Source organism: Metopolophium dirhodum, chromosome 9, assembly GCF_019925205.1.
Source record: "Metopolophium dirhodum isolate CAU chromosome 9, ASM1992520v1, whole genome shotgun sequence".
NCBI classification, from domain to species: Eukaryota; Metazoa; Arthropoda; class Insecta; order Hemiptera; family Aphididae; genus Metopolophium; species Metopolophium dirhodum.
In genome coordinates, this window is record NC_083568.1 from 14,751,964 (window position 1) to 15,240,365 (window position 488,402).

Sequence of the window (488,402 nt, forward strand, 5' to 3'; positions counted from 1 at the left end):
ATATAAAACTATTGGAAATTCTCAATTTTTGTGAATGAGGCATAGTAATAAAAATATGTTGTTGAACTGTTTGCAACGACCTTCCTTCAACTTCTCAACCTTGCTTTTTCTGCCATTCTGACAAATAATATGATGCATTATATTCCAATCTGCCATCTTGACTTGGTGCTATAGCAACTAACAAGTACCAACACGGCCACAATGCTTTATTAAAACATTATCTAAAAAAGCAATACCCATATCTATAGCCGACAAATGACAATGCAATTGTTATTAAACCATTATATTAATATAATAATATAGTTATCATATTATTTCTGAGCTAATATATACAATTATTCAAAAGCACAAAGCAACAAAATTAATAAATTAATATTATGTCTGAACTCAAGAGGACAGAGTACAATATTAAAAAAACACTGCAGAATAAGGTTAAAACTTCTAAAAAATAAGTAGAGTTCAGGTTTTATACGTGTATGATTAAGAGAAGTCCAGAACACCAGCGTAGTGCGCAGTTGCACCATAGGTTGTACATTTTGACTCGCATGGCGTGTACCTACAAAATTAATTGGCCTCAAACATAGAATATCAATTGATTATAATTTTACAATCTAAAATATTGTCGTGTGGCATTGCGCAACAAAACGAATTGTAAACGATGCGGTTTGTGTCGTGCTGCATACACGAGATGTGGAGGGATGAGAAAAAGGTCGCACGTGTTTACACAGTATTGTGTATGTATTATAATATATTCTAATATTATTGTTATTAATACATTTATATGCGCAGTGTCGTCGTGTTTAATATTATTACGTTGTTCCGTCGAACACCTGCAGGGGTTCGCAACGACGGGCATGCCATCATTGACCATGTACCACGGGCGTGGTGGTGGCGACGGCGACACGCGTTTTTCGACCACTGGTAACGATGGTATTCTTTTATCTACATTCTAGTATTCTACGACCACTCTCTGCAGCAGCTGCCGTTCACCGGTCCTCGAAACAACCCGAACGCTGGTGTCTACAAGTTACAACTGCTGAAGTCTAAACTGCCTACTAAGCGGTAAGCGGCGAATGATGGGAAAAAAAAAATTGTCGTAGCGGCGTTCTGGTGGTGCCGAACTGCCGACCGCAGCTGCCACTGCTGCTTGAACAGTTGAACCGCATTTACATTTAACCGCGCCGTAGAGTCGCGGCGTCGGATAGAGTGAGCGACCGTACCCCGAGTGGGTGCGTGTGGGTGTGCGACGTGTGCGCGCGCGTGCAGCGTGTGCATTATACGCCGCGCCGCTTACGGTGGGTGGGGAGTAGGCGGGGAATAGAGTATAAAAATAAGAGAGAGAGAAAAGAAAAAACACCACACACACAAGTACACAATCCACCTCTCCCCGTTCATTGATTAAGATTGACATTCCGATTCCGTTGAACGTCAAAATACTTGTGCGAACCATCACCACCGCCGTCGCTCGTCGTCGAATTCGTTTGTTTGTTTGTTTGTTTGTTTGTAGTTTCGTACGTTCGTCGCGTCCGGTACACCCGCACTCCATTGTTTTTATCGTTCGTCGTCGTCGCATGCACCCGCATATCGGCAGCACGACACCACCCCGTACGCGCGCACAGTGCAGTGCACACACGGTGCGGCCAAACATCAGTCGCGTCCATGACAATATCAACGCGATCCGCGCGCACCAACAACGCCGCTGCTTCGTCTCAGTCTCAGTCATTTTCCGTCGTACCGTAGGGAAACAATTCTCGGCCACATACGCCTGCCGCCCAGCACAGAGCCGTCGCCACTGAACCACCGCCGCCACCGATTACCGTCGAGTCAGCCGCCGCCGTACTGCGCCGCCATGGGACCGAAAATCGTTTGCCTGGCGGTCATCTGCGTTTTTCTCGTGCACAATGTAAGTAGAAGTACGACGCTTGGCCTGTCCGTGGATAGTGCCTGTGGGCATTGGCAGCATTCTTGCATTGACAGGGTAGATTCTGAAATCAGGCTGTCGTCGTCCCCGTTGTCTCCGTTTGATAAGTGCCATCACGGATAGCGACGTCCGTCCGATGTAGAGTCTACCATAACGGTTTATCGTTGAATCGTGTAGTTCCCGTTCTGTAGGTATACGATAATTATACTTACCTGGTGCGACTGTTATGCTGTTCATAATACACATTAAGGCGTAGTCATTTTCTTTAAAATTAAGTAGTTGGGTTACAGTATGGTCCCGCGCTCTGGTAGGTGCAATTTAGAATTATGTTTGGTTTTTCCTATCGTTGCCGATGGTCAATGATTGAATGTTAATCAAGTAAGTAATTGATGTCTGGTTCATTAAGTGCCCACTCATATGTCTGCAGCAGACAGACATTCTCAATATTATTTCATAAATAATTTTCAATTAATTTTGATATACCTACTATGCTTGTTATTATTTTCACCATCTGGTTGACCTTTTATCCTCATAAAAAGTAACATTCTTCCTACTTGTAGAATACATTTTTTTATGTACCTACCTAATCATCATTAATTTCAACCAGGCTGAAAATGTATTGATTAATCATATAGGTAGATGGGTACTCACTATCAAATGAGAATACCAACATTGTATCTTTTATCCATCAACTTAAATAGGTGTATGAATTTTGACATTTATTTCATATTTGTTTCCTTAATAACATTTCTTATCGAAAACGGAAGCCTATTGCATAAGTCTTAATTAATAAATTTAAAATTTTTTTTGCGTTTGGTACCAAATCTCTTGTTTTTAAATTTTTGCGTTTGTACCTACGTGGAATGTACTTTTATCTAAAGTAGCTAATCTGTTAATTTGTGTTACCAAACATTTTTCTGAAACTTATAGTAATAGATAAAGTAATCAAACATATTTATGATTGGTGTTGTAATTTATTATTATTGTTAAGTAGGTAGGTAGGCAGCCACAAAGAGAATTGTGTGTCTTAAAGGCATAACCGAGGGCATAACTGGTTAAATTATCTAATATACTAATATGTATTCATGAAATAAAAGCTGTCATGAATTCTTGATAGGTACCTATTTAGTAACTTTTTGTACATTCTTTGTTATCAATGTTATTATTTGTTTAAAATAATAAATTGTTGGCCATTAGTTACATAACTGATTGGATCTCAAATTCCTGTTATTTTTCCGATAGTAGACAGATACAGTACCTATAATATTTGTTGAAAATAACAACTTTAATTATTAATCAATGCTCAATTACCTATACGGTTGGTTTAATAATAACTTATACTTGTTGAAAACAGTAAACTGCAAATACCATTGTTTTAACTTTTGATTAGCAGGAGCAGGTACTTATTATGAATATTTAATTATCTTTACCTACCTACATTATACTAAATTGAAGTTAATCTCAGTTAATTTATATTTCCATTTATTAGCTCTGTATTATTTTGAAAAATCATGTTTATAGGCCTACCTATAAAATAATATAAATTACGTTTTTAAATAAATCTTAGTTGTTTAATATTCATTTTTTATTGACCTAAAAATTGTATTATTAAGTAGGTATTTACAATATTCCATTTCACATTCCAAACTTTTAGAAAAATTGTTTTCAACCCTTAGCAGTTAACTCGCCCATATTAAATCCTCTAGTTCGTTCTAATAATTAAATAAAAGTGTTATTTAGCGGGTTGTTCTTTTTTAAGTCAATTAATATGTATAATATTCCGGGTGTATTCTTATTTTAGTCACAATTATAATATTTAAGTAGCTCTTTTTAAATTTATATTTAAGGTAGTCATGCATAAACTCGCTATCATCAAAATCAATAGCTTAAATTTATCTTCCCACCTAGTGACTTCCATTTTTATTGTTTGATATAAGTGATAACTATTATATAGGTATCATTAAGAAAATTATGCTATGTCATACTATATAGGTATACTCTGTTAGCTCATTACTTATAGTTATACTTACCATTAAAAAAAATAAAAAAATTCGTTCATAAAATTTACAAAATTGTACTAACTGTTTATAAAATATAACCTATATCTTAACATTTTTAAATTTATCTATGTTATAACAAGAAACACAATGTACAGAATGATTAGTGCTGTTGTGAAATAAATAGAATATGTTAACTTTGGATGCATATTATGTATATCTTTTACTATTATCATAAAGGGTATTATTAGATTACCTGTAAACATTAAATACCTCTTATGTTATTGCGAATAGTACAAAATAAATGTTTATTAAATTCATGATGTATGAAATAATAAAAGTTATTTTCTTATTAATAAAAGTAAAAAGTCACAGACATAGACTGAATATTTTTTTTCGTTTAATTATATTTATATAATACCTAGGAAATGCCATTAAGATAATGATCATGATAAATTTTGATTTTGCTATACCTTTTATACATTTATATTTAACCTCGGTGATATGCAACAGTAATATCAAACCATAAAAGTCACTTGGTGTGGAGATAAATTGTAAGCAATCGATTTTGATCGGTGGCAAGGTCATAAGGCCTTATGTATCATATTTATTTTCAAAATGTATGCTGAGTAATCAATAAGTACTGAATAAAACCATGTTTTTTTTTTTTATAGGTGCTTGCACAATCTAATAAAAATGTTTCTTCCACTAAACCAGTAAAACCATATAAGGAGGAATTATTTATTGATGATGAATCTGATAATGCAGATGATGGTGATACCGATAAATTAGATGCTGATGATATGATGCTAGGTGAAGAAGGTAGTGGTATGGGTCCCCCATCAAAAGGAACCGGGGCTGAAGACATGGAATCTAGTGGTTCCGGTTATGGGCCTGATGATGAGGATGCACAAGTTAGTGGTAAAAACAAAGGTAAAGCAGGAGTTGATACTGAGGAAGATGAAGACGATATGGATGATGGTGATGATGAAGATGAAGATGACAATGAAGATTTTGATACAGATAAGTCACAAAAGGTGTTTACTCCTGTAACTACTGCATCAACTACGACTACAACAGTTAAGAGTCCCGATGAAGAATCTAATTTCCCTGAACAGGTGAGTTTGTATATATTTCTATTTTATTTATCTTCTTCCTTTCTGCCCTCATACACATAAACTTTCATTATTCCTGTTCAACCTCTTCCTAGACATCCTAGGACTACTATCTGTTACACCTATACCTCTCGAGTAGTAATATACAGGAAGTATTTCTTTTATAAAAGTTTTTCTCAGCTCACAAAATCTGGGAAGGTTGTGTTATTTTGTTTGTTGGGTAGAAAAAATTTCCATTTTCCCATGCCAGTGTAATTATTTTGTCAACATGTTACTAGGGTTTCTAGATAGTAGATAATATTAAATTAGTTTTAAATTGCTGCTTAGGCGTTAATTAAAATAGTTTAGGTATTAGTGTGTATTGATATACAAATTATTTAGGTTAATTCTTATCTCTAAACTAATTAATCATGCTTGGTTGAAATGAAAATCTATTCAATTTAATCACCATTAACTTTAAATGGACTAATTATGGCCTATGTGTGACTAATTGATATTAAGGGGGACTGTTAAATAATTAAAAATTAATGTAACTTATAGAAAATATTGCAAATTGTATTTTATTTAACAATAAATTTAAAAAAATATTTTAGTAAGTACCCAAAATTACTGAAAATCTAAAATATCACCTATGTATGGTATTTAATATTTATATGTGTTTTGAACCAATTTTTATATAATGATTTTGCCTAATGCCCTTCTGCTATAAATTATTTATAAACCATTCGAGGAACTAGTTAATCATATGATAAGTATTTAATATGAAATCTACTTCTTTGTTTTTCTACCAAATTGAGTCACAGTACAATCTCTTTTTCATTAATTGTCTTGGTACTTTGTAGTTGTATTATAAGTGTTAGAAATAACATCAAAGTAATTTTATTAATGTATGTTAAAATTATTATTTGTTAATTAAACTATAATAATATGCACTAACTAGTAATTAATAATTAATGGAAAATTATCATTCAATTTATCCCATTAATTTAAAAATGCATAAACTAATTGTAGTTCACAACAGTTATGTATGCACATAATATATTAATCTAACAAAAATACTATTAAAATGATAAGTTAATCCTTTTTATATATGTTCAACACGAGGTGAAACATTAAGATAATGTTATGTATAAACTTCATAAACTCACATTTATAATTTTAGCTATATATTTATTTAGTTAGTTGACTATTGTTTGATTAGGAATTAGGATATAGTGTGCACGTTTGTCATCTAGATAACATTTGTCTGATGGATACTAGATATTATTATGTTGTATAGAATACATTTTTAAGGTATTATTCATCTATATTTATATAGCACATAAAAATGTATACAAAATATTAATGTTCGTATAATTCATTATACCTAAGTAAATTATTAAATTATTTCACTATCATTGAATCGAGTTAGAGTCAATTTTAGTTGAAAGCAATTGCATTTTGTTTAAAAATGCTTCGTAAAATATTTTTAAAGGCATTTATGATTTAGTGGTTTACTGTTACTGTGAATATCTTAATATTATGCTCTATGAATGTGAGTTATATTTGTTTGTTATTGTTATAACTTAGTGTTGTATGTAGCATTTTTAGTTGATATGAATTTCCGGGAAGTTTGATTACCACATATTGTAGGTTTATTTTTTTTTACCTTCACAATGCTTACCTCTATAAATCCATTGCCATTGGGAACTTTTAATACTAATATGTTGCATGTTAGACTTACCTGATGAATTGCATATTTCTACTAATTTTGCATTGCTAATCTGAAATTTATTTTTTATTTTTTTGAGGGCAGCAAAATAGTATAACAATATTAGCAAGTTATACTATATTTTGACCGACATTGCATTTTGCTGTTCTTTATATCTTGGTGACTGTACTTCTAAGTGGTATATCAAAACAATTTGACTAATTTACATCGATAATACCTTTGAAAACATCCACAATCCTTTTGAAACATTATATATGTACCAAATAAATAAAATAGAAGTAGTTATACTTTACGATGGACTATTGTAAACCTTTTATAATAATACATATCACATTTGTACGGTCATTAGTCATAACAAACAGCTGTATTCACTGTGTATAAATATAATTTATTTTCCTATATTTTTTTTTAATTGACATTGAGGGTTGATGACTCATTTAATTCTATACATAATCTACATATTATCTTTGCTTTTGATGATAATAAACATTTTATTAATATTGTCTAATATAGCATATTATTAGACTAATAATACTAAGTAGATATAGAAATATGTGTTTATTACCATATAAATTATATGACATACGGATAGTGTATGAACCTTATGGTCTGTATGATTCAATATTCTTTTCTATCTTTGCTGCACTATTTCACATTTTTTTAAATTAATATTTTATAAACATACAAATATAAAATAATTTTTCATTTTTCATTTTTATGGCCAAAATAGGTTCAAACCGTAATTATGGGTTAGTCCACTGTTTATATTATATTTAAACCTATTTGAAAGATTTTTAGAAATAAAACAATTAAGATAACTTTAATATTTGATTCATATTTATACTTTTATTTTAGCCTAAACAAGACAATGATGATGTCAATCTGGCACCTAGTGTACCTAGTGTACCTGAAGTACCTCAGACTACATCTACGTCTACTCTTCCACCACCTCCTTCCAACGCTATTGATGAACATTCTAGCAGTAATGGAGTCTATATAAGTCCAAACAGCCATCCTGAGCGAACATCTTCATTTTTCGCACAACCTGGCATACTTGCAGGTAATAATAAAAAAACCAACACTTGTTGTGATAAATAATCATAAAACATTTCTTAATTGTGATTATCTAACAATATATATATATGTTTCAGCTGTTATTGGAGGTGCCGTTGTGGGATTGTTGTGCGCGATTTTAGTAGTTATGTTCATTGTATACAGGATGCGTAAAAAGGACGAGGGTTCTTATCCCTTAGAAGAAACTAAACGTTCACCAGCTACAAATCCATACCTAAAATCTTCACATCGCGAATTTTATGCATGAGTACATTCGTAAATTTGTTTTTACTCGAGCCTATGAACATAGTATACGTTATAATAATAATATTGTTTTATCACCTCCTTCCCTGTAAGACCATTCAACTATTCCAAAGGCAGCTATATGACTTCTAGTCAAAAATACATTTATTTATAAATAGAGTTTCATTATAAATTATCGATCTTTTAAATCACAAACATATTATTTTAATCTACCATTACTCTCCTTAAGAAATTGTACAAAAAAAAATTTTATTTTCTTATATTTTGAATTAGTCAGATTATTATTGTCACCTATAGTGCAACTAAGTTAAGATGATCAGTCACGCAGTAAATAGGAGCTTATTTCAAACCCGCCGACCCGACAGTCGGAAAATCGTCTACCGGTCAGATGCTTCATGTTACTGGGCCTGACCGAAACGAGCATGACCAGGCAATCAACATATTAGGCCACCTGGTCATCTTAACTTGGTTGCACTATACCTATTTGTCTTCCGTAATCCCCTTTTAATGTTAAATATATATAAAATGTTAATATTAATTGGCTGGATCTATACCAAACTGGTGATTTTTAAATCATATCATTGTCATATAGGTTTTTAATGACAACCTCAGAGGCTGGCATCCGTTTTTAATTTATGTAGATTCTCAAATATAGAGAACAAGACTAATATTAAGATCATAAAATGCCAATTGATTTAAAAACATAATAACCAGTTTGGTTTGGCCTGCTTTATATTATTAATTAAAATGTACTGATAATTGCAAATCAATTTAAATTAAATTATACTATTATTTGTTGAAATTAATTTTTGTTAAGTATAAATATTAGGCAGTATTAAGTGGAATTATAATGGTTCATTAAATTATAAGACCAATATTAAGAAGAATAAATTGAAGATAATAAAGATTGTGTAGTCTTTAATTTAAAGACTTAAAACACTGTAGAACCTTAGCCAACTTAAATATGTGCCATCTTTTTGTTGGACCTCCCTTCTGTTCATATATTTTGAAGTGTTTTCCAATTTAAACACTTTGTACATAATATTTAGGCATAACAAATTATTATTATTTTTATTATTATTAGTTATTATTTATAGTTTTCCAATATTTTTTATTTTATAATAATTATTATTTAGTCTAGCATGAAACTAATTGATAACAATTATACTTTTCCCTATTGCGTTTTTTGTACATTCGTAATAGTACTGGTATAACAATATAAACTTATGCTGCCTAGAGATAATAAAAAAAAGATAGCTAAACATCTTCTTTAACTCGGTAAATTAATATATATAAATATATATATATATAACTCGTTTATTATTGAAAGATATTAAGTATAATATTACTGTAATTTTTTTATTTATTTAACCTACTCATAACAATTTTATTATTTATATATTTGATTAAGTTTTATAACAACATTTGTTTTAAGTATTGAGCGTTTTGCAATAATGTTCAAACATCATCAAGCTCTGTACAAGAGTATTATTTTTACTTGTTTATACCATTTTATGTAAACATAATATATACAATATATTATACTCGATGATTATTCGTAAGAAGTTTTTATTTGATTTGTTTATGTTTACATTTTTACTCACGAGACTTGGGTCCTTGTAAATCAAAAATTTATTTTAAAATGTATATACCCCACTTCCACCACTTAGAAAAAAAATACTCTTAAATTCCTTATTCACATCTGACAAAAATGTTGTATTATTTTTTTTTTTTAATCTTGACTTCTTTGAAAATAATTCCAATTTCCAGTAGTATAATTTATGTATTTATTGTTTATGTTCAATATGCGAAATTAGAAAGTATGATCTACTCTCGGTAACTCAAATTTAGATAAATTTAAATTATTGTTATCTTAAAAAAAAACTATATAAATTTAGGCTTGGCACTATTCAACTTGCCTTTGATGCTTATGTTTTTCGTTTACTTGGAAATCTTTCAAATGGATATCATTTGAACCTAAAGTTTCCTTGGGTCGATTATATACATAAAATCCTTAAAATGGCAATAAACAAAACCACTAAATTTGTAAACTTATGATAGTATAAAAAAAATGTACCAGTATTTTTATTTTTTTTCAATTATTGTAACAATAGATTGACCCTTACATTTCATCTTGTTAAATTGTATAACATTTTTTGTTTGCCATTTATTTTGTTAAAGACACTTTTTGTCCATTGAAATTTTTCAGTATTACCTAGACTATAGTTATAAATAATATTTTTTAACCATTTCTTTTTTGTATTATTTTTATTGAGCTTTCCTCTCTTCATATACAAACTTGAACTATAAATAAAATGAACAGTTAATTTTTGTATTTTATCGTCATACATGTGAAATGATTTTTAGTATTTGTCGATTGTATGTTCTGTGCCACCTGTGTGCCAAACCATTATTTCATGATTTTTCAACATCCTAAATAATCAGCCAATTTTCCTCAGCTAAATCTTGCTTTATAATTTTACTAGCTGAAGTACCAAACTTCTTCCAGGAACAAATGAACAATATTATAAAATAAAGCATGTATTTTGATTTAGTGTACCTTAGTTTATTCAGTGAGCTTTTTGGACAAACCTACTATGGCGTGGATTTGGTATAAATGTATAATGTTTGGTGTATTTCGGTTATTAAAATACGCACTGTAACTAGTTGTAATAGATCATAATATTAAGTAATAAGTATACAAATGTATTCTACAAAAATATTTTTAAAAAAATGGTTCATCATATTGGAAAAGGTTAAAAAACTACTCTCAATGAGCAATCTGATATTTTTGTCAAAAACGATTGTTTTTGATTTGGAATCTAGAAACTAGAACCATCACTCATCTCTTTGCCTTTGATATATCATATATAGATAGATAGAGTGTTTGTATAAATTAATGAACAAGGTAAAACACAGATGGTGATGAGGGGGAGGGGGGCTTAGCTTTAATATATCTGTACGACGGAATTCATAGATCAGGGAATTCGCTCTGCTATATATAGACATATAGTATACTAATACCTATTAGGTACAGGTGTCGAGTACTTGAGTGTACTACAACCAAAGCTTAGTGGTAACAACCGCGACGGCTTATCACGAATGGTGGTTGAGGAGCATACATTATAAAAGATTCTTTATAGATCTTGGTCTGTCTGACTTATAATATGACACTGGTGCCGACCGTACATGGTTGCTTACAGCACTACCTGCATAGCAATGGGCCGGGTGGAAGGCCCCCACTGCGTGCACTGCATTGAGTTGCGGATAAGGTGGAGGATAAATATTAAATACCCTGTTTCACTGTCTGAACTGAAAGGATCTGAGAGATAACCTTCGTAATTCGGACACATTTGATCGATATCCAACGGACATGTCAGACATATACTATGTGGCCCGGTTTTCGTACACCTCCCTCCGAACCACGTTGTGAACTAAGATGGTGCTACTACTACCTACAAGAAGTGAAAAGAAAAGACGTTCAGGATATTTTACAAAATGGAGGAGTATATCCCGATGTAAGAAATAAGGGTACGACAAGCCGCCGTAATCGCACTCCAGAGCGCTGTGTTATTGGGACCAGAATCAATCCAGAACAAAGATCTCAGAATCGAACAATTTTGTTACAACACAAATACTGTATACATTGATTGTAAATACTATTTAGTATTTTTAGCTTAAAAAAATAAGTGTTTGCAAAAATAGTTTTAGCTAAGTGACACTCATGATCCCAAATTCAAATTACCTAGTAGGTACCTATACCTATATAGTATACTAACAATGTCCTATCCCTATGTCTACGTTTAGCAGTTTCATACCTGGTGTTTCTTTTATAATTGAACACCTATTATTAAAAAGTATAAATGTTTTTAAAAAAAAAATTTCATAGTTTAGTAGTTAAAAAAGGTGGATAAGTGGATGTCGCTCTGCTGTACAGTAGGTTACAAGTGGGTCACTGTAATGGGTGGTGTTAAATTTGAATTCAATGATATAATATCATTGTATAATAAAAACGATTCTGAGCGAAAACGGTCAGTCAGCCTATGATATTACCAAGTATATTTGATGATATTATTATTCTGAATAAAGTAATTTATATATAACCTATTTACGTGGAGCCTTGTTTTAAATTTTCAATCCTTAGCCATAAGAGTTAAACATTTTATACATTTTTAACTACAAAATAATTAATAAATTATAAATTTGATAAATGTTGTCAAAATTTGAACTTTAAATGCTTATAAAAAAAAAATTGTGCCTATGTATTTTTAATATTTTTCAATTGCTATTAGAACGATATATCAGGAGCTTTATATTAAATTTTCACGCTTTTTTACCCAACAAATAATATTTTATTGATATTTATAGAAAAAAAAACTAAAAAAATTGAAAACTGACAATGTCCGTAAACAGCTCAAATAGAGTCAAAATATTTTCAAAATTGTATGGTGTATAGAGAATGCTAATATAAACATTCAGTGAAATTTTCAAGTATCTACAGTCATTCGTTTTTTAATTACAATAAAATAAGAAAATTGTTACATGAGAAATCGAGTGAATATCAAATGTTGTAAAAATATAAATTTCAGACGCTCAAAAATGTAATCTAAGTTTCTTGTAGACATTTTTTTTTTGATAAAGGTAGACAAACTTATGAGTAATCTTATATTTTCAAATCTTAGATTTAAAAAGAAAAATTTTTATGAATTCTCAACTCAAAATAATTTGCTAATTTTCGTGATTTTTCAGTGTTTTGTCAAAATTTGAACTTTAAATGCTTATAAATAAAAACTGTGACTAAGGATTTTTAATTTTTTCCATCTGCCTTTGAAACAATAGCCTAGGAGCCTTCTATTAAATTTTCATGCTTTTTTACTCAACAGATAAAATTTTATTGATATTTATAGAAAAAAAAACTAAAAATATTGAAAACTGACTATGTCCGTAAACACCTCAAAAAGAGTCAAAATATTTTCAAAATTTTATGGTGTATAGAAAATTCTAATATAAACATTCAGTCAAAATTTCATGTCCCTACGGTCATTTGTTTTAGGGTTAAACAAAAAACCAAAATCGATTTTCTCGAAAACAGATTTTGCGTAAAAATTCCCGTTTTTCCTTAATTTTTCTTTTGTTTTTCACGTCGCTTTTGAAAACTACTGGGAAATTTTTACTTTTGAACACTAATTACTGCGGATTATGATGAAAAACTATAACACTTAAATATTATATTATAAAATACATTTAACACACTTTATTTCAAAATGTGTATACTATATAATTAATACCTATTTAAAATTACCTACAGTTTACACAGACTTGCTGTAAAAATTACTATATAATATATACTAGGCACCTACCACCTAGCTAAGTCTGATTGTCAACGCTCGCCTAAAATAAAAAAACCTCTAAAATAGCCATTTGAACATTATACAATATAATATAAATAAAAGATTTTCCCTCATTTTTTGTCATTTTTCCTAATATTATTAAGAAAAAAACTTTTAATTTTCTGCAATTTCACCCTTTAAAATAGTACTAACTAGATCCTACTTGATCAGAAATCGTCCCCGATGTTGAAGATCAAAGCATTTTTTCTAATATAAAACGCAATATATATACAAAAATACATACACAAAACTCAATAATTGTAAAATCGCATTGGTCGTTCCGTTCGAAATTTAAAAACCTTATGTGCCTACAAAAGTATAAAACGAGTTTATACATTATACGACAGTATACTATAATGCAGATCGATATTACAAATCCTCGTTAAAATATTATAATACAATTATAGTATACCTCTGCGTAATTAAGAGTTGGTATACCAATAATCATAATAATAATAATGCGTTTGGAAAAATAAACGGGCCCGAAATCCAACTGATGCCGGTCGATTAATAATGTGCACTCGCTGGCTACTAATGAACGATGTATTGAGTACCTGTATATTTATAGATATTAATATAGATAAATCTGATAAATCTATGTACCTATAATGTATATGACTATATATCTGTGTACCTAATACCATTATTATAATACCATATTATTGTGTATTGTACAATATATACTCAATACTAAATGCTAATACACTATATTATTTACACTATAGTACTATAATACACAGTGGCGTATATCTACGGGGGGTCAAAGACGCCGGTTAACCGAGTTTTAAGTTAGAAGGGTTACAACTTTTGTTTAAAAAAATATTCTTTTATTTGGGTATCGTTATAATTACTCTTTACTTAGATCATTAATTGTAAATAGATAATTCAGACTTTTTTTCATATTATATAAAAATTTCATTGATGAGGGGGGCTTTAGAACTATGGCCTTGGATGTTTAGTGCTTTTTTCGGTTCATTATTAAGGTAGCGCCGGTTATTAGATAGGCTGCCGCTACGGATGAACTTTAGTCTATGCTAATTTCTACTAATTATTTCTTCTATAACCAAAAGCAACCATTTATAAACAAAAATTTCCATCGTAAATCTCAAAATCCCTGTTTGAGCACTGAGCACCTCTCCGGGTTTTAATTTCCCTTTTTAAATAAGCATACAGCACTCGATGAAGCTTTCTTATGATGAAATTGGTCCAGCTGTTGATGAGTTATAAATGGTCTAACTTTTTTTTAAAACTATTTTTTATTTATATTGACTGCCACCTCCCTCAAACAGTGGCGTCATTTCTATTTTTGAGGAACGGGGCAAACTTTTTGACCGGCCCATAATAAAACTGAAAAAAAAAAACCACTCGCTAACAATTGCATTACATTATATTATAATACAATTGCATTTTTATCTCAATACATACTGATCCATTTTTACATTCAGCGAAATCACTACTACATGGGCGCCGTGAAGGGGGTGCACTTACACCCCCTTGGCTTGACAAAAAAAAAATAATTAAAAAATTAAATTAAAAAATTGAATGGTATTAAAACTATTTTATTTTGCATAATCGTCTACATTATTTCTATTATTTATTACTATACATTTATACTTATTTTACATTATTGTCTATATATATTATTTATATTATGTATTATAATACTTATTTTTTAAATAATAATTGTAAACGCCTAGGTTTTTTTCCAAATTCTTCAATTGAATTTTCAATGAATTTGGTATCCTCTTCTAGTCTCTTTCTATGTACACTCATCATACACAATCCGGACAATCGGTCATCACCCATAGTGGCTCCATGTCTTGACTCGTCTTAAAGTACTGAATGAACGTTCAATGCTGCAAGTTGTTGTTGGAAGAGGTGCTCCGATCTTGATTGCGTCGGCTACAGCTGGATAAAAATCTTTTGACATTTCGATCAAATCTAAGTAATCAATAGAATCCAATGGTTTTGTACCATTTTTCCACATTTCATACCATGTTGTGGCTTCAATTACAAAAATTGATGACAAAATATTTCCATAGAGTTTTACAATATCATTTGATGTGCAAATAAACTGTTCTTTACTCATGTTTGTCATAGCATAGGGATGAAGATCCATTAGAGAAAATGATTGTTTGTGAATTTTAGAAAAGCGATATTTTAATGATGATATAACTGAATCTAAATAAGGAACGAAAATGGATATTCTGAAAAACTCTTCATGGTTTGTAGATGGATGACGCGTATTTAATCATTATTATTATTATTATTATTACGTATATAAGCATTATTTAGAAATCAGCGTATACCTACTTGCACGATGCACCCCCCTGATAAAATTCCTGGCGGCGCCTATGGACTACGATAAGTCCCCCACGAATCACCAAACTGAAAATGTTTAGTGGGGCGTCCGCCCCCCTCCCACAGTAAATTTGATCACCATACGACAGGGGTCGGCACTCGCAACCTGCAGCTTTCCATCTTAAGTGGCGGCTCTCCAGTTCCATACACAAAAATTAATTATTTTATTATCAAAAACAATATATTTTTATATGAATAAAATAATATGATTTCGTGTTTACTTTACTTTTTTTTTTAAACAAAAATTTATATATTACAATCTGTATTTATATGATATACACTAAGTAAATTTGATGTGATTTGATTGACGGGAGGGGGTAGTCACCCAATGGCGACACCCCGATCGTTTATTTAAAATTGAAAATTAAATATATACTATAATATTTAAACGAAAATTTTTTGTGGCTCTTTATAAACTGGAAAATGTTCTAAATTTTAACTTGCTCTTCCGTATCAAAAGGTTGTCGACCTCTGCTCTATGGGCTATGAACTAGTGATCTTAATATGACAAACAGACTATTCAGTATTCAATGCGAGGTGTGGCACAGAGGCGTATGTATCGAAATAATTACGTCAATATCATGAAGTTTTTGTTCATGTGTTCTGAAAAAATATCTAAAATAATATATTAATTGTTTTGGCGGAAAACGGAAACTCCATAGGTACTTGGGGAAATACTTTTTATTATTATTGTTATAATTTATTAAAGCCTCGGTGTCTATTGGCTGCAAGAACTTTATAAAAGTTCACATTTTATCTTGAATTGCATTAGTTTTAATATACAAGTTACAAGTAGCATAAGATTAATTAAATTGGTCTTAATTATAATGGTAATAGTGTTTTTTTATGCTGTCTGGATGAAGGGCTAGGAAATACTTAATATGGTAATTAAATTACGTTTAAGATAGGTAAATAATATCATAGATTTTATTATATTATATACATAGTACCTACAACATACTATAGTATATTATGTAAAAACTAACAGTAAGTCAGTATAATATCTTTAATCATGAGTGCAACGAATGAACAAACCAATTATTCCGAATACCAATGAATATTAGCTAACGATAATGAAAATTTTTTTTCGCCTAGGATCAATTAACTTAAATTAAATAATAGGTATTAGTTTTTATTAATTAAGTTTCATTAAATCCCCGATATTGTTGTAGAATATTGGATGTAAATCGGGAAAATTGGTAATAAGTAATAACATTTTAAAATGCAAGTATAAATTTTTTTTTTCGAAAACAAAAAAATAGGAATTTATTATTTAACTAGTTTTTTTTTATTTTTATTTAAAATCCGCTAGTATAGACTATGATTTAACTAGTTACTGAGTAATAAATTGATCTATAAGTTTATAATTATTGTTAATTGTTATTATTATGGTATGTATTGTTATCTTTTTGATTGTTCTAGATTAATATTATACTTTTCTGTATTTAAAGGGCTTGTCCCGTAAAATGTTATTAAAAAAATGTACAATAGTTTACGTTTGATGATTATTTAATATTGATAGATTAAACAAAAATAATTGGGATAATGAACATACAAATTAAAGAGCACAAATGGAAACAGACCATAAAATGTTAGGAGTGCTATTGGTACAATTATCCTTATAAGGCATGTACATAGACATAAAAATTAAAAAATCATTTTAAATCAATACATTCATTGCTCCACTCAGAATCTAGAAGTACACATACGATAATTAAATTTTTCAAAACGCTTTTTTTATTAATATTAAAATTTGCACAAAAATATTAAACTTTACAATCTAAACAATTTATTTTACAGTAATAATATATATCTATCATCATATTTATAATTTTTACTCATATATTTTTATTCAAAAAATATCTGTATTTATACATAATAATAATAAATTTTTTTAAATAACATACGTCATTAAATAACTAAATATACAAACATAAAAAAGAAATAAATGTATATTATAAATTTCTTTAGACTTATTCACTTATCAATAATTTGAATCAATATTATTCAAAATGTAAAAACAGCGTTCTAATAATTAAAATATATTACATTTTTTAAAGCATCTGATCATTTAAATATTAATATGTAACAAATTTTTTATAATTTTCAATTTTTTTTTTTATAAAATTATAAATAATAATTATAAAAGTAATTAACTTAATTGTACCGTTTCATTTCAATAGAAAGCAATGAAATTTCAACAAAAAGACAATGGAAGGAAAAAAATAAACCTATTTACACAAAAACACTACTTTGGTGTTTTTTTTATTTACAATTTAGAAGAAAAAATATATATTAATTTTAGTTGAGTTGATTTCAAAAATAATCTATTCATTATTTTTTTAATCAATTAACATTATAAATATTTATTGGTGTGTAATGTGTATTGCATTTGTTGTGAAATACAACAGTAAATCATACAGGGGGCGGTGGTGGAGGTGGAGGGGGCGGTCTATAAAAAAAAGTTGAAAGGTACGCAGCATGTCTGTTAGGAATATTAATGTTTGGAGGACCATTGTTATGGACTGCGGCCGATGGTAACAATAAATCCTCTTTCGCGCATGAATAGAGTTGCTCATCTGAGCGTTGGTAATATGAATCTGAAACAAGCAATTTTAATAAATATAACAGTTATCTGTGTAATTTTTATTTCTATATTTGTATATAATATATGGAAATATTATTATTAGTAAGATAGTAAAAAAAAATGTAGTACTTGCTGAAAATGTATGAATAGTTATAGCAAATTACGTTGAAAGATTATAGATGAGCAGAAGAAAAGGCTCAACATTTAAATAAAAAGTAATAAACGGGCATCTATATTTTAATTGATACATTTATTATGTTGTTATTTGTTTTCATAATAGAGAATTCTTAAAAATATAATCCCTTGTTTTGTATTCTTAGATTTGTTTTATATCATATCCCATTAGAATTTATTATATCATAAGTTTCTAACTTTTAATCAAACTAAAGAGTTATATGAGGTGAGAAAATTCAAAATTTTAAAACAAATAGATCACTCATCTTAGAATTTCTTTAATTGATTTTATAATTTTATAATTTGAAATTATGTATTTTATTTCATTTAATATAATCTAAATAATTTATCTTTTTTTATTAATTTACATAGAAAGTAGATTATTCTTATCTTTGAAATGTTATAATTCAAGGGTATAGTTAATTTCAAAATTCTTACATCGTGAAGACTCAATAGGTGTAGGTATGAATTCTGATGGAGGTGACAATCTTGGATGTCTTTTTGGTAAGTCTTCAGTGATGTTGACTCCAAATTGTCTCCGTAACCTATCATTTAGGTTTTCCCATTGTTTTGGTTCTTCTTTGGATATAGTTGTTTCAAATAGGGATGGAGTAGATTGCAATGCCAACTTTGATTCTAATTCAAGTGATTTGGCTATAACTTGTTGAGTAATTTCTTCATAAGCAGCAAGAGTCGTATTAGGAGATACAGACGGTGAAGGTCGAGTGTCATTGACTCCAGATTCAACATCCTTTTCTTTGGTGATAGTTGCTTGTGATTCTTTACGCCTTCTGTATTCAGATAACGAAAGCTGGAATACATAATTTTAATTAATATAATTAATAACATTATTAAACATGATTATAATTATAAAACAATCTCACCTTTCGCTTGACCGGTGGTGGTGGTGGTGGTGGTGGTGGTGGTGGTGGAGGAGGTGGTGGTGGGGAAGGAGGTGGTTGTTCTATGACAGGCCTAATACATTCTTCAATAGACTCATTAAGTTTATGAACTGGTGGACAGACATCAGTAGTATCTGGTTGATCAGTGACTTCATTTGAAACTTTGTTTTCATCTTTTATAGATATTGAGTTATTTATGTTATTGATTAAAGTTTCTTGGGTTGGCTGAGGATCATCAACTGCTTCATTCTTGATGTCGACCATTATTTTTACATTAGACTTGTCTTGTGTAACAGGTTCTGTTGCACTTTCATCATCAGGTTTAAATTCTCCCAAAAATGATTCAACTAAGGCTACAGTGTTAGATGACTTTTGCAAATCAATTAATGGTATACTCTTATTCTAAATAAAAAAAAATAAAAAATATAAGATAAGTAATTGTTTAATTTTGAAACTGAAGAAAATGTTTTATTTACTTTGAATGTGACTAATTTGGAGTCAATAGAAGCAATATTACGAGATGCTTGCTCTACTTCTTCATCTTCCATAACATCATCATCAACAAAATTCATATGTCCTGAACCACTAACTGTTGGTGATGGACAATCAGACATGGATTCTCGAGCCATTCGACGTTTTTTCAATGGACCTACTTGTTGATCACCATTACTGATTCCTCCGACTGAATCTAAACAAAATATCAATAATTCAAATTAATAATCAATAAAACATATTTAGATAGTATTATGATTTCTTGAACACAATTTTAAAATGATCAATATTGTTAATACCTTGTTCACTAATAGCTTGTTGTAGCCACCTTTTTTTAGCACAACCTGATTCACCTAGTTTGAAGTCTTCACTTCCAGTTGGAGAATTTCCTTCAGACTTCACCCATGAGTTAACAAAATCCTTAACAAAATATAATCAATAGATAAATAAAGTATAATTTTAGGTAAATAGTAAAATAAATTATAAATTATTAATAGAAAGTTACTTTTTTTGTATTAGGAAATTTGAAGCCTGGAGCAAGTGGTCCAACTGCAGCAGCTACTAACATACATGTGTTAGATAACGGGGCTGGAGGAGTTCCTTCACTACCACTAGCTTCTTCACTATCCATCTTAATGGGAGTATTAAGTAGACTACTGTGTGGTGATCGCCGTAACATAGACCGAGGAATAGATGAAAGAGATGGCCTGTGTTGAAAGCGCACTGAAAATTTACAACGATTCTGAACACGTTTTTTGGACAATAAACGACTTTTTCTGTCCTCATCATCATCATCATCATCATTGTTATTGTCATCTTCATCTGATGAACTATTATAGGTATGAGATGAAATTGCAGCTGCTCTACGTTGTGGTCTGTTTGTTCTTGTTGACTTAGAGCGACTGTTTTTATTAGATGGCCGTTGTTTCCTTCTATAAAAATAAATAAATACATGAGTACATGAGACATTTTCAATAATTTATTTTATCGAAACAATAATGATATTTAAGTAGAATACATAATACTATAATAACTACCCATGTGTAAACAAACAATTAAATAATAATAAAATAAACATATTAATTTATATTTAACATTAAAGTTGAATACACTCATTTGCTTAAAATCTAAAATATACTTACTTAACAACGCTTTTTCGAACTCTGTTTCTATTTAGATTATGGGGTGAAGAATTATTGAAGGAATCTGTATCTTTATGTGACCTTGATTCTTGTTTTCGAGCCTCTTTTTTTTCCATTCTTTCAAAAGCTTTCATAATAGCTACCATCTTTCTCTCTTCCCTTGACTATAAAATTAAATAATGGTTAAAAAATATTTAATTGTTTAGGAATTACAAAATGTATTACCATCTCATTTACTCTTTTCACCAGTTTATTATCATTGTTGATAGATTTATGGACAGGCTCAGGACTTGTTTCCACCTTTTTGACAGGACTTTTTGGCCTACCCGGTCCATTAGGTTCTTTACTTTTAACAGGTGGAAGAGGTGATGGTAGAGGTGATGGTGGGAGTAAAGGTGGTGGAGGAGGTGGAGGTGGTGTTTCAACCTTAGGTAAAGTTCTTTTCATAATTTTCTTATTTGGTTTCTTCATAATTCTTTGTTGCCTAGTTCTTTTATTTCTTTGCGGTTTATTTTCATCGTCTGAAGAATTACTAACAGTTGGGTCTATCATTGGTGAAGAAGAAGAACTTTTTGGTACAACAGGGATAGGAGGTGTTGTTATAGGAGGAGGTATTGGGCTTATAGAAGCTGTACATGTTAATGGATCTCCACAATTACATCTTTTAAATGGAACTGCAGCCTGATGATTAATGGTTATTTCAGTATTTTTTTCAATATATCGATTTGCCACTATGTACAAATGAATAGAACCTTTTTCAATATAATGTTTAAGCTGAAAAAAAAAAATTAAAAAATGTTTTATTAATATAAATTATTAATTGTGTAATTATCTTACCTCTGCATTTGGTTTACATGAACGTCGAACAAAACGGGCATCATTACCATATGTACGACAATCAACACAAACCTCTACATCACAGTCCGTAGAAAATCGAACCACATAAAAAAATACATAAGGGTCTGTTCGATTGGGTATTGGATCTTTATATGCCAATGAGCCAGTCCAAGTAAATTTTCCTCGAACTTCAACTATTGGCTGATTGTTAGTCAATACAGAACTACTGACTAACATCTATTAAAAATAATTTATAAATTAACATAAAACTATACTTTGATTTAGAAAATAAAACTAATATAATATACACACTTTTATCCCACTAGGAAGTAAGGACATTTTTGTCCTACTAATGGGAATTTTTACTGGAGTACGAAGTTCACCAATTGTTACGCTGCCATTTGGTTTAATTGCTGATAAACGAGCACGCAATTCTTGAGAATAATGATTAGTAACAGCTTCTTCATATTTATCAATCCAGTTTCGTAACTGATCAACTGGTTGTTCAATACTAGATTTAGTGTGCTGTTTATTTGGTTTGTCAGCTTTAAATATTTTTGGCTCATCATCAGAAGAATAATCAATAGTCTATAATTGATTTAAATGTATGAATTATCTAAATACATTAGTTTGTTAAAGTTTAAATTAATAGTTTACCTTCTTTTTTTGAATTATTTTCTTTTCTTGGATTACTTTCTTTTTTTTGTCCATTGCTGCCAATCGTTTTTTTTCCAATAGCATTTCTTTACGTTTAATCAACATTTTTTTACGCTCTTCAGCCAAAGCCTTTTTTTCAGGAGTCATGGAACCTTTTTTCCTTGGGCCAGGTGACGGACCACTTTTCCGACGTTGTTTTATCTGAGATGATGACAAACCATTTGGCTTTCGTTTAGGAGTATTTTTCTGTCTGCTCTTATACTTTTTTCTTTTATTTTGAATATTGCTACGCTCTATAGGCATATCTGCAAAATTATAATAATAAAAAAATTTGAATATGTAAAAAATATAATAAAATATAAAAAAACACAATTTGCTAGAAATCACAAGTACTGTTTATACAGGATAAAAATAGACTACCTACTATATTTTACTATATACACATTATTTTATGTTGTATTGTATAATATTCATATTATTATTGTATGGCAAGGGTGGGAAGTGAGCTATTTCAGTTGCGGGCTATATTTCACACATACATTTTATGTACATGCTTTTGCTACATCTGAAGAAAATGTCTATAGATATTATGGTAATCCATAATGAACTGTTCTTTCCATTCTTGGTATCTAGATTGATTTATAGAACATAGGAATAAATCATCTACTAGCAAGTATTTTATATAAAACAATAATTTAAAAAAAACTATCAATACGTTCCTGTGTACTATTCAGATTGGGAATGTAATTTTTGAATGCTGAATAGCAGATTTCCACCCGCTTCTCAACCTAATAACTAGTTTTATTGTATAATATTTTAATGAACACATTTATTTATGAAATTTTATCTTTACATTATATAGGGTGTAACAGAAAGACCAGACAAATAAAAATTAAAAATAAATACTAGTTAAATGACAAAAATTATAAGGATATTAAATAACTCAATAAATAGTGTCAGAAAATTCCCAAAAAGAATATTTTGAAAAAGTTGGTAATTATATTTCAAATTAATCAATTCCAAATAAAATAATTGACTTCAATAAATGTTTTTACGATCAAAATTTGTCTAAAATTAGATTTACAAATTGGCTATTTTGAATTTTTCTAAAAATAATTTAATACAATTTTTGGTATTAAAAAAAAATGCTTGAATATTGATTAGAAAAAGTTATTAATTTGGTAAGTTCTTTTTGTTATATTCTGTATATTTGCTTAAATAATTCTCTTATTAAGAAGACGCTACACCCGCATGTGTTGTTTTACACTTGTAAAACCCATTTACGCAGTCTGAGTAGAACTCGCTCGATTTTGGTGTTAGAATAACCTATTACAAAATTAAACGTCATTTAAAAATGTTGAAATTTTTGCAAACAACATTTTTTTAAACAATATAATAAACGTTTGAGAATAATGGAAAAACAACCATTTTGCCCTCAGAAATATATTGTCACAACTCAATTTTATAATAGGAATTTTTATTCTAGAACCGAAATTGAGAGAGTTCTAGAACTCGGATGGCTTAACACGTTGACCGCATGTAGCTGCTGGCAGTCGTATAAAAATAATTATGTATCAATAATTTTTAGGCCGCACCATATCATTCCTAGAAGTCCATACGGCCGCGTACATGAATTTGGATTTATATTATTAACTTTTCCATGGCGCTACAATAAGGAACTAAAAACTACGTCGTGCAGTAGCGGGAATAATTACAATATTTTTGAGGTAATAAGCATATTTTAATTTTTTTCCAATAGTATAATACAATATGTACATATTATATACAAATTTGTAATGACACTGAAAAATATGCTTGGCGTACCGTGGATACATATTGTGTATACAAAACGTGTTAATCGTGTATTTATTGTTTATGTCATACGTGTGTAAGACAGAGACAACACAAACGAGTGTGGTGTCCTCTTAACTTTAATGCAATAAGGTACCTATAAATTATATAAATTTAAAATATTTAAAACTGATTTACCTAGTTCTGAAGAGAGATCAGAGTCACTTGAATGTCGTAAATGTGATGCTGAAGCCATCGCTATTCTTTTAGCCAATTTCATATGTTGTAGAGCCGCCGCTGCTTCTTTATTAAAAGGTCTTGGTGAACAACGTTCACATAAATATTCTTCAGGCAGATTATTTCTACTCTCCAATACACAGTCAACATGTTGCCAAACTCTATATAATCATATTTAATTTAATTTTAATCATTTAAAATAAAATGCACACAGTTGAACAAAAATACTCACAAGCATTTGTCACAGCTTATCATAAAACCATCATCATGCTCCATTTCACTAAAATATAAGTTTTAAATATAAATAAAATATAAGACAAAATGTTGTACAAATATGAATAATGTGAATAATATTACATAAAAAATATTTAGATTATTCTATACACTTTTGATGAGAAATTCTAATCTAAAATAATAGTAAGTATTATTTTCAATAAAATAGCAACAAATGATAGGTAAATCGTAAATGTAATAATGATAAAAATGGTGCAACATGTTATTTTGGATAAGAACTTAACAGTAAACACGGCATATCTCTAGGAAAAATTCATTCATAGCAAATTACATTCAATGATATTTTTATTGTTTGTTTGTTTGTTTGTTGTGCAATTTAGTTAATAATAAATCCATAAATTGTTTTAATATTCATTTTGCAATATTATTGAATGTTACAAAATTAATATTATATAAAAAAGCATAAACCTCAAGTTTTAGACAAAAATTAAATTTAAAAAAAATGTTATTTTCTACTGTACAAAGATAACTAACTTAGTCTTAGTATAAGTAAAATAAAGTTTAATTATTCACCATATGGAAATTTAGAATTATTCTCAGACTATGCAATCTTATTCACTAAACGAATACTCTTAAAAGCTTACCAGATACATCTTGTTACTGCAGGTTCTTCTGACTTAATGTTATCTTTGCCTTCGGCAACAGCCTCCGGTGCAGTATCAGTTTCTTCACCTTGACCATCGAGATCATGATCACTAGCACTTAATTCACTTTCCACTTGAATTTGTGGTTCATGCTTTACCAATGATTGCAAAGGTTGTAAGGATTCAGACGTTGATATTGGCACATTATTTGGAATACTTACTGACTTTTGGATAACTAAATTAAAATGACACAAAATTTCAAATATATAGATATTAAATAAGAATTAATTAATTAACTTTTATTATTATTATTGATAGGGCTTTTTTTAAATATTTGAATTTACCTTTATTATTATTATTTACAACATTATATTGAGTTTGTGGCTGTATCTGTGAAACTGTAGGTGATACTATACAAGATTGACCAGAAGTAACATTTATTGTTGATGTCAAACCATTAATTTGGTTTGTTCGTTGAGGTGACACTCTTGGAACTATGCAATAGTTGTGTTCCACTTTAATTAACTGAAAATAATAATAAAATAATGTTCATATATTAGTTTTATGATTTTGAATTTAGAATAATATCTTAATTAAAAGATGAATCAATGACAAATTACCAACCTCTGCAGGTTTTTTAGCATCATATACAGGTCTATGTTCAGTTACTTCCAACAATTCATCATCACTAGGGCAATGATCTCGTCTTAACATAGGACTAACAAGAAAATTAATAATATTAAAATAAATCTGATAATATTTATTTTAAATAAATATATAACGGTTTGTATATTATGTAAACATACTTAGGCCGATTTACTGGCACGACACGGGATCGTTGGTTATTTGATTGGCGATTACGTGGTGGCATATATGTCATTAACATATGAGGTGTTAAGCCTACTCGGCTGTAAGGTAGTTGGGGTGAGGCAACTTGAGTTGAAACAAAAACGTTTTTTCGAACCGATTCCATTTGAATGGAACTGGCATTTCTCTGTTAATAATAAATAAATAAATAAACTGAAATGATAAAATTTAAAAAAATAAAAAGTGATTAACAATTTTAATTGTTACCTGATAAACTGGTATTTGTTTGAAGTGTTGATTCGGTGATAGTATATGATTGGCGCTGGCATGATTGAGCTGCAAAGGGAAACGGTGCATGGTGACTGGTTGATTTGTGGTGCGCACCACAGTGGCACGTGCATGGTGATCTTGTGTTTGACTGCGGGATGGTGTCATCTGAACGATGAGACTGGGTCCTGATACATCCTGATTGGACATAGGACGTCCGACAGGAATAGTCAACTGGCCAGAGACAGCTGGACCACATGGCACGCGACTCGAACCTACAAGAAAGTAAGCAGCGCTTCCCGGTGTCCTGACGTTACCATCCGATTCCATCACCAACTCACTTTAGCTCTATCCTAAAAATTAAAATCTTCATTATATATATTTCTTAAAAAATGAAGAAAATTACATATAACTATTAATGTTGAGTTAATAGTAGATTGTCATTTGGAAGTTATTAAATTAACTTAAGGTAGACAATAGTTATTTTATGTTACCTACCAATTATATTTAATCTCAAACAGTAGGTAATTAACTTATAGGTAGTGAATAGTGATAAACAAATACATTTATATTATTTATACCTTGTAATAAAGTACATTGTAAACTTATTTTTTGTTTAACAATATGTAAGTCATTTTGTATGTATAAAAAATTATCAAACTCGAGTATTTTAAATACAACACTTAGTTTTTTCTAACTTTGTAAACTAATCAATACAAAGAAAAATATATTATGTTACAATTTAAAAATACAAAAATATGATTTATTCATATAATTATATTATATTATATATTCAATATAATTTATATTTTTATTTAAATTTATGAAAAAAGATTAATACTGAAAACAGTTTTAAAATAAAGATAGTGTTAATTAATCATATTTTGTGATTTAATTAATTAAAAGTCAAAACATGCAGTTTGAAATTATTGAATCTCATAAAAAATAATTAGTATGTACTATAATACTAGACAGTTATTCAATCAATAGTTTTAGTTTAAAGAGTGAACTAATACTAATTAATAATATTATTATTTATTACATTAAATTGGTTCAAAAGATATAAGTTTCCAAATATTATTTTATGTACGCTATACATAACTTGTGCTTTACCTAAAATTAATTTGGACTAGTAACAGTAGTTAATCTACTAACAATTGTCAATGAAACATAAGCATTATAGATTCGTAAAAAAAAAAATAATTTTGGCGGGAAATTAAAAACCGTTTATACCTAAGACAAAAATTAATGTTGTCTAGTCTTCTAGTGTCTGCTATACAAACGTTAAGATTAATGAAATTTATCATTACAGATATTTTTCTTAAAATAGAAAAATATAATATTATTTGAGGGGATTGGCAAAATAGAAAGATAAAGAGAGAGATAGAGATGGTGTAATTCAATGGTAGAATTGGAAAAAATAAGCAAACTATTAAAAATCTTCCAAGACTATTAATAAACAATAATATACACAGTACTCGAATATTAGTTGATAATATAACACCAATAAAAAAATATGAATACAGTAATAATAGTAGCAGTGTTTCGAATAGTGAATACCTTCAAATCGCATAAAAATAATATCTATATATTTGTATATTTTAATTATTTCTGTCAAAACGCAATGTAATTGGTTGGGGGGGGGGAGGTGGTGGTAATAATAATTTTATTATTTATTATTATCGACAACACAGCGTGATGACGGGTATGGACTATGGATAGGGCGAAGAGGTGGTAAGCGAGAGCGAAAACGCGCCTCGGCAGTCGGCGGCGTTGAGTTGCCACTGCTATACTGTGGCAAGGCCGCAGCCGTGGTTTAACTCGGATGGGGCCCGGGATGGGGTGCTCGGGGGAATGGTGGCCGGCCGGTGGCGGCACGCGTGCGCATATGGCAACGAAGCGGCGGCACGGCGCAAGCGGTATTATTTTAATTTATAATAATATAATACGACTATACGACAATAAGAAACTACTACCGTCTACCGTGACGACCAGAGCATTCCGTACACACTGTTGGGCTAAAAAAAAAATCTATAATTAAGTATAATAAATATAATTAATATACATTAATTGAAACACCTAAATGGGTCAATGTATTATGTAATATAAAAATTATAATTTATAAAAACAAACTGTGAATTTTCAATACCGGCGTCTGACCGATTTTTAATCTACTATTATAGGTTTCTATTTCACAGTCAAATACTATGATATAATTGCATTTAAATTTAAACATCAAACAACAATCATCCCAATGGAATTTCATCAGTTGTTTTAAATTATAGACGTAATAATTATCAGCTTTGATAAACCTTTATCGTCATCGGCTAATCATAGTTTTTTACATTGATTCGTAAATCTTAAGTCATATAACTCGTAACGATGGCGATCGAGCAATTTTGGCATCGGGAACACACGTCGGTGCAGTACTGCAATATTATGTCCAACGCTTACGCGCCTGCGCGTTCGTCTACACCCGGGGATCAGTAGACCGGGTAGACGTGTATCACATTCACATTATTATTATCATCGTTGTCGTTGCGGTCGTGTATCGAAAGCGTGCGCGCCTACACGCACCAAATGTAGTATTTTTATGCGTGCCGGTGGGTAGGGCGGCGTGTTACCGCCTAGCTCGGCTGCCCCCCACCCACAAACGCAACGGAATCCGCCGACGGCCTACCATGGATTATCAACCATCGGGAGGACGACAGTGGGCCGTACCGTCGAACGACACCACAGGCGCCTGTGGTGTGCGCGCGCGCTCCCGAGTTCCGCGGGACTCCCGTGATATGACGGCACCGCACCACTACCACCACTGCAGCTACGGTCATAATATAAGATATATCAGCTTATTACGGGCTACTATCATAGTATCATGGCCGATTGTTATTGTTATTATTTTCATTTGCGGAATAGTAAGTTTGTGGCGTTCAAAACTTCGAAATCAGTGCCTGCGATGCGCGAGACATAATTTCTATGCCTCTAGCCACGTGTAGCGATTTTTCACCGACAAAAATGGAAAATGGACGCTGAAAAAAAAAATTCGACTACAAATTGTTGTTTGTAGTTTGTCTATGAATTTTTAGCGAGCTTACGCGTTTACGCTTTTCTTCCGTAATTTAAGATCTCTTGCAACTATTTCCATTCCAATTTTTCTACGCTAAATCGTGAGTAGGTCGGTTGGTATGCGAAAAATGCTTGGCAATCATCGTGCGGCCGGTACCGGCTACCGATATACCTGATATATTGTGAAAGAAATATTATATTTACACAGAAAAAGTTCCTTGCCGAAACAATCGGTTGCAATAAAACGTTAAAAAAAGTATCAAATTACTCATTATTTTTGGCGGGAAACCGAAATGCCTACTTTACATTTGTTATTTGATGACGTTTATATGTATATATATAGTATTTATATTAATATTACTATTACCATAATCAAGTACTGTCCAGAAAGCACTATAAATTAATAAAAGTAACCTCAAAATCTTGGAATTCATAGAAAATGTATGCAATGATTCAGTAACATGTTAGACTAGATTTAACTGATAATAGGCTATATTAAAAGTCCATGTAGAAAAAGAATAATATTAATGTGACCTATGGATAAGGTTTCATGAACCTAATTAATAATTTATAAACTGCCTTGAACGCTGTAAAATTTCTTTGAATATAAACACCTTAACATATTTGTATAAATAACTATCTAAAATTGTATAAAATTAGTCTAATCATTATCTAATCAGTTGGATACAGGACAAAAATGTTTAAATAACTTGAAAAATAAAGTAGTCCTTATGTTATCAATAATAATGACATACATGGCATAGGCCTATACTATATAATAATAAAGTCTATGATACATGGTAACTTTTTTTATCACTTGACAATTTATTATACTGTTATCAGAATAATATTATATTATTTATACTTTTTGAAAATACTATAAAAGTGTACATTTGATATTAAATATATTATGTAAATTGAACAAAAAATATTTTCAGTTTTTGTATTAAAAAAAATCAATACTGATATAAAAATGTTTAATACTAATTTGCTACCTACTTCAATTTATCTTTAAAAAAGGACTAAGTACCTACATGCATTTAAATATTAACTCTCAATATGGTAGTTTTATAAATGTTTAAAATTGAGAAAAATATGTTACTATATAAACATGAGTAATAAAAAAATACATTTTTTTTAAGAATTATATTATTTATAAAGTTAACATGCAAAACTAAGTTATATGACACTGAAAAATAAAACATTAGACTCAAACTTTAAATCCTTTCATGAGCTAATAGAATGGTTTTACTAGACAGGAATGTAGTCATATTTACACTACTTTCTTAGTACTTATAGTGGCAGTACCTGTATGACAGTGATTTGTATTTTAATCAATCAAAATATAACTGGGAAATAACTATCAATAACCAAATTTTATTTATGTATACAACCAAGCCTATGTGAGTAAGAAAAAAAAACAAATCACTTATGAAAAACCATTAGTTGCTATGTGAATAAATCAGTGTTATATTTTATAAATTATGTAATGAAAATAAATATTTATAGAAAACTTAAAAGAAATCTAAATAATGAAATGAGTAAATTGCAGTAGAATAAAAACCTAGTATTTTTATCATAAAAGGCAGTAAAAAGACTACAAATTGTACAAATTCAAATACTGATTTAAAAAAACAAATGTTTTGACAAAACAGATGGATTATTTGAAAGTTATTTACACAATATTATCACGAATAAGCAAACACCACACTTTTATAGTGTCAAGTTCAAATTTTTTTTTAATGTGAAAATTCAAACTAAAAATTAGTTGCAAACCTTATAAACAGTGAAACGCTATAAAAAAACGAGTTCTAAAATACTTTTCATCACATGAAAAGCCAACTGTACACTTTTACTAATTGATGGTGTTAGGACCAAAACAGTAAGGCTCATAGGTTGAATATTGTAGGTAGCCACTGGCCTATTAAACCCTGACGGATCGTTAAACGCGAGTGGACAACTTAAGTGGACAGATAAACAATGTTTGGGAAACGGCGTAAACCGGCAAACAAGTGATAAGCAAAGGTGAATTTAGTGTTAAAATGAAAATACCGCCATTTCAGTGTTCGTCAGATGAAAAATTGCATCGCAAACACCGGTGCTGGGGGACCACCGAGTTCCAAGCAAATACTGACGGACATGTCTTGACGTTGGACAGTTTTTTCAAACCAACTACATACTGGAAACCCACGAACATTCGAGTAAATTTCAAGTAAATAATTAAATTTGTACATGTACCTGGAACGTAAACATTACGAACGTGTCGGTTTATTGAGCACAGGAAATCTGATTGCGGCGGCCTCGGCCTTTGTCGAACGTAACACTTGATCGCCGGCGATGTACACTCGGATATTTTGTATAACATTTAATTTAAAACGCGCACAACGACGAGTAATCGACATGAAAACGTTAAAAAACTCTCGTCTAACCTAATCGGCCATCTTGTCCGTGTTCTCGAAGAATAACAAAACATCATCGATTCCGGGGGGAACAGGCGTTGGAGTGGGGATGCGCCAGTCCACCGGCGCGGAGCATGGAATGTACGAATGGCGCAGCATTAAATCGCTTCCTCCATGATTTCATTGATTAAATTGTCCAAGAACGCATTGTCTATCGTCTTTGGTATGCTTAATAAATGTGGCAATTTCGAAAAACTATTATCGAAAATATGTAATGCTCGTCTAAAATATCTATTACAAATTACATAATAATATATTATTATACCGTAATATTTTTCATATAACTGATAATCACATATTGTACACTAATCAGTTTATTTGTTGTTTCTATCTCGAAAACCAGAAAACATAATACACAACAAGAACCAAGTCTAGCTGTATTCATAGTCACGGTTTTTTTTTTTTTATTATGGTGGCCTTGGTACATATAAAATTAATGTGTCGTTCTTTTTAAAATTACGTTAGAGCTTAGATTTGTATCACGTTTATAAATTATAATATGCTTGTTCCATTTTCCTTATAATGAAATGTGTAGTTTTGGATTTAAAAGTTTGTATAACTGTAAACATTAAAAATTTTAAATGAAATTATAATAGTCTTGATCTTCATTCAAAATTAATTACAATTTTATTTTTATTTTGTCTAGTCTAATAATTTCAGACGTTTATTAGAGATATTTTAAAATGTTTGTAACTTCTCAACTTTTCTGGTAGAAAAAATTCTCTGATCATAAACTTCGATGCCCGATGTATGTTTTAGGAAGTAAAAATGTTCATGCAGACCAATAATTCATATAGAAGCAGTAAATTCTTTCCTCAATTTATTTAAAGTCATACATTTTAAAGACATCTAATATTGGAAGTAAAAATTCTGTAGTGTAACTAGAGCATGAATAATATTATACAGAATAAGTCAAATAATCTAAAAAATTTACTTGATCAAAAATAATTAATTCATAATTGTTTGATATTTTTAACTATATTTTTTCTGGTCATCATGTGACTCACCTTTTATATATTATATAATATACATAATATGTAATATATTATATAAACAACAAAGAATTTTGATAAAAAAAATATATTAAAAATGTATTTCAAATTCTATTAAGAATTGTTTTTTCTAATTGTATATATTGAAGAGGTATAAATAAACAATATAAAGGGTAATATATAAATAATATAAGTAAAATACATAAATGAGATTTTAAAGTTTAAGGTTGTGTATATAAAAAATACCTATTAGTAATAGATTACTATAATAAAAATAACTAAGCTTAAAAAAAGGAACAATTTTACAAGTATAAATTATTTTAACTCATCGTCTTTTCTTCTTGTCTTGTTTTCTTGATCTATGATGAGAATATGGACGTCTAGGTGATGCAAATGTACTGCCATCAGAATCATATTCACTGCCATCACCGTTATCCTAAAATTCAATAAATTGATTTATTACCTTTATTGTATATTTAAGGTTAATAAAATAATATTTAATATTACAGCAGTCGATATTACCAACAATAGGAGTTATTGTGTCAATAATTAGAAAAAAGTCGGTAAAAACAAATAAATCAATTAAACTTTTTTACAATTGATTCAGATAGATGATAAAGATTTATAGTATATTAAATATTTTTCCAGCAATATGATTAAAAGTAATTTTATTTAAGTTCTTTATATATGATCAATCTATTGGTAAACATACTAGTGCATATGGCACTATTTCTACACAATATTGTGATTTTGAGTTTAGTTGTTTTATAGTACACAAGTACTTTTTAATAAATATTTAGAATACAAACTTATTTTAAAATGGGAGTGTGGTTCTATTGGCATCTACTCTGCACATCACTGACTAAATACATCTATATTTCATTAACTTAAAAAAAACTTAATAGAAATTATTTCTGTATTATTATTTATTAATAATTACTTTTGAGTCATTAGATTGGTCAGTCAACAAAAATACAGTTGTTATGCATACTAATTGAAAAATGGCAACTAAGTATAAACCATAGCGTATAACAGCATCAAATACTTCATCTGATTCTTCCATCGGAAACATCTTAACTACTAAAAAAAAATAAAAAGTAATAATATTATTGTTTTATGCATAGTTAGGTAAATGAGATGACATCTATATTTATTACACTTTAACTAGATGTACCTAATTGTAAAAAAAATAAATAATGTATAAATATTTTTAAAATTTAATCAAGCCAAATACCAATGTTTTATGTAACAATCTGAGGTTATCTTCTAGTATTCCTTTTAATTTAAATGTATAAGCTGATGTTAATGATACATTTATAAGTATTTTTTTAAAAATGTATATACTTTTCAGACTTAATATATTAATGTAACTTATAAGTAAATTTCAATGATATTAACTCAGTAAACATACGAAAAATGTTTAGTATCAACCAAAATGTAGAATAGTATAAAAAAAATACTAATTTAAAATGTTAAAATTCTACAGTTCACGTGTCAATGTATCATAGCCAATTGGCCAACCATTCTACAATAATTCAACTCCGCAAATAATCGTTGTCTTTTAATCAATATAACAATAATAATAATAAATAACAAGTTACAAGTAAAACAAAAAATATTGTAATTAGTTGTTATTGATTTTCGTTATCACTTCTTGTATTTTTGTAATCACAGTTGTAACCATAGATAATATAGAATATAATATCAATGGTTGAAACATAAATTGGTATTCGGTTGTTGTTAATGAGTTGTTGATAATAAAAAAAACCTGTAAAAACTGTTGCTATCAGGGCGCATTCAAGTTATATAAAAAAGATTAATCTCATTCAACCACGATTATAAAGTATTCAACCTAGTTTATTTCTGGTTTTTGGTTATTTTAAATTTTCATACTTTTTCTTTGGTTTTATCTGTTTTAAATGTTTGATAAGCTTTAAACATATTTTAACATAATAATATTTAATACTTCTTATAATAAATTAAAAAATATATACGACTAAACTAGACACCATTATTTTTTAATTTATAAAATTTTTTTCTGTTCTTTATACAATATAATATAATATATGGTTTCATTCTTCAAATTATTATTATTTAATATTTTCATACGTTTTGTTACATGTACGTACATAATTATTTTACATTATATACAGTGGTGTATTGGTAAATATATTTATGTGTATACGCACCAATAAAATATGTATCTAACCTAAACGATCAAATTATATCATCGTATATATTATATAACGTTATTGCAGTTCAATTTGTACATAGTTTTTAACATTATTTTATTAATTTTTGTATAATGTAACAATAGAAAATAAAACAAAATCAACTCGAATGCCAAAAAAATTAAAATAATAATAACATTAATTTAATTTTTTTAGTTCAATATTGGGTTTACTAAATTGAACTTAAAGTCTTAATACATTAAACACAACACATATTGTTATATAACTTATATTCAATACCTACTACAATTGATAAATAATTCATTAATACATAAATTCATTAATACGAATAACGTTTTTTTTCCTATATGAACTATTAAATAAATTTTAAATCTTATTTGGTTTTCTGGTTATTTTGGAAGCGTATACCCGAAAATAAGATTTTACATTGGGTATACGCCGAAAATTGAAAATCTTCTGATGGGTATACGGCGTATACCCGCGTACCCGTACCAATACACCACTGATTATATAGTACCTAATGTAAATTTATAATTTTATTTAGTTTAGACTGGTCTGTTATCGCTAACTAATATAAATGTATCATAGTTGTCTGATGTCTATAATATATAAATTACATTATTAATATTGGTAGGAATATAGTTCATGAGTATTTATTATTAATAAGTTTCATTGTTTACAGTTATAAACCTTTTTATAACAATTTTATTAAAGTATGTTGGTTATTATAATATTATATATATTTTTTATTATTTATACACAGGTGTTTGAAAATATGTCCTCATCTTTTATTAAAATCATTAACAATCATTAAAATCATTAATGTACATGTTATAATTGTTATTATTTTTGATGATTTGATTTATAAAATGTAGGCTCTTATAGAATTTTGAAAATTTATTTGCTTTTGATATAAAAGCTTTGACATTTGAACTCAATACAATTCATTTTATGTTTTTCTAATTGTACAGAATTTATTTGTTTAAATTCCACATTATCATAAATTAAATGTAATGACCTTCCAATTCATAATTATTTTGGTAAATCATAGTAACAACCTAGAATTTTAACAAGATAACATTTTTTGTTTATTTTTTACTGTTTCAATTATAGGTCTATAATAATACGTAAAAATTATAATCAATATATTTTATGATTTATTGTAGTGATATATGAAAATTTATATGATAATTTGATTTCCTGATTATTTTTAATTTCTTACAAATAACTACTGTTTTGAGTTTAATTATGTTTCATGAAGTAACAAAATAATAATAATCTAAGTTATTATATGAGATAGTAGTTTAGATATTATATTCAAAATATGAGTTGCAATGTTAAGTAAATATCAAAACTTTTGAATTTATTTAGGTTGCAAATATAACATTCATTAATCATTATTGGTTATTTATATTTAATTTTAGACGTCTTATAAACCAGGTATATAAACTTGAAATTTACCATGACTATAATTAATTAATACGTTCATGAATATATTTTGTTCTAATGAGTTATTTAAATTTATTCTTCACTTGTGTCTAAATATTATTCGTCACAAGAAATCTATAGGGAACAATAATAGTTATACAGTACACTTATTAAATTATATTTACAATACATTACTGAATAGTGAATACTGATTGAGTGTATTTTTTTTTTTACTTACTATGCAAATTATAACTGAAGTAAAAACAGAGAAGTCATTTTGCAAGTGAATACTTTTATAATACAATTATGATTGTTAAGTTAAATAATAATAAAGCTATACCATAATATAAGCTTTAAAAAAATATTTTATTGATCTACCAATGGCTCAGAGTATGTACCTATTGATAATTGTTTGTTATTGTTATTCTATGTAGAATTGGTTTTAATAATGAATACTAACAAGTTTATATTGAATGTGAGTATTGTATTAATATAAAATAATTTAAATGTTATCATGCAAAAAGTCGGTTTGAATTAAAATTGAAATAGTTATTTATTATAAATTAGATGACAAATATATATATATATATATTATTTAGGTGTTTTATATATTTTATTTTAATAAATTACACGATTTATTTAAATATTCCTAAAATATAACCATTTATACAACTTAACATAATATTATTTAGGTCAATGGGAATTGAAATAATATAATTATTATTTTATGATATTTATTTTTTTTTAATTTATCAATACCCACCTTGGGCAGCTATAACTGGCATTTGATATTTCAAATAGTTAAAAATAAGAAATCTTTTATTATTTAAAACTAATAATTTTTTTTTCAAGCATAATCACATTTTTAAAGAACATCTTATATCAATATTTAAAAAATGTTTATTATAATTATGTAAATTTAAATTGGCATAATAAACTATTTATTGTAACAGTTAAAAAAATTATTACATAAAGTACTATAGTATCTATACATAGATATAAGATAAGAGGGTGAAAAAAATTATTAATCTTTGACATGACATTCTATGTATAATGATATAACTTTAAAGCTAATTTAATATTATAAGTTAGTAAGTTGAATGTGATTAAATATCCATTCACTATTTACCATTTATTATTTAATTTGACTAACCAGATTAACGTTGTTAGGTTACTCAGTGATTTAGGTTTTTTCCAATTTTATTGGTAATATAGTTTATTTAATTGCTTAGTTTCTAGTTTTTAATCTTAAAATTTAAATTATTAATAATATATATTAAAGTGTTTATATAATAACTTTTATTTTAGATTAATAATGGAACCATCCGTTAGTGGACCATCATTTGAAGAAATTCAAATTCCTGTACCATTTGGTTTTGTAAGTGGTAAGTATTAAAGTCTTATTATTAATTATTATTTGGAGACATGTATTTAATATAGTCATAGGCGTGCGCAGACTTTTATTTGCAGGGTATGCCGGTATTTTTAAACATACCTGCTAAATACAAAAAAGGAACTCCCCAAAAACTTTTAATACAAATAACTTGCCATATAATGCAAAAAGAAATTAACTTGCATTTCATTTAGCTTATTTATTGGTTTTAGATATTTTAATTTGTAAAATTTGTATTGTGATTTCATTTCAATAAAGTAACAGCATAAAAACGTACAAATATTTGATCTATCTATGTATATAAAAGAAAGTTCAAAAAAATGTTAGACCATTTATAATTCAAGAATGGCTGGACCGATTTCAAAAATTATTTCATCATTAGAATATTACATTATCTGTGAGTGCTGTATGTTTATTTAAAAAGGAAAAATTAAGACCTAGAGAGGTGCTCAAACAGGGATTTTGAGATTTACGATGGAAATTGTTATTTATCAATGGTTGCTTTTGGTTATTGGAGAAATAATTAGTAGAAATTAGTATTTTATTTGTATATTGGTTGCTATTTGTTAATCAGGCAGATCAGAGCATTCATCAAATCTAATTTTCAGAAATTGGCTACCAAAGTGGCCGTGTTGCATTTACTACAGAGAGTTACACCCAAAGGAGTTAAACAATCACAATTTTTTTAAGAATTGTAATTTTGTACGGGAAACAAAATGTTGTGGGATCAGCTAGTAATAATATAATAATGACAACAAATTTTAATCTAATTAATCAAAATTCTTTTATTTTTGATAGTTGTAGGTAGTATGAAAATAAGCATTACTGCAGGGGCCTGAATGTTCTGGTGACAAAACTCGCAATTCTCACGAAAATGGTGGATTTTGATTTCAACTATATTATCATGAGTTAGCAATCTATTTTATAATCTATAGGTACCCGTGGTGATAATGAACATATAATTATGAGATCTAATTAATATTTGATTTCGTCTCAACTTCCAATATTTTAATTTAAGAAAATAATATAAAAAAAAATTTAAATTGAACTAAGATACTATGAACTATCTTAGTTTATTATTCTGATTTATAATCAAAACATTTACAACTAAAAACTATATGGTTATGATAACTCTCCAGGGATGCCATGGCATCCCCCTGCGCATGCCTATGTTTATTGTTATGAAGTATTATCTCTACTAGACACTCTTTTATACCACCACTTCCTATTAATCTTATACAACCCATTTATTGTATAGGGAATATTTAAAACAAAATGTTAATTTTCTATTTTAATAAAAAGTAAGGTAGGTATGTACATTTTCCCATTGCACTATTTTTTAACATATTGGGACTTAAAATGATCAATATTTTTTTGTTAGATGTAAGAATCATAATGATTAGTAATTTAAATTTCTTCTTGAGAGTCTAAAGAAATATATATTTCCGATATATATTATATTCAATACTGCTCTATGTATTTTAATAATGAATAAATTTATTTGTTTAGGTAAATGGTGGGGACCAAAAGATAAACAGCCTATAATTGCAATTCACGGATGGCAAGATAATGCTGGGACTTTTGATCCTTTAATTGAATTACTACCAAAAGATTTATCTATTTTATGTATAGATCTACCAGGACATGGACGATCTTCTCATATCCCCTTGGTAAAAATGTCGTTTTTCATTAAATTTAACTGTGATTTGTATCTGTTTTTTTACACAGTACATAAAAGATTTATAACTGAATAATTTCCAATGTAATTTCATATAATCACAATCCAGTGATAAGTGATTTTGTCCCTTCATAAGATATATTCTTCACCAATTTGTCATAGTTTATTTTATATATAAAAATAATAATCTAATAAACTTTCTATCTGATGATCTTGCGTTGTCTCTGTCTTACAAATCCACAACATAGTAAAAACTGTTTTGCGCGGGAAAGAACCGAGAAGGTAATAATCATAACTAACAAACGAGATTTTCATAACATAAAAAGGAGAACTTTTGCCGTGCAACATTGTTTTTATTTTTTTGATATCATTTATATGAAAAAAGTTTAAGTGTCATCACTCGGTGGCTGCTTTTATAAAGCTTATTCATGTATTATATTTTGTATTTCAGCTAATACTCTTATTGTGCCCATGTGGTACAGATTGTGTATTTAACAATAAAGGAAAAAATAAGTTTGAAAAACACAAACAATAATGGTTTTTGAAACAGTAAGAACTTTTTTCATAAAAGTGATATCGAAAAAATAAAAACAATGTTGCACAGCCAAAGTTCTCCTTTTTATGTGGTGAAAATCTCGTTTCTTAGTTATGACTGTAGCCTTCTCGGTTCTTTCCCGAGCAAAACAGTTTTTGCTATATTGTACATTTGTAAGACGGATACAACACATGTGGGTGTAGCGTCCTCTTAAGACTAGTTTAATTTAATCAATAATCATGTGTTCCATAGGGTTTGCCGTATTATATATTTTGGGATGGCCTAGCTATTTTAAGAAGAATAGTGAGACATTATAATTGGAGAAAAGTTTCTATTATGGGCCATTCGTTGGGTGCAGCTATTGGATTTTTATATGCAGCATCATACCCTGATGATACAGAAATGTTGATATCTATTGACACAGTAGCGCCAGTAATTTTTGATCCTAGTGAAATTGTTAAAAATACAGGACCAAATGTTGATAAGTTAGTTTTATTTTATGCATACTTTGTTTATATCAATTGCTGATTATGACAATAAATATATATATAAATTAAAACATAAATAATAATACATATATAATATCTAAAATATGTTTTAGACTCATATATTACGATGCTTTAGGAGTTGATAAAATGCCTTCTTACAAATATTCAGATATGATTGATTTAGTAGTGGATGGACATCATGGTACATTGACTCGCAAATCTTGTGAAATACTTATGAGACGTGGCATGTATCGTGTTAAAGATAACAAATATTTGTTTTCAAGAGATATACGTCTTAAGGTAAATATATATAATTATTGTTTACATGCATATATTATAAGGGAATAATTAATTTGGACAAATAAACTTTCTATGTCCAGTACAAATGTGCTATTAACCATCAACCTAATATATACATGGGTATTAAATTTGTCTGGAAATAGTAAAATAGTACCCATTAGATATACTATAACAATTTTTTATAACAAAATAATTTTGTACTTTAAGTTTAACTTATTAAAAGGTCTATTTATGTTTTTATTCAAATAGGTGTAACTTTATTTTGTAATAAAATATTAATAATAATAAAAATCTAATTAGTATTGAAAAATGCAAACATTTATGAAAATAAATATACAAAACATTACTATCTTACTGGATCTCTCATAATTGCTACTATAAAAATGGGGGCGATGGTAAACCCTCCCAGGTAACATTATGTTTACCTGGAGGAATTATAATTTATTATTTACTATAAATTCTTGACTTTTTTTAAATTTGTATGTTCATGTTATTATAAAAATTAAATTAAAACGTATAGGTATATAATGTAACTTGTGAATTTTTTTTTTTATTGATCTTGAAATTATGATAATTTTTGCTTTGACTACTAAGACCATTAGTATTATATTTTTATATACATTGCTTGAAATCTATAAAGAGGAGAAAAAAATAATAAGAATTTTTAAATAAAATATTTAGATATTTATGTACATTGCTAATGATTTTTTATTTTATTAGTATCTCAAATATAATTTTATTGTAGCTCACAGCTAAAGAAATTGGTTTATATTATTATTATTTTAACTGTTTAATATAATTTATTAATTTATATACTTAACTTAACTTAAAAGAAAAAAAAAAATGTAAATCCATATTATTTTATTTCACATAATAATGTACAAAGTTATTACACAGTGGGGAGTGTTTACACTTGAAATTCGCCCGTAAACCTATAAACCATACAGGTTCTAATGTTCGGGAGAGTTTACAATCGACCAAAAATACTACTATAACTCTGACTCAGATTCACAATGATTTTAATTTAAGGGTGATTGACCTATTATAAAATTGAAAGGTACGAACATTGATTATATTATAATCAATGGTACGAATCTAGGACATCTCATAGGTATTTATTTATTTTTACATTTAGAAGCAAATTAAATAAAAAAAATATAAAATTTGAAAATGTAATGCAAGATTCCTTATAAGTTTGTCTACCTTTATCAAAAAAAAAAAATGTCTATAAGAAAGTTAAATTAAATTTTTATGAGCGTTTGAAGTTCAAATTTTTACAACATTGGATTTTTACTTGATTTTGCAAGTAGCGATTTTCTTATTTTGTTGTAATTCAAAAACGAATAACCGTAAACACTTGAAATTTATATCAGATGTTTATAATACAAGGCTCCTGATATATTGTTACAATAGTAGTTGAAAATATTAAAAATACATAGGCACAATTTTTTTTATGAGCATTTAAAGTTCAATTTTTGACACAACATTTATCAAATTTTAGAATGATTTTGTTGTTAAAAATGTATAAAATGTTCAACTTTTATAGCCAAGTATTGACAATTTAAAACTAAGTTCCACATAAGTAGGTTATTCTGTAACCAAAAAATCTCAAAAATATAAAAACACGGTTTTTTTTTTAATAGTTATTTTATGATCAAATTTGGACGAAATTACATACTAAATAACCAAGAACAACAATTTTAGTTATTTTGTTGTAGTTTTATAATATTAATTAACTTAATTATATGGCTACCTATTAATAATAAGTAATAACTAATAACAATAGGTATAAACATAATATAAAATATCCACACTGACAAGAATCATTTTGCGTATATCATTGACCATTGTATTATATCATTGAATTCAAATTTAATACAATCCATTATACAGTGACCCACTTGTAACCTACTGTTTAGCAGAGCGACATCCACTTGCCTACCTTTTTTATCTTTAAATTTGATAATTTGATAATAAGTCAATTTACTATAGTAGGTATTTATATAATAAATTAAAGTAATAAGTAAGTAACAACATAAAATGGATTCTTCTGAATAAAAATTTGGTTTGCTGTACGTCTGTAAGCTCATGTAAGAAAGCAACAATACATACAATATACATAGGGATATTATGTTGTCTTTGAAATTATTCTAAATAGTAAATTATGTATAACAAATTTACATTTAGGTATATTATAAAACATTTTTAAAATATAATATCATTATAATAAGTTATATTTATTACAATTGAGTGGGTGGGTTAGTGGTTACATAATGCACTATAAAGTATGGGGTTAGTTAGGTCTCAATATAAAAATATCTAAAACGCTAATGGGATTGCTATCTAATATCGTAATATTACATTTTGCATGTACAGGTTGCGTGGATGGGTTTACCATCTCTAGACGTAGTAATAGCATTTGCTGGTCAAATAACATGTCGCTATATGAATATCAAAGCTAAACCATACAGATCATTAGATAACTGGCGAGTCTATTCACAAGTTTTGGAAATAATAAAAATGAATGCGAAAGACTTTGTTTTTAAGGAATATGACGGTACTCATCACTTACATCTCAATAATCCAGAGTGTTTAGCTTCAGATGTTGCAACTTTCATTCAACAGCCTAACAGTGCATCATTGTGATATTATATTATATCATATTATAACATGTAATTATAAAATAGTACCAATTACTTTTCCTATATTATTCATAATACATCATAATATGTTTAGTAATAATATAATTTATACATACTATATTTATATTTTATACTTTATTTACTTTAATTGGTATAGGTAATATACTAATATATATTTTATATTTTTATGTATAACTTATATTTCAACAGGTCTATATTACATATTATACCAACGATCAACTTACCTATAGTTGACCTTGCTACCGAATTCAGCGTGCTTGTTAGGGCTCAATCCCTAGACCATCCAACTGTGATGAATCTCGTGACTTCCGTCACTCGTTATTTAACTGTTTACCATCCTCTTTCAATAGACTCAATATAAAAAATACTTTTATGTTAGTTGTATAGGTGGCAGGTGCACCACCACTATTTTAAAGATCACTTAAATTATTTATATACACCAATACACGTGTTATGTTTTCGCAGTTTTCATGGTTTTAGAAACGAAATCTGTGAGTTTTGGCTACATTATAGATTATTGTGATGCAAAACATTGAATTGAAGAGAATTGAATTAATTAATGAACACATAGAAAGTGAATTTGGTCATGTACAGATTTTCTAGGAAAAGTTGAATTCAGTTAGTGTGGGAAATTAAGGCTGATTCGTTCTTAAACATGGATCGATGATACCATATGTCAAAATAAGTTTGAGTTGTATGTTTGAAATTTTAAATGTTATAGGTATAATTTAGGTTCATAGTGTAGTGTTAAAAGTAAGCGGAAGCGACCATTTAGGGACTGGCATTCCGAGTTTGTTGTACGAATGTACCATGTCAGACACTCAGACCAACTAACTGAATAACTAAGTAACAGACACGAAAATGTTTTAATATTTTAGATTCTGACTTTTTTTCTGTCTGTCAGCAACATTTGTGGTGGTGAAAATACTATAATTTTCGACATCAGGTCAAAATTGAAAATTCCCAGTAGATTTAGAAAACGTCAGGAAAAACCAAAAAATAAGTGATATTTTTACGCAAAACTAATTTTCGTTTAGTTCTTTATATGCAATGATTTATCATTGAATTCAAATATAACACATCCATAACAAATTAACAACGACATGGCAACTGATGTACAGCAGAGAAGTACCAACAAGGTTTCTAAATCTACTAGGAATTTTCAATTTTGATCTGATGTCGAAAATTATAGTATTTTTACCACCACAAATGTTGATGACAGACAAAAATTAAAGTCTGAATCTAAAATATTAAAACACTTTCGTGTCCGTTACTTAGTTATTCAATTAGTTAGTCTGAGTGTCTAACATGGTCGGATGGTCCCCACATTCGTACAACAAACTCGGAATTCCAGTCCCGTAATGGTTGCTTCTGCCATCCGCTTACTTTTAACACTACACTATTAACCTAAATTATACCTATAACATTTAAAATTTCAAACATACTACTCAAACATAATTCGACATATGGGATCCGATCCAGGTTTAGGTGCGGATCAGCCTATAAATAAAAATTACACACCAATCTTTTTAAATTGAACTGAAAAAAGAAACTTTTTTTAATTTTATATTTCACCTGTACCTACTGTAAATGATAGTTAAAAGTATTTTTTTTAGTGAATTATTATTTTACAAGCTATACGATATTATTTCTACACAGATAAAAGTTTTTATTAATATACAAATTATTCGTTTTTGTATGTATTTAAATTTTAAAATATCAATATGTATTGTTGTTATAATTATATATTATATGATTTTTGCTTATTAACAAAATAGTGTGTAACAGTGGCGTATATACAAATTATTTTCACTAGTCAAGCATAGCGCGACTAACATAGCCATAACTATACATTTTTAGGGAGCTGAGTGGTTATAATTATGACATATACAATACAAATAAAAATTGCGCAATTTAATTTTATAATTATTATGTAAAATTAATTTTAGATTCTGAGTGAAACGATGAATGTATTGATTTTACAATGATGTGTGTTTTTTTTTTTATTTTTTTTTTAATTTTTTTTTTTAATTTTTTTTTAATTTTTTTTAATTTTTTTTTTAATTTTTTTATTTTTGTGTCTGTGTACACGATAAGTAGTCGAAATAATGCTTCGATTTTCGACTTCAGTATCTTGTTCGATGGGAAAGTGAATATCGTTGGTGCATTGGGGAGGTCAAAATGTTAATTTCCCAGTAGTTTTCAAAAGCGATGTGAAAAACAAAAGAAAAATTAAGGAAAAACGGGAATTTTTACGCAAAATCGATTTTTAACAAAATCGATTTTGGTTATTGGTGTAACTCTAAAACAAATGACCGTAGATGCATGAAATTTTCACTGGTTGTTTATATTTCCATTTTCTATACACAATACAATTTTGAAAATAATTTGACTTTTTTTGAACTGTTTACGGACATTGTCAGTTTTCAGTTTTTTTAAATTTTTTTTCTATAAATATCAATAAAATTTTATTTGTTGGGTAAAAAAGCTTGAAAATTTAATAGAAGGCTCCTAGGTTATTGTTTCAAAGGCAGATGAAAAAAATTAAAAATCCTTAGTCACAGTTTTTTTTTATACACGTTTAAAGTTCAAATCTTGAAAAAATACGGAAAAATCACGAAAATTTGCAAATTATTTTGAGTTAGAAATTCATAAAAAAATTTCTTTTTAAATCTAAGATTTTGAAATCTAATACAAGATTCCTCATAAGTTTGTCTAACTTTATCAAAAAAAAAATTTCTACAAGAAAGTCAAATTAAATTTTTATGAGCGTTTTAAATTCATATTTTTACAACATTAGATATTCACTCGATTTCTCATGTACCGATTTCCTTATTTTCTTGTAATTCAAAAACGAATAACTGTAGATACATGAAAATTTCACTGAATGTTTATATTAGCATTTCCTATACACCATACAATTTTGAAAATATTTTGACACTTTTTGAGCTGTTTACGGGCATTTTCAGTTTTCAATTTTTTTAGTTTTTTTTTCTATAAATATCAATAAAGTTTTATCTGTTGGGCCAAAAAGTGTAAAAATTTAATACAAGACTCCTGATATATTTTTACAATAGCAGTTGAAAAATATTGAAAATACATAGGCACAGTTTTTTTTTATAAGCATTTAAAGATCAAATTTGGACAGAATTTATCAAAATCTCGAAAATTATCAACCATTGTAATTAATAAATTATAAAATGTTCAGTTTTTATAGCTAAGGATTGAAAATTTAAAACAAGATTCCATGTAAATAGATAATTCGGTTACCAAAAAATCTAAAAAATACACAAGCACAGTTTATTTGTATAGTCATTTTAAGTTCAAATTTGGACGAAATTACATAAAAACCTAGAATAACTATTTTAGTTATTTTGTTGTGATTGTATAATATTATTCGTGGGCACTTGAAACTTCTAATTTGTAATATTTTCATCGATATATTATGATGATAGTATCACGGTTTGTTGTTGATGTATAACGCGTTATATGTACCTAATGGATATTGTGATATGATTAATTTGGAATTTATTATAGGTCAATTTTTTTTTTAATACCATAGATAAGTGTATAATATGTCTTATACCTAGACTGACATATCGTCTCCACTCAGAATCGTTTTTCTTATACAATGATATATCATTGAATTCAAATTTAATACCATCCATTATACAGTGACCCACTTGTAACCTACAGTACAGCAGAGCGACATCCACTTGCCCACCTTTTTTAATTCTTTTTTTGAAAAATATTGACAGTTTCATATATATATTAATGTTATCTTTCTATGTATTTAACAAGTCATCAAAGCAAGTCCTGACAATCTAACATTTCCATGTTAAAAAACGTTTTTAATCAACCGGCCAAATTAATCATGGTGAAAAACTGTAAGCAGCGTAGATATACAATGCCTTAATTGAACTTTCAATTTCACTATAGGCTCTGGCCTAGGGGGCCTCCCCCCTATATACGCCACTGGTATGTAATTAATGTGTGTTAACGAGGGCGTAGCTCACGAGTAATACAATTTGAGAACGATGCGAAAATACGAACGTTACTGCAGGTTAGTGGATAATTTGACTCAATATCCCGCACTATCGTAAAACCAGTTTCATGGTCACTCGAAAAAAAGAAAATTACGTGAAGAATAGGTACATCGTCATCGTGCATACTATAAGTAATACAAGAATAGTTTTTTAATCCATTTTTAAACTACATTTATTTTTTTGGAATCGCAGACATTTCCCCACCATTTTTTTTTAAGTTTACTATTTAATAATAATATTTTATTATTTAATATGAAATTATTATTTTGCCTATTGTCTAATACTTTCATAAATATAATAAATTATAGATGTATATTTTTGATCAACTGAACTATACTTGAATCAAATTCAAAAGCAATTATTAAATTGTTAAATATCCAAACAGGTAGTCTTAACAGAAAAAAAATAAATATGAACAAAGACTAAAAAATATGATTTATAATCTATTATATTTATGAAAAAAAAATCTTTATAATAAATTAAATAGGTATTTAAAAAAAAAAAAATTCATATTAAATAATAAATAATATTGTATTATTAAATTCAATATTATTAGCCAATAATAAACTTTTTTAAAAAAAATGGGGGGAAATGTCCGCATCAAAAATATATTGGGGGGGAAATGCCCTACTGGACCAAAAACAGTCGGAGGAAAAATGTTCATTTACCATTTTTTCACATTTCTTGAAAGATTTTGTAAATCAAAAACATCATTAAATTTGCATTGGGTGTGCTGCTTTAAACGCATATTTTTTGTGGCTTTTTTTTTCAAGCATCGTTTCAGAAAAAAAATGCTAATTCATTTGATTCCGTGTTCTATACTAGTATACCTATACTACCTAAGACTTGTAGACGATAAATCAACAAATTAAACTATGCCGTTATTCCCAACATATTACGTAATATTTATTAAATAATTTTTATCGCCAATTGACCATGCAGTATTGTTCTAGATAATTGCTTTATTATATTTATCGTGCACAATCCAGAATTGAAGTATTATTTGTTACTTCCGAATTACACACATAATCACAACGTTTAATGTATAATGATTTAATTTAATTTAGCCATTTAGGTATATTAGAGTAAGTATACAAATAATATGTTTATAAGTATCTTTATTATAATATTCTTTTTGTATATATATTGTGTTTATGAAAGGTAACCTACCGTTAATTTATATGTACGTATATTTAAATAATTATTTGCATTTTGCACAAGTAACTAGGTAGATGATTTTTATTTTGTTTTTTTTTTTACAGGTCAACAGGTTTGCTTTACCATCATTTGACATTACAAACGAATTTGCAAAACAGATTCGTTGTCGTTACTTAATGATCAAAGCAGTTCCGGGTAGGGTGCGTGATAATTGGTCACTTTTTCAAAGTATATTAGAAACGATAAAACAATCTACAAGCGATTTTAATTACGTAGAAGTTGAAGGGTCTCATCATGTACATTTAAATGACGCTTCAAAAGTTGTTCCACACATCTTACATTTTTTTTTAAATGTTACTTGTTAGTTGATTGTAATTTGAAATTTTAATTATATATTATAGGTACAAGTGAACAAGTATATAAATGCATACACCTAATTATAATATATATACGTTAAATACAATAAATGATCGTGGATGATTACTGAAATATTTATTATTTATTCGCTAGTCGAAAACCTCGACGATTATTCGCTGTGTTCTGTGCAGTCTTTGTTTAGCTCTAGCCTCTAGGTACTTACATATTACCACTGATTAATTATTATAGATACCTAATATATAGTATAGGTATAGTACTATCTATAATCAATGATATTAACAATTTCACATAATATTATATACCTGTTTACGGTTAAATATAACTATTAACTATAGTCTCTTGTCTCACTTATTATTTATTAATATATTGTGAAAAAGTTATTGGGTAATATTGGACATAATAATTTTATTTTATGAACTTATAAGTACCTATATTATATTATAAGTAACTACAAGTTGTAAAATACTGTAAAAAAAAAAAATAGTCTGTCATCAGACTTCAGAGGTGAAAATTATTCTAAGGTCACGACGTCATGATAGTATAGGTACCTAATTACATATTATAATAATATTATATAGACGCGATTTTTTTCTAAATTGTTCACATTGCCATCAGCATCGATACCTATAAAGGTTAATGGATATTGAATTTGGTATGTTAGTTCTTACTTCATTCAATAGGTTCCAATTTGGGTCAATATCGTCTGAATAATAGATATTTATTTCTAATGCACTGCTTGTATTAAAAATAAAAACAATAAAAATAAAAATAAAATTCCGAACAAAGAAGCTACAATAAAGTATTTAATATTATTACCTTCTATAGGGACAATTATAATGGAAATCGATTGTACCTATATTATCATGTTACCTATAATATAGATGGCGTTTTTGATAGTCATCTTGTTACTATACCACTTTCACGTATTTGAAATTATAAATTAGATAAATGTAGATACTTACACCCAGACACCCCCTAGTAATGAAATGAACCTAGTTAAAACACCCATAAACAATTTATGATAAACACAAGTACTGTTAGTATTACAATTATTACTATTTAATATAAATATTATAATTTAGTAATTTTTTAAAAAATTGATAATAAGTCAAAACACTAATATAAAATATAACAACACACTATTGAAACTAGTGAACGAAAATTCGCCATGGCGTATGTGTGTAAGACGGAGACAGCAAATGCATGGGTAGCATCATCTAAATACATTTTTTACATGATATTATAGGTTATAGCTTATTTTTAGAAGTAATACCTATATTTGCACTCCGAGGCTTCGGAAATTGGTTATATAACAATTCGCCCTTCCTACTTATAAGTTATAAATTATAATATTTAAGGCGCGCGCGCTTATATATAGGATGTACCTACCAATATTAGTATTTAGTGTAGGTATTGTGTTTTAGAATGTAAAATATCTGTTATTTTAAAGTGTTTTTACTACCACAATATCTTTGGTTTTACGCGTATTGTGCGCCGGATCACTCGATAGTCGATTAGATATCCTATTTTAATTTTTATACATACATTGCCAATACAATATATTAATTATTAGGTATAAAGGCATCACATTGTTATAATACATTGTATTGTGGCTTTGATTGTTCAATATCTGACCTCGCTAAACTATAGTTACCGCAACACGTAGCGTCTTTTTAAACTACCTTCCTTAATAATCTATAGGTACAGTCTAAACATAAAAGTGATTTCGATTTTTTTTTAAATATTGTCACATCATATTCACATAATATACACTACAGATCACTTCAGTTTAAGTTACCATGAGTGTGTCCATTAGCTGTTCTATTTGTATTTTAATCATACTTGTATCTTCACTATTATCTGACTGCAGTTTGATACGAGGACCTAATAAGAAGCAACCTCATATCATTCTCATCGTTGCTGACGATTTGGTGAGTTTTCCTGGCAATCGGTACCTAATTTCTATTTATAAAAATTAATGTCAGTAATTAACGTACACCCACATAACAAAAAGCTAATTTCTATGTTTGATAAAATCTATTTTAGGTACCTATTTAGTTGACAATGGAGTATTCAGGTATTCTGGATTACATTAGGGGTACGGGAGTATTGAATAATTTAAATCAGATAATTTAACAAATATAAAAATATAATATAATATAGAAACATTTTTTTTTATAATGATTTCTGGCAATGTATTAGATAAGTATATAATTCACTACACCACAATGCAAACGTATAAAGTGTAGCTAACTTTAGTAATAAGTACTCAAGTATTTACACATGGCTACATATTAGTATCTAAACTGAGAAATTGTAAACGTGTGACGTGTGTATATAATATTATACTTTTACATATTAATAGGGATGGAACGACGTTGGTTTTCATGGATCAATTCAAATACCCACTCCAAATATTGATGCTTTGGCGTATAATGGTGTAATATTAAATCGCCATTATGTTCAACCAACTTGCACTCCGTCTAGAGCTGCTTTGCTTACCGGAAAATATCCGATTCGATATGGTAATTGGCAATATACCTACTAATATAGAGTATCTATATTGCATAAGCCATATAGATATATAAATATAATGCTCCAATAGTCAGTACTCAGTACTAAATTACTATACTACTATATGTATAAATACTAATTACTAAATAGTTAATTTTATTATTTGTTTAATGCAATATTATTTTATGATATGAAATGTCAAATGTGTCTTAATATTCATTGTTAACCTACGCCTATCCAATACGTTAAATTATATTATTTTATTTGTCGCTAAATTAATGAAATACTTAAGTTGATTGTTTTAACTAAAATTGGGTCAAAATTTAGTTTTAGTGAACTATAAGTATTCGAATTAAAACTTAATTTCTTTCTCGAAAATGAATCATATTTAAGCTTTTTTCTAATTTAAAAATATAACCATAAGTGATAACATAACAAATTAACATATTTTAAAGCATATAATAGTAGTAAAACAGTTTTACACTTGACAAAAAATTAATATGAATTAATCTGCAGTCATATAATCGAACATTCTGAACTTAATTATACTGGGATGTATTTGAACCGTTTTCGAATTCAAACTAAAATATATTTCTCACATTTATTTAAGTTTGGGGGTTCGAAGATATCGAAAACTCATCTCAAGTTGTAACACATATTTTATTGTCTCACACTGTGTTTTACATTTTAAGGCCTTCAAGGATTCCCAATTATTGCTGGTGTACCCTTGGCACTTCCGTTAAATGAAAAAATTTTACCACAAGTAAATATTATAACCATATAATGGATTATTATTATTGTATTAGTCGTTTTGCATAATTACAGCTGGTTAATTGTTGAAATTTTAGTATTTGAAAGATTTGGGTTATTCAACTCATTTGGTGGGGAAATGGCACTTGGGCGCAAATAAAAACCAGCATACCCCCGTAAAAAGGGGATTCGACAGTCATTTTGGTTATTGGAATGGATTCATAAGTTATAGAAACAGTACGCATTCTACGGTGATAATAACAGTTTAAAAATATTTATTATTAATAAATAGTAATTCGTTTTTGACAATAAATTATCATACAGGGATTAATGGTTGGGAAAGATGCCAGGCGTGGGTTCGAAAGAGCAGGAGACGAGATGGTTGATCGATATGCAACAGACATTTTCACCGATGAAGCTAATAAAGTTATAAAGTTGTGTAAAAATCATGGAAAACCAATGTTTTTAATGGTAAGTCATTTAGCCGTTCATACCGGAGTACCTGGACCAAATATTTTGGAAGTTTCAAATAAAACACACAATGATATCAGATTTGACTATATTGAAAACAAAGAAAGAAGACTTTATGCAGGTAAGAAGAAATAGACCTAATTTTTTGAAATCTTAATGCTACAAAATTAATCAATAAATTGTCGACAGTTTACAATATATTTAACTGTCAATAATTGAGATTAGTGTTACATACATATTTTACTTTCAAACATTGAATTATGTATACTAAAGAGTAAAGACCAATGGATAATGTTCGACCAATGTAAGTTGTAATACACAATAGATGAAGAAAACTTTTTTTAAGTTGTATGTTATTATTAAGTGTAGGTAAAAATAGGTAGGTTATACCTACAATATTTCAAATTAGAAGATGCAAATGTTGTATTTTAGTATAGCTTGCAAGGTTAATATTTGAAATTAAAAGTATGTTTTGTATTAAATTTTAGTCTCTAATCATTTCAAAAATTTCAAATTATACCTATATATATTATAGAATATGATATATCCGTAGGTATACTAACTACCAACTGGCAACTACTTAGCTGGGTAGGTATACTTATTGTATATGTATAATATTTAATACCTATATCTTGGGCGTAAATTGTGTGCTTAATCTTAATGTTTGCTTAATATTGGGCGCAGGGCCGTCCTTAGGATTTGCAAAGCCCAGGGCAAAAACCAATTTTTAAACAAATTTTATCACTTTTTTCAAACGCGTGGTCTCCAAATGAAAGCAAAAAGCGTGGAGCCCAAAGCCGGGGCCCTGCTCGCCCACCCCTAAGGACGGTCCTGATTGGGCGTAATTTATTATATAATCTCAAATCTCAATTTTGATTTATTTGACCAAGGAATTATAATAAATTTCAAATAGTTAACATTGAGATTATAACCGTTATTGATGACTTAAATTATATTAATGAAATATGTTTAGATTTGTATTGCAAAGTTCCCAAAAATGCTTAAAATGTATAACAACCTGATTATCCCGATAAAGGCCAACATTTAAAAATAATACACCTTACCGTAAAATGTACCACTTTGACAATTCTTGATACGCAAAATAAAGTCTATAACTTTTTTCTTTCTTCAAAATTGTTTTGACCAATTACGTTAGATTTATTATTTCAGGGTCTAAAATTAAGATATTTTGCTACTGCACACCTAATTCCACACCAAAATATTTTAAAATAATGAACACAGACCTAGTAGTGCACATGCCACATATTACTTCATTGCATAATTGTTTTTGCTATTCATTAATAATTAGGTATAATACAATCTAAGACAATCTTTTATAAAATTCCTTGATACCTATAGCTATATGACTGAACATTTTAAAATTAAAAACGAAATAGCTTGGGTTAATATACTTATTATATTATAAGCCGCCCAGAATATGGTGTAGACGCGTAGTCGGTATTATTTTTAGTGTTAAGGATTTTAAACGAATACAATATGCTAATTAGTAATTTTCAATAATCAATATTGAATATTAATCAAAAAAAAATGTATGAAAGCCGAAAATAAGTACTGCACACTTTTAAATTTGCTACTGCACATTTAATATTAGCTACTGCACATAGTGTGTGCTACTGCACACGATTTTAGGCCCTGTATTATTTTATCTAGGTTTTAGACTTAATACTAAATATTTATTTAATAATATACAATTCCAGGAATGTTGACTTCATTGGATGAATCTGTTGGTAGTGTCATTGAATCATTAGATAATAACGGAATGCTAGAAGATTCAATTGTGTTATTTATATCTGATAACGGTGCACCGGCTGATGATCCTATATGGGGTTATGGAAATTCAGGATCTAATTGGCCATTAAGAGGAGTATGTTTAATTATGTCAATACGTAATCCTTGTAATTAAAACAAATTTACATAATATTATAACTTTTACAAACGCATTTGGCATAAATAAGAATATATTAAGTCGTTATAATATGACAGACGACAATGTTTTGAAAATAAGAATAATGAATGCATTATTTTAACGCTATCGGTCTATACTCTATACTCTATACACATATTATGTAGTTAATTTTTAATGATTGAAAATCATAAAAAAGAGGGAAAGTAGGTAACCGCTTTGGCTTTGCTGTACAGTACCTAGGTGCCGAGTGTACTTTGTCATTGAGGAAGTCACCATAATAGTATAATGTATTAATGTACGTGTATTAAATTTGAATTCGATCATAAATCATTGCATATGATTATACGAAAAACGATTCTTAACGAAGAAGCGGTCTGTCAGCCAATATTACTAAGTACCTATATTTTATAATATATTTATATTGCCATTAAAATAATTTATTTTACTATAGTACTGTAGGTTAAATAAATTTTAAATGTTTGTGAATTTGAAGAAATTTGTCAACATTTAAACTTCAAATCCTTAAAAAAATGTGTGTCAATGTATCTTTAATTTTTTTTAATGGCTTTAATGGTTTTATGAGGTACTTACTAACCTTGTACTAAATGTTCAAGCTTTTTGACTGAGCGAAATTATTTTTATCAATATTTATTAAATAAAAATCAAAAATGTCTTATGTCTATACATAACTTAAAAAAATTCAAATTATTTTTAAATTAAACCTTGTACCTACTATATACAAAGTACAAAGTACCAACTAGATCCAATTTTACTTCCAGACACCACCCAAAATGTTAGATATCAAAGAGTTTGCTTCAAAAAGTGATATCAGACACAAAAAAGGTGGGCAAATGGGTCCGTTCGGCTGTACAATTTAGGTGTCGAGTGGGTCACTGTAATGGGTGTGTGAAATTTGAATTCAATGATATATCTTTCAATCTTTGTATACGAAAAACGATTCTGAGCGGAGACGGCCCTGCAGGTACCTATATCAAGTATATTTCATGATAATATATTTTTAGATTCTTAGTGGAGCCATGAATGTATTGATTTACAATGATGTGTCTTTTTTTTTATTTTATTTATTTTTGTGTCTGTCATCACCGTTCGGAACAGTAACACTGCTTTGATTTTCTTCGACTAGTTAGGTTAGGTTATAATAGGTATCTTGTTCGATGGGAAAATGAATCTAGTGGAACCAATTTTGCGTAAAAATTACCGTTTTTCTACTACCTATTGAGAATTTAAAATTTTGATCACCCGAATATACCAACTAGATTTACTTTCCCGTCGAACAAGATACTGTTGTAGATAATCGAAGCAGTATTACTGCTCTAAACGGTGATGACAGATACAAAAATAAATTTTAAAAACACACATCGTTGTAAAATCAATACATTCATCGCTCCGCTCAAAATCTAAAACACACCTATCATTGATTGTACAATTAATACATCCATTGCTCCGCTCAGAGTCTAAATAAATAATGTTGACAAGTGTTTGGAGTGAAAAAATTCTTATATAATAATATAACTAACCAAAAACGGATTTAGGAAAAAGGAGCAGTTCTTGACGGCGGAGTGCGTGGAGTGGCTGCAATATGGAGTCCGTGGTTGAAAAAGAAACACAGAATTTTTGAAAATTTGTTTCATATAACTGATTGGTTGCCTACCCTTTACACTGCTGCAGGTGAATATAATATAATACACTGTTTTAGTATTCTGAAACATTTGAACCGAAAGATCAGTAAATTTTTTAATATAATATCTATACTCTTCATAATATTATTATACCTACTTTAGCAATAAACATTAAACTTATAATATATCGTAGGCGAAGACGTAGGTAATATAGTGTAATACATCGTAAGCATGGTTATCTAATACTTACTAGTTATCTACTAGGATGGATTGCATGTGAATAAGAATAACTATATAACAACTTAATAAGTACTTAAGTATAGATAGCCATAGAGACTTTTTTCGGGAGGCAAAAATACGAAATCTACATAGAAATTTATTATGATAAGCACGCACCGTTAAATTTGTATATAGTTAATAATTAAATTAAAAAACTTAGCATTAATATAATTGTATAATATTTTAGGTGGTGATTTTGAAGACTTAGGTCAAATTGATGGCGTTGATCAATGGCAGGGTTTAACTGAAACTTCAAAACGTACGAGATCGGTGGTTTTAATCAATATCGATGAAACAAGTGGAGAGGAAGCATTGATTTTCAACCATTGGAAGGTCGTAAAAAGTAAAGAATTTTTGTTTTTGTGGGTTATATGAGTTACCTAACAATAAATTGTCCATAAATAGCTAGGTAACCAGCTACAAATATATAGGTTTATGTCCTTGACGTCCGATATTGATTTACTTTGTGCCGATACCAACTACATTACAAATTATAATTTAGGTACTCATACCTATTTATCCATCATGCGGTATGCACTTGCTAAACCACTGAGAACACTCCCCCCCCCCTCCGACAAGACCACTAGTCCACACTGCTATAATACCTGCAAATATAGTATATTTAAGATTTTACACTACACCATAATTTCATTAGCCAATAACATTTTTTTAAGGTAACCGCACGAGTGACATTTCCTACTATCTGAAATACAGCGGTGAACCCGGGAGCGTAGGACCGGACTACAATATGACCGCCGTTGCAGAAAGTCCGGCTGGTTCGCGTTTATCGAAAATAAACTGTTTGGTGTCCAAAGCAGACTGCATGGACACGTTGACTACGTACGATCTGTTTTATAACGTTCGTTCCCAGGCCAAGATCGACGGCAAGTGTAGCGAACGAATCTCTGACCCAGACCCCAACGCGCGCTACGAATGTTTTGACAGCCCCTGCTTGTTCGATATACAGCGGGACCCTTGCGAATACCATAACATAGCAAGCCGAAACCCGGAAGCTCTCAACATGACGGTGGACATGTTGGCACAATTCAAAAATGAAATGACGATGCAAAACTACCCGGAACCCGATCCCAAGGCAGACCCTCGATTTTTCGACGGGTATTGGGACACGTGGTTGGAAAAATCTGGCGGTTCGATTTCATTCAACGGGAACCTACATACGCGCGTTATTATAATCTTGACGGCGTGTTTTTATTATTATTTTATTATTTGACGACATATTGTGTCTAACATACCAATATATTAATATACAGTATATTATATAACTATATAAGTATACAACTATTAAACTATATCTATGATTATCTATAACATAAGCATTAAGCATAATATATTTAGGTATTATACTATACGTACTAGGTTGTGTAGGTATACTATATAAGTACAAACGATTATATTTATATTATTAAAGTATTAACATAATTAATATTAAAATATTATACAAGTTTGTGGCTTGATTATTCCATAATACGACTATATAGAAACATACCTATTACTTACCTAGTTATATTATTATATCGATGCTGCGTACGTACTTATCTATCATAAAACAGTTATGCCTACATATTTGTTAGAATTTTTTATTTTATTTATTTCTTAACGCACAAAGCATAATAATGTGTATATTTTGTTGAATTCCCTGTCATCCATCCTTAAAATGTATTGGTCTGTGCCCTGTGGAATATGGATTACCACCATGAACTAAGATAGTAATATTATCTTAGTTCGTGATTACCACCTACGAATGTAAGATATAGCACAGTCGCACATTGTTCTATGGTCGCACAGATCATATGAAAATATGAAAACAATATAATCAGTGATTAAAATTTAAAGTGTCCAGAAGGGTATAATATAATATAATGTGATGCTCTGGCGTAGGTATCTATTATCTGCGGGAGTGGGGTGGGGGGTGACGGATTCCAAATTTTGTACAAAATACAATGCGTTACGACATGACGTATATAGTATATAATATGAATAATAATTGACATTGCATATACTGAATATGTCTATTAAAATCTTTATAACTCCTATTTTTTATTTTTACAATTCAGCAAATTTTAACTTTACACTAAGTTAAGTTACTTTTTTTTCAAAGTTAACTCTTAACTTCACGAGTTCACAAAAAAAAAAATGTAAGTTACTTTTAACTTAACTTTATTATTTTAAAATAACTTAACCAGTTAAAAAAAACGTGAACTTTCCCAGCCTTGATAATTTATAACTGTCAAGTGACATTCTAAGTCTGTTATCTGACTACTTAGGGACTATACTGACTAAGGATTATTATGGTTCATATATAAATTAGTATATAGCCCATATGGCATAGGTATATTATATATGAGTTATGAGTATACAGTATACCTACATATGTTTTTGTTTGATTACCTACCAACTAAAAAACTTATTAAGATGACTTTTTGCAATTTTTTTCTCTACCATTCATATTATAGATACCTATACTTCAATAAATACAATGGCCTTTAACTTTTAAGATATTATTTCAATGATAAATAGTTACCGCCCCACCGAATTGTAAAAAAACCCAAAAAACGAGTCTTAAAAATAAAAAGATGATTTGGACTTAATTTACATGTATAATATTATACAATATACATTTATAATTCATGCCATTCGTGGTACTAATTCGATGATTATAATTTATAATAAAGTTGTCTTGGTCGGGTCAATCACACTTTTGCTTTTACCTTATCATCCGATATTAATGCGAATTGTGATACTAGCAAGTAACAACTGATTTTCAATCCTTATATGGCTATTGACAATTGACTTAAATAATAGCAATACAGAATAGTTACCCACTACCTACCTATTTAACAGATTTTAATTAGGTTGGGTTAATATTATTCATTGTAATAATGTAACATTCAATTTATAGTCAATTACAGACTACAGTAAACATGTTTTAAGTATAATCGCATTTACTAAAACCAAAAACCATGGTAAGTTGAATAATCAATATCATTAGACTTATTGACTTCATTTTTAGTATACCTATTGTATTTTATTATTTAAAAGGTGTACACCGCTGGAGAAATAGAAAATGTCCGCGTTGCAGTACGTTTGCGACCTTTAAGCAAAAAAGAGAAATCCTCAGGTTGTGTACCCGTGGTAGTGGCCGATTCTGAGAATGCAGCTGTTTTTGTGCAAAATCCAAACCCATCACATGTTGGTCCTCCAAAGACTTTCATGTTCGATTTGGTTTTTGATTCTGATTCGAAACAAGTGAGTTGATTCTTGGTTAATAATTTTAATCGGTTATCATTTAACGAGGGAAATTCAATAGTTGGATGTGTATAATGAAGTGGCACGACCAATTGTCGACAAAGTTTTTGATGGCTTCAACGGAACAATATTTGCTTATGGACAGACTGGTACAGGCAAAACATTTACAATGGAAGGATCTCATATATCTCCCGAGCTTAATGGAATAATTCCTAATTCATTTGCCCATATATTTGGTCATATTGCTAAAGCAAAGGAAGATGTTAAGTAAGTAGGTTTTGTTAGTTATATTGTATAGAATGATATTTAAATAGTTTTTACAAGACAAATGTAACTCTATAAATCTCAAAAAAAAAAAAAAATAATAATAATAATAATAATAATACAAATAATACAAATAAAACGATTGGTAAATTATATATCATTACGGTTATTTTAGATATTTACCTGTCTAATTATATTCTTAACCTAAACCATAAATCTGTGTGTTATTTTATTTTGTTTTTATTAGGTTTTTGGTTAGTGTTTCTTACTTTGAAATTTACAATGAAGGCGTTTACGACTTGTTGAGTAAACATGTGTCTACTGAGTTGGAAGTAAAAGAGAGACCAGATGTTGGTGTGTATGTGAAAGATTTGTCAACATATGTGGTAAATAATGCAGATGATATGCACCAACTATTGATGACTGGAAACAAAAATCGCAAGTATTTAAAATAATGAATATAGGACAACTAATTTGGTGTTTAATTTTTAGGCGCCACTGCTGCAACAGCTATGAATTCTGAAAGTTCCCGGTCACATGCTATATTTTCAATTACTATAGAAACTAGTCGACCTGACGTTACCGGCGAGTACCATGTCAAAGTTGGCAGACTTCGATTGGTTGACTTGGCAGTAAGTTTCAATGTTAGTTGTTCTTGTCATTAACATACCATTAAGTCGCACACATTTATTCATGAAGGGTTCCGAACGACAATCAAAAACAGGTGCTCTTGGTATAAGATTTAAAGAGGCAACAAAAATTAATTTATCCTTATCAACTCTTGGAAATGTAATTTCTGCGTTGGTTGATGGCAAGTCTACTCACATTCCATATCGCAATTCAAAACTTACACGGATATTACAAGATTCTTTGGGAGGAAACTCAAAAACCGTTATGGTAAATTAATCTGGTAATCTGTATATTTTTTTATATATTATATACTTTTCTAATTTTTTTTTTTTATTTCATCAATTAAAATACAAAGATACAATTATAATTTTCAATATTTTTGATTAATTAACCTCTATAAGCAAAGCATGTGATGATAAATGTATTATGTTATTTATTAAATTTGTTTAGTGTGCTACTGTGGGACCAGCAGGTTTCAACTATGATGAAACTATTAGCACTTTACGATATGCTAACCGAGCCAAGAATATTCAAAATACATCCAAAGCTAATGAAGATCCAAAAGAAGCATTGCTCAGACAATTTCAAATGGAAATTGAAGCTTTGAAAAAGCAAATAGATGATAGTAGTAAGGGCCTTAGTGAAGCAGACGATGATGGTGAGGAGGAAGGAGAAGAAGAAGGGCTGGTTGTCGGAGCTTCTGAAGAGGTAGCTAACGCAGTACAAAGTAAACGCGAAGAATTGGATGCAGCACGCCAAGAAATGATTAGGTTAAAGGAGAAACTGGAGAATATGGAGAAAAAAATAATCGTGGGTGGTGAGAATCTATTAGAGAAGTCTGTGGCACAAGAGAAGTTGTTAGAGGATTCAGCAAAAGAGCTATTAGATAGAAAATCTAGACAGATGAATTTAAACATGCGTTTACAAGAAGTGCAAGCTGAAAAGATGGACACTGAAGATAAATACAGTGGTTTGCAAGAAAGATCAGGAGCATTAAGTAAGAAATTGAAAAAATTATCAGCAGCTATTTTAGCTGTAAAAGAAGATTTAAAAGATACTGAAGACGAGAGCAAAAGAGAAATAGTGGAATTAAAACAGATTCTAAAACAGACTTCTAAGGAGTTAAAGATGCAAGAAGTCATTATTGAGCATTTTGTCCCCGATGATTACTTGGTAAGCTATTAAGATTTAAATTACTTAATTACTTTTATTAAAAATGTTGTTATTATATTTAATAATTATGATCATCGATTAATCAAAGTATTTCAAGAACTTCCGTTTTACCCAAAAATAAATTTTTTAATAGGACGTCCATACCAAAATGTGTTGTTTACATCTAACTTAGACATTACATAACAAAATTTACTTTTATCAATTTCAATTTTGTGTTGTTTACTTAAACATTAGAGTGAATTGACCCATTATACAATTTAAAGGTAAGCATTATCTGTATCCTATTATTGGAATTTTACAATATTTAAATTTTTAATCGTGTTATGAACATTTTTAAATATTAATACTTAATCACTTATAATTTAAAATATTGTGTTTGGGAAATAGTGTCAATTTACATTAATATTAAAGTTATTCACACAAAATGATGAAACTGCTGAATGTATATTTTGGTATGTTAAGTAAAGACCGATACAAGATTTTCTTAATAAGGATGTTTCAATTCCAAGAACTATCTGATTTTTTAATCTATAACTATTAGCACCTATGCTGCCATAAATATTTTTACTCTTAAAGTAATCAATGAAAAACAATTTTGTTAAAACTACATTCGATGAAATTTCCTCTAATTAATTGTTTTCAGTTATGAATGGGTTTTCATTCATCTTATCTAGATTATGTTATTTATGCCATTAAAAGGGGTTGCATCACAAATGTACCTATAATGTTTTACTTATCTCAGGAACTTATAAAAAAAAATTCATTTTGGAACGAAGAAATTGGAGAATGGGAACTAAGATGTGTAGCATATACTGGGAATAACATGGCAAAAGAGTTACCCAATGATGAAGAAATTACGTTTGAGGTATAATGTTGTTACTATATTAACTTATTATTTTATTTAGATTTTAGTATTACACTATTATTATTTTCAAAAAATTAAATGTCTAAAACTTTAAATTAAATTTGGAACTAGGAAATTTATGTAAAAATAAATCTTTTATGAATTACTTGGAATGTTATATGCATTTTCATGAGGTAATCTGAATATTTGAACAGGGATGAACTAAGTTAAAGTACAATTACATTTTTTAATCGGAAAAACATGGTACCTTTTTTATGTTAATTATTAATGGCAAATTTCTATTCTAAGAATAAAAATGTTAATACTAATCAACACTTGGAGATTTGAGCTATTTTTATTATTAATATAACATTAATAGTTTTCTTATTAATATAACATTAATAGCTGTTCTGATTGAAGAGCATTAATATAGTTAAAAACTAAATAAAATTGTGTTTTAGACTCGCAGACCAGATTTTTCACACGTGTATCTGACTTACAAAGACAAAGCACAGGCCAGATCAAAGTCGAGAACTGGAAAACGAACTTGATTTTTCTTCTTGATAATGTATTTTGTATTTATTTTTAGTTATAACAAAACCCTAGTCATATTTTTTCTTTTTATAAGAATATATCACAACATGCATACTTAAATATATTTTTGTTCACTCTGTCCATTTAATTTTGATTTTAAACAACTTGTTTATAATATAATTGTTTTAAGTCTAAATAAAAGCATAAACTTTGTTTTACTCATACTTTATTATATGAAATGTACAGTTTTTGGACAGTGAACTGTTTCCACCAATAATAAATAAAAGTACTTAATTTTTAATTCAGAAATTTTATGAGAATTTCTTGGGTATAATATTCACAGTATAGTTATAATACAAATTATTTTTTAACTAACATTTATTCTTTTTATATGTTGGATCTTTAGATAGAAATAATCAGTAAATAAAAAGAAAATAACAGTGAATTTTGAACAGATTAATAGGTAGTAAATATATAAAAAAAACTCACTGTTAGTATAAATGTATCATTTCGAGTTAGGATTAAATTTGTGAAATTCTCATGAATAGAAATTTATTAGAAATTACTAACAATATTTTCAATTATTAGGATACAATAGGTTTATCATTTAAAAGCTTATCCAAATTATAAACGGTGTCTATAAAATTGTAAATGTTTTATACTTCTTTATGTATATTAAACTTTTACAATTTTTCTAGATAATCTGTATATAAAAGTGTAGTTATGAACACAGAATTTTGAATACATTAAAAATATTTCTATTCGTGGGAGGGAAAATAATATCTTAAGTTAAACTTCATAATTCTACTAACACTTAACGCGAAAGATTACAAAAGTAACTATATACAAATTATGTATATATCGTTTTCTTTATCTTATCCTAGCTAATGTTACTTAACAAGGCCAGTTAAAAAAAAAAAAAAAAAACAATTGGCATCTCAATTAGAAGAGACGTTCAAGCCAGAGGTGCATGTTTAGCGACCACGGCTATTACGACATTTTCATCTGGACAGTGAATGTGATCTTTCTTCTTTGTCATGAAGTCTCTGGTGAGCGGGTAGTTTATAAAAGAATTGGTGGTCTAAAGCTTCCTCCATGGTCATACGTTGAGTTGGCTCGTATTTGAGCAATTGAGAGATCAAATCGAACAATAGCCGGTGGTCTTCCTCTTCAGAGCTCATGTATCTCTAAAAAGGAAATTAAATTATTTTAATTGTTAAAGCTAATTGAACGTAATTAATTTTATTTACCTTTAAGGGTTTGCAATTTTCTCTAACATATCGTCCAGCAGAACTGGATTGGTCCCAATCTAATTTGCTATGATAGAAATATTTTGTTTTACTTCTTCTGGCCATCCTACCCAAATTTATAATTCATAATTATTAATTATTAATTATTGAACTAATCAATAAACAAATGTTTACTTGTAAGGTATTGAGCCAAGAATTCGCTCCATCATTGCCAGGTGTTCACGATTGTCATGTGTTTGGAATAATGTAATGCCCAAATAAAGTTCAAAAATAATACATCCAATAGACCATACATCACATGGTTGAGCCCACCCAAGTTCTAAAACAATATTTACATGAACATTTGTTTAAGTGAGGGAGGAGAGAAATATTTTACCTAAAATAACTTCAGGTGCTCTATAATGTCTTGTTGATACGACTGTACTATGGTGTTCATCGTCAAATGTAGCACTACCAAAATCAATCAATCGTACTTCGGTATCTTTGATCATTTTATACGCACGCTTCTGTGCAACACCAATTTGAATTAATATATTTATAATTGATAAGAAAAGGCTCACAATATTATACATTACCTTTTTTTGATTATATTGTGTATCATATTCAGATTTGACAAAAAGAATATTTTCTGGTTTCAGATCAGTATGTGTCAATTTATTGCGATGTAAAAATCTGACAGCATAACATAATTGATAAGATATATGCCGTACCTGGTCAACTGTGTATGGTTGGTAGTTATTTTCTTTCTGTAAAAATTATTTATATAATTGTTTTAATTTATCATTTAGTTTATATACTACAAGAAAAGCTTACCAAAAAGTCAAAAACACTTAGTCCCAACAATTCAAATCCAATGCATACATGTCCGCCAAATTCGAAGTTATCAATCATTCGAACACAAAGACTAACAACAAAATATAAAACAATATTCAAACATGTTTTAATAATAATTGTAGTTTAATGTCATACTTTTTACTTTCTGGATCCTTTGCATTTAGTTTTTCTAAGGCATTAATTTCCAAACGAGCGGCTTCTCGATATTTTTCAACATTTTTTATTATTTTGACCGCAGCAATTTCATCACGGCTGAAAAATTTGCAATTTTAATATATTAACATAAAAATATTTTTATTTCTTTTGGTTTGGCCTATATTAATAAGATTTAAAGGTAATTAAACATCTGTCAAAATGCCAAATGCCTCCCCCCTCTACATTAAAATATATAATAGATAAACTGTGTTAAAATATCTAAATAAAATTACAGACAATTTTATATTTAAAATATAGGTAGGTATGTCAATGTGTCGATTTAGATTTACATGATAAACATTTATTAGACTTCAGTTATAAATGATGATTATTAATAATAATATTGTACGACAAATATATATGCAAACAAAAATAATGATCTATTACTTACTTTTTCAGACATTTGGCACTAACTACCTTTCCAAAAGTACCTTCCCCAAGGGTTTGGATGATTTGATCTGAAATTTGTCAAAGTATACTAGATTAATACAAATATAAATGAAAGATTGCATCCTCTGCTGGGACGGACCAAGGACCTTGATAATATTATAACAATTAAACAATAGTTCAATAGATTTAAGCAAATCTCATATTTGCAAATACCAGTTGAAATTTTTACGAAAATTAAACACGAGAATTCGGAGAAAAATGTTCTCTTATTAATAATTAAAATTAGAAAAAAATATTTAGCGAAATTATAGGATATTTTTTCATTAATTTCTCATTAGTCAAAACAGTAATAGTATTGATAATACAATGTATATAAAAAAATTGACAACCAAATATTAAGTTGATGAGAAAAAGTATTTAGTTGTCCCCATTCAGCCAAAAACCACAAATGCACGCGCTAATGTTTCATCCACATATCATTTTTGTACTTTACTGTTTTTTTTTGTATTTTTTTTTTAGAAAGAGTAAGTAATCATTTTTAAAATGTAACTGGTTCACGAACATCTATCGGCCAGATTGTCTCCATTTTTGTATATCAGATGTCCCTCTTCGTCATCCACAATGACTGGACTTCTTGCTCGCTGCTGTTGAGGGTGATCAAACAGTTGCCGTAATTGTTGTCCCAATATTCATCATGTATTCGGTAGGAATTGATTAATAGACGCCCGGCACACACACACACGCGAATTGTTGATGGCCGATTGGTATTCGTACGGGATTTGTACATTCAGGTGGCGCACCCATTTTCAGCAGTTGCGTGTTTTATCGCCCGCAATCATAAAGACAGAAGGACACAAGGCAAAGGAAAGCCTCGTTAACAACTTTTTTCATATACATATACATATTCTTACAAATATAAGTGTTATTTTATATATATTTTTGTTGAAATATATATAAATTAACTATAATATAGTGTGTGAATGTGTATGTTTGGGTTTAAAAATAAAAATCAATAAAAAAAAAAAATATTCTACCATTTATATCATATATTATATATTGACAACCCAACAAATGTCACATTAATGTAAATTATGGATTACATGGTTGTTATAAATTACCATTATAATTCGATAAGCATAAAATATTAAATTTATTTAAAAACTAATTTTTGAATATTACCTTTTTTATTTTAGAAAACTGCCAAAGACCCATTGTTAATTGTAAGCTAACAGAGAAATTATATTATTTTAAAAACTAAATGTAGTCAATAGAATGTAAGTCATTAGAGAATTTATATAGTCTTATCATATTAAACATTAAAAATAATAGTTACTATTTACTACTTATTATTTATGGCTTATAAGCATGAAGCAATAATTATTTGTCTGTATGCAATATTATTAAATTTAATTTAACATAAATTGATTTAAATTGTTTTTAACCTTCAAATATCATATTGATACAATTATTTTTTTTATTTGATTATTTATAGACTTGTTTTTATAAAATTGGCGCTACAAGAAATATCCACTAACAAAAAAAACGGGTAATACAGCTAACAATACATAATATACAAATTCCCGCGTTTTTCAAATTAACTATTTATTTGTAATATTAATCAAATATTCTTTAAAAGGAAGCTATATCAGCATGTGTTGTATTTGTTTTACAAATGTAAAACATTGCAAAAACTGTTTTGCGCAGGTAAGAACCACTCAAGCAGTAGTCCAAGCTAGGTAACCAAAGTTTTAAAATATAAAAAGGAGAACATTTACTGAGCAACGTTGTTTTTATTTTTTCGAAATCAGAATAAAAAAAAAATTCATTATTAAAACAATAATAAATTTTCAAACTTGTATAACTTTTTTTTAGTTATGATATCGAAAATATAAAAACGTCGTTGCACAGTAAATGTTCTCCTCTTTATAGTGTGAGAATTTTAGCTTGGATTACAGTCCGAGTGGTTCTTACCAGCGCAAATAGTTTTTGCTAAGTTTTACATTTGTAAGACAGAGATAAGACGTCACGTGAGTGTAGCGTCCTCTTAACGCGTAAACAACACAAGGTATATGAGGGGGGGAGGAAGAAAATAACATTAACTTAATGTTGAATACGCTCGAAAATAGATAGCTCAGCATGGCCTATATATTTTGAGAAGTCTTGGCGAGCAGCGGTAAAGGGTGTCCCTTCTTACTAAAACGTTCAACCAATTACACAATTATCATTTTTCACGATTTTCGTAAACAAATTTTTTAATTCATTTTTTTGATATTACAAATACGAATTTACTTCAAAATTTTAGGCTCACGGGACAGTTATTATAAATTAGTAAAAGTTCGAAATAATCGTAAAAAGAGTTACTTTCAGAAAGCAGAATCGGGATCAAATAGGTTAATTTTTAGAGTAGAATGAATACAATTGGTTTATATTTCGTACATTTAGGAGGGACCAACTTTTTTATTTTATAATTAATTAAAAATTAGTGAAAATAGTTATTTTGTCAATTGCATTTACTCGACGTTACAAATGATAATTTAAATTTGTTTTCTTTAATTAAAATAGATCAACGTATGCAAACCATACACATACAACACACGTGACAAACTTACGCCACTGCTCACAGAAGAGGTAAGAATGGAAGAATACTTTTGTTGGCACTTAGTCAAAACACTAGGAGTATCATCGTTTTCCTCGTCATTGTCCAAGGCTGAATATTTCATAATCAATGTTTGTATCTCCTTACGCCTGGCTTCACGCTCCGTTATCACGGGGTCTACAACTTGTTCTACAGGTTCGGGTGTATGTATTGTAGCAGTGATGGTTGTAGGAGACCGTTTTAATGGTCGTATGGATAACAGTACGTTGGGTTTATGGCGACGATACGGGGTCTTTTCACGTGGTGTTTGATGAACAAATGGATAAGCCTTTTCTGATAACAAAACTGTGGTAGCACTTTTGGTGAGGGGCCTTTGTTGTCTTCGGTAACGATGGGCATCTAAGGCGGATAAATAACGATCTTCATTACGCACAGAGTATCCAGATGAATGAAACGGGCTAGGAAGATAGGAAGACGACGACGATGAAGAAGGAATATTATGATTTCGCGATGTTTCGACGGGTTTGAGCTCAGGTTTACGGATACACTCGGATGGACCACGAGATCGTCCGGTTATGCGGTTAATAAGACTAGAACAAGAATCTGATAACATTTGAGTGACACTAACTGTCGACGATCGAGCGTACCTAGTGCGGCGCTTTTCGGACGGAGCATGGCCATTCATATCCGGAGGAAACATTAACCGAACTTGTGAATTTATATGAAAAACGTAATAAAATAAATAAATTAAAGTGTCTACTGAATGATCTAATGTATCTACATGGCCCTGGTTCGGAAAACTGTTGGTCAACTGTATTGTGGACCTGGCATACATGAAGCGGCCCTCGCACATTGAGGCAATCTTCCAAAAAATCTATTTCTGTGTCAACCGGACAGCGTAGAAAAAAAATCCCGACCTCTTCTGTAGAAGTGAAACGTGGGCCATACGTCACAGGCTTTGTTGACAAAATTTTATTTTTTCTTCCCCCACAAATGAAAATATTAAAGTATTAATGACTAGTAGTGGCCTTGAAAAACATTTATATATACAATATATATACATATTAGTATATATTTTTTTAGTTATTGAAAAAACAACGTCTAAAGTTTAAGTTTAAGTATACTTTTAATATTTATAAAAATACTCCAATAAGTAGGTTTATCTTATATATATTATACAACTTATTAAAAAATTAATTCAATATTTAATTAATTTATAAAAATTTTTAGCAGCTAATTAATAATTTTCATTCTACATAATAAGGAATAAATTGCTGTATTTTTTTTAACCAAATATTTGTTTATTTTACAATTTTGTAATTCTGTTGTTCAAATAATAATTTTTATATTCTATTATGTATAGTAAATTATTGTCGTAATTATACTATATGATAAATTTAAACATAATTTCTCAAGAAAATGATTTACAATACATGGTTTTTTTTTAAAAATAAATAGGTACAAGTGTTCTTAGTTATTACTTGTTAGTAACTAATTTGATAATAAATACTACTTTAGATAATACTGACTGGGTTTACGGGCCACCAATGAGCATCTACTAACACAGCAGCAGGCGGTTGGGGTGGTCTGACCCTGTGTGTAGTTCTGGATGAACGATTACGACTGTGTTGTCTGACCACAGCACCATCCGTGTGATGCCATGGTGGTACAGGCCGTCGCCTGAGGGCATGCTCCTCGACAAACATAAGTGCAAACACGACATCCAACAGCCTACTGGAGGCGTGATGTTATTTTCGAAACTGAGCCAGAAGTTTAGAGAGCGCGTTTCGATAATATAAATTATGGAGAGACGTATAGTTTATATTTAGATGGCATGTGATTGCAAATGAGGAAAATAAACTGTAGAGAATTCAGTATTAAAATCCCTCTCCCAGTGAATCTACTAGTTTAGATAAATATATATTACTAATTATAGAATCAGTTTTCCACATTGTATACACCAATTTAATTGGACCCTAACGTCTGTTACGCACATGTTTTAGTAGATACCTAATAGTAGGGAAGTTTCTGTTTAAACTATCTAATTTTTATTTACTATAAATTGTATTAATAGAAAGCTAGTTATGGCACAACGCCAACTGTTTAAAATTTGCAAAAATTGTATCTAAGTTTTTTTAATTTACTTAATTAATGTGACATTTGTTATTGATTTCCAAATACCAGACAGATATTATACATAAAAGCATTTTTTAACTACTGACCTTTGAGTGAGACCGTTCTTTATGTCTATGGTGTCTATGATGCATTTTTTCATCTCCACTTCCAGGTGAAGGATGGCGCCTAAGTCTACGACGTTGATGATTGGTTGAACCAGGAGACCTACGATGACTGCGCTTGTATCGACGTTCTGCACTTGTTCCTTGATCATGCATTCGTGAACGATTACAACGTTCATTACTGAAATGAGAGATATTTTATCTATTTTAGTGTATTGATCGACAACTATTGTCAGTATTATATAATAAACAAAATACTAATAAAGGTATTTTATGATTACACAAATCTATCTACAAGGATTAAAATAAAATTTCTCTGATATGAACATAGTAACAATGACATGATAAATTAAAAATCTGAAACTGTACATTACATTTGTAAAATGTAAATTGCATGTTTAATAATAATTAATATTCATAAAATGATAGTTTACTTTTTAAAAATAAAATATTAAATTAGGTAGGTATATTTTAGATAATAAAATATCATAACTGAGATAAGTTTCAGGATATTGTGTTTTGATTAAATGTGCCCTCTGATCACAGTATGCAAGTAATGATGCATAGGTTATCTGGGATTTTGTAGTTTTATGAAATATGTAAACAAAAACAGTTTAAAAGTTAAAACTTATAACTAAAAAATTTAAGTAGGTAATGGAAAATTATTCAGATGTTAACCAAGATTAGGTAAAATATGACTAAAAATGAAATGAAATTATAAAAAACTAGTTATTATTAAAAGTTAAACACAATGATAAAATACCTGTACAATAAAATCAGTTCAGCAACAGTAGGCATAGTTTAAAAATTTTAGTAATAAATTCAGATACAATTTTTTTATTTTACTAATTTGACTTATATATTTTTATTAAAGTTAGAGCACAACCAAACAGCCTTGCTGATTGAAATATAGTGATAGAATAATACAAGGTTGTGTGTAGAAGATAACCCATTATACGTTTACAAACTGCAAACTATACACTATTATAACTATTCATACCAAATATGGAAACTTACTTGTCACAGAAAAAAAAAAATCTTACATAATATTTACAAAATAGTAGAACAACACCATACATTACAACTACCGAAATAACGTTATTTTATGCTCTAAATGATAGGCATATAATATATACATAAAAAAAAACAAGAACTAACAACATTTAGTCTAAATGTCTATTTATTTCAAGGTTAATTAAGATGTTATTTAGAATTAATGTTTACAATATAGGTACACTAGGTACACACAAACAATTGATTAAAGTTACCCATATATTATAAAAATAAACAAAAAAAATTGAATTTATAAAATTAACCTATTTTTGTTATCAGTAATAAAATGTGTAGCTATTAGAAACAACTAGGTAGTCTATTATTATATTTTATAGAATCTTAAACATAATACATTTGTTTGTTTTGAAACACATAATACTATTAAATATGTATTTGATAGTTTAAATGGTTATAAACTACTATATAATGTACTGTTATTAATATCACTTATAAATTTAATTAAATTAAATTTATTGTATTTTATGTTATTGTACGAATAAAAAAAAAATTACATATTATGTAATTCAACATTACTTGAGAAATGAATCATGGATTAAATGTTATGCAGGTACACATAAAATGTTTTTTTGAGATATGATGATTAGTTGAAATATTAAAATAAAAATTGATTGTGATTGTCTAAAAAATCATATTTATTTGATACGTTTATAACAGCGTTTGAACGGTTTTAGGTCAATGAATATTTGCACTAGTAAACATAACCATCAATAAGAAAGTGAGTATCCATGGTACACAAACCGTTATATTTTCATCAAACAAACATACTAATGGTTCATTAAACTAGGTAATATAATAATAAAATTGTTATTTCAAAAGTATTGTTTTATTTGTGAATATTTGAAATCTGTTTCTTTATAACTAACAGACTTGACAAAAAAAAAAAAAATAGATTCTAAATTCTAAATTTAAGATTTTTGAAATTTTGTTGTAATTCAAAAACAAATTACTGTAGATACTTGAAATTTTTAATATCAGCATAAAATACCCTTGTAGTAATATAGGCTGACAGACCGTATTTCCAAAATCATGTTTTGTATACAATAATTTTATATAGTGGTCTACTAGACACCTAATGTATAGCAAAATGGTAACCTCTTTCTCGACTTATATAACATTGTAGTTGTTTTCTACCATATGTGTGGCCGTGCAATGCTGCAACTAGGATTTTGGGGCCCCAGACAAAGTCAATGTATGGGACCCTGAGGTCTATATGTATATAATGTTTTTTTATAGGTTACCTATACAAAAATAAATAATGATGGTGATTTTTTTTTGAAAAAGCCCAAAAATATAATGTGAAGGCTCACTACCCAGTGTATTGTTATAAAAATATAACTACACTTTTTTTTTATTATAAGTATTAATTAAAGCTTTCCACACATAAAAGTAAATTAATAACAATAAAACATTATAATAATATAATTTATAGATAAATTTAGATATTATTATGGATAAATAGGAGCCCTTTCTTCGACAACAAATTAGACAGCATAATAAATTATAAAAATAAATATTTTTATTTAATATATTTTATTTGATTACAATGCAATTATTTAAAAAATTAAAATAGATGCGGGGCCTGCCTCTTGAGCGAACTTGGCTGTTGCAGCACTGGCAGCACTGGCCGTGTGAGCATTTATAAATATAAATATTTAATATCGTGATTTTGTTACGTACAAACTCAGACAATGTATTTCATTTAAATTGAAAGAATTAACAATGAGAAATTGGTTCTATTGAACACTATTGGGTGTGTTGGTATGGGTTGGACATATAGTTTGATTATAAAGTGTCCAAGGAAGATAAAGTTGGTCAATAAGTTGGAAAAGTAAAAGTTTAATTAAAATTCTTTAAAATTAACATAAATTATTGGAAGTATATGACTGCTAGGAGAAATATAAATATATTGTAATCTGCTACCATTATGAATAAATGTACCATTTAGGTGTAATTCTATTTCCTAATGATGTTGCCAGTATCATTTACATTTTAATTATTGATATTGAATTATTGCATCAATAAGAATGAAATTATCTTTAAAATGACAAATTATTACAATAAATTTATTAAAAAAGAATACCAATCATTTATTTTACCCTAAGACTAAAATAATATGAACTTTTATCTACTTATATATTTTTTAATCTTGTCACTACCTATTAAAAACACGATTGGCCTCAGTCACTAACGTGTTCTGAGGTTAAGCATCAGCTAGTATTGATAGTTCCCAGATAGATGACCATCCAAGTTTTTAGTTACAAATTCTTTCTCCACATACGCTTGTTTCTCAATCAACCGTAATCCCCATACAAAATGCTTATAGCCATAGTTGCTGATGCTTAAGATTAATAAAAAAAAAATGTAAGATAAATTATAAACATAAAGGAGGTTAGTGGGATATGTTATTTAATATTACAATAATAATGTGCAATTGGATAAACAAATTCATACAAGCTACAGAATAAGATACGATGAACTAGTATTAAAATGTTATTAGTACACCTTAAATGGCATGGAAGAAACATATTATTGTCCTTAAATGAAATATTTGATTATCAACCTCAACTAATGATATTTTCTTTAACTATTAGAAAAAAGTGTAAGCAAAAGGAATTTTAGCTGTATGCAATTACAAAAATTTGATGATGTATAGATATGCTTTCATGTACTCATTTAAAATGTATACATTTTAAACTGCCAGCAGGAGCTTCTATCAACTTGCTATCAACCATCCTCTCTACTTGGTAAACTAATTCATTTTTAATCATATTCTATAATATTTAACACTCAGTAAGAACTAATTCCTAATTCTTAATTTTCTACAAACTGCAAAAAAAAGTTATGCATCAATCTTGTTAACACATTTCCTTGGAACCATGGAAATGTCGCTTGAAATTATAATATAGGAATTTTGTTAAAGCTTTATTTTTATACCTGTGTATGAATTTTTCTATTAAAAATGTTATGTTATACATATTATGTGTATAATATTTATAAATATACACAAAATGTTATGTTATATTCTGATTTTATATGTTTATGATAAGTACTTTTATTATACATAAATTAACTATCTGATGTAATTTATGGTGATCCAAAATATGGTAAGTATTATTTGTATATTCATATTTTTAGTAAATGTTAATTAACTTAATTTTAAAAACAATAAATATATTAGTCATCTCATATATTATATACAAATTATAAAGAAAATATTTATATAGGTAAATAAATTGATATTAGTATAAATTATTTTACACATTTAGATTTGTTTATGTATCAGTTTTACTACCTTTTTAAAACACTACAATTAATTTTAATCCTTAAATAAATGTTGTGAAAATTACAGACTAAGCTATACTGTGTCCAGCAATAGATGTAGACTGATGGTAGAGTATTCACTGAGGTTTCATTTCCCCCCTAAAAGTAACTCACACCCGCAACCGATTCCACCTGATTACGGCCTAACTGAGTATAGAATTGACTAGAAACGAGAAAAAATATATTTTCAATGATATTAAATGTTTAGAATAGATTGTTTTATTCCAAGTCATAAATTTCAATAAACTAATGTATTATGAAGTAAATAGTCAAAGTATATTTATATAAAATGATTACCTAATAAGCTATCAAAAATAGATTTTTTAACTAATTGAAATGTTTTATGCAATTTATTATTAAATTTTAAAACTTCTTAATAAATTATAAATATTATATTTAATAATTAATGCCCTCAGATCTCATAATCAAGGCACATTAGATATTTCTGTTATTTGGTTGAATTAGAAAAAATTGTATTGAAAAAAAAAAATTAGTAGAGAAAAATTAAAATTCAACTAAGTAAAGAATAATCTGTAGCATAATAAATTGTCTTCATTGGGCATGGCAGTCATTAGGCTATTAAAATATTCAATGGCAATAACTGAAATAAACAGAAATAAAAAGCTTAAATAGGTTGTATCTGAAAGTATTTTAAAATAATAAAAGGTAAACATTATATTATTATCTCTATAAATGCAGTACAATAATATCAGTATTTTGTAATAAATATACCTGTAAGATGAGTTATATTCATCTCCTTCTTCATGACGACGTTTACGTCTAGATCGACTACGGGATCTGGAAATTGACTTTGGTGGTTCATATGAACTTGAATTAGCTCTTCTAGATATTCTTGGCATCTGAAATATTAAATTAAACAATAAAAACTTTTTATTTGACAGATATTTTTACTTGTACCTATTATTTATTTAGAAAAAAAGATTATTGAATGTTTAGGAACTATACTTAATTTACATAGGTAAGATAGACATTAATGTAGGCATATAAGCACAAAAATTAAATAGGGACAAAGTTGAGTAGAAAACTACTAGGTATCTATTTTGAATTCTATTAAAGAATTATTTAACACGTATCATTCAGCAACGAGTTTGACGCCATATGGAGTCTAATATACATTTAAAATTCCCTACGCGAGGCTGAATGATATTTTATTATTATTTAATTTAATAATTAAACGCATGTTTTTAAATATGTATATATACGTCGTCGTGAGCAGTTTCTTAATTTTTTTTTTATTTCTTTTGTTTTTACTTTTAACATATGCACTGCGTGAAAACTGCAAAACGACATACACAGTCTACGTGTTAATAGTAAACCCTCAGATCTCATAATCAATGCACATTAAGAACTACCATAATTTTCTTGAATTTCATATAAATTTAAAATAAGTATCTAGTACTTACCTATAAAAATTAATAATAAATTAATGAATAAAAAAATGAAAAAAAAAATGTTATAATTCAATAAAATTATGGTTGAGTATCAGTTAGCTAAAATATTGTCATCATAGGGTACTATTTTCCAGATAATATAAAACATTTAAAGTTTAATTTCATTATTTATACAATTTTGCTAAATCTCTTAAGATTAAGTGTATTTATTTATTTTCACAATATAGTACCTAGTCAAAAGTTAGCATGCTATACATTTAAGAATAGCCAGTTTTGCGCATTTCATATTAGATTGATCCTATTATGTCAAAGTTGGCCAAGATCTAATACAGTTTATTTCCGATTAATGATGTGCAAGTAGGCAGCCATGCGGGTTTAGTTAATAGGGATATAATTGAATGTTCACAAAGACCATTCTAATCTGTTATTTTTAAAATTAAAATGAATTGATATATTAATTTTGAAGTAATTTATGATCATATCAAAGGTAAAAAATTTACACTAATTATAAAAATAACAGAGTAAAATTGATTATTGTGAATTTAAAAATGTCGTACCTATGTAAGTAAAACAGACACCATACGCGGATATGGCATCTTCAAAATAGGTGTATAAGTGTCTACAAATCACAGTTATTAGAAAATATTTAGTCAATAACTAGGTAGATAGGTACAGTAATTGGGTAGTAATAAAATAACATGTATGTACCTAGAAATTGTTTAGTGATATACTTAAATATGTATGGCATATTACTAGCTGTGTGCAATACATTAAGCAAAAAAAAGGTGTAGGTACCTACAAAATATGTTTAGATGGTCATATTAGTTCTAATTGCTTTTTTTTTGGTAATTACAAATATAATAAATGCATATCCTATAGGTAGAATATACAAAAAAAGAATGTTATCTTATATTGTATAGTGTAAGGTTAGGTGTACTGTAAGGGATGTTCGCTAGTATAAACGAAGGAGTTAATGAAAACAATTTTTCCGTCATCAAAAAAAAAACGAAATACCTAGGAGTTTTTCGTAGGTTTTAAAATCTACCGCATTAACGGCCTAAAAAAAAAGAATAAAAAAAGGCTGGCAATCGATAAGCGGGTTGATCGGTTGTTGTGCGGAACATGCGATCGATATATTGCGGGGTAAAGATGAGACGAGATGGAAAATAAAAAATTTCGGTCACAATATTAGATGTTTTTTAATATTTAAAAATTCGCGATGAAGACGATCGCCATGTTGGATTAATGAGGCAGGGGACGTACGGAGGGGGCAAGGTGAGGGGAATCGGATAAACCGTCAGCAGCAACATTAAATTAACGTGCAAATGTGCGTGTGAGCGTGTACTTACTATGAATTCCCGGAAGTAACCGGAGGTTAATTTTATTAAGTCGAAAATGTCAAAAGCTTGGGATTCGACGGGTTCGGAAAACGACGGTGGCGGGAATTACTGATTTCAGATGAAATGCTGATGACATCAAACGGCGATTGACCGTGAACTGTTAACGGCAAAAAACACTCGATAACTCGAGACGCTATAATGGACAAATAGACAATAATCGTGTAACGACAACTAATGAGTAACGAATAACGAGTATAGTCCGTACTCCGTAAAGTACAATCGAAAATAATATGAACCGTGGTAAACACGTACAGATTTTACGAAACTGGACGAAAACAACGTGAATAAAAAAAATGGACACGGGACAGGCCATTGGCCAATAGAATAAGCGATTGAGGCCTGAGACAGCAGTGTGACCAATGCACGGGCGTATCGTATGAGGCATAACCTCAATGTATTAATAATAATACGATTTTAATTCTTATCTTAGTTTCAATAACAACAAACTGCTATCTTATCGACATCCCATATTCCCTTTACCAAGTAGCACGATCTGAGAATTGAGATAGTAATAAACAATAATTATACTAATAATAAAATAGTATAACTTCATACAGTACACTTAGCATTTCATTGACTTGTTTCATTTAGAGTGAATATTCTTACTCTTTTGATATGTCATCTTCGGACGAAGAAATAAGTTCTAAAGATGAAATGGGTTCCTGCGAAGAAATGGTTTCCAATGATGAAATAGATAGTGAAGAATTTGGTTCAGACATTGAAATGAAATCCGGCGAAGAATTTGGTTCTGACGATGAAGAAAACTACTCTGACGATGGTTCAAGGTATGAGTGTAACGTTTTTATTAACCGTATGACAAAATTAATGATGATTGTAGTCAGTGGCGGATCCAGGGAGGGAAAAAGGGGCATCTGCCCCCCCCCTCCAAACGCGGTAGTTTCCCTAGATTTTACACGATGGTAGGAAAAAAAGTCTTGGGGGTAAAAAGTCTGTTTTCTAAAGATAATATCTAATCATATAATATGTAACTACTAAATACAAAACAGATAAACAAAAATAATAGCTAATAATAATACAATTATAAAAAAAAATATCTCAATGAATCTCAGTCAATAATATTTTTAATAAATTATACATATCTATACCACTAAATTATAGATGTCAGAATAGAAAAAAAAATATTAGATGATTATTATAAAAATTGTTATTGCTGTAACTTTTAAAAATTATTTTAATAGTTTTACGAACTTTTTCTCCGGGACTTTTTTTCCGTTCCCCATTTTACACTATGTTTAGCCAATTTTTGTACTTGCCACGTGCCCCCCACCCAAAAAAAATGAACCCCTGGATCCTGCCACTTATTGCAGTTCAATATTCGAGTGTTTATGAACATTTGGTCCAAATTAATAAGAAATGTGTGCACAATAATTGTAAAAAAAAATGAAGTTATTTGTTGTGTTGTATAGTATAGGCCAACGTTTTTAGTAAATCTGTATAAAGAATCTTAATAAAATGATAGAAATATAGGTTTTAACTTAAATACCAAATCAATATTTTTTCAAATCATAAATCTCATTATTTATATCAGTTTCATTGGATTTTTGTCGTAGTTTCTGAAATAATGCGTAAAAATGCGCGCGAAATTTAAAATTATAAATATGTTTTTTTTACATTTTAATAAAAACAAACAATATTACCTACAAATCATATTTTATATTAAAATTAACTATTTTTGAATAATTAAGAGCTCTATTATATATATAAAAAAAAATTTTAAAATAATATCAGTGTACCTGCTTAGTTACAAATAAGACAAAAACATATAATTATCATTAAAACCGTTATGCTATTGCTACGATCTTGATGGTTAAAATTACAAATTACTTATCAATAACAGAATTTATGTATTATGCATAATGCATAAATTAATTAGTTTCATGCACATTGTTAGTTATGAGTCATCGGCCTGATCTTCACTTCCATTGCTCTCGTCAGAGTTGGTCGTCTTAACTATTGATTTCAATATTTTATTTCTTGAGACCTCTTTTACGTGATCATTGTCTTGTAATTTATGGCTAAGTGTCACACAACTTTTCCATTCGTCAATAGTTACCGAATTCAATGCCTCATAAACCAATTTCTCGACATCTTCAACTTTTAAAGTAGTATTTTGTTCAACAAATTTTGCTTTTACTCGTGCCCATATAAGCTTGATAGGATTGTATTGATAGTGATATTGCGGTAATTGTACAACCTCGTGTCCCATTGATAACGCTATTTCATCCAATTCGTTTTTTTTCTCTCTGGGTATTACCTGTTTAACTCGCTCGCGTATTTCTTGTGACTTTTCCAGTGGTGAAAACTCTACTCCCTTTTCGTGTAGATTTTTTTGAAGGTTGATTTTGCATTCATGACACTTAGGGTAATTTTTCGAATGGACCCAGTTGTACCAAGCGTTATCCACAACAATGACACTAGGTTCTTTCAAATTTTCTAGAATTTGAATGAACCAGTCTTTAATTTTGACGGTATTTATTTGAGTGTGATAGTCTTCAGACGAACCCGACTTACAACGAAAGATTAATTTTGAATCCTTTATTAACCCATCCGAACTTGAACCAGCATGGAAAATAATGAGTCGATCTCCTTTGTCAGTAGGTACTTCAAGCTCGTCTAAATAAACGACTTGTCGAACATCATTATTTTGACGGAAGTTAACCATTTTTCCTAAGAACTGTACACGCATAACAACAACATCATTTTGCTCCATTATAAACCGTCGACCGTCGTTACATTTTCTGTAACTGAATTTTAATGATTTCAAAATTCTCCATAAAGATGTTTTAGATCCTTTATAACCAGTTTTTTCTCGGTACTTTGATAAAATTTTTACGGACGTAGGGAATTCGCCTTGGTCATAAAATTCATGAACGGTTCGCCTTAAAACATCTTTGTTGGAGTCTTCGATATCCGTAGCATATTTAATACGTTTATATGTCTTACGAGGGGAGGTAAAACACGGTCCAATTTCTGAGCCGGAAGGTGTTTTAGAACCTTCCGATGTTATTCGTTTTATCGTCGATAAACTGATACCACATGCTTCTGAGGTTTTTTGTTGTGCTTGAATAAAAAATTTAGCCACTTCGGGATGACATGAGTCCTTGGATAGTTTTTTGAAATATGAATATACGCTAAAAATAATGTGTTTAGTTTGAGCTTGAATGTCATGGCATTGGCGGGAAGACATTTAAAAAAGTGTAAAACACTATAAATACAGCACGGTAACGTAGCAACGAGTGGGGTAAGTGGAAAACTGGCAACTTGATTTCTAACTAGATTATTCGGTATTATTATCTTTAATCGTACTTTTGACATAAAGACGTAAATACATGATAACGGTGACTGGGGTGTAGATATCTTATTATCTATGACCTATGGGTGTACACGATTGGTTTCCACTGGTGGTTTAAACATTCCAGGACGATAATATGTACACAATATATTATTTAACGTTAGGTTATGTAATAAAGTTACACTGCTCAGTATATTACCGTGAACGATGAACCGTGATTTCCGAAAAAAATTAGCGCTGCGATTGGCTGAATCTTGCTGTTAGTAAGCGTTATTCTTATACACTGTTATACCATAGTACAATATATTATTATGTCTAGAAAGTAGAATGTTATTTGAATCCTACCACAGAGGCACAATAGTACAGAACAATAATTTATATTGGAGCGACACTGTCAGGTTAATCTCTTTTCTATGGACACTACACCGCAGCAAGCTGCTTAGTGCTTAATAGCAGATTGTTACGAACGATTTTTTTGTATACAATATATAAAAAAAAACGATGTCGAAATTTATGAATTCTTAATTAAACTAATTCCTATTAATGTGTGATTATGTGTTAGTAACTATTACATATGAAAATTACGTAAACTACTTTAAAACATTACATAAAAACACAAAAATGAAAATAAAATACGTTTTCAAAATTAATATTATAATATAATTTATTTTGACAATAGTATCAATTATTGAAAAATATGATATGGGGCGAGCTGATTCCACTTTTGTAGATAGTACTATCTAGGCTTCTCTTATTAAGGCTCTCTAATAATGATAGCAGATTGGCCATTCCTGTATTTTAACTTTAACAGAATAAGGAGTCCATAGACCTAGTGGCTAGTATCTTTATAGGTCTATGTAGACGTCGCAGTTCGGAATGTGGATGAGAGACAGCTTTTATCTTAGATAAAATAGAAAAATCTGAGGCTTTCATTTTCTCGATTGCTTCGAAATGAATATGATATGTACCATACTAAATAACATTGCAAGTTATATGTATTATATCCAAAGAATATTAATTGTAAACTAAGATAACCCTGGGCCTCCACAAGAGTTTAGGTTAGTACAAGAGTAATCTTCATGGTATTAACTTACATAAAAAATAAAAATTTAGTTACTCCAGCAAGGGGTTTTTACAAGTTTTCGGCATATTATTATACGGAATGTTGGTACCTATTGCCTATTAGCTATTAATAGTAGATCACGGCGACCCGGTAGATCACACGCTTTACCAATAATATAATTATTAATGAAAATGTTACAGAATTTATTTTCGGACTTTTTGTCTGACAATAAAAAAAATTAGTCGGGACTATTCATCCAACTTTTCTCAAAACTAACTTTTCTTCCGTGATTCGACAAAACATAAATGCACTAACTAGTTATACCTATTTACGTGGTCACGTCACTCACGTGGATTGGATATCAATAACGTAAAGTGTAGAACCGGCACCAGTGCACCACAGAATATAATAATATACCTCACTAATTCTTGCCACTTGGCGTACTCTCATTTTGAAAAATGATGCGTTTTATTTTCTATCCTAAATCGAGGTGCTGATTTTAAAAACCGTCCACGAGACACAAGTTACATTTAATGTGAAAAGAACTATTAGGCGTGTTTTCGCGAAGGTAACGAAAGCAAATAGTTAACTAACTGTTTATTGATATGGCATTTGAAGTTTGATCACAGATTGTATAAAAGATCATATAATCTGTGGTTTGATCATCGCCATTCGCCAAAACAAAAATGTATTATCAAGGGTACCAGAAACTTTAGTTAACTGTTGAAAAAGTCGATTAGTGATATATTAGGAGCAAACATTTTAGTAAACAGTTTTGACATAAAATTCGATTGCTCTCGGTACCTCCGTGAAAACGAGCTTGAACTTGTTATTAAACATAAATTTGCTAGGTTAGGTTTATACCTAGTTATTCTGATTTTTCTTAATGTATATATATTTATGTTTTAGTACACAGGGTATTGCGGAACCTTTGACAGACATGGAAAAGGCAAAGGTTGTTATAGCACATAAGGGTAATGACTCATAGCTTTATATTAATCAAATATATTAATAATATTATTCTCTTTTTAGAATTTTACGACAATCTATTACTCCTTCGCATAAAGCTTCAAAAATGCCTTTCACTTGCCAATACTCTTCCACAAGACTTGGACAAAATTACCAAGGAAGACAAGGAAGAATGCGCCTATGACACTGTAAAAGATTTAGAACAGTATTTAATAATGGTGGTAAAATATCAAACAGACTTACTTGCTAAGAATCAAAATGTTAAAATGATGTAAGATTTTAAATATAAAGTATAACCTAACTAATTTATATGGAATAAATCTAGTTTAGTTACCTCGTATTTTTTCCAATAAATATTATTTATGACTAAAAAAAAATCCCAATTCATCATATTGTGTTATGCATAGATTTGTGGTCAACCAACATGTTACGAGTATGGTTATACCAGGTATAGTATTCAGTCTTCTTTTAATTTGAATGTCTACTAAAATGATAATAAAATAATTACAGATGGATAAAAATTATATTTTCAATCAAAAAGTTCCATTTACAATCATTAGTGTAAAAAATCAGTTTATCAAAAACTTTAAATTTAAAAAAAATTATAAAATTAAAACTGATTTAAGTAACATTAATTTTCAAAAATAAATCAATATATAAATTACTACAAACATATATAAAAAATAAATTTATCTGACAAAAATGTTCATCATATCCACATTGGTGTAACTAGTAGAGGGGCTAAATGAGGCATAGCCCCCTCAAAATTAATATTTTCAGCTCCCCTAATCGATTTGTTTTTTAGTTTTTAGCACATTCTGGTTTAAATTCAATTCCTTGCTTAAAAAAAACTATCATAGGTTCTATGTCTTAAATAATTAAAAATGATATATCTATAATACAATATATTAATATTGTGGATGTACCATGTACAAGTATGTATCAGAAGAATAAAAATATACATCAGTTGTGACCCAAAACAGAGTCAGTTAACTGCTTATAATATATATAGTAAGAGAATAATCGATAATGATATTTTATAAATATTTGTATCTAAAAATATTATAAAATATAGGCGTATTATGGTTAGGTTAAGTTTACTTCTTTACAGTGGTAAAATATATTATTTATCTAATATTGATCTTATTTTATTGATTACATTTTTTAAATGTCTCCCCTTAGACATTTTAGACACTTTTACGTCTTGATGGTTTATTTTAAACTTTGGTTTTATAGAACTCTAGCTCTGTGACTATTATATCCTAGTTACGCCATGCATGTCCCTCAAAAATGCATTAATTAAATTGGGTATACATATTCTCTGCCAAATATCATAAATTAACTAATAATATAGATAAACTTCTAAGTAAACCGCACCTGTGATAATCAAGGCGCTAATATTTGGAAAGCCTGTATATTTCCCAATAAAAAATTATGTATTATAGCCGGCTGGTAGAAGCATACTATAATCTATAAGTCAGTTATAATTAAAAAAATGTAAAGTTGTATACTATGATTTTCATTTCATATATTCTGAAATTGTAAATCTACAAATTTATAATACTGGATTTATTCTATATTTTATTGATTATTAACAATTTAAATCAGTTGAGTAGGGTTGCTTTAAAGATTTGGGGTATATAAACTAGATTTATTACAAAAACCTTACTAGTACAATAATATTTATGTGAATTATCTTAATAGTGATAAAGAAAAAGCTACTATGTTGACAAATAAACTGAATCATAAAGACTTTGAACATGTCTTGCAAGCACATCATGAAATATTCAAACCTTATAGAGATGAGACAATACAATTCTGGAATGAACGAACAAAGCTCGCATCAGGAAAAGCTGCAAAATCAGATTTCTCAGCTTTTGATCAACCTACATTATTACAAATTGATCAAATAATGGCTGATAAGTCTAGGTTAATTGAACGTACTCAAATCAAACGATCCAAATATTGCATTGTTGGTAATCCAGAATCAATAAACACCGATGTTGATCAGGAAATATTTGACGATGATGATTTCTATCACAAATTACTTAGGGACTATATTGAAAATAAAACTGCTGATATCACAGATTCATCTCAATTAGGAAAGTAAGTTATTTATATAAGTGATTGTGTAGACATTTAAATAAATAAAAACCTTTAAAAACAACTATTTTTAGACAATGGTTACAACTACAAAAGCTGAGGAGTAAAATGAAACGTAAAGTTGATACCAGATCAACTAAAGGAAGAAAACTGAGATACACTGTTCATACAAAATTGATGAATTTTATGGCGCCCAACGACCAATCCCCGTGGTCTGAGGAAGCTAAACAGGATTTATACAATTCTTTATTTGGTAAAAAAAATACTGGTTGACACTTGTTGCAATAAATTAAATGTATTCTCAGATTATGTTATTTGTTATTAGTTATTCCATATAATTCTGTAAATTTGAGAACAACATTTTTACTTTCACATTAAAAATCTTATAGTATGCTAATCGTGCTTACTGTTATAAAGATTTTTTCAGGTGCAGAGTGGTTTTACATTTCTTACCAGTCAAACACATATTTTAGGCCACTTATATCACTTCAATTTTACCCTTAATAGATAGCATCAATAAAGATTATAAGTAGTTCACTTTTTTTTACTGGGAAAGTTTTAAAATATTCAATTGATCATTACACATTTCTTATACTGTATTAAGTATTAACCATCATAATATTTTAACAAGAACACTTACCCTAAGCACTGCTTACAAGTATACAACTAAGTGAACCATACTACGCTACAAATATGATATGTTATTCTATTACTTATAACTAAGGTTCAAAAGTTATTGCATTGAAAATTATAAAAATTATGCATAAAATAAGTTTTCTTTTAATGCCTCTAAAAACTAAAGACAATTTATTTTCTTTTAAAATATTTAGTTTATTTTGCATATTATTTTACCTCGATCATTACATTGAATAATTAAAGATTTTTTGATATTACAAACTCGAATGAATGTGTTGATTAGATGAGTACATTTTTGTAAGTATGTGGAAGATGAACGATCAACGTCAACTGATGTTATTGGGTAGTTTTTTTCAAATATATGAGATAAATTAAATTCAAATCTTCTGGATTTTGGTAATCCTTCCGTGGCTTCTTTTTCATTTAATATCTCTGATATTTTTAAATCATCTGCTATGATTTTTGAATAAAACAGATTCAATCTTAATTTTTAACATTTTCCTTTAATTTTTCTTTTGTTTCTTAAAGAAAATTTCTACAATAGAAATTGAATCTGCCATTGGAATTTCTTGTTTTTCAAGTATTGTAATTGAATTGTGTAAATATCCAAAATTTAATCTAAAATACCAGCTGGAATTCAATATTTTGATCATCATTGCCTAAATAAAATGTATAATGTAAGAAATATTCTACATTGTTCCTAATATAGCATATTATATGCATAAAAACAATGTTCATCTTAAAAATTTGAGTATTTTAATTAAAACTTCAATGCAAAAATATGCAATTTTTTTAGGTGTTTTTAAATTCTTTAAAACTTAAAACAAACTTCTAAATGTAAAATGTACATAAAGCTTTTTAATTGGTATATCAAACAGATTCATAGGTACCTATACAATATTATTTAGTACAACAAAGATTGTACTCAATGGTAAATCTGACATCAAATTTAGTTGCATCACTGTGTTAAGTCTCACTGTGGCTCATAGTGTATTAGGTATATGGAAGGCTCGTCTATTAGTATAAGGTCTATAATTATAAAAACACTACAAATATGGCTTAGCAATTTATTGAACTATTCAATAAAAAAAAGTAAATTAAATAATTCCTGACTCCTACTTAAATCTATCTTTTTTATTTGAAAAAAAATGTTGGTCACCTTAAAGGATAGTTAAAATTTCACACAAACAACAATTAATATATTTAGCATTTTTATTTTATTCAATATAAATTACAGTTTAGAGTTCTAATAAACATTATACCCAACTATAGAAGAAATGTATATTAATTAATAATTATTGAAAATTTTAATGCTCCATCTGTCTGGTCACAATTAACATCAGTCTGCAACGGTGTACATGTTCAGAAATGAGGGGAGTGGGAACGGTACACCGGGGAATGTTTATAACAGTTATTAGTTTTATATTAGGTTGTTATAAAAGTAGAAAAAAAAAACTTTAAAATGTATAGTTGTATTTTATAATCAAGATAATTAAAACTTATAATCATCGATTAAAATTATTATTAATACATGCAAATAAACATTTAAAACTTAATCTCAGGAAGAGCTGGTAAAAGATTTTTATTTAAATCCTTGAAATAACTATGTTGGAGTGAATCTCTTGCATTGATTCGTTTGCTTGGATCATAAACCAACATTTGCTAAAAAAAAAAAAAATATGTATTAAGTATGAAATAAGATAATAAGTTAGTTATTAGAAATTACCCGCATTAAGTCCACTCCACCGGAACTGAGGTTTTTAACAGAATCTGCCAACATATTATCACTCCATTTTGGAAAAGTCGGCTTATAATCCTTAAGATCGGAAACTCCTGGCCAGGTATCTTCAGTTGGGGTAGTCAAAATCCTATAAAATTTTATTTTAAACAATTGTATTCAATAAATAAGAACGATGACTAAAATTAACAGAAATACATTGATAAATCACTACTTTAATTTATAATTCAAAATGTTAATGATATGAACAACACTGATACACTTTGATGTAAGTGAACATTGTTCAGTTGGGAGTATCCTTGGTCGGAATTAAACTGATGTACCTAATTAAATATTAGAATTTAAGTCATCTATGGAGCAAGTGGGTTTTGTCATGTTATTACCAATGTTTGGTGAATTATTTTTAATGTAGAAAAATGGTTGAAAGCTATGTCTGAATGTCTTATTAATTGCTGTACAGTGCCCAGGTGTTTATTTGTATGTCCAATAGTATAAAGCTTATAACTGTGTTTGATTGTTTAGTTATCAGTCTTGTTAGTTCAATTTTTTTCTCTCAAAAATCATATAAAAGATATAATTTACCTGAAAATACGAAACAATTGATCAATTTCTGAATCTCCCTGAAATAATGGTTTTCCTTGTGCCATTTCTGCAAATATACATCCTATGGACCAAACATCAATTGGGCAGCCGTAACGTTGTGTGTTTAACAATACTTCTGGAGCTCTGTACCATAGTGTGACTACCTAAAATTATTATTTCTTATTATAGCCTAGAATATTTAACAAATAATTACAGGGGCTCGTAAGTTCATTTATTAAAAAACAATTGCATATGGTCCTAAAAATGATCAGATATATACCTACTTAAAAATGTAGTAAAAAATTTTTAATTTTGCATCTATCAAATACCACTATACTACTACAAAGTATAAACTAAAAAATGTAAGAAAAAATTATGTTAATTTATAAACATAAATTAATAGCATCCCTATATTCATAATTTTAAACTTCTTGAAATAAATACATTCATTTTGTTTATGCGTTTGTTTATACTCAATTAATCTATAATTAAAGACTTGTAGGTCGACTATTATTATTAATGTCTTATTTTGAATCATTTAATAATCTTCATATTGGTTATATTTTTAAAATGTAGTGGATTGTAATTTTAAAGTATAAAAACAAATATTATTTTTGATAAACATAAAAAAAATTTGTACCAACCCACTTACATCAAAACCATCAACAATCAATTAAAGTAATTTAAATGCATAATCATGTTTAAATTTCCCAAAAACTTTGAAATATGCTACAATTAAATACTTAACAAAGTGTCATCTCGAAACAAATTTCTATCTTACCTAGCTTTAATACGACTTAGCATGATTGATAAGCAAATATATAAACTTATGAGCTTTGGTAATTATATTGGGACTACAAAATAATTATTATGTAAGGAAAGTATATTAATCTTGTGTCAATTTGTATGTACAATGATTTAATTCTTAAGAAGACGTCGTACCCGCATACTAACACATAATGTACCAAAATAACAATACAAAATTGTAATTGCTCTATGTACATTTTCATATATTATGCATTAGTAAGATGGAGACAGCACAAGCAGATAGGAAGTCCTCTTAACTAGTAAAAAAAGCAAATTAGAATAATTGAAATTTGTTATCTGTTCAAAATGGTACATAAATTGTACACAATATTTCCAAAAAGGCAACCAACATTAACTTATATTATATGAATTATTAAAAATAAATAATTAAAGAATTTGATGACGTGATCCAAGTATAGACAATTAGTAGTTCAGCAGTAACAGATAAACTTAGTTACTTATTACTTATTAGGTATACAAGAATATAAGATGTATTTAAGTTTTACCTTGAATTAACCAAATAAGTGTAACTAGAAAGTACATGGTTACTTTTTGTAAATAAAATGGACAGATAAAACAAATAAAATCATTTAACACTTTCTTAATAAAAACAGTTTTCAATCCAGAAATATTGAATAAATATTTGTAAATACCTCATGAGTGTACACGCGTATTGGCAAACCAAAAGTACGGCCCAAACCAAAATCAGCAACTTTCAGTATATTGTGCTTAGTGTCGATTAAGATATTTTGTGGTTTAAGATCTCTATGTAAAATTCGTCTCACATGGCAAAAGTATATAGCAACTAATAACTGTTAAAAATTAAAAATATTAATTTTATTTTGGTTATGTTTCGGGATATAAATAATTATTACCTGATAAGTGAATGACCTTGTAGTAATTTCATCCAAATGTTTTTTAGGCCTTGAATCAATAAATTTTTTTAAATCCATAGGAACAAACTCAAATACAAGATATAATCTTGAATCATCCATGAGAATTTCTCGCAAACTATTCATATAAAATGACAATATTATATATATAAATACTAAATACACCTGAGTAAATTTTATTTATATATATTATATTTAAAAACATTACTTCACAATATTAGGGTGATTGAGTTCCTTCAAAATACTAATTTCTCGAATGGCTGTAGCAGGTATACCTTCGTCTTCCATTTCCATGCGTATTTTCTTCACAGCAACAATTTCTTTTGATGAAAGTTCCATACATTTGTATACGACACCATATGTTCCTTCTCCAATTTTTTCCAGTTTATCATAATTATCCATTATAATAATTCTAAAAAAAAGATTAAATAATTTAAAAAATATGTAGGTAGGTATGTAATTCTATGTTGATTTTTGCATCTCACTCTTTAACATTATCATAACTACTCAGACAAAATTAAATTGTATACATTATACCATAATGTATACAAATATATCTTAAAATAAAATCATGTCTCCTCAGTTCTACATGTATTTATTACTAAAGGTACATTTACTTCCAAGTCTAGGGTCTATTCATATTTAATATTTCAGATTTCCACACTTGTAATTATCTCCACTATCAGCTCCATTTCCTTAGTTGTTCAATCTTAATTTATAATTTTTCATATTTATAACTGTCCCCCATTAATAATATACTGGACCATCAATTTAGTATTAACTATTAAATATATGCCAAGTATAAATGTATGTATAAATATATCATTTTATTTCATATAATTCTAGATATCAGATTCAAATTGCCGATAAATTTTTTCTTAGGAGTCTAGGTAATTTAAACTTGCTATACATTGAATCTTGTCATGTAATCAGTGCTTGACCTGGCAAAATTAAAGTAGGGGGGACTGTTTACTTTTAAAAAAAGATCATCCCCATCACTTATAAAACGTTATTGAGCCTTCACACTTCCTAATTCCCCTATTTAAATCATATAGAAAAAATATTTAAATAATCAATTTAAATTTAAAAAAAAATGTAAGTTAATTTAAGACATAGGTAATATTGTAGGTACCTATTATATATATTGTAGTAATAAATAATAAATAAAAACAAACTCGAAAGGATAATAAAAGTAAGGAAAATAAAGTAATAGTTTAGAAATAATAAAAAATTAGCTGGGGTACTCACCCTGCGTCACCCCACAAGTCGAGCACTGCATGTAATTTGTTTTTCTAATCTAGGATTCGAGCATCCAAGATCTTGGACCTACCTACCAAAATCCCCAAACTGAGATATTATTAGGTACCTAGTGATTGTCATGATGTATTTAATGGCAATAACCGTACTATAATTAATATGCTAGGTTAAACCGGTGTGAAAAATGACGTACCAGGATGTTTGGAGTGTTTGAACCTTATTATCATTTACACAGGTTCATTATTCTGGAGAGGCATATTGGGAGATAATTTATAAACCGGTCTAATTTAACGAATTTCTAGATAATGTTCAGAGCAGCGGAATGTTATTCAGGCACTTCCGGATTCGATCGGAGAACTCCTGGAGCATAAGTTTACATGCTTAATCCGTGTAAACGGCGAAAACCAAACAATATCAACACGGGGTTAGGCGAAATCACAAAATGCCTTGGCAAGCGCGGGCTCAACTTAAATAAAACTACCTATTTTCGAATCAGTGACGGACCTTAACATTACCTACTTAATAGTTATTATTATTGCGGTAGGTGTACTAATAAACTGGACTTACCTAGTCGATTGTCGGCCTGTAAATAAAAAATAAATTAATTAATAACGGATAATCTACACTTGACACTTAAATCTAATACATCGTATTTACTATTTATTTTTTTCTGATATTTCAAATACAACACCCGTCCTTACCAACCGATAAAAACGACGGTTAATAAACCACTTTGCCGTTTGCGTCTCTCACTCTCTCCTAGTCACCTTGTATTGTTGCCAGCCCACTTCCACTGACAAGTGGTTACCAAACCATATTATACTATATGATATAAGTACCAAACCAAAGAAAATGTATTAGCAGTATGTTATTAAATTATTTGAAATATTTTAACCGGCAATTTTAAATTTATATAAATTCACAAATCTAATGATTTTGTTGATGGTATTAACTTTTAGCCATTATTTTAAAATTAATATGTGAATTTTAAGTTGACTCAAAATCGGACAACATTTCGATTTTACAATATAAAATGATTGTGCTACATAACACAGGGGTGGTGTTACCAACATCTATTGAACAATGTTATCGCGGGCGGGCGCGCGCTATCAAAAATGCAAATTTAAATTTTTAAATTTCTATCACAGAATAATATTCATGAGTAAATATTGTTATTACATTATATAACTAACTAGCTGTTCCGCCCGACGTTGTCCAGGCCAAAGGTTTGTATTTTTAATAAATATATTTGTACAAAATGTATATACCATATTTCTTCTAATTATAATATTAATATAATATGTAACGAATTGCAACCATTTAGATTGACAAATAAAAATTTATTTTTTCGTATGCTAAAAAAATCATGTGTGAACTACCTTTACCTATCTACAGTCTATATGAGTTGAAAAATCAAGCTGTATACATCCTCCAATTTTCAATTAATAATCTATTAAAATAACTTTTATTGACTTTTTTAAAACCTCCGGAACTCGACCGATTTATTAGTAAAACCGTATTAAAATAAGTAGAGTTCTTTTCGAGATATGCTTGTACATACAAAAAAGGGGCAGTGCTTTTTTACTATATTATGCATGTTATATACATATAAACCTTCCTCTTGAATCACTCTATCAATTAAAAAAAACCGCATCAAAATCCGTTGCGTAGTTTTAAAAATCTAAGCATACAGAGAGAAAAATGGACTTTGTCTCATAATATGTTTAGATAACACAGAACAAAATAACTTTATAACTAGTTATAATAATAATTAATAATATAATATCAATAATATTCAATATTAGTTATTACTTATTATGAGTATAAACAGCGCCGGTTTTTGAAGAAATTACTTACCGGGCTTACCCGCCTAGACTGGCCCAAATCTCTGATTCAAAATTTCTTCGAGCCGGCCCAAATCTTTCGAATTTTCAACGGCTCACCGGGTTTTGCATGGTAGCCCGCCGGCTCAATCCGGGCCTGAGTATAAATTAAAAACATCATCAACCATTCATGTATAGAATTGAAAAATATAATATTATATAAATACTAAATATTATATAAAGAGCCGTGCTGGGAATGCCTGGGATGCTTTGTTATCTGATAATAATATTATTAACATTATGCTAATAACTATAATTTAATATTTATATTAATGTCATTATTATAAGTTTTAAATAAGTTTGGACTTAACTGCAGATCGTCTCGTCCGACGCACCATAGGCCATAGCTGGGAAACTATGTTGCTGTAACCTGTAATGTTGTACCATTTTCACAAGAATACATATTCTTTACTAATATTTTGAATTTGGTCTGAGATAAAAGGCCTTCAATATTTCAGGGTCTGGAGCCCGGCCGCCTGGGTAAGATATATCTTAGTCCGTGGTTCCTATAGGCTCCGTTCTTAATCCGGCCTTGGGAAAGGGAATAATCTTAGCACACACAAATATCGTAATTTAAAATTTAAATCCATACGTAGGTAAAAATTTGAGTTTTAAACCTTATAATATGGCTACAAAATAAATAAAAAAATAGTCCTTTTTTGCGCTTCTGGTGGATTACTCATTAAACGAAAATTTCTAAATGAAATTTGTTCCTGAGTTTTTTAAATTCCAATTTCTAACCATTTAATTATTTTTTTTGTTTTTATTGTTGATTTGTGTTTTTATAGCAATAGGCAATTTATTAAAAATTCGCTACGAATATCGGTTAGAAAGTAAAAAGTTGTATCTAGTCCAAAAACATCTATGATAAAGATAAAAATTAAACTACAAGTTGCTGGAGTCAGCAGGCTGTTGTTCCGGATTTCACCCAAATAAAATAATATAATATTACAATGAATTGTAAAAGGCAGCGCCACCTAGCGACGAAAACGAACAGTGGTTTGGGTGGTTATTCGTGTTTAGTACCACCGAGCGGTAGATGGGGCTGCCGTTATCGTTTGAACCAGAGTCTTGCCTATTATAGTTTTACTTAGGTCTATAAAAAAGTTATATTTTATACTAAGTATATTAATTAATCTATGCTACTACCTACTTATATAATATATATATACGCTATATGGTCATGTTTCGGACGCGTCGGCCGTCGATAACAAAAACCTCGTGGTTACAAACTTATATAACTATTAACTATTAAATTAACTACAGGCTACAGCTGCAGACTGCTGATAGTCTATGGGCTATGTTAGATTTGAGGGGGTGTCATATTGTATACGAAAAACAATTCTGAGCGGAGACGGTTTTTTTCACAGTGTGGATATTTTATATTATGTTTATCTATATTGACTATTATTATTAGTTATTACTTATTATTATTACGGTAGCCGTGTAATTAAGTTGAATTAATATTATACAATTACAACAAAATAACTAAAATCGTTGTTCTTGGTTATTTAATGTGTAATTTCGTCTAAATGTGAACATAAAATAACTATAAAAAAACCATGTTTTAATATTTTTGAGATTTTTTGGTTACAGAATAACCTACTTATGTGGAACTTTGTTTTAAATTGTCAATACTTATAGCTAAAAAAGTTAAAATTTTTATAAAATTATAAAATCATTTTAAAATTTGATATATGTTGTCAAAAATTGAACTTTAAATGCTCATAAAAAAAATTTTGCATAATATGTATTTTTAATATTTTTCAACTATTATTGTAACAATATATCAGGAGTCTTGTGTTAAATTGTGAAGCTTTTTTACCCAACAAATAAAATTTTATTGACATTCATAGAAAAAAAACCGAAAATGTTCGTAAACAGTTCAAAACAAATCCAAATATTTTGAAAATTTTATCGTGTATAGAAAATGCTTATATCAACATAAACAATCGTTGAAAATTTCGTGTTTCCTTAATTTTCGTAGAAACTCATGATATTATATTACACTCTTGTGAAACATCGAATATTAATAATCGATAAAAAGTTGTAATTACAATTAAATTCCATCCCCGGCCATAACACTAATAAGTGATAGCTAATAATATTGTATATACCTAATAATTAGAATTGTTATGTCCCATGAAATATTTTATTGGACTTATCATTAGTATTGACTATTTAGTAATCATTTATTTTATTTTAAGTAAATAAATCGAATAGACCAAAAATACCTACAAATGTAATACATAAAATATAATAGGTAATAACTATAATAAGTAATAACTAATAACAATAATGATTGTTACGTATGTATAGGTATATAATATAGTTATGGTATTATTATATTACTTTATTTACTGCTATCTGCTCTGGTACTTATACCCACTTCTTAGCTCAGTTTACTGTATAACGAGTTTTAAACGATTTAGGGATCATTACACGTTGTCAGTGGCGTCATTACAGTTTTTATTAGACTAGTGCAATTTTTCACTGTTTTTCCGACTCAAAATTTTTTTTCACTTAGATTCTCATAGCATAGCGCCATACAGGTGAATGGGGGGGGGGGGGGGGGTGGTGGTGGTAAATGTGCTGACTTAAGGTTGATGTAAATACTAGACTGGGGAAAATGCCTCAGTTGCCCCCTCTCCCCCAAATGACGCCACTGCACGTTGTTCTTATTATTATAGTTGGTATATTACTACATTAGCTTTTCCAAACGGAATGAGAAAAATAAACGAGCGTCGATTGATTCAATTATTTCAATATTGTTATAAGGTTGTGGTGTCTTGACTTAATGCATTTTCATATATACTGTTCGGTAGAAGTAGAGCTATAACTATGTATCTCATATATGGTGGAAAATAGTGACGTTCGTTTTTTCATTGGCTCCTGGCTACTGTTTTCGGTGTTCTGCAGTGGCTGCCTCCGACAGGTCTTCTAACTGGCTGACGTTACAGGCTGCGCGTAATCAAAATACGTGGAAAAAATTAATTTCGTCAGTTTGACTTTGACTACACGTCCTGCGCACTCATTTAAAATTAATAATTTACTATAATTGTGAGGGAGTTTTTACTGGGAATATTATTAAATCAATCAAATCTTCAAGTTAATTGAATTTGTAATTTGTATACATTATACTATAATTTTAGTAATACTTAGTTCGTATTAATAGTTAATATCCAGAATTTAAAAGAGTGCATAGAAAAATTCAAGTTAATGAAAAAACATTATATTATCATAAAAACATTGATATATATATTTTATAAAAAATAAAAATTCACTATAAAATACCACCCATGGAACTGTTGTGTTTTCTTCTTAACTACTATTGTCACCAAACGGCAAACATCATTACATCAGCAAATGTATCATCTTGTTAGTATATATTAGTTTATAGGTGTATATATTTTTATATTCGTTGAATGTAACGAATTCATTTCTGATACTGATACCGCGTTGTGTACTTCTTATTGTAATTTGTAAATATAAAATAGGTATAGAGTAACTTAATTTTATTATGAATATATATTATATATGGCATATGCATTTGGAAAACTTTAATTTGATTGGAAAGGAAATAATAAATTATTCAAAATAAACAATTTGCTATAATAAAATATGTTTCGTTTTATTTTTCTATCAAGAGTTGTAAAAACTCAATTAGATTAGTAAACATATAAAAAAAAAATATATATAACAAACGGTTAAATTTCAGTAATGTAGTTAATAGGTAATGATGTATGAATCATGATTTATTTTGTATAAGTACATTTAAAAAACACTAGGCTTTGAATTAAATAGTTTTAAGTTTACTTCTTTTTAATTATACTTTTTTTATAGTATCGTATAATTAGTATTTTTGAGACGTTTTAGGCTGAACATATTTTAATTTAATTAACATAATTTTTGAATTTTTTCGAACCATGATTAAAGAAAAAAGAAATAAAAGTCTTTTAAAACCAGTCTTGCATAGCCGAGTATTAAGCATTATATCATATCACTTCGATCGTCTCATCCCAGGGTTTGCTGCAGTAATACTATTATATTGTTTTAAAGAAATTGAATTTATTCTGCACTTGTTTAAATTTCTTAACTTCTTGATTCTTCCATACTTTATTGACGTTTTTTCTTAAACGCTTAAGAATAATAACTAGGTACTGAAAAAAAAAACACTTATCTCAAGTACCAATTAAATTCGACTTCCAATAGAATAAAGCTTCTAGCTTTCTAAGAGTAAATAAAATAATTTATTATCGAATTTTTGGATTAAGAAACTGAAAATAGTACATAAAAAGTAAAAAACAAAGAGCAGTTGGAATTTAATATATTGCAAATCAGTTCGCGATGTAGGTATCTAGGTAAATCGTATAATTATTAGACAATAATAATTATTATTTAAATATAAAATATAACCAACTTGATTTTTGGATGGCTTTATACTTGTACATTTTTGAACGAGATGAATTTATTTTTATTCTTGAGGTCATAGTTTTTGAAGCTATTGTAGTGGCCTGGGAAGTTGACGGTAGTCTTGCTGAAATCACATTTAATTCTAGACATATTAATATGTTATATGAATTTATATATTTCTAATAGCTATAACGCTATGACTTATATTTACTGAACTATAATAAATATACCTATTTTTAAGGACGTTTCCATTATGTATATTATAATTTATAATACATATGCATTTCATGTTTAATCTTTAGTTTTTATGTAAAAAGTCAATATATTGTCAGTTATTGATCGTACTATATATATTATATCTTATGTAGGTTATATTATATACCTAGGTACTAACAAACAATTTAGAAATGTAATTTTACAATGTAGCTAAGATATTATATTAATATACTTACACTTCTGAAATTTGTGTATAGTATATTATATCCTATTACTTTTTTATGACACAAGAGAAATATTCAAGAGTGCTGATATAATGTATAAATAAATAATATACCTATGTACATATTTTACATACATATTAAATGGTTCAATGTATTATAGGTGTAACAATGTTTTGTTATGCATATTCATAAGACACAAGTGGATAATTTGGGTATTATATATTATCTCTCGTTCTATTTGTTTTCATTTTTATTACTAAAACCTAAAAAGTCTACTTTTTAAAAATATACACAACATTTTGTTCATGTATAGGTTATATATATGTATATATATACATATATACGTAAGCAACACGATTCGCAACGTTTTGATGTATTTTACTCGTCAGATTTATATCATTTTTTACCTTTCACGAAGTCTAAAAAAGGCCAGAATATCGCGAGGTAATCTATTATAGAACGAATATTTTATATAATAAAATTCACTTTTTATGCATAAACTTTGTTTATACTTTATATTCTATTCGACGAAAATCATACCTATTCATAATATTGTGTTTTGTTTATCTATAATATCGTATACCTATTATATTAGTATCAATATCTAATATTATATTATAATATTTTGTATAATATTATAAATATTATACTATTAAAATAGTTGTACCTATATCAATAAGTGGGAATACATTTACTGCCCAACGAATTATTTCATTTATATTCGTACTCGAAAAAGTTGTAACAAATAACGCTATTAAATGTCTGAAAACTGATTAACTAAAATCATTAGCGTAAATACTCTTCTACGCACGGTATATACGGTTAATCCATATTAATATCTGAATGAAGGGTTAGAGCATTTTTTTAAACCATAAATTTTCCAAAAGGTCTAACATAAAGTCACAAAAAATAAAAATATCTCGATGACGAATAGTACTCACAGTTATATCTAAAAAACAGCATGCCACTATTTTTTTTTAAAGCGAATCTAATGTATTTTTGATATTTGACTGATGGATTCGATCAACCAGCACTTATTTATAAAGCAAAAAATTCAAAGATGATTAATTGAGTTTAATTTTAAAAATCTAAAATTGTTCCTACTGTGGCATATTATCGTAATGTTTGACTATTATACTATTTTTTATATCCATAAGGTTTTTCGTACATCAAGACATTTGACCGATCATCTCCAATAGTTTATAATCAGAAATTGATTACCTACCGAAATAATTTTTGTTATTTGTCAGAAAGCGTTGAAGATAGTTTATTATTATTTTTTTGAAAATATCATCATTATTTTTAAATCAAATATTATAATAATATTATGTTTTTAATTATACATCTTATTTATTACTCGTATGATGGCATTGCATATGTAACTTAATACCTTAACTGTTATTCACAAAAATTATTTTATTATTCCTTTAGTTTGTTTAAAACTATTAATTTATTTCCGCATGTAACTAGATTATGAGATAATATTTTTATTCAACCACAGCGTGGTGAGATTTAGGGCCAGTATATACCTAGTATCTGACCGCTAAGAGTGTTCTTTTTTTGAAGGGGTATAAGTATTATTCCTCCCTTCCTCGCATTGGTAATAAATCATAGTGAAACTAGAGCCCAAACAATGTACTTTGAATTTTTCTTCATTTTTTGGCTCTCAGATGACAACGCTTATATGTATTAAATTTATTAGATTAAACTAAAAAAATCGTACATTTTACCCACTTGTATCAATAAATTCAATTCATATTTGGAGTGTGTAAATTTATTTAATTTTAGACTGAGATTAATTCACATATTTTATGATGCAAGTTTTTTTTTATCTACATTTTTTCATTTTTTTTTATTTGAGATTTTGGACGTTTTGGTACCTGCTTTTATATAGGGATATTATAATGCTATATATATTAAATACTAAGATGGCAAGATGTTCTTATGAAGTAATGTTTTTAATCTCTTGTCAAAGTTTTAAGCCCAATGTTCATTATTTTTTGTTAATTATACCAAAGTTTTGGAAAACAATGAATATATAATATTTATGCGTGTGTTAATTTTTTCATGATTTACTACTAAAGTAAAAAAGGAATATAACAATTAAAACTTTTAACGTTCTGAAAATGTATTTATTTTAAATCTATTTTTGTATTATTTTATATGTTAGTATCCAAGTATAAAATATTGATATTATAATAATATAATATACCTCCCATATATACAGGGTGATTCACCAAACGTGCTCACCCCATTTTTCTTCAGTAATGCAGTTATTTAAATTCGAATTTTTGGAATTTTTTAATAGTTTGACTTAAAGACTAATATATTTTCAAATTTTTAAGAATTTTTGTACTAAATACTGAAGGAGTATCCTTTATAAGTCTTTTATTTTCTCGCATTATTATAATAATATTTAGGTATCTATTTTAGTAATATGTAAATATTCTGAACGTAAATAGCGATTAGCTATTAGCGGTATCTTTATGAATAAGTACATAATATTCCTTATTAGTACTTAGTAGTTATGCATTTTGTTGATAATCGTTAATGTTGTATTGATTATTGCTCACATAGATTTAAATGGGTACTTTTAATTTAATACATTTAATAAATTATAGTTTATATTGTACGAATATTGTTTCATATAAAAATAAAATTATATTTAAATATACTACCTATTATATTCTTGGTGACTATATAATGTAACTATCAAAGCACTTACCTTAAATAAACTTAATAGTTCAATTCCAATTATTGGGACAGTATCATACTATCATTAACATAATATTATAATGTGAATAATATTAAGATAATTACATCCATGTAAATATCTTCCTCTACGTATTTTTTAAATTTAATTTTCTCTCTCTAGCACGAGAATATAAATATTAAACGTATTTGATTGATTCAATTCTAGGTAATAGTAATTACGAACATTTCCTACGTAGGTACCCGCATACAAAATATACGAATAGGGAATAAAAAATATGAATTAGGTCATATTATAATATAGAAGTTATTAATTTACAAGTAAAATGTGTCAAATAATTGATGGTTTTTAATTTTTAGCACAAAGAAATTTATGTATATTTTAGTTAATTCCGCGTCAGTATCCCGTCCCTAAAGAATTACTGTAGACGTCAATATTGTATATTATATTATTATAGTATTATATTGCTTATATTAATAATAAACTATTACCTACCTATCACATATTTAAATTTTTCGTTGAATTATGACATTTTCCCGTTGGTGACGGCTAAAAATTCAATTTTAAACGAAAATATTTTTTTACAGGATAAAGACGTTTGTTGAAAAAAGTAGGTTATGAGAAAAAAATGTTGACAGGAAATTATATCAATAATAGTTAATAACATAATCATTCCATTTCCATGGTCATGATACCTACTTGAGTAATATTTTAAAAGCCCGAAATAATGATATTATTTTTTCCTTTTTTTTTTGAACCTGAGCCCGACAATTATAGCCATTAGCTATTGTAGGGATTATGGACTGTGGTTGGTAGGGTTGGTATGGAAAGGTTGTTACGGTTGTTACGGTAGGTAAGAAACACGTGTATGTGTGGCAAGGTTTTTGCCATCACGAACCCGGGTGGTCACCCATCTGGGAACTAGTGGCAGAGGACGTTACTTACTCTCAGTCACGTTGTGCGACTGATAGCAGCCAACGCGCCGCTCCAAGCCACACTAATGGTATTCTATTTTATTTTAAATATAATAATATGTATATTATAATATACATGTAGAAATTATAAAAATATTGTAAGCTTAGTAGAGGTACCTATTACCTATATCGTATATAGAGTTTAGTATCTTAACACATTGCAATAACGCAATAAGTACCTTCTATTAACAATTAACATAGTAGTACCTACTACCTACTTATATATAATATTATAATAATGCGTAATTTATTTATTCATTGGAGAAATATATACTAGTACCTATATACATTACCTATATATAAATACTTTGGCTCATTCCAATTTAGCATTTACAATTAGTAAATCTATTATATTTTGTATCTGTCTATATATTTATTGGTATTTATAAAAACAGCTTCAAGGAGTGGCGTACAATTTATCCACGATCCCTACCTTCCAATCATGGTTTTTATTTTAATCATTGGAGGCTCGTGCCTTGGGGGAAGGTGTGCGCACACTACATAGATAAATATAGATATAATAGTAAATACGTATTTTAATTTTAATTCAATATCTGTTAAACTGTATTTATTTTATAATACAAAATTCAATTTAAAAAAAAACATTTGATATTCGACAGTTGTTATACTCCTAAAATGTAGTTGAGATATGCAATAAATTCACGTCAACTAGTGTGCAGGTCTGTCAGAACACCGTCGGTCCGTGTAAATACGTTCGGCCGTTGAGTGGTGGGGGTTAACAAATAAAAGGGACCTTGGTGTGCAGCAACTGCTGTTGCTTATCTGTAGCATTATTATATGCCGTATTGGCATTATTTTCTTAACTCCACGTCTCCTCCACCCGTATTTACTATTTTTATTTTTATTCATTCAATAATTTTGAATTTGGAGTTTACTGATATCTTTTTTTAAAAGAACTTTTGAAATAATTGCATACCATCTACTTTAAACATCACTAGTGATTGTGTACACCACCAAATATTTTACCCATGAGCTGCCACTGATATTAATACATACCTATGTCTTACACATGCATAATATAGCATGGATTTACCGCATTAGTAGAGTACATTTTCGTTGTAATTAATGCTAGCGGTAGCGACCCATGGCAGAAAATGTAGGCTTACATATTATTATAATATTATAATATATGTTAATTGGGTTAGTACTTTTTGGAGCGGTATATGGGTGAGGTGCAGGGTTTCCCCCCATATTTCCCGAAAATGGCTGATAGGGGTCGACGACGCTGCATAACCCTAACTTATAGTTATAAGTTAAAGGACCTATAGTATATAGGTATAATATACTCTATAGTTACGCCTATGTTTAGTGTATGAGTGATATTATTGTCGGTAAATTTACTCGAAATATTAGCAACAACGAGACCGTAAGTTCAGGTATAAATCCACTACCTATTAATAATGCGGTACGTAAATTGCCCGTGATGTATTTAGGTAAACGTTTTCCTAAGTGCGTCAATCGCAAATGATAGCTGATTCACAATGTCTTGACCGCAACCAACGACAATCTCTTCAGGTCCCGAAGGCTGTGATCCCGAAGGCGACTGGTGTTTAGGAATTATTTTCAGAAGTTATATCCAATAATAAGATAGAACTGTTGATAGGATTAGCATAAGATATTAGATAGGTATCTTTATTTGGGTAGAAAACTATGCCAGCAAAGCCCCATTCCAAAAAATCATATTTTGTTTAGCAAAAAATGTATACTAGCTCGATATAAAATAAAATATAACCTACAAAATATAAGATATTTTTCTAGAAATGTATTATATTTTAATATTTTATTTTTGAATACATGCAATCAGATATTTGTGCCAATTTTGAACCATTTCGGTACTATATCATTTAAAATATCTACTTTACTAGAAAAAGCGTGCTGTATACTGGTATACCTACGTGCTGTACCTACGTGCTGTATACCTATGTAATATGTGCGGTTTCAGACATTCATAGTAAGTGTGTGGTTTTAAGCAACAACCGAATTAATTGTACAAATTGAAGCCATCGGAGGCTCACTTTTCTTTTAAGTGTTGGTAGTGGAATTTGGTTCAGTGAAACAGTAGTTAATATAAAAAAAAAATTATTTCTTATTGATAACTTTACTGCAATAGTACAGATGGTATCACATTATATGTATAAGTCTTATAATTAGTCTAATGGTGATTTGTACTCGCGCCGTACAGTTTTGTTTTGTTTCGCTTCACTGAATCGTATAATGAACGATTTGTTGTCGATGCCTGGGGTATAATTCTTACAAAAAGTAGTGCTATATACACAATCTGAAAAAACCAATTTGTTAAAAGCGTCATTTAAAATAATTTACTGCCGTAGTGCAGCTGTATACATATTAGTTTCATGCTTTGGACATAATGTCCAATGACAATATGACACTCGAATTCAATGCGTAAGCATATTATTTAACGTGCAAATATAATTTTTACTTTCGAAATCTCGAGGCAACGATTGTCAAGGAAATAGTGGGAGGGGTGTTGGTATAATAACATCGAGGAACACTATATAATATGTACACTGTACATTTTACAATGTAAGAAAAAAGGATCGAGTTATCTTTTTCTCCGTCCAGCAAACGTGACGGAAATCTCACGGTTTATTATTATATACGAGTAGTATCGCAAGTTTAAAATCAAATGAGATAATGGCATTTAAGTTTTTTTTATCGATTCTAATATACGTAGAGCAAAAATTCGACGTGGATAGCGTTGAACAACATAAACGCTAACGTTGCCAACGCGTCACCATTTCCCGGCGTTTGCAATAACGTGGTTATGAAAGTTTACTCCGCCGTCTAGCAGATGGACGGGCAGACAGAATTTTGTCGTTGTCAAAGTTTTTCAGTATCGAATTTACTCATATAGAAAGTAGTCTCTCTTCAATTTACCCAATAACGACGTAATCATAATAATAGCGCTGCATAACAACCGGATAAATGGAAAATCCACCCTCGGACATTTCTCATCCCACTCATGAGTTTTTCGTCGGAATAAGACATTTTCCAGAAATATTTTTTATTTTTTTTTTATCATAATGTGTCATAAAATAAAACGGAATAATTAATGTCCTAATATCTCAAAAAAAAAAAAATATAACTATTTATGTATATTTTAATGTTGTTTGATTATTGTTTCTTTGGTATATAATGACAAAAAAAAAAAAAAAGTTAAGTTTAATATAAACTAAGTAAAAATATAATAACTAAAATATTTTGTAAATTAAATATTATAATGCTTAAAAGTTAAAACTAGTTAATAAAGATAAATGGCTAGGTACATAACAATACTGCGTTTTGTAAATATTCTTTGATTTGTAATTTTCTCCTCATCTCTCCCAACAGTCTAAACAAATATTTTTAAGTTATTATTTTTGTGGTACACATTACTTATTATTTTAATTATTTAATCATTATAATATAATTCTTTAAGGTAATTTATCTTGGGAAATTGTCCTACATTTACTAGCATCAAGGAGTCAAAAATAAGTTTGTAGAAATAATCTCGTACATGAGCTAACGAATAGGCACGCATAGAGTTGAACTTTAATATTTTTTTGGTAAATAATATAAGCCAGTGGTTCTTAAACTTTGGTCTGTAACACTCCACGTCGTGGTGGTCGTGGCGCTACAGTGCAAGTTTCAGCCACGGACACGTCATAATATACGTGTGAAATAATGTAATTATTGGATTCCTCCAAATTAAATATTTTAAATTTCCATCCCTCCACTTATTTTGAGCAACTTCGACCACTGTTTATATATGTATATTTATACTAATATTGTAGATGTATCATGTACGAGTTTGTGGAGAGTAAAAATATTTACCAGGTTGACTATGACCCAAAACAGATGCAATGATCTGACTGTAATAAGTATAGAAGGAGAATTATCTAATAAGATTGTCAATAATGATATTTAGTAAGCATTTGCATCTAAATTATTTCAGGGTAAGGTGAAGCGTTCATCCAAAAATATGATAGCTAGATACTTAACATTTGCATGGTACCTTCGTTTCATAACGTAAGAAGGGTTATACTAATAAATGATTTTTAAAAATTCACATTTTAAAGATAAGCTCACAGGAATTTTGTTTCAGTGAATGGAAATTGAATTTTTCTTTGTGTATGTAGGTATATAATTGCCATGGGTTACAGAAAATAAAATAGTTATTATTATTGATCCTGGGTAATTAATTAGTAATCTACCGGAAATTCAACAAGCTTATAATGTTAAAAAAAGTTAAATATTTTATTTTTTATTTATTTTTATTTATTCTATCATAGTATTATAATATGCTTTGTATATATAGGTCGCCAAATACGATACCGCTTACATGAACGAAATGAGCCGGTTCCAGTAGACACTGGAAATTTAATTAATGGCAAAAAAAATATAACAATTTTATTGCTATAATCCGTGGTTTATTTTGATTTTTGATTTTACAGCACTCCCTACAACTAAAATTTTGTGACATTAAGGGCCAGTTGTACCGTCTATGGTTAAACTTCGATTAACCATAATCAGCTGACAACAGATATTTAACCGGGAAAATTCGGCCGATTAAACTCCGGTTAACTTTAATGAGAGATTGTACAACTGGTCCTAATTATTGGTGGTGTGCAGGGGGGCTTTGCCTCCCACGGCCACGGCTTAGTTTGAACTTTGGTCTTCTAAAACTCTAGCCCCCGTCACTATTAAATCTTAGTTACGCCCATGCGGGGCCATATATCTACGGCCTATATTAACGGCAGTCGGACCAGCAGGTGCGTATTGCACTCGCGGCGGGCGGCAATGTATACGCACGCCGTAGCAGCCGCCGCCGCCGTGAGACATCAACAAGTCGGGCGGCACAAGCGCACACGCGGCGGTGAAAACGCGGGTCACCATGGTGACCGCGGCGGACGGGCAGACGGTGGCGGGTGGGCGACATCATTCGCGTACGGGCGGCACGTCGCGTCAGTCGTCGTGTACGTGTACGCGCGCGTGTTTGCCGCTCTACAAACTGCACCGGACCGGTGGTGCGCGCGTGTTGTTGTGTGCGCGTCAATCGTCTACTGCATACACACACGCACTATAATATACGTGTATAGGTACACCGAACACCCGCCACCCCGATCACCACCGCCACCCCAATCATCACCTCCACTACCCTCTAATTCACTCCGCACACGCCGTTATCACCACCACCGCCACCACCACCGACGCCGACTCCACCACTACCCGCGACGACCGCGGTTTCCGCAACCGAATCGCCGCCGCACCACCTGATGGATCCGCGCCGGACCGTGTAACTGCCGTGGTGCGACACACGGCGACCGCGACGACACCGACACCGCGCCGCTCGCGCACCGCTTGTTTCGCTGACACGACCGGCACCTACGACATTATCGTCGCTGTCGTCGTCGTCGTTGTCGTCGTCGTCGTCGTCGTCGTCCAACCGTCGACTCGCCGGCCGCCACACTTCGTCGCGGTATCATATACCGCGACGTGCGACGACCGTGGTCTCAGCGTCCCGTTCGAATATCTTCTTCTGGTGTGCGGTTGTCCCACTGCAGGGTGAGTGTTAAAATGTTCACTGTTATTATGTGTATCTATATTATACATTATTGGTTTCTGTGTTTTCGTGAGTACACGCAGCAGAGGAGAGAAATGTTTTTCAAACATTTTTTTTTCGCGGCCGGATCGAATAGAACTCGCGCGTGGTACAGCAGCGAATAAGAAACGATAAAACCGCAGTATAGCGTTGTAGATCGATCGTGTGCGCGGAATATCTTCCTGTACGCGGCCGCAGCAGAAGCTATGGCGGTGGCGGCGCGGCGGCGGAACGTGATGCGATGTATAGTGCGACGCGGACGTCGTGTTCGGATGTCGGCGGCGAACTTTAGGCCGGGCCGGAAATTACGTCGTCGTGCGGTTGATAATCGTTATTACACGGGATTTATTCGCATTAATAATTATAATAATAATAATAATAATGTTTTGCGGTGGATTTGCTTTACGTGGCCGGTAATATTATGTTTTTTTTCCAGACACTTCGTCCAAAAAATTGTGCGAGCACACTTGTGTATGTGTGTGTGTGTGTGTGTGTGTGTGTGTGTGTGTGCGTGGCCGCTATTTTCACCGCTACACGCGACGTCGCCGGGCAGCTGGGCCAACACGCATCACGCCGTGGCATAATATTATAAAAATAAAATCGCGGGACGTCACGCGCGTCAACACCGCCAAAACTCCGTCGTGACAGACGACGAGGCGGATGCTGGGCACACACACACTCACACACATGATATTATATAGGTAGTGGTCGTCGTCGGCGAGACTGTCCAAGTCCGCTCTGAACGGTCTACAGAGCGATTCCCCAAGCATGCATTAGAACATTTAAATATATCACAGTCAAGGACCACATTTTAAAATAATTGGATTTGTTGTTACATTTAACTATTTAAGGAGTGTCCTGTGGTGATATTGATATACATATTATATACCAACATCTTTATTCCTAACGAGAATCACCTTTTTTTTCTCCAGAAATCGTTAAGTTGATTACTTTTTTGATAATTTTGACGTGTTGAAGATATGGGCCGTAATGATTTGAACACATTTTTGTAATTAATAGGTATTAATTAATTTATCAAGATTTTATAATTTCTAAAAATTATTCAGGTATAATAAATACAATACACAGCACCTTTTTTTAGGACTATTATTCTTAGTTTATAGATTTTAATAAATAATAATATCTTCTTCAACATTTTCATAAGTCATCTGGCTTACAATTTACTGAGAAAAAGATTGATTCTTGATTTAAAAAAACAATTTCGTATCGCCACGGGACACTTCTTAAATGGCACAACAATTCTAAGTATTTGAAAATATGGTCTTCACCTAAGTATACTTAAATATTCAAAAAATCAGAATTCGAATAAATTCATTTTTAAAGGAAAACACGGGGGTGGGCGACGGGCGTGCTCGGTGATTTAGCCTGTATACGAGTTTGCTGAATATTAAATTATCGTCATTATTAATATTTTCAAACGTCTCTTAACTCAGTGCTTTTCAACTGGAAAACGCCGATATGTGGATCACTTGGAACTGTTAAATCTTTTTAACATCTGGAAGCGACCAAAAATGTTAAATAACTCTGGTGCTTAACTATGGACGAGTATCGCAGCGCATCGTGATTCCAATGAGGCTCGTTATCTTTTATTACTAAATTTTAACGAGATGCGTAATATTTGAATCGTATATTGAAAATTCTATCCATAGTTTTAAATGTACTATTGCACTGTTTCCGTGCTCCGTGTAATCCACGTGGTTAACCCGTTATCATAGTGTAGGTATACCAAATAGTTGAACAATATGTACAACTACTTAACCGTGCGGTTAGGTGGTTATAAATGACTATGGGGAAATCAGTACCATTGATGTCAATAACAGTAGAAAATTCTGTTCACATCGTTACACAGAATACGATTATCTAATATAGTACCAACTGTGTGTAGTATTTACTCGTATAGTAAATAGGCAGTAACAAATTATTCTGATAAATACCTCACTATACCCGTACACAGTATAACGTTATACTTCGCGCTCATCGGTGAGGCTTGGTGTGCCGTGACAATATTGTGAAAGATAGAATGTCCCATCTTTTCAGAAAGATTGAAAACCCTCGAAGACCGGTTTAATTCCACATTGTTATATTTCCACTGGGACGGAAAACACCGAACCCATCACAATCGTTAACGCAAGTACACAGCGTATCATTATTATTTATTTTAGTCCAAGAGCTCTTGACAGTTTGACTTTACCCATTTTAGCTCACTTGATTTTTTTATAGTCTATAGAAGACGTGTGAACACCTCCGGCTTTATGAACTTTAAACTTTAAACATTTTTTTTTTTATGTTTGAGTCCGAATTTTAGTCTGCCGATCTTTTTTTTATCATCTTTGAATAATCCAGAATCTTTTTATGTTGGTAGCAGACGTTTCCTCAATCGGTCTAAACTTTTGCTGATTTTTTTATTGTATTCAGGAGGCTCTATACTATAGACTATAAAAAAATCAAGTAAGCTAAGATGGTTAAGGTCAAAACGTCAATTGGTAGGTCCTGGATTATTTCACTCAAGATTTTAGGTCTCAAGCCGATAGGATTTTGACCTGTAGTAACGTTCGCGGTTCTAGGCTCGTTGGAAAAACAAAAAAATTACACACGGAACCCGTGTCGAAGGCGCATTTATAGATAATAAACTCTCATCGTACGAACTAATAATACAACAGCTTTCGACCCACCGAAGTATTAAAAAAAATGTTCGTATTAGGTCGAACACTATACGTTAATAAGATATAGTCATATTTAAAATATTGCTTAAAATACTGCCCGAATTTTTGAGTTAATAAATCGTTAAAAAACAGAATTAAGTCTGAAAATTATGAAGTATTCTACCATTTCACTAAACTGTAAAATGCATATACGTTGTCTGACCTGTGTAGACGACGGCGTATTTATGAATTTGAGATGTCAATTTGTTCAGCTCTCGTAGTTCCTTACAAATCATTTCATGCTCTATACAAATTATAAAAATGGAACACGACAAAAATGTATTTACTACAATATCTTATAGCTTTAATAAATAATAAATAATAAATTATAATAATAAATAATACTCATGACTTAAAACCGTTGCTAATAAGTATAATAATATTATTATGCACATACCTAATGTAATTATTATGTTTATTTGTTCAATTTTTTTTTGTTTTTTTTTTACTTAGTTCTCAAATGGGTTTCCTGTTAAAACATGTTTTCATCGTACCACTGGACTTCAAAGTTTCAGCATTTATTTAAGATAGCAAATTGGATCAAAAGCTTTAACTCCACAATTTCTCTTTAGTAAATAACAGCAAATATAATAGAGTTAACGAGTTCCTTTTATAATAATGTTTAATACAATTACTTGAATTGTTGATTAATCAAATTAATACTCAAAAGCCTTCGAAATAAATTAATTTAAAGAACCACTTGTCAAAAAAAAAGAGATAACATCATGTATTTTTGTAATCTATTATAATTTATTATATATACCTATATTAGGATTTGTGTGTAATGTAAATAATATTGTATAATTTTATAATACGTCCTATAAAATTTAATAAGATTTCGTAATTTTAAATTTAATAGAAGTATGAAAAGTTGAAATTTGTAAATAAAGAGAAATGGGTATCACATTTTTCAGCAAAAGGGAAATATTTCTAAATATTTTTATGCTGCACACTACATTTTCATTTTGTGTAAAAATAAATGAAAATAAAATAGTTTTGCTGTAAGATTACTTATTTCTTATTTAGTTGATTAGTTTAATTTGTTTTTTTTTATATGAGTCGATGGATTAGTCATAATTGCCCTAATACATTAAACATACAAAATGTTTTTGAACTAAAGGATTGATAATATCAAGATCATCTTTGCTCAATCAATTGATAGTCAATAATCATTAGCCATTAAGAAATGAACAGAAAAACAAAAATAATAAATAATATACCATTTACCTGGGTGATTAACCTAATCGTATTGAACAACAGCTACCATCTCAAACCCAATCTAATGAACCACAACCGTTAGTTTATTATTATTATTATTATTATTAATATTTTTGTGACATATACTCTCATATTATAAAATATATGCATAAATGCTATCAAATCTCAAACGCTGATGTATCATTTAAACCGGTGTGAATCATCGGCAACATGCCGGTGTGACCTGCCAACGTTTTATACCGACGATGATTATTTTAAATTTTACGGTTATTAATACGTTTGATGTATTTAATTACTTCAATTATTGTAATATTATCGTGCAGGTTTTCGGTGACAAGTGGTACACAGTCGTTAATTTGACGCTGGGTAAATATTTCAGTAAAAATAGTCTACCAAGCTTGTTTAGTTTAATTGGAGGGGTTAAGGTTAGTAGGAGGGTGCCAATGCGGAAATGTCTCTTTGACCGATTTTGTGGACATAAATATATTATAATATAATATTATATATATTTCACGATAAAATTTTGTAATCGATAGTAATGATATCGGAGGGATAAGAATTTATTGTAAACATATAGCTTATTGGATTTTTATTTGGCCCTGTGGTAGGGCTTGGAACGAGTTTAGCTTCAGTCAGTATAGTTATCTCGTCAGCGATGTAATTAGGATATTGTATAATGGCTCTAAAAAAGGATTTATTTTTAAATTTTCTTGTTTTAATTTTAACCTTTTAAAATCCAGACCCTGATTACATAATTACAGTATAATATAATATAATGCTCATTTTATTATTGAGAACATAATATATTAGGTATATAGTATATTTTTAATTAATCAAAAAGTTGTTATTTTTTATTACTCATCACTTAAAAATATTACAATAGTACTATCTATATAACTGCATAGAACTATTAAAATTTATCATTACGGTTTTCAAAAATACTATTTATACAGAATTTAAAAGTTTTAACAATTCTTAAACAAACAGAGATAACAATATAAAACATAGTAACATTACATTTATATTGGTGGAAGCTATAAATCGTTGTTGAACTATGTGAGCAATCACATATATATTTATTGCAAGGTAACAGTTGTTAACCTGTTGATTTGCCATGGTTTTTGCATTCTGAAATAATTATTAACATTTTCAACGTCAAAATAATATTTTGCGCTTGTGATTTATTTTTATGTTTATGTGTTATTTGACTGTAATGATAAATATAAATATATATCTGAATTTTTACATTTATTATTTTTAATTATTTCGATGGTAATTTATGAGTGAAGCAAAATATGTTTTTATATTTTACAATGCATTCAAAAAAACAAATTTTATGACGGAAACAGTAATCGTCCTGTTAATTAGTTAAAACAAAAAATAAAAATAATACTTTAATATATACAACGTATTATTATATTCTTTATTTACACAAAATATAAGTTTGTACTTATTGCTTTTTTTTATAATTACCAATGCAGTTTTTAACGGATCAAATATTCAAATACATTTGTATTACACGCCAGGAGTTTGCATACGACTTAGTATATTCGTGGAATATATAATGTTTCATAATTAAACAGCTTATTACGTTTTCCCATATACAAGAAGAACTGTGAACTACACAAATATGTTATTATAAAGATGGTATCCTGCATATATAAGATTTTCTTTTTTTAGAGTTCAATTTTCTGGTTGAAGAAAATTTTAATTTTTTAAAACTTCAAACCGATTGAATAAGACAGTTATAAATTTTCAAGTATTTAGTTTAAAAACTGTATTTAAAAAAAAGAAGTTTTGTTATGGATTTAAAATAAAACCGTGTACTTGAATTTATATTTTCGATGTGTATCTAATTGTCTATCTGAGAAGGATTAACGCAGTATACTGTTGTTTACCAGAAAATGTTACTTATGGAATTGTTACGTCAAAGGAATAAATAAGATACAACATAATGTATTGTGATTTGTTGAGGGTTTATATGGGCTTAGAAAACTTCAGTGTTCCACATTGTAGTGCAAATGCTGAAATAAAACCAGCAACATTGGTAAAATAAAAATAAAATTACACTTAGTATCTCTGCTTGTTTACGTGCAAAGAGACCAGTAAATTAAAAATTGAAATATAGCAGTTTACCAAATTTTTGGCTCAATGTTTAAATTCGTAATAAAAATTGGAAGTTTGTAATTATTACATTTTGTTTAGTGTATTTTTCTTCAACAATAGGTTTTTATTTTAAAACAATTTTCCAAATATATATGATTGTATTTTCTTATGCAGAAAACTAGAGTATTGATATATTATTAATTTTCGAACGCATTTTGTAACATTACAATTTTTGTTAAAATGATACCCCTCAAGCCATAAGTACTACTGTTGGGTAGTTCCTTAAAATCATGTTAACTCACGTTAAAATCACATAAACACCGCATATATGCCTATTGTAAAAAACCTTACAGATTGTATATTTTCTAAATAAATGTTTAAAAAAAAAAAAAAAAATGATACACTTATACTTGAAATTGGCGTTATCCAATTGGATAAATTACATTTTATATAAATCAGAATATTAAAAAAAATGAACTTTAGCTTAACTTTATTTTTGAAACAATTTCTCTTCAGTTGAAATATCAGCGTTGTAAGGTCTTACACATTATAATGCATATTCGTATACTAGTATACGGAAAAATGAGAATTATTATTAAATTATTCTGAAACAAAATTGGAAATTATGGAAATATTACCCAGAGGAAATGAATGTCAACATTTAAATATTCGAGAGATATAAATGTCATTATTTGTGCAATTTACGTGTGACAAATGACTATCTACTTTTTAAAAATTTAAACGCTAAATTTGTAAAATACTTGTATTTAAGTATTATTTATTAGAGGTAGGTATTTTGATATTATGAATAACTGTAAAGATATTTAGGAGCTAGTTTATAATCAACATTATTATTTTAAAAAGTAGAAAGAAGGAACATTTGTATACATTTATAATTTTAAAAGTGTTTATTTAGACTCTAAAATATAATATAATCCTGTGTATTAGAGTATTTATACAATCATATATCATGAACATTTTAATAACAGAATTTGTGATATGAGTATATGACTAAATGAGTAACTACCTTACCTTATTTTAATTTGATAAGTCTCGGGAATTGTGGCCATTGGGTTTTTAATTACAACCTTAATCATTATAAAATAATTTAAAATATAATTTAATTTTCAATATGTACTGTTGCCTCGGCCTTTAATAACTTTGGAGTTTGTTGGATATTCTTATAAATTAACGATTCCGGTGTTAATATAGGCGATGGTGTGGAATTTAGTTAAAATATTTTTGACTGTTAAGTGTGAAGTGGGCCGATTGAATGACGTAGATTGGGAGTTCATAATTTATTTTCATGAGTGATTGCTAAATGTCTATGTTGTCTGTTGATGGGAGTTCCAATTTTCCTAAGGTTAGTGAGAACGGCCTTGAATTAGTGGTACTCTTAATTTAAATAAGTTTGTATGTTTTCAGGATTCGTACCTTATTATAGCTAAAGACACAATGTAAGGTTATTTTTCATTAATGTGTATACAAATTTAATTGTCCATTCATTAATAAAATACTATTTTAAATTCTGAGTGGAGCAATGAATGTATTTTGGTTTGTTTAAAAAAAAAAAAAAAAATAACTGAATAATTTATTAATATTTATTTAGTACTTTTTAAAGTGAAGTGGTTATCAAAAAGCACACACATTAGCAGTAATACATCATAATATAGTTAGTTTTAAAATATAGTTTGAGGTGTTGGTAGTGTATCAGTTGATATGTACAGTATTTACTAAAATATGCAGATTACTCATTCATTATTTTTGTGTCCATTATTGTTGTTTATATATGGAGTAAAAAAACCCAACGTTTGCAGTAAATTTTAATATATAGTCAATTCCTTCCGGTTCAATGTCGAAGGATCAGTTTATTTAATTACATTCAAATATTTTCACCCACGACATTATTACATTTTATTTAAAAAGAAATCCAACCCACGTTTGAAAAATGCTTACATAATAAACTATTTCTGTCGTAATTTGAATTATTAAAATAAGATAATAACAGGGCGAAGGATTTTCTATAAACTAATTGCTTAACCCTCACTGTAATAATAATTAGTTAAAAAAATGTTTAAAAGACTAAAGATTTTGTATAATTTATTTACTTTAAAATTTAAAAAGTAATCTGCACAGTTCATTCAAAAGACAGGTAATGTACCTATCATTATGTTTACTTTAACATTTTTGTCAAATATATACTTTTATTTAACAATTTTTTTTACAATATAATTTATTACAATCGATTTCCACTATTTATAATTAAACAAAACTTTTGGAATACTAAATAAAATATTTGAATGTACGTTTAATAAAGTATCAAATACGAAAAAAATAACTTAACACTATTAAAGAAAAAACAAAAGAAGACAATAGAAATGAAAATTTGTGTAAAAAAAAATTTAAGTATTTAATAAATAGGTATTTTTATTGTCGATGCGTTATAGTCTTATAGATATATAAAAATTAAAGTAAAGTAGGTAATAATATAATATATTTCATATTTTTCACTTCAATAATTGTCTAGAAATGATTTTACATGTTTTCAGTGCATCGTAATGAACACTATTGGATCAGATTTATGTAATTTTATTATAAAGTCGGATGTCTAAAAATTCAAAAAAGTAAATGAAATCAACATAAATAATACTGTAGATGTTACATTTTTATGAGGTCAATATTGTGGTTTATTTATTTTTTGAACCATAAATTTCTAGGTAACCCATATTTGTCACTGAAAATTAGGATTAAATTGATATTTTTTATACATTATACCTAATTTTTTTATAATATACCGGTATCATTTTATCATAAGAGGGGAGTTTATTTAATTTTATGGTTCTAATATTGCTCTAGTATATAAAATTTGGATCATATCCAACATTTGATGAATTTGCTTACGTTTCATTGAACATTTAATAACAATATACCACATGTAATAATAAAAACATTTTAACCGTTCATATATAAACATGATTAATGGTTAATGATAAATTTATTAGATTTTTTCTTGATAAGAATTTGCTGTAATAAAATTATGATATGTATTTTTTTTACTACAATTACCTTTTTAAACATCGATTTTCCACCAACAAATACTTAATCGAGATTTACCTTAAATACTGTTCAAACCACGGGGGTGGGTCTATATTAATTACTCTAATGTTATAATACATTCGTGGAAAACGATTCATAAAAGTCAATTTATTTGAACAAGCTTGTTTCCTGGGTACAAACTAACACAACGCCGACTGAAGTTGTTGAAACACCAACAAACAGTTGTTGTTTAAGTTAGTTTTAAACATAACATCCTAATATAGTATGAAATGTGAGAGATTTCTATAATTTTAAAGAGCATTATGATGTATGTGACGTATTATTTTAGGGCGGTACTATTCATGTAGACACATTACACAGTTTATAAATTCAAAATTTTTGTTTTTCGTCCGAAATTTACTGTAGGTATTTTACATGTGTCATACACGATTTAATATTATTATCCACTTGAAAACATTATTATTGCTCAATGCCTCTTCGACGGGATCGTATACGTCAAATCGATTACCTAATCGAAACTAATAACTTTCCCTCCATAGAGTGTGCTATTCGCGTGAATATCCAAACTTGTGTACACAATATGTATAGCTTCGCTTATATTATTATGAGTATATTTCGTATGTAGGGCGGCAGTCAAAACCGTTGCGGCGGTGGAAAAAGGTCGTCAATCTGGCCGACAATCAAATAATGATTGTCTACTACAAGCGGCCTGGCCATTACGCGTAGGCCCGTTACACGCTCTGCCTTCGCGTCTTGTGTCGCACACCTCAGTCCTCGGCGACGACGTTATGGACCGGCGCCCAAAAATGTTAAGCGAATTATCATATTTGCGCAATTGAATACAATCGCTATACGTTTTGTAATTAGGTTTATATGTTCTGGTTTTTATTTTTAGACGGACGCCGCCGCCGCATCCACGACGATGATGATAATGACGATGATGATGATGATGATGATTATAATAATAATATGATATTTGCACGTAGGCATATAATGTTGTATTAGCCTCCGTGCAATCTGCAGTGCATCCCATGCGATGGTTGCCGAAGACCTGACGTCCGATACGGTGTCGCGGTTAATGTTTTACGGTTGTTACCGTGGTGACCGACGCGCGCGTAGTATAATATACTGCAGTATATAGATATGTAGTGAAAAATTATTAAGCTCGTGTTTGGATTGCCCGAACGGATGACGAATTAAACGAGGACGATTTAAAAATAAATTTCTATTAATATTCTATTTCAGCTTGCCCCATTAAATTGGAGGTATTCCTATACAGGCTGTTGTATCTAACTTATAAAACGTAGCGAATCATACGCTATTGAGGTCGTATCCACATCGGAACATATGACATAACCTATACGAAGACCTCGGGACATCGAATGGAACGATATTTAATAAAAGTAACAATATAAGTAGGAATTTTATTTCCATTCAAATGAATTATTTTTCTAGGAAGGGCTGAAAAAAAATGTTTCATAACATGGCTATAATATTTAATATCAACGGGAAAACGAAACTCATCGGAGTAGAAGGGGAAAAAACTTAAAACAGGGCAATTATTCAGAATATGGACTAGCGATTAGCAAGGATGATGCAAGACTAAACAATATTATTCTAACATTAAACAAACTGTATAGCAGTAAAACGGTGGTTTAGAGCTGACACGATAGTTATGTTACATTTTTTTTTCAAAGACATTGTAATAAATCAAATAGACACTAAAAAAAAAAAAAAAATTAAATACAAATAACACAAGGCGCCCACGATAATGTCAGTATTATATTGCAGTGTTTCCCAACATTTTTGACATTGCGAACCACTTGGGGGAACTTTCGATAGGTTAGGTTAGGAACCACCTAGATTAAAGGGAGGCATCTTTTTTGCTCATAATCTAGGATCACTTTTTTTCACAGATTTTATATTTGGGAATAAATAAAACCAGTGATATTTCTAGTAACAATGTATTATTTTTGCATTACAGTTGATTAAATATATTAAATGTTTATTTAATACGCATAATTATTAATTTATTATAATTAATTATAACATAAAGTGATTTTTGAGCTTAAAATTTCCTTTGCGAGTTTTGGAATTCTGGAATGGATAGTTGCTCTGAGTTATAATACTCATGTCGTTACTTGAATACTATTTTTATACTACATTAAAAATATTTTTTGTAAAAAATAATATGAAAATGGAAAAAATGTCTGTTGCCGTGGACACCAATAACACTGTAATTAATAGTTCTTCTGTTAAAATGACATAGAATAGGAAGTAACTAATACAGATTTACTATTATATAATATAACTTGAAATTTAAGAGAAGTTTAAATAATAGAAAACTATATTGCATGTAATTTTCTTAGTAGACTCACGACTACGTAACAAGTCATGCGAAAAAAATTAATCAAATTATTCTGGGTTCTAGATCTGTGTTTAAAGTTTATATGAGCGGAGTGGAGTAGCACTGTTGTACTCACAACATTTTGGTCCACTACTCCGGTTATCTAAGCTCTAAATATTTATAAGATTTAACTAATTAACAATTAGTTTAAAATTTAATTTTTATACAACAAAATACTCTGAAAAATATTTTGCTTTCGAAAGAAAATTATGAATTCATGATTTCATTCAAAAAAAGTAAGAAATAAATATAGTAAAAATATAATTTTTTGTTTATGACTCAATCAAAAACGTTAATAGTTTTCATAATAATTAGTGTATTGTAAATCAGCCTTCAGTGAATAATATAAACCATACGATTATTTATAAATATAATCATATAAATTATAAAATTTAAAATTAGACGCGATAATACACAAACAATAAACACACGTATTGGAGTTAAAGTAGTTAAACTATTAAATGTGTAAAATATTATAAAATATAGACATTTAAGATCACAATATCCACAAAGTAGGTAATCAAAAGTTTTATTTTGTCTGATCATCGATAAAGAAAAATAATTTTCCAAAATGTTTTTTAAGTAACAAAACAAACACATTTGAAGTCTTTAATTTCATGTTTTAAAAGTATGAATTGAGGATCTTTCATCACTTGTAATCCTTCTTTCATGAACGTCGTTGTCTTATTATTTACATGTATTGATTTGACATTTGCTATATTTACAGTTATCTTGTTGAACTTTTTTCAATGTAGTTAGTTATCAGATTGAAAATTTTGAACAGTCAAATTTAATGAAATAAGATATTATGATAATGTTAAAAAGCTCGAAAACAAATTGTTTGAGCTGTATATAATATTGTTCTGGCGTGCATAATTATCAGCGTTCTTATTGTAATTTGTACACGATAACTACATAGAACAAAATGTCGTATAATATATGTACTGAGTTTTAAAGTATTGTTGAGAAATCTTTGTATAATGCAGTTATTTATTAATTAGTTTGAGGGAAGTATATTCGAGGTTAGGAAATGTTTACTGGGAGAAAGTGTTTGTGACTACTATTAATGGGGTCTTACTGGTCTTAGAAATGTAATAATTATTAATATATTATTAGTTATATCGAAGTGAAAAAGAAAATGTATACCTAATCTCGTTTTACAATGGCTTTGTTATTTCATCATACTAAGCTGAGTTTACATCACCAGGAATAATAATATAATGTATTCGTACAAAATAGCCAGTTTGAGTTTGTAAAACTAATACGGATTAGATAATACTTTTAGTAGGTACAAAGTTTATTTCAATGGTGTGTAAAGCAACTAATTTAATTAAGTAAAGTAATTTACTTATGTAGATTATTTAATATTGTGTTTTAACCAATGTTAAAATAAAATATTAGATTGTATACCTATGTCAAAAAATGTTACATTGGATTGTGCACAGTATAGACACAAAAAAAAACAAGATAATAAAAGAGTGTGAAATTGTATTTTATTGATCAAATAATGAGGAATTACAGAAATATTTCAATCTAATTTTAGAGTAATCCATTAGTATTAACCAACAATTGTAGCATGCAGGTATACTTTCTAATGTATTATATTCGATTTTTATGGAAGGTAATATTAATAAGGATCAAGGTGAGAAATTATTGGTTTAAAATATATTTTATACAAACGGTTATTACCAAGTTAAATAATGAATTACTATTAATTAATTAACTAATATATAACAGGGATACCTAGCCCAAATTAAATACACATAAATACAATTAATGATATATTGTATATTATATAATTTAAAAATTATTTAAACTTTGTGCTACAGTTAGTTTAATTTAGAGAAATATACTAAAATAATATTAAAAACAATCTTAAATCAACTGTTGTTTTATTTAAACTTAAATTTAAAATAATAAATTTTAATAGTGTCTGTAGTTGGTTATTGAAAATAATAATTTGGGCATATTGTCGATGATTACTTAGAATATTTTAGGTATAGTCTTGTTCAAACTCATGTATTTTTAATATCAGGCTTAAAACAACCATGAATAAAAAAAATAGCATTTTTAATTTACTATAAACTAATGGAAATATTGACAAAGTAACATTATTGTAATCTAATACATAATATATTAGTCACAAAGAATTATTTAGACCCCAAAAGCAATCATTATAAATTGGTAACGACTATTAAAAAGCTATTTGAAAAATTAAAGACGAATACTATTATTGAGTCGGGAATTGGGTAAGGTACTATACAAGTCTGATCAAACATGTCAAAACTTTCCAAGTACCCGACCAAACGTGTTGTTTTTGAAAAATTAATTTTTTTAAATAAAAATGTTTTTTCCGAAATATCTTTAGTGTTATAGCGAGTCTGAGTGAAATAGTTTGGTTTACACATGTTTTTATTTTGTTATATTTCATTATTGATCAAGTTATTATAGTTTATTTTTTCGTATAAATATGATATTATATCACAATAAGTTATTTATTCATATAAATTGTACACATTTAGAATGGTCCCTACCCAGTGTTGAATGTATTAAACACACATTATAAATTGTAATATAACAACAATATGTATTTTTAATTAATTCGACTAAATATTTAACACTTTTCATTTGGGAATATATTTTTTTATAATTTTGGATACTTACAAACAAATAACTGTTAACTGTTTACCATTTTACAAGCATGCCTACCTACGTTAAAAAAATGTGTTTAGCATAAAAAAAAATGCAAAATTGTTGAAATTATAGTCAATACAATATATTTGGTGTATGTGGTAATACCTATATAATATGATTATAGTATATAGCTTTTAACTATATTAATTTATTGATTAATTACAACTATAATGGAGCGTATGGAAATAATAAAATAACAAATAATTGTGAATATTAAGCATAATTAGAATTTTAATAAATTACGTAAATTAATTCACAACAGCCAATAGGTCATGCGTGGTGTAAGAATAAACTATAATTAATTATCGTTTAAATGTATAGCTAACATACAAACATTTATATAATTTTGAATTTACCTCGATCGGGGCAAAAAATTAAACTCCAACTTTCATTAGTTCGAAAATATTGAAAAAAAAATCGGTTTTTTTACGATGCTAATCATAATTAATATTGTTGTTAAATATACAATACGCTAAAGTTTTTGTGAAACTAGTGAAAAATATTTTTAAAATTAATTGTTTGATAAATATCAAACCTATGCTTGACCTACTAAAAGTTAAGGATACCTTATTATGTGTCATATGTGTAAAAACTAAATAATAATATTTTATTCTGCTGTTTAAGCAGAAAATAATACATTGAAAAGTAAGACTATTCAATCTAGGAAGATAGCATGCACTTGAAAAATCAAACGTTCACCACTGTACAGAGAAACTCGAAGATAAAATGTATAAAATGTATATTTACACTTTAGTCAAAAGTACTTAAGACCTAATTCATCTTCAGGAATCGAAAAAAGATTGCTGATTTAGCAAATGCAGAGAATGCCTTTGAGTACGTGCACGTCAGTCTGGTGCTATGTCATTCAACGCACTAAAGCAACGGATTGAAATAAAAAGCATAATTTTTTTAGAAGGGAATAATATTAATAATATATTTTTAACGGTAACGTTTATTTTGTTCCGTGAATTTGAAATCAAACTAAAATATAGAAAATGTCGTTAAATCATTTTCAGAGATCAACAGTCGCTATAAGTGACCAAGATTGAAGATAAGATTTGATTCATATACATTTACGTCATTTCACATTCAAATCTATATAGACTTTTTATTATATTTGTATATTTATAAAAAATATGTTTTGCCAGGTTTAATATTATTATTCACATCTTTGTAATTTGAGGTCTAATCGGACAATCAGATTTTGATTAATACCTATGGGTATATGATATAAAACACGAGGCCGTCTTAAAAAAATATATATTTTGTTCAGTTAAAAAGAACATTATCTCATTCTATTTAATAAAATCTTAGAAGTACTCGCGTATAGAAATAATTATTTATCCAAATATGAGATTAAACTTGTATCATACTTTTCACTCGTAACAATAGAACAATAAAAAATGTATTGAATGAAATTTATAGATTTTTGAACTGAAAAAAAAAACGCTGACGTTCAAGATTTGTTCAAAATCCGTTCAAGTGTCATTTGAACAATTTAAAATTAATATTAATAATAATAAAAGTTTGGAATAATTAAACTTTTGTTTAGTATCACTTTGTTTGGATAATCACTATAGAAATATAATATAGTCTAATAAAAATTATGTCAATATCCAAAAAAATATATTTAATTTATGAAGCATGTCCCAACATACTTTGAAATTGTAAAGTTTTTACTTAAATAACATAATGAAATTTTATTAATAACAATGACGTCATAATGATTTTTAAACGTTCAACAAATATATTATATTTAAAATATATTAGTATTAGTACCAACATTAAAACTTCAAAACTTTAAAAAACGAACAAACGATATCTCATTTGTTTAATGATACGTTACTCTTAAGATTTTTAATGCCGTGAAAGTATTATCATGGTTTCGAATTATGTTTTTTCTCCAACAACTCTTTTTAAGCCATTAATAAAGTTAGTGCTTGAAAAGTTTCATTTATTTATTTTGACAGTTTTACACGAATTGTACTATTGGAATTGCTAAATATTACTCAAGTCATCGTCAGTAACGTCTTAAGAGACGATCGTATATTTGTTTTTCAAGTTGATACGATGAGTTACGATATGTCCCCACCGCATCGACACGCCAAACAGTATCGTAAAAAATAATAACATTTTATTTGAATGAAAATATATTATTAGTAGCTGGCCAAATTAAATTTATTGTTATTAATCAAAAATTGTTTTATGTAATAACCCTATACAATCCAATATACTACAAATAACGCAATTTTGATCTAAATATGTTTCTAGTTTCAAAGTTTTTCGTTCATATTATGTTAAATTTATGTAATTCTATCATAAATAGTACTGCAATTACGTACTTGAATTTATCTATGTTCAAAAATATTGTAGGTACTTATACAACAATAATAGTTCAGAATAAATCGTGAGAGAGCGGTCAGTATACAACGATATTAAATTACGCTCTTCGCAGTATAATTTCATTTTGAAGGAGGACTACAATGAGTACCTAATTCCGTGTCGTTTTTGACAATTGTTGCTTACAAGAATAAAACTTGGGTCAGGTGGACACTGTCTGCTTCAATTTGTCAGATACTATAATACAGCATTACACGTGAACTAAAATGTATATTGTATGATATAAATGAAACAGGAAGAATTTTATTTCCGAAATATTTTTTTGTTTATGCGCCAAATTTAAATACTTAATAAACCTATCCACAATTATTATTCGATCAATATTAAGACCACCGTAAGTCGATGCGTCTCTTTTTGAAGTATTTTTTTTATCACTATTTCTCGTACATAGTTAATTTAAATATTTCACAATTTCTCGTGCAACGCTTAGTAAAAATGCGCACTTTGAACCTCGAAGCTATCGAAAATATTAATTTACATCGCGGTGATGGTTTGTTTTTTTTATGAAATATTCAATAATAATAAGACGTTTGAATATGAAAATTATATTTCCACGATGTTCCGACGAGAAAAAATGACGGGTTCAAAATTCTTATATTTTTTTGATAATACAGTCGTTTAAATGTATATGACTGGTATAACGAAAAATTGTGAAAAATCAGAATTTGAACAAATGTCGCGATGCATACAAATAGGACGGGAACAAAAAATACAAAATCACGCTGTGTCATGTGTGTGTGCATAAAACGTTAAGCCTCGAACGCGATTTCTACGCATAATACATATTGACATGCGTGTGCATCGGCCGACCGTAATAATCGGCTTAAACGTCCGTTTAAAATGTTACGATCAACCGTATTTCCGACGTGTACAATATGAGATATAATGCTATTGATGTAATAAATCATATTGTAATAATGTATTATACTATAGCCGTGCCGTGCCGTGTCTCTAGACAGCCACCATCGTCCGCGCGTCTCCCGAAATCCTCTCGATTCGCGATGGCGAAGATCGTCGTCGATTGTCTTGGAAGTCGCGTGTGCACATCATACGTTTGAATAGAGATGAGAGAGGTAACCGCCGCCGAATAACCGGCGCGACCGCCGAGTGTAATTAACACATGACTGTACCTACGCCATATAAATAGTACCTATATATATATATATCTATATATGATATATACTATGTAATATGTATATCATTTTATGTGATATAATGTGTTTATTTTGTTATTATATATCTATGTATACATACCTATAATAATAGATACTGGATGTTCGTATGCTGTTGTATATGCGTAGGTATTGTATACCTACTTATATTATGCGATTTTACGGCAATACAGCGTAGTATAATGTTACGACTATTATTAATATTATTATCATCACGATTGTCGTCGACATCGTCATCATCATCATCATCATCATCATCATCATCATAATATTGACCGAGTAAACAACGAAAACGAGAATCGGCGGCGGCGTAGAGCGAGCACAAAAGACGATATAGGAATGCGAAATGGAAAATGATTAATGCAAACGGTCCCGTTATAACATTTGTCATATAATAACAATAATAATAATAATAATAATAATAATAATAATAATAATAATAATAATAATAATAATAAATATATTATATATTATATATATATGTATGTACTCGCCGACGTTTATAATATATGCAAACGGGTTGCGATGAGTTTAGTGCAGCAAAAGGGGGTAGGATGATACCATTAGAATGTGCGTGCGTGTACGTACACATCATGTTATCCAGCACACAAAGGCTTCTCTAACGTCACCGCCTCAAGGACACGAAAAGTCCTTTACCGCGGTCGCCGCCGTGCACATTACCGACAGACCGACATCGACCACCGTCTTCAGCGTTCCCTTAAATTGTTTTTCGTATCGTATATTATATTATATTATGCGTATACCGTCGTGTTTATGCATATAGGTACGCGTATTAAACACGCACCATGTATACTCTTGGACCTGGAAAATCCCACATCGTGTGTAGTGTTGTAGCAGTAAGCGTTATGTTTTTATTGCTGTTTTTTCTTCCTCGTACGTCCCCCGCGGATACGGTTGAGGAAAAAAAAAGATAACGTCAATGTCACGTGAACCACCACATATTGTACGAAAGTTGTATCTACCTTTTTCTTCATATTATCCTCCGTTATTACTCCCTCCTCGCATCATACCCACCCTTATTATCATTCATCCCGTCGCCCCCGTTTTTATTCGCCTGAATACGATTTGGTCATCGTTATGATGTAGTGTATATGAAGTATAATAGCCGCACCACTGCACACACTTGAACGCCTCGGCGGCGTATGCGTGGAAAAAATAATAAAAATCGCTTAGGTCGAACAAAACACACTACTATGTTACTTGTATGTAGGTACTCGGGGAAAAAAATTAAAGGATCCTCAAGAACGGGGTTTTCCGCCAAAATTAATTGAAAATCCTATAAACAACACTTATTATTTATAGCTACCATAACTTCATATTATTATTGTACACGGCCGCTATGTTATGTATTCATATGACGTCCAAGCCGATTACGATGTCGTTAAACGATAATTATTTGTAAATAAATATTGTGTTAAATGAGCGGGATGTAAAAAAAATAAAGTGTCCTGCATCATCGAGAACATCAACAATATATATTATTATATTCTGTTATAAAAGCCGTTTTGAGGGCGTGAAGGCAATCAGAATGGTAATTTCGTACAACTTAACTTAATCCCTCTGGTTTTGTGCCGACAGTTGTTGTTATACTCCGACATGCTCCAAATGGCTTTTCTCTCTAATTAAGTCCAACTAACGTACTTTCACACGTATGCATGTGTAAATATGTGCAAATATGGGAACATGTTACCTACACGTGGTTGTATTTATGGCCTTGGATAATAAGAGGATATATTAATTTGCATGAGTTATGTTTACCGTGGCTTGTAAATTTCCCGCAATTTACTCTTTTACAGTTGCAGGCTGTGAAAAATAAAAATGTTTAAAGACATTTTTTGCTGTGAGTAATTTATTCTAAAAAATAATTCCGTAGAAACATATAAAACACTATAATAAAACAATACTATGATAACAGTTTCGCATCGATGAAATGTATCTTTTTTATGTTCACGTCTTGTCGTTATTATAAATGCATAAAACGTAGAGGAACTTATATTATAACAACAGCTATTCTGTTAATATTAACATTTTGTATAAGTCGGAGAATAAATTAATGTTCATCTTACCATATAAAAAAATTACTTCATTTTATCTTATAAAATAAATAAGTTTGTATATTATTATGATGACTTTACTACTGAAATGCATTAAAATGTAGATACCATGTTCATATAATTTTAGTTGGTTGTACCTTTTTAATAAAAATAACTAATAAATACTATTATAATGGAATTTGATGGGTCCATTGGAATTTATATTACCAACCAAAATGCGATGATATATTTGCTGGGTTTCAGTTATAATAATTATTTGAGAAGGTTGAAAAGAAATAACTAAAGAAATTGCATTATTAGTTATAGCTATCAGGATTCAGGATAACAAGACAACATTTGCGTATACATTTATTTTATTAAAGAATACGTTTTAAAATTAAAATTAAATAGGTACCCAACGCAATTACATTTAAAAGTAACAAAGAGAGGGCCATTCAAAAATATTTTTTTAACTTAAAAAAAAAATTAATATATTTTAATATCAACATACTGTTTGAGTCTCTTTTTGTTAACTTAAAATTAAAATTTTCAAGGTAATGTAGTTGAAAATAAATTAAAACTTTAAAGATATTAGTTTTGTAGTTATGATAAATTATAGAAGTTGTAAACTGTTATTTTTTAATATAATTAATTTCAATAAAATATATTATAAATAAAATTAGTTTTTAGTATGAAAATTTATAGTATACCTACTATTAATTAATATTATTTAAGTTTACAAAATAAAATATATTTTAATAATATATCTATTCATAAAAATTGAATTAAAATATGTTGAGTGAATTACACATGTTATTGTGAGTTGTGTAATTGTGTAAATGTGTGTATGAAGTTATATTTAAGCTATACATATTTAGATGACATTATACCTTTAAGACTCGAGGTGCAAATATCGTATCGATTACTTTGAACTTAAGGTCTTTTATATTTCGTATATACAGCTATTTTTTCCATTATGGAGACAGCTGCTATCGCAAAGGCGCTCTTAACATGTACATTATTATTAGCACTTGCTCGCAAAATTATATCTTAATAATATTAAATATTATTCTTCATTTGACAAATAATTTAATAATAATATATTATGATTTTCTTTCTCTGTTTGTATTATCTAGATATATCGCTTTAAAACAGTACAGGACTGCGAGTCCATCGCCATGTTGCGCTTCGAAGCATGTATGTCATCTTCCCGGCGGACGAAGTCGTACAGCTGTCATTCGGTCGACCCGCAACACGTCAGCGTCAACAGCAGCGGTCCGGTCAACGTTGCTATTGCGACCAACACCGTACTGTCCCAGGTGAAAACAAATTATATATTATCATGCAATTAAATACCTATACCCACGAAAGTCTTTTTTTTTTGGTCGGTTTTTTTCTGTTTTCACATACATTTGCGGTTGAAAAAACACCAAAACGTCACCCACGAACTACGATTAACGGTAGTTGCGCTCTGTAAACCCGTTTAGTTAATAACAATATACATAAATATAAATGATAAATATTGTAAAAAATACTAAATACTTAGGTTTATAAATGTGTTCCAATTGGATTGTGTTCCAAATGTTAACATGAAATGGAAAGAACACATTTTGACCATGGCAAATAAGACTATGAAAATTATTTATATGAAAGGAGGATTACGTGACATATTAAAAGAGAAGGACCCCCGTCTAATTTATCTGACATCGGTTGAACTGATCATGGCATATGGAATTATAGGTTGGGGAGGGTCTTTTAATAACGTACTATCCTGACTACAAACAACCTAAAACTCATTAATACATGTAGCCATGAAAAAAGAGCCAATATTCCATACCAAAGTATTATATGAAAACTTCAACGTTCTTAATATCAAACAACTATATTTAAAATCAACTGTAATTTTTCTAAACTATATCATTATTGTACCATAATATTAATACCAGATGGCAGATATGCAAAGAACAATTTTTTAGTGCATTGGCCTCAAAAAACAGGTACATGAAATCAATATAAGTTTGTCGGAACCAAACTGCTTAACTTAATAACAAAACACATAGGTCTAAAATTGGCCACTTTATATACTTTAAAAAAATTTATCAAGATGGCTTTGTTATAAATTTGTCCTTATAGATATGATTTATAATTATTAGTTATTATATAAAAATTAGCGTTAGTATCAATTGAAATTATTCTTAATTGTAATACCTTGTATTTTATATATATATATATATATATATATGTATATCAATTTGTATCAATACCAATTACTTATTTTTTATCTTACCTAATAGCTATGTCACTAACAGTTACTCCGCTGTAATTTAATAAACCTGGGCCTCCACACGAGTTTTCTCAGTGAGGCCCAGTATTTTAAGATAATTTTACCTAAAATTAAATTAAAATAACATAATTTTTTTAATTTTAATTGAAATGGGAAAACTAGTGAGTATTTGTTTATTACACAACACTTGACACAATTCTGTACAATAGAACACAATAATCCCACTGATAAAAAAAAATAGAGAGCTAAAATTGATTATAATCTTATTGTGTACAATTCAATAATAAACCTTATATACACATACAAATACATCACCTCGATTAAATTTGAAATTTAATGAATATTTTACTCTAAATTAAGATTTTTTTTTTGTTATTCATTTTATTATAAAAACATTAGTTCTTAATATTTGCATTTCTTTTAAACTTTAACACTAAGTTGATTAAAATAACAAATGACAAAGGATGTGTCATTTTAATGCATTCTTGAAGGGGGATCTAAGAATGTATCTAACTATTTATTTATTAGTAAACCCTAAAAGACACTGTATACTCTTTACATATAAACCAGATGTTTGGTTTCTCACGGTTTTAAGGAAACTGGACGCTTTTATAAACAGAAGTATGAAACATAAGTTGTATTGTTCTTGTATTTTATATACTTTTTTGGAACTCATTTATTTATGTATACGTGACGTTCAACTGAAATATTTGAGTGCTTGATAATAACGATCCCCTGGGGTCCGATGCTTGAACATTTTTTCCACATTCAGATCCCTTTTCACACCACTCCAATTAGCGTGGCAAAGCAAGTGCCTCTCACAAACACAAGCTCGGAGGAAAAAATAATATTCACTTCGGTTGACGAGATCAGGTTGAAAAATACTCGTAACCTCGATAAAAAAGTGGTTTCAGTCGTTATTGAATACGAAGTATTAACTTTTCCGTTTGTGCCAGTCGATTGATTTGGCCCTTATATCCACTTCATCGCAAACACGAGGAAAAAAACTATACCTATTTGTTTATATGATTATATCGAAGTAGCAGCACCATAAATAAATAAATAAATAATCTTATTACAAAACTGTATATTTACAATTAGGAGAATTTATATATATAGATATATATATATATATATATATATATATATATTATATATACATATAGATATACAATGGTTGTATAACTAATAGGCAATACATGCACAGTGATGGTATAATACTGGTGCGTCTAAAAAAAAAATTGTTATACTTTAAAAATACTTTTGTAAAAAACTTTAATTTACCATTAATTTTTTACTTTAATTGCATTTATGCAGTACGAGTATGATAATATTTATTTGCACGTTCAAATAGTAATAATATAAATAGGCATTGAAAAACAAGTTCCTTTTATCATGTACTTGCCACATTATATATTTTGCATTATATGATTACCTATTATAAATAATTTTTAATGAAATTCTAATTTAAAAGTTTGCATTAGTTAGAATTTGTGTTGAATCAAATGTTATATTTACGGCTTTTAAAACTATCACAAATATTCACCTGGTTATATTTATTTTCCATAATTATATAATCCCATTAGAAGTTGACTCACTGTATTTGTACGCGTGTATAAGTATATTTTATGTGTAGTTTCATAATACGTCCGTGTCTAAATACATATGGGTACACGCAGGGCGAGCTTGTATGGATTTAAAGCCATGCAAAAGATAAATATAGTATGAAGTTTATTAATTGTATTCCTAAGGTAAAATTAATATTACCTACTGAAAGAGAATGTTAAGATAGGTACTAAGTTTAATAAAATATCTACGTATATAAAATAAATTCTTTAATACCGTTTAAACAATATGATTATTAATTAATACAATCTAAGCACTTTAATTAATATTGGAAGGAGTACATTATAATATAAATAAGAAACCATCAATTCTAGCGCATCGTAAATTTTGGTTATTTAGTAAGGAATTATCTAAAACGTGCGTCTCCGCGCAAATTGATATGGTGTCATGGACTTATATTGAATACTTTGACACTGGGTAGAATTTTTTTGCTCATCTTAGTTATTCAAAATCAGTTACTTACAAAACTCAGAATTAAGACACGGGTATTGGGTGACTTTTAAAAACAAACAAATTATTAATTGATACTCGAAAAGTGCCAAAATAGTACATTTATCATAATATTTTTAAATGTTCCTCTTGAACGCAGTGATGTACCTATTTTGCCTATACATTGCGCCGTGTTACACGTAGGCATTATAATACTATAATAATAATAATTAATAATAATAGACGGACACGGGTCTGCATTGAAGGCATCTTGCCGCATCGCTAATCTCGGTTTCAGGACAATGATACAGGTACTACGCAGTGGCAGATATCTCTATTTTATGTCACCGGCAACTGAATTTAAGGGCCTCTATAACAAAAGGGCCCCCTAAAATGTACTGCTCACTTTGCTCGCATTTCATTGATAACATTTCTGTACGTTCTTAGTATTATAATAATAAATGAAAACTATAGTTTGTCATTTTCAATAGATGAAATACATAACTATCCATAAACAATTCTTAAATCTTAAATATAATTTCTATTTGATTTTTAGGTAAGTATAATTGTTCATTATCACATTCACGGTTTGTGATAATAATACCTCAAAAAAAATAAAAGGAAAATTAATTAGCTGATGTTAAGTTGTATGGTACATACTTATATAGTTTAAATTAAATATAATTATGTATATTGGGGGACGAGGTGGCCGAGCGGTCTAACGCGACGGATTCGGCACAGCCGGTCCGAGTTCGATCCTCGACCACTGGGCGGCATTTTTCTCCGTGCAAGTCACGGTGTCCGGAGAACAAGTGCCGCCATCCCCCCCCCCCCCCCCCCCCCCGGGGCATGGCAGAAACCTACGGGTGCCCCATTAGAAATTCTGCCAAACACAACACACACGTGTACCAACCTACCCAACCTACCAACCTACCCAATATAAAACCTACAGTGCCCTCCCCACACCCAATGGCCTATGTTGCCGCGGGTTACCCAATAAAAAAAAAAATAAATAAAATAAAAAAAAAAAAAAAAATTATGTATATTAGTAAATTAATATGGTCGATTGTTATAATTTGAGGTTCAGTTTTAGAATGTATGCGTCTGCATATTTTACCTTTTTGAAAGTAAATGTTCAATATCACATTCTTGGTTTTTAATATGGTCGATACTCTTAAATATCTACATATATAAATAAACATTTATTGGTTCATGTATGTATTCATTATCATACATTTTAGTAGGGTGCTTATTTTCAATAATTATTGTATCACTGTTAAGTTATCACTTATTTTATTATCTTTAGGAAGATTTTGGTCACAAAGAATATTGTTCACTACCACATCGATGGTCTGTAGTAATAATATCTATTAAAGGTCGTTTGATTATAAATATATTGCTTAGGTAACTATTAAGTAAAATTAAATCTTTCAATACTTATCCACTTAAGTTTAGTTAAGCACACCTAATATATATTATATACCATAATTTTTCACAATTTGTTACTTTTAGTTTGAAAATGATGTGCAATATATAAAAGGAAGTATCAAAGTTAAATAAATTACTTGGTATTACAGACAAATTAATGATTGTTACCATTTTATGTTGTTTGTAAGTAAATACATTTTTGATTTATCTACATTAAAAAATATTTCAGAAAAGTGTGTCAAACAATATTTTTCAGAATACTCAAACAAGTATCGACACATACATTCAATTATTTAGTTATTCTGTTATGCATAAATCATAATTCATAATATATGTTTAACGAATAATGAAAAAACACATACACCATTATCATCATATCAGTATTCAGTGAAGTGAATAATGATAATAAATACTTAATAAAGTTACATACCATTAGGCCATAATCACATTTTGATAAAACAATCTCCAAAAAACAACAATAATAATCAAAATTATACCATGTTTTCGAAATAACTCGGTCAAAATATATTTATTTAATCGTGTCGAGTATTTCCAGAGTGATTTATACACATAATGGCTAGCATTAATCAAAGTCCCTTGTTACATGTAACAATTTATAGTTAAAATGATATTGCAAATTATATGTATTGTAATTTAATAACGTGATGGGGCTAAGTTTGGGGCATTCGAGATCAAATATAAAATTCGGACGATAGCCTACAGGGAAAATCCCGATGCCCATATAGGTCTATACTACGTGTTTATTAATTTTAAAGCAACTATAAAATATTATCAATAAAGCATTATTCTGTAACTAAATTTTAAGAATTAAAAAATGTAAATTAAATAACGTGAATTTGTTTAGCATTAATATATGTACCTAATAGACAGGATGTTAATCTTTTTAGTTTTTTTTTTCATTAAAAATGATGATGGTAAAATGTTTTAAATCACTTTTTATAAACAAGCATTTAAATTTAAGTAATTTTAAAACAAACAAAAAGTAATCGTTTTCAATTTCCTGTCACCAAAAAATAAGAATTTCTTATCCGGTGTTTCCGTATTCTTTATTGGATTTGTAATTTCAATTTCAAAAACAGTAAAAAAATATTGACATTGGGAAAGAAAATGTAGTCCAGTCATTTCAACAGAAATCATTTATTACTTATATTAGTTATAATTTTATTGAAATTTGAATGGTTGTGGTCTGTAAAGCATTGCATGAAAATATATGACTTGACATTATTAGAAACACGAACACTGCCAAGGTACCTACATAAAAAAAAATTAGATATAAATTTGAAAATTAAGCGCGAGAGCTATAGTATTAGGAAAATGTGTAATGTAACAGACAAATAATTGTTCGTATTAAAATATCCTCGTTGTTTTTTCTTCGCATGTATATTTTGTCATAGTTTAAATTCTTTACCCTCGTGACCGGTGCGTATGCAAGACTAAATGGTATTAAACATCATAACACACTTTGCTGTTCAATCTCTTAAACGTCATGTTTTAAACATTATTTAAGATACATTTTATCGTGAATACATTTTATATACATCACGCACATACACCTCGAGAGTGTATACACTATAACAAGTATACAAGTACAGGTACACATATATGCATATACCAATAGCCTTATATATACATATATATATATATATTACAAAACAGTGTTGTTCGTTCTTCTTTTCAAACTACAAGTTGATATCGGCAACACTTTATAAATAAAACAGAGAACAATAAAACAAATTTGTTCGCAACGGCAGTATGGTATACAATCAGTGGCGGATGAGAAAAACCATTATGTACAGCAATTCCGGAAGCCGGAAACACACTGTCACATAAAAATATCCGTTAGTCCTTGGGGACGACGTCTACCCGTAATAATATGTCGTAGGGTATACGACACTATAGACTGCGCGTGCCGTGAAGCTAATAGAAGTTTTGATCAACATTTCAGCGCGAAGAATTAAGTCGTATGAATGAAAATGTCGAATATCCGGTGCAATGGCGTGATGAAAATTACAGTGTAACTGGTCGGCCTCATATGTTTTTATATATATAGCCAATATCCATGAGTCTATACCTGCAGGCCACAACTCTCTCGAGCCTCGGGATGACCATCGATGAACAATGTTGTATTATACATTAATATATTATAAGTGTAGCTGGTTTATGCGTGACGAGGAAAAACCGCGGAAAAGTCCAACATTTTTTATTTCAACAAATGTATTTTTGTGGTAAAAATAACAATGAAACCGCTAATACCCCTCCCCCCCCCCCCCCCCCCCCAAAAAAAAAAAACCATCTTTATAATATTTTTCATTGTAATAGAAAAATTCTTTTAATAGTCAATCGCGACGAACTTATTTAGGTTGAAGAGGAAAATTGAAATTACGGATTGTCACAGATTAAAAAAAGTATCACCTATACCACGCCATAATAATAAAAAGTACAGATTTCGTAAAATCAGATTTGCTATTTAATTAATAATAATTAAGTCATTTTGTACAACGTTGATCATTATTTGTAACAGGTAATAACTACTTTTAAACATGTAATGACTGTTCAGAGTTTGTGCACGACCCTTTGAATAATTTTCGCAATATTTCTATATTTCTTTAATAATAGTAAAATGATAATTATCATATTTGAGCTTAAACACGGTCATATGATTGAAAAAAATATGCTCAATATATGTTCATGCAACAGAAGAATTATTTGATGTATTACCTAATATTATGAGGCTCAGAAATATTTTTCTATATTTGCGTTTTTTATAACATATTCTTTACACAAATTTAGTTTTTAACACAATAATGTTTAGTTATAATTATTATAGAAATGTCTTGAATATTTTACAAAAAATGTTGTGTCCAACATAAAGTCAGTGTTCGATAAGTTAAGCGTTCACCCGAATTTTCCGTATCCTTGGTGACTCGCCGCTCTGTTTCTCTTTCTAAAAAGAAAAAAAAACCACAACAGCAGCAGCAGGGGATAAAATAATTTAATTATATTTTTATAGGGTTTCAGTCAAGAATTTCGATTATCGTCAACTATATACGGATAACCCTGAATCCCGATACGTAAATAATATAAGCTATTTCGCTTGTCGCGGGATTCTTTCAGATTTCGTTTTCCTCCAACACACATATTATAATAAAACACAACGATAAATATATAAGCGTGACGAGAACGGGCGGGGAAATGTGTGGTTTTTAATTAATTTCGATACGATGTGAAAACGATCTTTCAAAGTTATGTTCGTCGTAATTGAACGCCGCTTCAGGTGCAATATCGCCATTTAACGTACATTTAAATATTTTACAATTCATGAATTATAAATTTTTAATTTACAACAGCAACGGTGCGCGCCGTCCTACAATAAATACCCCAAATAACGCTAAGATGTGAAGCGCTTTAGTAATATTGTTAATTTTGCAAATACATAATAAATAATATGGAAATAATTGTATGTACGTTCATACAAGTTTAATAATAATAATTTTTTTTATTTTTATTTTTATTGATCTAAATACATCGACATCTTGTTCATTAGTACAAAGATGTTAGTTTGGTGTTATTTACATTAAGTTACATTATTTTTTTAAAATTAGATTATACAATTCTGATTTTTATAAGAATAAAATTAAGTTGTTTGTGAAAATAATTATTATTGTATGCCATTCATATCAATTAAAAGTGAAAAAGAAATAAACTTCTAGAACACGTATTTTTAATATTATAAAATATATAAATAATTATATATTATGCGTTTTAAATTTTTCTAGTCAAATTCAAATTATATTTTATTGCAGGGTGATTGTATATATAATATCATATATTATATTAATATTATATATATTTGAGGTTGGAAATTAATGAAATACGTCATTTTACCATTAATAATGTTCCCGGACCCATTGAAAATAAAAATAAGTAGGTACATCACCACAAAACCAATAGCTTTTTCACTGCCATTCAGAATTGACGGGCTCAAATATGAGGAAATCGAATACGGACAATTTATTGTATCTCCCGCTGCTTTCATAAAGTATCATATTTTCATCTTCTCCGATTAGTCGCAACATGAAAAATATTTTGAAATATCGGCTTTAGAATAACAGTTTAAGAAATCAAAACGAATAATAAAAACAGGTTGGTCATTATTCACATAAATCCGAAAGCTTAAAATATATTATTCTAATTTGTTAAATACACTTTTTCTAATACCCTTGATTTTTTACTATTTAGGCAGTTCCAAGTTCTTATTAATTTTTATTTTTTTTTAACATGAGTGTAATCATGAAAAATGTGAAAATATTATCCTCATCGTGAATTATCACATAACATTAAATATATATTTATTGAAAAATGGATTGATTGTACCTTTGTACCTATGTATTATTACTATAAGTTATAATTATAACAAAACTTTTTAGTTTATATTTTTACATTTTACATTGCTTCTGAAAAAAAAAAATAAAATAATGTGTTCCCCAGAGTAAAGGAAATGTCTTAAACGTTCACAAATGACTGTACAAAGTTATTATTTTTGCTCAAACGACATTCTACCTTATTGTCATTACTTATACAGTTATACTTTTATAGGAATATGTTTATGGTATGCATAAATAAATAAATGTGAAATGTAACTCTACCATTTTTTACGTTGACGACATAGATCTATAAAATATAGAATAAACAATGTATTAGTATTTGGGTACTTGCACTGTAACGATAAAATTGTATACAATAAGACATATGCGATAAATTGTAGGGGTATAAAGATTTCTAACATTAGCAAAAAATAATAATTACGTTTTAAAAATGTACTTATAGTGGTGAAAAAAGATAATTATTTGAGAAAATTTTTCAAAAAAACTAAAATCTAGAGCTTTTTATTATCAATTTTTCTTTAGACTTAATAACTATTAAACGTTCCTTGAAATATTTTTGAAAAAGAAAATCTAAATTTGTTTTTTTTATTTATACTAATTGTATATTTACAATAATTGTCTATTTTAATTAATAAACAAATTCTGAAGAGCACAGCAATAACAATTTAAGAGTTAATATTTTCTCCTTTGATGTGATTGCATTAATAGATTTTAAAATTAATATTTGTTTATAATAAACATAATTAAAAATAACGATTATTCAGTCCACTGAACGGGAATATTACCTCAGAGAATTAAATACATTTTAAATTACATTATAGTAAATGTATATTATTATGTTTTTGTCTAATGATTTATTTCTATTTTTAATAATTTTACTCGTTGGCTTAATTATATCTCAAAAGTTATGACAGCCAATGCAAATGAAAAAAAAATTACAATACTTACACAGAGTTTTGTTCTAAGTGTGTAAAATGTAAATATGTAATACGCAGTTATTATAACAATACACATAATGTGTACAATATTGTACAATACAATAGCACCAAGTTTATGTAAAATTCTAGAAAGAAAAAAAAACTACACGACGTGAATGTTTCATGTAAAATCTTCAACAATTGTTTCGAGGTTTCCTCTCCGTTACATCTCCAATATCTGTAACTGGGTCGTTTGAAAAAATATAACCACCGCATAACAAACTTAAAATGTTTGCGAACAATGTACGCGGTTTATACTTGGTGTTTTGTTGCTGCGGTTTTCAAAGGGCGAGTATGACAGAATCATTAAATCGTCACGAGATTTATTTTTTCACGATACCGGCTTGGCAAACCACTCGAGGTTAGCCCTGGTATGTCTTTACCGTATAATTCTGACGCCTCAAAATCTGTAAATGCATCTCATGATTTGTGTTTAAATGAAAATGAATCCCGAGTTTAGACTCACGCTTATGCGTATTTGTAATATATTTCAATATTTGTCGTAAATATTTATGTTTGTAAAAAAAAAAACCGAAAACCTGGGAAAACCCAAAACCGTATTGTGGACGCACGAAAACAACGACCAGAACAATTTAATTTGACTCAATGGAAAGTACTATTTTCAGATGAGTATTATATTTTTTAACTGTTCATTATTGTTAAGCAGATGAATTTTTTGAAAACATTTTGTCCCTAAACATTATATTCCTCATAGTGTCTCTTCTACGTTATTAGTCTAATATGTAGGTTGAGTATTTGAGTATAATATTATGTTCTTTAAATTTACTCGAAAATTAAAAAAAAATCTGAATTTTTTTAATATAATTGCATTATTGAAAGACGATATTGCGGTGAAAATGCTCGATGAATCACCCCGGGGATATATGATAGGTTGTTGGAGTCGCAGCCGCTCATCGAGCACTGGCGCCCCGACTCGGACGAAACTCTCATGATACGCGTTTATTATTATTAAACGCATGACATAAATAATAATATCTGGAGCAGGCCGATTTATCAAGTCTATACATTATATGCGTTTATGTTTCCGAGAGTATTCGCACATATATTATACTACTATACTAGTCTGGCTGTAATTCTTTACTCGTTTCTTCCATCTTACCGAATTTCCAAAGGTATGTGCAAGTGGGCTTTCGTCCTTATTTGCAACTCCGTACATAGAAAATATATATAACTATAGTATTTGGTCCGTTTTGCCATTGAATATTGATTAGAATCTCAGAAATGTTATGTTGTTAATTATCATTTATAACTAATGAGCAAACGTATAATTATTATTGATTAATAACTTATTTTCCAGAAAGCTTAATTTGACCTGCATTAAAAAAAGCGTGTATGTGCGTGCAAGTTCGCAAGGATGAAGTGAAACTTCTATCGTAGTTTTTAGTAATATTTGTGCTTTTCTGAAAATTAACAATCTCGCAGCAAGGATTTGCATGAACTGATAGGATTTTAGTGGAATCTAAAACCTGTTCACGAGACAAAAAAATAATTTATTCGTGTATTTTTTTAATTATTCTATTTACTCTCTTTATTTATTTTACTTAATTTAATTCATTCTGGTTGATTTTCTAATTCTAAAGGCACGGCAGTAAATATGAGTTTGTGGTAGATAACTAAAATAACTGATATAAGTACGAGTTGGAATCGTTTCGATACCTATTTATAATTATTATTATATACATGATTATTAAATATCTAAAAAGATAATTAAACTATTAATAATAGTAAAAATATACATATCCCTATAATATATATTAATACCTACTGTTTTAAAAACAAAGTTGATGTAATTGTCTCTAACCAATAAAGCGGTCCATACACGATAAATATTATTGAAATCAATGAAAATCCATCAATAAATTATCTTAAAGTACAATAAAGTACATTCAATGTAACCAATAATACATTCGCCTGCCGTAGCAAAAAAGGTCGTATCTCTGGTTTTCAATTTTTTTTTTCAAGTTGGTATTACAGTTTTTTCGTAGTTCCCGCGAAGAAGGAAATAACTGCATTTTATTATTTAGAACGTCTTTGATTGTTTTATGCTACTATCAGTTTCGCAGGAACTTACCCCGAAAAACTTTATTACCAACTTAAAAAAAACGATCTTTTTCGCTGCGTCATGGACAATAAATATATTGTCAGTATCGAATAATATGTAAGCCGCACAAATAATAATTAATAAGTGACCATTTTGAGAAATATAAAATTATTTTTCACATTTGCTTTAATATACCTCTCTAAATGTTGTGTCGTGAGTATGAGATCGTGAGCATAATTATTTCGTTACAGTTTTTTCGGCGTTGTACGCAAAGAAGTTTCTCTTCAAACATTTTTTTTCTGTTTTCCTTAGGTACCTACTATATTGTCGTATTAACGACGTTCAGTAATATATATGATTTATTTTTTTCAATATTTGAATGAAAATCGTACAGTGATTATTGACTTAACGTAACATCTACCTTTATTCTTACAGTCGTGGATGGCGGTAACAAACTCTTAAGAGAAGATCAACAAATGAACCCAATGGCCTCAGCGATGGGTGATGACCTATCGCTCAGGGACCTTACGCATCCGGCACTGAATGACTCCTTGAAAACGCACAATGCCGCCACATTCAAGCTCGTCAAAACAGGTACTGAGAAACATATTTAAATTTAATTATTTACGAGTTGTGTTCGTATTTTCGTTTTGTAAAAACGGTCATAATTTTGCTATTGACTAAAAAAAACGTAATAAAAAGAAGTTATTACACCAATAAACGTATGGGTATTGTTCTTTTTATACAAAAGATTGTTTTTATAGAGTTTCGTGAGTACTTTAGATGAATGTCGTAAAAATTATTATTTTAACTTTTAAGTAGAGGGACTCCAGTATTTTTTACGAAAATTACTTGAGCGAAAATATTGTTCAGTACCTATATTGATGTTTTTTTTTTTTTAATATAATATTATATCTGCATCGTCATGCGATATACTGTCTTAAATGGTCTGGTATACAAACTCTTTTTTACAACTTGGAGCTCTCCAGATATATTCCAAAAGTAAACTGACTGTTAACCTTTTTAATAATAAAAAAAATAAAACTAACTGATTTTATATTAAAATAAATAATTGAACGAGTAAATATATTGATACTAGAAAAGTAGGTAAAATAAACATATAGGTATATTATGGAGACGAATGACAAAAAAATACATTCATTTAATTTAAAAAAAAAATCTACTTAGAAGTAATAGCTATTAAACTTCGATTAATTTTTAGATAAATAACGTTTCAAAATGTAAATTTAGTTATTTGCTAAGTACTATCCTTTATAGTTATAGGAGAAAGATAGCGTGGTAAGTGATTACTTTCTACATAGTTTATGCTGTATAATATATTATTAATACGTCGATCGTCATAATTTAATTAGTCAATGTATTATTCAGGGCATTCGTTAGAAAAGTAAAACAGACAATTTAAAATTATTTGAATTATTTATCAAATTAGTATGACTGGCGGTGTCGTAAATATTTAATGAGTAAAATTGTATTTTATGATCACTATTACGTCTGTTAGTAATTTGTAATGCATAACAAGGTTACCGTCAGTAGTAACATATTATATTATTATAGAATAAAATATCATGGATAAGTTTCTAGTATGAAACGTTTTCTGTTCTGCTTGTCTTCGTATAGTGTAATAAACTGTGGTTTTCTCATTCTTTCTTCTTTATGTAGCCTTTCAACCTTAAATTTTAGCCGCCACAGTCACCGACCTCCAATGTTCACGATGATGGATTTTTCCTCTTATTCCGTCGCCCCTAGTCTCTATAGATTTTGACGCACTCCGTCCATCCATCGTTTCTTAGGCCTACCTATGGATGGGTCTTCTTCAAGTTGGTCAGTACTTAATTGCCACACTAGCACCATAGGTTTCTTTTATTATCATCGCGTGTCCAAGCCACTGGATTATTTGTCCATTCACGTGGCTTGTTATGATTTCTCTTATTTCCACGTTTTTCTTTCTTTGCCTTCCAACAGCTGTTTTGTCAAATACTTAGCAAAATATTTTTCTTTTGGGTGATTACTACTCGAGATTCTATTGGTAACATGTTATTGTACTTTTTTTTTACTAGATATCATGTTTATTGCTTAATGCAGGGTAATGATGTATAGGGATTAAACAAAATAGGAAAAAAAATAGTAAAAATAGTGAAATCCGGTTGTCTTTGGTAAAGCCTATAATTTCGTTAAGTATAATTTATGAAAAAAAAAATACAATTCCGATGTTTAGATTAATTTGTGATCAAATTAATTGTTGTTATCATGTAAAATGTCCCTTTTTATAAAATTACATTAAAATATGCACATTGTCAGACTTCACTGACATAAAATAATATATAGGTACCTATAAATTGTATTGAAAAAAATTCTCAGTTTAAAACCATTGATGTATAAAATTTAATAATTATAACATATGAATTTATATAGTTATAATACATATATATATATATATATATACTGTAAACATGAGTAAAATACATGTTACTGATACGCGTGTCAGTTAGAAGCAATTACCAGTAGGTAGATAATAATGACCCGACCGAGGGTAAAGAGACAAATTGGAAAGTCGATATCGTGACGGGCTTGTTGAATGATTAATCGCTAGGCTGACATTAATGAATTTATCATTATACCTGTATGTATGAGTGTTTTTTCGTATCCTAATATAATAAAATTGTATGGCTTTAATAAAACCGCTTGCATTTTTTTTTTTCATTAAAATTAAAAAATAATCATAATGGGTTTTTCGCTTAATACTCCAAAGTGTAAAAAAAAACATATAATGCAGTATAATACACACAACACACACACAAAAGCGTACAGTCACAATATTAATACCTACTTCCCATTATGCTTATACTTTATTTTCAGTAGAAAATTTGTCGTATTTTCTATAAATTACCAATTCAATATATTACATATTTTAATTAAAAATAATTGTCGCAAAAGAACATATTTTCTAAAATACAGTATTATTACATATTACAATATATTAATACAATAATATGACTAATAAGTAATAAGTAAAGACCGTTTGTTGTTTATTTGTTTTTTTTTATTTTATATGTTTGAACCAATATATAATTTTAATTTAACAATGATATATTTTTTTAACTTGGGCCCGTCAACTATGGCCAGTAGTTATTTTAGGGATTATGAACTATGGTTGGTAGAGTTGATTTGGTAGGGTTGTTGCGGTTATTACGGTAGACAACACGTGAAAGTGTATCAAGGTTTTTGCTTCTACGAATCTGGGTGGTCACCCATCCGGGAATTAGTAGCAGTGGACGTTACTTACTGTGAGTCACAGTGCGTGACTGATAGCAGCAAACGCGCGCCGCTCTAAGCCACACAATAACTATTATTGGTTATACATTGTGTACTTTTAAACGAGCTCGTATTTCATAATAATTATCAATCACCACAATGATATAATTTTATTATACATTATTATAAAGATAATAACAAACGTGCTAATCAAGTAAGTAGGTACATAGAGATTACATTTTCAAGTCATTACATTTTTTGATTATTACATCATAACGCTCTCCCAATGTGAACATAATTTTGTTTTTGGAATGTAAGCACTAAGCATTCTAGCAAATTATTAGTCGATTTGATATAAGTTAAGTAATAAATTCAATTGAACAGTTGTATTTAAAATACTATATGAGTATGATATTTATATTTTTACACTCATTTAAATCGACAAGATTATTACGAAATTATCTTCGTCCCTTAACATTTTTTTACTTTACAGTAAATTTTTGTTTTTGCCACAGCAATGTTCCGCCCCAATAAATCATAAATAAACCGTGAGCCGAACCAAGATACATAGACAGAAACAATATACAGTCAATAAATCGAGTTCTCTTTTCCAGCCCGTCATCGTTATTTGCAGGCACATCGTCGGAATTTGCAATTCAATCGTTTTCTTTCTTTATTATTATTATTATTATTATTTCATCAGCAGTGAAACGGTTTTTTCGATCTGCAACGAAATTTTCATGGCACAGGGTCTTTCATTAAGCAGTAAACCAAATAGCACTCGATAGCACCCGTGCGACACAGAGCGCTGGGAAACCACCATCTATACATGAATCGCCGTTATAATAATTCACACTTGCTAGAAAAATCTTTTTTTTGCGTGACGTATAATATGACATCATGCATCCGGTGTTATATTGGTGTTCAAAGCTCTGGATTAAGATGTCACGAGGGAAGTAATATCCGCCGGATATATCGGCATGCGCGAGCGCGTTAACTGCAGCGTTCGATATAGTACGATAATGTTATTATATAGAAATCATCTTTTTGCGACACGTCGCACGTGTGAAGGACATATCTATAGAGTCGTTTTGAAGTTCCAAATAATTTCCAAATTATAATAGGTACCTTGCTCCACCCCGTGTTTTTTAATCTGGGCTTGTATAATGTTCAAATATATAATATAAATATATACACAGAAACACCCATTTTTTTCATAAATCACTCATTATTTCTAGGGATAATTATTGTGAGTAATACAAAATATCATAATATTTTATTAAGTTTTTACTTTTTGGTACGATAAGACTCATACATAAATATGAATGACGACATATATTCATTTTTAATTTAATAGTATAAAGCGGAATATTACTTGGAGTACTTTGATATTTAAAATATTAAATTTCATACGAGTAGTTTATTAGTCATGTGTATTTAAAGTTTAGATGAGCGGAGTATTGGACCAACATTTTGTGGGGTACCCTTGTGCCACTCTGCTAAAAGATTATCTAAATTGTATACACCTATAATACACCTCTTATACTACTAGTCCGAAATTTGATTTTTACATTTCGAAATACTGTGAATAATGTTCCGCATCGCGATATGAAAGAAAAAATGTAGGTTTTCGTACTAAAAAGTAAAAAAAATATAATACAATACTATAATAGTGAAAAATATATGTTTTTTTTCCATCAAAATTTAATGTTGAAAATTTTTTTTCAAACACGATAATAATATTTGAAATAATGAGTGATGCATAGTAGTAAAATCACTCTGTATAATGTATACATATATCAGTATAAATATACATTATGTGAAGTAGTCACAGGCATTGGCGTACACTGAACTCGCAACATTGTGTAGTGTGTACGAATTTATGAGTGTTATTGCTTTCTGAAGCATAAACGTTTCGTGAAATTAAATTTGTTTCTGGTTTTCCGGGCTTGCAAGAAAATTGCAGAAACAAAAATATACACAATGAAATAAAAAAAGACCGAACACTACAATCCGTATAATAACATTATATGAAAACGACATCCTCGTAATGTGTGTGTGGGTGTTTTTGTGTGGTGTGTCACCCTACACGTACCTGTAGCTGTTTTGCCTATTCGAAATCGCCTGGCAATCGGCACAACGTGTTACGGGCGTTACGGACCGTTATCGGAACAACCTTAATTGCGTGTGACAAAAGGATTACGGAGAAATCTAGGACAAAAGGACATTATGGGAAAAATAAAAACCAGGAAGGGGTAACCCAGTCGGAGGTTTTACAGTTCGTTTAATTTCACGTGCTCTGTGCCGGACCGTTCATCCGTAGGATGTTTCATTAATTTAGATACCATATCAAATGTTATTGCGAACAAAACGCTTTTATTGTCATTATTCGAATATATGACGGGAACTTAAACCTCGAGGAAAACATCGAAATGTTTATTTTTTGGCCAAACGATTAAAAAAAAAAACCACTAGTTTACAACACCAGGTATATAACGTGCTAAAATATTTAATTGGTAATCTGAAATTTTGTGTTCACATTCGAACGATTTATTTGTATATAATTATTTTTGATAAATGTATCTATAAATGTATAGTTTTTGTTGTTTTACAAAAGAATATGCTATGTAATCTTAAAATATTTTCTAAGTGTATATTTGTTTTAACTAATCTCATAAAACTAGATTCCAGAGTAAGATTAACATATTTTATAAAATATTTTTGGTACTTAGCTGTAATAAATGTAGTAATTAATAGTTATTGGTGCTGGGATGATCTTATTAAATTTATATACATCATACATTTCTACAGTGAAAATACATAATATACTATCAATATCAATAAATTATGTCCAAGTAATGAATGGTATAAAATATTATGAACTCAATGTTGATGGAAATTTGATTACAAATAAGCTATTTATTTTACAATGTGTTTTATTTCAACAAAAAATCATTCTTAAGTAATACAATTTAAATGCGTACTTATACCGAAATAATATATTATAGACAATATTATTCTGTGATATTTATATTTACTATTGTAAATTGGATATTCGAATATTTAATTTTTTTATATATCTGAAGATTTACCTGCATTTTAAAATGCTCAAGAGCTTTTGAGAAAGTCGAAACTACATAATATACTGTGAAATTGTTAGTAAATTATTCTGAATAAATGTTTTTTTTATTCTAATCAAAACGTTGATTTTTATTTCCAATAATTTCTTTCCCGAAAATGAATTATACTGGTTATATGTTTACTGTACAAATTGTACAAATACTAAGATTGAAAAACTGCAAAAAAAAAATATGTATATTAATTTGTTTTTAGATTGTAATAATAATTTAAAATTTAATCTTAAATTGAATTAAAAATCTCTGTATTAGTCATTCAAACAATTTGATAAAATGATTGCCGGTCAATCCATTGTGTAGAGAAAATGTTTTTAATTAGGTACGCAGTTTGTGTCTAAAAAGTATGTACATATTCTATTGTTTAAGTTTGCATAAATAAGTAATTTATGTGACATAATTTAAAGTTTAGAAAATAATTGTAATTTGAAAGTATATAAATCAAATATTTTTCATGTACAAATTATAACTGAATTTAAAAATAATAAATAACAACTATATTTTATTTATGATTTCTTAAATATGTATTTGTAAGAAAATAATTTTTAATGACTAGAAAATACGTACTTGATAACTTTGGGCATAAATAAAGAAACATTTTACTTTATCAAAACACTATTAAAGTCTAAAGACATTTATTAATTTGGAAAAATTTATTTTATAAAATAGTTTTATATGACACTTATGGCCTTAAGAGTATTTTGCCAATGTATTACGTTGCAGGAAAATGATTATTGAGCACACGAATATTCAATTCCCGTTGAAATTACGTGAATTAAGACCAAGTTTTTTTAGACCATGAGCATGGTGATATTAAACTATTTGTTCTATGATTGATGTGTATAAGTAACTATGCATACGAGTACCTAAACTTGCAAATAGACTAAATAGATAAAATAAATAAATATTGATAGGACTGAGTTTAAGTATTTTCTTAATGTTTATGAATTTCGTTTACCTCTATAAGTATTATACAAAAATATAAGAAATAGAAAAATAACAGGTTATTTTTAAAAATATTTAAAATCAATAATTATTTAACTAAAAATAATATGTTATCCTGTATACCGTAGAGTAAAAGTAATCTTACAGTGATTAAAGTTTGTAGTGGAAAAAAAGTTTTAAAAGAGAAACAATTAATAAGTAGTAATAAGAGTAACTGCATAACTATAACCGGAACATGTTTAAGTTTATATACTTTAATAATCATGCCAGACTGTCAATAGTTTCTTTTATTATTATTTTTATTTCTTATCGGATCTAATATTCTAACGTTATAAATCAACTTCATAGGAGACTATAAAAAATAGCAAAGTTTTATGTTAAATTAACCCATTGTAGGATTTTGACTCTAGCATTCTGCTGACGTATTTTTCACCCCACCATTGCAGACCGTTAAATTAAACTTTTGAAACAATCGCACCGTATCTGTCTGAGGTTTCGAGTTGTTTTATTTATAGTTTTCTATTTATCACCGTAAATCGTCGCCTCCAAAGGCGTGGATTAAAAACTGGTATTAAGTCCCTAATGCTTGCGGAGGCAGCTTATATATAGACAGGGTTCACTTTATAATACCAGGTTTTCAGTCTGTGGGTATATACGCTATTATGCTGTTCAGTAAACCGACAATGGTCAAAAAAATCTATTACGTTCAAACGGAATGTAAAAATATAAAATTGGGAATCTCAAAGTTTGATGAAGTTAATAGCAGATTTTAAAATGTATCATCGTTGAATGAAAGTTGTCATTGTAAGAGTGTTGTTGCGTAGAAAAAAGTTCAGCTTTTCACTTAAAAAGTTTTTTTTGTTCGGAATGTTTTTTTTTTTTATCAATTTTTAACTTTTCAATTTGACAAAATGTGCGTAACGTCTGTGGCAACGAACTTCGTTTTCTTCTAGGATGGTCCGAATCGCCAATTAGGTTGTTCTTATAGTATGCATCAATACTTAATAGCACGTATAACAACCACATTATACTTTTGATTCACAAGTACAAGTACTTATTAAATATATTATTATGTATACATAAGTTTTCATACATTTTATTTTACAAATTAGTTTATAACTAATATAGTATATTGTATGTAACCTAACTAGAATTGTGTATTTGATACAAAATTTACTTCGAAACAATTTACAACAACATTGTCTTATTTCGGTTAAACCAATTCCGTGACAATAAAATTTAAAGTGTAGCGATGTATAAAAGCTTAAGGCTATCTGGCTATGGTTCCTAATCTACTGTGGTCCTCTATTTCTTTAATATCCGTGACCTGAGGACACTGATAGATTGCTTTACACAACTTGTCTCCTCCATGAACTTATAGTGATTTAGGTCTAGTAAGTATTATTTAGGGTATCACATAAAAAAGTAATTTTTTCAAACGTATTTCGGAAAACACAAATAATTAAAACAAACTTGTAAAGTGCTTAATATTTTATAAATATAAAAATTGTTTGGACTTGATTCTGAAAAAATGATAAAAAGTCTATCAGCTAAAATTAGACAAATTAAAAATATTCAGGTATAGGATACAACTGCAGTTATCATGATACATAGAATAGTTACTGATATTAGTTTGGTATTTTGTACTATATTTTATTTCACAATATATTACATAATAATATGTGCTGCTGCTTCAATTAAACTATATTGGATAATTACTTATAAATATGAAGCTATTAATTTTTATAAAAAATGATTACTGTTTATTTTTAGGAGCAATGACAATAATTATAAAATTGCATTTATATTAATAGTTAAGTACTAGGTAGTAGTAAATAATAATTTTCTGATTAATCGTTTGTTATAGAGGTACTCAGTAAACAATTTCCTTTTTTTTAGTCATTAGACTGTACAAAATGTTTTCAGTATTTAATATTGTTTATGCTCCGAGAAAACCATTTTTTTTTTATTGTATCATAAACAGTTACTTATTACAAGTTATAATATTTTTATAAACCATTTTTGAAATTTAATGTGAAATTTATTATTTTATACAGCCATTTATTTTTATTTTGTAATATTGTAAAACCAGGGGGGTAAAGTACAGAGATATTCAACTTGTGAGACGTCACGGCTTCAAGGTGAGTTGGGAGTATTTGTTAGGGAAACTATGGAACTGAGAAGGAAAAAAATAACAATGATGGCGATTAATATATTATTTTATTCTAAACTTAAAATTTCAGTCATCTATGCATATTTATTTTCAAATTTGTTGCCTTAACATAATTTATACATTTATGATATGATATATATATATATATATGTAAATTATTATATACAATAAGACATTAAAACATATTTTTCTTGCTGTATCTAACTTGAAAGTCACCAAATTATTGTGAAGAGATGAAGAAGTCGTGGAATGAAAAAGTTTGAATACCTCTGGTATAGCAAAGTTTCGAGTGTCCTCCATTATCGAGTAGGCCAGAGCGATGAATGTGATACATTTGAATTAAATGATAAATCATTGCATACGAAACACAATTCTGAGCGGAGGTGGTGTGTTGGTGTTCCAGTCTCTATTTTTGAGCATATTTTATTATTTATTTTTTTAATAGAAAAATGCAGTATGTTGAACTAATTGTTGACAAAAACACTATATAAATTATATGGTATTATAATAATATAATATTATATATTATTGACTATTGTTATTAATTCATATCTCTCAAGTAAACACCACGCGTAGTGTATAACGGTGTAAAAAGGTTATGCTATAAATAGCTTAAAATTGGTCTAAATAGTTTTTAAATTTCATTGCGTATCAAAAATAATAGTAAAAAGTAAAAACAACCGTAAAAAGTTTCTTATCCCTTTAATTAATGTTTTTTGATTACAAAAAATAGCTAAAATCGTTGGAGAAAAATTGTTTATATATCCGCTTTCGTTAAAAATAGAACTTCATATGTCTATAAAACAAAATTGTAAATAATACGAATTTTCGTTATTTTTAGAATGCTGTATAAGAGTGTAAGACTAACTTATGAAGAATCTTGTACTTATTTAATTTTTTAGGCCTAGGTATTATATAATTAAAAAATATAATTCATTACATAAAACCAATCATTGAAATAAATTAGAATATGTTATCAATGAAGAAATTTAAATAGAAAGTGTGATTAAGTGTAATAAATAGGTAGATTTATAATGTCAATATTTTATATTATACATGGTTTGTATGATTTTATGAAGTTAACAGTTTAGGTAGAATAAAATATGCTTGTATCATACTCAACGAATTTCACGATGGTAATTTTATTATTAGATTAGAACAAAAAAATGTAAACTTAGTTTATTACTTATCATATATTTGTTTTTAAAATGAAAACATAATGTTTTGGTTCCTATGGTTACATAATTATATTAATCATTGGTTGCTAGGGGTAATAATTAGAAAAATCCTAATCATATTTTGATGGTTCGTCTATTTTTTGGTTGCTATGGTAACGTTATTATATTATTCAATAATATTCATGTAAAATTTATACCCATTTGATTGTTATGGATTACTATCGCGAAATCGGTAGTGTAATGTAATTTTAATATTGTACATAGGTTGCTAAGAGGCTCTTTAGGCACTTAAAAGCAAAATAATACAAATTATAACATTCATTTTATCTTTGTTATTTTTGGTTACCATGGAAATTGTAACAATAAAAAAAAAATGTTGTACCTATACAGTTAAAAAAACAAAAAACAAAATTTGTTAAATACTATTTTTTTTATGAATGTGAAATAATCTAAATCAAATGTTATAATTTTATATACAATTTTACTATACAATTTTGCGGTTTATTAATCTTACGAAAATGTTTTCTAAATAAAAAAAACGAAATTATAATAGGTATGATATTATATTTATCATTTATCAATATGACGAAGTATGTGCATCGCAATAACAATTTTTCGAATACAATATGTCTTCTGATGCGTCTTCGTGCTTTTTAATCTTACAATCGATGTTAAAAATAATTATACGTTGAAATTTCTCAAAAATATCTATTTGTTATCAACTGATATTAGTTGCATAATAAAATTATAAAATCGTCATGTATAGCTGATAATACTAATGAATAATAATAAATATTAACTTTATTTGGTCGTATAATACTCGTAGGGACAGAGTTCGTTACGCTTTATTATAGTTTATTATTATTTTCCTTAGTATGATGGTGGGTTGTGGGTATATACGGGTATATACATTATACGGTCCCTCTGCAAAATACATGTCTTAGCCTTATGTTATCGCGGGTTATTATTATATGTTCTCCGTCGACCGTCACGTTAGGTATAAGTATAAATATACACTATACATCTATATATATATATTTAAGTATGTATGTATATATGTATATGTGTATATACATTATACACAACATATAGTAGAATAGAGAGAAAGATAGAGAGCGGGTAGAGTAAAGAGATTCGGTTAGGAGTTTGAGTTATGAACGTAATTCGGAAAGGAAAACAATTCGCTGTAGGCTCGGGGCGTGGCGCGCGCAGAGGTTATCCGACATCCGTTGATGTTTAATAATTTCTATCGATATCTATTGCGGATTTACGGCGCGGTGGTCGAGAAAAAAAGACCCGACGACAAGAGACAACCCACGCGCTTTTGTTTGGCAAAAAATAAAAGAAGAAGAGAAATATGAGATCGATTTTGCGAGTAAAAAAAAAAAAAAAACCGAAAAGAAAAGAAAAACAAGAGCACACTATTACGCACGCGCATATAAGTATATGAGATAAAATAAAATACGTTATTTGTTTTCGATTTCATGAAAATGGTCGGTGTATGTTTTGCGATTTTCCGAGCGATTTATTCGACGAAAAATCCGATTGATTCTCGACCGGATGCGCGTATCTCTATATGTGTAAGCGTCGCCGGGTGGGCTGTCATGGACGGGTGGGCGGGCGCGTACATATACAATTACCTACTGCGATAGCGGCGGTGGCTCGTGTGGCGCGACAGTGGGAAGAAAAGACGCGAAACGGCGCCTTGCCCTTCGCCCGGAAAACTAGTAGACTAGACAGCCACCGCCGCCGCCCATACATCGGATGTCTTCAGCAGCTGACGCGTCGCTATTATTTTGTTTTCGGAAAACAAGAGAACATAAAACGCGAGAGTCTTCGCTGTCGTTTTCGTCGCGGACCGAATAACAATTGCGATTTGGCCGACCCACGTGGTCATATCACCGGAATATTATTCTAACTACAATTATTTATACCAAGTCATATTATAACCCGTCCAGTTTATCTTGACACTCGGCAGCCGTTATGATTTTCAAAAAGCGTGGTGTGAAAACTATAGTATATGAAATCAGAAATAAATACCATAAATAAAATATATTTTTGAAACGAATTTTATTGGTTTCGAAGGGAAATCACCACAGATCTTTCACGGTTTTACGCTTTGATGGATACGAATGGAATACTTGAATATTTTCATATAATATACGGTTTAGTTATATATATAGATCAGAAATATATCATCGCACAGTTGATATATATATTTATCAATTATTTGATTTTCAAAAAAATTGCAATAGGTTAGCACGTAGACTCGCGTGTTCGACGGGAAGATCTCGACAGGATACTCGACGCCGAAGAAAATATTTTGAATTTCGTTACTATGATGCCATTACAGCTTGTATTTGTTGTTCCAATTTTCCAATATTATGGAACGAATGCAACTTATGATTCAAATACCATCTCAGGTTATTTTAATTCGTTTGATTAATTTTGTATATATTATTTTTGCTATACCTTTCCGATGAAATGGTGTAATTTTGTAGTTTTTTTTTTTAAACTTTTTACTTTTAAGACACGACAACTTATAGGCACCTTAATACCCGAACAGTTGTTTGACATCGATTTAAATTTCGAAAGTAGATACAATTAGATAGATTGATTGAAATGTATTTTACATATTAGGTATATTTGTTTTATATAGTATATTATACGAACAATCACGTTAAATAGATACTATGGACTACGATTTAGATCCTATTTCAACCGTCGAGATTCGCTCTGTTAAGCTTTATAATTTTATGCAGTAAACCGTAATGTATTATGTATGATATCGCATGTAATATACTATTATACAATTTAACCGGTTCATTCAAGTATACAATATTATAATAGTATACGTGGGTAATGACATGTTTGATATTGATTTGAAATTTAAATTACAAATGACATTTGTATTTTTTAAATGTGAAATTATTAAAAAAAATTATCTAATTTAGTGGGAAGATCTACATGGCTGTTACATTATTATATTGTATTAGCATTTAAATTAGTGTTTTAATATCTGTCTTCGACAAAAACAACAACTGCAAGACCATTAAGCAGCTGTAATAACACAGATTGAATAAGTTTGCACAATACACAACACAACAGCGATGCAATGAAATAATATCCAAAATAAACATGATAATTTATCATCCGATGACCAACGATCGTAAATTAAGAGTCTCTGTTTTTGTGCCAAAATTCTAAGATCTAAGACTGGGCTGATATGATCGTCCATTTTCCGAACTTTTGAAATGGCAGATTTGTAACTACTTACTTCACGTCTTATCGAAAACCATTTGATTTCTCGTGACAACGAGTAACAGACAACTGCACTACTGCAGTATTTCAGGCCAAGTAAAAATTATAAAAGTTTAAAATTACCACGTGAATTTGATGTGCCACAGGACACTATATTATATTCTGAGCCAGTGGCGTATCAAAGGGGGGTATAGGGGTCATATCCCCCATCTCGGAGACCAAATTTTGTACACAATACAACATGTATATAATAATATGAATAATATGTGTATACTGTATATGTCTATTAAAATATTTATATCCCCCCCCCCTTTAGATACGCTAATGTTCTGAACTATCAAGTGTTCAGGGATAATTTATCAGTATTGTAATTTGAATGTAGAAATGTTAATTTTTATACATATAGGTTTTATATTGTATTTTTGTTAAAAGTTTATGTTTTGTTCAAACAAATGTGTCGAAAACAAAAAATATGAATTAATCCAAATATATATTGATGTACAGGTTATGAATGGAAATAAAATATTATTTTAACTACTCTTGGTTACATAGTCATAAAAGAATCATAAAAATGGTTAAACTTTAAACCAACTAGGGTCAAAGCATATTAATTTTTTTTTTTACTTATATGCGTTTTATTTCGTATTTTATATTAGGTAAATGTATAATGTTTGCTAAAATCTCAATACATCACTCGATAAAGTCACAGATTAAAATTTTAGTATATTTTATCAGTGGTAAATTCAGATACAAAATCTAACCAACTAAACATATACCAAAAATTATTTTTTTTTTTATAAAATCAGTTAACAATAACAGTTTTTATAAATTATGTAATTAAGTTTTGTAAAAACTGAAAAAAACTGTATATTTATAATATTTTATTATCGTTATAATTACAACAAAATTCTGTTTTACAATGATATTTTCTTCAAATTAAATTGACTATTTTTATATTTATACTATTATTTTTATTTAATGGAAAAATTGTATTTACAAAATCTTATAAATTGCACTATATAAAATATCTGGATATACCTAACCTATGTCACATTAAATAACAGTTTTATCTATTCAAAAAGGTAGAAAAACGTTTTTTTCCATTATAAGCCAAAACAGTAATATATTAAACTATTAAAGAAAATACTATTTCAAAGTAAAAAGTCATTCTTTAATTTTCATAATGTACCTAACTGTATTAGATAAGTTAATTTAAATTTTTGAATGGATAAAAATCGTAAGAATTTTGAAAATATTTAAATTTAATTCTTATTCACGAGTATTTACTACTATTTAGCAGTTAGTACACAATAAATCAATATTTGAAAATAATCAATGATTAATTTTAACCGTAAATATTATTTTACGTTGAGTACAATTATTATTTTGAACCATTAGATATAGAACTACCAAGTCTAAAATGTACCTAGTCAAAACATATGTGAAACACGGTCTAACAGACTACCATAGACAACGAGGGGATCCACTCGATTTTTCGGAAAACACTTGTTGTTCCCAAATTTAAAGACACCAGGCGCCCTAACTGTGTGATCCGCCCAAATCCAGTATATCAATACGTCTTTTTTTTTATACACTTCAGACGTATACGATAACTTAACACCTACTTACCTACAGTTTTGGATATAGTGTTATAATCATTATTTTATTAAAAATGAGTGACGATGTTGAATAATTGTTGACCATAATTTTTATATTTTATCCCATAATGTCATGATATTATTGCATTCAGACCATTCATATGTGAATTCAGTCCGTAAATTAAATTTGGTGAAAGATTTTACGCAAATATTATGTACAAATAGAAATCTTATGTAACTTTAAGAATACTAATGATAAATGATTATTATGTTTATGATCAGAAATAATAATATACTAGTATAAGTTTATGCCAGCTCAAATTAAATTACATATAATGTATATGTATACAATATATCGAAATTTCTAATATTTTTTATTAATTATAATAATATTTATTACCGAGTAACTTTCATTATTTATTTAATTAATGTTAAAATAAAGGTATTTTATAATTAAATGATAGTTTATAACAATAATAATAATACATTTTATTTTATAAATAGTCACTATTTATATTCTATTTAATTTTCTGGCGTTCTGTTTATACATTTTAATAATAACGTGATAAAATTCTAAACATAAAATATAACACTCTAGAGATATACAAGATAATGTGTCCCGATGGCTGGTAGTTATATATAATAATTTTCCTATCCATAGTAATAATGAATAAAATAATACAGTATAACTGGAACAAATATTTTAAACATAAACATTTAGTAATTCTTCTATTATTAATTATAACCTTTATTGATTGTCTTATTGGTAGGTACTCACTAACATGCAACTGTATTTTAACTTTTAATTTACAACAAACGCGTTTTAATTATTATTTTTCAAATAATATTTTTATTTATGATTTTAGTAATATTGTACTCAACATCATTAATTACTTTTTAATAACATGTTTAATGTTATATCTTATATCACGCAAAACATTTATATATATATAGCTACACTTTTTATTTTTGATTTAGTTTTGGAACATTTCACTATTCGATAACTGTTATACATATAACTTAAGTTTAAATCTTAGTTTTAGACGAATTGGACCGATGAATGTATTGGTTTTACAATAATGTGTGTTATTTTGTGTCTAAATTTGACTTTAGGAACAGTAAAAATGCTTCAATGTTCAACTTTGATAGTGGTTTCTGGTAGTAAATTGGATCTTTAGTAGATTAGATTGGTGAAAAGTGAAAAAGACATTTGGAATTTTTCTTTATAAAAAATCTTGACAATTTAATACAAAGTTCCTCATAAGTTGTTCTTATAGAAATTCTAAAACATCAAAAATACTAAAGGACGTTTTTTTTATCAGCATTTGAAGTTCAAATGTTGTCAAACTTGGATATTTATACAAAAGATAAAGATTTTTTCTTGACGGGTTAAGTTATTTTGTTGTTTGTTTAAATTGTTTTGTATTTGCCAAGAGTTATGTACCTATGTAACTTTTTGTATATAATTAGATTTTGAGTTTGTTTTTGACACGTTGAGTATGGATATCAACTATTAAAATCAGAGTAGACTGAGTTTTATATTATAAATGATTTCAACAAAATTTTACAGACTAGACTTTTTTAAGAAAAATATTTTAGTACTTTATATTTCTATATGGTTCATTATTATTTATTTAGTAATATCTATACGAGACACAATTATTTTTATTTCTAAAAAATATAAAATACATTAATACAGAAAGTAAATCCGTTGTGGTTGTAAAATAAATTATTTATTTTAAAATAGTAATACTAAAGTTTATCAACCTTTATTCACAGTCTATAATATAAAGTAAAGCAAAAATTAGGGTTGGTAAAGAACTAAATAGATATACTGATATAGCTTCATAAAACAGTTAGCTAGGTATTGTGTAATAAATGTAAAATAATTATTTGACGAAATTATTTCCAGACATTAGGGTTCGCATAAAACTAAATAATGTCAACATAATTCTTGTAGGAAGTTAAATTCACTTAAACACAATATACATATGTGTACCTATATATTATATACATAGAGATACAGAGGATATAAGCCGTATAGGGATCGACAAATCAATTTGTACCTAGCAAGTTAAATGTGAAGACACACCAAATAATTTGGTTGAATGATCTTAAAAAATGTAACGGAGAACGGAATCGCTTTAGAAGCAGAAAAGGTTTTTTTTTTTGAACAGCTATGAATATAAATGTAATTTATTCCATTTTGGCTGACAAGAAAGTTTTTGCAAATTATAAGTTTTCGTTAAAGAAGTGGTATATACAACGTACGTTCGACGAAAAAAAATATATATCAAAATTATTGTACCCACCCGTTGATCTACACGATTCGGTTGAGTGGGAGGGGAAGTCCCATTCATCACAAATACGTTTTAAAGTTGGGTCACGTATGAATTTTTCGTTTCATAATGACGACGGGTCTGCTTAAAAATGACACTCCACATTATTTTTATTTCCTATTTTCGTCGTTAATTTCCTATAGACAACATATTTTTATTAGTTTCTACCTTATACATTCAATCAAAGTTTTAGTGCGTTATAAATATAATAACTAGTGTATAAAAATAAAATAAGTGTTTATATTTGTAATTGGATACGTGGGATATTATCAACTATAAGACAAGTAAAGTCTATTTCGTTTTTTTATTTCTATTTTATTTTTACTATTTTGTTACAGTTCTCAAGTATTTTGAAACTGGTGATATATGTATTGAAAATAATCTGGTGACTAATTTAGAATATTCCGAATAATTATTTATCATTTACTTACCCATAGAATTCAATTATTCAAAAGATAAAATCAATCACGCACGAAACAGATTAATTTATATTTTTTAAGTAAATTAACAATAAATTAAGGTACGAAATTTAGATAAACATGATATAATAATAATGATATTAGTACATTTGCTGGTTTTGATTTTCAAAAAAATAAATATTTATGACATTTTTATAAGTAGTTATACCTAATAAAAATCACTTTGTAAATACCTTTATCCGTTGAGATTTTACCTAACCATTATCTACCTTCAAGTTTACATTGGCGTTACCGTCATTGGCGGCTCTTTTGGGATTTCTTTATAAAACCTTTTGTGACTAGAAGAAAATAAAACTATTTCTGACAGATATCCATAAGTGTGTGTGTAGGGGAGGGGGATACAATGTATACAGATTAATAATGTAGTTCATTCAGAGATTTATGAAGTAAATATATTATTTTTATTTATTCTTCAAGAAGATAATTGGTCCCACTGAAAAAATGGTAAATAGTAAATACATGTATTATATGTATAATATGTTTCAATATTTGTATATATTTAGCAATATTAGTAACTAGAAGTATGAGATTAATATATTGTACATTATTTTATTGATATACATTTTTATTCATACCCTCTATATTTGATATGACATCAACGTTTAATTTAAACGATTTCGAAAGTAAATAGCCCTTGGGTCATAATCATTTTTATGTAATAAACATAATAATATATGATATTGTTTGACATAAATATTGTTAATTAATGTTTCAATGTCACAGTAGTAAATTGTAATTATGCTACTATTAGTATTGCCCTCATTTTCCACTGTCATGTTGTATATTATATTAATTTATTATCACGTTATGGATTTAACATTATTTTACAACGCGGAGAAATATTTCAGTTAGGTATATAATATTGTAATAGGTATATTAAAGGTTATAGTATTATATCAACAAAACTCGACCTGGTAATACACTTCTATATTATTTTAAAGTTGAGCATACTAAAATTTACACTAGTTATCAGTTTTGGACATAAAATACTAAAAGAAAACTCAAATGGGAGGTAAAAATATCATCTTTCTAAGTTTGACGCTTAAGTTCTAACGATTATTTACGCTTGGTATGTTTTTAGATTATTTTGTGTAACTCAACATAAAACTTACGTTTCTCATTAAGTTACTATTATTATTGTACTTAGGTTTAGTTGAATTATAATCAATATAGAATTTACATTTAACATATGGTCGGAATAATCGTATAATGTTTTCGGTGATATTCACCTTTAATGTGTGTACTACATTTTTACCAAGTTTTAAAACCATAATGTTTTGATAACTACAAAAAAATGATAATTTATATCATAATAATTAAAAATGTACTTCATTACAAATTAAAATATAAGCACAACATATTTTATAATTTTTAAAATTATTCTACTTTAGTATATAATTTTAAGTATTTATTATATAAAACTTTAACGTACAGACCCATATTTTTGATATAACCTTTGATTCAGAAAATTAAAAATATTTTGTATTGGGATGAATGATTGAATAAAATAATTATATATAATAATTAATTTTATAATTTTGTTGATGTATCATGTGCGTAAGAATATTTTAGGCATTCAATTAGTTTTTGATTAATTTTCCAAATGATCATTATAAGGCGTGTATTCTATTCTCTAATATTATATATGAATAATTATAATCTATCACTTAATTAATAAAATCTGCTTATAAATTAATTTAATTTACAATTCTATCTTGTATGTGTATTACATTAGTGTTAGGTATTCAATTTTAAATCCAATTACATTTAATGACATTCGATAATTAAAATATATTTGATTAAATTGTTCACAGAATCATAGTAATTTAATTATTTGTTATTACCTATATCGGTAAATCACAACTTTTTTAAATCTCCTTTGAATATAATTTATATATCATACTTACTTAATATGATATGTTAAATTAATATTGCAAGTATTTCAGTTACTATTAATTTATTATTGATGTTGGAAATGGTATGCATGTGGATGATCAAACATTCCTCGATGATAAATGTCCGGCTATTATTTGTCTCATTATTTTTAACGTTCATTAAAACTTGTAATTATTTTCCTCGTCGATCTTTCTATAAAAAATGTAGCTTTAATTCTTTTTTCCACTAACGGATACGATAAAATAAAAACTGGCGATGTACCTAATACCCTATTCGTTATTCCCGTCGGATGGTCGATCAAAAATCGCGGATAAATCCTTCGATCACAAACGTGCGACTTTGACCTGAAGCACAAGAGGACGTGGGAAGGAGGGGGATTAGAAAAACCACTAGTGCATAATATAATAATAATATGTATATTTTCAACACGCAATGTAATTCGCTAATCCCGGATATCTCTTCGCGGCGTATATTATATATTTCCGGACGTTTCCAAAAATACATAATATACATCCATTTCCGGTAAGCCGTCGCCTGTGCCGGAGTACGTGTATGTGTGTAAATACAGGTATATGTATGTGTGTATAATATTATATTATATATGTAGGTACTTTCATGAGGGAGCATACGTCCCGCGGGCATATTATGCTGGAGAACTAATATGCGAATCGTTTGAATTCCGTTTGGGCCAACAATGCGCGTTCGTACCGCTAACGGTAACTGCAATGGGATTTTCACCTCCGGCAAAGGAACTTTGACAATAATATAACGAAAAAAATGTATAAATAAATAGAATATCGCGGGCACGCGCACGGTATGCGCCGCTCACGCAATGCGTCCACGCGTAAGTCTCGATAACCTAACCACGCCGGGATGTTTCGATAATACGTTTATTTTGGAAAACTTTGGCGAGATGGCCGTTCATTTATCCAGTTTATAATTGAATAATAATTCTAATTTTCATTAGTCCAGGCCTCATCGAATTACCGAGGGACTTCAAAGTTTATGGTATGCTGACGGAGGATTCGATGTAGGTATTGGCTGATTTACTTTTGTCCCACCGAGTTGAATGGACGACACTATAGTATATATACTGTATATAAGCTAAAGTTATATTTTCAATGATCTGGAAGACAAGTGAAAATGCATCAAAAATGTCGTGTGCTTAATGTACCCTAAGTCCAACCTGTTCTCAATCCTACTCCTCAATCTTAGTTAACGGTTTTCTACTCGCTTATGTTTTTTTTTACCACTGCACCTACCTATAAATATTTTTGGGTTGGATACAACTTTTTTTCTGGTTTCGATTTTGAAGAATAATCTATTCCCCCCGCTCCTCCTAGTCATTTTACTCAGTTGCGCTACTGACGGTACTATAATATTATTATACCGCCCCAGCACCAGCGTGGCAATGTAGGATGATACGGCTCATGATGACGGGATATTATTATATACTCGTATAAAAATCGACTGGGAATGCGCTTTATCTGCGGGTCAGTCGAACAATTTTACGTTTTCATCGAGCGGCTGCGAAGGCGGTTTAACTGAAATATACTGCACGGGTCGTGTATAATTCATGACGCGTGTGCTACGGCCGCAAAATCGTGTGTCGCGCAACGTTTGACCATCCCACGGTGGCGTATTATACGCGTCTTCGACTCCCCTTGCAGACTCCGCGACGGTCTGTCTCGGCCGCTACTGAGGTTTCTGTTTTTCATTTTGGCGTCTTTCGCCGCTCGTCCATTTCAGTCCGTTTACATTATTCAACGAGTTGACTAAATGTGCGCGCGTATGGACGGAGTGCGGTGCGATAAAACTGGAATGGAAAGATAAAATAAAACACAACAGACGAGGTCCGCGAAACCAGAGATGGAAAATACCTTATGTATACACCACCTTACTGCGGAAAATTCACAGTATATTATACAGATGGCGATTTGCATTGCGTAATCCGTTTTGTCCGTCGGCTGCCGATGCGCGTTACCACGGGTTCGACAAATTACGTATAGGATTTATATATACAGGGTAATTCACCAATTACGCTCACCCCGATGTTTCCATTTAATAATGAATTCATTCGAATTCTGATTTTTGGAGTTTTAAAACATAGGTACCTAATCAAAGACCACATTTTAAGATTCTTGAATTATTTTGTACCACCAAAAGAGTTTCTTGTGATGATACAATATAACACCGATTTTGTATTTTGATATTTCAAAATTTTCAGAAAAATTATGTGCTAAATAATTCACAGCATAAAAGGGGGGTTCTCATTTGGGAAAACAGAAGTCTGTATCTCCACATGATACTCCTAAAGTAGTTTATTAAATCTCAAGAATTTGAAATTATGTGCTAAATAATTCACAGCATAAAAGGGGGGTTCTCATTTGGGAAAACAGAAGTCTGTATCTCCACATGATACTCCTAAAGTAGTTCATTAAATCCTCAAGAATTTGAAATTATGGTCTTTAAGTGTATTTAAAAATTTTAAAAATCAGATTTTGGATAACACCATTATTGAAGAAAAAAGGGTTTGAGCATGCTTGGTGGAACACGCTGTATAACATGACTGTATTGGCGTTGGAAAAGGCACATTAAATATACACAACGTGTAGGTACATGTGAAAAGGCGTAGGCACTAGTGCAGCTTTAAACTCTATTCACCAGTCAAAACCATGTATTATTATAATTAAAAACGTCACTGACATATTTTTGTTTTGAAACAGACGGCGGTGTTTTTTTGTATCTTTATTTTTTTAAATACTGGTCTTACACGATGCCTGTATTATATTTAAGTGAGTATCTACGCCGGCGATGACAATATCACGGGATAATCGAATACGCAAATTGTTATTAAAATTAACTGCGTTCGCAGAATGTTTGTATAGTTGAACAATAGATAATTGTCTTAATGGACTTGGTTTATTACTCAATTTGTTAACTTAATCGCCTTTGCAAAATTTATGTTCTAAATTCTCGAAAACCCTTGTTTGTATCAGCTGTTGCTTAAACTCTTTCGAAAGTAAACTTGAGTTGTCTATTTACAAGTAAACCTTTCAAATGATTATGTAGTTCGATCAAACTATTGATGAATCTTGACTCAATGACTTGAGTCTCGATTTCGTGTCGTTCAGTTTTAATATCCATAAAATAGTGATTGTACATCAATATAAAGTACCTGACACATATTTTATGTTTATATTTTAAATTTAAATTTAAACATCAAAACACTTAGGGTAATTTATTATTTTGTAATTCATATATCACTATTACTATTATATAGTTGATTTCATAATATTCAAATATATGTACTTAAAAAATGTAAATGTAGGTACTTAAATTGTCACTTTCGAGAAACACAAGTCTGCAATATAATAACAACTAATGCTTTTGAAATGTTTTTAACAATAAATTATGTAATTAATTTACACGTACATTTTAGGTACTAGAGTGTAATGTATTAGAAAACTATGACTTATTAAAAATCGTCACTTTAAAATGTTTAACCTAATATTTTGCAACATAATTTTTCAAATATTTAAAAACAATAAAAATATTTATTTTTTCTTAAAGTTAAATGTCTTAACACCTATCATACGATTTTATTTATAATCAAAAATAAATATCTATAATTCATAAGCTTAAAAATAATATTATAATAAAATAAGAATTGTTATTTTAAAATATTCTTAAAAATATAAAAAGTAATATCTCAAATGACAACCGTTTACATTTATTTCTATTAATTAACCTAAGTTATATTTTAATTCTTACCCTCGGGCCTTGACGTTGTATAATAACAAAACAAGATCAAAGTACGTTAAAACATAGGCTTCAAATCTCTTTCAGAGAGCTGATGTAATATAATTTTACATTAACATAGAAATAATTCAAATATAATGGCTCACAAAAAGTTACAAAAATATTTATTTCACAAATATACGTTTATACTTGAGGTATCAAGGCACAGTTAAAATGTTGACTCGCCTATACATTAATTTATAGTATTTAATTATGTATGCAATTTTATTTTTAAATTCATTTTATGAATTTTTTTCCAAAAAGTAGACCTATCAGTAATTGAAAAATATTATTTTCACCTATGTTGTTTTCCTAACATAATATTATAATGATAACGCATTGTATATGTATATATCATTCACGTGGAGTATGAAAATGATTGCAGATTCATAAATCTGTAAATACGTAGTTACACGTTGTTTGTGTACGTACACATATATTCAGAATACTTTATTTAATACATTTTAAAAAATACAGCCCATCTTGTTATATGAACATTGGGGTAAACAAAATCATAACATTGATATCAGCTTAACTATATTATGATACCTAAATTTATTTCTCATGGTTTTGAACAAAACTGTTGAAGTAATGCATTATTCTAAATTCAAGGTGATAACCAATGCAAAAGTATACATTATTTATTATGACGTATACCACACTCATTTGAAACGTTAAAATCTACATGGGGAAAAAAAACTGTGGGTGGTTGCTCTGTTGTATAGTAGGTATCGATAGTGTATCACATAAATTCAGATACAATGTTAAATTTGAATTCAATTATTGTGCACATAATATATTATACTTTGTTATAATATATTATGCCTATATTTTTAAGGATATATTAATATATTTTATACTTTATTTATGTTTGTTTTTTGTAATAAGGTAGCTTGAACTAATTTTTGTCAAAAACAAATCGTGATTTTTGGGTTTATGTGAGAACTTATAAAAATCTCTATTGAAATGTATTCAAGCTTCAGCTATTAAAATTGCTTATTTTATATATTTTAAGCACATAATAATTTTAAAATTGTGATAAATTTCTTAAAAATGTTAAATTTAAACGCTTTAAAATAAATTTTATCATGTATTTTTGATACTTTTAAATTTGGGTTTGGATAAAATATGTAAACCCTGTATTAAATTTTCAAGCTTGTTTTACATAAAAATAAAAATAAACTAAAAAAGTTGAAACTTTCTAATATTTATAATTAGAAGGAATAGAGCCAAAATAGTTTGATAAAAATGATATCAAGTTAAAAAAAAACTAACATAAATATTTGGTAAGAAACTCAACTCTATACTTATGTATTTTTAAATTACAACTGAAATCAAAACTGATATTGGGCAAAACTAGTTTTGTCTAATGTATCAACCGATCTCCTACCAGGAACCATCCTCAAAGCTGAAAATTGAAGCACGTTTACTGCTCTAAAAGGCGATGACAATCATACACTAGGTAGTCATCCCGCCGCTCAGAATCTAAAAGTGTAAAACAAATTGATTTTTTTTTAAATTAAATATCTCGCAGTATCAGTCATGCATCAGTCTATATATCGATAGGTAGATGTATATTATCGCGTGAATGGCATTTTAAACGGTGCAGTAATAATACAACGTGTATTATAATTTAAAAATATTATTATTGGCTATGGTAATTTATTATTCTTAACAATTAAACGATCAAAGCTCATCTCACTTGAATGATTGGTTTGTTTATTCGTTCGAATATTATGTTGATTGTGTGTGAGATATAACTGTATAAGCCTTTATTGTATCCTATAAATGAGCCGTTGACACAAACCGATAGAATAACATATACATGTATACATGCACATTGCACACTGTATAACAACAATAATATCTGAAATAATATTTATAATATTCGTGCAACTATACGTTCGTTTTTCGTATTCATACGTTTAAACGAATTACGACAGCTGTGCTGTACTGGTTTTTTGTGAACCTTTATCACAATAATTAACAATAGTATTATAAACCTTACACCGATAATATAAATACGTACAATACTATTGTAAGTGTGTATAGTTTACATTATTTATACATTTGGCACGTCTACTTGTGTGTACTAACTACTAACCCTTCATCCAAGTATTTAAATGCAGGCTGATATTGTACGCTTAAATAACAATTATGTAGCATTTTCAATAATCAATTTTGTGGCTTAAATATTAATCGCGCACATGACGACTATATTTTATATTAATACCTATATTGTGATTATATAATCAGTACAGAATTATGATCTAGTTGAAAATCTAATCTTTATATTCAGTAAAACATATTATTTATCATCGTAACGTATACTTATCTTTCGTTCTGTCGTTATTATACAATACATAAATATAATATTATAGGAATAGCAAATTTTTTTTTTCCAAAAAGTAAATAGAAAACATATAAAGTATAATATATAGGTACCTACGCAGAGAGTTTGTGAAAAAGGGAAAAAACGAACATTTAATTGTTCTCGCAAATGTGAATAAAGAACAAAACGCTCGCAGAATACATATTGTATTGTTTCAAACGAAATAATAATAATAATAATAATAATAATAATTTTAAAGGCAAACAGAGCGGGTAAAGTTCAATATAATATAATAATTACTATGTGCAATTATACAGTCTAAAATTTAACGGGACTTGTATCTATATACTATAGCATTGAGAAATCTTATGTATATAAGGTAAATGCATATAAATTATATATATATGTATAAATATGTACATGCGTAGGTATATATGTGCGTCTCTTGTTTATAATAATATACACTGTACAGTTAATCCGAAAATCACTTTGTTCAAAGCTCAAGTGTTGTCTATTCAGTGCGATCGTTCGCGTATATACTGGCGCGATGCGATTGTATCATGGAACAAACAAATAATATAATCCCAGAAGTGCATCGATGCGTATTAATGTGATTTTCAAATTAATAATGGCCTAAGTACAGAAACAGTTTCGCATCATCACACGACTGTAATAGTATCGATTGTAACATTCGTTTGTGTCGTTTACTAATCATAAATGAAATTAAAGTTCATGATCGAGTATGTCAAATTAGTTCTTTGATTCAAAGGATTTTTTTCTATTACCTTTATAATTTAAACTCGTATAATATATAATCGAATACTAGTCAGTATTATACTACCTGCATATAACAATTAATTTTGTCTCGAAATCAAACCAGACTGCGTTGTATTATATCACCTGTATTATTCACCTTTAGTGAATGATGTGTGTTCAACTCCATTCTTATAGAAATTGTCTCTAGTTTAAATCACGATAAGAATGAAATACATGTTAAACGAAAAGGTTACAAAGAACACATATTTATTTCTACGTGTGCGTATCGCGCCATAGATAATATATTATGATAATACTCATGAAATAAAATATATGAAACTATATCATAACATATAATGAAGTAATACGTATACGGTATATAATAACGTTTCAGATTTCATTTACACAATATTTATTCGTGCACATTTTTTAAAATTGTATTCACTTTTTGCGGTTCCTCGTTTTATTCACTAAAATAGCACAATGATGATTAATTATGTGGTTGCGCATGCTTTATACCGACCCCCTAAATGTGGCAAGGGACATTTTGGCGAGCCCGATTAAGCAGCAGACTATGACGTTAGCGTTAGCCAATTTATCGTCGGTTTAATTAAACCTGATATTAAATAATAACCACTTAATCAAAATTATAGTATGCTAATAGTTGATTTAATAGCCTATAGCTCCAATAATCAGTTTACAACAATAGTATACTAATTATATTTTTGACTAACTATTTATCAGCTCGAATGGTAGTTAAATTCCAATGTTTAGATTGGTAAACTTTTTATTTGAAATAATTCAAAACGCTTTTATTAATATTTCGAATCATTCTAAACTAAATAAAATACCAAGGTAATAATTTATTACCATTAAAAATTTAAATCAACACTATAATATTATATTTATGTATTTAATTGTTTAGCTTTGATTTTTTGCTTTTAAAAGTATTATTATAAATAAAATTGGACTAGGTATCGTTTATTTGATCAAAAGTATTGTATAAATAAACGATTTAAAATGTAGTGTCTAAAGTTGTTTGTAGAAATTAAACTCTACATAATATAATATTTATATAATATATATAATACGTACTTAAAAACCTTGAGAAGTTACATTTTAAGCTTACTATTAACATACAAAATTTGCATTTTCCAAACAAAATCATGAAAAACAGTTTATTAAGTTTAAAAAGTAATGAGACAATTTTTGTACATGGGCTTTTAAATAATTCTCGACAGATGACTATAGAAACATCAATAGAAATAATTATAGATTTTTGTATAAATCATCATAATAAAGGTACCAATCATTTTTGTATTGGCAAACATCCCGAACCTTGACAGAGTAGCTTTTAAGACGATTTATAAATCAGTTAATAAAAAAGTTTGAATTTATTTTTACGAAATAATTAAATATTTAATACAACACATCGTTAAGTTAAAAATTTAAAAATAGGCTTGACACCGAAACAGTCATGCTATATTTGTTGTTGAAAATATTATCACGCCAAATAACTCAAAACGATGTGTATATTATAAATGTGTTTTGTACTTATTTAAAAATTTATAAAAAAAATATAAAAACGTTTATTTGATAAAAATATATAATTAATTAAAAAATTCCACTTTGGTTGTGACATTTAATCCGTATTTAGTTACCTAGGATATTTTAATGATTATTAAACAATAAATTCACATTATCTTATGTTAATAATAATTGTTGAGCTGCACCATCGGATGTGATCACACTTAGATTACCTAATTATTTTTTAATTAAAAATATAATATGGATGATATTCATATTATGCTAATTAAAATCTTCTAGAAAGCATTTTTGTATAATATGAGTTTAAAATTAAACATAAAATAAAACGTTGAGTATATAGTACAGTATACAGCACATATATACATATAATTGATATTATAAAATCTTTATATATGCACTTTATTCCCGCGAGAAAATTCTTTATATTTTTATGTTCCTGATAAGAAGTAAAAGAAAAGATTTTTAAAATGAAATCATCAGTTTTAAAATGAATTCCAAGTTGTACAATCTACAGTTACTATTATATTTGTTTTCTTGACATTTTCATTTAAAATTCAACTTTTGGTGCTTTATTTCTATTTCATATTTGATTTAACCAATAGGTATTAATTAGTATAAATATGAAAAATGTATCTTATGTTCTTAAACATCAATAATTAATAATAAATAATACATAAATTAAAGGTTATTCCTTATTTTATAAGTGATTAAATTATACATTTGACTATAAAAACTAATTTTGGATGACATTTTGTTTCTTTGATCTGCACATCATAAAATAATTCGGTGATGGTTCATATATTTTATGCTTGAAGTAATATATTAAGGTTTTTTAGAAAATATTCACAGTTCACTTATTTTAAGTACACGTTAAAAACTACGGTGTGTTGGTTCAATATTTTAAATAATAATAAAAAAAATAAATAACTGGTAACCATGACACTCAAGGATTTTTTCATTACGCCAATATGTCTTTATATTTTATTTATAAATATTATAAATATAATCATTTAAGTATATCTGTACAGGTTAAAATTACCAAATGTATTGGTTTATAGATTGTCACTATTAGCTTGTATTTTCAACTACCTTACAAAATAAATAAAAGTTTTAAAACCAATACATTTTTTATCGCTAAAGATGTTAATCAAATTGTTCTGTAGTTATGCACAAACAATGTTCTCATTGAATATCTCATTATATTCTATATGTGGTTCCTATTAACTCCAACTGCAGAGAGCCTTCAGGGTTCGTTAACCTCGTGGAAACTGTTTTTTTAGCCCAAAATAACGAGTGTGTTGTAATGATTTTATTTTCCATTCAAAATATAATAGTGTTTTTAGTACCAATGGAACTAATATATTCTTCAATGACTTACTAAAACTTTTTGATAACAAAACTAAATATGACTTTTACTTTCAAAACGTTTCACCGAGTTTTAAAATTCTTACTGTAAAGAATTAATGTTTGTCGACGTTCATATTATTTCTGCCACTCACACTCGTGTGATATGTTAAATGTATAAATTACAATATATCGTTTGAGAAAACTCAAAAATATTTCTCTTTCAACTTTGTTTCATTGTACATAGAAAAATACACAATGGAATTGCCACGGGACAGCGATGGTATATTTTAATACCGGTAAAGTTTAAAAGACGTTCATTGAATCATTTTGGTAGTATTAAGGCGTACAAAAGTAAATTCTTTACCGAGGCAATGTGGCAAATCAAATTTTAAGTTTTATGTTTCTATATATCAAAATATTTTATATTCATTATTCTTTTTGGCGTGCTTTCACCAAAATAAAAATTCATAATTAAAATAAAAAAATATTATATAGGTACTTACTTACAGAATACAATTATTTCTACAGGGTTATAACTCAACACGTGAAACGCAGTTACATTATTTAATTTTGTATAATTTGGAATAGGTAATTTTATTTATACTTTAAGAGTTTTATAGGTACCCGCCATGGTAGATATATACTGCAGATACGTAGGTATATATACATTATATTTTGAAGAAGTATTTTAATTTTTATTACAAATTCACCTACCATATTTTTGTAGATAATAAAAAATACGTTAAAATAATTGTACGTATTAGGTACCTATACAATAATCGAAACGCATATTAGATCAATACATAAACTATTTATTGGAATACGAAAATAATATTTTTAGAATAAATAACAAAATATATCTAGGAACAAATATCACGCGATGTTTTAAAATAATAATACTTTTACAATAGATAATCAATCATTAATTCATTATCAGAGTTGTACACAACACTAAATTGTTCAATTTACTGTAATAATAATAAAACATATTCATACTATATCATTATAATGTCCCAGACAACGAAATTATGTTTTTAAATTTTAATTACACTATAATATATTATGATATAATCATATTATACATAATATTATTATGTTTTCTTTAAATCCAGGTTGTGTGTCCTCTTTTCATAACATTTGACTAATCGAAAGTCAATTATAAGTTTTATTTATCTGGCATGGTGCCTTATGTAAATATATAATAAACTTTTGTTAGGGGTTATTATAATTTCAGTAGGTTTTCTTCTTTTGACATAAAGTTGTAATAACAGCAATTTTAAAAGTAACGCATTTATTATTATGATTTATGTCAGTTATGCTTTTATATTTTAAGGTCATTATTTAACTATACACTCAAGTTAGAAAATTGAAAAAAAAATTTCATTTTAAAACTATTGTGTTCAAGAGCGGCGTGTATAAGTTGTAAAAAATTCAAAATAATCGATTAACATAATATATAAACACCTACATTATTATTGAATAGATAACATGTTTTGTTGTGTTGATAACTGCGTATTTGTCGATAAAAAAATGTTCTCACGAATTTATGACTTCATACTATAATTCTGGCACAACAGTAGGTAATTATTATTATTACTGATTATGAAACAAAATATCGTGCAATCATAATTTCGTCCGCAAACTGTGTATGCGTTCAGATAAAGCAACGTCGTGGTCGTCGCCGTTTCGCGTGATAAATTGTACCGTTGTGGTATAGAAAAACATTACAATAATATAATAATATTCTTTTGCAACGGATGAGCTGGAGAAAATAATTTACTATTGTGTTTTTATTAAATTAAAAGTAAAGCAATTTTAAAACCTATTTTTTTTTTTATTGGAACGGTTAGGTTAGGTTATACTGAACACATAATAATATATAAAAAGAAAAAATACCGTATCTTCGTTTATATTTCATAATTTCTACTCTGGAGCTTTAATATTGGATCAATCATCATCGTACAGCCGTGGGCGTGCGTGAAAGTATTCATTGCAATTATATTAATTCAATATCCTTCGTGCCTTGGGCGTAAGATTTGTAAATGCGACACTGCTGCATCGTATCGCATGTACCCGGGATCACTGTAAATATTTTTGGATAGCCACTTTAAAAATTTAGGAAACTTTCGACGGGGCCTTTTATGTCTATCTATAGAAAGTAAAGGCAAAATTAAAATATTGATGAAAACCTTATTTAATTTGTCGTAAAAAATAAATCAATTTAATGTCCGTGGGCCAGATAAAGTTCGTCCACGGGTCGCTTTGGTTAGGTTAGATAGCTCCGGGCATTTAAGATATATAAGAACACCTAAACTGCCAACACAATAATTATTTATAAGGTTAGGTAAGTAATAATACAATTATATTACATACATATTTTATTATAATATAATTTTCGCGTGTATATTATAATAATATACATGTGTGTCTGGCCGTCTGGGTAACGACTAACGAGCACTATACCACTTATTGTTGTGTATTTTAATGTTTAAAGTTGTCGAATAATTATGTTAAATGTTTTATTTTAGTTTTCTATATTTTAAATTATAGGTTGTTTTATTTATTGTATGAAATGTAAGCTAATTGTGCTATTCTCCACCCGTTATGTATATAAAATGATAGCAAATGAAAATAAAAAAATAAAATATATTAAGATGTATCCGTCAGACTGCCCGCCGGGCGCCGGGTAGTGCGCAGTGTAGTTGCTTTTGGTCCTAAAAATCAGACACGTCGCGATTTCGTGATTCGTGACGATCGTCCTCTTAGATTAGGGGTAGTGTACAGACGTTTAGACCTTTTATATGATATATATATATGTATATAACTGCACAGTTTCCGAGCAGATCCTCTACATTATTAGCCTCCTTTCGCGGTGATTTAACGGCGTCCCTCCAAAACTGCGTGTTTCTTCCAATGTAATCGAATCGTAAATTACCATCGTCGTCGTAGTCGTAGCCAGTTGGACGTATTTAGGTGTACGCAGGAATGATAAAGTCCCTGAACCACGTTTATCTATACATATATAACATATATTAAATACATCGTAAGCCATAGTACACAAACTTTGTCTCTAATGGGAATATCTGGTCCCTACCGAGCGCACATAATTCTATACAGGGTGACTCCACGCCCATTATTTGGCCCATCCTTGATTTTTTTTTATCATAATATAAAATATAATATCGTTGAAATGTGATTATGGAAATTATTACCATATCCTAGGTATACTGTATAGTCTTATAAATATAGTGGCTAACACGTATCGACGAATTCGGAATTAATATTTAAGAATGGCCTTATTATAATTAAAATACTATATACCCGTACTTTCTTATATCCGACTGACTTGATGCCCGCCAGACGATTATTGTTGTGTGCTCCTGTATAATTAATTATTATTATATAGCTATACGTTCCACGATGATGAAGTGACTGCTATAAATAATATTGTAAAGTAATACATTATTATTTAAATCATATATAATTGTACAATATTAATATGCAGACGGATGTCAAAAAGTTAGAAAATATATAATAAATAGCATGCGAGTAATATATTTTAACCGCAGTCATCATTGATAACGTTATAATATAGGGGCGAAAATTTAAAACGTCCGCCGGGCGCCGGCACTAATAATACTAATAAGTAATAATAATACGCGCGGTGTATAATAATAATAATAAAAATATATACGAACTATATAGAATATTATTATGGACTGACTTATTTATATTATTTGACGAGATATTTTTAGTGACGCAAACGAAAAACACTGTACGATACGTGCGCGGAATATATAAATCGTCCGTGTCGTTATTTTTGTAGTGCGTACATACTACATAATATATAAATATATATTTTATATATATACATGATAATATTGTTTGCGCGGACGAACGTATTATTATTACTTTCATATTGGTGGGATATCAAAACGTCCATTAATTATTATTCAAGCCTACATTATAATAATAATAATAATATTAATAATAGTAAATTTCAATACCGTACTACTGGTGACCGTCGGAAAGGTCCTGGCGTACGTGAGTTAAACATTTTATGCAGCGTGCTCGGGATTAAACAACTGCCTGGACGTATATTGTGTGTGTGTACGTATATATTGTCGAAACATATTCATTTAATTAACCCTCTCGTCCACACTCCACTCGCCGAGGGTTATGCTCTGCTCTATATTTGTTTATTTATGTTCATTTCCGTATTTTTTGTGCCGAGTATATTGTAATATACCTAATAATAATAATAATAATATTGTAATATCTCGTGTAGTCACTGTCATTTAATTAATCGAAAATCGCGACGCGATATAATATAGTATATAGGACATAGGTGGTAGTGTGGTACTCGCGGTTAAATTCACGTCGTCAGTGCGGAATTGAATATAGGTACTTAAATATTATGATAAAACCAATATCGTTTGATCATTGATGACGAATGATGGTTGTACGTTATAACTTGTAGTATTATTAATATCGCATACTAATAAACCTGGATAGAATGGCAACGCAATGACACTCCTTAAACGATCGTCGTCGTTTCAGCTACTTGTGACTACGCGTATTGCATTTCTCTGTTAATCCTAATTTAGTTTTTTTTTTAAGCCCGCAATGTTATCGATCGCATAACGCGTGCAGTGTACAACATATACAATATCGTAGCAGTTTTATCATAATGCGCTACAATGCAGTTCAGTTCTCGGCACACACAATATTATACAAATGGGTGCACACACACACACACAAATATACATATTAGTGAGTTCTTTTTAGCGTATATGAGTCGTTGCAATTGCATTTTTGTCTCGAAAATGGAATTATATTTATTATTTTATATATATACAGAGTGATTCACCAAGGCACTCATCCCCTTTTCATTCTTCGATAATGCAGTTATTCTAAATCTGATCTTTGGGATTTTTTTGTATTACTTAAAGTGCGTTCTGTGGAGATACAAACTTTTGTTTTTCAAATGAGAATCCCTCTTTTCAAATGTAAATTATTCAGTGGATAATTTTTCTGAAAAATTTGTTAATCAGAATCAATAATTGTACGAGTAGTTTTTGAGTATTATTTAACTTTGTGTTCTAAAAATAAAAGGTACATGGTAGTTGGTAATGGGTGTATAGTGTATACAATATGGTGATTTGAAAATTTTAGTCATTTATTTAAATCTATCAACATGAATAATTTGTCAATATGGTGAATATAATAAATACTAGTTCCAATATTACATCTAATTTATATTTTTTTAAAACCATTTTTAAGGACCATTTTCCTTAGTACAAACATTTTAGTAACTAAGAAATTACTCATTTGAATTTTGAATTATAGGTACATCAAAATTAAAAATAATAATATCCACTAAATAATAGACAATAAAAAGGGGAAATTTCATTTGAAAAACAGAAATTTATATCGACACAGGACACTCTCTAAGTAGTACAAGCAGTTTCAAGAATTTGAAAAAAATTGTTTTTGAGTATAAATTTATTTAAAAATTCCAAAAATAAAAATTTCAACAAATTCATCATTAAAGGAAAAATGGGGGTTCGCATGGTTGGTTAATCCCACGGTACAAAATATTATATGAATGTCTCATATCTGTGACGGAGTTATCAAAACTTTTGCACCTCAAAATTTACATGACGTCCCGCAGCACGTAGGTATATTATACTACGTATTATAATATACTCATTAGCTATCGGCAATATTATTATTCTGCAATATTTTACGTGCTCCTCGGTGTTTTTGAACAAGCGTGCACGCTCCGATATATAAGCGCATCGTGATATTATATTATTATTATTATTATTATTATTATTATGTATGATTTGCGATATGAGAGCAGAGTGTCGTTGTTGTATACAGTATGTGTCCATGATCCCGTATACCCCGCCCACGACTTCCGTTCAAAAGACAATATAATATAATTATGTAGATACTTTGTCCGAAAATTGAATTTCGAATATTATATTACCTCAGTACTTCAATAACGAGCCTCACACGCATACGTATTCCGATTTCGATCACTTTTTTACGGTTCAACTCAATGTAAGAAATGGAAATAGTGGTTTTTTCGTTGCTGATATTAGGTGCACCCAATTCGAGTAAAAAGTTATTTAAAGTATATTTTAATCGGTCATCTAAATACGATAGTTATGTCCATGTTAAAGTTGTGTATTAAAGATCAGCCCCCACGTTAGGACTGTACAAGTAGAAGAGGAAAGTACCTACGTTATTGTACATAATATTATGTATACCTACAAGTATACAACAGTTTTGGACCGACGAGCGTATTATAATATGATATTATATGCGCACGAAGACAAACGTGCCGAGTAAACCTTGTATATATATATACAGTTAATACGTCTATAGTATACGGGATTCTTTGGCCTGTGTTCAAATTTATCGTAAAAATACATGTTCATGTATGATAATATTAAGATAATATATTAAACACCATATATATATATATACTATATAGGTACCTACTATGTATACTTGCGCGTCCTAATGAATTCGAAATCTTATATGATATGCCATATATTACATCAATGCGGATCCCGTCGAATCAGGATAAAACGACACGGATTTCTGCGGGGATGAACTCAATTTGTATATAGCTGAATAGGGCACCGATGTAATGGAAAATTGATCTCACACGGCGGCGTGTACGCGGGAAATGTGTGGAGGAAAATAATAGTTAAGGATGCTGAAAATAATATAACTATATATATCCATACGCGTGTGGCATTATTGTCCAATTGCAATTGGCCATCTAAGAAGACGTTATAGTGTTATACAAAAACCTTTTATTACACTTTGGTCACGTAATCTGCTTTTTCTTCGGTTGTTTTTATTTGTTTTATGGTTGAAAATTAATTTCGTTTTTCTCTCTTATTAAACGTTTGTACGTGTTCATGTACGCGTAGTATGATTGATTAAAAACTGTCACTAGATTTTAAATATTATCATTTTCAAAAACCGGAATATTATTAATATGATAAAATTATGTAAACGCAATATTAATATATAGCTTCGAATAATATGCGTGTGTAATATCCGTGTTTCAAATAAATGGTTTTTTAATTATGTTTGTTCACGAATTGAACAACCGTTGTTGGATATTCATTACGGTAATATACATTTCGTGTTTTAGATTCGATAAATAATTATTTTCTTTAAGAACGAAAAAAAAATCAGACGACCTGTCTTTGACATTACGTTCTTTCATTAATTTGTATCTTATTTGGCAGGTATTATTTTAATCATCGATCTTTTAGATCCTAAGGCTTAGGACCTAAGCTGAGCGATAATACAATCTATATAATACTATTTTTACAATGATGTGCAACTGTCGTTTTTTTTTTTTTGGTACTTGTCATCAGTGGCGTATTTGGACCCTTTAGACCCCTCCCCCCCCCGTAAATACGCCACTGTTTGTCAACACCTTTTGGAGCAGTGAAAAAGCGGAATATTTTTTCAAAAAATTTCAACCATCAATATTGAAGGTAGTTTTTAGAAGAAAATTAGATTTAATTCTTACTTTGGAGGGGTAAAATGTAAATTTCCCACTTTTCAAAACAATCAAGAAAAACAAAAAACAGGACTTCTTACGCAAACTAATTTTCAACAACGTCAGTTTTAATTTTAGTTGAAATTGAAAAATGAAAAAATGCGGACTTGAATTTTTTTTTATCGAATATACCTATATTTATACCAACAACTTCATGCATTATACAATTTCTAAAATATTTTGACTACGTTTTTCTATTTATAGACTTTTGACATTTTGAATTTTTTGATTTATAATATATTATGATACAATTCGTCTGACTGTTATTAAATATTATCAAAAATACATGGTCACAATTTTGTTTATAAGCGTTTAAAGTTTACATTTTAACAATATTCGTCAATATCACGATAATATATATAAATATTATTATGTATTTAAAAATGTAATACAAAATAAGTCGTTGTTACAGCAACCTAAAATCTCAAAAATACATTTTCACTTTATTTTATAGATATTTTAAGTTCAAGTTTTGATAAAAATAGGAATTTAATTACGAAAAGTAACGATTTTAGTTATTTTGTTGTAATTCATAAATATTATTACGCATATTATTATTTACTATACACAATGCAGTTTTCCCTATATAATGTAGGTTCGTTGGTATTGACTTATAAGTTAATTACAGCTAGTAAATATTATATGATATTATAGTATCTTGAACTATAACATATAATATAATATATATAATTTATTTTAGAAAAAAATTAGTCCAAACTTCCGTATTAGTGGTGTATTACTAACACCAATGTAAATACAAAGATATTTACCTAAAATTAAAATATCCTTTGAAATATATGTCTTTTTAAATCGGAGCTTTATTAATTTTCACAATTCACTGGCTCTTAAATCACTGTACTTACTCTTGTTTTGTTCGATCAGTTTTTAATTACAACTCAGTAAATTGGTCTCCTTATTCTATTGGTCCTATTCAGTCTTTAGAAGCTATTCAAAATCGGTTTCTAAGCTAATAAGTAATACATGTAATTTTCAACGGCATACTATAAACAAATATTATTATATACCTACACGAAGTTTGAAACTCACAGGGATATTTGCTTTGTATATTCATATTTTGTGGATAGCTTTATGTACTATCTAGATCTATTCGACACCTATAAAGTGACTTCCCCAGTTTCTACATTTCTGTATAGTAGTTAAATTAGGTATTATATGCTATGTAATTATTATACGGACACCCAATATATATCTGTAAGTCAAAGATATAATGACTGTTTTTAAAAATGTATAGAATCAAAATATATAGAATTTGGTCGAAATATTATAAAGTTAATCTCCTTTTGTGATTCGTCGAATGTAAATTATTTATACAACGCAAACATTATTACATCATATGGAATAATATGCAGATACATCTAAATTTGTTATGTCAAAGTATATCATGTGATCCAGTTGATTTAAAATTTAAATAAATTCGCGGTAAACTGAACTCAAGTATATTTTATTGAAAACGCCATATTAAATCAGTCTATATACAAAGTTTTGTAGAGTAAAATATTATTTTACAAAAACTCAAATAACAATAATAATATATTTATACCACGGTAAAAGATTTTTCAGACATTTTCACTGCATATTCATATATGTAAATACGCAATATCAAACATATATGCTTACCAATAATACTATATTTTAGCAATAAACAAATAGATAGGTATATCATATTATGTTTATTTTAAAATATAATTTTTACCCGAATCAAACGTTAAAGATATATTTAATTATACAAACTATATCAAAACTATTCTAAAACCAAATATTCCCGTTTGGACTTTTGTAAAATAAGTTTTGACACAACATCAGTCGTAACGGTCATTACAAATGTATAGTTTACAGTTATAACTTAAATAATTACTACTTTTTACTTACTACTAACTACGTCTTATTTACTTTGGTACTTTACATTTTTACTAGTTATTATATTATATTATTTTATTTAAGAATGTCTAAAAAAATAATCACTATAATACATTTTTATTGACTTACAGTAATACAAATTTGTGACATTTTTTGTACCTATGCAGTATTGTATTAAATTGTATTCTAATCACTGGTATTAAATAAGGTGTAAAAAATAAAATTGTTTATTTATTAGAATACAATTTCAGTTTTTTGGTATTTTGATCTTAAACTATTGAATAACTACTTTAGGTATTCATTTATCATAATATCCATTGAAATATTATAGTTATTCAATTAATCAATGAATAAGTAAATAAAACCGCAGTTTCACAATGTAAATTTCGCACATAGAACAAAATAAATATTATGCAATAAAAATAAAATTCAACCATTTTAAAACACGTATGCTGCATTTGCATTGAAAACGAATTATGCCGTAAGAACTTTTTGTACGCCACATTGTGATGAGAAATATAATATTATGAACATGCGTTGTTTAATCATGTAAACAACGCTATGTTTTTGACTTGAAATGATTTTATTATGATACTCTGTGTCTATTAAAAGGGGAGTATCGTATTAACAAACTCATAAAATCGTGAAAATGTTACGGTGTTTTAATATACATACGGACATACAGCATAATAACTTAGTTTTTAATATTTATATCAAATATTATTTAACATTATAATATTATATGTTATTTGTTTAACTTACCTATTAGTTTTTAAATTGCCAGCATTGCGTTACTAACTTTTAACAGTTTAATGGCTAAAACGTGAAATAAAATATAAATTACAATGTATACATTATAGTATTTTAGTGGATCATTAACAACATCCCTTCGATAATAACTTTATTATTTTATACGCACGTAACGTTTATTTTAATTGGGTAGTACACATTCCAACCAACGCCGTGTTAAGTTTTGACCATTATTATTTTAACGTCAACGATCTATTTGCGCACAATTAAAATAATTACTGATGGAAATCAAATACCTATATGGGTACATCTATTATGATCTCTAACGGTCACAAAATATAATGTCATAATATACACTTTATACACCAATTTGGTGTCATAGCAGAAATGATAATACTCTAATGTTGTAATAATATTTAAAATGTTACCCAATATCCAATGTAATTTTTCGAAGATTAATTTTAAATGTGTTATATTATAATATCTTTATATATATATATATATTATGATATACTCATTTTGAACTTCAAAGATCATAATGGTCGGGTAAATGTTGCTACTTTTGGGATTTTATCATACAAAAGAAACCCAGAAAACATAGCTATGGGTGTCATTGAAATGGTCTCTACGTTCATTTAACTACACGTTCAAAGATTTTTTCATACTACGATCAAATGTCTTCCCTGGATAGTTATTCCAATGTATTTGCTGCTTTCAAACGATTATTTCTCAACAAAAATGAAAACATTCGCTCCGGTTGCCTGCAGAAGAACAACACAAATATACCTACTATAAGGCCTATTCGCATCATGGCAATTTTTTCTGCCCTTTCATCTCTCTTTCTTTCCCTCTTTTTTGTAATGGCATCATAAATCGTGCAAAGTTTCCCCACCAAAGTGTTGCGCGCTTTCAGGTGCTCCGAGGACCATTGGCCTAATGAATCCACCGAACTTTTACGTGGGTTTCACTTTTACATTAAACACACGCGCACACAGACACACACACACGACCATATACACATGGAGTTTATTACGTAAATACAGTTAAAACAAACCAACCTCCCTCCACCCCGTCGTCCAGACGAACAGGTACGACGACACATACACCATGGGTTAATCGATTGCAGCCTGGCCAACACAACAGACGTGAATGGTCTCGCGGGAAATTTATTTCCCCTCCTCCGTGCCTATACCTCGTTAGCCTTTACCAGCCTTTACTAGCACCACAAGTCGACTACGAGGTCTTCGAGAGTTTAAATTCCATTTTCTCGAATCATAAAACTAAAAAAGTCTAACAAGAGGGATGGAAAAAATGGGTCTAAGACAATAGCAGGTGTGAAAGTTATGTAGGTATAGTTTGGATTTCAATTAAATCATAATATACCAATAAATTGAACGAAATTGGTATTTATAATTGTTTTACCGTTCACTGGGAACATTCAAATGTAATCACTTTATTTTCCCATTATTCTTATCGAGTTAATTCTATTATTTTTTCTCCACCGTTGCTCTAGTGAATTATTATTACATCGTTTTGATGACTGTATCCACAGCAGCGTGTATTATTTATTCTTCTGGTTGTAGAACGCCTCGTTAACCACAAAAAAAAAATCCCATCCGATTCGCATACGTTTCTGCTGCAGACGTGCGTCGTCAAGTGTGTCGACGACGACGACAACAACGACAATGTACGAATTTTAATTATTACATCATACCATTTCGTGATATCGTTACATAATAAAATTGTCGATTCGAAGCAGTCCGCCTTAGACCTCTCAAATCTTCAGGTATCGCCAGACCTTGCAGTGACGGCAATGTTTGTTACAATAACATACCCCTTATAGTATCAAATTAAACATATTATCTGAATAAATAACATATTCGTACCACGCATGCTATCGCGCTTGTCATAGGCCCACCCAGTTGATTCGACAGTAATAATATTACGCCACACCACCCAAATCGTTATTCAAACAGTCAACCATTGCCGTGTATACGTATTATGCTGTATACGCTCCGCGGGTTTGCCCATATTTATACACACGGGAAATCATTTGCTAATTAGACGAGCCGCGTTATTTTGCACTGTGTCCATTTGACGTCGGTCATTACGGGGTCAGGGGTTGAGGTGAGTTCAAACGTGCCAAGTGCACGCGGAAACCCCTTCTGTGGGCGGGTATAAGGGAACGGATTCCCTGAAAAACACGTGCCACGGCGTGCGGTGTAATGGCGCATGTATAGCGGTCGTCCGCTGATCGAAGTCGTCGTCTGATGAATAATTGCAAAACAACGACGTATGCAGAACATTAGATCTTTAGTGTTATGGCTCGTAGTTGTCGTCAATACTGAAAATTGTATTATATGAAATAATTATATAAGAGTTAAGTTTTTTTTAACGCGATTATGCGTTTTGTCTTCTCGCACCACGTAAACGGTACATTTTTTTTTTATGATCAATCGAGTTGACAGTACTAGTAAGTATAGACAATACTACAATGATAGTTATATGGAGATTATCAGGCAAGAGCAAGCACTATAGGGCCTCCTCTTTTCTCCTTACACGTTTAAAATATTTGACTGAACAATTTCCGGTTATTTTAAATACAATGAAAAATCGGCACGAAATTCGGTATTGGACAAAGATTTCGAACGATGCGATGCTGCAATTTTGTTTGTGCAATAAATTCGAATTTATAAATAACGGACGTCGTAGCGTATGGGACCGTATATTTTTAAAAGGAACATATACCTGTGAACAAAATTTGTGCGACTTTGTGCATCTTACCTTGACGTTCCGCCTAGTCTGTACCTAATCTTCTGAAAGAAACTGGCTGTCTCTTTGATACACATTCAATCGCCTTTGCAGCACAACACTGTATAATACCCACTCACAAACGGTGGAGCCAATACGATTGGATAATGGATATAGCTCGACATTCACGGTTGGAATTTTGTCACTCTGTACAACAATTATTATATTATACACTTACAAGTTCGCAAACGAAAAAAATAAAATAAAAACGGAGAAACGTTGTGATAGAGAATCAAATGGTCAAAGAGAAAATGGCTGTCATGACGGTTTTATAAAACTGATCCACGGAAACTAAAATATAGGTATTGTGGTTACCCGTTCGCCGTGAGTACCATATCTAGTGAAGTGTCGGACATATACCGCGGTTGGACTGTGCTGGTATAGACTTTAGATTTTAGAACCTCAATGTACTTTTTCGATGAATTTCCCGGAATAATTCATCAGCAAGATAGGTTTTATAAACATGAATTGTAGAATAGAAATTCCCGGAATACAATATTACCCACACTACATTTTTCAATGAAAGTATTTGAATAAATATTTTTAAAAAGACCTTAGTATTTCTACAACGTTATTAATATTAAATTACAATTGATTACGATTTAATGAATAATGGACCTATGTCATATTTAAATATTAAATAAGTTCAACAATTTAAAATTCAGCAAATTAAAAAAATAAAGTTTATAGTACAATATATTGTATAATTCTGTTAAATCCTTTGTACCTATATCCGAGACGATACGATTTGACGTTACGATCGAACTGTTGTGCGTTGTCAGTTTCGAGTGCATAATAATATAATGATGTGCAGTGTGACGAAATTTTCAACGTGAATTCCGATCGTTTAAACCGTTTAACGTCACCGTTCGCGAGTGCGTATTTAGTAACGCAGTGCGATGAGATTTCGATGATATGAGTCCTAGACAAGCCTCTATATAATGTCACCTCTGGCCTGTCAAAACCACGAACTGCTGGAATGCTGAAATTTCACGAGTAAAGGCAGAATGTACATCAGTCAATTGTTATACTATTTTATTCGCAAGTTTCTATATATAGCTGATGGCGAATATGACATACTCCTCTACGACAATTATATTTAGAATTTATTGCGCGTTACGAATAATGTGCGTGCATATTGGATTGGTCTGAAAAATCAAACTTAAACCTTGGTAAAATGGTCAAACGATATGTACAAATATTGAGTACTATTATCGTCGCTTCGTATTACTATTATACCTATTCTGTTTTCACATAATAATATTATAGACTGAGATCTCCGGCGTATAGACCACACATACTTTATTATTTAATATACGCGTATTTATGGCGAGACGGAGAAGGTTTTCATAGTTGGTATTTTTTTAAAGTTGTATATTTAGGGTAGAGAAAAATTAACTAAAATATCTGCGATAACTTTAAAATTTTTTTTAATTTGAAAAATAATTTGGTATTAGGATATAAAAATATGTTATTATAATGTGTATAATATATATTGTTATATATGTATAATAATGATATGTTATAAAAAAAATGTGATATTCATCAAAATATAGTTTCAAAATATGTGATCGATCGACAGTAATTTCAATCTCTTTGGTATGTACGATCATGCGGGTGATTTTACTTGGGCATGTCGTGTGAGGCAATTTTATTATATTATTGCGGTCGACAGTGGTGTATGGACATGTTATTGAGTGCAAACTCGGCAGGATGAAAGACAAAAGTCTCGTTTTAATCTTTGGATAATAGTGCATTATTAACATGACAATATAATATACTTGGAGTAACAGTGGTCGACAAATGACAATGCAATTTTTTTTTAATATTACCGAACTATTATAAATAATTTGACGTTAGTGTTTTATATTGCACTTAACGTTGTTAAATACTACGTGAAAAAACTATTCAAAAATATGGATTTCATGTTAAAAACTTAATTAACGAATAATAATTAAATAGATATTTATATAGTCTATTTTATTAAAGCGATAAATTTCTTGTATAAAGAATACCAAATCATACATAAAGCTGGTTGCTTATAAATTTGCCTGAATAAAAATGTATTTATTTTGAAGACGAAATCAACGCAACCCGATGATACAAAAACGACTGTGTCGAATAGTGTACATATTCATTTCTTGGGATCATCAAAGTCATCGCAGTGTTAAATACTGCCTGCTGTGCCGTGCCAATGTAAATAATTTACAAAAGTTATTACCTATTTACCCAACTCGAATCTGTTGAATTGTGGTCGATATATTTGTTGAGGATATTGCTGTGTTGTTTACAATCATATTTTGGTATTATAATATTAAATACAGTCACTCCAAACCTTTTGTAACTACTGGTCTTCAGTTATATTAATGTTATAGTGTACATAGTATACTTATCATTGCACAAATATCTCATAATAACCACTAACCACTAAATATTTCAGCTGGATGACCTTGGATTGAAAAAGGGGAGGGATATTTGGACGGTAAAAGGGATTACAGAAAAAAATATTATGAGAAAAAGTCAAAGTTTAATAATTTTGGTACGCGCATATTTTTTTTTTAAAATACCAATGACAATTATTTTTTTTATAGATTTTGATAGCTTGTTTATTTTCTTGATACGTGTTTGTATAAAATGTTTTTTCTAATATAAAAATAGACAAAGTTAGGCAACAAATCTTATGATATCCTCAATTCAATCCAAGGTTATCCAGTTAAAATATTTGGAAGTGCAATGGTACTTTTTACTTTGAAGAACACTCTGCACATTTATAATTTATAAATTACGTATAATTTATGCATAAAGTAATTTTACTGTTACGTGTTCTGCTTTGACGTTCCAAAATTAATAGTTATTGAAATTATAATTAATTTTCGTACATATGTTCCAAGGACTTTCATAGAGTGTAAATATTGTATTGTATCATGTTGTATACTGTATAGTATTTTTAGCTAAACCAATGTCGATCAAACAATTGATTTGTTATGTGCGTACAATATTTCTTAAGCGTATATTCGTGTATTGTACGTGAAATAAATTGTAAAATTAATTTTTTAACCTATAGACATTATTGAATTGAATGTTTGAACTAAAAAAAATATACCTAAACGATTTGTACCTACGCCCTTAGATCAAAAAATCAAAGCTGCGAAGTTATTTAGTAATAACTTCATAATACAATATTATCATCGTTTTTTGCAGCATAAATTACTATTTTATAAGTTTGTCGTATGGTATAAAAGTTTGCCTACTTCCGACAAAACGAAATACATTAAATTTGTATAAAATGTCACAGTGTCACCGTCCACCAGTGTATTGTACGATTACGTAATCCTTACGCAGATTCAGCGAATCTTCATGACTTTTATCCGTTACATAATGTAACGAAAATACATAAATATACGCGGTGAACTGTACCCTTCAGTGCGTCCTAGTAATTTACAACGCGTGTTTGAAATTATCTGGTGCACTTAAATACAATTTACCCATATGCAACGAAAGTAGATATACGACCAACTTACGTACGACGTAACTTTATACGACTTCAAAAACCTTGACTATATACTACAACATTATATTATATTATGGCATCCATTTTTTAAATTATTTTACCATACAAATGCAAAATTATTATTATAATATGCGTGATAGTAATAATATTATCGTAATGCGTGGTTTGCTATGACTTAGTATAATATGGTTTGATTTTGTGTTCTTGTGAGTCGTGTATAGCGTATGACTTCACAACAAGCATCTTAAGCAAATTTATAATAATTTATATTTTTATAACTTATATTACACATAATAATATGATATTCAACATATTGTAACCTAACCTAATAGTGGTTCCCATTATTAGCGATACTCAATATTATATAATATAATAAATTATACTTAGTAGGTACCTATATTATTATAATCGAACGTACGTTAAGCGTGAAAAATTCATTGTATATTGACTAAAACAATATGACTGGATAATAATATAAAACGAGGCCGGTACATAGATTTCCTTGCAGAGGAAAATTTTATTATATTATTATATTATTGTGTAAACAATAATGTTTTTATTCAGAGAGATGTAATATATATGTATATATATTTAGATGTTCATTTTCCCGTGGACGGCGTGTCAACAATGACTAACCATTGTCGAGTACACGAGTATATAATATAATATATATAAAATCATATGTAGTTGCTTTCTTGAAACATATGTGCATGTATGTAACTACAGTCTGTAAAAGGGTGGATATAGAAAATGCATGGTCTTGCACTAAAATAGGGGATATAAAACCGAATTGTTATGGTAATTTCTGGGAAAACAACTGCAAGGGCGCAGAACTATTATTATTATTATTTTTTGTATGACTCGTCTTTTTCATTTTACCCGGTTTCGAATATTGGAACATGAAACTTATTTCTTCGTCAAGAGTGGTAAAATAACATATTTTTAGTTGCCAAAAAAAAAATGTTTGTCACACACACATAATATGACATATGCTTTAATAATATTATTAAGTGTGCCTCTTTTAAAATGTTCTTTTAAAAAGAAAACAAATATTTAACCATATCATTTTGATATTCAAATGTATCTGCTGAAGTCAAATTTAAAGCTACACGGCCTACCTATATAATATTATATATAGTATAATATACATATAGAACTAGTGCTGTGGTGCACAATATTACATAAATAGGTGTGTGTGTGTGTGTGTGTGTGTGTGTGTGTGTGTTGCACAAGATGTGTACTTGGAAGAAATCGTTTTGAAAATTCGCTTATTATACTTTCACACGCATAACCAGATATACCTAAATCTGTTTTATCATCTGCGCTCTCACGCATATTATACATGGATACAACAAACCAACGCATATACGAAACTTGATTCCAGTTATTGTTATTTTCTTGCGTTTCGTTACCTTGCGTGATGAATTTTTATAGCTACCCTCGCCAACGCTACCCTTGTTCAAAGATATTGGAATTTTTTTTTATATGCTCTACACACACACACATACACACGTATACGCATGCTACCGTGTTTTATACAATATACGGTGGTGATGGAATTATTTGTCAAACAGCGAATATCTACCTATATGTATAAGCTGTACCTACACCTATGATTCGTATAATAATATTAGTGATTTCATTCCGGTATGCTACGGAAGAATATGATATTGTTCGATCGATTCTCGCACCGTAGAAGACGACAAAAAGAACCCCGATGGAATGCCAAAACTATAATATTTCAGTTTCATATACTATAATAATAATATATTATTACGTCGCATCATTATAAAACCGTATATCCGACCCGAGTGCCCCACGCACAACTCGTAGACAATTTCCATCTATAGTCTAGACTCTAGAGTTATTCTATTTTATTATATTATTCTTCACGTACTATATTATAACGGTATAGCCATATAGGTACGGGAACGACGATGAAAGAAAGCGAACGTGACTGAGTGATAATAATAATAATAATTACACACGAAATCCACCGAACCGAACCGAATGTCATCAGTGGCGTCGAATTGACGGTTATTCGATCGGGTTGCGAGCATATTATATAACACGTCGTATGGATACGTTTTGCGGATAGAAGCCCGACCGATAGGTGAAAACCGCATCCATTCGCGATTCTCACACATCTACATCTCTCGCCCGTGAGGACTTACTTACGCGCGACGCGCTCGCGTGTGATGTGATTGCCGTTGACGCGAGTGATACACAATATCATAATGTATTATTCATGTTCGGAGGAGGCTTCGACGATGTAAATATCACACGCGCGAATGATATACGCCGCATAATATAATATTATAATATGTGACGGTGGTAGACAAATACACCGTGTGACGGACCATACCGATGAGCTGTCGAAATTATGCGGGTAAAACTTCCGGAGCGAGACGACGCGGCAGGTGGCGGTCCTTCGAGAGCTGTCGACGAGGTGAGGTCTGTTCACGGGGACGAGTGACGTGTTGGAAATAGACAGTTTGCGTTTTTTATTTTTATTCAGCCCCCTATATCCCCGCCATCCCCCCCACCACATCCGTTATCCCGGTAAAAAGTTACGTTACATAGTGAAATTCCAGCCCTTAATCTATTCAATGCGCGTTGTACGTGTATATATATATTATAATAAGTAGTATGTGTGCGTCGTATGTCTAGTCTGGAGTACGCAGGAGAGGAAAAACGGCGGCACATAGTTTGGCGTGGCAAAACTGTCAACCGGCCGACAGACATTTCCACGGGGAAACAGCCATAGCTGATGATAACCCTCGTCGCCCTTTTGTCCGGCAAATTCCTCCGGAAAAATACCCCCACGTGCCGACGCCACCGCACATACTCGCGATCCCCCACGGTCGTATTATATAAATATTAAATATATTATTATACAATGTTTTTACACAAATCGTCGTTTTATAATAATATTATGTTGGTATTTTAAAAGGTTTCTCAACAAATCCTTCGTTTGGGTATTATAACATAACGCTTTAATAATATCGTTGTAAATGTGAATAGGTTGAGGGTTTAAAAGAAAAAGCAGCAGTTATTTTATTATAGATTTTGTAAATGATAAAATTCTATAATGTTCTGGACATACAATATTATTAATAAGCATAAAATGTGCAACACGGCGTATCGTATAGGCAATATAGGTATAGTTGCGTTTAGAACGACGTTTATTTTACCGATTCTTCGATAATTCCGTAAAACCTATTCCTCTCAGCCATTAATTTCTTGTAAACCTTGCCTGGTGGTCGATTAAAGTTTTGTTATATACACCAATTGTATTATCATTTTACAGAAGTCTTTCATTTTCTTAGTCTTTTGATGGTTACCTTTATTTTTTCAAATTTAGTCCTTGTACACATATTTTCCACTGTTCCACTACCTATATCCTTTTATTATTATGGTTGTATATATATACATTTTTTTTTACAATACCTCTACCTATCAAAGACTGCTTCTTTTGTTAGTTGTAACCACAGTTAAACTTGCGGAATTGCAATTTTCTAGAAACTATTTTTTTGAAAAGAAAAAAACGTAAAGCATCGTTGTGCTATAATTGAATTACTGACAATTGCGATTTTTATAAGTTGGGCATTTCGAAATAACTATAATATATTATTTTGTGATGTGTGTATATATATATTACATAACTGGTATTTTATGAACTTTGTACCTATGATATTCTAGGACAATTTAAAAATGCTTTTCAGTATTGCGTATCGCTATACAGCGTAGATTTATATTTATAAGTCGACAATAACGAATTGTGTAGTATGGTAGATTTAATTGTACTTGAAATATGCACATAATATTATTATTGACTTAATTAACATTGAAAATACGTTAATATTCTTTCTTTTCAAATAAATCAATCATTGACGTTTTATTCGTTTAAAGTTTTGTTTATATTATTGTAGCTTACAAATAATTCTATTTAGCCACTACACTGGATTATGCAAGTATTGATTTGGAATAAAAAACAAGTCTCGGCTGGATAATATTATGGTGATATCATACCTTGATGTGTATAATATTCAGTGATTTGTATGATTTATAGGACTATATACTGTTGAAGACATGTGGTCTTCTTACATAACGTAACTAATTTAAGCCAATAAAATATGTTATCGTTTTGACGATGTTTGTCCCCCGACAATAATAATTTCACGCTCGTAATGTGTTATTGTGTCTACTTCCCCATCCTACGAAAAATGTGTAGGTATTATTATACATTTACCATAATTGTCTACATCACTCAGACATAAATCCGTATTACATGACGTGTTGTATAATAACTAATCTTGACTATATCAATGTCACATATTATATACTCACATCAAATTATTATAATAATTAGTAATATTAATAGTAATTATTACTAAACATTTTTTAAAAAGTAAAATATGCAGATAATCTTACACCATAAATTTCACCTCGCACGTGGTAAAAATATAAATAATACATTTGTATAATTTACCACAGTGCATAATATATTTTGTCGACTTTATTATACTATATAACCTATAAAAAGTTTTGTGCTAACTACAGATATTTGTATATTCTCGGATGGAGACCGACAGACCGTAGCAGAGCATAAATTAATTGTACCAGTGTAGGAACATCAAACAATACCGTTTTTTCTTGACTCAAATTCGATATTTTTCAACTACATGTTAAAAATTTGCCATTCACATATTATACGAATGTTATGAAAACGTACCAACCATGAATTTAAAACTTATATAAATTAAGTATTTCCATAATAGAATATGGGTTTTCCGGCAAACCCCGAATGAAATCACATTAATACATTATTATATAAAATACAAATACACAAATTAACTCAATTTATGACTGGTGATCGTATTTTCCATATTTAATTTTAAATCAGTTTAGTTTAAACTAAATTAAAAATTGAAATTTACATCATCAGTTATTTTTACAAATCTAGTAGGAAAACGTGTATATAATTAAAAAACTAAAATTATATAAAAATAATTATATGATTATATTAATATATGGTTATGGTTTCACCTGACATTTCATGGTTTTGCTGCCACAATCACAAGCTTCAATAAGGTTTTAGGAAACCGACAAAAGACTTATGTTCGTTCTGCTCCAAACCATAAACTAATCTGAAAAAAAAACAAAATCGTGAACCCAGTGTACCTAATAGCTTCTTCGTTCTGTTCAGTTAGTTATTACTTATTAATAAAAATATAATATTTAAAAAAATTTTTAAACGCAGTTTTCAATTTTCTACTGCACACATTATGCGATATCTACCAACATAGATTAGGCCCTACAGGTATACTATGCAATACGGGTTACGATGTCGTATAAGAGTTATATTATCGCGTGCGACCACCAATCCGTGTATAATGATGAAATATAAACGGTATATTTGCTAAAACTTGACTAGACGTTAATTGCAACAGATCGTTCAATAATATCTTAATGCAGTGTTGCGTGCATGAATGATTTTCCTCAAAAGTAATTTTCGTTGTATTTTCCTGAATCCACCGTTGTATACGTGATGTGTATTTTTATATATATTTTATTTTCGTGTATGTATACTGGGTGGGTTTTATTGTCTTTCCGAGAAAATTGGAAATGTGGTATCTTGTTCTATGCACCGGATCACCGGGGTGTCCCGAGTTCTGTCGGCTAAACGTCAAAGATACGAGAACTTAAAATTAATTTTTCCGTTGGCTCTCTAGCGCAGAATTGATTTAATCACGAGAGTCGTCAAATAAATTGTATAGCTCTTTTCGCGAGTAGAAGTATTTTTTTCAAATTCCTAAAAATTATATTTACATACTAATTATAGCTCCCTATTTATTTGGCATTCGTCTAAACTTTTGGATATCGAAAAATATTGCTATGAAAAACAACCGGTGATATTAAGTTATTATAATTATTATAAATATTATCTGAATTCAACGAAAATACCGTAGGTACCTTTAATATACAAACATGCAAATTACATGCATCTACTATAAACTCAATGTGAATCACACGTAATATCATCACTCAAGAATAAAGATATTAATTCGATCATCGCGATATTAATGCATACGTGCGATAAGTATTATGTACATTATGTCGTATTAGTGTTTGCTCATTGGGTACTACATAGTTATATCCGACTTTTTATACACACACTGTATATACTGTACAGTATTATTTATGTATTATAATGCATTTTGCCGGTGATCGGACCAGTGTTTCGTCATTAAGAAGGGGCTTAATATTATATTACTATCGGACCTGCATACAAATGCTGTTGCGCCGATATGTGATATATGTTTATACATATATATATATAGCTGCAGCACGTCGTCACGGACGACGTTATTTTAACAATTTTTTTGTCGTTAACACTTTTACGCGTATCATTCGTCCGGTGTGTTGTTATTTATTATGTCTTTGAAATCCAATTGAAAGGCGATACATTCTTTCTTTTTTACACACACCAATAATAATAATAATAATAATAATAGTAGTAATATAATAGAGGTAATAATATAGTTTAAACGAATTCTTACCCAAGTCCGACGATAAGATCATTATGACTACCATGACTACCACTACCACTATCACGCTGCGTCTACAAAAAGCATTGCAGCAGGGTACACGCGCCTGCAAATAATTGGTTTTCCTCCCGCAACTCGTTGTTCTCCGGCTGACAGAATTTTTTGATTTTTATTTCACGACGTCTCGTAATTCCACTAATGTGTACTGAGCCACTGCACAAAGTCACCATGTCGTTTTCCTATTACGCCTATTATTGCATTTACGTACAGAAATAAGGAGATTTTCCGAGTCGATGCGTTTCTGAGTAGTATTTATATTATTATTACGTATTTATTATTGAATTTTATATATAACGATGTACCAAATTGCAGGAGAAACCAAGTTTGAAATTAACTGACTGTCACAACAATACTGAGGAGTAGTGTATTAAGGCTGGGGCCCCCAAGGTTTGTCCAAGTTGGGGGCCACAGGATCTTTATTACTAGTCATTTCATTAAAAAAATGTTCATATTTTGCCTCTGTCTCTAATGGCCCTAGGAAATCCAAGTAACCAAATATCTCGCTACGCCACTGATAGTGAGTATTCATAAGATATTTTGTTGGCAATTTTTTTGTTGTACTAATTGAATTTTTTAACAACCAGAAGGTAATAATTGTTTATGATACAATTTTAACTACCTGTTTTATACTTGTAGAACTGTCAACTAACTAATCTTAAGTGCAATTTAAATGACTGCAATGACATTGATCCTCGGTTATGATTCTGTTATTATTCATCATTGTAGATAGATCCGGGGAATTAACGTAAGAACAATTTTCGGTAAATACCAAATATATAATAATTACGATTAAAATATTATTATTATTATTATTTTTTAAATTGTTTAGTAACATTACTATATTACATTTATTTTTGCTTAATATTAAGACGTATAATATTTTAATATTCAATAAAAAAAAATGTTGTTTGTATGTATTATTAAAAGAGGCATTATGCTGCTGGATAATTTTCATCTGTGAAATATTGAGGAATCATTATTATAGATATGTTTTTGAGTATGGTGCAGCGGAAAAATATTTAGTATTTCTAGTATAATATCCAATCCTCACTAAAATTGGTTGGGTAAAAAGCCGCACCTAGCCCAAAAGCATAAATTATCTATGTTAAAAAAACAAAATGCATACGTGTGTGACAAAATGAAATACGATAGGTATAATGCGTTTTGTACTATATTCATCAATACCAACGGGTATATTATACGTCGTAGCCGGCCGTGCGCGAGCACATACTTATACAGTATGTAATATGTATATCGCAGATTCGGATAAGTGGCCTTTGCTTAAATATCATCCGTCCGGTCTATACCTGCAGTGTACGTGTATTAATTTAACCCTCGAAAATCCAGTCACGCTGATAGCTGGGTAATGCTGTTAAATCAGAATATCGGAAAGGGTACTCGTATATTATACACGTATATATAATATTATACTACTATAAGTATAGCTAAAAACACACACACACACACACACACGGACGGACGTGCGTAGAAAATAAACGATATTTATAGTTGCTTGTGTGTATGGTATTTGTGTGTAGACCACTCGGGCCGAGTTCCAATCACGAGTTTCGAAACACGTTGTTGTTATTATTATTATTATTATTTGGCCCTGATTGCGTGGCCTGTAATTTAATACGAGCGTACATCACATCATCGTATTACGTTAAAACTCTGTATTTATTTTAATAACATTATAATGTCAGTTCGAGGGACCACGCGGTCATCGCCATAAAATAAGGTTAGTCATTATTATTGCATTGTCATGAATGGATTTTATTATTCGTATAATGTAGTACCTGCTTACACTGCAGTAGTACACTGTTAATATTATAACAACAGCGTATCATACAACGTGGTTCACCAATCTGCACACTTAATTCACTATATTTTGCACATAGTGTACATACATTTATTCATTCAAGCTTTTTGTCATTTGTAAGTACCTATATGTCTTAAATACCACATTTTCGAGTTCATTAATTTGTTATACCATTTGGATCTTCCTGTAGTAATACAAAACTTTATTTTTGGTTTCTGTCTTATGAGTTATTAAAATGTACCTATGTGCTAAGGATACATTACAAGATATTGTTTTTCATACAACATGCAATATGTAGAATAGTACTTATTAAACTCGGTTAATTTTTACATTTTCACATATTATTAAATGTTAATAAATTAATATTATTATCATACTATCGTCTAAACATCGTATTTGTTCGATGCCTATATAAAATGTAATATCTCAAACATTTATTTGTTTGATTAAGATGCTTCAAAATTATATAATATTCACTTAAAACAATATATTGCTATTATACAATGCCAATCTAGGATGTTTGATAATAAAGTAATAAACAAAAATTAACAATACGTTAAAAATATGTACTACACAATAGTCGCGTACCTATATTGCCTATACAATGTGCCGTGTTAGAAATAATTATGTCTTAAAAACATTTTGGAAGAGACGACGACCAACTGGATAAAGCATGTAACTCTTTTCTGTACTCAAATCGATGCAGGATATTTATTGTTATATTCTACATGTAGGCCATTTAACGAATGCACATCAAAAATATTAATATTTAAAAATAAAAATAAATATTTATTTATCTGAATTTATTTGTCGTCTTTAGCATTAATTTTATATATGTCTGTTACAATACTACCACCTGGGTTGATATCAATTATTATAACGTTAAAATGAACAGTTTCACAGGCGTCATCGATAATAATTGTTGTGTTATTATTATATAGCCATATAGGTAATTAGTAATAACTACACGGCGTTCCAGATTCAATGCATTGTATCTATACAACAATAATAATAAAATCTTGACGGTTTCACAAGTCATATTTTACATTATACGTTCAAATTTTGTGTGGTTTTTGTTGATTGCGTTTTCATATGACCACAAAAATAACCACCGAAGCGGCCCGCGAACGTCCGTTATTGTACCCTCACCAGGTTAGGTTAGGTTTTTTCTTCTATATTTCGTTTTATACTCTCGCCCGTCTATGTTTATTACATACATACTAAACTGTATAGACGTACTTAAGCATATTATACTCGATACGTGTCTTGTTATAACCACCTACAATATATAATATATATCAAGCGGCTTGGCTTGAGTGTTAATTGGAACACGTCCTGAGATGGTGCTGGCTCGTTCGAGAGACGACGGCAAAAGTTTTCTTTTGATTTATACGGGAAATATTTGTTGTTTTTCGACTTTACTGAAATTATAGCAAGACAAAACGCCTGCGCTGCAACACACACGTGATTGTAGAACTTTTTGAAATATTGAGACGTATAACTGTAACAACAATAGTTTTGCTTCACAGCGTTCATTCGACCTCGGGTTTCATACAGTTCTCCGCTTCTATTAATATTTCAAAGTACTTTTTGATTTAGCCAATGGATGTGCTGCTGGTATTAACTTAACTGTAAACGCGTGATACGTCCTTACAAATCCTCATCGTTGTCTCATTCACGTCATCGCTATATGTATATAGTCGCTTAATATTTATATATATATTAAGCGTCTACACCTCGACTTTTGCCCTACTTTATCATTTAAATTTGTTTACATATTTTGTGTGTGGTGCATTCAAATTTATATTCGAGATACGCTTTTTATTCCTACGAAATCTTTTCAATTTATTCCGCGAGGCCCATTAATAACACTTGCCAGTTCCTTCTCCGTTCGTATTATAAATATTATTATTAACTTGTTATAATTATTCATTGAAATAAAAACTATGAAATATTTTATTCAGGATGACTTTTATTTTATCAAGAACTAACCAATATCTTATTCACTATTTGTTTTATAACTTTTATAAAGATATTTACATTTTTTTTTTATAATTCAATTATGTTTGTTCTTTAAAGTAAAAGAAAAAAAAAGTGATCGTATAAACTTTGGATAATACTTTTCGTAGTTTGTAGAAATGAATCATTCTATAATTTGCACTAAATGTATAATATTTCTATTTATTTTGATTTTTTTATACTTCGAGTGAAGTGACAGAAATGTTTTTGATTTTAAAATGGTAATTTTTTTCTAGGTAGATTCCGTGCAGGTAGATTTTTGTTAAAATTCAAACATTTCAAATGGACCAATTATAATCGTACATTTTATCAAGTGTTGATACTTTATAGTAGTAATTTTTTTGATTTCCTAGTCAAATTTACTGAATGTAGGAAAGAAAACTTTATAGATAGATAATCAATATAAACTCCTTCAGTTTCACGTCATGTCTTTAAGACGTGTGGTTTTGACAACATCATTGCACGAATCTTAGGCTTAACTATGGCGATCAATATGTATATAGTGTACAACTGCTTCCAATTCAAACATTGCCACCAGCACTTAACACAACTATGTGGTTCTTCTGTTAAATTATTAAGTTTATGTAAATTGTATATATTATATAGTATACCTATGATATATTATTTGTACAGCAATAACTATTACTCACAAAAAATATTATTATTAAAGAAAAATAGTTATTCATTTAATGAAAAACTGCCATGAATTCTAGCCTATGAAGTATATTCATAAAAATGTGAATATTTCTATTGTTGAAACATATAGACATTTATCTTAATTAAAACTATGCAAAATATAAAGTAATTTCTTATTTTAACGATGTTGTATCTATCATTAAAGTAAAGTGAATAATAAACATAAGTTAAAATTTTGGTTAATTTAAGGCCACTACAACTTAATAAATACGATAATTTTGTCTATAACTTATAGTAGACTGCTACATGAATTTATTGATATTTTTTCTTTAATTAATACAAATATTTCATTTAAACTATGAGACTCCATTCCAATTATATTCATAATATAATGCTATATTTGGCATTAAATTTGTGACTAATTTTCATAGAAACTAAGGAGTATATACAGAAAAGAACTATGAGATACCTATCGTATACAATAAAATTAATAAAAATTCAAATATTATTAAAATATATTTATTTTCTATTTATACATTAACACCAAATTCATTATTAGAACTAGGTAATTTAATTAAAATTAAGAATTTACATAAAATAATGTATTTTTAATATTTTTTAACTGTTATTATAACAAAATATCAGGAGCCTTGTATTACATATTTAAGCTTTTTGACTCAACGACTACATTTTATTGACATTTTCCGAAAAAAAACTAGGAAAAATTTAAATTTAAAAGTCCATTTACAACTCAAAACGGGTCACAATATTTTGACAAAATAAATAAATGGTGTAAATTTCAAGTAAATGCAGTTATTCGTTTTAGAATTGCAAACAAATATGAAATACACCCATCATTGTAAAATTTATACATTTATCACTCCGCTCAGAATCAGGTTATCAAAGTAATTTAATCGTATAACGTTTAAATAACGAATTGCACTTGAAAAATCAATAATTTTTGGTCCTTAATTTACATTTTTAAAAACATATTTTTCTCTTTAAACTTTATTTATTTTATGATGCACTAAATGTTCATCATAATTATTTAGTTTGTATTTGACAAAAAAATTGAATTGATTCTTTGCGTAAACATATAATTTTTTTCAATAAATAAACTATAATAATTAATTTTCAAGTGTTATAAAAAACTTTTTAATATTATATTATTTAGACATACCTATAACACTAAAAACAGAGTTTTATCATAGTATAAAGAATAAGGCTCAGTAACTAAATGGTTATTAAGGTATATGATATGTATAAACTATTGATCTGTTCAACATATTTATATGAATAAATTGAAAATACTCCTCTCTTCTAATGCATGCGTGTATAAACAGTAAACTATTATGTATATAATTGTATACGTTTAAAAGTTAAGGATAATTTCGGTAAAATTATTATAAAACTGAAGACTAGTGATCGGACCAGTTCACAGTTTATGCGTTTTCATAAAAAATCGAAAAGAAGTAAATCGTTGGTGTATTTAATGATACCATATTAATTATATATTGATTTTAAAATGAATGATAAATTATTATAAATGTATTAATAAATGTTCTAACCGGGTTAATGTAACTAATTAATAAGGTAATTAAAATACAAACGGATAAATTTAGTAAATTATAATTTACATATTAAATAACTCAATGCCATAATACAGTAAAAATAATTTCTTATTCGAAATTAATATAATTTTTGTACTGTGCGTTGTATGTTGTTACGTTATATACCGTGTTGTTTTTCAGATCGATAATTAAGTCAACGTTTATTTTCGTAACATTCATTAATTTAATTATCTGTTGACTGTTGTATGTTTACTGTACATTAACGCGGCACCGAGTCAGTGGCGAGCTTGATTGAATTGTTTGATGTAGCAGTAGTAAGTGTTGGAATACAGTAAATATATCTAATAAGTGTAGATATTATTTCGTTAAAGTTGCCGATTTGTATTGTTTTTCGAACATTCGTGTAGCTCTTAATAACTAGCAAAGTCTACACAGTTATAAAAATAAATGAATACAAATACACGACTATAACGTAAGACGCTCATCATTTAAAAAACAATTAACCATCATTGAACGGTGCAGGTGTATCGAATCCTCTGTGTCATAGAAATAAAGTGACTTTTATAATATATTAATAATTGATTAGGTATTTAAATTGTATTGTGCTACACTGCTATCCATTCATATATGAGAAATGAATATTAATTTGAAAAACCCGTCCAACTGTTGTTACAACACATAATCTAATAATAATAATAATTTAATTCAAATATTATCTGTTGTAATTAATGTATTATTATTTAGTTTACAACTTTTAATTGTATTATTATATTTATTTATAAAGTCAAGTTTACACAAGAAGATAAAGTAATAAATAAAAACGACAGTTGGCTGTGAGAGGGAATTGTATAATTACTGCACCAAAAAACAATGGACGGAAATGGCCAAAAAGATGTTGATTTACGAATTATGACGCTTTACTGATTCGAATGGTGGGGGGGGGGGGGGGTATTTTCAACCGTCGAAAAGATGCGTCATAAATCGTGACAAAGAGTAACAATAAATTTAAGAAATAAAAATATATAATTATTACTTTTACATGAAATGCTAAATTGTTATTCAATGAATGTTTTTCGTGCCGAAGTATTCAATTTGTGACTGGCTGTCATAACTTTTGCAACTATGTATGCCTTGATTTACAAACTATTGGAACTTGATTACGTTGAAAATTATTTTCTAGGTAGTAATTATTGTAACATGACTATAATAATTTTAGTTCATATATAACGTTTGGAATTTTCGACATGGCCTAGATGAGTATACAGATTATTTTTAAGTAAGAGTATTATAGATTAATGTATAAACAAATCTATCAATAGTAACGTTTAATCTTTATTAATATAATATAAAATAATTAATATGTACCTACTTTGGACATAGGTAATTGATATTACATTATAATACATTGTACCACTATAATAATATACGGATTTTATGAACTACGTCATACTATGTAACTAAATAAAAAAGAAAATTAAAAAACTAAAAAATAACATCACTTCTGGACATCTGGTCTTACTTTCAAAATTACGATTTACAATCAAATCACGATAAAATCGATTGTATTACACAGACTAGCCACCAGATAAACTGTACCTATATATTATCATATAAAGTACGAACATATTATATTATATATGTTGGAATAAACTGCACTAGGTAGTAGGTACACAAACAAATTCAAATCAGTATAAATTAGTTTTTATCACGCGATACGCAATTGTTGTCACATTGATGGTATGAGCAACAAATTGCAATAGAAATATAAACGCATGCGACGGAGAGAATTAAATTTATTAAACTTTTTGTCGGCCATGTTTTTATTTATACAATGTTGCGTTATTCCGAATATACTTACCAGCAAAGCTCGAGGCGAAATCGTTAAAATGCCAAAATATTTATAAGCTTTTTTATTTTATTTATTTTGCGTGATGCATATTTAAAAGTTACACAGAATTACATATAAGCACGTAATAATAATATAATAATATAAACGAAACGTTAAATGAGTAGGTAATGTGCTCTCAGTGTAGACTAATCTAAATAAGTTTAATTTCGACAATTATTACAAACTATACATATATTTTTACGGAAAAATTCGATTTTTCATTCAACTGATATGAAATAATGCTAATATATTAATATTAATGCTTCGTATTTAATTGGTTATGATATAAGAGAACACCTCGTAGGGTATAATATTATGAAATGTTGCATATACATTATACACGTCTTCTAAGTTATTAATAAAACAAATAATGTATTACATAATATTATACAATGCTTGTCTATAGCCATATACTTGAGGCATTTACAACTACTGTATTTAAGTGCATGCGTATTCGAGTAGATAATATTAAACGCCTGTTGTCTAGAAACACAATTATTGGGTTAAAATTACTTTATTAGTTATTATATTATATTATAATGAACTATACACTATTAGAGATATGAGAGTAAGTCATAGGGTTATATTATAATACATTTTCGTATATTACTTGACTCTGTAAATCAAATATTTTACAACAATCACTAACTGAATTGCAATATTTAAAAACAAAAAATTGTTTATAATTTTAAATTTATCATTTACTTTAATCCACGTATTATTTGTCATCAATAATGAATCACCATTAATCCGTGTTGTGTAATGACCATATTTATTTCTTCTCCCTAATAGTTTTATCCGATAAATCGAGTTTAATATTTTTTTGGTGAACAATATAGTACACAAACAATAATAAACGCCGTGTGTATTAATTTAAAATTTTTTTAAACATCTAGAAGACACAATAGAATCACACAATATCGGAACAACAAGAAATAATCTAAAATAAAAATATACAATGGAATGAATGCGAAAGCTAGCTAATATATATACATATTATTAGAGTTATTATAATACCTTTATAATCCCAACCAATGACGAAGTATTCACCGACGCCATTTTCTTTTATAATAATAATAATAAAAAACCACAACAAATTTCATCATTATTATTGTTCATACATTTTATTCAGGATTATCCGATGGTTATTATCAAACACTTAATATCAAGTATATCGTGAAAAGTTTTCCCTATTATTATAAATATAATATTCAATGATATGAATTTGATTTTATATAATAATATACACTGCAGGGTAATTGTCCAAGCATGTTCATTGCTCGCATCACTATTTTTCTTTTAATAATACATTTTTTTCTAAATCGAATTTTTGGAATTTTTAAGTATACAGTAGCAGCACACTGTAAATACCAGGTTTTTTTTAATCCATTTAAGCGTCATTTAAGTATCAACTTCGTGTTTTAAATATAAGGCCAATGCTTTTTACTATACACTATTATGCAGTTGATTTTTTGAAAATATTTAAGTTCCCCTAATCAATCTAAGTCAATGTTTGAACAAGTAGCCTCTGATTTACTTAAATATATTTACTATTGTTAATAGTAGTTCATGGTTTTAAAAATGTTATAAATGTTAAACATTTTAATGATGATTTTACAAAAATATAAAATAGCTGATGTAAAATTTGAACTAGTATTTACTAGGTATTTATCATATTCAAACTATTTTTATTAGAATATAAAGCGATCATTATATAGTAGGTTAATCATTATAATTTTCAAATCATCATAACCCACATATCTTCCAAATCTATTACCATAGACCTATTATCCTTAGTATACAAACTTAAGTAACTCAAAAATTATTCGTTAATTATATTTAGAAACATCAACATTAAAAGAAAACCACCTGTTTAATAATTTACACGAAAAAGGGTGATTCTCATTTGAAAGAAAAATGTTTGTATTACCTAAGACCACTCTCCAAGTGTTATACAAAAATCTAAGTATTTGAAAATATTATGGTCACGCGTTGATTGATGAAATAAAGGTGACACTTACATAAAATGAAACAACTTTCAATGATTGTTTATTCTAAAGAAAAACACAGTTATGGAATAAAACATCGCGACCTAACTACATACATGCGGTCACATGGGTGTTTTATTATACATTGAAAAATAACACGACGGTTATAATACTTAATTGGGTTTGAAGGCAAAGCCTCTTTAAAATATTATTTTGCGGTAGCTGTGCTGTATGGTCCACGAACAGTTGCCAACGTTGTTTAAGGTGACTACGTGAGTACGAAAACCAAACTGTATGTCCGTCGGCGGCAATAGACGCTCACCGCGGAACTCGACCAAGCGGTAATAAGTCGCGTTTTGATGGCGTTAAGGATTGCGTGTACGAAAAGAAAAGCCTCAGTATAAATAGGTCCGTGTCAAGCTTTCTGAAGTATACTTATAAGTATTAAACATTTCCAAGAATCAGAATTTTAATAAATTTATTATAAAAGGACAAAATGTGGGTTCTTGGTGCGCTAGGTGATTCACCTTGCAGTATACATTATTTAGCTGTATTAATTTTTATCATAATAATATAAAATATAAAATATCTCTCGATAAGTTTCAAAATCATCTGATACTAATTTATTATAATACATATACCTAGTGATAATATATTATTATGGAATCTGGAGTCTAATCTATTGAAAGTCTACAGTATACGATGACGTTAAGCAGTAGTTGGTAATTGGTAAAGTGGAATATATCGTTATTAAAATGAATTGTATTTCGACGAAATAAATTAATATCTAATTAATAAGCTATCTATAGATGTATTTTATAATCACAAATCAGGTGCACCGAGCAAGAAGATGGAGCTTGTTTTCATGCTAAAGTCCCACTTAAACGGATTTTATGTTATTACGTGTAAACAAATCACTGGAACGGAAGACCTTTTTATTCAATATAAATCGATATTTGCTGTTTTGATAAATAAAAATCCATCTCGTCAACTGTTTAAATTATATGAAAATCCTTGACCTATATTTTGTAAAATATAAACTAGTTTGTGAGTAATTATTATTTTCCTGACCATACATTAGTCTATATTAAATATATTGCCGGTTTTCACTGTAAAATTGTTAATATAATATAAATAATTAGTTGATTAAAATAAACATGTAGAGGTATATATTTTATTTTAAATCGAAAACCGATGCAAAAACACAGAAGTAAATGGTTTTTATTTTTTATGTATCATAATAATATTATTATCGTCTGTTCACTGTTGTATTAATTTGGATAAATAATATCATAATAATATTATGTAAGTAGCCGCCGCAGTAAACTATACGCGTTATTATAACAGCAGGAAGACGACGGTATATATAGGTAGTATTCAACTGTCGATGGAATTAGTTTAGATAACGACAATGGCTTATTTTTCCTTTATGTTCGATATTTTGTACGAACACTATACAATAATTTATCCCGTGTAATTGCGTTTATCATTGAATCGCGTATTATGTATATATTATATTGTATAGCGGTTCCGTAGTGCAGAAAATATTATGTTTTATAATATTATCTTTTAATTAAAGTATTGACTTGTACTGCCGCATCAGTGTTGGAACGAAACGATATCTCAGTCTGTTGGCGTACTATTATACCTATACGTCTCGTTTAATTAAATATAAAATTATGATTTTTTTTTCATCTGATATCTGATGTTATGATATATAATATCATCATTAACGTTTAACTATTTTTGATATGATAGTAAATTATCCATACTATAGTATATATGTAGATATCGCACGCGGTTGCTCTTCGTTTTAACCCAGGTACGTCTACATGCATTTATCACATGAATTTGAACTCGTCAGAGCCATATTACAATATTATTATAATCTATTTCAATCCCGTCTTCAATAGATAATAGTTGTAGATTATATTATGTATATTATACGTATAAATGTATTTAACTGTGCCAGTTGTACACTTTGCTGCCACGGTTTGGATTAACACACGAGGGGGAAACGCCGTTAGTTATGCACAGGTAGAAATAGAACCAAGGTATATAATAGGTACCTATGTAAAAAGATTAAAAAATAATCTAATTTATGTACGAATATTTTATTCTGTATATTATAATCTATAATATACATACGTTGCTCAATAAATGTATTTAGAAGGTATTATTAAAGTCGTCATTGGTCGTTTGGTTTCGATTCGAGAATGGTGCTGGTAACGATGAAAAAACTTCGGAAAAATACAAATGGCCGTGTGTGTATACATTTAAGTAGTTCGATTAATTAACCACGGGCGATAATAATTTACAAGTGGTGGGTAAATGGGAGGTTGAGTGCGAATTTAATTTCCATTTCCCGTCTCACGTCCTATATACTATTCCCACGTAATCGATTTCCCAGGTAAATGCATACTCCATTTTAGTTTCCGTGTCACCGCATGACACATAATGTACCTACCTTTAGAATAATATTATATACGATGTATAATTTTCAAAAACTTTGAATAAAACAAAATTACGATCCTGTACTTTGATTTCCATTACGTAGTTGGGTGCTGCAGTATTCCCGGCCGGTGGCAATAAACATCACCCCGAACCCTTTAACGTATTGACCATAACATTATATATAAGAGGTATTATGTAATGCATATCTTGTAAATATACGAGTAGGTAGTGCTTTGTTATAGGTTACCATTTCTACATTAACCTTGTTATTACCTTACATCGTATAATAAAGTTTCATATAGTGCCGTTATGAGATTATCAGCCAATAGGCAATATCATACATTCATACCTATTCGTGTTTTATGCAATTTATTAATACCCTGAAGCAGAAAATTATACATAATATAATGTACAATTATTAATATATATGATCAGTTGACAGACTATACTAGTATACTACCCCTTTATATACTGATTACATTTTATAAGTGTTTAACGTTTAGACAAAAGGTGATAATATTGGCATAGGGTAAAGTATAAAAACATCTTGCTTCGGAATAAGACGTTTTGGCCACTAACAAAAAAAAAAAATCTTCAAAGATTACTAGAATAAAATCTAGTAATAGTTTTTGATATTTATTCGCAAGAATGAAAACTTTTGATATTTATATTAAAGGTATAGGCTTGATATAATAAACTAGGTATGATGCACACATCGTAATACGTATCCTCCTCACCCACCAACCATCACTCTGACAAAAAATGGCGCTGGTCTTTCGTCGTTTTTAAATTTCTCATTATGATAATATTATCTAAACCAATGAAAAGTGGCGAAAGACCGTCGCCATCTTTGTGCAACATAATACAAAAATTGGTTCCTTGCCATCATACTTAGTTTATTATAACTCGTAAAAGATAAATAACTAATGAGTATATCAAATTATGAGTAATAAAATACTAAAAACAACTAATCGTAAAAATATTGGTAATGTTTTACGGTGAAAAAAAATCCCCTTATAATATTATGTACTCGCAAAGTCTTTGGGAATATCGAATTCAAAAATGAATATAATATATTATGCTATTCATAATAAGAGGCATACCTCAGACACTATTGGTACACGAACATATAACACATAAATATATATATAATACCTACCATAATATACATATTATATACCAATATATATATATCTATATTATATACACATACGATGAGTGGTTTTCGAAACGAAATTTATCGCTCACGCGTTATACATACGCTTGTATATTATTATAATATATTATATTACTATCCTCTGTTTATTGTGCCACTCCTCGATTATCTCAAAGAACTGTTATTACACGACGCCGCATAGGATTTCGAAGAGACTATTTTGTTGTCAGTCACACGCACACACATAATATTATTTAGACTTTCCTGAGAGATATTCCGCGGCTATTTAATATAACATAATAATACGCGATTCGTATACATTTTATACGAATCGCGTATTATTATGTTATAGTGACGTTTTATACTATAAAATAGACTCTCATATTATTATGTATTAGGGATCAGCATATAAAATACTACTGCGGCAAGATCGGAGCTCGAAAATACTGTGGATGTCATTATAATAATATAATAAATAATATTATTCCAGTATCGTGTTATTATATTATTGTTATTATTATTACTATTATTGTTTCGACCGCCTGTCGTCTGATATTTGACAGTCGGTAAGTGCGGTTATCGCGTTGATGGTTATAACGTATTCTCGTCACGATGTATATATAGTAATAATATACATTGTTTATAATAATAATAATATGACGTTCAGCTGCAGTCCATTAGCGAATAACGAGTGAACGGATCGCCGTTACGGAAAACCGTACATAAATATTAGAATAAGGTGCGCACAGCGTGTAATATCTATATATATATTCGACGATATGATATTTATATAATATTATACTTGACGTATAGGTTAACTGAGTGACGCAACGGTTTCAAAACTGTACATTCTATATGAGATACCAACATTTATTACAATACATTATAACATTGATATGCATACAATTAATTATGAATTTACTTTCCAAGTTTATTTTGTACCAATCATAAGCTTCGGCTGCATAACAAAGTGATATTTTAATTTTTTTTGACTGCCTGAAACAAATTTATCTAGTATACCTATGTACAAGTCTTAATCTAAAAAATAAACTATTCATTTTATAGTTGGAATTAGACGATCGCATATTTATCTCTTCATATTTTCCGTAGTGCTTTGCGTTTTTGCGAAGTCGTGTGACGGTGCCGCAACAGGTATAATACCCAGACAACTAGTATAATTGCCGACGCGAAATTCAATTTCTATGCAATGAAATTCAACATACGATTCCATCATACATAATCACACTCGATCTATGTATATGTTCTCATACATTTTTTAAAGTTTATACATTTTTTTTCATAATTGTTTTTTTCAAAAAGTTTTTAACGCTTTTAAACGACAACATACATTTTGAATTTCATATTTACAAGCCGGATATTATTCAGAGTATTTTAAGTATCTATAAAAATCTAATTTTGAACAAGTATAGATTATATTAGCTATAAATATTTAAGTTTAGATGAACGGTGTAGCCCAACATTATGGCGGGGAACCTCTGTTGTCCCACTCCATTCCGTTGATCTTAACTTTAAATATTTATAACTCATAAACTGCTCGTCCAAAATTCGATTTATATGTACCGAAGTACTCTACAAAATATTCTCTTTTGAAATAAGGAATTAAAAAAGGTTAGCCATTTCAAAAATAAAATAATTTTAGTAGAAAATATAATTTATTCCTAAAAATGCTGTTTTATATACCTAACGACTTCAAATAACTTTAACACTTAAAGAAATATTTTGAAAAACGTTGGTGTTTTCTGAAATTGTCATGGGGCCATAAGTAAATTTTTATTTCGCAAACGTAATCGTATACTACATAATATATATATATGATATAGGTACAATGGTACATGCTACCGGGGTAAGTCACTGGTTGTATAATCAGTATACACATTTGTAAGTATCTCCGGGATTCCCTGGAAATCCATGAAAATTGTATAGGAAATTTTTGAAAATTCAAAAATATCTGATGTACGAAACGGTTATAACTATAGTGGTTTACTCTCCAGAGCCAGCTACATAAAATACATAATATCCAAATAATATCCCGTATATACCTACTACCCGAGCATAATCCCATGATATATGCGAACATCCCGCGATTCAACTATAGAATATAATATACTACAACTATTCAGTGCTCTAATATCGTACCTATATACCCCTACGCTCGTCGTATGCAGCGACAGTGACCCGCAGGTCCGATGTATGTGGCTCGCGATTAATGGCCGACTAGAAACAACCGCTGAACGGATCGGTCATTATAACCCGCGCGTATATTACTACAATTATATTAGGATATTGTACTCGCCGAAGCGATGAATATTTAAACGTTTTAGGGAGGGCCGAGTCGATATTCGTATATATGTATATCACACACACACACAGACACACACACACATACCCCACACTACGATATCGCATTAGCCGTCGGCCGTTGAATGTTTAATAAGCCGATACGTTTTTTTTTTCAACCCTCGGGCTGGTGTCTATCTCCCCACACCCCGCTGGAATGGGCAATTCTCCCGGCACCAATATTATTAGCTATCGAATAGAAATTCCACGCAGATATTATATTAGTGCGAGTTCCTCTACGTATTCGTGTATAATATACCTATGTATCACTATAATAGCATGTATATTGTATTAGAATTTGTGCGTAAAATATATAATATGTCGTTGTCCGTTGACATAATATCGATTATTTACCACCCGTAAAATATACCTCTGCGCGTGTATATTCAATAACATGCATAGTTTTTATAACATTTTTACAATATTATAGACGGTATCTAATACAAAAACGCACCTGTAATTATTATACTTCCGCGTGTAATATCGTATAATAATATATAATTCAAACAATACGCCGGGCTGTAACCGATCACGACATCGATCCGTGGTAGGTTTAGGAATGAACAAATTATTATAATCAGCCTTGTAAATATTAAACAATTTTAGTTTTAAAAAAATTACGATGTTCGGAGTATTTGTAGCCGTTTGATTTTTGTTATGTTTTTTTTTTAAATTTAGTATTATATATTATAATATAAGATGGTTTATGTAGTTGTAGTTCTATCCATACCTCCTCGAAGGATATTAGGATATATGAGATATTAATTTGCTCGATTTGCAACTTTTTCACAAGCAATGTATCTATGCAGTTGAAGATAGGTTAAAATCCGTTTGTTTTCGTATAAAGTTATTAGATTTTCACTTAAACTTAATTGTTTACAAACATTTTGTTACAACCTTATCACAATTGATCTGGATTTAGGAACCAACTTATTTTATTTTCGTAACCTATTAGACTCGTGTAGGACCTTACTATTCCCTGTCCCCACCGTCTATTTTGCTATCATCGTGGCGTTCGGCCAAATAGAGATCGTCGACGATGGTTTTATTTATCTCTTGTTTCTAGCTAAAGTCTGCCGACGGCGGATGCCTCACGGCTCTATAATTTTTTTTCTCTTGATATTCCAATAAAATATAATAACAGTTTTATTTTTTGTTGTAAAATACGGGTGTGGATTTGACACATTTCAGTTTGCAAATTGTTGATAAGTTTGAAGTTAGAATAAACTTTTAGCGAGGTAAGAGAGTTTACTATATAATTTATGTATTATGGTGTTGCAAAATGTGCTGTGTTGAGCGTTTTTATTGTGGTTCTTTTATTCTAGCGAATTATTTATTGAACAAATAATTGACTAATGAATTGATATATAACTCATCTATCAGTTAATCGTTATTTGATTAGGACTAGCACTAGTAGAACTAGCATACTTGTAGATTTTGAGTCATCTAAAGTCCTAACTGCATTACAACTCGTGGATAAAAAATTATATGAAAATCTTTAAGTAGATAACTATAAAGAAATGGTCATCATTGGTACATTATGTTGTATTACTCGGTCAAGTCGCATATTATCATAAAACATATCGTTACAGACGTTTAAGTAGGTGCCTACCATATAATTATAAAAATATATTACTTTAATAACAATAAGTGTAGGACGTGGAAGGTTTGTAAATATTTTCATTGTTTAAAAAATATTTAAGGGAGGCGGGGTTATACCGCAGGGTACCGTATATATTACAATTCACCGTTTACCATATAATTATAATATAATACAATATACAACTAATGTAACGATAGTGTATAATTCTTAACCCTTTTCGCCGGAAACGTGTTTTAATTAGTATTATTCGTATCAGTCACCCCGTGTATTATTCTTATTGTTTATATTTTATAAATGTCTAGAGCCAGTGGTAATGTGACAAAAAAAATTAAAAATTGGAGCTATGCAATTAAACTAGAACCCTCACCTATTGTTAGCACTAAGTATATGTTATTACGCGTGCCCAACGTAATTGTGATTTAAGGTCATAACATGGTTAGAGGGTTAGAGGCGCACTTAGTAAAACTATTAACTATTATTTATTTTGGATTTTAAAACGGTGATAATAATCGATTTTAGGAGTATAACTGCTACTGTACGAATTTAAAGCATATATATTAGAATTTTAAAAACAATATTAAAATTGAAATGTTTGCGATAAACATTTATTTTTGAATTAATTTTGTATTAAAATGTTTCAACACATTATAACAATATGATATTACAAGTTCGATACATTTGTACATAATTTTATGTATATGCGATAAACCTAAATATCTGAATATTTTTTATACTGATGCACCTACGTTAAATATATTATAAAAACTGTCGTTACAATTCATGTATAAATTGTATAGTTATCTTTGTAGTTCGGTGTATAATGATCTAGAGATATTTCTCCCCGTTGCGAATCCCTTAAAAAACAAGGCCACTATACGTTTAAGTATAATTTTTCTTATTTCCTTTTTTACGTCGGTCGTTGTTTTTACGTCCCTATGGTCTACTCAAAATTCAGTAGCAAATTTAATGGCTGCCAACCAAGAGAGGTAGGTAAAAAAAAACCACAAAAAACTTTGATTAAGTGGTTTCTCGGGTCGAATGTATAAGAAACTTAGAGTTTCCAACACCACTGGGTCGTACGTGCATAGCACACGTACACGCACACGCACACACACACCCACTAGGCATACAATTACCTCCGAAGAGTATATTTTTGATTGTCAATATTTTTGCAGGGTCACTTATCCTTTTTATTATTAGTACCTAGTTCAAAAAACACGTTACGTATTTTGAACGATCGTAAGACAATGAGTATGTGTTGGTTAGTTTTTTTAAATTATTAAAATTCTCTATTTATCAAATTGTATATCAAATAATAATAAACCTAGCCAAATAAGTGATCTCAAAACAACATGAATCTAATGCAGGTGAGGTTTTCAACTATATAATCTGAGTTGCTTCAGATAGACTTTTATATAAGCTTGGTTTTTTAATTTAATGATTTATTTAATTTTTAATTAAAAGCATTGCATACAATTTATTCATAATGTAATAGCTATAAAATTACTGAGTTGATAGAATACTTATACAATATAATATTATGGTAACATTGAAATAAATGAACCATAAATAGCGTAACTAAAGTAATAATTTAATGTGACAGAATACGATTTGTTTTATGTTTAAAAGGGCTCATTAAATTTGATTCGCTATAGTTAGAATAAAAATAAAAACAAAATTGTATCATCTTAATATATTATTGCCGAGACTCGACTACAATAAAATAAGTCATTATCCATTTATAGACTATATATACATATTTTATGTATTCACGTAAAAAATCAAATTTCGCTACTTGGACCAAAACAACTGCCATTAACCTTTATGTATATATATTATACTCTCATTGCTCATTAGTGTTACGATAATAATATAGACCATAGGATTTAGACCATACGGAATAATAAACGTATCTTTCGCTTCGTCTCAATAAACCTGAAAAAAATACACCTTAAAAATGTAATACAAAACCATATGGGTATATTATTATAATATAATAATAAAGGTACTCTGTGCAGAAAAAAACTTGACCCATAAAGACCTACCTCATAGTTGTTCTAAATGTGTGTGTAATATGTATGCTCGTAAATACAATGCATACAGCGTGTTCTATAAAAACATTTAGTCCATACTGGTTTTGTCTAGAAGTTCATTTAGTCATACCTACTGCACGTTTATTACTATGTATTTTAGTGGATATTCTAACCAAATTACCTACTTAACGGAAGGGGCTTTGGCAACTTTCTAGATATCGTCTGTTCCGGCAAACAAGTTCGACGGGCACGTGAGTTTACTTTTATTGCATATAATAATATACACTGCGTACTAAAAGTATATAAACTCGGGGCGTGCATGTTTTGAACGTGTAATTATTATTTCGTTTATATGGAGTTTAAACTTTTGTGCCTGTGTGCATTTTTACTTCATTAATCTATACGGATTTGTATTGCGTCGGTTATTATAATATTATACGTATACGTATCATCGTTATATCGTCTCGTAGTATAATATTATATTACTATATCCTCGCCGCACTTAACCACACTTAACCGCGGTTTATTATCGTTTAAGATCGTTTGGTTCGTATACGCATAAAATAATATGTAAAACTCCGCGAGCGCGTTAGATGCCAAAATACGCGTTTATTGTTACCTACTATAAAGGTATACAATATTGTACACAGCGGACGGCGTTCGTTTGAAACTTGTTGCTTTACAGTTCACACACGTGAGTCGATTGTGTTTATATATAATAATATATAAAATATAACTTCTCTCGTGCACGGAATATCCACATATATAGACCTATGTAAATATATACATACTAGCTACGTATAATGTGTATAACTACAGATGATTTACAGCAGATATAGTAGTTTAGCTGGTACTGAATAACGATATATTATGTGAATAGATTTGAAATGGAATACGTCGGCGTCCGATTGTGAGGGTCGTTTTACTAAACAATATAATTTAAACATCATAATATACGCACAGATTGTTTACGAGCGCGCACCGTTTTGTGGGTATTTACAGTTGTAGTTTCAGCTGTGCATTGCATTTTATACCTACTTTATAATATTTTAAACGTACCTATCGAACTATAATTTACAACGATTGCCGCTGCAGCGGGTAACTGAGCTAATTAAAAGCGACCAGTACAACTTATATATAGACACGCCGATGATATTGTATGTTCTCCGATAGTATAATCGGTTTTATCGAATGGCGTGCGTATAATAGAGATTATTAACACTATATCGAACCTTGGATAGAATACCGCAAAATATAATAATATTTCGCTCTAAACGTGCGGTATCTGTGAGACAATAAAGACGAGGACAATACATACACGCGCAGTTGTCACCCCTTGCGTATCGCGAACGATCGCTATTATTATTTGTTTCAATACCAACTGTTAAAACAATATACCCTCTTTCGACATCTCTAGACTATAATATAGATAGTATACAAGGTATATATTATTATATTTACTTCCCTTCTTCTGACCTGGAACCGCGTATCCAAGAGAATATTATTTAGCTATGTACCTAACGGACACCCAAAGCAATACTCTTATTTGGTGTTCCATCAGTGTGATTTTCTACTACCTGGCACTTTCATATTATATTACTATTTTGTTATCTAAACAAGTACCCTTATTCTAAACATACATTATTTAACCCGAGATGAGTAGTATTTGTCTATTAAAAATTTATTTGAATTAATAATCAAGTGACTGCGGACAAACGATCGCCGAAATGATACATATTGCGCAAACATAAGTATCCATTGACGTATCTGAAGCTGGAAAAAAAATTAGGAGGTGGGGTAATTCAAACATTTTTTTTTTATACAAATCTTGATACGGAGGACCGGAAAATAAACTTTTTGAATAAATTGTTTTAGTTGACAATAATATTAATTTTTATTTTCATATTATTTACTATTTAGGGCTAATTGTGTATAGTTATAATATAATATTATAGTAGTTTATGAATTGGTGCATAAAACTACCAACGCCCAACTTCTAAGTATTGAAGAATGGTCCATCCGCTTATCTCCACATCAAAAATTGGTATCTGCGAGTGACGCTTGATCGCGGCTGGACTTGTGCGACTGATAACGCTTCTGCAGTTCGTTATTTGATTTTATAATTTTATACCAACCAACGTGGTAATATTGTTGTGCAGAATTATTTCATATTAATTTTACTATAGTTTTTTTTTTTTTTATTATTGATCTTAAACTTCGGCAACTATGGCCATTAGCTGTAGTGGTTTGTTTGTGGGTTGTTAGTGGTGGTAGGGGAAGGAACACGTGTGTGTTGGGTTTGGCAGAATTTTTGATTGGGCACCCGTAGGTATCTGCCATGCCCGGGTGGGGGATGGCGGCACTTGTTCTCCGGACACCGTGACTTGCACGGAGAAAAATGCCGCCCGGTGGTCGAGGATCGAACTCGGACGGGCTGTGCCGAATCCGTCGCGTTAGACCGCTCGGCCACTTCGTCCCCCTTTACTATAGTATTATTATGTACATTCACGAAATGTTTTTTTCTCATCTAAATTTACGAGTTTTGAAAATTTAAAATGCAAATAGAAAAAAAAATATTCTTGAAAAGCCATTTGCATCAGAATATTATGTATACACGTGTGCGTATAGTAATCGATACATATCCATTATATACATTTAGATATGAAAATATAGCAACTCTATTGGTATTAGTTTACGTCATATAATGATTACTCTACTTTAAAAATCATTCCGCATTTTAACATTGTACAATAATATAGTAGTAGGTTTCTAATCAAAGAACTATTTGTAAAATTCTATTTTTTCATTAGTCTTATATTATAGGAATATATTTTTATGATAATCCTCATAATGCGATCGATACAGATTTATTGAGTTCAATAGGTAGGTGAATAATTTTGTCGATTACATAAATTAATTTACTAATCGATTAGCAATATTTAATATTCTCAACAAACGTTCAAGTACCTAACTATAAATAACAAATAATTATTTAATAACATTAATTATTGTCAAGGATAACAACAACTACTAATCACCAATATTTGGGTAAAGATTTGTTTTGACTTTATTTTGTTCGTATTTCGTCTGTTAAAAGTCAATATCGTAACTTTCTCCATCACTATTGTTGTTCGTAGTATATTTGACGTTGTAAATTGATACTTAAAAATTAACAGAACCACGCAGCATGTGTGCGGGATAGCACTTAATATTTTATCTACAGTGGCATTTCGGCTATTAAATTTTTTGTATTTCACTACTACGGACCACAGACGCATTAACTGCGTTCCAAATATTTGTTTAGGTACGTTTTTCGTTGTCAATTTTGACGGGAATTGAGGAGTTTATAATGGGCAGAGATTTACTCGCGGGTTCATTGAAGTGGTACACGTTAGGTATCTCATGATTGTGCTTTTGAAGGGGATGGCCAACTGTTTGAGCATTATATATGTCTTTCTCAGGACTATTTAATTTTCCCGTCGACAAAATAATGAACGATTCATAAATTCGTACAAATCCTATGCTATTCATCGCAGTGCATTATATTATAACGCACTATATAGGTATTACAATAGTATATTTATACGTAGTTGAGAATTTTAACAGACGGCATTCCAACTGCAGTTGTAGTCTCGTCTCGACTTGTTTTGATGTCAACTACTCAACTATATAGCGGAATAGGAATGTTCTCCTCGTCAAAAACTATCCTCTCAATTATAAACGCAGTTAAAACGGTTTATACCATTTAAACTATATTATTCTTGAATACGAAAAAAACGCTTACCAAGTCAGGGATCGGCATGTAAACTTTCTTGATTTTTCATTTTTAGTAATTTATTAACTGATATCACACCCAAGTGGTATAACAATTTGAATCCAGAAAAATGTCGGTGTGTACAGCCCCGCAAAAAGTTATTTTCATTTTGTGATAAATCTCCGAATTGGAGAGAGGATTTCGTTGTCTGGAGTCTTGTTACATTCACATTTGTTAGGAGAACTGCAGTGAAGATTTTCAGAACTTTATCTTTAATAGTTAATTCACTACAGAACATTAAAAAAAAGTTAAAACAAATTTTATTGGGTGTTTTTTGATGTTTTTCAGCTTTACAGCTTTGTAGTGAACTAACGATTGGAGATTAAGTTCTGAAAATCTTCACTGCACTTCTCCTAGCCAATGTAAATCTTACAAGACCCCAAACAATAAAATCCGTTCTCCAGTTTCGGAAATCTAGGTACCTCGCTAAATGGAAATCTAGCGAAAAATAATTTTTTTTTTATCTGTAAATAAATAAATAAATAATTTTTTTAAAAAAAATTAAACTCCACATTTAGTATTTACTTGATGATCCCTTTTTAATGAGTTATCAACCAACTTTCTAGCTATCATAATTTAGGAGAAAAGTTAAAAAAATAGAAATTTTGGGACCGTTAACGCCGTCGTTTTTATGGATTCAAGTGATTATACCGTTTGGGTGTGATATCAAATCTCTCTCATTAATATTTTATATTAAAGCTAGCTAAATTACCCTCCTACTCATCATTATTAAGTTACATTTTTATTATTTTCCTATTTAACGTGTTCACGTGTTATTATATAACGTATAACTGTATATTTCGAGGAACGGCTGAATGTAATATAATATATGTGAATATATATGTATACATTATATTCGTCCGGTATTCAAGTCATTAGTGAAGATGTGCTCTCCGACGTTGTAGACATCGTTGGTTGTAGATGTAAATACCGTCGTCTCTTTCTCGTTTTCTTTATGATCTATATACATCTCAAGAGGCACAGAATGCGATACTATAAAAGCTAAATTTGAATACGTTACCATGCGCATATATCCACACACATATTATTGTGCGTTATATGTTTCTATTGTACTTGGCGAATACTTTTTACATAACATCAATAACTTTGTTGAACATACAAAAGCTGTTTTTTGGGAATATTGCCCAGAATTTATATGGCATTACATTTACATATTGTATGGTTTAAATATAATATGTAATACAAGTGCAATATATTAATCAGCGTATTGATGTACCAAATACACGACTATGTATATATATTATACAGCCATTCTGTAGTTATAAATTGACCAAAACGTGCAAATTTCGATTAGACAGTGCCACAGTGGTGACAATGATTAATTGATTCAACATTTAAATTATTTAATCTTGAAAAAAAAACATAGCAATTTATCGAATAAATGAATAAGAATTGTGTTACCGTACGTAAATCATTGTCTATTGATACCTGTCCTTATATATTGATATTGTATAATATATACAGCATTATAGCTATTAAAAAACACGCCTAGAATAACTTAGTTTTTTAAACAAAAACAAAAACACATGTATAATGTATCTCTTGGAAACATGTGAATACTTATTGCTATTTATGCAAAACGAAAATTTGTTTCACATCGTCTGAGAAACGTCTTTGCGTTAACCAGATCAAGAGTCAAAGTGTACTAATTCGTAACATACAATACACTGAAATAATATGTTTGCTGAACAGGCCTGAACATTTATTAGAATCTTAATATAATATAGTAGACGGTATATTAACTAATATATTATTTGTGTGTGCGCATGCGTTTAAGCAGTGGAAACCTGCGTAAGATGGGACAGCTAATTTTAATTGTATTTAAGGGGTTTATTATTTTATTTATTGAAAAAACACAGATAATTTATTAAGTAAAATTATATTTAGTTTTGAATATTCCAATAAGTTTTATGTTATGTTATAATTAATCATACATACATTTTTACTTAACATAAAAATTGATTTTTTCATGGACCATGGCTGAGGTAAAGGTCCTTATACGTAACAAATACAATTCATTTCATATCATGTAAGTGATGAAATGTCTTTGTTTTTTTTTTTATTGTATAAATACATTAATCACACACAACTGATGGACATAGACATTTATCAGGAAAACGAGATTGTGACCAAAATACCTACTACATTTTTTGTTTCGAAATTTTCGACGTGAAAACGCGTACGTTTAAACATTCCTTTCGGATATATGCGTGCATGCGTGAGCGTGTGTAAATCATCTGCCGTCAGTTGTATAATATTCCTCTGTCAGTATATTATATTCTATGTCACAAAGTAAATGACTTAAAAGTCAAGTCGAAACACGGCACAATGTAACAATGATAATATTATGATATATCCGCGCAGCATTGTTACTGAACTAAATATTTTACCGCCAAAAAAACTTCGCGCTCAACTCCTCCCCATCTTAAAGTTTTAGTGCGCGAACTCGGCTGCTATGTACACATTTGTGCGTATGCAATGTTATGACACATGTGCTCGTTCATAATAAAATACTGTACAATAATATGATGATACTCTCGCGGAGCACCAGAGAAGTTTATCGCTTTTCGTTTCGTCGTAACTTCGCGCGCTGATAATATTATTATTATTGTTATTGTTTTCGTTTGAACGCGTAAAACAACAGTCAGTCGCTTCATATGAGATATTATTTCAAAAACCCCAAAGCCTTCCATCACACAGAATCGTACGTCAATACGTCATGGTTCCACCTATATGCGTATCCTCACGCCCGCAATAATACATCATGCTGTATCGCCGTGTATAGGTAGGATGAGGATCTTTAGGAATACAAACAAATCATTGGCTAGCCGTAAAAAATGCCTCTATATAAATATCAACCAAGTAGTCGTTAATTTTTTTAAAATTATACTGATAAATGGTTTTTGGATACGTATCTATTTAGTTTTTTCCAATATGTATTACATCATTTTTAAGTCTAAGACCACAAATTACGTATACATTTGATAGTTCATAATTTGTAACTAGGAAACTATATAAATAGTCATAATAGCTCCTAATATACTATTATATTAAATCAAAATAATTAAATGCCAAATAACGGGGTTTTAAAGAGTTTTTTAAAGCATTTTTAGGGTTCTTTTATGCGTTTTTTTTAGTGTTTTCTTCTGTATTTTAAGTGCTGTTTTCAAAGTTTTATAGAGCTACAACATCTGAATCTATAGTGATAATCCGTTAACATGTTATCAAAATATATTGTATAGGTACCTACTGTTGTAAGAGAGTTTTTTTTATAAGCTAACAAAGCCCAGTCCTTGTCTCACCTACCTTTAGCTATGTGGTAGGTATAGTTTCGTAACGACATCGAAAAAAAAAATTCGTAAAACCTCGTATTGGAATTTTCACTTTGTTTTTCATTAATAATTAAACTTGACGCGCTGCACACTTGTGGGATGGAGGTTTTTTCGATCATTCCCCTTGCAGGGTTGAGGGAGCTATGGTAGTGCAGCATGATGTGCAGGTGGTGGTGCAATACGCGAGTGTGTGTGTGTGTGTGTGAGAGAGAGAGAGGAGTATAGAGATGGTATATATACAGTGAGTGTGGTGTGTGTGGTATAAGGCGGGGGGGGGGGGGGGTGGTTACACAGAGTGAACTCTGACCTTTGGCATGACCCGCTCGCACTCCGCCGGGACCTGAAATCGGGTCAACACCGATGGCGTTATTACGATAAACACGAACGGATGGGGTGCAAAAATAAAAGAACGCATGCACGCCCGCTATGCTCGTCGATTTCCAGAGAATAAGAATGGAAAACGTACGACACAAAATGCGTAGGTAGGTACTATAATACGTCCCGTATGTATAATATTGCAGTATACCAACGCGTGGTGAGATATTATAATATTGTTTTGTATAAATATAATATATATAATATTATATCTGGGTACTCAATGGAATAGAAAAAAAATAAATCAACGTACCACATAATAATATAGGTATTAGATTTAGTACAATCTATTATTATGTTTTTGACGTGTGTGTGTTTGCGCTGTTTAACTTCCCGCGGTGCGTATAATATTATGGCGTATTGATCCGAGACACAACGCGAAACGATTCGATTAAAAATAATATGATTGTTGTTATCAGCGATAAAATTCCATCAGCTCCGACGTGACTTCGAGTAGCGACCAATCGCGGCTGCAGAAGGTGGAGAAAGAAAATGTTTTTATATTCGCAGACGAATAGGGAAAAAAATCCATAAAATGCTACGTCCTTATTGTCTTATCATCGTGGTGTGTCGGTATTATATAGGTGTTGTGTTACAGGCGTTTTCACCCTTCAAAAAAATATAAACGAGATAATTTCGACCGAACGGTTTAGTACCGCAGAAACACGTATAATATTATTATTATGTTATTGTATAACAATATTATGTTTATTAGGTATGTTATTACATAATAAATACGATTCAGGGGATTAGTTGCCACGCAGTAGACGAAACCTGCAGAACGTTTGAAAAAATATAAGGATATGACACATCGAATCTGTTTGCAATGTATAAAGACACTTTATAGGTATGTATATCTATTGTAAAAGTGTTCAAACGCGATAATGTAAAATTCACATTTTATTTGTTTCTGTGACAAACCACAAATGTTCGGGGTTAAATTTAAGTTAGGGTTACTTACGATCTGTGCTTCAATTATATGGTATCAAATAAGTATATAATGTATAATGTAGACAAATATTTACTAATAATTACTGTTTAATATTTATAATATTTTGATTCACGCGAACAGGTAGACTCTCGGCCAACAGAGGTTGGCATTTTATTATTAAATCGAATAATATTGCACCATTTAATGTGGACTTAAATATTCAAAACGGCTAGATAGAATGAGTATATTTGAGTAAATTTTTAATGTAAGCCGGCAAATAAAAATTGTTATGAAAAAAAAATTTTACCGTTAAATTTGTAAAAAAAATATTATTTTTAATAAATCTTCGATACATTTAATAATTACCATATCATAAAAAAATGTATTTAATATTATTATATAAATCCATTGTACTAAGTAAATATTATTTTACAAAATTTAGATTTTCATTCATATCATGATATAATAATAAATTTCTACAATCTGCGACAGTCATCTGCGCATCCCTAGAGACTGATATTATCCCGAAACCAATAACAAAATTTACAGACTTGGTTGTATTTTATGTCAAGAGAACAATGCGTCCACTTATTTACTATTACAATAAATTTAACGTCTATAAAAAGAAAATCATTGCGAGTTTTTATTCTTTATATTTGTATCCAAAATTGAATATAATATCTGTTATTTCATGTGTGGTCTGATTTTTTTTTATCGGTAAATTAAGTAATTTATATTTTTTTTATTGGTGGCAGTAATGAATTGTATTCCGCAAGAGAAGAATGAAAGTCCGCTTTTTTCATGGTTTATTTGATCCTCTTTGGCTCTGTGGCTTCTAGTAAATAAATTTCTAAAAATAAAAATATTTGTTATTATACGTTAGTTGGTATAATAAATATCACTCAATACTTTAAAATAATTAATTTAAAAGTCAAAGTATTATAAATATCAATTTCAGCTAAAATCCTATGTTAATACTATTTTGTATTCACTGATAGTCCATGAAGCAGTTAGAAAGTTATGTATTCAGTCACTGTATTCTACTTTGTTAACGTTTGTGGCACACAAAAATGTGATGATTTTGAACTAATATTTAATATTAATAATTATATCATACGCCGTATTATACATAGTAGGTAGAAGTATCTAAGACAGTGTATATTTATACAACATTTGTCATATTTGTGAAATATAATTTTACTACGTATAAGCTGTAAGTATAAAGTAAAATCATATCGGAGCCTACACGTTATACCCACCACCTAACCTAACCTATATTTACGTTTAAAAAATAAAAAATAAATTTTTCGCATTATTTATTTTTTTTTTGCATTCAATGTTTGGATAATATTTTAATTTATGCGTTGTGCTTGATCGTTTTACGTTTAACATGTATACATTTACTACCTATTTAAAAGTGGTAGAGAAGAATGTTAAATTCACTAGCCCACAACATTAGGTTTGGAATCTTTTGTTGAATACATAATATCCTGTATTCATTAACTAAGATTGTTAAAAAACGAGAATAGTTGATTGAAAAAAAAAAATCGATTTTATATACGGATAAAACGAAACTATTGCTTTATGTACTTATGGTTGATTTTGAATAGTAATTAATTACGTTGTGTACACTCGTTCATCGTAATCAAGATAGATTAAAAATGAAAATATATTGATTACAAGTGTACTTACACTAATAATATTGTCACTGTATGCATACCCATATTATAGTAATTACTTTGTACAATGACCCTTTCACAAATTTAATTTCAATATATAAAGTTTAATATCAAAGATATGGACAACAGTTACAATCATACTGAACATATTATTTAAAGCTAATTAAATTGAATATGCATGTTGATAATAATTATTATACAAACCAAAATGTGTACACTCACATTAAAAAAGAAATATGTCTTCAGGGAGATGAAACAATTTTTTTGTAGATTCAATACAAATTGTCATAATATTACTTTGTTTTAATTTTTTTATATTATACAACAAAAATACAATTATAGTACGTAGAGGTAATCTATGAAGAGTGAAAAATGAGAGATTTATTTTTATTGAATGTAGGAATTTTCCGATGTAAGTAGTCATAATTATTAATACCACTATAAACAAATTTTTGTTCAAATCATTTTCACTATTATTTCTTACAAACGATTGTGCGTTATTCTTATTTCTATCACTCATTCGTGTATGATAATGATGATATTATATTTATAATTCAATTATTATGAAACGGATGCGAATGTGAATATATATAATATATATATATTATTATGGTCAAGATTTTAATGATCTGAAGACCGGTGAAAAAATACAACAAGAGGTCGGAAGAGCGAAGAATTTTTAGAAAATAAAATAAAATCTAGTACCTAAATAAAACTAATAAAAATAAAATAAGTATCAAGACTTCGGGCTTGGAAGAGAAATGTCCGATCTGCTAAGGGATAGAATACGCCAAGACGTATTTCCTCGTTTATTTATCACTTATAAAATCCCCGAGCGTACAATCTGTACCGAGGCAGAGAGATGGCCACCGAAAACCTGTCGCAACTCGCAAACGTTAGGAAACGCGCGTTATCATTTCCTGCCAATTCTAATTTCAATCGGTTCTGACACGCAAATCCTAGACACCTGGCCTCCAGCGGTATTTCAGAAGTTTATTGTGTTCCTTTCTCGTGTTTGAGGATCAAATTCACTCCGAAATGTTTTATATTAATTTACACGTTAATAGATCTTCAAAGGCGAAACGTCGTCGTGTCGTTATCCGATGATACACCTCAATGGGATTTATCGTTGTCATCCCTTCGTTCGTAGTGTGCGATGCTTTGCTTGATAAAGACGTTTACTTTATACTCTTTTTATACTGGTATATAAGTTTTTACCGTGACAAGTGGCTGCCTTGTCGATGAAAAGCCTGCAAGCTTTGACCATGGCTGCAATAGAAGAAGGTGTTCGTATATTCTAGGCAATAGCGACTGCAAGTGACTGGTTCTATCTGAAATATGGGGTTCAATCGATCTGAAATTAGTGTTTTTTTTTCATTACTCTAGTTAGATATACATCATTTCAAATTAACAAACATTTAAGTAAATACATTTTACAATTATTTTTTTTTAACGTTCATACATTATAATACCTAGTTGACTTACATAATACAGTTATACTTATATAGTTCACTATATAAGACTTACATTTTTATATAATTTTAAAAAGTTTGTTCAATAAACTAGCTGTATATAAACAAACACTGACTCTCAAAAAAAAAAACCAAAAAATATAAAATACGGGGCTTATATATTAGGTTAGGTTTATATTATTATTTAGGCCTATATTATAGGTATATCTTAATCTTCGAATACCTCGGTTCATGCGGGCTAATCGGCGTCGGTGTAGATACCTCGTATTGTGAACTAATTCGACCGAGATGGGTAATCTGCCATGGTGGATTGAATATAATAGAACTTGATATATTTTCGTACGTGGTTCAAACTACATTTAGAACTGCAATCTCTGAAACTTTTGTCAAATCGAGTCGAGTCTATTGGCTTTGAATAATTTACAAATTTTGGTTTTTTACATAATTTAAATCTTAATACCTGTCAACAATAATAAATTGTACGTTCTATACTGGTGCATATCGCGCTTATGATCGTTGTTCGGGGTTTTATCGTTAAGTGGACAGACATATATGTCGGCATAGTTGTTTTTTACGGATATTATTGTACCTGGCTATAATATATAATGCCTATAAAAATACATTAAATGAACCTATACGTTACCTCCGCAAATAGTTTCTTCGAAATGAGATTTTTCTTTTCTCTTTCTTATTACCATTTTGTTATCAACGTATATATGGGACGGGTACTTTTCGTGACTCTTGTTCACGGATGATATTACAGCTTCAATTCCTTTTAATGGACAAAAACTTTTAGCGTATACGATTCCAAACAGTGGTATATATTATATACATATATGTATATTTATATATTTTATATTATACAGGCTGTTTCAAAGGTTCCTGAATAAGCTAGAATGATCTCATGTTGTGGAGTGAAATTGAAAACCTATTTTGCATTTTGCGAATGAGGGATTTTTAAGAGTTCTGCTTTTTCTTTTTTTTTTTACTAAATATAAAAATATTTACAATAATATATTCTTATAATAGCGTACAATAGGTCAATTTTATAAATGATTGCAAAGAAGAAAAATATGCTGGATATTGATACATGCATAATATATGTGAGATGGAGCAGCCCATTAGTAGCACATAAGGGTTCATCTTCCGGTACATAAAATTATTTTATTGTTAAGTTCTCAAATTGTTATTTTAATTCAAAATTCATTCTCCTCAGATAATTATTATTTTAAATGATGTTACGCGATTTTCGAAAATTCCTAATGCCTGTCAAGACGCATCCTAAATAAGAGTTTACAATATGTTCTTAGCGAATCACTTATACGTTGTAAATTGTGGAGTTGCAGTCATGTCATGTGCATAATATTTTATATAATAATTTATATTTTATGTATTTATTCAAACGAACGTAGGTACCTACTATGAAATTTACTATATAAATATATAAAATATGACTAGGTGTTAAATTAGTAGTCTATACTGACTATATTACATTTATTATATAATGCTCTCTGCAAATTTATTATTCTACCTTAATAAGAAGATTTTCGTCGATGTAATAAATTACTTCACACTTTCTATTAAAATTAGAACATAAAAAATTTAACAAGAAATTCATATTATCTAGTGAATAAACTCCTATCCTAAAACGCAATATGAGCAGGATGGCCGGGTACTTTTTTCACAATAATATCATTAAATATACTTGGTAATGCCATAGGCTTAAGACTGACAGTTTTCGCCCAGAATCGTTTTTCTTATACAATAATATTATATCATTGAATTCAAATTTAACACCATCCAATTACAGTGACCCACTTGTAACCTACTATACAGCAGAGCGACATCCACTTACCCACCTTTTTTTGTTTAATTTTAATCATGTGTTTTATAATAAACTTAATATTAAAGCTTGGAAAAATAGTTCAAGATAATTCACATATAGTTTCATAGAAGTATGTGATTTAAGTAAACATGTGTAATTTTAAATAATTGTGATTTCTATATGGCTAAGGATGGTTCATATTTAGGTGGTTCTACATAAGCAATTTATTGGTTTTTATTTATAAACTAAATTAGTTTTTTTTTGGCATTTAATTTATTCTATTTCTTATTGTACTGCACTCGCGTGATAATATAATATTATCTTGGTGTTATGAGAATATAAAAAAAATAATAAATATTATGGTCTGGCAATATAATAATAATAGGTAATAATAATAATAATAATAATAATATGAGGTTTCTACTATAAACATATTTAGAATTTTTTCCTTTAAAAGTAGTCGGAAAAAGTACTTTCTTTTCAAGAGGTCTCGACTTGTTGCTCTTCAAACGAAATAAAATATGCGAGCGTGTAATAATAATATATATACAGTTCTCTTCGGGTACAATGGAAATACACAAGTCGTGCGGAAACGGCCGCGGTAGGACGTGCGTAGTGCAAACCGATAGCGTACATACACGAATTAATTTTTAACGAAAAGGAAACGGAAAAGGATCGGTAATAATAATAATAATAATAATAATAATAATAATAATAATAATAATAAAAAAGAGAGTGCGTACGGCTATTATACGATATATCAACGTCCCATGTCCGACCATCGTTCAAAAAGGTACCTACACATATAGTGCTACGGTGCGTGTGGTGATGGGATTTTGAATGGACATTGTGTGTCCGACCGCCAGAAAATTGATGCGGAACATTGAAAAGGTCAATAAAGTACAATAATAATAATGATAAAAATAATGATAATAATAATAATCATAATAATATTAATATTAACATAGATTTTCAATAATATTCAAAGTGACGTCGTCGGTGGAGGCCGAGGAAATAAAAAGACTACCATGTTTATTTCAGAGACGATATATCATAATATGTCATCTTTACTATATCTGTGGTCCGTGTAGGCGATGTTTGCTGTGTATCTTCGTTGTGCGATTATTGTTCAATATTGTTTTTGAATCGATAAATTCCACTTATTATACGTTCCTTAAAAATACAAATTCCATTGCTATAATACATCGTGCCAACCTTGAAAAATGGGTTATTAACGATATTTGATTCGCCAGAAGTTGGTTTTATAAATCTGTTAGTGGGGAGGGGGGAGGGGGTTTGTATTATACTTTAAACTTATCATGTATAGTGTACCTTCACAATTATTTATTAAAAAAAATGTAAAATTATTGCAGTCGTAAATTTACTTCCCATGATTATTATGAATACCCAGTGTTATTTTATGTAGGAGTAAACAACACGGAAATGTTAAAAAAATGTAACCTGTGAGCACTTTGGGAGCTTAAGTGAAAACGTCGTATGGAATTTAATTTAAAAATTAAAAACAACGGCGAATGTCGTTAATTAAAATAATTTTTAATTAACTAAGGCGTACTACTTGACAACGGTATTCGTGTAAAAATGTTTAGACGTTTTGATTATAAATGAAATACTTTAAAAGTAAATAAGTACCTAGCTACATCTTTACAACTATAGCCATGTGCAATTAGCGACGGTGTCGTGTCCAAAAATAAAAAAATCTATATCTTTCATGAATATTCACCGCTGTAGTAGATTTGCATCAGTAATTTCATTCAAATCACACGTAGGCGAACTGAACGATCTTAGCGATATTTTGAAATGCATAGATTTTTTATGATCGATAAAATAAATGTACCTATAATACAGTTCACATAATAGTTTATTGTAATATATCGAATCCGGCTCACTCAAATTCAATCTGTCGGTGGGTTTCGCAATTTAACAGTAGAAACAACTTTTTCAATTAAAAAACTATAGATGGAGGGCCCTATTAAAACTTTGTAAATTTTAACTGAAATTCAAACGATATAAAATTCTTTCGTTCAACTACCAAAAAAAAAAAAAATTAATAACTTCTAAAAATTAAACTGTCTTTTGGATAATTAATTTAATTTGTCAGCATTAGGTAACTATCTGCTGCATATATTGTCATTTTATTTCAATAATATACAATTACTAATAACCGTAAAGTTTTAAAAATTACATTAGTATAGAGTAAAAACAGTTGGTAATAACTATAAAGTTTTAAAATTTAACTACATCCGTTGATTAAGATAGTAAAATTATTCGACGATAACTTTGTACATAAGTCATTAATACTAATACTCAATATATAATACGTTGGACTGCAGTTTTAGATTCTCAAGCGAACACTTGTATATTTTACTGATTAAATATCGGTAACTTAATCCTTACACTTTCCCGTTATGGCTATTTACGTTTATAGATGTTTCACAATTTTTTATTTTTATCATAAATGTAAATTTAATATCAAGCATTATGAAACTGTACTAGGTACTCTTAATCCGTGTTTAACTTTACGGGCCATAATTTACATACTTAAAACCTACTAAAACAGAACGAAATCTCGACGATAATTATTAGGTAATTAGAATGGCTGTTTTCAAAACAAAAAAAATAACTGTATGAAATAATATATTAATGCAGTTACTATATTTAAATTACATTTTAATATTAATAAATCATAATATTTGAAATTCGAATTGTACATGCAATAACTAATTTAGCATGTTCCATGTTCATACATAAATCATATTATTATATTATTCTAAATTATTAATTTATTTATTTTGATATAACTTTCTGAACTTACCTGTAAATATATATTATTATTATTAATATTATTTGATTTGGTATTCCTTATTATAATAAACTTATATTACGGTATGTGTCCTAAAACTTAAATTCAACCAAATTTGTTTTATTGATTTTTAATTTACTGAGTTTTTTATGTACACAAAAACATTGTACGTTGTAATGGCCTAAATACCGTTTCATAAGTAATTAGGTATTAATATAAAATATTTTTGAAAAATTGAAATAATAAAATTTTTTACAATTCATGATGTTTGAAATTTGAGTACAATGTAACATTTAGAAGATATTTTTAGAAAACTATACTCAGTTCTCAGAAATATACTCCATCTTACTCTAACCAAGTGCCTATACTTAGTAGCAATCGCACCTTGTTGGTAGTTAGTCAAAATATAGAAATATGCCACCAGTCGCCGCGAACAACAAACATTTTATATATCCTTGTGACTATAGGGATATAGTCACCTTAAAATACCTAGGCCTATACCAATTTCTAAACGGAAAATGTATCGCGAGTTTCAATCTAAAAGACAAACGCAAAACTTTAAACTCTTGTTTATTATACAAATCCCTTCTTAAGTCTATAAAACGTTGACGTAACATGATGTCCAAATAACTTTATTTTATGTACATTTAATCTGTGGCAACTAACTAAATGAAATTATAAATAATATGAATAAACGTATTGTCTTGCAAATGTTTTGAGGTGCTGACTTATGGGTAGTTGCATATTATTTTAATCAGTAGTAAAAATATCAAATACCAAGGTTATCCGCACCGGAAATTTAATAACAATAATTGTTATCGTTGGGGATTGATCCCGAGATGAAAAATTGGCACTGTTTCAACTTTCTAATTTATACCAAGATTTACATCTGACACAGCAGAAAAATAAATATTTTTGTAACTAGTCGTCCCTTGAATTTTGTTTTATTGGATAACTACTTTTTAAAATGAATAAAAATAACAAAATACCTACAATCATATTTTTCATATTTATTCCATACATAACTGCCAATAGGAATTAAGCTCATAAGTGGAATAATTATTATAGAGTTAAACGGTCGATGGCAATTGAAATTGGAATAATAAACTACATTTCCCAATATGAGATATAATACAAATGATTGACACTATTAAAACAAAATTATAATACAACTGTTATTGATATTCCATTTAAATGCACAAACAATATATTATTATTACGATATGCATATTTAAATGAATGACGTTTATAACTTTAAATTAGCATAATAGTACCCATGCTTAATTTTTAGACATATTATTTATTTATTTATATCACGAATCAATGTGCATTAACCATATTTCTTAAATAAATATTTTATACGATTTCTTGATAAACTTTATTCTTTGACAAAGACTTAGCAGTCACCTTTTATTAAGTATTAACAAACAATCTTGATTGAATCCTTGGACAATTTTCAAATGTAATTATACAACTCGTCAAAACAGAATTGTCTGATAAATAATGCATACGACACAATTTATTTAACTTAGCAATTCCAAAATCATTCAGAAAACTTTCATAGAAAGTCTCACAATGTAGTTATTGTTTAAGATTTTAAATGTTTTGATAACTTTTTAATTGTCGTTATTATAAATGTATTTACAATTTTATTGATTGCATACTTTTTCATAAGTTATACTATAATATACTATGTAGTTATGTTATAATTAGTTCTTACTTACCTATATAAATTTCTGTTTTCATTATATTTCAAATTTTAGATTTATGATATAATTTCAGTTCATCAATCTTGCTATAATCTAAAAATAAATACTTGAATCACTTTTAAAATTATTAAAATTAACATATTGCTATTAACACAAACTAAACAAATTAATAACACCAATGTTCCAAATGAATAATCATACTACATTGTTAAGGTTAGACGTTAGTGATTGCGATATACTTTATTTTACAGTATTATATTAATTAAGAAATATTGAACAACTGTAGAGTGTTGACATTTCTATTTTTAAATTATCTAGAATATTATTATTTTATGTTATAGTGGCCAATCAGCTTAAGTTAATATCAGCATATCATTGCGTGAATTATTCAAATAATTTTACTTTAGTGAAAATATTTAACCACATGATCTTTGAGTTACTATTATATTTGTCCAAGATAAATATAGTTAAATTTTAATATAATTTATAATATTTTATTATTTAATTTACATAATATATGAATTATATTCTTTGGTCACGGGAAAAAAATATCGGAGTTTAACGTACATCGCTGACAGCACTGTTGATTACCAAATTTTAAATAAGGATTTTGTGTGATTATTTTTGGGTTAAATTTAACTTTAATGGATTAATTTATCAATGTCATTCTCGTCCAGTGAATGGGATTTCAACACCGTATCAATAATTGGTACCTACTTGATCCGAATAAAATCAAATTGAACACTCGTTGAAAATATTAAATATTTTATGAGTATGCCTAATACACGTGTATATTAAGCGTTTATTTATTTATTATATTATAATCTTATTGACTCAAATTATTTTATAAATTATCGGTGTTTTTGAAAATTGTATTATTTACATTATTTTCAAGTCAGAATTGTCCAATGTACATGGGCCATGTAGTTGTTTTCATGACACCAATAAAACATTATAACTGAATATAACGAGAATAAGTTAAGTCATTGGTCTATATATTTTGTGTGTATCATGCAGGTACTTTCCAAGTTTTGAGATTAGGTAATCTTATCGGTGAATAGCCGATGAAAATGTTCAACGTGTCATGTCGCCTTCTATTAGCTGCCGATCATATTGTCTATCATAAGTAGTGAAATGTTTGTCCTTTGTATTTGCTCACTCTCCCGCTATGCTGAACAATTACATAAATGTGAATAATAAATCGAAGTAATAGACATATTGTGTTGCTCATACTACCGCGATGGATGAATGTGTCGTACAATTACACTAGATAGAAAAAAATATTGTATCGGATAAGAAAAATAGGGTTCTTATAAAAATAATATGTGACAGAATTATATTAACATTTTTTTTTGCTTCGGTCACCAAGTCACGAGTCGGTGAAATAATGGATAACCATGACCTGAACTTTGGAAAAACTCTGGTCTTGATAATCGTTTTATTTTATATTTTATCATGTTGGTAGGTTAGTGCATAGTTTATTATCAATCCATTCAACAGAATAAAAAAAAAAAAAATAGTGTATTTGTCTTTATTATAATGTGGTCGAATGAAATCGATTACAAACAATCACGGACGATGGAAATAAGAAGTTGATAAACCACCATTGTGAACTAGTACCTGCATCATGATTCATGACGGTACCTATATAAATATTCATAACTTTTAACTTGTTCTGTTCTTTTTTCTATTAGGGATACGAATTTCAATTATTTTTTTTTATCAAATTGCATTTCATAAGGGCGTTATGAATGTATTACGAAAAAATATAGACAACGCTACAAAAGTAATCAAAATAATCAAAACGTACTTCACACATAATATTCTGATTAATTTTTTTTTTAAAGTATACTTAATAAAAAAAAAAAATACTCTTGTTATTGAACGAGCGAGCGTGTTGCGTATTACCTTTCATAATTCTGTAGCTGGTTACTTCTAAGGAAATTACTTTTTTTTTTTTTTTTTAAGAACAATAATATTTGATTGCGTTTCTCCTCCGTTTCACTGTAACCATAATGCCGTTGGCTTTTTTTTTTAGTAGGACTTGTTTATACGTTACAACGAGTTGTAAAAATTAATTATCTCCGCTTTAATTATTCATAATTAACAAAACCACAATATTTAACCGTTTAATGTGAGTTGAAATATTATTCATACATAAACATTGTACATGTTATTATTTGCATTGTACCTTCATATAAGGCGTAATAATGTAAAATAGTGCCGACCGACTCACATTTGCTAATTTATTTAATTTATATTTTTTGTTATGTTTATTATTTCATCAAAAATCATTATCGGTGGTCCAAATGTTAATATCTAATACTTAGTAATTTTACACCTTGTCGTGATATTGAGATGAGTGAGACAATATATTATTATATTATTACAATATATAATTATATAATTATTCATTAAAAAAATTAACTTTAAAAGAAAAATAGGCTTTTTTAAAATAAAATAAACTTATCCGTCACCCGCCGTATACACAATATATGTATTTACTTTTTTTTCATGTTTTCAAAAAAGTGAGCTACTGCACATAGATATAATCAATATCCTAGTCAATCTACGTTTTAAAAAAAAAAACTGACACGTAAAGCTCTCACTACGAAATGCATATACATATTGTATACTTGATATTTTTTTTCTGAAAAGTTTCCAACCAAAAGTTTGCCTCAAGGTAAACGAATAACCAACTCGGATTACGTTTTCCTCTGTACGCCAACATAAAGTTTGGTCGTGGACACTAAAGCAAATATTATACACAAGTCCATATAAATATATATTAACCAAAGTTGACGTCCAACGATGTAGGTACTGTTGAAAATGTAAACAGTCGTTTAAAAAAAGTAAAATGCAATATCATCATCGTCACAACTATTACGCAGCGAACTCTTTGAGAAAAAAACCAAACTATATACCACGTATTATGGTTACGTCTAAAATATTTGGTATAGTTTGGTAACAACAACAATAAATTTACCTACTACAAAATATTGAAAAACCCCAATAATATTGCATTACTCTCAGTACGTGTGGTAGTCTCTATGTTTATAGCCTTATAGGTATACTATAAAATATAAATTATAATTGAATATATTATATACCTGTCTCATAAGTGAAACTTGGCTAACATTTAGGGCTGGGGCATAAATTTGCCTACTATACAGATTACAAACTTGCTGTGCTTACTCACAAGTCATTTTTATATCATAAATTCATAACTTTATACATATTTATGCGTAAACGTATCATGTTAATATATTTTTATTCTTTCCATAGATTCATTTTTAATCTATGATTTTATATTTAACGTGAACAAATATATTAAGATTTAAGACACGTCAAACATTTAATTTTTAATTTTTCAATATCCACCACATCTATTTGAAATTATCATCTAAACAAGAACAACGTGGGGCTTGTATGCATCTACTTAGTCTATACTTAGTGTGCTTATTTATATTACACATGTAAGTATGTGTGTACTAAGTTTGTAGAAACTGAATGCGTAGGTATAATATCTCATTCTGGTTCTTTGTTTTAATTTTTTTAATTTTATCCTGACTTCTATATTTTTATTATTTATTACTTTTCGTAAATATTGAAAGTATAAACTTAAACGCTATATTATATTCACGGCATACCGAGTCAACATTTAAGACATTTCGACTCCTGTAGTTTTGAAACAATAAGATTCGCGTTAAGACACGGTGTCGAGGTTCGTGTGAGTTTAACGTACATAATATACGTTTGGTTCACCTGAGAGGAAATAGCTTTCAGTTCAGTTACGAATTCGTAATATTTGTGTGATGCTCGTGATTCATGAGAGGTTAATGTGTAAATGCCGTGGTTATTGCGTTTTAATAAAACTAACATATATGATGACGCACATAAAAAACAGCAAAATGCTTGTGTTATTGTGAATTATTTAAAAAAAATTAAATGTAATATTAAGTTATATTTTATTCAAAAATACTACTATAAACATATTTCTTAACTATTTGTAACATACAATATAGATATAACAACTATATGAATATAAATATAAAATTATATGATAAACGCCATAATACTATATTTAAAAATATAACGTATTATGTATTATGTGTGTGCTATATGGTGTTCAATAGACTTTACAATAGTCATTAACCATCTAAATATAAAAAAAACTATTCACAGTGTTTTTTTTTTTAAATTCAGTTTATTATAAGACCTTTTGAAAAAAGACCGGAACAACTTCAAGCATTTTCAATTGGTGTATATATAAACCCATTTGGGAAAGGCCGGAACTTTGTAGTGAATTTTAAAAGGCAAAAAGGTTCTTTCTACCCAAATTTTGTCTTTTATATTATTATAATTTAATAAAAAAAATTATACACATTGAATAAACATTTGTATGAATAAAATATTTATGAAAAAGTAATATCAAACTATTGTTGATATAGTAAACTAAAAGTATTTTTTTAAACGGTGTATAATTATTCAAATTTCAATTCATAAAGTTTTAGTGCAATTTAATTTATAATACTTCAATTAGTTTAAACAATTTATAATTCAAATATGATTTGCCTATTTTTATTTTTTTGAAAAAAAAATGTTATGAAAATCATTTTTTAGCCATAATAATAAATTATTAATTATAATGGTTACCATTATTATAAAGTATATAATATAATAATATCTAAATATCAAATGTAAATGTTCAATTTGTATGGATTAAATTCTATTAAAAGAAAAACATGAATATACACCATATATGTATATATATTTGGATTTCATTTCATTTTATCAATCAAGATTTTATAAAACCAATTTTAAATGAAATATGATCATTCTCGCTTCCTACACGTGTTATAGTAGTGTTCAAGATGTTTTTTATTATATATTTTGAAAATATTGTATTTGCGAGAAATTATCATATTATGAAAAATAATTTAATTCCAACTATAATACCTACATATTTATTGTTATCTTAGAAGCGTGTATTAAGTACTTTTAATTTTTTTATTATTTATAATATTACCCAAATAATTTGTTAACAAATCATTTTAATAACAAAACGAACACTAGAAAATGGAAATATTTGTGAAACTTACAATTAAATTAATTAATTTAAAACTAAAATTGAATTATATTATCACCCAGAATTTATTTTTCATTTTTATTATATTTTAGATTCTGAGCGAAGCGATGAATGTATTGATTTTACAATGATGTGTGTTTTTTTTTTTATTATTTTTTTTTTATTTTTGTGTCTTTCATCACCTTTTAGGACAGTAAAAGTGCTTGGATTTTCTTCAATAGTAACTTTTCTGATAGGAAAGTGAATCTAGTTGGTACTTTTGGCGTGAAAATTTAATATAAGACTCCTGATATATCGTTCTAATAGCAGTTGAAAAAAATAAAAAATAAATAGGCACAATTTTTTTTTATAAGCATTTAAAGTTCAAATTTTGACAACATTTATCAAATTTATAATTTATTAATTATTTTGTGGTTAAAAATTTATACATTTTATAAATTTTTAACTTTTATGGCTAAGGATTGAAAATTTAAAACAAGGCTCCACGTAAATAGGTTATATATAAATTACTTTATTCACAATAATATCATCAAATATACTTGGAAAAATCATAGGCTGACTGACCGTTTTCGCTCAGAATCGTTTTTCTTATACAATGATATTATATCATTGAATTCAAATTTAACACCATCCATTACAGTGACCCACTTGTAACCTACTGTACAGCAGAGTGACATCCACTTATCCACCTTTTTTTTTTTGCAGTTTAGTTATATACACACCCAATAATAAAAATGGGTGTTATCATATAAAGTGTTAATAGAGATAAACCGAGAGAAAAATGTTGTCTAGCAAAAAATTGTGAAAAAAAACATTTTAAATCCCATTATACAATATAATTTATACGTGGACTTACAACCCAGATTTCATGTTAATTTATAATTTATTCAAGTATAAAAGCCATTAAAGATTTAAATAATAGACCTATCTTTCGATTCAACCCTATAGTGTCCATAAATTATTTTGACACAAACGTTATACTATTGTACTGTATTGCGAGTAGTTGTACACGGACATATTCATATATTTGGCCTAATTTTACTACGAATTTCACTCATGTACACATACTAATATTATTGTTGTGATTTACCCCTTGCTTCTTTAGAAAGAAAAACACCAAAACAAAACATCGTACCGTTCTGATGACTAATCATAGAATACAGTATACGTGGTATTTGGTTACACGAGCATATATATAGTGCAAACATAAACCCACGCACAGTAAACCAAAACTGGACATAAACAGAACACTGCCACACAGAATAATATTACGACAGTGTTTATTTATAATCATCTATAGTTTTTAGTCGCAATGCCTAGAATAAATCGTTATAACATTAGCTCACCAAAATTAATATATATTATTTTAAATCATAAATCCTCTGCAGCAGTTGAGTTTTCAATGTCTCCAGACTCAATTTCATACCATCTAAAAATCGGGAAACGACATTATTATTATTATTACTAGGTATTATATGAATAATTCATCGGGTAACGAAATCGCCAATTCCGGGTGTTAGGTTAGGTTAGTGCAATATGATCACACATAAAATACCGTCGGTACCTATACAGCAGTGAAACACGACGTCAAACGGAATTATTTCAACTCAATTCGCATAAAAACAAATACAAAATAATGCATATTATAAACACTTGAATATAATAATAATATGTTTGATATCCAAACCTAAATATAAAACGAACGTTAAATCTTTTTTTTTATGCGTGGGGCTATTTATCGCGCTTAAATTATCATATTCAGATTCAGTTTAATATGATAATTTATGACGAAACCGTGTAAACACGCGGGGCTTATGTTTATATTTTATTTGGTTTTCGTTCTCCATATAGCGTATACCTATAGTTTTATACAAACATCGAAACAATCCAGATTTTTTCATACATAATTTTTCCCGACTTAGAAAATACACGTATGCATATTATGAGTATTATTTGAACGGATAGTGTTGCTGAGCGTAAATAATTGTGTGCTGGCGCGTAGGAAATAATATATCGTACTTAAATGCACACTTACCGCTTTCTGATTGAAAATCTAAGCAGCTATTCGTCTTTGTGTGTCTAGAGTTTTCAGACATGGAGTATATTTCAATTTTTCTTGGTAATGATATTTGTATGGTTACAACAATTCACTTGTCAGAATATTCCGCACTCGCATAACGCTTTCGAAAAGTTTCCTAAAAGGTTTTTAAATGAAAATATATAATTTCGGAAACCAACGATTTTCTCAATCAATATACCTCTGAAACTTCTTTTCAATCCATTTAAGCTTGATTATAGTCTGAAACTGTTCCTTTTCATCAGTTATATATAAATATATATATCTACTATTATTTGTTTCAAATGCCCAAATGGATTCGCACACACACGCACACACAAATATATGTAGTATAATAATACTTTGTCAAACTATTATCTAGCCCAACGTAAAACTATCGTCGGAAAACACCACCCATAGTGTCAAGTATGAGTGTTTACAATCGATAAAACAATGGCTGAACTGATTAACTATTTGAACATATATTCACAATATAGTATATATATAGGTACCTACAAGTCTGTATAAAAGATAATAGTGGCTGAATAAAAGTTATATGACTAATACAATTTAATATTGATAATACTATTAATATCTTATAATAGAAATTATAAAATTCGTTGTATTATTTAAAAATCATAATACAAATACGTTAAACAACTGTATATTATTATTTTCTTGGAAAAAATCTGAGCTCAACTGAAGGACAAATGAAAAAAACATTTTGAATAATGTACAGAAGTTACACCTCGCTATAATGTTAATTGAATACCTAATATAAATAATTATAATGATAAATTATAACTTTAAAGATAATTTAATGCGTTGTTCGTCTGAAATGTCTTGAATTTCGTCCCATCACAAATTCGTAAATAATAATAAAAAAAATTTGCCAAAGGAAGAACGTCGTATCCATAGCATACTTATATTATATATATTTTAACGACCCCAAGTCTCTTGGATTTTGATCCGGCGACCATTATACCGCGGTATATAGGTATATTCATTAAACCCGAACGATACTAATTATAATACAGTCGTTGCGAACAGGCCCTTAACCGGGTATAAACCGGACGACTTTGTGGCGGGCCCGGGGTCGATTTCGCGTGTACACTCACGTTTCCGAAAGGCTGATCGAACGACTGAAGCCTTTTGGGCGTCGCGGTCGGTGGGGCGGCAGCGGTTTACTCGCGTACATAATTTTCTTCGGAATGCCAGTCGCGTAATACATTATTGTCTGTATATAGCGAAAGTGTTTTTACACATGTGTGACCGGGCAAATCGACCGAATCTTCGGATGGCATCGCTCGGTTTATTTTTATTATCATCCCCCGGCCCTTAATCGCGTTGTTTCGGTTGGAAAATTGACAACGTCGCAGCGTATATGATATAACTGCGGCGCGCAGATCGTATAACAAAGTTCAGAGATGTTTTGTCGCTAATATTTTATACAATATATATGTTTAGGTACCTCATATATATATAGACGAGTTTCGACGTAAAATATGTATATGCGAGCAATAAAAGTACGCGTACAAAAGGTTAGGAAAATATAGTGACTTTATAACACTTTATTTGTATTTAATATTACGTATATAGGTGACGATAATACTATACCAATATCGCCTTATACGATTTTTGAAAACGCATTTCCCCAACCTCGGTGTCGACTCGATGTGTGTGTGAGGAAGGGGGGGGGGAGGTGATCGGTGTTATTATGTAAATGAATGTGTCCTATCAAAATTTAATCTTTATTTAAATAACGTGAGCCCCTCCTCTAGAATTTCACTATTTTTTCGTCTACAATGGCGGTGCTTGATGAAATCATCTATGCCGTTGCGCACGTACGATATATTTTGTGATATTCTTATTTGATTATTAAACGCGTATACATCATCATCATAATATCGAACACATATACATATTGAAAACAATTTTCTCTTACGAACTATAAATTATACGTATATTCAAAAGTCGTAAGTCGCGAGTCTGTCAAACCTGCACAAGCGCGACGATATAAAACACTATTGGTTTTTGACGTTTATCGTTTGTTGTTGCGAAATGATGACAATGTTTTCGTTCTGTGTTTTTAAAACGCGAACATTTTAGCTGACTGCAGTGTACAACTTAAGTACCTAAGCTTTGTCTATTAAAAAAAAAAAAATGTTTTTTCTTTGGTTTTTTGATTATTTAAAAGTCCAACTACCTACTGCAATTTAGTTTTTAATAACGTATGTCGTTATAGGTAGATAAAGACGTCTTAACGTTCGTTTTATTACGAGGTATGGGTCGTTAAATGTAACTGCTGTGTTTTTAGCTAACAAAACAGTCGATGTGATTTTAGTATAATAACAATACGCCGTTGTATTTACGAGTAAAATAATAAAATATTATATTTTATTTGTTTATAAGAGAGCGACGTTACATTATATTTGTTTCTCGAGTTATTTTTTACTTAAAAACAAAGAGAGCTAATTATTGCGAGTTGAAATAAAACAAACCGTGCTGTAAGACCATCGTCATTTGGTGATTAACATTTCGCAGTTGCGAATAATATATACGCTTTTTTCAAACGTAAATTATAATCTCCCTTGACAAATGATCGCGTACGGTCAATTGCGATTGAAATATAACGATACAACAAAATATTCAATCATATTATTATCGAATATCTTTTTTTTCCGTGGGTAGTAACTTAAAGTTTTGAAGAATAGGCAGTAAAAAAAATAAATCCCGGGAGATGATAACTAAAAAATATGGCACCACAAGTTTTTACAATCATCGTTTTGGAAGAGTACTAACTGCGAATGAGATGCTGCAAGTTTTGTTCCGGGTGTTCGAGACCGATTGAACAATTTTTCTGACGGTCATGAGATGATTTAATAAATTCGCGATTTCCTCTCGGTCTGATCTCACTGCTATCCACCCTCCTCCCACCCTCATATATACACACACACACACACACACACACACACCAAACGCCTCCTACCATATTATCTCTTCAGCACGTCTAGACGCGAGTCAGCCGGTCACTGATGGACCAGCTAAAACGCATACGACCCTAGAGTATTTTGATCGTCCGAGCGTGCACATATTTTCCTCCAGGTTGACGTAGTTTCAGTAGACCACGATTTTTATTATAATATAATTTATGTAGGTACTTTTTATAATATTTATCGGGATAAAATATAATATTCTACTCGCCCGTCATCTCGTCCGATCTCCACTCTCTCGTTCACTGAGACCCTCTCTGCAGCTGTTCGCCGCTCCCCAAGATCTATCACCCGTCAATCGTCGCAGGAATACCATCGTTACCCGAGAGAAACAGCTATATATGGCGGTGGTTCTCCGCTGTCAAGCCGACAAAAAAGCCGACCGTCGCATGAATAAAAAACAACGGCTCTTCAACGGAGACGTCCAATTAAAAAGAAAAACATTGCATTGAAGGAACGTTACATAATATTTTCTTTTGTCGGCTGCATAAAGGAAATGTAGGTTAAAATATTATGTACCTATTTCAGTACAATACTATTATGCTAATATTATTATCATTAATTAATCATGTTTACGTCGATGTATAAAATAATTAGTGTGTATCGCTTTCGACAACAAACGTATACAAAATAATACCGATTCCATTATTCATTATAATTTATTTTTAGTCGTTACAGTATTGATGAAAACTAAAGCTTTGTTTTTAGTACGTTCTATAGCAGCTGTTTATTTATGTCAAATTATGTAAGTCATTATTAGTATTGTTATTATTGTGTATTTGTGTGATTTAAGTAATACGATGCCATTCCTGTACAAAATAATAATATACCAACTAATATTCTTTTTAAACGACCTCGAACGTTCCGAACCACTTTATTGAATATGCTTTCCGGGCAGTTTTTTAAATACGTGACAAAAACCACATTTTTTGAATAATTTTGAAATTTAAAAGCTTTTCCATCCATTCTCGTTGAAAACGTTTTGCTGTTGTTTATAGGATGTTTTTTTTTTTTTGTATCTTTATATATATCGCTCAATGATTTTAGCAACATCAGTATTATTTTGAACGAGATTTAGGATCCCCCCACAAGCTCATTATATTATTATTATTATGCTTATCGAAGCAAACTTTTCATATATGCACATACGTAGTACATATACCTATATAATAATATATACTTGTCACTTGCGTGTGTTTCCGTTGCGTGCATGCAAAATTAAAATTGCTATTTAATAACCAGCTCGTGCACAACCGTGGTTGTTGCGCTACTGATACTTGCACTCTGAAGACGCTCGTAACTAAAGTGCTCGCGATAATTAGTGCTAGGGAATCCACGGGTGAATTTTTTTACAAATCAGACAAAAACGAAACATGTTCAAGGAAATTATATATTTAATATACATACTTATGTAATGTCTCTCCGCCATCGTCTCACCGGGGTTCGAGTGTTGAGCGTAGTTGGCAACACTGTTCGATATGTTTTTATGCTCCACGCCCAGATACAAGAATAATATAGGATACATAGAGTAATATTACTCTATGGTCTATCAATGGATATGACGATAAATATTATCTTTACCTGCCTGATATCACATAAATACATAATATGTTTTCCATCCCGTGGGAACTGTCTGAGAGGAAAACCAGAGCAACATTGATATTGTCAGCAATTTTAAGTTGTCCTATCGAAACATTATTCTCTATGAACCGTTATAATTTCCTATAATATAATTTAATTTTAATCGTATACGAAGCATCGTAAGTATTATCATTGATTATAAATACTATAGTATAGTATAGTATTAATTGATTATAAATGTTATAACCAATGGTATTATATAGAGGTAGTTACTGTTGAAGTACACAGATATACAGAAGTTAAAGGTAAATAATAATAAGATCGGATATATATAATATAATAATAAGTATAATGATACGGTGTACAATAGTGTTACGAGGCATTAATATAAATCAACGACTAACTATGTATACCCGGCTACACTACACAAGACATATATGCTGTAGTATTATAAAAATGTATAGTCAGCGTCTGCTGAGCTACAGTGTAAATATATTACTTATACACTACATTATAGAGGGTGTTTTGTTTATAATTCTAACAGTTACACCTATATTCTCAGTTAAATAAATAACATTTTCCATTAACTGTATTATCGATTCAATCGATTTTTTTCTCGAAAATTATATTTTATAATACGTTAAGGTATTCTCATATTGTTGCAATTGATTTAACATATTTTTATGAGACATTTTCATTTAAAGAATATAATATAAAGTAAAAGTCCTTAACTTTTTTAAATGTTTAAAAAAAATTACTCAAATAAAAATAAAGACTATACTCTATTTTAGTATCGTAATGATGTAGCGCAGCAGGATTTACAGAATTCAATTTACTGCGCTCATGATTGCTATTATATTACAGTTACACAATAGATGACGTATATTTATAAAGGCATCATTGTGCTTAGAATAATCGTCGCATCACGTCTTGCCACGGGGCTAATCTCTCTTGATAGTGTAACATCAACGTTGGCACAAAGTCTTCGATGGAGTCTTCGTATTTCAGAGTGACGCCATTTTGTGACAAATTCAAGTTTGTTTTCAATGTTTTGCCTAAATACTTCATTTTGTAGGTCCATATTTTTGAATTGTACACCGAATAACGTTCCATTATCCGGCGAACGGTGTCCTCCAAACATATCTAAAACGTAGTATAGTGCGACGGGTATAATTTATTATGACCAACATACGGTGTATTGTTATCTTTTATATTTTTTGAAAATCGCCCAGCCGCGTACAACGTGTCAATTTGTAGTTAAATTTTGTAGAAATGAAAAATAAATTTGCTCATTCGGTTTATGTATGTACAATTATTACATTATTATAATATAATAACAATATAAAATTAGAATATTATATAATATTAATCGCTATATTATGCAATTTGAAATTTACGCACGGCTGCTGTCTGTACCGTTTTCGTAATAATTTCGAACGCGGAGTTGAAAAATAAAAAATAATCGGAAATCGCATCGACTCCGTCTACTGCCCAATATCGTATCATACCCTTATCGTCGCACTCCGTTTAATGAGCGGATTAGTCACTCGGACGTTGATGGGTCTGACCGTCTCCACGCCAACGTTGTACTTGTCGTCCGCCCACCACGGGGTCGCGACAATGTCTGGCTCCCAGTTCACGTCCGGATCGAATTTTGGCTGGTGGGGTATCCTAAACGGCAGCATAGACACGCGGGCGCCGGTTTCGGGGTGGAGATGCGTTTTCAGCTACAATTTAAATGGGCACAAATGTACGTGTGAAAATGATTATGTGGATTTTTTGAGAGTAAAATATTATAACATTACTAATTAGTATAATAAATTGTTCTTTTTTTATTAAACGGGGAATTTGTTAAATCCATTTTTAAAATCGTGTAAAAACAATATATCTCGGTCGCATATAAATGTATGCGGACATCGATTAATGTAAATAAACATTACTCGCTATTATAACTTATATTAATATAAAAAGGTCAAAGGATATTGACTTATAATTATACACCTATAAATAGGTACGGTTGAGAGGAAAATTTACTTAATTAATCGAATTGCCGCAATCAGCATCAAAATTAAATAATATGATTGTGGATGAATTAAGTTGAGCATCATATAATTTAATACTTATAGTATATTATATACTATAAAAGTAGGTTTTGTAGAAAACAATTATTCAATAATTTATATTATTTTTATCTCTCTTAGGTATTAGATACTGATTTTGATTTTAAATTTGATAAAAAAAACAACAGTTATTATATACATCATTGTCGATTAATATACCTATGGTACCTACCTAATAAATCTATAAATTGTGAAAGTCACTTTATGCTTTAGCGATGAGTAGGCATCTATTAAAGAACCGGGAGACTAACTACGTTTACCAATATAATATTGAGATCGATTTTTAGATAAATATTAGACTAACGAGAGTCTAAGCCTATTAGTTTTGAACATGATTTGTTTTAAAATGTTGTTGTTGTTTTCGACAACATATTATTACATAATTATTGTTCACTTGTTGCCGTGCTCACGATAATTTCGCCTAGTCCATTCTTTTCGAACCAGTAAGATACGTCTTTTCCGGCTTCCCGGAGTAACGGCTTCACGAGATCCGCGTCGTGTCCGAACTCCTTGATCAGTCCGGAAACGTCCTTCACCAACTCGTGTATTGTTATCCAACAGTCCTCGCATGTATTGTGGCTCCCCACTTCTTCCGGCAGGAAATACGTATTGCGCCATGCCATGATGATAATAATAATAACATAAATATATAGGTATATTATATAAAACGTCGTCGTTCACTATAAATAAATTATAAGGTAATAGGGATGTGTAACAATGTATACGTCTGATATTTTGTATTTAAATCGATCATGTTTTGTTGATTTCAAATATTGGCATAATGTTATAGTATTATTTATAATTACCGTTGTTTTTTGTCCTGGCAATGGAAAACGATTGTTTGAACCGTTGGCCGATATATCAAATCGTTATCGTCTTAATAATAATAATAAAAACATTTTAATATTACCCGCGTATTTAATTCTTATTCTTACTACTTTTTTTTTTTTTGTTACAGTGTCCGATTTCACGCAAGAGTTGTCCCAAATGTACGAACAACACGCAGCCGAGCTGCAACTGCTAGTCACGAATTTCCGAAAGAAAAACACCGATCTCAGAAAAGACAGGTATGCCGCCTATACATATACAGTATTATACACCTACACCTATTACAAAGGTCGTGGAACGAAAAGCAAATAGACTTTGAGAGAGTATCGGACGGGGAAGAGGATTTTATTTTCGTCAAGAGCGGAGATGTAAAAGTCGGGTTACTGGCTGGAAATATCCTATAGTTAAAACGCAGAAAACGCGTTAACGGTTTCTTGTTTCACTTTTGAAAAACGAGTAATTTAATATTTTTACACGCCCGAAAATAACTACTACAGTCCGCCCGTGATATATGAAACGCCCTATTTTTATTCTTCAGTCGGAAAAAAGGAGAAACATTCCTTCGTAATTTAAGGAAAATTAGTATTAGTTTTAATACCATTCTTTATATTATTCTCAGGCCCTCATTCCCTAGCCAATTATTCTACACGTGGGAAATGTTCCTGCAAGAGGTGGAAACGGACTCGAAGTCAATCAGTGACGTAGCTAGTGTACTCGGTCGACAAATTTCTAGGCCGCTTTTAGATAGGTCGTTCTATCGAAAAGTACAATCACGTAAAGTATTCAGCCAAAGAGACTCGTTGGAATTGATCTTGCAAAAGTCTGAAGATAAACTATCAAAGGTAAATTTTTGAACTATTATAGTATTAAAAATGTTTATTTAAAATCAATATTACAATTTATTATTTTACTAATAATTTAAAGCACCTCCAAGTGCCTCTTTATTCTAGTATGTTTGCTTTTGATTCGCATAAAAATAACAATTATTGATTTGTTGTGAAATACTTACTAATGACGTCAACTTCGATATAGTTTGGTATATTTTTTAAAGTTACGTATATATTGAAAGTAATTGAAAGTAATTTGTTTCGGACAAAATATCACAATTATTTTCTTTTGCATATTATGTTAAATATACAAAATATGGGAGTGGGTTCTTAAGTTTATAAATCGTAAAATCGATAACACCTATATGTCCTATAGCATAACGCAAAGGAAACTCGCGTGATGTAAAAACGCCCCAACTTAAACGAATAAGACTTTTATTTTATTTTTAAAAATTTGTTCCAAAATTCCAAGGTGGGGGTGTGGTTATTTCAGTTGCACCCTACCTTGAAAAAATCATTAAAAGGATTGCAGCACAAACGCTCCAAAGCTAGGCAAAATCCATTATAAACATGGTATGAAAAAATGCTCCTGGTTTAATTCAAAAATGTCTATGGTGAGAGGAGCGGGGAGTGCCAGAATACACAGCTTTCATTTTTAACTCCCCAAACAAAAATATAATTACTACACGTATAACACTATATCGTATTATGGTTGTTGATCCACAGTGCAGAGAAGATTATAAACGTTCTTTCCTTGCCCAGCTGTCATCTCCAAACAGCTCAGCATCCCTATCTTCGTACCTCGACGCCCACAATGCCTACGTCACTCAACTGCATGCCACCAACGGTATGGTCGACCAGTATAACCAATATGTACTACCACAACTCTTACAGGTAACGGTCGGTTCGGACCATACCACCATATATTATTTTGTATTATACCTATATTTTTATATACCATGGACAGCGTATGGCCATAATATAATAATTTAATGTAGCCTCACAATTTCTAATTCCATTTTTACCCGTATGTAGGAATTAGAAGACGTTTACTCGGACTTGTGTATGTCCCTGTCGGACGCGGTTCTCCAAGGATCCGACGTCATATACAACAAGGTACCAAAGAATAATATACGTAATACTACCCTTCCATAGTCATAATATAATCCACCCTAAACCAACACCTGACCGCCCAGTGATGATTTTTTAATTCATATCGATCTGTCCTGGTTCACAGTCCAGTGATCAGTCGAAGAGATACAACGCTCTGGGATCCCAATGTCGACAGCTGACACCTGGTTCGGATTTGGTCGCGTTCGCCCGATCCCTAACACCACTGCCCACCACACCGCACCCGTCGCAGCGGACCCGAAGCTATTGTCCGCCACAAGCTCCGGCGGACACCGAGGGAATGATCTTGGAACCCGGGGTCACGGTAAGTCGACCGTCGTCGATATTAATATCGAACTGCGGGTTTGTCAAGGGTTTGTCACGAGTTTTTTTAAAATTTTTTTTTTAGGAGGCCATAGCACAGCTGGCGTTAAAAAACGAACTGATTGTCGACAGACTGGCCAGCTTGGACGTGCGAGCAGGATACGACACTATAAGAGCGGAATTGATGGACCTCGAGTCTCAGATGAAACAGATACAAGATTCGGTGGAAACGTTTAAGCGCTTACAACAAAGGTTTATTATACTGACATAGAAATACATAATTATAGGTTGTAGGTGGCGAAATTAAAAAAAACAGTGAACAATAAGTTAACAGTCACAAGTATGGGTACCTACTGACAATTTACTATACCGAGTGAAAACGCAATTTATAATGATTAAAAATAAATTAGGGCCGTGCATTATTATTATCAAACACATATAGTATTTATAAATTAATAAACGCTCTTACAGCGCTCACACTCATAAATATATTCGGGAAATTATACAAAAATAAAAAAAACACTTTTATATTCACACACATTATAATATTATCATGGGTACTTTAAAATATTTAATTTAATGTGAAATATTACTTGTACATTTCTTAACTTTAAGAGGCAGCACTTCAAGTGACATAATATTATTTTAACTCACTAAATAAAGTAAATTATACAGTACGAAACTCAAGCTGCCATGTAACAATACGTCGGGGGCGAAAATGTTGTCATCAGTGTCTTAGACACAAACGCCATCTCTAACTTGAGCCAAACTTATTTTAACTGCTGGACTGTTGGGTTTGAAAGTTAAACTAGAACTCTTATGCAATTTGTACACTTCTCGAGTCCCACGCACAATATTTCATTATTATATACACTGTCTCCAACAACGTTTCACATTACACAAATTAAAGTTATGTACTTTTTTAAGAACTTACTATAAATCCTGTTACAATTTTAACATCCTATTAAACTCGTAATACAAACAAAAATCAGTAATATTTATCGTGTGAATACATACATTTGCGAACGTATCAATGTTGTTGTTGCAGTTCTATTCTAGCAATAAAGCGATTCCGTAAAAAAGTCTATGTTACCAATATTTGAATTTTTTTTCGCTGACTGATTTTTAAAATAGATAAAAAACACAAAAAACCATTTATTTTATCACCTATCGCATGGAAGGTGAGATAGCACCGACTCGAGTCAGAAAAAAAACACTCAACTCGATATTTTCGTATTTACTATTATTAAAATATTACATCTTTCATTTTTTAGTATACATATCGACTTTATTTACCTATACCATTAATTTTCCCGGCTGGCTTAAAATTTTTTCACACTCCGTATATAAAATGTACACAACAAACGATGATAGTTGTTATTGAGAAATACGACTATAAAAACAAGCTAGTTTTCTAAAGCTAAAAAATGTTTTCCTGATAATAAATTTTTAAATATGTTCATTACAAATTCATCGCTCTAATTCAATTTCGCTGAGCTTCAGACATTTTAATTCCATCCTACGCCTTTTGTTTTTAGAAGCAATTAAAGTTTAAATAATATATGGTGTAGGTATACATACAGATTGGCCGTGCTCAAACGTATATCCCACGCAATCTCCTAATCTTTGGCGGGGACCTCTTAAATTACTTAAATTTTATAAGGTATATTGCTGTGTACTAATTTAATTGATGGTAGACGTTTAAACTCGGGGTCTCAAATAAAACTCGCTTGAATTCATGTTTGAAAATCGATTAAAACCAAAATAACGTATAAGCCGGGTATACTGAAACATATATAAAAGTCGTTATAATTTTAATATACAACGTTTAATATTATATTATACGTAATTCCAACTTTAGAAATGAAATTATGTTTTATTCATTTTTTTTTTTTACTTTTGTTCGAACTGTGCTGTTTGCGTTTGACTGTAATCATTTCTTAATAGGCTCTGTCTATGCATAATGTATATACAAGCGCGTAATAGATAATTATGGTAAGATTAAAATTTACAATTATTGCCGTGTATATTAGTGTTCACTTATCTAATCGTTATTATTCTGAGTATTTACTATTTACTGAGATAATGATGGGTCGCTTTAATTCGTACTATGAAAAAATTAGTGAAGTAGGTAGCTAAAATAAACTAACTATTTTGAGTCCATCGGTTATAAGTTATAACACTAGGTGATCATCATACTTGTTAGACATGTGTATGCAATCCTATTGACTCTGCACTAGTGCAGACAGTGGCATACAGTGGTATGACGAACTTGAAATTTTATTTTTCTGAGCCTAATCCAATATTGCACCCACCCTGCAGCACCAATAACCCAATAAAGGCATTTGCTGTCATATAAATTGTAACTACCCATCTTCGTAGTAGTTATTATTAAAACACTATAGTTAATACTAAATTTTCACCAATTGGCCACCCACCACCCCTTGAAAAATTCGGAAGTAGCCGCCTCTCGATTATCTCTTTCGCCACACTATTTAGTGCAGAAACGTGGCTTTGCGCGATTTGAAATAATACAAAAAGTATTAAATTCACGTTCAATCGCATATTATACGATTTGGACACAATATTCTCACTTATTTCATAAAAAAATATACAAGCGCATTGTCAAAAACATATAACTTTGAACGTAAAAAATAATTCATATTGTGTGACGCGGAAAATACCAATTTTTTAGTTTCTATTTCGATGAAATTCACTCTGGTGGTATGCAAATATTATTAATAAACATAAACACGTATAGTTATAGGTATAACTGTTTCCCGTTTACAACTACAGACTGAACACTGACGTTAAGGTAAACATATTATAAATACGCAGTTTCGACTTTTAGAGACAAGTTTAGCGTTCGGTTTAATTGCATATAGATAAGCCCTGTAGGCGCGAAATCCCTTATCAAATCTTCTTTATAGTTTCGTCACTATCGCATTTAGAACGGATTTTTTTTTCAACGCAGGCGATATTACAGTTGTTGCCGAATCGAATAGCAATAATAATGTTAAGCATTTAAGCTTTATTTCTTCCGCGAGATATTCGAATAATAATTCCATCTACCGACCTACATATTATAAATTGGCATAACATAAACAGAGTTATGACTAATCCGTCTTGGGCGGGGTTGTGTCGATTACGTGACGAGGTTAATTTTTGTCAAAACTCGAACGAGGGTGTGTTGTGACGGGTCAGCGGATGTGTAAGATATGTAGTGCAACAAGGAAATCGGTGTCGAAATTCCCAAGGACATTCACTCCAATACCGAACGATATTTATATATTATACTACTTATAATATCGTCACAAAAATTGCCGTTACAATTGTGGCCGATAATAATATAGGTTATTGTGTCACATATCATTTATTATTATTATTTTTATTATTTTATTGTTGTATTTTTATATTAATTATTATTATACTCTACTCGACAACCGAACTGGAATTCTGTCGAAATACGTCATGTTCATATTATTATTATTATTATTATTATTATTATTATGGTTATTAGTTCATACTCAGTCGACGTCAGACTATGCGGCGAGAAACGACATATTATCAGACGACGACGATCTTCCGGATACATCACACGCGGGACGCGTTTTATCGTACGGAAACTGCAACAAACGGATACGAAAAAGCATCATTTCCTACACCGAGCTCGCACAACCAACACCAACCCGAATATTAAAAATTTATCGTCGTCGTCTGCGCGCGCGATTTGACCGAAAAAAAATTCGACGCTACGATTTAATTTTAATTTTTTTCTATTTAGTCATTATATTATATTGTATTATATTGTTATGATTATTTATATTCCATAGAAAAGTCGTTATCTTTTTGTAACATTTTTTTTTTTTCGTAAACAGCAGTGCGAACAAAAAACCAAGCTGCAAACCCTATTGTTTCATTTTTTCCTCCCTCCATTCTCTTTTCTCTCTCACTCTCTCTCTCTCCACCCCCTTTCCCTCCCATTGACGGATATGTATCTTCATTTATCATTCGTGTAGTACAATGCGATTTTATTATTATTATTACAAATAATATAATATATTATATAAAAATACGTGTAGAGACTACTACAGAGAGAGAGTTACAACGAGGGCGATTTGGACACCTCCTATATCTGGTTTAATCGTTTGTGATTTTTATTAAACGAATGCAATTCGTTTCGTGGACGATAATTAATCGAAATCGAACACCTTCAACCGCGTCGCGATATACATCATATTATCCCGGTCAATCAGTCCCGTGCAGCGTTTATTAATCGATCTTTGCACGCACGTATATAGAGGCAGCACGGCAGTAGTTGCGTAAATCAAACGAACCGAATTCGTACAAATATCCCATAAATCATAATATATTAATAAATCGTTTCATTCGTTGTTTCCATAAAGATCCGCTCGCTCTTTCAATCTACTTGGTCGCGTGGTAGGTCCATCGTGACGCAAAACCGACGGTTTTAATAGATAATAAATAATAATACATTATATTATTATAGTCATATCGAGCCTGCATCCTTGATAATGATTCCGGTAAAATAATACGTTGACACGTTAAAAATATTATTTGACATTAAAATTGTTTCGCATTTGAATAATAATATTATTAGTACCTATACAACTGGATAAAAAATTGTTACCATATTTTTGTCTATAACATTTATTGCTGCATATTAATGGAATAATAATTATTAAATACCAATATAATAATTAGTGTTTGTAATAAATTCCCGTTTGAATAGACAAAGCACAAGTCCCTATATTTTAATATAGTATATCAACGATATATAATAATATATCAACGAACTGAAAACATTAAAATTGTGTTTTTGTTGTATTAACATTATTTTGAACGATTTAAATCAAAATTAGTGTAGAGAGATTTTGTCATTGCTATAGAAAAAGTTCTTTATGTTCAATAAAATATGATACTTCCCTCAAATAAGATCTTTAAACGTGTAAAACAATGTATACATTTTTTTCATAACACCACGTTTGTTCTTAAATCAAATTATTTTAAACTATATTTTATTTATTGAAAAAGTACTACGGCAGTGCATAAATGAACAAAAATTATTACTATTATTCAAACAATTTAAACTACTCTTACTTATACTTCTGAATGACATTAGGTAGATGATAATAATACTTATTATGATTTTTAACAATAACAATATTGTGTCATTTTGGGTTCGATTATCGTTACGATTTGTATTTCACGAAAACAGTAGTACCTATATGTGTACAATATTATAGCCAATTTGGTCTTGTTATTGTCCTCTTCGTGACGGTTTATTGAAATATTGGACACTCAACGTGTTCTTAAACTGTACAGTGTACACGGTCAGTATACGAAGTCTGCTTTAGATAATAATAATAATTCATGTGAAACATAAAAGTGTAAATTGTATTATTTTCATTAGGTAGATACATAAGAAGTTGATAACAGTATTTTAATGTATTTCAATTAATTTCAGTGTATTATAATATTACCATTCACTTTGATCTCTCTACATCTCTTTTGATATACAAATTCGGTGCTTAAATAACTGAATTCTACGTTGTCTACAAATAATGTAGTGAGCTAGATGCTAGATTATATGATATGTTTTACTTTAGAAATATTGTCATTTAAGATTTAACTTTTTCTAAACATCTGTACAAAATTGTTTTCTGTTCAAGCGCAATATATGCTCTAACTAAATGACTATATAATTTATTTGGCCATAAAAATATAACTAGTTAATGTGTATGGAGTGAAATTCAAAGTATATTTTAATTAATAATCGGTATGGTTAAACATTTTTTTTCATTTTTTCAGTTTTTTATTTTGTTGAAATATATGTTCATTATAATTTCTATTCATTTTATATTGTACCTGAGTAGGTAACTGGGTAGTTGTTCTACATTGTATGTTGCATAGTAGGCACCTAACAGATTATTTTGAAGAGCACTGTTTTTTTTTTTAATTTCTCAATAACAGTTACATCGCTTAGAGTTTGAATAAAGATTGTATTATAATTAATGCTATAATACCTTGTAAATCTTATGAACAATTGCATAAAAGCCTTTTAGAAAGAAGGCTTTTCCCCAATAGAGATATTAGGGAATCTTAATCTAATATCGTTGTGACGTTCTACATTTCTGACCACATTTTTCTAACCACTAATGTTGACTTGATCACTAATCTTGAGCAATATAATATTTATTTAGTAAATGTATTTTAATTATTTGGTAAGACTCTTATAAGATGAATTAATTTTTATAAATTGCAAAACCTGACCATAGAAATAAAACGAATTATGAAAAATATAATTAAATTTATCCTGCTAATTTCGCTACACTTGAAGTTCGAGATTAATTTTTCAATTCTATTGAAGCGCTTTAAGTACAATTACAAATCTAAATAAATAACAGTTTGTAAGAAACTTATTAAATTGTAATATTAAGCTTACACCAGACAACGTTGTGTAAAATAGTATGGTAGACAATAAATAAATATGTAATAACAAACCAAATGTCGTTGTCAAATAAATAAACACGAGTGAAACACAAATATGGACATGCACTAAATCAAATTAATTTCAATTGTGTTAAACATTTTCCATTATCGATAATGATAAATTAAGTCATATATTTAAATTTATGACGAACAATTTATAATGAAACGCTATATTATTAATTCATACTGCGATAATTATAATATTATATAATAAATAACCTGCAGCAGACCTTTGTGATTATATCTCAAAGTGTCGACAAATATCAAAAATTGATCACAATTTTATAATAACGCCATTAATTTTTGAAATTAATTAAATATTTAAAACCATTAATTAATTAATGAGTTATATTAACTGTTATTTTTGAAACAATATAACGAATTAATTTTTCCAATGAGTCAACAATCTAAATTAACTAATCTTTATACATACCGGTTCTATAGAACTTCTACGTGTAAAATATTTTTCTTTTTTAATGATAGTGCAAAGTTAATATTTACAATATTTTTTATTTTATGATAAATCAAACAAACTTCATAATATGTGTGCAAGTAAAGGAAACGAATTTGACCGTTTGACCTTTGGCACCTCTTACAGAAAATTGAAATGGCGCCACTATAACGTCTATTCTATCATAACCGATACGTATATTTTTCATTCTTTATATTATTTGCTTGAAATTTTAATTTACTAAGTAGGTATAGATTCACGAAGTTGTTTGATTGAAAATCAACACACAGTGTAAAATAAATAAAATCACAATAATTGTTGAGTACCAATTAATTAGTGACCGTTGAAAATGTTTCGACAAATTCAAGACATTATTAAAACCAACGATAGGGCAAACATTTTTATTTGACGATAATATTAAATTTTACTATGTACAGTAAGTTAGTTTCAGAAAAATAATAATAGGACAAAAAATATAAATATTTGAAAAATACTATTAAAATTAGAAATATCTATTATATTTACGTAACTCCTGTGTAATACTATGTTATAGTGGTATTGTATCACATGCATATTGTTTGAATTTGAATTTTTTTTTCTTTATAATACGTTACTTACAAAGTCTGCAGTTATATCAACAAAACATAAAAAAATAAATACATTACTACTATAATAAGTTTTAATCATTTTACCAACAGAGCTTAAGTCAAATACGTATCTAAGTACTTAATAGTTTATACTATATTAAATAATAGTAATAATAATACTATAGAACTTAATTACAATAACTACAACATGAACATAAAACGTCAGGGATAATTTTTCCGGTTCCGTGTTACGAGTAATTTTTCTATTTCAGATACATTGTACATACCTATATAATATTCAGGACAACATAATAATTATTTGACTATTCAATAGGTACCTATTCTATAAATAATCAATGTTGAACAAATTTAAATTCAAATTTATATAGTGCACGAACAACGTTTTATCGAGTTCAAAGTTACTAAGGCTAATAATAATAATAGTATGCGCCTATAGGTTATTATAGTTTCGGTGTGAGTTAAATTAAAGTTTCACAGTAGATATAATATATTATAACAATAACCAAAAATTAATGTAGTGTAAAATTATGCGACGTCTGCCTTCCAACACCCACCACCCACCAAGCCCAATCCCATCCCGTCTAAAGGTTTAACACTGTGAACGAGTCTACTTCTATTGGAGTAATAATATATACATATACAGGGTGATTTATTTAACAATATACAGTAAGTTATCGAAAATGTTTTTTTTTTTTAATTTAAATGTATTAACGTATCGTCATCATTTTTTAAGTATTTACTTTTTTGAAAGTTCCGAATAAAAGTATTTCATATTCTGAAGTAGAATATTTTCTGGTAATTTTGATGCACAAAAATCGAATTTCTACCAAGCAGTTATTTATAACTTATAACTTTAATACTATTATATTAAGTACTTTTATAACTTAAAAGTATTTAAAGTTTTTATGAGCAGATTCCATCTAAGTATAAAATAAATTCAATTTTATACATCATAACTCTTACAAAAATATTCTGTTTCAAAATATGAAACTAATTATAAACGTTAATTTTCAAGTCGAAAAAAACTTAAACAAATAGTAAAATATTTTTAAAAACGTTAGTACGCTCTTTTTTTGATCAAATATTAAAATTTTGAATGTTAAAAGAATCACTCTGTATCACCTTAAACGGTGATCATTTTATCACTACCTATTTAGTATGTTTCTTGGACAATTTGTGTGGTGTTGAGAATAAATGTTTTTATATCGTACCTATATTATGTAGTTTAAAGTCATTGAAACACGCAACGTTATTGGAAACAAAAATTGCACATTTTTACCCATTTCGTCGTCATAGTTTTTATTCTTATTTTTTTCACTCGAACGCTGAGGTATATTTTTCTGTAATGTTTTAGATGCTTGAAAACCGTACATAGCACCAACACTCAGTTACCATTAACTAGTTAATTAGTGATAATATTATCGCGTTTCAATTACACAGATGAGAGTGATTAAGTAATGAGCAAATGTGTTGTGTTAACGACACATATATTTACGGAGAAAATAACTCCACAGTGATAAGTACTTCGCGGTACACGTGTCTGTACTCACGTATATAATATAATACATGGTCTCTGCGGTGGGGGTGCAATATTTTCTCTTGTCGATAGTAATCTCGTTTATGATGGGGCTCATCGACACGACGGGATTAATCGACCGTTTAATAGGTACTATGTTCCGTTTCCTCCGATTTCCGTTAATCGCGCTCGCCGGTCGTTACAATAATAATATACATATACGTTTTCAAATGCTCGTGGACAATGCCCACCTATAGTATAAATATGATATTATCATAGCATGGCTATAATAGTGGACGTAATGATAATTTTAATATAATTATTAGTAGGTACCTATCGCATATTATGACGAGTCGCGGAGGATGGTATGTGAATGTGGGTAATTGGAAACGTTTTGTTGCAAAAAAAAATATGTTCCTCATAGTTTTCGTCGTCGAAAATTTTAAATTTCAAATTTTAAACCGCCTACGAAAAAGCCTTTACTGACATTTCCTGATGATTAAAGTGCTTTTAACTTGTACTGCCCGCGTGCCATCCAATTGTTTCCGGTCGGCGCGGGCGAGCACAACAAAATAAGTTTCGAGATTTTATAGTATGAGGACGGACGAATAACGATTTGGTTTTCCAGTCTTATAACTGAGTTAGAGGTAGATCTATGCTACTAATGAACTACCTATTGAATTAGTGTCGAAATCGTTTTGAGTAAAATATCATACTCGCACGCATTACATTTTCGTATTTGGCAAATATAAATTATTATTGTTTGACGTTTTTATTTGTCTGTTTCTTCAACAGGAGCCTGGAACAGTCGATGTTCAGCAAGGCGAATGAACTTCAAGAGGACATCAGCATCAAGAGATTCGAATTTCGCACCGCGCAAATGCACCTGGCGGCCGTCAAGTCGCAGGTAAGAATTCAAAAATATATAATATTATTCCGTGACAATTATTATTTTTCTGATCGATATTATTTGAATTGTTTAATACCACGACCATCGACCTCTTTTGATTTTACTGTAGTTAGCATATAGTTGTATACTCATGTAGTCATATCTCTTGGATTTAATATTGACAATTTGGTTTTTGTATTACTCGGCACAGATAGCAGATGCCGTAATCCAAATTATAAAATTATAATTAATACATTTTATAATTTGTAAAAAATATCATACCAAGTACTAAGCTAAAATATATAACATCTTTTTTAAACTTGATAAACCTTGCTATAAGGACTATACTCCAGCTTAGTACCTATATTATAAAGTTTAATACCTCACAAACTACTCAATTCGTATTTCGATTGGGATGCTTTGAAATTTCAAAAAATTATCTAATAAACAATTTACTGTCAAAAAAGTATGTTTCTAATTTGAAATAATTTTATATCGTTACGGGATACTCCTACACTACCTAAATAGTATAAAAAATCTTGATTATTTGAAAATATGTTTTTCAAATCTACATAAAATTTCCAAAAATCAAAATTTGAATAAAAGCATTTTTTAAAGGATATTTGATTAATCACCTTATATAATAAACTTTTATACAATTTCGTACAGACGGACATTATGCGTACTTAGCATGCTTATATTATAATATAATATTGGGCGGTGGTTATTCCGACGACCCAGTGTAGTCTGTCTGGTCGGGAGGGGGTGGGCGTTGGCCGCTTAGGATTCCATTTTTAACATTTTTTTTTCCTTTGGCAATCGATTATTATATTGTTATAATATATTATTTGACGGTTGGATTTCCACCGCAGGGTCGTGACTCACGAGTGTGAAAATCACGAAAGTAATACATAAATATGCGAGTAAAAACTTATGATAGGCGTGTGTGGAAAGAAAAAACTCAATACGATGCGATATTCCACAAATCGATAATCCGACAGAAATATCAATAGAAATATTGCATCGTATTACATCGTGTGTAGTTTAGAACGAATCTAAACAATTGGCGAGACCAAGACCATTGTATTTCAGTTGGGTCCATTATTTAAATAATATTGTAAACCATATGCAGAGAAAAATAACCATATGGAGAATAATGGAAATAATCCTATGGAGTATCGTTATTTTTTGTATTAACTGCAGAATACACTTGACCACTATACATATTTTATATTACCTACTTTGTAATATCGTCTGTAGGAATTGTGTTTAGTTTGACTGGTGGACATACCTCAGAGCGTAAAGATACAGTTATAAATGAAGACTTGGTTGAGGACTTAGGAATTAATACTTAATTTTCTTCTAATGGTTAAACAAACATTAAATTATATCAAGGCGTTTTTGAATTAATTTGGAGATAGTTATTGGGTCTTTATTAAAAGCCATTATTATTGTATTATTATTATTGTAAAAACTAAACTATAATATGGAGTATCGTGAGCAAATAGTTTTGTAATAAAGAAAAGGTGTAGTAATGTCACTACTTCGAAGAACTCCAACCAGTATAGGGTATTTAGTGGAACAGAACTGAACTCTGACCTCGAATATGGTTTTCTATGTAGGATTTTATAAGAAGATAAAATCGATTATGGACATATTATTCGTTTCAACTTGAAAAGAAGTTCCTTATTCCATACCCTATCAACAGCCCGTGCCACATCTAGGAGAATAGCTGCACAGTATAGTTTGTTTTTCATACCAAAAGACGTAAAATCAACAGTGGGTGGAGTTGGTGAATTGTAAAGTTTGATTTATATTTATAAATTATATCTTTGTTTTGATTTTTTTTTGTTAAATCTAAATCCAAACTGGTAATTGGGAATGATTTTATAGTTCATGATATTATATTAGATAAGGCTCTTCAACCCAAACATCAAGATAAATGAATACGTCGTAATATTAATATTAAGTTATCATCATTAAATAATTCGTAAAATATGTTCGAGTATAATATATACTAGATTCAATATTACATCTATTGTATGCTGATATGAAACTATTTTTAAGGATAATTAACATTAGTGTAGTGTGTAGTGTGGATTAATGCATTTTAATAAATCAGAAACTATTTTTTTAAATTTGTATTTAGATACATATAAAATTTCAAAAAATCTACTGCTTAGTAATACTTATAGAAATAAAAGTTGGTTCTTCATTAAAAAAAAAAGAATTTTTATCGCCACAAGACATTCCTTAAGTGTATAAAAAATTCAAATAATTCGAATTATATTATGGTCCTTAATTATACTAAACAATTTCCAAAAATTAGAATTTTGATTTGACGAATTATTATAGATAAAAAAATGTGGTAAGTATACAGCATTATTCAGTATGCAAAATATTTCAAAACATTTAGCTTCAGTTGACCAATGACTAGCTATAAAATGTAAAAAAAAAATCGATATTGGGGGATATATATACAGCCTACAACCATTTATTACCTAATAGTTATTTTACGATAGGATTTTGTATTATCGGACCACAATTATCGGTGAATTGCATCGGAGCAAATGTCCGAAAAGATTTTATCAATTTACTATTAGTGGTGGTCGTTTCCCGTGCCCGACTATTTGTATAATAGTGGTACGTGAGGTCCTCTAAAATCCGGGATTTGATCACATCAACTTTGCAATGCGATATCCACGGCAAAACATTTTCCGACATTCACGCTGAGCGGTTTTTCCCCCGCATATCAATCCAAACCGAATTGAGCCGGATTTCCATTACACCGTATCGTGATGTGTTTCATATATTTTTTTTATTATGTTGGTAACAAAACGTTGGTAATACGTTACCTAGTACCTGGAGGTTGAATATTACATTCAAAGGTACACTACACGGTTTAGTGGAAACTCGGTTTAGATGACTTCATAACACTTCACCCCGGTAACGTGAACCATGAATTCGCTACAAAAAAAAAAATTTTAAAGATTCTAATTTATAGTATATGCAATATTATATACTTATACCATGCATATAATATAATTATTAATAATTTATTTATGTATAATGGTATTTACAATTTACTTATAAACACAATATTTTGGTATACTGCTTACTAACCAAACAATTTAGATAACCACAGACCCAATTTAATTTTTGAAAATCATAGTTTATGGTGGATAGTGTAGTTGATTTTACTAAAGCGACCCGCTGTCATAATCACGGTTAAATGGTGGTCGTCTAAACCTCACTCACTCACTCACCGAAAACAACGACGCAAAAACGATGAGGTTATTGGAAATACCATAATATATGGTACTCGTGGTGAAAGGGGGGGGGGGGGGGTGGTACGAGTGATTTCCGCGGTGACGGTGACGATAATGATACAGGAGTGTTAAATCTCCATCATAATTTTTTATTTCATCAACAAATTATATTGACGTACTACAAATTTGTCAACCGTATACTTCATTAATTTAGCACCACACTAGCTAGGCGACTACTAATATATTTTACACGTTACGGATATCTAATTATCGCCGTCGTCGGTGTAATAATTATTAATAAAATATAATATAATATGTGAAGTAGGCAGTGATTTCTGATTATTTTTTCTCGGTCGCTTCTGAATTTCAATCAACTCCGACGTCGTTGTATTAGCTGCAGGGCGCGCAAGTAAATAGATAATAATTATAATATAATATATATATATATGTTTGTTATAATCGTCCGCACATCATGATATGCAACTGAATTTAATATTATTATTATTTGCGCATAATAATATAATATGCATATTGCAAACGTAGCGGTATAAAAACATATTATAATGTTATTATTATAATCCCTCTCTCAACTCAGTCGAAATAAATACGTAAAATCTTTGTGAATCGATGTAATATACTTCATACGTATTATTTAGTATTAGTTATAATAGTAGGTATTCATAATATTGTATACGTTCTGTAAATAATATGTATATTTTAATGAATAATTTAATAATATAAGAATAGGTACGTTTAGTTAACTAGTCATAATTGTTTTTTTTTCGCAACTCACACAAAACTTACTCTAAACTAATATTGTGAACGAACAAGTTAAATAATCATAAAATGTTAACCACGATGGGTTGTTGAAATATTTTGTATCTCAGTATTATTTGATTTTTATAACAATTTGTGTAGTCGTTCCGTTCGTGTCGTGCGTGGTGAGGTAAAAAAAATGTATAGGTAGCTGATTTGATTAGACTTGACATGATCTCCATACTAAAACTTTTTCGATTCAAAGTGTTTGGGGGTGAAAAAAAGGTAAAAAAATAAAAATTGTATGGTAGTGGTAGGAGATGAAATAACTTTGAAAAACACTGAAATATAGACTGATCATTGCGACGTCTAAGAAAAAACATAATGCGAGAGCGGTGGATAAATATTTTTAAATAAACAATTAACTTGGTATGCATGCTATATAGGTCATTCATCGTGATTTAATTATTTTTAGTTATGAGGTATTAAATCAATGATAATATTATTAAAATTCTATACAGATTTCTACCATAACAATAAAATTGGTTCCTACGGGCTACGACGAAACGCCGACCGTGACAATAGCCTATTAAAACTTGGTCTCGGTTAGTGTATGACACAAAATCATTATAATAATGATCACAAATTGTGATTTAAGTATCTAAATTCAATATATAAAAAAATATTTGTTTTTTAATTGCTTATCGTAAACATTTTTTTTTTTTTTTTGAAGAACATAGGTTTTAATCTCATGTTCTTAAGCAAAACATTTTTCTGGGGAGTTTGATAGGAGAATACGAATTTTAATATCAAATAAGTATAGTTAATTAGTTGTAAGCCGGTGTTTAAATTTGTGATCATGGTGAATATGATGGAACGTAGCACTGCAGTGTCACTACTCCTCCACACATTTGAACTTTAAATTCCAATCGATTATAACTCGTTAGTTAATCACCCGTTATTTGTAATTCGATTTGTATGCATTTATATATATATATACAAATACACCACAAAATATTCTGCTTAGGAATATTAAATTTAAAATGTCGTTATTAAAAAAAGTAAGAACGTATATGATGTATATAAAATAATTTATTATCAACGTAGATTTGCAATACAATACAGTATACAAATATTATCATTGGGTATGGACAAATATATTCATAATAAAATTATAACTTTTTTGAAATAATGAGTACGTAGAAATATAAATATTATCACTTACTCAGTAATCCAATGGTACCATATCAAATATAGAAGTTGGATTAATAATATACGTGAGTACACCCTTAAAAATCTGGCGAGAATGTACACGTGTTAAGTCAATCGATCATCGATATAGTATTGTAGCCACGTAAAATACGATGAGAATATACGTAATATATAATTTTATATTAATTTGTGAGTGAATCTCATTGTGTACGAATACTAGTAATTAATAATAATAGGTACATAATATTATTATGATATTTTTCTCCAACGGCTTGACAGTTCTCGAATATTGCATTATTATAAATTTATACTAACAGTATGTTGATAATATATATTTATACATTTATACCGCTTAGGGTCGAAACGATGGTTAATCTTAAATTGTAGGTAGGTACTATAGGTACCGAGATATATTAAAAAATGAACAGGTTATAATATTAAGAGGATTATATTATTACTATTTTGTAGGTATCTTGTTATAAAACAATAATGAAATATGGCGTATGTCACAGTAACCTCGCGAATGTATCGTGTTTGTATTTTTTTAAATAAAATATTCAAAAACGTTTCGCGTTTAATTACGGCATCCTCGAACTTCATGTTATGCACAACATTATTATAGCACGTACATGTTTAATATATTTATTTAAACTCGACCGTGCGTAATTATATATAATACAATCATACCTACATAGTTAGACTATATATATTTACTCGTGGCGTGCGCGTTAAACGAGGAGGAGTTAGGTGTTACTTATTATATTGGCGGAAAAAAATTCAAATTAAAAAAGGGGTTTATTTTTTCACATACTTTGATGCCATATATATATATATATATATATATATATATATAAATACACATACAAATGTGTATACCTTTATACTATTTCATCGACATGGTCGTCCTCATTATAATCAAATGTACCGATGTACATAATATTATAATATTATACGTAGGTACGAGTAGGGCGATGGCGATATGTCGATATTATATGTATAATGAATTCCCGAGTGGGTAAACGGGTATGCGGTAAATACTTATTACCTATATTTGCCATCAAACATAAAATTATATTATAACGCATGCCGTTGTTCATGAAATTATATAATATTATAATATTTTAATAGTGTGACAAGCACTCGTTATTCTGACAGTGGACTTAATTGCACATAATACGGTCTATGAGTAGTGTAGGATGTAGGTATACATATAATAATTATATGTATACGTAAAATACATATATGGGGTGAACCATTTGGCATAAGGCATACTCATTATATTTTCAAAAAACACTAACGTTTTTAAAAATATTTCTTTTAAATAATTTTATGTCCTTACAAAATAACATTTTTGAAAATTATATTTTTTTTAAGGTTTTACACTTTTGAATGACGTTGTATTCATAATAATATGTATAATATGGTAATCTGAAGCAAAATTTTAGTGCGTTTCGATACATAAAAATCAAATTTTAGAGAAGTAGTTTATTAGTAAAAGGTACTTAAATAGGTATTTAAAGTACCTACTGTTGAGTGAAGTAGTGGACCGACATTTTGCGGAGTACCCTTGTACCACTCCACTCCGTTGATCTAAGCTTTTAACATTTATGAAGTTATAACTCATACACTACTCATTCAAAATTCGATTTTTAAGTGCTCTAAAAAATATTCTGTTAGGTAATAAGGTATTATATCAATTTGAAATTAAAAAAACTATTAAAATTAAAAATATTTATGTATAAATAGTCTTTTATTTTAATCACTTAAAATTATGTAAATATCATTTTCAAAAACGTTCTTAGTTTTTGAAATAATGAATGACTTTTGTTAAATAGATTATCCAGTATTACAAAATATAATATATTGCTTACATTTTTATATTATATGTAATGAACGGGAATTCGTACCCACGGCAGTCCGCAATTACAAAACTAAGCCAAAAGTCACCACACTCGAACTTTTAGAGAAATCGGATTTTTGTTATCTTCATACGATAGACCCTTAACCCAGTTTCTTGCAGGTACGCGTGCGATGGTATCCGTGTTTTGTGCACCGCAATACTGTATCCCCTACCTATCGTGTTGTAACCTAACCTATAGGTACATGACGCTATAATATTATAATAACGTATTATGTACTCTATATATTAAGTATTGCAGACTTCTTTTAGAAATCGTCAACTTTGATCCATGTAGTGTATTATATTATTTACTGAATATGTCGGTGGTTGATTCTTTTAACGGTTAACACTTATCATATTAAAAAGTGTATTAACGATTTTGGAAATATTTTTCTTACGCAATTTCGATTCATTAGGTATGAAACACTTTTGAAAAAAAATTAGGATTTTTTTCTCTTGATTGTCATTGTTTTAATTGTTTAAGAATTCACTTTTTTTATGATAAAATACATTTTTATGTTCATAATTCATAATAAAATAAGTTTCTGAGAATTTTTTATCATAAAATCGAATTATTAAAAAGTAGTTAATTAGTTAGTACCTATTTAAAGTTTAGAAGAACTGAGTAGTGTCACAGCCCACAGGGTTCTCCCACAAAATGTTGGTTCACAGCGTTGCTCATCTAAACTTTATAAGTACTTATAACTAATTAACTACATGTTTTAAATTTAATTTAAATATATATATATATATCAAAACTCTCAAAAAAACATTATGCTTAAGAATATATAAAATTAAAAATTGTTGTCAATTTAAAAAAGTAGAATGCTTAAAAAATATGGTTTTCTAATGAATTTAAATTATGCAAAAGTATATTTTTCAGAACGTTAATATTTTTTTTGAGATAAAGTGTTTACTGTTATAAGCATCACCCTGTCTATAGGTAGTAGATATAGCTTTTTTTATTTTATTGTGGCATCGCCACATGGGAGCTAAACTTTTTGCATACTGCTTGGCCCTCAAAATAGAAGATATAGCTATATAATATGATATGATAATACATGTTCATTCTACGAAATTTCACCGTGAGCGAGGATTATAATAACATTGTTGATCACATTTTCCAAATTAGGTGAATGTCTGGAATGGTGATCGTGAATAGTAGATTTATTGGTTTTAAAATAGCACCGAGTATTTTATCTCTTTACCGTAAATGCTTTTTGAACAACTTTTGCATTTGTCCAGCTTTTCCGACTTTTTGAAACACATATAAAAGTAAAATGCAGAAATATATTGCCTAGAACTTTAATAATTTTCGAGATAATGAATGATTACTGTTACCCTGTCTATAGTATAGTCAGTTATACCGATACCAGTTCCTTTGCAACATTTTTCCGTGTGCGAAGATCATAATAACATTGAGGATCACAATTTCAAAATTGATGGATGTCTGGATCGGCAATCGTGAACAGTAGATCATATTATATCCTATTTTATTGTTTGAAAACTAACATTTTAAACTAAAATTAGTTTAAACACAATATGTAAATATATTGCTTAAATTTCAAATACACAATATCACTTTGTGTACAGTAGTAATGCCATGTCACCGAAAGAATAATGAAATCATATAATTTGACGAAAAACTTAGGACGAGGATTTAAAATTGTCATTTTATTTACCTTTAATTTTTACCAGTGAATTTTTTATAATCGCAATATTATAGTATATTATAATATATACTCGAACAACGTGGTTTTAAGTCTCGAAACGTTACGAATCTCTTCAATAGTTTTTGGTATGTAACCTATATATATATATATTGACTTTTTAATATTTAAATATGCGTGTATGTAATATAAGTCTTTAAAAATGCCATGGGTACATATAATATACACTATTTAATGGTTTTCCACAGTCGTACAGCCGACTATATACATGGTGGAAAATTAAAATAAATAATAAATTGTTGCGTGCAACGAAAACCACATTATAGTCGTTCATAATGATCCTGCTCTGTCGTGATATATATTTATTTTAAACCATCATCAGATGCGTAATTGTGTACAATTCGTTAGCGGGAAACGATAGTCCACGTAGTTCTTAATGTATCCCCCCCCCCCCATAGGTTCCATGTTATTATTTATTAAGCATTGCGAATTTTAACCATACCTACACAAGTGGACAAGGTGTGGGGACGATGGTGGGGGGGGGGGACGGTTATCGATTTGTACAACTTCGCTTTATAAGAGATACGAGTCGTTATCGATCAGTCGGTGGTTAAAACATTTTCAGACACTATTGGGATATACTTGAAAAAAAGGGTAAACTATAATTGAGTATTCATGTGAATAAATGGTCAACGACCGCTGTGGAGTAGTCGTGCTGTACATAATATTAAGTAGGTACACCAACGCGCGAATAAGGTCAAATAATAAAAGTAGGAAATAAATTAAATCGTTAAACATTCAATACGTACCTACTTAATATTATTATGTATGTATATGCGTAGAAGCAAGTCAACGGACAATAATTAATTATTATTATTATTCATTATATTACATTATGTGCGTTTAATAGAACCTATGCGAAATGATTAAAAGTGTTCAGATTTTTATTAGGCTATAAATCATATACTAATAATGTAGTAGGTAAGTATAAAAATATTATTATATCCGTGGTAAACTACTATACACTTTAGGTTCTGAACAACACTGCATAATATATTTATTGGCTTAAAAACTGCATTGAGTAAATTTTCTCTTCTCCACGAAAGCTTTTTGAACAACTTTTGTGTTTTCACAGCTTTTCAAAACGTTTAAACGATCAATATTTTCTGAAATTCAGTACAAAAAGTATCACTTCCTCTCTCTCTTTCTTTCCCTGTCTCTTTCTCACACACACTCTCTCACTGAATTGGTCACGATTGCACGAATCCCGCATTGTTTGTTCGAAAAAAGTTGTAAAAAAAAAAGTATAGATAACTGATCGATGTGTCGAGTTTTTCGTCTAGTGCAAACGTTTGAACGTTTAAAAAGTGACACAATATTGTTGTGCTTGTACTCCATTATTGCAGTAACAATATTGTGACGTCACGAAGTCTTTGTGTATGTATATTATAGATAATGTATATTCACAGTAAATGACTATAAAAAGAAAACCGTCAATAAGTGACGATATTCCTTTGTCTTATCGAACGATAAAAATATTCTTTACGTTTTAATAGGTTTGAACAAGTTTTAAAAACGTTTTAGTGTAAATAATTTTTTTTTTTATAATATTGGTTTAACGACATCACCATACAATTTTGGACGTCTCGTTCTCCGCTAAACAAACGATATAAAATATAATTTTTTTAAAAAACTATTTCTACTGCGTTCTTCCACAATCTGTTATATATACCGTATTTTTAGATTAAGTGTTAGCACAGTCGTAAGTAAGCAGGTAAATTAAGCATGTGAGTTGAGACATCAAAAATGTAATTAGTATTTAAGAATAATTGTGCCTCCGGTTGTGTTGGTCAGCAGCCCACGTATGAAATGGTGTGTGTAATTATTATGTTTGAATGTAAGTAGGTGCATGTAATATTGCTTGACGAGTGTTATTATGTTATAATTGTTTGTGTGTATGGTTATTTGATTTATCGTTCACGTATACGACATGCAAGTATCGAAATAATAATTGTACATAGCGTATTATGATCATATTATTCAACGATTTTAAACGCAATACGATTGTAATACTCATAAGTGTTGACTGCGCTGTATATGACGTATAAAGGTATATTATGTAGTCATCTAAATAAAAAAACCCGTTTTTCTTGTAAAACTATAATTTAAAATAATAATACGCAAAAGTCCTCACAGGGAAAAGCCATTTCTGTTTATTGTTTACATTCCTCTACCCCATACACGGTAGTTTATAATAGTCATAATAAGAACACAACAATCCACATATTATAATGGAAGAAAAATGTTTTCGTGTGACTATCTCTAAATCATTTATTCACTACCTATAGGTTAACATGACACGCACACACACAAATATATATATTGTACGTATTTATTTATACGAGATCCTTGTTGGAATTTTTACGTAATGTAACGCGTTACGTATGCAGGTAAAAAATAAAAACGTATTATCTAAACAATAATAATATGATTATTTAAGGCGCCGTCTAAAGTTCGTTTTGAGAACAAAAAAACCGTTTGCATATCTATCTCTGAAACAAAAAAATTCATTTCTTTCGACGTAACCGTCTTAATAACATTTACAAAAATACGGTAGGTATATATAATAGTATTATGTTATATAAATATATTCGTATGTAGTTGTATGGGGAATAAAATCCTTTCCAAAGAGTAATTACGTTAGCGCAGACACATTTTAAAATAATAATATTTCGTTCCCGTAATCGACAATAAAATATTATTATAAATTATGTAATACAAGATGTAACGGAAAGATCTGAAAAAAGAAAAACATAACAGTATACTGTAGTTAAACGTATGAAAAATATTATATTATGGTTAGGTATTAAATAATTTAAGATTTACTGAAGTCTGATAATACAAATCCTATTTTTCTATTTATGTTTTTATACACTAATTATTAACGTTTTTCAAGTTCATACATTTAATTTTTTTTAATTTTTGTTTAATTTTAATGTTTCACTAGTCAGTAAACACATATTTTTACTTAATATTTTATAATTAATAATTTTTAAACACGATACAACATGTAACTTATATACTAGTAATAATTATACTCATGTACACATAGTAACTCCATATGAGAATACTCAGTGAGGTCCAGTATTCTTATCTTGAGAAATAAATTAATAATAATAATAATAATAATAATAATACTCCCGTAAAGAATATTTTGAAAAAAGTGATTACGTTTCGAATTATTAATTTTCTACAAAAAAGTATTGATATTTCAAAAATTGTAAAAATACACTAATGGGCTTTTTAAGTAAACGTTTTTACTATCAACATTTTTCTAAAAATTAAACCTTGAATTATTCCAAAAATCTTTAATAAAACTAAAAATTGCTTACTTTCTTATTAAAAAAAAAAATTTTAATTGAAAATTGTTTAGTAAAGTACTTGTAACGCATGCTTTTATAAATTATATACAATTTTTTTTTTAAATATTGATTAGAGCAATAGTTATTTGATTTGACAGGTCATTCTGTTTCATCTTGTATACAATATGATATTATATAGTATGTTAACACTGATGCAGGTACACGGCATAGGTCAGCGAGTAACGTTTATGACGTGTGAATTTCATTTGAATTTTGAAACGAGTCTTCGCAGCGAATCACTCATAAGTATAGTAATTAATTCATATTATTAATTTTTAACAAAAACACGCGTCTTTACTGCGATTCTGGACCCTCGCGCATTCCAAAAAGTATTGCACCCGCAAACCCGGACCCCCCCCCCTCCCGCATACACACGGAAAACATTAAGATATACGCGTTTACACTATTTCTGAAAATAATATTATATTATTTGGTATAATACCTTCTATAATCACTCCACAATAATTTGTTTCTGTATAATATGCTCCCTTTGCCCTTTGTTGTCGTGATTTTAAGTGCGATGTTTTAACGACTTATTTAATTATTATAATAATAACGAACGATATTTTATTATATTTTTTTCGCCCTATTTTTGTTGACACTTAACAGTTAAATACAATTTATATTTAACATTTTATAATATATCGGGCCAATGTCCATGTCCACGATTATCTGCGACCAATTTATTATGGTAATATTGTCGTAAGATTTGTTCATTTAATCTTCGAAAATAATATATTCTATGCAAAAAAAGTTCAAATAATATTGAGGAAAGCAAGTCGTGCTACAAGAACCTTCTGCGTTTGATCGATACGAAAATCGTTGGTACTTATAATAATTAAAAATAATAAACCGTCATGCTTTGATATATATATATATATCAATAGGCGTTATTCTACTATCGGTTTTGTGTCCGCACGGCAAAGCCGGCCAATCAGAACGCCGTTAACTTTCCACAAATCTATTGGTCTGCTATATAGCATGTAGTTCGTTTATACATCGTGTTCGCCGCATAATGTTATTTTCTATTATTTACAATGGTTATGGTGACGACGACGATGATGACGTATATACAATATACATACATATTATACAAAGCTTATGTTGCTTATGATATAACGGTCAGTCATTCGGCGTCGGTCGCAGCGGTCGGAACTCTAACTGCTCGCAAAAAAACTTCGTCGCGCACCGTATAACTTTCTGAAGTCGCGTTTTACTGTATCCGTACGCAGGAGGCGCATACTCGCCGTGCTTAAGGTAGGAATAATAATAATATAATAATAATATACTACAAGCTATTTTATTAATTCTTATTATTATTATTATTTTTATAGAGTTACCTATATTTTATATTATCCTTTTTTATGAAAACGCGTGGTTCGATAATGTTCCGTATAAAGGCCAACTGCGTCGCCTAATAAATATTATTTTGAGGTATTATGCCCTCACTGCAAGGTCGTCAGCTGACTTGCTGTGGGGTTCGCATAATAAACTACAACGTGCGGTTTTATTGGTTTCATTGTTTGTCAATTCTATATTATATTCCATTGACCGATTTTTCCCCTTAAAAAACGTAAAACTTTCCATATAATTAGCTATTTGAGCGAACCAAATCAGTGGCAGTTTTGAGAAGTGAGTTGACACTCGCACATACAATTGGGGTAAATCATTTTTAAATTGTTTTCAATATCTATTATTAAATTTTCAAAAAACCGCACCTATAGGTACATTAAAATATAATCTATTTTTAATCGAAAATATCATACATTAATTAATCGATAAGAAAATCACCCAAAACTGAGTCATGTCCCACACTAGCTATGTAGCAACGTACGACAGTGTTAGTGTGTATATTATATTTACATCCGTTGGCCGGCTCGTCGTATTGGCAATTTAGGTACACAAGCGTGTAGGTGACATTCGGACGGTATCCCGCCCTGTTACATATTAAATAATATTATATAATATGGGCATTTTTTTGTTTCGACGACAATAACAATATGAGTGTCAATCACCAGTGTGGACATAAGTGATTTTTTTTAACTACCTTCCATGGTTATCAGAAAACGACGGTATATTTGCGGATATCAAACTCCTCGACAAAACACCGTCTGCTTTAGTTAAACATGACAGTTATACGTTTTCATGATGAATCCATTATCTAGTTACAATATAAGAATCATAAATTCGACGCTGAATGAATTGTAAACTAATACATACATTAATAGGAAGGTAATCCAAATCCAATTTTATTTGTTTTGTATCTACTGGCTAAAAATAAAAATAAAGTATTTTTATTCATTACAAATTATTATTATTATTATTTTATACTGTGTGCTTTTTTTTTAAGGGGAGAAGTAATAAATATATCACCTCAAAAAAAAAAAAATTAAAAAACACTACTAGAACTACCACTACGCACAATGTATACTGCCATTATTATCGCAATGTTTACAACTAGCAATAACCATATACAGTAGTTGCCGCTTATTGCACTCACTTTGGGACCAAAATATTTGAATCCATTACCCGAATGAGTCAATAATTTGAAAGGTCAACGGTTATAAAAATATACACATACATTGTAATAAAAAAAAATTTAATTTGGCTACCTATGTATAGTATAATAGCTTGATGTAGCATATTATTATGTGTTTATTTATGTATTTCAATAATTGCATGTTGCCTTTCATAAAATATAATATGAAAATCGATAACGATAAAAATAGAAAATACATACATATATATTTTTAAATGTCGTTTCGTACATTTTGACTAAAATTATGAAACAAAATCTTTAATTCTTTTCAATGAGATAAATCGGGGATTAGTATTAATCGTCAAATTTATACCTATATTATGCGATAAAATCTGGAAAATGTCCGTAAAATATGAATTGACCTCATTAACTATTTTATTAACGAATTTTTTTCTATATTTAAGTATACGTTTACAACGGAACCATACTGTTTGAGACCATTAACCGTGAGTCCAATAAGAGGCAACTGCTTTACGTATAGTGTCTACTGTCTATGTATATAAATTATTATATAACTACTATATTCGTCACAGTACTTTAAATGTTAGTGGCAGATTACAAGTAAATGTATATCAGTATATATTAGTGATAATAATCATTTAGTCGGAAAGAGTATTTAACAGAAATTCAATAGTGAAATTCAATAAATATCAGATACCTATGTAACGTGGTCGGCCCCGACCCGTTAAATATAAGATATTCAGGGAAGAAATTAGTTATTTTGAATATATTTTTACCGTAGCTCAGGAACACGAATGGTATTAGGATCCTAATATTACAAATAAATAACGATTGATCTAAATTATTATTAATACAAACAAATGTATTATTACTTACAATATACGAACAAAGTTACCAAAAAGGTAGGATATTGTACGGAGTTCAGGTGCGCGTGATGGAATCGCGGGGAACTGCCTTTCTCTTACATAGCGATATTAGCCGGAGCCTTATAATCATAAAATATATAAGTGGCACCTAAACTGGAGGGGCTTAATATATTATAGTCAGCTCATAATATGCCTATTGTGCATATTATGATGCTTATAAAATAAACGTAATTATGTAACATACGTTACATTACCCCCTCCCATTTTTTTGCAACATTTTAAATGTACTATATATATAAAAAAAAAATAACAATATAAATCATGCTTCATTCAACACCACCCCTTTTTTTTACGATTTAAGAAAATATTATTAAGGTTAGTTTTATTTAAATTGATTGAAATTGTACCTGATTTTGAAGATTTACCACTGTTTTGGTGTGAATAAAATAAATATCTTCGTTTCAAAAAAAATTATATGAACTTGGAAAATCATTGATTGAATAATACCCTAAATATATATTATTTTATTGTCATCTGTGCGGTTTCAGTATCGGTTTGACGCTGAAGTCATCCAAACATATCATCGCGACTGCCAGTGATCGTATGAACATAATATTGTAAAATGCAAAAGTGTATATGGATGTCAAATACACGTATAATATAATAATATGATATTTATTATTTTTTTATAACGATAACTTTTGATTTATCCCGACACATAGAAGATCCGCACATCACTAGTTGTACTATGATATCATAGTATATATGACGTGCGGCAGAATCTCTACTACTCGTCGTGCCTGTTTGTAAGCCCGATTAGCACGATTAGACCAATCAGCAAACGGTATTGTTTTGTGTCACGTCGTGTCAAACATTATTATGTAGCGGAGAAAATAATTCAACAATAAACACGACTGGGTGGAGAGGAGGTTGGTTTTTCCTGACATCCCCTACGTGCCTTGCTCGGAGTCGCATCGGTGGTCTATGTAACATAAAATATAATATATAAACTCATATATCTATATACAGTGTACATATATATATATATATGTACACTGTACAGTATCGTGGTGGTGTACGCGGCCATAAAAGGTTTCGCGTTAATCGAGTCGTTCACGTGCCTCGCGTACTATACCCCCAAGGAATAAAATTTCAACCACTCCGTTTCCAACTCGTGTTATTTATGAGTTTAGCTGATTATTATTATTATTATTATTATTGTCGAATTCGAATATATAGACAACTTTTATCATTACACCGCTTACCCCGGGACGGACTGACGACGGACGCACGCATTAGTAATAATTAATCCCGTGCGTGATATCGTTATAATATATTATGCAACATTATATCATCTTGACTGCGTCAAACTGTCAGAACATCAAAAGACGTTTCTGGTGAATAAAAACATAATAGAGTTGTTGGCGCTTGGCGCAATAAAGAAAATTGTCGGGCAACAGATATGAAACATGGACTGCAGCATACAGGTTCGATTGTAATCCGTTAAAAAATTAAAAGTTGTTGTCAAACAATTGAAAAATTGGTGTTTTACAGGAAAAAATATCTTTTGACCACTACAGTCGGTTGAGGTATAATAATGTATAAGTTATAATTCAAATAAAAATCATTTTGTTTAGATGCTTTTTGTCGTTCAAAAATCTTGTGTATAAAAATACTATATTATTAAAAAATATTCGTTAACAATTTTTTTAAGTATTTATTCGCATGGGTAGGTAGTGTTATTGTAATGTCTTGTTATGAATCTATTAACTAGCAAGTTTTTTTACCCGGAAACGTTCCCGTCGCCGATTTTTGGTAATTAATAGAGCACGCACGGGTTTTATTTAATCCTAGTTCACGGCAATCATAATAATAATAACGAAAATCTGGGGTTGGTAGCTGGTGTGTACACCGTGATAGTTCTGCAGCAGTTTCGTAAAAGCTGTCGCGTCTGAAACGACCGTTTGGGACGGTAGAGGTTTAGGCGAGTCGAGCGAATCTATATTATTATTATTATTACTATTATTATTATTATTATTATCATACTATTATACCGCTGCGGCAGTAATCGAGGCGACCGTTTCCGAGTTTGCGAGGTCTGAAAGAAAGGACAAAAATATAAAAATAATAACGATTTTCGCACACCTACCACGGCGCGCAATGTCCGTTTTAATTTAAAGCGTAAAAGCTTTCGTCGTGAGGACTGGGCGCAAGAGACGGGCGCCGCCTCCACTTTTGTTCACCGGAATATCGTAACGGTTATAAATAAAATAAAATGAGTAATAATGTAATAATATTGGCTGCGACGCGCGTGGACGTGAAACGTCGACACACTTTTGGTTTGTCATAAATCGCGGTGAATCCGCCGACTGTCGTCCCGTACAATATTATTATTTACTCGGCCGCGAGCATAATATTATAATATATATTTATCGGACAGTGATTCTACCGCCATATTTTACTATGCCGACGACCGGAAAAAAACACTCGGACCATTCCCGTAAGACATTATCCGGTTAGCACGGCGACTCTCTGCCCGCAACGATTATACATAATATATATATATATATATCATTCTATCGATTGAAAAGGAGTCTTACACGTAAAGCTCATAAAAATACGATATATAACACACGAGCCGTATTTTATATACGTGTACACTTTGGGAGTATATATAATATTATACCGTTATATATTATATGATTATCTGCGATGCGAATCGTTTCTAAGAATTCCGCACAATTCGTATATTTGTGTGTGTATGTGTGTTGGCGCGCCGTAAGAGAGTTTTTTCTCTTCCGTTCCGTTTGATGAACTATACGCTTTGTATATAATATATTGTATTGATGTTAAAAGTTTCGAGGAGACTGCATTGTATAATATAATAATAGTAGTAAATCGACAATAAAAACTTAAAATGAAAGTAGTTTTAATCAAGAACGCTAAATTCTTTGGCGCGTCTCTGTTGGAAAAAAATATTAGCCTGGGGGATGGTAAAAGAATGGGAAAACAAAGAACATTGCCGGAATAAATGTACAGCGTAAATAAAGGCTTATTATTATTGATTTTACGCAAAATAATGATGGTATCACAGAACTGACAAAAACAATTATTTCATTGTAGGTGGCAATATACTTGCGTTGTTTTAGTTCGGAGTGATCTATTATTTAGTACTATTTCGACATCATTGTGTTGTTTTTGAACAAATACATATTTAATACACAGACACCTAGTAGAATAGCTAAACACTATGTACATTAAAAAACACATTCTAACATTTCTCTATTTTTTACCTTAGTGGTTTTTAATTTTATTTTTAATCAAAACCTAAATTTTTAATTTTTTAGCTTAGAAGCAGAATACTTTTAAACATTTTTGTGTATAAATATTTAATGTTGAATAAATAATGTTTTGTACATCATTATTTTTAGATAATAATTTTGTTTCTTACAATGAAAATAAAATATGGGCTGTCATTAAAAAATTAAAAATCTAAAACACCATTTTAATAACAAAAAGTAATGAGACAATACATTTTTTATAAGATCTTAGTTTAATACCTTAATACTTCAAATCTGCGAGCACATTTCTTTTCCAAAAACACTAACATTGATTGAAAGTCAATATAATACATCTATTAGTATGGCTAAGACACGGATCACTCTTTATTATAATTTATCACGAAAGTTGATATGGTTAATAATATATTTTAATGAATCTATCTATAAATGATAACATATTGTACTTCATGGATCTTTCAGGACATTACCCATACACTATATAATTATGCACATCTGTATCAGTCATTACATTTATCACCGAACTTAGATTTTTACATTTCGAAGCAGAAAAAATATTTTTTAAGAAAACATTATTTATTGGTATTGCACAACGAAAAACCTCATTGTTTTTATTTCATATAAAATAATTCTCCGTAAATATGTTATAAGGTTATATTATTTACACGATGTGAAACCTCTGGAATCCAAATCAAAACATGTAAAAACAATAAATTTTGCATCAATACGTTTACATGATTTATTTCCATTTAAAGTATATAATATTAGCATATACGCGATATTATAGGTACATACGCGTTATTGCGTGAACAATTCGACAAACGTTTTTATGATTATTTATTAATGAGCTTGTTTTTAACAAAATACACGCAGTGTTAGGTATATATATCAGTTTTTGCGTATATACGATTCAGCCGTCCTTAACGAAGTAGTTCGATGCCTTTAGATGTGCTTGAAATATCTAATGTAAAATCCAAATTCTCGAGACTGTTGAACGTTTGTACATTAATTCCTACGAAGACGTTCATTAAAACCATAGAGCGCCAAGGAGAAGTTATTTATACTATAACGAATATAATTTATATATATATACACACACATTATAGGGTCAAATTGAAAGTTCTTATCATGGAACGGTACAGTGATCGAATTTTTGTCTTACACAGCACGCGTATATTAAACAAGTTAGGAAAGCGAGCTTTTCAATCTGCGAGCGTATACTAAATTCCCAGTTTCTAAACGTATTTTAATACAACGCAATAAACTATAATTCCATATATAATTTAAAAAGAATTTGGTAACCTTTGCAATATACTGGTACATATTTTTTAATATTGGCTGGTGTGAGTCTATATTAAATATTCATATACTTTGATGTTTTTTTTTATCTTAATACTAGTACGAATTTACTTTGAATAGAACCGTTGTACAATTATTTATTTATTCAACTGTAGTGTTGATACATTTAAATTAATATGGCTAGTGGAATTAATTTCTCATTTTACATTAGATTTCTAATCATATCATACATAGTATTTGATTGTCCTGAAATCCTCGAGCGTTTAAATTTTAGAGTTAAATAATATAATTCCTATAACAATAAATTAATTTAATACTACATTATTCAATTTGTCAAATATTTTATTTAACTTTTGTTTTTATTTTTTTTCTCATATAACTCTCTTTCTTTCTCTTACGTTTGCTTATTACCCTATTATTCTCATAATTAATCATGTTATTCATATCACATTATATTTTTATATTGCAGTCTACATAGCAATATTTCATATTTATATATTATTTTTCGTTGTCTCTTTAAATCTATTGGTTATTACTTACATACTTGTTACATATATTATGTATACACTATACACCACTGTTACTATGTTATATTTTATGTAATTAGAATTTTTTTTCCGTTAGTAAAGAGTTATTATTATTATGAGCTTTCTTAATTTGTACTGAATTATGAATACTAAAATTAAAATTAAAAATATTCATATCAACAATCGTAATTATGATACTGCCGGGAACGGTCAGACGAACGCAGCAGGAACATAATAAGGTGTTCTACACATGTTTAAAAAATATTTATGAAACTAAAACGGCGAAATATTATGTATACATGGCATAAATTATAATTACAGCTAATACTCTACAATATAAATTTGGACGTACTTAAGCTATTGTTGCGCTTATTAATTGTATAAGAATCGATGTATGGACATACCATGTCATACAATACGCGATTCTGTACGTATAACATTATCATTATTATTATTATAAAATTGCAGCTAAAAAAAAAAAATATAAGAAAATACCTATATACGACTTCTGTAATTATAATAGCATACATCATGCTCGGCATAATAAATGTTTGTTAGCACGCAACGTTGTAATACACACAATTGCTATTTTATACGTCGTCAATCAATATCAATGAACTATATTATTTACATAAACCTACTACCTAGGTAGGTCGTAGGTATATAATATATATGATATACATATACTTGTACACATACATATGCATGTATATTTAGGTAGATATATAATATGTATGATATGTGTTGGGCGTGCGCTGTGTATACCTGAAATATCTAATATATTGTCTGTGTACAGTGTATTCAACGTTCGATCCTTTGACCGACGTCGGGTCGGGAAAAAAATAAGCTGTATGCTTTAATACCGCGTTCGGTTTCTATACCGCGAATCGTGCACGACGTATTCAGATAATTCGGGGAATTTCGCTTAATCTTCGAACCCGCAAACGGTAAACGTAATTATCCGAGGGGTCTGTGTAAATGTGGCGAACTCGCGTTGGCTGTAATAATAATAATATTATATAAAAGCATAATCTCTATGGAGTTTTACGGTGTCGTTTTACGTATTAAAATTATCGCGCGTGCGAAGATAAGAGCGGTGCATTAATCGTCTCGGCAGTAAATATTATAATACCGTGGTCCCGAGCCTCAAGCCCATTCGCCCGGGCTTGCGTACTGCTGCAGCTGAGTGAAGGTACAAAAAAAAAAAAAAATGTTCGAGAACCGGATACAACACCAACAGAATCGAGATATTACGAAGTCCAAGCACACGGAGTGACTTCGCCGTGCAAAGGCTGAGCTGCCGTGAGGTACGCGAGTCGAAGATGGATCAGAAAAAATGGAAGACGGCGCCGTTGTTCGCACTGTAACGAAATACCGCGACCAATCGGAGACGAAACCGTTGAGTTTTGAGAGGTATGGAAGCGTTTAAAGTTATCTTAAGTCATGTGAAATCCCAAGTTACTATATACATTTTATGCTACACGTAATGATAAAAATAATAATATTATAAATATATAAATTAACTTTTCCGGAAAAAAAGTTTTTTCGAAAAAAAAATAGAAATAACCAGAAATGTAGGTTAAACAAAAAATTTAATTAGGTAATGCTTTTTTTTCTTGAAGGAAGAGAAAAAACTATTTTTTTATAGAAAAGTAGTTGAATTCACTGAAAAATGTTTTTTTAGAAAAAACTTTAACTATATTTGTACAGAAGATACTAGTATAAAATTTTAAATAAATACACACAGATACGTAATTAAGATTTTTTAAAACAAATATTGGTATCTATATAACACCGTTGAATATGGCATTTTACTGGGATCAACAGTTTACACAAGTATAATATTATTTTTTACTTTACTGGACACCCATCTTTTTTTGGATTATATTCCCAACTTTTGTATTTTATTATGCAATCAAAACTCAACGTTCTTAGTTTTAAAGCACAAGCAATTTCAAGTTGGTCTATACTTTGGAGGTCATATTACTATAGCTTAATATATGACCAAAATTGTTTTGATTTAAATTAACATTTTGTTTCTTTGTCTATTTTTTTTATACTTTTAAATTATATAAGTGTATGTTTTTTTTCCAAAACCTTACTTAAAAAGGTTTTATTTTTAAAAATGTATTGTATTGAAATTCTAATTTGTATTGTAATTTTTCCATATTTTCCCGGTCTCTAGGAAAACTGTCTTTTTTCCGAAATTGTAATATTATAACATTATAATTTATAATACATTAATACAAGCCCTTTGCGACTACTTCAGTAGAACCGGCTCTGACCTACATATAAATATATAGACGTCGTTATTATTGTGAATGATGAAAAATTTGCTTTAATTAAAACTTATATACTTATATACGTTCATAAATAAATAAATATATATATATATACAAGCGTTTGACGTTAGGGATGGAAGCGTCTATTTGAAAAATGTCAACCTACATTTGAAAACAACAAAGGGACGACCACAAACTCTCTTGGAGGGTATCAATTAATCAAGACTATTATAGTTATATCCTATTATATTGCTCATGCATCTTTATATAATATATATCTATATATATATATATAACATATATTGTATATAATATGTACTGTCTGAAGGTTTCGTGACGGCGTGCGGTGACTTGACGAGGACTGAATAACCATTTTCTATATAAATAACATAACGTAACAAATACGTGGCACAGATATTATTATTATTATCACACCTGACCTACCCACCTATGCAGAGGTGTAGAGAAAATATATAAAAATGATCGACACTAAAACAATAAGCGATTTGATGGGGCACGTCGAAATAAAAAAAAAACGATAACAATGTTTTGTTTTTGATTGCAGAGAAAATCGAAACGGAAGTGCGTCCCATTATTACACTATTATTTTTATTGCAATATTCACGTTGTGCACAGCGTGCAGAGTCGACTAAATAGTTTATAAAACGCCAAATGTTTTAAAACCGTTGGGTCTATTTTAGGTGAGTTTCTGTGCTGCGCTTTCGATGAACAACAATTATAAAATAATTACTGAAATCATATTATTATTTTTTTTTTTTACGTAATACTAATTAAAAATAGTGAACACGCCACGAGTGGGTAGATGGATGTAACCGTTTCAGGTGGAAAATCACTAGGTACCGTAGTGGGCTTTATCTTATTAAAAAAGTAAATGGCTATTATCGAGCATTTTATGACAAAAAAAACAAAGGTATTAAGCAAAATTGATTTTTAGTATAATAATGGCACTTTCCACGTACATTTTAAAACGATTATATTATAAATAGCTGCAATAACGTTATTTGTGTTTGTTATTATTACATAATATACGACGTTCGTTCGTTCGTTCCAGTCTTAGTTCAGAGCATAATATTAAAACGGAGGAGGTGTTTGATAATACGGTGCGCAGTAATTATATTTCGAAATAATATATTATGTTATATACGTAAGAAAATATGAACCCATGGCTAAATAACAAAATGCATATAGACGGGAAATAAACGACCCTATAGTAGAACGAAAAAATAAAAGCGAGTAAAGTATTCTCTAACGTATAATGCTATTATTGAATTTTAATTAATCTCCCGGCTGACCCAATTGTATATTATGTACATAATATTATATTCTTATTTCGACCGTCCATACTTCACTGTATAGTTGCCGATTACTACAGCCTATACAGTCGAGCCGGCCGTCGATTTTTATTATTTCGTTCCTTTTCTAATCTATATAATTGAAACGAATACATATATTTCAACACGAATCGCACTGGTATATATTATTGTCTTTTCGGGCAGGTATACTGCAGTACATTTCAACGTGTTAATGCGATTCGTACCAGAAACGGAGCCGAAAAATAATAATAAAAAAAAAAAACCTTGCTGCTACAATCACGACAAGGTGATTTGCATCATCGTGAAACATTTCTCACCTTTATAATAATATATATACCGTCACCGTTTTCCAGCGGCGACAGCAACTTGCATTTAATATATCAATATATTATGATTTCGATAACGATACTGATCTCGCTTTTTCACCGACAAAACGAGTTCGAAACGATAAATATCGAAAATCCGCTGAAATTAGTTTCAGATTGTACGGTAATATGACAGTAATTGTTATCTAAAACTATAAAGCATATTTCTATAAAATATTAATATAATCAGTCGTAAAAATATGCTTTCGATTCGCGTTGTATACAATAATAATAATAATAATAACAACAACAACTTATAACGAATGCTATATTTAATAACCGGATATGTAATATTTATTTATTATTATAATGATATATATATATTAATAACCCATTATATTGTTTGGTATCGATATAATATGCAGAAAATTTTGATTGAAAATCCCGATAAAGTACAGATAATAAGTGTATGAAATTCAAAAGCTTGGTTAGGTATTGGGTAATAAAACACACACACAAGATTATGGTGGAGTTTGTGTGGTTTAATTAAAAACTGGTGAAATTTACATGTGCCTTGGGTTATATGCCATAATATAACGAAAGTGAATATGGCTTTAGGGCCCTGGAAGTTAACGACTTAATTATATTGTATATTTAAATGTTTTTATATGACTCTTTTGTAGCTAAAGGAGTCGTGTTTTCCGGGTAAAAGATTTCATATTAAATTTTATTTTGCATTTGTTGATGTTTTTGGTTTTTTGTTTTCTAGTTGCTTTTTGATGTATTTTAAAATGCTGTATAAAAATCATGAATTTATTTTTCAGTTTGTGACAGAATTCTAATTAAATATTTTAATACGCGAGGCACTCTATGTCCGAGTGACAAATTTAATAAATTATGTATTATATTATATAAAATTGAGAACTGTAAATTATCGTATAATTTTATTACACGTAACGTTTACCGTACCAGTGGAGTGACATCAATCCCAAAATTCGTTTTAGTATTTATTATTTAAATTTCTGAGTACCTATTTATTTATTTATTTATTTTGTTGATTTTAGGGGTATTATTATATTGTATAGCATGAATAAATATAAGAATCACAAATACATTTTTTAAAGATTTTGTTGGGTATATTTAGCTTTTCAACGTCCCGGTCCCGGAATGTCACAACACAATTATATTATACGAACACGATGAGGTTAATTGTTAATCCATTGTGTATAGCTGTTGCATTGTTCTCATCTGCGTCGTTTATCTAGCGCGCGAACGCGATTCAGCTGTCGGTGGATATTATGACGAACTTTTGACGTAAGACCTTCACGGAAGATAATTATTTTGATTCTTCCGAATTATTACAACCTCACCGTTTTATTAATTTTTTTTGAATAACACAAACTTTGCTTAGAAGACTAATTTTTGTACTCAATATAATTACTCTCGAGCATATTTATATATGTACGCAAACGAACGTTTATCTCTTCGTCCTAATGCTGTGCAATTATTAAGTATATTATAATAACGTAAATAATTTTAAATTATACTAAGTACGTAAAATAATTACAGAAACTTACAACCGCCAACTTTGTTAATAACAATAACGTAATTTTTGTACATACCATTAGGTTTATTAATGACGCAAGACACCATCTGCTTATTTAAAACATCAAAATCGGTTTATGAACAACAGCGCCCCGAAATGTTTACAACCCTGCAAGTGCACAGACTACCCTTTTTTGCGGGAAAATTCGCCACAAGTCCGTAAACTAATGATAATTAATATTATTATCTACTGAGGGTCTTCGTCTGATAAAAATAATGTAATTTGAATAATTTATCTATTCCGAACGATTCATGGTAGGTACCTATAGGAAGACATATACATAAACGAAGTCTATATAGGTACATCCCATCGATCCACGATAATCTTGAACACGTAAAGATAAATTCGAATGCGGTGAGATAATATATGGTACGCCGGTTGGATAAAGCTGAGTCGATAAATTGACGGCGGATGCTAAACTTTACTCGCTAAGAACAAATAAGGCACCTATATATTTTATGTAATATATATAAATATATTATTTAACAACATTTATGTATATATCTTAATTTATACACGCAAAAACAAATAGCAAAGTTTACGCGGAAATTGTAGCGCTCGAAACAAGAAAAAGCTCATTTCCTGCACACTTGGGAAAATTGCAAAAACATAATATAATAACATCATATATTATCGTACAAGCTGCAAGATAAGACCACCAGCAATAGAATTTTGAGAGATACGATATTCCGTAAACGCTAAATCACCCGAAGATCAATTTCGTGACATAATATTCAGTAAATTGTAGCGAACCGACCTTCATAAAAATGAATATTTTAAAAACATGTTGGATATTGTTTTATATCCAGAGGCGTAAGATTCTGGGAGGTTTTTCTAATCTGGTATCCGTAGTTTCTGAGTGAACTTAACGATGTAGAGAGATTAAATCAGAAGATATGCACCACAGTCGAACTGATGGACAGGGGTGTCGGGGAATCTAGCCACCGAGTCAGCGTGCTCATTAACATGAAGTGATACCCGGATATCTATTGAAAGATGACTATATTTGACTTATTGATGAGAAACAGCAAAGAAGCACAGGTTTTTTTAAATAATTGGGAGGATTTGGAAAGGAAGGTGAACGCTGGCTTGGGAATCGGAAATACAATTAGGTAGTTACCCGCGAAGGGTAAATAGCTAATACGGAAGAAAGCTTCTAGAATAGAACATCATTCAACGATGAAAGAAGACACATAATATGGAAAAAGATTGAAAGTTGATTGTATATTATACAGTTCAGGAAAATCTGACTGAGCGCAAAAACAGGAATTTCTGTGAAAACCAGGGTACTTTATTTAAAACATTGTCCACAATAAATTGCCTAAATATATATTTGTTGGTTGAGCATGGAGGCAGTGAACGTAATTCGGTTGGGGTGTAGCCAAGAAACTTAGGTGTGACCCATCACTGACAGTATAGAGTTAGGGCATTATAAGGAAAGGCACACATCTTGTCACCTACATTATAGATTTTTATTTATTGATAATATATGCAGGCTCAGTATTCACAGGTTCCTCGCATCGTTCGTCGATTGTTAATGGATTTATCAGAAACTGGATTACGTGCATAAAAACACACTGTAGCATGTATAATGTATATTGTGTATTATACAATAAATTATTATTGGATCCTGATCCAATACGGTGATCTGATAGGTTTAAAGAATGCCATAATTGCAGTAACGAAAGTCGTGACCATATAAAAACCACAATAATATTACTTATATGCCAATAGAGACATATTATAGTACAAGGATATTATTACTGTATGAGCATGTAGTTTTTCATACGTCAATGTTATCAGTGAATGAGTATATTATTGTCATCAACCAAATATACCTGTAGATGGGGGTTACCTTTGGTTATTATTTTTTTTTTTTTTGGGGGGGGGGGGGGGTGAGGGTTTGGGTGTGTTTTAGGGATTTTAAGTTTGCTGGGTAAAAATGTATGCAACGAGTTCCAACACTTGACAACGCGGGTATACTCGTATATTAATAATATAAATTCCCGTTGTTTTATTGACATTTTTACCACAGACGACAAAGTACGATGAATTATTCCAATCGTAATAAATTCCAATAAAATGCATGAAATGTTTGAATGCTTCTAGCTTCTATCTTTAGGCGTATAGTGTATACAATAATTTATATTAGCGCAATACATGCAGGTATATTGTTTCAATACAATTTTCAGTTTATTCTCGTCGTTTTGAACTTATACGGATGTCGCACGGACAATTTTTGATTTATCTAAGAGTTTAACTCCATTAAAAAGCTTCCTATATTATAATACACATGCGCATGCAATACTAAAAGAGGATTTACTTCCGAAACGTTGTCGTAGGTAGGTCACGTAGAGTATAAATTAATATATATATATATATATTATATATACCCGTATACTACGCTCGGGGACGCAAGCGCAATTGTTGCAGCCATTGCTGAGCAGACTATACTTGCTGAATTATAATAGTGACTACGGCGGATGTATATAGGTACGTATATACACGGCGGCGAAACAATGAATGCGCGTACTGCTGTTTCCGATTGATAATAAAATTACGGCGATGCTATAATATAATACTGCAGTGGTATTATATTATGTATTATTATTCCAACTACAAATTCCTCCGTCCATACACGCAGTAGCTAGGTACCATGTACTCACTATCATAATTTCTGATTTCACCAGGTGTCCCGTCATTTTCAATTCAGCCAGACGTTTGTAGTTTATCCAGACTCACCTGAAACTTTAGAAGGACAGTTATGTTTGTTTTTTTTATCGATCGTGTTCACCTCCCATCGCCTAGTAAAAACCAACGTCAGAATCGTATTCTTATCTAATTTACCATTAAGTCACCTTCTTAATTTAGTGGGTATTTATACTAGCAGAGGTATTCAAACTGTACGCCGTGGATCTCAGGGGCGTCGCGGTAGTTGGCGAAGGGATCAAAGAACTGGAGTCCAAAATTAATATAATATATAAATATAAAAATTATTTTAAATCGTTATAGCGATTATGAAAATGTAAAGTCTTATTTCTATAGTACTAAAGTCATTATAATAATCGTCCGCATTGTAATCGTCTACGGACTAAAACCGTCACCGTTGATTAATAAGTCGCCATTAAATTGGGAGCTGTCAAAATATTGTGAAGACTCAAAGGAGCCGTGGGATGAAAAAGTTTGAATACCTCTGTAATATAGTGTAGTGTGGTTGAGGGAGCCTTATTACGATATAATATTTATCTAAGAAAGGATTTCTATTCCTTAAAGACAAGGTCCTTAGATTAGGTTACAGTTCCATAGCTTTGAGCGCACTTGTACAAAAGGTTTTTATCGATAAAAAGACACGGCTTTTGGTTTACAAATCTAGAATGCCTATTTGACCTGCCCGCTCGTGTTGACGGTGACTGTTGAACTGACCGCCCCACGAGTGCCATTATAAAAATAAATAATAATTTGGACGGAGTTGAAAAGTGTCTCGAGTGTACATTTTTTGTTGGTCAATAGTCAATATTGTATGGTGCGTATTTATAGTGTATGATAAATTATTAATTTATACTTATATTATAGAATGTAACGAATGTTACAATGTATAGCAACCGCATATAATTATAAGTGTTCCGAAAGAATCATGGTTAGAAAAAAAGATACGAAATACATGAGTCTTACAATATTTGCCTTTCGACGGTGTCGCAGCGCTCGGACCATCCCTATACATTATAGGTACAGTTGTATCGTTGAAACGGGGGTAACAACAGAGTAGTTTCCATTACACTAACTGTATAAAATATAGGTACAACTGCACTATCGCGGACTCTGCACACACAGAGTTGTAAAATAATAGGTATAATAATAATGCTGTATATCACCAGGTGTATAATACGCTAACTGCGCCGGTATTACAAGTAACTGTAGTTCTCTACGAGAGAATTAATAATGGGGTTTATCGTCGTCGGCGCGTATAACAGACGTAACGAAAACAGTTAGACAATGACCTGAAAGATGACCCTCGTCGGCACAACCCGTAGTAGTCGCGTATATATATTTATAAAGGTGCTTTTATATTATATATAAAATGTATATATATATATATATATATATATATGTGTGTGTGCACTATATAAGGGTAACTACCGTTTTGTATTAGAGTTGTAGTAATATAATTACGTTTTGGCCAAAATTCTATGGTAGCTGGATGACCCCTAACCGTTTGTTCTTGGTCACAAACGGCGTGTGTCATTGAGAGTATATTAAATCAATTACGTACGGCGAATGAATTTTTTTTTCTGTCGGCAACTGAATGTTGAAAATATGAGATTCGACGTTTTATTTGTCTATTTATGCTACGCCACGTGCACCCTTACCAATGTCAAGCATTCGAAATATACCTATGTGAAATTGGACTACGCGTGATATCAAGACTGATATTTTTCCAATATTAGACAACCTGTGAGCATTTTTAAGATTTGTGAATAAATCCATACTTCGAAAAAAATTATATCTTATATAGTGTAGTTTATATATTATAATATATTGATTGATTTTACCAAATATAGTTAACAGAAGAAAATTAAAGTTTATATTCAAGCATATTTTTTAGTGTCGATGACATTGATAAGTTGAGCCAAAGATTTGTGATTTTTAATTATTTATTTATTATACGCATTTCCTGTGGTTTAAGTAGGTAGGTCAACTAAATATGCTTGTTCAACAGAAGTTTAAAATTTATAACATTGAATGACCATAAACGTGTTGATCCTGGAGACGGTCTGAAGACGTTTGACGTCGAGGACTGCAGGCGTGGCACTTGCCGACTTAATGTGTTGGTATTTAAAATATAATCATGTATGAGTTTTCTGCTTCATCTTTTCTTTCTTTTGTCTTTTATCGTGTGTGTGTTTTGAAATTGTCAAGCCCATTTTGCAAGACCTTAATCTGGAAATAATCTATAAAATCGTCCAAAATGAGAAATATTTTTAAGAAGAAAATAAATAGAAGAACTTTTTTAAAGATACAGGGTGCGGCAGTCAAATCCGACGATTTGAAAAAAAATAGAAAAAAATAGTTTTATTAATTTTTTGCCAAACAAATAAAAATTACACAATTGAAATTTTATGTTATATATTTAAAAACTTCATTTTTTAAAGATTGTGTCAGGCAAATAAATAAATAATCTTCCTTGGTTAGCCACACATTACTACTGCATATATCATTACTTTTGTAGTACGCTTTTACCGCGAACACACGCTGTTCACTTGACCAATGCTCTATGATGACTAAGTTCCGGGTATTCCAAAGCTATAAGAACATTCCAAAAATCTCTACCACTTTAGCTACGCTCACCAGTTATGTTAAAATCGTCGGGTTTGACTGCCGCGCCCTGCATAAAGTAAAATATTAAAATCTTTTGGATTTTGAATGGAGCAATGTATTGGTTTTACAAAGAGGTGTATTTGATTTTTGGTCTTTCTTCACTCTATAGTAATCACGTTTTTGTGTATTGAAAATGCTGCAATCATACACTTTAAAGGTATAGTTTCTGATAAGCTTCACTCCAAACCTGACATACTGCGTGCAGACTGTAGAGTGACTTCTCCAGTTTTTTTTTTTCATGTAATAATATCTCTAGTGCATTTAATAGTTATATACTACTGTAATTATTTTTTTTCTTTTTGCGGTCACTATTGTTGCGGGGTACTTTTTGAAAATTGTAATAACTCAAATCCTAGTACATTTACATACATTTGTATTTGGTTTGTTTTGAGACTTCAATATAAAAGGCCCGTTGAATGGTCGAGTAAGCACACCGAAATTGACGAACGGCTATGGTGATGACCCCGTTTTCATAAAAACACACGCTTGACAGCTATTACTACGACATAATAATATATAACACGTATTTGAGTCACACAATAGCAAAATATAAATTATGTATGTACCGTGAAAACAGTGCATATTATGTGTAAGTATAATATTCATAATATATCGGTGTATTATAGTCGCATCGTTTTCGATCAATTGAAAGCCAAAACGTTTTTTTCCTTTTATTTACGACAGTAAAATGCGTCATCATACAACAATATAATGATATCGAGTATTCCAATAATATAATTTGTTTGTTTTCTAAATCCGGTACCAACAACCGTACATTTTAAAAATTAATTTCATCAGATTCGTTCATGCGCCGATATGAGCCCTAAAAAAAAATCCATCGCCATCGCATAGGAAATTATTTAATACAACAATTTAATACGGACGAGAGTCGAGAGCCAACATGATTATTTGGATTATTTGACAATACCTACATAACTGTTAGTAATTTTCTATATAATATTTATTTTTGTGGATTTTCCGGTGATGGTTGTGGCGGCAACGCTGCTTTTTTCGTCGTTTAGTGTACGTCAATAGATCGACGGGTAGCGGAGAGGGAATGTCCGACCGATATTTTACCTCAACCCGCATCCGTACACTGAAATGCTACGAACAACTTAAACGGTGACGTGGGCGAAGGCGTTTCGAATAAATTATTCAAAAGTCTTAATGCGTGTATACCTATATATATTATCTACGTCGTCGCAACGCAAAGTTATAATTCTATATATCCTCCACTAAAACGATTTGAAAAATTGACGACAAAATGAGCCTTTATATATTATTTAAAATACGCGAACCCGCAGTGAAGTAACTAGTAGCAATATACCTATATCATATGAGTATAATATCACGTAAGACGTGGTGGACGTGGCGGCATAGCGGTGAATGGTTTAAATCTAATCGGATAAACGACCGGTATATATCTAATAGTATGCTATATACCTCTACGGTCGTTTTAGTAGATAGCCTGCAAGGCAAGCTCTTCGACTTACCGCTATAGCGACGAAAACAATGGAGTGCACATGAATACCATATATACCTACTATAGAGTCGAACATTTATCGAGGAAAAAATATTAGATACACACTGATAATGGCACAGTCGGCGAACGTAGAATGAAAATTACACACACACACGCACACCACAATATTAAGTACGTCCTCTGTGCCGTAAGTAAACACGTTTTATTTGTCGTATAAACTAATCGCGCGCCGTCGTATATATTATCTGTGGCGAGTGTGTTTTCCAATCAAACCCAAAAGCATATACGACCCGTCGTCTCAGCTGCGCGTACTTCACCGTAAATACATTTTCAGCTACCTATTTGATTATTAGTGCGTCATATTACGATACGAGTTGAGACTTTTATTTAGGGCAATTATTTGACCGAGGATTTGTTGTTGTTTTCTTTAAACTGTTTTAGTCTGTCAGTTTTTAGTTGCGAGGAATGTAGGTCAGGACCTAACATTAAGATATTTTGCTACTGCACACCTAATTCCACACCAAAATATTTTAAAATAACGAACATAGACCTAGTAGTGCACATGCCGCATATAACTTCGTTTAATATTAATTGTTTTTGCTATTCATTAATAATTAGTTATAATACAATCTAAGACAATCTTCAATAAAATTCCTTGATACCCATAGGTATGACCATATGACTGAACATTTTAAAATTAAAAACGAAATAGCTTGGGTTAATATACTTATCATATTTTTTTTTTTATTTATTTGATCATTAAGCCCGGCAGCTATGGCCATTAGCTGTTTGTTTGTTTATTTGTAGGGTAGGATACTGTTGTTTGGTAAACATGTGTGTGTAGTTTTTGGCAGATTTTCAAGTGGGCACCCGTAGGTATCTGCCGTGCCCGGGTGGGGGATGGCGGCACTTGTTCTCCGGACACTGTGACTTGTCCAAAGAAAATGCCGCCCATGGCCGAGGAATCGAACTCAGGTCGGCTGCGTCGCAGAAGACGCCTTAGTCCGCTCGGCCACTCCGTCCCCCACTTATTATATTATTAGCCGCCCAGAATATGGTGTAGTCGGTATTATCTTTAGAGTTAAGGATTTTAAACGAATACAATATGCTAAATAGTAATTTTCAATAATCAATATTGAATATTAATCAAATAAAAATGTAAAAAACCGAAAATAAATACTGCACACTTTTAAATTCGCTTCCGCACCTTCATTATTAGCTACTGCAGATAATGTGTACTACTACACACAATTTTAGGCCCTGATGTAAATACCAATATTGGGGTTAAAAAAAAAAAATTTATCGACTTTCCCGATTTTGGTAAACTCAATTCGGCTTTAACATAATATTATAGAATTATATTTAGTATAGTGCGCCTAACCACGGAAAAAGTTCTACTCGGACAAGTGAACTAATCACGTTCTCGAATGAAAGCTAATCACTATTGGCTAATTACTTATAAGTTAAAAGTATTATAGCTATAGCTAAGTTTTAAAATATAAAATAATTCGATATTATAACACTTATTTTGGTAAGATAATAAAACCAATAGTATGTTGTTATAATATAATTATAGATTTAGTTTAATTTTTCTGTAAAATATTCATATTATCAATTATGATTATATATTTATTTAAAGACACAACGTTTTGTTCAATATACCATGTACGTAAATATGTTTTGCTTTTGCGTGACTTTATTGATTGTAAGTACTAAGTAGTTATAATTTATATTATAGTACATCGCGATCTGATATTGCCTACGAGGTATCATTTCTATTTTTAAATATCATATTTTAGCCTTTAGAAACTTTGTAAGTTGTAATTTATTTTCGTTGAACTTAATTCTCCACGATTTGGACCAACTTGCAGCCATTATGATAATAGCGCGTATGCGATATCGAAATGTTTGGGAGGGGCATGGTTTATATTATGTCTATCTACATCAGACGCATTAATCGTCGGAGATGTGGGCGGCCGAGGTTGTGTATAGTAACATTACAATAACGAAGTGCGCCAGTGGTGTAAATGCGTTGTACTGTATTATATATCTTATTGTTAGGGTAAGTATAATGCCACCTCGATGCGCTGTATATAATACTGCTGCTTTAGTTGAGCGAGCCTCTCGCCAAGTCTTCGCAACAATAGGAGCAGCGAGTGAGAAAACGTATAAGAGTGCACACGTACCTATCGGTATTATAATAATGTAGGTACACTGTGGAAAAGAAACGTATTTCGCGGATAAATATATTAAGCTTTTCGCGCCAAACGCGATCGAAAGTCCTAGTTCGGCCTAGGATGATAATATATTATCTGAACATTTAAATGGTTTTTCTCCTACTTGTGGATGATGAGTGTGTAGTTATTTTACTACACATCTGTAATGGTAAATGTTGTCTGGCTTGAATAAATTACAATATTATGTTGCTTATACTGACCGAGAACAACTATTGTTAGTGTAGTTCAATATTCACTTCAAATTTTAAATTTTTTAAATAATTTAAAAGTGGTAAATTATACTTACTTTTTCACCACTGTTTTGACACACTGTATAATATATATAAAAAAGATAAGTGGTTTAAATGTGATATCAAATTGGTATAATATACTAACTACTTTAATCGAGTACCTAAGGATTTTATTGTTAATTAATAGGTCGCTATTTATATGAAATTGCTGTATAAATCAAATTTAAACGATTATGTCTTTCGCCGTGAATCTTTGTCACGTGAACAATAAATTAAGTTAATGTTTTGGTAAAACACATTTTACGTATCTACAGCAACTTAAAACAGTTCTTCGACGCGGTAAATGCGTTCTGTTGTTAAAGACTATACGGGACAGTAATTAGTTTCTTATATATAAATATATAACTACTTTTATTTCAATTTATTATTATATCCATCTAAATGTTGATTATTTAAAAAATGACACGTTTCCCAGATATTTCTAAAAAATATAAAAATCCAATATATTTTTTTCTTGTGCGGTAATACACAAGTTTATTTTTATTTTTAAATTTCAACATAATTCTCTGACCCATGTATAAATAAAATATTTTGACTCCCTCTAACTCAAAGTTCAGATTATTTTTATTTTCAAATTGTTTTATGAAAACATTTTCTTTTATAACTTTCAATAATATATTACTTTAATTAAATATAATCTTAGCATTATGAATAATACATGGGAAATATGTTTAGATGATGGACGGGAGCATCGCGGAAAGTAATATATATATATATACTTATAAATATTTGGTTTTTAAGTTATAACTTATACCTAACTTATAAGTTACAAGTAATACATTGAAATAATAATTTAAAGTAGGCACCTAATTTATTTATAAAACACTCAAAATGTTTATTTTTACCATATTGTATGGCAAATATTAATATTTAAACTAAAAATTAAATACTTCGAGTAACTAAACAATAAAATAAACAAAATAAAAATTCCCAGTACCTAATATCAAAAAAAAAATATTAGACATGTGTAATAACTATTAACTGTACAATGTGCATGATACCTAGGTAGCTGGTTACCTAATAGCTTTCAAATTGTTGATATCGTAACGCAACTTCTATTACAAGTCACAATTATAATACAGTGACCCACTCACGTCAGATCTGTCGGGTTATATAATACGCAGTAGACAAACGTTTTCCTAGAGAATGACGCGGCACACGCAATTATTTGGGGTTAAACACCCCGCACCCGTTTATTCGTAACTCGCAACGATGATATTATTATATCGATCGAATTTCATATATAATATAATACATGATACCGTCGATGAAACCTGAGAATAAGGGCAGGGCCCGCTGGATGGATCCCTTTTTGCTCCGATATAATAATAATAATAATAATAATATGGTTCATATGTAATATTATGTGCGTATTTCACTATATAACTGCGTGACTGTGCGCAATGGGAGGAAGGGGAGGGGTTGAGAAAATCTTGACGTTCCGGATTCGCAGTTTGAGTAAAAGGAATGTCCTCTATAGGGGAAAAACCGCTCGTATTGATAACGGGGGTTCGACCTTTAAAACGTTTACTGTCTACGAGGACGACCCGTCATCAAACGCATTTCTGACATTTTTCCGATTTCCATCTCGTTTTTCGGCCAAGTACACATTATATCATATGCCTGCGTGTTATAAAAATATATAATATACCACTATAGAAATGGTTTTTATTTCGTGTGCACTTTCTTACTTTCTTATAAACCAGACGATACTAATAATAATAATGTACCATCCCAAACGTTTAGAGAAAGAGAGAGAGAGTGAGAGAGAAGAGAAATAAAGATAAAGAATAGAGATGCATAGATACAAAGGACAGTGCGAATGGACTTATGGTTAACGTACGTTATTTATATACAATATTTATATAATTTAATTTTCTTAGTTTTTCTGTGATGGGACCAACAGCTTTTCCTCAACGCTGCCATCGTATTTATATGACACAATATTACTCTTTGCGTTCGATTTTTCCACATTTCAATCGCGATTCATGCAAAGTCTATTCAGTAATCGTGCGACCGAAAATATGATAATATAATATAATTGCCAAAGTGGCTTATGATATATTATATCGAACTCGACTAGAGATGTATAACATAATATTACTATTTATTATACACCGATTCCGTGTGTTCATTTTATTAACAAATAACGGGCTATACGTCATATTATCTCATTTGGCAGTATTGTTACGTTTGCGCAGTTCTGTTTGTACGAAAAATAAGTCTACTACGTGGACGATACGAAGTCTTGACGCTGTATACCGTGCGTATAGGTATGATATAATATAATATTATCCCCATTTCCTATGCCTGAACAACGGTAATAATAATGCGTTATAACAACTACGGTTAAAATAAAAATTATACTTTGTCGAAATATCGCGCGAATTTATATCGTAGTAGGTACCTGCGCCTCTATATACGATTACGCGAGCACGTATAATCGTATATAATAATATTATATAGGTAGCTATGGTATAATACTGCAGTAGCGTGCGATGTAATCTAACTGAAAGGGACGCGGGGAATGATTGTTTCGGGCTCTAAATATTATCGTCGAAAAGAGTAGATTTATTGCACTGCATTGCAACCAGAAAGTTTGAAAATGTTTTATGCAATTCTTATATTATATACTGCACGTTTGGAACGCATTCCAAACTTCCTAGACGCTATAATATATCATGTGGCATGCGTAATGTCGCGACGGGTAAAATTGTATAAAATTCGTAAAATATAATAATAATAATAATATAGAATACAAAAATGTATGTCCTAATTTGCGGATTTAAGCCAAACGCGAAAACCGCTCGCCGCCGGTTCGATCCAGCCCAGCTGACACCGGTTGGCCGCACTGACGTGGAATACGCGAATAATGTGTGTGAGCCTCAGCGAAAATTACCAGACAAATTTTATGGCGGATTTTCGTTATTCGTTCTATTTCAGTATGACGTTTGGGCACGGCACATACGTTTGCTGACCTGCGTATATTTGTGGTACGCGTATTACATAATATGTAATAATATTATGACGACGCGAATCCGTTTGCAACGATATATCATATTGATTTTCATAACGATATTATTAACAATTGGGTAGTTGATAATAATAATAATTATCGATAGTGCAGTTGCCGTGTGATGTTTCGATAAATGAAAATTATAGAAAACGTATATATTGTTATTGTTTCCCGTTGAACGGCGGCGCCTAAATATATTTTACGCATTGAGCTGATGTCGCGAAATAGAAATGCTGCAAGGACACCCGACGAAATCTCAGATCAGTGAGTACTTACTACCATAATACTATAATACTAATATAGTATGCGGCTTTGTGTTGTATATGCACATGATACAACGAAAATACATCGATAAGACACGGTGAAATTATAATATCTGAGGAAAACATTTTCTGATCAAAATATTCATTATTTTTGCTGATTTTGTGATTTTTTTTCTTCGACACACAATAAGAATAAAAATATATAAATTCACAGTATTTCAAAACCGAAACTTTGACTTTGGATTATTTTTTCTTCTGTACGCGCAGTCATGTACGACGGCTAACCGGAATAGGTCATATTACGAGGTATATATGTGATATAAATCGTACTATAGGTCGGTACGATCTTGGGTTGCGTTTTTAAGGGGTGTATAGTCATTAGTCATCCTGAGTATACGCCAATGCAGATCGACGGGGCTCGCTCTCGTATGGTCGTATTGTCCGTATTGTCCGTATTGATATATTATATATTATGTTACTTTCTCGGTACACTTTATATTCCTACATTTATGTGTGTGTGCATGTGTAGGTATATGTCGTGTGTGAGTACAGGTAATTGGTACTATATACGGTGCAGAATACGCCCGAGTGAGTTTTAAGATCCTCTTAAATTATATCGTATAGTTTATAATATTGTTTCGTGTGCATAATATAATATTATTACAATTAACAAATCTAACAAATCGTTTGAAACTCAGTATAAAATACAATTCCTTACTAAAGCGTTCTCTTCGCCACTATATTTAGCATATATCGTATTTTTATGATATTATAAATACAGATAAATTGTCGCTATAAAATTAGGTACCTTAAAATCAATTGCGTTATTTTTCAAACAAAAATTATTGTACAAAATCATATTTTATAACATGTATTATTTTTATTATTTTTTTTTTATTATTAAAGCCTCGGTGTCTAAGGCCATTCGCTGCAAACACTTTATAAAGGTTCACAATTTATCTTAGATTACATTAATATTAATATACAAGTTACAAATCACAAAATATTGATTAAATTGGTTTTAATTATAAAGGTAATTGTGTTTTTTATTGTGACTGTATGGAGGGCTTCTGATAGAATGTTTGGTACTCCTGCTTCTCGTTTATCCGTTTAAAATGTGAGGCATTCTGATATAATGTGTTTGATTGTGAGAGACGTGGCACAACTGGTACACATAGGGGAGTCTTAACATGTATTTTTTATTATTATTATTATTATTCATAAATTTTAAGTGATTAAAATATTAAATACAATTTAATTCTAATCGCCATACTATAGGGCAGTAATATGTTTGCGGGAGATAGAATAATCGATTTTCACGATATAATTGGGCATAGCCATATCCAGCGATTTGGAAGTTCACTGCAGTGGACAATTTGGGATGAAATAGCGGGGTTTCAATCAATTATTGTATGCATAGTGTTGTATATATACGATTTACGAAGAACAGCATAATAAACAAAAATACCAACAGCGACTTTAATAACAATAATAATAATATAGCTAGTAACCTGTTTTTATCTATTTATTTGGTATCAAACAGGCGAGACCAATACTAGACGATGATAAAAATAGTATTAAAAATCGGTCTTGACTCATAACAATGAAGATACAATAAAATATTGTTTTGATTTTACGAGTTTTTTTTTTTGTACGACTATTTTTGAAAAAAAAGCTTTTTTGTTCTTCGAGTCCCCGTATGACCTACTAAACGCGAAAACTATAATATACAATACGCCCTGTACAGTGTAATACATTATATAGGTAGGAGTTTATCGGATAGCCTCAAGTTGATATACTTATATATACTATATACGCAACGAGTAGGCGTCTTCAGATTCTATGCTTCTGCCGATGCTGTAGGGAATAAAACGTCGTTTGGTCCGGACCACCGCCGCGTGATAAACTGTGTACAAGGTGATTTGTCACCGGACACGCGCGGGTATCTGCACCACTGCCGTTTTGTCACGATAATATATTATGAACGACGAGCCGCCCCGAGAATGGTCGTAGGCGGTATACATACTATGCATAACGTTTATGTATATATATATATATATATAAGTATGGCGGTTGTTATAATATTACAGTTAGTGTCAGCTATTTGCGTCATAACGTTATGAGATTACGTAGGTACCGGCAAAGACGTAATGGTGGGGACCTTTTCCTAGTCTTCTTCCTCGAAAACAGCCGTATTTTTACTCTGCCCGGTCGTGTGCGACTATACCGACGATAATTAGCTATTCGATGCGGTCGCTAAAGGCGATCAAAGTATATTAATATCATCTAAGTCGATGATCAGGTGACCGTGAGGCCCGCAGAGTCCGGAACTGCCGTCGCATTAATATCTTGACCCACAGCTGCAGTATACGTCTATAAAGTTCGCCGATTAACGGAGTGTCGTCAGCCCTTCAGCTGTGTACGACATACGTATATAATATATTTATACTTATATACATGCATTTTCGCGGTAACGGTTTAGCGTGCGACGATCGTCGTCGTACGGACGCGATGTATATACCGACGAACGGCGAGAGTAGTCGTAGTCCAGCCATCGGAACAAATGCTTCACGACACGCACTAAAAGTATTTGCGGGTCATTACGATATTGCAGTCCATGTCACAGTGAATTCGAGGGGCGTCGACGGAAATATTTTCCAAAGGATGTCCGTTAGTAAATATAATTTTGTTCGGACTGAAAAATACCTTTATATACGACCATTATAGTTTTTTCGCCTATGTTTTTCTACATATTCTTATTATGCGTATATACGTACGTATAATACCTATTCAAATAAATCCATAATGCTAATGGCTATTGCCAGTATAAACCTACATAAAATATATTATACTTTTTTTTTTAAGCACAAACGACATAAATAAATAAATAACTAGTCCACGACATCGTTAAAATTATTTCTCGAATACTTCCATATTTTTTTCCTGTGACGGCATTAATAATAACTAAAGAATTTCCAGTTTAAAAAAAAAAAAATTGTAACTATTGTACGTGTCGCGTCTACTAGTGTACACAGTACACATTATTATTGTTGTAAAATAAAAATATGACCATCGTATCAAATTCACAATGTACTATAAATGTGATTTTCGGGCACGCTTTCTGTGGCGGTTAATGCGAGAAAAAGTTATTATTATTGCAATAACCTCTGCATAACAAAATAATTATTATTATTTCCGTCGTATCATATATTTTGCTCTAGAATAAATTCAAAAACTATGATAATATTTACTTATTATGCTCGGGTACTTCTGTCGAGTATAATATTAGTATTTTATTTAGAGTTTATAATCAACCAAAAAATAATTTAATTATTGGATATGATATAATATGTGCATACCTACTGTACCTATATTCGAATTGAATGTGGTGAATTATGAAATTATGTTTTTTCTATGTATACGTCATGTTGTATAATGTAATTATCATATAGTTAGGAAAAAATCATAAAACTAAAGCTGTCCTGTCACGCTTTAGACAAACTTAGACTATACTGTTATAATTTATTACCTGTCATTTACTCATTATTGGCTACTGATATGTAATTTTTCGAAATGTTGTAGCAGTTGTGTACATAGTCATTTCAAAATAGCAGAGGAGGGATGGGGTTTTAAACTAAAAAATTATTTTATATTATTTTCATTTTATTTGTACAAACATTATAATATAATCTGTATCATTATTTGATACAATAAGAATAAAAGTAACAAATATGACAGGTTAACATTATTTTGATAAAAGGAGCCACCCATTGATGATACTTCCTAAATAAATAAAAAAAAAAACATAATAATATCATGTTATTATACATATATATATTTTATATATTTAAAAAAAATTGCAATGGTAATACCTAAAATATTAGGTAAGTACTCTAGTACGGTCATTTCCATAAACTCCTGGGACGAATATATTTATATATATACGTACGCTACAAGTCGCTTTGAATTTCTTCATATTTTCACGGTTATATGCTCTTTACATACAATAATATGCACTTAACATACAATAATAATATTATATTCTGTAAGTGCCTAGGTACTTGAAAAAAATCCTCATATCTGAAATACTGTTGTAAATTGTACGCACAAAATATTAAGTCAACATAGAAAAACTAAATGTAATATTAATATTACAACAGACTGCAATAACTCGTGTGCGTTTATAATTATAATTATTATTATGTTATAAACAACGATAACCTTGAGTGGACGGCGTAATTATTAGAGTACACTCGCGTGCTGTACATTGAAAAATAGAATTAATCTTCGGCAGCACCGCTGTATAGCGGCACGCGCTTAGATTAACTAAATGTAAAATAAAATTTTTTAAAAAAATTTATGTGTGAGTATAAAAAAAAAACGAAGAAAACTCGAGAAATTCGTTTTATTAATGTGATATTATTTTACCGAGTATTCTATTGGTACGTATTTTCTACTACGTCGTAGACGTAATTGCGACTCCGTCGGTCGAATTTTCTTTTTGCGACACTTTTTCGCTTTTTTTACAGCGCAAAATAGCGAAAATAATTTTCCGTTGAAGGTATTATAATCAAGTATCGCAATAGAAATAATATATAAATACCACTATACTATATAAATAGTCACTAGCTGTGAAGTGCGGCGTGGTATATACCACGAATTCGTTTACTATAAAACCTGGTGACATTAAACTGCACGGACGATCGTATCACATTGTGCACATTGGTATACGACGAAGATGTGTTATCACTTATAATATTGAACTTGAAAGCGATGACAGTTAATAGTGTACATAATAGGATAGATTTTATAATAATAGATATAATTGGTCGTTACGTTACAGAAATAATAATTGTTCTATAATCGAAACGTTCAAGTTCAGATATTTCTTGATTGTTTTCACATCTCTGTAGATCTTATTCTTGTGTTGGAAAGTGGGAACCAATAACAAAATCGCTAATTCGTCCGTCACTGTATATCTATCACTGATAAATGACTATTATTATAAATGAATATTTTTTATCAATTTTGGTATCTATCTGAAAAAGTATCCGCAGGATACAAAATATCGATAGATACGTTCCTCGCTTCATTATTTGGAATCTAAACTCTTGCCGTTGTATTCGGTGAAAATTATCAAAACATATATATTTTATGATTTCGCGGAAGCAATTTAAAAAAAAAAGTAATAAGTGAGGACTACCCATATAACTACATCGAGTAAACAGAATATAATATCATATTAATGTACAATAACCTCGCACATTAAATTTGAAAAAATAAATATATATAAATTTAAGAATTCAATACTCCAGTGACAACTTGCAGGATTAGTCAAACGTGTAGAATAAAACGAAAAGTTTTCCTAGAACTTGACTGAATCAAAACTGAGACCACTATAGCTCCCGTTTTTGTACATACACTACAAAATCGTTCGAAATTTTTTAGAAAACTCCAAAAGCGATAATAATGACTCCCTCGGATAATAATGAACCCCCCAGTTTTTTAATCATATTTTAGTTTAAAATATAAATTATCAAGGTCTGTGATGTTGATACAATACTAACCTCACCCCCCCCCCCCCTAAGCTTATGTTGCATAAAAATATATTCTGGAATCGATTCAGTCGTCAAATTCATGTAAGAATATCAAGATTTTTTGTTCAGATATAAGGCCAAATGTGAAAAAGCCACGAGTAAAACCAGTTTTTCACCACGAGAATTTATTAAAAAAACGGTAAAAATAAATATATAAAAATGATCGTCCGACACTGAACAGATTACCGCTAAAATAATCACGATGGTAAGACTTAAATATTATCCCAATATTCGTTTAGCTAATTTTTTTTTGAGAAAAGTCAATTGGTTTTCGGTCGTCAGGCCCCCGCGGTGGGCGATCGCCATCCTCGGCAGCGAGGCGGCACGCCGCGAGGTGATCCGCCGCTGCCGCGCGCGCCGGGCGTGCGGGTCACGTGACTGCTGGCGACGGAAAAGCTCGGCGGCGGGCGTCCCGGCGAACTGTGGTGATCGGGGGGGCCGCCGCCACAGCCCCGGCAGTCGATAAGGGGAACCCGGTGCCGTCGGACGTATCACCTCTGTTCTCGCACGCGCACTTCACGGATCTGTGTGCGTGTGTGCGTGTGTGGGTGTGTGCGTGCTTACGTGCGTGTGTGTGTACAAGTCGGTGTGCGAGCAGCGAGCGTGCGCGCGCGCGCCCGCGTGTGTGTCTGTGTGCGTCGCTCCGCGTCTCGCGCGCCTCAGCGTTGAGCAGTCCGCCGCGTCCGTCGTCTCCGTCCGCGCGCGGTCCGTCTCTCGCTGCAAGTTTCCCCCAGACATTATTACAATATTATCGTTGTTGTTGTTGTTATTATTATTATTATTATTGTAATCGTACAATATTTGTTGCCGTAAACGTAGAACTCGCACATACATCTCAAATATTATTTTATTTATCTCCGAATTTCGACTTATGATTTAATACGTCTCATTATTATTGCCGACGAGCGTCTAACAAAACGTCTTCTCCGTCCTCTCCACCACTCACCACCACCATAATAAACCTCCCGGCCAACGGAAACCTACCTAGACTTTTTTTATTCGCCAAACCCATAAAGAGATACGGTCCTATTATTATAGAGTTATCACGTGAGAGACGCGATCATAACTATTTTATACATATTATATATGTATATTTTTTTTACGCTGCACGTCGTCGTCGCATGCACCACGCAACAGACTGTTTGATACCGTTTCGCCGCCGACGACTATTTAAATCTTTTCGCGTGTTCGTCGTCTTTGATCTCGGTCGACTAAAAAACGCACGACGTTACCCCACGATAATAGTAACAATATTATTGTTGTTGTTGTTGTTGTTGTCGTCACCGTCGTAATATCGACTCAGCCACGCATTCACCGGCAGTCCACTTTCATGAATGGCATGGGCTGGAACACTGCACGTTGGCGACGGGTACGTGTGTGATGACATCCGCAGCGCGCGTCAGACTTAAACATATTATCATGATATATGACCACTTAAACTAATATTGTATCATGTATTGTGCCCTAACCCGCTACTTACAACTGAAGTGGCGTCCTTTGAGGTGGGCAAATCCGTTGACGTTTGCCGGAGGACTCTGCGTGGTGCTGCCGCTGTGATATCCTACAACAGCCTTACCACAGCGTCCAAGTGACACATTCCACGAATGTTTTTTTTTTTTATTAAAAACCATCCCTACCCTCGTGTTACGCATTATAATACAATAAATTGTGAGAATACGACCCGTAGACTAGTCGGTAAATCGGTAGTAGCCGGTTTTCCTACTATGTCTGCCGCAAGGGCTGCGGGGAGCGAACACTGTCGCTACTGATATTATTCCGTCTGACCGTTTTTTATGAGGATTTTTTCACGTCACACGAAGTAGAACGTTGACGGCTGCAAGGATGGGTGGTATGTGGTAGTATTGCGGAAAATTTTTAAGGTCGACAAATGTTTGTTAGGTATTTTTCGATGAGAATTCTGGTTTTCTCTGTTCGTTACAATAAACGGCATAACGTTATATTGTATCGTTTTTCGAATATTATGTTTTTGAATGTCTTCGCGTATTTATTGCGGCGACGTCTTGGCTCGGAGCCCTTTGAATCACGATCACCTACGTATTTTATAATGTTTTTGTATTTTTCTTCTTTTACATACATACATATATACATACATGCATACATATATATATACGATGTAAAATATACATATACGCGTACGTATTCTATTTCTAGTCGTCTTCCATCGTGTTGTTCCGCGCGCCGCAATTATTGCAATCCGTCGTCATTGTGTATACCATTATAACAGTCATCGTGCGCACGTTAGATATTATAATAAATGCATAGTATATGTCTTAGGCGTGAGCTAACATATTATCTACCCCATTCTATGATAATTTGGACAATTATCGTCGCTTTCCTCTCCCGTTTACGATGCACGCGTAACATATTACACGTATTATATGATCGTAAGTTTTGGTATTTCCAACAACGTTGCGTATACACCGGTACCAGCTATGGTATTGACATGCAATCAGTGCCGGATTTAGAACAAGTGCCGCCCTAGGCGTTTTTAATTAATATGCCGCCCCTACCTCATGAAAAAAAAATGTAGTATACTAATAAATATATTTCGTTATAAACAAATTAGATCAGTAGTAATTGTAAACAAAACAAGTAATTATAAATTCTAATAAGCAATGATACATTTTTTTTTAAATTTCTTACAAAATTTGCCGCCCCCAATAATTTGCCGGCCTAGGCGAAAACCCAGCCCGGCATGCAATATATTACAATATTATTATTTATACATTATGCACTTTAAACCCGTACAAGTATATCGCGTCAAAAAACAGTATAGGCACCTAATACAAACCGTACAAACAAAAATAATAATAATAATCTGACCGATCTCGATGATTTGCAGCACGCGCAACACGCGAACACCACCCCAAAATGCAAACGGTGTGCCACGACCTTGACTATACAGTCGACGATGACAAAATTATTCCTAATCGACGTGCATTTCAAACAACACGACGTGGTTATTACAACTCGCGTATCGCATTGTCCAAAAATGTTTTATTTATTATCGTATACGTAATAATATAATATTAGAATGTTGTATTCGGATAACATTTTATACGAGTTATAATATTGCGAAAATTTCCGTTACCCTGTGTTTTTTACCGCTGCTTTTTCAGCGACCGACCGCAATTATAATATAATTTAATGGTTCGAGTATTGCGAATGGAGTCAAATCATTGCTGACGTTTATCTTGATTTTTTTATTCATATATTATTATATACTGTTGATATGTCTTATCGTTGAGCGGCGTGCCCTTCAACCACCGATAACCATATTATATTGTTATTGTTTCGGCATCGCGATATCTAGGAACGCGTATAATGCATATTATATAGACGCGGGGTCTAGTCTGAATGAGTTATCGATTGCGGCGAGGGAAAAAAAAAATAAATAAGCAGAGACGTAATTCGAGGGGCGAACGGAATTCGTTACGACGACGAGTCGTGGCCAGGGAGATTATTTAATGAAATATTTTAAGAGTGCCGGTGCACGGAGCAGAACCGACCGCCGCCCTTATCATCCGCCGTTCGCGGGATTCGCTGTTGCTCGCGGACGGCCCAACGTATTTTCCGTTAACTCCTCGGCGGCGGTATAGAAGCAAACTACCGTTAAAAAGTCGCGTGTAATGGCGAGTGAGATTTGGGGGGGGGGGGAGAGGGAGGCACTTAAACGTAAATGTTTATACATTCTCCATATACCGCCACGGCGTAAAAAGCATCGATATATTATTCGTTAAATAATTTATCGTGTGATTAACATTTTCTGCTGTTCACTATACGACCGAATACCATGTAATGCTGTTACGTCTTCGTTAGGTACCTATGCTGCGCAGCTTTGAGTTTTAATAATTCGTACACGTCTCTTTTATGTGTTTTTCTGTTTGCTATTGATATGGCACATACGCCGAAGATAAAACTACAAATATATTACACGCACGCCGTATACTCATGCATATTTTAAAGATGATAATAATAATAAATATAATATATTTCCCTCAACTGTAGCGAGCAGGATGATTATCGTAAACATGATAATTACAATAATAGTCATCGAATCATAGCACCGTTATCGTTGCGTGATCATTTTATGGAGTCTTTCAAAAAAATACGAAGTTTCTTAAAAACAATCTACAATGTTTGACACTTAAGCGCAAGACCAATTTAATTGTATTAAAACATGAACTAATATCAAACAATTTATTAAATATATATATATTATAGTATGTATAACGTATATGTGTAAACTGTACATATAAAGTGGTACATCCAAACAAATACCATGAGAAGAAAAAAAATAATTTAAAAACATTTTTGCTTACGTAGTTTTTTAATAACAGCTAAAAGTGCTTACAATAATTTTATACTGACAGCTTTACACAATAAGTGTAATAGATTATTTTCCACATTCTTTATTCACTTTAAAAATTGGGTATCTTCTTTTAGTTACACATATTATATGGGAAGCTTTTGGAAATATTGCAAGACACAATACTTTGTATATTATGGGTATGTATATTATATTCGTAAAACACAAAAACGCACTTTTATAATGTCATTAATTTAAAAGTTTGTATGATGTACCTACATGTGTAAGATAAGTTAAATAACGTATGTTTATTTATAAAGTTATGCAATCATTTTGTATGTGAGATATATTGTTATTTATATTTTGCAATATCATAAAATAAATTTATCTAAATCCTATTTTTTTTTATTTTATCGTAACTTAATATCTCTGGCTGTATAAATTATTTCAATACCAAAAAAAAGTTAAAACTTTTACAACTATGTAACCATTAATCTGTATTTCTGAATACATTTAAATTAGTCCTTCTATAATTATCAAAATGTATAGAAGAAAGTAAACCGTTTAAAATATATTTAATTTCATAATCTATATGTTAATAATTTTTAATTTTAAATTGTTGATCATAAATTGCAACGTTAGGTTCAATGGCAACACGTTTGCAAAAACAATTTTAAAAAGGCTGAAGGTCAATTAGAGAGAAATTGTACAGTTAAATAACTATATTTACAACAATGATTATTTTAGCAAAATCGACATTATTCTATTGATTTTTGTATTTGGTCCTACGCATAAATAGTGTCTAGATTTTTTTGGAGAGAAATATTGTCAGATTTGTGGTATAGGTATTCAGTCAGCATATGTTTACCGTTAGACCTATTTCGCGTGATTCACATAAAGAAAATTCTCTAGATATTTGAAATTCACGGGTTGGTGTATTTGTAGGTGTGTTTCATAAATAGTTTGCTTATTTGTTACACAAAACCAATTTTTTCGCTCCATACCTATCGATTTGTGAAAAAATACGATTTCTTCCTAACACCGATGTGGTGCTCTCTTTGCTGCCTTTGTCTTTCCGTGTAGTTCGTATAATATATGTTAAGGTCACAGACGTTGATTTATAATTTGATAAAGACATCAGTTTAAATTTAATTATTGTACGCTACAGAGCCGAGATACTCGATAACTTATGGACGGAGAGACGTTTCTCAGAAAGTTCTACATACAGCTGAGTGTATATATGTATACCAGTGAATGAGCGAAATACTAAAACCTATAGAAATACTCGAGTGTATTTGTAATTTCCGTTAAAGTTGATTATAATATGTATAATAAGTTTGCTTGAAGTTTCGACAGTAGTCTGCGCAGATATCAAATTGTCAATACACACCATAATATATTATACGAAATAATCTGTAATCAATATATCACTGTCGAGGCGGACCGACTGCGCGTACAAATTTATTTTGACACGAAGCGATAAGGGAGGAGGAGAATTTCAAAAATATTGTAACATAAATTTGCAAACGAAATGGTCAAACTTTTCTACTATAAAGCCGTAAAATATAAAATTGTATATATATATATATATATACGCGTGATAAGTTTAGCTGGGTTGGTATGTGCTCAACTCGCGTATGTACTACGCCATTTATATACAAACATTTTCCCTTTCTTCTTTTCATTATAATATACGACTGCACCATGGTTATGCGTGCTCGTAAACATTTCTCTCTTTTTTTTATTTCATTTTTTTTTTTTTATAAGCTTTCCACACGTTTTTAATTTCAAAAGAAAGATATCCGCGCACATCGGTCACGTATCGAAAACTCGATTTTATCGAATAATATAAAGCGTCCAATGGCAAGAACAATATAAGCACTAAATAAATCGGTTAACACGACCCACACATACATATCGCGTTACAAGACTCTTGAGTTCAAAAACATTCTAACGTTTGGGGAAAAAAAAATACTATTCACAATATTATGATTATTATTAATATTATTATTGAAGTACAATGCACCACAGATTTATTTGCGCCACGCAAGAGTTTGTATATTTTTCGATAACCTACGCCGATGTATAATATATTATATTATTTTGTGCGCGCGAATGCTGTAAATTTGTGCACGAGTGGTTTTATTGTCGATCGTATCATGCGGATATTTAAATTTATTTTTATACGTAAAATTTTTTGAAACGATGAAATCATTGGAAAATACATGCGTTTTTGTCACTGATGCACGACGACGAGGCACCGATTAGAGCGTCGAAGTTTTGAGCGATTGGATAAGCCGGATATAAACTACTATTTTTCCATTAATTTTAAACTCTTTTGCAGCATTAAGTTAATGATGGCGAGATAGAAGTGTTGGGGAAAATAATTGGTGGATGGTACGAAAAAAAATTTATCTCTAGTAAGTATTACTGTAGTATGTCGTATGCCGTTTGAATCCGCGACTCTGCAATATAAATTCTGTATATTTTTAACGAAATCAATTATCCAGAAGATGAAGCGTATATGTTATATTGTAAGATATTTAGTGTGTCTGTGAAACATATTGAGGCCAAAAGGGAGTACTTGTGTATTTGTTTGTATATATTTATGGAAGCTCATTGGCAGGCACGCTTTTCAGACAATCTACTTTGCTGTAATATTACGAAGTTGCTTTGGAATTTATCATACTCGTGTGATCACTTTGTGAGGATAAAAAATTAGCGATATTAGGAACAGTAGTTAAAAAAAATTGTGTTCATCAATGTTAAAATGGAATATGTATACACAATCGTTTGCATACGTAAATTCAAAATTAAGAGTTTAGCCCGTTTCTAAAAGAAAGCCATTTAGAAATATTATATTTGGTCCTGCATTAGTGCATTATACCTTTCACGATTTATAGATTCGTAATTTATTTGGCGGGGAAATGAAAGGGCGTTGACATATTATCCACATGGATGTATCAATTTTCGATCTAATAGGTATTGTTTATTGAATCGAATTTTTCAAAATTGTGATCGAAAAGAAAACAATTAATACCAACATGATTATAGTGAAATTATCGTAAATATTTAGTGTTTTCGTCCGCATTTCGTTGAATATTTATACAATATTGTTGAATTAAAACATTAATTTTATAAATTAATAAATTAGTTGATTGATAAATATATATTATGTATAGTACCAGAACATTTTAAATTTTAATACAGTTACCATTTTCCGTTAACGATTGTATCATAGAAAAATATAGAATATTATATTTTTATTACATTTTGTTATATTATTGTAATGTTATAATATATTCGTCGTTAAATTTAATGTTATGGTGTCGTGTACCCTGCTGAAAATATTTTGTCTTCTGCAAAACAGCAGTGACCCGTTCTGAACGTAAAATATGTTATATTTTGTGTGTATACGCGTATCAGAAAAAACATCGTTGGCCTATATAATATTATATAATATTGTTAGGGTGGAGTGTAAGCTGGCGTATCAACCATACACGAAATCAGCCAACAATGTCTACTCGTTTTGGGTAAAAGCAATAAATCGTTAAGTATATACCCATAGGATACACAGAAATATAAACACCACTGCGGCAGCGTGAACATTACAGGGCGTTAAAAAGACACTCGAGTGAGTTTGTCCCTATACGTGTGGATTTATCCGACCGGAGCAAACTTCTTGTTGGTTTTACGAAGAGTCTGCTGTGTGCACTCCACCGCCTTTGCACCAGCCGTTTTCTATTATTTCCTCCCCTCCCACCACTTCCAATACCTATTTTGGTTATCAATTTCTCTTTGCGCCTCAGCACTCGTGAGAACAATAATATATGTTTATTGAATAGGCATGCGTACGTAGAACACCTCACGATAATATTCTATTAGCTTTGGCTTGCTATACGGCCGCATTGTATATAATATTTGGATGCACACATCGCGGTACACTATCTTTTTGTTGAAAGTTCATATGCTTCGCCGCGAGCTGTTTTTACAGCGTTTTATCCCGGCTACAAAAAAAAATGTTGTGAAACGTATTTTTTACAAATCCAAGATTGTCTATAGAGGTATGTCGTATATATATATATATATATATATATATACATAGCAGACTTGACGGGTTTTCGACCGTTCTTTTTTTTTTTATATATTTAATATATATATATATATATATATATATGTCGGTTGTTCTACATGTTATTATTTTCTCAAACTTAATTTTAAAAGGCTGTTTTTTTTCGTAATGAGACTGCAGATAAATCGACCAGATTTGATTAAATAAAAACCCGTCAGCGATGAGTTGTAACGGAATACGCGCTAAACTAAATTTCACGGAAGCCAAAAATGTAGTAATGGAATAAAGAGGCTGAAAATTTAACGATTGCTCCTTTTTCTTTTTAATTAAATTTTTCTAGTCTTGATGGATTTTTTTTTGGCATCCAGTGGACGTCTTTTATATATATTATTACAAGTACATAAAGGTCGTTTATAGTTGGATGGTAGACAGAACAGTCTCATTCTCTCGTCGTCATTTATCTCTTTCCGTATATCTCTCTGTATCTCTCTCTCTCTTTCCGTGCGCTCTCTCTCTCTCTCTCTATGCCTGATCGTACTCATAGCCTCTCGAAGCCTTCATGTCGTAATCTCCTAAAGCCGCCATTCCCTGGCCTATCTGTCCGTTTAGCGAAAAACGTCTAGTGAGGTACAATAGGCAGGTACATGCGGCCGCTCATTTTCTACGATTTTGGAAGGTACCGCGCGCGTGAGACGTGCATGTCCGACCTAACCTACTATACCGAACAGTTACCGTCGCATACAATAATTTTTGTTCAACTGATTTGACTGTCATAACTTAGGACATGTATGCGCATAAGCATATAGAGGTACCTATTTGTCGTTATTATAGATTGCCCGCGATTACCAGTGTGGAAACATGAGATGGCATATGAGACAGAGTATGATGTGCCGATTACGCGACGGTGATATCATATTATAATGGATATTATATTATTTTGTCGGGGTGGTTTTAAGCGCAGGAAATTGAACGCTCGGCAAACTATATGACGCGACACGGTGGCGTAAACCGACTCCGCGAGATATGCGACGCTCATAATAATATTATCGCGTCACTCGTCCTCGGTGAGCATTTATATTGTCATATATAATAATATAATGTAAATCTCTTAAAGGTCCAACTTCGTCCACCGCATATTTATACGTTAACGATCTCTTTGTCCGCCACACGGTGCAATACACAAAATTATATACCTATAATAATAATTTATTATTATTATTATTATGCACTTTCCAGTCTCTCTATAAAGGTCTGCAGCAATCGTCTTCAGCACCGATATGTTATTGTTTAAACACTTCCAGCTGCATAACAAGTAGATATCCAATGTTTACCGAACAAAATATAGTTGTGGCGATGTTTCAATAGTGCGTGCACAATATATTTCCTAAAAAAAAAAATTTTTGTTATTTTTAACGAGTAATCCGTTCTGGTAGATTTAAAAGAAATAAAAACTCCAATTTTTGCCAGTCACAATGAAACCGTGTCGACTTTCAACATTGACGGCGGAATTGGAAAGTGGGTGCGCAAAACTAATTTATTTTATTTCAAAAACAAATAAATGTCAGCCGATAAATTATTAAAGAGCTATACAGTCACTTCATTAATATATATATATATTATAGGTACCTATTACATTTTGATTAAAACGCTACAGGATAATAATATACCTACCTGAAGCATTCTGCAAGGAGTTATATTGGTTAATGGTTATATTTATATGTTATCGACATATACAATACATGATATTTTCAACCAATTATTAATGATCGGCTTAACTTATACTGCACGAAATTAGAAACTTAAAAATAATAATATCGTTGTACGGCCAATAATATTATATATAATACGCGTAGGTACCTCTATATATTCTTTATCGTTCCGGCAGAAATTAAAAATATTAAATATAGTAGATACCTATGGACTGTATAGGGTTTTTAATAATTTTTTTAATGTTAACCGACACTTGTATTATTATTTACAAAATTATTTTGCATATTTTAATACTTTGCACCAATAACAACGCACTTGAGTAAGTAACGATTTGGATTCAATATACTTACTATTTTATGTCAAACAAAGAGTATTTTAATTATATACAATTATTTTGATATCATAATCGGAAAATATAATAATATCATTAATCTTCATTTAATTGAGCCATAATTTATGTGCTAACATTTCTGCGTAATTATTATAATACTGGTAGTTAAACTATTCCCCGTTTCCGCAGAGTTTACTTTACACGCGTTAATTAGTGGTTTAATATGAAACATACACACTAGTTTCATTTTCCGAAATGCTTCTTATTATAGTCCTAACAAACGTGCAAACCCCTGATAGAATAATTGACTAGGTAGGTAGTTTTAAATTGTAAATAATAGAAAACGGAAGTGTAAATAAGACTTTCAAACTATAATGGCCATATTTGCCAAATTAATTCAGATAAATTAAAAAATAAAAACAAATGTATTGGTTTACGATTAACAAAGATCGATAAAAACAAAAAATCAAAGGAAATAATTAGACTTTTAAAATGTTGTTTCGTAAGAGTTGTTCACGTTCTATTATTTAGTGTTATTCCATAAAAATTGAAATATTTACATGTTTTTATTTATATACAATAACAATAAAAATTTAAAACTTTTATTTACATTATTTTAATTATCATACCATAATATCATTAGCTATTGCTCACTGATAATAATATAATAAACTTTCAAATATGCGTGAACCATCTGGCACCTATATTGAATTAAAAATATCCACTAAATATACACATTTCTAACAGTATTAAATTATTGTTTTAATATTAATATCATTATTTTGTTTATATTGATATATAATATATATATACTTACTATAAAATATAAATATAGATTAATGAATATCACGTAGAACTCGTAGAAGACACGTATAGGTTTTAATATTATCACTAATAAAATTTACTCCTTGGAAAACTAGAAATCAATATTTTATTCTATTTCAACAATTCTAGTTTGTATTTTATTGTATTTAATTAATTCGTAGTGGATGAATGTTTCGTTTTTTAATTTTTTGTAAAATATTTTAAAATGGAAAACGATTATGTTCAAAATAATTTATAAATAAATAATACATAAGTAATAATTATTACATTGGTTTAATGTGTGTATAGGTATAATATTATTATGCACTATACACATGCTGTTGTCTTCGTGATACACGTACCAATTACAAAAAGGTGGATAAGTGGATGTCGCTCTGCTGTACAGTAGGTTACAAGTAGGTCACTGTAATGGATGGTGTTAAATTTGAATTCAATGATATAATATCATTGTATAAGAAAAACGAATCTGAGCGAAAACGGTCAGTCAGCCTATGATATTACCAAGTATATTTGATGATATTATTGTGAATAAAGTAATTTATATATAACCTATTTACGTGGAACCTTGTTTTAAATTTTCAATCCTTAGCCATAAAAGTTAAAAATTTATAAATTTTTATTTAATTTAACTACAAAATAATTAATAAATTATAAATTTGATAAATGTTGTCAAAATTTGAACTTTAAATGCTTATAAAATAAAATTGTGCCTATGTATTTTTAACATTTTTCAACTGCTATTAGAACGATATATCAGGAGCCTTATATTAAATTTTCACGCATTTTTACCCAACAAATTAAAATTTATTGATATTTATAGAAAAAAAAACTAAAAAAATTGAAAACTGACAATTTCCGTAAACAGCTCAAAAAGATTCAAAATATTTTCAAAATTGTATGGTGTGTAGAAAATTCTAATATAAACATTCAGTGAAATTTTCAAGTATCTACAGTCATTCGTTTTTTAATTACAATAAAATAAGAAAATTGTTACATGAGAAATCGATTAAATATCAAATGTTGTAAAAATATAAATTTCAGACGCTCATAAAAATTTAATTTAAGTTTCTTCTAGACATTTTTTTTTTGATAAAGGTAGACAAACATATGAGTAATCTTATATTACATTTTCAAATCTTAGATTTAAAAAGAAAAATTTTTATGAATTCTCAACTCAAAATAATTTGCTATTTTTCGTGATTTTTCCGTATTTTGTCAAAATTTGAACTTTAAATGCTTATAAATAAAAACTGTGACTAAGGATTTTTAATTTTTTTCATCTGCCTTTGAAATAATAACCTAGGAGCCTTCTATTAAATTTTCAAGCTTTTTTACTCAACAGATAAAATTTTATTGATATTTATAGAAAAAAAAACTAAAAAAATTGAAAACTGACAATGGCCGTAAACAGCTCAAAAAGAGTCAAAATATTTTGTAAATTGTATGGTGTATAGAAAATGCTAATATAAACATTCAGTCAAAATTTCATGTCCCTACGGTCATTTGTTTTAAAGTTACACTAAAAACCAAAATCGATTTTCTTGAAAACAGATTTTGCGTAAAAATTCTCGTTTTTCCTTAATTTTTCTTTTGTTTTTCACGTCGCTTGTGAAAACTACTGGGAAATTTTTACTTTTGACCCCCCAAAGTACCAACTAGATTCACTTTCCTATCAGAAAAGTTACTATTGAAGAAAATCCAAGCACTTTTACTGTCCTAAAAGGTGATGACAGACACAAAAATAAAAAAAAAACACACATCATTGTAAAATCAATACATTCATCGCTTCGCTCAGAATCTAAGATGTACGAAGTGATTCGATTTTAAATATTAAGTGTATCATTTTCCGTCGTTTGTTCTAAAGTTAATATTATATAAATAAATGTACTATCATATTAGTATTACTATTAATATTATTATTATTATTATTATTATTATTATTATTATTATTATTATTATTATTATTATTATTATTATTATTATTACATTGATTATGGGTTTTATTTGGTTAAATTATAGATATATGTGTTGTTTTTTATTATGTATAATTAATGTAGTGTAGATATATATTTCTTTTTAAATAGAAGACAACTCATTTTAAAATTAACATTTTAACTATAGACAATAAATTGACGGTAAACTTTAACTATATTATTTCGTTATACAACTTCCAGGCAAGTTCAACAATTCATCTAGGGCGTAGTCTAATTTTCAACAACTTACTCTTAGCCCTTGAGATTGTCATCTTATTTATAATGAATAATTTAACATGATAAAATACAGTACATTGTACTTCACTTTTATACAATAAGATCGTGGTTATTTACATTTTATTATAATGATATTATATTATAAATCATCTAGTTGAAACTAGCAGAGTTAAATTTTCAAACGTCAAAATTCAAAAGAATTATATTCCCCCTTCGTCTAAGCTGTTAGCGCTCAAAGCTAAAAACAGTTATTTTATTATGATTGAATAAATCACCGAATGTTTTTGATGTCACAAATGTTAAAACAGTTCTCTTACAATTAATGGAATGCATTAGGTTAATATTGTCGACTCACTATAGTGATAGTATAATGTAAGAGATCTATATAATATATTATATGAACAATTTTCGAGTGGTTATCGCTAAGTATACCGTGAGCTCAAAAATACAATGGAATAATTTGAGTTTTTTTTTATATAATATGTATGTTAATTTATTGATTCTCTATAATATAAACTCCCAAACTACCATTTAGACACATTATCCAAAGAGTTATCAAAATAGGTTATTTAATAGGTAATAATCTAAATTGAACATTTCGGTTCTTAATTAAAATGTTAAAATCAAATTTCTATATCTTAATCATTGTAACATACTAACATCTATACTATAATAATAAATTTAATATAATAGACAAATATAATTGGTGTATAACTATTTTATATTTATTAACAAAATAAAAAAATTCTATAAATAATATATATAGTATTATTTTAGTTTCAATGTCACGTCCTCTTTTGTTTAACCAAATTTTGTTTGCCGGGAAACTCACATGAAATTCAGAACAAAAAAGTTCTAACTAGGTGAAAAAATATATTCACAACCAAAGGTTTATCTGTAGAAATTTTTGGTCCTTAAGGGTAATTTTTATTTTATTTTATTTTATAACTAAACGTTTAGTCAGGCATTGAGTCAATAAATATTAGGTAACTCAATAAAAATATATAACTTTTTTAGTTTTGCTTATGACAATCCCACATTACAAAACTTAACGCCGAACAAATTTGTTAATTTTTAGAATTAGTTCTGATCCATATTCTTTGGTGTACTTTTTGAATTCTTATATGCACTTATTTCCTGGGTCGTCTGGATTTCTAGTAATGCCTGTGCGTAGAGTGGGGATTTTTCAATTTTTCATAGCTCGGAAGGAGGTTTTAGTGCCAGATTTTGAATGCTTTCGATAGGACTTGAACGAAAAGCTTCCAAAGCGACTCTTATGCTTGTGTTGTTAGACGTGTCAATTATTTTATGATGGTTTAGCTGATTGGTAGATTGTTGCACTGTGGTCCTCAAATTAGATTTTTGTGTATTTTTATGAGAGTGTCTTCGTCGTCTCCCCATGTGGTGTGGCTTATCATTTTCATTATGTTTAGGCTTTTTGTTATTAATAATATTATCCGCATATTTTGTACATGTTATTCATTGTAATAAATTTATTCATTAAAATAAAACATAGATATGCACTAAAATAATGTAACTATGTTTGGAAAAAACATTGTAAATATTGATTAAAATGTACATGTACAAGGAGCGCTATTAACAAAATTATTTGAATTAAACCATGTATTATGTGACGTGAGTGTAAACAAATACATTAATTGATTAATAAAAAAACCTATCGTAACATTTAATAATCAAGCTCGTGCACATTTTGTAACTTTTAAAAACTGTTGTAATGTATTCTCCTAATGCACTATTTTCTCTTACATAGGTACATCATAATATATCAATTATGAATTTACATATTTAATTGTACCCTATATGCAGAAATATTCATTACATCTCTATAATGTTACAATTATATACATTAAAAAAAAAAAAAAATAGAAAAACATTCATTTCACTATGCTTTATATTTTATACTACCAGTTGCATACCGCTTTGATGCTTTCTATGTATAGATTATTCAAGTTGTTGAAAACTTTAAAGAACATTTTAACTTAGAACTATTTTGCCATATGGGGTACTAATGCGTCTAAACTTTATTTTTTATGACTTCTCTGAAAATGCTCAGTCATTTATGATCGTTTAGCGTTATATTTTTTCACATGATATTTTTTTTCCTTTCTCACCGAACCAGAAGAAGTAAAACATTGGCTGTGGTAGAATCGAAAAAACCTTTTATTGTGAGGACCGCACAAAAGCAACCGATGTCGGCAAGTTACGGTTTCTCCAGGCCTAAGAGATACACACACACACACACACACACACACATATACACGTAAATATATATCCGAGTGAATCTCTAAATGGAGTCCATCCGTTTGCATGACGTCAATTCCAAAAAGTTCGACGTATTAAAAAAAATTATACGGACTCATATATTATATAAATTACACTCGAAAGAAAGAAAATCGTATTAGAAACTGTTTTATGGGTAGAAATAACTTGTACGAAAATAGATGCCATGCAGTATATAGTATGAGTTTTTTTTTAACGTAACGCAATTTTCGCCTTTTATTTTCACTCATTTAATGTTTCCGTATACGTAAACACCGTTGGTTTCTTGCTTATGACGATGACGATTTCAGAGCGGAAGTAAATATACACCAATCTCTGACACCTACACGCTTTTCTATTTTACACTGTTAGTGGGTAGGGGTTACTCCTTGTAAGTTTGCGTTCGCGTTCGCGCTCATTATATAATATAATACCTACCACATACAATATTATGTATACATAAATATAGACTTGACACAAATCATCAAAATTTAATACAACACAGTTTTATGATCGACGGTTGAAAATAAAAATAACGAAGGCGATTATTTCTATCCATAAACCTCCATGACCGCGCGATATAATATTGTACCTACTTAATATGAAATTGTATGTCAAAAACTGATCAAGTTTCACGTTTAAATATGTTTAGAAAGATCTGTTCGCATCCAAGCTAGAAGCGACCGAATCGAACGCACGAGATAGGAAACTATCGTCGTCGTCCAGTGGCAGCATGAAATCCAAATGGTTAAAGGCCATCAAGAGCCTGAAGACAACCAGTGGGCCGACCAACAACAATACGACACAAAAGGATGAAAAGTGAGTGGTTTTATAACAGTTTATTATAATATATGTATAATAGATATCCGTGTAATATAATACTTAACTAAAATTTTTTATTTAACCAAATAATAGTAGGCACGTTTTAGATTTATCTATAACATTATAATGTATACATACCTACATTATATTTTATTATAACGGTTATTAAATTATTTAATATTTTTTTTCTCAATTGATTCGTATTTTTCATAGGAAATAATAATGTATATTAGTGTTGGATATTACATTTTATTTACTATTTTACCATAATTTACAATAATATATATTATATTCTCAATTTAACGTAGCTAACAGGAAAATTGTAACATATTGTACAAAAGTAGGATCATAAAATATCAATCAACAATCTCATCGGTCGATTAAAATCTTTTATATTTATTTTATATATTATTATTACTAAAACTATTGTAGAATTTGATGTTTAACATTTGCAGGTACCTGTTCAGACATAATTTATTATATTTAGCTTGGACACTAAGTCACAAACTTTGTAATACATATAGAGATAGCTATATATATGTACAGACAAGATGACCCATTTAAAATACTACACTCATTTTTTAAGTCAATTTTATGTGATTTTAGAAAAACAATTATTTTTATACAGTGAAGTATTTATATACTACATTTGTAAAAATAAAATCCAAGATTTTTGTTGTTATAGTTCTTTTAGGTTTGTGTATTTATTTTTATTAATAAAAAAAATGTTTAGATGTATACTAGCACAAAAAAATTTGATATTTTCTTCGTTTCTCATATATACATTGAATCATAATATACATGTTTTTAGTGGTCACTGTTATAAAGTAACAAATATAGTACAAAGCAATTCTAATATGTCGAAATACGGATCATTGTGTATTGAAAAATCAGTTTATAAAATACTATTTATTTATTTGTTAATGTTTGGTTGCCATTGCAACTTTAACGGGAATCGTTAAGAAAATAATCGATATAACCTAATGGCGATTAATCGTTATAATTGTATTCATTGTTTGATTTCCATGGTAACTGTAACGGTCAGAAAAAAAATGTTTATCCAGCCCAAAACCATAATAAAATATAATATTATACTAGAAACCAAACAAGTTTTATAAAAAATAAGAGTTACATATAATAAATTATAATATAAATACCCACTTCAAAAATACAAAAGTAGAAAAATTGACTTAAAATTAGGGTAGCTATTTAAATATGGACCACATCGCATATATGTCGAATCGCTATTATTTTTATATTATATTGTATATAGTGTATACGTTATGTAACACCGTATAGAGTATATTTTATGTATACATAGGACTGATGAGATTGGGCGTCTAGATAGATTAACGTTTAGTCAGATAAGTAGTCGATCGTGTAGCCTACGGCGGCTAATGAGCTTACAACTCGAATTCATATACATATATATTAATATATATATAATATCATATTATATACTCGCGATTCTTGTCGAGCAAGCGCAGTAATCGGTTTCCTATATTATACGTCACATGAACATAAGTGGATAGGCCTGCGAGCATAATAAAACTGCGGAAACAAGACGATGGTATTATGACGTTACAAATGGTGTTTCCCGGGCATGCTAGGATTATTTCGCAATGTTAATAAAATGAAATCATATTTTTTTTTATCGATTAACCACAGCGCAATAATTATTGCCGTCGTGGATTGTATACCATCGTCTCGAAACCCATGATTTATCTCGATGAACCGTTGTTGAAATACACTATTAGGTATCACTTATTGTACGGTTGAGTCAATCAATCGACCTCTGCGGTAGTATATAATATAGATAAAACGATACTATTCAAGTCGTATTATACTATTATGGATTCTAACGGACCGACAGCAACGTCTCCGTTTTCAAAATCCATATACGCCCAATACTTATATAGTTGGTATTAGGTACGGGTTCCTTTCCGATCGTATAATATACGTTAAGATAATGACATTTTTTTTTTATCATTAAGATGTAACTGTAGCAGTCATCATTCATATTATTATATCACACAAACCATTGAAATAGATATAATGCTGTTCACGCGCATAACTCTGTACTGCTTAAACACCAGCTGTCACACATGCGCCCACGCGGCGTGCTAAGAGTTCTCGAGAAATCGAGACAACTCGTGAACGTTCATTTTTAATAACATTGCATTTACATTCGATTCCAGTAGTATACAATTCATATAATTTTAAGTATCATGTTTCGCTACAAAACTATAATAATCATATGATCAAAAATATGCAAACCTATAATAATTATTACATTTAATTGCATAAGACCTACTATGAAAAAAGGTGTCGACAAAATAATTTTAAGCTAGGTGATTAAATTACCGACAGTGATCAAACGTGTAAATGTAAATTCTACGATAAAACACAACGTTATTGTAAATGTATAATATGCATTTCGTTTTTACAATTCAAAATATCGTACCTGTTTAAAACTTTTATAGTTATTTTATGTCTTACAACTTACAAGCAGACATTATTTTTAATTGCCTCATAACAAACTCTTTTTTTTTGGTTTGTGTAATATAAATTTCTTCTCAATGAATATAATATTATATTATATTAATCAAAGTAAGCCGATTTTATATCTCAAGATACTTAGTACATTTATGTAAAAACTACGTGATTGGTTTAATATTATTTTCTACTACCAAGTTATTCAAAAATAGTATTCGTACTATTTAAAAGAAGGCGTATATGCTACATATTTTAACTTATAAGATGATCATCCCAATTTTTTCATTTAACAATGAGTTAATTCAAATTTTAATTTTTAGAACTTAAAAATATACGTAAGGACCATATTTTTAAGTATTCAGATTTTTTAATAATTTAAGAACCTCTTTACTGTAAATAATCAAGTATTCAATTTTTTTAAAACATATTAATGCATTTAAAAAATAAATTTGAACGAATAGTTTCTGAAAACTAATATTTATATACTATTGATAATAATCCATATATGATAGTAATAGTTTTAGAAGATATGTGGACTTAAATGGTTTGAAAATTATATTAATTAATATTTAATTCACTAAAGTTTTATAAATTGTGAACATTGTCTGAGTATAATAACCAGACTAAGTATTTCATTCATTTTATATTTGATGTAAAACCGTTATTGAGGACTAATATATTATTTGTACCTACATAAAAAATAATAACTCAAATACTTCTTGTTCGAGTTTTGATTATTTGTTTTCTAAAAAAAGGTTAGTTTTCATTTAAAAAAAGATTTTTATCATCAGAAGACACACCTTAAATGTTAAACAAATCAAAGTATTTAAAAATATTGTATATTAGTAGTTCAAAAATGTTATAAACCATAATTTAAATATATGCTTTATTAAAGGAGCTTAGTGCATCACTCTGTATAGATCGTGAACGATTTTAATGGTGGTTTCTACCGTAATAATAATTAATTTTAGTTAATATATTAGCTTCAGAAGTTATTTCAATAAAATGTTTTCTAAAATACATTTTTTTTTTGAAAATTATACATTTTAGTTCATTGTCAAAAATAACATTGCTCGTAAAGATATATTTATCCCCCGAGAGTACGAAAAATTAATTCTCGGAACTAAAATCGTAAAACTCAGTCATAAAATATGTCTTATCATTCCTGTAGGTACCTGAAAAGTTACAATGGCTTACATAAAAAACAAATAGCCTCTTTTGTTAATTTTGTAGTGAATAAAGTAAGTGTAAGTGTATGTATTTGATCTATTGGTAAACATTATCATTTACATTATTAAATTATTTTGTAACAGAACTTTTTTTTTTAATAACAATCGTTCGAAAAAATGTATTATTAATTACTTTTTCTGTGAATGAAACCCGCACCGATTTATATTTGATTTGTAAGGAATGATAATATACAGGTATACTTTGGTTGATATAATATATATAATATATATATGAATAAAACAAAATATCGTCATAATATGATTTTCATAAAAAAAAATAATAATGAAAACAATTCGCCTGAATGCATATTACACCATTAATTTAAAAAACATTCCTCGAATTTGACGTTAAAAATGTAATAGTTACATACCTATATACATACCTCTATACCTAATTAAATAAATAATATTTTTTTAATATGTTTACATTGTATACACGGTGTCGAATACACTTTTTCCGAGATACGTAGTTATTTTTATGGGAATATGAATTCGAGTTGTAGTTTAATTAACCAACTTAGTATCATTATTTAATATATTGTATATTAATTTAGTTGTTTTTTTATTCAGCTTTACTAACATAATGTTTTGTGTGTTTTTTTCATTTTTTTGTTTGGCTGTTTGATGTGTGCTCTCGCCAAATAAAAAAAAATAATTATACTTATACCTCGGTAAAAAAAAAAAGGAAACACCAAATGTACCACGCGGTATCGACCATAATTGCAATGAGGTAATTGTTTTATTATTATTGTTTGTATTTTATACTATTATTATTATTATGCTCACATGTACATTACAGGGTATTATATCGAATGCATATTATAATATTTATAAGGTACTGTCGGACCGGTCACATCATTATTATAACAACAACAATGATAATGGGTATTTCCCATCTATATATTCTTTAAGCCTTTGTATATTTTTTTTTTACGTCATTGACGTAAACCAAGAATTACATTATAAAGGTTTTTTGGCAATTTTTTTTACGGTATTCTATGGAATAGGAAGACGCGATAGCAAAAAGTATATGTAGCTCGAAAACGAAACAAAATATTTCGGATCGATCACACATGGCTTTCAAAGGTCTCGGTCATTATTTATGTATACTATTGACGTGCACATTCTGGTGTGGACGTCGTACATAACGATTTCCCCTAGAGACACTCCTGGTCGAGGATATAATATAATATAATAAGAACAAAAACAAACCGCAAAGTTGAAAATATATTAATAACGCGAGCCAAATTTAATAAAAACCGTTTTTGCAAGGAGTTTGTTTTTATTTTACCTGTTTTATAATCGTAAATAATACATAATTTGACAATAATATATAGATCATGTCCGGCAGTTTTCATAATATAACTATTGTCGATGGTTACAACACATCAACACGAGTGACACCGCCACGTTTAAAACTTGTGTACAATATTATTATAAATATGTATGAACATTTACCCATCGATCGTGTAAAATAAAAAATTTACATTTCGTTTGCGTTTTAGTGTCGTTGGCCGAAGAGACGTAGTTGTAGCGGTGACATTTAGTATCGGAAATATCTGAATAATGTATGTCCACACCGAACTCTAACCATGGCGTTGTTGACAAAATGTCAACAGCGAATTTATATCCGCGTGTGTCCACGTATTTGAAATTTAATATTTATTAGAAAATAATATCACTTGCCGGGTTGGTCACAATTACAGTTTCAACAAAGGACGGAATTCTCTGGGGCTGTCAAATAGTATAATATGTATAATTTATATTATATATATTTTAAGCCACTGTAGTGCAGTACATTTTTTAGTATTTTTTTCCTGCACGCTTTATTTCTTTATTCTTTCTTTGCGAAGTATTTAATATTTCAATATTATATTAATTATTCGTAGAGATGTAGTAATACTCAAAAATCAGTCATTAAAGATCATAATAGTATGTCACACAAATTACATCATTGATAAAGGAAAACCCGTTTACAAACTAAAAACAAATTGTTTATAAAGGTTTTGGTTTTATACTGAATTAAGATTTACTTAATTATTACTGTAGTTTTACAATAAAAATCAATATTTCTGGAAAATCGAGGTAGGTATCTACTGGAATCCCAATTTCCACACATAAGTAAGTACTTTTGAAAACTCAACAGTATCTGCTCTATACGTTTTTTGATATTAGGAAATTCTAAATCTGACATCGTGTTTATTTCAGCTTTAAAAAATTCTTGTTAAACTCAAGCAAAACCAGTCCGACAAAATTGTATGTATTATTATTTATGTCTCTATAAAATGCTTTACCAAAATATCGTTACACCCGATGACTTACTTTGTGGATATTAATGGTGAAATCAGATTCTATGGTACTCCGTGACCACTTACTGCGTTCGCAGAATGTATAGGTTTCCCGGATGACTTATTGGAAAGTAGAAACATTGATGGAACTAAAACATATATTTTTGTACGTAGGTACTTTATGTATCTACACTCCAATATCATATATCAATTTTATATACCTATTACATACCTGATTCTATACTGGTATGTATAATGTATTATATATTATATACATAAGTGTAATGTCACATAAATATTTTTATATAATATTCTAATGTCGGTTATAAAAACGGATTAATAATTTCTGTGACATTATCATAAAGATGTAATATATCATTCGGTGGCAATATCACTTAGTCCAAACCGGGAGAAATAAATAATTCGGTCGACCGATATATTATATTAATTCATGCTTATATGTATGAACGTGGGATGTAACGTATGAGTATCCAACGGAAATACCTTTTGCCTCCCTTTTGGTCTGCCGCAGATTGATGGGAGGGAAAACGAATTCTGACACGGCAAAAGGGAAATTACAACATAATATGCACATAATATTATATGTATACCTAGGTTAGGGGCATGATAATAAATATCAAAAGAGACGCTTTAAAATTTACCATTTTGCTCATAATACTCACCTTTATAGTATAGTTATTTTATTCAATTTTCATATAAATATTGTAAGAAATGTGTAAATCATAAATAATAATGTTTATTGTTTGAGATAAGATTAGATTTTATAAAATATAGACAGGTAATATAAAATGTTTTGTTTAAATTTTAATACTGAGAAAATGTTTAAAATATTATCGATATAATAATATAATATATTTATTTAACTTGTCACTCAACGAAAGACTACCTATTTAAGATCCATGCAGTAAATTTGTGATAAATATAAAATATTTTGCAACACATAAAAGTATGTTTAAGTAATATTTCGTTTATACCCAAAATCACCCATCTGTAGAAAATTTTTTTTTAACCAAATTACCTAACCGATCTTCAAGATTAATAAATCGAGCAGAGATTGTCATTACCGACTGAGCACCACAGCATTATATAGCGTATAATATTATACACATTAAAGCCAAGATAAATAATATTATTATAAAGTCACACACGCTATAACTTAATATGCATTTCATCATAAACTACTTATAAATATGTATCGTAATATAATATGTATATATATATATTTATTTGTATATATATGTATATATATGTCTTTCGTTGAGATTTTTTGGAAATCCCAACTTTTGATCCCCGCAACGAGGTTTTGTTATTCCACGCATTAACGCCGAATAGTTTTGGTAAAATTCGAACAGAATCAAAAGTAATTTACTTCGTTCCGGCGACGGCGATAACCTATTATACGATGTCGGCCGAACTTCGACTTTATGAATATGAAATACATCATTATAATATACGTGAATCGTTAAGACACGGATATAAAGCGTACGCATGTAGATATATATATATATAGGTACATATTTGTAATTTGTGCACAATGGGAAAGAGTACCACACACAACACAACCCATAAACACAGGAGTATTTCCTACCCGCCGTAAACAATCTTACGAATACGAAATAATGATCTTCGCATCTTTCGCAGTATTCTATTATGAACCCCTGCACGGTAAATTTGCTCACGAAATATTTCTAACCTAAATTCAACTCCAAATGAACATTATTGTCGAAACCTGAATCGCCTTTCGTTTAGCCGCGATTGTATAGTGTACAATAATATTATCACTGTACACACACCAGCCCGCGCGTTTTAACCCAACTTCATTAAACATTTAATTACTTTACCGTGATGGGATGCTCGTCCATAAAATTATCTGGCGTGACGTATACTGCAATTTAAAAACAGTCAAAATAATGTTGAATTTATTCAGTTATATAAATATGGTTCTAGTTTAATATTAAACAAACACACATTTAAAATATCAAATACACGACATTTGAAATTTGTCACGTTTCATAAATTGTGTGGGTATTCGAAGTCAACAAAAATAAAAAGTCGATATATATTGCAATTTACATAAGTAAGTTATTTAGATAACCGTTACATCATTATTAATATCAATATAAATTGTGATAAATATGACGTTTTACATATTTGTATTAAGACCTATAGTAAGATACCTAGGTATTATGTTACTAGAATATGATTATTATTCTTGAACTTTCAGTATAATATGTAGCTGATTAAAGTTAACTTGATTATTATGTAACTATATAACTTCAAGTAATACCTACGTATGTAACAGGTGTGCATAAGGCGCTTTTTTAATTTTTAAATTACACCGTCAACAAGGTAATACGCAAACGATTCGGTTGTTTTTGCAAATTAATAGTCATTTATGTTGGTCGACTTTTTAACTAAAACTATTTCTTTTTCCGTTAAATAGTAAATAAATTGCTACTGAAAGTTTTTCCATCTGTCAATGTCGTCTATCCACTCTTTCTTGTTTCACGATTAATCACCTCATATAGTACTACACGATAGCTTTTTCTAGAAGCTATATGCTTCTTTACTTCAAACCAATTTCAAATGTTGGCTGGGTTTTCTTTTTATTTTCAGAAAATCAAATGTTAAAAGTCATTAGTTACAATTGTAAACATCTAAATTATATATATACACAATATACGAAATCAGTACACAATTCACATATTAAGGTACCTATTACGGTCTTAAAAATGAATTAAATAACTACAACGCTATGTATTTTATTTGTTTATTTGGTCAACATTTATTGGTTTCACAATACCAATTATATAATATATTTCATATTTATATATACTAAATATTATTATGAACATATTAATATTGTTTCTATATTTTTATGATTTTCTTATTACCAGTTTATTCTTTTTTTTGGAAAATTTAGTGATCGTTTATTAGTCTCTAGGAAATTATCAGTGAAAACGAATTCAGTGACTATTATTTCGGAAGACAAATTATTTTTAGATTATGACTGAAGATAACTCATACCGTCGAATAAAAATATATTTCGTACAGAATACGATGGAATTTTTAAATACATAACAACTTAATATAATACTTTGATAAATAAAAATAACAACAAACGAAATATTGACAAAAAAAAAAAAAATTATATTGAAAAGTGTAATTATGAGATTCATTTTATCAATATCTTATGCATAATATCTAAACATTTTCTTGATGCATCCTATTTTATTCACTTAGTCTATTGACTGTAGAATATTTTGTGGTACATTGTATAGGTACCTCATATATTTAATTCATGTAGTCCTACATTAAAACATTTTCAATTAAAATAAAAAAGCGCGTTGGGTCGCGTCGTACTATATTGAAATCAACGAAACCTTTAACTGTTTAAAAAATACATTGTTATAATACTTAACTCATCAAACAATACAAAACTCGATTCAAAGATTCACAGTAAAAAAAAAAATAACAATAATGATATTATTATCTTTGATGCCACCACGCGCCGCCGCACGTCGTCCTTTCTCCACACGTCGTATGGCGCAGTTTATTTTCACCCTACGTCGCGGCGTGGCGGAGATTTTCCCCGAACGTCACCGTCACATGAACCCACCACCCCGGTACCTTTCGTCCCGCGTGACCTTGATCGGAAAATTCGGAATAACAACCATATCGCCACCCCCTCACACGACAGGCAGATGCTGCAGCGAGGGCGGTGATATTTGCACCGTTTCCCTGTCACCTGCAGCAGTTTACCGCCACACCTGCACCACCACCACCACCACCACCACCACTGAGTCCCTGGACAACCACCGTACATCGACCTAACGCCTTTCTTAGCTCTTCGTGTTGACGTGTACAAGGTGATTTATTTTTTAAACGTAGGTACGATTCGCATTTATATCCTATCTTACCGAAATCGACTGCGTAATAAATACATAACAAAATAATATTTAGAGACGAAAAAAATATCCACCATGTATTGAGAGTAGATATACTCGTTTTATACCAAGTTCTGATATAACAGCTGTGACGTAACTTCACATTTGTGTAACACTACAAGATTTTAACGTGACTTCTTAACTTATAGGTATACATCATCGTGGATTTGCACTCGCGTAACGACATTAGTTTTTTTTCAATTCCACGTGTTCAACCAATTTCGTTTTATTATTCTCAAGCATATTTCGAACTTCACATGGTTTTAAACGTAGAAGTACTTCGAGGTACATCATATTGTTATACCTATCCACTATAGTATATCTACAAATTAACTGAATAAATAATAACTATCGGTTCAGTACTTGATATTCACGAGCAAAACGTACAGTCGAACAGGTACATCGCACCTTAAAATATAAATTTAAGAATAATGATTTGACGTTTTTTAAACATATTATTACATAAAACCTATATGAAAAATTACTGAAAACATAGTATTAGATCAATAATAAATTGTACTTAATAAAAAATGTATCTTTGTTAAAAAAATCTCGAAAACCTAACTAACGAAAGTAGTTTTCAAAGAATCGCCCTATATTTTCTCCTGAGACATTATCCGTGCGCCAAAAATTTTACGCCTAGAAAATTCACAACGGCTTTCGCAACTAACGTCACGTGTTTAAATAATAAATACTATGGTTAACGAGCACCGACATGTGTACCACCGCGAATGGATTTACGTCCTATAATATTATACTGAGTGATTTGACGTGTAAAACGATCCACGTCAAAGTTTTATTCACTCTTCTCTCAAATATAGTATTATTATTACTGCCACAATACGAGCCCACTTCTCGGAAAAAGTTTTTCTTGTGTCGGTTAATAATAATAATATGTTACATCACACACATATTATTCCATATAGTCATATCCATTATTCAGTCATTGTATTACGATTTCTCCTGTCCAATTATTCGATGGTTATAGAACGATTACAATAACGATTCTTATTTGCACCATGGTTTCAACGGGGTAGGGTGTTGGTTTCGATTTCGGGAACCCTAAATAATGCGGGCGGTGGCGATTAAACATAATGGCACGCAACAATTTAAGAGAAGAACAACCGATAACACTTAACACTGCACATTAAATGAAAATAATCCTTAACCCTCGCGTGTGGTCATACGTGATACTCGCTATAGACATTGCAGGGGTTGGATTTGCAGTTTTCTGATTTAAATTTATACAATATCGGTATCATGAGCATTTTGTAATGCGTCACTTTACTGACTTCACGGTTTAGATTATAACTATATAGTTGGTTTTAAAATACCGTCAAACATTTTAATTCTATTAAATAGTATCGATTGTATATGCCTTATACAATACTGAATAATAAACGAACCATTATAATATATTTCACGGTAGGCGGGTACCTAATAGTATTTTTAATCGTGAAAATAAAATATTTTCTACCAAAGACAGAAAAACAATCGTGATTCGTTTTCTTAATGTGATACGTTTATGTTTTTATTTTGTTTTTTCACAATTAAAATTAAATACAACTCGTTGGTACAACTATTTATTCGTAATAGGCTATCGCCTGAGTTGGTTCGTTACAAGCGTGTTGTCGTTTAAAATTTGACGTTAATGAATAGTCCTTAAACCAGATATCGCACTGAACTCAATTACAGAAAACGACCAATATACATTATTAGACCATTTAAAATATCATTGTCTACAAATGTTAGTGATATCATTTACAACGAATAGTTTATGAATTGTGTTCAATTTGTTATTATACTCCGTAGGCTATGCTTATATTTTACCATTCCAATAGTTTCATTTACTTAATGCATTTTGTTCGAGTATAATAATTCACCTGACACCACTTAATGATTTAAATTGTAGTGGTTGTAGTTAGACGATAGTACTTCATCAGAACATTGAGAATAATATATTTGTATATTTAACACGTATTTAACAAGTATATAAACAGCCAAATGACATTATTTATATTTTTCCTAATGTGTTAAAAATTATATTAACGCTCTGTTACAAAACAATTGTCTATAAATATTAAATTTTCCAAAACGAGAATTGATTTTGTAAATATAAAATAAGATAGTGACAGTAATATTTTTTAATTGTTTTTTATATAATGATAATAAAATACCCATTTTTTTAAATACGTAATAAACATTTTATTTCACGGATATATTCGATATGAGAATAAAGGTTGAACAATTTTAAACTTTAAACTTGATGCCGTTTTAAGTATGTTATTCCGTTAACCTAACCTATATGTATAGGATCAATGGTGTCGAATAACGTTCAAAGGGCTGCTGAAAATGACACCTATAAAAATGATTATGATAATATGTAATACCGTAATGCGCAGTTTGAAATCAACATACAAAAAATATACGAAACAACATTTTAACCAACTTTTATACAGTGTGCTTTTTAGATCTAAGTTCTTGTTACACTTGTACCATTTTTAAGTTTTGATTTTGAAAAGACAACATATTATATTATTAATTATTCATAACAATTTATCAATTTAATATTTATGGATGTGAACATTGTCACAATCTTGATATATTTTCAAGTTTAAAATATAGGAATTCACAATTTAAAAATCAATACATTGTAATGGTATTTTTCGATAGTATTTATATTAAATTTAATTACTAATAATATTAATGAAAAAAAAAGGTGGGCAAGTGGATGTCGCTCTGCTGTACTGTAGGTTACAAGTGGGTCACTGTATAATGGATGGTATTAAATTTGAATTCAATGATATATCATTGTATAAGAAAAACGATTCTGAGTGGAGACGATATGTCAGTCTAGGTATAAGACATATTATACACTTATCTATGGTATTAAAAAAAAAATTGACCTATAATAAATTCCAAATTAATCATATCACAATATCCATTAGGTACATATAACGCGTTATACATCAACAACAAACCGTGATACTATCATCATAATATATCGATGAAAATATTACAAATTAGAAGTTTCAAGTGCCCACGAATAATATTATACAATCACAACAAAATAACTAAAATAGTTATTCTAGGTTTTTATGTAATTTCGTCCAAATTTGAACTTAAAATGACTATACAAATAAACTGTGCTTGTGTATTTTTTAGATTTTTTGGTAACCGAATTATCTATTTACATGGAATCTTGTTTTAAATTTTCCATCCTTAGCTATAAAAACTGAACATTTTATAATTTATTAATTACAATGGTTGATAATTTTCGAGATTTTGATAAATTCTGTCCAAATTTGATCTTTAAATGCTTATAAAAAAAAACTGTGCCTATGTATTTTCAATATTTTTCAACTGCTATTGTAAAAATATATCAGGAGTCTTGTATTAAATTTTTACACTTTTTGGCCCAACAGATAAAACTTTATTGATATTTATAGAAAAAAAAACTAAAAAAATTGAAAACTGAAAATGCCCGTAAACAGCTCAAAAAGTGTCAAAATATTTTCAAAATTGTATGGTGTATAGGAAATGCTAATATAAACATTCAGTGAAATTTTCATGTATCTACAGTTATTCGTTTTTGAATTACAAGAAAATAAGGAAATCGGTACATGAGAAATCGAGTGAATATCTAATGTTGTAAAAATATGAATTTAAAACGCTCATAAAAATTTAATTTGACTTTCTTGTAGAAATTTTTTTTTGATAAAGTTAGACAAACTTATGAGGAATCTTGTATTAGATTTTAAAATCTTAGATTTAAAAAGAAAATTTTTTATGAATTTCTAACTCAAAATAATTTGCAAATTTTCGTGATTTTTCCGTATTTTTTCAAGATTTGAACTTTAAACGTGTATAAAAAAAAACTGTGACTAAGGATTTTTAATTTTTTTCATCTGCCTTTGAAACAATAACCTAGGAGCCTTCTATTAAATTTTCAAGCTTTTTTACCCAACAAATAAAATTTTATTGATATTTATAGAAAAAAAATTTAAAAAAACTGAAAACTGACAATGTCCGTAAACAGTTCAAAAAAAGTCAAATTATTTTCAAAATTGTATTGTGTATAGAAAATGCAAATATAAACAACCAGTGAAAATTTCATGCATCTACGGTCATTTGTTTTAGAGTTACACCAATAACCAAAATCGATTTTGTTAAAAATCGATTTTGCGTAAAAATTCCCGTTTTTCCTTAATTTTTCTTTTGTTTTTCACATCGCTTTTGAAAACTACTGGGAAATTAAAATTTTGACCTCCCCAATGCTGCACCAACGATATTCACTTTCCCATCGAACAAGATACTGAAGTCGAAAATCGAAGCATTATTTCGACTACTTATCGTGTACACAGACACAAAAATAAAAATAAAAATAAAAATAAAAATAAAAAAAAAAATAAAAAAAAAAATAAAAAAAAAAACACATATCATTGTAAAATCAATACATTCATCGTTTCACTCAGAATCTAAAAAAAGAGAAAAATACAAATATTAGTACTGAGCGTATAATTTAAATTTTTCTAAAATTCAAAGTTTCGAAAGAAGTTATTACATTTTAAAATAAAGAGTCCTCGGTGTTAAAATAATGCTTCTATATACTACAGTATACTTACACTATGTATGCTTAATATATTTACTTTAGAAAATAACACGTTAGTATAACAGCAGTTTTCTTTTGATGACACAAATACTTTATCACTGTATTTTTATTGAATGTGTTTCATCCGGGAAATTTGATGGACATATTTATAATTTTGTAGTTATTTTTTAACAAACCCCTTATATTAGTTGGCACGTTTAATATTTTAGAACGATAATTATTGAGTGTTTTCTTATACTCTGGTGACTGTACGGGTTTAAACGTTTTTATTGGACTTAACCATCTATATAATAATATGTCGTATAAAATATCATAATAATAATAATAGAAGTTACTATCAGGATTATTACTTTTATTATCGCCAGTGTAAAATAAGTAATGCTCGTCAGTTATGTGTTTATTATTTAAATTGAATGCGCCTCAATTGTATCCAAAAATGTTCTGTATAATAATGCAAATTTCAAAAGCCCAAAAGCTTTCTTGGAATACAAATGCTTTAGGACCCATTATGCGTAGGAAAAACATTTTATTTTCTCAACATCCTTGTGAATTATTTTCTTTACCAAGGGTATTTCGAAAGAAATAGCACTTCTCGGGTTAGACCTGTACTGATTTAATAATAATAGTTCTAAAAGGCATATAATATTGTGAACCTAACCTTTCAATTTGAATTCAGTAAGCAAAACGCAATAATTACGATTGTCATTATTTGTTACTTCATAATTTAATGACAATTACAAATTAACGCTGATTAAATTCATTTGCAGAGTAAGATAAGACAATTTATTTTCGTTTTTTAAAATTTTCTATGTTGAGAAAAAATATATGAGTACCTACTAATTTAATTTTAAAATTGGTGAAATTCAACAAAAGTATGCCTTTTATTGTTATAATAATTATAGTTTTTTATTCGTGTACTTGTTTGAAATATTTTCAAATTACTGAATATAACATGATATACATTTAATATGAAAGTATGACAATTGTTTCGTTTGACATAATATCTCTATCAGACAAAATGATTTTGTTAGAATATCTGATTTATCGAGATTTTAAATAATATTATTATGTTAATTACTGATAATTGTTAAGGTAATTAATTTTATTTAGTTGAATACAGTATACCATTTATTTATTATACGGTTACGTCAACCCACGGTTATACAGTTTCAAAAAAACATTTTGAAATGTAATACTTTTGGTTAGTTAATATTAAATCATTGAGTATAGGTGAATTTTAGTGATGATTAATGATTTTCTACTGTCCATTAAATCGCATGCAAGATGTATGTAAGAGAATTCCAAACTAACTTATCTTAAATTGAACTCAAGCTACGCAAATCCATAACAATAATTTCACTTTCTACGTTACAGGTGACTCGTTTCTCAGTATAAATAACCTAGGGAAATTGTTACCATCGTTAAAATATACAATTTGTTACCATGCAAACCGTATCACACGATATACTATTCGCCACGTGAAAAATATAATTTTTCATTCATATATACACAGTGCACACGAAATCGAAAGAGTCGAAACCTTAACTCGGATGAAAGTCTGAGGTCAGCAAATATTAAATGACGATTCACGTCGTCGGTATATAATATGACGCGGTTACGACATACGATCCTGTCGTACTAAGCGATAAACGACATCCGTCAGTCGTATCGTAAACTTTGGTCTAGAGGAGTGTTGAGTGTGGAGGACTATTTAATTTAATGTATTGAAAATATTTAAACGGAAAAAAATAATACAATTCCGGACATGGTCTAGCGTAGTGTTGTGTACAAATACAATGATGATGATGATGATGATGATGATGATGACGATTTGGATGGCAAACGAAAAAAAGTAATCACTGGTATTGTCGACTGTCGTCAAATAATATATTGTCGCCCGTATTCGATTCCCCCGATACGCGTGCCATTATAATAATATTGTTATTCTAAAGGGGTCAACGAGATCGCATCGTATGTCCTTTGTGGGACGGACGGATGTACAGCGTATATTATATTATTATGTATAAACACGCTTCTACACGGTATTGTTATTATACTACCCTTTGACGACGGCGGTTTATCCGTATTATTATTATAATATATATATATATAAATATTATATGCACTTCTGCGACGCCCCGAAGTGCATCAGTTAAATGGCTGCGGCGGCCCGTTATAATAATATAAGAAGCATACTTACGCGGAGAATCGCGCGAAATCTAGTACCTTTGACACTATAATATTATCATACGATAAAATCGCGTCCGGCTTCAAAAAGAAAAAAATATAAATATATAATATAATAAAATAATACGCATTTAAACGAATATAATATAATATTATTTGTTGTATAACATTTACGCGGCAATTACACAGCTGCTGTTGTATGCCAACTCGACTACTCGTATTATAATTATTGTTCGCGCATAATTATCTAATTGTATAATAATATGTGTATATGTGTGTATATAGGAAAACCGGGCGTGACGGAAACCCACAGTTCTCGGCCAACACGGAAACGGCGCACCAGTTCCAAGAGTACACGTATAAGAAAATTACACCGTGCGATTTTTGTTCGCAAGTACTTAGAGGTAAGTCTTACCTTATCTACACTATGTAACCTTTTTTTTTGTTCTACATAATTATTACGGCCGCGATAAATTATTATCATCCATATATTATTTGTAAAATAGTAGTTACAGCGCTCGTCACCTATCATCGGGCGTGCGATGCATGATTATATATAGTTATTTTTTTTTATGCTAATTTGACGTGATTAAATCTTACAATGCTAGGGGTACATCTAAATATCTAATGGTCAGTCGTTATAGGAATGCAAATAAGGGCATCATTAAAACTATGTGGTGAATCGAATACTCGGTGCACGCGTGCGGTATTCTTCTGCTTACTCCTGTACTTCACCCCCCTCACTGATACGAAATCGGTATAAACGATCAACATTTAATTCCTATCTTGATCGTAAAAAATATTTTAGGCATTATCTCGCACGATACCGTACAACCGTGCCCACACGACACACTGCAGCTATTATACCGGGGACGGTGTACCTGAATTGCCTATTCGGGACGCCGTGTTACCGTCGTCTTGTTAGGTCGTATAAATTGAAACCTGTTACAAAAAATAATGCATTTGCTTGAGGTGATTTAAAAAACGGGCCCTAAATAATTTATGGTACTACTACGCCGGAATTACCGGGATTTACGGGAAAAAGTTATTCGTTGTGTATTTTGTTTACCCGGATGTCATCAATAATAATATGTTTACCGTTATCACGAGAAGTAATAATAATAATAATTACATGCCATTAATTGAAAGATCGTATTTTACTATTAGGCTTTATAGGTATAATGTAATAACTCCAACAGATATTCGATCAAAATACTTTCAGGATCAATAATAATACGGTAATTAATCATTATTTAACCTTGAGCATAATAATATTATATTAATACTTTATAATAATATGATATTACACAAAACTACGGAGTGTTGTATGCTCGTTCAGCAACTATCTCTTCACAATTATAATACTTTCCAAATATTTGTGCATGGTATAATATTACCAAATATAATATTAAAGCGTTACAATGCGATATCATATACTAACAGTTTCACATGACTTTTATAATATCGGTCGTGTGCAAAATTGCGGTGGTATAACCTGCAAGATCTGAGTGAGCACAATGCGGGTTAAACAAACGTCCCATAAAAGGGTTTATAAAAATATTATACACCACCTCGTAAAAGTCATTGTCAGCGTATAATGAACTATTATATGACGTATACAGAGTGATTCATATTTTATCGTCCCCGGTGAGATTCCATTCAAGATTAAGAGGGACATGTTTTCGGAAGGTTCTTCTCGGCCATCTCAAAATCACCCACTCAAAACGAGTTTCATCACTCCAAGATGATTAGCATAAGTTAAATGACGGGATAAGTACGGCATAAGATACACAGTGTCACTGGTATATTTCGTAGTGATAAGACGAAAGCAAAAATTTGATGAGGGCTACGTGTACGGTAAAAAATAAAATATGCAGCTGTACGTTTTTATGTATAATAATAAAATAATCACATACAATTAAAATCGCCAATGTTCAAATTACGTTCATATCGTACCTACAATTGCGATCATGTCATATTTCGTGCGTACAGCCATTACACTTTATATCCGTTGGCCTGAAAATTGTACGTGTATAATGTCAGTAATATATATATATATATATATTTTAAATAATAGAATCTCGAAAATAAAACCATTTCTATTTCGGCCTCGCAGCAGTTGTAGTCCTACACACATTTCCGATTTTAAATTACAGGTTATTTTTTCATTTGTCAACACCGATTCGGTGAACACGCTTCGAAAAATTATTAAACGCTATCGAATTGATATAGATTCAATAATTATATAATATTACCTATATTGACTGACCTCTGTCCATTCCGCACGGCATCAAGGAATATTAGGTCGTAGCTGTCGATTGCACCGGTATCGCGAATCAACGTCGAAAACAATACATTGTATAATATAATATATAATACAGTCGATTCGAGTGGAAAAAAATAATGCTTCGAGTTCAATGTCCAAATTTGACATCGGAAAATGTCACGAGAAAAGAAACCCTGTTAAGAACCAAAATACTGTATGCGCACAATAATAATATATTATATAATACGTTCTGACGTTTCCGTTTGTTTTATTATACCAGCTCGTATATACATTACATTTTTCTACACCCTTTTCGGTCGCCACTGTTTTAAGACCGATTCCGAGTAAAAAATAAAAGTACGTGATTATACTTTTTATACATTATGTGGTGAATTCATCGATTTCTCGACGAAAAAAATAAAAAAACGTGACTTCTATAGGAATTTTGTTTTCTCGCATCGGCGACGTCGTATTTTGGCGAGTCGTTCGGGTTTTTTTTTTCATCATCACGTCTTAGAAAATTACGACAGCGACGTTCAAGTATTATAGTTGGTAGTACCACGTAGTAAATAATAATATTTATACAATATCAGTAAATAATACAATCCAACAGTCGTGTGTTTATGCGTTTCTGTAGACGTATAGTATTTAACACCATTCGACTTACATCGAAACATTTTATGAAAACCTAATCTTCTAACCTTTATATTATACGTTCAACCTACGCAAAAGTTGTATGGTCTATCGTTGAAATTTTGAAATAAAAATAATCTCAACATTCCAGTTATATTATTCTATAGTAACTATTGGAAAACCTATTTAGAGGCGCCAAGCACCCTCAGCACCGTCACTAAATACACCAAACATATAAACAATGCGTTGTATTATAAATACAACTATATTATTATTGCTTGGTTACACTTTATTGTAAATATAATATAAATATATATATAATATTGGTTTTGGTGGAAATTACGTTATTGCGCCGCGATATTTACCTCCGATATATATATATATATATATTCTACGTTCCGAATTATATAGCAGCGTTTTCCATTCGGTTCACGTATTCGACTCGGCGGCGGTGGCGGCATTGGAAGCCCTAATCGAATCCAATTTGTATATTGTCCTCCGCGGACGTCGAGACCTGCGCCCGGAAGCCCCGAAAATCTAATTTTGTTTACACACTCGCCGCCCTGCCCACCCTTCACCCTGCCGACAGGTACGTAAACGTGAATGTCTGGTGATGTGTGTATGCTTGGTTTCTCGGTGGGTGAGCGGGTGACTGTGGATGAGGAGGGGGTAAAAAATCCACGTGCCGTATGTTTTCTTAACGTGGTGGAGGATGGCGGTGGAGGAAGTAAAAGCTGCGTGCGTGAGGTATAGTTACCTATTTATTGTTGTTCTGAAAAACATAATAATATAGTCACTGACGACATTACTCTCTCCCGTAAAATAGGTTGCACGAGAAACCCTGCTGATCGAAAAACTACTTACATATCATTATGTTTATCGGTACGAATAAATTTATAGGGAAATAGTCCGAGGAAAATATGCCCCCAAACGTGATTTATATAACAGGTACCGTGTGTATATATATTTTGTATATTGGACGCACGTGCAATACTGTGTCGTATACTCGTATGATCACTTGATGAGCACAACATTTACAACGCTCTTATTAAGTTCGTAAAAATCGTGAGTCAACATTCAAACAGCGCAGCAAACTCACTCCTCTTTTTCACCAGCGTTAAGATAGTTGAATTCTTTAATATGTTTTTTTCACGTTCTACTATTTCGGCTTACTCATAATCATTGATCTGGTTTTTATATATTGCCAAATTTATACTATTTACTACAATATCTAAGAATTAATACTAAAATATACATTAATAAATAAACTACAAAATATTTGATGAACACTTAAAATGAACACCACATATTATTCATACCATAATAACACGTACCTATGTGAACATTTTTTTCATATTTTTAAAGAGCTACGTCAGTCTCCAGATATTACACATATCTAAATGGATTATTTTGGTATAGTACAATCAATACTATATCATGGTATAATAGTATAGTGTACTGCCTTTAAAAATGCTCTTGAACCACTCATGGTAGGTGGTAGTGCATATAGGATTCTAATCAGAATTATACTGAAGCAAGACTTAAACGAAAACAATCGCACTAATGAACTGTTTAAAATACTTCAAAAAATAACTATCAAGCAAATTTCTGACAAAAAGTAATATAAAAGTGTAATATTAATGAAAAATCAATATAAAATAAATAATACGAAAATCACCACGAATGAGGGATAGTTACTAGGTACTAAATTAACCTTATAAATACTACAATAAATATAATATAGAGGAATACAGCATTATACTTATACAATAGCATGCCAAAATGTGACAAATTAATTGATTATTAATTAAAATTTAAGCTCAAAATTAAAAATATAATATATAAGTAAACGAATCTTTTTATATATATTGTATACGAATTTAACCAATAACATAATAATATAGTCATAAAAAAATCTGTAAAGTATAATTATTACCTATAATATACTATATATTATATATCATATGTGTACATTTATTATGTAATTAGTATTACTCATTTCATCCTAACTGTTAATCAATTTAAACTTGCAAAACGATTATACTCCCATCACAAGCATTGGTTATAGACTTTGGACAACATTTTGGACAACAAGTATCAGATGTTTTGATTAAATAAAACAAAAATATGCATTATTTTCTCTTTGTCGTCTCAGCTTAGACGCATCGTTGACCTAATCAGTAAACATTATTCATAAATCTATACACATACATAATATGTACATATATATATCTTATGGTCAATACAAAAACTTCTAAACAACAATATCCGATCACGACGATCGGTCGTTTTCACCCGTTTTCGCCGATAGATTAACTACCGCCACCCACCCCCCCCCCCCCCTTCTCAGTCGTGAGTCCTGCTCTCGCGTCGCTTCGTTCAATCACTGATCTTTTTCGCACATGGTTTCCATTTCACGGTGTTCGGTGGACGAATCTCGTTTTCCTATTCTCCTCGTGTGTGTGTGTGTGTGTGTCTGTGTGTCTGTGAGAGAGAGTGTGCGCGCGCACACGGATTATATTATAATATATGATATTATATCCACGCATGGCGGTATCGTTCACGGTGTCGTCGCCAGTGGCATTCCGTAACCCGAAACTCTCGCACCATAATACATAATAATATATTTTGCTCGGAATCCAATATCTTTTTACTCGAATATTGTAAATCAATGTCGTCCGCGTGTATATTTATAGTGTTGCGCGCAGAGAAACGCTGTTAACGACGACGGAAATCGAATGTATATAATGATAATAATAATAATAATATCGAGTTCGGGAAAAATACGCTCGCTGTATGTTTGCCTTCTCGCCACACGATTTATTTATCGACGACTCCCCGCAAAGATGTTTACAACCTACCTCAAACGATTCCGCCTGCGGCCAGATATTAAGCGACGGCAGCCTGTTTAAAGCGGGATTGTCCCTTTATCGAATTGCGACAATGCCCCAATGGACGACGACATTTGTCTCATATATTTCGTGTAAATCCGTTTCTTTCCTGGTGTTTTTTGTTTTTGTTTTTACTTAGTATACTTTATTGGATAAACATCGCGTACTGAAAGTATTTATTTTTTTAAATCAGAAAAATTATACTTATTAACAGAGACTTATGAGACTGTATATTATTATTTTAATCTAACATTTGCCCGAGTGGGCTGCTGCGTTGTGGCGATGGGGGAATCAAAGAGAATCAAATTTAAATTGAAGCGCATTCGCATAAATATAATACGCACGATTAAAGCTTAAAACTATATACACATGATTTAACTTTATTTATCTGTAAACATTTATTTAATATTACATTTAGGTACAACAAATTTAAATTTAAAAAGCTTATACGAAAGTGTACCCACTTTTATAATCCCGAGTAGGCGATTGAGTGTTTTCAACGTATTAAACAATTAAGGTATGAACTTACATTTCTAATACTTACCGGTCGCTGTTCACATCACACGATAGTTGTTGAAGGTATATATATATATGAAGTACTTATGAAGATTTGCGCATTAATATAATATCACTATAATTATATTGCAGCCACGTGCGAGTAATCCGGTGTTTTGATATGTATAATGACTTGGTGGTTTGGAGCATTTATAAAAGAAAAAAACCTGCAAACACTTTTAATCACATGTAATACACGTTGATTAATATAGAACACAACACGCTTGCAGTTGTATAAAACAATTAATTTGATAATGATGAAAATAAAAACGGCTTTTACTATTTTATTATCATATAATATTAAGTATCACCCAAATTACAGTTACGTGGACTGGCGCCGTGGAAATTGAATTTTGCAGCGTTGAAAATCAGAATTCGTGTTGTTTGTTATTTTTGTTCTTCATAAGCTGCATTTGGTTGGGGCAAGAGAACCATGCCTACTTGTAATCTTTCCACAATGTTTTAAAAGATTTATAAGAATTAACGATGTTCCTCTCCCTGATGAGAAAGCTTTATTTAGGCGACGAGCTTAAACCGTATAAAGGCCAGATAACTCTTTGGTATTATATTTTGATATGGTATGATACCATAGTAAATTATAATCAATCTTATGAAACTTAATTAAATATAACAGTTTTAAGAGCAAAACGGTTGTTCGTGTTATATTGTTTTATACAGAAAAAAACCATGCGCATGTGTAGCCAATCAGAACAGTGCAATAATTTTTATGCAAACACTTTTGTTTACGTTTAATATTATTAATTTTAATGATGATTATTATACGGTTGGATTAGAATGGTTGGCAGAAGTATAGAACGGTCGATTTCATAAATTAGAATCATCATAATATTTTCGTCTCCTTCGCATTACATTATCATCATACTGTTATAAATTATAATCTCTTATGTAGTATAATATCATAAAAAAAGAATCCAACTGAATAATAAACAAGATTTTTTACATTGTTAATAATTCAAGCGTATAATATGAAGTAAATGACAAATATAATAATTTTCTATACCAGGTAACGTAAACCTATTTCGCGCATTCTACAAAATACCTACCTAATCGTTTCAAGTAACATAGCAAATATGAACAACTAGGAAAACATATAATATTAATAACAATCATTAATTATTAGGTACCTACACATATATTGGCTAAAATCATATAGCAACATTTTAATTGAGTAAAATTCCTATTACCATAATTAATTACGATACCAGGGACATGTATTTTAAATAATATCCAAACATATTTTGCTGCATAGTAAACTTAAAAATCTAGTTAACAAAAAAAAATAATTTATTTTTGTTATTTATCAAATTAATGTATAATACTTCTAAAACATTTTTTTTTATTCAGATGTTTAGTTATTAATTTTCTTGGTTCTTTAGAAAATGTACACATCAAAGAACCTTGAAAATTACTCTTTATTTATAGAAATTAGTTAAAAATAACAAATCCATCGAGCTGTACAGAATATTCCTTGGACAATTTATATTTGTGCTGTTTATTTTAAACACTAGACCATTGAAAAAACATTAAACTTAACTCCAAGGTGTCTCGCACTTTAACGCCTGCTCACATGTTATTAACACATATTTCCTAGAATTTATAAGAGACTAGTAAAAACGTCTGTCCGAAAATTCTCATTTTGGTGCTTAATATTTTTATTAGCAAACTTTTTTCTGACGATTTGTTGTCTATATTGTCATAAACTTTTTTTAAAATTACAATACGTAAAGAATAGTAATGTCCATCTTATTAATAATTATTATTATTTTTATCATTTACGTGTAACATTGTTTGTCTTTTTTTTTCAATAAAACCCTTTCCGGGAATAATATTATTATTATTATTACGATTTTTTGCATCGAATCGTTGTCGTGGTCTTAACTGTTACGATTGCTGCATCTCGAATTTAATTTTAATTTCTAAGGCAACGTATAATATTATAATAGCCGTGTTCTTATAACTATGTATTTCCGCATAAGCGCCGCGTTGGACGTCGTCGTATAATATTATAATATAGAGATCAGACGCACATATGCCACTTACGGGAAAATATCGATTTTTTTTTCCTACTCCTTGGCCGCTCACGTAATTGGGCCAAGAGAGGGAGGCGCCAGAGTGACGGGGCAAATATACACCACCTGTGCACTATAGTATTTCGGTGCCGATATGATTTCGCGGCACGGCGCCGGCTAATAATAATAATAATAATAATAATTGTATCACAGGTAAACAATTTAATAGGCGCTGAAATGCTAATAAACCCACAGCCGCTGGTGCAAATATGCGTGGCGGCAGGTATAAGTTATGCACAGAATCTCGTACGACGATTAATACAATTTATTACAACGTATAAACATACACGCGTTATACGTCTTTAGAACGTTATATATATATTACTATGGTTTATTACCAACGGCGGTATAATAACACTTTAAAAAGCGCGCACATCGAAAATTATACATAATACTTAAAACGCGCATACTTCACAAAGAATGTCGAGGAGTCTGATCGTGTACAACACTGTCTCTACCTATATACGAAACGGTGGGTAGTGTGGGTACATTAAGCTCTTATAATAATAATATACACAACGTGTGCATGTATCGTGCACAAAAGTTTTAATAGAAAATCTGTAATATTTTTATCCTGTGCGCAAGGTGTTGCGAAAGTTTTAATCAAACTTTTAGTATGTTATAGCTCAAAACATCGTGTGAGACTGATTCAATACGATAGACTTCCTATCCACAGTGATTCTAACAAACTCGATAACACCACCCAAAAAAACTGAATTAAATCACAGCCATGGAAATATATATATTTTTTAAATTTCATATAGGTACGTATACTAAGTAATCTCGTTGTCGAAACCGTACAGTTCAAAACACTATTTGTCGTACGATATTTTTTCGTCCAACACGTGATGTGTTATTATGAAAACCATCGTTTGTGTAAATATGCTCGAAAATGTTTAGTTTGCTCTGACGTAAAATGTTTTAAACATTTTTATGTGGGATCTCGATTATACTCGTACCGTTTAATTTCTGATGAAATATCAAAAAACACGAATAAACGTTAACTAAATATATAATAATATAGTTATTCAAAATATTAGTCTTCGTCAATTCCATCCGCGACGTCTATAAGTCAATAATTCGTTTCGATTTCGTAAAAATTGCCTACCTAACGCATAACAATCAAATCAAATAATATAAAATTATTATAATTATGAACTATTCGGTCTAAACTTAAAAATATGTTTTTTTTCGATATTACTTTCATATGGATCATTTTTCAAAATAAAGTAGGAATTTTTTTCCGACCGGATAAGTTATATGCGATGAGCCACATGATTATGTTTAAATCGAAAATAAAATTAATTCCACGTACTACGATTCAGTTCCACGCAAATAAGATGAATATCAAATGGGATCATGATAATCTTCCACCTTTGACCTTTGATGAAAACGCATATACATAAAAGTTCGATTTTTAAAATATAAAAAAATAACGGTAAAAGCAGACTATGCAATTCGTTATTTTAAAACGCGAGTACCTATAATAGGTGTTATAGGAAAATGAATTGAAAAAACATATTTATGATAAAATTGTATTTGGTTCTCACTTCTCATTCAATCAATTTTATGTTTAAAGATATACTATTGTTCATAAGTCAAAACTGCTGAAAAACAGACCTGTCTGAATAGTTTGAATCAAAATTAGTTTTTCATTAAAAAATATGCATATATAATTATATACAAGACTGTCCATGCACGTACAGGGAAATTTAAACATTAGAAATTATCCGGTAAATGTGTAGTTATACCGACTAATTGAATGTTCACTAAATCTGTGAATATTATAATGGTATAACGTAGGTCACAGATCAGGTAATTATTTAAAGTGGGTTTTTTCGATCGATTTTCATATCGTTCTGCCCATCTTCAACACATTGAGTACTCAACTCTCAGTGTTTCAAGCGCGTTTCTCGTGTGGCCATGTCAAAACTAAACCAATGACTGAGTCGGTTTCTCGTGACAATAATATAACCTTATCGCCCACTCCACCATAAATAAACTAAAAATTGAAATTAAATTAAAACTTATCTCTAGTGCAAACGATACAAAACTAATTTTTATTCGGTTAATTTTTTATTGGCTCTATCCTCTTTTGGAAATCCTGGTTGTCATCCACTATCATCTCACATTTTTTTTAACCTTTGATCTCAAAGCAAAAAAACCCGGCATCTATGGTCATTAATTATATAGTTAAGGAATTAATATATAGTAATTTACAAATATACAAAGGTCTATGAATAAGTACTTCATTCAAAGTAATCAGGAAGTTGACATTATTAATTATAATGCTAATTCTAAGTAGCTATAAGAGCTAGTGATATGATATCCATATTTTTTTTTCTTGAGTCTTAAAGGTTTGTTGTTTTTAAGAAGTATAATAGCTTGGTGTTGTCCTCGGTTTGTAGTCCTAGTGCAGTGTCAAGGATCAGATCTACGCTCGTTTTTGAGATATTTGGTTATAATATGTTCACAGTAATTTTAACACCGCAGACTTGACATATGGGGGCTTCTTCCTTTGCCATTAGGTAACCGTGTGTAAGTCACGTAAGTCCAATCTTCATTCGGCTTAGTATCGATTCTTCTTTCCGTTAAAGATAGCTATTTATCCACCTGTTTGTAGTTCTTTTAACGGTGTTTAGTTCGGTGGTTTGTTATGCTTCCGTATACAGAGCCATTGATTGTTGGTCATCTCTTTTATATGCTTTTTCAAGCAGGTAAGCCACCGGTATTAGCGTTATTACCGCATTTTTGGTGACAATTTTGGCCTGTTAGTCGGTTAGCTTGTATTTCATTTGATGCCCGTATGTCCGGAATACGGGTATGAGAGTAATATTTGTTTGTTTTTAGTTAAGGTTTCGTTTAATTTGTTCTGAATTTTTGTCGCGATGTCTTCGGATTTGAATTGGTTTTTTATGCTATTGAGGATATCACGGGTTAATAAACTATACTATTACTATTATATTAATATAATGAGACTCGTGATTTTGCAGGGCACACCAGACAAGGTCTCAAGTGTCGGGTGTGCAAGATGAACGTGCACTTGGACTGCCAGGAGAAAGTCACCACCCGGTGTCAGGTGAAGTCACGGCTGTTGCGCCGACAGAAGTCTACGTCGGAGATCGAGACGAAGATGGCGGCAATGAACGTGGCGGGCCGCGACGACGATGAAGGTAAGCCGGAACATTGCTTTCGTACACATCCCATACAATGATAATATAATAAACTATACACAATAATAATGGTATTATTATGATATTATTGCAATAATTATTATCATGAAGTTATATTATATTATTATATTGGCCATGTCTCGTACCGAAATAATATTACAGGACGCACGTATGGTGATTATACGACACACGCGCATGTTATAACCGCCTAATATAATATGCATCTACATCGTGTGTCTGGATGACATATTTTCTGATATCTATATTAAATGTAATCAATAATTTAAGCGTGAAATCTTAAAAAATCTTCAAGATTCACGTCACCAATATAATATTAATTCAGTCATTGGACGACAATGTTTTTTTTTTTTTTTTTTAATATCACATAAAAGCGAACTGCGGTGCGTCGTTAAGCGTTCTCGGTGCTTTCAGATTTAAAATAATATAAAACTTTCACATGGCACTTACATGCGTGTGTGTGTGTATAACGCTTATACAGTGTATGATGTCCGTATAATATCATATATACTACGCGTATATATATATGCTATATACGTTCAAGAATACTCACCATCAAATGTACATATTATTATAACTATAATATATATATACCCCACTCGCAAAACAGTGAAGTGTTATTATTTTTATTTTCATTTTTTTCGTTATTATTATTATTATTTAATACTTATTATTACTAAAAAATTCAGCTTTCCAAAGTCGTTGTGTACATACAATTTATGTGTACATATACGTTTTATACGTAGTAGGGTTGTAAATAACGATGAAATATATATATATATATTATTCTTACGGACTTTTTATCATTTTTATCCTGTTTTTTTATTTTTATTTTTGGTGTATAAAATCCATGCACGCTGTTCGGTTTGATTGATGTGTTTATATATATATTTATTTTATATTTTAAACGTCTAATTGTTTATTTCCTCATTTCATATATATTTTAAAAAATACTTATTACCCATAGGTACCTACGTTCACTGTACAGAGTAACTATACATTTCTATCGTTCGTCGTGTTAATCAGACGTAGGTTGTGTGTTTACTGTTTACCTATAATAATTTCATTATATCATTATACCTATCAGCACGACGATCTACCACCGTACACACTTAACCGAATGCCCAAAGTGTTAATATCATATTAATCATATTAGTAAATAAAGTAATTATTGTGGTAGTATATATTATAAATAATGTAATATTGCTTTGCGTACTAATAAAATACGAAATATATATTTTATAGTAATATATATAGTATTACACACCCATAGACGGTTCGTTGTGGGGTGGCGTCGACCGTGTACGTTTTGCATATTATACAGCACACTAATAATATTATAAACTACCCGTTTTCCACTGTCCACCCGCGTGTACGATATATTGTCGTACCACCCACAACTCCATATACAGGCCACTGTCACCACTGGTCGTGTTCATGGGATGCGATCACGATGGTGGCACGTGGCGTGTGAGTATGAAATGTTCAGTGGCGATGCAAGAGTATATATATTATTATTATTTTTTTTTTCAAAGCATCGATCTCGCGACGACAATTATTGTTTTGTCATAATTGTATCTACATCTGACAATAACTATTATATTCTCAAACGTTCATAATATACGTCACATCCAAAACGAATGACGTGTTACGATAAAAATCTAAACGCTCACGACGAACATACATTTGCACCGCCACTGCTTGTCATATCCCGCACACGGTAAATTGTTTAGCATTCACGACACTTTTCGTAAAAATCGGTTATTTCCTCCCTTCTCTTAACGTCTGCAAACGTATCCGATACATTTATCGAGAGATCTGCAGTTTATTTATTTTTTTTTTTTACCAAACAATATTCGTTAATTAAAACTGAAAACGGTTTAGATTATGCGCTTGAATTTAAATCCAACACTTAGATGACCCGTCGTCGCGTCACGGAATTATTTGAAAACAAACAGATGGCGCAAAGTTTGCACAAACTACAAAACTATAATATTATTATGTGTATATATATATATATATATTTGTGTGTGTTTAGTTGTATATTATTATAATACTCGTCCCATTGCCGTCATCGTCCTTGGCGCGTCCTACTCTAAATAACACACAGATTGACCCGTTCAGAGACGGGTGGCATGATGGGAAGGACTACGTACTCTCAGCTTCTGTTTCTGTAACTCTATCGATCACTATATTATTAAAGTTATCTTAGCTAATAATATTAATTCTCCGATGTTGTAGGGATATAAAATTCGTACCAATATATTATAGCTTTAAACTAAACACTGGTGACTTGTTTGTTTTTATTTTACGATTTTTCTCATGATAAACGCTAAATAATTCAACAAATTATAAGACTAGTTAACAATTTTATTTAAGTAAAATTTTCAAAACATCGTAGACATAAACTATACGAAAGTCTACTATTTGCATATTCTGAAACTTATAACATTCTCACTCCGTTCGAGACTTCAAAGCAAACAATAGCATTTTCATAAAACATTGATGTTATTTTTAACAGATAATTACATATTTAAAATTAATATGAATCCGTCCACTACTTGACTTAAAAAAAATCATTCGACAACTTGACACATTACAGTCGGTTTATATTGTAATAACTATAAACTATTGTGTACTTATTTACTATTTGAACGACATTGTGAATTAAAACCAAAATGTCAGTAATATTTCCAAGTCAGTATAGATGATTATGATTAAGTCAAGTAGGGGCGTATGGGCACTAAAAATGTTTTATTTCTTAAATACGATGATGAACTTATCGTATACAAAATAAATTTGAACTATAAAATTCGCTGAAATGTCTAAATCAAATATAGATACATGATATTATTGGCTTCAGGTCTCTTAAGTACTATGAAATGAAAAAAAAAAGGAATAAAAGAATAAAATGCAAAAACGAATTCAAATAATATGCACCAAATGAGGTTGTGACTATCATTCTTGAGTTCCATATTAGTTTTTCATTTTGTCATTGATTATTTATTTCATATTAATTTCTATCACAAAATGAATAGTTTTTGCTTCATTGTTAAAAGTATTATTACGTTCATATTTATTGTACTTACCTTTTTACTTCATTGATTACACAGACATCTGCCATGAGTTCCTTTTTTATGTAAATAAGCAACTATATTAAATAAATCAGTTTTTAGAATAAATAATAATTATTAAATATAATATTATCTACCTACGTGAAATTATTGTTTTATAGATTTACTAAACATGCATTATTACTGTTATGTAATGTATTTCACTAATATCCAATGGATAATATAATTTAAAATTTCTATTAACAAATTTTCATATATTATAATAATAAAAATGACATGTTACCCGGAAAATCAAAAACCATCAAACAATAAGGATATTTTAGTAATTAATGGTTTGACGTGAATACGTGCAGATTATAAATTCAAACAAAAGAAATACATTTTGATGGGTTTTCAAAATTCAATAAATCACAATTAGGTTATAGTTAATTTTACACATCGTAACAATATAATACGACGTGGCAAGATATTTGAGAGTATTATATTATTATTCAACCAATTTTGTTGACCTAACACAATACGATAATTCATGCGATTCAAAAACGATTAATTCATAATTCAGTTATTATTCCTTGAGAAATAATTTAGGTACAATGTGAGAATATCCCAACAAATCATAATATTGTTAAGAAAATAATTAATGTACTTAATGACGTGCGTTTAATCGTACAAGCACGAAGTCGTATGTATATAATTTGTATTATTATATGCTTCTCACCATTCCATTAATTTCACTTTCCATCTAGCTGTTCGGTGCTGAATAAATACAGACGTATTATAATTTGTTAACCTGAGACGTTTATTGAAATTCCTTGCTTTGATAAATATTTGAGTTCCTAGAAAATGAGATTGCACTGTCGAATTTCGCTGAAATAAAAACGAAATGTTGTGGAGGGGTATGTGTTATGTTGTAGATATTATATCTGTTTGTTTTTAAGTACATGCGTGTTTGCGACGATGGAATTAATTTTTATTTTCTCTTATAAAATTTTAAATATTGAAAAGGAAGTAAAAAAAAAACGATTTAAAGCCAAGCCAATTCCGGCACAGCGCGCCATAATGTAATAACGATAAATCATATAAATGTATGTTCTATAAAATAATAAAATCTATAAAAAAAAGTTACTTTCATTACGATGTACATCAACCTATATACATACAACCCGTAGTACAGTAATAAATAGTTACATTAGATGAGACAATTTTTAATTTATAAATAACCTAGAAATAATTATTTGTTTTTGGTAAATGATAAATATGTTGAATTTCCACAAATAATTTTACTCTCATTCCAACTATTTAATTTTAATTAAATTGTTTAAAAAATATTCACTTAATTCCAACTTTAACACCATACAAAATACGTTTTACAAAGTTATAGACAAAAACTATAAATGTCTTGAAACAATTCATGAGTTACACTTGTTAACAAATCCGATTACTATTTAGTGTATATTATTATTTTCACAGATGAAATAAAATATAAATAGATCATAATATTCATCATCATCAATTATTATAGTCACTATTTTCATGTAGGTAACAAGATACTGTTCAATATACCAAAGGTTAGGTACCACATAAAACAACATAGTTTATGCTGAAATAATCAAAATATATAATATATCGATACTACAAGATACATCGATACACTTTAAGCTAAATGATATGTAAAGACGACATGTCTTGTAGTAATTGTTTACAACCACAACGCATTAAAGGAACTGTGCATTTCGGTTCACCATTTCAATAATATTTACAATATTTAGATCACGTATGAGTCGAGGTAGACTCTAATGGCGCTCACACATAATACGTAGATGGTAAATCTTGTATAAATTCCATGATAAAATTCGTATATTATTCTATTCTTAACCACTCTTTAAATTGTGGTATAATTTATTCTATAGAACAATGTAATAGTGTAAGTTAGAATAGTTAATCTAAGATCTATATGGTTTAAAATTATTAACGACTGAAAAGAATGATGCCACATTAATGTAGATACAAATAATATAATGTCATACTAAAATATTAATAATATAGATTTTCAATATAAAATACATCTAATTTACATGTTGGTAATTAGTAGAGTTGTTCAAGTAATTTTTTATCTATATATTCAATCGACATTATTTGTAATATTTAATACCTACATTCTCATCGCCCATTTATCAGAAACACATTCCCAGTATTCTATCGAAATATCCACGTGTTTATTGTTTGTTGCAATAAATATGCATTGTTTATTGCAACAAATATTTTATTGTTTTTCACAGAAAATTATTTGCACCTATGATAAATTAAAAATATTTTAAGCGTACAATTAGTTATTTACATCGTATTACATAATTTTTTAAGACATTTACTTTTATTATGATATTACGAATAAGATTAATATACTGTATTATAGGTAGATACTCTATTCAGGATAAGAAAGGTACCGGGCGGCAACTGGTTTTCGTCCGGAGGCGGTGAGATGCTTCTCCCACCACGGCAACCACCTGGTTCGGCATTCGGAACGCCCGGTACCTTTCTTATTCTGAATAGAGTGTTACAGATATTTTATATTTTTGGTGAATGTATTCTGTATGATTACCTACTTCAAAACGTGTAGTCTATGTGAATAAGGAATAATGGCAATATTAATAACTACCTAATTTGTACGTTTAAAATATTGTTTGTCTTTTACTATTCACATAGTTTTTGGTGACCTACATAATACAAGTGTAACTGCACAGGATATATTTGTGGACAACGGTCATAATAATAGGTACATCAGTCGTAAATTCGAAAATATGTTTGCAATATTATGACTACAATACTGCATTATCGATGTAATATATACATGCATAGGTATCATAGCTCCGTCATAATATGACCATAATATAATGATAATATTGTGTGTTATCATCGTATAATGTGATTTTGACCACCGAATCGCACGACTTGCTACACGACCATAGAGCTCTGCAATGAACGATATTTTGTTTTACAATTTTGAACGCATTGTATATATGTATATATATATAATAATAATAATAATGTAAAATATATCATGTTCGACGTTTATGAGTTTGCTTTTTACGAGTGTTTCGATTGTGAACCTATATATATATTATACACGGAGTGGTGTGAACATTTGCACAAAAAAAAACATTTTTGCAAAATTTGATTTTGATTTTTTTTTTTATGATTTTATTTTCGTTTGAATTCATATACGTAATATATATACGTGTGCGTGCGTGTGTGTAGGTGTGTCAAAACACACGCGCGCACACACTCACACACGTATATATAATATATGTATATGTATATGCGTGTATATTATGTATTGTTTCGTCGTCGTGGACGTGTGTGGTGTGCCTATTTTTTTTTTTTTTTTTGTTCTTTTTTCTCTACCCGTATGCGCAGTAATTCCCGGTGCGGACGGCGGCGGTGGTGTTGGCGGTGCCGGCGTTGGTGGTGCTGGTGGAGGAGGTGGTGGTGGTGGAGGTGGCGTTGGAGGTGGTGGAAGTGGCGGCGGTGGGGGCAGTGGTGCAAGCGGCGGCCTCCAGCTGCAACTGGACGGCGCGGGACAACCGGTCGACCAGGTGTACCAGGTGTTGAAGCAGGCCGGCGAGATCCGCACGTCGCCCAGACCGGGCGGCGGGCCTTCCGGTTCACGGCAGCAACAACAGATGGCCGTCGGCGGGCCGCCCACTGAACCACTGCCCAGATCGTCGCCATCGCAGCAGCAACAGCAGCAGCAGCAACAACAGCAACAGCAGCAGCAGCACCCGCAGCAGCACCTGCAGCACCCGAACAGTTTAGGTAGACCGGGAACCACGCTGAACGTCACGTCGCCGCCAATCGCGTCCAGCTCAGGTCTGCACGGCTGTGTGTGTGTGCGAGTGTGTGTGTGAGTGTGTGTGTGCGTTTGCGTGTGCGTGCGTGTGCGTTTACACGTCCGCACACGTAACGAATCGACAAGTCGTTTTTGTTGATGTTGTTGTTGTTGTTGTTGTTGTTGTTAGAGTGGACTTGATCCCCGTATTTTTTTTTGCATGCATTTGTCTCGTAACACATTTTTTGTCGTCTCTATCTCTCTCTCTCTCTCTCTCTCTGTCTGTCTGTTTGTATCTTTCTCTCTCTATCTATCTAGATCTGCACTATGTAGACACACTGTCATCTGTCTTCAATAATATAATTTGACGTATTATTTATTATTATAGTGTCGGGCGGCGCGTCCGGAGGATTGAGGCGATTGCACGTGTTTAAACCGTCGATTCATCCGGACACGCCACCCGCGCTTATGATAATATACACAATATAATATAATAATAATAATATATTTTAATTGTATGTACCTACAACTATCGTATACGCGAACGAAATGAATAATAATAATTGAGACGTCCATCGATGACGACCGGAAAACCGAAATTTACCGATTTTGTTTTTGACCACTTACACTACCGCCCGAACGTCCATCGCACACGGAGGTATACGATAATAATATTGTGTAGTAGGTACATGTGTCATCATATTATATTATTATAATTTATTTTATTGTTCGACGTTTGTCACGATATTAATAATATTAATATAATATCTTCGCTTATTGTCGCTGTAAATAACATATACGACGGTGGCGTGTCGCGCTTACTATTATTACTATTGTTATTATGTTGATGTTTTGTGAACGTTGCATGTTAACGCTTCTCGACTTTGGGCAAGCTGAACTCTTTTATTTACTATTACAAATAATATTATCATCTTTAATTATTTTGATAAAGCATAATTATTTAATACTTTTTATGATTCCGAATACATATATATACCTACATTTATATGCGTTTAAATAAATATATATAAATATATTATCTACGGGAGTTTATAGTTCATAATTATGTATGTATGTATTTGTATATATATATATATATATATAAATATGTATATACCTATACGATAATATATATATATATATATGCACCCTTCTCTTCGAGAAGTGTATATTATAACCAATAGGTATTATCATTACTATATTGTTATTGTTTTATTTATTATTTTGGCTTTTAATTGGCCGGGTACCTCAGATGGCACTGATAATAGTGTGCCTATTATAATTAAAAAACAAAAAAGCCATTCGAAAAATTGCGAATTTCTCATGTCGCGATCGTGATTGTCCTATCCTAGCGGAATCACACGTCGTCGGCACGTCTTCGGCCTCCTGCAGACTTCCGGAATCGGCAGCACCCAGAAGGCGGAGACTGTTCGGCGGCGTCAAGAGCTTTACCATGTTCGGTGGCAGGTCCCAAACACAAGGCCGATCGATATCGTTACCCGAAAGTACGAATTTATATCATTTTGTTTCTTCTGAGCGCAAAATTCTTTTTTTTTATTATTATTTTATTTTATTATAATATTTTTACACATATACACTTCAAAACCATTTATGATTACTATTCTTTTTTTCAATTATTTTATTTATTTTTATTTATTTATTTTTTATTTTTATTTTTTTTTTGTTTTTTTCTCTTTCTTCACTCGTCGTTACCTGTCGCGTACACAGAACAGGTTAAGTACGCGGCGGGTACGAGACCGTTTGGACAACCCCTAGTGTTACCCAGTCAACCCCCAGACGGAGACCTGCAACAGCCAGTAGACCTTCAGCTGCAATCCGGACACAGACGGAGCTTGATGGCCGGCGCCGTTATGGCAGCCAAGAAGAATTTAACTTTTAAAAAATAACGATTTTCGACCACTCGTTCTCAGAAAATCTTCCTCCACCACCTCCCATCAATCTATAAGCCCACGCCCGTCACCTATTTTATCCCTTCAAATTACTCCATTATAATATAAAGCGAGTTATTTGATTTCGAATTTTTAGACTTTAAGACAAAACGACGATATTCCTATACCTAATGGTAGATTCACAATAATATAGATAGGTACCCGCCTAATATTATAGTTTAAAATAAATTACATTATATTGTAGGCATAGATGACGATGTCCGAGAAACGCGCGTCGAACCTTATTCTTTATTACGCCTCCCTTGCCTAACCGTAGACATGTTTTTATTGACATAATTTTATCGCGTAGGTACATAAATTTCTAGTAGGTACACTTATTTTTTCTGAGCTCTACCATTAAATAGACGCGTGTCAGCTGTGTCGTCTGTTTTAAAATAACTGACATTGATTAAAAACAAAAACTATAATAATTGTGTATGTCCTACAAACTTTTGCAACCCCACCCCCAACTCCACAAGCCTGCGCTTTTTATTCTTCTATAAATTATTATGTTTCATTACTTATTCTTCTTCCAATACTATTAGTCAACGCTATATATATATATATATATATATATTGCTCTTTTAATAACCTTATTTGTTAACACGTAGTATGTAATATACGATACGATGGCTGTGATCGTTAAAGTTGTCACAAAATACGTATTACGACGAATACTTTCCAATATTTACTTATTATATCTGTTATATTATATATTATACAAATGTCGTTGCACGGTAGCTTTTTCTCGTTTTCATTATCTGTAAAACAATATTTCACATTATATAATAATAATATTACAATATAAGAGCATGACGTACTGACCCCCCCCCCCTCCCCAGCTCCTCCTTAAGATAAAAAAAAATGTAATTTCATCGATATTATACTGCAAATCCCCGTTTACTAAGCTTGTTATTATATTAATTAAACTTTATTCTTTTATAAATCACCATTGTTATACCGTGTTTTTGTTTTTTTCTATATACAAGGCCAGACCACCTGCTATACTCAGGGACAAGACAAGCATTTTTGGACTCGATCAGTCCCTACCGGTCTGTACTTAGCAACCACTCAAAACAATTTAGTCTGATGATAGTCGTAGTAGAATATAATACATGCAGGTGTTTGCACCGTTTAGAACGATCCATTCATGTGCACCGACACGAGTATTGTTGTAGGACAGTTTCGTGAATAGAAAAATCATTGGACAATATCATTGTTATATTGTATTGCTTGAAGAACGTCCTCGTCACTTTCGGAAACTTTCACCCAAATCCTGTAATTAAGGGTCAAAAAACTAGCTCATCCGATTGATAAATACATCATAATATATTATATACGTATATATTATTTATACGTTCGGTCGAAGTTTGAATAATTAAAAGGCCCATCAAAATGTCATGTGCACGTTTTCAAAACTACCAAAGGGATTTAAAAAAATTCAACTCATACATAATTCATCGACACAAACATTTTTGTAACCGAGCGACCCTCGTTATTGCACTCTGTCATAATACATATTATGGAGAGCCTCGTCGTTCGAGACTTTCCGGAGCGAATGCGCATAACGAAACGTCGAACACACACACGAGCTTGTAAAAAAATTCAACTCATATTCATCATTTGTACTTACCTACCTGCCTACCTACCGCATATTATGTGTATCATACTTTTATGTGCAAACATATTGTCGTCGTCGAAATGCTCGTTTAACACAATCGTATGTCATTGTAATTATTGTCCTTGATCGGCTTTCACCCGGTACGCATGTCGTCAGTGTACGGAATCCGCAAAGTCTGCGCCCTGTGGCTATCATATAGTTATTGTTCTGATGTCTTAGCAAAACTTCCATGTGCATGTGCGTGTCGTAGGGTGTAAACCAGTGGCGTAACTGGGTAAAAATCTTGAGAAGGGAGAAAAATAATGTGTTTCCTTGTAAAATCGATAAAAAAAAGGTGGATAAGTGGATGTCGCTCTGCTGTACAGTAGGTTACAAGTGGGTCACTGTAATGGATGGTGTTAAATTTGAATTCAATGATATAATATCATTGTATAAGAAAAACGATTCTGAGCGAAAACGGTCAGTCAGCCTATGATATTACCAAGTATATTTGATGATATTATTGTGAATAAAGTAATTTATATATAACCTATTTACGTGGAGCCTTGTATTAAATTTTCAATCCTTAACCATAAAAGTTAAACATTTTATACATTTTTAACTACAAAATAATTAATAAATTATAAATTTAATAAATAGTGTCAATAGTCTGCTTATAAAAAAAAATTGTGCCTATTTATTTTTAATATTTTTCAACTGCTATTAGAACGATATATCAGGAGCCTCAAGGATTTTTAATTTTTTTCATCTGCCTTTGAAACAATAACCTAGGAGCCTTCTATTACATTTTCAAGCTTTTTTACTCAACAGATAAAATTTTATTGATATTTATAGAAAAAAAAACTAAAAAAATTGAAAACTGACAATGTCCGTAAACAACTCAAAAAGAGTCAAAATATTCTCAATTTTATGGTGTATAGAAAATGCTAATGTAAACATTCAGTCGAAATTTCATGTCCCTACGGTCATTTGTTTTAGAGTTACACCAAAAACCAAAATCGATTTTCTCGAAAACAGATTTTGCGTAAAAATTCCCGTTTTTCCTTAATTTTTCTTTTGTTTTTCACGTCGCTTTTGAAAACTACTGGCTTTTGACCCCCCAAAGCACCAACTAGATTCACTTTCCTATCAGAAAAGTTACTGTTGAAGAAAATCCAAGCACTTTTACTGTCCTTAAAGGTGATAACAGACACAAAAATAAAAAAATTAAATTAAAAAAAAAAAAACACACACATCATTGTAAAATCAATACATTCATCGCTTCGCTCAGAATCTAAAATTCAAGTGGGCAAAGGATCTAGTCTCTTATGAAAAAAATATGAATATCTGGTAGAGTCTATAACATTAGTATGACTAAAGTTCGACCACGGAGAGGAAAAAATCAATTTTATTTTTTAATAAAACTATTTAAACAGAGGGCCATCAACTTTTTGGATATTATTTTTGAACAGTACCTATAACGTTCAGTTTTTAGTTAATTTATTACTATAATATAAGCTATTGTTCTGTTGTAGATTAAATAATAAAAAAAATACCCAGGACTCCATCCCTATACAATCCTCAAATACGCCACTGACCTACGACATGTACATTTATATCATTAGGTTGCATTTAAGTAGCCGTATACGCATCATATAACCATTTTACGATTGGTTAATCGTTGTCGAGAGCACTCAAATTCAATAACAATGTTGTATACGATATTTCATTGTGTACCAACAAAGAAAAAAAGCTCGCAGATAGTATATACAAAATTATATGACGGCTTACGATTTACGGTCTCATACGCACGATATAATTATTATTATTAATAATTGTACTATGTTTTACGGTTATTATAATTATTATTACCATTTTTTCATCTGAACCACGATCGACGCAATCTAACGGTAACGCGTATTTATGTACGTACATGGTGTTTCACGGTTTCTGGCAAATGCGTTCGAAAACATATTTCGTGTTTTGAGAGTAAAGAATTTTCGAAGGGCACTTACAAAACCTATCTCATGCACCACAAGAATTTTCATAAACCAAAGCATTTTTATGTATGTCACACGTCTCAAATATTGTTTGCCTTACCTAAATAAGAGTTAAATGAACATGAATAAGGACTACTCAATAAAATAATAAATTAATGTTACCGTAAGTATCCATATACAGATAGTAAAACACAAAACACGTTTTCGAATACACTCACAAACATGAAAACACATATTAATTCCATCATTCTTATTGCTTGTGCGGAAAACCGTGAATCATCCTGTATAGGTTCAAGACGATTTAACATCATCACATTTTCCACCGACTTTACTATAACAATTATTAACAACAGTTCTCATTGTTTTCTCTCCGTATTAACTATATCATGCCATCATAATATGATTTACTGACTTTGTGTGTTGGTCAGATGACAACAGTAACGTGTGCATGTCGCGTAGTCTTTAATTAATTATTAATTTTTTCTAACTTGGTATTACAATTTTGCCGCATGTCTTAGATCTTAGTGGCATAGATGCATTTTTTTTTTTTTTTTATCGTATAGTTTGTGTGCGAGTGGACGGCAAGGCGAGAGAATCGACTGTTCTCGGAGAAAAAATTCATTGGCGTACATTCGAAAAAACGTCAGATTTTAACATAACGCTACCACTCTTTTTGATGATATACTCGTTTTCTCGGAAAACCCTTGTTTTTGATTTCTCGTTTCGAAGCAGAACATTTTGACCAGTCTATGTCGATTGTCGGACCAACTTTCGGAGTCATACTCGTCCGTTTATGTTTCTTAGTCTTAGACTATAAGGCGTACAGACGGGCGGAAACCACTTCGCTGAACATCCCTTGGACATTAAAATAATACGATCATTACCTTAATAATAATGTATTATTGTATTTATTCACGGTCCGACACTATCGATGTACACGCCGTGAATCTTGAAGTCGAAATCGTTCTGCTCCGGAAGCAAATTCTAAACACGTGTTGCCGATCGAACGGGGAGTGAAGCATAATATACGAGTGTGATTCTCTCGCCCCGCCGTCCAGCCGCCATGACCCACTCACCCCCGTCCCACGGCCCGCTCTCTCTGACCATGGGTGCCCCACCCGTCTGTGGACATTTACAGCTCCGCACAGCCCTCGTCGACCGAAACTCAATTCGCGCATGAAGAGCTTTTCACTGGACTCGTCGGACACCGCGGAACAAGCGCAAAGGCGACGGATGGGCAGCAGTGGCAACGGCAGTGGCGGCGGTGGCAGCGGCAGCAGCACCGGACTACAACAGCAGATGGAAAGCTACTCGAATCCTTCGTCCTCGTCCAGATTGCAATGTACGTATGTCGCGATCCTTCCCGCCGCGAACCTGCGACTGAACTAAAAACAACTAAAATTCCGAAAAAAAATTAACAATCTGAAACCTGCAATATACGAGTATTATAACGACGTGATAATAACATAATATTAATTATTACTCTAAAACCACGTTACTCGCCGTGATGACAACGGCATCACGACCGTGCGGGGGATATCGTCTCATCATATTATACACATCCACGGAATTCAAAATTTATTTAAATAGGAAACCCCCTGTCGACGAGAGTTCCACCGAATGTCGAAGCGTGTGCGTACTTATATCATATGCCTATATTAATATAGTATATTATATACCTACCGTTGAGCATTTTTATTTTATTTTGCCTGTAGATCAGATCATACATATAAAATATATTGTTTATATTATATATTATTATGCGATTATGATTATTATGATGATATCGATTCGCTCGATGTATATGATGATATATACATGAATACACATGACTTTGCTATGTGTGTGTATATTATAAATACATATTATGATTATAAAATTATGTTATTGCATGGTAATAATATCATGACGATATATATATATTTATTTAACGGTCATCGTTTTTACCCCCTAATTTTACTGTCTGTGGCGAGTTTTATACGCGTTATGCGTGCGTGTGTGTGCGTGTTTCCTTTAATATACTACATTGTCTGGTGTGAACGGAGATGAGTGTAATAATTGTTATTTTTGTTTTGCGTTTTAACGACGACGGTAGGTGTATACCTTTATTAATAAATTATTGTGCTATTATTGTCGCACACGCGCATTAACAGAAATCGTTTTTCGATAATAATAATTATTGCTGTGCTCATAGCTGTATATACACTGTACCTATTACCATATACATATTATACAACTGCAATAGGAAACTCGAGGTTGTAACGACATCTAAGGACTGGACTAAAAATTACCGTATATGCCGACCGATAAAAATATCAAAATTCAAATTCAAATATTATCCACTAGTGATTGAGTTTTCCTCATTGCCGATATAATTTTTTTTTTCAAACTTCCCGCAAAAAATATACTGCGGTTGGTGGACACATTGATCGTTTGACTTCAACTACTATTATAATAAAGTTATTATACTATTAAGCGAACGTTGTGCTAGTAAAATAATGCAGGAATAAGTCGAGATCGACACTTTTTAGAAAACGGAAAAAAATGTCTCGTTAACGATACGGTTTTGTACTGTATATAGTTGACTACGTAATGACTTGATAATTTGAGATATTATAATATGAAATAAAAAATAAAACATTTTGACTGTGATTCGACTTAACTACGCTAAACATCATAGATGTGTTAAGCTAACCAAGAAGACAGCGGTGGCGTAATAATCGAAAAATGACCGAATCGACATAATATTTACCCTTATCCACGCACCGTTTCAATACATTTTAGTCTCACCAACCGCTACGGCACCTTTACATTATTCGACTTCTACTGTACTACAATACCTATTATTATTATAATAATATTATTGGTACGCTATAATTATTGTTCACGTGTCGAAGACACGTATTTTGAGTATGATAGTACCGCGAAGGATTCACACATAACCCGTAAACGATTAATAACGATAATTACACGTAATTTTGTTTCCTCCGTGTGCTGCAGGTGTCGAAAAGCGAAAACACGAGAAACGAAAATAATTAAAATATTATTTAAAACAACTATATAGGTATAATGGGAGGGAACAACGCGACAATATCATAATATTATAATAGCAGTTTTACTCGCTGCATGCTTGTACGGACAATGGCTTTTCGCTCTTTCGAGCTATAATGTTATATATATTATATTGTTATACATGTGACGTATGCGGAGATCGTATTTTATTTTGTTTTTATTATTGTTTTTGGTTTAGTCATATTGTATGTGTAATAATGTTTTTTTTTTTTTGGCGAATAATCGCGGCTCTATAGGGTGTAATGAATCGCTACGTTGATAAGGCTCGAAAAAAAAAATAGACAAGCAAACTCGATATGTTGTTATAATATTATATATAGGTAATACGCTTCGCTTTAATATCGTATTTGAATTTAAAACTATTTATTTTTTAAATACTGCAGAGAAAGAGAGATAGTTTTTGCGTAAAATGATGTTGAATGGACATGTAGCGTAGCTGATTATTATAATATTTTATTATGTGTTATAGGTATAATTAATAATAAACATAACATTATAATATTATATATATATATATAATATTGCAGTGTGTATAATGATGCCACCGTTGCGGAGTTATCTGAAAATATAAGTTGATTAAACCCGAGCGGAGTGGATAATAATGTAGTGTCATTGACCCCCTCCCCCTTGCTTCCCGAATACCCCCTCAAGCGAAGCATGTGCGCAAACTTATATTTTCAGACCTCGTTGCAATGTTTTTTTTTTTTTTTTTTGGTTTTTTTTTACGGTTTATTGCAGCCGTCTGACGACTGAGAGAACTGTAAACATAATATTATGGAACCCCAATAGCATTGATTATATATATAATATGATGTACACACCGTTATTTGTTTTTATTTATTCGTTATATTGTTATTGTTTTTGTTTTTTTTTTTGTTTTTAGTTTTTTTTTATTATTATTATTATTATTACTATTATTATTATTATAATTACTAACGAATCTAACAGATTTTTCACACATAACACTATATTAATGTATTATTTTAGTCGTTTCCACACGTCTGCCATAGTGTCATCTGCAACACCTCGATTCCTGTATCATTGTTGGAGTATATAATATAATGTTGATCATACTAGTTACCTCCCAAATTATACGAAATACCACATAGATAGATATACCTGTTGGTCGATATAGATGACTCTATATATAGTTGCCTCCTGAAAACGTACGCTACAATAATTTATAATGTATTATAAATTTGCCTCCGTAAACAAATCAAGTGGTCTTGCAGACTAATGTAAAAGTACCTACCTACCATGTTTGTTCGTCACAAATTAAGAGGACACCCGCACGTTGTGTCTGTCTTAAAAACGTACAATATATCAAATTTACGTTCAGCCGACCCAATTTCATATTTTAAGCTTTAATTAATATTAGAATAAATTTACTTTTTATAGAACCATACGGGTAAGAACATTGTCTGTGTGTACGTCGGTTTTTTATGATATTTGCATTTTGTAGAAAATTATACCCATTTTTTAAATATAATATTTTACACACTCATAACTAGTACAAAAATTAAAATATCATATAAAAACAAAGTACAAACACAGATGATGTATTCTCACCATTAAGTTATAATATAATAGGTGGATTCACTCTAATATTAAAGCTAACACACATACAATTGGTTTTTCTGAACACAAGTTTGTTATTTTTTACGTTCGTGAGACATCGGCAACACATGTGAGCGTGAAGTCATAAATAAAATGTGTGGTTGTCCTGCAATGTGATAAATTCGTAGAATATATAAAGGATGTATTATCCTCTCTTCTTGTTTGTACATATGATGTCGTGATCACGTGTCACAATAATATATCGACTGTCATAAATATTAGTACTATTGTCCACCCATTTAGAGATTACAAATATCAGACGAACGCTATATTATCCATGTTAGTTTCTGCTTTAGATTTTGGAAAGATAACGAATCGTTTTGTAGGTAATCACAGTAATATGATACTGTTCAATACCTGTCGACGGGGAGGTGAAAAAACCTTTTTCGGTGGCGATACAATTAATTACTGAGAGTTTACCAATCACGCTTAAAATGACATTTTCATTTTATACCTACCAATTGCGCTCAAAATATTTTAGGGTCGATAGGACTAGCTGTACTCGGTAGTTTTCCAGGCTAATTAGACCAATTATTGCCTTTACATTAAAAATAATATTTAAAAGTAATATCAATTACCTATAGTCTATATTATGTACCTACTCCAATACAACTCAAGTTACTTTACTTTTGAATGAAATAGAAACATGCAATAATGAACTTTTATTAGGTACCTATACATGTTTCATAAAAATAAATGAAAACTTGTTTTCGTCTATCACTCAAATTCATACTTGTGTATTTTGATGATAATGATGATTGATAACGTTTCATAAAAGTCCAGATCATTTTGTAGAATATTAGCTGCAAATTGGCATTAATATTTTTAATAAGTACATATTTTTTATTTATTTTTTAAATCAAAAATTATTTAACCGGTCATTCGGCGGCAATCAATTTATCAATACATAAGTTTTTGATTTTAGTTTAATTGAATATGCATATTTCAACGTCGATGGAGTATGAGATTAGATGAAAACATTTTTATATACCTGAAGGTAAAACTAAAAAGAAACTTATATTATTGGTAAATTGACCGTACAAAATAAGGAGCGCATTTGGCCCATGTCCAATTTAGCGTTCTCGTCGATTCGTAAAAAAATATTATTATCGACCTACGCCCGAGTTCGGGAGGCAACTAGTATGATTCGCCCGCGTCGTAGTGGTACATACAATATTGTATATTATTACCTACCTATATACTATTATATACCTACCTACTATTGCTCGTTTACCTGCACCGTCGTTCCTGTATACAACGGTGATACATTGTGTCATTATCGTGTATTGCGACCGTATCCCCGACATGTCGCGTGCTATCCTCGTCGTACGACAACGACAACGCTGTTTTATCTAAATACTTGTTGATGTATTGCCGCCCGCCTTACGTTTATTTTTCGTCCGTGTTTTCAGCTCCGTCTAGCCCGGTGCACAACCGGCGTCTACTGTCCACCAGGACCATACGGATGAGCTCCGTCGAGTTACCCGACGACAACGATAAATCACTGTCGTCGGCAAGTACGTCTCCGTGCCCGTCGCCGGTGAGATATTCACAAGTACAGTATTACAATAATTATACACACGTGGCGCGTACACAATAAGATAATAATTATTTGATTGTAATATTATAATATTACAATGCAATTATACACAATACCTACGCAGCGCTATAGACGTATAAGATCGCGCGTGCGCAGTAAACTAAGACAACACGCACTCTACCCAGAAATTTGTTTTCGTCCTATTTTCAGAAACCGCACAGGCTGTTACCGAATAATCTCTATGTGGTGCTGTACAATTTCAAAGCCCGCCGGGAAGACGAACTGGATTTGAAGTGAGTACACAAACATAATGAATAACTAGTTTCGAGCTGCAATTAGTCATTACACACATTACATTGTGCAGCGCGTGTTTGATATTATATTTGAGCTCGAACGGTTTAAAATTTATCGGTTTGACGGTTTAAATAATGAAAAAAAAAATTTTTAATTCCTGAAAAAATGTGCTTAATTAACTATAATAATATCGTCGTTTTTGTCGTCCGTACTCAAAATTTCTTCACGTTTTACGTTTATTAATCAAATGAGAATTTTACAAAAAAAAAAACGGATTTCGTATATTATAATACTATATATATATTTGGTACTTATAAGACACTTGTTATTGCTAATGCTCGTAATAAATGTTTATATAATATTGATGCAACCCGCAGCCAATATCGATCGGACAAGAACGATCAACGACCCAAATTAATCTCAGTCCACGGCAATATAATAAAGTGGTTCAGATAAAACGCAGTTTTTAAATAATATGGCAAAATCCAAGTAAAATCAAAAAATATTATTTAATTACAATCAACATAGTATTATGTATTCTGCGTCAGTAATAAATCCTATCCAGCATAAACTATTATGCCTTCCTTCGCATTCTCAGTAAGCTTGAATCTCGTCGTCGAAATTAATCTTTCGCAGACGTCTCGACCTAACGATTGTACTGATTACCCGGTGAATTTCCCTCTTCAGGTCAGCCACCGTATGAAGTTTGTTCACGTACACATTTTACTTTAGATAATATTCTCATAAAAAGAAGTCGCATGATATGAAATCACGTGCAAGGTGATTGCGTGTATCCCGTGACCCGTGATATGTGGCTCGTAGCCTCGTCCTAATGAAACCTATTCCAGATATTATTTATCATAAGTCATAATTAAATCGGAATAGGTACTTCCTATTTTTTTCCATCCACTTATTTCCATACTTATCTTTTATATTATTTATTCAAGTGGATGAAACATGACCTGTAGAATATTTACGAAATGCCTACGCGTCTCCCCCGCCCTACAATTTATTCTATAAGACTTCGAACACTTATTATGAGCTGCGTATGATGTTACACCGTTATACAGTGTCTATTGATAATTTATATATTATAAACAATGTAGACGCATTTTACCTGTTTTTAATAATTTGAAATATAAAACTATGATTTAATCCAAACTTGTTTTATGTGTGTGATTAGGGCGGGATACAAGGTCACAGTTATCGACACATCGGACCCGGCCTGGTGGAAGGGTAAATGTTTCGGTCGCGTTGGTTACTTTCCGTACAATTACGTGACCAAAGTGCAGCCAGGTGAGAGGCCGTGGCAAGTCACAATCAATTTACAGGTGTTGGACGTTGACAATAATCCACTCACATTGCTGAGAGACCAGGTAGGCGCCTAAACCGTCGTAATTTACCTATCTTATTAGTACTATTCATTATTATACAACTGCTAATGGCCCCCCAACAATATATATCTGATCGTTGCTTATTCAACTGTCGTCAAATCGGCGTTGGTGATACTCTCCTCTCTTGGCTGAGTTTAAACATATCTGATAGAATACAATTCGTCAATATATTTAACTCTGATTTATCTCTGCTGGATGGCATATCTAGTCTCAAACTAAACGAGTTTTCCTATATAAAGATCTTGGAATTCATCTTTCTTCTTCTTTGAACTTAAATCATCACATTATTTACTACCTGCGGTTAATAAAGCAACCAACATTATTGGTTTTATTCGCAATACTAAAATATTTACCTCCATTAATTTCCTTCGTATACCTACTTTACATTACTTTAGTTTTGTCTACATTGGAGTACCTACGGTTCAATTATTCGGAAATTGGAAAGAATATAGAAAAGAATTCAAAATCATGTAAGATTAGAACGTTTAAAAATAGATTCCTCTGTTATGCAATATATTATATACTAAAAATTAACCACCTGCTCCATGATTACTCACTCATTCGGTCACAGCCATAGACCTATAAAAGAATTCTTTTATAGGTCTGTGGTCACACTTAAATTACCTCTATTATATCATCTCGTAGTTCTGTCACCGACGTCAAGTTAATTTCTTCCATTCTCGACAGCCATTGGATGTATACAATCTCATTCGCAATAAATAAAATAAAATAATAATATTTTAAACCATATTCCGCATCGCGATCAGTCGTGAAATACCGATTCTCGTACCGCGATCGTCGTTGTTTTATTATTAATTATTATTAATATCAAAATCTCGTGTTCTACACAGTGACGATATTTTAAAATCGGTTATACATTTGATTAATTATTAAACTATTTGCGTTGATGTTGCGTCTCGGCAATAACTTTTCAGTAAAGATTAATTTACCTTTTAATCAATCATAATAATTCATTACAATCACTTAATGTTTTTTTTTCAATTCAGCAGCTCCCCATCGCCATTTTTACGGCCGTGTTATTAATTAATCCACGTGTTGTACTCTTATTCAAATAATTAAGTTTCTCTTTCCTCCCTCTCCATACCCTTTTACCAACGAAAATGTTTTTTACATCGTATACAAACAATATTTCACACAATAGTGTTTCTTTTTAATTTTTTCAACCGAAACTCACAATACATTAGTACACGTAAACGTAAACCTATACTATAAATATGTTTTTTGTTCAGTTATTTATCATAAACCATTTTTTCATTACCAATATTACTCGAAATCAATTAATTTGGTTAACATAACATCACAGGAAGGGATTAAGTTTTAAACATAATCCGTCAATCACATTCAATATATTAAGCTAAAAGAAAAAATTAAATATGACAAGCAAACTACTCTCGTATAATATTTTTATAGTCGTGCTACGTTTTTCAAAATTTACCTTCATGGTACTGAAAAAATTTGACATTAACTTTAGAGCATGTGGTTTTACGAACCTAAATCCTAAACGCCAAAATAAATAATAATGATAATTTATCTGACTCTTGACGCCTATTGCGGTTTATCACTTTAGCGTAAACTACTATACTTCCATGCCGTGGATTAATCGTCGCGTAATATATTATATAAATTTAAATATATTATCATCCCACGTATAACGTTGTACAGGTAGGCACCACAACTACATGATAACCAGCCAAATAATAATTGCGGGGAATTAATATTATTATACATTTACACTGCTGCGGTTGTGTTTCTGTGTGCCTACTCAAAACGTTATTTCCAACACATTCCCTTTTGGCCCATTATTTTACATCAAACCGTATAATATACTATCATATTCTGATATATATATACACGTATATACTATATAGGTTATTGGAATGACAAAATATTCGTTTTGCACTTACACTGTCCCCTGACGTTCATATTTTGACGGTTAAAATCTATTTATTCTTTTTCGTATCGTTTTCGGTTATAATAATATATTATAACAGTATACCATCAAACGCACAATTAACACAGATTGTAATGAAAACGTTTTCAGACATTTATTTGTATACATTTGCTGTGTCCACTATATCTGTATACGATGAAAAAATATATCTTCGCCGCATGAATTAACTTAACATGAAGGGTAAAATATTCGATTTTTAGATCCCGAACGAAGCAATAAACAATTGTTTATTCAGTTGTATATTATGTGAGTTTTTTTTTAAATTTTTTTCAAAATCACGTCTCTTCAGAGTATAATATTTAAAAAATGTGTCATCAATCAAAACTAGACGCGCATAAGCTATAAATTGCACCGATTTCAATAAATTGTACTACAAAGAAGTGCATTTTAAGATTTCCAGAAGTTTTTGAGAAAAACGCAAATGTGGTCAGAACTGTCGTGGTAGTAACCACAATAGCTTTTAACAAAACTTGACTACAGTTGTAAGCAAATAAAAAATAATAACACGTTCAACATTATTTAAATCAGCTCTATCAAGCGTTGAAGTGAGCAAAATCCAAGCGTGACAATAACTGATATCGTTAGATAACTAATCAAAATTTGATGTTTATATAAACCGTAAGTTTCACCATTTTTCTGTATATTTTTTGCAGTTTTATTGAAAGTTACTTTTAAATACCAAAAATGTACTATTCACCTATATTTATCATAATAACATTGAATATGGTACTACTTAAACTGATCACTACCCTTCTAAACGTAATGGTCACATTAAACATTTAAAAAAATAATACGCACAACCCTAAATACACGACCAATATATTCTTCGACTATTTTCATAGAATGAAGTATAGATTTAAATATTGGTTTGTGCTATATATTGTAACAATATCTCAATAATTTCAACAAACAAAACAATAAACATATTATTCTTATACCTGATTAGGGAGAGGGTCCAATCATGTCATATATATGGAGTCTATTTTATTTACCTATGCTTTGTCGTGACCGAATAAATGCTATAGCCGACTCACTCCCGGTTATTATTAAGTAACGTTATAAATCGAGTTCGAAATCGTTTTTATCAAATATAAACTAAGTTCTTATACACAATTTCAAAATTGTTTTCTGTCAGACTTTTACTTGAACAGTTTATTTAAATTATAAAAATAAAAGTTATTTCATTATAAAATTCGCCAACATGATTTAATTTGATCGTGTTGTAATGTTCTAAGACTAAAAAGTTGAATCTCGATTTTCAATACTTAAAACAAAAGAACAAAATCCAATTATATAACACTGTTTTGCTACAGCTACGAACATACCGGAATGTTAAAAAAAATTTCAAAAGATAAAGTAAAGGATTGCGATCGTTTTAATAATTTGCTGTTTGTAAATGAAGCAATCTGTATTCAAATTAGGTTGTAAAAAAACTGCAATCTAGTTATAATACTACATAATATATATATATACATTTGTGTGTGTGTGTGTGTGTGTGTGTGTGTATGAGAGAGAGAGAGAGAGAGAAAAAGATGTGCGAACCCGTGTTTTTTCCCAAGTCATTTTTTCTCGTTCAAAACTATGTTTTATATTATTATGATAATTTACCCTTCAATACGAAATTGTTCAAAAATAAAATCGAATTACTACGAATTTATCACAAATAACTCTACTATAATATCGGCTCTATATTCTAATATTTCATCCATTTTCTATGTAATAACATCGTTCAAATATGTTTTTAAATTATAACTTTAATTAGGATGAAATTGTTGTTTCCGCTGTTTTTAGACTTTAAAGTCTCTTTTTATACGCAATGCATATATAGTATATATATAATATAATATAATATATATACTTACTCTAATTGATATAAAATATACTGTATACGCTAGTCGTTGTAGTTGTTGTCCGTCCGTCCAGATGACTCGTTACCATTGTTACAAAACGCCATTGTTTCCAGCTCCCAAATCCCATATTGTATTGTTATTAAATTAAGTGACAAAAACAGTGGAAGTTATTAAATTAAAAAAATGTATTAAGTGAAGTTGTTTTAAGTAAAATTTTCTGAAAACAATTGATGATCGACTAACTCTTGTGATTTAAATTATTGTTATTTTCTCAATTTAACCTCATAAATTAAATTCAAGTGTAAATAATTGTATTTTAATTATTTCGTCTTTCATAAACGATATTTTATAGTTTTGGTTTTATTTAATTGTGTACCCATAAATCATGTACTTGCGGTAACCACATACTTGGCATGTAGAATGTATAATATATGCTCGTCTTTGCTCGTTTTGTTTTCATATTTTCTCTTAAATAAAAAATGTTTATATATACAGAATTTTTTTTTTATGTTGGTGAATAAATGAATAACAAACAATTTTTTGAGTTAAAACATAAAGTATAACATATACATATTATCACTTTGCATAAGACCCCGGACCATAAATCAGTAGATAAAATAATATATAATTGAAATACACAATTTACAAATATTTCGATTTGTAAACGTTATCGTTATATCACGCGTTTCGATCGAATTTAATAACCACCCAGACAACATTTTGTAATGATAATATTATAATAGTATTATAATAACGTTATACTAATATTATTCGTTATTATTATGTTATAATAATATTATTAAACAAAAAATTGCTATCTGGGCACCTGCAGGCGATACGATTCGTAGATAAGAACCATGTAAATACATTATTCTTGTAATGTTTTTTTCCGTCTGACGCAACCTTGAATTTTCCACTCGTATTTTATAGGTAATAATATTGTTAGGCGTGGCACTTGTTTACGTATATAGGTACTGAGAAAATACATGACTAACCAACTCCTTCGGCTGCATTGTCTCGTGGTTAGGTTTTATCGATTTCGTACCGTTCCCTGATTATAATATTATAATATAATTCGTTTTTCGTCAAATAACTGAGATAGGCTCGTAGCGGGACTGCGCGCACCGTTTTTGTGTATATTACTTGCTGTATATCATATACGTTATGTACGCGGTAATATTAGTGTTTTCATTCGTTTGAAAATTAATGTTTTTATGTTGTATAGTATTCTGTGACGTTACTTTAGTAGTGATAATAATAATAGGTTGATGAAAATAAATAGCCCAAATGCGAAAAAATAAACGATGGTTATAACAGTTACAAAACGTGAAAAGTCCGTGGATGAACGTATTTCTCGAATTCAATTGATAGTATTATAATATCATATAGCTGTATATGTAGCTCTAGAGCATTATTGTCCTTTGGCCAGTGTGTGATCATGACAAATGAACGGAAGTAAAAATACTTTTTGGTAGGTGTCTTTTTAAAAGCCAAGAGTAAATAGTTTTTTAAGTCTTCAAAAATATCGAAAAACAATCAGGAAATTGGTTATATCTAAACAAACTACAAATAATTTCCCCTGATAAATTTTAAAAAACCAGTTTTTGTTTTATATCCATAGGATTGTTTGCGATGTTTGATATTCGATCACACTGCATTATACTGTGTTCAGACACATAGAAAATATAGGGAGAAAAAAACCATTTCAAACATATTTTGTGCTGTTTGACCAACTACAATTTTCTTTGCTCAGTTCAAACAATTTTTGGTATATCTAAGATTGTTTGATGTTCGATATTCGTAAATACCGCGTTATAATACAGTGATCAGACATTCGGAAAATATAGGGAGAAAACCCATTTTGAACGTTTGTGCTGTTTGATAGGTTTTTTAAATAGATGCCTATTATATTATATTATACTACAGTAATAAATAATGTCAAATCTTATCTCACGAGTGATGCGTACATAATACATTAAAACTTGGAGCCGGTGCGCATCGGTACTATGATATTGCTGTTATCAGTATCCGTTATCAGACGCTTTGTGTATACTCGTATTGTGTTTTCACGTGTTGAACAGTGCCAAATGTTACAATATATATATATATGTATATTTATGAATCCCCGGTAACTGATAATGAGGTACCTTCACCCAAAATTGTTCACGTTTTGCAACGTTCCACTGTCTCACACTAGCCATATTCCGGGCGAGGTCAAAAAAATAATAAATTCTGCGATATTGTTATTGTGCAAGAAGAGTAGGTATTATAGACAATTAAAATTTTAATTACGTTTCATTTTTAATAATAATAACAAAAAATAAAAACAATTATTCCGAAATTATTACAACACGACCATACTCCATTTTTTGGTAAAAACAAAACTGGTATCATTAATTAAAGCACAGCGTGTTACACTAATTTAATTAAAACATTCCAAATTTAAAAAAAAAATGAAATGTAAGGTTTGATGATGAAGATTTTATATTACATATTATAATTTAATAGACCCGGGTCTGATTTCTTTTTATTTTATTTTAATTTTTTGTAGATATTTAACTTTTTTCCTCCACTAATAAAACGAAATGTTTAACATAAGACGACTCTTAGATTTATTTTTATTTTTGGTGGTAGAAAACTCCTCTCCGCCAATCTTCGTGTCACCGATCATCGTTATTCGTTCAATTCTATTCTACTTGTTTTGGAAATATCGCCATCCGAATACAATTTATATTAAACATTAATTTATCCTTTGTTGTTGTACTTCAATAGTTTTAGAACGCAAACGAATTAGTCGAAAATAGTGAGTCACTTTGACCTCTCCAAAATACGCAACTAACCGTTCGGCCGTCAATAGCAGGGGCAACCGAAAACACTGAAAATCAATTCCGTCGAGACGGCAATATGCTAGGCGTCCATCGCGTATCGCACAACTTCAGTTACCCAAATTACCCAGACCCTGGCGCGTTTCCGAGCAACTGGAATAATTGGACCTATTGATAATAACGGTCCGTCAGGTTTGACATCTCTTGGCTTTTGTTTTTTTTTCCTTTAGTCATTTGAAATGATAGTAAGTTAAGTACTCGAAAACGGACATGTCAAAACAATAATAATAATAATATAGTATAATATAGTATTGTTACGACTGATAAAACTATAGATAATAGCATAATATTTCGTCGGTCAAGATATTATTATAATTGAACGTTTTAATAACATCATATTGTAGTTTCTACGCAGCAATGTACCCACATTGCCTATACACTGCGCCGTGTTAAGCTGTCGGAAAACTGTCGACTTGATTCGATAACATTAACACAGCTTTAACGTAATATTACGTTATAATACTATTCGTATTATGTATTAGTGTAATTATTTATTATGACAAGTTGTAAATCAACGATTATATTTACTACCAATTGCATTGGAACCGATTATATAATTAGCGGCTATCGTTTAAGCACAGTACCTACTGTTTATTTAAGAGGTATTAAAAATTTCAAACGTAAATTCTACATTGGTAATGGCAGTGTATTAAATCTCAAAGAATATCGTTTTCTGATTTATAACTAAAATAATACAATTTCAACTAAATAACCAAAATCGATTTTATTCAATACGGGTTTACTGGCTACTTCGCATATTCATCGAATTTCGTTTTTTTCACAATCTTTTTGTCAGATAACCTTATTGTACATTAAAACGAATCGCCTGAAAAATCTAAAAATAAACACGAAAAACATCCAAAATACGGAATATTCAATATAAAAAGTAGCTTTAAAAGAAACTTTTTGTGCACTATTCCTTTGTTTTAAATTAACATTTTCTTCGTTCTAAGACAGTAAAAAAAACCTCAAATGACTATACAATACTCGTTGTATATATCATCTGTATATATAAAAGATGTCCTGACTGACTAATCAACGTACAGCCAAAACTATGATATGCAATATAGACTTGAAACTTTCATGATGCAATAGGTTATCGATGCACTAGAAAGAATTTTTTTAAACTGGTATCTTAAAAATGGGCTCATACAAGGATTTTGTTTCGGCAAAAGGAAACCGAATATTTTTTTGTGTATATAAATATATGGTTGCCAATGGTTAAAGTAAATGAAATAATTTATTATAAAAAAAATGATAAATAAATAGCTGTACATATTATCCAGTATTATCCACATTTATACGCTGTGTAAAGTGAATAAATAAAAAAAAAATGGAATATGGTCCTAAACTCCTAATATAGGTAAAACGTATAAAAATGAATATTTCTCTGTGTAATTGGCCTCCACATACTTATAAACTGCTGGTCCGTATTCAATAAATGTAGTATCATTAAATTCCTTGAGACCTATAAGGTATTATTTACCCATATCGCTTAATAGTTTACCGCATGTGTATTTAGTTTTGGCTCACAAAAATCAAATATTGTTTGGTTTGAAATGGTGGCCATTGTTGATTACAGTCTATATAGATTATACTACTATTATAATTAGTAAAAATATGGTATAAACATTGTTTTACAATAATATATTTTAAAAAAATCAAATACTTATGAACACAATTACAATGGTTAGTTTTATGATTTGCTTTCTTAATATCGGACATATTTTTTATGTAAACACTAAGTGTTTGTCTTAAAGACAAATACCGATCTTAACGATATTCGATTTACTTTATCTTTTAGTAGCATTCGTTGAATTTGTCTTCATTATTTTTTGTGTTAACTTCAAAAATATGTTCAGAATTAAAAAGTGTAAAACCCTAGTATTAACCGGTACTGGCGTTAGGACATTCCCCCATAATAATTATGTCGCATTATTATGTACATTACGTGCGCCTACTTAGAATATTCACCTCGCGTACCTCGGCTAGCTGTGACGACGACATCTGACGCGTTTCGTATGTTTGTTAACATATAGATCGTTATCCAGATCGGCGAAGGACCAGACGGCTCAGTAATGATCAGAAACGCAGAGAACAAACAGGGCATGTGCCCGGTGAAGTTTCTGCAGGAGGTGTGACAATCGGGTGAGCGATACGTGACGCATCGCTTCTCTATGTCTCGACGTCCTTTCTTGAGCCCCTGTAAGTATACATAATATTCATAATATTATATATATAATATAATGTGTTCTATAATACTATATGTTCACTAGTTGTAAGGTGCGATTCACCGAGAATGCTCGCGTTTATTTTTGCCTTTAACGTCAATATAGATTTATTTAAACGCGACTTTCCGTATTTTTAAGTACATTGCTTACTAACAATAATTATAAATAAACAATTAATGCACGATTAAAATAATAATGTCAGTGACCGGGCAATCTTGGTTAATCGCCATCACTACGTCCTGTACACACATATTATATGTTTCTTCTGCCGAATGCCTATAGTTCATTGCCGTCCATAATCATTAATAATATTATATATACTATATTAAAGTGTATGCATATAATATAAATTGAGGGAGCGATGAATGTACAGATTTTACAATGATGTGTGTTTTTTTGTGTGTGCCATTACGTTTTGAGGTAGAATATAATTATGACTATTTTTAACTATTAATAGGCATAAGAAAATGTTGTCTTTTATTAGTTTTAGATTCTGACCGGAGCGGTGAATGTATTGATTTTACAATGATATGCGTTTTTATTTTTTTTTTTATTTTTTTTGTGTGTCTGTCATCACCCTTTAGGACAGTAAAAGTGCTTAGATTTTCTTCAACAGTATCTTTTTTGATAGGAAAGTGAATATAGTTGGTACTTTTACGGGTCAAATGTGAAAATTTCACGAAGATGTGCAAATTATTTTGAGTTAGAAATTCATAAAAAGTATTCTATTTAAATCTAAGATTTGAAAATGTAATACAAGATTCCTCATAAGTTTTCTTACCTTTGTCAAAACAAATGTCTACAAATAAATCAAATCAAATTTTTATGAGCATTTTAAGTTCATATTTTTACAAAAACAAATAACTGTAGATATATGAAAATTTCACTGAATGTTAATATTTTCATTTTCTATATAGTATATACCATACAATTTTGAAAATATTTTGACTCTTTTTGAGCTTTTAACGGAAAGTGTCAGTTTTCAATATTTTTCTTTTTTTTTTCTCTAATGGTCAATAAAATGTTATTTGTTGTGTAAAATTTTAATACAAAGCTCCTGATATATTTTTACAATAGCAGTTGAAAATTATTAAAAATACATAAGCACAATTTTTTTTATTAGCATTTAAAGTTCAAATTTTGACAAAATAATTTTTTTGTAGTTATAAAAATTTATAAAATATTTAACTTTTATATCTAAGGATTGAAAATGTAAAACAATGTTCCACGTAAATAGGTTATATATAAATCACTTTATTCACAAATTTATCAAAATCTCGTTAATCTCAAAAATTTTCAAATTACTTTGTAGTTAAAAAATTATAAAATGTTCAATTTTTATAGGTAAATATTGAAAATTTAAATGAAGCATCCTAGCAAACATTTTATACTGTAACCAAATAATTTAAAAATTTAATAACACGGTACTTTTTCTTAATAATTTTAAATCCAAATTTAGACGAAATTACATATTAAAACCAAGAATAATATTATTTTGTTGTAATTTCAAAATATTATTTGTAGGTATATGAAACTTTTAGTGTATATTATTATCCTGCAATTATATGATTTTTTTGGTAAAAATGAATTTAACCTTCTGTAGTAATACCTAATGCCTATATATAGTAAAATAAATTACTTTAATCACAATAATATTATAAAATATAAAATATACTTATTAATATTATAGGCTGACAGTCCGTCCTCGCTCAGAATCGTGTTTCGTAAACACTAAACAATATGATTTTATAGCATTGAAGTCAAATTTAACATAATATCCATTACAGTATGACTCTCCAGATACCTAATATACAGCAGATCGTTACCTACAAACCCACTTCTTCTTTGTTTAACTTAATATGTGTCAACAAATTACATGTTATTACAATTTTTTTTTTTTAATATTAGTATTTAAATATGAATGTTGTGCAGTACTTATATTATACGTGCCATAATATAATATGTAATAATATTTCATATAATATATAGGACTGATATAGCACGTTTGTGTATCGTCCCTCATACCAATCGTTTGGGTGCAACAACAAATTATCGTGTTTCACGGAAAATGGAGTTTGCATGTATACTAGTCAAGATTTAGACAGATTTAGATGACTAGGGATAGTCAGCACCGAATACTAATATACAAGTGAGAAGGAAAGAATTATATTCCTTCGCAGGGAAATTGAGAATCGATCATCAGTGGTTATACTACATTTAAGTATTTAACGCGTCATAGCCTCGATAGCGTCATAGCTTCGAATACACGTATATGAAAATATAAAATTATATTAGCTCATTTAAATTTCTAATCCAGGATCTGGGGCGATTGCGAATTATTATAATTACTATAATGTATACGTAAATATATACATGGGTCTAACCATGTAATATATACTTTCTCCGAATAAAATACGAACTGGCCTCGAGGTAATACAGACATACAGTACGTATAGTGTCATCAAGACCCAACGTCAAATCCCGCCTGTCAGCTGTCCGTAATAATATACGCCTACTTATATATTATTATTATATAGTGCCGTAATATGATATGTGTGTATAATGACGTATACAACTCACCCGACCTGGTGCTACTGTGCAATAAGCTATAAATCGTAGTCTATATATTATAATATATTATTATGATATATTAATATCGTCTCATATTCGTTTTTTTTTTCCAATAGCTTTGCCCTCGGACTACGAGAGATACGACGACGACCGGCCTTACGGCCGTCGACATTCCAACTCGCAGAACCGACCGCTGTTGGTGATCGGTCAACGTTGAAACAATCCGCGACGCCGAATTATACACACACACACACACACACACATTCATACAAATACTCACATTTACACACACACACACACACACACACACACACACACACACATACGCACACGTATTTTATATATATATATATTATTATTGTATACAAACACATAAGCAGGTACCGCGATTCTCTATACCCCTCGACAGCCTCCTCGAACAACCCCCTCGCGACTGAGGAAACTAGCCCACTCACCCACTCTCACCAGCAAACTACTACCGGAGTTGTTAAATTACACACCCTCCACCCGTCTCGCTCTCTACTTTGTTGTGTACAACACAAATATATATTATTATATATTTACGCCGACGAGACTCTACGAAAATATAATAATTCACCGTGTTGTGCCTGCTCGTTGTGCTTGTTTGTGCGGCGTGTATGGCGTGTGTGTGTGTTGTTGTTGTTGCTGTTATTACTTATCCAATCGATTTATAGAAAACTGTATACCCTCTTCATATTCGTGCCACCACTATATTATATTATGTTCTATAACCCATTCGACGACTCATCTTCATACCCACACACATATATACGTAAAAATTATATTTTATACGCGAACATACATAATAATAACAATATAAATATTATATTATGTAAACAAAAATTACGACCAATTTTCTTGAAAAAAAAAAAAATTAAACGAAAAAAAATGTATTATTCTAGCATGTTATTATAAATATGATCTCTCTGTAGTAACATAATAATATATTTTAGTCTGCAGAGAAAATCGCACTCGTACGCGTGTGTAAAATCATGAAACATAATCATTTTGTAAGCCTAAAACAGTATTTTAACGTTATATTCATACAATTATATATTATATCATATTAATTATATATATATTATATTTGTATAACGGCCTAGATTTGGATTGTGCTTTACAGGCTGTTCACACTTATAATTTTTTATTTTTTTTTTTTTTTTTATTAAAGAAATATTAACAAAACATATTATTATCTCAACCAGGCACTTAGGTGTTTACCTAATATTATTGGCTATAATAATCGTTTAGCTATGCTATGTGTAAATTACATTTTGTCGTACGCTGAGCTATATATTATATATACATATAATAATAATATATATAATGTTATTTCGTGGTTAAAACTATTAATAATAATAATAATAATAATATATATAAAAAAAAATTATATATACATTATATTATACCTTACGCTGAGTAATACTTTTTGTCCGACACTCGTTTCCGTTATGGACATGGAGGTACTATACTATATTATATTATCTAATAATAATATATATTAAATTTAAAAAAGTTTTTGAAAAATAAAAATATTTATATATTTAGGGTATCTCGCGCGTCCCCGCCTTGACCCAAATTAAGTTTTAAAAAACAATCTTCGACTGCTGTCTATAATATTATAAATGTGTAAATGCATGTTATATAATATTATATTATACATATATATTATATTGGTAATTCCGGAATAATGTATTTACAATAATAATAATACGCTACTATCCACCCGCTGACTTTTGAGCTTTTGATACCCGTCCACACCACACATTCACTCACACACACACACACACACACACACATATGTTCACGAACGTCCGAAACAATTATATTATTAAGAGTGATCTGTGTATAAAGTTTATTTTTTCTGTCGTGCCGAGAAACATTTATAATGATACTAATATATTTTACCATACCAGAAAAAAAAACAAAAACCCGTGATTCTTATATCCACCATGTTTAAGTATTATATTTACATAATAATATATATATAATTAAATATAAACAATGCTGTCCTCCACATATACCTACTATAGGTATTCAACTAAACGAAATATGAGTACAACTATTCAAGTATAATATAACATAAAATCCGAACATTTTTCACTCGTTTTCGACGAACAGTGATTGTTATTGTAACGCGTGACTAGAGAAGATAACTGATCTTCGCTTTACACTCGACCTAATCAATCGACAGGCATACGTGTTGTACCTATCCATCACAGGCATGCTCAGACATGTTTGGCAGACAGGGCTTTACAACTATTCCACGTGACTACCATCCTGCTTCCCTATATAGCGAATAAATTCTAAAATATATCCTTCTATTTAGATAACTACATAACTCACCACCAGAAAATAAGATTTTGTGACACGTAAATTATCCATATCGAGATACAAATGATCTCTTACTATAAAACTAAACGTGATTGACAATATATAATGTGCTATCCTGCAAATTGTAAGATTGATTAGGAGTGATATAGAGTGTACAACACTTTTAGTGTTATGAGCATACGAGATTATAATAAATCTTTTAACTCGATATTTTTGTACTCTTATATGAACAGATTTCCCACATTAGCGAGCATTGTACCGCTTTTGATAACTTCGTCCCCCTTTTTAAACGGTCCATAAACATAAAACAACCATAAACACCTCAAATGATTTTTAATTAATTCTTAATACGTTTAGTTTATCATTTATTGTTACTTTTATACTGTAACTTTAACTATAATAATATTAATGTTAGGAATCGGTTTTAGAGTAGGCAACAACGGTTAGTAAAAGGGTTAAGCAAACGTACAAATCTTCACGCTAAAAACAATCTAATCGACGAATATTATAATCAGGACTATGAATTTAACGCATTAAAAATTTTTTTAAACAAACATATTGTGTATGAAATTTTAACAACATTTTCTAAAACAATTGTCTCTTAAATCTAGAAAATATTTTTATTCACATAATTTCATTAGGTACTTTAAAATATCAATTTCCAATGATACCATTTGCCAATAGCATTAGGTAGGTACGTGGAATTTTTGAAGTAAAATTTCTTTACAGAAGGTACGAATAAAAAACCATCACGGTTGACTGTCACGACACGATAGATAATGGCATAATGGTCAATACCATGCGCTATATCAACCACATGTTTGCGGTATCGATTCATGTCTGGGACACCTACTTTTTTGCATTTTTTCTGATATAGGTATTTATTATTTTTTTATACAAAACAAACAATAGAAACGTGTATGTTTCGTGTACGGTACTTGTCGGCCGTCACGTGACGATTTTTTCCGTACCCTCTGTAAAAAAGTTTCACTTCATCCGTGCACACATATATTATAAAAATCGGTATTTATATTCAGTAATAACCGGAAAACATCAATGACAACATCTACAATCTAAAAATATTTTATCTCCGAGTAGAATATTCAACAAACACCATCCTTCTTAGAATTAACTTTTACCCATAAAATAAAAACCTCCCCGGAGCAATCACGATTGTCAAATGGTCGAGAAAAAAATTGTTAGTAGGTACTCGCAGACAAATTTAAAAATACGCAATTTAATATAGGTTTTAAGACCTGAAATATTCAAAAATGTGCTTTATTATAATTTTTTTCTACATAAAGAGTATTATAGGTTGATAGTTCTAAATAAATATCGGCCCAAACTTGATTCCGTGACCCTGTAGTGGTTAGGATTAGGTAATATCTGGTTAGCCATAGCCCTGGTTATTGGCTAAAACGTAACAATATCATACATATTATACCTGATATACTATTATATTGTTATAATACATTTCACATCGAACACATTTTCTAGCCACGAATTATGCGTGTGCGTATGGCCGCATAATATTTGCTTCCACCGTTGGTAACATTTAAATATTGTTTAATTATTTTGTAAATTACGACTATATAAACAACGCAAATCGTTTTTCATTTTCGTTTTCGCGTTAATTATACTTTTAACGATCAAATTGTGGATGTTATAAAAGCATCAAACACAACCCCCTACCAATATAATAGTATAATAGTAATATAATATTATGCATAACTCTATTACATACGTCCAAACGATATTTTAGTATATTATAAAAGCGGTGCCCACAGTAGCGTATAATATATTATTTTGTAATGTTATATATCATGCGTAGGTATCTATAACGTGTCTATGTGTTATTTACTACAATATTATTTTATACGCATATAGGTGTACTTATAATATGTATTATAATATTATCGTGCGCAGCAGTCACTCTCACCTGAACATTGTATACCACGTTACCTATATAAAAAAAAAATATGCTTTCGTTTTATAAAATATATATATATATATATTATTATAAAAATTAATTGTTTAAGAAAAAAAACGCTAATGCCGCATAACATAAAATATGTATTGTATATTGCATTATGATGATAATATATAATATTATGTATTATTCGTTTGTACTTGTTTATTTTATTATAATTATTATATTTTTTTTTAAATTCTGTTTTTACGTTAAAATATTATATTGTGTTAAAATGTTTTTTTCTCATGTACATAATATAATATTATTAATATAAGAACCGCGTACGATTCGGCCGCACGAGATACGTGATGTGGTTTCATTCTCCGGCGGCCGTCGTCGACTCATATGTTATTATAAAATATAGGTTATGTATATTATAATACGTCATTATTTATACGCCTATTAAATAACAATATTATATACTATAATATTATATGTATTGTACACTTACTCGCCGCCCTTCCACTTGTGAGCTTTCGGTGCACGCGTACCGTCCACATAATATATTACCAGCTGTAATGTGGGAGTTTCGCGTGCGCCGCGATAAATGTCTTAGAAAATTGTAATTGAAAAATGTTTTTAAAATTAATATAGGTATAATAATAATAATATATAATATATAAAAAATATGATTATGATCATAATAATATTATAATGTGGTATTCTCGTGAATATGATATTTGATGAAAACAATAATATATAGAAGGTATATAATGCCTATACCGATATACCCGATACGGACGAGCGTTAATTAAAATTTATGTAATAATATAATATAAGTCTATAAGTATAGAAATCACTCATTTTATTTTTCGCTTCTTATTTTTCACCCGTCGCCCGGAAATACCTATCGAAACGGCGGACGTGTGCCAACGTGAATATTTCCGCACACGAAATAAGAAATAGTCCGATTCGGAAACAGACAAACTGCGTACGTGCGTGAATACCCGCAGGATCGGCGGAAGGAGGATTGCGTAGGGTAAAATTGTGATCAAAAATCGATTTTTTTTTTTTACGCCCATAATGATAATAATAATTAAAATTATAACTTTAATAATAATATGTAATTTGTTACACGATCGTTATTGTTCATTTATGGAATATAATATTATATTATATTATATACTTACGTATATTATATGTACACGTAAATATTATTATTATTATTATTACTATTATTATTTGTATGATTGTATGATTTGTATTATTTTAATTAGATGTATGATATATATAAATTATATATATATTTTACACACAAACACACATAAACACACACACACACACACGTGTTAACGATTGTAAAACCTATTTGTTAAATGTATAATAATAATTTATGTAATGATTATATATTATATATATAATATGATATATATATATTGTGAGATACGGCAAACGTTGCACTCAGTAAATTTACACGTTGATGATTTATAATAATATTATGTTAATAAAATATATTATATATGTTAAACACGATAATTGCACGGAATTCAGAAAAAAAAACATAAAAATAAAAAAAAAATTGTATAACGAATCTGCAGAAACAGAAATCACCGGAGTATTAAGAAAACTCACTCACAAGTATCAAGTATGACTTCATGTTTTTATATATTACATAATATATAATATTATATTATACATAGGTATATAAATAGGTATATAATAAGTATATATATGTTATATATTTTAATATATTATTATATCGCATATTTTTTAATGTCCGACCCATCATGTAAAAACAGGGTGGAAATGTGGAATAGTATATCAACATTTTGTGTCAATCCACAACGCTTTTCTAAACTATTCAGGTAATAATAATACTATAGGTACGGCTTATCAGTGCCGTAGCTTTAGGCGGATATAGAGGCGTGTATAATGTATCTATAATAATATATTATGTACATTAAAACAGACAGACAGTACCTATTGCATTTGGGGACAAACACGTCGAGACATTTAAAGTTTAACACGAATCACGAATAGTGAACAGAAAAGATCAAAAAAGAAGTCACGCATCGGTGACACTTCAATTAAATCGTTTCAGTTTAATTCATGTAGCAATATGAGTTATGACGTTTATATTATAACGTTACCATACAGTGAGTAGGTATAATAGAAAGAAAGAACAATAGGTAATGACTAATGTAATTATAATAACCAATATTATTATCTACATATTATTATGTAACTAAATTTTGTTCTAATCAAAATTTTTCTATAATTTTTAGATTAAAAAAATGAATGATTATAATAATTATATCATGCAAAAAAAATTCTGTGTACACGAGAAATAGGTAGTGAAATATTGCGTTGATTTTCAACTTTGAAAGGTGGTTTCTAGTCGCAAATGAAATCTAGTTGGTAGTGTTAAGAAGTCAAAATCGAAAATTCTCAGGAGTTATTAAAAACATCTTGAAAAAAAGAAAATTTAAGAAAAAAAAGAATTTTTACTCAAAACCAGTTTTCGACAAAATTGATGTAGTTTTTTTGATGTAACTCAAAAACAAATAACCGTAATTACTTTAAATTATGGTCAAATATTTATATAACCATACTCCACAGTCCATACATCATAAAATGTATACTCTTTTTGAGCTACAATCATACATTTTTTTCAAAACTATTATGATATAAATGTCATCATAAATTATTATACCTAATAGAAGTTCAACAAAATTAAAGATACATGAGCTCGATTTTTATATAAAGTTCAAATTTTGATAAAATTCATGAAAGTCCGAAAAATTATTAGTCATTATAATATGGTTAAAAATGTATAAAATGTTCAATTTTTATAGGTATAAGGATTGAAAATTTAAAACAAGGTTTCTCATGAGTATAGTTCATGCTGTAACCAAAAAATACATGAACACAGTTCTATTTAACTGATATTTAAAGTTCATATTTAAACAAATAATAACAATTTTAGTTATTTTGTTATAATTTAAAATTATTATTCGTGGGAACTTGAAAGTATATTAATTATATTTTATGCACTGTACACAGTACACAGTACACACAAATACATTTTAAATTGCAATATTTTCGGCAAAAGTTAATTTAACCTATTGTATTAGTGTATTAATAATAGAAAAATTAATTTCTTTAATAGCAACAATATCATAAAAAATGTGTAGTCACTTAGTAATGTAGGATGACACACCGTTTTTGCTTTGATTCGTTTTTCATATGACGTACCTAACGATTTATCATTGAATTAAAATTTAACACAACCATTATTATGACTCAGGTGATACACTCTTGAATAATATAGAATATTATTCTATAATCTTAAATACTAGCAGTACCTTTTATTCTATCTATTATTCTGTTGAAATAAATAAAAATACAAATACACTATTAATATGAAAAAAGAAACAATATTTTAACCACATAATTTTTATTTTTTTTAAGCCGAAAGAAGTTTTACACAAAATGGTCTGAATAATGATGACATATTATATAAAAAAAACTTATGTCTGGTGAGCCAAAGGATAAGTGGTTTGACGCAAAATGGTCTGAATTAATAGTAATATATAAACAAAAAAAATTTGTGTTTTGTGAGCCGAAAGATAAGGTTTGACGCAAAATGGTCAGAAAATTTAACAATTTTGAACATAAAAAAAATGATAATATAAAAAAAAAAAAAAAACACCAGACAAGACACAAAAGCAGGGGGATTGATACGTGATGGCGAGGTGCGTGCAAATGCAAAGGCCACTGGTCACCTCCATACGTTTTCGCGGCCGGTCCCTAAGGCGGACGAGTGTGATCTCTGGCGCGTTTGCTCGCGGGTGACGACCATCGTGACAGCGGGTTAGACCCGACTGCGAAGGCCGCGGGAGCGACATTGGACGACGATTGACGACGAGCGGCTAGTGCGCGATGTCATGCGCGTCGACGATGCGCAGGTGCTGAAGACGACTGTTGTGACGGTGACGACGGAGACACCAAAGCACTGAGCGAGCGAAGACAGCTATTTGGTGCTGTGGAATCAGCGGCGACCGGAGGCGCGGCTAGGCCGGCGGAATTACCACTGGACGAAAAGGGGAGAGAATCGTCGGACCACGCCACAACGCACCATGGTCCTGATCCTCTCCGTAATTTTCGTCCTGGAGTCCCCCGAGACTCGGCCGACGGGATGACCGCAGGCCGAAAAGGGGAGAGAATCCGCGGACCGCACCACAACGCAGCGCGGTCCTGATCCTCTCCGTGATTTTCGTCCTGGGGTCCCGTCGGCACAGTGTCTGCCGCGCCGATGGCCCCTCCGCCGTGGAGTCGCGCACCGCCGAACCCTGAAACTTGATCAGCTTCTGTGGATCAGGCGATGCAGCGACGTCCGTGTTCCCATAGCTTACCTTAGCTCTATCGCTCACCCATCGTGTTCTGAGATATCCGCCGCCGCCGTCACGAGTCGCCTTCGTGCAAGCTGCAGCCGTCGTCGAGGTACCGTCGGGGCGGTATCGTTGCCCACGCTGGTCTAGCTAGCCGTCGAATATCGTCGTCGTCGTCGTCCGTCCGTCGCTCCTCTCACGACCTCCGTTGCTGGGCCATCGCCGAGCAGCCACAGATGGTCTCGCGTGTCGGCAACCGCGAGCTCACGACGCCATCGACCACACGACCTCGTCTTTCCGCGGGTGGCCGGAAAACGTACAGGGTGACTTACCGCCGTACACCGTAAAGTGCTCTGTCACGTACCAATCCCCCATGTCGCCGCCGTCTTGTCTGGTGTTCCTCGGCCCGAGGAGGAGGGAGGGGTGGACTGCGGCTTCACTCTCCTCGGAAGCATCCGCACAGCATCAGGCGTGTGACCCGCCTCACTCCCTTCCACGTGGTGGCCATTATTCGCCTGGCGCGTCCACGTGGAGGTGTGGGGTCTGCTGGTTTTGGTGCTTCGAATTCAATTATCCTGGCCAGTCCATCTCCGTCCCTCTCTCCCTCGGCCGGTGTCTCTACTATCTGTTCCGAAACTGAAACTGCCTCTGCGTCTCCGCCGGCCATAGCCTCCAATGAGTCTTCGTTGCAGACAGCTTCGACAATCTCACCCAAAAGGGTGTTCACGACGTCATCTGGGTCTTCTTTGTCGTTGATGTCCTCTAAAACTTCCTTTTCGTCGATATGCTCTCGATTGTTCTCGTTTTCAACACCCTCTTGATTTGTGTCGTCGTCGAAGTGCTGCCCTTCGTCGACTTTGTCGCACACAGCTTCGACTATCTCACCCAAAAGGGTGCTCACGACGTCATCTAAAGCTGAGTCTTTCATGTCGTAGATGTCCTCTGGAACTTGCTCTTCGTCGATGTGCTCTTGACTTTCGTTGTCGAAATGCTGCGTTTCGTTTACCTTGTCGACGGTAAATTCTTCAATAATCTTGTTAATCATCTTTCTCAGGATTGCGTCTACATCGATCTCCGTCGTGGCCATGTTATTTTATTTACAGTGTTTTTTTTTCGGTATAGTATGGAACAAGTATCTAATACTGTTGGAGACAAAATTGCAAGTGAGTTATAAAAAACAATTTCGGTCTAAGCAGTCACCGAAAAATACAAACATTGCCCAGACGACGGTTACAACGTCGTTTATTGCTAGCCAGCGCGAGTACGACCGCGTCGTTCATTTAACGGCTTATTTTCCCAAACATCATTATTATCGATACGTACTTATGCCTACGGGTAGGTGGTACCTATAATATAATATTATTTTAACGAGGATTCGTCTTTCGAATTGTATTTGTGCTCGTCTTATACTTTTAGGTGAAGTCTTTTACATTCACTGGGCGGAACGATGAATGTATCAATTGTATTACAACGACGTGTGTTTTTTTGAGTAAGTGCGTAGACGTTTTATAGTAGTTCGGATTTCGAGTTTTTGGCCGATTTCCAATAGCATTTGCATTTAATTGGTACTTTTAAAAGGTGTCAATATATTCTTTGTTATCATTGCTTAATCATCGATTATCTGCAGTTAGAACTTGGATAGTTATTAATAATTTCGTGTGGTATTTATTATTTTTCACGTTTAAATATCTTAATTTATAAATCTAAGAAATGGATCCTAGGTTTGCCGATATTATTTTTCTTCGTACCATTATGTCATTTTGTGCGGCGATCAACAATGTGTATACTAATTAGTCCTTTAAGTATTGTTACGCGAACGCCCAAAATGCACTATTAAATATTTATACAGATTCTCAAACAAAGTTCATGGTTTATAAATAATGTAATTTTTTTATTTATACCATTATTATTATTATGTTCTTGTGCCCAACTAAAATATACCTAAATTTAAAACCATTTAAAAAAAAATTGTATCTTTTTTTATCTAGATAAAAAAGTATTTATCTTTATCTTTATCTAGATAAATATGAGTTAAGTTATCTTTTATATCTATCTAGATACTTTTAAATTGCATTATCTTTATCTTTATCTAGATAAAAAAATTCTTATCTAATCCGACAATTTACACTTTTAAACTCCGAGCCGATTCGTATTTTAACGCGATTCCGTCCGCGTATTGATCATTGTAGAAATGTATACCTATCGCCTGCATAAAATATGTTTTAAGATTATAATATTACCGATCAAACGTTTCATCAGACTATATAATTATTTTAAATAAAATATATTATATAATCTGAAGTGCCATTACATAGGCTACTAACCTAAATTAAATTATATTTTCAAAATATTGTAAAATTAATTGTTTTTTAACCAATACAACCGGCTGCTTTTAAAATCAGCAATGCGTCAATAAAATGAAGTCACTGAATATATTCTGATTATGATTTACAGGACTATCAATAACTTAATAGTTCTTTATTGCTTACACTTATTACTCCAACCCTGAATTTGCACATAAATTACCTACATACAAATTTGTCACGCACTATGACTTATCAAGTAATATATTTTAGATGGATACATACGACATACCTGGTAAGTGGTAGACTATTATTTATTTCAAAATAAAAGTAAATATCAATAAGCAATTGTGAAAAATAAATGAAAATGAAAATTATTATTATTATTACTGTTTAACTATGCTATTATATTAATCATATACCTATTCAATAATCGAAATTACAGACCTGTGATAACTGAAATATGATAGGTATGTTTGTGATGTAATTATTTCCAAATATCTTGAAAATACTGCATCGATAGTGCAGTGGTGTCATCTCTCGTTGTAGATTCTGCCGGATTGTTTATCATATGTAAATTTAATGTGTCCATAAGGAAAGTTTTAAAAGTTTTCCGATTTCTTATCATTAAAATTGATGTTAAAGTCACCAAATTGTTATAATTTATAAATTTTAATAATTATAAATTCATAATATTCAGATCTATCTTATTACGCTGTTTCAAATCCTCGCGTTACACCCGTTTTCTATTACTTAGTCAAAAAGTTTACGCGTCATGCAAGGATATTATAATATGTATATATAAGATGTAACCAAAAGTTTATGTTTCGTAAGGACCGTGGTATAGACTTCAGGGTCTGGTTGTACAGGGAATACACGTGATAAGCGCGCCCAGAACTTTTGGGAATTTCCACTTTACCGCCCGGCACTATAGGGATTCCCACTTTACTGCCCGCTGGACGGAAAAAGGTTACTTTCTAACGCTTCAACCGCGGTTGAAAACCAAATTTTCCAAGATTTAAGTAAAAATTAAGAATTAAGTTGAATTTTAAAAGGTTTATTAATATTTTTGGAAACAATTGAATAACTGAATTTAGGGGAGGGGACGTTATTAAAAGTTTTGGGAGTGCTAATCCCCCCCCCCCCTAATTACGATAATTATAATAATTACTGAAGTTAAATATGGAATAGATTGTGAACATACAGATCAAATATATTACATAACGTACTAGTTTTTTCTCGAAATTACTCGGTATTTTTTTTTTTAAGCAATTGAACATAAAAACGAAGTTAAATAATTTTGTATCTTCGCTGTTTTCTTGTTTTCTTCGTTAACATTCACAACTTCTATGGTCTTGATGATTTTTAACTTTGTACAGTTAGAATTCTACCACATTTGGCACACTTCATTATTATTGTGTAGGGGTGTACATTGTACACGATGACGATAACAAGAAGCAAATGAAAATAGTGTATCAATAATTAATATTACAAATTACACATAACTGACATAAAGGTCGTTTCCTTCACTTAATTTATATTTAATTTTAAAATAAACCTGATGAATGATTATTCATATGTCTGTTGATGAGAATAACTTTTTAAGAGATCAAAAACTTCTCTGAGATCAATAACCACTTTTTTTTATGAACGGCCAACAATGTTTAAGAATGTTAAAATTGGGTTAAATAAAATAATATATTGTTAACTTAATAATATTTGGTAATAAATTAATAGATAACATTTGGCATTAAATAACTTTATTAATAGTAAATACACATCATATAATTTTGTAAATATTTGAAATACTATTACAATATTTTCCTTATAGCTGCAGTCCTGTTCATTTTGATATTTCTATGCCAAATTAAATTAAACTACATCAATCAAATAATCAATTGAAAAAAAAAGTAACCAAACTATTTTTTGTTTTTCTATACTTCTCCCTTAAGAGTAGCAATTAACTCTCCACCTTCTTTCAATTCTTTAATTATATCCAAACCTCCAATCAATGATCCTTTTACGTAAACTTGTGGGTATGTTGGCCAATCAGAATAAACTTTTAATCCTTGTCGAACTTCTTCATCAGACAAAATGTCAAATGTTTCATAATCAATACTATTTGAAATAATTTTATATTAATAATAAGTAATAACCTAATACTATTTTTACAAAATTATACATTAATTATACTTAAACTATACAATAAAAAACGCAAACAACTGTTTGTCATCCCGCAGAGCCATCAATCTATATACCTGTTGTATAGTATTTCAACACCCCTGCGCATAAGTCGGCCACTGTTAGCGTTTCTTATTGTGAATAGAATATAATTATAAATAAGTATTAAGTAATGACACTATATTTTTTTACTTACCCTGTTTGGTTTAATATTTGGATCAACTGATTGCTAAATCCACAGCGAGCAACTTGTTTGTTGCCTTTAATAAATGCCATAACATCAGATTTATGTGTAAGTGATTTAAGCCTAAAACAAAAAATTGAATCCAAACTTTAAAAATATTAATTGAAGATATACATAATCCATTATAGTTAATAATTATATCATAAATAATGTCTGAGCATGTAATTGAAGTAAGTTAACTTGATTGTTTAATATGTTCAACTATAAAGAATTTTACAGCAAAAAAAAATAATAATCTAATAGTTTTGCTGATAAAATAAATATATTTTCTCATTATTCTTATAAATGATTGTCATTTGTTACAAATGTTTCATTATTATTTATTTTACATTATGTAGTTAACAGTCACGGCATACAAGTCGGTCTAACCCCCAAGGCCCGCTAGTAAATGTTTCACATAAAAAAATTCAAAATAACCTTAGAAAGAATATATTTTAACTTAATACAAGAAACATGGATACATTTTTTAAAAATTATGAAAGAAAAATAATTTACCTGTCATTGAGGTTAGCTTTACTGTTATCAAGTTTTAATAGATCATTTAGCTCACCATTCTCTATCAATTCCTTTACAATATCTAATCCTCCAATTAATTCACCATTGATATAAAGCTATAAAAAGACATATTTTGTAGAATAATATTACAATATTTACCTATACAAAACTTCAATTAATTTACCTGTGGATATGTCGGCCAATTGGAATATGTTTTTAATTTTTCTCGAACAACTTGATCTTTCAGTATATCAAATGTACTAAATTCGGCACCAATTTCTTTAAGTAAATTTACAATTGCTGTACTGAACTTACATTTTGGCTCAGACTTTGATCCTTTCATAAAAAGCAAGACGGGAGCAGAATTTACCAATGACTTCAGTCTCAAATTTATGTCTTCCCCCTTTTGATCTGTTTTGTCACCTTTAGTTAGCTAAACATGAAAAAAACAATAAATAAAATGTTTCTACATTTTAGCTAGGTTTTAATAAATTTAAATGTACCAGTGCTTGGATTTTTTTATTTAGCTGTATTGGATCAGCACCATCTAATACATCAATTTGAACACCGTTACGAAACAATATAAATTTTGGTACAGCAGATACATTATATTTCAAAGATATTTCAGCAAAATCCTCAGCTAAACACTTTGCAATTTTAATGTTCTGAAATATTCAAAGATATTTTACTGGTTTTACTCGTACAAATATTATCATAAATGTTACCCGGAATTCGTCTTCTAAAACTAAATCCGCAAGAATGTTGTTCATGTGCTGGCATGGCTCTGACCAATCGGCATAGAAATGAATGACAGACAACCCATTTGATCTGAAAACAATGAAATACTGTATTAATTTCATTATTTCTTCATAAAGAAATCCATAGATTTTTAATGAATAAAGAAACACTATACAATATTATATATTATTAAATTGTGTTCATATTATTATTTTCACCCTTGTTTACCTATACCAAATGTCTAATTTTTACTTTATAACTCATATTATATTATATTATATTCACTAAAAAGGGTGTTTATACCCATTTATTTTTATATATAATAATATGTACATACTTTAAGGCGTCAAATTCTGTTTCTGAAGTAATAGAAGTCACCATTTTATTGTTGTTATAAGTATGTTAAGACAGTCACGGAAGAACCCACTAGTTGAACAAATAAATGTGGATAGTTTTTTTCAACTTTAGGATAATGTGATAGTTGATAGTTTATTGAATTTGATTTGATTTAAATTTATTTTACCGATAAAGCATAAGCAGCACTCACTAGCACAGTAGCACTACTCGAAAGTATCAACCATATAATAGAGATTAAACACTGTGTCAACACTTACAAATTAGTAGTTACAATGTACTTGACAATAATGTGAAATATTAAATAATAAATTGCGGTCCACACACTACAGATTGATAGATAATAAACATTAAATATTCATTATTCATATTTTGATAATACCATGAACTAAGATCTTAGTCCATGGATAATACCATAATAATACACGAGCGCTTCCCCGCTACGAATTGTTATAATCTGTGATAATACATTACTTGTTATCACGAACTAAGATTTGTTTTATGAAATAAAATTTAAACTTTCAAAATGATATTACCGGAAAGCTGCCCGTTTTTTAATATTTTTTTTAGATCGTATACTATTGTCCATTATAATATGATCTAAGCTACTATAGGTATATTAATTTTATTTGAATTCGTTTTTGATCTCACTTCTAGTGACCCCTTGTTAAACATTCATTAATGAACTCGATATTATGGTTTTTGGATTTTTTAAATCAGATTTGACTGCAGCAAATACATTTTACAGACCATGCGGCATGCACACACATTTATTGCTCAATTAATAGTTTAGAATATAAATTAATATTATTAAATTACTAATAATTGTTATTACTTATTAATTATTAAAAGCAGTGCCGTCATTTGGGGGTGGCAGGGGGGCATTTTCCCCTCCTTCTCATAAGCGGGCCACTGGTGGGCTAGTTTTGGGCCTTCATAGTTCATATAGTAGCTAATAGGGAATATATTATTTATGTATCCCTCTACATATTATTATGTATTAATTATTTAGTCATTGTTATCTCTAAAAAATTGGTTATTTATGCTTGATATAGTAACTTATGATACTAACTAATAACTAGTAAGTATAAAATTATGTAAGAAGGCTATTCATATTGAGATAAAAATGCAATTCTAGTGTAATGTAATTGTTAGCGAGTGGTTTTTTTTCAGTTTTATTATGGGCCTGTTAAAATTAAGTCAATTTATATTATATTATAATATTTAGAATTATTAAATGATTTATGTTCACGCTAATTTCAAATTTCCCGAAGGAGTATCATTGGTTTAATATTTAAAACAAATACTAAAAAGTATTTTAGAAGTAATTAAAATACTTTTAAAGTATTTAAAATACTTTATTCGGAATACTACTTACCCTGGTCTGATGTCAAAATAGTAATTAACAGTTTTTATATTAATATCATTTGTTTTTCTGTTAAAATAAATTGAATTTTAAATCTAAAAAACAAAAATGTCAACAATAGTTTTTTTAATACAAATTTTAAATTTTAACAAAATTAATAGTACATTACAAACTATAATAGTTACATTATTAACTAAACTTAACTAAAAACAATACAAATTATCTTTTAATAAAATATGAGATACATAATTATAAATTTTTTCACTTTAAGTTGTTTTAGAAATACATTTTTATCTATAAATTGTAAAAAAATAATCATTATTTCTTTTAATTTAAGCTTTCAGCCTTATATAACAATAAATATAATATATTTACAAGAATATATGTTTCTATAATCACATTCACATAAAATAATCATACTTGACTAGGATATTTATTATAACTTCTTAAAAATAGAAAGTATTAATCTTCTATTTTCTATTTGACTGTGTTGTATGTCAACTAGCATATTTCTCAACTGTTCATGTTTGTATGCATCACTAGCTTCTTTTCTTTTCATATAACTAATGAACCATTCAGGTGGTTGATCTGACTTGCTGTCATCATGTGTAAGTGTAAGAGAACGAGCACTTTCATTTTCAATAATGCTACTCATCACACTTTGTATCCCATAGAAATACGGCCAGTGGGTTTTGGGCTTTTTACTGATACCTGCTACTCTGCGGTTATATGCTCTTACTAAACTATTCCATTTATTCTCTAGATCTTGTTCAGTTAGCAAAACCATGCCGATACGACGGAATTTCTTTAAAACTACAGTCCAAATTGAATTTGGTTTACGGATCCATTTTTTCACTTCATTTTCAGCATCAGAGCGTAAGTGTATTAACTTGCGGGTTAATTCTGGATGCCACTTTACTCCAGCTTTAGTTTCTACAACACTTTCATCACTGGCATCGGAGTCTTCATCGATATCCACACTAAAATTATTAACATAATTGTAAATATTTATTTTATTTATTTTAATACTTCAACTTACTCAGTGTCAACTTTGTAATTGTTTAATATTTCTCGTACTTCCGACTGTTTCCAAACCCCCTGCATAAAAACAGGTACCAAATCTTCACCAGGACGCGGATGACAAACATCTGGTATTTCTATTGTACCCCCTAACATTTGATCCATAATGGCAAAATAAGGCCATTTTACATTTTGAGGTCCTTCAGCCTTTAATTTATCTAAATTTTCTTCATACTGTTCTACACATTGGTTCCATAACGATTCTGCTTCATATGATTCAATGTCAACATTTCCACTAAGACTTTTATTCATTTTTGTAACTAATTCATACCATAACAGATCTTTTTCTGTTTCTTTGGTTGCATGGTCGAAACGATCTGCCATAGAACGTCGTAGTGAAAACAAAAGAAGTATCATTTCTTGGGTCCATAATCGTATTTCTGTAAAAAATCAAGAAGTCTCCTCTAAATCTAATATTGTATTATTTATTTAGAAACCACAATGTTCATTAATAATCAAATAAATTATGACGTAATTTCTAAAATAAATAATAATTATAAAAATATATTTTAAAATTATTGTATGTAAATTCATTTTTAATCAAACATACCATTGTTTGCATTAGTTGTTGAAGTCAAAAAGAAATAATCCATATCATCATTGGAATCTGTATTTATGTCTTCTTTAGCACTGGAAACAAACGTATACTATAGTACTCATTTCTTTCAAATCTTTATTCATAATAACCAGTGTTGTAAACATGTTTAAAATTATTTAAGCACATAGTCAAATTTTTAGTGATTACTTATTTGAATTAAATAATTTTTTTTTATCTCAAATGGTCAATTGAATATTTAAATACCTACTTTACAACACTGTTGTCTGTGAGTAGTAATTATAAAATAATGTACATACTCTTCTGCATCAATATCAGTGTCAACTTCAGAAATTTTATTTACAGGACCAATCATCTTGTCCACCTCAATATAGGAGTCTGGTATTTTTAGTTCATCAGTACCTCTAAGGATTTCATCCATAGCAGAAAAATGTTCCCACCGTACACTAAAATCTCCCATATATTTAATTCTTTCAATATTTTTACGGTATGTAGCTGCTATATTCCTCCATTTATCATCACAATCTTTAGCTGTCACTTTTATTGAGGGCATGCTACTACTCATCCGTCGTGCAATGAGTTCCCATAATTTAAATTTATATTTAGAAGAGTTAAATTCTATATTAAGACTGCCACGCAAAGCAATCAATAATGATGTCATTTCTGTAGACCATTTTAAAGCTGGCACTAAATTACAAAAGTAACAATTAAAAAATAAATCATAATTTAAGTAAATTATATTACATAAAAAATCGAGTAGGGTGGAAAACAAAATTAACTTACTATTACTATCAGGAATGTAAGTTTCATTTATTGATGAATCGTTCCATGGACTTACTTCTGTAGCATTTTGATTTACAATAACAGATTTAAGTTCAACAGAAGATTTGATTTCATTCAAAGTTCCGCTAAAAATTAATATATATTATTTTACTATGCACGTTATTTCTTTCAAATTTGTTCTACTTCAATAATGTGGAATAAATTTAAAATATTGTTTTATTATACAATAATAAGTGTATACGTGTATTAAATTAATATAGGTACCTAATAAACAAAATAATACATACTCATTTAAAAGAGCACAATGAAGTTCTTCAACACCGTCATCTTGTACAATAGTAGAAACTTCTAGTTCAATAAATGAACTAGATGTATCCAAATCATCGGTTCTTGTAATATTTACTGGATAATTGATTAAATTTCGACCATTTGTCATTAACATTCTTGAATTAATAATAGCTTTAACATAGTTCATCAACACCTCTTCTAAAAATTTAATAGAATAATGTCACTAAATAATAATATACAATTTTAAAATAAAAATCTCAATAGATATCCAATTGCTTGATTATTTAATAAATATGCAGGTAAAAGTTTCATATGAATGATAGTTATTCTTCTTTTGTAATTAAAGAAATATCTTTTTTGACTATAATTACTACCTAATATATTCTAAGTTTCAATATATCGTTTTAAAAAAAGTTATATATACCTACTTCAAATATTCCTTATATTCTAATTTTAATTTTAGGCAATAGGCATAGTCTTGTTTACAAGGCCGTGATATTAGGTATATATTTTAGCTATATAGACCTAAATATAAATAGATAACACCATAATATATCCTACAACAGTACATACGGCATGTATTTTATTGATATTAAATTTAATATTTATCCATGTAGGTAGTTATTATTGATTTTTTTTTTTAAATAAAAAATGGTATGACCTAATTATTATATCAAAATTTGCCATTAATGTTTTAATGGAAAATTAAACTAGACACCTATACACAAGGTTATACGAGGAACATTCTGAAAGACATCAAGTATCGATATTGTTCCAAAATTTGAAAATAAATGTCAATAAAAATTATTATATAGACATTTCTTAACATACATACCATCATCTAGTTTCTCAACAGTTCGCTTGTCCGTTTTAAACACAACTTGTCTGTTATTGATCTTAAAAAACAGTTGTTCAGAATCTACAGTATCATTCTTGGTAGTATAGTTGCTCTTGTCCATATTTTAGATAGTGGACCTATGATCTGGTTTTACAGCACCGTCAGAAACTAAAAATTAGCTATAATGTATTGCGGTGTTCTAAAAATTTAAAAACAAAAATAACTTCTTCGAATTGAATCGAAAAAAACAACCGTTCAACACAACAGCACAACACACATCACAATCGATGGAAGAAGTAAATGTACGTTCCACGTCTTATCAATGGTAATACTACTACGCTATCACCACTTCCATAGTCTTTGATCGGCTAATCCATAGAGTTACCACAGAATTTATTCTGTGGAGTTACTTCCATATAAAAGATAATACAATTCATAATATTATTATTATTCACGTGTGCGGGATGTGTGATAAGACATTGGTGATTTCAGATCCAGTATTTTTTGTCTGAATAATTCTAAATTACAATTCGAAAAGTGCTAAAAATTGATAATTCCAATACACGTTCACTATGAAAAATCTTAAGCTGCACAAGTCTGTGGTGACACATGTTGAACAGTTAAAAGACGCTAAATTGGTTCAGATAATTGCCAACGGTGAGTTATGTTACTCGACCAATAGCTCCATTTGGCGCTTAAACTTAAACGACACACCTCGTCTGGTAGTGAATCTATCTTTGACAGATGTGTACATCTCCCCGGATTGCGACAACATCAATATCACGTCTTACGCGTACTACGAGCCGTGGGATTCCTTTGTGGTCGGTTGTTCAAATGGCGATGTACTATTGATACAAGAAAATATTGTAGAAATTGCGTTTAAGTGTGAAGACTTAATCTCCAACATACTGTGTAGTCCTGACTTTGAACGCATCATTCTATTGACCAGCCAAGGACATATTACACTAGTCACCGAGTGTTTTGAAACCTTGAATGATTTCAACATTATCGGGGTTGAACTATCAGAAAAATTATTGGTAAATGTTGGCTGGGGAAAAAAAGAAACACAGTTTCATGGATCAGAAGGGAAATCTAAAAGAGTTGTGAAGGAAGTCATTGGAGACGGAGACAGTTCTGATGATTCGATAAATATCTGCTGGAGATCTGACAGTTTATTGTTTGCAATTGGATTTCTTGATAAAGTATCTAATTTGAGATCTATTAAAATATTTAACAGAGATGGAATTTTACAGTACATAAGTGAACCTCTTTCAGGTAGAATACCCTACTATTTTAAGGGATAATGCAAACCTTTTTTTCATTTTTATTGTTATTGTGCTTTAGGAGTGGAAGCTGTATTGAGTTGGAAAACTACTAAAGAACTTATATCATTTTCCCAACATACAAATGAAAAATATTTTATTAGTTTTATGGAAAAAAATGGACTCAAACATGGAAACTTTGAAATTCCGTCTACAATCAATGTTAGTTGATATTTAGACAATTTAGTCTTATTATGCTAATTAATATTGTTTTATTGCTTTAAAAATAACAGGTGAAACAGTTATTGTGGAACTATGATTCTTCGATATTGTGTATTCAGTGTGCTGATTCTAATAGTAATTATTTATTATTTTTGTCGTGCACTAATTATGCGTGGCAGATTAAAAAATGGATGACAATTGAAAACAAAATAATTACTGCAAAATGGTTGTTAGACAATAGTTTACAATTAATTACTGACAATGGTAGTTACTATACACTATATTGGGCTGAAACTTTGTGTACTTCAAGTCCTGGAACTCTAGACTGGGTTGCTGTCATAGATTACTGTAAGAATATTATTTTGTTACTTAATTGTTGGAATTTTCCTATTTATTTCCTATTTGTTTTTCAGCTTCAGTATTATTAACACCTTTTAAACAAGTTATAATACCACCTCCAATGTTTGATGTAAAGTTAACCGTAGATTCTCCTGTGGACAGTATATTGTATATGCCTCACAACCAAAGGTAAGAAATGTTGATGGTAATAAAAATAGCATACTATAATATAAAAGTGAATATCAATGGTAAAAGTGATATACATCATTATTCAATATATAACATTTATCTATTAGTTTCTTCCATATTTTGGCCAAATTAATTTTAAAGAACAATATACAGTAAAACTCACTTAAGATGCTCTTCGAGAGACCAGCTGGAAAGAGCTTCTTATACGGGCATTAACTAGTATAGGGAATGGCGGAAAATGATGTCTTAAGCGAATTTTATTGTATAATAAATTATATTTAAAAATGATTAACATAATAATTACAGTTATTGACTAAAAACATTTTCAGTAAAATAGTAATTTAAAATATATATATATTTAAATGGTTGGATAGGTATACAAGTATTTTATACAAATATATAAACTATATAATCTATAAGGTTGTGAGTAATATTGAAAGTATACATTTATATATTATGTATATAAAAACCTATATTTAAAAGAAAGTTAAATACTTTTTAATTCACGAAAATTGTAGTATCTTGGTACATGTTTTTGTCAAATCATAATATTTATTGACAAACGGGTTTTTGTTTAATTATAATCAACATTCTACACAATAACTTAATCACGTGATTGTCATAATTTTGTGTAGGGAGTTTTAGCTAGATCACAAAAATGATAACTTACGACACCAGTGCACATACATGACAACAGTTTTCAAAATCATGAAAATGTACAAATAATTTTGTATGTATAAAATGTTCAATTCAAAATATTTGAAACAAGGTTCCTCATTAGTAGTCATACCCAGGGCAGTTATTAGATATTTTCCTTCCTAAAGTGAACATTTTAAGCTGCTCTTCTTTACCTGTATTTATTTAATTTTGCCACCTTCAATATCTTTAAAAATTTTTGCCGCCCAAAATCAACGCTTGACTTTCTTGTGCCTTACAGGTTATATTATTCAATTTTTGTTTTAGTACAAAATTTATATTTTCCAAACTAATATTCTAATCTTTTGAATTCAAACTCAATATTTAAATTATTGCATCTAATTATAAAACAAAGTTTAAATATAAAAATTAAAATTTCCAAGGTTGTGTCTTTAACAAAGGATAACGACTTTTGAGTTTTGACTAATAATCGCTGAATATTTATTTTTATTTAATTATTTAATATAAAATCTTTCAAAATGTTTTCATTTCCATTATTTTTAAATAATTAATAATGTTAGGTATATTGAAATATTGAATTAAGAAAACAGGAAATTCACGATAAATTATATTAGAAAAATACTTTGGTTTATTTAAGTATTTTTAAGTAGCTTTAAAACAATAAAGTTGATCATAAAACAAATTTAATATTAATCTTTATTAATTTATTGAATCTATTCAACGTGTATGTCGTATATAGAGTAATGTTACTCTATGATGTCGTATGACGTAAATGACATGAGATTTTTCAAATTTTGCCGCTTTTTTTTCTCATAAACGTAAATATAACCTATACAATTTATATATCATCTTTGGAATTTTTTATATTTTCCTCTTGAATCTTGATAGTAGTGAATTAATATTTAGTTATATTATACTGATTACTGAATATTGTATGTAAATGGATTATGATTATTTGTTGATTGTTTTCAAACGGTTGAGTGCTAAACGTGTTATAATTGTTTCAATTAATACTGAATAGTTTTAAATTAAATAAAAACAAGGAGAGCATCTTAACATAAAACATGTACGACTTGGGTGACGATGAATACGAGGAAGAAGAGGAGACCGAAGACATTTCAAGCGAACTTTGGCAAGAAGCTTGTTGGATAGTAATCAATTCTTATTTCGATGAAAAAGGTCTGGTAAGACAGCAGTTGGACTCGTTTGATGAATTTATTCAAATGTCCGTACAGCGTATTGTAGAAGACTCTCCTCAGATTGAGTTACAAGCTGAATCGCAGCATACACACGGTGAAATTGATACCCCTACTAAGTATCAAATTAAGTTTGAACAAATTTACTTATCTAAACCTACTCATTGGGAAAAAGATGGTTCTCCATCTCCTATGATGCCCAATGAAGCTAGATTACGTAATTTAACATATTCTGCTCCACTTTATGTAGATATAACAAAAACTGTGATTAAAGATGGTGAAGAACCAGTTGTTACTCAACATTCTAAATCATTCATAGGTAAAATACCAATAATGTTAAGATCAACATATTGTCTACTATTTGGATTAAACGATCGTGATTTGACTGAATTAAATGAATGTCCATTAGACCCTGGTGGATACTTCATTATTAATGGATCCGAAAAAGTATTAATTGCTCAGGAAAAAATGGCTACAAATACTGTGTATGTTTTTAGTATGAAAGATGGAAAATATGCATTTAAGGCTGAAATAAGATCTTGTTTAGAACATTCATCTCGTCCGACTTCTACTCTTTGGGTTAATATGATGGCTCGTGGTGGTCAAAGTATAAAAAAGTCCGCAATAGGCCAAAGAATAATTGCAATCTTGCCATATATTAAACAAGAAATACCCATTATGATTGTGTTTAGAGCTTTAGGATTTGTAGCCGATCGTGATATATTGGAACATATCATTTATGATTTTGATGACCCAGAAATGATGGAAATGGTAAAACCATCTTTAGATGAGGCTTTTGTTATACAAGAACAAAATGTAGCATTAAATTTTATTGGTTCTCGTGGAGCAAGACCCGGAGTAACTAAAGATAAACGTATTAAGTATGCTAGAGAAATCCTTCAAAAAGAAATGTTACCTCATGTGGGAGTATCAGATTTTTGTGAAACTAAAAAGGCATATTTCCTGGGATATATGGTTCATCGTCTTCTCTTAGCTTCACTTGGTAGGCGTGAATTGGATGACAGAGATCATTATGGTAACAAACGTTTGGATTTGGCTGGACCTTTATTGGCATTTTTATTCAGAGGATTATTCAAAAATTTAATGAAAGAAGTGCGTATGTATGCTCAAAAATTCATTGATCGTGGAAAAGATTTTAATTTAGATCTAGCAATTAAAACAAAACTTATAACCGACGGTCTAAGATATTCATTGGCTACAGGAAATTGGGGCGATCAAAAGAAGGCCCATCAAGCAAGAGCTGGCGTATCACAGGTGTTAAACAGACTTACATTTGCCTCAACATTATCACATTTACGACGCGTAAATTCCCCTATTGGGCGAGATGGTAAATTAGCCAAACCTAGGCAGTTACACAATACTCTATGGGGCATGTTATGCCCGGCAGAAACCCCAGAAGGAGCTGCTGTTGGCTTAGTAAAAAATCTTGCATTGATGGCTTATATATCTGTTGGTTCTCAGCCATCGCCTATTTTGGAATTTTTGGAAGAATGGAGTATGGAAAACTTGGAAGAAATTGCTCCTTCGGCAATTGTAGATGCAACAAAAATATTTGTAAATGGATGTTGGGTTGGTATTCATCGTGATCCTGAACAACTTATGGGTACTTTGAGAAAACTTCGACGTCAAATGGACATCATTGTAAGTGAAGTTAGTATTATTCGTGATATACGTGATCGTGAAATTAGAATTTATACAGATGCTGGTCGCATTTGTCGACCATTGCTAATTGTTGAAAATGGAAAATTATTACTAAAAAAACGTCATATTGACAGCTTAAAAGAGCGTGATTATAACAATTATGGATGGCAAGTCCTTGTATCTAACGGTGTTGTTGAATATATTGATACTTTGGAAGAAGAAACTACAATGATTGCTATGTCACCTGATGATTTAAGACAAGAAAAAGAATATGCGTATTGTACAACTTATACACATTGTGAAATTCATCCAGCTATGATATTGGGAGTTTGTGCATCCATCATTCCATTCCCTGATCACAATCAGAGCCCTAGGAATACATACCAAAGTGCTATGGGTAAACAAGCTATGGGTGTCTACATAACTAATTTTCATGTTCGAATGGATACCTTAGCTCATGTTCTTTATTATCCACATAAACCTCTTGTAACAACAAGATCTATGGAGTATTTACGTTTCAGAGAACTGCCAGCTGGTATTAACTCTATTGTGGCAATTTTATGTTATACTGGTTATAATCAAGAAGATAGTGTAATATTAAATGCTTCTGCAGTAGAAAGAGGATTCTTCAGATCTGTTTTTTTCCGTTCTTATAAAGACTCTGAATCAAAACGAATTGGAGATCAAGAAGAGGTATTTGAAAAACCAAATCGCCAATCATGTCAAGGAATGAGAAATGCTATTTATGATAAGTTAGATGACGACGGTATAATATCTCCTGGTCTCAGAGTATCTGGTGATGATGTTATTATTGGTAAAACAATGACACTTCCTGATAATGAAGATGAACTTGAAGGAACTACTAAAAAATACTCCAAACGAGATTGTAGTACATTTTTAAGGAACAGTGAAACTGGTCTCATCGATCAAGTTTTATTAACATTAAACTCTGAAGGTTATAAATTTTGTAAGATTCGAGTTCGCTCTGAAAGAATACCTCAAATTGGTGATAAATTTGCTTCCCGGCATGGTCAAAAAGGAACATGTGGAATACAATACAGACAGGAAGATATGCCTTTCACTTGTGAAGGCATCACACCTGATATTATTATTAATCCTCACGCTATCCCTTCCCGTATGACAATTGGGCATTTAATTGAGTGCTTACAAGGGAAAGTGTCTGCAAATAAAGGAGAAATTGGTGATGCTACACCATTTAATGATGCTGTAAATGTACAAAAAATTTCAACTCTATTACAAGAATATGGTTATCAGCTACGAGGAAATGAAGTAATGTACAATGGCTTTTCTGGAAGAAAAATTAACGCTCAAGTATTCTTAGGACCGACTTATTATCAACGTCTCAAGCACATGGTAGATGATAAGATACATTCAAGAGCAAGAGGACCTGTTCAAATTTTAGTACGGCAACCTATGGAGGGAAGAGCAAGGTAAGATTTTATAATGTAAACATCGTAAATTATTTCAATATTCAATGAATTTTCATTTTTTTTAGGGATGGTGGATTGCGTTTTGGTGAGATGGAACGAGATTGTCAAATAGCTCATGGAGCTGCTCAATTTTTACGTGAACGTTTATTCGAAGTATCTGACCCATACCGTATACATATATGTAATTTCTGCGGCTTGATTGCAATTGCAAATCTAAGAAATAATACTTTTGAATGTAAGGGGTGTAAAAATAAAACACAGATTTCACAAGTTAAATTGCCATATGCAGCGAAGTTATTATTCCAAGAATTAATGTCAATGAACATTGCTCCAAGGTTGATGGTCACTAACTAAATTTATATGAATAGTTCTTATGTGAAATTTTATGTTATATAATATATTATATATTATATTATTTTAGGATTTTTATAATAAACTGTACAAAAAAAAAAATCAATACTAAATTTGTAACTTTAATATGTTTAATAATAATATTATAATAAAGTGTATTTTTATTTTGATATATATTATTAAGATTTCTCTTTAAAATAAAAAAAAAATTATGAGATCATTTTAAAGTATTATTCCATTTTATTCCTATTATATTTTTTTCAGCTAAATCAATTCTAAATTATTTCTTTTAGGTTTTCTAGCTGTTACAAAAAAATAGTATTTATTCAAACATTGTATTATGTAGTGGGTTGTAAATGTATAAGACAAATAACAAATAGGTAATAAATTATAAATAAATGTGTATCTTTGGTTCCAAATGCTTTTACATAATTTTTTGGAAGTATCATTGATTTCAAATAAATAAATAATAAATACACAGATGCTTAGTGCAATCGCCTACAGTGAACCCAGCGGCTGACAGCATATTTATAGTCACTGAAAACTTCTATGCTATACTAGGCTTATCTGTGTATTTTAAAATCAATGGTCATACATACCAAATAATAGTAATAGAAAATTACCGTGTTCAGATTAATGTTGTAAATTATGTGTGAGCTTCATCCATAATATTTTGACACAGTGTTTATATGAAAACATAATTTGATTCTGTAATTTTTTATGGAAATTTATATATGTTTAATGTTACCTCATTTCTTTATTAAAAGACTGACACTATTATTGATGAGTAAAATTAGTTTCTTTGTGAATCTGAATTCAATATCATACGGATCACACAATATTACCACGTGAAATTTGCTGTTACACTAATAAATTGTGTAACAAATAACAATTGTTACAATAAATTGTGTAACAAATAACAATTAATAATTATTAAAACATATTAAATATCATTTATTTTTATGCTTGCAGTAAAAATGGAAATGATATTTGTATCGTTACTTCTGATAAGACTGTTCACTTTTATCATTACACCGAAGAATCGTATGTTAAAAGCAGTAAGTAAAAATTAGTATTTCATTATAATTCCCACCTCGAAAGTAATTTTATTAAAAATAATAATGCTCTTCAAAATGTATTTTATTTTTATATAAATGTCATTATTTTTTTTCTTAAATTAATAATTAGTAAAAACTGTTTTATTTAATATTTTTAGAAACCATTTACAGAGTATCAAATATGTCTGGAATATTTAATCATTGGTTTTGGTTAAATGAAAATACTGTTGTATTTAGTTTATCAGATATTGGAAATATCCATCACATATGTGTTGCTAAAATTGATGATGATTTCAAACAAATGTAAATGTTATCAATTTGTATTTTAAATTTTATTGGTACAGATGAAAGTTATGCAATTTATTTATTTTTAGAACTAAACATATTGTTGAACTACCAGTTGTAACAATTCTGAACCATACAAAAGGAGCTCTGATTCAGCTATCAGATGGACAATTATTGTTGTGGAATGAAAAATTGGATATACTTGATCCCTATCTTTGTTTGCTTGAAGAATGTACACATTTAAGTATAATGGACGATAAAATATATGCCCTCGGTATATCCAAAAGACTTTTTGAAAATGATAAAGTGATTCTAAATAACATAGGATCATTCTGTATTCGATATCCTTTTGTATTAGCTGCCACATTGAATCAAAAGTTGATTGCATATAATATACATCCTACCAAAGTAATAAAAAAAATATTTGCTATTTTATAATTGTTTGAACAATTGCTCAAATTTAATACATGTTTCAGGATAATAATGATCAATATCATCGACGAATTGAATCTGGTTCAAAAATTATAACAGTAACTGGTAATTCGGTTATATTACAATTGCCAAGAGGTAATTTAGAAACAATTAAGCCAAGACCCTTAACAATTTTATCTGCTGTTGAACTGATTCAAGATCAAAAATATTTAACGGCATTTGATCTTTTGCGCAAAGAACGTATAAATCTTAATGTATTATGCGATTTAGATCCTTTAAAGTTTATTGATGATCTAAACGAATTTATCATCCAAGTAAAAGACCCATCTTGGATAAGTTTATTCATAACCGAATTAGAAGACAAAAATTACTTGAATACTGTTTATGCTTCTCAATTTCAAGAAAACAATGTTCAAGAATTAGATAGTAAAGTGTTCACAATATGTTCACGTTTAATGAACACTTTGGAAAAACTTGACAAAGATATATATGCTTTTCCATTACTTGGGTGCTATGTAAAATTAAAACGTTTTGATTTAGCATTAAATTTAGCATCAATGAATAATGACTATTTAAAACACTTATTATTCTTAGTCGATGTAGATCGTTTGTACAAAGCATCACTTGCTGAATATAATTTAGAAATGGCTATGAAAATTATAAGTAAGCATTTACTATATTTATTTGGGTTTTTGTGTTTCTATACATTTGCATAATTTATGCTGATTTATTTCTTCTTTGTATTATTAGATAATTCTCAACTCGATCCAAAAGAATATGTACCATTTTTAAAAGAATTAGAAAAAATGGAATGCCATTACATGCGTTATACAATTGATGATAAATTAGGAAACAAAGAATTGGCCTTAAAGAATTTAGTTCAATGTGGAGGGCAGTTTGAGAAATGTTTGAAATATATTATAGATAACAACCTCTATTCTTATTCATTAACATTATTTAATCAAGATCAAATTGAGTAAGTGAAAAAGAACTTTTATTAATCCTTATATCTTAAATCAATTATATGATAAATGTTCATATTTTAATGTACTATACATGCATTAAATGTTCATTTTGTGAGAATAGAACTATAGAAGTATAATTAACATTTTAATATTCTAGGTGGAAATTAAACCAGTTGGTTATTTTGAAAATACAATACAAAATATTTTTTTTATTCATTTGTTATGCTTTTGTTTTTTGTTTTTTAGATATAAAACTATTGCAAAACATTTTGCCGATTTATTATATTCGAAAATTGATTATAAACATGCAGCCTTAATATACAACCGAAGTTCTGAACGTAATAAGGCTATTGGCGCTTATTTAAAAGGTGGATTTTGGAAAGAATCTTTAGAGTTATCTTATGAACTAAATTTTGAGTAAATAAAACTGTTACAATTAATATAATTTTTCTTCTTTTTATGTAATAAAATAAAGTAAAATGATTATTGTTTAGTGACTCGAAAATTAAAATAATTAAAGCAAACATTTTATCTATGTTATCATCCACACAAAAGTTCAGAGAGGCTGCTGATTTTGCTGAATTTGAGTTGAAGGATTCTAAATTAGCTGTAGATTATAGCATCAAAGCTCAAGATTATGCCCACGCATTATATTTAGCTCGATCTAGATCAATACTTGATAGTGATTTAGGTATGTATCATTATTGTTCTATATTTATACGTACTTAACTATTTTAGGTTCTGAGCGTATCAATGAATGTGTTGGTTTTACAATGATGTGAGTTTTTTTTCTTGTTTGTCATCAACTTTTGGAATAGTAAAAATGCTCTTATTTTTGACTTCGTCGTCTTTTATGATAAGAAAGTGAATCTAGTAAATTTATCCGAAGGGTCAAAATGTTTCCATCAAATTCACAGTAGTTTTCAAGTGTAGTTTCAAAAACTACTAAGAATTTTCAATATTGATCTCCAGAGTGTACCAACTAGTTCCACTTTTCTATCAGATAACTAGTTGATAATCGTATAATTTTTACTATCCCAAATTGACAACAGATAAAATATAAAACACATCGTTGTAAAAACAATACATTCAACGCTACATTTAGAATATAAAAGGTGTCTCAATCGATCTCTTATATAATATGTTGTGAAAGTTTGAATATTTTTCTGTATGCAAATCAAGGTAATCATTGTGACTTATTATTGTTGGACTTAAAGTTGTCTCTTTTTGTGAAAAAAATACATTTTTTTTTTGCGATCATAAAATGTTTAATACGTATATTTAAATGTTGTTATAATAAGTTTGTTGGTTACCTATGTATTGTTTTTATCTAAACTATTATCGATCTACTAATTTATTTTATTTTTCAGAAAAATGCATTAAATCTTCTTGTTTAAATACTGCTCAAAATCTCATCTCTGATATTAATTCACAAAATGAAAATTTCGTCACTCTAGCGAAACGTTTAGTCGAACTTAGAAAAGAAAATTCTAGTGATACAACTCAATATGGTAATTTTTTGTATGATTAAAATATTTAGCTTTAAATTAGTATGTGATATATTGTGTTCTTATAGATAACTTAAACGATACAAGTTCGGAAATTAGTAGTGTATCATCTTATCGTACATCAAGGTAATATATATTTATTATTTACTATACTACTATAACCTATTTCTCATTATGCATGTACTTTAATTTATAGCACTAGAACCAGTTGCAGAAGTGCCCGTAAACAACAACGTAAAATGTGGAATTTGAAAAAAGGCAATTTTCGAGAAGAACCCACTATAATTTTAACCTTGAAACAAATAGTTGAAAAACTTGAAAATTACATAGGTTATTTATTAAAGTTAAAATATTTTTACCTTAAGAAGATGGCACACGAGCATTTGTTGTCTCTGTCTTACAAACGTACAACATGGCAAATTGCACGTTCACAATAATACATTTTACTCTGTATTTTCTAAAAACTAGAGTGAACTTACCTTATAAAATTTAAAAGTAAGAATATTATCTAGGGCACCTTGGAGGATTTTATTGATATTATTTTTAAGTAAGTTATGATCATTTTAAAATGTACAGTTTAAAATGGTCATACCTTGCTTCTTAATAAAAATATAAATAAAATCCTCCGAGATGCCATAGATCATAAGATTACCTTTATATTTTATTTTATTCACTCTAATTTTAGAAATTACAAAGTAAAATGTATTATTGTGAAAGTTAATTTGCCATATTGTACATTTGTAAGACGAAGACACCAAAAGCCCATGTAGCATATTTTTAAAAGGATCAACACACTATTTGTTTTCTCTTGGGTGTATGCCTAATATAGACAAAATTTATCATGGAAAATCATTTGTTTTTAAGTTTTTGAGTAATCTTAGTAAAATCACCAATTACATAAATTATAGAAAATAATATTTTTAAAGGTTTAACATATTAACCATTTAAATTTACAAAAAAAATGTTTTTATTTTTTTTAGTCATTATAATTATAAAATATATACTATACTATATATAGTAAACTGATATGTTAAACCCTCACAAATAGTTTTCTCTATAATTTTTGTAACATACAGTTTTACTCTGATAGTTTACTATAGAAGATAACTCAAAAATCATAACATTTGAAACATTTGTCTGTGAAAGAAACCAAATATTATGCTGACCTTCTCTAAGACAGTGCAACATCAAACATAAAATATAACATTTTTGCTGTCTTACATGCATTTTAATATAGTAAAAACTAAAAACCTTTATTTCATTAATAATTGTGATTATATTATTTAAATTAGGTATCATACAAATTATGAATAACAATAATATTATCTGTATTTTGTCATTGAGTTTTTTAATATTTTGATTTTTAAGAAAGTGATTAGTATATATTTTCATTTTCAGTTATATATAGCAATAAAAATATTAAAAAAAGAAAATACAGATAATATTTTTGTTTATAATTTATTGATTATAGGTTCTTCATTTTCTTTGCCCTTTGTCCCCCCATCTCATCTGTGGTCATCCTTCCTTCTACATTTATTCCCATGCCACTCACAGTCTCACATCTCTGAGTCTCCTCTCTTCAATAGTTATAATCAGTTATAATACCTTGGTTCCAACAACTTAATCACAATGAGTTAAATATGGGGAGAAGTTTTAACTATATTATATATTTATATGTGTATAAAACAGGAAAAAATGTATATTGGTGTGCTTTAAAATATAATAAAAGTTGTTTTTTTTTATAGATAATGTAAAATCTATATGTTTCTTACTCGTGAGATTTGAAGAATTTGATATTGGTCACACTTTACAAACAACATTAGAATCCTTTCAGGCTACTATTCTTCATCAAAAATCAACTGTTTGGCCAATTTTTGTAAGTTTTTATACATTATATTATATTAATGGTTATTAATAAAATTACAAAAGTTAAAAATGTGTATTATTATTATATTTTTAGAATGAAACTGAACAAACTATAGAAGGTAACTTAATAATAAAATCTTAAATAGAAATATCAAAAATGGAGAATAATAAATTAATGAATATAATATGCTTGTAATTTGTTTTCAGATGCAATTCTTTTGAGCCCATTAAAAATAATACCTGACAAAAGTTGGAAGCTAAGTATTTTAGAATAAAAATTACTATATTATTTTTTTTATGTGTTTAATATACTTCAATAATATTTTGTTTTTCTTAAAAAATATACATAAAAAAAATAACATTACGTCATTACGTATATAATTTTTTATGTTATTATTGTACTTGTTATTTTTGATATCCAACATTTCAAGTTGATGGGTTCCATTTGTAGCGAACTCAGCTTTTTTGAAAGGCAAGGCAATATTCTACTGTTCATAGACCCCATGTAACAAAAAAAATATATGTATAATTTTAATACTCCAAAAATGTTTTTACGGGAAGAAAAATTAAAAAAGTTGCACGGGAGATTGGAAATTTTGGGAAAAATTGAAAGTGCGTGTTTGACTGACGACTGACTGCAGACTGATCGATGTAGAGGCAAAATTATTATTGCCGGAGACTTGAAATTTCCATGGTACCTCGCAACTCAGAGGTGAAATTTGATGGGGCAACTTGGAATTGTGTAGGGAGTTGTAAGGAGGTATTACAATAGCCCTTGTGGAGTTTCAGCCCATTCGGACTTAGTTTGCCCACTTCAGTAAATCAGACCGACCCGTAATATTGAGTTATTTAACATAAAGTATTAATGTGAAAAAATCCTATAATAATCCTACATAGAGTTACGCTCTACTGATTGATTATTCTGTGTTATTAGGGAAGTAGAATATTGTTATAAATTATAATTATATTAAACACAGTCACAGTTAAATAAGCATATTGCATCTGCTCAAATTCACGAGTTAAAATTAAATACAATATTTAGACATTTCTTTATTCTTGGTTTAAATTACAGATTAGTTGAAATCAGAATGGACTCTTCAAAATCTGGTGGCACTTCATCCCAAAATACCGTTCCTCCCATAAGAGCCAATGTAAATTTTGTAGTATCCATTTTGATTTCACCTATTCTGTAATTATTAATCACAGACTTCTATACTAACGTATTATAATATAGAAGTCTGTGCCTTGCCCTTATATAGGTACATGTTTATCGTGCATATTATATTCAACCATGGACCTATAAAAGATCTAGGTCTATGCACAGATATTGATAATACTTCAAAATAATACATTTATTTTCCAAAAAAACGCAAAAAACATGAGTAATCCCTATACTACACGGTATAAGTAGCAACCTTGACGTACGCAGCTCCGCATGTGACTGTTTAATCGTGAGACTCATTTCAGGACGTTTTTTCCATTTTTTTTACTAAAAATATATTATTATCTATGGCGCCGAACGAGTTTAGTTTCCTTATTCTAGTCTCAGTGTATTCAACATTTCAACCATGATGTGGATAAAACTATAGAGTACAGAGTAGTAAATTTAAAATAAGTTAAATTTAATCATATGTATTTTAAACTTTAAACGTAGATTGGTTTATTAATTTAATAATTCTTTAATACTTGATTTTTAATTTTTTATAATTGTTGAACTTATACAATATTTAAATATTATATAAATATATAGTAATATTAATTAAATAATATCAAGTGTACATTTAAGCATTGGGTTTATAATTAAATATTAATAAAGTGATAGTTAGTGTTTAAAAAATATTTGTTCAATCATGTGGTTGTGAATAATATTGTAGTCAGTGGATTTTTATTCCGTTTATGGTATATCACGAATTAAGATATTATACAGGTTACGGAACATATTGATAGCAAGGTGCCATTCCATATCCTGTATACCTATCTTAATTTGTGCCGTATATTTAAATTTTATCACTCTAATGATTAATTATACATTTGGTTTGCTGTATTTATTCCTATATTTCTCAGATTTTATGAAAAATTACACTGTGATTAATATTAGGGTTTAAAAGTCTTTATCTTATAACGACTATAAGTGAGGGTTCTTCTGGGAGTCCTAGAAAAATTAAAACCTAAATGAAAGGTATTTTTTTAATTTTCATTAAAAACAAGACGTATTAACAGTATTTAAAATATATATATGTATATATAAGTGACGGGGAGAGGGTGTACCCCATGAACCACCAACACCCCGACATACCACAGTGATTATACACTCTACTCTACCAATTATTATTTTAGTACTCTCTCTATCCCAGAGTATTTACATTATGCTAGACAATAGTTACATACTATACCAAATACTCTTCCAATGTAAACCCGGCTTAATGTGTGTTAAATATGAACTAAACTTTGTGAACTTTAATTATAGGCATTAGTGGTATTACTTCATATTATATTATTATTATTAACTGACTCGACGTAAAAAATTATTTCGGTATTATTATAGGTAGGTACTAAAATGACGAAGTAATGTGCAATCAGTCCCCGCAGCATGAATTTAATTAAAATGAGAACTTCATACATATAGTACATGATTTCGTAATTCATAAGTCACAATTTATGTATGTCAGCTGTAGCTGTCAAATAATCGAAAACAATCGTCTCCTGTTCCGTTGATGTATTCCACTGGGATCCACAAACCATTAAGTTTAGCCTTAGTAAATGGGTCATTTGTCTGGACGTTAATGCCGTCAACGCCCAGTTCCAGTCTGAAACAAAAACCACGCACGGTAAATATTTAACTAATATAATTTATCCAATTTGTCTTGGAAGAAACTATATAGCTAGAATAAAAACGGACACATAATATATAATATTAACTACAGTGGCAACTTAGGCAGTTGGGCCTCATTGTCCAAATTTTGTGAGGGGCTCCAGGGTTTCACTGACAAATATTAAGGTATTACACCATTTAGTATGTATCAATTAGTAAACGAAAATTAAGTAGAGGTTTTTAAATTAGTATCTAAAAGGTAAGCCCTATATAGATTCAACCCCGCTACCTAGGTCCACCGTTGGTATGTATCACAAATGCAGATCCAAAGTATATTATAATATATAATATTTTAACTTCGATTACAATACACAAAATCAAAGTTGTTGAACATTTTTAGTAAGACCCGGTCTGTGCCAGTTCACATTAATATTGGAAATTAGCCACTTGTTAAGGGACGCTACGTCACAGACGGGCAAAGAAGTTTTGGTTCTAGTTGGTGATCAGATCACACCCACCTGTATGAGTGGAGAAATGTCCGATTCGGACTCGTGTCTTTGCGACCGCTGTACGTGTAATCGCCGACAATTGTGTGGCCAATCGTTGAACAGTGCACCCGGATCTGATGACGTCGGCCGGTGATGAGCTGCAACAGAACTTTGGTTGCAGGATATGACATGAACACGCCACGCTCCAACACCACTAGCCGGGTGTGCGCATCCCGCGGCCCAGTGCAACACACCTCGTCAACGGTGCACATTTTTCGATTTCCTTCAGCTTCTCTCGCACAGTACCCTATACAACAAATTGTTGTATAATAGGTAAATATTATTATGATATATTGATATAATAATATATTACATTGTATACAATACCAAGATTTAAAATAAATCTTGTTATTATCGCGACTTCCTTTGTCGTTTTGTCATATCTTGGACTTAAATCAAAATAAATCTGAAGATGGGACTTTCAGAGACAACTTTATACATAGTGTATCCTTCTTGGCAAGATTTTTTCCAATTAGTTATTACACAATATTTATATTTTGCACTGGCTTTTTTTTAGTATTAGTCACTAATGTAGGGCTGCATAAAAATGTATTAATTTAATGGTTAAATAAAATTTAACGGACCAATATCACGTGCCACTAAATCATGTTTAATACCTAGTGGACAACCTTTAGCTCACTATTGATTCGTCAAATGTTTAGGGATTGTTCATGCAACCCGGCATAAGTCCATTATAATAACTAATATTATAAAATATAAATATATTTATTGGGTTTAATACTTTAATGTGTGATACTTTAATAGTTATTGGTATACATTTTAAACTTTGAACATAGATTGGTTTTGAATTCAATGTTTCTTTAATACCTACTAGATTTTTAATTTTTTTTATGATATAAGTATATATTTGTAATTAAATATTAATGATATGGTGATTACACTAATTAGCATTTAAAAATATTTGTTCAATCATTTTCATGTGGTTACTATGCTAGCACATAATATATTAAATCAGAAAGGACACTATACAAGTAATCATTTAAAATGTTGGTTAGTTGCAAATATTCCAATATTTCATAGTATAAGCCAGAAAGGTATATAATATAAAATAAGGTAAAAATGTATTACATAAATATCATTATAAAGTTTATTACCAATAGAGTCAGTCAAATCCAAATGGTCTTTGGACACGTGTCCCCTGACCAATGCTATGTAATACTTTCGGGATATTCTTTTTTGCATTGCACCCGAAGCTTTGGCGCATGCTCGTTTGTTTAGTGCAATACATAACAAACCACTGGTTACAAAGTCTAACCTGTGCACAAAATAGAAACTGTGTACTAAATTGCTGTTTACCAAATGTGGATATTCCTTCCCAAGTAATACATCCAAAGACGGCCTCTGCAAGAATACAATATTATATAATTGTAGACTTTGATGGTTTATTATAGTACCTACACTTAAAAATAACTAGGTAGTAGGTACCCAATATATCGAATTCAGTGGCTCAACTATACATTTTAGCATAGCTGGGCATTAACGAGTTAAAAAGTTAAAGTTAAGTTAAAAAGTTAATTTAATTTAAACTTTATAACTTAACTAGTAACTTTAGTTACTTACTAAATTTCTTTTTTAATTAACGTGAAATTAACTCATTAATTTTTCATTTTAAGAAGTAAGTTAAGTTAATTTATTTTGTTTTTAATTTTATTATATTTCACTATTTCACTTTAATTTGTTTTGATGTCAAAAAATATTTACCGTGAATTGTTTAAAGTTGAAAATTTATATCATTCTAATCTAACTTATATGGAAATACTGTATAAAGTATAAACACCTATAGTCTATAATAAATTTAGTTTTGGAAAAAAATTAAGTACGCTAGCGTTGTATAAACATATTAAGTTTTTCAACTTAATAAAAAGTTAACAAAAAGTGTGTATTAACTTTTAACTTTTTGTTATTGGTGCATATTAACTTAACTGAGTTAAAAAAAATCTTTAACTTGCCCAACCTTGCATTTTAGGCTTATAGTAGCTTGATAAATATGACTTTTGTTGCAAACCATTTGTTAAGCTTATTGCCATAAAATTTAAGAATATTCATACCTATAGGCTATAATATTTAAGAAAACTGATTCTTCTTATCAATTATCATCTTTAAATATTATGTATTTTGTATACAGTACATAAATTATACGGTTTTAAACAATAGGTAGGTGCCATATAATTAATTATTTTAATACATTCCTCAACATTTTAAATTAATCAAAAATAATAGTAATAACAAATGTTCAATAATATTGAAAATTAATCTAAACGTTGGGCATCCCAGTAATAGGGAAGGAGGCTTAGTAGACCTTCTAGAAGCTTAGTCCATTATGTAAATAATTATGATCTAAGTTATTACAATTGCAAAAAGAAACACGCTATAGCTACACCACTAGGTACCTCCAATTTCCAAAAATGTCTTGTCCTATACTTGCATCCCATTGCTATAAAAAATTTCACAAAAAATTTAAATAATCATTAATCACCAGTTTTGGTATTATTATTGGAAACATTTTCTCCTATAGTCCTATTAAAGCCGTCTCAATAGAAATTGACATGTTAAAAAAAATTTGAACTACATATTAATATCTTTGAAAATTGAAAGTATGAAGTTGTACTGCTAGATGGTCCCTTTTATCATGCTACCATGTCGTTATATTATTTTAACATACTACAATCTAACCACTAAAGACCTATTTCATTACACTAAGCCTATTTCTGTATTTCCTATGCCTTTAAGATCACCAACCACAGAACACTATATCGATTACAAATTTTGTCATAATATAATACAATATACTGAATAATATTATACTGACTGCTTTGTTGTGATTGTTTGTAAACACGTCTTCGGGTTTGTTGACGATAATGAAATCGTTTGATTTGTAAACGATTTCCACGTTGATGTTGTTGGAACCACGTAAACCAATCCAGGTGACGACTAGGTTAAATAATGACATGAAACAATGAACTAAAGATTCTAACGTCATTTCGATTTCTGAGCAAAATTTAAAACTTATACGTTATAAATTATAATCGCAATTTGCGACATTATCAAAGTTACAAACTTGTGTTATCATAAGTTACCTCCACGGCTTTAGATAGTACTATCTTGAATCGTGGTTATCTCCATAGATGATACCAGATTATAGAAGGCAATGCCAAAATAATTATGGGACAATTATGGTGACGGGTGTACAAACACAGAATAACAAACCACAAGTGACAGCCTTATCACGTCTTATCTAAATTCCAAGAGGTACGTAATTAGTAATGTGAAATGACCGACGACACTAGTTACTAATACAGTAATACACTACAACGACAGTTGTGCACGCTGTACATAGATAAAAGACGCTATATAACTGCGCAAGTACACGTCTTAAAATTTGAACTTTTAAGTATTACTCGATTAACACGGCAAGTGGCAATACGTTTTTATCCAATTATACAACGTGTTAGGATAGTGGATGCTGATTGAGAACCTAGCTGTACATAATTTCATTACTGTTCAGTACTTAAGGAGTGATCGCGGATACATATAAAATGAAAAAATTAACTCAGTGGGTTGTTGGCGTAAATATACTGTCTATACTATGGTTAAGTCTACTTTTTAACCAGTACGATAGTAAAATTTCCAAGGAACATTTCCTTGTCATACAATTTCTTCCAATTATTTTACTGATTTTTTTTGGCGTAAGTACCTGTGAAAACTTGATAAATACCTACAACTTTCATTGTAACATGTTAACGTATTTAGGTTTTCGCATTGGCAATTATACTGTATAGAGTGGCAACTTTCAATAATTGCAAATCAGCTGCGGAGGATTTACAAGCGGTAACAAACTATTCAATTATTGTGCTATAAAAGTTAAATTCTATATATTATGATTTTATAGGAAATAAAAGAAGCAAGAACAGCCCTTCAACAAAAAGGATTCAAATTCGATTGATATTTTAATATATATTTACTTGCAACAACGGAGTTAACATTCCACACAGACAATGTTTATAGCTAAATGTAATTTTACATACATTATATTAGTCTCTGAAATAAAAATTAATTTTTTGTAAATATATGAACATACATTAAAAATTAAGGAATCTTTAAACATATTATGCAATCCAAAAATGTAAAATTATAATACTCTATAAAATAGTTAGATTATAGGCTAGAAGCACACTGAGGAACTTTGTATTTAATTTTCAATTTTTTTAACCAAGCAAAAAATTTTTTGTCAACAATAATTTTTAAAAAACTATCAAAAATTTCAATTTTTGTATGCCTATTGTCAATAGCTCAAACAGTATCTAAATATTTTAGATAACATTTAACCTAACATCTAACCTAACATTTATGGTGTATAGAAAATGCCAGTATAAACATCCAGGAAAAATTGCATATTTCAAACAGAATCAATTATTTAGATAACCAATTTTGCGTAAAAATCCCAGTTTTTTTTTTAATTTTTGCTGACACTTGAAAACTCTAATTTTTTCTTTCGACCTCCCTACCAAAAAAGATGAACTAAAAAAATCTTGCATTAGGTAAGGTTAAGATCTTAGTTACCCTACCATTAATGATATAAAAATAAAATGTACCCCGCGCAATTAAAGAAGATTTAATTGTTTGTATAATATTAAGTTAAAATAAATAGATAAAAAAAAATGGTTACAACACAGATTAGAAAATGCTAATATAATCTTATTACTCACTAGAAATACAAACAATTAAATAGTAGATTAACTTATCATTTATATAGACCCTCAATGTTGTTATTAACAATTTCTATTGCATATTTTGTATATATTATAATATAATCGTATTTGCTAGTAATTTAGTACTGTACTACTTATTAAGTATTTACAAGTATTTAAATGACGAAAAAACAAATAAAACCATAAATGTAATAGTTTAACTTGGAGCAAGTCATAAGCATTTAGATTCATCTCTCGTTTTAAAGTCTATAGATAATAATATATTAATTTAAATAAGAAAAGTAATATTTTTTGTCAAAATATTGTTTTTTTATATGTATGTTTTAGTTATACCTAGCATCATTAACTGTAGCTGGTACTTTAACTTCTAAGCCATCTAATTTTTCTTCTAAAATTATTTGACATCCTAATCGAGACCTGAAACAAAATTATTATGTTCTAATTACGGTTAAAATTAATCATACTTTAAGTTTGGTTAGGAATTAGATACCTTTGTTATACTAACAATAATAAATTGACCTTTTTAAAACCTTATTAGTTGAGCATTAAGTTAAAATTAGGTAATACAATTTCATTGATAATTAGTTTAGTAGTAGGATTTAGAGCAAAATTATATAATTTAATTATAAAAATAACAGATAAGATTAATTTTGGTTGATAGTCTATCAATGATTTATATGATAAATTAAATTAATTTAGTACTCACGGTAATAGTTTTTTTTTCTACAGTAAAAAGTTAATTTTAATAAAATTTAGAAATCAGTGTAACACTATTAAGTTTTAATAAAATATTATGATCCATTTATTGTTATTAGTAAACTCCATTTAAAAAGCTCTCCAGGAGACTTGTTTAAGAAATAAACACAGCTAGCACTGAATATTAATATATTAATTTATCAATTTAATAATTAAATAATTAAATTGCTTATGGTAAATTTAAATAATTTAAAATGTCTTAACAAATATGAGAAAGAAATAATAGGTTAATAAAAATTATTAAAAGATAAAATCATTAATTATGATATGAAAATTCAATAAATATTTTCTTACGTATCAGTTAAGTTATATGCTAAATCTAACATATCTAATTCTTCGTCAGAGGGCTTATCAGGTAATGCATCATAGTCCTTTGAATCTAAAATCACATGACATGTAGAACATGTTAACGTACCTTCACATGCTCCTGAAAAAATAAATATAATAAAACTTAGAGAACATACTAATAGATATTTAATTTGGGTAGTAATTTAAGATCATACCATATCCATCAAAATCTAAGTTATTATTGATAATGACATCCAACAAAGAATCTCCTTTTTTGCCTTCGGCAGTAATTTTGTCGCCATTGGCTTTGTTAAAAGTTACTTTAATGCTGAAAAATAAAAATATATAGGTACTTAGAAAATTATTTAATATTTTGGTACAGATAAACCAAAACCAAATACAGTTAAATTTTAATCAAGTATGATATCAACAATGAAGAATTTAGGTGAATGGTTCCATTAAATTTCAATTTAGTAAACATGAAATATGATAAATAGCAATTTATTGAAAGTAACTATTTGATAAAATAGTTTTTTTTTTTAATAAAGGAATTATAAGTATAAACAAAAACAACTAATAATTAGGTATCATGAAGTATACTGAACAAGTTTCATCATGTTCCAAAACTGTCTAAATGTTTTTCTCTACATTGTGAAAATTTCTTCAAAAAATAATATTATCGTACCTACAATGGTCAATGTCATTTCAATAATTTTGAGTTTGAACATATGCTCTAGCCAAATAATAAAAACTAGTTTTTACTTGTTTGACTTCTTAAAAATAACGATTTAAAATTGTAAAATATTTTTTACTAAAATAATATAAAGATTTTATAAGGTCAATACTTACAGCTTATCATTATTTACAGTACTCATATATTTCATACTATGTACTCTGCTTCTTATACAACTATTTGAGACAATATATTTTAATAGTTTTATTGACATGATTGATGGTTATTTTGTAAAAAAATATAAACCTTTTATAAATAATAATTTATCATTTAGTTTGAAATTTTCTTTTTCGTATTTCCTCTAAAATGTATGAACGACGATAAACACTAAACAAATATGCATTGCGCCAAGTTAAGACTTTACCATTGAACGAGTAATAACTTTATGAGACATAAGTTTAGTTTTTACAAGTTTACCGTCTATCTAGTCCACGGGGAATAAGGATACAGTATTATCAAGGTAAACACGCACCTATCACCTATCAGCAGGATATTTTGTGATTTGAAGCATAGATAAGTATTATAATATATATTTGAAGCATGAACTACGATTTGAAGACAGATTATAATCATAGACCTTATACTATGATGGCCTATGGTCTATTATTATAATATACATATGATAATATATACGAATCTTAGATCATATTATTTTGTATATATTAATTGTATATGATCTAAGATACGAATATTTCGATTATTTTAATATTTTCCCCATTGTTCTATGGTTGATAGCCAAAATCAAAATACTATCACATATCTCATATCTGATACTACCGTCGTGCTACCGTTTACCATTGCAGTTTTATTTTGTATCATTTATTTTACTTAACTAGTTTGCTTTGCTAGTTACTAGTTATTAGTTATAAGAACTGACTTACCGTCTACATAGTAGTGACTAGTTACTACAGTATTTCTTGTCTTCTGATTTTGGATCAGAGTTTTAAAAGTTCACATTTCACAATGATTTCTTCGGGATTCAGTGGCGCTTTAAAATTAACCGATTTAGACGATTTTATTACTCCGTCCCTGGTAACTTGAACTGTTATTATTCTTATAACATTTATACTGATTATTAATGTTTCATAGGAATGTATAAAACCTGTGCAATTTGAAAAATCATCACTAGGAACAGGAGCAAAAATTAAAATTGGAGACGATGGTTCTTATATGCAAGAATCCAAAGTAATTATTTAAATAATACCTATATATATTTAATTTATTATCGTATAACTTGAAGAATAGATACAAGTGGTACATCTTATAGTCCTGACTCCTGATTAAACTACTTCAGATTTTATATGCTGTAAATATTTGTGAAAAACAGATCCGGAACTAAAATTAGAGCATACTATTTTATATGAAATTAATATCATTTAATTGAATATTTATCAGCTAACTAGGTATAGTTTAATGCAGGAATCACCAAATAATATTTTTGGAGGGCCACATTGGGAATTTTGACAATTTTCGAGCACCATCTTGAATATTTATTCAAAGCAAATATTTTTTACATATTATATTTTAATGAAAAGGAACATAATTTAGTGGCCTAGTAACATTAATAATAATTAATTAAATTAAAATAAAATACAAATTTATATTAATTATAATATAAATAGAAAATTGAGTTAAAATAAGTGGTGAAAATGGTAGTTTTGCTCTCAACTATATAACTGCTAGAAATGTTGTCTATGATTTTGGCACACTATATCCATGCACTTAATATTTGATATGCTGGTTCTCAACTTATGATTTACTAAGTTCACTACTTACTCGACATTTTTTGGCAAATGATTTATGTGAACTCTCATAATGACGTTTAATATTGAAAACTTTAAAAACATATAGCTACTGCCTGTTGGCAAATCAAACAAACTGGTAAGGCCACTGAGCCTATCTATGTACTTTATTCTCGGTTTTAACTTTTTTTTCATTGTCTGCAGGCCAGATAAAATTTATCTGACCGCCATTTAGTACACACTGGTATAATGCAAACTTCATTGACAACAGCTAGATATTCTACAATCTAAATGTATAGCTGGTTACAAGACTTAACTGTTATCTAAATGGACTAATTATTGCAATTGATGTTTTAGATATTAAAACTATAAAAAGCCAAAATCAATATCTGACAAATTATTCTTTAAAGAATATTTACCCTACCTCTATCATGTAAATTTTACTAATTCAAAATTTAAGATGTTAAACTTAATATTTCTTTTAATATACCTAATTTTGATTCAATTAAAAAAAAACACCGGGATCTTAATTAAACTACTAATATTTATGTAATTTACTAGATTAGTTTTTGACAGTTTTCAAAATATAAATACTAAAATGATTTTATTTTTACAGAATGGCAAAAGTGAAAAATTGAAACAAGTTGAAATTTCATTGACCGATTGTTTAGCATGCAGTGGTTGTATAACTTCAGCAGAAACTGTTCTCGTTCAACAACAAAGTACTGATGAAATGATGCGTGTTTTTGATGCACAAAATGTAAACAAAGTTATACTTATACTGTATTTAGAATAAGAAAGGTACCAGGCGGCTACTGGTTTTTGTCTGGCAGTAGTCTGATGCTTCTCCCACCAAGTTGACCTGGTTAGGCGTTTGGAACGAAGCCATGCACACAAGTCGGCCGCCCATTATTTTTCTCATTTTGAATAAAATATATTTTTATTATTATTTCCATAACATATATTAATTAATCTCATATTCCAGGGACTTGATAATAAAAAATTCATAGTTGTTTCTATTTCTATTCAATCATGTGTATCAATTGCGACAAGTAAAAATATTTCAGTTGAATGTGCTGCATCAAAATTATGTGGTAAGATTTAGTTGTTTGTTAGTGATTATAATATAAATTGTTAATGTTGATAATTAATTGTTTCATTATTTATGTGATAAATTTGAACCAGCTTATATGTTTATCTAACTATTTTATACAATTTTCAAAATATCTATGTAGTTTTTCTGTACTATAAATGTAAGATATCTGACTAATACATTACATTTGTTATTGCTTGCCTAATGTATTCAGGGTATAAATTTGTCAAATCTTTATGATATTCTCTGTGTATTATTATTATTGTAATTTATAATATCTAATATATATTTATAATATTTAAACTTAATAGGGTATTTCAAGAAATTGGGTGCAGATTTGGTATTAGATATAAAACTTGCTGAAGACTTAGCATTATTAGAATCTCAGAACGAATTTATAGAAAGATATAAATCAGCTAAAGCTTCAAAAGTTCAGAAAATATTACCCATGTTAGCATCCTCATGTCCAGGTAAAATGATTAAATCTAATACTACGACTATACTCTGTCTTACGAGAGAAAATAGTGCATGATAACGAAAACTGGTCAACTAAGCACAATTCAACGCAACATCACATATTGTGCTCCTACCAAATTTCCAACTGGATTCTTCAGGCACAGACATGGAATGTTTTCTCGTTGGACAGAGTATAGCAGCTGACGTTTCAGTATTAATTATTTTATGTTTAGGTTGGGTGTGTTATGCAGAGAAAACTCATGGGAATTTTATACTACCATACATAAGTCGTGTGAAATCCCCACAGCAAATAATGGGTTCATTTATAAAAGATTTTGTTTCAAACTTGAGAAATAAACCTAGAACTGATATATATCATTTGACTGTTATGCCTTGTTTTGACAAAAAGTTGGAAGCATCGAGGGATCAATTTTTTGATGTAGACACTGAAACTAAAGATGTTGATTGTGTAATTACTTCCAGTATGTATGCATTTTAAAGATAATTGCAAACATAGTATAATACATTTCAGTACACATTTTAGTTGAAGTGGATGCATTATTGGTCAAACAAGACATTAATTTCAATGATATAGTTCCTGAAAATTTTGATACAGGGATGAATAATATAACAGAAGATAATCATAATTTGTTTACAAGTAGTGGTTCTGGATCTGGAGGATATGCTCATCATATATTTTGTAATGCAGCAAAGGAATTATTTAATATTAATATTGACAAAGTAGAATTTAAGCCCTTACGGTTTGTACTAAACTTAAATTTTGCTAATGAATTTAACTAATGCATAAAACTGGATGTTCTAGGAATGTTGATATGAAAGAAGCTACATTAGAAGTAAATGGAGTTGTTGTACTACGTTTTGCTATAGCCAACGGATTTAGAAACATACAAAACCTTGTGCAAAAATTAAAAAGTAAAAGATGTCCATACGATTATGTTGAAGTGATGGCATGTCCTTCAGGTTAGATACCTTTTCTTAAATCATTTATTTAATAAAAAATGTAAATATATACATAACAATTTCATTAGAATTTAAAAATATAAAATAAATATTGAATATTTTATATTTTATTTGGTGTTTTACTTCAACAAAATTCTAATAAAAAAAAACATAAACGTTTTAATTAATATTTACAATATTTAACTACTTAATTGATTTGAATAGGTTGTTTGAATGGAGGAGCTCAAGTGAAACAAATAGAATTCAAGCCAAATAGAGAATTTATAAATGCCTTAGAGAATACTTATAATGAGTTACCTAAAAGCAATCCAACACAAAATAATAGTGTAAAATATTTATATTCGAACTGGTTAAATGAAAACAACAAAAATGATTATTTATTTACAACATATCGAGAAATTAAAAAGAATGATCAACCTTTAAATATTAAATGGTAGATAAATTACAAAATGTTATAATTTAATTTTTAAGTATTATTTTTATTTTTTGTGTGTTGTTTATTTAAATATTAAATTAATTGTACCTATAAAATATTACACTTTATATCGGGTAGTATTTACATCAGTCTTCAACCAAGTATTGAAAACAAAAATGTATACTTAATAGTTTATTTAAACGATGTGTATATATGCCCGACCGTGGTCGGTAAGATAATGTACGCACGACCAGCATCAATAAGTTACATACACAAATTAACAGAATACAATTATATGTATATGACTTTGGGATATTCTTAGAATCTTAGATTATATACTAGTATATCTAAGCATAATATAGTTTAATATTATATAGGTATTTGATTTTGTGATATCAACTTATTGTAACTTTATAATAAAAAAAATTTAAAAAACTATGAAGAAATTACATTTTCAAACCTCCCCAAACCCCAACCAATATCCCTAAAAATGCCAGAACACTTACCAATGTACCTTAGTATGTTAGTAATTGAACTCATCACAATAATGACCTCGACATTGGCCCTGATCAAGCATTTAAACTTTATAAACGATTTCATAACAAACTATATCATACAAAATCACTTGATTAATCATACAAATCCTCTCATAACCAATTTATCCTCTCAGATTTTCTAAATATAGCCTGTCGACTAAAAAGAAAATGATCCAGGGACCTATTAACATAATTATTATTCACGAGACTATGTTCAGGATCAGCAACTGGCCAATATTGGGTTCCTAATGAAATTTTATCAATTAATTGGGTAGAAAAGGTAGTAGGTAACTTGAGTCCCAGAAAAAAAGGTTAATTCATCCCATTTTTAATATTTATAATAATTTTAGAAGTCAAATTTTATAATTATGGTATAAATGCAAAACGGTGACTACAGCCTATAGATAAGTGGGTTTGAAGCCAAGAGTTTAGACCCAAAAAGGTAGAACTGTAGAAGGTAAACCTTTTTTTCCCAGGACTCAATTTATCGCATAGGTACTCAATTTTGTACACAAATTGAGTAATATCACTGGATACTTCTACTCACGTTCCACTTGTCGTTTTTATCACTCTCCATGACCAAATTTACTTATTGTAGGTTTGGCGGTATTTTCGATACTGAAAAAATGGATGTAGCATATTCAGCTCCCGTTTTACAAAAGGTCAAAAAAGGTTTTATGAACACCAGAGACTTATTTAGACAGGGGGGAGGCTTGGGCCCCGGGCGCCAAATTTTGGGAGGGCGCCAGGGCCAGGCGTCAAAATGATAGAATCTTAGAAAATCGTAAAATAGTTATTTTGGTGGCACTACATCGTTTGCCACAGTTGGCTTTTCAGATTGGAAGAAAGGAGAAGAAATAATCAAGCGTCATGAAAATTCAAAAAACCACAAATTGTGTGTAATGAATATGAAAGAAAGAGGAGAAGTATTAAATTGAATTGATCAAAAGCTGAAGTATCAAGTAGAAACAGAAATAAGTTATTGGAAAGATGTATTGACTAAAGTTGTAGCTGTTGTGAAATCAATTTCTTCTCGTGGACTGTCCTTAAGAGGTGATGATGACCATTTTGAATCTGTTCATAATGAACTTCATGATGAGCTTAGAGCTTATTTCTCAGTTTGATTCTTTTTAGCACATCATATTGAGAAGTTTGGCAATAAAGGAAAAGGTTCAACATCGTACTTATCTTTTAATACATATGAGCAGTTCATAACTATAATGGCAGATAACGTTATACAACAAATGGTAAAAGAAATAAAGGAAGCTAAATATTTTTCCATCAGTATTGATTCTACTCCTGACATTAGGCATACAGATCAACTGTGATTTATTTTTCGGTATGTTCAAAATAATGGTTGTCCAGTAGAAAGATTTTTAGGGTTTTTACCCAATTCTGGTCATAAATCTGAAGAATTAGCAGATGCTGTATTTTTAGTTTTTGAATCGCATGGATTGGATATAAACAACTGTCGTGGTCAAAGTTACGACAATGCGTCTAACATGTCTGGTAAATACACAGGACTTCAAGCTTGAATTAAAGATGTTAATCCTTTAGCTACATTTGATCCATGCTCGGCACACTCTTTAAAGTTGGTGAATACACTGTGGACTAGTGGACTGTTGTAGAAATGCTTCTGATTTTTTTAATCTGCTTCAAAATATCTATAAATGGTTCACTGCTTCTACATATAGATGGGAAATACTTAAGAATAATTTAATTAAAACAGAAAATGTACCAGATACCAGGTGGTCAGCAAGATCTGATGCAAGTATTAGTTTAAACAAAAATTGGAATGAAATAATTAAATTAATGCACTGTCTTTTATCAAAAATGATAAATCAGAAAAGTCAATCACAAGATCAGCTATTGGACTATATTTAAAATTAGATAAAAACGTCTCTGATGAGCACTGGACAGGTAAATTCCCAAACGTCTTCCGCTTTTACAACACAAATTCCTTCCCACTTCATACATACTTAGGACTATCTTAAAATATGTGTGTTTAAAAATATGTTGGTGTTTTTTTAAAGTTATATTCTAAGTATAAAAAATCATATATTGTTAATTAAATGTTATTAAAATAATATTAAATTTTAACACCGAAAAACATGTATAATTAGGTATATAATGTAAAAACTAAAAATATAAAAAAAATCATATGTTGGGTATTTAAACATTTTTGAAGCACAATTTATTTTATATAATCCATACGCGTTATTTCCCTCGATGAAAATTGGTCAGTGATGTTTCTAATGTGCCCCTGTTTTTTCGATTTAGGTGTAAATATGTAATAATAATTTATATATAAATATAATATTTTAAATTTAAATTTAAATTATACAACGGTATACCTACCTATATCGATCTCAAATCGTTGTACCGGTATTACCGTCAGTCATTTGGGAATTTACATATTCGCAAAACCTTTTTCGACGGGAACCATTTGGGAATAAGCAAACAATGGACGGGAGCCGTTTGGGGTGAGGTGTAAAAAATACCGGTCTCCGATATTTTCGGACTTCGGTATTTTAGTATACCTGTATACCATGAGTCGTAATTGCTATTGATACCGAAAATACCATGCCACGGTAATTACCGAAAATACCGTACCTATATACCTAAATTTATTATTTATTATTTTTATATAATCAATATGACATAATATAATATTCCCTTATCTCAGGTCAAAATCTTGGGAACACTAATAAATTAACGGTGATCCGGTATTTTCTGAAATATGGTATTTTCTTTAATTACCGAGGTACGTTATTTTCGGTAATTACCGAAAATACAGTCTAACCGGTAGTAAATAAATAACAGGTACCGGTGTCAAAATTTGAATACCACTAGCCCTAACTTATTGTATTTATTAATTGAAAACAAAAAAAAAAACTTACTTTAAAATCATTTATAGATTTAATATATAGACTATATTAATATTATATACATGGTTTTCGTTTTCGTTTATGTATTTAATGTATTATTATTTATTGTTAATAGACAGGTATCTATTTATTATTATTGCTGTATGAATTGTATGCATTTTTGAATTATGATAAAGGGTAGATTATGGTTACTAGTTATGGCCTATATGGGTCGACTATTTAAATGTAAGCTTTTATAAATTGAAAAAATTAACCCCTAAAATTTCACAAAGTCTACGACGATCTGTACGTTAATGTGCTTCGTCACAAAAATCTATCGATCGGACCACGCGGGTAATATCCATATATAGTATATTACCCATATACATATATAGTATATATAATATACACATATATATATATATAGGCATAATATTGAAACGGCTCTAAGTAGATATACTGACGATGATCCGGCGAAAGTGTTCATGCGTATAATACTACCTATACCCATATAATACAGATACTATTGTTTTCGGTCGGACGGTAGGAGTATGTGTGTGTGTGTGTGTGTGTGTGTGTGTGTGTATGCACGTCGTAAAAAATATGTGTGCCAGCGCCGGAGAGATCATATCGTATATATAATGTTCTGTACTTACGATTATTATCGTACATTAGTGACGCGCGTGTTTGGTAGGCCCCCTACACGTCTGCCGCAAGAACCCGTTCACCTAGTATAATAATATATAGGTATAATATTATTATTATAAATTACCGTTTACCGTGTATACCTACCTATATTATGATATTATTTCTGGCCGGTTGTGTCCTGCTGCAGTCTGCAGATACCCACCTCTATAATATAATATACCATCACTCGACCCGCGTGCGGCGCCGTCGGAAAGAATACTATACAGTAGGTACCTAATTCAGTCATTGGGTATTTTTCGATCGAGAGGGAGCCCGCCGTGGTCCACCTATACCTACCTACCTAAATGTGTATGTTTTTTTTACGCGCCCGTACGAGAAAACGCCGTGACTAATAATATATAGGTACACTGCACTGTATCGACAGCGGGCTCGTGGACCGATGACCTTATACATTTTGTATTGAGTAGGCACCTGACCGTTTATAATACTATTATACCAGCTATATAGACAGTGCTGTTGCGACTCGTGTCCCGCAAGACGCGTACTTACCTATTACTCATATAGTTCCCGCGATATATTATTATTTTATTAAGTTTTATAGGTCGGACGCGGCTCAACGGTGTCCGGAACGTACAGTTGAAACAAAATGTCTGTTTTTGTGATATTCTTGTTGTCGCTGAGCGTTTTCGTCAGCGGTCAAAGTTTGGGAAAATGTCCAAAAAAGGAGACTATGAAGACATTCGACCCGAAAGAGGTAGGTGGTGCAATACATATGTAGGAACCTACTTATAATAGAGCAGCTGACCATAATTGTAATTTTGTAATATTATATTAAAATTTTATATATACCAATAGTATAGATATTAGTTATAGACAGTATATTATACAATCGAGTCTAAACTTTCGATAACCCGAACCTCAATAACTCGAAAATTTCGAAAACTCGGATTTTTTTCTTATCCCTTGAAGTGTTTTTAAATTGTGTTAGAGTCTTAGAGGTATCTATATATAGCTCGAAAAATACATTAATCGAATTATTTTTATTTCCCTTGAGATTCGAGTTATCGAGACCTGTATTAGATAGGTACCTACCTATATGGTTGACGTTTGTATCTATATAAACAATTAAAGTGACACTAGTTTACCTTATTGTTATTTTCGGTAACTGCAGGTGAGGGGTACAGGTGCGTAGCTCAATTTTTTAAAAGTCCATTGGAGAAAAATATTTAATTTATATTTTTTACAGTTTGAAGGACAATGGTACGAAGTGGAGAAAACGTTCTACATGATGGAGATGACTGCTAGTTGTACTTCATTCAATTTTACTTTAAACCCTGATGGAACATCATACAAAGTACATATTGGAACGAAAAATAGAATGTAAGCGATATACTATAATATATACTATACAACTATATTGTCTATACTCTATAGATAAAGGTATACATATAGGTACTAATACCAATGTGAACCATTTAAATGTCTACACTCATAATAATATTTTTCTTCCGACATGAAATAAAAAATGTATCATGTCTTACCTATGTCATTCAAAAAAGTAATGCAACTTAAAAAAGGTGGGAAAGTGGGTGTCACTCTGATGTACAGTAGGTAACAAGTGGGTTACTGTAATGGGTGGTGTTAAATTTGAATTCAATGATATAATACCATTGTATAAGAAAAACGATTCTGAGCGAAGCCGGTCAGTCAGCCTATGATATTAGGTACCAAGTATAGTAGATGATATTATTGTAAATAAAGTAATTTATATATAACCTATTTACGTGGAGCCTTGTTTTCAATTTTCAATCCTTAGCTATAAGAGTTGAACATATTATAAATTTTTAACTACAAAATAATTATTAAATTATAAGTTTGATAAATTTTGTCAAAATTTGAACTTTCAATGTTTATAAAAAAAAAATTGTACCTATATATTTTTAATATTTTTCAACTGCTACTGGAACGATATATCAGGAGCCTCGTATTAAATTTTACACTTTTTGGCCCAATAAATAAAACTTTATTGATATTCATAGAAAAAAATTAAAAAATTAAAATATGAAATTGTCCGTAAACAGCTCAAAACAAGTCAAATTATTTTCAAAATTTTATCCTGTATAGAAAATGCTAATACAAACATTCAGTTCAAGTATCTACAGTCATTAGTTTTTTAATTATAACAAAATAAGGAAATCGTTACATGAGAAATCGAGTGAATATCAAATGTTGTAAAAATATGAATTTCAAACGCTCATAAAAATTTAATTTGACTTTCTTGTAGACATTTTTAAATCTTAGATGTACTTTTACTGTCCTAAAAGGTGATGACAGACACAAAAAATAATAAAAAAAAATAAAAACACATCATTGTAAAATCAATATATTCATCGTTCCACTCAAAATCTAAAAAAAAATTTTGTTTTGAAATAAGTAATAATTTGTCAAATTATATAAAATGAATATTTTCAAAAAAGTCTAAAACTTTCGAAATAATGCCAATTACTCAAATCCCAAAAGTGTTGGGAAATATACTAATATGTATGCATATATAATATATATACCTACTAACCTCTATTTACCAAATGGCAAATATCTAAATTTACTATTAACTTTTTAAATACCTATACATAGGTAACATCACTAACACATAAACTAAAATAGGTATCTAGTAATTTAATTACATATTTCATATTTTCATCTACATAGTATAAAGATAGAGCTTAATAGAGCTTAATATAAATATACATACTATATATACTATATAGCATATAGACTCATAGATATCTTAATATGTTTATATACTATGTCAATACGTAACACTAATACTATATAGACTATTGGTATCTATATAACAATATTATTAAGTGAATTCCATATAGCGTATAGTCGGTAGGTACGCACTACGCGTTCCAACGCGTACTGTCGTACTGACTTGAGTTTTACTCCGACAATAATTTTGAAAACATATTTTAAATTATGAAGTCTATTTTGAATTATCCAAGTCGAGAATTATAAAAAAAAAAACAATGTACAAACTGTAGTTGAAATTTCTACAAATACGAGATTTTTTCTAAATTTCAAGTGGGATTTTTCTTTTTAAGAATAATAAATTTAACTTGTGACTCGAAGAATCCAATAAGTTCACTTAACAAAAAAATGAAATTTGTTTTCTAAATTATTATCGGAGTGAAACTCAAGTCAGTATAGGTACGTTGGAATGCGTATAGGTATTATGTTACATATATATATTGTTACGCCTATATATTATATAGATGTATTTTTCTTCAAAAAACGGTAAAGATGAATCCTGTTCTGATTACTATTTTCTATTTATATTAAGTGTTATAATGAAAATTGGAAAGTAGCTAGTAGGTAGGTATAATAATGTATAATATAATATATATATATATATATATATATATTATGCCATATGAGATTTCGTAGTTTTGTTTTAATTTCTATACATTCTTTTGTCCTTGAATACAAAATAGGTATGTAGAGTGTTATATTTGTGTGATACAATATTTCGAATAAAATAACATGATACCTATATTAGCTGTTTTTCGAAAGCAAACACCCATATATTGGGTTATCAAACACTCGTTATGACTTACGATAGACTATATTATTATAGACCACGGGTGGCTAGCGATAAAAGTCGCAAGCCACACAATATAGGTACCTATAATGAAAAATATTACGAAGAGCAGGAATGAGGAAAAATGTTAAGAGGCGATCGTCGGTTTGGTCACCCCTGCTATAGACTATATAGAACGTTCATGTACATGTCGGCTGTCTTGAGAGTTGAGCTTGAGAACCGTAATCCGTTTTACAATAAGTTAATTATACACAATATGATAGTATTGTCATGTATGACACACACTGACCGGACTGACGTCTGACATACCTCCTATCGGATTCCAAACTGTTTGAAATAAAAATTCTGTAAGAGCAAAAATAACTACGACGTGTAAGATGTCCATTTTGTTAGTATTTAAGAATTATTATTTTCATTTAAAAACCAACAATAACTATCGGTATGAATAAATAAATTATCTAATAAATTACAATTTTAGAATTTGAGCGTAGCGCGATGAATGTATTGGTTGTACAATGTTTTTTTTGTGTTACATCATCTTTTGAAGCATAAAAATACTTAGATTTATTAACTAGAAACTATTATATTCTGATATTCATCTAGGTAGTAATTTGGGTGGTCAAAAGTAAAAAATTCCCAGTACTTTTCTTAATAATTGGGAAAACCCAAAAAAAGATGGACAGGAGTTGTAGTTACCATCACTGTAATTATTATGAATGTGTTAAATTTGATTTAAATTATGTAAAATCATTATATGCAAAAATTTTTCTGAGCGAAGACAGTATGTCAGCCTATATTAGGTATGTACTATACAACTATATATATTATATAAGTATATTTTCTTATATTATTGCCATTAAAGTAATTTATTATTAACTACCTATTAGTAAAATGGTTGAATTAATTTTACCGAAAATATACATACATTAACTATAATATTGTAGCCCACGGGCTATGACTCATGAGTTATAAGTTGTAACTATAAATTATAACCATTTATATTAATGCAATGATTCCACGATGATAATATTATTATTTATTGTGACTAAATATAAGCATATTATAAATTTATAAAGGTAACGAATGACCAATGTACGTAAAAATAAAATATGACCTATTTATAAGTGGCTATAACTTATGAGCTATTTACTATTTACATATTATGCTTATAAATTAATTTGCTGTATGTTCCTAAATTCATCAGATTTTAATAACAAAAAAAGCGTTTCCTTAATAAATTATTTTAATTAATAATCCACTGAACAATACGCTAGATTACTTGATGAATTTAGGAACACGCGGTTGATACATCACGTACGCATGTATAAGTTATATTAATACAATTATTATTATTTTTACTGTCAGAACGGGAAACCCGAATATATTTTCCGGAATGGCGACCCTTGTATCGAAAAGCAAATCCGTACTCAACTACCAGGCCGAAAGTCGACTACCCGGGTTGTTTTCGCGTATGATACCTACCACTGGTCTGTATCACATCATGTACACGGATTACCACAACTATACGATTCTGTGGTCGTGTACAAGTTTTGGTCTTTTCCACACAGGTAAAGTAAATTTAATATATTAGGTATCCTATATTCCTATGATCGCCATAGGCCATAGTCAATAAAATACCTATTCTTAATTATCTATGATTATCGGTGCGTACGAGTTGATTCCTATATAGGTAGGTAGGTACCTGTTTACGTTAATCAAGACTAGTGAATTGGTAAAGGGACAATTAAAAAGTATTTATGAGGGAAATGATGCACAAGTATAACTATTAGTCCACAGCGATTAACGGCAGAACCTCATTGGCAGATACCAATTTTTAGAAGCGAAATGTAACAAATTTTTACCTTCCCCTCAATACCCCACTTGTATATGAAAAAAAAAACAACTATGACGATTATTGACAACATTTCATAACTAAATTAAAAAAGTTTAGACTACTTTTAAATTTGTGTCATAGATATTATATAATGAATTAAAATATATGACGGTTGACCAAATTTAATAGGTAGATAAATAAAAAAAAAATGTTGGGAGACTTGTCACTTGTCAGCCTGTGGTTCCTCCTAGGGTAACGACATAACGTTAACAGGCTAAAGTTTGGGAATCAATTCATAAGTCACTCAACTTAACACGGAAATCAATTAGCCTAAAGGTATACAAAGTAAGTCTCCGGAATCAACTCACTCACACCAATCGCATATACAGAGGAGAGTTACGATGTACCTCCTGTGTTTATATGACAATATTACCCACTTATAGAATATACTATATATTAATAATGAACAGTTTGTTATGAGCACTGTGTGCATAAACACTCATGGTTTTAGGAAAATCATAATCTAAATATTATAACTGTTTGCAGATATTATTTGGGTTTTGGGAAGAGAACGAGATCTCACGGCGACATCCAGGGCTGAACTTTACAACTTATTATACGAATTGGACATTAATCCCGATCGACTAATATTAGCTAAACACGAGAAATGTGAAGAATTTTTTTGATTTTAATTTAAATGAAACGCAGAAGTTTTCAATTGTAATAAATGTGCTAGTCAATACAGTAAGCCGAATTTGAATAATTCGTACCTATGTTAGATATAGGTACATACTACAACTACATTATACATCGTAATATTATATATGTATATTTGCAAATGGACACTAATGTTGACAAATAATATAATAATGTGTAGTATGCACAACGAGAAAAAATTCACTTATTTATAATAGGTAGGTACTAGGTTTACAAGAAAAGAAAATGTTATTTTTTTAAACTTTACACTAATTATTTCCATATACCCTTAGTTTTTGAGATGTGCGATATTCTTTATTCACATTGTATTTTCAGTATTTTTCATTTTGAATATTATTCAATAATTAGAAGTGAGTAATGACAAATCTACATGTTAAACATGTGTATGAACAAAAATACATTGTTTTTGTAAGATATGTATGGTACTTATACTATGTAGAAATAATGCTTAAGATTGCTTTTGATTGATTAATAAATATGTTAAATATCCCTCAATTAGCAATTATAGAATAGTTTTTTTTAAATGGGTATCCACAATGGGTAAGAGTGTAAGACTATACAAATAAGTATAATTAATAAAAATAAAAATCGCTTAGTTGTTTTTCTTACATAAAATATTGATGACATTACCTGAAAGTGACTGTGTGTCCAAATTTTTTTTTTTATGTGACCTAATCACATAATTAAATAATACTATATAAAGTATGTAAATTATTATAATTAGATATCCAGTTTTTTTTTTATATATATTTAATTGAATTATCACATTTTTTACTTGGAGAATACAGAACAAAATTAAATTATTTTAAAAATGTATTACATAATGATTATATCTATGTACTATTCACTATAGAAAATTTTAGTGTAATTAGAAGAAAAATAATCAGGTTTTTCTCTGTACTAATATATATGGGTCACTTTCACTGCATACATCTTATTACAGTGTTATAAAAAAACTTTTAAGAAAAATAATGACTATTGCAGTACTTATTATTTACTATATAATATAATTTTCAAATTAATTAGACCTATTAAAACATAAAATCCAGCTACTATTATTAATTATTATAGATTATAAAACTAAAAAAAATTGAGATTATTGATAGACATATTGCGTGTTATCATGTGTATAGTTGCAACCACGGACTACTACACAGTGTAGTAGTCCGTGGTTGCAACACAATATAATAAAAAATACTATATTAATTTTAAAAAATAATCATGTTTTATTTTTATTATTTATATTTACAGTGTTATAATAAAACGTGTTGAAAAAACTATACTAAAAATTGAATGTAAATAGATTGAAGTATCTAAACTAGTAAAAGTCTTCTCTATTTGTATTTGTACTTCCTTGGTTTATAATTTGCACCTGGCTATAATATAACTCAGCAATCTGAAAATATAATTATGCAATAATATTAAAACAAATGTAGTAAAGTTCTCAAGAGTTTTTATAATGTAAAATGTTATCTATGAAAAAAGTTATGTCTTATGAGAAACTAGTTACATAAAATGTTATTGTATTATATTTCAAAATATTTATAAGCATCTACTGTGTTAGTGAGTTAATTTATATTTTAATTACAATGTGAAGTAGGTCAAACTGTCTAATAAACATAATGAAAGATGAAACTTATAATTAGGTATTGCTATTTTATTTTCATCATTTGGTTATTAGTAAGAATGTAAAATTATAATTTTTTTTTTTAAAGTTTTGTGTTTTCTAAATTGAAAACAGAATTTGTTTAATGTTTTTGACAACATTTCAATACTCAACAGGGAACAAAATAATATAATCTACAATTCTAGAAACATTTTTAGGTTAGGTTATCTGCTCAGTTTATTATTAAATGATAGGAATAATCTGATATCATAATTAAATCATAAGCTATATGGAGCTCCAATATATGGAGAAAATTAGAAGTACCTGGCTGTGCTGAACATGTTGTCCTACATTTGAACATGTTAGACAGACAAACTAAGTTGTGATTTTATCATAGTCTTTCTAGCTTACAAGCGAATAAACAACATCACTGTACCAAACCGTATCACCCACGCTTATATTCCATCTATTAGCATAAGCTATAAGGTCTATGAATTAAATAAATGGACATTTTTATTGTACACCAGTCTCAGAATTTAGAGGTTAATTGCCAATTGGTGTATTTATGAGACTAAATATAGTAACTTAGATGATAAGTTATTGTAATGTTTGTAATTTTTATTTTATATTGCAAACTGAACGTTTAATATAATATTTAGGTTTTAAGTACCTGTTGAGCGGAAGTAGATTGTTCAATTGACTTATCTTCTCGTATTCGTAGAAACCTTGGAAACCTTAACGAAATTCCTTTTTCAGGATCTACAATACCTAATGCTGCTCTGTGTACCGGGGATAATGACAAATCTGCACATTTTATTTCCCATACCTGGGCTGTCTCAAACCAATGATCTGGCTCATGGCTTTGATCAAAGCGGTAATAACTTTTGGGCCCATCAATAATATGTTGTTGGAAAAACTCTGTATGTGTTTGCAAGTCCTCATCACTAAATCCTGTTCCAATCTAGAAAAAAAATATTTTAATAATTCAAATAGGAATCTTTATGGTGTTCATTCATAATAATATTTGTAAACATTTAATTACTTTGCATATACTCTGATACTCTTCACTATCTGGATCATAACAAGCTAATAGGAAACCGCCATAAGTGCCGGTACGTTTTCCACGACCTAAATAACCTCCCAAAACTACTACATCTATAGTATCGCCAACACCATCCAAATAATCTTTTTTTAATTTTAACCAATTACGTGAACGCTTGGCTATTTCATAAGTAGCTTCTTCTTCTAATGTCTTAACCATTAATCCTTCACAATTTCCTAGACATTTACAAATAAATAAATACATTTTGTAAATATATACAGGTTGTTAGTAGAATAATTAGTAATAATAAGTAATAATAAAAGAAGAAATTCATTATAATTTGTTTTATTTTAAGGACAACAATAAGTATATATTATATAAACTAATACTTAGTTACATACATATAATAAAGCTATGAAAGTGTCTTAACATTTATTTAATAAATTATTTTAACTTAAATTATAATGTTCTCTAGTGTCATCATTTTGGGGGCACAAAGTGGGCATTTATCCTCGTCTGATTTTAAAGAAGCCTGATGGGTTTGGTGCCTAGTTGATTGCCTAGTTTAACCGTATTGGTGATATAAAGTATGACTTTTACATAATATTTTAAAGAAATATTATATTATGTAGAAACTGGAAAATTATTGTCTCAATGATAAATTGGTTATTAATTGAGTAATAATTAATAGCTGAAGTATATAATTATATAGACGCAAGAGGAAGTGTAAGTAAGTTGGGTGTGTTTTGTGAAAGAAAAAGATCATACTGTATATTGTATGCACAACAATAATATCATAATCCTCTAGTTTATCATTGATTTCAGTTAACTTGTGGCAGTAATGTTCTAGTCTCTATTTCTCTATAGCGTTAACTTTAGTTTAGTGTATTAGAATTTAATTTTTGATTTATTTTTAAATATAATCAAATATCACGAAAAATGGGTAGTGCTCCCAAAGACAGACATTCAAAACAAATGTAATTACTAAAGCAAACCATTTAAAATATGTTTAAAAGAATTGACAAAACTCGAACCAGTAAACAAGCAATTAAAAATAACATATAATCATAACTTTATAATATTATTTTGTAAATTATTTCTTCTTTTAAATTAGTTAACACTCATCTACACCCAACAATGGAAAATTAATGGCTGAGTGACTAGCTAGGAATTGCACTTTAAAGTGGTATTTTAGGTACTTAAAATAGATTTAGGTGAAGCAGTGGATATATTTTCAAAATTGAAAAGATATGCACTAATAGCTTAAAAATATTTTTGTTTTATTAATTTAAATGTTTATAAGTTTACAGATTTTTAATTTGTTATAATTTTTTAAACATATTTGTTTCCTTATATCTTTAGTTTATAATTACATTGTTACTTAATAAAAAAATGTTTAATGTAAATATTAGACTAAAAGATATCCAAATTATAAAATATGTAAGATGGCAATGGTTATTTAATGAAAATGGGAGTATAAATATGCTTTTGAGCAGTTTTTTTTAAGTTATCTATTTGAGTAGGTTAGCTACATCTATTAAAAACTAAATGACACCACTGATTTTCTATCAATTATTAAATGTGTACCTTTTATAGATTCTTCTAGAAAATCTTGAACTTCTTCCATTTTGGTTGTATCTAATGATGTGGCTAACAAGAATTGTTCTTCGACTTCAATAAAGTTTTCTCTTAATAATTGACGACGTTCACAGAAGGGTCTTTTAACTAAAGATTCTCCATTGAGGTAGAGTAAATCAAACATATATACACATACTTGAACTTTAATATCCGCTTCATTGGCATTCTAAATTATTCACAATATCAAATATTTTAATATATTTTACCATACTACTTAAAACAATTTACCTTTCGTTTACGAGTACTTAATATTTGGAATGGCATTATTTTTTTAGTTTCTCTATCCCATGCAACAGCTTCTGAATCCATCACAAAAGATTTAACATTAGGACCTTTCACGGAATCCAAACGATTAATAATGTCTGGATATTTACTAGTATTATTTTCTTGATTACGACTGTAAATACAAATATTTCCGTCTTCTGTCAAATGAATCTATAAATAATAAAAAAAAAACTATAACCGTTTAATTTTAAAATGACAAAAAAAAAGTAAAAATATTATACCTGAGCTCTTTCTCCATCATACTTCCATTCACATGTAAACTTCAATCCATCAAATCTACTAAGAACTTCATGTACACCTTTAGTTGGATGTGCTAACATTGGTTTTAAGGGTATCCCAGGAGTTAACTTACAATTTTCAGGTAAGGCGCTTACACCCACCTCTAAGATAATAGGTATTATTATATCTAGATTTGGACTTTCACTAAAAATACATAGTAAGAATTTTTTAATCAAAAATAAATATGTACATAAGATATTATTTGTTTTATTACCAATAGGTTGTTTTTATGATTAAAGTATTCCCATCATATGTTTTTTTGAATTTTTCTTCAGACATTTTTTTGGCCGCATTAAGTATTTCAGGTGGAAAATCTTGAGGCGGTGGCGTCATTGTACAAGCTAAACCAAGAGCCTAGAAAAATCATGTGATACATTTTTAATCTTACAAATACATTTTATAGGCAGGTACTTTAACTTTTATTTAAATACCAAAAGTAATTAGCAATTGCTAATCAACTATTATAGTGGCTTATATATTATTAACTATAATAATAAATTAGGATGCTGATTAGTTCATGTTAAAAAGACCACACAAATTATTTTGTAATAACAAGATTATTCACCTGTAGAACTGATTGTTCAGCAAGTCCTATCCTTAATTTCCCAGCTAATGATCGCATCAAAAATCTTGCTTCAGAATCTTGGCATGCAATGAACATTGATTGGATTTTATCAAGTTTTTTAACAGTAACCTAAAATATTCAAAATGTATTCTTTAAGAATAAAAATAATAATATGGTTGATATTTATAATATTAATATTAACTAATAAGAGAACATATTAATAACTTAATATACATACAGCATGACCAGTCATTTCTGAGATGTCCTTTAATTTATCAAATACACTTTTCACAGTTAGCCGGGCAGGTTTAAACATTGTTTTTTGATTACTTTTACTTTTTTCTGCAACAATTCCTAAATCACCGGTTTTTTTAACATCAGATTTTACCTGAGCCATACTTCTTCCTGTTGTTTGGACTATAGCCTAAAAATCAACGTAAAATATTTCATGTAGTAATAAATAATTATTGCATGCTATACAAATAATACAAGTACCTTTAAAAGTGTAGTCTCGGCAATGCCTAATTCCAAACCAATATAATCGGGACAAACTTTATTTAAACACAAGTATACGCTTGGTAATAAATCTTTAGGACTAACCACAATCACTGAGCGGAAATAATTTGAAAGTATTTCAATAATTTTCAATCTAGCACTAACCTCTTCAATGCACAATAAAGTTTTGGTTAGCGCACTATATGGAGTCCTATTGAAATTACATTTTTAATTTTAGTAAATATATAATAAATCATTTTATTTCAGTTAGATATATTAAAAATGAAATGACTAATATTAATTAAGTGATCCAAAATATAAAAACAAATGATTATTTAATTTTTGTTTTAAGAAACAAATTATTTAGTTATTTTAGAAATAAAATTATAATCTAGAAAAGATTTAAAATTAAATTTTATATTATCTTTTTTTACAATGAAAATACTAACAATTTTAACTTCTAATATTATTAACTTTACTCACGGTTGGTTATGATTCCAAAATGCATCTCTTATAGGATGGTAGTTTTTTTTTTGTTGGATCATATTCACTTTCAGAAATTGTTTTATGATTTGAAGATTCATCAGCATCTTTTGTAGGAGACTGTTCTTCACTCGATTTGTCTGATTTTTCCAATGATTCTATCTTACTTGGCTTTTTTGATTTTTTTTTCAATTTGTTCTTTTTGTCAGTAATTAGTTTGTTGGTGACTTTTTTATCAGTATCAGAATTATCAGACTCGATATGGGTTGGCTCAAATTGTATGCTTGGTAGTGTACCTTCTTCACATTTTGTTTTACTAAATTTAAATTGAATGACTAAGAAGTTAACCATATTTCAATTAATTTAACTTGAAATATTAATTAATACTTACATTTGGGTTTGGTCTTGAAGAGCATCTTTTATGGGATGGTCATTTATTTTTGTTGTTTCAATATCAATTTCAGATATTTCATTATCCTGTATTAGAGATTTATCTGTATCTTTTAAAGGAGACTTTTCTTCAATGGATTCTTCTAATTTCTCATCGTTTGGTTTATTTGATATTGTATTATTTATTGCACATTTTTTTTTACTAAATTGAATATTTAGGAGGTATTAATAACAAACAATGTTGTCACAAAAAATATAATTTACCTGTCAGATGTTTCTTCATCACTATCACTAAATAATATAGCATGTTTTTTTCTTTTTCCATAAGTCTTTATTGGACTGGTGTGGACAACTTCTAGATCTCTATCAAATTTAATTATACATTAATAATTTAGGAAATTTCAAATAAAATCTTATTTAATTGGTATTGTGTTAACATGTTAAATGTTTCAATCTTAATTTAGGAAGTAATATAGAACTCTTCTTTTAGAAAGTAATTTATAATAATATTATGATTGCCAGAATATATTATAAAAATTATTTTAATTACAACTTTAGATTAAATCAGTCATATTAAAAAAGAATAATAATAAATAGATTATCTATCAAATATCTATTTTATAACAATAACCAGGGAACGGAATGGCATTTTGGCAAAATGGCAGCAGTTTTTAACCATTGCCAATTCAAACTCTGTAACAGCTGTCCTAACTTAGAAATGGGAAACCACTGAACCAACTTTTCTCTAGCAGCCTAGCAAAACAAGTATACAAGAGTATAATTTTTAAAAAAATAGACTTTTACCAGATCAATTTGATGAATGATTATAGTTATAATACTGTCGAAATATATCAAAATGTATTAACATTGCAAATATGTATTGACTTACTCTGGAGATGTCGAAGACTTACTAACTGATAAAACTGGTGGATCTTTTTCCTTTTTAGTTCCATTTTTGGGGCCAAAATAAGACCTGTATAAAACATTCAGCAATAAATTTTCATTTTTATATAACTAACAAAAAAGCCAAAAAACACTCACATTAAAGTCCTTTGCGTCATTTTTTTGTTTTTCAGTAACAAATTGTGTTTAGAATAAAAGTTATTCAATAACGTTGAAGAAAACCGCCAAAATACTGTTTGCATCCTGTCTTTTGGTTAAAATGTTATCAGTTATCATGTAATGTTGTTACTTCTTGCTTCTTATCACATATCATCTGACCCGTCACGTCAAAATTCGAATTCGAAACTTATGTATATTTGTCTTGGCAACACTGAACTATAGGCTATTATAATTTATAATTCAACATTCACAGGAAAGAATTTTTCAATTTTCAGATCCGTATAAAAAATTGCCCATAGGAGAAGCGGTTAGAAGCGGACAATGTGCTGCAGCAAATCAGCTAGGCAATCCACCTGCGGTTGATACCCGACGTCTAGCGGCTTTAAGTGAAGAGAAAAAATAGTATTTCCCAAAAACCCAATCACACAACATTCGAAATAATTTACGAAAAATATAACAAATATAATAAGTATTTATTGTATGGTATAATATAATAATGACAATTTAGAGAAAACAATATGTGTTAAATTCCTAATAATTTAAATAACATATAGGTATATAATATAATATAATATACAGCCATATAATGTAATATTAACCAATAAATATTAACATGTATATTATAACATTACGTATATGAAAAAAAACGTGAAAATAAAATCAAAAAAAAAAAAAATGCACAAAAAGTCACGGGCGTTCGTGTTATATTATCATAGACTATAGAGCACAATCAGTCGCCGCCCGAACAGCGCTACTGCAGACGGAGTCTTACTCGGTCCTACGCCTAACTACCTACATTTAGAGCACCTACGCCTAACCTACCGAACTACAGTTTATGATGCTAATGGCGGACAAAACTTCAACACTTCCGCTATGTCCTAGCTGGTGCGTGCACGCAATGCGAGTAGACGGTGCGATATTTGACCGCATCGCACTGAATTCTAGTTCCCGCAAGCATGGCAAAATTGACGCATTCAAATACGCGAGAAAACGCATACGATTTGTACTTAGTTACAACTACAATATCGTGCTGAGAAGACGTATAGTGTCAAGTTAATTAATATTCAGATTTCTGTTTGTGAATATAACTGTAGGTAATTTACTATTATGTCGTTAATTCAAGATGTGTTTAAGCTATGTGTCTACGGAGCGACGTAAACCGATATATTCGATATAAATCGATGTAATAATCGTTTATAATTCGATGTATCTACACACTGATTAAACTTTAATTGTAGTTTATTCAATGATCTGACCGTTATTATTATTACATTATTAAAATGTATGTTTGAATAATACATTTATTTAAATCAAACCACACAATTGTGTTTGCGTTAAGCAATATACCTACGTTATTAAGGACCATACAATATGTCTACAATAATATAATGCAATATTTATTGAATCAAAGACAAAACAACAAAATTGTGCGCTTGTGAGTTGGAACCAAGACCGACTGACATTTCATGAACGCGAATTTTAAAGTGTACAAACCGAATTTGCGTACAAACCGCATATCCCACGGGTTTCAAAAGAAATAAACTTAACAAAATAAATAGAGCACAAACGGCAATTGAAAAGACGAAACGAATCGAGAAAAACGAAAAAAGCAATAATAAAGACCGATTGCGATGACTATGGACAGACACATCAGCGGCTTTTAAAGTTTTAAAACAAAAACGAAGTAGGCAAAAATGTCAAAAATGCAAAAAAAACGGCGTAAAAAGCGTAAAGTTTTTCGAAAAACGTTTGAACATTTGAAAACCAACCGACCGCCGCCGCGGTGAAGGTACGCGATTGGACGCGCTAAGGAATCTACGGGAAAGGATCGTAGTGGGGGGGGGGGGGGACAGTAGAAACGGAGCGGTGTTTAATTTTTTACGCCACGGTTTCACCACAGATTATATGAAAATTATTTTCATATAATCTGTGGTTTCACTATAGCCGGCGTTTTCCGATCCACGGTTCCACTATAGACACCTGTTCTCGAAGTCAGCTGTTCTTATAGTATAGGAAGTCAAGGAAGTCACATTTTTTTTACCAATCCTTATTCACTTAAAAATATAAAACAAACATACAAAAAAAAATAAAAATAATAATATTTATTTTCTCACTACTTAAGTTTTATTTTTCACAATAATAATATACTATTTGTATACTATAGTTCAGTACATACACTGTAAAATTGTGTATAATAATCGTACCAGTGTACCGACATAAACTGTTTCATTAAAAACAAATAACGCAGGCATTAGGCATACAGCTAATAATATTTACCATATTTATCATAGACCATTTAAAATAATAAATTATATACTTTAAATAAAAATTAAATAACTAAGACCTCCTTTAGCTCCCCCCCCCCCAGTTGCGCTTATGAATCCATGTAACTCCTATCAAAAAACTTTGCAACACTATTCACTACAATAATATACCTACTACATTATTACTGCATAATTATACATGAACACATAGTATACCCAAGGTCCCCACAAGGAGGAGAGGGTTGGACCTGGTCACCTGGAGTACAAAGACCTGTTGAAATTAATTTATAATTTTGGAAATTTTGTTAGGTATATGTATACCTACTAATTTTATATTAAATTATATTTTATGATACATATTATACAGGATGATTCACTAAGACTAAGCATGTTCACTTCTTTTGTTCTTCAATGGTGTAGTTATTCAAAATCTGATTTTTAAAATTTTTAAATATACCTACTTACGTTTGACCGTAATTTTACATCCTTGACATTTTTTTGTATTATTTAAGGAGTGTCCAATAGAGATACAAACTTCTGTTTTTCAAATGAGAAGACCCCTATCAACTATAAATTGTACAGTAGAATGAGTAGATATAAATCAAAATTTGTATGATTAGTTTTTGAGTTATTTAACTTTGTGTTCTAAGGATAAAAGGTCTTAGGTCAATGATAATGGGTTCATAAGATATGGGGGCTATGGTGGTTTCACAATTCTATTCATAGTTATTAATCAATCAATATTATTAATTTGTAAAAATGGCTCAATAAAATAAATACTAAATCCAATTTTATGTCTTTTTTTGTAATTATGTAAAACCATTTTTGTGGACTATTATCCTTAATACAAACATTTTAATTAGTAACAAACTACTCATTAGAAGTTTGAATTACGTACATTAACATTTTCAAAATTTAATCCACTAAATAATTTACAGACAAATGGGGTGTTCTCATTTGAAAAACAGAATTTTGTATCGCTACAGGACACTCCTTAGGGCCCGTATTACAATAGTTGATCTAAGGTTAAGCGGTTAAGGTTAAGGTTAAATCAGTGAATTAAGCCTAATCGACTATTGTAATACGGGCCCTAAGTAGTATAAAAATATTCAAGAATTTGAAAAAATTCACTATACAAAAGGAAAAAAATGGTGGGAGCATGTTTGATGAATCACCTTGTACACCGGGAGATACATCAAACGTAAGACACTTGTTATTTCAAAATGCATCAATGTTTTTGAAAATATTTTTATCCTTTTAATTTTTCAAGTTTTTACTTTTTTGAATGACATTGTTAATATTTTTTGAAATAATTAGGTAAAAAAATAGATTGGTGTACACTTGGTGTATTATAATGCTAAGTCATTTTGATATTTTAAGTTGAGGGTTAACCATTGATTACTAAGAAATTATCGTGTATGGGACACCCGTTTTGCTTGTAAATTGTAATGAGTTGTATTTTATTATTGGAAGTTTTGTCAGGGCATGCAAAAACGTTTTGTACAAGAGGCTCAATATTTGATGTGAGGGGCTGGACATAAGTGAACTTATGTTTAGAAACCTAAGAATAGGTCGGCACTTTATGTTCTATTTCTATTTTACGAAATTATTTAATTTTTTTGTTCGGGCACTAGAAAAATACAACACAATTAGTGCGAAAATCGATTTGAATATATAATCAAAAAGCGCGCGTCTCGCCACAGTGTCACCACCTATTTGTGGAACCATAACCACGACCATGGTCATCAATTGCAGCTGATCCGGTACTTGGGTAGCAATCTAATCGTCGAGGGCATTGGTCCTTGTCTGGCGGGCGGTGGAAGCAGGTTAGAACTTTATTTTATGGCTCAATGGCTATAACGACGCATACGATTGGTCGGGAGACGGTGACCAGCAGCAGCAGGCTTGCTCCGTTCCTTTGTGCGGGTAGGTAAACAACAGACGCCGGTGTCGACCGATAACCTGAGCTACAGACAGCCGACGCCATTGGTCCGACGTTCTCTTCGACCCGCTCGTCGCTCATCATTCCATGATTCCGTCACTGTGTAATGCTATTATAGTGCATATTTTTCACTCCGCTCTCCGCTGACTCCTGTAAAACTATATAGTGCAATAGTGCCTTCCGACCGTCCATCCACTCCGCTCCATCATTGATGTAGCAGCGGCACTATAATATTGCAGCAGTGCAGCACCGCCACAATAACTCGCTACTCGCTATCGCCGGTTACGACATTACAGCGATAATATTAATAATAATAATTCAACCAATTATATTATTATAATATTAAGTAATTTATTATTGTAATTCGTCGTCGGGTATTCCACGGTACTATAGTTTAATAATAGTTATATTATAACGCAATATCTATTGCCGTTCGCCGCCGCCGACGCTGCACAATCGTCGTTATCATCGCGTCGATTTTTTTTTTGTTTCTTTCCCCCCGACATTGCGCACGATCGTTGCGAGTGAAAACTTCATTGGATTCCCGCTTTCCCGTAACACATTGCGACAACAGTGCGCGTATACCGTTATCGCCGTGACCGTATTAATAACAACATCAAAGGCCGTGCACTCCACGATTAGTTTCTGTATTGTCCGATGTCTGGTGCTGAAGTACTAGACACCACCTGTGAACTGCCGGCCAAGAAGCGTAAACTGGCTTCCGGTGAACCGTCTACAGTGTCCGTCGACTCAGCACCGAGAAATCAGGTAACAATGTCGAAGAACAGCGTGGAGGAGATCGATGAGGGCCTCTACTCGCGGCAGCTGTACGTCTTGGGCCACGAAGCTATGCGCAAAATGGCCACTTCCGACGTGCTGATCAGTGGGCTTGGTGGTCTAGGCGTGGAAGTCGCCAAGAACGTAATACTTGGTGGTGTCAAGTCGGTTACGTTACACGATTCTGTCGTGTGCACCTACAGCGACCTATCATCGCAGTTCTATCTGACCGAAAACGACATCGGTAAGAATAGGGCGGATATCAGTTGTCCTAAGTTGGGTGAGCTAAATTCCTATGTGCCTGTCAAGTCATACACTGGAATTTTGTCCGAATCATATCTCAAACAATTTAAAGTTGTCGTCCTAACCGAGACAACATTAGACGAACAATTGCGTATATCAGAAATTACGCATCAGAACAATATCGCTTTAATAGTTGGTGACACCAGAGGGGTGTTTGCTCAAGTGTTCTGTGATTTTGGCGAAGATTTTAGTGTAATCGACTCAACGGGTGAAAATCCAATTTCCGTTATGGTAGCTGGTGTTACTAAGGAAGAACAAGGAGTAGTTACTTGTATGGATGAGTCTCGACACGGTTTTGAAGATGGAGATTATGTAACGTTTCAAGAAGTACAGGGTATGACTGAAATAAATGGCTGTAAACCAAAAAAAATAACGGTCTTAGGACCATATACATTTAGTATTGGTGATACTACATCATACTCAGACTATATTAAAGGTGGTTTTGCTACTCAAGTGAAAATGCCAAAAAAATTAAATTTCAAATCATTGAAAAATTCATTAGCTGAACCAGAATATCTTATTTCTGATTTCGGAAAATTTGATAGACCTTCTCAATTACATCTAGCATTTATAACTTTTCATAAGTTTGTTTCGGTCAATGGTCGTTTACCTATTCCATGGAGTTCTGATGACGCAAACGAATTTTTAAAATTAACCAAAAGTGTAAATACTGATGATTCCATTGAACTTGATGTTGATTTAATAAAAATATTTTCAAAAGTCTGTGCTGGGAATATTAATCCTATGACATCTTTTATTGGTGGTATTGTTGCTCAAGAAGTTATGAAATCATGTTCCGGTAAGTTTAGTCCAATATTTCAATGGCTTTACTTTGATGCTACTGAATCTTTACCAGAAGAAGTTACTGAAGAAGATGCCAAGCCTATTGGTAATCGCTATGATGGTCAAGTCTCCATTTATGGACGAAAATTCCAATCCGTTTTAGGAAATTTGAAATACTTTGTTGTTGGAGCTGGAGCTATTGGATGTGAATTGTTGAAAAACTTTGCGATCATGGGTGTTGGATGTGGCAATGGCAAAATTTATGTCACTGATATGGATTTAATTGAAAAATCTAACCTGAACAGACAGTTTTTGTTTAGAGTTCAAGATGTACAAACATCAAAATCTGAAACAGCCGCTAAAGCAATTAAACGTATGAATCCAAATGTGAACGTTGAACCACAGACAAATAGGGTCTGTCCAGAAACTGAGCAGACTTATAATGATACCTTTTTTGAAAATTTGGATGGTGTTGCTAATGCTTTGGATAATGTAGATGCTCGTATATATATGGATAGACGTTGTGTTTTCTACAAAAAACCACTTTTAGAGTCTGGAACATTGGGTACAAAGGGTAACACACAAGTTGTAATACCAAATTTGACAGAATCCTATAGCACATCTCAAGATCCTCCAGAAAAAAGCATACCAATTTGTACTCTTAAAAATTTTCCAAACGCTATTGAACATACATTACAGTGGGCTAGAGATCTTTTTGAAGGGCTTTACAAACAAACTCCAGAAAATGTTAAACAATTTTTAGAAGATCCTACTTTCATTGATCGTACAAATCGTTTACCTGGACTTCAACCAGTTGAAATTTTGGATTCTGTAAGAACATCAGTTGCAGAACGCCCTAAAAGTTTAGATGATTGTATTGAATGGGCTAGATTGCACTTTGAAGATCAATTTACAAATCAAATCAAACAACTTTTATTCAATTTTCCACCAGATCAATCAACAACTAGTGGTCAGCCATTTTGGTCAGGACCCAAACGTTGTCCAAAACCAATTATATTTGACGTAAATAATACATTACATTTGGATTATATTTTGACAGCAGCTAATTTAAGAGCAGAAACATATAATATTAATCAAATAAGGGATCGTGTCTATATTGCCAATGTTGTATCTTCGGTTAAAGTTCCTGAGTTTGTCCCAAAGTCTGGTGTAAGGATTGCTGAAAATGATTCACAGATAACTAATGGGTCATCAAATTATGACCAAAGCAAACTGAATAAAACTCAAAAGGATTTACCACCAACAGATTCTCTAAAAAACATAAAAATTGTTCCTTTAGAATTTGAAAAAGATGATGATGTTAATTTACATATTGATTTTATTGTGGCTGCATCAAATTTAAGAGCTACAAATTACGGTATTCAACCTGCTGATAGACATCGAAGTAAACTCATTGCTGGTAAGATTATTCCAGCAATTGCTACTACAACTTCTGTTGTTGCTGGTCTCGTTTGTCAGGAATTCATTAAATTAGCTCGAGGATTGAAAGATTTGGAAAAATACAAAAATGGGTTTGTAAATTTAGCTTTGCCATTCTTTGGTTTTTCTGAACCGTTACTAGCACCAAAATCCAAGTATTATGATGTTGAATGGACTTTGTGGGATCGTTTTGAAGTAGAAGGAGAACTTACATTAAATGAGTTTTTAAATTACTTCAAAGATAAACATGCACTGGAAATCACTATGCTTTCTCAAGGAGTATGTATGTTATATTCATTCTTCATGCCAAAAGCCAAGAGGGAAGAGCGTATCAATACTAAAATGTCCGAAATTGTACGAAATATATCAAAGAAAAGGATTGAATCACACGTAAAATCGTTAGTTTTTGAAATATGCTGCAACAACACTGAAGGGGATGATGTGGAAGTACCTTACGTTAAGTACAATTTGCCATCAGACTTCCAATATTAAAAGGTAAATTTATATTTAAAAAAAACACTTTTTTAATTTTTAATTAATAATGACAATTCAAAGAAGTTGTAAATGTAAATAATTTAATATTATATTATTTCTATTTTTGTTTCAGAGTATGTGTCAAAGCAAAAAAAAATATTTTCAAAATAAATATTGGTCATCAAAGATCCAGCAATCGAGTACATTTTGGTACCTAATATTTCTTATTACTTTTTATAATTTAAAATTCAATGTGTGTTTTTTTTATATATTAATTATTATATTAAAAATATAAGATACATTTATAAATTTATCTCTTAAAAAATTAAAACAAATATATATACTTTTTTTTTCTAACTCGGGTGTTCTGTCTAACTATAGAAATAAATATTTATATTAATAAAAATAGAAAAAATGTGATTTTTTTTTTTGTTTTTAACTTGCTTTTTTTTAAATAAATTTTAACTGATACATATTGATTTACAAATATATTAGTAATGATTAAGTTTGATCCAAGATGAAGTAGCATATTATAAAGATATGTTTATTTTTACAGACAAAATGTAGAACCTTCATAAGTATTGTAAATATTCAAATATATACCCAACATAAAATACATATATTTTATATAAATGTTACCCAGGATCTAAAAATGTTTTAAATTATAATCATTAATCTTCATTTACTAATATTGTTGTATTTATAATTTGTCAACAATAAAACCAAATTGATATAATTAAATAAATTATATAATTTGTATAATTCTTAAATGATTATATGCATGGGTAAGCTATTATGTTATATATTGCTTAACCCTTTCACTGCTACACTATTTATCCACTGCAACCTGTGTATGCTACGTAAAATACAATTTTTATTTTGAGATCTATATGATCTATCTAATTATTTAAGTTTAAAATAATAATGCGAGCAAAGGTTTCCAAAACTTGTATGGTAACCGGCAAATGAGAATATTTATGAAATACAGGGACGTAATAGTATGTCTAGATCAGTGAAAGTTAAAAATTGTATTTCATCTTTCATTTTAATATAATTATTTATACACAACCGTCAAATTTAATTGTTATGCATAAATATATACTGTGTATTAGTGTAAGTTATTTATAATTAATTTGAAAATAATTTTAGAAATTTTTTCACTGATTTCATATTTTCATCCGCTGTATAATCCGAAATTAAAATTTATACTGTTAGTAAAAATTGTACAATCCAACAACAATTGTTTTCATCTATCAAGTGAATACCGATAGTTATTAATAGTGTATAATAATGAGTAATTATATTTTAATCTAGAATAAGATTATAAAAGCTCAAGATACATTGAAAATCTTTAATTTTCTGGTTTTTATAAATTAAATGGCTACTTAAGAGAATTAAAACTTTAGTAAAGAAAAATGTTTAATGATTTAAAAGCTTACCTAATAAAATATAATTTTTTGCTAAAGAAGGAACTTGTCATTGTTTTACATTTGAACAAATAAAGTGTATTTAATCAAATGAACAAATAAATTGTCATCTATAAAAAAAAATTTGTTTCTTTGGTCTTATTATTCTGTTTCTATTTTTTTTTATTTATTGTAAGTGAATCATACAAAAATACAATCAGTTAACCAATGTTTTTAACTAGTTAAATAATAATAATAAATAAGCTAAGTTAAAGTTAATTTTTAAATATAAGTTTATTTGAGTAAGTAACTTAGTTAAGTTACACATTTTCAGGAAAATAATAACTTTAGTTGGTTATTTTTTTTTCAATGTAATATTACGGTAAAACCTTATAATGGAATAGCTTAGTACTAACTGATTTTCCGCTATAAGGAGACGGTATACGGAACTGTTTTTATTTCCATTGTAAGTAGATTTTCGTCTTATAGGTGGGCCATTATAAGAGGTTCTATTGTACGTCATTGAAAAGTGTTGTTAGTAGGAAATATACTGTATGCTGCAGGCGCATCATAAATTAAGTCCGTTGTTCTGGTAGTTTTATTACTATCAATTAAAATAAACAGACATCTTGGATGTCGTGATTTTGGAGAGAATATAAATACCTAAACCTTCTAATTATGTTTCAAAACAGGCAATTATAATTAATTATAGTCACTATAGTAATAATGTATTTAATACAATTGTTGCAGATATTGCTCTTACCGGGTGTTCCTCAGTATTTAGACTCACCATACAAGACTCATGTGGATATTCATAGAATGCTTGTCCATCTTGTCATGTTATAACAATATTTACGGAACTGTTATTTTTGTTGAAAATCAATGCAAAAGATGATTATTCATAAATAACTTTAATTTTAACAAAAAACTAAGTTAGTTCCAATTATTTATGAAATAACTGTTACTAATTAAGTTATTTTCTAATATTCTAATTTTTTTTTTAACTAGTTAAGTTAAAAGTTATCAACAAAAGTATCTATTTAATTAGTTACTGCCCCCTGCAAAAATATTACTGTATTTATGGTACTTATGTAAATTTTGTAACACAAATATAAAAAATACTTTGGAATTTTATCTTTTAATAATTTATACAACAGTAAAATAAAAATGGTTAAATCCCTTGAAATTTGAAAAGACTGTGAGCAATTAATTTTCTTTACAATATAAAAATATTAGTAACTAAAAAATAACAAAATAATAATAATATATTCTGTATGTCATTAGAATGTAGTTATAGAGTGACGACACAAGTTTACTAGATATCTACGATCTACTGATCTTGGGTATTGTAACAAGTCATCTACATCATGAACATTGAATTAATTAAGTGGACGCTACCTATGCATTTGTTGCCTGTGTTACACGCATTCTACTTGGAAAATTTTCGTTCAATAGTATTTTACTAGTTTTGATATTAGAATGAATTGACCTAGGCCTGGCAGTATTTCAAATTTTGATACCGGTTTCTGGTATTTGTTTATTACCGGTATGACCTATTCTGGGGTATTTTCAGTAGTTATGGAAAATACCGTATCTCGGTAATTAATAAAAATCTTGTACAATTTGTTCCTCAGTAATTATCAAAAATACCATAAACCTCAGCAAATTTATTAGTGTTTCCAAGTTTTCAACCTAGGCTAGGGCTATTTTATTATGTCATTACGATTATTTAAAAATAATAAATGTAGGTATACGGTATTGTCAGTAATTACCAATTCTTGGTATACCGGTATTCTAAAATACTGTCAGCCCTAAATTGACCTATTATAAAACTTCTGGGTAAGAACATTATCTCTGTGCTTATGCGGGAGCGAATTTTTAGTTAGTTTAATTTTCAAGATAGAAATGGTTATATGAAATATCACAAATTATAAATGCTCATCTCGCTTGAATATTAAAAAATCAGATAAAAGCCGACATTTAAACACAGATAATGTTACTTAAAAGTTTGATAATAGGTAAATAATTCATTCTAATATTAAAAATAACATCATACTATTGAAACTAGTGAATGAAAATTTGCTATGTCGTACGTCTATAAGACTGAGACAACAAACGCATGGGTTGCGTCCTTAACTTAATATGTATATATAAGCAGAGCTAACACTAGAAAACCAGATAGGCCCGCCAATCAACTGAAATAATATTTTTTTATATGATTATTAGATCATTAATAAAAAAATATATTCATAGATAAAAAAATATCTTTAATTAGATATTGTATTATACATTATTTAAAATTTTATTCTATACATTTTTGGTAGGCTTAATAAAAACTTTTTTTCGTTTCAGTTTCTTGCGCATTACTTCAACTTCATGTAATTCTGAATATACTTCGGCAAATATTTCTTTTTGTTCTTCTTCTGGTATTGTTTTCCTATAACACCAAAGAATATATTAAAAATATATTGTCAATAAATTATAAAACAAATAGAAAATGTAATTTACCTATACTGTTTCATTAAGTCATATTTCTCCCAGGGTGTTGCTAATTCTTCAGCTCTTTCATAAAACCGATTTTCTAGCCCTAAGTCAGCTAGCCCTTTCATATTTTTTCTTTCCCACCTAGCACGCCAAGGTCTAGGTTTTAGTTTAACCTAAAAAAAAAAAAAAATATTTTACAGTTATTTCTTAAGTTAGTTGTTTTAATTATTTATTTTACCATTTCAGGGTTCACTGGTACAGGTACTCCTTCGGGTAAATATTCAACTTCCATATTTTCATCAAATGTACTGTATTCATTAGGTGCATCTCTCAGGTATAACAACTCATCATCAAGACGTTTCTCTAAGCGTAAAACTTCAATCTTTTGTATAGTTGGATCATAAAGTTGATATTTCATTTCCGTGCCTATATTTTATATAATTTAAACTATTATTAGTATAATCCAAAACATACCACATTTATATGTATTCACTTACCAATATGCTTAATAACGTTTCTAAGGGTAAAATTAGCTCGGAGGCCACATCCTAAACGTTGAATGCATATACCTACAAAACGAGTAGCTTTATTGGGAGCATGCTGATTAGATGATGAAACAGCCATGATGGACCCTAAAAAAAAAAAATTTTAAAATGTTAAATATTATATGAATGTATACCACATATACATAAATTGGATATTTTAGAAATAACTAATAAGCAGTAGCAGGCTAATTTTGATGCAGCTGCATCAACTTTTCAAAGGGGGGTAGTGACAGTAGCGTCAAAGTCTATACTCAAGTCCAGCCTTATTTTAATTATATCATAGCTTTGTTATGAGTAAATATTGTATATTAGTAGTGGTGGTGAATAAATAAATATGAAATTGTGTCATTTAAATCTTAAGTTCAGTCTGCAAAACTACTGGTAATTAGTTAGAAAATAAAATTACCTAATCACAATCTTATCATTAAATAAATAAATAAATAAATATTTAATACCTATATTATATAAAATATGATTTGAAGTGTAAACAATTATTATATTAATGAATAAGTATAAATTATTCTCTATTGGACCATTTTTGAGCAGCATATTTATAAACAAAATGTTGATCTCCTGATCAAATAGTCATCTAATACCTACCAACATAAAATTCAGGTATATCTATATGTTTTCTTCTTTGTATCATATCCATGCGTTCTAGTTTTTCTCGTAACGAATTTCTCCATTCAATTTTAGGATCGGGTAAAAACTCTGGATATATAAATCTAGAGTTGGACGGGACAACCGATTTCCTTTCAGGTTTAACTTGTTTTCCGGATATAGGTTCATCAGAGGGCTGTTGGACGTCAGACGGTGGAGAATTGCTAAACGACCTGGATACCCTGAGCACTGTTAAGAAAATATTTATTAATCTTACGTCTTCAAAAACTGTACAAAAATTAGGAATATTACCGGGTGCGAATCCACACTGAAATCTGTGAAAGTTTAAGGTTTTCAACAACATATTGAACAACGTTTTTCCAAACGGTTCACGTAGCCATGTTACAAATTACAATTTACAACGATTTGTAGGCGAATTGATGTAAAATATAAGCTGCCTCCTCGATCGGCGCTCGTGGAAATTATCACTATCAACTATCGAATATTCTACGCTTTATCAGTTTCGATGATAGTGTGATAAGACAAGACCATGGGAGATCATTTTTCGACAACTTTACTGCCACCAACGACGATTTAGTACGATTAGTATTCTTGTCTATGATCGTGTCCCCAACCAACTCGTAATTAATGAATGTTCAATCGTTCAATGTAGGTCGCGTTTAACCCCAAAAAGCAAAAGGTTTTATCATACGTTTTTCGTACTAAATTATGATCTGGTTTAACGTTATATTTTCAGTATTTTTTCATGGGTAGTCACTACCAAACTGATCGATCACCACACGGTCGTAGAAAACTGGCCACTTTATATGTGATTTTAGTAATGGACTTAGGACTTCGGATTCTTGTCTATGGCAATGGGCAGACAAGGATAATTGCTATTTTGATGATTTGCTTGAGCAATGACACGGCTATAGAATATACTAGCGCGAGTAGCGCTTGGACAAAAAAATCGAAAACATCCCTCCCAAGTTGGTCACTGAGTAACCGCCGTAGCCCGTGTTGCCGTAAAAGTTAAACGACATAATTTATTCATTTTTCGGACAAGTTGATACTTGATATCACTCACGGTTTAAGCATGATTGTTCTATGGTTTAAGCACGATTTAAGATATTTAAGTATATCTTAAATCGTGGGTTTAAGACACGGACTAAGATATAATTAAGTCCGTGGTGCCGTGGTGGCGTGGTTTAAGTCTATCTCAAACCGTGATATCACTCCATAGACTATATTACTCTATGTATCACTCCAATTATAGGGTGCAATTATAATGGGTAGCACGGTTTAAGATAGTATTATCTATTATACTGAGCACTACCAACTTGATGACTCGGTACTCGGTTATCAAAAATCAGCCTGCAAATATTATTGTAACGGTACGAGACGTCGTCTTGGAAAACCTTAGCGCTAGTGGTGCTGGTGCTGTATTATAAAATATATATTAATTAAAATCGTATATTATGATGCGCGTGCCGTGCGGCATTACTATTGTATTTACTATTTACTCTCATCATTATTATATTGCCCGATAAAAGTGTTATTACACATTAGACGTTCGTGATAGTGAGTACTGACTCTTCTTAGTACCAGTTAATGACTATGTATATGTTTCGCTGATCGTACATTTCTACGAGTCCATTTCCTAAATCATTTGCGATTTGTTGGTTTTTTGCAGACGATGTACAACGGAATCGGTTTGGCAACAGCCCGTGGATCGGGCACCAACGGTTACGTACAACGGAATTGGGCTGCCATAAAAAAAGTCAAAGACCAGACGTCGTTCAAGACCGACGAAGAGTTGGCCAAAATCGATTCTGCTGCCAATCGTCAGCCCAACCAAGAGCTGTTGGATCACGACCGTAAGCGAAAGGTCGAGCTGAAATGCATCGAACTCGAACAGTCTTTGGAAGACCAAGGGTATATATTATTACTTGTGCTGACATAAATCCAGTACCTAGGTACATTTTATTCGTTCTTATTTAAACATTTGTTTTACAGTTTTTCTCAAGATGAAATTATCAAAAAGATAAATACTTTTAGAGTCACGTTATTGGGCAAACAAAAGACCACAACGGAATATGATGAATGCGGTAGACCTATGTAAGTATAAATAATTGTTTATTATAGTCAACCATATATATTTACTGTATATGATATACATATTTCTTAAACTAGATATGATATCTTCTTAAAAAATAACCTCAATAATAATGACTAATATTAGTACTTTTTTAATATTCTAATTAAACACTTATTATTATTTGACGTATAGGTAGTCTATGTTAGTACTAGAGTGATACATAATTATGGTTTTACTATGTATGATAAATTATACAAATTTGATAATGGTCAAACTTTATTTTATTTTGTATGAATGCAATATTTTATATTAACATTATAAAATATTGTGTATTATTATTAAAAATCAGTTATTTATATGAGTTCCATTGAGTTTAATTTTGTGTTTTATAAATTTGATGATAAATGTTATTTAGATTATTCTACCAAAGAAATAATTACAAATACAGGTATCTATTCATTTTTTTTTTATATATATATTGTATGAGATTCTTTAAATTTAAAATGTTTATTATTTAGTGTCAAATTATTGTTAAACAAAATACAAATCAAATGTATTTTTTAATAAAAACTGTAATATGTAATCACTGTATATAAAGGGAGTTATTCCACCAACATTGCATCCCTGTTTGGATCAATACTACAACCCACCCCCCTTCACCATCAAAAGCACCACCCATTGGTAAACAGTGTATGAGTCACTGTATATATATATTGATATATGCATGAAGGTTTTTTTTTTTACTGGTTGTGTGTGTTTATTTTGCTTGAGTTTTATAATGAGTGAAATTGGTGTTAAATAATAAAATATTGTAAAGTAACTATGTAAATCATGAAGCAACCACAGTATAAGCCACCATGATCTAATCAAAATTAAATATAATAACTATGTCTTCCAATATTTACATGTGATATTAGTATTTTAATAATACATATTTTAGTCTTCCATTTATAAATTAAATTAATATTTAATCAAGTCTTCCAAATATTTAAAATTGTGATAAGATTTAACTTAGTATTTAATATATTTTAACTTAATTGATTTACACTACATTAATAAGAATAAAATGTCCAACCCAAATAATGTTGAACAACAATGTTTCAAGCGGGTATGGAAAAAAACTCTTAGATCTGTGTTTAAAAACCCTACAAATGCTACGATAATGGCTGAAACAAAATCTATTCATCAAGTAAATGTTAATCTCAAGAAAAAAAAGTCTAGACGACGCCGGAAAAAAAAAAATAAGCAGAATATTTGTGATTGTTGTATGGATAGAACACATACTATGAATGGCTCTATATCAACTTTAAATGCAAAAGGCTCTTTATTCCTTCATCATGTGCCTTGGGGTTGTCTGAACGCAGTTTGCGTTAATGGAATGCAGTTTGCTAATATTAATAGCTTAAAATCATTTTTAAGGTATTTTAAGTAAACAAATTTAAAAAACAATGTAATAGCTTACAAAGACTTATACTTTCCCAGCATATTTAATTATATATATATATATATGACTAATAGATATCTGATATGAATTGATTGCTAAATACAAGTAGTTATGTAGGTTGTATATTATAGTATGTGTACGTTTTATGCATTTAATATATTAGGTATTTATTTGAATGTTGTATGTACCATAATCTTATCTGATAGGCTTAGAAAATTATATTGGATAGTTTTAAGATGTACAAATGTTTATATTCATATTTTATGATTTTAATTTTTATATTTTCTTATATTATAAAATAATTCATGTTTATTTTATATTTCAGTGTAAGAGATACTCATCAATTTGCCGATGAACAGTTAAAAAAGAATGCAAGGCTAAGAGATGCTTTTGGTATATCAGAATTTTTTATTGAAGGCTCTAGCTTAGATCCAGAAAGAAAAATTAAAGAAGCAGCACTGGCCCAGTTAAAAGCGTTGCAGGTGGACCAAGCACTTGTGCAAACACAAATGAATGAAGACACCTCAACAAATAAAGACAGCAGTATAGCAAATGAACTACAGTAAGAGTTATACTTTTCTTACTTAAACTCATATTTTATACATAATTTGGAACATTAATACGTTTTTAACAGAAGTGTATAATTATTTATTCATTTTTTTTCATTTAAGGTCTAAAAGTCCTAAACACAAAAAACGAAAGAAGAAGAAATCAAAATCTCATAAAAGTGACAAGTATGTTTAAGACTTTAATTTTACAACTATTAATCAGAACATTTTGTTAGATTTATGGAAAAGTATAAAATATATTTGCCACTAAGCTGATGATCAAAGATTACATTTGATCTTGTTTATGTAATAGTATTTTTATCTAATTTTAGTTTAGAAGAACTACAATTGTCTAAGTAAACCTTTGATCATCATTTTATAAAAAGTAGCTTTATGCATTTTTATGACACACTTAGTTGTATGAACTGAAAACTATTTGTTTAATTAGGCAATTTGTTGATTACTGTTTAGTTAAACTGATTAAAGGATATTAAACTAAATAGTGGTAAGTTACTATGTTTTCCATACAATAATTTTTGTTTTGGTGTGATTTTCCATACAGTATTGTATTCTGCTATACTCACATAAACTAAAATAATAATTATTATAACAATATTATTCATTTGCTGATAGTAATAACTAAAAAAAAAAAAAAATGAACAGTTTTCTTGTTCTGCTCAAAATCTAATACACATATTTAGGTTATTTGACAATTTATTATTATAATATTAGGTAATTCAAATGTGTTTAAACATTTTTACTAATTAATTATTATTGTTTTATTTTTTTATATCCACTATATTCTAGTGACTAGAATATGTAAATAAAATATGAATAAAATTCAAGATTTTTGTTTGTCATCAGTCATTAATATTTTTTAATATAGAATTTTTTATTCTTAAGTTCAAAATATTTATAATATTTTTTCCCCTCAATTAGTTTTAATCTAATGATAAATGTAAAAACTATATTATTTTTAAATTTTATTTCACATTTTTTATTTTAGATATTTAATAATTTTTAGTTATAAACATTTTGATATGACATAATTGGGATTTAATTATCATTTTTCTGATCATTGGTAAATCTTAAAATATTTTAATTCATTTTCAGTACACTAATATTAAATTAAGCTAAATAAATAATATTAAAAATTCTAACTATCTTAAACTTTCAGAAAAATGGCAGGATAATATTTTTATGAATATTTTACTTTTTTTTTGTAATTAATAAAATTCATTTTTTACACATTTAATTTAGTTGTTAATATTGAATAATTTATACATGTATTGTTTTTACAGAGAAAAGGGAAGCGATAAGAAAAAATCAAAAAAACATAAGAAGAAACATAACTCTTCATCTGAAGATAGTCCAAGGTAGTATATTTTTGTTAATAAATTAATTAAAATTGTACTTTTGCATATTCATTTATTTGATATGCTGCATTAGTATTTTTTATCTAATGTATCTAATGACATTTCACAAAGTATTCTTCAAATACGGTTAGGTGAAAAATACTTGTTTTATACACAAATTAAACAATATTATTAAGGGTTTTAATTTCTTAAACGTAACATTTTTCAAGGTTCTATATTCAGTTACAGAAAAATATCTTGGTTTTATTTTTGTCGAAAATTTCTGTAAATATCTTGTTATTACTGAAGTGTTTTTAGAATACTATGAATACAATAAACAAAGTTAGTAAATGCTGGTATAGCGCTATAAAATATAACTATAGCCTTAGGAATTATAGTACTCTTAAAAAACCAATTTTAAAAGTTAATAAGTATGATATAACAATCAACTTCTGATTTTATAACATAGCTTTCTCTGGCTTAATTTTTTTTATTCTGATCTTACAATTGATCAATTGTATTTATTGATTACATTTTCTATTTTTTTTTTAGAATTGACGAAGTAAAAGTCAATAAGAATTTGTCTCAAGTGAAATCCAAGTATGATGATGATAAATCTAATAAAATAACTACTGAAAATAAAAAAAAATATGAGTCTGAGAATAACCACAAAAAACATAAAAGGGATAGTGATAAAACATTTAAGAATGATACAAAAGACATAGATTACAAGTACAAGAGTGATCGTGAGGATTACCGTAAGAAAGATTCTAAACCAGAAAACTCTAAAAACTTGAAAAAAGATAAAATAACTGAAGAACTTAACAAGCCTAAGTCTAAAGACATTGCTTATGATTCTAAAAAACAAGAAAATTCGCCTAGACATAAAACACCGATAAAGGAACGTGATAGGGATAGAGAGAGAGATTATGATAAATATTCATATAGACAACAAACAAATCGTGATGACAGTAAATCAAATAAAGAAAAATATGATAAAAAATCTGATAAAGCAGACTCAAAATACAATTCAAGGAAACGGAATTCAAGAAGTCCTATTAAAGAATTAAGAAAAAAACCTATTCAACCTGAAAAGTTAACCTGTATTCCTGCTGATAGTGATAGTGACAAATCATGTTACACACCACCTCCCAAAGGTTTGAATGCTAAATTGAGTCAATCAAAAATTAATGAAGAAAAAAATCTAAAAAGTACTAAATACACATTTTCATTGCGTGAGGATAGTGAAGATCGCTTAGTCGTATCCAAGTCTAATGGACGTACCGATGACTTGATATCGGCGTCACAAAACAGTGAAAATCAACATAAGGTATCTGAATCTCGAAAGACGAATGATCGAATAGATCAAGTATTTTTAGATTCTAGTACAAGTGAAGAAGGTGGGTTAGAAGAAGATATTGATTTAAATATTATTAAAGAAATCACTACAGAGAAAATAAAAAAAGTATTTGAGTTGCACGAAAAACAAGAGCAAGCACTGCTTCATCTTAAAAAAAAACTAATGGAGAAAAAACGTAAGGTTAGGACTTCTTCCAGTTCAAGTGATAGTTCAGATGAAGAGCCTGTTAAAAAGAAAAGTGTCAAACGGAGACGTGTTAAAGATTCGTCATCTAGTAACAGGTTTGTTAAATGTTTCTTTGTCATCAAAATCTATAGTTAATTAATTTACTATAAGGTAAACAATATAATTTATTCACTTGTTTTTCTTGTTTGTAGTGATGTGAATACTAGAAAAAAGTCCAAGCGCTCGCGCTCAAGTAGCAGTAGCAGCAGTGCGAGTGACACAAGTGTTGAGCATCATAAGTCATTAAAAAGATCTAAAGATAAATATTCAAAGAAAAAGTCACCCTCATTTCGTCGTCGTACCAAAGATAGTACATCTCGATCTCGGTCGGTGTCAGTTAGCTCAAATGATCGTTTACGTAAAAAACGAGTTTCCTCAAGTGAAGAATCAAGTCCAAGGCGTAAGCATAAAACATCTAAACGCAAACGTTCATCTCGGAGACAGAGGAGCAGTGATAGTAGTAGCAGCAGTAGATCATCACCATCTTACAAAAGCAAAAGGCGCTATAGTTCAAGCCGTTCACGTTCGACTAGTAGTTCATCAAGCAGTCATTACTCCCGCAGTTCTAGTTCTAGCCTGGACTCAAGCAGCTCTGTGTCTAGCCGTAGTTCAAAGTCTCGATCTGCATCTATACCTAGGCGACGGGGGTCGCCTAGTTTTTTGGATCGGAGACGAATTACAAGGTAAATTTTAATGTTGTGTGTGTTCTATACCTCCTATTTCATTTTTTAATTAAATATATCTTGAGTTAAACAATTCCATAAAATGTTTGTTTAAACTATATAAAACATAATATGTTTAAATTTTTATTTACTCAAATTCTCAAACAAAATAGTAAAATTATGTTCCTATCTCATTTTAAATTATGCTCGAATCACGATTTGGATGATGAGACTGGAACACAGGTATCAGGCTATCAGTTTATGTATTTTGTATAAATATTGTCCAGTGTGTGTAAAATACAACCTTTTTGTAAATTTATGGCAAGTCTTAGTTATAGTTTTACAAATAAATAAAATGGGAAATTAATTTAATTTAATTATTACAGTTGAATATAACCATAAGAAACTTAATTCTTTTGTGTATATTATATTACATTTGGTCCTATAATATCTAAATGATGAGCCGTTAATTTATGAAAAAGTTATTTTTGCTAATTCAATATTACATTAGCAAAACAAATTTTATTTTGACTATTGATTATTTTTATTTTGCCACCCTTATGTGCTTAAATTGTCTTTTAATTATAACAACAATCATTATTTTTTTTCCTAGTAGATTATATTTATGCATGACCATGTAGATATAAATTACTATTATCTATGCAATAAAAAATAATTGTGTGATTTGAATTTATCCAAACAATTTTTACCGTGTTTTTATTTATTTACCATATTTTTTTTTTTATTTGTCAAAAATAAAACATTTAATTGAATGCAAAATTGTACAAAACAATCAAATAAACTATCTCATGTACATTTTTGTTATTCAACACATTTTATTGTACATCCTCACTTATCACTTGGAACAGTGTAGTAGACCGTCACGGACACCTTATTTAAAATATCGCTTGTAGGAAAAGCGAACATGTGAAAATTATTTGTGCACTTTGAATAGTAATTCCAAGTGACATCACACTTATGTTTTTGCTTTCAGATAAGTTTATGCATAATTGCTATATTATAATTTGTGTGTTTTTATTATTATTATTATTATTTTTTTTTTTTTATTTAGATTTGTTAAGTTTTGATTTTTGGCAGTTTTTTTTGTTTACAAGCTGGTAAATATCGAAATTCCATTTTCACCAAATATTTTGAATTCTGCAATTAAATCTCCAATAACAGTTAACAATTATTTTGTAGTGCGAGAAAAAGACCCATCCCATACACAAGACTAACGCCGTTTTCCACCAATTCTGATACGGATAGTGTCATCAGCGTGCACGACTCACCAATTGCTGAGAGCCACTAACTCGGAACTTTTTCTTTGTAAACTAACACAATTTGTTATAGTGCAATAACCATTAGGCCAATGTTTAACGGTTAAGTTAACTAACTCTAGTCAAATATTTATGGAATGTGAAATAATCATATTTCATAATCTTATTATTATTATTTTAATCTTCCTAGCAAACAAGTGATTTTATAACTAACATTCCACGTAGACTATCTATGAGACTAAAATTAACGAAATCTAGTCAAAAGTCGTTCTTTTGCGTCTTGTAAATGTTTTAAAATTTTTGTGATATATTATTTTTGACGGGATTAATACAATATTTTTCATGTTACCGATAATATGTTTTATGTTTTTATTTATTAATTCATTATATATATTTTTTTTAATTTATATATACAAAATGTGTATGTTTAAAATAATATTATTTTGGTAATTTTCAAAAATGGACCAAAAGTACAGACAGCATTTAATTGTTTTAAATATAATGCAAAATATCAGCTTGCAATTACACAGTATTCTATGTTACATCATTTTTAAGTTTTAACATATTATATTATATTAAATATAATATTTGATTGAAATAAAATGTCTGTTTGTAATTATAACATGTGCAATAACATTAAAGCAAATTAATGACAACCACCTAACTATTGCTTTATTAAGTTACCATTTAACAAATTAAATTATAGACGGTTAATACAATTCATTTTTAAAATACAATATTGATTTTATTGTTGTCATTTGTTTGAACATATATACAATAAAAACAGTCTTTTAAAACTACAATAAACCCCTTCCCAAATAAAAATTTAAAAATTAAGCATAATATTAACAAATCTAATTGCTCAGTCCTTTGAAATACAAATATGCTTCCAAAAAATTTTTTTTATAATATATATTAATACCTAATAAGCAAATCTATGAAAAAATGTTTATGTACAACTGTAATAAAAATTAGGTAACAATATTATATGTAACCATAACAATTTTTTTGATGTGTGCAATTTATGTTTGTTTTTCTTTAATAATATTAAAATATAAAAAAAAATACTGAACATACTGTAGTCTTGTAATATATAAAAAAGAAAAGAAAGAATAGTAAAAATATATTATTTATTATGTAATACTTCATAGTCTGCAAAGTAGAAGAAGTGCTCCAAAAAAAGCAATCAGAGCGCCAAATATTGGCATTAACTTCATGGAATTTACATCTTGTGGATCTGGTGCTCTAGGTCCACTAGGATTTCTAGTGTGTTGTACCATCTTTACAGGATCTTTGCTGTCACTGACAGATGGGTCTTCTTCCACATCTACCTCATCATGTGGTTGTGGTTCGATATCAGAGTATAAATCGGGTAATCTTGGTATATCTAAAAGAAAAAAAAAAATTAAACAATGGAAACTTTAAAAGAACATATTATTATGCTCAATTGGTACACAGTATAACCTTATAATGAAAACTAATCTATAATACCTGAAATCCGGCCTTTGGCTACAAGTACTGCATTTACTTTAGGGTTATCTCTTTCACCCTAATACAAAAATTAAAACAGTTAAATTTAATAAAATCATATAATATATATACAAAAAGTTCTATTATTACTAAATACTACAATATTCACAAATTTCAAATTAATGCATTATGTTTTATTGATCGTGAATAACCTAATGCACAAGTTGTTTAAATATGGAAATGTTGTATAAATATTAAATATGTACAATGTCTGCATCATAAGTTGATGGTGGTAGGATGGGGGATCTTTTAAATTAATTATTTAATAGGCATTTGTGCATATTTACAATTTCCTGATGATAAATTACTAAGATATTATAAAAGTCGAAATTGTCACAAACTTTAACTTCTAATTGTGATAAAACTAATAATTATTTATACTACAAATAAAATGTATACATTTTTTTGGCAGATAAACTTATATAATATTATGTATTATATTTTGTTTGGCTTTAAAATAGTGCAATTTGATACTTTTATAGTGTGTTTGCTGAACATTCTGATAATTGAGTAAATAATATTCACTAGTTACTTTTACCAATTATGTAGGTGCTTAAAACTATGTTAGCCAACCAATATGTCACCTAACCATAATAACTTGATAGTTAGTCTAGGAAATTTAGGTTTTCAGTGTAATATTTAAATTCATCAACTATCAAGTTACGTAATTCAAATGAAGAAATTGAAATTTTTAGGCTAATAAATAGGTTTAATGTTGTGTGTACTGTAGGCAAACATTAAATAGGTACAATGTTATGAAGCATCAAGTCATACTTTTATAAAATCCACTCGAACGAGATTTCCTTTGATTTCTGATATCTCTCCTCTCCAATATAACGTTGTGCCGTCTACCGTAAATTCAATGTACTCGTCATGAGCGGAACCAAATCCGACTTTGTCGTAGATGTCCAACAGCGGTACCACTACGTGTTGACCGTTCAAAACAACATCAAACACCTAAAAAAAAAAATCATTTTGATAATGGGTTTTGTTTAATCGTTTTGGTGAGGGACACCAAGGAGTTGGCGGTGATACCTTTAAGCCGCTGTTGGTGAAGTACACCTCGCTGAACTTGAGCACCATCACATAGTCGCCGTCCTGCATGACGGGTATGTCGTAACCAAAGGTGGTTTGCGAATACCTCTCGGTCTGGTACAGGATCTGGTCATGGGGCTTGACCCGCTGTATGGACAGCTTCTTGCCGTAGTCAGATTCCGTGCCGATTCGGTTGAAGTCCCTCTGGTACAGTATGCCGTAGCTGTCGACGTGCGCGTCGCCGCCGGCGTTGACGGCGAAAATCACGTCCTCCTTGTCCAGGCACCTGCACAGCAGCGCGTTGGCGCACAGGAGCAGGACGAACAGTGGCCACGCCATGTCGTAGCCGCCTGCCAACATCGGCGGGCGGGCGATGCGATGGGACGCAGCTACGTTGGTGGTCGGTCGGTCGGTCAGACGACGGCCAGGCGGTCAGCGACGCGGGCCATACTACCTGCCTACTACCGGTGGTGTCGCGGGCGCCGGTTAGTCGCACGCTGTGGCCGCGGCTCGCACAAGCGACGTCATACGACAGACTTTCGCTGACGTGTTTTTCGTTTGAAATCCATTTTTGCCAACTAGTCCGATCTGAATCGCGCACGGTAATCGGCGTTGTTGGCTGTTACAATCGCCGCCGGTACGACGTCATGAGTCATCGTTACAATCCTATAGTGCCAAATCCGTGGTATCCAACAATATTGAATATTCTATGATAGCATTGTTGATAGTGGTCTGATGGTCTATAATAATAATAATAATTATTATTATTTATTATTATTTTTGATGTCGCACTACGATCTGTAGTTGAAACTTGAAAAGTTGTACGACGAGTCGCCGTGGTCAGGAGGACCAAAACGAAAGTGGTATCAATTAATTTCCATAATATTACATTATTAACTGAAAAATACTGAAAATTCAAAATATTATAATATACCTATATCGTAATTATTCAGAATACGATAATGGCATAAACTGAAATATTATACAAGACGTTTACAACATCGTTTCACAACTAATAAAATATGTATAAAACAATTCAATATTCTACTATATTACATTTACTACGATAGTAGTACCATATAGTAAAATACTGTAAAATTTTGCGAATCAGCGGTCAGCGGTCTTATCAATTTTCCACTGAGATTACTATTAAGTTGCCTATATTTAACTCCTTGAAAATGGATAACGATTCCCGCCACTGCTTAAATAACAATAGTAAGCAAAGTTTGTAACGATGGCATAGTGCGCACACGTCATGTTGTAAGCGCGAAATTTGGAAAAATTAGATTTTTGCACGGTTGTCTTGTTAACGACTCTTTTTGCATAATATTGTGTACAAAAGTTGTAAGCGTGAAGTACAAATTTAGTCTGGTCGGCGCGTTTGTTGTAGTGCTTGTGATCTGCGTGATATGAAATCACAATCGTCGTTCTCATGAAAAATTACGAAAATGTCACTTACAATATGTGTGCACCATGCCATCGATAATATACCTTGGCTACCCGTCAACAATCAACATGTATAATTAACCAATATAAAAGCTTCAAAAACAGCAGAAATAAAACCGAAGGAGATCATCTCCTTTATAAAATCAAAAACATCTAAACCTATAGACGAGAACCACCCCCACTACAAGAATTCTCCCTGGAAGACCAACCAGATTACTAACATAAGAATATATTTCTTTCTACATTTGGTATGTTGAAAAAATTAGTAAATTTAATAGACAACTTATTTACATATTAGAATTTATTTTTTATTGCCTAAATGTGATTTATTTATTAGTACATACTAATAGTATATTACCACAGAATATATGAAATTTCATATATTTTGTAATATTACGAACATCATTAATTGATAATTGGTAATCATTTAAGAGGATGTCAGCGCACTATTTGTTATCTCTCTCTGGCCCACGCGCAACATAGACAAAACGCATTTAGGTACGCAGAATCATTTCTTCTATGTTTTCAAGTAATCTTAGAGTAAAATCACACATTACAAAAAAAGATAGAGAGTAATATTTTTGAGGGAATGACATATTTATTTGTCTAAATATTGTCTCAAAACAGTTGAAACATAATTTAAATTTACAACAGTTATTTGATTATTTTGAAAGTCGAATACAAAGTCAAATAACAATAAAATGTAAAATCGAAATGTCTTTCTCTCAAAAATATTACTCTTTATCTTTTTTGTAATGGGTGGTGTTACTCTAAGATTACTTAAAAACATAGAAAAAATTATTCTGCGTAAATTCGTTTGTCTATGTTGCGCGTGGGCCAGAGAGCGAAAACAAATAGTGCGCTGACATCCTCTTAATGCACCTCAGTACCTCACTTAGCAATAACTATTTAAACTGATTGAAAAAATTAGATGACCATGTCTTGCAATTATGACCACGATTGTATAGAAATGTTAATGGGCATTAAACTAATAAGAATCAATTTAAATTCGAGTACCTATTGGGTATAAAATGTAAACATATGTGTTTTTTTCATACACAATATTGATTATTTTATCCAAATTAATTTATTTCTAATAAACTCTAATGCCCGTTAACGATTGCAGATATACGTGATTTATTACATTTTATTGTTAATTATAATATACCTATAGTTAGTAGCATATTTAGTAATTATTGTCAGTCATAAAAAATTGAAAGCTATTATGTTTAAAAATTCATAATAATTGTAATTTTAATTAATACCTAGTAATGAAAATTTAATACGGATTTCCACCTAAGTTGTACACATATAGAACTTTAAAAATACTCATCTAAGACAAGAGGCGTCTTAAATATGACATTTAAATGAAAAATAAAATGTTTTAAGTTATTTTGTTGTAATTCAAAAAAATCACAAATATTAATATTTGACTGGTACAGTAAGTCATAAACTCATTAATCATAATATCGATCCCTCCCTCGAGTTATGTAACTATGTTAAGACCAATAATCAAATAATAATAATAATCAAATAATGGTATAAATGCAAATATACATAATATTAGATGAACTATCCTGCTCAGGACTGTAACAACTAACAGTAGCATATGAACTAACAATCTTCACTCCTTAGAAATAAATTATGATCCACCCGTCCTTCACCCAGAATCGTAATATTTTATACGTCGATACATGACTATAATTATTATTCACCCTTATTATTTTAGTTTAAGGTCTATACATTTAACACATTGATTATACTATTACAGTGACGTTATGTCGCGAGACTCAATGACAAAGACGCGAGGGTGAGGTACTAAAATTACATTGTCTGCGATAGTGAAATCAATTTGTCAATCAGTTTATTTGTCTTCTGAATAGTCGATGGCCATTATGTCATATGAAAAAAGAAAACATCATCGTAAACCTTGGTGGTTAATCAAAAATTCTTCAAATTCTAAATATCAAAATTTGATATATTTTATAATATAAGACAAAATTCGTATACGGCAACAGCATCTAGCAAATGTAGGTACTAGATGTCGTTGAATATCGTGGTTCTTCTTACCAATCGTACCATTCGTACGTTCTATGACCAAAGTTCGTAAAGTCGACTGTAGATACCGTTGCCATTATGGTTTATTAGCTCAGTGGCGCAAACAGGAAAAAATGTTTAGGGGGGCAAGCCCAAAGACATTTTTTTTAAAATTATAATTTATATTATATTATTATTTTTTGAAGGGGGCTAAGCTCCCTTCATGCCCCCCCCCACCCCATATTTGAGCCACTGTTTTAGCTGTTGGTTTATCTAACAGAACTTGTACCTATATACAATTTTCGTGTTACAGTGTTAGTGATCGCACTATACTCCGTAACTGCTTAACCGATTCTCATGACATTTTGTGTGTATATTCAGTAGGTCTGAAAACAGGTCGTAAAGTATTTTTCACCTATCCGGGGAGGTGCTCAAACGGGGAATTTTCGATTTACGGTGAACATTTTTGTTTATAAATGGTGGCTATAGGTAATATAGGAGAAATAATTTATAGAAATTAGTATTTATATATTATTGGTTGCCATTGGTTATTCTGGTAGATCAGGTGCAAAATCATGGTGATAACACAGACAAAATAATTTATATGGCAAAACAACGTTTGCCGGGTCAGAATTTTTTTGTATATAAATAGTTGCTATTGATTATAGGAAAAATAAATAAATATTAATAAATTAGTATAGGTATTTATTATTTGGTTGTCATTGGTTAACAGGGAAGATCAGGTGCAATTTTCGCACATTGTCGGATTGCCTACCTCGGAGGCTGAGTTGCACCCAAAAGGAGTTGAAAAATCATAATTTTTTTTACGGCCAATGATACTTAAATGATACTCGCGTGCTAAAATGTATGTTATAAATGTATACCTTTATTATTATAGCGTGTCCTATGCTACTATATTTACCTATATATTATAATATCATATTATAATGTAAATGGCCGTCTATAATATAAGTGGCGTCCTTTTTCCTCTTTTCTTTACCCGGAGGTCCCACAATTTGTCCTGTGTCCATTGTCCATTGTCCTTGTAGTTGTTTTAAGTATATTATGAATGTGGTTTTCATATCTGCGAATATATATACCACGTGCCACTAAGTGAGAAGATACCTACTGCCTACCTATAGAGTAGGTACTAGGTATATAGCCATACTTTATCTAATTATTATATTGTAGTTTATAGTTAGGATATGATATTGTTTTAAAAATATAAATAATAATATTATATTTTTAAACTTTTTCTAAAAGACATTATTCCACAATTTTGACTGAATGTTTATATTAGCATTTTCTATACACCATAACATTTTCCAAATATTTTGACTTATTTCGAGCTGTTATTACGGCCACTTTCAGTTTCCATGTTTTTTAGTTTTTTTTTAATAATATCAATAACATTTTATTTGTTGGTTAAAAAAGCTTGAAAATTTAACAGAAGGCTCCTTGTATATTGCTTTAAAAGCAGATTAAAAAAATTAAAAATCCATAATTAAAATTTTTTTTATAAGCATTTAAAGTTCAAATATTGAAAAAATAAGTGAAAATGACGAAAATTTGCAAATTATTTTGAGTTTAGAATTCATAAAAATTTTTCTTTTTCAATCTAAGATTTGAAAATATAATACAAGATTATTTATAAGTTTATCTACCTATATCAAAAAAAAAAATGTCTACAAGAAAGTCAAATTACATTTTTATGAGCGTTTGAAATTCATATTTTTACAACATTTGATATTCACTCGATTTCTCGTGTAACGATTTTCTTATTTTGTTGTAATTAAAAAACGTATGATTGTAGATACTTGAAAATTTCACTGAATGTTTGTTTTAGCATTTTATATACAGGATAAAATTTTGAAAATAATTTGACTCTTTTTGAGCTGTTTACGGACATTGTCAGTTTTCAATTTTTTTAGTTTATTTTCTATAAATATCAATAAAATGTTATTTGCTGGGTAAAAAACATGAATATTTAAAGCAAGGCTCCTGATATATTGTTACAATAGCAGTTGAAAAATATTAAAAATAAATTGGCACAATTTTTTTTTATAAGCATTTAAAGTTTGCATTTTGACAAAATGTATCAAATTTAAAATTTAATAAATAGTTTGTAGTAAAAAATGTATAAAATATTCAACTTTAATAGCTAAGGATTGAAAATTTAAAACAAGGTTCCACGTAAATATGTTATATATAAATTACTTTATTCACAATAATATCATCAAAATATATACTTGGTAATATCATAGGCTGACTGACCGTTTTCGCTCAGAATCGTTTTTCTTATACAATAATATTATATTATTGAATTCAAATTTAACACCATCCATTACAGTGATCCACTTGTAACCTACTGTACAGCAGAGCGACATCCACTTACCCACCTTTTTAGAATTTGTTCTATGTGTTCCTACAAGAGTTATTCAAATATTTGTATTGCACGAAGCTGTACAAATGATTTTTTGGATCTCAGATACAAGAAATTGTAAATGTAGTTTTTTTTTATACCATGATTATAAACTTTTTAGATTGCTATTGATTGAATTTGATTAATGGTTTTCAGAATTATTTGACGATTTTACAGAAGTTATTACCTATTAACAAAAAAAAGACAAGGGATCTAGTCTTCCTCCCATATCACCGCGTGTATACGTCAGGGTTTGAAAACTATGATGATCATTGTTCAATCTACTCAGCGAAGTGTCCCAAAAATAAAAATTGTTTCCATGGTTTAGTTATTATTCGTGCATGCTGATCTTGTCATTATCTCCTGCTATCACTTAGTATACTTACAACTTACCTGTCAATGTATTCCTCTCTACCTATTACCTGTCGAGAATTGGCAGTATCTGCCAACATATGGTGATATTATCGAACACTAAAATACGATGAATCACATAATTTTGTCCAAATTACATCATTATGATTTATGGTTGGTGTAAAACCTTAAAATAGGAAAAAATCATGTGATATTATACGATTTGCATGTCATGGAATATTTATTTTTCAATATACCACAATTTATGGTTTATGTGACTTCTATCACTATTCTCAACTTTTTTAGTATTTTTTAAGAGTAGTATTCCTATCACAAAAAAAAAATGGTTGTATATTAGTGACTTACTGTAAGACAAATACAATACATGTTTTCCATAAATTATATAAATTAATTTTAAGTTATAAACTTATAACCTTGATAATGAAAGCGTTTAGCGTGGTGTATGTTTACTTTTCTGTTAATTTTTGCATTATAGGTATATTATGATAATAGATAATTTATATAATTATTTAAAAACGTAGATACCTATACCACAAAATGTGAAAATGCTATAACTTTAAGGTTATTAGTTATTATACTTATTATAGTTTTAATTTGGTTGATATTGTTTTGCTTATTTTTTCTATTACAGTATTAAATATTTGTATATCAATACTATATAGAACAACAGTACACACTGCATATATAGTGCACAGATACACACAAACACACATATATAGGCGAGGCTGTGCGATGACATTGATGATCTTAGGCTTGAGGCTGACCAATGACAAACTGGCTCCGCCCCATAAAATCTCGCATCACTCTGCTACCGTACCGAGGTCATCGACGATCATCATTCTGCTGACAGCAATATGGACAGCTCCGAGGGAAGACGACCTAAGTGTGCGAGATGTAGGAACCACGGCGTTATATCATGGTTAAAGGGTCACAAAAAACGGTGTTCTTACAAAGAGTGCGTGTGCCCGAAGTGCAATCTTATAGCTGAAAGGCAACGCGTCATGGCTGCTCAAGTAAGTCGGCAAAAATCCTTATTATTTCTCCTCTAAATCATTATTGATTTCTGTAAGATTTAAATATTATTAGGTTTATATCAACTGTATATTTAAATTCAATATGTTATTTCAAAATTATTTTTTATATATTTATTAAGTCTTCGGGTATGGAATACATTTTAGAAACTATTTAAAAGTATAATTTGAACATTCTCAATTCTGTCCAGCTCAGCAATATGTATAGCCAATATTGTTATCAAAAAAATTTGGATGTTAGGTATTCGATAAAATTACCATACATTTTCGTAGATTTAATTAAGAGAATCTTTATTATTGTAAAGTAATTAATCTATTCGGTAGGTATAGTATAAGATATTTTATAATACAAATTAATGTTTTTATGCATTTTTAAAATTGATAAAAATTTAATAATTGATGAAAAATATTATCAATTTTTGTATTTTATTATTATTAAAGAATAGGAACCTATATGTATGGATGATGTTCATTTATTTTAAATATTATTGACTATTAAATATAAAATCAGTGCAAAAATTGATAAATTATTTAAATTAAAATTGTATTTATGAAAAGGTTTTATTAAAAAGTGTGTTTAGTTTTGTGCAGAAAAATGAATTTAATTACTTTTTATATTTATGAATTTTATTAGAAATTATTTTATTTTATTAACCGGTTGCGTATAATATTCAGAGTAAAATTAGTCAGAATATATTAATTTTATGAATTATAAACTAGGTATGATATGTATTATTTATTTATGTTTTTATTTAACACCAATTACTACTTATCTAAATGATATACGACTTAAATTGAATTTTAAACAGGTAAAAACTGTAGAATATTTGTATAATTTATTTAATATTTCCCTTGTATTAGTATGAAAATATCACAATATTGTTACTATTTTTGACGAACTATGTATAGGTACTTTTAATGTATTTATGTTATATTGTGGATATCAGTGTACAGTGGTGTTTACTCATGGTAAATAAATGTATGGGTATAAAACACCTTTATAATAATATACCTAACCGAACCTAACCTACACATTTATTCTTCCTGCTTACTCAAAATATATAATATGGCTTAATAAAACCAGAAATGTATTTTTTGGGTACCCTTCTTCACAATGTTTGTGTTATAATTGTATCAATTATAATATTGTGGGACCACAAAACCACATTAGTATAATACATCTTTTTTTCTTAATACTGAAAAACTATAAAATATATATAATATAAAACACTTAATATTTCGGCGCTTATATTTATTGTTGGCAGACCTAAGAAGGCGTTTTAAAAAAAAAGTACAACAATTTGGTGCAGATGTACATCCTGCACCCCCCTAAATGACGCCCCTGTTATTAATATGTATTAGTGCCTACACTATTAAATTAATTACCTATATTTTAACAATACATAAATGATCATATAAATAAATAAGCTATAACTTATTAGTTATTTGTAGTATGAAATATAATCATTTAGATTTTGTGAAATATTTTTTGATAACTGTGGATTTTTTGTCATAATAAATGTATGTAAATTTCTAATTTAAAGGTTGCATTAAAAAGGCAACAAGCAGCGGAGGATGCTATAGCATTGGGATTGGCTTCGGTTACTTCCGGAACTAAATTCGGATGCTTACCACAAGGTCCCATATTTGGTATGACTGTACCCACATCCAAGTCTCCTGTCGGTAAGTACATTTATATTTTCGATAGCGATGAAGATATAAATTGTTGAGTACATTTTTAGCAAAAGAAGAAACGGCTCGACCTGAAGAAAACTCTACAGCCAATTTACAGTTATCAGATGGGGCAAAGGGAGTTGTACCACCGGGTTCTCTTGATTTGCTTTGTAGGTTATTTCCAGAGAAAAAACGATCAGTCCTGGAGTTGGTACTTCGTCGATGTGAACATGATTTATTGAAAGCTATAGAGCATTGTGTACCTTTATGCAAGTCTTTGGCAGCCACCCCGAAATCTCGGAAAACCAGCACAGGTAATTATGTCAGAAATAACATTTTAAATAATGACGTGATATATTTTAGATTTTACTGGAGCGAGGAATGTTTTATGGTTTTATAATGGTGTGTGATTTTTATTTTTTGTCTTACGTCAAATTTTGGAAGAAAACATTTACTTTAATTTTCAACATTAAGGGTAGTTTAATAAGGCCTTCATGGTAGAAAAGTTATCTAGTTGGTATTTCGGGCAATTAAAAGTGGGAAAATTGAATTATTTTTATTAATAATGGGTAAAAACTAACAAAAAACACTGAATACAGAAATATTTACGTAACTCCAGCTTAAAAAAAAATACGATTTGTTTTTTTTTAATGTTTTTTAATTCGTAAATAAATAATTGTGTAGAAACTAAAAATTTTCGAATTTCCAAATTTTCATAAAAATGCATTTTCTAAACATAAGGTAAATTGTAAAGTATTTTGGATCTTTTTGATCTAGTTATAAATATAATTTGAAAATTTTGGTAATTTTTTGTTTCTTTTTCGATTGTCATTAATTTATGTTTCGGGCAAGCACTCGAACAACCTGAAAATTTAATTTATGATTATAAATTGTTAATTCTCTGTCTATTTTGCCATATCTTCTGGATTCTCTACTCCTATCAAACTCAGGTCCTGAACGTACATGATACATGGTTACGATATCGTTGTCACGTTCGTCCCAAGGGTCTCTTGCTATCCGGTACTCAAGAAGTTATGTCATTTTCCCTTCTGTGAGCCAGACATGCCTTGGCCAGTGCCCATCCAATCCTTTTTCTCTTCATTATTTCTACTATATCTGGTTTATTGTAGGTACAATCTATTGAAATTTATTAGTTCTGTCCTTATATTTATAGGTTTCCTTATTCCATATTATGATGAAAAAAGAGAAAATTTGTATTTAATATAAGTTGTTTTGTTGAAATTAAAAAAATATATTAACCGTAGACATTTGAAACACTTCACATCATGTCATCATTCATCGGTTTGTCGGTATTGACATATTATAAGTTATAATATTATGTACAATATTTTTGACAAAAAATTGAACAATTTACCAAATCGTGAAAATATTAACAAGTAATAATAATATAAGATACACTATCTTTAGAAATGGTTGATCCAACCGTCTATATTTACTTTACAATCATTTTTCGTATGTACAATGAATGATTCATCATTGAATTAAAATTTAACACAATATCCAATATATAAGTGACATATAGGTACACAATGACGAGATGCATTTAGCTCCTACTATACAGCAGAAGGTGTTCCTAAAGGTTTTTTTAATGTACAAACACTTTTTTTTAGACAAAGTTGATACACCTCAGACTACTACTATTGGTTCCGCATTTATGCCTTGGGGTTTACACCGTGAACCTCCAGTGGCTCATCAAAACGCTCGAAGGCAGCTGGCCACTAGATTGACTTATCATGTACCCGAACCGACTACTACGTTGTTTCATCACTTTAGGTAAATATTGTCATCATAAAAAAAATGTATAATTTAATTTTACTATTTTGGGTATTTTCTTAATTATTAATTTCTTATAATTTACTAAAAATGCTTGTTGTGATTTGTCTACTGGGTATATAAAAATACTGGTGAGAGAATAAAAAATGCATGTATTCATTATTGGGAATGTACATTTGTGTTCTTTAGATTAGGGTAGATAATAATACACTGTATACGTAAACAAAATACAACAGACTTGGTATAATAAGTTATAGTTAATTTTTATATTTATTTTTCTAGTTATAAAATTTGTTTAAGCCAGCTGATTTATTTCTATAAAAATATTTCAGTTGGATGCTTGAAGAATATTTTTAATTTTTATATATGTATTAAAGTTAATAAATTTCCTTATTTTTCGATTGTACCTCTGTTTTGTGAAAAATATAAGTATATATTGTCAATAGAGACTATAGTTTAAAATGTTTAAAATTAAAAAATAAAAATAGTTATATTATAATGTTAAATTATAGTTAAATGGTTTTAGAAATAATTGATATTATAAGTATCGAATTAATTCAAATTGATTATTCATTTTTAGCTAGATTAATATAATATTATTAATTGATAAATGTTTTTAAAAAATACATAATTAATATTAAAATACCTACCTAATAAATATTATTATAATTATTGCATTAATGATAAAATTATGAGTTCAAATATTATTATAGAATTTATAGATCAATAATATTATTTTTATTCTATTTAATATTATATTTTAAATTTGGAGGGAGCTTCGCCCCTTGATCTCTTCATCACCAACCACCATAAATTTCGCCTCACCCTTAAGTTTTTTTTTATCTAAAATGATTTTTATACTTCAACACCATAACTCAATTATTTTAAAAATTATTATTTATTTATGGTTTTTTTTACATAGATTAAATATATATATTTAATGAGAGATTTTGTATTTTTAGGACCCAATCTACTGGAGTTTCATGTGGACCGCCTTTTTATTTGCCACCGTTTTTGCTAGAATCAGCCGAATCATGTCATGTAGCCAACTGCGCCGAATGTGCATCAGCTGCAGCTCAACAGATATGAAATATTTGAAATTATCATTACCGTTAATATATTCAACTAAAATGTAAAAAATATATATTATATAGATATTCGAATAAGTTTGTAACTTGTATATTAATTATAAGTTGTATTAAATATTAATCTAATAAATAAATACAGTATAATATGTTATATAATATACCTATATACTTGCATATTAATATATATTATAATATACTGCTAATTGGTTGACAATTAAATAAATTTTTATTCTTAAAGTCCATTGAACTCTGAACACAAATTATAATGTTCCGTCCTACACTATTTCGTGACAGAGTCAGATTAATGAAACACGGATAGATGATGACAACTCGATAAACGTGTGTGTTAGCTAACAATAGTGCATTTGGCAGGAAACAAAAGAATTTCTGGACTATCTTCAAAACGGTTTGAAACGTTTCTCAAGAAGTTATATTTGTGGTTTTTGTGTGCGTGTGTGTCCACTTTGACGAGTTTTCGAACATTATTGTGATATGTAAATGATTTGAATGCGTCATTCATTTATGCGACATCAACAATACGTCGTAAACACGCATCGTATTGTTGATTGAAACGGAATACGATATTTTAGACGTAAGATCAACAGTCTTATCCACATATTACTACCTAATTCAAATATTATTATCGTCGTAAGTCGCATTATGCCGGTAAAATATTATGTACTTGAATAGTGCTCAAACTCGTATCCAATATAATATTAAACGGTAGATTATTTTACAGGGCTCATATTATATCTTAATGGTTATAATGACAACTGAATACAATAAATGGTACTAACGCTTAGTCAATAATGCTCGCTGTTTATTATATTTAACACCGAGAACTTGGATTTTAAACACATCAGTGAATTATTGTATACAAATCACGAGTTACCACAAAATACCAATCAAAACAGTTAGCATTAACATCTGCGGTTCGTATACACAACGCAATGAAAACGCGTATGATAATGAAAAACAAAAAAAAAACCGTACTATACTGTCTATCTATCCTATCCCCAGTCACATCACCGTTGCTTCTAAGTCTCGGAAGACCTGGGTACGTCTTTAATATCGGAGGCCCCTTAAAAAAAAATTCTTTTTATAAGTCATTTGATGCAATTTTTTTTGGTATTTGACAAAAGTATGAAGATGGATTTAAAATAGAAAAAATTTTAACTAGGTAGGTATCATCTCATGGCTCTTGTATTCCTTTGCATCGAGACAGGCGTAGGGTCTTGAAACTGTGTCCATAACGGTTAAATACAGACGTGTGCGGGTAATTTCTTAAAAAAATTGTTTACAATGTTAGAAAATCTATAAGACATCAACCCGAGGCGCCGGAAACGAATTCATCCTCGAGGCCCCGTTATACATTGTACCCCCGTGCACCTCCACTGAACCCAGCACCGATTGCACGTCGTTATTGTGGTATTACCTATACATAAAATCGAAATAACGCCGTAAATCGGGTAAAAGACGTCGTGCGACGATGGTGTGTCGTGACGTTTTACAACGCGAATTTCGGCGTAATCGCTTCCCTCGCGATGTATATAATATATAGTCTGTGCTATACACGACGACGTCTTATAATAATAATTTATGTCGGCCCTTTATGCGTGCGCAGGGATTGTCAAAATATAATATGACGTTCGTCTGAGTAGCGTATAATTGCCCGGTGTCGATGTATAAGCCATCAGCTGGAACAGACTACATCACGTCATATTATACGTCGGTGGGCGCGAGGGAGGCGACTGGGGCGGGTAGTTCACGGATGGGTTTGGGGGGGGGGGGGGGGTGGAGACCTAACAAAAACGAAGCCGCCGAGAACAAAAAATCTCAACAAGTACTATCACGTCTATATATTATTGCCACCGCCGTCCCATATATGTATATACCTCTACAGTCTTGGTCGGACCCTCGGGGTCGACTGCAAATTCAAAAACAAACACCGCCGCCGCGGTAGTACTATCAATCAGATCCACCGGCGGCGTCGTTGAATTTATATATTATACCTATGTAATATATACATATACACTCGTGTGTTTGTACGGTCGTATAAGATTTCATGTGTGTATTTAATAATATTATATAATACGTGTGTGTGTAATATGTGTTTGGATATCGCGTTAACGTCGTGGGTAACTTAATAGTCGCGTGTGTTTACATTCAATTTCACGGGACGTTTGATCGAATAACCGGCCTCCTTTTCCACCATCACCTCCTCGCGGACCCGCCGACGAAAACGGATTTCCTCGTCCGGCCAGGGACAAATGATTTTTAATTCCGCGACACCGCGCGCGCGTGTAATTGATATACCTATGGGGATCGAAATTCTCCTACGTTTACATTATTTTTCCTTTTCCTTTTATTATTATTATTATTATTACTATTTTTTTTTTTTTATCACTCTGTCCTTGTCAAAACCGCCGGGGCGACGTCGAACGAGAGAAAACCGCACTTATATTATTTCATCCCTCCGGAGGAATCGCCGGAAAATCACACAGACCGGGTGGTCCATTAGCTGTTGCCGTCGCGCCGCAGGTCTGATTGACGGCCACTGACACTCGTTTGACACACGTTTAGAACAAATGCGACTTGTCTGATATAAGAAAAAAAAAAACCACCGCATGGAAATAATAATATTTGTAGTTGTTTATTTATAATGAAAGCAAATGTTCGGATAAAAGGAAATGTGTTTTTAAATGTGTTTACCGTTTAGCCGATGCCTCGTCTGCCGCCCAAATAATGTACAAAATGTGTTGGCATTAATGTGTAACGGAATCTCACATTTACATGTTTTTGTGTGCATATGCGGCACAGTTTCGAATAAAAGTGTTTTGCATAATATATAAGACGTCATAATAACTCGGTGTTTATTAAACCAGAGACGCTGTAAAAGCGTAACATCATAAGTTTGGTATATACGATATTTCATTGTATAATATTGTAAGTTTACGAAAATGTAATTTATTTACTCGAAACTAAATTAGCTAGTAAATATTCAATTCACATAATTAGTGTAAACCATTATTTATTTTGTTGTGTTAGCATTACTAATTTTTCAGCTTTTGGAATCTTAAAAGTGTAAAATACAATATTATACGTGAAATTATTCACGTATTTTAAATTTGTCTTCAGTTTATTCTATTTATTTTTTATACCAGTATAGTTAACGAAAAATAATCACAACACTGATCAAAAAAAGCAACAAAATAGTCCATATTATATTGACATATTAATAATAATAAATGTGTTGGGTTCTTATTTAATAATTCTTCAGGTAGTTATAAAAGTTATTAAAATGTATTGAAAAAAAATATGAAAAAAATAGTAATAGCTATTATATATTATTAACAAAATATAATATATGTACTTTAAAAAAATTATTTAAAATGCTTTCATTAATAAAATAGGTAGGTACCTACACTAATATAAATAGTAATGAAAAAAAACTTTTTAAACAACAACCTTTGCGTAATATTGATACAATTTTACACATAGGTACGTCCATTGAAATATGTATACGTATTTTAATATCAAGATTAAACAAATTGTGATTGATTCTTTTCATTTTTTTTAATTTTAAATACCTTTCGACGATCTGAAAAAAAATTCTATAAACTGAAAAATCACGACAACTGAATTGATTGGATGCGTACTAAAAATTAACAATATAGTAACAGTGTATACTTATCTCGTAAATATCTCTACATTTGCTACTAAATATAGAAATAATCATTATATTTGATGTTAATTTGATGTTACCTTTATTTACAAATTATTGAACAATGATATTGATGCTCCTGATTTACTTGCTAAATTATCTTTAGCCGTTCCTTCTTTTTATTCTAGAAACCCCCAAACTTTTAAAACGAATTTTCACACCACTAACTATGGTTACGCAGCCCCTCTTGATCGTGCTTGTCGATCTATTAATAATATGTCAAATATTGATATTTTTAACGATTCTTTGCCATCATTAATTCTAAAACTATAAAATTGTACTTGTTAATATTTTCTTTAGCCTATTCTTTATTCGTGCACCAATGTACTTTATTCTTACCTTGTAACATTATGTAATTTCTATTATTATAATCTGTACTAAACTAATGCCCCTGAGGCGTCGATAAATAAATAAATAAAATAAATAAAATAAAAATATTATGCAAAATGCAAATGTATGCTCAAAAATATAAAATATGCAAATTTATGAAAAAAAAGTTTGCAGATTTGAAATCTAGACATCGTAAATTGAATTTATTATTTATATTATAACGAATTATACGTTTGATATAACGATCGGGTCTACAAAAAAAAAAATATGCTACACACTACAGTAATAAACATCTTCGCCCTATTATAATCATTATTACCTAAATTTATTATATTCAAGATCAACAAAAAAAATTGAAATATTTTTAAATGGTGATGGCATAAATACATTTTCATACAGTAGGGAGGAAACTAAAAATCACTAAATCCCTCGTCATCACGTACCACTCCCCTTGCTTATTGTGTCTTGTCTGGTGTTTTTTTTTCTATTATTTTCCTATTAGGCCACTTTGAGCCGTTTATATTTTAAAAATTCTTCAAAATTATAAAAAATAATAATAAAAAGGTGGATAAGTGGATGTCGCTCTGCTGTACAGTAGGTTACAAATGGGTCACTGTAATGGATGGTGTTAAATTTGAATTCAATGATATAATATCATTGTATAAAAAAACGATTCTGCGCTAAAACGGTCAGTCAGCCTATGATATTACCAAGTATATATGTTGATGATATTATTGTGAATAAAGTAATTTATATATAAACTATTTACGCGGAGCCTTGTTTTAAATTTTAAATCCTTAGCCATAAAAGTTAAACATTTTATACATTTTTAACTACAAAATAATTAATAAATTATAAATATGATAAATGTTATCAAAATTTGAACTTTAAATGCTTATAAAAAAAAAATTGTGCCTATGTATTTTTAATATTTTTCAACTGCTATTAGAACGATATATCAAGAGCCTTATATTAATTTTCACGCTTTTTTACCCAACAAATAAAATTTTATTGATATTTATAGAAAAAAAAAACTAAAAAAATTGCAAACTGACAATGTCCGTGAAAAGCTCAAAAAGAGTCAAAATATTTTTAAAATTTTATGGTGTATAGAAAATGCTAATATAAACATTCAGTCAAAATTTCATGTCCCTACGGTCATTTGTTTTAGAGTTACACGAAAAACCAAAATCGATTTTCTCGAAAACAGATTTTGCGTAAAAATTCCCGTTTTTCCTTAATTTTTCTTTTGTTTTTCACGTCGTTTTTGAAAACTACTGGGAAATTTTTACTTTTGATCCCCCAAAGTACCAACTAGATTCACTTTCCTATCAGAAAAGTTACTGTTGAAGAAAATCCAAGCACTTTTACTGTCCTAAAAGGTGATGACAGACACAAAAAAAAAAAAAATAAAAAAAAAAAACACACATCATTGTAAAATCAATACATACGTCGCTTCGCTCAGAATCTAAAATAATAAAGTTTAAAAAAATAATTAAAATAATAAATTAAAAAAAAAAATAAAAAAATAGGCCACTTTGAGCCGTTAAACCATCTAAACTTTTGATTGTACTTAAACTATTATAAATATATTATAAAATTACATTTGTCGAATACACAATACAATTGTCTATACAAAAACAAAATATTGTTTTTTTTTTTTACGTATTAGAGTGTATTTGTATATTTATTTATTTCAACAGAATAATGGGCTCTATGGACACTGAACATATCCTTGTGAGGGCCCATGCAAAATGTGATGACTGATGACAGACACAGATAATATAAGCGGGTTAGTGGATGTCGCTCTGCTGTACAATTGGTTATAAGTAGCCCGAGTGGGTTAATGCAATGGATGGTGTTAAATTCGAATTCAATGATATAAATCATTGTATACGAAAAACGATTCTCAGCGAAGACCGACTTTCAGCATATATATAATATTACTATAAGTAGGTATATTTTATGATATTATTGTGATTAATTTTAGTATTAGACGTTAGTAGGTATTTACTTAAAGTAGGTTAAATTCATTTTTGCCAAAAAACCACATTTGAAAATTTCATTGTGTAGACTTGTAAAATATAATAATATACTCTAAAAGTTTCATATACCCACGAATATTATTTTTAAATTACAACAAAATAACTAAATTTTTCCTGACTGTTTTCCCGTTTTTCCTTAATGTTTATGTT

The 488,402-nt window shown here is 29.8% G+C and overlaps 27 protein-coding genes across 63 annotated transcripts; 14 read left to right on the forward strand and 13 right to left on the reverse strand.

Moving 5' to 3' along the window:
- The first annotated feature begins 1,109 nt into the window (after positions 1–1,109).
- Positions 1,110–10,313, forward strand: LOC132951803 (syndecan-like). The gene is made up of 4 exons (XM_061023775.1): positions 1,110–1,903; positions 4,593–5,036; positions 7,600–7,804; positions 7,896–10,313. Exons 1-4 carry the CDS (start codon positions 1,850–1,852, stop codon positions 8,063–8,065), a joined length of 873 nt encoding a protein of 290 aa, XP_060879758.1. The 5' UTR covers positions 1,110–1,849; the 3' UTR covers positions 8,066–10,313.
- A 6,990-nt stretch (positions 10,314–17,303) lies between these two features.
- Positions 17,304–32,113, reverse strand: LOC132952107 (uncharacterized). 2 transcript variants are annotated; one of them, XM_061024261.1, is made up of 20 exons: positions 31,888–32,113; positions 31,702–31,828; positions 26,584–26,936; positions 26,316–26,503; positions 26,134–26,227; positions 25,854–26,034; positions 25,510–25,744; positions 24,864–24,911; positions 24,593–24,792; positions 22,604–22,908; positions 22,259–22,534; positions 21,947–22,183; positions 21,335–21,883; positions 21,110–21,273; positions 20,473–20,899; positions 20,267–20,387; positions 19,952–20,163; positions 19,458–19,877; positions 19,012–19,384; positions 17,304–18,412 (listed from the first exon to the last, which is right to left on the reverse strand). In XM_061024261.1, the coding sequence occupies exons 3-20, from the start codon at positions 26,911–26,913 to the stop codon at positions 18,228–18,230; spliced, it is 4,545 nt and encodes a 1,514-aa protein (XP_060880244.1). In that variant the 5' UTR covers positions 26,914–26,936; positions 31,702–31,828; positions 31,888–32,113; the 3' UTR covers positions 17,304–18,227. The 2 variants fall into 2 exon arrangements, with proteins under 2 accessions (XP_060880244.1, XP_060880243.1); XM_061024260.1 differs by lacking the exon at positions 31,702–31,828.
- Positions 32,114–33,221: 1,108 nt separating this feature from the next.
- On the reverse strand, positions 33,222–34,754 carry LOC132952111 (protein anon-73B1). 2 transcript variants are annotated; one of them, XM_061024271.1, is made up of 3 exons: positions 34,335–34,754; positions 34,041–34,177; positions 33,222–33,536 (listed from the first exon to the last, which is right to left on the reverse strand). In XM_061024271.1, the coding sequence occupies exons 2-3, from the start codon at positions 34,170–34,172 to the stop codon at positions 33,426–33,428; spliced, it is 243 nt and encodes an 80-aa protein (XP_060880254.1). In that variant the 5' UTR covers positions 34,173–34,177; positions 34,335–34,754; the 3' UTR covers positions 33,222–33,425. The 2 variants fall into 2 exon arrangements, with proteins under 2 accessions (XP_060880254.1, XP_060880253.1); XM_061024270.1 differs by having other exon boundaries at positions 34,041–34,180; positions 34,335–34,750.
- A 197-nt stretch (positions 34,755–34,951) lies between these two features.
- LOC132952110 (probable serine hydrolase) lies at positions 34,952–49,470 on the forward strand. Of its 6 annotated transcripts, none has more exons than XM_061024265.1 (7): positions 34,952–35,221; positions 38,029–38,105; positions 39,623–39,783; positions 40,579–40,811; positions 40,928–41,114; positions 43,491–43,786; positions 49,086–49,225. In XM_061024265.1, exons 2-6 carry the CDS (start codon positions 38,036–38,038, stop codon positions 43,758–43,760), a joined length of 921 nt encoding a protein of 306 aa, XP_060880248.1. In that variant the 5' UTR covers positions 34,952–35,221; positions 38,029–38,035; the 3' UTR covers positions 43,761–43,786; positions 49,086–49,225. The 6 variants fall into 6 exon arrangements, with proteins under 6 accessions (XP_060880248.1, XP_060880247.1, XP_060880246.1 ...); XM_061024263.1 differs by lacking the exon at positions 34,952–35,221 and adding an exon at positions 36,945–37,003; XM_061024267.1 differs by lacking the exon at positions 34,952–35,221 and adding an exon at positions 36,972–37,110.
- Positions 49,471–49,593: 123 nt separating this feature from the next.
- On the forward strand, positions 49,594–58,402 carry LOC132952108 (arylsulfatase B-like). The gene is made up of 9 exons (XM_061024262.1): positions 49,594–51,290; positions 51,725–51,884; positions 52,566–52,636; positions 52,722–52,874; positions 52,948–53,215; positions 54,813–54,979; positions 56,575–56,710; positions 57,128–57,283; positions 57,615–58,402. The coding sequence occupies exons 1-9, from the start codon at positions 51,159–51,161 to the stop codon at positions 58,169–58,171; spliced, it is 1,800 nt and encodes a 599-aa protein (XP_060880245.1). The 5' UTR covers positions 49,594–51,158; the 3' UTR covers positions 58,172–58,402.
- Positions 58,403–59,693: 1,291 nt separating this feature from the next.
- Positions 59,694–63,884, forward strand: LOC132952505 (kinesin-like protein KIF3A). Its single transcript, XM_061024812.1, has 9 exons — positions 59,694–59,924; positions 60,001–60,207; positions 60,269–60,474; positions 60,719–60,909; positions 60,964–61,103; positions 61,171–61,368; positions 61,552–62,274; positions 63,017–63,139; positions 63,580–63,884. The coding sequence occupies exons 1-9, from the start codon at positions 59,922–59,924 to the stop codon at positions 63,667–63,669; spliced, it is 1,881 nt and encodes a 626-aa protein (XP_060880795.1). The 5' UTR covers positions 59,694–59,921; the 3' UTR covers positions 63,670–63,884.
- A 406-nt stretch (positions 63,885–64,290) lies between these two features.
- LOC132952504 (dual specificity protein kinase CLK2) lies at positions 64,291–70,440 on the reverse strand. 5 transcript variants are annotated; one of them, XM_061024811.1, is made up of 10 exons: positions 68,931–70,438; positions 66,884–66,965; positions 66,323–66,389; positions 65,872–65,988; positions 65,716–65,806; positions 65,478–65,648; positions 65,279–65,405; positions 65,077–65,221; positions 64,903–65,008; positions 64,291–64,839 (listed from the first exon to the last, which is right to left on the reverse strand). In XM_061024811.1, the coding sequence occupies exons 1-10, from the start codon at positions 69,768–69,770 to the stop codon at positions 64,654–64,656; spliced, it is 1,932 nt and encodes a 643-aa protein (XP_060880794.1). In that variant the 5' UTR covers positions 69,771–70,438; the 3' UTR covers positions 64,291–64,653. The 5 variants fall into 5 exon arrangements, with proteins under 5 accessions (XP_060880794.1, XP_060880793.1, XP_060880792.1 ...); XM_061024810.1 differs by having other exon boundaries at positions 65,279–65,408; positions 66,884–66,962; positions 68,931–70,436; XM_061024809.1 differs by having other exon boundaries at positions 65,279–65,408; positions 68,931–70,436.
- Positions 70,441–78,821: 8,381 nt separating this feature from the next.
- LOC132952506 (protein AATF) lies at positions 78,822–86,118 on the forward strand. 2 transcript variants are annotated; one of them, XM_061024813.1, is made up of 5 exons: positions 78,822–79,146; positions 83,647–83,711; positions 83,770–83,977; positions 85,411–85,812; positions 85,884–86,118. In XM_061024813.1, the coding sequence occupies exons 1-5, from the start codon at positions 78,977–78,979 to the stop codon at positions 86,080–86,082; spliced, it is 1,044 nt and encodes a 347-aa protein (XP_060880796.1). In that variant the 5' UTR covers positions 78,822–78,976; the 3' UTR covers positions 86,083–86,118. The 2 variants fall into 2 exon arrangements, with proteins under 2 accessions (XP_060880796.1, XP_060880797.1); XM_061024814.1 differs by lacking the exon at positions 78,822–79,146 and adding an exon at positions 81,866–81,933.
- A 1,780-nt stretch (positions 86,119–87,898) lies between these two features.
- On the reverse strand, positions 87,899–92,497 carry LOC132952773 (cyclin-dependent kinase 1-like). Of its 2 annotated transcripts, XM_061025199.1 has the most exons (8): positions 92,380–92,497; positions 92,290–92,305; positions 90,674–90,877; positions 90,448–90,583; positions 90,226–90,384; positions 88,766–88,929; positions 88,172–88,313; positions 87,899–88,107 (listed from the first exon to the last, which is right to left on the reverse strand). In XM_061025199.1, the coding sequence occupies exons 3-8, from the start codon at positions 90,865–90,867 to the stop codon at positions 87,991–87,993; spliced, it is 912 nt and encodes a 303-aa protein (XP_060881182.1). In that variant the 5' UTR covers positions 90,868–90,877; positions 92,290–92,305; positions 92,380–92,497; the 3' UTR covers positions 87,899–87,990. The 2 variants fall into 2 exon arrangements, with proteins under 2 accessions (XP_060881182.1, XP_060881181.1); XM_061025198.1 differs by having other exon boundaries at positions 92,290–92,456.
- A 14,625-nt stretch (positions 92,498–107,122) lies between these two features.
- On the forward strand, positions 107,123–385,611 carry LOC132951880 (uncharacterized). 13 transcript variants are annotated; one of them, XM_061023904.1, is made up of 22 exons: positions 107,123–107,731; positions 128,736–128,918; positions 141,247–141,405; positions 246,331–246,439; positions 246,820–247,042; positions 247,754–247,921; positions 248,063–248,143; positions 248,265–248,462; positions 248,547–248,713; positions 258,345–258,456; positions 319,358–319,524; positions 323,938–323,982; positions 336,593–336,711; positions 347,736–347,915; positions 354,422–354,874; positions 357,772–357,834; positions 361,521–361,724; positions 366,484–366,626; positions 366,822–366,904; positions 368,089–368,281; positions 377,046–377,211; positions 379,925–385,611. In XM_061023904.1, the coding sequence occupies exons 2-21, from the start codon at positions 128,795–128,797 to the stop codon at positions 377,145–377,147; spliced, it is 3,093 nt and encodes a 1,030-aa protein (XP_060879887.1). In that variant the 5' UTR covers positions 107,123–107,731; positions 128,736–128,794; the 3' UTR covers positions 377,148–377,211; positions 379,925–385,611. The 13 variants fall into 13 exon arrangements, with proteins under 13 accessions (XP_060879887.1, XP_060879888.1, XP_060879894.1 ...); XM_061023905.1 differs by having other exon boundaries at positions 366,484–366,611; XM_061023911.1 differs by lacking the exon at positions 354,422–354,874 and adding an exon at positions 356,186–356,338.
- Positions 244,159–244,937, reverse strand: LOC132951883 (cytochrome b5 domain-containing protein 1-like). The gene is made up of 2 exons (XM_061023919.1): positions 244,761–244,937; positions 244,159–244,395 (listed from the first exon to the last, which is right to left on the reverse strand). Exons 1-2 carry the CDS (start codon positions 244,935–244,937, stop codon positions 244,159–244,161), a joined length of 414 nt encoding a protein of 137 aa, XP_060879902.1.
- A 169-nt stretch (positions 385,612–385,780) lies between the features above and the next one.
- On the reverse strand, positions 385,781–391,446 carry LOC132951882 (uncharacterized). Its single transcript, XM_061023918.1, has 2 exons — positions 391,217–391,446; positions 385,781–389,608 (listed from the first exon to the last, which is right to left on the reverse strand). The coding sequence occupies exon 2, from the start codon at positions 389,551–389,553 to the stop codon at positions 388,903–388,905; it is 651 nt and encodes a 216-aa protein (XP_060879901.1). The 5' UTR covers positions 389,554–389,608; positions 391,217–391,446; the 3' UTR covers positions 385,781–388,902.
- Positions 391,447–392,512: 1,066 nt separating this feature from the next.
- Positions 392,513–395,192, reverse strand: LOC132951985 (glutaredoxin 3). Its single transcript, XM_061024081.1, has 8 exons — positions 394,951–395,192; positions 394,765–394,853; positions 394,415–394,517; positions 394,193–394,354; positions 393,874–394,122; positions 393,690–393,805; positions 393,147–393,257; positions 392,513–392,887 (listed from the first exon to the last, which is right to left on the reverse strand). The coding sequence occupies exons 2-8, from the start codon at positions 394,806–394,808 to the stop codon at positions 392,704–392,706; spliced, it is 969 nt and encodes a 322-aa protein (XP_060880064.1). The 5' UTR covers positions 394,809–394,853; positions 394,951–395,192; the 3' UTR covers positions 392,513–392,703.
- Positions 395,193–396,256: 1,064 nt separating this feature from the next.
- LOC132952143 (uncharacterized) lies at positions 396,257–400,011 on the reverse strand. Its single transcript, XM_061024318.1, has 7 exons — positions 399,690–400,011; positions 398,854–399,052; positions 398,567–398,691; positions 398,083–398,470; positions 397,778–397,857; positions 397,187–397,607; positions 396,257–397,127 (listed from the first exon to the last, which is right to left on the reverse strand). The coding sequence occupies exons 1-7, from the start codon at positions 399,811–399,813 to the stop codon at positions 396,584–396,586; spliced, it is 1,881 nt and encodes a 626-aa protein (XP_060880301.1). The 5' UTR covers positions 399,814–400,011; the 3' UTR covers positions 396,257–396,583.
- Positions 400,012–400,143: 132 nt separating this feature from the next.
- Positions 400,144–413,499, forward strand: LOC132952141 (elongator complex protein 1). Its single transcript, XM_061024316.1, has 17 exons — positions 400,144–400,967; positions 401,037–401,176; positions 401,248–401,524; positions 401,590–401,704; positions 407,994–408,079; positions 408,238–408,382; positions 408,454–408,772; positions 408,841–409,459; positions 409,547–409,772; positions 410,008–410,178; positions 410,256–410,452; positions 411,132–411,272; positions 411,338–411,395; positions 411,466–411,599; positions 413,015–413,145; positions 413,230–413,254; positions 413,343–413,499. The coding sequence occupies exons 1-17, from the start codon at positions 400,265–400,267 to the stop codon at positions 413,408–413,410; spliced, it is 3,555 nt and encodes a 1,184-aa protein (XP_060880299.1). The 5' UTR covers positions 400,144–400,264; the 3' UTR covers positions 413,411–413,499.
- Positions 403,298–407,241, forward strand: LOC132952142 (DNA-directed RNA polymerase II subunit RPB2). The gene is made up of 2 exons (XM_061024317.1): positions 403,298–406,670; positions 406,736–407,241. Exons 1-2 carry the CDS (start codon positions 403,426–403,428, stop codon positions 407,022–407,024), a joined length of 3,534 nt encoding a protein of 1,177 aa, XP_060880300.1. The 5' UTR covers positions 403,298–403,425; the 3' UTR covers positions 407,025–407,241.
- Positions 413,500–415,706: 2,207 nt separating the features above from the next.
- LOC132952145 (RNA pseudouridylate synthase domain-containing protein 1-like) lies at positions 415,707–419,657 on the reverse strand. The gene is made up of 4 exons (XM_061024320.1): positions 419,326–419,657; positions 417,611–417,857; positions 416,466–416,742; positions 415,707–415,942 (listed from the first exon to the last, which is right to left on the reverse strand). Exons 1-4 carry the CDS (start codon positions 419,494–419,496, stop codon positions 415,801–415,803), a joined length of 837 nt encoding a protein of 278 aa, XP_060880303.1. The 5' UTR covers positions 419,497–419,657; the 3' UTR covers positions 415,707–415,800.
- Positions 419,658–419,803: 146 nt separating this feature from the next.
- LOC132952148 (dolichol-phosphate mannosyltransferase subunit 3) lies at positions 419,804–420,583 on the forward strand. The gene is made up of 3 exons (XM_061024324.1): positions 419,804–420,202; positions 420,267–420,344; positions 420,406–420,583. Exons 1-3 carry the CDS (start codon positions 420,053–420,055, stop codon positions 420,457–420,459), a joined length of 282 nt encoding a protein of 93 aa, XP_060880307.1. The 5' UTR covers positions 419,804–420,052; the 3' UTR covers positions 420,460–420,583.
- Positions 420,456–423,476, reverse strand: LOC132952146 (adrenodoxin-like protein 2, mitochondrial). Of its 3 annotated transcripts, none has more exons than XM_061024323.1 (5): positions 423,249–423,476; positions 423,119–423,178; positions 422,485–422,597; positions 422,276–422,408; positions 420,456–421,642 (listed from the first exon to the last, which is right to left on the reverse strand). In XM_061024323.1, the coding sequence occupies exons 2-5, from the start codon at positions 423,151–423,153 to the stop codon at positions 421,549–421,551; spliced, it is 375 nt and encodes a 124-aa protein (XP_060880306.1). In that variant the 5' UTR covers positions 423,154–423,178; positions 423,249–423,476; the 3' UTR covers positions 420,456–421,548. The 3 variants fall into 3 exon arrangements, with proteins under 3 accessions (XP_060880306.1, XP_060880305.1, XP_060880304.1); XM_061024322.1 differs by having other exon boundaries at positions 420,456–420,554; positions 421,559–421,642; positions 423,119–423,476; XM_061024321.1 differs by having other exon boundaries at positions 423,119–423,476.
- Positions 423,477–423,790: 314 nt separating this feature from the next.
- Positions 423,791–428,135, forward strand: LOC132952144 (probable cytosolic Fe-S cluster assembly factor AGAP009023). Its single transcript, XM_061024319.1, has 9 exons — positions 423,791–424,034; positions 424,092–424,187; positions 425,361–425,504; positions 425,730–425,838; positions 426,149–426,307; positions 426,527–426,775; positions 426,838–427,054; positions 427,117–427,274; positions 427,479–428,135. The coding sequence occupies exons 1-9, from the start codon at positions 423,966–423,968 to the stop codon at positions 427,709–427,711; spliced, it is 1,434 nt and encodes a 477-aa protein (XP_060880302.1). The 5' UTR covers positions 423,791–423,965; the 3' UTR covers positions 427,712–428,135.
- Positions 428,136–431,925: 3,790 nt separating this feature from the next.
- LOC132952191 (apolipoprotein D-like) lies at positions 431,926–439,008 on the forward strand. Of its 5 annotated transcripts, none has more exons than XM_061024388.1 (5): positions 431,926–432,005; positions 432,334–432,494; positions 432,987–433,120; positions 436,707–436,909; positions 437,722–439,008. In XM_061024388.1, the coding sequence occupies exons 2-5, from the start codon at positions 432,387–432,389 to the stop codon at positions 437,859–437,861; spliced, it is 585 nt and encodes a 194-aa protein (XP_060880371.1). In that variant the 5' UTR covers positions 431,926–432,005; positions 432,334–432,386; the 3' UTR covers positions 437,862–439,008. The 5 variants fall into 5 exon arrangements, with proteins under 5 accessions (XP_060880371.1, XP_060880372.1, XP_060880369.1 ...); XM_061024389.1 differs by having other exon boundaries at positions 431,987–432,005; positions 432,342–432,494; XM_061024386.1 differs by lacking the exon at positions 431,926–432,005 and adding an exon at positions 432,020–432,203.
- Positions 439,009–439,094: 86 nt separating this feature from the next.
- LOC132952190 (DNA ligase 1) lies at positions 439,095–445,963 on the reverse strand. Its single transcript, XM_061024384.1, is given in 16 exon segments — positions 439,095–439,288; positions 440,169–440,459; positions 440,541–440,776; positions 442,128–442,344; positions 442,407–442,613; positions 442,685–442,886; positions 442,957–443,096; positions 443,308–443,436; positions 443,546–443,731; positions 443,803–444,013; positions 444,286–444,335; positions 444,337–444,601; positions 444,677–444,877; positions 444,940–445,038; positions 445,565–445,648; positions 445,717–445,963. Coding segments are annotated over 16 exon segments (2,700 nt in total). The 5' UTR covers positions 445,821–445,963; the 3' UTR covers positions 439,095–439,210.
- Positions 445,964–449,974: 4,011 nt separating this feature from the next.
- On the forward strand, positions 449,975–454,193 carry LOC132951929 (ubiquitin-like modifier-activating enzyme 1). The gene is made up of 2 exons (XM_061023995.1): positions 449,975–453,741; positions 453,854–454,193. The coding sequence occupies exon 1, from the start codon at positions 450,601–450,603 to the stop codon at positions 453,736–453,738; it is 3,138 nt and encodes a 1,045-aa protein (XP_060879978.1). The 5' UTR covers positions 449,975–450,600; the 3' UTR covers positions 453,739–453,741; positions 453,854–454,193.
- Positions 454,194–457,372: 3,179 nt separating this feature from the next.
- Positions 457,373–459,254, reverse strand: LOC132951931 (large ribosomal subunit protein bL19m). The gene is made up of 6 exons (XM_061024002.1): positions 459,068–459,254; positions 458,756–459,004; positions 458,108–458,242; positions 457,849–458,036; positions 457,635–457,783; positions 457,373–457,563 (listed from the first exon to the last, which is right to left on the reverse strand). The coding sequence occupies exons 1-6, from the start codon at positions 459,117–459,119 to the stop codon at positions 457,434–457,436; spliced, it is 903 nt and encodes a 300-aa protein (XP_060879985.1). The 5' UTR covers positions 459,120–459,254; the 3' UTR covers positions 457,373–457,433.
- Positions 459,255–460,177: 923 nt separating this feature from the next.
- On the forward strand, positions 460,178–468,714 carry LOC132951930 (peptidyl-prolyl cis-trans isomerase G-like). Of its 6 annotated transcripts, none has more exons than XM_061023998.1 (9): positions 460,178–460,336; positions 460,449–460,690; positions 460,772–460,873; positions 462,623–462,859; positions 462,969–463,031; positions 464,147–464,221; positions 464,753–465,841; positions 465,938–466,468; positions 467,648–468,712. In XM_061023998.1, exons 2-9 carry the CDS (start codon positions 460,452–460,454, stop codon positions 467,754–467,756), a joined length of 2,445 nt encoding a protein of 814 aa, XP_060879981.1. In that variant the 5' UTR covers positions 460,178–460,336; positions 460,449–460,451; the 3' UTR covers positions 467,757–468,712. The 6 variants fall into 6 exon arrangements, 5 of the variants coding, with proteins under 5 accessions (XP_060879981.1, XP_060879982.1, XP_060879979.1 ...); XM_061023999.1 differs by lacking the exon at positions 460,178–460,336 and adding an exon at positions 460,358–460,374 and having other exon boundaries at positions 467,648–468,713; XM_061024001.1 differs by lacking the exons at positions 460,178–460,336; positions 460,449–460,690; positions 460,772–460,873 and adding exons at positions 461,582–462,272; positions 467,520–467,565 and having other exon boundaries at positions 467,648–468,714.
- A 120-nt stretch (positions 468,715–468,834) lies between these two features.
- Positions 468,835–471,344, reverse strand: LOC132951932 (malectin-A). Its single transcript, XM_061024003.1, has 4 exons — positions 470,290–471,344; positions 470,029–470,211; positions 469,216–469,273; positions 468,835–469,111 (listed from the first exon to the last, which is right to left on the reverse strand). Exons 1-4 carry the CDS (start codon positions 470,647–470,649, stop codon positions 468,870–468,872), a joined length of 843 nt encoding a protein of 280 aa, XP_060879986.1. The 5' UTR covers positions 470,650–471,344; the 3' UTR covers positions 468,835–468,869.
- Positions 471,345–471,568: 224 nt separating this feature from the next.
- Positions 471,569–482,327, forward strand: LOC132951933 (doublesex- and mab-3-related transcription factor dmd-4-like). Its single transcript, XM_061024004.1, has 6 exons — positions 471,569–471,983; positions 477,198–477,579; positions 479,142–479,280; positions 479,340–479,585; positions 480,903–481,065; positions 482,028–482,327. The coding sequence occupies exons 2-6, from the start codon at positions 477,421–477,423 to the stop codon at positions 482,152–482,154; spliced, it is 834 nt and encodes a 277-aa protein (XP_060879987.1). The 5' UTR covers positions 471,569–471,983; positions 477,198–477,420; the 3' UTR covers positions 482,155–482,327.
- Positions 482,328–488,402: the final 6,075 nt, after the last annotated feature.

What these genes read in the sequence shown, in the direction of transcription:
- LOC132951803 (XM_061023775.1), top strand. Translation starts at nt 1,850, where the DNA reads ATGGGACCGAAAATCGTTTGCCTGGCGGTCATCTGCGTTTTTCTCGTG. An exon ending in GCGTTTTTCTCGTGCACAAT is followed by an intron (nt 1,904 to 4,592) that starts GTAAGTAGAAGT and finishes TTTTTTTTATAG; the next exon opens with GTGCTTGCACAATCTAATAA. An exon ending in ACAACCTGGCATACTTGCAG is followed by an intron (nt 7,805 to 7,895) that starts GTAATAATAAAA and finishes TATATGTTTCAG; the next exon opens with CTGTTATTGGAGGTGCCGTT.
- LOC132952107 (XM_061024260.1), bottom strand. Translation starts at nt 26,913, where the DNA reads ATGGAATCGGATGGTAACGTCAGGACACCGGGAAGCGCTGCTTACTTT. An exon ending in AAATAATTCAAAAAAAGAAG is followed by an intron (nt 22,535 to 22,603) that starts GTAAACTATTAA and finishes AATCAATTATAG; the next exon opens with ACTATTGATTATTCTTCTGA. An exon ending in ACAAGCTATTAGTGAACAAG is followed by an intron (nt 20,164 to 20,266) that starts GTATTAACAATA and finishes TATTTTGTTTAG; the next exon opens with ATTCAGTCGGAGGAATCAGT.
- LOC132952111 (XM_061024271.1), bottom strand. Translation starts at nt 34,172, where the DNA reads ATGTTTCCGATGGAAGAATCAGATGAAGTATTTGATGCTGTTATACGC. An exon ending in ACCAATCTAATGACTCAAAA is followed by an intron (nt 33,537 to 34,040) that starts GTAATTATTAAT and finishes ATTGAATTTTAG; the next exon opens with GATAACGGTGATGGCAGTGA.
- LOC132952110 (XM_061024263.1), top strand. Translation starts at nt 36,960, where the DNA reads ATGCAAATTATAACTGAAGTAAAAACAGAGAAGTCATTTTGCAA. An exon ending in ACAGGACCAAATGTTGATAA is followed by an intron (nt 40,812 to 40,927) that starts GTTAGTTTTATT and finishes AATATGTTTTAG; the next exon opens with ACTCATATATTACGATGCTT. An exon ending in CAAGAGATATACGTCTTAAG is followed by an intron (nt 41,115 to 43,490) that starts GTAAATATATAT and finishes TTGCATGTACAG; the next exon opens with GTTGCGTGGATGGGTTTACC.
- LOC132952108 (XM_061024262.1), top strand. Translation starts at nt 51,159, where the DNA reads ATGAGTGTGTCCATTAGCTGTTCTATTTGTATTTTAATCATACTTGTA. An exon ending in ATGAAAAAATTTTACCACAA is followed by an intron (nt 52,637 to 52,721) that starts GTAAATATTATA and finishes TTGAAATTTTAG; the next exon opens with TATTTGAAAGATTTGGGTTA. An exon ending in GAAACAGTACGCATTCTACG is followed by an intron (nt 52,875 to 52,947) that starts GTGATAATAACA and finishes ATTATCATACAG; the next exon opens with GGATTAATGGTTGGGAAAGA.
- LOC132952505 (XM_061024812.1), top strand. An exon ending in GAAACTCAAAAACCGTTATG is followed by an intron (nt 61,369 to 61,551) that starts GTAAATTAATCT and finishes AAATTTGTTTAG; the next exon opens with TGTGCTACTGTGGGACCAGC. An exon ending in ATGAAGAAATTACGTTTGAG is followed by an intron (nt 63,140 to 63,579) that starts GTATAATGTTGT and finishes ATTGTGTTTTAG; the next exon opens with ACTCGCAGACCAGATTTTTC.
- LOC132952504 (XM_061024807.1), bottom strand. Translation starts at nt 69,770, where the DNA reads ATGTGCGAGGGCCGCTTCATGTATGCCAGGTCCACAATACAGTTGACC. An exon ending in AAGGATCCAGAAAGTAAAAA is followed by an intron (nt 65,807 to 65,871) that starts GTATGACATTAA and finishes TTTTGTTGTTAG; the next exon opens with TCTTTGTGTTCGAATGATTG. An exon ending in AGCACCTGAAGTTATTTTAG is followed by an intron (nt 65,222 to 65,278) that starts GTAAAATATTTC and finishes ATATTGTTTTAG; the next exon opens with AACTTGGGTGGGCTCAACCA.
- LOC132952506 (XM_061024813.1), top strand. Translation starts at nt 78,977, where the DNA reads ATGTCATCTTCGGACGAAGAAATAAGTTCTAAAGATGAAATGGGTTCC. An exon ending in TACTCTGACGATGGTTCAAG is followed by an intron (nt 79,147 to 83,646) that starts GTATGAGTGTAA and finishes TTTATGTTTTAG; the next exon opens with TACACAGGGTATTGCGGAAC. An exon ending in GGTTGTTATAGCACATAAGG is followed by an intron (nt 83,712 to 83,769) that starts GTAATGACTCAT and finishes TTCTCTTTTTAG; the next exon opens with AATTTTACGACAATCTATTA.
- LOC132952773 (XM_061025199.1), bottom strand. Translation starts at nt 90,867, where the DNA reads ATGGATAATTATGATAAACTGGAAAAAATTGGAGAAGGAACATATGGT. An exon ending in AATCACCCTAATATTGTGAA is followed by an intron (nt 90,584 to 90,673) that starts GTAATGTTTTTA and finishes TTATATGAATAG; the next exon opens with TTTGCGAGAAATTCTCATGG. An exon ending in GTGGAGTGGACTTAATGCGG is followed by an intron (nt 88,108 to 88,171) that starts GTAATTTCTAAT and finishes TTTTTTTTTTAG; the next exon opens with CAAATGTTGGTTTATGATCC.
- LOC132951880 (XM_061023904.1), top strand. Translation starts at nt 128,795, where the DNA reads ATGTATGTCATCTTCCCGGCGGACGAAGTCGTACAGCTGTCATTCGGT. An exon ending in ACCGATCTCAGAAAAGACAG is followed by an intron (nt 246,440 to 246,819) that starts GTATGCCGCCTA and finishes TATTATTCTCAG; the next exon opens with GCCCTCATTCCCTAGCCAAT. An exon ending in GGGCCGCGACGACGATGAAG is followed by an intron (nt 347,916 to 354,421) that starts GTAAGCCGGAAC and finishes CCGTATGCGCAG; the next exon opens with TAATTCCCGGTGCGGACGGC.
- LOC132951883 (XM_061023919.1), bottom strand. Translation starts at nt 244,937, where the DNA reads ATGCTGCCGTTTAGGATACCCCACCAGCCAAAATTCGATCCGGACGTG. An exon ending in AACGGAGTGCGACGATAAGG is followed by an intron (nt 244,396 to 244,760) that starts GTATGATACGAT and finishes ACTACGTTTTAG; the next exon opens with ATATGTTTGGAGGACACCGT.
- LOC132951882 (XM_061023918.1), bottom strand. Translation starts at nt 389,553, where the DNA reads ATGGCCACGACGGAGATCGATGTAGACGCAATCCTGAGAAAGATGATT.
- LOC132951985 (XM_061024081.1), bottom strand. Translation starts at nt 394,808, where the DNA reads ATGGTGACTTCTATTACTTCAGAAACAGAATTTGACGCCTTAAA. An exon ending in ATTGGCCGACATATCCACAG is followed by an intron (nt 393,806 to 393,873) that starts GTAAATTAATTG and finishes GTCTTTTTATAG; the next exon opens with CTTTATATCAATGGTGAATT. An exon ending in AAAGCTAACCTCAATGACAG is followed by an intron (nt 393,258 to 393,689) that starts GTAAATTATTTT and finishes TTTTTGTTTTAG; the next exon opens with GCTTAAATCACTTACACATA.
- LOC132952143 (XM_061024318.1), bottom strand. Translation starts at nt 399,813, where the DNA reads ATGGACAAGAGCAACTATACTACCAAGAATGATACTGTAGATTCTGAA. An exon ending in TGTTGAGAAACTAGATGATG is followed by an intron (nt 399,053 to 399,689) that starts GTATGTATGTTA and finishes TTAAATTTTTAG; the next exon opens with AAGAGGTGTTGATGAACTAT. An exon ending in AACAACTAATGCAAACAATG is followed by an intron (nt 397,608 to 397,777) that starts GTATGTTTGATT and finishes GATTTTTTACAG; the next exon opens with AAATACGATTATGGACCCAA.
- LOC132952141 (XM_061024316.1), top strand. Translation starts at nt 400,265, where the DNA reads ATGAAAAATCTTAAGCTGCACAAGTCTGTGGTGACACATGTTGAACAG. An exon ending in AAAACTTGAAAATTACATAG is followed by an intron (nt 411,600 to 413,014) that starts GTTATTTATTAA and finishes TTTTTTTTATAG; the next exon opens with ATAATGTAAAATCTATATGT. An exon ending in AACTGAACAAACTATAGAAG is followed by an intron (nt 413,255 to 413,342) that starts GTAACTTAATAA and finishes ATTTGTTTTCAG; the next exon opens with ATGCAATTCTTTTGAGCCCA.
- LOC132952142 (XM_061024317.1), top strand. Translation starts at nt 403,426, where the DNA reads ATGTACGACTTGGGTGACGATGAATACGAGGAAGAAGAGGAGACCGAA. An exon ending in CCTATGGAGGGAAGAGCAAG is followed by an intron (nt 406,671 to 406,735) that starts GTAAGATTTTAT and finishes CATTTTTTTTAG; the next exon opens with GGATGGTGGATTGCGTTTTG.
- LOC132952145 (XM_061024320.1), bottom strand. Translation starts at nt 419,496, where the DNA reads ATGACGTTAGAATCTTTAGTTCATTGTTTCATGTCATTATTTAACCTA. An exon ending in CAAACAATCACAACAAAGCA is followed by an intron (nt 417,858 to 419,325) that starts GTCAGTATAATA and finishes GTATTCTTGCAG; the next exon opens with AGGCCGTCTTTGGATGTATT. An exon ending in GGATTTGACTGACTCTATTG is followed by an intron (nt 416,743 to 417,610) that starts GTAATAAACTTT and finishes TTTGTTGTATAG; the next exon opens with GGTACTGTGCGAGAGAAGCT.
- LOC132952148 (XM_061024324.1), top strand. Translation starts at nt 420,053, where the DNA reads ATGAAAAAATTAACTCAGTGGGTTGTTGGCGTAAATATACTGTCTATA. An exon ending in TTTTACTGATTTTTTTTGGC is followed by an intron (nt 420,203 to 420,266) that starts GTAAGTACCTGT and finishes TAACGTATTTAG; the next exon opens with GTTTTCGCATTGGCAATTAT. An exon ending in CTGCGGAGGATTTACAAGCG is followed by an intron (nt 420,345 to 420,405) that starts GTAACAAACTAT and finishes ATGATTTTATAG; the next exon opens with GAAATAAAAGAAGCAAGAAC.
- LOC132952146 (XM_061024321.1), bottom strand. Translation starts at nt 423,216, where the DNA reads ATGTCAATAAAACTATTAAAATATATTGTCTCAAATAGTTGTATAAGA. An exon ending in ACTGTAAATAATGATAAGCT is followed by an intron (nt 422,598 to 423,118) that starts GTAAGTATTGAC and finishes TTTATTTTTCAG; the next exon opens with CATTAAAGTAACTTTTAACA. An exon ending in GCATATAACTTAACTGATAC is followed by an intron (nt 421,643 to 422,275) that starts GTAAGAAAATAT and finishes ATTTTGTTTCAG; the next exon opens with GTCTCGATTAGGATGTCAAA.
- LOC132952144 (XM_061024319.1), top strand. Translation starts at nt 423,966, where the DNA reads ATGATTTCTTCGGGATTCAGTGGCGCTTTAAAATTAACCGATTTAGAC. An exon ending in TGCTGCATCAAAATTATGTG is followed by an intron (nt 425,839 to 426,148) that starts GTAAGATTTAGT and finishes TAAACTTAATAG; the next exon opens with GGTATTTCAAGAAATTGGGT. An exon ending in GTAGAATTTAAGCCCTTACG is followed by an intron (nt 427,055 to 427,116) that starts GTTTGTACTAAA and finishes TGGATGTTCTAG; the next exon opens with GAATGTTGATATGAAAGAAG.
- LOC132952191 (XM_061024388.1), top strand. Translation starts at nt 432,387, where the DNA reads ATGTCTGTTTTTGTGATATTCTTGTTGTCGCTGAGCGTTTTCGTCAGC. An exon ending in ATTGGAACGAAAAATAGAAT is followed by an intron (nt 433,121 to 436,706) that starts GTAAGCGATATA and finishes TTTTACTGTCAG; the next exon opens with AACGGGAAACCCGAATATAT. An exon ending in TTTTGGTCTTTTCCACACAG is followed by an intron (nt 436,910 to 437,721) that starts GTAAAGTAAATT and finishes AACTGTTTGCAG; the next exon opens with ATATTATTTGGGTTTTGGGA.
- LOC132951929 (XM_061023995.1), top strand. Translation starts at nt 450,601, where the DNA reads ATGTCTGGTGCTGAAGTACTAGACACCACCTGTGAACTGCCGGCCAAG.
- LOC132951931 (XM_061024002.1), bottom strand. Translation starts at nt 459,119, where the DNA reads ATGTTGTTGAAAACCTTAAACTTTCACAGATTTCAGTGTGGATTCGCA. An exon ending in TCAGTGTGGATTCGCACCCG is followed by an intron (nt 459,005 to 459,067) that starts GTAATATTCCTA and finishes TTTTCTTAACAG; the next exon opens with TGCTCAGGGTATCCAGGTCG. An exon ending in TATACCTGAATTTTATGTTG is followed by an intron (nt 458,243 to 458,755) that starts GTAGGTATTAGA and finishes TTTTTTTTTTAG; the next exon opens with GGTCCATCATGGCTGTTTCA.
- LOC132951930 (XM_061023996.1), top strand. Translation starts at nt 461,920, where the DNA reads ATGTCCAACCCAAATAATGTTGAACAACAATGTTTCAAGCGGGTATGG. An exon ending in AAATCTCATAAAAGTGACAA is followed by an intron (nt 463,032 to 464,146) that starts GTATGTTTAAGA and finishes TTGTTTTTACAG; the next exon opens with AGAAAAGGGAAGCGATAAGA. An exon ending in GATTCGTCATCTAGTAACAG is followed by an intron (nt 465,842 to 465,937) that starts GTTTGTTAAATG and finishes TCTTGTTTGTAG; the next exon opens with TGATGTGAATACTAGAAAAA.
- LOC132951932 (XM_061024003.1), bottom strand. Translation starts at nt 470,649, where the DNA reads ATGTTGGCAGGCGGCTACGACATGGCGTGGCCACTGTTCGTCCTGCTC. An exon ending in TTCGAGTGGATTTTATAAAA is followed by an intron (nt 469,274 to 470,028) that starts GTATGACTTGAT and finishes TTTTTGTATTAG; the next exon opens with GGTGAAAGAGATAACCCTAA. An exon ending in AGCCAAAGGCCGGATTTCAG is followed by an intron (nt 469,112 to 469,215) that starts GTATTATAGATT and finishes TTTTTCTTTTAG; the next exon opens with ATATACCAAGATTACCCGAT.
- LOC132951933 (XM_061024004.1), top strand. Translation starts at nt 477,421, where the DNA reads ATGGACAGCTCCGAGGGAAGACGACCTAAGTGTGCGAGATGTAGGAAC. An exon ending in AACGCGTCATGGCTGCTCAA is followed by an intron (nt 477,580 to 479,141) that starts GTAAGTCGGCAA and finishes TCTAATTTAAAG; the next exon opens with GTTGCATTAAAAAGGCAACA. An exon ending in ACGTTGTTTCATCACTTTAG is followed by an intron (nt 481,066 to 482,027) that starts GTAAATATTGTC and finishes TTGTATTTTTAG; the next exon opens with GACCCAATCTACTGGAGTTT.